Here is a 480,469-nt window from a genome sequence, read left to right on the forward strand (position 1 = left end):
GCTGGAGTGCAGTGGCATGAACATGGCTCACTGCAGCCTTCACCTCCTGGGCTCAAGTGATCCTCCCACCTCAGCCTCCTGAGTAGCTGGGACTATAAGTGTGTGCCCCCACTCCTGGCTAATTTGTTTTACTTTTTTGTAGAGATGGGGTTTCACCATGTTGCCCAGGCTTGTCTTGAACTCCCAGGCTCAAGCAATCCTCCTGCCTCAGCCTCCCAAAATGTTGGAATTACAGGCATTAGCCACGCACTCAGCCTCAGGTATTTCTGTATAGCACCGTAGGAACTGACTATGACAGTAGCATTATGGTGAGGAGGTTGTAGAGGGAATGAAAGGAGAGAAGAGGAGGAGGTGAGGGAGAAATACTGCAAATTGGAAAAATAGTATAAAAATGACTAAAAACAGTAAGTGCTAGCATGCACTGAGTGCTTACCATGAGGACTGTTTCAACCACCCTCTAGCGTGTTTAGATGAATTCATGTTGGTTAAATATTTCAATCTCAAGAGAGAGGGAGTTGGTAGAAACAATATTTCTCCCCTTACCTACAAGGATATCTTCAGAGGCCTTATCAAATGTTTTACAGGGATGTATGTTTTGTCTACATCAGTTCCTACCTAAATCAGCTTATTTAAATGATGTCATTTAATCGCAAGGACTGCATTCTCAGTATACTCAGCCTTCAGCTGAGGAAAGGTGAGCAAAGTCACTTCCCCAAGGCCGTGCAGCTGGTACCCAGCCCCGCCAGGCCTGAGCCCACACATCTGCCTCTGCAGCTTGAGCTTTGTGGCCTACCTGCTGCTCTGCCTCCCACAGAGAATAGAAACTTCTCTCTGTACCTACCACAAATGTGGTCATTATCTTTACTGATTATTCTACATTGTAAACTTTGAAGATGCCCAGGAATGAGGTCTAAAGTGGATCACACGTCCGGGCATGGTGGCTTACGCCTGTAATCCCAGCATTTTGGGAGGCACAGCGGGTGGATCAGTTGAGGTCAGGAGTTCGAGACCAGCCTGGCCAACATGGTGAAACCCTGGCTCTACTAAAATACGAAAATTAGCTGGGCGTGGTGGCAGATGCCTGTAGTCCTAGCTACTTGGAAGGCTGAAGCATGAGAATCACTTGAACCCGGGAGGCAGAGGTTGCAGGGAGCTGAGATTGTGCCACTGCACTCCAACCTGGGTGACAGATTCTTTCTCAAAAATAAAATAATAAAATAAAATGGGTCACAGCCAGATGGAAACATTGGGCTGGAAGAAGTAGATTGAGAGGTGATATCAACTGCAGGCTCAACATTTAATGGTATGAAGAGGTGGCCAAGAAAGTGAACGCAGTCTCCGGCTCCGAGGATGCAGGTTAAGTGTCCGTAACCAGAGAGCATCTCACACCAGTATGTGTCAGCCAGACCCCACAGGATGATTCTTTTGGTGTAAGTACTATCATCAGAAGAGGGGACATATAAATCAGTGACAAGATATCAGGTATTTGAGGGAAAGCAAGGAGGAACCTTGGCATTGTATCAAAGGGATATGACGGGAAGGCCACTGGGTATTCAAGGGAATTCATGAGGTTCCCTTAGGAAGAAAAATATTGGCCAGGTGTGGTGGCTCAGGCCTATAATCCCAGCATTTTTGGAGGCCGAGGCGGGGGTGGATCACGAGGTCAGGTGTTTGAGACCAGACTGACCAACATGGTGAAATCCCGTCTCTACTAAAGATACAAAAATTAGCCTGACATGGTGGCAAGTGGCTGTAATCCTAGCTACTTAGGAAGCTGAGGCAGGAGAATCACTTGAACCCGGGAGGCCAAGATCGTGCCACGGCACTCCAGCCCGGGCAAGAGAGCAAGACTCTGTCTCAAAAAAGAAAGGAAGATAAAAAAGAAAAGGAAAGAAAAGAAAGAAAGAAGGAAAGAAAGAAAGAGAGAGAAAGAAAGAAAAAGAAAGAAAGAAAGAAAAAGAAAGAGAGAGAAAGAAAGAAAAAGAGAGAGAAAGAAAGAAAAAGAAAGAAAGAAAGAAAAGAAAAGAAAGAAAGAAGAAAGAAAGAAAGAAAGAAAAGAAAGAAAGAAGAAAGAAAGAAAGAAAAAGAAAGAAAGAAAGAAAGAAAGAAAGAAAGAAAGAAAGAAAGAAAGAAAGAAAGAAAGAAAGAAAGAAAGAAAGAAAGAAAGAAATCAGGATGGGAAAGTCAGAAGGAGAAATGAGAGTGTACTCCAAATGTTTCAAGGGCTAGCTTGGAAAAACAGGATTAGATATCACCTAGAATGCTTACAAAAGACCAAACTGGAATCAAAATCACCAGGGGGAAGGAGGCCAATTTCAATGCCATATATAGATGAGCTTTCTACCTAGAAATACCCTCCTCCTTGGGGTATAATTTAGTCTCAATATTAACTAAAGGCCATTTAGATAAGAAACCAGTGTTTGCTATTCCCTTGAGTGTACCTTAAGAAAAATTTTCATGAAATAACAATAATAAACTCAGGAAAAATGAGAGCGAGTAGAGAGAAATACTCCCTAGAAATATTCATTTTGTATAAATCATCCATTTTTGCAATGACAAAAATACTGTTTCTGTCACTAGATTCACAAAGTCAGATAGGGAGAATAAATATAACGTGCTCTTCCAGGAAAAGTTATCGTGAAAATGGGAAGAACCACTTAATAATTTGAACATTGAAAGAACGGCTTGAAGAATGGGGAACAGGATGGGTGGGTGGAGAGCAGGATCCTGGTTGAAGATACTGGGAAAGAGATTTGGTATCGGATACGGGGGTAGCGGGGCGGGCGGGGATAGGGGATAGACTCACGTTCCCTCGATCACCAGGCTTCGCAAGTGTCCCGACGTAGTCTGGAAAGCCAGGGCTCTGAGTCTTGGGTTCTAGCCATGGCTCTGCCACTCAGGAGCCATTACACAAGCAAGTGTCTGCACCCTTCTTGACCTCTTTCTTCATCTGTAACATGAGAAATCTGGATCAGGTGATTGCTAAGATCTTTGCGAGCTCTCCAAATGACAGGATTCAGATGAGTTACCAAATAGAGGCTTGTTCCACAGCCTTCCTTCATCCGGTTAGCAATTAAACCAACGCAGAGATAACAGCCACCCTTTCCATCGTAGAAATATTCGAAAAGAATACGTAAACCAGGCTAAATGCAATTCTGTCTGAAAATACTTACACCCATACTCAAAGTTCACATTACCCAGAAAGAGAGTAAGGCCCAGTCGGCCAGCTAATGACATGAATCTGAAACTCCACAGGTAACCCTTTAACTGAATACCTGCTTTTTTAAAACCGCAAGTGATTCACAGACCATTTTGTCACCTGCACGGGGAGAAAAGAAATGCCTCTGAATATTTAAACACGCTTGTAAAATATTAAGCACCTCCCACAGGCCGTGGAAGTGATATATCTATCCTGTGTCATTATCTCTCGGGGCACCACATGCATCTGTTCAAGGTCTGCAAACATGGCCAAGCTTCATCTACTTGAACAGAGGGAGGATCAGAGATCACATCGTCCTCTCACTTGCCTGGGCTACCAGCTGGGTCCCGTTAGCAGGCATCAGACAAGGCCTAAGACCCACAGCCTTTGGTTCGATGGAGCCCTGGATGAAGGAATTGAGAAGTGGCTCATCCTCTTTTTCTAAATGGGAAAAAAATTATTTCTAAATAGCTTAAAACGTTATTTTCAATTTCTCAATTTACAGTGATCCCCTAAATGAAGGCTATTTCTTTCTTTTTTTTTTTTTTCTAGGAGGAAAAATATAGAACCTATTCATTTTCAAACTTAGACAATGCCAAGTTTTGGGGGGAAAAAAAGTCAGCTGAGAAACTGCAATGGCTCTGATGGTGAACTTGGCAATATGTCAGCATTGTTCAGAAAGAAGGGCCCACTACTTCTTATTCTGTGCTGCAAATGGCAAACCGGTTCATTTTCTCCTTATTGTTCTCTCTCTCTCTCTCTCACACACACACACATACACACACACACACACACACACACACACAGAGCAAGAGAGAGAGAGAGAGAGAGAGAGAACCCAATATATACTGTTACCTTTTAACTTCAGGATGCCTGATAGCACTTTTGCTCCTGCTACTAACGAGCTGAAGAACTTGGGGAAATTGAATAAATCTTCAAACCTTGGTCTCCTTATTTATGAAATAGGAATTTTTAAAAAGCTACTTACCAGGTTTGTGTAATAACCAGATGCCATTATACAAGCTAAGCACCTTGCAATACGTAAAGCAGGGAGGCCCCCCAGTCTCCCCAGCATCATCACTGGTGGGGACGGAAGGACAGTGTGGTTTAGTGAGTCAGGTTCTCCTCCCTGGAGTAAGTCCTGGATTTAAGTCCCAGTTAGCCACTGAGTTTAGGTCAGAACCAGGCGGGTAGAAAGTATTTGTGTAATCACAACTATTAATTGTGATCATTTCTCACAGCAAAGTGTGATGCAATCATTTTTCTTAGTTGATGTTATTGTCTATAGAATGAAAGAGGGCTGGGTGCGGTGGCTCATGCCTGTAATCCCAGCACTTTGGAAAGTTAAGGCAGGTGGATCACTTGAGGTCAGGAGTTCAAGACCACCCTGGGCAACATGGTGAAACTCCATCTCTACTAAAAATATAAAAATTAGGCGGGCACAGTGGTGTGCATCTGTAGTCCCAGCTACTCAGGAGGCTGAGCCAGGAGAATCGCTTGAACCTGGGAGGCGGAGGTTGCAGTGAGCCAAGATTGCACCACTGCACTCCAGCTGGTTTACAGAGTGAAACTCTGTCTCAAAAATACATAAATAAATAAATAAATAAATAAATAAATAAATAAATATTTAAAAAGAGAAAGAAAAGAAAAGAATGAAAGAGAATTAAGACTTAGGCAGACAACCAGCCACATCAGATACTTTTAGTTGTAAGCAGAAGTTGCCCTAATAAAGGAATTACGCTCTTTCTTTGCTAGCTAATGCTCCTCTTCATTGAGAAATACTGTCAACTGCACTGGAACAAAATACTTAGTCATAATGTCTTCCCATTATTAAAATGCCAGATGGTATAATTACATTTGCCATATTATTTCTTACACTCAAAAAGATGGATTACATATCACTAAATAGCCATGACCCTTGGATGATGGGTTTGATAATTTGCTAGAATCATTCACAGAACTCAGGGAAACACTCCACTTATGTTTATTACTGAGGAAGTGGCAGATGGAAGAGAAGCATTGAGCAAGGCATGGAGATGGAGTGGGGGAACCTGCAGTGCCCTCGATGGACCGCACCTTCCAGCATTTGGATGTGTTCACCAACCTGAAAACCCACCAAATCTTGTTCAAAAGCCTTCACAGAGCCCAAGCTCTAGCCCTACCTCCCTTTCCTGGAGGTTGGTGGGCAAGGTTGAAAGTTCCAGCCCTCTAACTAACCGCTGCATCGTCCTGTTGACCAGTCCCATCCTGAAGCTGTCTAGGGACCTCATCCTGAATTACTTCATTAGCATAAACTCAAGTATGATCAAAAGGGGGTTTTAGGCCCAGGTCGGTGGCTCATGCCTGTAATCCCAGCACTTTGAGGGGGCGAGGTGAGTGGATCATGAGGTCAAGAGATTGAGACCATCCTGGACAACATGGTGAAACCCCATCTCTACTAAAAATACAAAAATTAGCTGTGCATGGTGGCGGGTGCCCTGTAGGTCCAGCTACTCAGGAGGCTGAGGCAGGAGACTCGCTTGAAGCTGGGAGGCAGAGGTTGCAGTGAGCCGAGATCACGCCACTGCACTCCAGCCTGGCAACAGAGCAAGACTTTGTTTCATAAAAAAAAAAAAGGGGGGGTGGGGGTGGGGGTTATTTTATTTCTGAGATGGAGCCTTGCTCTGTTGCTCGGGCTGAAGTGCAGTGGCCCCATCTTGGCTCACTGCAACCTCTGCCTCCTGAGCTTAGGCAAGTCTCCTGCCTCAGCCTCGTGCATAGCTAGGATTACAGGCACCCACCACCATGCCAGGCTAATTTTTGTATTTTTAGTAGAGACGGAGTTTCACTATGTTGGCCAGGCTGGTCTCAAACTCTTGACTTCAGGTGATCCACCTGCCTCAGTCTCCCAAAGTGCTGGAATTAAAGGTGTGAGCCACCATGCCTGGCCAAAAGTGGATTTTACCACAACCTATAGTCAGAAATACAGTTGACACTGTAACTAATTAATTATACATACACATATATTTTATTTGTATTTTTAGCTCAACTCTATGGAAGCAAATATATACATGTATTTGTAACTGAAATAAAAGTTCCACAAAGTAATACTTACCCATACTACCTCCAATATACTCTGATATTTTTCTATTCTATATTCTAATTCATTTTTTACATTTTCAATTAAGGCTATTTCTAGGCGCTACATTTGTGGAATTTAAATTTTTCTTCTTTTTATTTTTTCAATATTTCCCACAGCAAAACTTTTTTGTAGTAAGACAAGACGAGAAATAAAAATCATTTAAAGATCATTTTCTTTCAAGTACAACTGGGGCTCAAAAAATATTGACCAATGGGCGCGGTGGCTCATGCCTATAATCCCAGCACTTTTGGAGGCCGGGGCGGGTGGATCACTTGAGGCCAGGAGTTCGAGACCAGCCTGGCTAACGTGGTGAAAACCTGACTCTATTTAAAAATACAAAAATTAGCTGGGCATGGTGGTGCACACCTGTAATCCAAGCCACTCGGGAGGCTGAAGTGGGAAGATCGCTTGAACTCAGGAGGCAGAGGTTGCAGAGAGCCAAGATCGTGCCACTGCACTCCAGCCTGTGTGACAGAGCATATATATATACACATACACAGAGAGAGAGAGAGAGAGAGAGAGAGAGGCCAAGAGGGAGAAAAATCAGGCCGGGCCCTCAATTTCATTTCTAACTTCTCTCTGCTGGGTTTGAGGCATGTTGGAGTCGAAAACAGACACCTTCGTCTCGGCTCGTGTCTTTGTGGTTCCCATACAGCCGCCAGGGGTCCTGCACCTCCAGGTATTTGCAGCATCCTCATGTAGTCCCCTCCTATCCTGTGCCAGGATTAGTCTCTGGGACCAAGAGAATATAACACAAGTGATGGAATGCTACTTCCGTGATTAGGTTATAAGACTGTAGCTTCTATCTTGTGTGTTCTCTTTCTCTCTCTCTGTCTCTCTCTCTCTCTTTCTCTCTCTCTCTTTCTCTCTCTCTCCCTCAGATTACTTACTCTGGGGGAAGCAAGCCGTTGTGTCGCGACACTCCAGCAGCCCATGGAGAAAGAGGCATGCGGCAAGGAGCTGAAGTCTCCAACCAACAGTCACCGAGGAACTGAGGCCTCCTGCCAATAGTCATATGAATAGCTTGGAAGTGGATCCTCCAGCTTCCAAAAACTACAACCCCTGTGGACTTATGAGAGGCTTTGAACCTGACAATCTGGTTAAGGCACTTCCTGATTCCTGACCATTGGAATGAGGAAGATAATAATGTTTGTTGTTTCAGACTTTGCTGTTACACAGCAATGCCTAACGATTACACCTACCCTCCCAGTAAATGGTCGCGGGAGATCGCTGAGCTGGCCCTGCAACCCCAGCCTAGGAGAGAGAAGAGGAAGTGTTTTCGTTTTTGTTTTTTTGAGACAGAGTCTTGCTCTGTAACCCCAGCTAGAGTGCAGTGGCATAATCTCAGCTCGTTGCAACCTCCGCCTCCCAGGTTCAAGCCATTCTCCTGTCTCAGCCTCCCAAGTAGCTGGGATTACAGGTGTGTGCCATGATACCCGGCTAATTTTTGTATTTTTAGTAGAGACAGGGTTTTGCCGTGTGGGCCGGCCTGCTCTCAAACTCCTGACCTCAAGTGATCTGCCCACCTCGGCCTCCCAAAGTGCTGGGACTACAGGCGTGAGCCACCAGGCCCGGGCAGAAAGTGGTTTTGTTGTTGTAGTTGTTGACTAACAGGGAAAAAGTTGATTGGAAGCCCATGGAGCGGGACAGTAGAAAATTACAGAACAAACGTTTTACAGCAAATTTTGTCTATAGAACATCAAACAATTGTGTTCAAAGCGGAAAGTGTGATAATCGAAGGCAAAGGCCATCTCTACAGCTCCTGTTCCGTTCATCCCATCATCAGTGAGGGTGAGCAGGAAACAAACTCATTCACCAAAAGGAACCCCAAATTAAGCTGCATTTATTAAACTGCTTCGTTAGTCTGACAAAGTGAAAAAATGGGCCGGGCACGGAGGCATCTGACATTTTACACCATCTGGCATTTTAATAATGGGAAGACATGATGACTAAGTTCTAACACTTTGGGAGGCCGAGGCAAGTGGGTTACTTGAGGTCAGAAGTTTGAGACCAGCCTGGCCAACAGGGTGAAATCCTGTCTCCACTAAAAATACAAAAATTAGCCCGGCATGGTGGTGGATGCCTGTAATCCCAGCTACTCAGGAGACTGAGGCAGGAGAATTGCTTGAACCTGGGAGGCGGAGGTTGCAGTGAGCGGAGAATGCGCCACTACACTCCAGCTTGGACGACAGAGCAAGACTCCTCAAAAAAAAAAAGGTGGAAAAATGCACATTTGAAAGATTTCTGTGGTTTCCATGGAAAGCTGAGAACCTTTCTCAAAAGGAGGTACCTGATTCTCAGTTTTTCCTAGGTTTGGCTTCCAAAGGTCACCAAACCCAGCAAGACCGACAAGTCATCCTTTTCTATTCTCCTGGGATATGACCCACTGTCTGGGCTGTGGGTACCAAGTGACTCCCTGGGGACTCATCACAATTTCACCCTCATGATTTCTTGCTCTTTCTCCCTAGTGAGCCACAAGCTGGGCTGGGCGCAGTGGCTCACGCCTGTAATCCCACCACTTTGGGAGGCCGAGGTGGGCGGATCACTGGAGGTCAGGAGTCCAAGACCAGCTTGGTCAACATGGTGAAACCCTATCTCTACTAAAAATACAAAAATTAGCTGGGCAATTCCCAGCTGCTCAGGAGGCTGAGGCAGGAGAATTGCTTGAACCTGGGAGGTGTAGGTTGCACTGAGCTGAAATTGTGCCACTGCACTCCAGCCTGGGCGTCACAGTGAGACTCCGTCTCAAGAAAGAAGAAAAAAACCACAGACACAAGCTATATTCCTCACCCCCCACTCCACATACACCCATTTTCTCTGCCAAAAAGCCCATTTGCTTTTTTTTGCAATAAAAAGCCAAAATTATGATTGCTACCGTAGTAGATAATCTACTTAGAAATCCGAAGCCAGGCGTTCTGACTGCATCTGATCCCGTGGTCTTCCTACCGAGACTCACCGAAATCTCTCGCTCTTGCTGAATGGCTAGGGAAGGAATGGGCACAGACAGCAGGGATGGAGGGCTGGGTGGAAGCCAAAAGCTTGGTTTAATAGTTCTGCATTATGTCCTGTTTCTTCGGACACTGGGGAAGCTCTTACATCTTTCCTTTGGCATGGGAATCACAGTGTGTCACCCACCTCCTCTCCTTGGCTTTGCTTCATGGCCTGGGACCCTTGAATGCCGCAGAACTGAAGGCAGGCAGGGACGTCCCCTCCTGGTCTCATACTTGGCCCCAGTACCTCCCTGAAGTCTGCGCATGGGAGCAGCAGCGTGAAGGTTGGGGGACCCCAGCCACCTCTGGGGCTGGACCAGGGATGACAGCACATTTACTAGCGTGAGACAGAGTTGACGGTAACAACCTCGCATTGGGGGCCACGGCAGGCACTCCGCAGGTGATTCTACCCTCACCACAGCCCTGTGACATACAGGAACGGACAGCTCCGAGCTGAGGCTATTTGCTCAAGGCCACAGAGTGAGTGGGGGCGGGGGGGGGCACCCACTATCCCATGGGTCGCAGTGCCACTCTACTCAGCTGGGCCGTTTGCTAGCTTCCTACCTGCTCCCACCTTGACCCCTTCCCTCGTGTCGCCTTCCTACCCCACCTCTGCGTCAGGTCACATTTCGGCCTTTTATCAGTACATGACTTTTGGGGAAGAGTTAAAAAATGTGTGTGAGCAACACCCAGAGATCTCAGAGAAAAGGGGAACCCAAAGAGTAATTCAGAGGTAACCTAGAGAAAGTAACTCTCCTACCTGTTGGGGGTCCTGGGCGCTCACGCCCACTCACCTCACTGGGCTGCAGAGCGGTTTCATTTTTCCATTTAAGGAGAACGCCAGTGAATTTTCACATTGTCTTTAAGGAAAAGGTGGGGGCAGGGGAGGTTCCAAGAGTTCGGTTCACATTTAGTAGAGCTGAGCCACAAAAATACTCTAAATTCCAAATAGGAAGCCAAAGACTGCAAGCTTTAAAAGCACAGTTGTCATATATATATACACATATACATACACACACACACACACACACATACACACCTCTTATTCCAATTAGGAAAATAACTTTGCAGGAGAGTGTGAAAAATTAAATCATTCAAGGACAACCATTTGAATTCACATGGTTTGTGGAGAAGACAAGAGCACGAGAATTCACAAATGCCTAAGATCCATTAAAAAAGGACTTTGTTTATTTCATTTAATCTTCCCAACAGTCCTGGGAGTAGATAATAGTCTCTCAATATTATACAGAAGAGGTAGACTCAGGAAGCTTAAGTAACTTGCTCAGCCAGAATTTGGCCATCACTCCAACTCCAAACGTGTGCTTGTTTCATAATATCGTGTCGCCTAAACTGTTTTGTCACTTAACCTTCAGGCCCTCAGGACCCAGTTTTGGCAAGAGTGGGATTTCATACATGGTAGACCTTAAAAATAACATCCTTAGGAGAAGACGGAAGAGAGGAGTCATGAGCAAATAGCATCAGCAGCTTGTGACTCTCATCCCTGTGAACCTTTAACATAGCATTGTGGGTTCAATGGTGACTTCCTGAAAGATGTGTCTAGAACCCGTGAATGATATGGGTTATGGTGAAGGAGGAAATATTACCTATGTGGCAAAAGTTAAGGATCTTGAGAGGATGAACTTATCCTGAATTATCTGGATGGGCTTTAAATGCAATCACACGTATCCTTAGAAGAGAGAGACCGTGGGCCGGGCGCGGTGGCTCAAGCCTGTAATCCCAGCACTTTGGGAGGCCGAGGCGGGCGGATCACGAGGTCAGGAGATCGAGACTATCCTGGCTAACACGGTGAAACCCCGTCTCTACTAAAAATACAAAAAACTAGCCGGGCGTGGCGGCGGGCGCCTGTAGTCCCAGCTACTCGGGAGGCTGAGGCAGGAGAATGGCGTGAACCCGGGAGGCGGAGCTTGCAGTGAGCCGAGATCACGCCACTGCACTCCAGCCTGGGCGACACAGCGAGACTCCGTCTCAAAAAAAAAAAAAAAAAAAAGAAGAGAGAGACCGCACAGAAGAGAACGGGGCAGTGTGACCACGGAGGTAGAGATTGGAATCAAGGAGCCATAAGCCAAGGAATGCCTGGAGTCACAGGAGCTGGAAAAGGCAAGGTATGGTTTCTCCTCTCGAGGATTCGCTCTTAGAGCCTTCATAGGAAATGTGGCTCTGCCAACACCTTGACTTGGGCCAGGTGATACTGATGCTGTACTTCTGGCCTCCAGAACTGTGAGACAATGTGTTTCTGTTATGTGCAAACCACCCGTTCATGGTGATTTGCATTCAGTGTATCATAATTCCCTACTCATAATCGGTAAGCAGTCCTAGGAAGCTAATACATATGCTAAGTTAAAAAATCACTCCTGTGACCACATGATGAGCTCATTGTTAGGCTGTGAAGTTCCCACCTGGTTTTCTTGCTGCCTGAACAAATATGGTGGGTGATCTCTTCTGGGAAGTATGGGAAGAGGCAATTCTCTGGACCCATCTCTTCAAAGATGAATATTTTAGACTTTATAAAAGATAAACATTGAGAGTCTCAACTCATGGGAATCATGGAAGAAAATCTCTGGTTTTATGGAAATGCCACAGGCTGGAAATCAGAAAACCTACATTCTACATCCAGGTGGAAACCTGGGTGATCTTGGGAAGGTCTCAACCTCTCTGAGTTATTATTTCCTCAGCTAGGTATGAAGGGGTCTGATAAGCAGTACCTTAAGTATCTTTCCAGCATTAGGATTACTCAAGGTTATATGTCTCACTCTATTGTTAGCATAACAAATTATGTAATTTTAGTTGAAATACGTCAACTGTATTATTATTTAAATAGATGGCTGTATTGCCTTTCTAATGTCCTTAGCTCCAAGAATCTGCATACTTTTAAGTTTTGGGGTATAAAGAATCTGACCAATGGCAGTGGTTACTAACATCCCAGTCCTACCTAGTCTCACGTCCTAACTTGACAAAGGGTCATTGAACAAGTTGGTGGAAACCAAGAAAACCCACTAGTACTTAACATTAAGATGGATTTAAAAGATCAAGAGATAAAACAAAAATAACATTTATTTCCTGAGTCGTTTTAATACCTGGTATTAATAGTGACACAAGTGTGCAACTCAATATATATTTCAAAAGAAACCCGCACTTTTATTTTAGCATTCAAACTGTGTAGTTAACAATTACTTTATTTTGTTCAACTTGATTAGAATAGGATCTAATGTACACTCTTCAATCGAGTTGATCTGAAAAAGATATTCTAAGAACTGCAATAGAGGCTAGAAACTTAGAATTTTAGAGCCCAAAGGGGATTTCATCGGTCTGCTTCCATAATTTTACAGATAAAAAAATACCCAGTGAAAGTTACATGACTTACCCAAGGTCAAATTCAAATAAGAGCCTCAGTTGTCTGAATTCAGAGCCCAGTCATCTTTCTAAAACACAACATAGGAGTAAAATAGAAACCTTCACAGAAAACTTTATAAGTAGCAGGAAAGGGTTTAGTATTGAAATGTCACAGTATTTTACCAATATATACAAAATTCAGAATTGAAACAAGCAGTACTACTGAGGTTTTTTTTTTTTTTGTAAAATCATCATAACCTAAAAACATAATTTAAATTAGAGCCGGAGCCTGTGAAAGTATTGGCAATGTAAAAAGTTGCTCATCTTTCCTGGGCTCTGTTCTAAATGGATTTTGGAAAAAAAAAGTATCACATTCTCTACTCATAATCTTCCAACTGATGGAACATTAGTCTGTTTTTAAAATGGACTTTTCCTCCTCCTGGAACATTTTCTGTGGTGATAGAAACATTGAGGTCTTTTTTTCATTCATTATTTTTATTACATTTTTAACTTTGACCTGTGCCAATATGCCTACTAACTCCTAGCACATCCTAACTTTGTCATGAATTTGAGTTTACTTCTGGAACAACATCTGACTTTAGTTTTATCTACATTGCCCAAGTGAACTATTTACCAAAAACTAAATAGCACCATGTCAACAGGACATTTTGGCAAAGAACAAAGTGTCACCTATGATTACAGGCCTAGTTTAGACTGCTCTTGGTGGTGCTGGTGATGTTAGGAGGTAGGTTTTCATACTCAGTGTAATTCTGTTCATTACCCCCAGCTTTCCTCTGGATTTTTCCAAATCCACATAATACTTAACTGTATACATAGTTGTTTCAGTTTCATTTTCCTTTCTACCTGGATTCTAAAGTCCTAAAGTAAAAGAGCACGGATTATGCAAACAACCTGACTGACAAAGAGGAAAGAACGCAACAGTACAGAAATGCTCATTCATCCCTTCAGTGACTATGTGAGTCTATGCCAGGCAGTATGCCAGGCGCGAGATTTAAGAAAAACAACCTGATACCATAGCATCTGCTGCAGAGGATAAAATGGGAAGACCGAACACAGTACACTAAAATATTTGTAGTACACTTAGTTGACCATGAGATCCAAACAAAAATCTCCATGTAAAAGGAAAACAATAATTAACAAAAAGCATCTCTTTCTTAATTCATCCATTTCACGATGAATGTCAAGTTGATCAGTGGCTAAAGAGATTCCTCCTCCCATCTGTCATAGTTTGAATGAGTCCTCCAAAAGTTCATGTGTTGGAAACTTGGTTGCCATTGTGGTGATGTGAAGAGGTGAGGCCTTTTGGAGGCGATTGGGTCATAAGGGCTCCACCCTCATGAATAAATTAATGCCATTACATTGAGAGTGGGTTAGTTTTTGCGTGTTTGGCCCCTTTTTCCTCTGTTTTGCATGCTTGCTTGCCATGTGATGCCTCCCACCATGGGATGACTTCACCAGATGCCAGTGCCATGCTCCTGGACTTCCCAGCCTCCAGAACTGTGATCCGAATTCATCTTTATTTATAAATTACCCATTCTTTGGTATTCTGTCATAATGCCAGAAATTGGACTGAAACACCACTCCTGCCCACTCCCATGGGTGTTAAGTGGGGAGGGAAGATGGTATGTTGGAGAGGAAGACCACAGAACTTGCAGCTTTTTCTTTCTAAACATCAAAACACCATTGAATGCTCGGGGAGGAAATGGATTTCATATTCTCGCCATCCATTCAGAATGGTATCAGAAAAATGGGAGCAAATAAATCTATTACAACACAAAATTGTCCTTGGAGGAAAGAAAACTTACTTCGCCTAGTCTCTTAGCCTATAATAATTGAAGACCAACATTTTAAAAATTTAGTTCTAGAAAGCTGAAGAACCTGACTTGAATACTTACATTCTCATTAGAACTATTAAGCTTTTCTCAATGAATTTAGTTATTAAGCCTGTTTTTATTGATCAAAGGGGCAACTACAATGACATTTTCTGAATTTAAAGTCCTTTTAAAATTAGTTACAGTTTAAATAAGCAGAAGTTCTCATTTATGTAGGAGGCCAGAGTGGTAAGACAATGTCCTCCTAACTGAAGGAAGCTGGGGGAGAGGGATGTCCTGTGTGTGAGGAGAAGGAGAGGACAGGATTGTGGCTTTTTCTGACTAAAATCGTCACTTTTACATTTCTCTTCTTATCCCTCTCTTGTGCCTACTTATAAATTCTGCAAAGGTTTTTTTTGTTACTAACTATAATTAATTTTGTTACTAACTATAATTTGTTACTAACGATAATTATTGGCTGAATATAAAATCTAAATGCTTTCCAAAACCTGCAACACACAATTACTGTTTTCACCCAGTAGATAACACGTTGATATTTGGACTATCTGGAAGCATTAGGGGGCATTTTGAGTTGTCATAATGACTGGAAGGTGCTATTGACATTTAGAAGCTAAGGGCTTTGCTATAACCCTCTACCAGGAAGAATTGCATCAACCAAAATGCCTATGCCAAGAAATCCTGGGAGACATTTTAAAGAAATCATAGAAGATTTTAAGAATATTACCATTAAAACATAAAGCTAGAGACTGGCTTCACAAAAACATAGAGAGTAAGGTCCAGTGGGGTTAGCTTCCCTTATCGGGGAAGTGTGGAGCCAGGACTCCATCAGGCCTTCTGACTCTGTCTGGGGCTCTTTCTGCTCCAGCAAGTTTGTTTTCACAAAGCCCTTGACACAAGTCTGTATGAGTTACCATGATGCCAGGGACTCTGCCTGGATGCCAAGGGCTGCATGTTCTATTCTAAGTGACTTTGGAACACACTTTGGGAATAGGACTGACTGGGATGAATGAGTTTTAACAAATGTCCAAATTCCATCAAGAAACTGCAAGCTGAGCCCATTGGGTTTTCTTTACATTACTGTTAACTTTACAGATGATCATTTCAACTAACAGCGGCTGCCCCGTATAACTCTACAATTGCCCACGTTAACATTAACCAGTGTTTAGACCCCTTGCAATCTGGACTTGTGTCTTCTGCCCTAATATTCCTTAGTACAATCTTGATAATAAATTGTTAATAGTGTCCCTAATTAACATTTTGATGTATCATAGCCACATAGAAGATACCAAAGTCACTTCCTGAAACCTCAATTCCCAATGAGAGTGCAAGAATCCAGCATGTGTTCCTGGGCCTCAAAGCCACAATGGGACATTTGAGCTGGTTATGGGGCAGTTCTGGGACCTGGTTCCTTGCAATTTCTTGCATAGGAAGGACAGTGTTATTCCAGGCATCAGCATGACCCTTCTTCCTGCCCTTCTCATATAAAGTGAGAGGAGAAGCAACACAGGAAACCAGCTAATCTTGAGGTTACTAACCTGGCTCAAAAAAAGAGGAAGGAATGACACGGGCTTCAGTAAGCATATGAGTTAGGAGAATTGTTCTCCAATGGCTGAATCTCTCCCCTCCCAAAATGCCTCCTGCTTTTGTATGCATTCGCCTCAAGAGTTTGAAAAGACATTGTGCTTTCTACTAGAACAGTGCCCCAACAACTGCCATTAAGATGGAAAACTTCATCCATATACCCATTAACATGCCAACACTAATTCATACAATCACATCAACCAGAAGTGCAATGCTACCCAGCTCCAAACACAGAACTGGTTATCTAGACATCAGATTGGTTATAAACTTTGATGCCTGTCTTGTGGTGAGCTTGTATTTAGTAGTGCCTTTCATCTCTGATTTAGAAATTTTACAGACCAAGAGATTCACCAAAGGAAACGTGTTTTTCCCTCAGGCAGTTGTATCAAAACAATGCATGTGCGCGTGTATGTGTGCATATACGTATGTGAGCTGTGTAACTGTACACATACCCTTAAAAATAAAACTAAGTTCTGTCATCACTCTTCTAACAAAAATCCATCTTTCACTTTCCCAAATCAATTCTATTTTGCTTTTTCTATTTCAGTGAAATAGACTGGACATTTGCTAAGGGCAGAAGAGCCAGTCATGAAAGACAAGCACAATGACTTCATAGCGTTCCAACCAGTAGGCTCTATTGTCTGTGCACATTTTCAATGCCAAGGGCACTATTTTGCCAGCGCATAGGGATACCTTACACAAGTGCTCCACCAGTAAGCAGGTAGCAGGGCCACCTTTTTCAATGTATTTGTCTTCTACAGTGTTCTCCACTATCTGCCTCCAAAAAAAGCTAAGTTCCCTCACTGCATTACTCACCAAAATAGGAAGCTTTCCAAAAGTCACCCATGCAAGCACATACCACTTCTTAGAAGAACCCTCTAGTTGTGTATAATTTAATAAAACTGACCATGTAGGATAATGCTGTTTATTAAAAATATAGTCAGGGAGAAGGAAGTCAGTGCATTTATGCAATTTTACATACACATCTGTAGTTTGAGGTTCCATTATTCCAACAGTTCATATAAATCACTGTTTCAGATAAAAGGAAAAAAATGCTTTACACAGGAGATCAGCAATTGGTTATAGGTTTGGAAATATGAGTCGGCTTGTAGTAAAAATAAAACCACCTCTTCCATTATTAAAGAATGTCTCCTTTATGCGGAACAAGTCTTTAGCGTTAAGAACTTTTCCTTGCATAAGAATTGTTAACTTGAAGTTCTCGGAAAACAGCTAATCCTGTTTTCTCTATTTATAAATGCTATTTTGTCTGGGTTTTTTTGAGGTCACAAAGGAAGCGTCTTCAGTGATCTGTCACTACGTTTTCCTTTACCGGGTATGTCAACGACCGCAATGTCAAACCTAGGACTCATACAAAAGCATTTTGCAGAGAATCATAAATACAGAACACGACATGTCCGAACAATGTTCTCATTACAGCAGGGAAAACAAAATGGATCAAAAAACAAAGCCTAAAATAAATGAAGGCTTGATCATTTTGCTAGTAGAGAAATGAACAATAGCATCCAGAACCCTCCAAAAAGGATTTGGCATATGAATGCACTTGTATGAAAAACTTCATCACATTTTTTTTTTGGAATAGACTCCACTCCCATTTCCTGAGCTCATGCTCACTGACGGGAGTCCAGAGTACAGCCGCAGCACCTGCTAAGCCAGAAGGAAGACAGCAAACTTACAACTTACTCGCGACAGTCCTCAGTGTGGAGAATCAAGAGTTTTGGATCTAATTTCTTGGATACCGAAGTTGGTGCTCTGTCCCTTGGCCTTCTGTGTTAGGATGTATAGGATCCCCTAGGGAAGTCACTCCACAATAGGGAGTGGTCACATTCATTTGAAAGCACCACTCCTTTCCATGTTATGTACCTAACTCAAACCCAGTAAAGAGGGACTCCAAGCATAATTACTTTCTTTATATCCTGCTAGTGAAAGAAAGTTCTGTCACTACAAATCAGGGAACCAGAGACAAGCATGAGAAGAGAAAAATCTGCATTTCTTATAATGAGTGGCTGTGTGAAAGGTTTCTGCTGGGTTTGGCTAAGGCATCTAAAACTCCATGTCCACTCCCAATTAGTCTACCTAGAACTTACAGTTCAGTTTTCTGGGGGCATAGGAAGAGGGGATTACATTTAGCTACCTCTTCTTTCTTAAAGTAGAATAGTTAAAAATAAGTTCTCATGTATAAAGCAGATCAAATCAGTAACTGTCTAAATGACAACGCAAATTCGGTGTTAGCTATGACTAACATCTGACTGACTCCATCTCAGCAAGAACTAAAGGACAACAAAATCTCAGCTGCTATCGAACTAAGTGTTTAAAGTATACTAAGAAATTAGTGTTTGTTGATAGGATTACCAAGCAAATAAATTTAAGGCATAACTGGAGTTACAGCAAATGAAGTATATACTTTTTCCCTCTGACAATAAGGCCTCTGCCAAGAGAGATTGCTTTAAGAGTTTTCTTGCCCCAAATTAGCCAAAGGTCCCGTGTATTGGAGAAGGAATAAGCTAAAGGCTGAGGCTTTTAAACAGATAACTACAGACTTTGAAACACTCAAGACTTTAGAGTTTGAGTCAAAATCATCATATATACTTATTAGAAGCTGGAATCGATGAGGCCAAATTTGCCAGGGCCACAACATGGATAAAACGTCAAGTACAGATGAAACATTATTTTGTTTACACATGTCTAAATTTTAACAGAACCCTTAAAAAATCAGGAACAAAATGCTATGTTCACACAAAAATCCTTGTGCTTAGTTTGCAGGAAAGTATCAGAACAGCTGAAAACAAATGGTTTCATTCTTTAACTTCACTTGATGAAGCTGCTCAGCAACTGTGCTGTTAGTGGTGAAACTGCAGGAACAATTCCGTTCTTGGATTTCAGGGAAAAGCCATTCACTCGTCAGTCTCTGCAGAGACAGGCAGAGACTCCTCTGCCCCCAACTCCTCTGACAGTTCCCTTCCACTTAATGGGGTCACTACCCAAGTGAACTCTCAGGAGGGGACGTTTCCATATAAGGCCATATAAGTGTAAATTGACACAGCAATCTATGTCACAAGCCACTGAGTTTCTTTTGGGTGGTGGGATAGGGAAAAGGGCCTATGTCAATGAAATAAGACTTACAGAACAGTCAAAGAAAATTGATTTCTCAAAGTTCAATAAAAAAAAACCCAAAAAACAAAAAACTAGCTCATCTCTTATTTTCAAGGAGATGAATTATGGAAAATTCCTTCAAATTTATGCCACAGGCTTAATTTTGGACCTTAGGAAGGAATCTCCTCCCATTTTCTCTTCACATTTTAGGTTCTTCAAGTTGTTATTATAAATTGTTTGAATAGCAAAATCAGCCATGATGCGAATCATGGAGACATGCTGATTTCCTTGCATTGAAATACATCTAGACAATTGAAAGTTATGTGTACAGCACAAAACTATAAACAAAAAGGTGAAGCCAACTTTCTTTATTTTCAGGTAAAAACATTAACCTGATGGATTATTGCAGATTTGAGAAATCAGCACATAAAACGACTGGACAGCATTGCTTACAGGTGCTTTTATCTGCGTCGAGACAAAGGCTGAACTGTTTTGTCCCAAGTCAGCACTGGGAGAAGGGGAAGAGGAGCGTGGAATAAAGAAGACTATGAACAAAAATGTAAAACAAAAACAAAGAGAAATTTTTTTTTTTTTTTTACTCCAACAGGGAAGGAAAACAGCTTAGTCTGTTTAAAAATTTTACATTAATTTAAAATGCTCTGGCCACAGAATAATAAATACCGGCCAGCCCAAGCTGTAGACTTCTTCACCTTCATAAAAGAAACAAATGAGCTTTCCCTGTCTCACTCCAGAGGCTGTTGCTGCTGGAATTGCCATGGAAACAGTCCTAGTGTGTCACCTGGCAAAAAGCCAGTAATACCCTAAACTATATTCAAACTAAACTATAAGAAAAGTCTACCTAGTTACAAAAGCTGAATTATATTCAATATATTTCCATCCAATGAATTTTAAATTAGATCTGAACTGGACAGAACATGGGACAATGAACCCATGGGTCACGAGCCCATGGGGAATGAAAATTGGAGAACTGTGAGTTGTATACAAAAACAACTGTGAGCTGCACAGACAATAATGAATCAGGGAGAGAAAATCAGAGGAAAGTGAAAAGCACACAGAGCTAGTCTACTAAACTCTATTTGTCAAATCCATGTGAGCTTAAATTTCTGTGCTTATGTACAAGAGTTGTCTTCGGAGGAAACAGAACTGCAGACTTGGCTAGATGGATACACACAGCCCAGAATTAAACTGCACAGCGACATTTATTGTTCCAGCCTGGAAAAACATCCCTTTTTTAAATTTCACACAGCAAAGCATGTTTAAAAACTTCACTCATCAAATAAATGATAATTTAAACAAGAACTTGCTAAAGAAACCTCATCACAACAACGTTTTAGGGCCTGATCACTTTAAGTCCATGGGGCCATTAATGAATATCAACCAAATGTCTCTTTATAATCTGCAAGCCGTTTTTCCTACAACAAGAAGGCGTAACATGTTTCCTTGACTCAGGTGATACATTAGAAAAGAAATCATGATTTGTTTCTTTTGCTGTAACAGGCAGACACTGCATTTCTTGTTGTGATCAGGAAAGATGGAACGACTGCTGCCCTTCTCTTGCTGCTATCAACAGTTTTTCACGCATTATCTCAATGCTTGAATAGTCCGGCAACTTAAGATAGTTCACACAAGTCATTACAGAGGGCAAGAAGTCATCTGGGTTTTCTGTTGATTCAAATGTCTTTCGGACAATTGTCAAAGGTGGATTCAAACTCCGGAATCCTGATTAAGAGAAAAAGACAGACAAGGAACTTAAGTTTTTAAAAAACATCAACTATCAGAAAACATTCCACCGCTCTGCTGTACAATATTATACACAAGGCATTCTTTCTTGCTTGGCAATTACACATTCAATATACAGTAAGTGCAAGGAACCTGCTTTATCATTTAAAAAATCGCTATGTAACATGGAGGCAACAGTTCTTTATGCCTTCTGATTTTTAAAATGGAATACCCACAGTGGTTCACGGCTGTAATCTCAGCACTTTGGGAGGCCGAGCTGAGTCAGTCGCTTGAGAGTTTCAGACCAGCCTGGGCAACATGGAGAAACCCTATCTCAACAAAAACACAAAAATTAGCCAGGCATGGTGCTGTGTTGTGCCTGTAGTCCCAGCTAGACAGGAGGCTGAGGCAGGAGGATCTCGCTTGAGCCCAGGAGGCAAAGGTTGCAGTGAGCCAAGATCACGCCACCGCACTCCAGCCTGGGCGACAGAGTGAGATCCTGTCTCAAAAAACAAAACAAATCAAAAACAATAGAATACCAATTTAACTTATATTAGGATTCAATCTGAAAACCCAGATTTTAGAATCCATTCTCATCTAAGTCAACTAAGAGTTTAGAATGTACAAATGGCCTGGAATTTTATCTAACCAGCATCACACATGTATTAGTAATCCCACTTCAATTTAAGACAAACCCCACGAATTTCCCTGCTAGTGGTCTCAATGTACTCTAATGATATTGGAATAACTAAGAGGCACTGCAAGTGAGATAAAGAATCTCTTGCTGATGGTCCTGAAGTTTCACACTCACAAACCCACCCATAGGTAGAATAAATGCTAAACATCAACATCGTACCCACCTCCAACAGGCAATCTTGGGCTACCAGTCACAAACTGGAGAAATAACCTCTGCTGCTCATTATCAAAACTACTGAGAATCTCAAACAAAAACTTCACAGCCCGACTATAACAGAAATAAATATACCACAGTTATTTCATCAGGTTAGAGTTTTAATCACATTGCATTGCATCACATGACGTCAAAATTAGATAGATTAGCACTTTTAAATTACACATGTATTTCCATTACAATGTACTCAATCAAATTTGTTTCTGTTATGACTAGAATTCAAATGGAATGATTACAGTTGTAATAAGTAAGACCTGAGCTGGTACTGTACAGATATTTCTGCTTCACTATGTGTAATAATGGGGAACAGGATTAAATCTGTCTTCCCCAACCCCTAGTATTTTCACAGAAATACTTGAGAAAGAAACCCTTGGGTCTTAATTTCCTATCTTGAGAGAAGTAAGGCCAAAACAGAAGCAAGCATCCATTAATAGGCAGACACATTTTAAAATGAACCACTCCAATTTTTGTTGTTTACACGTGTGCATGTGTGCATACACACACACCCCCCTCTCCACATTCTTCAGAATGAATAGAAAACCCGGCAGAGCCCAGTACTCACCTGTCATGAGTGTAACCGTGATCAGGCCTGCAGCATTCCATCAGTGTCTTTGCATCCCAAGTGTCTGCTTTACTGCCACAAAGGAGCTGATCCAGCTGTGAGTTCAAATAAGGGTAAAGAGAATTAGGAAAGAAACATTTGCTTACCTGAGTGAAAATAAAGGTCTATGTGTACCACACAAGAGTATCAGTCTCAGTACTAAAACTTTCTGCTTGGGACCTCTTTCTAAAAAAAAAAATTTAGAAATTCCACTTCCTTTTTAGCTGTACACTATTAAGCACCCTGCCCATCTGTAGGGACTTGGTTCTGGAGAAACCCTTCCTCTCAAACCAAAAACACCTGATGACCCTTGATTTCAGTTTTCCTTTCGTCTCATTACTTTAGGTGCTTTAAATGGACAATCTGCTTCTAATCAGGGAGATTTTATAAATCCTGGCTTTCAGAAACACAAAAGTATACAGTAACAGATGCCAAGGGAGAGAACACTGAGCTGGAGAAAGAAGTGGGATAAGCAAGCTGAACTAGGACACAGCAAATGGGTAGGTCTTTACACTTCGTCTACGCCATATGGTTGGTTGTATGGGGACCAACCTAGATATTATAGAGGGCATATTAGAAAGCAATATATGCTTTCATGTCCTTAGAAAATCTAACATTGGTTTCAAATTAAAACCATGCCTTTCCTCTGGTTAACTGCTGATTTGTAGAAGACTGCATACTTCGAGAAAATCCAATTTGAGGCCAATGAAATTTAGTATCTATTATATACTGCTCACTGTTTGCTCCTATATATTTAAAGACAAAGCCTTGCTCTGTTGCCCAGGCTGGAGTATAGTGGCCTAATCACAGCTCACTACCGTCATGATCTCCTGGGCTCAAGTGATCCTCCAACCTCAGCCTTCCAAGTAGCTGAGACTACAGGTGCATACCACCATGCCCAGCTAATAATTTTTATTTTTATTTTAGACGAGGTCTCACTATGTTGCCCAGGCTAATCTTAAATTTCTGAGCTCAAGTGATCTTCCCACCTCCATCTCCCAATTGTGCCCAGCCTATTTAATTTCCATTACTCTGACAGGGGTTATTCCAATTTTACAGATAAACAGTCCTATCAGATACAGTAACTTGGATAAGGTTATACAGCAAGTGGTGAGGACCTTGACTCTATTCCAGGTGACAAGCAGTGCCTACAAGTATCAGGCACACTACATGCTTAAAAAAAGTAGTAAATCAAAGTAGACACAAATATAACTGAGATTAAGATATTAAGTTAATCAAAAATTTACAGATTCAGTCAGTAGTGGACGTACACTCTAAAACTAGTATTCAAACAGTAAATAAAAAGATTTCAAAACGGAGGGAAACTGGACACATTCTAGAGCCTTTCTATATCTCACGACCAGTGAGCACTTCTTTTGAGATTTGGCACTTCAGATAAAGATGGTAATATGGTTTGGCTGTGCCCATACCCCAAATCTCATCTTGAATGGTAACTCCCACAATTCCCACCTGCTGTGGGAATGACCCGGTGGGAGGTAACTGAATCATGGGGGGGCGGGTCTTTCCCAGGCTATTCTCATAATAGTGAAGATGTCTCATGAGATCTGATGGTTTTAAAAGGGAGTTTCCCCGCACAAGCACTTGTCCTGTCTGCTGCCACGTAAGATGTGCCTTTCACCTTCCACCACGATTGTGAAGCCTCCCCAGCCACGTGGAACTCTAAGTCTAATAAATTTCTTTCTTTTGTAAATTGCCCAATCTCGGGTACGTCTTCATCAGCAGCATGAAAACCGACTAATACAGATGGCTAGAGAAAACCAAGCACATAAATCCATTTCTTCCATTCTCAGAAGTATTCTCTGTATTTGGCAATTAGATAATTTGTAATAGTTTCTTAAAACTTCAAGGACTAACTTTGTGAAACAATGTCTCATCGAATCGAAGTTTCATTAAGGAATAAAGTAAAGGCCCCTCCATGTCTCTTGGCTTCCACAGCGGTACAGAAACATGCAGAACATGCCACACACCACACAAGTCCCCATTCTCCACTGAATGGCACTGAGGGTCTAGGCTGACAAAGATGCTATGCTTACTCTGTCACGCGTGGAACCCGCTCCTCCAATCTAAGAGAGGACACCTACTTAACATTCTTACTTGCTCAGGAATTCTTTCTTTCCTTGTCTTTCCCAAACCATCCCATGCTATCAAACACCCATTTTGTTGTTTTTGTGCAACGATACCGTCTTTGACTAGGCAGCACAGAAACATTCCACTAAAACTATAGGTATGACCATTTTTTAGACATAAGCTACTCACTTCCTCCGGGTAGAAGTACTGAAGATGACTGAGTGGGAAGACTGATTCAAATCCATCTCTGAACGAATCAAATTGCCTAGAAACGCCTTCATTTAGTGCCCAGAATATAACCAGCTGCAAAAAGAAAGTTTTCAAAGAACTGTGACAAAATTTCAAATCTCTTTATTATTTAATATGTGGCAAAGTACAGTGAAACATCCTTCTGAATCACTTAATAAAGAATAAATAAGTTATTAAGTCTTTAAAATACCTGCCAGAAAACTACATGAGTAAAACCTCAGGTTGACATCTAATGTGGGGCTCTTACTAATAACAAAACGTAAAAAAATGCCATGTGCATTTATATTTAGTATGTTTAAAAAATCTACTTATGTTAAACCCATGCCATAGAGTTATATTACCTCACTAGATGGGAATCAAATGAGAACTTCCCAAGAGGATAAAATGAATTAAAGGTAATGTTTGAAGAATCACAATTACCCACTATGAAGGGTTTTTAATTTTTAATGTAAAATGTTTAGTTCTAAATCCTAGGAAGTTCTTAGACCCAACCTGTCTGCAGTGTGTGCTTCCTATTAGAAGTAGGCAAAGCCTGGAAATGAAGTCACACGCAATTGGAGGGTAAGAAAAAGCAACTCTTACTGGTCCAACAATCTAAATGTTAACTCATTATTTGCTAGGAAGATGGAAGAATAGCTTTCACAAAGTCAGAAGAAACAGGATGAGAAGACAGTCCCACTGACTTTTAAAAAGGAATTACTTATGAATCACACAACTGTTAAGTAACAGGGGATTTTGGTTGTTATTATTATTTCTTTTGAGACAGAGTCTCGCTTTGTCGCCCAGGCTGGAGTGCAGTGGCATGATCTCAGCTCACTGCAACCTCCGCCTCCCCGGTTCAAGCAATTCTCCTGCCTCAGCCTCCCGAGTAGATGGGACTACAGGTGTGCACCACCATGCCTGGCTAATTTTGTATTTTTAGTAGAGATGGGGTTTCACCATGTTTGTCAGGCTGGTCTTGAACTCCTGACCTCGTGATCCACCCGGCTCAGCCTCCCAAAGTGCTGAGATTACAGGCATGAGCCACTGCGCCCGGCCGGTTATTATTTAACCTATAATCTCTCTCTCTTTTAAAGCTGATGAAGAAACTGGAGATGAAGTTTTTCAGAGGCTCCATCTAAAGTCCCACAGCAAGTTAGTGGAAAGGTCAGTTCAAGGGGTAGGTGGCCATTCTGACCTAAATCCAATGCCCTTTCCACCCCATGTCAGGAATAAACCAAAACAAATTTGTCAAACATTGGTAATAAGGATCTATATATAGTTGTAATTTAAAATGCAATTTGTGTTCAAATAAAATTACTTTTCCTGAATTTGGCAAATATAGTCAAGCATCACAAATTAATATATACATGCTTTTTTTTTTTTTTTGAGATGAAGTCTCACTCTGTTGCCCAAACTGGAGTGTAGTGGCGCAATAGTGGCTCACTGGAACCTCCACCTCCTGGGTTCAAGCGATTCTCCTGCCTCTGCCTCCTCAGTAGCTGGGACTACAGGTGTGCACCACCACACCTGGCTAATTTTTGTATTTTTAGTAGAGATGGGGTTTCACTATGTTGGCCAGGCTGGTCTTGAACTCCTGACCTCGTGATCTGCCCACCTAGGCCGCCCAAAGTGCTGGGATTACAGGCATGAGCCACTGTGTCCAGCCATATATATATTTAGTGCGTTTTAAAAATCTATTTATGTGAAACCTATGCCATAGAGTTATATATTGCCTCACTAGATGGGAATCAAATGAGCATTTCCGAAGAGGATAAAATATTATTGAGAATTAAAGGTAATGTTTGAAGAATCACAATTAGCCACTATTAAGGGTTTTTAACTTTTTTTTTTTTTTTTTTTTTTTTTTTGAGATGGAGTCTTGCTCTGTCGCCCAGGTTGGAGTGCAGTGGTGTGATCTTCACTCACTGCAAGCTCCGCCTCCTGGGTTCACGCCATTCTCCTGCCTCAGCCTCCCAAGTAGCTGGGACTACAGGTGCCTGCCACCACACCTGGCTCATTTTTTGTATTTTTAGTAGAGATGGGGTTTCACTGTGTTAGCCAGGATGGTCTTGATCTCCTGACCTCATAATCCGCCCACCTCGGCCTTCCAAAGTGCTGGGATTACAGGCATGAGCCACTGTGCCCAGCCAGGTTTTTAATTTTTAATGTAAAATGTTCTAAATCCTGTGAAGTTCTTAGAACCCAACCTGTCTACATATATATATATGTATTTTTAAGAGAAAGGGTCTCACTCTGTCGCCCAGGCTGGAGTGCAGTGGTGCAACCTTGACTCACTGTAACTTTGAACTCCAGGGCTCAAGCGCCCTCCCACCTCAGCCTCCCAAGTGGCTGGGACTACAGGCTCGTGTCACCACACCCAGCTAATTTTTGCATTTTTTTGGTAGAGATGAGGCCCCCACTTTGTTGCCCAGGCTGGTCTTGAACTTCTGGCCTCTAGTAATCCTCCTCCTGCCTCTGCCTCCCAAAGTGCTGGATTACAGGTGTGAGCCATTGCACCTCGCCCATAAGTCAGTAATTTGAAAGGTGTCACCAAACATAAAAGTGTGCACTGCGCATGCCTGGAATAAACTCTGTCAAGGTAGCTGCCTTGATGGAAATGCAAAAACGCAATTTAGTAAGAACACAAATGATCTCTCTTTTCACTAATTTTTTAAACTAGGAAAATGTGGTGTAATTAGACAGCATTCAAGCCTGAGGAGAAATAATTCAAGGTTATATAAGACAAGAAATATCTGATATGTGCACTTAAGAGCAAAGAGCTCTTGAGTCAAGCAGCCTTCATGCACTGGTCCTGGGGATGCGGAAGGTCTCAAGCCATAGCGTGTGCAGCCAGAAGCAAGGTACAATCAGGCCAAGTCCTCTGTCTTCACAACTGGCCTACCCCCCAAAGACGCACAATTACATACTCTTAGATACTCCTCTAAATTGTGGATAGTGACTGGTATATCCTTCCCTCCTTTCTTCAGTTCGATATTGGGAAACCCTGGCAGAGTGAAATCCAGTCCTAGATCTTCAACTGAGCAGCCATTCATAGTCAGGGTTTCTAATGCATACTGTAGACTCTCTTTGGTCTAAAAAACACAAATGGGGGAGAAATGGTATCAAGCAAAATTAACTCACAGTTTTTTGTTTAAAAAAATAAAAGATATCCTAATAAAGCTGATGGTTTCCTTTAACTCGTAGCTTCTTTATTTTTTTCCTGGTCATAATCTACATATGAACAAGTCACTGAGATCACAAAGGAAGTAAGTATAAGAAAAGAGGGCTGAAGTCCTTCTTCATTATGGGATGCTGCTGCTCAATTTAAGCACATGCAAATCAAATTTCACAGTAAGGGCATAATAGGTTGCATATTAGTTAATTTTAAGAATGTGGACCCTAGAACTAGACAAACTTTTCATTAATTCTAGGCTAATCTTGAATCCAACACTGTATAAGTATACAGCAAATACTGATAATACAGTTGGGAAATTGTAAATATAAAAAACGTACTATCTAGTGATAGTGATTAACTTTCTCCCCCTGCAAAGCTCGAGTCTACAGAATGAAGCCTGCAGAGGCTTCATTCAACTACTTCAGGTCTCTGATGCATAACAAGTTTGTATCCATGCAGCAACACTGTGATTTAAAAAAAAAAAAAAAAAAAAAAAAAGTTCCAAGAAATCCCTAAGAAAAAGGCAAGCAATACTTTGTAAGACAAATGTTAAAAAATCTTTATTACTCACTTTTTAAAAATGTGTAAGATTATAAAAGGCCTATGTAAATTTTTTTTAAACTTAAGGATCAAAACCCTACATACCAAAATGTAAATTCCATCTAAAAATGAAGACATCAAGTTAGGAGAAAGAAGACAAATGGCTTTCCAAACTGGAAATGCCTCCGTGTACGAAATTCCTATAGGCTAACAATTAAGGTACAGAAAATTAAGTCATTTAAACTAGAAATAGAATGTTCTGATTAATTAATTAGTCATTTTTTAAAGAGCAAACTAAATGCTGTTTAGGATTCTAAATAATTCAGAATACCAAGGAGGCAGCAGATTATTGAAAGTAAATGGTCACAAAATTATGTCCATTTTTGCTTCTCTGCAAAAACCCACTTTTAAGCCTCTCTCCATTTTAGGTGCCATTTGAAGTCCTCCAAAGGGAGGCATTTTATTTTACATTTGAGGTATTCTTCAGCAGAAAGATTAAAAAAAAAACAAAAAAAGTTCTCCATTTTCATGTTCCCCCACTGGTAAGTTCTCAAAACTATCCTCATACTCCCTGTCACAGATTAAGGTGATTACTATTACACTATTGGAAAGTCTCCTCTCATAGCTACCAAGGAAATTGGTAAATTTATTTGTAAAGATATGCATTACAAAGTGTTGTTATTAGACAGGAATCTAGAATTTACAATGTCCTACAGATGTTTAAAGGGAATTTACATTAGTTTCTCTAGATTTTACATAGTAAGTCGAGAAACTAATGTAAATTCCCTTTAAACATCTCTAGGACATTATAAATTCTAGCACATTTTCCGTATCTCTAGAGACTTTAAGCTACCAAGTAGAATCCGAGCCAGGACAACTTGCCCCATCTCTATACTTTATTAAAGAAACAGGATGTGGTTTTTCAGAATGTCACCATTTCTCATGCTCTTGTTCACAGTGGGTTATTATGTCAATTTCTGGAGTGTGGATTCTGTGCCATTCATTTTCTATTTTTAAACTGACAACATCAGGAATAATAAAGGATAGAACAAATCTCAAAAACAAACAAACAAACAAAAACTACTGACAAGAGAACTGTGGCGGCGTACTGCATTTGAGACAAGCATATATAATAGAGCTTGCATGGTGTGGAAGCATGCAGACAGCCTGGGTTTGAGCTCCTGCTCTGTGTTCTCTAGGTGTGTCAGTGACCTTAGGCAGGTTGCTCAACCTGTCTGCCCTGGTTTGCTCACCAGTAAAATAGAGATAACAATACCCCAATCTCACATGGTAGTTGCTGGGATTAAATAAATTAACATATATATGGTACCTAAAACAGAGTCTCCTGTTTTACTTGCTTTTTTGTTCTTCCTTTTTTTGTTTTGCCATTATTTACCTAAGAGATAATCCTAAACAACACTGTAATAGTTTAAAACTTACCAAGTTGTTAAGTGAAAACCAAAATGGTTCTAAAAATTCTAAAATGACAAATTTTGTAGAGAAAAGTGGACTTAGCCTCTTTGAATACCAATTTCTCTTAATAGACTTACTTTTCGAAACAGCACCACATAATTACAAATTAATACGGGGGATAAAGTGAATCTCCTTACAAATCTTCTAATGAAAAGGCACTCTAAAATCTTATCCCTCTATTGTAAGATCCTCTCCACCTCATCAGGAGAGGTGACACTCTCCCTCACTACAGAATCTCAATGTGCTATTCTTACTTATTTATAAAATGAGGGTTGATTTAATATTGGTCCAAGTTACCAGTCCAAACAGAAGCTTTCTGGGTTTGTGCCACAAAAAAAATAGAACCTTGTTTTCTTCTAATACCAGATACAGAACCATTATTAATCTCAGATTAAGTAATTTATCTATTGTTAATTATATACATTAAAATTACACAGTAATGATATGAAGTTCAAGGTTATCTATGAGATGTCACAGAGAAACCTCAACATGTATTACCAAGGAATAGTTGTTGGCACTCACAGTGACCTTTAAAAAATATCTTCCTGAGATCTCTTGAAACAACACTGTTCCTAAATTAAGGTACCTTTCTTGAAAATAAATCTGTTCTGAGAATAGTTTTACTGATTCAAATGCTTACTAAAAGATGATATAATATCTGCCCAGATACATTAGAGTTCTTATTTATGGTCTGATTTAGAATTGTATTTTATTTGCTAATCAAGAAGTTTATAACCTGCTCTGAGTATAGGTCATGTGACCCACTGTGAAATCGTATGTCTTAGTTAGTATAATAAAAGAATTAAAATCTCCTAAAATAAAACATTACTATAACAACTGAGACAAATACAAACCATTTAACAAAAGCCTCATTTTTCTAAAATAAAGACCTGATCCACTCGACTGTTTCTTCTAAGCCTACCTGGGATTTATCTTGTTCAAGTCTTTTCTTTTGTCTGACAATGTCTTCTAGGTGATAAACTGATCTGGCTACAACTGGGTCGATGTCAAACAAATCGTGTGATGTCAGTGAAGTTTCTTGCCGTAGCATCCATTTATAAAAGGGTAAGCCAAGGGGAAGGTCCACCTGAAACGGAATATGCATAATATTTTCACTGTCACACTAAGCTTCCAGCATTACCTCCATCTAAGGCACTTCAGGAGATCATTTAAATATTAATAGGTCCAGTAATCCCCAAGAAAGAAAATTCTGTAGTTAGGAACTATTTCTCCCACTACACAAAACTGATTAATTCTCTTGATTTGGGGCTCTAAACGCAACTCCACTGTAGTCTGTATTATTGAATATCCCAAAGCAAAAAATGTTAAGGGAAAAAACTTACTATATTTAAAATAGCAAACTAAATGGAACTTCTAAACTTAACTGATAAACTGCCCACTCTTCAGTTAAAGTGAAATTGTAAACTTGTCAATTTGGCCACAGGTGAAAATGTCTTATTAAACATACTGATAAAGTGCCTCCGGAAACGGGAGAAGAGCATGGTGGCTTCGTGCCTGTACCTCCCCAGTGCTGTGGGAGGCCAATGTGAGGGGATTGCTTGAGGCCAGAAATTCAAGAGAAAAAGAAATGAAGAAACGTCCAGAAACATTCCAACCTCTATGAATGCTGATCACTTGGGTTATTTTCACAACAGCACTCTAATGTAAATTTAATGAAGTTTAGTTACATGCACAAACTTTCCTACCGAATTGAAAAGGTAATGTCAGACTCTAAAAAATAAATAATTAATACCACCTTAACTTGCCTGATTATCTGAATCCTTGCTACCCAAGGAGTGGTCCACAACCTGGCAATTGGGCGTGCCCTGGGAGCTGATAGGAAAACTTAGAATCTTGGACAGTAGGACAGTCTTACCCCTGCCCAACTGAATCAGAACTGGCATTTTTAACAAAATCCCCAAGTAATTCATATGTGTATTAAAGTTTGAGAAGCACTGCTCTGAAGTATAGCAGTAACTACAGGAGACTGAGGTACTTGCACAGAACATTCTACACCAAACCTGCAAAAAGCAAACCATCCTAAACTTACCAATCTGAAATCCATGATAGCCTTGGCCATTAATTTTCCTAAGAAGCGAAACTTCATCTTAACCTTTGCGATATGAGCTGGCTTTGCTGTCCTACCAAAGGGAAGCGCAAACAGGCCCTGGAGGTTTTGAATATACTTGGTCCCTTCTTGGCTTCCTGAAAAACAAGCAATTCACCAAACTTTAGATGATGTTTCCAAAAACAAAACAAAACCTGGTAACTAAGAACATTTAAGAAATTAAGTATTCTCAAAATGGGAGTGCAGATCACTGAATGAAGTCCTCTAGAACTGGAGAGGCCTTCCCTACTTGATAAATGAGAAAACAGAGGCTATAAAGAAGCAAGCACAGTTGTCCATTAGAAATTAAATATATTTAATAAACCATCAGAGTCCATTACCTGATCTGAGTAACACAAACCAACTAACTTACAGATAGGCATTACCTTTTGGATTACTAAGAGTTACTTCTTCACCTCTCCAAAGACCCAAGTCAGCTCTCTGTAGTTCCTGAGATACAAGCGCATAAAACTCCAGTGTAGGCCCAAGACCTGTACCAACCTACAGAGGAACACAAGTAGAACGATTTCAAATTTTAGAAATTGTGCTTTTTTACTGCCAACCTCTTGGATATGTGGACACTAACAGCAACTTGTTTACCAGGATGCATTAGAGACTATTTTCCAAAAATGTCCTGACCGGATTTATTTTTTCAGTCCTGGTCACCTGGACAAAAACTAGCAACTCTTCATTACTTCCTACCCGCTAAGGCCCCAACATGTCAGTTGAACGATTGCAGGTTGTACTCACAGAAGTGCCACTGTGGCTACATATCTTTCCTTCAGGAACAATATGGCATTGTCTGCGTATGGATGTCTTTCCCCTTTTTCTCTTTAGTGAACTGTTACCCCAAACCAGCTCAAATGTCACCCTCTCAAGGGGAAGGCTCCCCTCAACATCTGCTCCCAACAGTTAGTTTGCTCCTTTTTTCTTGGGGCTTATTTTACAGCTACTTAAATACTTACTACATTACTTTACCAAAATATCAGTATATGCTTGCATATTTTGCAGGATGATAACTGTTTTGGTCACCCTGTATCTCTGATAGTACCTGACACACAGTAGCCATTTAATAGAGATGTGTCAAATAAAATACAATTAATGAAAGGTCTGATTCCACACCAGCACAGACAGGACTGATGGCGTCATACAGGACACCAATGCTTCTCAACTCCCAGGGTGCACTGGAATCCCCAGAGCTTTAGCCACATACACATATAGGGGTGCCACGTCCTGAGGATTCTGATCTGGCACGTTCAGCTTACAGCCTGGGCACTGGTATTATTAAACAAGCTCCGAAGGCGACTGTGCAGCCTACAGTTAAACTACTCCTCCATGAGACACCTGATGTGGACATGCCTGAAGCAGTGTTCATAGCTTGCTCATTCCTTCCTGTTCTGTCAAGGTCCTACCAGATCAGACCATAAACAAAGATATGCAGGTAGTAACAAGTTCCTATCATAGGTTATACACTAAATCTAACCGTAACCCTGTCAAGAAGGCAACATTTATAGATTACTCGTAAACAAAGGGTACTATTTTAGCATTATTACGGTTACTCTTAAAAATTACTCACACTAGTTTAAAAGTTTAGAGGTAGTCCACTAAACATTTAACTCTTTCAAAACAGAGATCTGCTTGGGCCTAGTGGTGCTTTCCTGATTAACCCCTAATCCTATTAGAATTCCGTACCAGTAAATGGTATCACCATTAACCCCAAAATGAATACTCCAACCAAATCCTTAGAGCTGTCCTTGGCCATTCTCTAAACCCGCACAATCCAATCCATCAGTAAATACAATTTAAGCGCTGCCTTCAAAATGCATTCTAAACTAATTACCAACTTTACCCAGCTGCTATCCTCTGTCATCTGGTCTACTGCTAAAGTCTCCTAGATGGTCTCTGCACTAACATTCCCGACATCTTATATCCCATGCTCATAGGAGCAAGCGTAATCCTTACAAAACACAAGTTCGCGGCATTCCTTTGCTGCTTTCCAAAGGTTTTTCATCTCATTCAAAGCAGAGCTCCAGTTCTTACCATGGCCTACATGACCCCTTTGCACATCCCACTCAGTCTCTTTGACTCCTCCTACTCTGCCCTTGCTCACTATGCTCAAGCCACACTCATCCTCCAACAGGCTAGGAACACTGCTTCTGTGTTCTTGTGCTAGAGATACTTTTCCCCCAGACCGCAATGACTTGCCTCCACTCAAATGTCCTCGGACCACGCTACGCGTCCCCATAATGCTTCATCCTCTTATTTTATTTTTCTTCCACACGGCCTAACATATATGTGTACATGAATGTGTGTGGATGTATTGGCCTCCCCAAACAAAAAGATAAGCTCCATCATGGGGTGGGAGTACTTTGTATATTCTGTTCTACACTGAATCCCAGGCACTGGAGGACTGAGGAACAAAAGAGAAGCAAAGAAAAACCTGCAGTAACACATGGTATCCACCAGATGGTGCTAGTTAATGCTCCTTTCGGCACACTATTATCCCAGGTTTAACAGAAGTCACAGATCAAATTAGTCTATTTCCTTCATCCAATGCTGTTGTTTCTAAAAGGATTCTTAAAATATTAAATCACTAACAGCACTTCCTCTGTGAGCCTCTGCAGAAGGTGGAAGGCCCAGGTCATGTTTGCTTTGCTGATACAACCTGGGGGTGGCCAGCCTTCCCACAGAGCAACCTGATCTCTTCAGGGATTATCATTCTACCCAGTTACACCACTAAAAGGGCAGGTACTCGGTTGAGCTTCATTTTTCTTTTAAAGGAAAGGAAAGCATAAAACCCTAGAAACAGAAAAACAAAAGTTTGACAACTTGACTTAAAAAGGAATCTTTTTCTCTCAAAACTAACACATACTGGCACTTACTATATGACAACGTTCTGAGTGCTTCACACATTTCAGCTCATTTTATCATTCTAACAACATGAGGAGGCAGGTGCATTAATTATGTAAAGGACTGAGAGGACACTGATGAGTTTATGTTAACTTGCCCAAAATCACACAGCCAGTAAGTGGGCAGGCCAGGCTCCACGTTCCCTGTTCCTGATCTTTCACCTTCCCAAAAGGAGACTGGGTCACTGGGTCATTTGTAACCCCAGTCCTTGGGGTTTGGGTGGCTTTGTGAGCCCAAAGACTGGTATAATCCTTCCCTTACCAATCATCCCAATTCAAATAGGAGCCCACACTGTGACCTGAGATTTTCATTGGGATTCTTCTAGAGCTAGTTAGAAATTCTTCCTCAAGGCTACTAGCTGACATGTACAGCTGAATTTGAATCATAACCTGAAGCCCTATGCATTTCACAAAGTCAGTGCTTGTGAGGTAGGGGTGGAGGTACTTCCCCCTTTCCTAATGAAGCAGCTCCTGGAATCTTTTCTGAGGTCAACAGGTAAGACCTATGAAGGAAGGGCATAAAATCTTGATTTCACATCAGCAATCCAATCCTGCTCCTTAGAACAGTCTGTGTGAAGCCATTCTGAGCTTGTTAGGTTTCATGCAAGATGCAATTTTAACAGAACCATGAGGGATGAGAGAGGAAAGATATTTCCTGGCAAGAGAAAACTATGCTGGAGTAAGAAAGTAGAATGCATGTTTAAAGAGAATAAAAACATACCAAATGGTTACAGCAAAGGTCCTGTAGTCTTATGAGTAATAAATTCGGATGCATCAACATAGAAGAACCGCATCCTCTGAGCAACAGCCATGATCAAGCTACTAGATTCAAAAAGTTCGTATCTCTTATGCCAGCAGTCCAGGGCCTCCACTCCATCTGGCCACCTCCTTTTTATCCCCCTTCTCCCAGCACTTCCACAGCAGTACTAACTTCTGCCACTCACCACCAAGCCTGACCCTTTGCTCAGGCCCCATCTCCTACTAGAAAATGGTCTCTCAATCTTCCTACTCGCCTACACTAAGGTCTAACTCAAGGCATCTTGAGGACAGCACTCCTTGTCTGAATGCGTCATTCACTTGGCACCTGTACCACTACCTTGCCACACTCTTTGGTACCTTTGTCCTGTGTCTCCCTAACTACACTGTCATCTTTTCAGTGCAGAGACTCTGCCCTAACCTGGAACCCTAGCATGCAGTATACTTTCTAGTACACAACAACTTATAATTTTAACTTTGGTGACTGAATACTCTTAGCTTTCCAGAAGTCATCAAGAAGGAGAAAATGCTTAATAAAATGAATGAAAAATCAAAGTCATGATTAAAATTACTTAAATAGGCACAGTTAGTATCTCATACACTAAACTGCTAAATCTATGATACTTACCATGAGCCAGTTCATGTACATGAACTCAGTCACAACTTCGAGGTTATACTATTATTACCTACATTTTACAGATAAGAAAGCTGAGGGGCAGAGTGGTTGGCTAGAAATTATAAGTCCGTAAGAGGTTCAGGGAAGCCCCAAAACTCTAAGTTTTGTCTTAAAAAAAAAAATTAGGTGAAAGAAAAGGGGGAAGTATCCCAAGAGACTTAAATATACAGAAAATCATTACTTGAATCTTTTGGTATGCAAATGTTCATAGCAATGTTAGTCAAAATAGTCAAAAACTGGAAACAACCAAAAAGTGAATCAACTGGTGATTGGTAAACATATTTTGGTGTACCTATATAATGGAATACTCAATATATAGTTCATATAATAGAACTATTCCATAATAGGAAACAGATTGACACATGCAACATGGATGAATCTCAAAAGCATTACGCTAAGTGAAAGAAAAATGACAAATGAATACATACTGCATGATTCCATTTATGATATTATAAAAAAGATAAAATTACAGGGACAGAAAATACGTCAATGGTTATCAGGGGCTGAGGATTGGTTAGGGGACAGAGCGACTGATTTTGCATGAAATAGGGGCACTTTTTGTGGTGATCGGAGTATTCTTTATCTTGATGTGAAAGTGCATCTGTCAACCCTTAAAACTACATTTCTGAAGTGTGCAGTTATTATTTATATCTCAGTAAACCTGATTTTTTCAAAAAGGCAATTCAAACATTTTGAAAGTTATCAACTGTTTAAAATATCCTTTCAGTTTATCAACTGAAAGACTAACAACACAAATGTGTTCTTACGCCAGGAAAAAAACTGCCTTTTAGTATGTAGTTGAACCTTTGAAAAATGGGGAACTTAGAACAAATCATTCAAGAGAAAAGAGAGCAAACTCCCAACTGTCTTTCAGAATTTCATAGTACCAAGAAACTCAAATAACATTTAGTCAAGAACACAAGTCAAACTAAATAACCATCACCAGACTCCAAGCTCACCTCATTTTCATACTGGATTTCTAACATGGCCCGTGAGCTGCCGAGGTCCTGCATCACGGACTCCGCCTGTTTCAGCAGCTCCTCTCTGTTCACAGTACGCTACGAAGAAAGTACAACTGTCAGGAAATTATGCTCTACCAATATTACACTTTAATAAACAGGTGGCATTTCTTGAAATGCAAAAGAACAAAATCAACTCAATTGTTAACACTTATTCCTTAAACAGGTAACTCAGAAAAGGTTAAGAGGTAGCAGTATTGTTACAAACATCAACAGCATCTTGGCATACATTAAGGAAACCAGATGCAAGAGTGATTACTAATTTATCTTGTGGCCATGGCAAGTTCAGAAAATTCAAGTTGGGGAAGAAAAAAATCATCTTTGCCAAGTATCAATGCAATTCTCAGGGCTGCAGTTTCATGAAATCTCCCTGGGTACATTTATATTTAGATAGAGAAATAGATATGGAGGTGACAGGTCAAACAGGTGAGCTGGAAACCTATTGGCTCTGATCTGCCAAGATCCTACAAGCACTACTACAAACACTTGCGAATGAGATTTTAAAAGGTCCTGCTAGATTTCTAATTTATGCCAATATCAGTGCTTATGGAATCCTAATGAGGATATGAATAGGATGCCTTTTTTTTTTGTTTTAGACGGAGTCTCGCTCTGTTGCCAGGCTGGAATGCAGTGGCATGATCTCAGCTCACTGCAACCTCCAACTCCCTGGTTTAAGTGATTCTCTTGCCTCAACCTCCCAAGTACCTGGGATTACAGGCATGCGCCACCACGCCAATTTTTTTTTTTTTTCTTTTCATTTTTAGTAGAGATGGGGTTTCACCATGTTGGCCAGGATGGTCTTGATTACCTGACTTCATGATCCGCCCCGCCCGCCTCAGCCTCCCAAAGTGCTGGGATTACAGGTATGAGCCACCACGGTGGGCCCAAGAAGATTTTTTTAACTACAATGTTTGCTTTATGTTTTGTTTTGCTTTTCAGTATACACTTCACTCCCTGCCACCCAACTAACTCCTTTATTTTATTACTAATGTCTCTTATGAGACTTTTGGAGATAAAGCCTTTAGGAAAAGAAACTTAAATCCCTAGCAAAAAAAACAAACAGGTAAATGAACAGAAAAGACCTAAGTAAAAACAGTGCTGGTGAGAACTGTAGAATCGGTCTCCACTGGAAATGGCTCAGGGCACTGTGGTTCAGAGCCACAAATGTGGAGCCAAGATGAGAAACACAGATTAAGTTAGCAACACTGGGGCTAACTGGTAGAAGAGACTCAAAATATATTAAGGACTTTGTTTCAGGCTCTTCTAGTTGGAGTGACTTGTTAAGGGAATGAAATGGATCCAATTAATTCCAACTATTACATAAGGGATCAATTTTTAAAGGCAGGAGATAGTTTGAACTCCTAATTTGGAATGAAAAAGTTTCAGTGAGAGAAGACAAGATTCTTTCTTGGTCTAAGAGTTACGACAACTAAAAGAGCAAAGAGAATTGTAGAAATTATTTCAGAAACTGGCGGGTGGGGAGGAGAGAAACTCTTAACGAAGGATAAGGAAGAATCACAGATAGCCCAGTTCCAAGAGACTGAAAGGAAAATAGGGCTAGCTGACTAGGACCAAGGCCTCCACGACCAACATGCATATTTAGATATACTACATTTCTAGTTTTCCCATTATTTTGAAAAGCTCAGATTATTTAAAGATTTCGGGGAGAAACTTACTTTTTTTCTATCCAATCTAGGTGCAACTCTGCTATCTTGAGAATCAGACTGGTTGATTTCTGGGTTGGTATCAAGTAATCTTTGCATTGCTCGGTCCCGATCAAATGCAGTTACATAAAAAAGCATTTGCCGGGTATCAAAAGGAAAGAAAAATGGGCTGTAAAAAGATGCAATGTAAGTTTATTATCTGGATGAGAATTAGAAACTACTAAAAAAAAAAAAAATCCAAACTTATATTAGAAACAACTTTTGATATGATATAGAATAAAAATTGTAAATAAAATCAGTAAAAATTGTTTAGGTCAATTTGTTTATTGATTTTGAGATGGAGTCTTGCTCCCGTCGCCCAGGCTGGAGTGCAGTGGTGTGATCTAGGCTCACTGCAACCTCTGCCTCCCAGGCTCACGCAATTCTCCTGCCTCAGCCCCCCAAGTAGCTGGGAGTACGGGCTCCTGACACCACAACCAGCTAATTTTTGTATTTTTTTTTTTTGAGACGGAGTCTCGCTCTGTCGCCCAGGCTGGAGTGCAGTGGCCGGATCTCAGCTCACTGCAAGCTCTGCCTCCCGGGTTTACGCCATTCTCCTGCCTCAGCCTCCCGAGCAGCTGGGACTACAGGCGCCCGCCACCTCGCCCGGCTAGTTTTTTGTATTTTTTAGTAGAGACGGGGTTTCACCGTGTTAGTCAGGCTGGTCTTGAACTCCTGACCTCAGGTGATCCACTTGTCTTGGCCTCCCAAAGTGCTGGGATTATAGATGTGAGCCACCGCGTCCAGCCAGGTCAATTAATTTTAAAGAATTTTCATACTTCTTATATGAAATTTCTAAGTGATCAATAGTGCATTAAGTAGCCTTTCAATGCAGAATCTGATATTTAATTTTTCAAATCCTACACTTAAGTCGACAGATCTTTAATCTACCTGAAGGAAGTATAACATGACTAATGAAAGCTCATTTTTAAAATATGACTACCACCTTCATGAGGCACTTGAATCATCCTGAAACCAGCCCTATCTCCCAGTCCATGTCTGTGGAAAAATTGTCTTCCATGAAACTGGTCCCTGGTGCCAAAAAGAGTTGGGGACTGCCGATTTAAATGTATATGGCCAGTGGCTTACATTTACCACTGCAGTTCTGGAGTCCCTGACCCAAGCAGGCTCAGAGAATCAAGCAACTACACCTTTGGAATCCAATTTTATGAGAACAGATAATTTTGACTATCTTCAGCCAAACTGCTATGTGTACTTTCCTATTTCATACATAAGACACATACTACCAAGAAGATCCAGCCCCCAACCTTGCCTAGTCTGTTTACATGCTAAAGCCACACAATTAAGCAAGTTGTGATCAACGGTATTAATAAACATTTGACTAGGTCCAGTAAAGACAATGTTTCTGTAACAAAATACATCAAGACCAACCCAGTAACATTTCCAAGGCCACCATTACAGAAGTGATTGTCTTACCAGGTTTTTCCTAGCTCAGTAAGCCATGTTGGGATGTTTCCTGTCATGATTACTAAAGGATCTTGAAGTTGCCTATTTGCTTTTGCTGTTAACTTACTGTTAATAAATTCACTAGTTGGAATAATTTCCTTGCACATTGCATTCTGTAAAATGTTTTAAAAAAAAAAGTCTACATGTAGTAAAACATTAGGATTATATTCACAATCTCTTCCATTATCCCCAAATCCATGCAAAGTACCCTGAATTCAGTGCTGGTTGCCGACATACAACACACAGCCTCTCATTACTGTGTCCCACCTAAAACAACAATTCCCACAATACACTGTTAAGCCCTCACATGTACCCCTTGCCACTGCTGGGCACCGCCCCCAGCCACTGCTGCTGGCTCAATCATTCAGTGATGTTGCAGCTAATGTTTCATGCAGGGCCAATTCCTTTACTCTTCTCTATGCTATATAAATATCAACGGCAGCATGCAACTGTTACCCAACTTTTACTTGATATATAAACTTCTCGTTACATGTACCTAAAGAATTTTAACTATAATAAATCCATGTTCAAGTTTCATATTGTAGCTTAATTTCATAAATTTATTGCTAGAGAAAATTTTACAAATCTGCCAAGAGAATTAATCTAAGCCTTTAGTCTTAGACTAGACCGGGAGAAAAAGTGGGGGAGAAGTTTCCACTGATGCGTACATTATACTTTACTGGGCTAGGATCCCTGTATTTAGCTGAATCACTATTTCCATTTCTAGTGCAATAGGAAATTTATCAATCACAGACCATGAAAACTTCTTAAGTAGGCAACGTTACTCACATCATACAAGTAATACCAGTATCGACTGATAGCATGTAAAACTCTTAAAAGAAGGATCACATCTAATGACGGGTCTTCAAATGTTATATTTTCAGGTGGTGTGGGAATGAGGTAAACTTCTAAAGGATTTGATACTGATGGGCACACTCCATCTAAAGGACAAAAGATCAAAGTAAGTTTTGATCAAAGTCAGAAAGGTGAAGCCAGTGCAGCCAAGGTCCTATCATCGCTAAAAGAGTAACGGACGTTGTTATAGTCAACGCTTGGAATCCTATTAGTAGGGTATTGATAAGTTTGACAGTCTTCCCATTTTATCTTACATATAAAATGCTTTGGCTTATAAAAATTTCACTTTCCCCTCCCAAACCCAAATAAACATTATAATGAAGGAAAGCTGGCTCCTCTACATTTCTCCTTTATACCAGAAACAACAGAAAACGGTAAAATGGCTGGAGGAATAGAAACAAACTGTTTAAAGTTAAGTTCACTGTTAGAGAAATTTCCCGGATATTTCATATCCAGTTTGTAACGAGACGAATACCTCAAAATTAAAAATCTGGTAAAAGAGACTTGGTTATTTAATGCAAGGCTTAGGACTGAACAGATTGAGGGTTTTCAAGTAGGGTCTGCAAATCCTTTGTTACTAGGCTGCATTAAGTAAAGGCACCAAAAAAATAAATCTGAGGGACTCAAAACAGTTGCCGTTTACTTATAGCAAGCAAAATAATAAAAAATCATACCACCATCATTTCGTAAAAGAAAATGGCATTTTTTAACACCAAAAACATAACAATCTCAAAATCAAGAGCCTTTTATATTGAACAAACTTAGTTGTGTGAAAAAAAGTGCCACAGGGCCCTTATTCCTGTGGACCAGGGAAACCAGTGTGAGAAAATTACTGTGATGGTGGCAGGGAGGGGGGTGGGGGGGTCTTCCATGGAAAAATAATATTGTCTAACTCTAAGGCATTGTTAGTATCATATTTTTAAAGGGAAGAGGTGGGGGAAGAGAGGAAACCTATAGACGGGAAGGAAGTATTACAGAGAAAAATAAGTCTATTACAAAGTGATGGCTATATTCGATGGTCATTACATTACCTGGCATCACTTTTTATGATTACTATAATTATACTACTGTCATGGGTGACAATAAAAAAGTAGGCACCAATTGGTCAGTGATCACTACCTTCAGTCTCTTCTTTAGTGAACATGTTCTACCAATGAAATTTGTTTCAGCCTTCATAAAAACCCAAACTGTTAATGAATAGGCAATAAGCTTTTTCCCAATTTTCCTTCTCAATTTAATTTTGTAGGTACTTAACTTTTCATTTTCTAGATATTAAAGTTGAGGATTAAATGTGATCAAACTGTTGGTAATTTCATTTATTTCTCAATTATATTCAAAGATTTTACTACTAAGTCCAAATCACTCTTTGAAAATCATGAAAATGGGAAGACTGCCCAGTTGGCAATCCATTTTCCCCTTTATCTACCATCTTACCGTGCCATAACTCATCATGCTTTTTTGCATTTCTAGGGGAAGTTTTCGTTGGAGCTGTTTGGGCTCTTCCTCTTTTACCACCAACACAATCTTTATTACTTTCTTCATCCTCTCTCACAGGTTTATACCTAAAATGACAAGACAGTATATAAACCAAATGTAGATTTTGAAACTGATACAAAGCCAAAATCTAAGCCACGGACACCACAGTTACCAGAAGACCGTTCTGAGATCTATTCCCCTCTCTCTCCCTAGCATGAACGTGGAGAACTTCTTAGAAGAGACCACCTAGAGACCACCTTCCCAGGAGGGGCTGCCTGAGAAACTCCAAGGGTGGTTCTGAGAAGAATGGCTCTCTTCAAGCATATGTAACAGACACTCACAGACAATGCAGGAAGCTGCATCCAAATGCCTCTTAAGGACTCAGAGATGCCCAACTTCAGATTACCTAATGGAACATCATCTTATGGCAACATTTTTGTCTTAATTAAAGACCTGAAATAAATCTAGAAAAGTAGATGTAAACCATGGTTATTGTCCATGAATAAATGTTTTCCAGTAGAATGAATGAGGAGGCTATATATACATATGCATATGTACCTTATCAAATATTTAAAATCGTCTTTAAGAACTAAAATGTGTGATTTAGGGCCCCCTATCCTTATGAAAGCCAGCCATCAAGTTAATGTGAATTCTAAAACACAAGAACAGTTTCAAAGTTTATGAAAAACCAAAAGAAAGAATTTTCAGACTTGCCATATTGTATGAGTCTTTGTCCAGATACCAGCTCTGCCTAGAGGATTGCTCTCATCATCCGTGGATTCTCTTTCATCTTCAGCCTGTATACTAAACTGCCGTACTGCCTGATACACGGTCATGTTATATGGCAGCAAATGTTCTCCAATATAAAACTGCAGCCTGTGTCTTACATTTCCTGAATTTAGGAACTGGGCAGCCTAAATAAAGCAAAGCAAAAGCCATTTAAGCCAAAGGCCCTGAACTTTATATAGTACATTATGACATGGTGGGAATATAGTACCTTACCAGAGACTCATCTATTTCCTCGTCTGATCCATCGTCATCACTGTCTTCATCATCTTCTCTTACTCTTCCATACCCTGAAGACCCAAGTAGACTTTTAAACTCATAGCGATTTTAGGTGTGAAAAAACAAATTCTGTATACACTGGTTAAACATCTTCTCAGAAAAACACATATAGGTTGAGTATCCCTTATCTGAAATGTTTGAGCCCAGAAGTGCTTTAGGTTTCAAATTTTTTTTCAAATTTGGAATATTTGCATATACATAAGATACCTTGGGGACGGGATACAAAGCTAAATATGAAATTCATTTATATCTCATATACATGGTGTGAAGGTAATTACATAGAGTATTTTCAATAATTTTGTGCATGAAACAAAGCGTATGTACACTGAACCATCAGAAAACAAAGTAGTCAGGTGTGGAGTCTTCCACTGGTGGTGTCATGGCAGCAATCGAAGTTTCAGATTCTGGAGCATTTTGCATTTTAGATTTTCAGGTTAGGGATGTTCGACCCGTATATATTACACTCTGATCTATGAAGCAGAAAGGTCTAAGAAAATTGCCAAACACAAAATGTCATTTCTACTACATTTCACCAAGATAAATTAACTCATCATTCAAGTAAGCAGTCAACCCCTAGTAAGTTCAATGTATGACTATATACTAAGTAGAAAAGAAGTGACAGGAATGTAAGTTCCTGCCATCTAGGTTTTAACAGAAACAACATTCAACAGAGAAATAACGTATATATCTCTTAATGTAAATTTCTCCCAAATATACATACATAACACACAAAACAAATACATGGAAAGTACCTCTAACTACAAGGTATCTCTCGATGGCTTGTACCAAAGCCAGAGGGTCGATCTTGACAGGTCCACCCTTCCACTGCTTCACATTTGCACAGTCTGGATGTCTTTGTAACTGGCATTTTAATTGATGTGTGTTGAAAAATTTTAAAGCCTGTGATCCTCTGTTGAGAGAAAAGCTCAAGATAATTTGTGAAAAAAAAGTTAGTCTATTATTTTCACATTTAATATACATTAATTCAAATAAACACAAGTTAATACAAACTGCTAAGACACACTAGTACTAATCATTTACTTACCAGTTCTGTAAATGTTAAAGCCAATAATTCAAGTTATTTAGAAAAACATTTTATACATAAGAAATAAAAGACGGATGTGTATGCGAGCATATGCAAACCTTAAGTCTAACATTTGACCTCTGTTCCATCATAAATCCATGTGAGCAGAAATACTTCACCCATGAATATTTAATTATTTTTCTGGAACAAAAATCCCTCAACTATTTAAGCACATTCACTTCTGCAGTATTTTGCCCATTTCTACTGAATTACATTTTTAAAAAAGCAAAAAACAACAACAACAACAACAACAAAAAACCCCAATTTTATTTCAAAGATTTCAGCTACAAAATTACTTTAAAAACTAATCTTTAGAATGTACTTTGCTATAACAGTTTTGAATGAAGCAGTTTAATAGCTACAGCAGTTGAAACCTGGTCATGATGTTTAATTGTTCATTTCAGAAAAGCTCTGGCAGGAGTCGGATACAAACTTAAACTGTGATTATCTGTATGATTCCACAAAGCAAGCTTGTCCAACCTGCGGCCCACAGGCTGCATGCAGCCCAGACTGCTTTCAATACAGGCCAACACAAATTCCTAAACTTTCTTAAAACACGAGTGTTTTTGTTTTAAGCTCATCAACTAACTTTAGTGTTGGTGTATTTAATGTGGCCCAAGACAATTCATCTTCCAATATGGCCCAGGGAAGCCAAAAGACTGGACCCTCCTGCACATAAAGCATACAAATAGGGATGTGGAGAAGAATATTCCATTTTATGAATATATATATATGCAAACATACTCTATATAAATTTGGACAAAAATAAAAAGCTTCATGATTTTCTCAAGCACAGGTGAAAATGCCCCCTTATTTCATGAACTCCTCCAGGAAAGCATAATGATTGAAACTGAGTAACACACGCCACATTAACTTTCAAAGCCGAAAAGAAACCCTAGTCCATGATGCGATTGCCTTATCACTCAACAATGCTTATTGTTCTTAATTCAATCAAAATTTTAAAAATGTTTTTAAAACATCAAAATGTGGATTTAAAAACCAAACTGGGCTGACTCTGGTGGCTCAGGCCTGTAATCCCAGCACTTTGGGAGGTCAAGGCAGGAGGATCACTTGGACCCAAGACCAGCCTGGGCAACAAAGTGAGACCCCGTTTCTACAAAAAATAAAAAAATTAGTGGAACATGGTGGCACATGCCTGTGGCCCCAGCTACATGGGAGGCTGAGGCAGAAAGATCTCTTCAGCCCAGGAGGGCAAGGCTGCAGTGAGCCATGTTCACACTAGTGTACTCTGGCTTGGGCAACAGAGTAAGACTCTGTCATAAATAAACAAACAAACAAATACCAAATTTCCTATTTTCTAGGCTTCCAGTCAAAATATTCCATGAAACTTGTAACATTCCACAACATAGAACAATTCTTTCCTGTAGCACCTCAAGAGTCCTTAAAACTACATTAAAAATATATATATTTATTAAACTAGTAAAACTTCAAATGTTTGAACCCATCAAAATACAAAGTTTTAACCACTTATATTACATACAAATCATACTGCTCAAAATGTAAACGTTATTCACATCCGCAAAAAATGTTTTATGCCTATTGAAGTTAAACACAAAGTTCTTAAAGAAATGTTGTATGTTGAAGTGTATCAATTTAAGGAAAACTAAGTCTATTACAAGTTACGAATACAATCACTGGATTATATATTTATAAAGCATCCTGTTTAAGGCACATGGCATAATTTTAAAGACAAAAAAGCATTTGATTCATTCTTCAGAGTACTTTATTTCTTTCATCGTTACAGCTGAATGTTTTCTGGGCTGATCAAGACTTTACCAGATCTCTTGCCATCTTACCTCAGTGAAACTAAGTACCAAATTCCAGTGGCAAGGGTATAGCCAGGCAATGGTCCTTACCTGCCTCCTGTCCCATTTCCACTAGGGAAATCATGTACTTTGACTGGAAATTGTTCCATCTGGCTGAGGCAGTTGTTCATCTTGTGAACTAATGCCAACAAAGGTGCATTACCCACTGGTTCCACTCTTCCAATGGGCTCTTCTCCAGGAAGCTAAAGTTATAAATAAACAAACAGGTTAAACAAGGCCTTTTCAAAACAAAACTCTCCTCAAAGAGAAGATTTAATAAGCAGCTTTATAAAAAAGAGTAATTTGTCTATTCATCTTTATCTTGTATTGCAGATTTGGTTTGAACGACATTACCACATCAATCATTTCAATAAAGACAATCGTTCTGTACAGTCCACAATCCTGTATTCACAATCCCTACATCCAAAGGCTCTGAAAACAGAAGTCACTTGGTGGCAAAATCTGATCCAAACAGACATAAGGCTATTTACAGTCTTTATTTATCTGATTTTAGTAAGAATATTCATGTTATGCTATAAAAATATTTAATGCATATGATATAGAGTGCTATTCAGAAACTGCTGGAAATTTTAATGTACTATACACTGTAGGACCCTTGAAACCCACCCATCTCCAGGGGTTTCAGATAAGAGATTGCACATAATCTTAAGTATGGTGTAAAACTATACATAATACTGTCACGCGTCTAACGAATCAACAATAAATATTAACTCTGCTTTAGGTGGACCCACAAGTTAAAATACAAGCAATGCTCAAATGCCTCTGAACACAGCAAGCGCATGGTGAAATAATGTTAACATATAGGAGAGCTATCCTAAGCGCTATTACGTAGATAATTCAGAGGGAAACGGCCCAAGTGATGCCTTCTCCTTAAGCCACTGTAAAACAAGGAGAATGCTGTCAACAGTATCCAAAGATGACCCTCTTGCTCTGGCCCACTTAAGAGTGAAGGAAGGGGAGCCACTCTGTGGCTCCTGGCTTTGTAATCCACATTATAAACGGTGACATAAATGGTCATCAAGCACCCTTGATGGGAACTGTTACAACTGTATTTTATGTACAAAACAGGAAAATATATCTCCTCTATCTTATTATAGACGTCTATTTCCCTAAAAGGAACTAATACAAACTTTAATACATTTAAAAACAAATATTGCAAGTAAAATACATTCACAGGTGAGAGACTACTATTAATCGTTCATCTTGCAAGCAAAAAAGACTCAAGATACTTCAACCATAGAAATAGTGACATGAGCTTTGTTAAATCCCCATTTCATTGTTTTACTATTTACTTTGATATATAGAAGTTGAAAGATTCCAACTGCATAAAAACCTAGAAGTTTTCCCTCAATGTCTTGACCCAGACCTGCTGGAAATTATTACTGAGATTAAAATATATGCATTAGTGAATACTGGTTCTTATAAGACATATATAGGCATTATTAGGTAACTTACTGGAGAAGAAAAAAATACATGAAGAAATCTCTTTAATCTGATTTCTCTGCTCACAGCATCCTTTTCACTTTTAGATGTCAAATAAAGCAACAGCTGCTTCACAAATCCACTATGTTGGATTTCAAATGATGAAACATCTGACTCTGAGACTATGCTACGGATTTCTACAAGGCACTCAGCTCCACCATCCACCTGAAAGAGTTAGGAAAAGTATTTCTATATTGATTTAAGCAGTACTTAAATACACGACTCACATATCCTCAAAAGGAACTGAATATATTCTCAACGCCCTTAAAAAAAAAAAAAAAGGAGTGGTACAGTCTTAGTAAATCCTTGGAAATTATGATTTTAAACACACACACACACACACACACACACAAAATATTTCATGAGGAAAACGAGGAATCCATAATAACATAAGAAGAAAATCTTCGCATTCAACCAATGTAGTTTTCTTTAAAAAAGTATTTCTAAAGGATAAGAACACAAAACTGAAGAATAAGGGGCTATAACACCAGAATGAAAAGAGGAATCGAGAATACAAGGTGTGGCTTTAAATTAATACATTTAAGGTCTCAGCAAAATGAACAATGTCTTAGAAAACATACGACCAAAACTGCTCAAGGTACATCAAAAACATCAAAACCAACAACAACAACAACAACAAAAAAACAAAACTGAGAACCAGATGAAACATAAAACACTTATTAGTAAACCTCTAGCCTCTCCTGCCACTCTTGAGACCCCATGTGGAGAGAGGGTCTAAGGAAGGCCTATCATCTATACCTATAGTTGAGGATGACTTAGAAAACAGATGTGCTTATGGGGACATTTCTGAAGTTTCTTCATTTGTCAAGAATTATGAGATGTGAAGGAAAGAAAGTCAAAGATGAGGTTTCTAGTACATTTAATATAGACTGATGAATCCTGATAGTCAAGGGATAAGTAAAAGAAATGCCAGCACCAAGGGTGTATATAAGGTAAGAGTCGATGTAGGATAGCTAAATCCACAGGAAGCTAGAGAGTCATGAAGGAAAAGAGTAGCAGGAGATGCTGGGAAGAGACTGAAATAGAGCAGCAAAATGCACTGGCCACAGCACCTGGAGGTTGAGTTGTTCGGTTGCAGCACAAAGTCTCTGAAGGACATTCAAGGCAGGGTTGCTTCCATCCATATTCTCAGAACTGAAATAACGTTCGACAAATTTATGTGCCTGCTCCTTAATCCAACCTTTAATTTTTTCTCTACAAGAAACAAAAAGGAGATATTAAAGTCCCAGTGTATGTAGAAAGGATATAACTTCTGATCAAGGCAAATAGCTGCTACTAATTAAAATCCTTTCTGGTCTATGCTTAGAGATTAATAAATTGAGAATCCACAACCAAATTAACTTTCACTTTGAAAATGGGCTATGATGGAGAACTGTTTAAAAACTTAAAATACACTGCAGGTTATTACATGAATTGTAAACAAAGTGCACTAATTTTTTGGAACCCTGCAACCTAACACTTTCCTAAGTGTTCCCTTTATTTTCTAAAGTACACACATATGTGCATTATCCTTGCGTTTCCTGGAGAGCTGAAGTCAAGATTTACAGACCAGAAACACACACCTATTAAGGATGTAATAAGCTATGGCAAACAAGACCCAGCTGCTTAAATTACAAATGCTGATAGCTTCAGCAATTCATTCACTTAATTATTTTTAAACACTGAAATTCAGATAAACAACCAACAAAACCAAAGACAGCATGTTTATTTTCTCAATGACAATTGGTCTTTTAAAATTTACCTGCAGAGGGAAGTAATCATGTTGGTATGCTACATGCAGAACCCCAAAATAAAACAAGTCCCAAGGCCTTTAAAAAAAAAAAAGGCTCTCCCCTAAAATCTTTAAGTTCCATTGTACTGGGTAGAGAAATTTTATCACAAATGATGTGAAGAGTGTGGACAGAAAATGTCAGCTTTTCCTTGTCTGGAACAAAACTGAGAAAGAGGTTCCCCAAGGAACACAACTTCGTTTTGAACATATGAGACTTTCAGTTAGGTATGCTGGAAGGAGTTTCAAAGCACATGACTAGAACTTAGGACAAAGCCAGATGCAGGGTTCATAAACTGAGAACCTACCTCATTCTTGAACTATGCTTCTAAGAACAAATTAAAGTGTTGTGTCTATGTATCATCTCCATACAATAAATGTAGTGGCTGAAATAATGTGAAGTTTTTCTAATATGGGAATAGAAGCAACATAACATTCCCCCACCACTTCACCTATTATTGGAGATGGTATCCTTTGAGGCAGCCCTGGCAAGGCCACTACCTCCTGCAGTCCGTGCTGGCTCAATGTTGTTGCTATTGGACTGTGCACTTAACCTTCCCCATGTTTTTGGATTCAAGCTTGCCAGGAAAGAAGATTTAGGTGACTGAGTAGTGGTGGGGCTTTTAGCTATGAAAAGAAAAAAGAACTACAGTTAAGCCATTTTAGTTTAAGTCATGAAAAACAACTGATTTTTAAGATTCACAGTCTTAACAGATTAATAAACTAAAAGAACTAAGAACACTTAGTCCTCAGGAAACTTAGGCATACTTCAAGAGCCACTGGCAGTTTTAATGAAGTAAACATTTCTGCACCTGCTACCACCCTCCCCTTTACCTCCCCATAGTTTTATCAAAGGGGTTACCTTGATTGTCTACTTTGTCATCATCTCTTGGAGGTGAGTACTTTGGCCTTCTTGGCCCTCGTTTTGGCAGTCGTTTTCTCTTTAGAACATCACTTAATCGACTATCACCATGGGAAAATATGAGATAAGTTTAGTAATTACCACTGTTTTGTACCTCTACTCACCAAAAAAGCAAGCTAAAATGGCAGAAACAGTGAGTTATAAAATACTGTCATAACAAGGTATGTTCTTGTTTAGTGATTATTTAATGCCAATTCTGTGCCAGTCATGTTCTAGAGGTGTGCAGACATAGGAAATGATTATTCAGAAAATAACTAGCTGTTTAACTATACTCAACTATGAAATGTAAAGCCCAATAAGACAACTGATCAATTTTCTATGTTGTTCAACTTTAAATAGTAGTATGTAAGTATATAAAACAAATATGCAACACAAAGGAGCAGAATAAAAATAAATGGGTAGTCACTAACCTGAAAAAGAATGTTAAATCTGCATACCATACTTTTTCCCCTAACCAAAATGGCCACGAGTAACATATACACAACACTTAGTGTTCATGTTGTCAAAATACTCCTCTGCCTCTAATATACTACCGAAAGTAATTTCACAGTGTGACAATGGCAATAACATACTAAATAAATGTATTTATAAACATTTTAGTAGGGTTTTTAAAACCTATATACAAATCTAGTGAGTAGTGCGAGTAATTTATTCTGAATTAGAATCATTTAAACACCTGTAGCCTGTTCTAACGACATGAGAAATAGTTTGTAACAGCAATAAATTTTTAGATTAACAAAGCTAAATAAGATGAAAAGGCTGAAAAATGTGGTTTAGTTGGTCTGTGGCCCAAATAAAACTGGAAAAATCTGAAAAAAAAAAAAAAAAAACTGAAACGTTTCCAACACCTGACATTTCTATGGAATATACTTAATAATGTGCTCGAATATGCTTGACAATCAGGAAAAATGAACTTTCAAAGGATGAAAAATGTAATTAATTTCCATTTAAAAAATATGAATTTTTCATTTGCAACCATGCTATAATATGGAACCACTTAAAACTATTTAAAACCATGTAAAAATATTTTAAGAAAAAAGTTATTTTCTCTTTCTTTGGCATAATCAACTGTTAGACTCTATAATCAATTCCAACTCCTTAAATTAAAATGGCTCGGAAACACTGCATTTGAGCTGGGCATGCTAGCACATGCCTGTAGTCCCAGTTACTTCAGAGGCCAAGGTGGGGAGGCTCATTTGAGCCCAGGAGTTCGACGTTAGCCTGAGAAACAGAGCAAGACCCCGAGCCATGTCTCTTTAAAAAAAAGGGAGAAAGTAAAAAATTTTTAAAAGGAAAGAAATATTCCAATTGTCTGAACTGTATCATCCCCTGTAATTTACTGAGTATCTATGATGTCTCAGGCACCATGCCTACATTATAGTAAAAACCTGCAATAACTTATGTTACTGCAGCAGCTAGTGGGTAGGAATGGGGCTGGGAAGGAAGTAAAGGAGAGAGCAAGGCTGGAAAGGAAAATGGCAGCCAAAAGCTTGTAGTACTCTTGTACTTCCCTGTAGAAGCAGGCAAGTACAAGAGTCCCCAGAACTCTCCAAGTCCAATCTCCTCAGACTGGTCAAATAACATGGGTACCAGTTAAACTCAGCAGTTTCCTAAAATAATACCCCCTGTGCCAGAAGTTCAGTCTGCCACAAGTCTTGAAACTGCCAACATTCATATTTAAGCTAGACTAGAAAACTGCCACCAGGTGGCACCAATTCCCCTCATCCCCTCTCCTACCTGAGTTAGCTGTCTGCACAGGACAATGCTACCCTGCAGATTGTAAGACTAAATGTTTGGATCCCACTTATTATTACTATATTTTAGAATGATCTACTTTTCAGCTTAAAAGAAGCCAAAAGGAGTACTGCAGTGAATACATTCTCAATTTCAGAACTGAATTTGGTTCATCATGTACCACTCATCCAGTAATATTAAGCTTCTAATAGAAGAAAATAAAAACACTTTTAGAGTGTGGTTTGTTTCTAACACAACAAAACGGAAACCAATAGAAGGTTTGGAAACATTCTTAGCAGCATGGTATAACGAAGATTAAAAGCTGATAAATAAATCGGAGTAGAGAATTTAAGAACTCCCATTTTCCCTTATTAAAAGCAAAGTATTTACGCCCAGTTGCCAATTAAAGATAAACTGGAAATCAGTATTTTTTGGCCTTTATTCTAAGACTTCTAATTTTCAGTATTTTTAACTGTATCAATATCTGGATGTCTGTAAGGTCGTATGTATGCAGCAGCACAAAAAAAGTCCCAAGATTATGAAATCAGAAACCAGAATTCAAATCCCACAACGTTAGATCCTACAAGTAACATAAGTGTTGTAACACTGTGCAAGTCACAAATGCCTCTGACCTTTAGTTTCCTTGTATGTCAATGGGAATAAAACTAATCTCTTACAGTTCCTAAACACAGCCCAATATAGGTTTCCAATAAATCTTTTCTTCCCATTCTCATTAACAAAACACAGATGGAAAAATACTATATATATGCTAATATGTTACCATTTTACTCCCTATATGATTCTTAGGTACCAAAAAAAGCACTAACAGCAAAGAAATAAAAAACACAACACAATTCTTACTTACCCTTGAGGGCTGAGATCTAAAGAATCATCTCTGCTGTGCTGCAAGCTGGGTGATCCCAAGTCAGCTGCAGCGTGAGTGGCAGCTGTGGCCGTCCCACTGCTGACTGAAGTTGTGGATCCCAAGGATCCTGACCCATTCGTACATGCCTTTGGTGGACTTGTCAACAAAGACTCGGATTCTGCTAAGTGTTTTACTTGATGCATTACACCTTATAACAGAGATGAAAGGGAGTCAGTTGTAATCAGGAATAGAACCTTCTCCCCACCACTACAAAATCCCTAAATACCAACACTGACACAATACACAAAAAGACTAAAACATAACTGGCAAATAGGTAAAAGAAATTAGAAGCCAGAGTTTTCAACTTGACTTCAATCAGAAAAAAGTATAAAAACTAAAGGTTAAAGAAAAATACTTATATTGAATGTCTTCTAATCTTCAAAACCAGATTATATAAAACTTAATAGGGTCATAAAGTCCTACTCAGAGTTCAAAATACTCATTATAAAAACAATAACCAATTACAGAAATACAGTGCACACCCTGTGGTGTGATAGCCAGAAGGGATGAAAAAGACCTAGAATTATCAGTTAACTTCCAGTGCTACAAAAGGACAAGATCACATTAACACTGTCACCAAAAAAAAAAGAAAACAGCTATTGAAGGGTGGGAACTATCACATCCTTGAAGGTGTGTAAAGAGAGCTAAACATTAACTTGTGAGGCAGGGGTTCCTATCTGTCCTGGAATCATAGGAGAGTATGTATGAAGGAGCGTGACTAAGAACTATCAAAATGTATACCAATGTGTGTGTCTGATTATCAGCTAGTATAAACTATATGCAAATATGTGGATAAATTTAATGTGAGTGAATGAGCACACATTCACAGTTTTCTGGGGAAGAGTCCACGACTTCTATCATTCTATCAGACTCTTATTAAAAAACAAACTGTAATCCCATGCTGAGGCAGTAGGATTGCTTGAGGCAAGGAAGTTGACATCAGCCCAGATGTGCGCTAATTTTTGTATTTTTAGTAAAGTCGGGGTTTCACCATGTTGGCCAGGCTGGTATCCAACCCCTGACGTCAAGTGATCCACCTGCCTGGGCCTCCCAAAGTGCTGGGATTATAGGCGTGAGCCACCACGCCCAGCATGAAAGACACATTCTATGTACTCCAAGCTGTAAGCTAACAGGGCTTTAAATGTCACTTTTAAATTGAAAAGCTATCAGTTTTTGTTCAACAGATTAAAACTTTATTTCTATTGAAGTACTATCTAGACTAAATGACTATTAATTTATATGACATTACCTTCTCTTCTGAAGTAAACACTAAAAATATCAGGTAACTTCTGCATTAAGATTTCTGCCATCTGAAGTGCTCCCACTACTATCTTCAGGTCTTGGCTTGACAGCATGGAAGCAATGTGACTAAAAAAAGAAAGCATTTGTATATAAAACTCTGCCTGAATTTGATGATTATTTTTGGCCATACTACTTTAAATTGAGAGCAAAGCATTTTCATTGTGAAACCATTCTATTAACATAAACATTTTTCTTAACTGTTCAACTTTTATATTTTATAAAAGCTGTATGTGAATATGAATAGACATTAGACAAAAAAGAGCTCAAGATACTCCAAACAAACTTTTGTGCATATTTTTTCTATTATTACTTTAGAGGTTTCTGAAATTACTTGCAGAGATTTGAATTTGTAAAATGTTTCTACTATTTTCATTAACACACCTTGAAACAGCATGATTTTTCAGAACATCCTTCAGAAGTTCAGCATCCGCAAAATAAATTATCCTAAGAATTGCTCTAAGGCACTTATGTCTGACCGCAGGTCCTGCTGAGGAACTATACACTTCATAAAGAACACCAAATAATGTCTTAATAAAAGACTTAGCCAGTTCTGGATCCTCTTTCATAAGCTGTGCTCGAGCATCATCCTTCTTTGACTCTGAATATCCACCTATTACATTAAAAAAAAAAAAAAATGCAATCCTGAAGTGACAGACTTCAGAAACACAATAAACAATATAAAATACTCAAGTCAATGTAATTCTTGAAATGCTATGAAAACTTTTTCATTATAAAACACATGAACTTCTTTGATATGATCAACTAGGATTTACAAAGATGCTAAAGGCAACATTAAGACAGGCAAAATTCAGCTCTCTAGAAAACCAGTGACCCATTCGGACCAGCTGAAAGTAACAATTCATCACCACACTGTACCTCTTTATTTTACTGATATATATTCAATGAAACAACAGGGAAATCCAGTCCTAACCAACTAAACCAGTGGTAAGAAACAAGAGTTCTAGAAATACACGGTATTTCACTAAAAGCTTTGTAAAATGGATAAAAAAGGTATTTCTGCCACTTTGCTTAGTGACATAAAGTGTGAGGAAAAGATAACTGATAAATAGTAAGTTATACACAAGGGGTTGACAAAGTACGGTCTGTAAGCCGAATCCAGTCCACCACCAGTTTTTGTAAATATAATTTTATTAGAACGCAGCCATGTACATTTGTTTACATATTGTATATGGCTAATTGAAGGCTACAATGGCAGTGGTGGTGAATATAGACTATATAACCTGCAGCACTTACATTATTTGCTCTCTGGCCCTTTTCTTTTTCTTATTTAATTAATTTATTGAGACGGAGTCCCACTCTGTCGCCCAGGATGCAGTGCAGTGGCGGGATCTCAGCTCACTGCAAGCTCCGCCTCCCGGGTTCACACCATTCCTCTGCCTCAGCCTCCCAAGTAGCTGGGACTATAGGCACCCGCCACCATGTTCGGCTAATTTTTTGTATTTTTAGTAGAGACGGGGTTTCACCGTGTTAGCCAGGATGGTCTCCATCTCCTGACCTCATGATCCACCCACCTCGGCCTCCCAAAGTGCTGGGATTACAGGCGTGAGCCACCAAGCCCAGCACTATCTTGCCCTTTTCCCAAAAAAAAAAAAAAAAAAAAACACATTTGTGGACCACTGTTCTATAAGCTACAGCTGCAAAAGCAATAAACTAAATCCCTGAGGGGAGAGAGAAATGTCAGAAACCTGGCTTTGTTTTTTTTTTAATCACGATTATCTGTCCTCAATTAATTCAGATAATTTTGGCAGGAAGGTATAAAATACAAGGTTGGAAAGAACTAGTCAATGGACCTAAAGGTATAATAGTAGTAACAGGATCAGATAAAAATCTGCATGAGCGAATTCTAACTCGAGTCTCAGAACATCAGGTAAGTAGACAAATTGTGGAAAAGACACCAGTTAATACTGGCTCACTCATCCATTACTGCACATGATTTAAGAAATCCAAAACCAAATTATTGTTATGCAATTGACTTAAGCTTAAAAAGATACTTCATGAGCCAATTATTATTTATTATGCAAACACAAAATATTGCACAATAGTATAGTGCTATTTTAACTCAGAATGTACTTACTAGTGTTACTATTGGCTAAGGGGTTAGGTTTTCTCTGAATGGCACGTGCTGTTCCCGTGTCCTCATTGATTTGCTGCATAGAATTAAAATCAATAGTATAAACTCGTCCCAGAGTGGACAAGCTTATCTCATCCTCACCGACCTGATGGGCTGCCTGAGAGCAAAGAGAGAGAAACTTTGAATATAAACATTGAGAAATCTATTACCTTAAGACACAGTGGGGACCCTCCAAATATGCTATCTTACATATTTATTTCATCAGGCCTTAGATGGTGAAGTTAACAGAAGATGGAAAATTTAATAGTGTAGATAGGACAAAACTCATTCATTCACCAAATCATTTTTAGTTAGACATAGGTTACATGCCTCAAGCCTTATCAGGGACCCTTAGACAAAAATGCAGATAAAATCTTGATGAAAGATCCACCTATGTAGCATCACTGACACAAAGAAGACACCATTTGTATTAAGAATGCTTTTGAGACATTGCTTATAAAAAAATCAGTTATCCATAAATCTTGGTATTCTTAGATTAAAAATGTTATTTACACGATGAATTCTTAGCAACCTACCAAAATCCTCCCTTAAAATGATCCTATAAAATTGTCCTCATGAAACAAAGATAACTTAGAGATTGAAAGGGACACAACTGAAACAGATTCATTGCCAAGGTTGCGTGTGGTATACAGAACATATTTGAGACAGTTCAATGAACACGAGTTTGATTTAAAGAGACTCCAGAAGTGACAAAATATTCTCATTACAGAATCCAATCTATGGAACTCCTAGGCTGAATGGAAGACAAGATTCTCAGCACATATGAGAGAGTAAGCTAATAGTGAAGGTGATCAGGAAGCTAATAGTGAAGGTGATCAGGAAAATGCTAAAAAGAAGATGACTTAGAGTTAGAGACCAGGACCGCTATTAGCAGGATTGGCCTGCTTATATATTGCTTATATACAATGCTGCACAAAACACCAGTCAAAGTCAATTTTCTCATAAAAGTTGGCTCTGAAACTGGATTTATTTTTAAAACTCTTGATTTTATGATGTAAGTCATTGGTTTAAACTTTTTTCTAAAATTCATTTTTAGAAACGAACTAGAAGGCACCTTTAAAGAAGACTGTCTATTCAAAATGTGTGATGTTCTAAAAAAAATTCAAACATCAAAGGTTGAAATTAGAAAAGACACAAATTCTTACAGGTGTCTCATGTATTGAAAATAGTAAATTATGCATGGCATCACAAATAACACAGTGACCAACACCTCCTAAGCTGGAGCAAATATTATGCTAATTTAGTTTTAAAAAATATTTCAGTGCAAACAATATATAAGAAAGTAAAAATCAAAATCACATAAAACTGTCACACAAAATCACTGTCAACATTTTGGTATATTCCTCCCCTTTGTATTATTCATATTTTCACTTATTTTGCTGAATTCCAAAAAGATTCACATAATATTGTATACTGTGTTTTTCATTCATATTTGATTTTATATCATTAAAATCTGTCCCAATAATATCTGGATAACATACAAGCCTATGTGTATCACAATTTACTTAATTATTTACCCAGAACTAGCTATTTCATTTGTTTCCATGTTTTTGCTCTTAAAAAATATTGAGAGGGAACTATTTGTATGTAAATCTTTGCTCACGGGACATTGCTTTCTGATAGAAGATAGATACGTTTTAGAACCTACAGCCTAAGTCTTCCAATGTTTCCTTTCAGAAATGAGGAAACTATGGAACAACAAACTTAAATTACTTGCTCCAAGTCAATCAGGTAGTTAGCAGCAGAAGCAGGACTAGAACATGATGTTTTCTGACCTGAACAGAAATGAGGACCTTGTTCTCAGGAGACAAAATGAGAGAATCTTGAGTTAATTCAAAATCAAGCACATTCAAGTACACATATCCACCTCCCCACTCCATCCCTACACCCACTCTCCAACAAAATAGACATATTTAAACGGTACGATGAAACTACTACCTCAATGATCCGGCTGTCAATCCTGTTATATGGATGCCAGAGGCCCCGATCGTCACGCCACTGCCATATCGCACCATCTGTGTTCTGTGCATTTCCCTTCTTCAACATGGTATCAACTGCAAAAATGCCTTCTTTTGGTAAACATGGCATAAGTTCACTGAAAACAAAAAGTACAATAATTTTAGTAACTTTATGAAATATCAGTAAACATTAGGTCTATGAAGAAAAATAATCTCACACAAACTACAAGTTATAGTTAGCCCCATCTTTTTTTTTTGGAGACAGAGTCTCACTCTGTCACCCAGGCTGGAGGGCGGTAGCATGATCTCGGTTCACTGCAACCTCCGCCTCCCGGTTTCAAGCAATTCTCCTGCCTTGGCCTCCCAAGCAGCTGGGATTACAGGTGCTCGCCACTACGCCCAGCTAATTTTTTGTATTTTTATTAGAGACGGGTTTTCATCATGTTGGCCAGGCTGATCTCAAACTCCTGACCTCGTGATTCATCCGCCTTGGCCTCCCAAAGTGATATTTAGCCCAATCTTTACCAAATCAGAGATGTCAGTTCATACAGTTCTTGAGGACTTCGTGGAACAAGATCAATCTGTTCCTGACAACTTCCATTGGAGGCACCACACAGGAGAAAGTGAAGCGTTTCTGCAATGTCTGTAAAAACCAACAACAAAAAACAAAAGCCTATTAAACTAGTTATAGTACCTCATTCAAGGGCAAACATTACCCAAGGGGGTAAAATAACCAGAATTATTTTCTTACAAAGCAACATAATGCAGAAATTAATGTAAAAAATGCAAAAGTGCTGTAATAAAGACCTAAAAAGAAATTCGTGTAGATTTTAACAATCTCTTTCTGGAGACTTCATTCTTTAGTTCAAACCTAGCTGGGTGCCTCATCACAATTCCTTCTTAACCCTAAGACTTCAGGAACCCTTTATTTCTTTCCTTGAGAAGCACAGTATTTTGCACAAAAATGCATTCAACATACCACAAACCAAATATATTCATGTATTTGTCTTCAATTCAAATACACTGAAAATGTGTGGCCTATAGTATAAAATGTAACAATTAAAAACTGTATTGTGATCAAACTGTAACTTGATACAAGGATCGGGCAGGCATTCTCTACTGTAAGTTTCCACTGCCAGAAGACATCATTCTCTGGAGGACTCTGCAGTGATCACCACTCAGATGTGCTGACGCTGAGTGGAAGGAACTCTCAGTCTCCACAGTTTAGTCAGTCTAAACCTAAGGAAAGCTGAAACCTAAAGACACAGCGGGGTCTTTGCTGATTGTGTGTGTGTTCCTGTAAATATTATACATATGCAAAATATACATAGACATTTTATTAGAATGTTTTGCCAATAATCAGTAAGTTCTATAATCAAGAAAAATATTCATTAATGATTTGGGCAGAGAGATGTGGATAGTGAATTGCCTGCCACACAGAATTTCACAACTAGTGGTTAAGATTTTTTTTTAATTGCAGTTTTGCAACTTTATAGACAAGTTTGAATACATGGTATGCTGCATTATAAGGATTTTATTTTTTTAGAAGTCAAGGGATGACAACAAAATAGAGACAAATAGAAGAGGTCCACATTTCCTTTTACAGGGTTATTACAGTAAGCAACTATGGTGACCTCCATATGACAAACATGTGGTAAACTGCCTGGAGCATGCAAAAGAGGTGAAAATACACTAAAAGAAAAAAAAAGTTAAACAAAAGGCAGGTAGCAATTTTCCAAATTAGTATTTAGGGATGTGCTGTAACAAAACGTACATTAACAAGAAATAATCTCTCTTACTGATTCGGGAAATGTTGGGATAAACAAGGTTCAAAGAACTCCTAGGGACTTTAGTAAGTAAAATGAATTGTGGATACTCAAGAAGGAGTTGAACCTTTCCCAATCTTATTTAGGAAAAGAGCACTTTCTTCAGGACCACTCAAAATAGGGTTGTCTGGAATACCAAGCTTGGAAAAGACTCTATGCTTTATGGAGAATCTTTCCAACTAGCCACCTCAACAACATTATTTTTCTACAAAGTTATGTGCCAATGTGTTAATTCACAAGAAGAGCGACTAAATATAAAACTGAGCTTCCCTAAAACGAAAATATTATACTGCTAAATATACTGTCTCAGACAGTATGGGACCACTCAGACAGAGTGGGACCAAAGACGATTTTATCAGTTAATATCATCACTGACTCCCGGGGTAACATCCACAGAGATTAGAATTATGGCTATGAAATTACGCACAATTAAAGGTATTCTACACAAAAGTGATGAATACTCTTCTAGAACCAATCATAACAGCCAGGTGTGATAGCTCATGCCTATAATCCTAGTACTTTGGGAGGCCAAGGCGGGAGGAAGGCTTGAGCCCAGGACTTCAAGAACACCCTAGGCAATACAGTAAGACCTTGTCTCTACAAAAAGTTAAAAAGAAAAAAAAAAAATTACAATGTATAGATGTTGTTTGGTGCCCCACCATTCTCTGACATCAACCTGTTAAGTCTAAGGATTGAGAGAGGAACGGTCAACTACAAGAACAGTGCAATACAATTTTATTTCCTATACGCTGTGTAAAGGTTTAGAAATATCTAAATTTGAAAGGTCTACGTTTGAAAAGGTTTAGAAATAACAAATTAGCAAACATCAGAGGTATTCATCATTATAAATACATTCCTACTTTCTGAGGGAAGGAAGCATTCTGGAATCAGAAAAACTGCTAGAAAATCTAACATGGGCAGAAAAAGCAACCTATATAAGCTGAAGACAGCTGGTTATTGGTTAACATAAAACTCAGAATTCTCCTAATCAAGGATGGTTACATGACAAACATTGAATAGAAATTAATGACTTTGTATTGTTAGCCCTAGAAACACCAAGGGCAAACGTTTAATTTATACTTTAAAAGGAGTATGTTAGAAACATTAACATACCGTCCCAACACAAATTTATTACATATTAACACTTCTCTTTACTATCCAGTGCCTATGATATTAGTAATCTCTTCCATTTGCTTGGCTTATGTTGACTTTACACATTAATGAAGAACCAACTTTTCCTGCTTAAAGTAGAACAGTAAAATTGCACTTACTTTGTTTCATAAGTTGAACAGCTAAAGTTGGACAGTTGGAACACATCAGAGAAAACATGCGAACCACCATTATAAACATCCCAGAACTTAAAATGGGTGGAGTCACTACCAACAGCTGTTGAACATTTGTAAGCAGATCTTTGGAAGCAACCTGCTGGAGTAAATTCTTCACGAACACAAGAATAAAGGAATTATTACATCAAGATTCAGCAATTCAACCACCTCATAAAAATACTACCAAAGACTAAACACTTACCTCCTCATGCTGGAAGTTGTCCACTAGGCGTGCAAAACAAAGGCAAGTGCTTTCTACTGACTTTTTATCCTATTTTTTTTAATAAAGGAAAATAAAATTTATTAGCATGAAGCATTTTCACTGTCATATATCACTATTTCATCTTCTTCCTAATCCCAGATTCTTGAAGGCAAGCTCAATTAGTAAACGATGGCTTTGAAAATGCAAATGGGCCTAAGCAAGGTAGTCAGTAACGTCACAATTTCAAAACAAAGAGGAAACAAACCAACCTCTCCCCTGTATAAAGGCCACTACTAGATAAAAGCAAATACACAGAAAAGGAAGAACTATTATGCTTACGCAATCTCGATACCTAAACAAATGTTATACTAAAGAAATATATAAACATCCTACTTTCCTTTAAAAGCATTACAAGTAGAAATGTTTAAGTGGGTACACACTAAAAAGTTAGAAAAAGGAAAGTTGCGAGAACCAGACATTGTTTCTTGACAATGTTACAAATAGGGCATAGACTTGCAATATTCACTATTAAAAACAAGTAATTCACTATTAAAAAGTTACATTACAAAAACAAATTGCCATATTTGTCATAAAAACAGGGTGGCATCATTGACAAAACGTTTGAAATAATTGTCATAAAAAGAAGGGAAAGACTGTTTTACTGGCTAGACTAATGTTTTGATAGACCTTGATTTTTCCTAACTTATAATTTGACTTTTCATATGTAAAAATTAGACTTGTTTCTACAAAAATGAGAATTCAGATATTATAAAGGCCTATAGCCTAAACCTTCACTGACAGTACATAAATCTAGAAAGAGTGCTAGAAATAGTGACTATTTAACTTCTCCAAATCTTTTGTCTTATTTCTAAAGAACATCATACGGAACTGATTATCACACACCAGAGCACACACTTTTAGACTACAGAAAAGATTATCTCAACTATGTTTTTATTTATTATTATTATTTTGAGACAGAGTTTCACTCTTGTTACCCAGGCTGGAGTGCAACGGCACGATCTCAGCTCACTGCAAACCTCTACCTCCTGAGTTCAAGCGATTCTCCTGCCTCAGCCTCCCGAGTAGCTGGGACGCATCACCACACCCGGCTAATCTTTTATTTTTAGTAGAGATGGGGTTTCACCGTGTTGGTCATGCTGGTCTCTAACTCCTGACCTCAGGTGATCCACCCGCCTCGGCCTCCCAAAATGCTGGGATTACAGGTGCAAGTCATTGTGCCCCCAGCCAACTATGTTTTTAAAAATAAACACATAAACACATTTTTAAAAAATGAGTAACACTACTTTGCCTTGATCATCGTAGAAGCAAAAGACTCTAGGGTGATTAAATGATCACTACTATTTTATCTTACATAAATCCCTTATTTGGTCAGACGCGGTGGCTTACGCCTGTAATCCCAGCACTTTGGGAGGCTGAGACAGGTGTGTCACTTGAGTGCAGGAGGAGTTTGAGACCAGCCTGGCCAATATGGCGAAACCTTGTCTCTACTAAAAACACAAAAATTAGCTGGGCGTGATGGCACGCACCTGTAATCCCAGCTATTCAGGAGGCTGAGGCAGGAGAATCGCTTGAACCCGGGAGGCAGAGGCTGCAGTGAGATCACGCCACTGCACTCCAGCCTGGGCAACAGAGTAAGTAAGACTCAGTCTCAAAAACAAAACAAAACAGAACAAAAAAAAAAAATTCCGAAATTGTTTAAAAATATTTTTAGGAACCTAATGTCCCACGGGTCTTAGCCACACTTTGTAATGGCAATTTCAAAGCCAGGTTTCTAGAAATATCTTTAGCAATAACAAACAACACTTTAAAATATTTCTCTGTAGTTTAAAAAAAAAAAAAAAAAAGATCAATTTCTCCATAGCCTTGAAGCTGCACTCACAATTTGTCCTCACCATCCCCGGCCCATAAACCCTGCTTTTCACACTGTATCATCAGGTCCACTGATTCTGCCACCTAGATAATCGCTTTTGCTCTTCTCCAACCCCAGCCAGCCACAAACTACATTTTTCATTTCTGTTTGGGACACAGTCTAGTCTCTCTTCTGGTCTTAACCCATATCCTCCTGTTTCCATCTGACTCCTCCAATGCCTCTCAAGAAAGGGTGATCTTTCCAAAAAGAACTTCTGATCATATCACAGAGTAAATACTCAGTGTTTGCTGAAATAACAAATCCATCCCTTAAAGTCAAAATTGTTAAAGTCATCAAACATATGAATTACTGTTCGTTTGAATAAATCTACCAAAATTTTATAAAATAACCTAATATGGCACATAACTGGATAAAAATAAAAAATATTAATCAGAACATTTTTGATTATATATGCAGTTGAAAGATTTAAAATACTAACTGAAATTGTCATTTTTAAAAAGTGGCTAGGCACGATAGTTCATGCCTGTAATCCCAGCACTTTGGGAGGCTGAGGCGGGTAGATCACTTGAGGTCAGGAGTTCAAGACCAGCCTGGCCAACATAGTAAAACCCCGTCTCTACTAAAAATACAAAAATTAGTAGGGCGTGGTGGCACACACACACAATCCCAGCTACTCACTCGGGAAGCGGAGGCAGGAGAATCACTTGAACCCAGCAGGCAGAGGTGGCAGTGAGCTGAGATTATGCCACTGCACTCTAGCCTGGGTAACACAGTGAGACTCTATCTCAAAAAAAAAAATTAAATTAAATAAAAAATAAAATTAAAAAAATAAGTAATAAAGCACTTAAAGGCACATAAAATAGATGCATATTTTACCTGATGTGTTAGCCTTTGGGTTAGCAATGGGAGGGAATCTGCCACAAAATGAAATTCATCTGGTGTGATACTCTGGCAGCAATTGGCTGCAATTGCTAATGCATTTCTTTGGGCATTTATGCTGAAGAACTCTAAGTACAGCAAGCAGTCTGCCAAACCACCCTAAAATATAGAAAACTGTTAAGGTAAAGAAAAATCCTTTATCAGCAATAAAAATAATTTAACTCTTAAAAAGTCTAGCACATTACTTTGGAAACAACATTTGTATCTTACAAAAACTGCAATTAAGTAGCTTGTACAAATGTGGATTTTAAAAATTCTACATAAGGTGAAATGTAGTCCTTCAGTAACAATACTTACCGCCTGTAGAATGGCTTTACTGTGTCTCCGTGACAACATCTCCAAGGCAGTCAAGGCCTGCTCTGCCACATCAATACACTGAATAACTTGCAGCTGGGAACATATAGTTACCATAAGGTTATCATTTAAGTTATTTTCCAATAACTTATCTTCTACAGACAGTATTTTCTCTAATTTACATCAATGTATACTATCTCAAAACGTGTAACCCACCATAGGATGTAAGTCGCTTAGCAGCTTAAGCTATAAAGTATGGCCAAAACAGTTTCCTTCTAACCAGTTTGTGGTTTTAAGATACTGAAAAATGTTTTACATAATAAACCAAACCTAATTACATAACCTTTAAATCTTCAGATTTAAAATAGATGAGTTGTTTTACATAACAAAATTTTAAAATCAGATTTTAACTTTACATCATATTGCAAATTTATGAGATAAATTTTGTTGTGCATTAAACAAACAAAAAGGTCCGTAAGACAGACAACAAACACAGTTTACTACAAACCATATGAAAATTTCTATTCCCCACTGATTCAACTTTCTCAGCTATATAATGAGGGTATAAATAGCTATCAACCTCACTGGGATGTTTTCTAGAAATCAGATTATTTTTAATCAAATACTTTAAAGTTCTTCTCTGAAAGTTCTTATATTAATGTGCTAATTATTACTAAAAATTACAAAACTAGGCTGGGATTCTACAAATGATTTATCTTCAACTTCAAACTATTGATCTGCTGGATATAAAACATTTTTCAGGAATCTTGGCTAAAAAATATACTTTATTTAGATAATGAAAGCTGAAATTCAAGAGTTTGAAACTTGATTTCCCTATGCCTGCTTTTGAACAAATGGGGTAAAAGTAGGATCACCTTTTCTAAAAAGACAGGAATAGCATCTACTACAACAGCAGAAGATCGAGGAAGTGCTTCCATCATGTATGTTAAGGCTCGACAAGCATGGTTCATCTAGAAAAGAAGAGATTTCGATGAATAAAAATTCAAAACTTAAATATCCACCATTTAAAAAAATACAGTATATACTTACAATATCAAAATTATGCTCCATCTGAAGTAATGTAATCTGTTAAAAAGATAACAAAGTATTAGAAGGTATACTCCTTGGGAAAATCCTAAAGGTGTTTCTTCCTCTTCTATTTGAACTTCAGCTGAAATGGTATTATTCGTAACTTTTACCACACAAAAATAACGTCAAGATAAAACCTAGTAGGCATACACCAGGAATGATTACACTCAGGATGGTTCATCACACACAGTGACTCCGACTTGAGTGTGCTGCTAGATAACCATCACCTCATGATACAGGTCACAAACAAAGCCTTCTTGTTGCTTACAACCTATCCTTTTGGTAGCTCTAACCCTTTCAGAAGCCTATTAATATATCCCTGAGAACTTACCAGTGTTAATAAATACTAGATAGATAAATAAACAGGATCAGCAATGCATTGACATTTGTTGAATTAACAAATGTCAGCAAAGATTCAGGACCATAACTCTTGTGAACAAGCTTCTCTAAAACAGACAAGCACCATTTAACTCAGCTTTAAAATACACAGTAATATAGGATTTAAACACAAGATAGATCACACCAGAAACTATGCACTAATTAAAGTCAAATTAATATAATTACTCCATATACGCGGGAATAAGTTTAAATATTGATTTTAGTTTTTCTTGTGGGAAGGATCTTAAGCAGATTTCAGCTATGTTTTTCTAATGAAGGAATGCAAAACTGCTGGGGATACATACTCCATCCTCTTGAAGCAGCTGAGTCACCAAAGAAATTTTCTCCTTGGGGGTAAGACAGTCATTCACTGTCTTCTGGTTCAACAGAAATTTTTAAATGCACTGAATTAAGTACCCTTCAATTAAATTTATAACAACAACAAACATCAGATATTCTAACACAATACTCACACAATATGAATGTCTTCTCAGCTCTGAATTGTGCTGGGTAAAGTATACCTACATACCAGAAGTCCTAAGAACTATTTTTGTTTAAAAGCAGTTACACACAAACACCATAACACATACACACACTCCATTTCAGGACTTAAAAAAACCAAAATCCTACTTATCAAATCACTTAATATTAGTCACTTAGAACACTTAGTGTAATTTGAAAGGGGTTGTCATGTTAAAAGAAAAAGTACTAAGTTCCCCAATTATTAAACAACCTTGTTATACCGTGTTTGGGAAGGACTGACATAAGCAGATTCCCTTTCACCAAAAATGGCTATTTATGTCACATGACTGCACTGTGATGAAGAGATATACATAAATAATATTCAACTGTGATAAAACATATATCTGGAGAACTCATTAATAACAGCCATTATTAATAGCGAGAGCATCCTTGTGCAAGTCAATCAGGTACTTAAATCTAATTAACAACCAGCACATTAAGTAAAGTGAATTATGTGTCAACATTTCCGCCTAGACTTAATGGCTTCTTTATTTAACTAATAAAAATTAAAATTTAACTGTAGATAGTATAAGGTAAGCCCAGTTATTTGTTGCTACTTCTTAGTGAACAAACAACAATAACAATAAAACAAACGAAAATTTGATGCGGGTCACAGAAGCCAGCTATTGAACAAATCAGCAATCTGAGAATGGACATTAACACAGGCAAAATCTGAAAGTTGAAAGGTTAATAATACTGCTATTACGAAACACACAGAAAGCAACATGTACAACTTTTACTAGAATGGAAATGATAAAATTTGAACACTGGCTTTTATTATCTGCATCTGGGTGGCAGGTGAAGAAATTGTTCTATCCTTTATCAAACTCTGCCAGAGCTAAGCCATCCAAATAAGAACAAGCAGAATAAGAATCATCACCTTGCATTTCACAGGCTTTTCTTTACTCAGCTCTATCACCAAAACTCAAGCTATCTCCATAATTTGTTCAAACAGGACAATATGATGTAATAACCACAGCTTTACTGCATATACAAAAAAGATTTACATGGTATTTAATTGTAATTTCCAAAAAAAAACATGCTACAATGTCATCATGTTTATGTTTGTCTTTTGGTAGCGTTTGATTTAGACTCAAATTTTAATCTTACATTATAGCCAATTTATTTAACTTTGAACAAAGAAATTATCAATCCACTATTTAAACACTGTATTGTGCTAAGGTGCCTACATTTGATAATAGCAATTTTTCTTCCTATTGTTTTCATATTTAAAAGTTTAAGGAATCAAGCTGTTAATAAATTTCTCATATCAAAATATCAACTCATAACTGTGTTGAAAAGGCACTAAGAAGATTTTTTAAAGTCTTTATTTCTTTTTCTTAGACAGAGTTTCACTCCTGTTACCCAGGCTGGAGTACAGTGGCACGATATTGGCTCACTGCAAGAGATTAGAGCGATTCTCTGCCTTCCAGGTTCAAGTGACTGTCCTGCCTCAGACTCCTGAGTAGCTGGGATTTACAGGCACCTGCCACCATGCCCAGTAAATTTTTTCTATTTTAAGTAGAGACAGGGTTTCACCATGTTGGCCAGCCTGGTCTTGAACTCCTGACCTCAGATGATCGACCTATCTCGGCCTCCCAAAGTACTAGGATTACAGGCATGAGCCACCATGTCTGGCCAACATAAAAGCTTTTAAACTGAAAAGATCCACATATATACCATATGGCTTGAGTAGTATTCCCATGTAGACACGTACTAAATATGAAACCTTTCTGGCCCTCCGACACAACCCAAAGTGAGCTTCCCCGGCCCATTGCTCCATGGATCACCAGGCTAAAAGAAAAAGCACGTATATTTTACATGGCAGGAGTTAAGGTTACTGATGAGGCGAACAATTTAAAACCAGTCATTTAAGTATCAAGAATTGGGTGACTATTCATCAAAAAATGACTTAGAAAATTTGCTATCTCATTAGCAACTGCTCACAGTATCTATAAGCATGAAATAAAAGCACCAAGTCATATACTCGTCTCTTAACTCTATCATGTTTTAAAAATTAATACTGACAATAATCATACATTCAGTAAAAAATCAGCAGATTTCTGCAGACAAATGAAGTAAAATGAGGGGAAAACACTATGCTTACCAAAGCTGGAACAACACTCTTGACAGGAAACCCTCCCAGTGTCTCCTCATTTCCCATGACCAGCAACTGACACATCTCAATAACTGCCTGAAGCTGTTGACTTTCATCACTGGCTTGCAATCCTTGTAGTAGCTGCTGGGCCTTAGAACCTTTAGAGAAAAAAATAATTATTATCTTTAAACACTTAAGAAAATTATTACTAGGTATAAGGTGTGACTCGCAATGTAACTGGTTGCTTATCTTCTTTGGATCCTAACAGGTCTATTCCAGGGTCAAGGCACACTGCTAATACACTGAAGGAAGAATTAAATTAGTTGCATCTGCTCTGCCTTATCATGCTTTCACAGTTATGTATTTCTGACTTCTTAATTGAAAAGTTGACTGGTTTCACAGCAAAAAAAGAAAAAATAATATCCATAAGACCAGTATAAACTGATAGCTTTAACATGATCTGTTTTAAGGAAATATAAATCGTGAGCAAAGGTTTGCTACAATAATAAAAACCTGTTAAACAATGATGCCCATACTTCAAAGGAAACGTTATACACCTCCAAATATCCGTTCCAGAATAAATAGAATCCAATTAACAGTGAAAGGGCAAGGAAATAAAAAACAGACACAACGACGTATCTAACAAGGGAACGAAAAGAATATTCTGTAAAACTACACACACACACACACACACACACACAAAATTATAAACCCTTACAACCTCTTTCATTTCCTGCACAGATGATGGCTATCAGAATGTTTCTACTTTTAAGACTTAATTCCATTACTCCAACAATTGAAAAATGTGAATACTCAACAACCACAAAGAAATAAGTTGTCATTAAGCTGAACAATACACTCCAAAATAAAGTCTACACGCTGGTTTCAGTGGCTCATGCCTGTAATCCAAGCACTTTGGGAGGCCAAGGCAGGTGAATCACTTGAGGTCAGGAGTTCGACACCAACCTGGCCAACATGGTGAAACCCCGTCTCTACTGAAAATACAAAAATTAGCCTGGCACAGTGGTGTGCACCTGTAGTCCCAGATACGCAGGAGGCTGAGGCAGGAGAATTGCTTGAACCCGAGGCAGAGGCTGCAGTGAGCCGAGATGATGCCACTGCACTCCAGACTGGGCGACAGACAAAGACTTCATCTCAAAAATGACTAATTATTTTAAAAAAATTAAGTCTATGAATGTGTTTCATTTTTCATGGACACTTTCCTACTTGAAACCACAATTAATTAAATTAACACTTAACCAATGTTTTATGATGTTACTTTTAAAGCCCCTTCACTTCTTACACCTTTTCAAGTTATTCTTTTCATACTGGACTTTTCCAGTCCTATATCATTAAGTATTGAAATGTGTAGAAATGGGATATATGTCTGGAAGCTGTCAATGAAATTGACAATGTGAAATGACAATTGACAATTGTCAATGTGAAATTCTCATAAAAACTAAAGCTAATAATTTCAATTGACATTATTTGTCAATTGGGGGGCATATACCTCTCAAAGGGGCACATGGCAATCCATGGAAGTTGTTTTATGGTTTAAGATTGTGGCTACTGCATTCTATAGCTATCGCTGCCTACCTACCTTTACCATAATTAAAATTCATCCAAAAATACACCAGAAGAAAAGTTGGGGGAAATACAATTTAACAATTTTAAACTAAATAATATCAATTCCAGTGAGAGTAGGTTTATCACTTCTGTGTTGACATAATGTAGAAGGAAAAACAAAATGATAGAAAAACAGTGAAAATAAATGAATCCTCTGCTGATTCTAAAAGGATTAAACTTTAAACGGATTAAACAGTTCACATCAAGTATGGCCTAACAGCACAACCCCCTAAGAGAAAGAACTGACATGTATGTGACTAGATGGAGGTCTTATAACCATGTGGGTTGACAACTGTTAAGGACATGGATCTTATACAGCACAATCAAAATTATCATCAATACCAATAAACATCTGGGATGTACCTTAAAATAACTGACACTAAACTGAAGATAACAACAAAAAGCCAAAACCATTACCAAAACCTACTTTATCTTCTGATCTATGAAGAGAAACCAACTCTTAGAGTAGTGGATTTTGAATTTAGAATCATTTTATACTCTTAAAAACTACTGAGGGACCACAAAGCACTTTTGTTTATGTGGGTTGTATTTATTGATAATTTTAAAATATGTTAATTGAAATACAAAAATTTTAAATATTTGCCAGTTAACTCATTATACATTAATATAAACAATTTTGATTTTAAAAGACCTTATTTTCCAAACCAGGTGGCACGGTCTCAGCTTACTGAAACCTCCGTCTCCTGGGTTCCAGCGATTCTCCTGCCTCAGCCTCCCAAGCAGCTGGGATTAGAGGCACAGGCCACCACGCGTGGCTAATTTTTTTGTATTTTTAGTACAGCTGGGGTTTCACCATCATGGCCAGGCTGGTATTGAACTCCTGACCTCAGGCAATCTGCCCACCTTGGCCTCCCAAAGTGCTGGGATTACAGACATGAGCCACCGTGCCCGGCCCAAACACTGTATTTTCAATATGAATTTGGTTGCTAATGTAGAACTCATGGATACAGAAGCATAACTGTATTTATTCTTTAAATCCATGAATAAGTGGACCCACACAGTTCAAACTCATGTTGTTCAAGAGTCAACTGTAAATGGAAAAGATTGGCCTTACTGTGTTCCAAAGATTATTAAAAAGACATGTCTTGGGAGTAAAGACCTAATTAAATTAACTTTGGTTCAGTAAGGGCATCTTAGATAAAAACTGAATTATATTTACTTGGAGTATGTGGCAGTGAAAAACACAATGACTGCTAGTATCATTCAGTGCCACTCCTTCATGCTTAAGATCCCACCAGTTTTACCCATTACAGCTTATGAACCATCAGTTCAAACATCAAAGAAACAGAAGGAAAAATCTTAGTAACTATTATTAGTTTTGACCTTATAGAACTCATTTAAGGGTCTCTCACGAACCAAGAGTCCACAGATCATACTTTGAGAACCGTTATTGTCGATCAGGGTTTGGCTTCTCTCAAGGGCCAGATAGTAATTATTTTGGGCTTTACAGGCATATGGTCTCTACTGCAACTACTCAACTCTGGCACTGTAGCTGGAAAGTATCCACAGAAAGTAAGACTATACAAACAAATGAACATGACTATATTCCAATAAAACATTATGGACACTGAAATTTGATCTGCATTTAATTTTCACATCAGAAAATATGACTCTTTTAAAATGTTTTCAGCCACGTAAAAATATAAAATCCACTCTTAAGAGTATACAGGCAGTATAATGCAAATTCATTGGTTTATTATAGCATACCTTATACAAAAATTAGCCGGGCGGGGTGGTGTGCACCTGCAGTCCCAGATACGCGGGAGGCTGAGGCACAAGAGTCACTTGTTTGCAGTGAGCCAAGATCACGTCACTGCACTCCAGCCTGGATGACAAGAGTGAGACTCTGTCTCAAAAAAAACAAAAACAAAACAAACAAAAAAAACTGATAGAGGGGAGAGTAAGAAGTTTTGCTAAGACAGAAGAAAATCTTGTACTGTTTGAGATTGATAAAGTATTAATTTAAGGTATGCTATAACAAACGAGTGAATTTGCATTATACTCCCTAGGGTACCACTAAAATAAATATACGAAGATATATAACTAAAAAAAAAGTTAGAAACAATGAATTTTGGTAAAAAATCAAAAGCTTGATACCACACTGCAGTCATACCCACGACTGGTGGAAATGCAAAATGGTACAATCCCAAATTGGAGGAGTTTGCAACACCTACCAAAACATCGTATTCATTTACACTCATTTAAGCAGCAATCCTCCTTCTATAAATCTATCCAAAAGATAATGCTTGAAAAAAATAGGAAAGCTACATTTCACTGAAGGCTAGCCAATAGAAAAAAAACTGAAAATAACTCAAATGTGCAACAGGGGACTATATAAATAAACTATGTATACCCACACAATGGAGTAACATGGCAGCTTTACAAAGGCGTATCAGTTGAACATGCAACACGCATGTGGCAGCTGTGAAGAGTGAACACCAAAATACAGTATCAAAAGCAAAGTAAAGTGTATAAAGTTTGCTACTCTTAACTGAGAAAGGAAGTCCCATGGACAATATAGGTATTTATGGATTTTTTAAAGTAAATAACAGAAGGACAAGCCTAAAATTTAAAAGATTATTTATGTGAGAGGAAGAAGCAGGGGAAATGGAAAGCAAAAGAAGATAAGATTTTTCTAAATATATCTTGTTTGTAGATTTGACTTTTACAACTGTGTAAATATTATATAATTATAAAAGCAAAATACACATTTTAAAAAGCAGTCCCTAAAAATCAGAAGCAAAATGAAGTAAATGAACCAATCCAACCTGCTGGCATAAAGAAAGAGATGGATTATTTCAAATGACTTTAAAACACACTAATTTTAACACAAAGTAAAAAATATCCCAGGAACAGAAAGAACTGTAAAATAATCTTTTTGACTTTTTTAATAATAATACTTTCAGTAGCAACTTGAAATCTTGTACTGTGGATAAAGTAAATGAGTCACTATGTTATAATTATTGGGAATTAGGACACTCAGCATTGGAGAAAGGAGATATAACATGAATGAAGTCAAATAAAAACTCTGTAGACCTAAACATGAATTGGTGGTATCATACCAACTTTTAAAAGAGTCTAGAAATAATGGTCAACCCAGAAGAAATGAATATGGCAGACTGCGGTCTCTAAATACAAAATAAACCAACACTCTATGGGGAAATGAACAATTTCAGGTATGGGGAGTGTATCAGTCCATTCTCACACGTCTACGAAGAAATATCCAAGACTGGGTAACTTATAAAGAAAATAGGTTTAATTGACTCACAGTTTGGCGTGGCTGGGGAAGAAACTTACAATCAGTGGAAGGTACTTCCTCATAGGGCAGCAGAAGAAAGAATAAGTGCCAACAGGGGAAATGCCAAATCCTTATAAAACCATCAGATCTAGTGAGAACTCACTAGGAGGAGAATAGCATGGGAGAAATCACCCCCATGATTCAACTACTTCCCACTGGGTCCATCCCAGTGGGGACTGTAGGGATTGCAATCCAAGATGAGATTTGGGTGGGTACACAGCCATACCATAGCAGGAAGAAAAAATAAGTCAACTGAGTTTGGCACATCTTATCATACCAGAAAATAAGAAGGCTATCAAAAATTACTAAGGTTATGGCCGAAAGATTCAGAAGCCAAACTCAAAAAGATCCCATCATCCAATGCTGGGACAATTCAAGTATCAATGAAAATCACTGAAATGTCTAATACACATCTCAACCCACTGCTTACAATCACACTTAAAAACAAACATGTTAAAAAGCAAAACAAAAATACAACAATGGTACCTTTGGAGGATATAAAAATCACTCCTTTTATTAACCAGTAAAGAGTGAAAAATAATTTTTCCTGTATCAACTATTGTCCTGGGCAATCAAACAGAAGGTGAGAAGAAGATATCCTTTATGTATTTCTACTAAATTATTAATACTTTCTTTACTTCTCATAAATGAAGAGAGATTATTAGGTCTAAAATACTACTATTTTGTAACCCCTATTACATAGGTACTTAGTTTCAACAGCTTGTTAAAAGACAGACACTATGTACTTTCTAAGAACACACTATGACTTTTCAATAGGCTTTGTTTACCAAGAAAAGATGATAAAGGCTCTAAACTCAATGTGAAGAGGTCTCTAGATCCAACAACCAGTTTGCAAGAAATACACTTATGATATTGAGACAATGAAACTTCGACATCTATTGGCTATCTATTATTAAGAAATTGCTGGTTTATTTTTTAAATGTGATAATGTGACTGTGTGTTTTGAGGAGCATTATCTTGAACCACATGATGAAATGTTTATAGATTAAAATTAGGTGTCACTTAACAAATGGGATATGTTCTGAGAAATGCGTTGTTAGCCTATTTTGTCGTGCAAACATCATAGAGTATACTTAAACCAAGATGGTACAGAGTTTAGCCCCTTGCTCCTAGGCTAGAAACCTGTACGACATGTTACTTTACTGAATACTATAGGCAGTTGTAATGAGTATTTGTATATGTTACTATATCTACACATAGAAGAGGTACAATAAAAATATGATATAAAAGATTAAAAAATGGTACTTCTGTATAGGGCATTTAACCATGAATGGAGCTTACCAGGAATGGAAGTTTCTCTGGGCGAGTGGGTGGTGAGTGAATGTGAAAGCCTAGATTATACACTACTATAAATTCTATAAACTGAATATATATGTATACTAAATTTATAAGAAATATCTTAAAGAAATTAACCAGTCAGGCACTGTGGCTCACGCCTGTAATCCGAGCACTTTGGGATGCTGAGGTGGGCAGATCACAAGACCAGGAGATCGAGAACATCCTGGCTAACAGAGTGAAACCCCGTCTCTACCAAAAATACAAAAAATTAGCCAGGCATGGTGGTGGGTGCCTGTAGTCCCAGCTACTCGGGAGGCTGAGGCAGGAGAATTGCTTGAACCTGGGAGGAGGCGGTAACAGTGAGCTGAGACTGCACCACTGCACTCCAGCCTAGGCGACAGAGCAACACTCCGTCTCAAAAAAAAAAAAAGAAAGAAAAAAGCAATTAAGCTTCCTGTAACTTTTTACTTTCATAAACTTTTTTTAACTTTGACTATTTTGTAGTATTAACTAGCTTAAAACACAAACACAATGTACAGCTGTATAAAAACATTTTCTTTCTTTATATCCATATAAGCTTTTTCCTATTTTGAAAATTCATTTTTCTTTAGTTATTAAACAGTTTTTTAAAACATTTAGACACAAACATGACCATTAACCTAGGCCTGCACAGGGTGAAGATCATCAATATCATTATGTTCTACCTCCACATCTTATGTCCCACTGGAGGTCTTCAGGGGCGATGATAGGCATGAAGCTGTCATCTCCTATGGCAACAATGCTTTCTTCTGGAATACCTACTACTAAGGTTTACAGTTAATGTTTTTCTTTAGTATGTAGAAGGAGTACATTCTAAACCAAGCTTGTTCAATGCGTGGCCCAGGATGGCTTTGAATGCAGCCCAACAAAAATTCGTAAAGTTTCTTAAAATATTATAAGATTTTTTTGCGACTTTTTTAAAGCTCATCAGCTATTATTAGTGTTATTATAATTAGTGTTACTACATTTTATGTGTGGCCCAAGACAATTCTTCTTCCAATGTGACCCAGGGAAGCAAAAAGACTGGACACCTCTGGCTTTAAATGATCAAAGTATGGTTTAAAAATGTGTACTGTATATTAGATAGATGATGGGAATTTTTCAACTCCATTATAACCTTGTGGGACTGATGTAGCGTGTGCGATCTGTTGTTGAATGAAACATCATTATGCAGCACATGACTGTATATAATGCCTGGGATTCATTTCAAACTAATATGGGAAGAAGGATGTGAAATGAGGCTACAGATAAAGATTAGATATGAAGTAGGCACCGTTGAAGCTGGGCCATGGGCACAAAAGTGTGGCATTGTTTTTGACTCTGGCTCTAGTTTACGGTTTACATTAAGTTCATGTGTAAAGGTTGATGTTAAATACAGGTTTCAGATATCTCAAAATCAATACCCTTAGGGACCCCCTGCAACAGTTTTTTTTTTTTTTCCCCCTTTCCAGGCTTCTCCCCAGTGATAAATAAAATCAAATTTCTCTTAAAAAAACAAACAAAAATCTTAAGAAACTACCTGATTGCAATGTATAAATCGTATTTTGATCCCAATTCAAGGAAACAGGCCAGGCACAGTGGCTCATGCCTGTAATCTCAGCACTTTGGGAGGCCAAGGTGGGTGGATTCCCTGAGGTCAGGAGTTCGAGATCAGCCATCCAACACAGTGAAACCCCATCTCTACTAAAAATACAAAAATTAGCCGGGCTTGGTGGTACACACCTGTAATCCCAGCTACTCAGGAGGCTGAGGCGGGAGGATTGTTTGGACCCGAGGGGTGGAAGTTGCAGTAAGCTGAGATCGCGCCACTGCACTCCAGCCTGGATGACAGAGCAAGATTCCGTCTCAAAAAAAAAAAACTTTTTAAAAAAGTACACATGAGAACCTTATGTCTAAATATTTAAAGCTATAAAAAAATCAGCTAGCAAACTGTTTAATGTTTTATCCTCTCACCTTGACAAATACATCATTATGACAAACTCAAGATTCAAATCTATGCAAAACATGCCATCAGGTGCCATAATTACCAATGCAATTGTTTGAGATTCTTTATTCTTATTTTGTTCAAACAAACAGAATCAATCTCGCTATAAAATCTGGGTAATACTGCAATGAAAATTGTACTTAAGGTGTGAATGTGCACAAGCCTTCTTTTTAAAAATGGGTTAAAGATGATGAAAAACTTCTTAATACTTCGATCAATAGGTTACAAGTAAAAACAGCAGTTGGCTAATTATTGAGAGGTTTCAGGGAAGGAACATTTTTACTTACTAGCTCCGCTTCCAATTGTTCTATGGAAAAGCTGTGACATCCGAGGACCAAGAGGACCAAACAGGTGAGGGGGAAGACCCCTTGCCTCTAACAAAGCTAGAGAGAAAAGAAGGGCAGAGTGAACAACTAAGATGACTTCATGCAACTGATCTATCTGAAAATTTCAAGTAACTGATTCATCTCACTTAACTGATTCAGTCAATGTTACTTTGCTTTCTGAACTATTAAGAGAAGCTGCAAACTTTCAAGACCACCCTAATATATTAAATCAGTGCCAACAGGAATGTGTAAAATATTTCAAGAAAAACCTAAGGTAAGTATTTTGATTATTTTGAAGAGCTAATATGTTAAGCACCCTTGCTCTGTTTTCTGTATGACATTATTTCCCAATCAGTTGTTGGTCATCAAATCCTATAAAACCATATGAAAACAGTATATGATTTTTATTAGTTCCAAAATGTGAAAACAAAACAAAATAGGCCAGGCATAGTGTCTCAAACCTGTAATCCCAGCACTCTGGGAGGCCGAGATGGATCACCTGAGGTCAGGAGTTCAAGACCAGCCTGGCCAACATGATGAAAGCCCGTCTCTACTAAAAATACAAAAATTAGCCAGGCGCAGTGGCGGGGACCTGTAATCCCAGCTACTCAGGAGACTGAAGCAGGAGAATGGTTTGAACGCGGGAGGCGGAGTTCGCAGTGAGCTGAGATCGTGCCATTGCACTCTAGCCTGGAGTGCAAAGTAAGACCCGGTCTCAAAACAATCAAACAAAAACTCTGTGTTCCTGAGAGTCCAAGTCCTAGAGATACTTGTATGTTCCCTCAGGAACTTAAAAGCAATCAAAAATGATTTATAAATAATACTTTTATTGTAAGCCTCACACTGAGATCTGTTATAAATCAATTGAGATAAAAATATATACCCATCCATACATAATATTAGGCTGCTTTTGTAAAAGCATTTGTTAACATTTAAAAAAACTACAATTTGTATATACACAATACATTCCTTTTGAAACAGGATCAAGAAGATAAAAAACCATGGCAAACACCTTATTAAAACCCATTTATGCTGCAGGTTGCAATTTTTTAAATTTTTGCATGAGTGAAAAGTCAGACCTTGGCAACGGCCTTGAGCAGTAGGATATCAATAACTCCCACATCCTTAGTGTTCCAATAATGGAACACTAGGCCTAAGTGGGTTAAATGCATTCATAATGCTACTGGACTCCAGACGAAAATATATTAAGGTACCCGTTTTTCAAGATTTTTAACTTATTTATTACTGAAACCAGCTATACATGCAACCACAATAAAGAAAAAAACATTTAAACAAAAATAAATATGTAAGGCTTTATCTAGTTAAACAGTAAACACCTAGAGGCAGATAGCTCATCTTCTAATTCCAAATCATGAAATTGCTACTAAGAAGTTTTTTTGTTTTTTTTCTTGGAGGTACAGGTACTGCTAGATTATGGTCAAATGAATTTAAATTAATTTCAATAAAGTATGGTATTAACAGGTAGCTCATGGTAATGGTTTCTTGTAGGCTCAATAACTGTTTTTACCTTGCAAACGTCCCATCTCGGAATCATCTGATTCACTCTCCCCAGAGGTGGTCATGCCAACAGCCCCTGCAACAGAACTAGAGGCTTGGGGTGGAGGGGAAAGATGAGGGTTAGGAGAGGAGCACTTAAACACATTATGTCTGGCTTATCTTAGAAAAACCAAAGTTTTGTGGACTACAATGAATAAAGGCAATTAAACTTGTCTAGCCACAGTATACTCAGCTGTTCTTCTAGACTTTATCCTGTAGCTTTCAGCAACGAAAGGAGAACTCAACTATTTTAGTATTAAAAAGGTTGTATTTTTATGCTTGTTTTTCATTTATACATGGCTTTAGACAAATTTATTGTGCCTTTGAAACTGTTCTTTAATTAAGATGTCCTGAATCCCTCTCTGAAAGTCAATAAAGAACATAGTGCTAAAACAATTGTGATTATTTAACAGATGGCCAATTAGTAACAAAAATAATAAAAAGGCAAAATTGACATTTGGGGGAAATGTTGTATGTAGATGTCTGCCTTCTAAGTCTGCTTCATTCCCGGACTACAGTCTTGATACAATCATTTATCTGTTTTCATTAACTTCAAGAGTGCAAAAAGATATTACAACTAACAGATGACTGCTATGAAGTATGAAGGAGGCTGGATATGGTGGCTCACGCCTGTAATACCAACACTTTGCGGGTCAAGGCAGAAGGATCATTTAAGCTCAGGGGTTCAAGGCCAGCCTGGGTAACATAGTGCAACTTGTAGTCCCAGCTACTGAGTTGGGCATGCCTGAGTTGAGAGCACTGCTTGGGCCCAGGAGGTAGGGGCCGCAGTGTGCCATGATCATGCCACCGCACTCCAGCCTAAGCGGCAGGGCCAGACTCTATCTAAAAACAAAAAGTATGAAAGACAGGGCAATAAAGTGTCAAAACTAGTGTAAAATGAAGAGTTAAAACTCAGGATACTATGAATCGAAATGCTAACCTGACCAACAATGACAAAAAACCAGTCTGAGCTAATGGAGACAGAGTCTATTATGAATCTGAACAGGAAGTAAAACCATAGTCCTACAAAACTAGCAGTTAATTGTGCCTCTAGGTGTCTGCTGAGGTCAAAGGGGGTTCTTTTTGTTTGTTTTCTGGGTCTTTTTCTTTTTTTAACCCAGATGATTGATCTACATAAGCTCTTCCACAATACCTTAAGCCCTATATACTGAACAGATTGTGACAGAATGCAAGCCAGGAAGAATATTTTTGTCATAATTGTTAAAGAGGCATGTGTGAATAACATATGTGAATTTAAAGAGCTTGTCTGAAGAAAAAGATGCCAAAATACCAGCCACCGACTGTATTTTCATATTACCATTCTCTTCACATACCATTAAGTATTTTCTATGTAACTTCATTAATGGGATTAAAAAAAAATTCTTAGAAAAACTTATGGTTTAGAACAGGGTCAGCAAATTATGGCCCAAAGGCCGAATCCAGTCCACCACATGGTTTGGTAAATAAAAGTTTTATTAGAACATAGCTGTACTCATTGATTTACAGGTCTGTGGCTGCTTTCACGCTGTAATTACAGAACTGAGTACTTGCAACAGAGACTACATAAAGCATCAAACATTTACTATCTGGCCTTTTACAAAAATGTTGGAAACTCCCCCACCACTCCCAAAGGTTTAGAGCCATAGAGAGACAGATTAACCAGAAACACTGAAGTTGTATAAAGGTTAAGCAAAATCCACACTTCTGGTAAAGAAAAAGGAAATTAACCAGTAACTACACACACACTATAATGCTACTTACAGGTACGCAGCATTTATGAAACACTTACTATACATAGGCATTGTCTAAGTTTCCTCCTAACTGTACAAAAGGTATTATAATCATCATGCACATAAGGAAACCAAGGTTTTGTGACTCTGAGCATACTTGGCCAATGTCAGATAGCTAGTTATGGATCGGAGATCTGAACTTAGGAAGCCTGACTTCACAGGTTCTACCCTTAGAAACTATATGACTCAAACATATTCTTTAGCAGTGATTTTTAATTCAAATAAAGTTGCTTCTTCACATTATACAGAAATGCTGTTAACAAATACTGTTACCAGGTACAATTATAACTGAAAGGGCTCTTAAACTTATCTTAAGACTATTCTATCTATGTGGGAAGCAAACACCAAGTTTTTACAAATGAAATAGTTGGTATTTTTAAACCACACTCTGGAGCCCATACATTAAAAAACGCACACACAAAAATCTAACCTGTTAGAGTACTGCTGGGTTTTTAAGTTTACTGATCAGAGAATCTACTTGATTTTACTTTAAAATGTTCTCCAGACCTACAACCATTAAAGGTTTCTACCTTACATTACTTCTTAAACATTTTATTCTAACCACTTTCATAATGAATATCTCAAAACTTCACTGCCACAAAGACATCAATTAATCAAAACACAAAACCTACAGAAGAACATAATTAAAAGAGATGCTAAGGTTCTATTATAGCAGAGTCCCAACCTTTGGGGAGCCACAGAACCTTTTTTATTTTTATTTTTTGAGACAGGGTCTTGCTCTCTTGACCAAGCTGAAGTGCAGTGGTGCAATTTACAGCTCACTGCAACTTCCGTCTCCAGGGCTCAAGTGATCCTTCCACCTTCGCCTCCTGAGGAGCTGGTATCACAGGCACATGCCACCAAGCCTAGCTCAGTTTTGTATTTTGTTGTAGAGACAGGGTTTCACCACGTTGCCCAGGCTAATCTCAAACTCCTGAACTCAAGTGATCCACCTGCCTCGGCCTCCGAGTGTTGGGGTGAGAGGTGTGAGCTACTGTCAAAAGTCTGATTATCAGTAGAGGGTAGGGTGCTGGTTTTGACAGAAATTGGAAACTAACTGTGAAGAAAAGAATTCTTTTGCCAGACCTCTGATAGCAAGTATTAAGCTTTTGTTCCCTTTTATGAAGTAGTTTAGGTTATCTAAAGTGGGAGTTCAGATAGGAGTTACGAGTTTTCTAATTTTGTAAAACATATATAAAAACTATTTTTGTATGTTTTACAAAATGAGTTTGGTTTTACAAAAAAAAAAAAAAAACACTAGTTTTGTATGTTTTACAAAATTAGAAAACCTAAGCCAGCCAAGCCACTGGCTAATTTAATTAGGAGTATAGAGATGGCTGTTCTGTAAAGTCATGCAGATATGAAAATGTAATTAATCAACAGGAGTTGGCTACAGTTCCTTAGTCAAGGCTTCAAACCTACTTGGGCATAGGCCAGATTTGTTCCCAGAGTCAAATATACAAATATAACTATCAGTAGATAAAATCCAATGCCAGATTTTCAACAGATATTTCTCCTGTTTAGTCTTAAAATATCTTCACAGTACCGTGTAAGACAGTTTACAATACACATAAGTGAAAACAATGGAGAACGATATTGTCTAAATCAGAATACAAACATTCTATTATGGAGTGACAAGTTTTTATACTTTAACCAACAGATGCAAAGTTAACAAAATTAGAATACTTCTTTATGTGATCTAACCCTGATCATTTCTTCTGAAACTATAAAGTTACCCAATGCAAAATGGAGTGACATTATTTTACAAGAATAAAGAAAAATACTTCATTCCTTACTTTAGTACCCCTAGCATTTGCAAGACTTTATCAACACTATAAAGGTCTATACAGATTATGTCCAAAACTAAGAATGCACAGGAGACCAGGTGTGGAGACTCACGCCTGTAATCCCAGCACTTTGGGAGGTCAAGGTGGGCAGATCACTTGAGGTCAGGAGTTGGAGCGCAGCCTGGCCAACATGGTGAAACCCCTTCTGTACTAAAAATACAAAAATTAGCCAGGCGTGGTGGTGGGCGCCTGTAGTCCCAACTACTTAGGAGGCTGAGGCAAGAGAATCACTCAGATCCAGGAGGCAGAGACTGCAGTGAGCTGAGATTGCAATGCTGCACTCCAGCCTGGGCAACAGAGAGAAACTTATCCTCAAAAAAAGAAAGGAAAAAAAAAAAAAAAAAAAAGAATGCACAGGAGTCTGCCTCTGACTCTTGCGAAAGTGTGGCAAACACTTAACTTTCAACTTCAAAGGCTAGCATTTCTTACATGAAGAGCTAATGTGGTTGGGCTTTTTAAAATAACAACAACATTATTTCCAAATAAATGTTTTCAACGGAGTCTTATATCTACTATACAAGTACTATCTGAAAACGTTTACTTGTCAAAAGGAGCCCTAAGTCCACGAACCTATACACCATACTAATTTAGGTTTGTATTTTCTTTTACATTCCCATTTTACACATGCAGAAGCTAAAGCACATTACCATGAAGAACTTAACGTAAAGCTGCTAAATAATTAGCTTATTTCCCCATAAATACTTTCAAGAATCAGCAGAGAAATTCCTATAATTCATAAGAGATCTATCCTCCAGAATGTAATGAAGTCAGCCCTCTAACACAAGTGCACATGCCAGATGTATTTTTTTATCACCAGTTACAATGCACAGTTTGGGAAACACTTGTATCACACTGTAATTTCAAACATAAATGACAACGGAATGCCTCAAAGTGCTTAGAAAGGCAGTTGGATGAGCCTGATTCCTGTATGCTTTTATTCTCTTAGGTAAATAAATAGGGGAACAAAATTTTACAGCCCATTCCCATTCCAGCCTTCAATTATATATTTGTATAAATTATATAAACTTTTGCAACTGTATTAGACAACAACGATGTTACAAATATGCCTGGCTTTGGGAAGTCACACATCACAGCTTGTAACCCTGAGCAAGCATAAGCAATGTCTGTCTCCGTTTTTCCTCACTTATAAAATGGTAATAAGAGCACTCATACCTCAGGAGGCTGTTTGGAATATTGAAAGAGAATATATGTAAAGTACTTAATACTATGGCTGGACTGCAATGTGGTATACACTGTATAAATATTAGTTATAATAATTACTGTAGTAAGTCTACATTAATAGCCTGCAGCTCCTTTTCTGTTACCCATTTGGGAATTACTCCATTTCCACATTCAGGCTTTGAATAAACATTAAAAACTGGGAAGGAGCATACAATACTGGGATAGACTGTGAGTCACAACCAGTTTTAATGAGTTGCAATGAAATGGACTTTCCAAATATCTACCATTTAAACCTTCAGAAAAACTAGGAAAACAAATATGGGAAAAAACTCCTCTCCCACCACATAATTTATCATATAAAACTAAGAAAGTGTAGTGGTTAAAAAAATGCTAAGCTAGATAGAACAAGAAGACATCAGTAGTGGGTAAACCACAACCTTCCTGGCAAACTATGGCATGATCAACTACAGACATTAAAGAAAATGACAATGTATACTAATAGTAAACAATAGTATCTGAAATATCTTTGTTCAAAAGGAAGTATATGTCCACATCTAAACCTGTGTGTATCATCTGATATAAGGCTCATACATATAAGCCTATAGTGATTGATTTTAACATTCTTTATCTGTTGTTCACGTCACTGAGAAATGTCAATACAAACTGTATTTTGATATCCATCAGCCAGAATTAATAGTTGAAGTATTAGCCTTGTTTTGGTATAGGTAATGGGTACATATTTAAAGCTGAGAGAAAAGTCTTAATTTTTGTGCTTCTAATATATCAAGAATAAAAATGAGAAGCCCGGCTGGGCGCAGTGGCTCAAGCCTGTAATCCCAGCACTTTGGGAGGCCGAGACGGGTGGATCACGAGGTCAGGAGATCGAGACCATCCTGGCTAACACGGTGAAACCCCATCTCTACTAAAAAACACAAAAAACTAGTCGGGCGAGGTGGCTGGTGCCTGTAGTCCCAGCTACTCGGGAGGCGGAGCTTGTGGTGAGCTGAGATCTGGCCACTGCACTCCAGCCTGGGCGACAGAGTGAGACTCCGTCTCAAAAAAAAAAAAAAAAAAAAAAATGAGAAGCCCATAACAATACAAATACTGTTCTTATAGCTAAGGTTCAAACTGAATACTCATATTTTAGGGCTTACAAAAATTCTAAATTAAAATTTATACGTGTGTGAAGCAATTTAAACTATATTCTTATATTTTTACTATGAATTTAAATTCTTTCAATCAATGGGCAGTTATACGCACTAGTCAATATATAAAAAGCTTAAACAGAGTTTACTTCTTCCTAAAAGCCTTTTGAACGTAATTAGCGCAAATTAGGATGAGAATTTTAAAATGGCAACCATTTCCAACTAATCAAAATATCAAACTGGTAAAGTAAAACAAAACAGAACAAGAAGTTTATATGATAGTAACACCTAGCATACATCCCTCCCTCCACCCATCAAATCTATAAAAGACAGAAATGCATTTTAAAGCTAAGAAGTACGAATCTACCTACCCGCAGCTCCTTGGGGAGCTTCATCCGTCCGAGCAGCTGAAGAATTTACTGCCTCCTGGTTGCTTTCAGGGTCTGCCATTTTCTCCTGTCGACGAGCTTCAGCTGCTCCTCTTTTGCCCAGGCCAGAGCCTCGCCGACTACAACAGAAAAATGTCATCATGGGCAGCATTACCAGTGAACCAGGAGCAATGTATAGACAACACAAAGCTCAAATTCATGGAGCACAAAGCCAGTTTCTTCTTCGTCCTCTTTTTAAATAAAAGTAAGTGCAGAAAATCACCATGTATAACAACCAAGACTTTGTATATTTAAAATTCTTCCAAGTTATACTGCATTTACAATACAAGCTTTTGTGTTACTGGGAGCTGTTGTCATCCTTAGAAACAGAAATGATTTTTAAAACACTTCCAACTAAACAGAAAAGTGACTCTTCCTGCAGAGAAAATTCAATTCCTTTAAAATACAGCATCATTCCCAGGGTAAACAGTGGATTAATGTATTAATACTGGCTGGGTGCAGTGGCTCACACCTGTAATCCCAGCACTTTGGGAGGCCGGACAGGTGTATCACCTGAGCTCAGGAGTTCAAGACCAGCCTGACCAATATCATGAAACCCTGTCTCTACTAAAAATGCAAAAATTAGCTGGGTGTAGTGGCGTGTGCCTGTAGTCCCAGCTACTTGGGAGGCCAAGACAAGAGAATTGCTCCAACCTGGGAGGCGGAGGTTGCAGTGAGCCGAGATCATGCCACTGCACTCCATCTTGGGCAACAAAAACAACACAAAAAAATTCATACAAAAGAACTGCAGATTAACACTGAGAATGTGAGGAAGGGAGGAGGAGATGGGAAAAAAATTCCCAGCCCCTATGTTCTAGATTACCTAAATCATACAAAAATAATCATCCTAATAATGAATAACTCCATTCTTTAAGTTATGGATTTAATATTATTAATAAATACAGATAACATTTAGGAAAGACATTCATTTAGGACAGAGACACAGAATAAATTATGAGAAAAGAATGACCACTTATTTCTCCTAAAGAAAATTACATTTTATTGATGATAAACCTTTTTTTCTCCTTTAATAGCAAAATCAGTAAGCAAACCGGGGAGAAGCAAAAATACTTCCCCCCAAATTATTCAAACTTGATAGCATTTAAACAAAGCTCCCCAAATTATCTTAAGAAAGGCAGAAGCCTATTAGTAAAGACATGTTTTAGATTAAAGTCACACTACAGTGAAGTGAGAGAAGCAGGCACAACTGACCTACTAATGAAGGCTCTGCTTACCTGAGAGCAATGGAAGAGTTTATTCTCATTACAGAAAAAGCTTCCCTACACAGAAATTTGCTTAACGAATCTTTCTTTCACAAGGAAACAGCTCATTCCCAACCCATTTTACAAAGCTACAAATTAGTGGGATTCAAATTCACTCATTTAAGATCTAATCTCCACCAGCACACTGGACTGACCACTTTGGATACGTAGGGTTGCTGCCCTCAAGGAGTGCTACTCTAAAGAGAAACAAGGACACCCTTAGTAGGTGACCAAGGCACTAAACGTAAGCAGAATCTCAACTAATTCAGAAAAGATTTGCCATGAAGAGCACTTCAAACAGGTGGCTAGATGAGACGGCCTGTGCACAGCATGATCAAACCCTACAGTGGGTAATTTCACACACACTAACTATCGTGAGTAGAAGGAGAGGTGGTTGCAGAGAACAGCAGGGCAAGCAAGACAATTACAACACTAGATTACCTGACTTCGCATACGGCTTAAAATTAATTTTCAGACACAATAAATTCAGTTTGCATCTCAGACTAAACCTTGAGTAATTAAGATTCAAAATATGGCCCAAAATAGGATAAAAAACTCTGGAAAATTAAGAAGTTTCTTCAGAAATCCTCAGAAAAGTTGCTATGCAACCTCAAAAGCAAACAGGTGTACTAAATCCAGGTTATTTTAAACAATCTAAAAAATTTAAAACCAGGTGGAAAAGATTTAAGGTGGCAAGGCTATCTTTTTCATGATTTATAGGCACCAAGTTTTACTGTTTACTTATGTCACTACTGTAACACCGCCAAGAGTAGAGAAAATAGGTTATCTTAGATAAGAACCAAAAGTGGAAAGACCCCTCTGCTAACCTGAGTGGGAAAAGGTAAACTAAAACCATTCCCCCACCCCATCACTAGTTTGCATGCATTTACTAGAGGGAACAAGCTACAGTCGTGTGCTGCATAATGTTGTTTCTGTCAAGGACAAACCACATGTATGACCGTGGTCCTGCAAGATTATTAATACTGTATTTTTACTGTACCTTTTCTACGTTTAGATGCATAAATGCTTGCCATTGTGTTACACTTGTCTACAGTATTCTGTAAGGTAACACGTTTTACAGGTTTGTGGCCTAGGAGCAACAGGCTACCACATGGCCTAGATGTGTAGTAAGCTATACTATCTAGGTTTGTGTTTTAAGTGTTCTTCATGATGTTTGCATGGCAAAATCACCTAATGACACATATCTCAGAACGTGTCCTCCTCATTAAAAGTGGCATGACTATACACAGAGAGAGAACTCATATATAGCTACTGAATAATTAGCCATGGAATGGCACCTGACCAACTGACCAAGCCTGAAAAGCTTACAGAAGAAGTTGCAGGAAAAAGATTTCTACTTTTAGCCTAAGATTCTCAATCAATTAATAAAGTTATGTGAACTATTAACTGTATCACATCAAAGATAGTTGTTTTGAAAAAGAGATCTACAGAATCTAGAATTGGAGATGTGAGAGAACACATAATACCTACACTTGTTCTTGAGAGTAAGGTGATACAATATAAAAATTAAGTACATTTCCCCCTCCATTCATTAAACTTAGTAACTGGTTCTAACACTTTTAGAAACCAATTAGGCAATAGTACAACCATTAGAAGAGGCATCCTTTTCAATTCATTAATCACACTATTGGGAAACTTAACTACCTTTTAAAAACAATCCAAATCTGCATAAAGATGCTTGACAGACTAGAACTTTGTAAACAGCCAAAGGTCCTGCTACTGTCAACAGCATTGTGAAAATAGCACAACAACAAAGGAAAAGTAGACGATAAAAGTATCGTCAAGAAATAGAATGATTAAAACTTAATAAAAACATGTAAATAAATATTGCAGAGAAATTCACAAAGATAACGCCAGTTATGTTAGAATACGTCTTTACTCAAGTAAAAAAAAAATTAGATAATTTTTTAAAAATCGTCGGGCACAGTGGCTCACGCCTGTAGTCCCAGCACTATGAGAGGCTAAGGCGGGTGGATCACTTGAGGCTGGGAGGTGGGAGACCAGCCTGGCCAACATGGTGAAACCCCATCTCTACTAAAAATACAAAAATTAGCTGGGTGGGGTGGCAGACACCCATAATCCCAGCTACTCGGGAGGCTGAGGCAGGAGAATCACCTGAACCCGGGAGGTGTAGGTTGCAGTGAGCCAAGATCGTGCCATTGCACTCCAGCCTGGGTGACAAGAGCAAGACTGTCAAAAAACAAAAACAAAATAAAAATCAATCTATGGAGTTAAGGATTTTGATGAAAGCTGAAACTAAGCAACAGAAGACAAATAAACTCACTATAAATGAAAAAAACCCAAATTACCTGGTACTAGCACAGGAGCCCGTGGTCTTTTGGCGTGTGCTCCGCCTCAAACTGGGGAGCTCAGCAGGTGGAGATTCACTGCGCTTCTTCGTAGATTTTCTTAAACCTATCCATGGAAAATGGAAAAGTGTAATTTTATAATGAGAAATTATCATTAATTAAAAATTATAAAATTCTTCAGGTCATCATGTTCAAAACTTGACAGAATCTTTTCATAACCTCTCCAGCAGTATTGCTAGCTTTATTTCCAGAGCCTATTCATAATGAAAAAGCTAATGGTACTTGGCCCTCCACTTCAGGATCGGTCTTCTCACTTGGGCCCAACCTTGACCCAAGCTATCCCCAGAGTCCTGCCTATCTCTCCTCTTTCAAAGTTCTTTTCTCATCTGTTATTCTTCTCCACTAACAAAGGCGAGTTTTTTTGTATATACCATTTATTTCAAGAATTTACTAAACGTTATGAAGTTTATCAACTTTATTACACTGTTCTTATATTGTCCTATTTCAGTTAGTTTATATAAGGCTCATCAATAAGGTATGAGAGAACTAAATGAGTTATACCACTCATCAGAAAGGTACATGCACTTGGACTGAAGGTTATCAGGAAGTCTGATTTATAAAAGACTGTATAATTAGGGGGAAGAGTCAATTAAGCACACTTTTCACGGTATTCTGGAAGCTAATTAATGCCTTCACAGGTCAACAGGCTCAAAAACAGTGTATCAATTAAGTAAAGTTTATTACTATTTTATGAACAATAAGAAAGCCAAGATAGCATCCACCCTCGCCCAACCCTCACAATGTTACCATAAATGACATACAAGGCAGTATGCTCAATCTAAACAAAGACCTCCAATAGTGAACGGTCTCCAAAGTTACCATATTTCCATGAGAACTCAGCATCATCTTAAATAGCTGTTAACTTTTTCAGAGACTAATTGTACAATTGGTCCTGGTCACTTGCTTCTTTTCAGGAAGTTTTAATTTTGCTGATTTCATTGCTTTAAAGGGGAAAAACTAATTCTTTACTCCTTTGATTGGGAAAAAGCAGCAGTAAAAGATCTGGGAGAGAAACAGTAAAAAGGATTCTAGACATTTTCTTGATCTTTTACACTCAAATTAAAACTTCAGCTCATTCAACTTGGGATGGTCTTTATAGCAGACTTAAAAGGAGAGTTGCTAAGTGAAAACTCAAACTTCTTCATGAATCTGTGAACATGAAACAGAAGTTTTAAGGATAAAAATCTATGTTTGGACAGGCATTACCTTTTAGACATCTAAATTATATCTTTTGGGCCTTTTTCTAAATAACTTTTGTGAAAGATTATCTAAACAAGTGAAGCTGACTTAAAAGAATCAAAGAATGAAACTTTAATTGGGAAAAGATGATTGGCTTAAGAGTTTCTAAAATTTCAATCTTATTTTTAGATTGGTTTTCTATATAGCATATTGCCAGAATTACTTGATATAATCATATGCTTGATATCCTATGCTGTCTTTGTCAGGGCACACAATCTGGTCACCTAAGAGACAGGGCATGGGAACAGATCTAGGGAGCTAGCTTGGTAATACGTTCGGCTAATTAGCATCACATTTAATATTTTAAAAATTCATAAATTATTTAAAAATAGTATTTCAGAAAGTATTAAATTTTACACTTGCTTTTCCATTGGATTTGTGTGACTAAGTTAAAGTAGACTTACAAATGTATAGTTTAGAGAGAAAAAACCACACATGTACGTTATATTAAAACACACCAAAAAACAGTGGTTTTGCTTATGACAAAGCACTTTAACAAACCCTGTATTCTTGTCATTAGTATTACGTAGTACTTCATTCAAGTAATACTAAAATATCTCTATACATACCATTATACAGCAATAGACAGCACACACTTTTGTGACATTAAAAATAAAATATTCAAATTAATGTACTGTGGACTACACTGCTTTGAGGTGATGTAATTACCTTTATTTTTAATCAAACTTTATTTTACTCTTTCACTATTCATGTCCTAAAATAGACTTCACTGTTTAACTTTCTTTTACATTGTCTTCAACTATAACTTAAATGTGATAGTAACATACTTATTGTGAGTGGTTCAACGAGTTTGACAAATGTATTTACCTATATAACCAGCATCATCATTAAGACACAGAACATTTCCATTACTCTAAAAAGGTCCTTCCTGATCCTTGTAGGTAATCCTCTCTCTCAATCTTTCTCTCTCTCTCTCTCATAAGGCCCTTGTCAATCACTGATCTGCTTTCTGTTGCTATTATGCCTATTTTAGAATTTCATATAAATAGAAGAATACACTGCTTTGGAAATGAACTCCATTTTCTTACAAATATTAGTAACTCATTCCTTTTCATTGCTGAGTGATATTCTTGCGGGTAAATGTTCCACAATCTGTTTATCCATTCTTGGTGGTAAGCTTTAAGAGGACCATACGGCCAGGCGCGGTGGCTCAAGCCTGTAATCCCAGCACTTTGGGAGGCCGAGACGGGTGGATCACGAGGTCAGGAGATCGAGACCATCCTGGCTAACACGGTGAAACCCCGTCTCTACTAAAAAATACAAAAAACTAGCCGGGTGAGGTGGCGGGCGCCTGTAGTCCCAGCTACTCGGGAGGCTGAGGCAGGAGAATGGCGTAAACCTGGGAGGCGGAGCTTGCAGTGAGCTGAGATCCGGCCACTGCACCCCAGCCTGGGCGGCAGAGCAAGACTCCGTCTCAAAAAAAAAAAAAAGAGGACCATACTAAGTTGCAGAGAAGTAGGGAAGGGAAGAACCAAAACAACAGACTAGATAGAAAAACATTTTTAATGGCTGTCATAATCATGCCACGATCATAAAACGACTGTGAGACTGTCGTAACTCCACTCCTGATAAAGTAGGAGAGATTACCTTAAACACATTGTGGTCTGAAAGACAATCTCACAGTAAAAGAGCTGCTATGTATAATGCTTTCTAGTGGAAAAGAGATTATCATTATTTGCAACAGAATCGGAACCCAGGATAGACCATACTAGCTTTCACATCTCTATCTCTGCCCAAAACACTTGAACAGGGCAACACAACTTACGCAGTGAAAACTGATAACTGGTAACTTCTCAGCATATTTCAATAAACCAAGTCAAACTTTGGAAGGACTATATAAATTCCTTTTATGGATTATTCTTCCAAAAGTCTGAAACATTTTCAGAACATCAGAAATGGCAGAGACATTCATGGAGAAAGAAAAGTTCCAGTTTGAAGCAGTTGAGGAAGATCACTTTGTAGAAGATAAAGATAGATTACCCTTCTTTTGGCCATTTAGCAAACTGACTATGCTAGAACATACTATTCTTACACTTAAGACTATTTTTCAAAAACACTTTCAGATATAAAGTTAGATGATTCCTATTTTTCAGATACAAGAACATTTATTGACATTAAAGGTGCATAAGCTAGCCAACTACACAAATCCAAAGCTCATCTTGAAGCAAGCAAAACAGAGTATATTAAGAATATATCTTAACATGCATCTCGCAAGTTGTTAAAATTTTGCTTTACTGGTTCTAAACAAAAAACTTTAGAACTGACCATATAAAAATACAGTATTTTGTAGAATTGAAATTTCCTTGTATTCTGCTGATCAAGCAAGGAGTATTTAAATAGAGGAGAGGACACAGTTAAGTGTAAACCTACTGAACACCAATTAAAACACATATACACAGGTACACACACACACACACACACACACACACTCACACACTCTCCTCTTTCCCAGGCTCTGTGATGCAGCAAAACTACATTCATCATTACCTTTATGATGCCACTCAACAAGAATGTCACTGGTCAGATTAATATACTCTTATCCCCAAGTTTTGTGTAATGAAGTTAGGCATAAATGTAGATGTACTCTTTTCCTCAAAATTCTTCACCTTATTATATTGGTATACGAATATATGCCCTTGTTCCTATAATCTTTAAACTTCTGGATAAAGATGAAACTGGCAGTATTGTCTGCCTAAAAATCCTAATTGTTCTGTTCTTCAATATAGACGTGTCTATAAAACAAACAAACAAAAACAAGCTGAGCATGGTGGCTCATGTCTGTAATCCCAGCACTTTGGGAGGCCAAGGCCAGAGAATCACTTGAGGCCTAATTGAGACCAGCCTGGGCAACGCAGATCTTGTCTTCACAAGAAATCCAAACCAAAACAGCAAACAAAAAACACAGGCTGGATATTGTGGCTCATGCCTGCAATCCCAGCAATTTGGGAGGCTGAGGCTGGAGGAATGGGTGAGCCCAGGAGTTTGAGACCAGTATCAACAACACTGTAAGACCCTGTGTCTCTACAAAAAATAAATAAATAAAAATAAATTAGCTGGGCATGGTGATGCATGTCTATAGTTCCAGCGACTTAGGAAGCTGACGCGGGAGGATCCTTTAAGCCCAGGAGTCCAAGGCCACAGATCGCACCACTGCACTCCAGCCTGGGTGACAAAGCAAGACCTTGTGAAAGAAAAGGAAGAAAATGAAGGGACGGAGGAAAATTAAAAAAAAGAACATGTATTCCTAATTTTAAAAAGAACCTGATTTATTCAAAGTTCAAGGTTTCAGTCTTTCAAAGCAGCAGCAATTTGCAAGGTTTGGCTTTTGAAATGTGATATAATTAAAACTGTATGTATCCAGTTGCAAGCTTTGAATTTTTAAAACAATATTGTAAGAGAATCAGATTGAGGAGTGACAGTGACCTTAGATATTTTACTTACTGGACTCTTACGTAAGAATAGTTAAGATGCTTTGGGGTACTTCCTACTTACATGATTTACTTTCCTTGTCTACTTGAAATTTTATAAATTTTAAAATGTATTTCTCATTACATTAGACTATTACTAAATGACTCCAATCTCATCATTTTGCAGGAGAAATGAGCTCAAGTAATATGTCTGCCTACTTAAAAGGAGTCACCAAAGGTAGGTCACTACCAATACTGGAATGGCTTTTACTCTGAGTTATGTTACGTTACTTAAAAATTCGAAATAGACAACTGAATAATAAATATTCGCTGTCATGTTTTTATGCTATCTTCCATTCTTACATGATCTATGTTAAAGGCATGTTAATCTTTCATATGGTAATCTGACATACACATATCAGACCTATTACACAGTCCCACTATGAAAATACAGTCTCCCCCACCAAGATGAAGTATTCTAACAATCAAATAAGTAAACTTTCCAGCTTCTTTAAGATTCCTTCTGTTATATAAGAAGTCAAAGCAAACATCAATATCAATATATTTGATAAGGCTATATAAAAATCAGGCAGGGATGAAGAGGTGAGGGAAGTTGATTTAAGATCTTCATTCCATAAATAATTATTCCATTCAAATAATTAGTGTTATCTTCCAACTTACATATGCATTTTAAAGTGACTTTAGAAGATCAAGTACACATACCTATTTTTAATGTACAGAAACTTTTTCTTAGCGCATTGCTTATTTATTTTTAAAGCTCTCTGGAGAGCTATCTCCTACCTCTTCTCCATGTGGTACCACTGGAAATGTCTTTTCCAACACATTCCTACTACTACACAAGAGGGTCAAACCAATCCTCACCATCATCCCCCTTTTCTCTCCTCCAGCATACTGATTCATTCAAGGACAGGTATGTAACCCAAGGAAATCAGCGACTTCCTTAAATGTTGATATATAAAATGAATAGATATAATCCTCTTTTATTGTAAAGCGAGAGTCTCAGGGAGGTCATAAGATGTGAGACTGTCAGTGCTATCTTCATATGGCCTCCGGATCCAGCCAAGCCTGAAGCTAGGCATTCTCTTGGCTTTACCCATCATGTGAACGGATTTGCATTTCCATTTAATTTTGGTTGAATATCCACCACTAATCCCAAAATTCAGACCATAAGTCATTATTAGCATTTTTAGTCTAGAGCAGGTGTTGACAAACAGCAGCCTGTGGGACAAATTTGACTGGCAAACTGAGCCTCTCAAGCTATGAATGGTTTATACACTCCAGAGTCATAATAAGTGAAGAAGAATATGTGGCAAAGATTGTATGTGGTCAGCAAGGCCTAAAATAGTTACTATATGGCCATTTGAAGGAAATGGTTACTGACCCAGACTTTGAGGGGAAAAAAAAAAAAAAACCACCTAAGAATTCACCCAGATTTCAAAAACTAGTTAAAACTCTCCAGAACAAAATAAATAAAACCTCTTTATATTTTAAAACAATATAGTATACAAATTAATATCTTAAACAAGGGTAGATATCAAAAAAATTGCTACAAGTAATTTACATTTACAGGCATAGCAGGGCATGACTGATAGATCTTTAAAACACAAATGCCTGGCCAGGTGCAGCGGCTCACATCTGTAAGCCCAGCAGTTCAGAATGCAGAGGCAGGAGGACTGCTGGAGGCCGGGAGTTTCAGACCAGCCTGGGCAGCACAGTTTCTACAAAAAACTAAGAAAAAAAGAAAAAAAATTAGCTGGGTGTGGTCACACAAGCCTATAGTCCCAGCTGCTCAGAAAGCGGAGGAAGAAGGATTACTTGAGCAGTGAGCTTGATCACACCACTGTGTTCCAGCCTGGGTGACATATCCAGACCCTGTCTCTTTTTTTTCTAAAAAAGGTGGTTATTGTCTTGAGACGGAATTTACTCATGGAAAGATGCTGTGGACATCACTGAAATGACTAGAAAGGATTTAAAATATACATAAACTTAGTGATAAAGCAACAGCAGCAGCAGGGTTGGAAAAAAATTGACTCCAATTCTCAAAGAAGTTCTACTATAGATAAACTGCTATCAAACAGCATCCCATGCTCTATTGAAATCTTTCGTGGAAGCAGAAGTCAATCTTAACGATACAAACTTCATTGTTTTGAAACTGCCACAATCATACCAACTTTCAGCAACCACCACCCTGGTCAGTCAGCATCTATCAACACTGAGACAAGACCATCCACCAGCAAAAAGATTATGACTCGCTAAGACTCAGATGATCATTAGCAATTTTTAGCAATAAAGCATTTTTAACTAAGCCATGTACATTTTTTTTTTGACACAATGCTATTGCATGCTTACTAGATTACAGTATAGTGTAAGTACAACTTTTATGTGCATTGGGAAACAAAAAAATTCATGGAACTCACTTTACTGTGATTTTAATTTTATTGTGGTGGCTGGGAACAGAGTGCATAACATCTCCAAGATATGCCCATGTAACTATATTAACAGTTACTTTGGTAAAAATAAATTCAAAAAATGAAAAGTAATCTATGAGGTTATAAAAAGGAATCACAGACTTTTATTTTAAAATAACTCAGTAATAATAAGACAGATTTTGCAGATGAGATAAATCCCAAATGCAATTTTTAAAGCAAATTTTTATTTCCTAGTCAATGCACAGCCATTTCATGCACTGATTTGTCAATATGAATTACAAATATTGGAACTGTCCAAAGGTATTCATCTAAGCATTACTTATAATAAGGAGAAACTAGAAAGGAGCTAGATGCCCAATAATAGGGAATAGTTAAATAAAACAGTATGGTAATTAAAATTGCAAGAAAACAGTTATTATTTAATGAGGATGTGAACACTTTGGCACTTTTACACGGCTGGTGGGAATTAAATTCATATATTTCTGAGTGCAATTTCAAAATATATGTCAATATCTAAAAAGAATATAACCAGTGACTTAACAAGGAAATAGTTGTGTAAATTACAAAGCTATACTTAATTAGGGTACATCCATATCTAGCCATCACAAATGATGTAATTTATAGTTATTTGAAAGGAAACCAGTCTACTACAAAGTGTTTAGACAAATAATGCATTTTTGTTTCTCCACAACTATTACCTTGTTCTGTCATTCCGAAGATGAAATTTAATGTACATCAAATGTATATTTTAGAGAGCCTGGCACATAACAGGCACTTAAAAAGTAATGCCTACTGTCACGTACCACGAGATCATACTTTTGCATATGCCTAGCGAAGTGTCTCCCTTCTGGGTAAAGACAGAAGATTTAACACACATGCACTCACTTCTGTCTCCACATGAAATGCCACTAATACTCACTTCTGTCTCCACATGAAATGCCACTAATACAGCATTAAAACAATCTGAGACATAAATCTACAAGGATGAGAAGAATGGAGGACACTATCATTACAATACAATTTTAGGAGATGAAAACCAGAAATGCCAGGATAAATGCACTGGGAAGTCCAGAAAACCGAAAGAAGAAAGCTGAGATTAACTACCAATTAAACTGACACCAGAGAAGCCCAAAAAGGCTCAGGATCTGATGATGCCAGATACCTCTAGGGCAGCATTGGGATTAAAACTGAAGACTGGCTGATAGGTTGCTTACAAGGCATCAGATCCCCAGATCCCCTCCCACACTGGTACAGCTGGGTAACCATTCCTCTCCTGGTTCCAGCAAAAAACAAGACCTTTATTCTTTAGGAAGTGTTGCGGGAAGTCAGGGACCCCGAACGGAGGGACCGGCTGAAGCCATGCCAGAAGAACATAAATTGTGAAGATTTCATGGACACTTATCACTTCCCCAATCAATACCTTTGTGATTTCCTATGCCTGTCTTTACTTTAATCTCTTAATCCCATCATTTCAAAAGCTGAGGAGGATGTTTGTCGCCTCAGGACCCTGTGGTGATTGCGTTAACTGCACAAATTGTTTGTAGAGCATGTGTGTTTGAACAATATGAAATCTGGGCACCTTGAAAAAAGAACAGGATAACAGCTGTGTTCAGGGAACAAGGGAGATAAGACTTTAAACTCTGACTGCCGGTGAGCCGGATGGAACAGAGCCATATTTCTCTTCTTTCAAAAGGAAATAGGAGAAATATTGCTGAATTCTTTTTCTCAGCAAGGAACATCCCTGAGAAAGAGAATGCGCCCTGAGGGTAGGTCTATCAACGGCCCCTTTGGAGGTCGCGGTGGAAGCCGAAAGGATGAAATAAGCCCTGGTCTCCTGTTGTGCTCCCAGGCTTATTAGGACGAGGAAATTCCGGCCTAATAAATTTTGGTCAGACAGGTTGGCTGCTTTCAAACCATGTCTCCTGATAAGACGTTATCAATGACAACGCGTGTCCGAAACTTCAACAGCAATTTTAATTTTGCCCCATCCTGTGGTCCTGTGATCTTGCCCTGCCTCCACTTGCTTTGTGATATTTTATTACCTTGTGAAGCATGTGATCTCTGTGACCCACACCCTATTCATACACTCTGTCCCCTTTTGAAAATCGCTAATAAAAACTTGGTGGTTTTATTTCTCGGGGAGTATCACGGAACTTGCCGACATGTGATGTCTCCCCTGGACGCCCAGCTTTAAAATTTCTCTCTTTTGTACTCTTTCCCTTTATTTCTCAAACCAGCCGAGACGCTGAGGGAAACAGAAAAGAACCCACGTTAACTATTGGGGGCGGGTTCCCCAATAGAATATAGAAATCCTTGACTAAAGTACACAGTACAAATAGGTACACTATACCAAAAATAAGAGGGAGAGAAGGGAATCGAGTACAGACATACTGTCTGACAATATACATTATCCTGCCTCTGTCTGAGGCCTCTTCTCCCACTTGGCCCCCAGAACTCAGGAACTTAAGGTTTCACCTTAAGGTAGGAGTTTGAAACAATCTTCTCTGTGGAATTTTACCAGCTAAAGGAAAAAAGATCTAAAAATAATGATAAGAGGAAGTTTACAACAAAATGACCCAACCAATCACTAAACAATGAATCTTGGTCAAACCTCACTTATGTACTCAGAGCTTACAAAAGAGACTTTTGGTCTCGAATTATACTTGAGTATGAGGAGACAACCAGGAATTACCAGAATTACCAGAATATGAGGAAAGTTCCTAGCATGAAAGACAAAAACCAATCCAAAATTCAGGCCCCCCCCACACAAAAAAAATACCTGAGATCACACAGGCAAAGAAAACTCACCATTAATGTCATCAAAAAAGAAATGCAATCATAAACCAAACACATGATTCTATACACAGGGAAATGAAAACAAAATCACCTCTTGGAAATAAAAGATGGCAAACATGGAGAAAAAAAGCAATTCAAGAGAAAAGTTGGAAGATGAAGTAGAAATCTACCAGAAACAGAACAAAAAAGGAAAGCAATGTCAAACAGTAAGATCAAGACCATTTAAGAGGACAAGCACTCAATAGAAAATCAAGAAAGAGAAAAGAAACAAGTACAGGGTAACCAACAGTCCCAGTTTGCCTAGGACTATCCTGGTTTTAGAGCTGTAAGTCCTGAGTCTTCAGAATGCCCCAGATCCAGAGAAAGAAAAACCAGCTGGTCACTCTATCAAGGAATAAATCAGAAATAGGAACAGTGCCAATACTGAAAGATGGAAGACACTATGTAATTCTTCAAAATTCTGAAGGAAAGTAATTCCCAACCCAGAACTCTATATTCGCCAATCTGTCAAGTAAGTATCAAGGTGGTATGATACGTTTTCAGACATCTAAATTTTGAAAAAATTAATTTTAAATTATTAATATCTCATAAATACCTTTCCTTAGATTCAAGAAGAAATATTCCACCAAAATAAGAAACCAAGAAAGATGACATGAAATCTAGAAAAGGGAAACTAAAAAGACTGAAGCAAATTCCAAGGCTAAAGCAGTATAACCAGGCGCAATGAACAACCATCCAGAGGCCTCACTTCTTCAGGAAGATGAAGCAAATGCATGTAGACAGCTTGAGAAAAGATGATGACAATTAGGAGGGTGGAGTTTGAGTAAGTTCATGGGAAAGTACGGAAAACACAAAAAGGAATTTAAAATTCAAGAAAAGCAAAAATGTGTGAGAAAGGAAATGTTCCTACATGGCTCAGTGTAAGTGATATTTAGGATGATACAATAAACCCTGCGTGCTGATCATAATGGGAAGACGGTAAGTACATAACAGTATGTGTTCAGTAGGTGAACGGGGTGGGGTAAGGTTAGAATGCAAAATCTTCATTTTCCACAAGGGGAACACAACAGGGATCAAAGAGTTGGGGGTGGGGGAGAAGAATCAACAAAGAGACACATAAAAGCACATAATCTAGACATTAAAACATCAAAATAATCAGCTATAGAAAAGTGCACAGTGGCAGAAAAACTGCTTTAAAAAAAATAAATAATAGATCTGGCCAGGCATAGTGGCTCATGCCTATAATCCAAGCACTCTGGGAGGCCTAGATAGGAGGATTGCTTGAGTCCAGGAGTTTGAGACGAGCCTAAGCAACATAGTGAGACTTCATCTCTACAAGAAAAAATCTTTTTTAAAAAATTAGCCAGGTATGGTGGCATGTGCCTGTGGTCCCAGCTACCCGGGGTGCTGAGGTGGGAAGACTGCTTGAATCTTTCGAGATCAAGGCTGCAGTAAGCTACGATTATCTTCTTGAAGAAGAAAAAAAAATATCTTATATAACTCTTTCACTTTACACTGCAAATAAGTGGTGATCAATATAAAGTGAAAAATTTTGGCATGATACACACCAAAAAAAAAAAAAAAGGTAGCCCTTGGTGAATGAAATTAAAAATGATTTTATATTTTTCTTCTTTGTATATTTTGGTACTTTCTGGATTATTTTTAACTAACATATCAGAATCAGAGTGTCAAAACCATTCCAGAATACAGGTAAGAACATAAAGGGCAATTACTAATGTAAGCTGAGTAAAACATAATTTGGCTAATTTAATTCTTATTTTGACCTTGTATACAAAAATATATAACATGATCATTTATAATTTTCAAACAACATAATATGAAGCAAAGCCTTCTTAACAAAGAAGTCAGTGCTGTATTTACCATTAAATGATCTCTTTTTTAAATCTGGCAACCTCTTTTTAAAGTTTTTTTAAAGCCTCAAACACACTAGGATTATTTGTTAGTAATTTTTCAAAGCAGTCACATATTGGAACTTGTAACTTTTAAGTTGCTAAATTACTTTAATAGCTGCCTTGTAAGATGGAAAACTGACACTCAAAACTCTTTTCCTTTTAAGCTCCCTGCCCAACTCTTCACGTATCTAACTTAAATTCGTCTCTCCTGCTCAACTCATTCTTATTTCCTCCCTCCATGCGCAAAGCACTATGTCTTCCTCATCTAATCAGAATCTCCTTTCTAGAATTTGGCTTTTGCCTGGTTCTTCTCTACGTCTGATAAAAACCACAAGCTATATGCAAGTCATCAGGAGAATATGAAACTCAAGACAAAAGTAAGCTGTTAACTCCTGCTATGTTATTAATAATGTGCACATGACGCCCACTTTAAATAACAGAGAGTAAAGTAGATCTTCAATAGAAACATCAGTCTGGAAATAGAAGTTGTTCTATAAACAGGTTCCATAATTACTCAGATTTTGATCACCAATTGTTTCCTGTAATTCTATACCATCATCATCTACTCACTTTGAAATTATTGCAAAATTTTTTTAAAAATCATTAAAAATTGTTACATAACATTCTTCTTTCTGGGGTACTCTGGAGACTTTTACCAAGTAACACAGAATGACCTTTGTCTCAGAGCTGTTTTGATGAGATACAGCCGGCAAGCAGCAACGCTTCAGGAAGTCTGTCACTAAAGTAGTGGTTTCACTAGATCTTCTGCCAGCTCTAGTGCCCTCGCCGGGAACTTGTTCATTGGCCTACCAACAATTGACTAAGCAGCACAATAACAAGGTCTTCCTGTTTAAGCTTCCCCACTAAATGTATTATATCATTTCCTGAGTGTATTCCATGAACCACTGCTGGTTCCCAAATAATAGTTGGTCAAATTAATTTGCAAATTATTGGGTTAAGAAGTTACTGCAAGTCTTCCCACAGCTTACAATATATTTCTGCTTATCTAGAATCTCCTTGAATAATACTTGAACATGGGGAACGGTTCTTCCACAAAGTATCTTAAAAATACTGTTGTTCCTACAATTTTTAAACCATTTCCTTTACTATGAAGCTCTCCTACTGACCAATTATGTCTTAGAATAACTCTTTACCTGAGGAAACACATCACATTCAAACTAATAGGTTCAATTCTTAAAAACTGGAAGAAAACAAAGGATATCCAAAATAAAATAAAATAACCTACCCAATATGAAATTTCTCACAATGGTCTACTCTATTTTTAATATAATTTTTAGATTTTTATTCTACTAAGATTTGTATTAATCAGAAGCCCATCTCTCAACTTCCATCTACCCACTGAATCTAATTCTGGCCTCTGGATTAATGTTAAAACAAAAAACCCTGATACATACAAAAGCCCTTTAAATACGTGACCTGGCCAGGCGAGGCGGCCAGATCACCTGAGGTCAGGAGGTCAAGACCAGCCTGGCCAATATGGCAAAACCCCGTCTCTACTATAAATACAAAAATTAGCCAGGTGTGGTGGCAGGCACCTGTGAATCCCAGTTACTTGGAAGGCTGAGACACGAGAATCACTTGAACCCAGGAGGGGGAGGTTGCAGTGAGACTAGATCACACCACTGCACTCCAGACTTGGGCGACAAGAATGAGACTCCGACTCAAAAAAATGAAATAAATACGTACATACATGACCATAACTCGTACTTCAACATTACATGGTACATTACAACATGTTGCTGCATTCTATGGCACTTTAGATTTTCAAAGTTGTTTTCACATATAATCTTTCATTTATGCTTCGCAAGGAGGAATCTTATTATTTTGCAAATAAGATTAGGAATAAGGTTGGCATCATAACTACAGCTGAATGATTTGCCCAACCTCACAATGAGGAGATATTTTTTAAAGCAATGTACATGCATTAATATTGACATTTTTGTTTTCATTTATGTTGATGTATCCATTTATACAGGTTACATTTTTCTTTATATATAAAATTATGCAATTTTATTTGTATATATATTCCTAGTTTTGACTTTCTTTTATAAATTTAAGGGGTACAAGTGCAGTTTCGTTATATGGATATATTGCTTACTGGCAAAGTCTGGGCTTTTGGTATTAACCATCATCCAAATAATGTATATTACAGCCATGAGGTAATTTCTCATCCTTCGTCTCCTTCCCAGTCTATGGCCACGTGAACACATTATTTAGTTCCAACTTACAAATGACAACATGTGGTATTTGATTTTCAGGAGATAAAAAAACTCTAAGTCTGGTGTTCCAAATGTAACAGCTACCTTAAAATTGACCAATGGCCAGGACTTACTGATCCCCCATTCTCAAAATGCTTTGAATATGTTTTCTGCCTTAAGATATTCACTTTCAGTTGTACACCCTAAATTTTGTGATGCATCCTGTGCACTAAGCACTATGCTAAGTCTTCTAATGTTTTCATTTATTCCTCAAATAGCTATTATGCCCATTTTACAAAGAAAAAGTTACAAACTTTCCCACAGTTACCAGCTGAAAAAATGGCAGAACTAAGATTTGAATCCGACATTTTTGGCTCTACTCCTCAAAATACCATTACTTGAAACCCAGAGACAATCATAAAATACCACATTTTGCCCCTATATCCTTAAGAAACGTTACCTGCCAATTAATTCTACTGTAAACTCTTTCCTGAAGTGACACATTTAATCATGCCTAAAATGCACAATGCCTTGTTTTGACTTCAAGAAACCTTCCCAGACTGAGCTTGCCTAATCTGTTCGCCCCTATGCATTCTCTTCTCAAGGCCAATTTTTGGGATCAAATGGCCTGGGTTTCAACTCGGCTTTATCATTTCTTAGTTCTGTGACCCTAGACAGGTAACTTGACTAATGATCCAGAGTTTCCTCACCTGTAAGCTGGGAATAAAAATACCTGCCACACAAAGGCTGGGGGCAGTGGCTCATGCCTGTAATCCCAGCATTCTGGGAAGCCGCGGGGGGTGGATCACTTGAGGTCAGGTATTCAAGACCAGCCTGGTCAACATGGTGAAACCCCATCTCCATACTAAAAACACAAAAAGTTAGCCGGGCGTGGTGGCACATGCCTATAATCCCAGTTACTTGGGAGCCTGAGATAGGAGAATCACTTGAACCCAGCAAGCAGAAATTGCAGTAAGCTGAGATTGTGCCACTGCATTCCAGCCTGGGCAACACAGGAAGACTCCATCTTAAAACAAACAAACAAACAAAAACAAAAAACAACAACTTGCTACACAAGACCGATGAGGAACAAATAAGATGACTCACGTAAGGTATTCAGAACAACTGTCAGGCACTTAAAAGCACAGTAAATATATGCTACTTTGTTTTGAAATGTTTTCATTTATTTGAAAACCAGCAAATACATAGCGAATGATATGGTATGAATCCTTGGGTTCACATAGTATTCACCTCTAAATTTAATCAATACTACCAATGAACGACCAAATAAAATTTCACTTCCTCTAGAGTCTTAGTTATCTCCAAATGGCCCAATTATGTTACAACAGTAAAACACAGAAACATGGGTTAAGAAAAGAAAAAGAAAATGCTTCATTCAAGGTCATACATACCCCCATCTTCAAATCCTAACTCTGCCAAGTATGAGGTATACTACTCAGAGAAGTTACTTCATCTCCTCGGAATGCATTTCTTTGATAACTATCCTAAGCTGGGCATGGTGGCTCACGCCTGTAATCCCAGCACTTTGGAAGGCTGAGGTGGGCAGATAACCTGAGGTCAGGAGTTCGAGACCAGCCTGGTCAATATGGCGAAACCCTGTCTCTACTAAAAATACAAAACTTAGCCAAACACGGTGGCACGCACCTGTAATCTCAGCTACTTGGGAGGCTGAGGCACGAGAATTGCTTGAACCTGGGAGGCAGAGGTTGCAGTGAGCCAACTGCAAGACTCTGTCTATGGGAAAAAAAATTTAAAAAGTATCCTGAAGTACCATTTTTTTTTAAAAGAAAATGTAGCTGCATATGTAAAATACCTGGCACTTATTTTATGCTAAACAAACGCTGGTTCCATTCTCTTGTTTCAACAGCTTAGGCTACGATGAGAGATCAGAACTGGGATAGTGGCAGTGAAAATGGAAAAGTGATATAATAGTGACAATAGAACACACAGATACTGTGAAAGTAAATGAAATAATGGTGAAATGAGTTTTAAAATACTAAATTAGTTTGTGACTATGTGCTGAGCAGGCTTAATGGAATTATCTGGATTGGTTTTTATCAAACCAGCAGCATAATGACACTGAGTTGGGTTTTCTTTTAAAAATCATGTTAACAGACTATATAAAGAAAAGAAAGCTGATCTCTACAAAGGACCAAGGCCATGACACTCAAGTACAATCTGCTATTGCCTGGCCCTAGAACCCTCTTACATATAAGAGCTTTAAGAGATGAGTTCTTCAAATGAGGCACACTGGAAGGCAGAAGGAGGAGTGAATCCTAAACAGCTTGCTATAAACTCAACCTGGCCCACTGGCTATGAATATTACATAGCTACTACAATGGACAGACTGACAGCCCACTGGCTATGAATATTACATAGCTACTACAATGGACAGACTGACAGACACCAAACACAGGGAGGAAAGGCAGTATAAAAGCTGGCATCAATACCTCCAATTATCGATAAAGCCTTGGAAGGACAAATAGTTGGTTGTCCTTTTAACTTGGACCTTTTTTTCCTTCTCACTTCAAGATACTGATCTAGCCTATCTTAATCCTTTAAACTTAAAACATTTTATATAGATGTACTGCATATTTAAAATACCAAAACAGAACAAAGTTCAATCTAAAAGATGTTACTTCACTAACCTATCATACAGGTTAAACATAAAATTTTTTATATAGTACCTACTATTAATAGTATTCTTGTCATTTTAGTTAATGTGTGAATCAATCAAAAGTAGTTTTACATTGCAGTGTTAAATTAAACAGAGCTAACAGCTCCGATTCAATATTAAGTTAGGCTGATTCAATATGAGCTATACTTTGACAAGAATGCTAGTAAACACTATATACAATCCTCTTAAGCCAAGAAAACATTATAGTCCTACCCAAATGTAGATCTAAAATCAATCAGAGAAGAACAGATGCTGAAAAGCAAGCTTCCTAATTAGGTATTATGAAAATTAAGTACTTTTAAAAATTGTAGATAAGTGCTTTATTATCCTATTTGTCCTCTATAGATTTCTCGAATAGAAATAAGGAAAGAAGGCTGGGCACAGTGGCTCACGCCTATAATCCCAACACTTTGGGAGGCCGGGGCAGGTGGATCACTTGAGGTCAGGAGTTCGAGACCAGCCTGGCCAACATAGTGAAATTCCCTCTCTACAAAAATTAGCTGGGTGTGGTGGCGCACACTTGGTATCCCAGCTACTCAGGAGACTGAGACAGGAGAATTGCTTGAACCCAGGAGACGGAGGTTGCAATAAGCCAAGATCGCACCACTACTCCATACTGGGCAACAGAGCGAGACTCCGTCTCAAAAGAAAAAAAAAAAAAAAAGAAGGAAAGAAAAGAAAAACACTAGCATTCCCCAGATGAGCAGTTGGCTCCCTGAAGAAGTCTTTTGGTAAAGAGAGAGGGAGAAGAGTTCCTGGATATCTCCAAAACTGACTCATGAAGGAAAGCACATAACTCTATGTTTCTTCCACCTACTTGGTTTCTTTGCTTGAATGTATTCTCAAAACACAAATTCTTTCTACTCCACTGTAAACTTTAAGAGAGCAATATTCTTTCTCACTCACTTAGGACACAGAGTAGTGTATATAAGAGTAGTGAAACGTAAGTATTCATCTTTAGACAAAACTCTTTAAAGACCATGAGATATTACATATGAATAAGGTTTAATTTATATTGAGGTATATTTATTATAATAACATTTCATTGTATCTATACATCAAGAATATCTAATATAAAAAAATACATATTTGGCCAGGCATGGTAGCTCACACGTGTAATCCCAACACTTTGGGAGGTCGAGGCAAGCAGATAACTTGAGGTCAGAAGTTTGAGACCAACCTGGCCAACATAGTGAAACCCCATCTCTACTAAAAACACAAAAATTACCCAAGCGTGATGTGCACACTTGTAATCCCAGTTACTCTGGAGGCCAAGGCAGGAGGATCGCTTGAGCCCAGGAGGTGGAAGTTGCAGTGAGCCAAGACTGCGCCACTGCACTCCAGCCTAGGCAACAGAGTGAGACTCCATCTAAAAAAGCATAGATAAATTTGATTTCCGATCATGGTAACTCATAACTAAAAACAACAATTCCTAACTAAATGATAATTCTGTATGTGGTATAGAAGAAAATCCAACTTTATGTCCCATCCTGATATTAGGAAATCGATGAAGTAGGAGATGCAGCGAGGACCAATAAAGATACAGACACTAAAATGTGATGGTTTCGTAATAACAGGAAGGCAGTATTCCTTACCTGTCTCCATAAAACTAAATGTAGTAACAGTTATTACATGCTGTCATGTACTTAATTATATGGACAGTAATAAATCTAAGATTATCTAAGACGGGGGGAAAAACCCCTTAACTTTAAAGCATAATTGCTTTTGACAAACCAAGAGAAACATTCTTTAATTAAAGAAAAAGACCTTTTTGTAAACTTACTTGCTAATTTGGCCTGTAATCCAGAAGGTCCAGGTTTTGATGTCTCTGACTTAGAAGACCCTGGAAGAGACAGTTTTGTTTTAGGAAGGCTAACTTTAGGGCTGAAACGAGCAGCCCAATCAAATTTTGAAGAGCCACCAGTTTTACTCTGTTCCTTTTCCCTGCTACTTCTTCTGGGGCTGGGACTGGATGCTGAACGGGAACGCCTGGCCTTGTTCTGATCTTTTCCTTGTTTCACTCTGGCACCCGGTGGTACAGTGGAGGAGGCCGAGGCTACAGCAGAAGACGAGGAGGAAGTAGAGGCAGCAGAAGAAGAATCAGTGATGGTGCTACACCCAGCTTTGGCTGAGGTGGCTGATTTTGAAGCCAGCTTGGTAGGTTTGGCAGATCTCTCTTCTGCACCAGTTGATTCCGACCCGGAGCCACTCTTTACACAAGAACTCTCTGTCCTTTTTCTTTTCTGACTCCGTGAACCGCCAGTGGCCCCACTCTTTCTGGTATGAGCCTTGCTTGTTGATGGTGATTGTGCAGACTTCAGTTGTTGCTCCTGGTCTAAATGTCTCTTCTTTGACTTACTATGTGGCTTATTTGTTTCTGAGGGAGATTCAGTATGCTGAAGTGCTTTTGGTTTTTTTGCAGAGCTAGGAGAATTGGTCCTGTTGTAGTCTGGACTAGCACTGCGTTTCACTCCTCGAGAATTGTCTTTCTTAGGCACCTGCCCCGTTTTTTGTCTTTCTGAAGTATTGGCTCTGTCTGGATCCTCTGGTTGTGGAACTATCACAGCAGATGATGAACTGCAGCTTCTAAGAGGTTAGATAAGAAAACAGTTAATACCAGCCTGTCATATTTACAACTGTCATACATAATGCTTTCAAAAAATAAAGAACGAGTATGTTCCTACTAAGTCCAGTATTAAACATAGGTTTTCAGATGGTTCAAATCTGTAAAACGAAACAAAAGAACAAAACAAAGGCAGATGTGACTTTGGATAGTAAAATATCTGATTAGAAGATAAGGGTGTTCTTTAGCCCAAAGATTACTGACACTAACACTCCTAATCACAAAACAAGAGTTAAGATTACAAGAAAAACAACACTTAATTGTTCAGTACCAGAGGAAGCCAGAATATTGATGCCTTATTCACAAACAAAACTGCTTTGTCAAAGCTTAGAAGAAATAAGCATTAACATACATACTTTCAAAATGAAGGTTAGAGGTTTTTATACTGTAGTACTATCAAATCTTCAGTTAACATTGCTTTCCAAAGACTCTTACCAATTAGATCTTAAGAATCACTGACCTAAACCTAAATTATGGCTCTGACAATAAAAACTTAAAAAAAAAATTTTTAAAATAAAAAGAAATAAAATATGGCCACAATGGTTTGTTAAGCAAAGGGGGAATCTTATATCCAAACAAAAATATCATTTTATCATTGACAAACTCATTGTCTAGGGTATACTGCACTAATCACTGCAAAGGTGATAAACTGTCAATCCTAAAAGTTACTCTTAGAGAATAATGAAAATATGTATCATAACGTTTTAGAATAACCTCAAGTTTTTAATATTACGCAATGATTCGAATGCAAATAATTCTGCCTTGAAAATGTATAAGCAACATGAAGATTTACCTTTTAGAAAGGTGTCCCCTTGACAGTTCAGAAGTAGTATTAGACTGCACTTTGGGTGCCTTAGAATTAGATTTTCTACTCTCAGGAGGGCTATATCCCTTATGTTTTGCCTGCCCTAAATGTGACCTGTCAGCAGAAAATCAAAACAGAAATCTATCAGGAAACTGAGATGCAAATACAATACTGAAAGTGAAATATTTTTATATATTTTTTAAAGCTTCCCACAATTCATTGTTGACCCTACCCTTTTTCCAAATATTTGAATTTTAATTATTACTCTACCAAATAATCTGGCAAAAAGAAGTTGCCTCTTAGAACCAACCCCCCTCCCCAATACCAAAGAGTTTATTATCACCAGTAGTCATAATTGCACAGAGTTGTTATGGTTGCTTAAGCAGTAACACATATTTCAGCAATTTTAGTGCAGATATTCAAATATGCTACATTTTAACAAAAAGTAAATTTAGACTTTAGATCTAAACACTACTTTTAATACATAATGTGACTGTAACGGCTTTAAAAGCTTACGGAAAAGACAATTGATGATTCCCACACTGATACTGATTTCCAATTCGTACATTAAAATTCAGGTAAACACAGTAAATGCAGAGACAGGAAAACCAATTCTCAAACTGATTTTATACAGAAAATCATTTCAAGCACTAAACAATAAACCAACCTACATGAAATCAATATAGTGATACTTGCTAAAACTTTAAAGTACTTGTAAACAGAAAGAACACAAAAAAGTCCTGGAGAAATATGGAATTTACCACAAAAGTTCCAAAAAACATTCAAATAATTCCATGATTGATGTGGTACATCATATTTACAATAAATCAAATCCTTACACCAGCACGGTTCTAAAAGCAAGTTTGAGGAACATGAAAAAACTGTTTTCAGTTAGATTATTTTTTAGACCTTGGGGAATGGTTACATGAGATTTACATAAGCAATAAAAAACAAACATACGTTTATATCCAGAAAACTGCTGTCATTCAGGTGAGATATTAATGTAATAAATGCAATTTATGTAATTCATAGCTGATGTCCACCTTCCACATAAGAGCATATACTAATGAAAATTTAGAAAAAAGTTTCATTAACACCAAATTTACTTGTTAAAAAAAGTTTAAGGCTTTTATTCCAAACACCATCTCAAAAGAACTTAGAAATGAGTCACTAAAAACATCACAAAATAATTCTAACTCAATCTTTAAGGATGCCATAAATTTCTTAAGATATCATACAAGTACAACCATCTGTTCCAAAAGAGGACCTAAGGTTTCTCTTTTCTGTATCATTCCTTCTTCCATCTTTCCAGAATTCATGAAAAGAGTCTTAAAAGAAGGTAAGAAATTAGCTTCTTAAGAAAGGAAATAGTTCCTGGATCCCTCATATCATTTTTATTTTCAAGGTTCTAATGTGAAAGTAATAGTATTTTCTAAATACTTATTAAAATAGACGAATTTCTTAAAAAAAAATTCTAGGTGAGCCTTTCAAGTGTATTAGTCTTCACTTTTAGTAATGAAGGGACACATATACTTCAAGAAGCATATTTTCTAAAGTTGTAGCTAAGCTGAAATTCGTAAGTTTTTTTTATACATTGTGTTTTTGTTGTTGTTGCTGTTTTATTTTTTTATTTTTTGGTGTTTCAGAAAGGGTCTTGCTCTGTCACTGAGGCTGGATCACGTGATTTTCCTGCCTCATATACATTGGGATTAATTTTAGTTTTTCCTATTCTCCCATTGCAGACTAAAATTTTGCTTAACCAATGAGTTTCTTATTAGATTTAATTTCTAAGAGTTGCTTTTGTTTTTGTTATATTTCTACCAACAGATCTCAGAGTTCAACTCTTTTTTCTTCAGAAATGAGACTATTTTTGAAAGCATTCCATAGTTATTCTAAAAAGGTATAACATTCTGTTTTTTGCGTATGGAATTTAACAGCTACAGGAAATATAAATTATGTCATTCAGGTCCTCCACATTCTTATTTTCTTAAAGATTGTTGCAGACTGCTGTTTTAATTAAAACACGTTTTCTACTTTATTTCATTTTATAATTTAAAATATACCTTGTTGCATTCCTTGATAATTAAACAACTCATTTTAAAAGAAAACTACATACATTCAAAGCTAGACAACTTTGTGAAAAATAAATGCGCAAAACAATTAAAAATTCAGATTCCTTCCATTTGTCATCAGAAACTGGCCCATATGAAACTAAAGGTGAGGGCTGGGGCCGCAGCCCTCCTCTAACTCAAATAAATTGCTCTGTTGACTTGTATACAGCTTACGTCAGATCCACCTAATGATACTCCTGTGTTATTTCTCATGCCCTTACTAATACCTTCAATGAACTTAAGAACTTAGCAGGTAAACTCTCTATATTATACCACAAAAAAGTAAACAGTATCCAAATCATTTAGAAAACCAAGGCTCACAAAACTGGTTTAAATTCAACAACGCCCAGCCGGGCACAGTGGCTTACGCCTGTAATCCCAGTACTTTGGGAGGAAGAGGCGGGTGGATCATGAGGTCAGGAGTTCAAGACCAGCCTGGCCAAGACAGTGAAACTCGGTCTCTAATAAAAACAACAAAAATTAGCTGGGCATGGTGGCATGTGCCTGTAGTCTCAGCTACCTGGGAGGCTGAGGCAGAAGAATCGCTTGAACCCGGGAGGCAGAGGTTGCAGTGAGAAGCGATTGCGTCACTGCACTGCAGCCTGGGCGATAGGGCGAGACTCGTCTCAAAAAATAAAATAAAATAAAATAAAATCAACCATGCCCACACTGATCTTACCTAAAATTATTTTAAAGTGTGATATTCTCACTGAGGACTGTTTAAAAAGTATATTTTAAACATATAAAATATTGATCTTTAACTGTCCCTTCTGCCTATCTGTTTAGCCTATGGGACTTAATACATTTTCCATAAAAGAAGGGTAAATATTTTCAGCTTCCTGGGCAATACTGTATGTCAAAAAAACAGGTACAGAAAATTCTCAAACAAACAAGCATGGTGGCTATACTTCAATCAAAATTTTATTTACAAAAACAGGCAGTGAGCCAGATTCGGCCCATGCGCTATAGTTTCCAACCCTGGCTAACAAGGAATAGACAACCAGATGGTACCAGGAAGTGACAATATGGGGCCTCCCAAAATGAAGCTCTATTTTATTATGTCCACTTATAAATTATTAATGCTCAAAAATGCTGCAAAGTAAATCTGCATAAAATAATCATGTCCAATCTGGAATAGCCAATTAGAACATCACAGTATTCAGAGGCAAAAGAGCCTTGGATGCCTCCTTTGAGCTCATTTTACCACCTCTCTAATTTAGCAAGCCTTAATGCTCAACTTTAGTTTTTATTAAAAAGCATAATCTTTTTAAAACCTAGTAAAATTTATATCCACTATAAATAAAATTTGTAGAACAGTATAGAAAAATTCATGACAAACTCTTTTAAATAACACTAGAATGAAGCCATTTAGTAAATTATAGCCCAAAGATTTGAGTGAGTCAGAGTATGTGTGTGTGTGTGTTTGTGCACGCGTACGCACGCGCACGCATGTGTTCAGGAGCTTCTATAACAACATATGGGTATTCCTGAAAAAAACCTCATGTCTCTGCAAAATTACGCACTAAAAATAACAGGGCTGTTATGTTAAAAATAAGATTGAGCCCAGAGCACACAAACCTATGTTATTTGGTAACGAGCGTCCCAACAAAAACATCACCAATTTTAATAAAAAATTACATCTCCAACAAAATTTGCACCAATAAATCCACTTGAGACTTATTTGTGTATTTTCTCCTTTTAAGTGTAACTTTTTAAAGGCATTTTTTAAAAAGCTTCAAAACAATTAAAAATATAATTTTTCTCGGGCAGACTTTCCTGTTTGTTATCTTCTTTCTTTATAAACACAGGAGTAAATGGTTTTGAACTTCCTGAGACTGCTTCTGACAGTACAAAGTATGGTGGTTTTAGAAACCACCGGAATAGCTATTTCTTTCACTAAATTATTTCTGCCAGATTTGCAAGGTTGTGTGTGTGTGTGACATCTTCATATATTACCAAATCTTCCTCTTTAATTGAAAGGTCTTTCCCCATTTTCAGTTTATACAGTAGCACTGTGGGAAAAACTGCTTATGAACCAACACTACTTCCACGTTATATTGACATCATTTCCCTACTTATCAAGTGTGTATGGGCCAATTCACATTAAAGAAACCAACATTGCAACAGAACAGACTATACTCAACTCCAGGTTATGTGCTTTCAAGATCATCTTGAAGTCTCAAATGCCTCTGAGTGTTAACTTTTAGGCACATAGTATTGACTGTACCCTTCCACCTACATTTGTACTGCTATTTAGTCAAATCCTTTACAGTAGTCCACAGAATTAAAAACCATCTCTAGTCCAAAGCAGATATAAAAGAGACCTGAACATTGTATCAAGAGCACAATATTGGGCCAGGTGTGGTGGCACATGCCTGTAATCCCAGCACTTTGGGAGGTTGAAAGCAGGTGGACTGCTTGAGCTCAGGAGTTCAAGACCAGCCTGGGCAACATGGCGAAACCCTATCTCTACAAAAAATACAAAAATAAGCTGGGTGTAGAGGTACACACCTGTATTCCTAGCTACTCGGGAGACTGGGTGGAAGAACACTTGAACCTGGCAGGTCAAAGCTGCAGTGAGCCATGGTTGTACCACTGCACTCCAGCCTGGGCAATAGAGTGAGATCCTCTCTCAATTTAAAAAAAAGAAAAAGAAAAAGAAAAAGAGCACAATGCTGTCTTAATGTTAGGAAAGATGAGGAAACTGGCTAGTTACAAGTAGCTAGTTAATTCCTATTACAGGTGTTAAATTGCCTGAATTTTTATGCTAGACATATTCACAGCTTATGATATTTGACATATTCACAGCTTATATGATATGCATATATGTAATATACATGCATATATTACCACTTACATTATACGTGCATATATTACCAAATATAAATGGATCGTGGGTTTAATTACAACTCTAAATTTGTGTATGTGTATACAGACACATTTTTATGCTTTTCTACTCTAAACACACAATTATAACATTATCGTTTTGTCTTCTAAAAATTAGATATTTTCTTTCAAATGCTGGAAAATGCATGTTTTAAAAGAGCTATTGATTTTCAATAATTAATGGTGGAAAGTTAACTTTAAACCACTTTAAATAAATAACTCACTAATGTTCCCTGTAAAATGTACTGTTTTTCTATTTCTATTACAAAAAGAAACCTGAGCCATCTGATTAATGTTCCTATCTTTAGTTATAGTGAAACACTAGCCCAAATGATTCTATAATTCAGAGTAAAGCAATATTTCTAAACAGCAGAAGTACTGCCCCTAGGAAGCATTCTGGAAACATACACTAGGAAGCAGGGGTGCTATTCCCATTTAGCAGGTGTGGATTAGAGGTAAAGATGGGCAACATATGGAACAAAAAGACCCAACGAAGAACTGTCCCATGCCCAATACATTTCAAACAATCTTGGTAATATATGAAAACCTTATGAAAAACTCTGACAATGTGGCAGTGACATAGGTGAAAAACATGCTTGCAATTTCTCAGATTTGTTTTGCACAGTTCTTACATATTAAATTTTCCAGGAATGCAACAACAAACGATTATACTATTTTTTTCTTTTGGCAGTTTTACCAAGAGTCAGGCACCATTTTTAATGCCTTATGATGAAAATGCTGCTTATGGCATTTAAGTTTATTGTTGTAGCTGTCACACTCAGTGACTCCAAATACAGATGCACTATAATTTTGTGTCACTGTGTCCAAGCACTTACCTATTGAGATGTTATTTTTGTTATCAACTATTTTCCTTTTGTTTATCTTTGTAAAATGCTGAAACATTATATCAGTATTTCTAAACTGTGGGTAGACAGGTATTTTATTTCTTCATTTATTTGAAAATATTAAAAGAGCATAACATAAAGATATTTATATGATATACACTATAGACAGGGAGCATTGCCTCTGATAGACTTGAGAACCACTGTACTAACCTACTCCCTTCAAAAGATATTAGGTTTGCCACCAACAAATATACGCAAGTCACAACGGGGCATATAAATATAGGTAACAAATAGTCTAGTCCCTGTCCTCAAGAGGTCAGTCTCATAAAACAAAGTAATCTACCAGGTACTCTCCATAGACGTTTCCAATACTTTTAGCAGGAGAATATAAGCTTTATAGGCCACACCATTTAAACCCGGCACTGAAGAATGAAAAGCTGAGGAAAAAAAGCTTTCCAGTCAAAAGCAAAATATAGGCAAAGGTAGAGGCAAGCAATTATAAAACCCATACAGTAACTGACAAATGATATATACTGCCCTGAACATGGAGATACATCAGAAAATATGGATGAAATGATGTTCACCCCTATGCAATCCATTCATGTAACCAAAAACTACTTGTACCCCGAAAGCTACTGAAATTTTAAAAAGTATATATATATATATAGTTTTTTTTTTGTTTTTTTTTGTTTTTTTTTTTAAGGATAGGCTATGGTCAGACAGGGAAGGTTTCTTTTATTTATTTATTTTTTTTTGAGACAGTCTCACTCGGTTACCCATGCTGAAGTGCAGTCGTGTGATCTCAGCTCACTGCAACCTCTGCCTCTTGAGTTCAAGAGATTCTCCTGTCTCAGCCGCCTGAGCAGCTAAGACTACAGGTGCCTGCCACCATGCCCGGCTAATTTTTATATTTTTAGTAAAGATGGGATTTCACCATGTTGGCCAGGCTGGTCTCGAACTCCTGACCTCAAGTGATCCTCCTGCCTCAGCTTCCCAAAGTGCTGGGATTACAGGTATGAGCCACTGTGCCTGGCCAAAATAAATGTCTGAAGACTTTAGAGATAGTATGAGAAAAATGGAGGAAAGCACCACTATTAATCTTCTAAAAAGGAGCCTCTGCTTTCTTTTGCTCTCTGTATTACAAGAAAACAGCCTTCCAAATGTGATAGAAAAGCTTGCAGTTAGTATAAGAATCACTTGTATGTGTATTTTTAAGTGACACTGAACCCTTTTAAGAAGGCATTCCAAGACTGGGAAAGCTTTTTAAAAGTGGTTTGGAATATCAGAAGAATGAAAGCAAATCCGCATTGAAGGATATGAGACAATTTATGGCAGCTGACAATTTCTTATAGGTTTCCAGTATGCTTATGAGGTGACTTTGACTCAATCCCAAACTTGATTAAAATAAGGCATAGTGCAAAGGAAATTACTAATAGAAAACATATAAACTATTACTTTGTAGGCCCCCCCCAAAATTTTTTTTTTTTTTTTTTTTTGAGACGGAGTCTCGCTCTGTCGCCCAGGCTGGAGTGCAGTGGCCAGATCTCGGCTCACTGCAAGCTCCGCCTCCTGGGTTCACGCCATTCTCCGGCCTCAGCCTCCCGAGTAGTTGGGACTACAGGCGCCCACCACCTCGCCCAGCTAGTTTTTTTGTATTTTTTAGTAGAGATGGAGTTTCACCGGGTTAGCCAGGATGGTCTCGATCTCCTGACCTCGTGATCCGCCCGTCTCGGCCTCCCAAAGTGCTGGGATTCCAGGCTTGAGCCACTGCGCCCGGCCCCCCCAAAAAATTTAACACGGGTACAATTAAGAATCAAATGTTTCTAACTTCCAACTACACAAAAGTAGCCTCTGCTTCTCCTTAGAACAAGGCAACCATGCCAATGTTGAACACAGCACCGTATTATCTTGTCTCCTGACCCCAAGGCCTGATGGGACAGGCTAGTTTCAGCATTACCAATGCAGCAGGCCCACGTCTCCACAGCTAAAACTCCAGGCTGCCTAATTAGAGCAGTAAGATTTACTATCACTGAAAAAGAGCAAGTTACAAATTACCCAGCCAGTTCTACCATAAATATTTTCTTTCATTCATTCATTCACTCATTCATTTATTTATTGAGACAGGGTCTCTAGTCCAGGCTGGACTGCAGTGGTGTAATCTTGGCTCACAGCAGCCTCGACTTCCTGAGCTCAGGTGATCCTCGCACCTCACCCTCCCAAGTAGCTGGGACTACAGACACTTACTACCACACCCGGCTAATTTATTGTATTTTTATTTCTTTCTTTTTTTTTTTTTTTTTTTTGAGACAGAGTCTTGCTCAGTCGCCCAGGCTGGAGTGCAGTGGCTGGATCTCAGCTCACTGCAAGCTCCGCCTCCCGGGCTTACGCCATTCTCCTGCCTCAGCCTCCCGAGTAGCTGGGACTACAGGCGCTCGCCACCTCGCCCGGCTAGTTTTTTGTATTTTTTAGTAGAGATGGGGTTTCACCTTGTTAGCCAGGATGGTCTTGATCTTCTGACCTCGTGATCCGCCTGTCTCGGCCTCCCAAAGTGCTAGGATTACAGGCTTGAGCCACCACGCCCGGCCTATTTTTAGTAGAGACAGGGTTTTGCCATTTTGCCCAGGCTGGTCTTGAACTCCTGGGCTCAAACGATCTGCCTGCTTCAGCCTCCCAAAGTACTGAGATTACTGGCATGAGACACCACGCCCAACGAATTCTAGTATAAATACTTTTAACAAGGGGCTCAAATTCAGTCATAAGAGGCATTAAATTATTTCTGCATCACATTATGCCTCCCCATAACACTCTCCTCTTCCCAAACAAGCATCAGTTTGAACTTGCTTCTGACTGAACAAATGAGAGGATAAAAAAGAGACAGGAAAGAAAAAAGAATTAAAGAATATAAAAGGAAGGCACTCACACTGGTTAAATAGAAGAATGAAGAAAACACACGAGACCAGTGGCCAAGGTTCACTAAGTAGGCTTTAGGGAAACAAACTATCATAGAGATGCAAATAAGAATGCAAAATAATGTATAAACATCCTATGATAGCCACATCTCAAGAATATTCTATTTTTCCTTTTTTCAGATGCTAAGGTAGGATGGTACTTGTCCAACCACTTGGAAGCACGTACAGTCATGTGACTTACTTCAGCCAAGGGAATGTGAATAGAAGTGAATCACTGCTGGGGGAAGTTCTGGAGAGTCAAGAGTACAGTTCACCATATTCTCCTACTTGACAACACATCAAGGTATCTGAGTATCTGAATGTGCAGACATGGGAGCAGAGCTTACTGCTGACCCGGACAGACAACTTTTTTAGTGGCTAGATTATAACTACTAATATCTAGGAGATGTTTTTTTCCTGTAGTATCATCTAGCCCACCTTGCTACATAGCCCATTTTACCTATGCTCTATTTCAACCCTTCCTTACTCCAATCATGTTTTCATCATTTTAGGAAAAGAGAAAGTTACATTTCTATGCCCAGAAATTCCAAGGAAACAAATATCCTTTTCTAACCCATACTAGTAATTGTTGAACACCTACCACTTACCAGCAAATTAACATGACACACAAAAATTCAAAATAAAACCCAGACTGTGAAAGGAATTAATAAGTCCACATGTCAAAGACAAATATAGTTGACATATACCACACCTGCTTTGCAACTGTTGCTTCAGCCTCAGAGCCCAGATCAATGAGGTCATCTCTAGAAATGTTTCTCATCTGACTCTAATAACAACCTGTATCCCCATTTCCTCTACCGAGCTGGGTTGCTTTCTGGGTTCTTTCCCTGGGAGGAAAAGAAAAACCCTACCCTACCCTCCTTTCTATAACTACTATAGAGCATGGTGCTTACTAACGTGGTGTTCTACAAATGAATGAATACCATCTGACACTGATGTTGTGTTAAGGCAGAACTCTAAAATGCCAAAAGAGGCATTATTAAAATAACACATGCATTATCTCCAGAATCAGAACAACAGTAGAATAAGCAATCCTAGAAAAGGCTAAGAGTCAACACAACTTTAAAGAACTACTAAGGAATTTAAACTTGCCAAAACGTTAGTACACACATACTCTTTGCTCTTTTCCGCCTGTCCATCTTCCTCCATAAGGCATGTACACAGCAGTTGGCAACTTCAGATGCATATCTTCCCATCTTTGTCACCAGAAAGAAAAAAAGCTAAATCTTCCAACTTTTCTCATCTTGATCATGTGACCACACCAGGTTTATCACTGTGCTCAAAAAGAGGGAGTACTGTCGATTCCCCTAGCTTTCACCAAAGGTTAAGGAATAGCTAACAGGATCAGAGTAAAACTATATTAGAACAGAGTAACTACCCATAAATGCATGGGAAGCCATTCCACAAGACTACTGTTTTAAGGAGAGGTGCCGTGCAGAACAAAAACCATGAAGAACATTATTTATTGCTACCTCCATGAAAATGGTATAATCTTTTTAATAATTCAAAATGAAAGAGGGCTTGATCTAGCTTAAGAAGATGAGAGGCCTAAAAGTTAAGCTTTAAGGCACAGGGAAAGAAAGAAACATGGTGTACAAAGAGATGGTGAGATCTGCCTGGATGGACATGACACGGTAGGAAGAAGCAGTGACATAGTAAGGACAGATGAACAGAGAGGAAGCAGCCAGACAGATACTGAGTCTGTAGTTCCTGGGGATCCCCAAAGTGTTACAATGCTTTGGGATCTGTATAGGATTTCTAAGACTGGAAAAGAGTATGAACTACATCAATGTGGAAACTATTGAATGGATCTTGAAAGACTGGCAGAATTTCAGTAAGATAAGGTCTAAAATGCAGAAGGCAGGCATTTTAAAAGGAAAATGGCATGATCAAAATTACTAAAGAAAGAAATTGCAAGGTATTTTAAGTAGTTAAGAATAGAGAAACTATCAAGTTTTAGTCTCTGAAACCAGTAGATATGAATTGTTTGGCATTGTATTTTTTTTTTTTCTTGCCGTATACTTCTTTCAAAAATCAGAAAAAGGAAAGTTAAGTTGATTGGTACACTGACAGCTTGTCCTGAGTCATTCTTGAGTGTGGCTTCATTATTTCCCTAGAAAATATCCCAATCCAGCTAGGCGCGGTGGTTCACACCTGTAATCCCAGCACTACGGGAGGCTGACGGGGAGGATCACTTGAGCTCAGCCTGGCCAATGTGGTAGAACCCTGTCTCTACTAAAAATACAAAATTAGGCAGGCATGGTGGTGCACACCTGTAGTCCCAGCTACTTGGGAGGCTGAGGCAAGAGGAGGATGAGGCAGGAGGATCACCTAAGCCCAAGAGATGGAGGTTGCAGTGAGTCAAGTCACACCACTGCACTTCAGCCTGGGCAACAGAGCAATACACTGTCAAAGAAAAGAAAAAAGAAAAAAGAGATCCTAATCCAAACATAGTATGGCTTCTTCCCAAAAGACATTAGTAATATGGTTTAGATGTTTGTCCCATCCAAATCTCATGTTGAAACGCTGGAGACAGAGCCTGGTGGGAGGTGTTTGAATCACTGGGGTGGATGGATCCCTCATGAATGGCTTAATGCCAGTCCCCTTGGTGGTGAACGAATTCTTGCTCTGAGTTCACTTGAGATCTGGTTGTTTAAAAGTGTGCGCCTGCCCCCTCCCCACCCCTTGCTCCCACTCTTGCCATGTGATATGCTGGCTTTGCTTTCTGCCATGATTTTAAGCTCCCTGAGGCCCTCACCAGAAGCAGATGCCAGCACCACACTTTCTGTACAGCCTGCAGAACCATAAGCCAATTAAACCTCTTTTCTTTATAAATTACCCAGTCTCAGGTACTCCTTTACAGCAATGCTGAAGCCTAATACCATTTGAAATTGGAAAATATAAAAACTAAATATTAGTAAGGAAAATCAACAATCCTAGTACAATCAACTTATAATTATATGCAAATGAAAGCAGTCTTATAGAAGACAATTTTCTACAAGAGTAAATATTTGAAAACATACTCAACCCAGCAATTCCACTTGCAATAACCTAGCTTAGAGAAGTACCAGTACAAGTTCACAATGATAATGAGAATGTTCAGGTGTGGCATCATTTGCTATGGCAAAAACCTGAAACCAAATGATGAAAGAGAAGTGATTATATATACACACAATTGATATATCCACATAACAGAAAATTATGCAGACATTAAAACTGATAATATAGTATTAATGACAGATAGTGTTAAAAAAAAAAAAAAAAAAGCCTACATTAAGGCCAGGTGCAGTAGCTCATGCCTGTAATCCCAGCACTTTGGCAGGCTAAGGCGGGAGGACTGTTTCAGGCCAGGAGCTTAAGACCAGTCTGGGCAACACAGCGAGACCCCTATCTCTATTTTAAAAAAAGAAGAGTCTGGGTGTGGGGGCTCATGCCTGTAATCCCAGCACTTTGGGAGGCTGAGAGGGGCAGATCACTTGAGCCCAGGAATGTGAGACCAGGCTGGCCAACACAGTGAAACCCTGTCTCTACTAAAAATAAAAAAATTAGCCAGGTGTGGTGGTGGGCACCTATAGTCCCAGCTGCTCAGAAGGCTGAAGCAGGAGAACTGCTTAAACTCGGGAGGCAGAGGTTGCAGTGAGCTGAGATCCCACCACTGCACTCCAGCCTGGGCGACGGAGCAAGACTCTGTCTCCAAAAAAAAAATAAAGAAAAAAATGCATATGATACAGTTAATGAAGATAGTAAGTCACATTACAGTATATAAAATGATTCTATCCTTAAAAAGAAAGAAACGAACCAAAATACAAATAAAAAGCTGTCAAAAATGTCCTCTTACTCAAAAATCTTCCTATCTTTTAAGAGTCTGTTAAACTCTGCACCTTCTACAAACTCTTAAGTATTCCTATAAACTTACAGGACTTACAAGACTCAAGTCTTCTTTTCTTACCAGTACATGTCATTTATCTTCTAATGGGTAATTCCTGTCTTGCCAACTGTTTTAAAGCTTCTTTGAGACTGACTTATACTTCTCCAAGTCAACCTTTAAGGACTAGGACTGTGGTTTTCACATAATAAACTGGTAAGGATTAGCTAAACCAATTAAAAAGTCAGTTCTCCTGTACAGTGGGACAAAGGGAGATTAATAACAAAAACAAAGAAAAAAATAATAGAACAGGAGACTACATCAAAAATTATTCTCAGCCAGACTCATTCTTTAAACCTACTTTTTCAATGTGACCTCATTACTAGAGAAACAGCAATAAAACAAGAATAAGGGTTTTCTTCTTTATCAAATTAGCAGAAAAATACAAAATGCAGATAATGTGACTAGAACGAGAAAAAGCATTCTTTCCCCTGATGGTGATAATGTAAACAGGAAGTAAAAAATTAATGCACAACAAAGTTATTCACAAAAAACTCCCATGCACCAAGTAACTTCACTTCAGGGACCCTTTCCTGAAGAGGTATCTGAAATGGGAACATTTGGAGCATAAGCAAAAAACTTTTCCCCTACACCTACCTACCTATCCAAAAACTGAAAAAAGTAGCCATGGAAAATACTATATGTTCATTCTGTGGATTATCTGGCCACCATCTGTAAATGATTACCAAAAGATCATAATGACATGGGCAATGTTAATGTTAGGGTATTGAAAGAAAAGAGCAGGATACCAAAATGTACACACAGTATGATCAGCTACATGCCAAAGTGTACAGATAAAAAATAAAACGTTAACACAGACTTTTCTCTGAATGGTTCTTATTTTCTTTTTGTACTTTTCCGTATCCCAAACCTTTGAAATAGTTTTTTTAAAGTGAAAACACAACTCTATTTCTTTCTATATAATCAGTGGGGGGTTAAAAAAATCTCTGCACTAAAAATGTAAAGAAAAATAATAAATAGAAGGCTATATCCTATGTCTCACAACTGAGTTTTTGCTGAGTAATACATAATTATTAAAACTCTGTAGGCAAATTTTTTGATGGGGTGAGAAGTAGGCAGCTGTATGCAAGCATTTCCTTTCATCATTCAAAAATTTCAGACAGATTCTAGTCAAATGTAAAAATGGACCCATAACAGAGGAAAAATTTATTCTTAGCATGGAGAAGGCAAAGGAAGAAAAACCAAATTGGTAGACTTAATTATTAAATTTTAAAATGTTGAAGAAATTAAAATAAACCATAAAAAAAAACAAAAAAAATTTGTCCATGTTAGTTAATCAATACCTTCCACATAAAGGGCCCTGACAAAACAGTAAGTATCTCCAAAAGTATACAAAAGGCACTAACAAACAGCTCAGAAAATAAATGCAAATGGCCACAGAGCAAATTTTTCCACTCTATAGTAAACAAAGAAATGCTAACTTTAAACCAAGGAATTCTTTTTCCCCACAAACTTTTCTTTTTAAAAAGGGTATGCTCTATTGACTAGGATTTGGCAAAATGAGCACTCTCAAGAAGTATTAGTAGAAGTATTAAATTGGCCCAAGATTTCTGAAAGATTTAACAGATTTAGGCACCTGTTAAGAGTCTTCAAAATATTCATACCCTTAGATTCTGTAAACCCGTTTCATGAATTTGACTTGATAAAACCAGCTCACATTCAAGTATGATAGGCATAAGCAATATTTTTTACAGCAAAAATCTAAGGAAAAAACCTAGAGGCCCAAATTTAAATCATGGGCTTTTATATTAAAGAAAATCATGGAGCCACTTTAAATTACCTCATGGAAGAATGTTACAGAATTCCAGAAAATACATCTAGTGATAACATCATCCCTATTATTTGTATGTTGCAAGTATACATATATTGATCTCTGAATGTGGAATTTTGAAAAAAAAAGAAGCTACACATATAGAAAAGACTCTAAGAACATAGAACAGAAATATTAACCATGGTTATCTCTGAGTGGTAGGATTAAAATTATTTTCTTTAATTTTCCTGAAGCATCCCAATTTGTATTCTCAATATGCACTGTTTATATAATAAAATCAACATTGAACACAACTACCACTAAAGCGATCTTAAAGTTGCTATAAAAATTCAATTCAATCCTACCACTGCCACTTGAGAAAAACAAGAAAAAGCACATAGTATAATAAAAACGCTACTGCACTGCCAAGAGGGAGGTGGTAGCCTACAAATACCTGTACCACAATTGGAAAAGGCTAGGTAGTATCCCTGAGAGCAACCCAACAGAGAAGCAGTGGAAGGGAGTGATTTCCTATAGAAGAAAAAGAGAACAGGAAAGAGAGGAACAGGTCAGCTACAATAAAAAAAAATTTGAGAGGAAAGGGAGAAAGAAAAACAATAGAAGAATAAGATGTCTAGTTCGACTGTGGATAGTGATGAAGGATGGGTGAAAAGGAAAGCAGAGGTAAAATTAGGAGAGATGAAATATATCCTCAGACTCCACTTTCATTTAAGAATGAATTTAAATAATTTTTAAAAAGAAGCTATCTTGATTTGGAAGAAAGGCACAAGAGGTCACTGGAAGGAGGTTACACAAAGAAGACAGCTTAATGCAGAGGTTTAGAAGAAAACAGTGGGTCAAAAATGAATCCTAGCACAAATCCTGGGAGGGAAAACTGCTACTTAAATTCTAAACTAAAGTTTATACCCTCTTCTAAGTCCCTCATCATAGGGATCCAGTGGTCTGCAGTGAGTGAAACAGTATGGCATAATGAAAAGATTCACTGACTTGAACTCCTGGTCAGGAGTTCAAGACCAGCCTGGCCAACATGGTGAAACCTCATCTTTCCTAAAAATACAAAAATTAGCCAGGTGTGGTGGCCCATGCCTATAATCCCAGCCATTCAGGAGGCTGAGGCAGGAGAAACGCTAGAACCCGCGGGGCAGAGGCTGCAGTGCGCCGAGATCACGCCACTGCACTCCAGCCTGTGTGACAAGAGCAAAACTCCATCTCAACAACAAAAAATATCAACCTGGGGGTTGAAAAGAAGGCCTTCAAAGTTCCTCCCAGTCTTGAGATTTTGTTATGAGCAAAAGAATGAAGCTAAGCAGGCAAAGTGATATTTAAAAGAGCCAGCGGCCGGGCGCGGTGGCTCAAGCCTGTAATCCCAGCACTTTGGGAGGCCGAGACGGGCGGATCACGAGGTCAGGAGATCGAGACCATCCTGGTGAACACGGTGAAACCCCGTCTCTACTAAAAAATACAAAAAACTAGCCGGGCGAGGTGGCGGCGCCTGTAGTCCCAGCTACTCGGGAGGCTGAGGCAGGAGAATGGCGTAAACCCGGGAGGCGGAGCTTGCAGTGAGCCGAGATCCGGCCACTGCACTCCAGCCTGGGCGACAGAGCCAGACTCCGTCTCAAAAAAAAAAAAAATTAAATAAAAATTAAAAATAAATAAAATAAATAAAATAAAAGAGCCAGCATCTTCTCATCTCATTTGCATTCTTAAAACTAATCAGATGTTTTGGCTAAAGCTCTAAATTTCTTTTTTTTTTTTTTTTTTTTTCTGAGACGGAGTCTCGCTCTGTCTCCCGGGCTGGAGTGCAGTGGCGCAATCTCGGCTCACTGCAAGCTCCGCCTCCCGGGTTCACGCCATTCTCCTGCCTCAGCCTCCGGAGTAGCTGGGACTACAGGCGCCCGCCACCTCACCCGGCTACTTTTTGTATTTTTAGTAGAGACGGGGTTTCACCGTGTTGACCAGGATGGTCTCGATCTCCTGACCTCATGATCCTCCCACCTCGGCCTCCCAAAGTGCTGGGATTACAGGCGTGAGCCACAGCGCCCGGCCAAGCTCTAAATTTCTATGCCTGATCACACCCTTCACAATTGAGCATATTATTGACTGGCTTAAACTACATGAACTACAACAAGATTTGTCATTCTACAAATCTAATCGAGTTCCATCTCTGTTACAACTTTGAGCTACTTAAACCAACACATCTTAATCGCTAGTATTAACCACTTCCATTTATGTCCCACTACTTTATTATTTATTTATTTTTTGAGACAGGATATTGCTCTGTCGCCCAGGCTGGAATGCAGTGGCCTGCCCAGTCATAGTTCACCGAAACCCTGAACTCCTAGGCTCAAGCAATCTTCCCACATCAGCCTCCTATGTAGGTAGAAATATCAGTGTGTTCCAGTGTGTCCAGCTAATTTATTTTTTTGTAGAAACAGAACATTTCTACATGTGTCTTTTGACGACACATGATGTGTATTGCTATGTTGCCCAGGCTGGTCTCGAACTCCTGGCCACAAGTGATCTTCCCACCTCAGCCTCCTCAAGTACTGAGATTACAGTCATGAGCCACCATGCTCAGTCTTACTCATTTTTCAAAATACATACTATGTTGGTGCAAAAGTAATTGTGATTTTTGCCATTTAAAAAAAAAAAAAAAATTGCAAAAACCGCAATTACTTTTGCACCAACCTAAATACACAGCTGGGCATACTGGCAGGCGCCTGTAGTCTCAACTACTTGCGATGCAGTGAGCTATGTCTGCATCACTGCACTAGAGCCAGGACAATGGAGTGAGACTCTGTCCCTAAAAATAAAATAAAAACATAATACAATTTTTAAAATTTCTCAGGCCGGGTGCGGTGGCTCACGCCTGCACTTTGGGAGGCCAAGCCAATTGGATCAGGAGTTCAAGATTAGCCTGGCTAAGATGGTGAAACCTTGTCTCTACTAAAACTACAAAAATTAGCCAGTCGCAGTGGCAGGCGCCTGTAATCCCAGCTACTATGGGGAGGCTGAGGCAGGAGAATCACTTGAACCCGGAGGGCAGAGGTTGTAGTGAGCCGAGATCACAGCACTGCACTCCAGCCTGAGTAACTCCGTCTCAAAAAATAAATTTGTAACACTGATATATAGAAAAAATGACCATGCTGAAACACTGTGGATTTTAGAAGCAATGCGCTGTTGATAGCCCAAAATGATTGTCAGTTCACATGCAAGAGTCCCAATGCAACCTGAGAATTAACGTGCATAAAACCTCAGTTGTTCAAAAGGTACAAGTTACTTATACGCACATACATACATATATGTACATCAACATGCAGTCTTTAAAAGACAGAAGAAATGTCAATAGTATCCAATGTCAACAGCACACCTTAGAAGTGTGTAATTATGTTTTCTTTTTAGTTTTCTGTATATTCAAAATAATCTAAAATGAACATGTAACGCTTTATTACAGGAGGAATAATATTTTTAAATCAGCCACATAGGCCGGGTGCAGTGGCTCACGCCTGTAATCCCAGCACTTTGGGAGGCCGAGGCAGGCAGATCACCTGAGGTCTGGAGTTCGAGACCAGCCTCAACACTGAGAAACCCCGTCTCTACTAAAAATACAAAAGTAGCCGGGCGTGGGTGGTGCATGCCTGTAATACCAGCTACTCGGGAGGCTGAGGCAGGAGAATTGCTTGAACCTGGGAGGCGGAGGTTGTGGTGAGCTGAGATTGCGTCACTGCACTCCAGCCTGGGCAACAAGAGCGAAACACCATCTCAAAAAAAATAAATAAAATAAAATAAAATAAAATAAGCCACATAAAGCTAAGTGTGGCTGCTCCAAAGAATAACCTGAATGTAAAAGAGCAAAAATTTTCAGAACAGAGCTCTATATACTAAGTATAAGTGGTAAGAGCTTAACATGCTAAAATACTGAAGTTTACCAATAATCCTATCAAACAGCTATCCCCACTCTGTGGACTAAGACACTGAGGTTTCCTGAAACTCTTAACAGAAGACACATAGCTATTTAACAGCAGAGGCAGAAATCACACACAAAGGCTGGGCGTGGTGGCTCATACCTATAATTGCAGCACTCTGAGAGGCCAAGGCTGGCGGATCACTTGAGGTCAGGAGTTCGAGATCAGCCTGACCAACATGGTGAAACACCATCTCTACTAAAAATACAGAAATTATCAGGGTGTGATGGTGCGTGCCTGAAATCCCAGCTACTTGGGAGGCTGAGGCAGGAGAATTCGCTTGAACCCGGGAGGCGGAAGTTGCAGTGAGCCAAGATCATGCCACTGCACTCCAGCCTGGGCTACAGAAACTCTGTCTCAAAAATAAAAAGAAAAGAAAAAACGAAATCACACACAAAGAAAGCTGCCCTAGTCCAAAGTCCCTATGCTTATCCACTTAAATAGTCTGACATCAGCATGATGTGCTTTGATTTATTCTTTACACTTGACATTAAAAAATTTTTAAATAATTTACTAGATAATATGTATTCACGGCTATGGCCTCAAATGGCTGTAGGAGATAATCCTATTAGAATTTAGAGGCTGAGCGCAGTGACTCACGCCTATAATTCCAGCACTTTGGGAGGCCGAGGCGGGTGAATCACTTGAGGTCAGGAGTTTGAGACCAGTCTGACCAACATGGTGAAATCTCGTCTCTATGTCTCAAAAAACATTAGCCAGGTGCAGTGGTGCACACCTGTAGTCCCAGCTACTTGGGAGGCTGAAGTGGGGGGATTTTTAAGCCTCAGAAGCAGAGGTCGCGGTGAGCTGAAATACTGCCACTGCACTCCAGCCTGGGTAACAGAGTGATGAGACTCTCAAAACAAAAAAATTTAACCATTAAATTTTTTTAGCTAAACATAATCAATTAAGCTAAACATAATCAATGTTAGTCCCAAAATTAGAGAACTAGGCCTTGCAAGAGGAGTTCTGAGTATTTTTTACATGGAATGACAGACCTTGGCTAAATCAGATGGAGTATTACATTCAAGAAAATGCATCTGATCTGATTCTTCACACTACTTCTTACGTTACTCCAACTAAAAAGAAACACCAGACCACTAAAAACATAAGACAACTTGTTCACTAACAAAGTCAGAGTGCCTCACTACCCTGTTAATATCTATGTTGCCAAAAGGCATGATAAGGACAAAAGCTCAAAAGCTGAGTATCAAAACTCAAGTTCTTAAAACAAGTGAGGCTTCTTTTCAATAAAGTATCATTAAGTCAACACATAAGGAAAAGGACCACGAATGGTGAAAGATGTGTTATAATATACGTTTAAGGAAGTGAAGAGAAAGGGCAAACAAAACATGACACACCATATGATAAATTTGGTGTCTGAACATGTCAGTGGCTATGAACTACTTCTTTGAGTCTAGCACATCTGGGGAAAAATTTAGGAACTGCTTTGGATTCCAGTTTGCTTTTAAGTACTCGGCTCACAAATCAGGAAAAATTACCCATATGCAATGAACCATTCAAGTTTTGGACCTCACAACGAGGCTTAAAAATACTTTTTCTTGTATTCCCAATTCCATTTCAAATTACCATGAAATACATACCTTCCTCCTATTGAGTCGTCTTGTGGTTGGGCCCCGGCAGTGTTCCTCTGTGAACGTCGCAGTGACCCCCCTGGATTGTTATTAGGCCGGTTGGACATTGGCACCTCTCTCTTGAAGGGACATACCCTTTCTAGACACTACCATTCACTAAAAGAAAAAATAAACAAAATTTATCAGATGTACAAAATACAGTATGGGCAAGAACTTACAGTGATGTGGGAATTTTCTGCGAACTATCTGATTTTACAGCCTTCACCCATGCTGCAATGTCTCATTGAACTGTGAACTCTGACTGATGAATGTGTTACAAAATGTCAGGGTATAACATATGCAAGGCATGTGGTCCAGGACTCAGCATATAAAATTAACTTAGATTTCACGGAATAGCCAGATAATTCTCAATTCAAAGAATACACAGCACAGGTAGAAATGTCTTCGTTTCCACATTCTAGTACTGTGCAGAAACAGGCACTACACCTAAAGTCAAAAGATGATGGCTCAAGTCCTGTGACAGAACAGGTGTTAAAGAAGTTTGCCTTTGTACAAATCACAGCCTCTAAGCCTAGGATTCCTCAGACACAGAATTAACATGTCATATCTTCTTCACAGTATTGTTGTGAATAACAAATGAAAAAATAAATACAAACAAAACTGTGGCCGGGTGGAGTGGGCTCCAACCTGTAATCCCAGCATTTTGGGAGGCTGAGGTGGGTGGATCACCTGAGGTCAGTAGTTCGACACCAGCCTGGCCAATATGATAAAACCCCGTCTGTACTAAAAATACAAAAATTAGCCAGGTGTGGTGGCACACACTTGTAAACCCAGCAACTCGGGAGGCTGAGGCAGCAGAATCGCTTGAACCTTGGGAGGCAGGGGTTGCAGTGAGCCCAGATCATGCCACTGGATTCCAGCCTGGGTGACAGAGTGAGACTTCATCTCAAAACAAAACAAAACAAAACAAAACAAAATTGTAAAACTGTACTATCTTAATGAGCTCAATAGAGGAAACTGAGCAATGGTCCCAGATATTTTGGATTTTCAACAGCAGCTCTGCTAGCCATGACCTTGGATAAAATAATCTCTACATTTAATTTACTCTTCTTTAAAACCAGTACGTTACCTACCTCAACAGAGCTGTCAGCAACAAGAAATTGTGAAAGTATTTTTATAAGTTTAACAATTTAACTCAAAACAGTTCTTAACCAAATTGAACTTTCTATAAGAAATTATTGTACAGATAAAATACTGACACTCAGAAAATTAGTTTAACTGATAAAACAAGCCAACATTACAATCATAGAATTACAACATGTGCAAATAAAATCTTTCACTATGTTTTGTAAGCCTGCAGTCAAATTTGAAGTGGAGTTCTTTTGTTACTTCTATTTACTGGGAAAGAGAATGAACATATGACATTATAGAAACTGGTGCCAAAGAGAATGCAAATTAATCATAATTAAATCTATTACTGTACTGGATTTTGTTTTAGAGATTCCTTGTACTGTAGTAAGAAAGCAGGTTTTCTTTTGGGTTACATTGTTGATACAATTCAGTAGAAAAAGTCATATCACATATGTCCAAATTAATGTAATAAACTTTAATTAGAAAGTTCAAATTACTAATTTAAGGATAGTCAGTTTCAGAAAGAAAAAAAATACAATTAAACATTAGAAGAGAGGCAGGCAGAGAGAGAAGAAAAGGTTAAACTTACACGTACTGATATGGAAAGATATGAAACTCTCATTTGTGTGTATGTATACAAAGACTTGTATATAAATTTCTGTATACTGCCCACATGTTAAAAATTCATGGAAAGATACATGAAACATACTTTGTTAATAATGACTGCCTTTGAGAAAGGACTGGGGGATCCGGAGTTTAGAATGAAAGAAATCGGCCGGGCGCGGTGGCTCACGCCTGTAATCCCAGCACTTTGGGAGGCCGAGGCGGGCGGATCACAAGGTCAGGAGATCGAGACCACGGTGAAACCCCGTCTCTACTAAAAATACAAAAAATTAGCCGGGCGCGGTTGTGGGCGCCTGTAGTCCCAGCTACTCGGGAGGCTGAGGCAGGAGAATGGCGTGAACCCCGGAGGCGGAGCTTGCAGTGAGCCGAGATCGCGCCACTGCATTCCAGCCTGGGCGACAGAGCCAGACTCAGTCTCAAAAAAAAAAAAAAAAAAGAAATCATTTTTGTTGTCATTGAGACTGTTTATAAATTTATAAGGAAATAGCAGGCTGCTCTAGCATTAACAGCTTTAAGCACAGAGCTCTTGTGCCAAACTGTCTCTGCCCAAGTTCAATTCTTGACTCTAACACTAACAAGTTGTATATAATCTTGCATATACGAGTGTCTGCATACATACTTCCCTGTGCTTCAATCAATCAAATGAGGATAAAGAACTCACACAGTAATTGTGAAGATCAAATAAAAACCCATGTAAACTACTCAATACAGTGCCAATCATATAGCAAGTGCTCAGTACATGTTAAGCATGATTATTACTATAAACATTTACTCAAAAGAATAAAAATATCTGTAGTAAAATCTAATATATCGGGAGAGGCTTCACCATAAAAATCACTGTCAATATGAGACTTAATTTTTGGCACAATATTTTCAAAAGTGAAATGTTTTCAATTAAGGGTAAACATCTCAATCACCTGGGAAGCTTTGTCAAAATATGAATGCCTGTCCCCCAACCTGATATCCTCATTCACTGGGCACAAAAGTTGGAGACATAGTTTAAAAGAGCTTTCTTGGGTATACTGCAACACACCGAGAATTTCAGCACATTAAAGAATAAAAGGCCAGTCTTTTTCAAAATTCATCTTAGAAATTTCTCTACTTCAATCATCTCAATACCATTTCACCTAGACCCAAACAGCAAGGACAGATACAAGAGAATAGGATGATACTGTTGGTCTCACTTTAAAGAGCAAACAATAGTATCATAAACAAGGTTAGTAGGTGGCACCTGCCCATCTTCTGCTATTAAACACCTACTGTATGTCATGGAGTGTTAAGTCATTCAAATGAAACTAAGTCACACTAGTTGTTTTGCCCCAGAGTCACCTAGGTAACCTTAACAATGCTCCCCAACAACAGCCTATCTGCCGATAATTCTTGAGATTTAAGAGGAAGAAGAGCAAGTAAGAACAAAGCTGTTTATCAAATTACTACCTGCTGTTAAAGCATAAATTCATCTTTCTAAAAAGAGGCCAGGCTCTGTTAAATGTTGGAACTTTAATTTCCTAAAAGTAAATAAAAGATTAACATATGATGGATACAGGATCTCTCCCTCTGCCAGGTATCAATAAAACCAGAGAGCTGAAAGGGACCCTCAGAGATGATCAAGTTCAACCCCTTACACCTTACAGACAAATCCAAATGAAGAAAGTTCCAAGTAATCTGTTGAAGAACCAAGTCTTCTGAATCCTGGTACTGAGCAGTTCTATACCCGTCAGAGGTATCACCACCTCAACTTCAAAAAAAGTTTAAAGCCTCTTTGGCTTCAGCTAAGAACCCAGAGGCCAAAAGTTTTCTCTATGCAATGAATTCCAGAATGTTTTCCTTATAGATTATTCTGTACTGACTTGACCAATTACTTATGCCTACCATATGCTATTACTTTTTAAAACACAAGTGGGAATTACACTATTATACTGCTAAAAGTTATGTTTTCATAGCCGGTAGTGAATATGAACTCAAAGAATCCATCTTCACAGGTTAACTCCTAGTGTGAAACTGGAATTATAAACCCAATTTAATATCCCTATCAAATCCTGAAATATACTACTCTTTTCTAACCATGGCCATACCTTCATTTCTGTAAAACTAATCAAGATTTTTCACATAAAACCTTTGACATTCAGTCCTAAGGCACTGAAATAAAATAGAGAACATGTATGACTTTAACAGGAAAAACAAAAAGGCTAATGGATGTCTTCAAAGTTGAAAACAAATTCATGACAACTTTGATCACAGCTGAGTGTACAACCAACTTATTCACTGTTTAAGTTAAATGACTTTTGAATTTTATGTGAAAAAGTATTTAACTCTACATGCAAATACCACATAGAAAAAAAACCCAAAAAACAAAAAACAACCGGCTGGGTGCGGTGGCTCACATGAGGTCATGAGTTCGAGACCAGCCTGGCCGACATGGTGAAACCCCATCTCTACTAAAAATACAAAAATTAGCCAGGCATGGTAGTGCGCGCCTATAATCCCAGCTACTTGGGAGGTTGAGGCAGGAGAATTGCTTGAACCCAGGAGGCGGAGGTTGCAGTGAGCCAAGATCGCACCCCTGCATTCCAGCCTGGCTAATAGTGAGAGTCCATTTCAAAAAAAAAAAAAAAAAAAGTATGTTGTTGTTTTATATTTACATTTAAAAATTCATTCTTAAAATATATATCAAGAATATTCCTTCAAGGAAAACTTAAACTAAAAACATTTTGGAATTTTTCCTTTTTTTTTTTTTTTTTTTTTTTTGAGACAGAGTCTCACTCTGTTGCCCTGGCTGGAGTGCAGTGGCATGATCTTGGCTCACTGCAACCTCTGCCTCCTGGGCAAAAGTGATTCTCCTGCCTTGGCCTCCAGAGTAGCTGGGATTACAGGCGCCTGCCACTATACCAGGCTAATTTTTGTATTATTAGGAGAGATGGGGTTTCACCACATTGGCCAGGCTGGTCTTGAACTCATGACCTCAAGTGATCTGCCCGCCTCAGCCTCCCAAAGTGCTGGGATTACAGGTGTGGGTCATTGCACCTGGCTGGAAATTAATTTTTCTGCTAAATTATTAATATCATACACACACAAATAAAGGTTTTAAAAAAAACCCAAACCATTTTTTAAAAATCCAATCCTTCCTCTGGTACAGAACTTTTAGAACACCGAAAGAAATCAACTGCAAAAAAATAAAGCCAGGCACAGTTGTGGATGCCTGTAGTCTCTACTACTGGGAGGCTAAGGCAGAAGAATCACTTGACCCCAGAAGTTTGAGGCCAGCCCAGGCAATACAGGTATACAGACCTTGTCTCTATAAAAAGCTTAAAAATTAGCCACGCAGGACAGTGCACACCTGTGGTCCCAGCAACTCAGAAGGCTGAGGTGGAAGATGACTTAAGCCTGGGAGGATGAAGCTGTGGTAGGCCGTGATTACACTACTGCACTCCAGTCTGGGTAACATGGGGAGACCCCGTCTCAAAAAAACAAAAAACAAAAAAAAAAAACAAAAAAAACAGCCACACATTGCACTACTGACATTCTGTTCAACAACCGACCAGATATATAACGGTGGTGTCATAAGATTATACAATACCATATTTTTACCATGATTTTTCTGTGTTTGGATATGTTTAGACACACAAATATTTACCATTTTGTTACAACTACCTACAGTATTTGGTAGAGGAACAGGTATGTTACAAATATGTATGCAACAAACACGTTGCTATGTCTAGAGCAGGTTTGCAGTGTATGAGCAACGGGCTATACCATACAGCCTAGGTGTGTAGTTGGCTATACTATCTAGGTTTGTCTAAGTACATTCTATAATCTTCACATAATGACAAAACTGCCTAACAATGAATTTCTCAGAATGTATCCCTATCTTTAAGCAAAGCAATGTCTGCACAGTAAGCTTTTAGAAGTAAATCTCATTTGTCCAGTATGTACCCCCTAATTTCTTATGCACTTATTTAGATTTCGTCCTCCAAAAAGGCTTGGTTTGGCTTCAGATCATTAACTTGGAGGTAAATTACAGTAATAAACACAATTTGCAAGGTACTTTACTCATTTTGTAAAATTTAAATGTGACAAGGAGTCATATAAACCACTGCCTGTTAGTCCTATTTTACAAATAAAGAAACTGAAATGTTACAAAATTAGTACCCTGCATGAAACAAGTAATGGCATCCAGACCTGCAGACTACAAGCAAGAACTGACATCTGGAGCTACAGTTCTGAATTACACACACCACATAAAGAAAGAAATGACTAGGTCCCAGAACCAAGTGTGGTAAGGGGCAGTATACATTAAACCACTACGATAAAACAAAATAGAAATCACCCTTGTGTATAACAGAAGTCATTCTTGCCTACCTAAAAACAGCAAGGACTTCAAAGAAGCCTATCTTTAAAGTGGGAATGAACAACCTTTAAGCTTCCCCCAAAAGCACTGAGAAGTGCTGAGATTGAGTGGTGCTGAGAAATAGAGACAAGTAAGACAATTCCTCCTCACAAGGAGCTTACTGCTCTCCATCTCCCACCTAGGCTCACATTCTGCCTCTGCCACTTAGTAAGACCTGTAAGTACTCGCCTTCGTCTCAGTTTGTTTCTCCATTTAATTAGAGACAATATTATACTTTAGGATTTAAGTATTAGAGGACTGCATGTAAGGCTCTCAGAACCTTACCTGAACATGATAGCTGCCATTTAATGAGTGCTTATTAAGTACAATCTTAAAAGAAAAACGGGGAAAATCATCAGGTCCATCATGTGCCAGAAAGGAATTGCGGGGGATAAAAACTTCCTACAAACCCACTGGGACAGTTTATTATTTTACTTTTATTTAGGAAGGAGATAATACAAAAGCAGCAGTTTTGTATGGTATACTCACGAGTCAAATGTCAAACTCTTTTTTTTTTTTTTTGAGACAGAGTTTCGCTCTTATTGCCCAGGCTGGAGTGCAATGGTGCAATCTCGGCTCACTGCAACCTCCGCCTCCCGGGTTCAAGCGATTCTCCTGCCTCACCTCAGCCTCCCGAGTAGCTGGGATTACAGGCATGCGCCACCACCCCAGCTAATTTTGTATTTTTAGTAGAGACGGGGTTTCTCCATGTTGGTCAGGCTGGTCTTGAACTCCCGACCTCAAGTGATCCACCTGCCTCGGCCTCCCAAAGTGCTGGGATTACAGGCGTGAGCCACTGCGCCCGGCAAATGTCAAACTCTTAAGTAGCCATATGTCAAACCTGAAATAGCTGTATCTGACATAGAACAGCACAAGGCAGTTTATTAGTTCACGTTTGAATTAAGGGAAACAGAAATTTACTGCCTTTTTTCCAGTTAATCAGAAAAGTTCTCTAATCAGAAATAGAGAAATTAGGAGAGTAAGGGCCACTGAGTGCAAGAGAAAGGGCTACGTTAGGGTCTGTTAGGCACTGAATGCAATTTACGGGCATCAAAACCATTTGAATGTGATAATGGAATATTATACAACATGTAAAAATATTGCACTCCCAGGCAGGAGTGCAATGGTGCGACCTCGGCTCACTGCAACCTCCGCCTCCCAGGTTCAAGCGATTCTCCTGCCTCACCTCAGCCTCCCGGGTAGCTGGGACTACAGTCGTGCACCGCTATGCCCAGTTAATTTTTGTATTTTTAGTAGAGATAGGGTTTCACCATATTGGCCAGGCTGGTCTCAAACTCCTGACCCTCAAGTGACCCACCCTTCTTGGCCTCTCAAAAGTGCTGGGATTACAGGCATGAGCCACTGTGCCCGGCCAAACTAGTATTTTCATAACACTAGAAAACAATATTTAATGGAAAAAATACAAGATTTAAGTTGAATAGTAAAGAAAGAACGATTATGGGTTATGTGTATTCTGTGCTTAGCATGTACCAGACAATGTGCTTTAAATCATTTAATTTTCACACCAACTTTACACAACTGGTAGTGAAAATAATCTTCTTAAAAAGAAACCATGGCACACAGTAAGTTAAAATAACCCTAAGGCTACAAACCTAACAGGGGACAGGGCCAGCACTCAAATACAAGTTTGACTGAACAAACAATGAAAAATAATTACATATTTACCTTAAAAAAATCAAAATACTAGAAAGCCATGACATCCCAAGCTTAAAGGATTATGGGGGATAGGAAGAAAATTCTGATCCTTTGCCATCTGGTAAATCAGCTTAGCTGGCCAATCACTAAGTGAATAATTATCATTAAATATGCTAAATTGATTTGAGAAGAAAGCTCAAATGTACTACTCTAAACAAAGAAGAAAACGGTGGCTAACTTCGCCTTCACAGGTTGAGGATGACCGGTCACTTCTGCTGATGATGTTCCTTGAAATGCTAGAGCAGTGAGGAAAGACATGGAGGAATGAGAGAATAAATCACAATGGAGGGATGTGGAGTGGTTCCCTGAGCCTGAAAATAAGCCTAAACTCTATCATGAAGGGCCAGAAGGAAAAAGTTTGCATTTAAGGCCTACCAATAAGGAGGCAGATCAAGTAGAAAGCTACCAAATAGACCTAAGGATAGATGAGGATCTGATTAACAATGGAAGAAGACAAAATGAAGATGGGGTCAAGAAACATTTTGATGACAGAAGCTACACGGTGAGAAAGAACAGTCTAAGACTGTGGTTCTCAGACTTCAGACAAATACAAATGCTAAAATGACTCAAATTTCTTACACTGGTGACAAGGTTAAGAAAAGTTATCTAAAACATATAAAGAAGGTGACTGCACATCCTTTCAATGTCCTAGGAAATGCTACGTCAGAGGCTTACCTAGGAATTAATTTTCTACAAAAGCATCATATTTTAATTTTGCTATTATATTTATTATTAATCTGGGGTTCAGATATTAAAGGTATATGTTAACCTGTAGATTTAAGTCTGGAGAAATACCGTTTAGGTACAGAAGAAAAGACAACCCCAAAGATTGCAGTTTATTGCCTGTAGGTTATCAGTAATCTCACTCTAAAATCTTTATTAAATTACCTATAAATACCCAGTTCCCCAAATGATCTTTAAAACAGCTTTACCACAACAGCTTCCTCTCCTCATTAACTAGTCAAATAGTGTCTTTGCTATTTACATTCTGTAGTTCTAAAAGTCATGCTTTTAACTTTAGAAAACTATACAAAATAATTGTAGCAGCATTATCAAATGATACACACGAGCAGAAAAACTACATTTAGTGTTAATATAAAATCTGACTCATCATGTAGGTGTCTAGGTAAAGAGTTTCAATAAGCAAATGGAAGTAAAGATTGAGAATTACGTAGGCAACTGGATATGCAGATGGGAGAAATTATATTGGCATGCAGGAGGTAGGAGAAACCAAGGTAATCAGTAAGATTCTATTTTCTCTATGAAAAACAGACAGCATAAAGAGAGGAACACGCCTAGGATGAAATATTGGGAAAGGCTAAAATCTAAGGAAAACATAAAAAAAAAGGATCCAGTCAAGGAAAATCAAGAACTTACCACAAGTATTGGGAAAATAAATCAGGACAGTGGTGTTGGCAGACACCAAGAGGAAGACAGATAGGCAGAGTTCAAAAAACTCAACAATGTCCATCAGATTTAGAAAATGAGGAAAGCAGCCTGGGCAACATTGCAAAACCCCATCTCTACACAAAATACAAAAATTAGCGAGGGCGTGGTAGCATGCCTGTAGTCCCAGCTGCTCAAGAGGCTGAGGTGGGAGGACTGCTTGAGCCCAGGAGGCGGAGGTTGCAGTGAGCCAAGATTGCACCACTGCTCTCCAGCCTGGGGGACAGAGCAAGACTCTGCCTCCAAAAAAAAAAGAAAAGAAAAGAAAAGAAAAGAAAAGAAAATGGTGACAGCTGTTTCTAGAAATGGTGGGGAAGGAGAGGGTATAGGGTAAGATAATAAATACCAACTCTCTTCTGGAAGTGCTAGACTTTATAAAGAGAAGAGACAATAGCCAGGAGGGAAGGGAAGGCAGAGAGACAAAGGCTGTGTTTGCATGCATATATGTAATTTCCCTGTTTGTCATTTTTAAAAAAATAAATCTTGAGCATATGTATTTAGGTAAAGAAAAGAATTACTGAAAGAAAGGGTTGGGAATAAAGGACAGTCTACTAACAGGATCCCCAGGGGAAAAAAAATTAAGAGCATAAGCTTTGGATCAGAAGAGCACATCAATCTCTGAGGCGTGAGAAGACGACAACTCCAAGTAAGGAAGTACGTGCCTAACTTGTTGAATCTGTGATTAACAGGTATGAGAAAAGCAGAGAAGAAAGGAGGTAACCCTTCACAAGGAGGTCCAAAATGCACCAGAAGTCTATTTTGTAGAACACTGTAAGATGATCAATTTATCCTGAATAGCTATTGCCCAACTATTTCTAAAATACAGAGCCACTCATTCCCTAATATAAATCCTGTCTTAGCTCAGATGGCTTGTATAATCCTTTAGAATACTAACTGCATTTATGTAATGGAGGATATTCTTCAGGTCTCAAAAGCACATAGACAGCAACTTTTAGTCCACATGCCAAAAATGGCTCACAGATCCAGTTTTAACAGGTCTACAATCCTGCTGGCTACGATCAGTGAATGGGGATAGCAGGTCAGCTTATCGATAGCCTTTTTAGTTACTTCCTCTTAAGGGATCAGCATAGATAGTCTCTAAAATCAGATTCAGTTCCAAATTTTTTAAGACTCCAACCTAATGTTTATTTCAGTTTTTCTTCAATGGGGTACTTTAAAAGTTCTTCCTTATAAAGATCTAATAATACCATTTACTAGAGACTCATCAGGTGATTATGAAAACCAGGAGCTGCTGAGGGAGCAGAGAGAGAATGATTTGTAAATGCTTCTCTCCCTTAAGGGACAGACAGAAACCTCCTGGCTAAGAACCAAAGTTATTCACAGTACAATACAAGGTACCCAGTAGATTACAGCAAGGTGCTCCCCATGGACAAAAACAATTTTATATTTGGTAAGTGACCTTTACAGCACACAGACACACAAAATAAGGCAATATTTTCAAAAATATTCTCTTTAAATATATTTGCCACTGTTTTGAACTCCATCATAATAATGACATCACAGAGGTTAACTCTTTTTTTTTTTCTTTTCTTTGAGATGGAGTCTTGTTCTGTCACCCAGGCTGGAGTGCAATGGTGCAGTCTAGGCTCACTGCAACCTCCACTTCCCGAGTTCAAGATACTCTCCTGCCTCAGCCTCCTCAGTAGCTGGGACTATAGGCACACGCCACCACACCCGGCTAATTTTTGTATTTTTAGTAGAGATGGGGTTTCACCATATTGGCCAGGATGGTCTCAAACCCCTGACCTCATGATCCGCCTGCCTTGGCCTCCGAAAGTGCTGGGATTACAGGTGTGAGCCACCACACCCAGCCTAGAGAGGTTAACTCTTTAACATAGTTCAGATTAGGAAGTCTATGCCTGACTTGCAATAAAAAATATTTCAACATTGTGATAATCATGGATTTGTGTTACAATATTTTCCAAACAAGTATGTAGCCTGTCATCAATAGAGCTACAACCCTGGGTATCTGTCAGAAACAAAAATTATTAAGATTATAGTTAAAGTAGGGGGAAAGGAAGCATTAAAATTAACTCAAAGTCAGGGAGAAAATACAGACTGTAACTTTAACACCTGGAGCATAATAGTGTCAAATTTTTGTTTAAGATCATGCATTTCAGAGCAATTATACCTAAATTCATTTAGAATGTCTCGAATATTTTTCAAAAGTGAAAAAAAAAATGTTAAATGCCACACTCTACAGACTAATGCCCCACATTTCTACATTTAGCATTTTTACCAAAAATAAGTAGATGCCAACACTGCCTCTACACTGAGCCAGAATATGTACAAACCAGGAGCCAAGAAAAAATTCAGAGGTGTATTTCCCAAATGCAAATTTTTGTAATACAGATTCCTGGACCCTATCAGAATGGGGGTATGGGAAAATCAAACCATTCCTAAAATCAGAATAAGAGGCTGGGTGCAGTGTCTCATGCCTGTAATCCCAGCACTTTGGAGGCCAAGGCACAAGAGGGTGGCTTGAGCCCAGGAGTTCAAGACCAGTGTGGGCAATATAGGGAGACCCCATCTCTACAAAATATTTAAAAACTAGCTGGGGCCAGGTGCAGTGGCTGACACCTGTAATGCCAGCACTTTCAGAGGCTGAAGCAGTAGGATCGCTTGATCTCAGGAGTTTGAGACCAGCCTGGGCAACATGGTGAAACCCCCTCTCTACCAAAAAAAAAAAAAAATTTAGCCCGGCATGGTGGTGCACATCTGTGGCCCCAGCTACTCAGGAAGCTGAGGTGGGAGGATCGCTTGAGCCTGGGAAGTGAAGGCTGCAGTACGCTGAGATCATGCCACTGTACTCTAACCTGGGCAACAGAGTAAAATCCCATATCAAAACTAAAAAATAAAATTAAAATAGCCAGGTGTGGTGACATGCACATGAAGGCCCAGCTACTCAGAGGAGGCTAAGGTGGTGAGGTGGGAGAACTGCTTGAGCCCAGGAAGTCAAGGCTACAGCAAGCCATGATCGTGCCATTGAGCCGCAACCTGGGTGACAGAGGGAGACCCTGCGTCAAAACAAAACAAAACAAAACAAAACAAAAACACCAAAAGAAATTAAAAAGGAAAAAAATAAAAATAACAGTTTATTTTTCTAGTATCAGCTAGGTTTGACAACTGTGACACAGATGTACACTATTGTTTTGGTATCATTACATATCATCTTCTATTCCTTTGTAATTTTTACATGACTCTCCCAGCTCCCACAATTAAAAACTGCCACTGATATCCTTAGAGTCTGATATCCTTAGAAACTTCTAGGAATCTAACCTAAAGAAATACTTGCACAAGTAAGGATGTAATCACGATACTCACCGCAGTATGTCACTGTGGAAAAAGGGAGATGATCCGAATGTTCTCAACAAAGGAATAGTTAACAAGTATACGGTATCAATACTATGGCATATTTAGAGGTCCTTAAAAGCAAAGGTAAACCTGTACATACCACACTGACATTCATGGACAGAACATTGTTAATTCCTTCAGCAAATATTTGAAGGTTTATCTGACAGGTGTCAATACTGTTTGCTACAATGGAGCTTACACTCAATTGGAAAGAGAAAATAGACTATATGCACATTGTGGTAAGTTCCAAGAAAAGTGAAATAGGAGAAAAACAGGAAGGAGTAGAGGATAATGGGAAGGAGGAAGGAAAAAGCTGCTTTGGGTTGAATCATCAGGTAACAGCTCTCTGAAGAGACATTTTAAGCTGAGACTGAAAGCATAAGAAAAAAGCAGGGGGAGGGAAAGGTATGTATTTGTTTATATATGTGTAGGAAAAAAGTCGGGAAAAATACACCTAAATGTCAACAGGGAGGAGAAAGAGAAGTAATAAAAAGTACCTATGTCTTGAGTCTGTTCAAACCCTGGCTCTACCATTTTAAGCCATGTTATCTTGGAAAAATTTCATAACAAAGCCTGAGTTTTCTCATCTGTGAAAGAAATCATTATCCTTTCAGAGTAAAGATATTGTCACTCACCCATTTGAGAATAATGTGACTAAATAAACAAAAAGTAGGAGAGGCACGGTGGCTCACACTTGTAATCCCAGTACTTTGGGAAGTCAAAGAGGGCAAAATGCTTGAGCCGAGTCTGAGACCAGCCTGAGCAGCACGGCGAAACCCTTTCTCCACAAAAACACACAAAAATTAGCGGGGCATGGTAGTGCGCATCTCTAGTCCCAGCTACTTTCCGGGCTGAGTTGGGAGGATTGCTTGAGCCCAGGAGACGGAGACTGCAGTGGGCTGAGATCCATCACTGCACTCCAGCCTGGGTGACAGAGTGAGACCCTGTCTCAGGGGGAAAAAAAAAAAAAAAAAAAATTAAAAGCCATATTCACATTCAAATCAATAAGAGTACAGCTACCACTCTTCTTCAAATGGGCATAAACACAAATTGAACAACATTTGTAAAACAGGCTAGTTAAACAAATTCAATTCCCTTTCTGAACTTTCCAGTTTGATTCTTCTTTTACTTCTCACCACCTTTCCCCTGCATGCAGATTATAACATTTCTCAAAACACAAAGAAGTTGAGAATTGCTCAATAAATATCTGTAAAGTCCCTTCTAGCTTCTACAATGAAAAGTTTTACATATGCTTTATTACATCTGTATCCACATCCTCATTTATGTACCCGTGTCTGCCATCTATCCATCCTATTTTTTGTCGTTTTCAAAGTAAGCTGCAGGCAGCATTATACTTTGTGTATCATAAAACGGTTTTCAAATTTTGCTTCACGTTTTCAGTTAAATTTTCATATAACAAAATGCCCAAGTGTTAAGTATAAAATTCAATGAGTTGTGACAAACACATACACCTGTGTAAGCCAACTCCTCACCAGGATATACAGTCTATCACTCAAGAAACTTTCCTCACGCTCCTCCCCAATCAGTCCCTGCACTTCACCTCTCAACTCTGCAACCACTGTTTTAATTTTTTTTTTTGGCCAGAGTCTTGCCTATTCTAGGATTTTATGTAAGTGGAAACATATAGTATGTACTCTTTTGTGTAAGGCTTCTTTGACTCAGCATAATATCCTGAGATTCATCTATGTTGCTGAGTTTTATCAATATGTTTACCTTCTTATTGCTGAATATTCTACTGTATGAATATGAACATTTTGATTATCCATTTTTCTGTTGATGGACTAAGTTTTGCCTGTTAAGTTTACAGCTGCTACATTTTTCTACAAGTCTTTCCATGGATATATGCTTTCATCTCTTTTGAGCAGAATTAAGAGTAGAATCACTAGGTCATCATAAGAAAGATTATGATTAACTTTTTTTATTTTTTGGTACATTGAGAGTACCCAGGCTGGAGTACAGTGGTGCAATCACAGTTTACCACAACCTTTAATTTCTGGGCTCAAGCAATCCTCCTGCTTCAGACTCCTGAGGAGCTGTGAGTATAGGTATGTGCCACAACGCCTAGCTTTTGTTGTGGGGAGATGGAGGTGAGTAGAGACAGGATCCTGCTATGTTGCCCAGGCTGGTCCCAAACTCCTGGACTCAAGCAATCCGCCCACCTCAGCCTCTCAAAGTATTGAGATTACAGGTGTGAGCCACCTCACCTGGTCTATAATTAACTTTTAAAGGAACCTCTTTCTTTCCAGAACTTTTTTTACAAAGCAACTGTACTATTTTACAGACTCACTAACAAGTATAGAAGTCCCAGTTGCTACATATCCTCACCAACAGTTGGTGTTGCCAGTCTTTCAAATTTTGGCTATTCTAGGCCAGGTGTGGTGGCTCATGCCTGTAATCTCGGCACTTAGGGAGGCCAAGGCAAGCGGATCACTTGAGATCAGGAGTTCGAGACTAGCCTGGCCAACAAAGTGAAACCCCGTCTCTACTAAAAATACAAAAAGTGGCCAGATTGGTGGTGCATCACTGTAATCCCAGCGACTCCGGAGGCTGAGACAAGAGAAGCACTTGAACTCAAGGGGTGGAGGCTGCAGTGAGCTGAGATGGCACCACTGCACTCCAGCCTGGGTGACAGAGTAAGACTCCGGTTCAAAAACAAAATTTTTTTTCGTTATTCTGCTGGGTGTGTAGTAGTATCTTATTATTGTTCTAATACATATTTCCCTAGTAATGAATGACGCTGATTATGAAGCTAACCGCCCCCGCCCCCAACTTTCCAAACCCAAAATACTCAAGAATATAATCTTACTTCAAGATTTTTTAAAAAAGTCTTTATCATGATCACTTTGGCATCACTAAAAGTGGAACTATACGGAGAAGAATAGCATGGCCCCATGTAAGGATTACACAATTTAGCATTTTTTTAAAAAGGCCTTTATCAACTCTCAACTCATGAAATAAGGGGAAAAAAAACCATGGGACACACTTTTATGATGAAGATGACCAGAAATATTCCTGAACCCCATTCTAAACCAACTGCTGGGAAAGTTGCCTTGTTGCTAAAAAAGCAAGCAAGACAGAGGAGACATCAGGAGAGAAGAGAAGGAAGGGGAAAAGAAAATCTATACCTCAGAATTTATACATGCCTGGCCAAGATTTATAGGCATGTTTTGAATCAGATGAATGATCCAAGAAACTGTAAGCCAAGGAACTTCAAGTCTTACTGATCACTTACCGCAGTGATGCTCAATATTTAGTGTGCCTGAGAATTACCTATGGATCTTGTTAAAATTCACATTCTTGTTAAAACACAGGGATGGAACCTGACGTGCCATGTTTCCTTAAAAACTTCTCTGCCAGTCTGAGAACCATACTTTGGGTAGCAAGCTCTTAGTGCATCTAAACATTTGACAGGAGCGAAGTAAACCTTTGGAGAAAGGCACCTTTAGGCCTCAGGAAAATGCTACACATAATCTAAGGACAAGGAACAGAATACAGATAACACTCAAGTAAACAAGGCATCATGAATAAGAACCTGCAAAAAGACACAAAACATTTCAGATAGGAGAACTATCGGATCTTAAAATGCTCACAATGTGTAGACACATAAAGGACAAACATGAAAAAGATAAATGAAACAGAAAAACTACTAAATGTTACATAGATTTGGAAAACAAACAGAATTTCTAATATGAAAAATAAATAATAAAGCTCAGACAGGTGTGGCGGTCTATTAGAAAAAGACAGCAAAGTGGAAGACAGAAGGAATTATATAAAATATATCACAGAAAGAACAAAAGATTAAAAATAAGATATGCAGAGAATCAAGTGAGAAGTTCATATATAAGTTTAATAAAAATTCCAGAAGCAGAAGAGTGAAGAAATGTGAGAGACATATCTAAACATTTGGTGGCTGAGAATTTTCTAGAACCAGTAAATGATATGAATCCACAGATGCAAGGGAGCTAACTGAGCCCAAACAGGATAAATAAAAGACATCTAAACCCACACACATAATTCCACAACAAAATAAACTAGCCACATGTAGAGGTGTGCAGGAGGATCACTTGAGCCCAGAATTTTGAGGCTGCAGTGACCATGACAGCACCACTTCATACCAGCCTGGGCAACAGAGTGAGACACCATCTCCAAAAAAACAATAATAAAATAAAACATCCTACACCAAGTGAAATTATCTCTTATTAATGAAGTTTTGGTCAGATTAAAACAGTTTTTCCACCAGCAGAAAGAAAGTGGCCCAGGAAAAAATAAAGGTGACAAACAGCTAAATGTAAATGAATATTAACTCTATATTACACTATAGAGTAAGATTTTAAAAAAATTGATTCCAATGACAGTATCTTAAAGCCAAAAGGAACTTGGTAAATGAAGTTATCATTTTAAGGTCGTCGTGTTTTCCACAAGAAGATCTTGTTAAATATACTGTTTTACTTTGTAAAACAGGAAGGCAGAGACTAGAATCATAAAAAATAATAAACTCAGCCAGGCGTGGTGGCTCACGCCTGTAATCCCAGCACTTTGGGAGGCTGAGGTGGGTGGATCACCTGAGGTCAGGAGTTTGAGACCAGCCTGGCCAACATGGTGAAACCTTGTCTCTACTAAAAATACAAAAATTAGCCAGGCGTGGTTGGGAGGTTGAGGCAGGAGAATCGCTTGAACCTGGGAGGTGGAGGTTGCAGTGAGCTGAGATGGTGCCACTGTACTCCACCCTGGGTGACAGAGCGAGACTCCATCTCAAAAATAATAATAAAATAATAATAATAAACTCAAATGAAGGCAACAAATCAGAAAATAAAATGAAGTAAAACTCCATCTCTAGTTAAGATTATCAGACTAGGCTTTTAAAATACTCTAAGAGATAATCTAAAAAACAAGAATACAGAACGAAAGAAGATGAAAACCATACAAACACCAGGCAAAAGAAAGCTGGTGCAGTATCTAAAAAAGACTTTACAATAAGACTCTTGTTTTCAAAAGTAACAGAAGACTTTTAGGGTGGTAAAAATTACAGTTTTTAACACTATAATGGTAGCTATATGTCATTATAAATTTGACAGAAGATGCAAAAAGAATAAATCCTAATATAAACTAGGGACTCTGGGTAATAACATGTCAATGTAGGTTCACTGACTGTAGCAAATGTACCACTTCGGTGGGGGATGTTGATCACAGGAAAAGGCTATGCATGTTGCAGGGTAGAGGAGTGTATGGGAAATCTCTGTAACTTCAGCTCAATTTTGTTGTGTGAGCCTAAAACTGCTCTTAAAAAGTCTTTTAAGGCATTAAAAGACATTACTAGAGATAAAAAGAGTACCTCCATAGTGAGAAAGGGTTTAATCCAGTGACACTGCAATTCTCAATTTATATACACTTCATTTATATACAAGGCCTAATATTAAATATTTAAAAACTACAAAATACCCAAATCCAAAGTGGATTGTAAAACTCTTCTCTCAGCAACCAATATAACAAGCCAACCAAAAAATAAATAAGGGGCCAGGTGCAGTGGCTCATGCTTATAATCCTAGCACTTTGGGGAGCCAAGGCAGGTGGATTACTCAAGGTCAGGAGTTGGAGACCAGCCTGACCAATGTGGTGAATGTCTCTACGAAAAGTACAAAAATTAGCCAGGTGTGGTGGCATGCGCCTGTAATCCCAGTTACACGGGAGGCTGAGGCAGGAGAATCACTTGAACCAGGAGGCGGAGGTTGCAGTGAGCCGAGATCGTGCCTCTGCACTCCAGCCTGGGCAACAGAGTGAGACTCCGTCTCTAAATAAACAAACATAATTATCTATTGAAGTTTTACAAAACCTTCTTGCCTTAAAGTTCTCTACACTTCTGCATAATTACAACTCTGAAGAGCCCCAAGGCACTTCGCAAACTTAAGACATTTCGTTAGATACCTCTACAAGTGGGTATTTACATTAGACAACCACGTTTGCCTCCTCTCTCCCCCCACTATATTCCCACAGACTCCTATGAATGCTGCAACATAATACATAATACCCTTCCAGATAGTCACAACACCCGCCACAAGTTAACAAGAATTCAAGACTCAACAAACAACCTGTGATGGACCAACAAGAGTCTCCTCCCAAGACTCTTTGGGTACCTAGATTGTAAAACCTAAGTTTATCATTACAACGGCTGTATTTAATACGGTCAAATCAGAAAGCAGTCTTCAGAGAGAAAAAGACAGCAGACATAAAGACAGTAGAGACCATGATAGTTTCTGAAATACTGGTTTCCCTAAGGTCCAGCTGCCTAATTCCATTCTTAAGGATTTCATTAGACACGCATTGATAGTAAATGTCAGGTAATAGTCTCAGGTAAGCAGGCATTCAATTAATGTTTGAATTTTTTTTTAAGTCCCACTTTATTTTTTGCACCTCCAAATTGACATGAGTGTAAACTTGACTCATTCAGAGATTATCTCCCCCAATAACAAAGACAAAATTAAGCCACAGTGCACGAAGTAACAACAGTGTACAAAGACTTCTGACACGTCTCTCTCTTTAACACTAATAACCCCAGAATTATAGCAAGAGAAAGCATTTCTCACATTTAACACAAAAAGTAAGACACACAGGAAATTCATCTATGCTCAAGTGTCTAAAGATTAGAATTAGAACTCCTGTCGCCTGACTCTCAGGCCAATTTACTTACACACTGACTTTTAAAGGGGGAAATTCATATCCAAACTTTCCATTTGTATTATAGTATATACAGTAATTAAAAAATCAACTTTTAAGGGATAATACACAGTATAAAAAAAAGATTGTTCCCTAAAATTTGTATCAGAGAGCCTTTTTTTTTTTTTTTAAAGACAGTCTCTGTCCACCCAGGCTGGAGTGCAGTAGCACAATCAAAGCTCACTGGAACCTCCAGCTCCCGGGCTCAAGTGGTCGTCCCACCTCAGAATTACAGATGTGCACCACCACATGCACCTAATTTATTTATATTTTTTTGTAGAGACAGAGGTTGGGAAGTGTCTCACTATTGCCCAGGCTGGTCTTAAATTCCTGGCTTCAAACGTTCCTCCAACCTTGGCCTCCCAAAGCATGAGCCACTGTGCTCAGTATTGCTGAATACACTAAAAGTCATCATCAAGAAATAATAAAATGGTGTATTTTCTTTTCCCATTCCTTATTGAAGTAAAAGATAAAAACATTAAGAAACCAGTAAAGCAAGAAAAAGAGGGCTAAACAAAACCACAGCCATCAATTTTTTTTTTTTAATACACATGAGATTTCCAGGCCTGTCTCGAACTCCTGAGCTCAAGCAAGAGCCACAGCACACGGTCTAGCCACCAAATTTCTATACGCAATCATTTCTTCAGCCACAGGGAATAGAAAAATAGTTAAAACTGTAAAGAGAAGTAGAAACAGGAGGTACTGCCACACCTCCAAAGTGTTAAAACAGAACAGTTAAGGTTTTCCTCAGGTGGAAAAAAAAAAATCAGGAAAACCAGCAACAATGAGCTAGAATAAACTAGACAAAGATTCTACCCTGTGCTATTAGCTGTGAAAGACATGAGCTAGCCCAAGCCCTCTTTTAAAGACAACTTGAAGTGAGGTGTGCAGACAGCCAGTGGTGATGTTGGAATCTTTGGTAGGATGCATGCAAGGTTTAAAAGAATGCTGGGAAGCTCAGACCAACGGAAGACCAAAGTGGAAACAAGTAACTGGAGTAAAAGGTACTACTCTAAGTACTATTACAGAAGAGCAACCCGAGCCCTAGGGGTCGCAATACACATTCCAGGAAATGGTGGTACATAAGAACTCATGAAAAAAGGTATTTCCCCAAGAGAGAAGCGGAATGGTCTAGAATGGGAGGCAAAAAGGGAGTTCTAGAGAGAATGAACTTCAGAAAGGCCTAGGGGCATGAATGAATGAGCAATATATAACTGCGGATAGGTTTGATAGGAAAGCCTGAAACATGCAAACAACTGAAATGACAAAACAATCCAAATACACAATTCGTACCTATAATCTTCCAAACAAACTGCATGCCAAATATATAGGAGACGCTAATAGGTCTTTTAAAACAAGTCGTTACATATAAAAAGAAAGTGTATGGAAGTTCTGTTGTTTTGTTTGTTTTTAACTGACAGAGCTTTATTCAAAACACAGTTGCACAAAAGAACTTCTAAGTTTCTAAGGAGAGATTCTTGAGATCTTAACACACTATGTACAGACTGCCACACAAAGGAAGCTCTTAAGAGTCCATCACATCTCATTTTTGCTTTAGTTGAACTTCTCCAACTTAGGAATTAAAAAACAAACAGAAACCTGGTAAATTGTTTTGCAAAAAAGTAGAGTCACCACTATACTTGAATTTGGTTCTGAAATGAATTTGGCATCTTCCAATAACTGTTTCCTATCTAACCTTCTTTAAGTGACACTATCATAACCAATAAACATATTTTCTAGTTAACAAGATGTTTAAATTCAAATAATTTAAGTAGAAATAGTGAATTGAAATTGCCAATGGGGTATTTCTTCCTAAAGAGAAATCCAAATAACAGTTTCCATTTGCAGTCCCATACTACAGATGATTAAGGTATTTTTCAGTTAAGATTTTTATCTAAGAAGACAGCACATCACAACATTAATTCTAAAATTTAACCTAAAAGTTAATAGAATTTGGCCAGGCACAGTAGCTCATGCCTGTAATCCCAGCACTGTGGGAGGCCAACAGGGGTGGACCACTTGAGGTCAGGTGTTGGAGATCACCCCAGCCAACATGGTGAAACCCTGTCTCTACTAAAAATACAAAAATTAGGTGGGTGTGGTGACGCATGCCTGTAGTCCCAGCTGCTCCGGAGGCTGCGGCAGGGGAAATTGCTTGAATACGGGAGGCAGAGGTTGCAGTGAGCCAAGATTGTGCCACTGTACTCCAGCCTGGGCAACAGAGCGAGATTGTCTTTTTTAAAAAAAAAAAAAAAAAAAAGGACTCCCTACTGTAAATAGGTGAACCATATGGCATGTGAATTATCTCTCAATAAAGCTGTTTTCTTTTTTCTTTTTTTTTTTTTTTTGAGACAGTTTTGCTCTGTTGGCCAGGCTGGAGTGCAGTGGTACAATCTTGGCTCACTGCAACCTCCGTCTCCCGGGCTCAAGCAACTCTTCTGCCTCATCCTCCCTAGTAGCTGGGATTACAGGCATGTGCCACCACGCCCAGCTAATTTTTGTATTTTTAGTAGAGACAGGGTTTCACTATGTTGGCCAGGCTGGTCTTGAACTCCTGACCTCAGGTAATCTGCCCGCCTCAGCCTTCCAAAGTGCTGGGATTACAGGCATGAGCCATCGCGCCCGGCTCAATAAAGCTGTTTTTAAAAATTCTATTTTGTTCAGAAAATGCTTTCTGCCTTCAAAAGTCTTACATAAAAAGGAAAACTTTGGCCAGGCACAGTGGTTCACTTTGGCCAGGCGTGGTGGCTTACGCTTGTAATCCCAGCACTTTGGGAGGTTAAGGCGGGTGGATCACCTGAGGTCGGGAGCGGGAGACCAGTCTGGTCAATATGATGAAACCCCCTGCCTCTACTTAAAACACAAAAATTAGCTCGGGGTGGTGGTGCACACTTGTAAACCCAGCAACTTGGGAGGCTGAGGGAGGAGAACTGCTTGAACCTGGGAGGCGGAGACTGCAGTGAGCCGAGATCGCACCACTGCACTCCAGCCTGGGTGACAGAATGAGACTGTCTCAAAAGAAAAAAAAAAAAAACAACGAATTTTATTTTTACTGTTACCCTACTTCAGAACAGCTTTTTAGGAACTGGAAGGTAATAAGACAGTCTTTTCCCTCGAGGAACATACACTCTACCAGGGTCAGCAGACAAACAGCAATTATCAGACAGTTCTGTGAGGAAAACTAAGCAGTGGGAAGAGAAGAAAAAGATAATAGGAAGCAGAGACTACACACAGAAGATGGTAGCAGACAGGGTTCCCTAACCAAATTCCAACTACCCCACCTTTCTTCCCTGCTACAAGAATCCGGCTACAAACGCCTTTACCTCCCAGGAAGCGGGCTATTCCCTTGCCCTCAGCGATGAGTCATGATTGGGCTAAAGCCAGTTATTTTGTTCCAACTTCAAGATTAGAGGCTTGAAATCAATTTAGACCACTGGTTCATAACAAGGATTCTTATATGTGGTATAGAAGAAATAATTTCACTAACCTCTAATTGAAATTTAAGCCAGGCGTGGTGGCTCACACCTGAAATTCTAGCACTTTGTGGGGCAAAGGCAGGTGGATCACTTGATGTCAGGATTTCAAGACCAACCTGGCCAATTTAGTGAAATCCCGTCTCTGCTAAAAATACAAAACTTAGCTGCGCATAGTGGTGTGTGCCTGCAGTCCCAGCTACTCGGGAGGCTGAGGCAGAATCACTTGAACCCGGCAGGTGAAGGTTGCAGTGAGCCAACATGGTGCCACACTACTCCAGCCTAGGTGATGCAGCAAGACTTCGTCCCAAAAAAAAAAAAAAAAGAATTTTAACATTTCTTTCTCATATGAATAAGCAACAAACCACAGCATTATTGGCGGTATCTTTAAGTTTGTACCAAGAGAAATCACAGATATTATATCACATTCAATTGTTGCAGATATCTCAAACTATCCTTTACACTCAACTGAGAAGCTGCTAGATCGTTACTGACAGTGCTAATAAACATATTACTGATTACATACCAGCTTTCACAGTTTGAGAGCTAGACTTCAACATTTTGAGATCTTTGATTTTTTTAATCTTATGGGTATCAATTTTGTGAATTTAACAATATTATTCTGAGGTATCCACAAGCTTCAGACTGCTAAAGAATCTATGCTTCAAAAAAAGTTAAGGGCATCCAGACTTAAAAGGTCCTAACTACAACTTTCAAATGAAACAGAGAAAATAAAATAGAGCATGCATAATCATTAAGCACAGCTCCTGCAACTTACTTCAGTTACACAGATATGCCTTCACATACAGTGGTGGCACACAGTAGGTCATTCATATTAGACTGCATATCAGAAGAATTTAAAAGCCAATGGTCTAAACCTGGCTGTGTACAAAATACCATTACTGTGTGCGGGTTTTTTGTTTTTTGTTTTTTTTGCCAGAAGTATGATCCAGTTGTCAGTAATAAGACATACAGGGAGACAGGCTAGGCATCCTCTAGGAATACTTTTGCTTTCTAGATAAACAACAATAGGAACACAACAGTATCTTTTCTTCTTCCTGACTCAAATGCAATGGACACAATGACTTCAAGCCTTGACAGCCATTCAGTAACCATGAGAACCACTTGCTGCTTAGAATGGCAGAGCAGAAAAACACAGAGCCTGGCCCTTGCTGGAACCACTGTGCAAATGAACCATGTCGTGCAAGGAAAAACAAACCCCAATCTGTTTAAGGCATTCTTGGTCAAGTTTTCTATTCACTTGCAGGTAAAAAGGTTCCTATCAGAAAAAGGAATTATTTTGGATAGGGTGACCAAGTAAGGCCATCTGAGCTAAAACCTTACGCATGAAGAAACAGCCATTAAGATCTAGAAGATGACATTTCACGGAGCAAGAAGAGCAAGTAGAAGGCAAGAAAAGCAGGAGATGATGTCAGATGATGGTGGCCATGTAGGAGCCTGCGAGCCACAACAAGGAGCCTTCTGAATCTTCCCATTGGGCTACCAAAAGCAAAGAGTCACATCCTGCACAAGGGTAATACAAAAGATACTACAAGTTAATACAAGTATCCCAAGTTAATACAGGATACTCCAAGGTAATACAAAAGATAAGGGAGGAAGATTTCATTTAAAAACATGGCTTCGGCCAGGTGCGGTGGTTCACACCTGTAATCCCAACATTTTGGGAGGCCAAGGCAGGCAGATCACTTGAGCTCAGGAGTTCAAGACCAGCCGGGGCAACATGGTGAAACCCCATGTTGTCTCTGCCAAAAATACAAAAGAAAAAAAAAAATTAGCCAGACATCATGATGTATGCCTGTAGTCTGAGCTACTCAGGGGGGTTGAGGCAGGAGGATCGTTTGGGCCCACGAAGTGAAGGCTGCAGTGAACCAAGATGAAGCCACTGCACTCCAGCCTGGGCAACTGAGCAAGACCCTGTCTAAAAAAAAAAATTTTTTTTAATTTAATTTTTCAAAAAAGCGTGGCTTCACAGATATGAGTACAAAGCTAGTATTTCTAAAAAGGATTATTAGTGATAGTTTTTGGCCAGGTGTGGTGGATTACACCTGTAATCCCAGCATGGGTAACCAAGGAGGATGGATTACCTGAGGTCAGGAGTTCGAAACCAACCTGGTCAATATAGTGAAACCCTGTCTCTACTAAAATTACAAAAATTAGCCAGCTGTGGTGGTGTGAGCCTGTAAGTCCCAGCTACTTGAAAGGCTGGGCAGGAAAACTGCTTAAACCCAGGAGGTGGAGGCTGCAGTGACCCAAAATTATGCCACTGCACTCCAGCCTGGGCAAGAGTGAGACTCCACCTCCAAAAGAAAAAAAATAATCTGACAAAGGGAAAAAGATTGACAATTATGGTTAAGTAAATATAAAGCACATTAATGAAAAACTAATAATGTAACAGGAAAATGTTCATCACATGATAGGTGGGAAAATTGGGGGTGGTTCTTAGTTTTCTTTATTCAAATTTTAACAGTTGCTCTATACTTTATAATCAGAAATAAATGCCTCAAAAAGCATTTATGTTTTAAAAAGTCATTTAATACATGTTACGTGACACCTTGGATGGGATCCTGGAACAGAAAGACATTAGGTGAAAATCCAAATGAAGTACAGGTAATAATAATGGGTCAATACTGGGTCATTAGTTGTGTCAAATGTACCATACTAATGTTAAGATCTTCATAAAGAGAAACTGGATGTGAAATACAGGAGAACTCTATCTGTGAAGCTTTTCCGTGAATCTGAAACTGACCTAAAATAAAAAGTGTGTTTAGACCGAGCGCAGTGGCTCACGCCTGTAATCCCAGCACTTTGGGAGGCCGAGGAAAGTGGATCACCTGAGGTTGGGAGTGTGAGACCAGCCTGACCAACATGGAGAAACCCATCTCTACTAAAAATACAAAATTAGCCAGGCGTGCTGGCACATGCCTGTAATCCCAGCTACTAGGGAGGGTGAGGCAGGAGAACTGCTTGAACCTGGGAGGTAGAGGTTGCAGCGAGCTGAGATTGCACCACTGCACTCCAGCCTGGGCAACAAGAGCGAAACTCCGTGTCAAAAAAAAAAAAAAAAAAAAAGTGTGTTTAAAAAAACTCTTCAAGTGGGCAGGTGCAGATAGTAGGAGTCATTAATAAGCAATAGCAGGCAAAAAGACAAAGTCGTTTAGGAAGAGAGAAGATGTATTTTGAAAGAGTCAAGGGCAAAAGGTTATACACAATAATGTATGCCCAGCACACCACAGACCCTCACTTGTAGAATAAGGTCCTCAGTTATTTTACTGTCTTCTCTGCAGTCTCTTAAAGCAGTTTTCAGACACAAGAGGTCTAAACCATCTTCAAAAACAACAAAAGCGTTATTGATCCCTTCAGGTAACAAAGTGCTGAGAATAACGAATATACTTTTAAAAATACCTTTGAGCTACCAAAATTATCACTGTCTTAAAGCCACATAATGCAAGCCTTTACTCTGAACTTAAGGTACACAAGTCTAGCAAGTAGTTTTGCAACTCAATGCACATTAAAAGCTGGGGGAGGAGGGTGTAGCTCACAGTACCTGAACACCAAGAAGCCCATCAAGCAGAGCAAGGAGAGGACACACTCACTGCACAAAGCAATTAAGTTCTATAAAAAGCAGGCTATTTAGGAGTATCCAATAGCCAATGAGGGCCTTAAGGCTAAGTATAATAAACTAACGTTCACTAATGATGGCCACAAGTCAGGAACAAAACATTACAGTGCATTCAGAACACTCTGAAAAATCAACACTTATATAATAACTATTGAAGAACCACATAAACGTGTTCATAGCCGGGCACGGTGGCTCACGCCTGTAATCTCAACACTTTGGGAGGCCGAGGTGGGCGGATTACCTGAAGTCAGGAGTTGGAGACCAACCTGGCCAACATGGTGAAACCCCGTCTCTACTAAAAATACAAAAATTAGCTGGGCATGGTGGCACACGCCTGTGATCCCAGCTACTCTGGAGGCTGAGGCAGGAGAACTGCTTGAGCCCAAGAGGTGGAGGTTGCAGTGAGCTGAGATTGTGCCACTGCACTCCAACCTAGCTGACGGAGCGAGACTGTCTCAAAAAAACAAACAAACAAACATGTTTACTGCATCATTCTTCATCAGGTTTTACATCTATTTCAAAAAAAAAAAAAAGATTTTCATTAATTACAAAAAAGAAATTAGGCCGGGCGCAGTGGCTCACACCTGTAATCCCAGCACTTTGAGAGGCTGAGGCAGGCGGATCACAAGGTCAAGAGATCGAGATCATCCTGGCCAACGTGGTGAAACCCTGTCTCTACTGAAAACACAAAAATTAGCTGGGCATGGTGGTGGGCACCTGTAGTCCCTGCTACTCAGGAGGCTGAGGCAGGAGAATTGCTTGAACCTGGAAGGTGGTGGCTGCAGTGAGCTGAGATCGCACCACTGCACTCCAGCCTGGGCAACAGAATAAGACTCAGTCTCAAAAAAAAAAAAAAAAAAGAAAAGAAAAAAATTAATAAATTTATCCTCCAGCAGTAAAAAAAAAAAAAAAAAAAAAAAAAAAAAAAAAAGACCTTGAAACTAGGTAAAGAGGAATATGGGATGTTCCTTATACTATTTTTGCAAGATTTTTATAAATCTGTGACTATATCAAAATAAAGACATCAAAAAACATACTCCATATCACACTGCTAACACTGACCTTATTTATTTGAAACTGTAAGTAGTCAAAGAGACTATAATTAGCAGTGATAAAACACTTGAACTTGAATCAAATTTAGAAACGGCCCCCCACAAAACTTTTCTAAGTGTGTAATCCGGGTCAGGGTTATTTTTCCTTTCAATTTTTAGGTTCCACTTTAATTGTCCATTAAATTTACTCATAACCTCAATTATAACATCTTAAAAATATATATACACTGTTGACTGTAACTTTATACATTTCCACCAACTGTGAAAATAAGGTACCATTTAGGAGAACTATTAACATTTACAATAAAACAAATACTATTTGATCACTTAACTGAGAACCAGGCGCTGTGCTAGGTAAGAACTTCATTTACTCATTAAAACCTGAGAAGAATCCTGAAAAGTAGGTATTTTCTATATTTTACACAGTAACATGCTCAAGGTAAAACAACAAGGAAAACCCAAGTTCATCCTGCTGCAGAGTCCGTAATTCTCGCAATGATCTCATTTCAATTCTAAATTTCTACCACTCAAATAATTCCAAGACAGTATCAGAAAAATCCACCTTCTCAAAACTGTCTTTTCAGATGCAAAGGAAAGGAAAATAAAAACACTGTCTCTCAAAAGGAATGGTTACTAAAAATACATCTGACAATGCTGAGGAAGCTGAGGCAAGAAGATTGCTTGAGGCCAAGAGTTCAAGATCAGCCTGGGCAACGTAGCAAGATTTCATCCCTACAATAAAAAAAAAATTAACCAGGCATGGTGGCTACTCGGCAGCCAAGGTGAGAGGACCACTGGAGCCCACAAGTTCGAAGCTGCAGTGAGATATGATCACACAACTGCACTCCAGTCTAAACAACAGAGAGAGACCTTATCTCTAGAAAAAAATAACAATAATAATAGCTTAAATGCAAGCACTTATCCTATACCAGGCATTGTTTAAAATGTTTTACATATATTAACTAATTTAATCCTCATAATAATCAGGATATAAATACTATTTTTACTCCCATTTCACAGATGGGAGAACTAGTGTCAAAAAAAAAAAAAGGTTCTTCAACTAGTAATGTTGCAGCCTAGATTTAAACTGAATCTCAGTGTTCGCTCTTAACCACTTCACTAAACTTACTATTATTTAGACATTATCACATTATCCTCCATCCACAGACACTGTGCTAACCTATATAAAGTACCACGGGCCCAGCCCTGAGCCAAGGGAAGAATTCAATACACGTTAGTTGCTAATATTATTCAAGATGCCTTTTCTTAATATTCTTATTCATCTTCCACATCAGTGGGCTAACCTAGATCATTAGACCATATTATATACCTTTTATAGTGACACATCAAAAAGGGAACCAGGAATTTAATTCTGAATTCAAGGTGGGCAAATACATACAGATGCAAATAATGTAACTATTCTGAGAAATATCTTGGTAATATTTTTGCCATATTCTTTATTCCAAACAGTCGGTCATCTTATAAAGCATCTGCATAATGTCTCACAATTCAGTTTAAGAGATTTTTTTTGTTGTTGTTGAGACAGAGTCTCGCTTTGTCGCCCAGATCTCAGCTCACTGCAAGCTCCGCCTCCCGGGTTCACGCCATTCTCCTGCCTCAGCCTCCCCAGTAGCTGGGACTACAAACGCCCGCCACCTCGCCCGGCTAGGTTTTTGTATTTTTTAGTAGAGACGGGGTTTCACCGTGTTAGCCAGGATGGTCTCGATCTCCTGACCTTGTGATCCGCCCGTCTCGGCCTCCCAAAGTGCTGGGATTACAGGCTTGAGCCACCGCGCCCGGCCTCAGTTTAAGAGATTTTATGCTGCTGGGTATGGTGACTTACACCTGTAATCCCAGCACTTTGGGAAGTTATGCGGCCAGACATGATGGCTCACGCCTGTAATCCCAGCACTCTGGGAGGCCGAGGTGGGCAGATCACTTGAGGCCAGGAGTTCAAGACTAACCTGGGCAACACAGTGAGATCCCTCTACAAAAAATAAAAAAAATTAGCCAGTCACAGTGGCACATGCCTGTGGTCCCACCTACTGAGGAGGCTGAGGCAGGAGAACCACTTGAACCTGGGAGGCCGAGGTTGTAGTGAGCTGAGATCACGCCACTATACTCCAGCTTGGGTGACAGAGTGAGATTCTGTCTCAAAAAAAAAAAAAAGAGATTTTATGTTAGTTTTGTCCAAGTTTACCACTCTCCCTTTAAGATTATAAACTCCAGGCCAAGGACTACATTTTATGTATCTTTATAATCCCAAATCTTAGTCTGTGGCCTGAAATAAGAAGTGTTCAGAAATACTTATTATATGCTGATAAGGGCCGGGAGTGGTGACTCATGCCTGTAATCTCAGCATTTTGGGAGGCCACGCCACAGTGGAAGGATCACTTGAGCCTAAGGCTTTGAGACCAGCCTGGGCAACATAGGGAGGCCCTGGCTCCACCAAAAAAAAAAAAAAAAAAAATTAAAGTATTAGCTGGATGTGGTGGTGCACATCTGTAGTCCCAGCTAGTCAAGAGGCTAAGGTGGGAAGATCGCTTGAGCCCAGGAGGTCAAGGCTGCAGTAAGCAGTGATTGTGCCACTAGACTCCAACCTGGCTGACAGCGTTGAGACCTCATCTAAAAAAGAAAAAGAAAAGTCTGGTACAGTGGCACATGCCTATAATTCCAGCATTTTAGAAGCTGACGCAGGAGGACTGCATGAGGCCGGGAGTTCAGGACCAGCCTGGGCAACATAACAAGATTCTGTTTTACCAAAAAAAATACAAAACAGCCAGGTATGGTAGTGCGAGCCTACAGTCTCAGCTACTCAGGAGGTGAAGGCAGGAGGATAACATGATCCAAGGGCTTTCAAGGCTATGGTGAGCCATGATTGTACCATTATGCTCCAGCCTGGGTGACAGAGTGAGACACCTAACTCTAAAAACAAAAAAAACTTAGTAATATATACCATTTGCTTATAATTCACATGTATTAGTTCTATATCCACTGCTAGAGTAACTTCACTGAGATGCCTTAAATGATTGCTTTTCTAGGTCTGAGAGTACTGCTACATACAATTCAAGCAACACCTTTAAGAGATAAATGCAGCAGTTGCTGAAACCAAGATAACTTCTTTCCTTGTGCCATGATTCTAATACTAGCCCTTAAAATAGAAACAATTCCAGAATTTTTTTTAGAACTGTTGTTTTACTAAGTCCTTGATTTTACACTCCTTAAAATAACTATAGATTAAGCCATTCCTAACTTTACAACTGTCTGAAGAAATATGGAAAACTTCCCAAATCCTTTACTATTGCATTAAAAATTTAAATAAACTCAGCAGGAATCATGAAAAAGTTCTAAATTTCTTGAGATACAGAAAACTCTTAGAAGTTAACTCTGTAATTATGAATCACCTTCATTTTCTTTTTTAGTAATAAGAAACAAAACCGTAACACCATGGCTGAATATCAGTAAACATGCGAGTTAGGCAGTAGACCCATTTTACAGAAGAGAAAGAAACTGTGGTATTCCAGCAAACCTAAGTTTACCAATTCTTTAACTTATTCAAGAAACAAACTGAGTATCGATTAAAACAGGTACCACAATGAAGATAGAAAATGACGGTGTATTATCTCTTCAGTAATTCCTTTCGGTAGTCCTTAGTTTCTGCGATGACAAGATACCTGGAAAAAATGTCATGGCCTAATATACAGGCAGCTGAAAAGTAATACTAGATGGTTAGAAGAGGCAGAAGCAGATTATCTTACAGCACCACACCAAAGGCTGAAATTCCCCAAGTCTTAGTTCATATCAGCAACTGGAAAGGCAACACTTTTCAAAAGGCAGGATGAAGAGTAGAGTAAAAAAGATGAACTCTGCGATTAACAGTCTAGTTTTCTGAAAGGATTTTGAGCCCAGAATGTAAAAATCAACACTAACATTACTAATGACAGTTGAGAAATAATTAGCAAATAGGTCTGATCACAAAGTTAAGACTACTGAATCTTCTTAAACATCAGCCTACTTGTTGCCATCTACTGGGGGAAGGGCACAAATGCATTTGGACCTGGGGTGGAGAGGTAGAGATCAGGGTCAAATTCCCTTGAGACTAAGCTGCTTTCCCTAGGTGAGAAGAAATGAAAACACATGTTTCATAAAGGAAAAAATACATGAAGCTGGGTGGTTGTTTTGCAGAAAAATAGGCACTCTTGTGCTACAGCAGTAAAACATATAGACTGCACGAATATTTTTATTCTAAAGTAAGTCCACAAAATGTTGCACGATACGGCCTTCCTTACTCCCCAAACAGGTACAATTCTGAGTCATAAATCTGCATAGCTAACATCTCTGCTTTCTACATAAGAATCAAATTAATCCAAACCGCAATTAGGAAAGTCTGTAAGAACACACTAGAAATAAAAGCTGCTAAAAAAAAGCTAAATATTATAGCTATCAGAACACTGAAAAAAAAAATTTAGTTTCTCTTCAGGCACCATATAACCTAATTTCTCATTTTTAAAATCCTGTGTACCTACTTGTATAAAAGTAACAGTATTTGTTAAAGGATATAAAATTATGCTAGATAGGAAGAGTATGTTCTCCTGTTCTATTCCACTGCAGGGTGACTATAGTTTAATACATAGTTTCAAAGAGCTAGAGGGAAGATATTGAACGTCCCAACACAAAGAAATGATAAATATCTGTGATGATGGTATGCTAATTACCCTGATCTGACTACTATACATTGTATGTATTGACACATTACTAAGTGCCCCAAAAATACATACATATTATGTGTCAACATTTTAAAAACAAAGGGGTAACTACTATGCAGAGTGCAAAGCAAACATTTTATTAGAATATTTAATTTGATTAAACTATGTAATATTAATTTATACTTTTTTAAAGTATTTAAATATCCCAGAGTCAGTAATGGCTAGGAAAAAAAAAGTATTTAAATATTTAAACCACAATTCACTTTTGTTTTAAACATAATTTCACTGTATTGAATGCTAAGCAAAAGTTTCCCTTTAAAGTCCCAATAATAAGACTTACAAATTACTGAGGACAACTCACAAAAAATCATGCATTAGGTATCAAAAAGTATTTTGAATCAAAAAAAACTGAACAAACAGCAGCTTCCACTAAAGGAAGACTTGTGTGTCCAACAGAGGACTGGTGTGAGTCATTTAGACAATAAACCAGCTCCTGCTTATTTAACATTTTAAACAACAGGAAAAAAAAAAAAAAAAAGAAATTTTACCTTCACTACTTTTATCTCCTCCAAAACTTACCACAAAAACCTTTATATGTAGTACCAGAAAGGGAAGCACTGTCATAAAAAACAACATCTAAAAGCACTTTATTTTCATTTTCAGTTCATTCATAAATATTTTTGTATACTTTTTTCACATCATCACCTATTCAGGGATCAACAATCATTCAACATAATCTGTTAAATCTAATTCCTTGATCTCCCATTTAAGAACTTCAATAATCTCAGCCCAATTCCTGTGATTTCAAACATATGGACCCTCTACTCCAGAGAGCTCATTTACCTTAATATTAGATCCTCACCACAATTACACCTTTAAGCTCCCCATTCTTCTATACCATCCTCCAATCAGGGCTAGTTTAAGCCCCTCTCTCTTCTTGGTCTTCCTCAGTAACTTCGACCCAGAACTGAACCTCTCTAAACTTCCAAGTACCCACTATATAAAACTCAATCTTGTACTCAATAACAAATATGCACAATGTTAGATGTTGTGTGCTGCTGTTATAAGTTTGAACTCATCTACAACAAAGTACATTTCAAGATAAGGAATCTCCTTTTGTAAATCTCTTCTTTCTCAGCACCCTCTAAGAGGGCAGATCTTGTATGGGACCAGATACACACTCACATTAGCTGCTGATGAATATTTGTTTTTGTTTTTTGAGACAGGGTCTCACTCTGTGGCCCAGACTGGAGTGCAGTGGCATGATCTTGACTCACTGCAGCCTCAACCTCCTGGGTTCAAGCGATCCTCCTGCCTCAGCCTCCCAAGTAGCTGGGGCTACAGGCATGCACCACCACATCAGGCTAATTTTTTTATTTTTAGTAGAAACAATGTCTTGCTGTGTTGCCTAGGTTGTTCCTAAACTCCTGGGCTGAAATCATCCTCCTGCCTCAGCCTCCCTAACGGCTGGAATTACAGGAATGAGCCACAGCGCCTGGCAGAATATTTGTAAACAAAGGTGCTTCAACAATTTATTTAGTATAGCCACAAATCATGCCCTAATTCATGTTTCTTAATTTACATTCCAATATCAGATTTTCTAAATGCAGAAAAATCTACATTTAGAGTATTTACAGAATATTTATCTAGGCTAAATACTATACTCCTATATATAGTTTTAGACAAGCTGTGATGGAGTAAGTTAAATATCAACTATATGAAACATAACGGAACTTGAAAGACAAGGAATAAGTTTCAGGTTCCTTTTATATTCTGCCAAGCACAACTGTGGCACACAGTAAGCACTTGATAAATATGTATTGATAAATAAATCATCATCTACTAATAAACATAATCTCCAAATGCTAAATTCGGGGTAACCAACTAACTATTCTAAGGCCTTAACAATTCCTTAAGTAGCTGATTTTAATGAGCCTAATTTTGAAAAATTTATATTCTACACTCAGCTGCCAACCCCTGAAAAATGAAAACAAGCAAGTAAATTATGGCAAATGATGCTAATATTATTTTACAACACAGTTTCTCAATGTGTCCCACCAAAACACACTATCACGTACACCTACCATGTACAATGCATTATGTTGGAAGCCTTGTGCCAGACACTGTGAAGATAAAATAATGAGATCTCTACCTTAAAGAGGCCAAAAATGCAGTTAAGAAGTTAAGATGTAAACAACTAATCATATAAGACAGAATGTGAAAGCCATCCTGAAACATGTTACAGAAGGGGAATAGGAGAGTAAGGAGTAAAAATTTTAAAGGAGTCACTAGAAGAAAGTCAAGTGTGTGTGTACATATAGTTGTAAGAGATACAGGCCAGGTGCAGTGGCCCACGCCTGTAATTCCAACTCTGGGGGGCCGAGGCAGGTGAATTGCCTGAGATCAGGAGTTCAAGACCAGTCTGTAATCCCAGCTACTCAGGAGGTTGAGGCAGGGGAATTGCTTGAACCAAGGAGGTGGTGGAGGTTGCAGTGAGCTGAGATCGCGCCACTGCACTCCAGCCTGGGCGACAAAGCAAAACTCTGCCTCAAAAAATAAAACAAATAATAATAATAATAATAATAAAGAGATACAAGATGTGGAAGGGGTATCAATTCAAGTAGACAAAAAACCAAAGCAAAAACGCTAAAAAGTTGCTGGGTGTGTTCAGAGAGGAAGAAACAGTTCAATCTGATTGCAGCCAAGGATGCAAAACAAACAGAATTACGAAACACTGGGGTCTTAGAAGTTGGTAGTATTTGCATATATTTCCTATTTACAAGGCTACTAGAAGCACTTGGTTTTTGAGAATCAAAAAAAGTAGGGGACCTTCATATGATCTCTATGAACCTGCTCTCTAAGGACACAAAGCAGCTTAAATTACAACTGAAGAGAGAATTTCAAGAGATGGGCTACTGTGAAAACTCACTTTAGGTTTCCAGGGCATCACACGTTTACCAATATAAAAACTTTAAGTTAATCTGACCTTAAGAAGACAGCACAAGGTACATCTATTTATTCAGAGCACTGCCCACAGGCAGAATGAGTAGGAGTTTTGAAGTCAGGGTAGAACTCATTGGTTATGACAGCCAACAAGTTGATTAAAATACACACTGAAATGCTGTAACTTCAAGTCTTGAAGGCTTGCTGATGGACACTTACGCTTATAAATAGCCTTCAAAAATCTATGTATAGGTAATAACACCATATTTATAGAAATATGTACATGCTCTCTAAAAAGAAACAAACAGAATAAACTAGAATGATGTATACTATTATAAATTGCAGACACTAATCAGTTAGCACTGTATTAAAACATATCAGTTAGGCGCAGTGGCTCATTCTTGTAATCCCAGCACTTTGGGAGGCCAACGCGGGTGTATCACGTGAGGTCCGGAGTTCAAGACCAGCCTGGCCAACATGGTGAAACCTGTCTCTACCAAAAATACAAAAAATTAGCTGGGTGTGGTGGCAAGCGCCTGTATCCCAGCTCTGGGGAGGCTGAGGCAGGAGGATTGCTTGAACCCAGGAGGTGGAGTTTACAAGTGAGCCAAGATTGCGCCACTGCACTCCAACCTGGACAACAGAGCGAGACTCAATCTCAAAAAAAACTTATTTAGGTCTTCAATGTACTTTAAACTATCAACTATTATATGCACATAATGTCCAATTAAAGAATAACAAAATGGCTTGCCCTAATTCCTTTTAAAATGTATGATTTAAAGTAACTTGCAGTCTCCAAATATATACTGACTAAAAGTCTCAATCATTTCAGCATTAACGATGCAAAATATGAATCAAAATTTAAAAAACAGGACATTAAGCCATTACGAAATATTTCCACTTAAAGTATCTTATTTTATTTTCACAAGACTTATTCTATCAACAAACACTTAATCCCTATTATGGACCAGGTACTGTGCTAGATGCAGAAACAAAAAGGGACACTGCTTGGGATTAGTGTTCTTGTAAAAGTTTAAAAAAGAAGGGTGGAGGCTAAGGACTTTAAAGAATTCATAATCAACTAAGGAATACAATTGTATATTAAACAAAAAAAAAAAAAAATTTTTTTTTGAGACAGGGTCTCACTCTGTCTCCCAGGCTGGAGTGCAGTGGCACAATTCGAGCTCACCACAGCTTTGATCTCCCAGGCTCAAGCAATCCTTTCACCTCAGCCTCCCAGGTAGCTGAGACTACAGGCATGTGCCACCATGCCCAGCTAATTTTTGATTTTTAGTAGCCACAAGGTCTCTACTAAGTTGCTCAGGCTAGTCTCAAACTCCTGGGCTCAAGCGATCCTCCTGCCTCAGCCTCCCAAAGTTCTGGAATTACAGGCATGAGCCACTGGGTCTGGTCAAATGTTTCAAGTAGGATACGTATGCATATAACAGAGGTATGTTCGAGTTAAAAGAGTTTTCACAAATGAGGCAATGGCCGACAATACTGTAAACAAATGGAGAAAGGGCTTTGTGTTCCAATACATCTGTGGAGCCTAATCTAAATACAGAATGTCTAGCATATAAATGACAATTGACTCTAGGTTAGGTAGTAATAATCAGATTTTTCAGATTAGGCACTTGAAGCTCACAAAGTACTAAGTTAAATTATTTGCCCAAGGTTACAAAGATGGGAAGTGCACAGCTAGGACTGGAACCTAAGTCTTGCCTTCAAATCAGACAATCACTTGAACAGTGCTATTAAGGAAAACACAGAGTAGCAGGTATTTTTCACTCTAGACCACCTGAATGACTTTTTAAATCAAGCATAACCATGATAGCCGGGCATGGTGGCGCCTGTCTGTGATCCCAGTACTTGGGAGGCTGAAGCAGGACAATTGCTTGAACCTGGAAGGTGGAGGCTGCAGTGAGCCGAGATTGCGCCACTGCACTCAGCCTGGGCGACAAGAGTGAGACTCCGTCTCAACAAACAAACAAGCATAACCATGAAACTGACTACTGCCAATAGCTTCTGCATTCTCAAGAAAAAAGCATGTAAGCCTGAACAATGAGTTAAGTTCCTTTTTCTTCTATCCAATGATTTAATGAAATCACTGAAATCACAAGAAACAACCAAAATCTAAAAGGCCTCAGAGAAAAATGACTGAACAGACTTATTTCAGTCTAGGAAACCTCTTTTTGCCAACAACCTAAAATTATCAGTAAGTGAGGATATTAAAGAACTACATTTTTTAAAAATCCAAGACATTAGCTGAGTTAAATTTTACCTTAAAAAAAAAAAAAAAAATCAAGGGACAGGTCTAGCATCAGTATACTTATCTATTTATTACAAATAACAGCAAGCATCCATTATGCACAGAGAAACCCAGCAGAGAGGTAGAGAACAGCTGCTTTGAGGTTATGTCTTCAAGTCTGTAACACAGCTGCTGAAATGATACACAAGTACCAAAAGAAAATACACCAGTAAAGCTTACATTACACTATACTACACTACACGTTAAGAATTACCAGGCACTGGCCGGGTGCGGTGGCTCACGCCTGCAATCCCAGCATTTTGGGAGGCTGAGGCGGGGGGATCACGAGATCAGGAGATCGAGACCATCCTGGCTAACACAGTGAAACCCCATCTCTACTAAAAATATAAAAAAATTAGCAGGGCATGGTGGCGGGCACCTGTAGTCCCAGCTACTTGGGAGGCTGAGGTAGGAGAATGGCGTGAACCCAGAAGGCAGAGCTTGCAGTGAGCCGAGATTGCGCCACTGCACTCCAGCCTAAGCGAGAGAGCGAGACTCTGTCTCAAAAAAAAATTACCAAGCACTAAGATTATATACAACAATCTAAAAATTATATTTATTCTGTAATGTCCACCAGATTTTTACTCTTCCACCCTATTTGGCCTGGACTCCCCTCAAGCTTGGCCTTATTAACTAAAGCTTGGCCTATGAAAAAAGTGGCACAGAATAAGCCACTGGCTTAACACTAAAACATGGCAGTGACAGTTGATATCCATCCAGGCACTTTAATGGCACATTAGTCAGGGGAGATGTGAAGAGGCCATGATCACTGAACCAACCAACAGAAAGCATTCTGAAGAATCTGCTGGGGTCAAAGAACCCTTCCAAGCAGGTTGGAGTGCAGTGGCGTGATCATAACTATTAACTTCGAATCTCTGGGTTCAAGCAATCCTTCCGCGCCAGCCTCCAGAGTTGCCTAGAACTACTGACGCATGCCACCATGCCCTGCTAATTTTTTCTTTTTTGGGGAGACAGTCTCACTATGTTGCCTGGGCTACAACTCCAAGCTTCAAGAGATCCTCCCGCCTCCTGCCTCCCAACTCCCCACCTCCAGTGCCACCTCACCCAGACCAATCAGGTTTATTAGCATACCTTCACACATACCACATTGATATGAAATCATCCTTGCCCTCAGGAAGCCTATAATCCAGTCAGGGAAACAAAAGCAACACGTGTCAACAAATACAATATTGTAATGCAGAAATGAAGCAAGTACAGATAATCAGAAATATAAAGATCACAGATAAAAACTTGTTTGAGGAAGCAATTTGAAGGGATGAATTGTAAGTTGTTCTTTACATCCTTTATCTTCTATGTTTTTCTGTACATAGTGGGTGCTTGCTTGATTTAAAAGAGGGAAAACTCCATGTCAAACAAGCAATTGCAAGGAGCGATTTCAGTGAAGATAAAAAAACCAAGCAGGTTGCTGTTTTGACTTGAGTCCACCAAATAGCAAACAAAAAAATAAAGGAGCAACTGGTATCACATTTGCTCAAAAAGATCCCTACCCAGCCACTTAAAAGGAGGGAAAGTTCCGTAGGTTCTGTAGAAAACAGTGACCAGGATTCAGAAGCATTATTCTCTAATTGTAATCTCTTACATTAAGCCAATTTCATGAGTCACAAACCAGAAAAGGTACGAATTTTGTCAATAAAAAACGTAAACAAATTTGAAGTTTCTTTAAACAGATAAACAAGTTTATTAGGTAGAATGATGGCAAACAAGTATCTGGCATGCTGATGTCAAAAAAAGAAGGTAACTTTAAAAAGACAAAAATTAGACCCAAATTCTACTACCAATTAAGCAGCAATTTCAAATTATAAAGTTCTATAACTTTGTACCTTCAACCTACTTTACATTAAATCTCCCCTGCCCCACGGACCACCACCACTAATGAGAAGCTGTATCTTTTAAAAATGAACTCAAAACAGCTAATGTAATTTTCTAAAATTAATTTATTTAGCATGTTGTTTTTTTCCCACAGTCATTACATCTGCTGGGTTTCACAACCACCCAGTGAGGTAAAATAGAGATTACCCACTCCCATTTTACAGATAAAATAAATGAAGACCAGATAGGTTAAGTGACTAGCTCAAGGTCACAAAGCTACTAATCGGTAGTGTGTGAATTTCCAAGCCAGTGATGTTTTCTTTGCTAAGATGACAACCCTAAAACAAAGCAGGATATTAAAACCTTGTCTAGATAACATAAATACAATAATCTTAAAAGTTACACTGGGGCCGGTGCAGTGGCTCTCGCCTGTAATCCCAGCACTTTGGGAAACCAAGGCGGGCGGATCACCCGAGGTGGCCAACATGGTGAAACTCTGTCTCTACTAAAAACGCAAAAATTAGCCGGGCATGGTGGCGCGTGCCTGTAATCCCAGCTACTCAGGAGGCTGAGGCAGGAGAATCACTTGAACCAGGAGGCAGAGGTTGCAGTGAGCCTAGACTGCACCACTGCACTCCAGCCCGGGTGACAGAGCGAGACTCTGTCTTTAAATTAAAAAAAAAAAAAAAAAAAGTTACAATGGGAAAGGAATCATACATGGAATCACACATTACTACAAATTTGCTTTGCCAGGTGAAAGTACTGATTTCACCATGGTCTACCCAGCATCCCATCCGTTTTTTAAATGTAACTACTACAGTTTAGCACCTTCTGGAACTCTAACTGCCAAAACTGTTCTCAAACTTTTTGAAAGTAAATGAAAACAAAGAAAAAAAGAAAAAAAAGCCTGTTCATAGACACAAACTAAGTAATATAAATGTCAGCTAAACAGACTTAAAAACTGCTCACACTCCTGAAAAACTGGGGATTTAATGGAAACAATGATAATCTTAATTACAGTTTTCCAATTCTTATGGATACTGGCACATTCATAGAAAGGGCAGACGTGTACAAAGCCCACAAACCCCAATCATGTTATGTACTCTTAAGCTTAAAATAAATGAAATAAAAACTCCCTCAATCTCACAAAGATAGTTACAGTAGTTCAACATTTCTGGGGCTGAACACACAGGAGGAAGTGTCAAAAGAAAGAATTAGAAATTTTGTATACTTTAAAACTTCCACTTAATATTGATCACTTTCCATGTGATAAATATGAAAATCAGCCTCAATAAAATCCTCTACAATTTATTGTCTCTAAACCTCTACTAATTCCATTCCTCAACCCCCCCCCCCGGGGTGTAAATGCGACACACACAGGCCTCATATACAGGCCTCTTGCCTTTTTTTCTAACACAACTAGGACCTTTGTTCTGAGCGTCGGTTTTTTACCCCACTCAATAGCTCTTTCAACTTTCTACCCCGTATTTTTTGTTTGGTTTTTAAAGAGGAGACTCTGAGCCTCAACTTGCTAGGTCTTTAAAAAATGAAATGCCAAAAATATGTAATGAGAGTCTCGAGAGGAATAGAAAGTTAAACACATCACTAAAGGGCCTACAAAACGGAGTAAAGCCCGGAGATCGGGTGATCTGGCAGCCCAGACAAGATCGAGGACCGCGACTAGGAAGGGAGACAGCAGGAGAGCAGTTAGACGTCCACTTAGAACGGATTCACTGCGCTATTAACCGTACCCGCCCCCCCGCCCCCCCGCCCCGGCCCAACCTTTACACACAGCCACATTCCCTCCCCGAGTTAACTAACGAAGCAATTAAACTATGCCCACCACCAGACTCGATGCTTAGGCTAAACCTCCCCCAGACAAAGTAAAACAGCATTATCAAAAAAACAAACAGATCTGTCTTAAGGGTTTGGAAGCTGCCCCTTCCGTTCTCTCCTCACCACGTAAGGTAACCAATTCTCTCCTGTCCCCCACCAGCAGTTCAAACGTGTGATTTCCCCCCATTTCCATGTGCTTTTATGTTTTTCCGTATTTTTCCGTCTAAGAAACGAAGGATTTCTTATTCTGAGGAAGGGAAAGACGCTGGGGAAGACAGGATTTGAGGTTTTACTACCTTCGTTATTCGAACTCCCCTCCAACTTGTTCCTGTACTAGAAAACCCACTCACTATGGAGAAGGAAGGAGAGGGGCTGCACTGATGGACAAACGTTGTAATAGGTTTTATGTAATCCACATATAAATAAATTAATCGCCTGACTCGCTCTGAATGCTAATACGATTGGGGTGACAATTGGCCCACCTCCCTCCCCCAAGTCCTAGTTAAACCCACCTACCACCAATTTCCATTCTGATCTATTTAAAAGGATACTCTATTCCTCTCAGTCAAGTTTCTTGGCTTCTTTAGGCCTCCCTGCATGCCCCCCTCGTCATCATCCTCCCTCAGCCTCAACTTCCCACGGCTTAAAAAACTGCCCCGCGCAGACCCCGTCTCCGGGCTCGCCCTCCCTCAACCGTCCCTCGCCCCCCCTGGGCAGGAAACCCCTTACTGCGGTCTAAAGTCACTCCGGCCTCTCCCTCCTCTGACCCTCGCTTCCCACAACTGTTGTCACTCGAGCTGCTCCCTAGTTTCCATTTCCGGGCCGTCCACAGACCCGGAGCCTCCCCTTTCCCAATTTCCGGGCCCCTCGTCCCATTTCCGGGGAACCCTTGCCGTCTTCACACCCCCCACCTGCACTTCCGGCCCCCCACTTTCTCTCTTCCCAGACACCCTCCAAGCTCCAAAGCCCACTTCCGGCCCCTCTCGACCCCCGCCGAGCTCCCCAACACCCGCAAGCCTTACCCCGGTTCTCTGAAGGGCCCTTCTCATTGCGGGGAGCCGGAGGAGGGACCCAGCGACCCCTGCCTCCCGCCGGGCCCCGGTCCCTCCGGCCGCGGCGGCCCTCGAGCGTCTCTCCCGTCCACCCCCGGCCCGGTCCTTCCGCGGCTCCGCCGCCGCCGGCGCCGGGAGCAGGCCAAGCGGGGGCCGAATCGCGGCGATGACACAACCGGGCTTCCTGGGACTTTCTGTTCCAGCTCCTCCCCCCGCCCCCCCAAACCCTCAGCTGGCCCCCTCCCCCCAGGCTTGCCCCCGCCGCCCGGAGCTGCGCCCCAATTACCTAGTTAGGCCCCAAAGTCTCCGGTCCGGACTCGGTGGCGCGGCAGTAACTTCCACTAGCTCCCCCCACCCCCCCCAGCGGCGGCGGCAGCGGCGGCTCCGGGTTCCTTCAATTATCAGCTGAGCCGCAGCACCGCGCTCGGCGTGCGCCTCCGCCCGTGCCGCCTCCCTCCCCGCCCGCTCTGACACCCTCGGGGAACTACTTTGCCCTCGGGCTCTGGTTGACGGGCTCGTCCGCGGGACCGGCCCCGCTGCCTACTGGCGGCCCATCACATCGCCCCTCCCTCCCCTGCCGCCCGGCTCGACTCTCCCAGCAGCCACCGATCTCCGCCCGATCCCTTCGAGGGACCAGGAAGGGGACTGTGGAGCTCCACTTGGTATCCCTCCGCCGGGATCACCCCCTCCCCTCCGTGGTAGCAGGAACTAATTCCCCTTCGGGTCACCCGGGACCTGGAGCTGGAAATTTCACGGATCAGGGTTCCCTGAGACCCTTGGAGAAGGGGAGAATCGCCCCAAGTTAGAAATCCTTCTGCCAGCTCATAAGCGTGGTTCAATTTAAACTAGGGCTTTGGCCCCTTGACCCCGACCAAGCCCCGCCCCTTCCTGGTTGTCTTAGCGACGGCGGTGGCGTCCCAAGATGGCGTCGAGGCTGCCGGAGACTCTGTTTGAAACTGTAGGACAAGGCCCGGCGCCGAGCAAAGACTATTACCAGTTACTGGTCACCCGATCTCAGGCAAGTGCGAGCCCCGGTTTACCCTCTCTCCTAACTCCCTACCTGGCCCGGTTGGGGCCCGGGACCCAGGCTGTGCTAGGCCGAGAGCAGCCGTAGCCCGCCGGAAGCGCCCGGTCCCGGCTCCGCGCCGGGAGATTTTCCTCGTCACCTCGGCCTCCTTGGTCCGGCGGCCCGCGTGTCCCTGCTCTCCCCGAGCCCGGCTAGTCCCTGGCAAGCCTTCTCTGCCTCCCCGCGGTGCCGCGCGCTCCTTTCCCGCCACCCCGGCTTCCTACCCGTAGAGTTCCCTCCGCGCGAAGAGGAAAACGGGCGTCCCAGGCTTGCGTGCGGCCTCACCTCAGCGTGAGAAGGAGGGAAAGAAAGACTCAACCAAGTGTCCCAAGGAGGAGCCGGCTAGGGAGGGGAAAAGGAGATTGCCTCTTTTCCAGGATAGGAATTAATCATGGAGAATTTTATAAATCTCTTTGTGGCCTTTACGCGTGCCATGGCCACATCAAAAGTTAGTTATTTCTAGTAGCAGTTGACGATTGGGAGCTCTTCTCTTACCTTTTTGAGTCCCTTCTATCCCATTGAAAGTGTGCGGGTGGTGGTATAAAAATGTTTCAGCTGCTCTGCGCTTCAGCCCCACCCATAATGACATCTGCTCCACAACAATAAGACCGAGGATTATATTATCTCCAAAGTAACCATCGGCCTATTTTTATGCCTACTTTGGTTATTTGAAGGTGGGCTTTTGGATGATTTACTGTGTCCATGAAATTCTCAACTTGAGCGGGGCCTCCATTGGGAAGACGTTTCTAATCCTGGCTGAGCTTATGCCTGTCACTGAGTTATTCATGCACCCTGCGCTTGCAATAGATACTATTCTATTCCTATAAAATGAAATTTAGAAGTTTGTATATATTTGTTTTGGTGTGCATATTGATCATTCCCTCGATTTTTCCAGGAGCCCTTAAACAAAATAGGTAATGAGTTAATTTTTTATATTTTTAAAAGCATCTTTTAAAATATAAATGTTAATATATTTTTTTAAGATTTAGAAATATTACAAATGTAATATTAGACTGTCCAAAAAAATTTTTTTTAAAAACAGTACTGCTCCTTGCGGAGCAGGGCTAATTCCTAGGCAGTGGGCCCAGAGTCAGCCTCAAATTTTTAATTAAACTGTTTTTAGGGGTTTTTGCTCATTTGGTGATTTATGAAATACTGAAAGTCATCCTTTTTTGTACATTTTTTTTTTTTTTGAGACCGAGTCTCGCTCTGTCGCCAGGCTGGAGTGCAGTGGCGCGATCTCAGCTCACCGCGACCTTGTTTCACCATGCTGGCCAGGATGGTCTCGATCTCTTGACCTCGTGATCCGCCTGCCTCGGCCTCCCACAGTGCTGGGATTACAGGCATGAGCCACCGCTCCCGGCTTCATACCTTTTTTAAACGGATTATTGATTTTTCCATTGGCTTTAAGATTTATTTGTTTATTTATTTATCAAGAGGGAGTCTCCCTCTGTTGCCCTGGCTGGAGTGCAGTGGCGCAAACTCAGCTCACTGCAACCTCTGCCTCCTGGGTTCAAGCGATTCTCCTGCCTCAGCCTCCTGAGTAGCTGGCTTGTGCCAGCACAGAATTACAGGTGTGTGCCACCACACCCAGCTAATTTTTGTGTTTTTAGTAGAGACAGGGTTTTGCCATGTTGGCCAGGCTGGTCTCAAACTCCTGACCTCCAGTGATCCACCGGCCTCAGCCTCCCAAAGTGCTGGGATTACAGGCGCCGACCACCACGCCTGTCCAATTTTTTGTGTGTTTTTAGTAGAGACGGGGTTTTGCCATGTTGGCCAGGCTGGTCTCCAGCTACTGACATCAGGTGATCCAGCAGCCTCGACCTCACAAAGTGCTGGGATTATAGACTTGAGCCACCGCGCCTGGCCAGCTTTAAGATTTATGATCCTGACATTTCTTCACTTCCTAACATGAGTGGTCAAAAATATAATCTGTTCTAATCTTACGTGATTTTCTATTTTCATCTACCTCAAGTAAGTTAGAATGTTTTAATTTTCACTCTACAGCCTTTAAAACTTTGTCTTTTTTAGCATTTTCTTTCCTTTGAGGGTCTGGTATTTTACAAGCATGCTTCATTTCTCTCATTTGTAAGCCTCAACAGGCTGAATATCTGTTTACCTTTTTATTTTAGTAAATTACCCTTAGGAGTGCTCCTGGCATTCGGCTTCCTAAAGAATACTTACGTTGTTGACGTTCTTCAGACTTTGCCCTCAAGTCTAACTTAGGCGCACACCTTCCTCTAACTACTCTTTTTTTTTTTTTTTTTTTTTTTTTGAGACAGAATCGTGCTCTGTCGCCCAGGCTGGAGGGCAGTGGTGCAATCTCGGTTCACTGCAAGCTCCGCCTCCTGGGTTCATGCCATTCTCCTACCTCAGCCTCCCGAGTAGCTGGGACTAAAGGCGCCTGACACCACGCCTGGCTAATTTTTTGTATTTTTATTTGAGATGGGGTTTCACTGTTAGCCACGAGGGTCTCGATCTCCTGACCTCGTGTTCCGCCCGCCTCGGCCTCCCAAAGTGCTGGGATTACAGGCATGAGCCACCGCGCCCGGCCCTCACTCCTCTTTTTAAGAAATCTTTCCCACCATCCCTTCAGTGTTCTTAATTTTTCTTTTTCTTTATTTTTATTTTTTTATTTTTATTTTTATCTTTTTTTGCAGGTGAAAAACTCCCCTTTATCTCAGGTTCTGTCGGTTACATATATATAAAATCCTAAATTCTGATCCATTTTCTTTTTTAAGCATGCTGAATAAATCCACTATACTTCTACCAGTGAGAGTTAATCTCCAAGCTAATTAATTCACCCTCTTTTTAAAGTAAAATTTGTTGTAAAAAATGGCATGCCAAAAAAATATACTTTTCAGTCAACTGCCTTGAGAATATGCTATTTTCTAACCACAAGACAATTTTTCTGAGTCTCAGCACAGGAAACCAAACATCCAGTAAGAGGTGGCCTGACATAAATAAGTACTAGAAGACTAGCATTAAAATGTGTTTTATAAGATAGATTTTTTTCTGGAATGACTTTCTAAAATTATTTCTTGTACATTTCCTCCTCTTTCTCCTGTCTTTATTTTTTTAATTTTGTATATTATCCAAATTATGCCCCAGATTTAGATGAATCCTTCTTTCGGGCTGATTCTGTTTTTTAGTCTCTTTTTCACTGCATCTTTTTCGTTGGCCTTATAAATCCAAATAACTGCACATTTGACATGGATTCGAGGGCAGCTATTTCTCTCATTAGTGTCATACCACCACTGACATAGTCCAGAATATAAATGTTATGCATAAATATTTCCTTTGTTTATATAGTAACATTCGAAATATATTGTATGCTTATACAGGCGCTTCTCTTTTACTACTTGATACCATGTTGTTTTGGGTTTAGGGGGTTTTTTAATTCAAAAAAATAACTTTCAGATTATAGCTTGGGGTCAGTTTAGTTTCTCAAAGCTGATCTTTATAATGATGATCTCCAGCTTTAGAAAAAATAGTGCACTGCTTTCTAAATCAAAGATTCACTCAAGGATTGGGCACAGTGGCTCAAACCTATAATCCCAGAATTTGGGGAGGCTCAGGTGGGAGGATTGCTTGAGCTAAGGAGTTTCAGACCAACCTGGGCAACATAGCAAGACCCCTTCTCTTGAAAAAAAAAAAAAAAGAGACTGAGCACAGTGGCTCATGCCTGTAATCTCAGCACTTTGGGAGGCCAAGGCAGGCGAATCACTTGAGGCCAGGAGGTCGAGACCAGCCTGGTCAACATGGCAACACCCCGTCTCTACTAAAAATACAAAAAATTAGCCGGGCATGGTGATGCACATCTGTAATCACAGCTACTCGGGAGGCTGAGGCAGGAGAATCGCTTGAACCCTGGAGGCAAAGGTTGCAGTGAGCCGAGATCCCACCACTGCTCTCCAGCCTGGGCAACAGAGCAAGACTCAATCTTTAAAATAAATAAATAAATAAATAATAAGATTTACTTGGCCAGGTGTGGTGGCTCACACCTGTAATTCCAGCACTTTGGGAGCCCGAGGGGTGGATCACTTGAGGTCAGGAATTCAACAGCAGCCTGGCCAACATGGTGAAACCCTGTCTCTACTAAAAATACAAAAATTAGCCGGGCAGAGTAGCATGAGCCTGTAATCCCAGCCACTGGGTAGGCTGAATCAGGATAATCACTTGAACCCAGGAGACAAAGGTTGCAGTGAGCTGAGATCTCACCACTGGGCAACAGAGTGAGACTCTACCTCAAAAAAAAAAAATTTTTTTTTACTGTTATTCTTACTCTAGTTCTAGTACTAGTTTACATATATTTTCTTATATGGGATTCTAATTCTTTGAAAACCTGTAGATTAATAAAGTGTTAGGGCTGGAAAGCATCTTTGGTTTTTTTGTTTTTGTGACAAGAGTCTCACTCTGTCACCCAGGCTGGAGTGCAGTGGGGCGATCTCAACCTCCACCTTCTGGGTTAGAGCGATTCTTCTGCCTCAGCCTCACGAGTACCTGAGATTACAGGCACCCGCCACCATGCCCAGCTAATTTTTGTATTGTTAGTAGAGATGGGGTTTCACCATGTTGGCCAGGCTGATCTTGAACTCCTGGCCTCAAGCGATCTGCCCACCTCGGCCTCCCAAAATTCTGGAATTACAGGGGTGAGACGCTGAACCTGGCCAGGGCTAGAAAGAATGTTGAATATTATTTAGTTCCTACTCTGATGACGCATATATATTCTTATTTATAGTGGGGAGAATGTAGCTAGTATTTGATTTTTAAAAACACTTTAATGGCTAATCTTTTATATGTTGTATTTTTTTTTAACTCCAAAGGAAGTTCATGACCAATTGGCAAGTTAATGAGTGCAGGTGTTTTGAAATCTATGAGTCCAGAAGATGCAAAAAATCGCTTTATACTAAGTGGTTCAGGAGGGTACTGTTACCAGTATTGTACTCTTGAAATGGTGTCTTCTTTGTCCTCTCAAAATGGAGGTGTTGCTTAGGTGGCCAGAACAATTAATTTAGGTTTAACATGACAAATACTGGAAAAGTGTTAGAAAGAGAGTAATGGTATGCTAAGTAGATGGGAACTGGCAGATATGGCCTCTTGCAGCCAATAACCCAGGTGGTTGTCCGAAGAGCACCAATATGTCATAGTTAACTCCAGCAGATGAAAAAAAGAAGAATTGGGCAATAGATTAGTCTTGTTTTATCTCTTTTACTAAATCCTATCCAAAACTCCAAAAAGATATCTGAAGCTAGTGTCATCTGGAAAAAAAAAAAAATGAAAATGCTCACCCCCCTAAAAATAATGGCAATTATTTTTGAAGTGCATTAGAGTTGTAGCACTAAGAGACTGAAAACACCTGAGGTTGCATGCCAGCCTGTGACAGGAAGCTGTCATCTCAATGACTTCTGACAAAGGAATTAAAACTAGACTTGGTGACGGCTGGCTGAGCGAGAGACAACAAAAAATTGAGCTAGTGCCATTTCAAACTGCGGACCAATTTTAAAGATTTAAAATGTAAATGCAGTCTAATAAAAATGTTAATGCACACACCCTTTGACCCAGCAAATCCATTTCTAGGATTTGGGTATCCAAAAATGCCATCACATATGCACAAGGATATGTGAGCAAGATTATTCACCAAAGTCAATAACTGTAAAAACATTTTTCCCTGAGAGGAAATGTGGTTAAACTGTGATTCATTCATGCCATAGAATACTATCCAACTTTTCAAAAACAATGCGGTGGATCTCTGTTTACTCAGTAGACCAAATAAAATCTAGCAAGAAAAGCAAGTTGCTGGATTAAACATAGCATATCCTACTTTTAAAAAAAAGTGTTTTAAATAAATGTTAGTGAGGTTTTAAATAATTCTTAAAAGAAAAAGCTGGAATGATGCATTCTTAGAGTTACAGATTTTTACTCTTTGCATTCATATTTCTGAAACATCTGAATTTTCTACCATGAGCATTTCTTTTTATAATCAGAGAAAAGCAATAAAGATTTAAAATGAAAGTGGAAACGGCTAACTCTCACTCTGAGGTAGCGTCCTGCCTGAATTCCCCCTATTTGGCCAGCACCGCCTTTCACCCACCTCCCTCATTGAATACTGAGGTAGCTTTGATGGCTGTGTCACAAACTCCTGCTGTTTTTGTGGAGGGAAAATAATTCTAATTGTACAGTTTTAGAGAGAGTGCAGATTGATTAATGATTAATTTTCCAATTTTCCTTGCAAAATTTTAAGGAGGTTTCTTGGCATTTTTGTTTGTTTTAGAGGCAGAATCTCATTCTGTCATCCAGGCTGGTGTGCAGTGGTGCAGTCAGCTCACTGCAGCCTCAAACTCCTGGGCTCAAGCAGTCCTTGCGCCTCTCTGTCCCAAAGTGCTGGGATTACAAGCATGAACTTCTCTACCCATCCTTAAGGAGGATTTAGTGTCTAGAAACTTCTGACCTTTTTTTTTTTTTTTTCTTAGATGGAGTCTCTCTCTGTCACCCAGGCTGGAGTGAGGTGGCATGATCTCAGCTCATTGCAACCTCCACCTCCCGGGTTCAAGTGATTCTCCTGCCTCAACCTCCCAAGTAGCTGGGACTAAAGGCATGTACCACCCCGCCCGGCTAATTTTTGTATTTTTAGTAGAGATGGGGTTTCACAATGTTTACCAGACTGGTCTCGAACTCCTGGCCTCAAGTAATCCGCCCGCCTCGACCTCCCAAAGTTCTGGTATTACAGGCATGAGCCACTGCACCTGGCCTCTTTTTCTTTTTAATATAAGTAACAATTACTTTTGAGAAACTAAAGGGGCCAGGTGTGGTAGCTCATACCTGTAATCCCAGCACTTTGGAGTCTGAGGCAGGCGGATCACAAGATCAGGAGATCAAGACCATCCTGGCCAACATGGTGAAACCCTGTCTCTACTAAAAAAAAAAATACAAAACTTAGCCAGGCGTGGGGGCGGGCGCCTCTAGTCCCAGCTACTTGGGAGACTAACGCAGGAGAATGGCTTGAACCCAGGAGGCGAAGCTTGCGGTGAGCTGAGATCCGGCCACTGCACTCCAGCCTGGGCAACAGAGCAAGACTCTGTCTCAAAAAAAAAGACAAAGACACGGCCGGGTGCGGTGGCTCATGCCTGTAATCCCAGCACTTTGAGAGGATGAGGCAGGTGGATCATGAAGTCAGGAGTTCAAGACCAGCCTGGCCAACATTCTACTAAAAATACAAAAAAATTAGCTGGGCATGGTGGCACACACCTGTAATCCCAGCTACTCGGGAGGCTGAGGCAGGATAATTGCTTCAACCCAGGAGGTGGAGGTTGCAGTGAGTGGAGATCATGCCACTGCCCTCTAGCTTGTGCAATAGAGTGAGACTTTGTCTCAAAAAAAAAGAATGTTTTTGCAGACTTCTAAGCTATCATGTCCATTCTGCCCACTGACCACCGTCCACAGCCAAAATATTTCCACACAGAAAGAACAACTGCTGCTCCTTTTAAACTCCAAAAGTCAGTATCATAACTTGTGCTTATTTATTTCCATAGCCTGGTCATCATAGCGAGATCCCATCTCTACAAAAAAATCTAAAAATTGTCCAGGCATGGTGGCTCACACAGATAATCCTAGCACGTTGGGAGACCTAGGCAGAAAGATTACTTGAAGCCAGGAGTTCAAGACCAACATAACAAGACCCCCTTCTCTATTTTTAAAAATAAATAATTAGCTGGGCATGGTGACATGAGCCTGTAGTCCCAGCTACTCAGGAGGCTAAGGCGGGAGGATCACTTGAACCTAGGTGTTTGAGGCTGCAATGAGCCATGAGACCCTGTATCATAAAGAAAAAAAATTATTTTCCTCATGTCTGTTGTTTATGTGTTGATTTACACTCCTCTTTTCAGCTGTCTTTTTGTTTTTCTTTGAAAGTCTCTTATTCTTCCTTCTTAAGAGAGATGTTTTAGGCCAGTGCAGTGACTCACGCCTGTAATCCCAGCACTTTGAGAGGCCAAGGCAGGCGGATCACCTGAGGTTGGGAGTTCGAGACCAGCCTGACCAACATGGTGAAACTCCATCTCTACTAAAAATACAAAAATTAGCTGGGTGTGGTGGTGGGCGCCTGTAATCCCAGCTACTTGGGAGGCTGAGGCAGGAGAATCTCTTGAACTTGGGAGGCGGCAGTTGCAGTGAACTGCGATTGCACTGCACTCCAGCCTGGGCGACAGAGTGAGACTCCGTCTCAAAACAAAAACAAAAGAGAGATGCTTTACCCCTTCACCACTGCACTTGAAACCCTCAGGCCAGCTCAGCTGTGCTGGAGCCCTCCTCAAGGTGTGCTGTGGTTTTCCCTCCTGCTGTCATTTACTCCCTCACTGCTCCTCCTGACGGCAGCAAGTGCAGCAAACATTCCCTTCCCTGCCCTACAGGTTAGGCCAGGTGTTTGTAATGATAAACTGCATTATTCTTCTATTCCTCATGTCTGACACACTTCAGAAAAATGATTCCCAATCATTGTGTCTTGTGACACTCCAGGATGTGCCCAATTTGAGTTGTGAAATCATTTGTAGTCAGAAATTTTTAATTTCTCTTAATTTTTTTAAGTGGCATATGGCACTTTTCTGAGGAGAGGGATGGCATGATCCAAGTAAGGTGATTAAACTCTTAAAAATAATAATATTCACTGTTTAGTTAGGCTAGTCAAGTGGCTCCTAAATCCTTATTTCAAAATCACGTGACAACTGGACATTGCTCCAGTATCACCTCTTCCCAGGTAAATTGTTCACTTGGTACCTGTGAGTGCCTACTCAATCTGGGCAGTTAATTTGGTCTCACCCTACGTTGACATAGATTTGCTTCATAATTATATGGGGCAGTAGAGCACTTAATTGGAAGTCACTGAGTCACGGATCCTTTCATTCCTCCTGCAGTTTGCAAGCTCTTGACCTGGGGCAAGGCACTTAATTTGAGCCCTATTTGCTCATCAGCATAATAAGGTTACTAGTCTAAGAGATCACTAAGCTTTACCTAGCTCTAAAATGATGTTTCATGACCAGTATGTTGGCTCACACCTGTAATCCCAGCACTTTGGGAGGCCAAGGCAGGCGGATCACGAGATCTGGGGTTCAAGACCAGCCTGGCCAGCATGGTGAAACCCCATCTCTACTAAAAATACAAAACTGAGCTGGGTATGGTAGCACATGCCTGTAATCCCAGCTACTCCGGAGGCTGAGGCAGGAGAACTACTTGAACCTGAGAGGTGGAAGTTGCAGTGAACCAAGATCGTGCCATTGCACTCTGGCCTGGGCGACAGAGTGAGACTTCATCTCAAAAAAATAAAATAAAATGCTGTTTCACGTGAAAGTAGTGTTTTGTTTTGTTTTTGTTTTTTGTTTGTATATGTGTATATAATTTTTTTTTTTTAAGACAGGGTCTTGATCTGTCACCTAAGCTGGAGTGCAGTGGTGTAATCATAGCTCACTGCAGCCTCCAACTCCCATGTTCAAGCAATCTACCCAGTTTAGCCCCCTGAAAATAGCAGACTACAGTCCCATTCCACCATGCCCATCTAAGAAAGTCGTGTTTTAGGCTGGGCGCGGTGGCTTACACCTGTAATCCCAGCACTTTAGGAGGCCAAGGTGGGCGGATCACGAGGTCTGGAGTTTGAGACCAGCCTGACCAACATGGCGAAACCCTCTCTCCACAAAAAAATACAAAAATTAGCCAGGGCCATGCACAGTGGCTCTTGCCTGTAATCCCAGCACTTTAGGAGGCTGACTCAGGCGGATCACCTAAGGTCGGGAGTTCGAGACCAGCCTGACCAACATGGAGAAACCTCATCTCTACTAAAAGTACAAAATTAGCCTGGTGTGGTGGTGGGCACCTGTAATCCCAGCTACTCAGAAGGCTAAGGTAGGAGAATCACTTGAACTCAGGAGTTGGAGGTTGCAGTGAGCCGAGATCGTGCCATTGCACTCTAGTCTAGGCAACAGGAATGAAACTTTATCTCAAAAAAAAAAAATTAGCTGGGCATGGTGGTGCACCTGTAATCCCAGTTACTCAGGAGGCTGAAGCAGGAGAATCGCTTGAACCTAGGAGATGGAGGTTGCAGTGAGCCGAGATCGCACCACTGCACTCCAGCCAGCCTGGGCAACAAAGCAAGACTCCGTCTCAAAAAAGAAAAGAAAAGAAAAGAAAGTGGTGTTTTATGCTGGAAAAAGCACTGGAGGTTTTTGTTTTGGTTTGGTTTGGTTTTTTTTCTTTTAGAAAAATTGAGTTTGCATAGCTGGGCATGGTGGCTTATGCCTGTAATCCCAGCACTTTGGGAGGCCAAGGTGGGCGGATCACGAGGTCTGGAGTTCAAGACCAGCCTGACCAACATGGTGAAATCCCGTCTCTACTACAAATTTAAAATTAGCCGGGCTGGTGGCGCACACCTGTAATCCCAGCTACTCAGAATCACTTGAAACCGAGAGGCGGAGGTTGCAGTGAGCCGAGATTGTGCCATTGCACTCCAACCTGGGCGGGCAACAAAGCGAGATTCCATCTCAAAAAAGAAAAAAAAAGAAAAATTGAGTTTGCGTCAAAGATTGTGTATTAGAGGCTGGATGCGGTGGCTCACGCCTGTAATCTATTTGGGAGGCCAAGGCGGGTGGATCACCTGAGGTCAGGAGTTCAAGAGCAACCTGGCCAACATGGTGAAACCTCTACTAAAAATACAAAAATTAGCCGGGTGTGGTGGTAGATTCCTGTAATTCTAGCTAGTCGGGAGACTGAGGCAGGAGAATCACTTGAACCCAGGTGGTGGGGCAGAAGTTGCAGTGAGCCGAGATCACACCGCTTCACTGCAGCCTGGACAAAAGAGCAAAACTGTCACACACACACAGACACACACAAAAAGATTGTGTATTAGTAGCTGTGTGACCTGGCGTAACCTGCCTGATGTTCCATTCCGTTCTTCTGTGAAGTTAAGTTGTAGCTACTTCACAAATATAGTGAGAACCAGATGTATGTAAAAAGTACTCCAGGCCAGTATTTCTCAAAGAGAAGCATCATGAGCCAGGTGCAGGAGTGCGAGCCTATAGTCCCAGCTATTGAGAAGGCTGAGACAGAAAGCTTGAGCTCAAGAGTTGGAGTACAGCCTGTGCAAAATACTGACACCCCTCTCTATTTATTTTATTATTTTTTTGACATGGAGTCTTGCTCTGTCGCTTAGGCTGGAGTGCAGTAGCACCATCTCAGCTCACTGCAACCTACACTTCCTCGGTTCAAACAATTCTCCTGCCTCAGCCTCCCTAGTAGCAGGGATTACAGCTAATTTTTGTATTTTTAGTAGAGACGGGATTTTGCCATGTTGGCCAGGCTGGTCTCGAACTCCTGACCTCAGGTGATCCGCCCTCTGTGGCCTCCCAAAGTGCTGGGATTACAGGCGTGAGCCACCATGCCCAGCAGCCCCTCTTTTAAAAAAAAAAAAAAAAAAACGAATACACAAATATTTAAAAAAAGTTTCGTGATTAGAAAAGATTGGAAAATTCTAAGTAAAAGAAAATTATATTTCCTTCTTTTCTCTGAAATTTCTTAGAGCCTTTAAAATCCTATTTCGCATCATGAATCTCCAAGAGAAGACTGCAGAGTGGAGCTTTTCCTAGGACCACAGAACCCTCTTCTCCCTGAGCATCTTTAGGGACTGTGACTGGAATGCTGTTTGGGAAACCACTCAGCAGTCTGCCTGGTACACAGCAGAAAATGCTGAAGCAATGTTAAATACTGGCACTAAATCAGTCAGATTTTACCCTTTCCGTGACTCTTTCATTTTCTTTATTTATTTTTATTTTTATTTTTGAGACGGAGCTCTGTTGCCCAGGTTGGAGTGCAATGGCGCGATCTTGGCTCACTGCAACCTCCGCCTCCTGAGTTCAAATGATTCTCGTGCCTCAGCCTCCTGAATAACTAGGATTACAGGCACCCGCCATCACACCCGGCTAATTTTTGTATTTTTAGTAGAGACGAGGTTTCGCCACGTTGGCCAGGCTGGTCTTGAACTCCTGACCTCAAATGATCCACCTGCCACGGCCTTTCAAAGTGCTGGGATTGCAGACATGAGCCACTGCGCTCAGCCTGTCCTTTGGTTTTACAAATAAATGTGCTGCTGTGGTTCTACAACCATTTTATTCTAACGTCCTCTGTAGAAATATTTTTAACTAATAATCTAAAAGAAAATACCTACACCCTCAAATGTGTTATATGCCACATTTTAACGCCTTAACTTGTGCTTCCAAAATCTGATGAACATGTTTTGATGCATGCCACAGAGGAAAGCATCTGTCATCACTGTGAATATGGTAGAATTTCTTACAAATGTTTTATTGTTTGGGAAAGCTCAGCTCTGACCAACCCTCTGGATTTGTGGCTGTACAAAGCAGGTATAATTGGAGCAGAGAGTAAGCCTGAAAATCGTAAGAGTCTCAGACGCACCAGCTCAGCACAAAATCTTGGAACGTTGACAGTTCACAAAAACGCATTGACCAGCGTGTGATAATAATATCGAACATTAGCCAGATGTGGTGGTGCATGCCTGTAATCCCAGCTACTTGGGAGGTTGAGGCAGGATAATCTCTTGAACTTGGGAGGCGGGGGTTGCAGTGAGCCGAGATCGAGCCACTGCACTCCAGCGTGAGTGACAGATCAAGACCTTGTCTCAAAAAATAAAAGAGTTGAGATAAAAACATTAGTGTTACTCAGCATCAGTAGTCAATTTCTGCATTTTATTATAAAATTAAGCCTGATCCATGTAGCTGATCATAAATCTATTCTCCATATTACATCCAACATGAACTTTTAAAATTGCAAACCTAATCACCGTATCTCACCAACTCTAAAATGCCCCTGAGTATAGGCCACATCATTATTTCACATATAGCCCAGAAAGAAAACAATGCTAATTAAACTTTGATTTCAGCGATTTTGTAAGAAAAAAAGTGTCTCACAATCATTGGAATATAGTATGCCAACCACCTCACCTCCTTAAAAACCAAAAATTTGGCTAGGCGCGGTGGCTCCCACTTCTAATCCCAGCACTTTAGGAGGCCGAGGCGGGCAGATCACTTGAGGTCAGGAGTTTGAGACCAGCCTGGCCAGCATGGTGAAACCCCGTCTCTACTAAGAATGTAAAAATTAGCTGGGTGTAGTGGCGAGTGCCTGTAATCCCAGCTACTTGGGAGGCTGAGGCAGGAGAATCGCTTGAACCCGGGAGGCAGAGGTTGCAGTGAGCAGAGACTGCACCATTGCACTTCAGCCTAGGCGACAAGAGCGAAACTCCGTTTCAAAAAAATAATAAAAATTTTAAAAATAATAAAAACCAATAATTTTTCATCTTCCCCGTATCAGGACAAAGCTCCTGACCGTGTTCTACAAAGCCAGCATATTTCTCTCTTTTTTTTTTTAAGCAGGCTCAGAAGGGAAAGGGTGTCTCTTGCTCAGGGGCCATGCTAATTTCTGTATCGTTTCAATTTTAATATATGTGCTGCGGAAGCGAGCACAGGTCTCTCTTCTTGATAGCACTTACCATGGTGGACATCTTAGTTTTGCTTATGTGTTTATCTGATCAGTATCTTTTGGGTTTTTTTTTTGTTGTTGTTTATTAGACGGTCTCACTGTGCCGCCCCAGGCTGGGCGATCTTGGCTTGCTGCAACCGCCGCCTCTTGGGTTCATGTGATTCTCATGCGTCAGCCTCCCGAATAGCTGGGATTACAGGCACCCACCATCATGCCCGGCTAATTTTTGTTGTTTTTTTTTTTTTTTTTTTTGTAGAGATGGGGTTGTAGAGATGGCGTGAGCCACCGTGCCCGACCGGATTGGTTAGATACAACTTTCTTTTCTTTTTCTTTTTTTTTTTTTTGAGGCGGAGTTTCGCTCTTGTTGCCCAGGCTGGAGTGCAATGGCGCCATCTCGGCTCAGTGCAACCTCCGCCTGCTGGGTTCAAGCGATTCTCCTGCCTCAGCCTCCCGAATTGCTGTGATTAGAGGCACCCGCCATCATGCCTGGCTAATTTTTATTTTTATTTTTTTGTAGAGGTGGGGTTGTAGAGATGGCGTGAGCCACCATGCCCAACCGGACTGGTTAGATACAACTTTCTTTTCTTTTCTTTTCTTTTTTTTTGAGGCGGAGTTTCGCCCTTGTTTCCCGGGCTGGAGTGCAATGGCGCCATCTCGGCTCAGTGCAACCTGCGCCTGCTGGGTTCAAGCGATTCTCCTGCCTCAGCCTCCCGAATTGCTGGGACTACAGGCACCCGCCATCATGCCCGGCTAATTTTTGTATTTTTTGTAGAGATGGGGTTGTAGAGATGGCTTGAGCCACCATGCCCGGCCGGATGGGTTAGTTTTCTTTTCTTTTTTTTTTTTCTTTTGAGACGGAGTCTCGCTCTGTCGCCCAGGCTGGAATGCAGTGGCGTGATCTCTCAGGTCACTGCAAGCTCCGCCTACGCGGTTCACGCCATTCTCCTGCCTCAGCCTCCTGAGTAGCTGGGACTACAGGTGCCCGCTGCCACGCCTGGCTAATTTTGTTTTTTGTATTTTTAGTAGAGACGGGGTCTCATCGTGTTAGCCAGAATGGTCTCAGTCTCCCGACCTCGTGATCCGCCAGTCTCGGCCTCCCAGAAGTGCTGGGATTACAGGCATGAGCCACTGCGCCTGGCCGGGTTAGTTTTCTTACCCCAAAAAACAGATACACCTTTTTTTTTTTTTTTTGAGGCGAAGTTTCGCTTTTGTTGCCCAGGTTGGAGTACAATGGCGCCATCTCGGCTCCCTGCAACCTCCGGCTCCCAGGTTCAAGCGATTCTCCTGCCTAAGCCTCCCGAGTTGCTGGGACTACAGGCACCCGCCATCATACCCTGCCATCATGCCCCGCCATCATGCCCAGCTAATTTTTGTATTTTTTTGTAGAGATGGCTTGAGCCACCATGCCCGGTCGGATGGGTTAGTTTTCTTTTTTTTTTTCTTTTGAGAAGGAGTCTAGCTCTGTTGCCCAGGCTAGAGTGCAGTGGCGCGATCTCTTGGGTCACTGCAAGCTCCGCCTACGCGGTTCACGCCATTCTCCTGCCTCAGCCTCCTGAGTAGCTGGGACTACAGGGGCCCGCTGCCACGCCTGGCTAATTTGTTTTTGTATTTTTAGTAGAGACGGGGTCTCATCGTGTTAGCCAGGATGGTCTCAGTCTCCCGACCTCGTGATCCTCCATCTCGGCCTCCCAAAAATGCTGGGATTACAGGCATGAGCCACTGCGCCCGGCCAGGTTAGTTTTCTTACCCCAGAAAACAGATACACCTTTTTTTTTTTTTTTTTTTTTTTTTTTTTGAGGCGGAGTTTCGCTTTTGTTGCCCAGGTTGGAGTGCAATGGCGCCATCTCGGCTCACTGCAACCTCCGGCTCCCGGGTTCAAGCGATTCTCCTGCCTCAGCCTCCCCAGTATCTGGGATTACAGGCATGCGCCACCACCCCCGGCAAATGTATTTTTAGTAGAGGCGGTGTTTTGCGGTGTTTTGCTGTGTTGGCCAGGCTGGTCTGAACTCCCGACCTCAGGTGAGCCACCGCGCCCGGCCCAACAGATACAACTTTCTACCTCATAATAATGTTTCAAGGATTATATGAGGTAAGATATACAAATTTTTTGCACATTTTCCTGCCCTATCTTACATTTTTGTTATGGTAAGGTCCTTTTGTACCAAGATGAGCCTTCCTCCTGTTTAAAACTGTATTAAAGTATATCTTCAGCATTTTTTAAAAAAGAACAGCCTGGCCAGCATCGTGAAACCCCATTTCTACTAAAAATACAAAAAAAAAAAAAAAAAAAAATTAGCCGGGCGTGGTGGCAGGCGCCTGTAATCCCAGCTACTCAGGAGGCTGAGGCAGGAGAATCGCTTGAGCCCGGGAGGTGGAGGTTGGAGGGAGCTGAGATCACGCCACTGCAGTCCATTCTGGGTGACAAAGCACGATTCTGCCTTAAAAAAAAAAAAAAAAAAAAAAAACAGAAAGAGAGAAATAGATTGCCATTTGGCTGGAAAAAGTGGTTTCCACATTCATACCCTTTAAAGCCTCCGCTCCGCCATTACAGTCTTCCGCACTTTGGTTCCCCAAGGCTCCCTCTTCTGAAGATGGCGGCCATGGGAGCCGAAGGGAGCTAGGAACCGCCCAGCGCGGTGGCTCACACCTGTAATCCCAGCACTTTGAGAGGCCAGGGTGGGCAGATCACCTGAGGTCGGGAGTTTGAGACCAGCCTCAACTCCCGTGGTGAAACCACGTCTCTACAAAAAAATACAAAAATTCACCGGGCATGGTGGCGCCGGCTCGTAGTCCCAGTTACTTGCAGGCCGAGGTGGGAAGATTGCTTTAGCCCAGGAGTCCAGGGTACAGTGTACCGGGATTGCGCCACTGCATTCTAGCCTGCTTGGCTGGAGTGAGACCCTGTCTGAAAAAAATGTATAAAAAAGGGCCAAGAAGCTCTTGGCAACATTTTTAATGCTTTTACATTCTGCCCACTGTGTCAAACTAATTGTTCCCAATTAGTGGAGCTTGTTTAAGCTGTGACTAAAGGATGTTTTTATATAAGTGAAATAATTATTCCTAAATATTACTTTTAAACACGGATTTTGTTTAACCTTGTTTCTTTTTTGGAGGGTGGTAACACCAAGACTACTTTATTAAAAGCATAACTAAGAGCAATTGATGGATACGTAAAGACGTAGTAGGCACATCCATGTAGTAGTGCCACTGTGAGGAGCATTCAGGAGTAATTCTGCCTTAATGCTTAGGTATGTATCTGATTTATGGAAGATAGGCTGTAGGCTGTATAACCCATGTACGTATATGTTAGGGACTGAATTATGTCTCCCCGCAAAAAGATTTTTGGAAGTCCTAACCCTGAGTACCACAGACTATGACCTTATTTAGAAACAAGGTCATTGCAGATGAAATTAGTTAAAATGAGATTCTGCTAGAGTAGCATGAGCCCCTGATCCAATACTACTGGTGTCCTTACTGCTGGTGTCCTTATGTGAAGACAGACACACAGAAAGCCATGTGATGATGAAGGCAGAGATTGGAGGGATGCAGCAAAAGTTGCCAAAGATTTTCAGCAAACTAGCAGAAGCTAAGAAGAGACTTCCCCTTCAGAAAGAAGGAGCATGGCCTTACTAACACCGTGAGTTATCCCCAGAATCGTGAGAACTAAATTTGTGTTATTTTAAGCCACCCCATTTGTGGTTCTTTGTTATGACGGTCCTGAGTGTGTGAAGCTATTTGTGGCCCACCTACTTGATTCACCTAAATATGTTAGTGGGAAAATAGAGTTGCCTGGGTGCGTCGGTCATTTCACACCTGTCCGAGCCTCCACCTGAGATAAATCACCATCTGTTTGGCACAATCCCCCAGCCTACCACTTGCCACTGGACCAAGGATAGACACCTGACTCTAGTGCAGTGAATCTACCGACTGACCAGCAGCCATAGGACTTGGGTGGCCTGGTGTGGAAAGAGGAGCCCCTTCTTGAAAATGGGGACTAATCTGGGCATGGTGGCTCACGCCCTGTAATCCCAGCACTTTGGGTGGCTGAGGCGGGCAGATCATGAAGTGAGGAGATCGAGACCATCCTGGCTAACATGGTGAAACCCCGTATCTACTAAAAATACAAAAAAAAAGCCAGGCATAGCAGCTGTAGTCCCAGCTACTCGGGAGGCTGGGGCAGGAGAATTGCTTGAACCCGGGAGGCGGAGGCTGCAGTGAGCCAAGATAGTGCCACTGCACTCCAGCCTGGGCAACAGAGCAAGACTCCGTCTCAAAAAAAAACAACAACAAAAAAAAGAAAATGGGGACTAAGACATAGAAGAATATAGCTGCAGAGAGTAGCTTCAGGGAACTGAAATAGGTTCAGAGGAAGCTCGAAGTGGCCATTCTGAAGTTTATGCAAACTGCTGGCCAGGAGAGGTGAAAAAAAAAAAAAATAGAGAAGAGACATGACAGTGGGACAGGGGATTTGTTACTCTCACTCCAGGCTGCAAGTTGCCTCTCCACAATTAATGTCACCTTTTAGTAGAGAACCCAACTTTTCAGGTCTGGCATGGTAGCTCACACCTGCAATCCCAGCACTTTGGGAGGCCAAGGCAGGTGGATCACTTGAGGTCATGAGCTCAAGACTAGCTTGGCCAACATGGCGAAACCCTGTCTCTACTAAAATACAAAAATTGGCCGGGCATGGTGGCACCTGCCTATAATCCCAGCACTCAGGAGGCCAAGGCAGAAGAATTGCTTGAACCCAGTAGGCAGAGGTTGCAGTGAGCTGAGATTATGCCACTGCAGTCCAGGCTGGGTGACAGAGGGAGACTCCGTCTCAAAAGAAAAAAAACTTTTAGATAGGCTTAATGCTTCCCATTTTGATGGGTTGGTGGTGGTGGTGAATTTCCATAATATAGGGAGTTGAGTGGTTTTTGAGGGAGAAGGGCCCTCAAATCCAACCTCGTGTCCTAACCTCGCTGACAGCTAAGTGTGACTTGGAAGCTAAGTATTAACTAAAGACTTTTAGAAAGTTTCTTTAAAGGGAGGTGGGATAGGGCTGGGCCTCTTCGTCGTCTGGCTACTTAGAAATAAAATCAAGGGGCCGGGCGCGGTGGCTCAAGCCTCTAATCCCAGCACTTTGGGAGGCCGAGGCGGGCGGATCACAAGGTCAGGAGATCGAGACCACAGTGAAACCCCGTCTCTACTAAAAATACAAAAAATTAGCCGGGCGCGGTGGCGGGCGCCTGTAGTCCCAGCTACTCAGGAGGCTGAGGCAGGAGAATGGCGGGAACCCGGGAGGCGGAGCTTGCAGTGAGCCCAGATTGCGCCACTGCACTCCAGCCTGGGCAACAGCGTGAGACTCCGTCTCAAAAAAAAAAAGAAAAAAAAAAAAAGAAATAAATCAAGGGTGAGAGGTAAAATGGATAATAGGAGGCAGCATCCCTCCCCAACGCACCACAACCCTGTGCCGGACTCCCAAGAGCACGTGGCATAGCAGTGTATTCTGCCATTCCGCTGTGTACCACCCTCTGTCCTGTCTTGCCTTTCCCTTTCTCTTCAGTTCTTTCTGTTTCCTTTTATTTCTTTTCCTTCTTGTTTGTCTTTACCTACCCGGCATAAAAATGCTGGTTAGTACCTTTGGGTTCCTCATTCTGGTTACCTGTTGCAGTGAGTCTGTATCCTGAGAAATTCATGGAGATCACCATGATTAGAAGTCATGGCTACTGAGCCAAGCGTCATAGACTTGAAGCCTAGCAGCTTCCAGGGGCTCCAGGACCATCAGGTGGGAAGGCCCTGAGGGGTCCGGGACAGCTCCAGACTAGCTCCACAGGGGCAGAAGTGTACCAGGGCCTACCTGCTGCTCCACCACGGGCTCGGCTACTTGTCTCCCACCACGTCTCTGGGTCTACATGTCCCTCGGCTTTTGCTTCCCATACCAAAGGCTCAGTTCTGAGCCTCAAGTTCCATTTCCTCCCACCAGAGGATCTGACGCTCTCATTCAGCCACTCCGCCCTGTTTGGGAGCTTTCCCCCACAGTCAAGCCAGTCTATTGCCCATCCTTGGATCATGTGGTAGGAGCTGATGTTTTTACCACCCGCCTCTGTCCGTCTTCTTGTGGTTACAGTGCCCTCGTTTTCCACAGGAAAGTCATGCTTCCCTCACCCTCATTTTGTATGGTCCAAATAGTGTCATATGGACCCACCATCCTCAGTGTCCATAGTGATGCAGAGATAGGTCCACTCCCCGATCTTAGCCAATGAGATGCTTGAGAAAGGCACACTTCCTTTATCCCTGAACTTGCGGTTGTAGTGATGTGAACCAGGGTCTAGCAGCCATGCTGTCACCACCACCAGGGACAACCTACCTACAGATGCAGTCAATGTGGAGGGAGAGGAACCAGCGGGTGAAGGAGAGGTGGGGTCTCTGTGGCACTGTTTGAGCCTCCACAGCCAGCTAGGCATTACCGTTAGGTGAGTCAATAGGCTCCTCTTCTTTGCTCAGATCAGGTTGAGAGGGTTTTCCATCACCTGTAACTGAAAATGTCCTAACTAGTCCAGGTCAGTTGGCCGCCCTGGTGCAATCAGCAGTGGCTGGAGTAGCAGGCCAGATGTCACCTGCAGAACAAAGTGTGCTCAAGTCAGCCCTTGAAATGGGGCTGTGGGACGGGCAGTGTGAAGCTGAGTCTTTCCACTATAAATAAGGCTGTGCAAGGCCAAGTTAATACATGTTTGGAGTTCATAAATCATGGTGGCTATGGTTATCAAATTAAAAAAAAATCAAAACCACCAGTAGCCTCAAAAAACACATGATTGGAAATGTGAGAGGCTGTCAGGAGCCCTGGTCCGTGGGCAGCCTCGCTGGAAGTGCTGTGACCATGTGTGTGTGTGAACCAGGACAAACTGCTGATGTAGACATCTCCCCAGATCCATTCCTCTAAACTGTGTAAAGTGATTATGTATTGAATCACTTGCCTAAGACAGAGTAGTGTCTGTTTGCTGAATGAGATTCTTCCCCACAATATGGTTTGGATTTGTGTCCTTGCCCCCATCTCATGTCCAGATTGTAATCCCAGTGTTGGAGGAGGGGCTTGGTGGGAGGTGTTTAGATCATGGGGGCGGAATTCCCTCTTGCTGTTGTGATAGTGAGTTCTCATGAGATCTGGTTGTTTAAAAGTGTGCAGCACCTCCCCCTTCTCTCTGTCTTCCTCCTCTGTCCATGTAAGATGGGGCGAGCTTCCCCTTCACCTCCCATCATGACTGTAAGTTTCCTGAGGCCTCCCCAGCGATGCTTCCTGTACAGCCTGTGGAACTGTGAGTCACTTAAAACCTCTTTTCTTTATAAATTACCCAGTTTCAGGTAGTTCTTTATAGCAATGCAAGAACAGACTAATATACCCCCTTTCTCAAAGACTGCCACTTCTATATTCTGTATTTTAGAAGTCAGCACTGTTTGAGGAATTGAAATGAAATGAAACCTAAGGTAAAATAAAGCTAGCAAACAAAGGAGAGATTTGTGTAGACAGTCTAGACAAGTTTACATTCCACATTAAACACTTGCATTTATTTAACAGTTTCATTTATGACTTTACAGTTGTTTAATAAATATTATGGCATTCCAACTAGGAAGATAGTATCACCCCTTTACACATGAGAAAATCAAATGAATGGCTTAAGGCAAAAATTCTTTTATTAGTACCCAAAAGTCTAGACTTCATTATTATTTTAAATTTAGAAAAGTAAAATTTCAATAGTTAGTGGCTAGCAAAACTGTATTTTTTTTTTTTTTTTTTTGAGAGGGAGTCGTGCTCTGTTGCCCAGGCTGGAGTGCAGTGGTGTGATCTCGGCTTCCTGCAAGCTCTGCCTCCTGGGTTCACGCCATTCTCCTGCCTCAGCCTACAGGTGCCCACCACCACGGCCGGCTAATTTTTTTGTATTTTTAGTGGAGATGGGATTTAGCCAGGATGGTCTTGATCTCCTGACCTTGTGATCCGCCTGCCTCGGCCTCCCAAAGTGCTGGGATTACAGGCGTCAGCCACCGTGCCCGGCCCCAAAACTGATATTTTTAAGTGTGAACTAATAATTTGGTTAGGTTTATTCAGAAAATAAACTTTAAGGATTTAGGGATTTGCAAGCTTCAGTTTGAAGTAGGTTTAGATAGCTAAAGATCTTTGGATTTTGTAAAGAGAAAATTAATTGAAGAAAGAATTTAAGGTAAATATGATTTATGACTATCTGTTTTAGATGTGAAGTGGTAAACAATATTGGCAAAGCCACAGATTGGGAGTAGAGTGGGGGAAGGAAGACAGGAAGATAGTCAGGTAAAGGAGTTTGTAAGTCATTCATAACCAACCAACACTACCCATATAGCATGATAGTTATGAATATACCAAGGCCTTTTAGACCACTCTGGAATGCACTTTGACCCTCTCTTTTAAATCATGAATTTCTATTGTTTTTTTTTTTAAGCCGAAGTCTCGCTCTGTCACCCAGGCTGGAGTGAAGTGGTGCAATCTCAGCTCACTGCAACCTCCATCTCCCAGGTTCAAGCAGTTTTCCTGCCTTTGCCTCCCAAGTAGCTGGGACTACAGGTGGCCGCCACCACGCCCAGCTAAGTTTTGTATTTTTGATAGAGATGGGTTTCACCATGTTGGCCAGGCTGATCTCAAACTCCTGACCTCAGGTGATCCACCCACCTCGGCTTCCCACAGTGTTGGGATTACAGACATGAGCCACCACCCCTGACCTAAATCATGAATTTCTTCCTTAATTTGTGCAAAATTTAGTGTACTTGCATTTCCTTCTGTGTTCTTTTCTATCCTTAAGATTTTTCAGTGCAGAAATATTCTTGTGTGGGATAGACATTAAAAGACGAAACTGGAAGCCGGGTACTGTGGCTCATGCCTATAATCCCAGCACTTTGGGAGGCTGAGGCAGGTGGATCATCTGAGTTCAGGAGTTTGAGACCAGTCTGACCAACATGGGGAAACCCTGTCTCTACTAAAAATACAAAATTAGCCAGGTGTGGTGGTGCATGCCTGTAATCCCAGCTACTTTGGAGGCTGAGGTGTGAGAATCCCTTGAACATGGGAGGCAGAGGTTGCAGTGAGCTGAGATTGCGCCATTGTACTCCAGCCTGGGTAACAAGAGTAAAACTTCGTCTCAAAAAAAGAAAAAAAGAAAAGAAGAAGAAACTGGTAATTGGGAAGATGAAGTAAAACAGGAGTAAGAACTTTGCATTGCAGCCCTAGTGGGTTATGGTGGAGGGAAGGAAGCAGAGGTGGGTACCTGAGACCATAGGACTGCACTTGCATAGAACATGTATGATCCAGATAGATGCAGCCAGGTCTTGGTGCACTGCTGTGTTTAAAGTGTGCTGTGAGCTAAGCCTCTGCAGCATAGTTTATGGTGGTCCTATCCCCTTGTAAAAATTATCTTTTGAACTCACCCATTGTCACCTCTATCCTTCATTCAGCTTTTGCTTATGCTACTCCTCCCCTTGGAACACCCTTTCCCCAGTCTTTGCCTAGTGTCATTCATCCTGTTAGATCTGCCTGCATCTCTGCCAAGAATCCCCTTAACTTGGCCTTTTTTAGGGGTGAGTTTGAGGAGAAAGCTTAGGAAATAATAAGCCAAATGTTTGTGTCTTAAAACATCCAGGTAACTCTGGATAGTGACAGCCAACAACGTGGAGTCATAAAAGCAAAAATAAACATTTGAATAAGCAACAAGACATTGAAGACAATATCTCTTGACATAATCAACAACAGGCAACATCAGTTTCTTAGCATCTCATAGAGACTGATAAAGGAGACAATTTCTTTCTAGCAAACAAGAGATGGTGAATGGAAATTAGCCTCTTCTAATGTAACCTGTATAGACTAAACACTGTAAAAGCCTAATGTTCAGCTAGCACATGGTCATGAATCCAGCTTTTAGTACAATGCCAAGCACAGTGTGAACTCAGTACATATTTGTTGGATTAATAAATATTAGTCCTATTTGCTGTTGGATTAAAAGCAAGTATAGAGGTCGGGCGCTGTGGCTCATGCCTGTAATCCTAGCACTTTGGGAGGCTGAGGCTAGTGGATCACCTAAAGTCAGGAGTTCCAGACCAGCCTCGCCAACATGGTGAAACCCCATGTCTACTAAAAATACAAAAAATTAGCCAGGCATGGTGGCGGGTGCCTGTAATCTCAGCTACTTGGGAGGCAGAGGCAGGAGAATCGCTTGAACCCCGGAGATGGAGGTTGCAGTGAGCCAAGATCACACCATTGCACTCCAGCCTGGGCAACAAGAGTGAAACTCCATCTCAAAAATAAATAGCAAGTATGGAGCACAAAAATGGCACAAAGCAAGGAAGTAAGTCAGGAAGGGTTTTATGCAGGTTGTGACTATATGATATGCATCTCAAAAAATGTTATATTTTCCGGAGGAAGTAGGGAGCTGGAATAATTCTAGGCAGGAGGGATTCATTTTAGCAGTGAGTGAATTGTGATACTACAGCTGGGAAGTACAGGGATGTGCTGAAATGTAGGGCATCGTCAGTGGCTAGAATGAGATGATGCTGAAGGGGAGATGGACAGGGGTCACTCCTTGGCCTTCTGTGCCAACCCAAGGATTTGGGCCACGGGGAAGGAAAAAAGATCACATCGACATCAGCATCTTAGTAAGAGGCCTTTGGCTGCTGTGTTGAAGATAGCTTGGATCAGTTCAAGCCCGTAGAGGCAGAGAGCTTTCTTTATTAGATTTTGTCATGATCTTCTACAGCACCACAGAGTTGAATGTCAAGTTATATTAAGGAAGTGAAATCAATAGAATTTAGTCATGGAGTTGATGTTTTGTGATGACAGAGGCTAAGAGAGTCTAGAATGACTCAACTAGTGCCACCAAAATAAGGAATACAGGAAGTGGACTAGGTAGGTTTCTAAGGGAAGATGATGAGATCAGTTTTTTTATAGCTGAGTATAAACTACCCCTGTGGATTACAGGTGGGTGTGCACAGTAAGCAGCTGCATAATTTAGTACAGATACAGATTTTGATACAGATTTTGACTCAGCAGCACTGAAAACTGTTTGAATTAGATTACCTAGACAGAGGAGGGATGTCACTAAGGACAGAGCTTCCACATTTAGAAGTCAGGCTGGGTGTGGTGGCTCACGCCTGTAATCCCAGCACTTTGGGAGGCCAAGACAGAAGGTTCACTTTGAGGCCAGGAGTTCAAGACCCACCTAAGTAATATAACAAGACCCTGTCCCTACAAAAAGAAAATAAATAAATTATGTTTTTAAAAATAAACATTTAAGAAGTGAAGGCAGAGGAGCACTTGTGTCCTCACTTTTACATGTACTTTTTACTTTTGGGGGAAAATGTACATCATTGATATTGGTGTTCTAATCTCCACAAGTTATTTGAGGTTGGGTTAAATATTTTTCATTGTAAGTAACGAATTGCGTTTGGAGCAGGAACAGTCTGAAAAAACAGTGTTAGTAAAGGCATGGGAAAAGGCCTCCTCTGTGTGATGTCCCAAGGAGTGTAAATTAGTACATCCTTCCTGTGGCAGAAACCATTAGTTGCCCCCAATATCCATTTTCCCTTTTCCTTAGTAAACAATTATCTGACTTTTAGCCGAACACATGGGCTTTAGAGAAAAAAAATTTAAAAAAAGACTTCATTTCTCATCCTCGCTTACAGCTACAGCTAGCCATGTGACTAAATTCTGGCTAAGGGGATGGCAGTGGAAGGGGTGACTGACTACACAGAAGAATCTGTGAGAGTTGGACCCTTTTCATCTCTTCCTTCTTTCTGCTGTTTAGAATGCAGATTCTGTGGCTAGGACTTCAGCAGCTATCTGGTACCACGCAAAAGCAGCCAAATTCTGAAAGTGACGGAAAACCCAAATGAAAGGGGCCTGGTTCCCTGGGTTATGGACTCCGCCTCTTTTTTTCTTTTCTTTTTTTTTTTTTTTTTTTTTAGATGGAGTCTTGCTCTGTCGCCCAGGCTGAAGTGCAGTGGCACAATCTCGGCTCACTGCAACCTTTGCCTCCCAGGTTCAAGCAATTCTCCTGCCTCAGGCTCCCTAGTAGCTGGGACTACAGGCGCCCGTCACCATGCCTGGCTAATTTTTGTATTTTTTAGCAGAAGCGAGGTTTCACCATGTTGGCCAGGCTGGTCTCAAACTCCTGACCTCGTGATCCACCCGCCTTGGCCTCCCAAAGTGCTAGGATTATAGGTGTGAGCCACTGCGCCCGGCCTCAGGACTGCCTCTTTTTTTTTTACATAAATGCCTGTCTGTATAAGCCACCCTTTTGGCTATTCTGTCTCATTCAACTGAACATAGTTCTGTCTGATGTGCTTCCCAAAGACAGCTTAGCAATGTTTTGTCAAGTAACATGTGCACATCCTTTATTCTGGCATCCCATCTCAGGGAATTTACCCTAAGGAAATAATTACGCAAATAGGGAGTGGGGAAGAGTAAAATAAAAGTCCTTCAAAGAAAATTGGTTAAGTAAATTAAAATTATGTAAAAAGGAACACTGTGAAGCCACTAAAAATAATGATGCTATATTTAGACATCACATGAATAGATGTCTGTGACATAAAGTATAAGAAGAGATTATAGACGAGCATGTTTAGAATTATCCCATTCATATAAAACGTATACACACATACAAATGAATCTATATAAGTATATAGATACTCAGAAATACTTGGTGGATATCTGTAAGTATAAAAATATTTCAATATTCTTTGCCAGGCGTGGTGGCACACGCGTGTAATCCCAACACTTTGGAAGGCCGAGGCAGGCGGATCACCAGATCAGGAGTTCGAGACCATCCTGACCAACATGGTGAAAGCCCATCTCTACTAAAAATACAAAAGTTAGCTGGGCATGGTGGTGCGTGCCTGTAATCCCAGCTACTCAGGATGCTGAGGCAGGAGAATCACTTGAACCCAGGAGGCGGAGGTTGCAGTGAGCCGAGATCGTGCCATTGCATTCTAACCTGGGTGACAGAGCGAGACTCTGTCTCAAAAAAAAAAAATCCAATATTTTTCAATACCTGGAAATGGACTTTTATTTTTTTATAGTTTCTTCCCATGCTTTTATTTTTAAACTATTATTTAAACTATTTATGATCAGCTTGACCATTATTATAAAAACTATAACGTCTTTTTAATTTTTTTAAGTGCTCTCTTTAAAAACCTAGTATCATTAAGAAAATAGTCTGGGCACAGTGGCTCATGCTTGTAATCCCAGCACTTTGGGAGGCCAAGGTGGGAGGATTACTTGAGCTCAGGAGCTTGAGACCAGCCTGGGCAACATAGCGAGATCTCTGTGTGTGTGTGTGTGTGTGTGTGTGTGTGTGTGTGAGTGAGATGGAGTTTCACTCTTGTGTGTGTGTGTGTGTGTGTGAGATGGAGTTTCACTCGTGTGTGTGTGTGTGTGTGTGTGTGTGTGTGTGAGTGAGATGGAGTTTCACTCTTGTTGCCCAGGCTGGAGTGCGATGGCATAATCTTGGCTCACCACAACCTCCACCTCCCGGCTTCAAACGATTCTCCTGCCTCGGCCTCCTAAGTAGCTGGGATTACAGGCATGTGCCACCACGCCCGGCTAACTTTGTATTTTTAGTAGAGACAGGGTTTCTCCACGTTAGTCACACTGGTCTATGGACTCCCGACCTCAGGTGATCTGCCCACCTCAGCCTACCAAAGTGCTCGGATTACAGGCATGAGCCACCGTGCCCAGCCTACTTTTTCTTTAGAAATATATTCACAGGCAATGGGAAGTCCTTGAAGGAATATGTAATGGGAGACGTGCAGTGGCATGATCTCAGCTCACTGCAGTCTCTGCTTCCCGGGTTCAAGTGATTCTCCTGCCTCAGCCTCCTGAGTACCTGGGATTACAGGCACGCACCACCACACCCAGCTAATTTTTTTTTTTTTTTTTGTATTTTTAGTGGAGATGGAGTTTCACCATGTTGGCCAGGCTGGTCTTAAACTCCTGAGCTCAAGTAATCCACCCGCCTCAGCCTACCAAAGTGCTGGGATTACAGGCCTGAACCACCACACCCAGTCCTGTGGTATAGGTTTTCATAGCCAATCTAAGGCAAGTAGTGTGGGACTTTAGTGAAGGGGTGGATTAGAGGGAGATTTTAGAGTTGAATTGAGGCTTGGTGACAGATTGAATGAGGGATGAAGACGTATAGGGTCTTCCAGATTTCTGTCTTGGGTGATTGGAATTGGGATATCATTAAAATAAGAACAATAAAGAAATAAGGAAATCTAGCTGAGTGTGGTGTCATGTGCCTATAGTCTCAGTTACTTGAAGCAGGAGGATCCCTTTAGTATAAAAGAGTTCAAGTCCAACCTGGGCAACATGGTGAAACCCCATCTCTTAAAAAAGAAAGAAACAAAGAAAGAAAATATGCTGCTCTGCCTACAGAGTAGCCATTCTTTCTTCTTTTACTTTCTTAATAAACTTACTTTCACTTTACAAACAATAAAAATTAAGAAAACAGAAGAAGAAAGAAAAAAAAAAGCAAATCTGTATGGTCTTTCTTTTCCTACTAAAATGTAAGCTCCATTGGAACAGGGACTTTTAATCATTTTATATATGGCTGTATCCCTAGCACCTAGTAAGAGTGCATGGCACAGAGCTGACACTCAATAAATATTTGTTGAATGATTATTTCCCGGTTAAGCCACTAAAAAGATCATTGCTGACTTAAGCAATAGCAGTCTCCATGTGGAGCTAGGCTATAGTACGTTGAAAAGTGATTGGAAGTGAGGAATTTGAGACAATACAAAGACAACACTTTAAAAGAACTTGTCTCTTGATGCCGGGCACAGTGGCTCACGTCTGTAATCCTAGCACTTTGGGAGGCAGAGGTGGGCAGATTACGAGGTCAGGAGATGGACACCATCCTGGCTAACACGGTGAAACCCTGTCTCTACTAAAAATACAAAAAAATTAGCCGGGCGAGGTGGCGGGCGCCTGTAGTCCCAGCTACTCGGGAGGCTGAGGCAAGAGAATGGCCTGAACCCAGAGGCGGAGCTTGCCACTGCACTCCTGCCTGGGGGACAGAGCGAGACTCCGTCTCAAAAACAAACAAACAAACAAACAAAAAACTTGTCTCTGGAATACAACAGATACATTAGATGGTAGCCAACTGGAAGATAATTTACATTAAATTGTCTCAGGAAAAATTAATCATAGCATGTAGCTTCAGTGCCTCCAGCAGCCACCCTGAGCTCTAGGACAGGGGAAACTGGCCCAAGGGAGCTGGCAAGAGCAGTGAGACCAGGAGCTTGCTTTAAAACCACAGCCCAGGCCAGGCACAGTGGCTCACACCTATAGTCCAAGCACTTTGGGAGCCTAAGGTGGGCGGATCACGAGGTTAGGAGTTCGAGACCAGCCGGCCAGCATGGTGAAACCCCGTCTCTACTAAAAATACAAAAATTAGCTGGGCATGGTAGCATGTGCCTGTAATCCCAGTGACTCAGGAGGCTGAGGCAGGAGAATCGCTTGAACTAGGAGGCAGAGGTTGCAGTGAGCTGAGATCACACCGCTGCACTCTAGCCTGGGCAACAGAGCAAGACTCCATCTCAAAAATAAATAAAATCACAGCCCAAAGGTAAAAGAGAGCTGAGTACAAGAGAGTGAGAGAGGAAAGTGAGGTATGGAGGTAAAGTAAGTTCTGTCTAAGGTCAGAAATGTCAAAGACAACATTATAACAAATTTCATCATAGATCTAATTAGTTATTATTTGCAATTCATGAGTCAGGGCAGCCTCCTTTCTACAGAACAGAATGAGAGCTTCCACTGAGCAATGGCCGAACGGTGGGTTTTGTAAGATGGAAAATAAGGAAACAAAACAATAGGGTAAAAAATCATGTTGGTTAACACAGGTTACTTCAGGCTACTTTTTTTTTGAGATGGAGTCTCGCTCAGCCGCCCAGGCTGGAGTGCACTGGGGCAATCTTGGCTCACCGCAACCACTGTCTTCTGGGTTCAAGTGATTCTCCTGTCTCAGCCTCCCAAATGTCTGGGATTACAGGCATGCACCATTATGCCCCACTAATTATTTTATTTTGAGATGGAATCTCACTCTCTTGCCCAGGCTGGAGTGCCGTGTTGTGATCTCAGCTCACTGCAACCTCCGCCTCCCGGGTTCAAGCAATTCTCCTGCCTCAGCCTCCCGAGTAGCTGAGACTACAGGTGTGTGCCACCACACCCGGCTAATTTTTTGTATTTTTAGTAGAGACGTGTTTCACCTTGTTAGCTAGGATGGTCTCGATTTCTCGACCTCGTTATCCACTCGCCTCAACCTCCCAAAGTGCTAGGATTATAGGCATGAGCCACCGCGCCTGGCCCAGGCAACTTTTTTCTTTTTCTTCAGACGCAGTTTCACTTTTGTTGCCTAGGCTGGATTGCAGTGGCGTGATCTCGGCTCACTACAACCTCCACCTCCCGGGTTCAAGCGATTCTCCTGTCTCAGCCTCCCGAGTAGCTGGGATTACAGGCACGTGCCACCGTGCCCGGCTAAGTTTTATATTAGTAGAGATGGGGTTTCATCGTATTGGTCAGGCTGGTTCTTGAACTCCTGATCTCAGGTGATCTCCCTGCCTCAGCGTCCCAAAGAGCTGGGATTACAGGCATGAGCCACGGCGCCCAGCCCAGGCTACCTTTTTGTAACGCATTAAAGCAGAAAGGACTTCCTTATGATGCTTACTCAAGTAGACTGGAATCTCCTGATGTCAGGGAAAATTGATCTGTTTTGAGATCTATCTTCTCCCTTAAAGTTTCAGTTGGATGATGTGGCATTTAGAAGAAGTGATTCCATTTTAGTTGGTCTGCTTTCTTGGGGCCTAGTGCAGGAGCGCAGTCCAAAACAATGGTCTCCCATAATTTTTGTTTAACTGAAGCTAGCAAGTGGAAACAAGGAAAGATCTAGATTATATGACTTGTCATGTGATTGCAAGTGATTTTGCTCAATTCCAATTTAGCGTAAACACAAAGGACCCTGTAATGCTTTGGCCATTTGAGCCTGAAAATGAAATGTCATAAATATTGACATAAAAGCTCTCGCCAAGTTTTGCACTGTGGTCATGGCTATACCTTAGTAAAAAAAAAAATTTTGCAGGAAAAGTTTTATTTAAACTTTTTTTCGAGAAAATGTTTTTTTTTCTCCCTAACAGAACATTTCATAAGCTATTTTAATTACTGCATCTAATTTTTTTAAGGCATTGCTTTATTTTATTTTATTTTATTATTTTTTTATTTTATTATTTTTTTATTTTATTATTATTTTTTTTTGAGACAGAGTCTCGCTCTGTCGCCCAGGCTGGAGTGCAGTGGCACGATCTCGGGTCACTGCAAGCTCTGCCTCCCGGGTTCACCCCATTCTCCTGCCTCAGCCTCCCAAGTAGCTGGACTACAGGTGCTCGCCACCAGGCCCGGCTAATTTTTTGTATTTTTAGGAGAGACGGGGTTTCACCGTGTTAGCCAGGGTGGTCTCGATCTCCTGACCTCGTGATCCGCCCGCCTTGGCCTCCCAAAGTGCTGGGATTACAGGCGTGAGCCACCGCGCCCGGCTGCTTTATTTTAAATTGTGTGTTTGAAAGTTTATAACTGTCATAACCAGACTACAGGCCAGACAACTTTAGGTTTGGTGGAGAAGGACATTCCCTTGAATTTTCTCATCTTCTTTTCCCTCTAATTTCTGCTTTCCTCCCTTAAATCCTCTTCATTCCTTGCCTTAGGGGAGTTTCCCAAGACAATACATGGAGATGCAAGAGTTAAGGAGTTTTAAATTTCAAAAGCCCAAACATTGGGTAGAGGCTTAAAGTTTAAGACAGATAATACAATGGTTAGAATATGCAGAGTCCATCTCTGTATTCCCTAATCAAGCAAACATCTCAGATTGCAAGAGGAAAAGATATTCTGAGAGAAAGAGGTTAGATACTGCTGTTTCCCATGAGACATCCTCAGCTTTCAATCAAGTTGCCGGGGTGAAGGTCAGTAAACCAGTGGCTGAGCAAACCTCCACCCCGACCTTTCTCACAGGGCCGCAAATGAATGGGAAAGCCAGCCAAGAAATCTGAAGTGCCTCACATCCCCAGCACTTTGCTAAAGGAGGTGGTGGCTGGACAGGTTAAGACACCCTCCCAGCCCCCCAGCCTCCTGCAGGACTCAGGGAGCCATTAGACACCTTCTTCTGCAGCCAGCAGTAGGGCAGTGTTGCCAAGAGGGTACCAGGCGGAGAATCCTGTAGCCTTCACCTGTGCAACTGACAACAGACTGCAGATGGGATGGAGGGCATCTTGCCTGATGCTGGCCAGTAGATCATGACATGGAGAACTCACCACTATTCCTGGGAAACTTGGACTTTGACTCAACAGAGAAGTGAGGGAGGTGCCAACGTGAGCAAGATTTGGTTTTAGGAAACATTTTCTCGGGTTGGGATAGAAAGAGATGTTTTTCCCTGTTTACTTTGTTCATTTTGCCATGTGCATGTATTGCCTATTTGAAAAGAAATAGGCCGGGTGCGTTGGCTCACACCTGTAATCCCAGCACTTTGGGAGGCTGAGGCGAGTGGATCACCTGAGGTCAGGAGTTCAAGACCAGCCTGGCCAGCATGGCAAAACCCCACCTCTACTAAAAACACACAAAAATTAGCTGGGCGTGGTGGCAGGCACCCGTAATCCTAGCTACTTGGAGGGCCGAGGCAGGAGAATTGCTTGAACCCGGGAGGCGGAGGTTGCAGTGAGTGGAGATCGTGCCATTGCACTCCAGCCTGGGCAACAGAGCAAGACTCTGTCAAAAAATAAAAAAGAAAAGAAAAGAAAAATAAAATAGCGTTCAGTTAGAAAAAAAAAATTCTTGGCAGGTGTGGTGGCTCTTGCCTGTAATCTCAGCACTTTGGGAGGCCAAGGTGGGCAGATCTCTTGAGGTCAGGAGTTTGAGACCAGCCTGGGCAACATGGCAAAACCCCATCTCTACCAAAAATTTTTAAAAATTGGCCAAGCATAGGGCTACATACCTGTAGTCCCAGCTACTCAGAGGCTGAGTTGGGAGCATCACTTGAGCCCTGCCTGCAGTAAGCTGAGGTCGTGCCACTGCACTCCAGCCTGACAGACAGAGTGAGATCCTGTCTCAGAGAAAAAAAAAAATAGAAAAATGATTTTTTTTTTCAAGAGGTGAAGGAGAGGCCGGGCGCGGTGGCTCAAGCCTGTAATCCCAGCACTTTGGGAGGCCGAGACCGGCGGATCACGAGGTCAGGAGATCGAGACCATCCTGGCTAACCCAGTGAAACCCCGTCTCTACTAAAAAATACAAAAAACTAGCCGGGCGAGGCGGCGGGCGCCTGTAGTCCCAGCTACTCAGGAGGCTGAGGCAGGAGAATGGCGTGAACCTGGGAGGCGGAGCTTGCAGTGAGCTGAGATCGCGCCACTGCACTCCAGCCTGGGCGACAGACCGAGACTCCGTCTCACAAAAAAAAAAAAAAAAAAAAGAGGTGAAGGAGAGAGGAGGGAAAAAGAGAACAAGAAAAATTTATTTCTTGCACATCTTTGTTAGTGAAATGAGAATCCTGTACTCCCTTAGTATAACAGTAAAAATTTAAAGTATTGAAAGCCACTGATTCATCTTTTACAAGTCAACATAATTATTTCTTTTTTAAAACATTTTAAAGACAGAGTCCATCCTGTTCCTTAGGTTGGAGTGCAGTGGCGTGATCACAGCCCACTGCAGCCTTGACCTGCCCACCTCAAGGGATACATATGCCTTAGCCTCCCAAGTAGCTGAGACTATAGGCATGTGCCATCACCCAGCTAATTTATTTATTTTTGTAGAGACGGGGTCTTGCTTTACTGCCTAAGCTGCTCTGGAACTCCTGGCATCAAGCTCTTTTCCCACATTGGCCTCTCAAAGTGCTGGGATTGTAGGTGTGAGCTACCACACTCAACCTTATTTAATTGATAACTATGTTGACTCAATAGGTAAATGAATGATGCAACTATCACTACAAACCCTTTGTTTTTTTGTTGTTTGTTTTGTTTTTGAGATGGAGTCTCACTCTGTCTCCCAGGCTGGAATGCAATGGCCCTATCTCAGCTCACAGTAACCTCCGTCCCCTGGGTTCAAGCAATTCTACTGCCTCAGCCTCCCTAGTATCTGGGATTACAGACATGCGCCATCACACCTGGCTAATTTTTGTATTTTTAGTAGAGACGGGGTTTTGCCATGTTGGCGAGGCTGTTCTGGAACTCCTGACCTCAAGTGATCTGCCCACTTTGGCCTCCCAAAGTTCTAGGATTACAGACGTGAGCCACTGCACCTGGCAATTTTTTTTTTTTCTTTTTTGAGACGGAGTCTTGCTCTGTCACCCAGGCTGGAGTACATTGGTGCCATCTCGGCTCACTGCAACCTCTGCCTCCCGGGTTCAAGCAATTCTCCTGCCTCAGCCTCCCGAGTAGCTGGGACTACAGACATGTGCCACCACGCCCGGCTAATGTTTTTGTATTTTTAGTAGAGGCAGGGTTTCACCATGTTGGTCAGGCTGATCTTGAACTCCTGACCTCAAATGGTCTGCCTGCCTCAGCCTCCCAAAGTGTTGGGATTACAGGCATGAGCCACCGCGCCCAGCCCAATAACCCTATTTAAAATTGAACCCTCATCCCCTGCCCAACACTTTTTATCTTTTCCTTGTTTATTTTTCTTCACAGCATTTTTCAATAACACACTATGAAATATGTTGGCCAGGTATGGTGGTTTATGCCTGTAATCCCAGCACTTTGGGAGACTAAGGTGGGCAGATTGTTTGAGCCTGGGCAATATGGCAAAACCCTATCTCTATAAAAACTTTGCTGGGCATGCTGGCACATGCCTGTAGTCCCAGCTACTTGGGAGGCTGAAGTGGTAGGATCATTTGAATCCAGGAGGTCAAGGCTGGCATGAGCCCTGCTTGTGCCACTGCACTCCAGTCTGGGCAACAGAGTGAGACCCTATCTCAGAAAAATAAAAAAAGAGAGAAATATGTTTACTTCTTTTATGTATTATGTTTTATGTCTACCTCCTTTTTCTCTCCCTCATCAAAGAATGGAATCCCCATGGGAGTAGGGGGCTTTGTCTGTTTTGCCTACAACAATGCCCTCTGTGTTTGTGGAATGAATTAAATACTATGATTGCTCAAGCACACCATTCGAACTCCTATCAAATTTAAGTACAAAACCCATCTAATTCCAAATATAAATAATTTGTGGATTGGCATCATATGAATTATGAACACCACTACTTCTCTACATTATCATGGCCAATGAAAAGTTAAGGCTTTCTGTCATTCCTGTAAGGAAACAGGTTTAACAGGTTTTAGACTATGGGACCAAATAGACCTGGATTCAGGTCCCACTGGGCAGTGAATGGTTGAGGGCAAGTTCTTCTAAACCTCCTTTCTTCTTGCTTTATTCATCCTTATTCATCCCAGCACTATAATACTAACTAACCTCTTAGGGTTGTTATAAAGATTAAATGGCATTCAGTCCAAAACACTCTGTACATGTCACGTGATAGCCACTCGGTTAAATCTATTCTTACAATTATTTTGGGAGCTGTATTAGTTTGCTCAGGCTGCCATAACAAACTGCCACAGACTAGATGACTTAAACAACCTAATTGTTTTTTCTCAGAGTTCTGGAAACCAGAAGTCTAAGATTAAGGTGTTGGCAGGTTTGGCTTCTGCCGAGGCCTCTCTCCCTGGCTTGCAGATGGCTGACTTCTTGCTGTGTCCTGCTATGGTCTTTTCTCTGGGCATATACATTGTAGGGGCAAAGGGAATTTTCCCATCACCCTCTGAAGGTTCTGTAGTTTGAGTCTATGAAATGAACTGACTGTAAACAGATGAACAAGAGAAAAGGGAAAGGGGCATCACAAGAAAGAAAAGTAAATACCCCCAAAGCAGTGCGATTTAGAAGCTTATATGCTCTCATCACAGGGGAGAGGGAAGGAGGGATGCAGGCAGGTTAGGGGAGCATAAATGATTTGAGGAAGAGAAAGAATGGACCAGAAGAACAGGTGATAACTTGTGACAAAGTCTGTCCGGATATTTGGTGTTAACCTTTGGTCTTCTTTCCTGTGGTAAGTCAGTCTCCCTACATGATGGGATTCCTGTGGAGGGGGATGCAGGACAATTCAGATTTTTCTGAAGGATCTCAAGGCAGATAAGGGAAATTCAGAGAATGCCTCTCCCTGCACTTTGGGAGAGAAAAAGGGACAAGAGGCAGAAGGGCAGGAAAAGGTCAGAGAGACTCTAGTTCTCCTTTAGTTCAAAGCACTCAGCGCCAAAGCATCATACAGTGGGGTATTGTTTTGTAGGCCCCAACAACACCCCTGGGCTCTGTTGCCCTTATTCTAATAACCCCAGTCCTAATTGAGTTAGGACTCTACCCATACGACTTTATAATCTCGATATCCTTCTTACGGGTCCTATCTCCAAATACCATCACACTGGGGGTTAGGGCTTCCAAGTATGTATTTGGGAGTGACACAATTCAGTTCATAACAGGAGCAGAGGAAGATTTCACCAAACTATATCCAATTTTGTTATGTTTAATAAGTTTAGAATATTTAATTCCCAGAAACACAAATGCTTTAATGGATATTCTTTTCACTGGCAGATAGGCACTGACAAGGGCATAGATGCAGGCATTTTGCAGCAGGAAGAAAGGAAGCCACACAGTAAAGAGGGAAATGTTGCATATGGAGAGAGACTGAAGGAGGCACAGAAATCAAACTATGAAGTATGAATTGATTGGTGTGGCGTTGACTCACCCCGTCCCTCTACACTTGGGAGTGATATCTCATGGTGTCCCGCTGCAAGAGTGGATCTGTGCTTCTTCCCATAAACCTTAGGGAGCTATGACTATATTCTTGCCCTATCTGTAAACAAATTCCAGTAATAAGTTAATGGGAGAGGAAACTAAAAATGTTCCTGGTACCATGCTAGGCATGTTTACATGTATCATTTCATTTCCATCCTCCCAAAACATTGTGACCAAGGCATTATTATCTCTTTGACACTGAAGAAACAGATGATGAGACTCACCCAAGGTCACCCAGTTAGTAAGTCCTTGAGCTGGAATGTCCCTCTAAGTCCAAAACTGCTTGGATGCTCTCAAAGTCCCCATTGTTCCTTCACACTGTAGAACACAGTGACATTCCATCCACTTAGGTTATCCATCTTGTAGCCTCTTATTGCTTATATGACTTTTTTTTCTGAATCGTAAGTTCCCATGTTAGATTTTGCCTTCATTTTCTTTTTCAAAATAATTTTTAAATTTTTAATAGAAAGAAGTGGGATCTTGCTATTTTGCCGAGGCTGGTCTTGAATGCCTGGCCTCAAGTGATCCTCCCATGTTGGTCTCCCAAAGTGCTGGGATTACAGGTGTGAGCCACTGAGCACGGCCTCCCTTATTTTCTTTTGGAAAGATTTTTACCATTGGTATTTATACTTTACTTATCCTCCTTCCCTCATGCAAAATCTTGAGCAAGTTTTGCTTTCAGAAAATCTGCCTAATGTGAGATTGTGTCTGAGGTGTAAACATCCAAGTCTTTATGCATGGTGAGGAGAAAATGACAGCAATCATGAATTCTCCAGTTTGCTTTATTGTAATAGAACATTATTTTTCTTTTTCTTCTTTCTTTTTTTTTTTGAGATGGAGTCTTGCTCTGTTGCCTAGGCTGGAGTGCAGCGGTGCAATCTCGGCTCACTGCAAGCTCTGCCTCCTGGGTTCACGCCATTCTCCTGCCTCAGCCTCCCAAGTAACTGGGACTACAGGTGCCCACCACCACGCCCGGCTAATTTTTTGTGTTTTTAGTAGAGACGGGGTTTCACCATGTTAGCCAAGATGGTCTCGATCTCCTGACCTCATGATCTGCCCGCCTCAGCCTCCCAAAGTGCTGAGATTACAGGCGTGAGCCACCGTGCCCAGCCAATAGAACATTTTTCTGTGAAGAATATTGCCAAAGTTACATTTCTGGATATGAAGACCTAGGAGAAGAAGCAAAATGAATAACTACATCTCCAGTGAATTGTACAGTTAAAATAACAGCTTCTAATCAGTCAACTCAAAAGTTCTAATTTCAAGGTTTCAGCCTGATAATAAGGATGGTATTGAAAGCATGCATAGTGATTCTTAGTGTGGGGGTGCTCTCCCTGTTTCCTGTACCCTTTTCTGAAATGAAAGTGATATTATAATTATAAAATTTATTATTATTAAAAATTATAGTATTACTTTGGCATTTCTCACATCCATCTAGAATTTATTTATTTTTATTTATTTATTTTTGAGATGGGGTCTTGCTCCATCATCCAGGCTGGAGTGCGGTGGTAAGATCATAGCTCACTATAGCCTCAAGGGCTCAAGTGATCCTTCTACCTCAGCCTCCTGAGTAGCTAGGACTGCATACAGGGGCATGCCAACAAACCTGGGTAATTTTTTATTTTTGTAGAGGTGGGGTGAGCTGTGTTACTCTGGCTGGTCTCAAACTCGTAGGCTCAAACGATCCTGCCACCTTGGCTTCCCAAAGTGCTGGTATTACAGGTGTGAGCCACCATGCCTGGTCTTTGTTTTTTGTGGAGGGAGGTGTTGGGATAGGATGTCACTCTGTTGCCCACAGTGCAGTGCACTGGTGCCGTCATACTCACTGCAGCCTCGAACAGCTGAGCTCAAGCAATCCTCTTGACTCAGCCTCATGAGTAGCTGAGACTACAGGCATGTGCCACCATGCCTGGCTAATTTTTATTTTTACTTTTCAGTTTTTTGTGGAGACGAGGTTGCGCTGCATTGCCCAGGCTGGTCTCAAACTTCTAGCCTCAAGCCACCCCAAAGTGTTCAGCCACGACACCCAGCGTAGAATTTATTTTTGAGTGTGGTTGGAGGTAGCAGTTTAAATTTATTCCTTTTAGACTGGGTGCGGTGGCTCATGCCTTTAATCCCAGCACTTTGGGAGGCCGAGGCGGGCGGATCACCTGAGGTCAGGAGTTCGAGACCAGCCTGGCCAACATGATGAAACCCCATCTCTACTAAAAATGTAAAAATCAGCCGGGCATGGTGGCGGCCACCTGTAATCCCAGCTACTCAAAAGGCTGAGACAGGAGAATCATTGGAACCTGAGAGGCAGAGGTTGCAGTGAGCCGAGATCATGCCATTGCCCTCCAGCCTGGGCTTCAGAGCGAGACTCCATCTCAAATAAATAAATAAATAAATTTATTCCTTTTAGATGGGTGGCTTATCATGTTAATAGTGTTTATTAAGTAAATTATCCTTTCTTCCCAAATTAAAATCCTGCCTTTTCCATGTATACCTAAAGATACTGCCGAACTCTCCCACCAAAATATTTGTTTATTATATACAAATACCATGCTATTTATAATAGCTTTATATTACTTTCTAATATATTGCAAGATACAATTTTTTCCCAAGATTTTCTTGGCAATTTTCACATATTTATTTTATTATATTTGTTTGTTTACTTATTTTTGAGACGGCATCTCACTCTGTCGCCAGGCTGGAGTGCAGTGGTGCAATCTCGGCTTACTACAACCATCCTGGCTAACCCGGTGAAACCCCATCTCTACTAAAAATACGAAAACTTAGCCGGGCGTGGTGGCACATGCCTGTAGTTCCAGCTACTCCGGAGGCTGAGGCAGGAGAATGACTTGAACCCAGGAGTCAGAGGTTGCAGTGAGCCAAGATCACGCCACCACACTCCAGCCTGGGAAATAGAGTGAGACTCAAAAAAATAAAAAATAAAATAAAATAAAATAGATAAATTGGACTTTGTCAAAATTAAAAACTTTTGCTCTGTGAAGACCCTGCTAAGAGATGGAACAGAATAGGAGAAAATATTTGTAAACCACATATCTCACAGAGGATTAGTATTTACAATATATAAACAAACAATCTTGGTAGAAAATGGACAAAAGACATTAAGAGATATTTCACCAAAGAGGATATATGAATGGCAGATAAATGCATGAAAAGATGTTCAACAATTAAAACCACAGTGAGACAGCACTACTCACCTATCAGAATGGCTAAAATAAAAAGGTGACACTACCAAATGCTGGTGAGGACGCAGAGAAGCTGGATCATTCATATATTGTTGATAGGAATGTAAAATGCCCATTACCATTTTAAGTGCCAACATTTTGACAGTGGCAAAAAAACTAAATATTCAGCTACCATATGGCCCAGCAATTACAGTCCTGGGCATTTATCCCAGGGAAATGCAGACTTATATTCATACAAAAACCTACACACAAGTGTTTATAAAAACTTTATTTGGGGCCAGGCACAGTGGCTCACACCTGTAATATCAACACTTTGGAAGGCTGAGGTGGGAGGATTGTTTGAGCCCAGGAGCTCAAGACTAGCCTGGGCAACATAGTGTGATGCTATCTCTATTTAAAATATATATATATTTTATATATATTGTAATAGGCAGAAACTGGAAACAGCTAAGAAACCTGAGCATCAAAGCAGCAGTTTGGAAGAAAATCCAGAAGCTAAAGAAGAGTACACTTTTAACCTAGGCTGTAAATAGGGGAGGGCATAGCAGGAGCCTGACACATGTTTACAGCATTCCCAGAGTTGAAATCAAAAGGAAGCCAGCTCTATGTAATTGCAGTGCCAGCTTAAGAGCCCAGCACCTCATTACTGTTATCACCAATGCTCTTGATGTCACAGAAGACAATATTCCTTGTGAAACACTGCAGACACTCATTTAGGACATGATTCAGAACACTCATATCCTGAGGATAGATAACTTTTAGGAGAACTTTCGTCTGTGTATTCCACTTATATTTTCCTTTTTTAGATATATTCACAAGTAATATAGATTTGTCATATTAAAATTAATATAATGTTACTGGGGAAATGAATGAATTAGTATAATTACTAACAATAATGTTCTAAAATACATGCCTAATGAATTAAAGAGCTCTTTCAGTAACTCTGAAATAAGTGATGTAAAACCATTGTCTTAATTTCCTGGCTCCCCTCATAGTCCAAAATGGCTGCAGCAATTCCAGCAATTGCATCAACACACAAAAATTGTCAGTGCCCCAAAAGGGGCTGTGTTTTATTGTGTCTCTTTTTACAAGTGATAAAATCATGGCCGGGTGAGGTGGCTCACGCCTGTAATCTCAGCACTTTGGTAGGCCGAGGTGGGCAGATCACCTGAGATCAGGAGTTTGGGATCAGCCTGGCCAACATGGTAAAACCCCGTCTCTACTAAAAATATAAAAAATTAGCTGGGCATGGTGGTGTGCACCTGTGATCCCAGCTACTTGGGAGGCTGAGGCAGGAGAATTGCTTGAGTCTGGGAGGTGGAGGTTGCAGTGAGCAGAGATCATGCCACTGAACTCCAGCCTGAGTGACAGGAGCAAGACTCCATCTCAAAAAAAAAAAGAAAAAAAAAAAAACAAGTGATAAAATCTTTCTCAGAGTCCCAGCAGACCTCTGGTATCTCATTGGCTAAAACTTTATCACGTGCCTATGCCCATACCAGTTGCTGGCAGGGGGGAAAAAATCTACCCAGAAATGACTTAGACCAATCAGGGCTTGCCTCCTAGAGCTACTGATGAGGCCTATACTCTAAGCACAAGCTATGTGCAAAAGAGGATACTGGACAAAAGGAAGGGCAGGTGGGCAAATGAATGCTGTGTGGCAAACAGCATCTGCCACAGATTCCCGATCCCATCCACTGCGTTTGAAGGTTATTAATTTGACTTTTTTTTTTTCTCTCTTGAGATAGGGTCTCATTTTTTCACCCACGCTAGAGTGCAGTGGTACAATCATGGCTCACCACAGCCTCAACCTCCTGGGCTCAAGTGATCCTCCCACCTCGGCACAGACATGCACCACCATGCCCAACTAATATTTTTTGTTTTTAATTTTTTGTAGAGACAGGGCCTCACTGTGTTGACTAGGCTTGCTTTGAACTCCTGGGCCCAAGTGATCCTCCTCCCTTGGCCTCCCAAAGTGTTGGGATTATAGACATGAGCCACTGCACCTGGCCCAAGTAGCCAATTCTTTTTTTTTTTTTTTTTTTTTTTCAGACAAAGTCTCGCTCTTGTCCCCCAGGCTGGAGTGCAATGATGCAACCTCCGCCTCCTGGGTTCAAGCGATTCTCCTGCCTCAGCCTCCCAAGTAGCTGGGATTACAGGCTCCTGCCACCACACCTGGATAATTTTTGTATTTTTAGAAGAGACGGGGTTTCACCATGTTGGACAGGCTGGTCTCGAACTCCTGACCTCAGGTGATCTGCCCGCCTCGGCCTCCCAAAGTGCTGGGATTACAGGCATGAACCACCGTGCCCGGCCTACCAAGTATCCAATTCTTAACAATTACTAATAATTAGGAAAATCAAATACTAGGTCCGACTGAAAGCTGAAATTATTATTTTTGAAGATTATGATTAGGAAAATAGATCTCGATGACGTATATGTATGATTGAACACTATTAGACAGTTGATGAAAAAAATATGTTTCTGACCTCCTAGCTTTTGAGACTGAATTTATTACTATAAATATAAAGGACTGACCAGTAAGTGACCAGCAAGTGAACAAAGGGAGAGAGGAGGAGGGAAGACCTGCGCCTATGGATCATACACTATGTTTGGCATTGTGCGGGGCACTTTGGATATTCTCTCATGTCATCCCACCAAAATTCAGTGGGATGAGTATCATCCCACTGCCTCGGCCTCCCAAAGTGGTTACAGGTGTGAGCCACCACGCCCGGCTGGATTCTGATTTTTTATTATCATAATTCAGCTATGACAACCATCCTTATTAAAAAATATTGTGGCTGGGCATGGTGGCTCATGCCTGTAATTCCAGCACTTTGGGAGGGTGAGGCAGGAGGATCATGAGGTCAGGAGTTTGAGACCAGCCTGGCCAACATGGTGAAACCCCATTCTACTAAAAATACAAAAATTAGGCAGGCATGATGGCATGCACCTGTAATCCCAGCTACTCGGGAGGCTGAGGTAGGAAAATAACTTGAACCCAGGAGGCGGAGGTTGCAGTGAGCCAAGATCCTGCCACTGCACTCCAGCCTGGGACAGAGCAAGACTCCATCTCAAAAAAAAAAAAAAAAAAAATATATATATATATATGTATATATATATATATATATAAAAATAATATGTGTGTGTGTGTATGTGTGTAGTGTAGCTCATCAATAAATTCCTTAGGAAAACTCTTGCAAGTTGGATGTCTGGGTCAAAGGGCGTGGATACCTGAATGGTTTATGATAGGTATTGCCAAACCAGTTGACACTCCTCTCAACAATTTTTTTTAAGCGCTTCCATTTTTCCCTGTCCTCACCAATATAGGGTTTTATCACTTAAAAAAATTACCAATTTGAGAAAAAATAAGTGTTAGAAAATATTATTGTGTTCGCTTTGGCAGCACACATACTAAAACTAGAACTATACAGGGAAGATTAGAACGGTCCCTCCGCAAGGATGACATGGAAATTCATGGAGTGTTACAAATTTTTAAAAAATGTCTTAGCCGGGCATGGTGGCTCACGCCTGTAATCCCAGCACTTTCTGAGGCCGAGGGGGGTGGATCGCGAGGTCAGGGAGGTCAGGAGATCGAGACCATCCTGGCTAACATGGTGAAACCCCCTCTCTACTAAAAATACAAAAAATTAGCTGAGTGTGAGGGCGCCTGTAGTCCCAGCTACTCAGGAGGCTGAGGCAGGAGAATGGCGTGAACCTGGAAGGCGGAGCTTGCAGTGAGCCGGGATCAGGCCACAGTACTCCAGCCTGGGCGACAGAGTGAGGCTCCGTCTCGGGGAAAAAAAAAAAAAAAAAAGTCTTTAAAATTTTAGGCCAGGCGCGGTGGCTCACGCCTGTAATGTCACCACTTTGGGAGGCCGAAGCGGGCAGATCACGAGGTCAGGAGTTCGACACCAACCTTGCCAATAGGGTGAAACCTCGTCTCTACTAAAAATACAGAAATTAGACGGGTGCGGTGGCGGGTGCCTGTAATTCCAGCTACTCGGGATGCTGAGGCAGGAGAACTGCTTGAACCCAGGAGGTGGAGGGTGCAGTAAGCCAAGATCACGCTACTGCACTCCAGCCTAGGGACAGAGCAAGACTCCATCTCAAAAAACAAACAAAAACAAAGTCTTTAAAACTTTACATGTATCTATTAGGCTGGGCACAGTGGCTCATGGCTATAATCCCAGCACATTGGGAGGCTGAGGTGGGCAGGTCACTTGAGCCCAGGAGTTTGAGACCAGCCCCGGCAACATGGTAAAACCCCATCACTACCCAAAAAATACAAAAATTAGTTTGGGGTGGTGGCACGCGCCTGTGGTCCCAGCTACTCAGGAGGCTGAGTTGAGAGGATCACGTGAGTCCGGGAAGTCGAGGCTGCAGTGAGCTGGGGTCATACCACTACACTCCAGCCTGGGTAACAGAACAAGACCCTGTTTTTTTAAAAAAAGGAAGAAGAAAATAGCTATTAATTCTGTTTTAATAAGTGCAATACATGGAACATAATCGAATCTTGCAGCTAAGTTGTGATTGTGAACATTAGTTTTCTGTGTACTGCTCTGTAGTCTGATGAGCTGTAGTGTGAAGGTTGTACATAAAAAAAAGCGTCAGGCCTCCAAAGGAACTCTTGTGTTTATGAGTTAGCAGTGAGGAGACTTGGATTCTGGTCCTAGCTAGCCGTGTTTCCTTAAGCAAGTGTTATAGTCTCAGCAATTTACTTTAAATACCTCGGAGGGGCCAGTGGGAAGCTTATCTGTGTGTGCAACTTAACTTGAATGTGTGCCATGGAGTGTCCTCCAATGGCCACTGTGACAAGCACTGCAAATGTTGCCTTCTAAATCAGTACCAGAGGGTTCATTAGTTAGTATAAGCAATGTTGAAATAATTTTTCCTTGATGAAATGAATGGTATGCAAGATATGAGGCCAACAGATTGTACAGGCATCTCTCTGCCTTTTTATGAACAAGTTAAGAAGCAAGCCCAGCAATGTAACATTTCTGGAGCAGTGCCCTGGGCTCGATCTCCATTTGTTCTGGAATCCCCCGCTCAACCAAGGATTTTGTTGCTTGATCTGGCTGGAAGGATCACTGACTGTCATTATAACATAGGGGCCTTGCCTATTAATATTAAATAATGTTTAATGGAAAGGAATATTGCAGTGCAGAGAGATTGTCCAGGCCTGTGTTGCTGTAAAATGCATGCCATTTCTACTGCAGTGCCTGATACCCCTCTGTTGTGAACTGAATTGTGTTCCTGCCAAATTCTAATGTTGAAGCTGTAGCCCCCCGTGTGACTGTATTTCCCATCTTTCTCCTCCTAGCCTTCATTCAAATGTGGACATAATTTGGTCTGTTTCTCAAATTGGTGGAAGTTTTGTCATCTTAATTACCTACCCAGCTCCATTACAGGTTTAAAAACATAAGATATGTTTCAAGAGGCTTCTCATCAGGCCTATTAGTTGACACTGCCCTGAAATCAACACAGCCTTTAAGTGCAGTCCATAACCATGGAAATGAAGTTTGCTTCAGATTAACCAAAATTCTCAGAGAAGACAAATGCGCTATCAGCAGATCCATTACCAAGAAGTGTCCTGTGTAATGACACTTTTTCATGCATCAAACTAAGCGTACTGATGCTTTCCTCATCTCTGTCCATGTAACTTTGCTTTCTGTGGGAAAATTATCCACTCATCTTGTCTGCCCTGTAGACGGGGACGGAAGGAGGAGAACTGAGCAATTTCTTTGGAATTAGCTCCCCAAATTATGGAATGTTTATTCTCAGACATCTTCCGGAAACAGATAACCATTTGGCTCTGGGTGATTTTAATATCAATTGACCTGATGGAATTTTTGTTTGTTTGTTTGTTTGTTTTTGAGACAGGGTCTCACTCTGTCACACTGGCTGGAGTACAGTGGTGCGATCTCAGCTCACTGCAGCCTCAACCTCCCTGGCTCAGGGGATCCTCAGCCTCACAAGTAGTGGGGACTACAGAGCACATCACAATGCCCAGCTCATTTTAAAATTTTTTTGTAGAGACGGGGTCTCATTATGTTGCCCAGGCTGATCTAGAACTCCCGGGCTCAAGCAATTCTCCCACCTCAACCTCCCAAAGTATTGGGATTACAGATGTCAGCCACTATGCCCAGCCTTTGACCTAATCTTTTTAATTTAATTTTATTTAATTTTATTTTATTTTATTTTATTTTTATTTTATTTTTGGTGGGAAGGATGGGCAGGGGATGGAATTTGGCTCTTGTTACCCAGGCTGGAGTGCAGTGGCACAATCTTGGCTCACTGCAACCTCTGCCTCCAGGGTTCAAGTAATTCTCCTGCCTTAGCCTCCCAAGTAGCGCAAGTGATCCACCCACCTCAGCCTCCCAAAGTTCTGGGATTACAGGTGTGAGCCACTGTGCCCAGCCAACCTGATCGATTTTATTTTTTTCTTTTTTTTGAAGACAGAATCTCACTCTGTCGCGCAAGCTGGAGTGCAGTGGTACAATCTTGGCTCACTGCAAACTCTACCTCCCGGATTCACGCCATTCTCCTGCCACAGCCTCCCAAGTAGCTGGGACTACAGGCGCCCGCCACCATGCCCGGCTAATTTTTTTGTATTTTTAGTAGAGACGGGGTTTCACCATGTTAGCCAGGATGGTCTCGATCTCCTGACCTCGTGATCCTCCTCCCTCGGCCTCCCAAAGTGCTGGGATTACAGGCGTGAGCCACCGCGCCCAGCCCGACCTGATCGATTTTAAAGATTCCTTCCAGCACTATGGTTTTGTGATTTTAATCTCTAAGGAAAATGTTTTTTGATGCCCAGAGCTTACTTCTAATTTGATATGATGCCAGACTGCAAAGTTATAGTGAATGTTGGACACGTAGCCTTATGTGAATTTTCAAAACCCCAAACTTAATGTAACTGTTAGTATTGAAATCAATTTTAATTCATATCACCTTGTATTTAATTATAGGTAATCTTTAGATGGTGGAAGATCTCTCTAAGGAGTGAGTATCGATCAACAAAACCTGGAGAAGCAAAAGAAATCCATGAAGACTTCCTAGAGAATTTACATCTTCAGAGTAAGGAAGGGAACATATTATGTACCGCTGTTAAGTTCTCATTAATTAGTGGTAGATTTTGTCAAAGAAGTTTCAAATATATTATCACTTGAAATATTGATTTGCAATTATGTACTTAGATATACAATGTTAGATTCTTAAAAACCAGAAAACTGTTATTTTTTTCTCTTGGAAAAAATCTTAGCGTTTAAGATCCTAGGTTTGGCCGGGCACGGTGGTGGCTCACGCCTGTAATTCCAACACTTTGGGAGGCCGAGGCGGGTAGATCACGAGGTCAGGAGTTCAAGACCATCCTGGCCAAGAGGGTGAAACCTTGTCTTTACTAAAAATACAAAAATTAGCCAGGCATGGTGGCACACACCTCTTATCCTAGCTACTCGGGAGGCTGAGGCGGGAGAATTGCTTGAACCCAGGAGGCAGAGGTTGCAGTGAGCTGAGATCACACCATTGCACTCCAGCCTCGGCAACAAGAGCGAAACTCTGTCTTAAAAAAAAAAAAAAAAAAAAAAAATCCTTGGTTAACATGTGGACTCCATTAATGAAGTTAAAAGCAAGTAAATATAGTTTTATGCTTGAATATTATGAATTGGGCAGTGGTAAACAACCGAGTGGTTTGGGCGTCACTGGGAAGCGCTTAAGGGGAAACTTTTATATGGTGTTTTCTGCAGGAAAACAAAATATTTGATTGGTTAGAGTGGAAGTTCCCTGGTTAGAGGTTAGTTGGCGGTTTCTGATTGGGTAAGCAGAAATTTCCTTTTCCTATGCTACAACCATCCATATTTTAAAAACATTTTTTTAATTAAAAATTTTTTTTTTGTACACCCAGGGTCTCACTATGTTGCTCAGGCTGTTCTTGAACTCCTGGCCTCTAGTGATCCTCCCACCTCAGCCTCCCAAAGTGCTGGATTACAGGCGTGAGCCACTGCACCTGGCCCAACCATCTGTTCTGAGTTGGGTTTCAGTTTGCTTACATAAGAACTCAGGACACTGGCGACATCTAAGCCCGATTGCTTCCCAATTAATTATTTTAACACTTCTCAATATGAAAAATTCAAACATAAAAAGCAGACAGAATTTTTTCTGAGGGGGGGACGGAGTTTTGCTCTTGTTACCCAGGCTGGAGTGCGGTATCATGATTTCGGTTCACTGCAACCTCTGCCTCCCAGGTTCAAGTGATTCTCCTGCCTCAGCCTCCCGAGTAGCTGGGATTATAGGCATTTTTCACCACACCTGGCTAATTTTGTATTTTTAGTAGACATGGGGTTTCGTCATGTGGGCCAGGCTCGTCTCGAACTCCTGACCTCAGGTGATCCATCTGCCCCGGCCTCCCAAAGTGCTGGGATTACAGGTGTGAGCTACTATGCCTGGCCAGAATGTTTTTTAACTAACTCCCATGTACTCATAACCCAACTTTAGCAATACTCAAAATGTGACCCAAACCTGTAGATGAAACCCACTGTTCCCACTGGACTATTATGAAGCAAATCCCAGTTGTTATGTTGTTTAATCTTCATCTACTTTAGAATGTGTCTCTCAAGGGACTCTCTTCAACTAAACTCTTTAATAATTACTCCTTAAAAATAAAAATTTGCCAGGTGCAGTGTTCATGCCTTGGGAAGGATTACTTGAGCCCAGGAGTTCAAGATCAGCCTTGGCAACAGAGTGAGACCTAGTCTCCACAAACAAACAAACAAACACAAATTTAATTAGCTAGGTATGGTGACACGTGCCTGTAGTCCCAGCTAATCAGGAGGCTGAGGTGGAAGGATTGCTTGAACCCAGGTGGTTGAGGCTCCAGTGAGCCCTGATCATGCCACTGCACTCCAGCCTGGGCAACAGAGCAAGAATGTCTCAAAAATAATAATAATAGCTGGGCACGTTGGCTCATGCCTATAATCCCAGCACTTCAGAAGGCCAAGGTGGGCGGATCACCTGAAGTCAGGAGTTCAAGACCAGCCTGGTCAAGATGGTGAAACTCCGTCTCTACTAAAAATACAAAAAATTAGCTATGCGTGGTGGTGGGTGTCTGTAATCCTAGCTACTCAGGAGGCTGAGGCAGGAGAATTGCTTGAACCTGGGAGGCAGAGGTTGCAGTGAGCCAAGATCACGCCATCGCACTCCAGCCTGGGCAACAAGAGTGAAACTCCATCTCAAAAAAAATTAATAATAGTAATATTTTAAAACTAGAAGACACCTTAGAGATTCTTATAAGTTATAGTTAACAATGTTATTTATATTAATATCAAGTACTTTTGCTCATTTTTTTATAATATCCTTGTGAAATAAATATTATTGCCATGAGATTCAGAAAGGAGGATCTTACAGCTAAATACTGACATTGCCAGGACTAAGCATTGAAACTCAAAAGAATCAAGCATATTAATCTCATTTAGAAGGCAAACTCTGAGTGGATCTTTGATAATCAACACTCTTTAAAAAATTCCATTATTTAGGCTGAGCACAGTGGCTCATGCCTGTAATCCCAGCACTTTGGGAGGCCGAGGTGGGTGAATCACCTGAGGTCAGGAGTTTGAGACCAGCCTGGCCAACATGGTGAAACCCCATCTCTACTAAAAATACAAAAATTAGCCAGGCATGGGGGTGGGCGCCTGTAATCCCTGTTGCTCGGGAGGCTGAGGATCGCTTGAACCTGGGAGGTGGAGGTTGAAGTGAGCAGAGATCATGCCACTGCATTCCAGCCTGGGCAACAGAGTGAGACTCTGTCTCAAAAAAAAAAAAAAAAAAAAAAAAAATTCCATTATTTAACAATAATAGTATGTGATAGGCCATGTGTGGTGGTTCACACTTGTCATTCTAGTACTTTGGGAGGCTGAAGTGGGAGGATTTCTTGAGCCCAGGAGTTCAAGACCAGCCTGGGCAACATGGCAAGACCCTATATAAATATATATAGAGTGTGTGTATATATATGTATGTGACAGTTTTATTTTTTATATGTGTGTGTATGTATATATATGTATATATGTGATAGTTTGTTGTTGTTTTTTGTTTTGTTTAGAGAAGCAAAGTTTTGTTTTGCTTTCTTAAATAGTCAAAAGTTGGGCTGGGTGCGGTGGCTCATAGCTATAATCCCAGCACTTTGGGAGGTGGAAGCAGGGGGATCACCTGAGGTCAGGTGTTTGAGACCAGCTTGGCCAACATGGTGAAACCTTGTCTCTACTAAAAGTACAAAAATTAGCCGGGTGTGGTTATGCAAGCCTGTGATCCCAGCTACTTGGGAAGCTGAGGCAGGAGAATCACTTGAACCTGGGAGGCGAAGTTAAAAAAAAAAAGTCTGCTGGATTGAGTGGTTCACTGGCTTACTGTCTGTGTGCAATATCATTAACTCCTTTATGGCAAATATTTATAAAATTCATTGTTGGCTTAAGAACAACCATGTTGTCAAAGAAAAAGAGAAGAAAATGTGACTGAGATTAGAAGAAAAAGAAAAGAACAATCATATTGGCGGAAGGCTATTTACTTTTGATTGAATTTCAATCAGTTCGGGCATGCCTAACTTCTTTAATTGTGGACCAAACATGTTTCTATGCAGATCACTATAAAGTAAACTTCCATAAAACACATTTCATTTTCACTTTCAAGTTAAGATCCGTTTTTTGTTTTTTGTTTTTTGTTTTTTTTTTTTTTTGAGACAGAGTCTTTCTCTGTTGCCCAGGCTGGAGTGCAGTGGCACGATCTCAGCTCACTGCAACCACCACCTCCCAAGTTCAAGCAGTTCTCATGCCTCAGCGCCCCCGCTTCCTGCCCCTGAATAGCTGGGACGACAGGCGCACACCACCACACCTGGCTAGTTTTTGTATTTTTAGTAGAGATGAGGTTTCACCATGTTGGCCAGACTGGTCTCGAACTCCTGGCCTCAAGTGATCTGGCTGTCTCGGCCTCCCAAAGCGTGGGGGTTTATAGGCGTGAGCCACGGTGCCCTGCTTCCATTTTATTTTCCATATTTATTTCCATTTATTTCCTACCACTGTAGGACCTTCCACAGAGCTATATGTCTAGTGAATGCTGCATTGTTCCTTGAGACCATGTGATTTTCTGATTGTCTTCCACAAAAACCTGGAGATGGGGATTTGGGCCAGAGATTGGAGTCAAAAGCCTGCCACTGCCTTCTGAGTGCTGGCTTACCTGCAGACCTCACCAGTCTCTTGCCTGTTCCAGGCATCTTCCAAGCCCTGCCCTTGATAAGATATTGGGGGAAGGGGTCAAGATCCTGTTAAGATACTGGGGGAGGGGGTTCACTTCAGGATAACAACTTGAGGGGTTCTGATATTGGAAGAGAAAAGGCAATATAGCAAAGATTTTATGAGTCTGACAGCAGGCCTGCCTCCCTGCTGGCTCTGTTCCTGCTGGACAGCAGGAGAGTTGAGGGATTCAGCCAAGGCATGTACCAACCAGGCTTTTTAAATGGTAGTTTACAGAGCTGCAGTCTCAGGGCTGCCAGGTGGTTTCCTGCCAGCAGCAGCACTGTGATACCAAATTAAATCAGCCCGGCAAGTTCAAAGGCTCCTATATCTCTGAGGGGAAAACTCCAAACCATGCTGTTGTTAGTCTCTCTATACCCACTTGTTAGAGAATCCTTCAGGAAGTCCTCTGTCTCTAGAGGAAGGAGGGAGGGTTCATGGTGGCACAGACTGGGGCTCAGTAAGCTGGGGTTGAAATCTCTGTCCTGCCACCAGCCTGCTGTGTGACCACAGCTGATTGCTCGCCACTCTGTGAGTCAGTTTCCTCATACTTAACTGGAGATAATGGTTACTCCATGTGGCCATGGTGAGCATTCAATGGCCTGATACAAAGTCAGGCGCAGTGGCTCACGCCTGTAATCCCAACTACTTGGGAGGCTGAAGTGAGAGGATCACTAGAGGCCAGAAGTTTGAGGCCAGCCTGGGCAACACAGTGAGACCACCCACCAACCGTCTCTGAAAAAAACGGTAACAAAATGAAAAGCAAGACAAAATAACCTGAATCATGAACAGTTTTTTTTTTTTTTTTTTTTTTTTTTTTTTTTTTTTTTTTGAGACAGGGTCTCACTCTGTTGCCTAGGCTGGAGTGCAGTAGCACGATCACGCTCACTGCAACTTTCACCTCCCAGGCTTAAGCGGATCACTTGAAGCCAGGAGTTCGAGACCAGCCTGGCAAACATGGCAAAACCCTGTCTCTACAAAAAATACAAAAGTTGGCGGGGTGTGGTGGTGCCTGCCTGCCCAGTTACTCAGGAGGCTGAGGTGGAAGGATCACCTGAGCCTCGGAGGTTGAGGCTGTAGTGCACTGTGATTGTGCTACTACACTCCAACCTGGGTGACAGAATGAGACCCTGTCTCAAAAAAAAAAAGAAAAGAAAAAAGAAAAAATTTTCCCAGCATGTCCTTATGGTTTGCTGTTGTATTAGTCTGTTCTCACATTGCTATAGGGAAATACCTGAGAATGGATAATTTATAAAGAAAGGAGGTTTAATTGGCTCATGGTTTTGCAGGCTGTGCAGAAAGCACAGCAGCTTGTTTTGGGGAGGCCTCAGGAAGCTTCCAATCATGGTGGAAGGCAAAGGGGGAGCAGGTGTCTTACACAGCAGGAGCAAGAGAAGTGATGGGGTGAGGGGTCACACATTTTTTTTCTTTTTTTCTTTTTTGAGAGACCTAGCCTCACTCTGTCACCTAGGCTGGAGTGCAGTGGGGCTGTCCTGGCTCACTGCAGTTCCCACCTCCCAGGCTCAAGTGATCTTCCCACCTTAGCCTCCCAAGTAGTCAGGACTTACAGGCATGTGCCACCACAATAATTTTTTTGTATTTTTTGTAGAGATGGGGTTTCGCCCTGTTGTCCAGGCTGCTCTCAAACTCCTGAGCTCAAGCGATCTGCCTGCCTTGGCCTCCCATAGTGCTGGAATTACATGCGTGGGCCACTGTGCCCAGCCTCCTTCCTCTATCTGCAAAGCCAACAATGGCGGGTCTTGTCTTTCTCACGAGGCATCACTCTGACCTTGCCTCCGTGGTCACGTCTCCTTCCCTGACTCTGACTCTTCTGCCTTTGTCTTTCCCTTGTAAGGAACTTTGTAATGACATTAGGCTCTCCAGATAATCCAGGATTGTCTCCCATCTCAAGATCCTTAATTTGGCCGGGCACGGTGGCTCACACCGGTAATCCTAGCACTTTGGGAGGCTGCGGCAGGTGGATCACTTGAGGTTAGGAGTTTGAGACCAGCCTGGCCAACATGGTGAAACTTCATCTATACTAAAAATACAAAATTTAGCCGGGCATGGTGGTGGGCACCTATAATCCCAGCTACTTGGGAGGCTGAGGCAGGAGAATCGCTTGAACCTGGGAGGCAGAAGTTGCAGTGACCCGAGACAGAGCAAGAGCTTGTCTCATAAAAAACAAAAAAGGATTCTTAATTTAATCACATCTGCACAGTTACTTTTGCCATGTGAGGTCCCATATTCATAGGGTCTGGAGATTAGGACATGGACATCTTTGGGGATGGGCATTATTCTGTCTACCACTGTGATTTATGTTACTAAATTGCAAAATTAAAACGTTGTTGAATTTGTTTTTTCCAGATTTGCATTTTTATTTTATTTATTTTTGAGACAGGATCTCACTCTGTTATCCAGGCCGGAGTACAGTAGCGCAGTCACAGCTCACTGCTGCCTCTATCTCCTGGGCTCAAACAATCCTCGCACCGGGTGTGGTGGCTCACGCCTGTAATCCCAGCACTTTGGGAAGCTGAGGTGGGTGGATCACCTGTGGCCGGGAGTTCAAGACCAGCCTGACCAACATGGAGAAACCCCATCTCTACTAAAAATACAAAATTAGCCGGGTGTGGTGGCACATGCCTGTAATCCCAGCTACTCAGGAGGCTGAGGCAGGAGAATCACTTGAACCTTGGAGGCAGAGGTTCCAGTGAGCCAAGATCGTGTCATTGCATTCCAGCCTGGGCAACAAGAGCGAAACTCTGTCTCAAAAAAAATAAAAAACCAAAAACCAAAAAACAATCCTCCCACCTCAGCCTCCTGAGTAGCTGGGACTGCAGGTGCACACCACCATGCCCAGCCAATTTGAATTTTTTTTTTATTTTTTAGTAGAGATGAGGTCTTGCTGTGTTGCCCAGGCTAGTCTCAAATTCCTGAGCTCAAGCAATCCTCCCTGCCTTGGCATCCCAAAGTGCTGGGATTACAGGTATGAGCCACCCAGCCTGGCCCAGGTTTGCATTTTTAAGAGTCAAAACTGTCATGTTTAGGCCGGGCGCGGTGGCTCATGCCTGTAATCCCAGCACTTTGGAAGGCCGAGGCGGGCGGATCACAAGGTCAGGAGATCGAGACCATGGTGAAACCCCGTCTCTACTAAAAATAGAAAAAAATTAGCCGGGCGCAGTGGCGGGCACCTGTAGTCCCAGCTACTAGGGAGGCTGAGGCCGGAGAATGGCGTGAACCCGGGAAGCGGAGCTTGCAGTGAGCCGAGATTGCGCCATTGCACTCCAGCCTGGGCGACAGAGCGAGACTCTGTCTCAAAAAACAAACAAACAAACAAACAAACAAACAAAAAAAACAACTGTCATGTTTATTATTTTAAACATTATTCTTAACACTACCAAGTATAGAGAACTGTTAGCATGTGAATAAGAGTGTTGCTTGATACAGACCACTTCCATTCAAATCCTGGCCCTAAACCCACTAGGTATGTGACCTTCACCAAATATTTAATCTTCCTAGGTCTTATTTCCCTCAACTGCTGATAATGGGAATAATAATGGCATCTATCTCACAGGAACCTTATGAGGACTAATTGAATGAAGTGCTTAGAATTTGCCTGGCACATAATAAGTACTCAAAAAATTCTAGCCGTTGGAGTTTTTAATATTTAAAAAGTGAAAATTATTTATCTCCTCCAAGCTCCATTCCCCAGAGACAACCATTCCAAATAGTTTCATTTGTATTTGAATTCTTTCTGTTTGAATCGTGTATATGTTTATAAAAATTAAATCAGGCCGGGCACGGTGGCTCACGCCTGTAATCCCAGCACTTTGGGAGGCCGAGGCGGGCGGATCATGAGGTCAAGAGATGAAGACCATCCTGGCCAACATGGTGAAAGCCTGTCTTTACTAAAAATACAAAAATCAGCTAGGCGTGGTGGCGGACTCCTGTAGTTCCAGCTACTCAGGAGGCTGAGGCAGGAGAATCGCTTGAACCCGGGAGGTGGAGGTTGCAGTCAGCCGAGGTCATGCCACTGCACTCCAGCCTGGCAACAGAGCGAGACTCCATCTCAAAAAAAAAAAAAAAAAAAAAATCAAATCAATTTCGTCTTTAGGTTTTTAACTTGTTTTTGCTCTTCATATATTGTGATTATTTTTCTGTTAGTGTACGTAAAGTCCCCTGTTCTTTTGCAAGGATGTATGGTATTCTGTGCCCTCAATTGATGGGCATTTTCGGATGGTTTCCAGGTTTTGCTGTTCTCACTGAGGCCTTTAGGTACATGCTGGGACATCTCTTTTTTTTTTTTTTTTTTTTTTTTTTTTTGAGGTGGAGTCTCGCTCTGTCGCCCAGGCTGGAGTGCAGTGGCGCGATCTCGGCTCACTGCAAGCTCCGCCTCCTGGGTTTACGCCATTCTCCTGCCTCAGCCTCCTGAGTAGCTGGGACTACAGGCGCCCGCCACCGCGCCCGGCTAATTTTTTGTATTTTTAGTAGAGACGGGGTTTCACCGTGGTCTCGATCTCCTGACCTTGTGATCCGCCCGCCTCGGCCTCCCAAAGTGCTGGGATTACAGGCGTGAGCCACCGCGCCCGGCCATGCTGGGACATCTCTATCTGCACACTTACATGAGAATGTCAGTAACATGGATTCCTACAGGTGGAATTGCTATATCCAAAGAGATATACTTTATAAATTTTGATAGATTTTATTTGAGGGGTGCATTCTTGAAAATCTTGCAAAATTCAAGGTTAACGTGACCAAGGATGGTCTTTCTGTGAACTGGCTCATGTGGCACTGCCACGGGATGCAGCACAAACGCCATTTGCAACACATTTGACCTTAATAATGATGCCAACTTTATAATTATGCTACTCTTGAAATAATTTTAAGTTGTGTAATTTACATTATTTTAACATTTGCACCTAAAATGAGACTTCATTAATATTTTGATGTCACAATATTTCAATTTAGAGTAATTTAAAATGTATAGAAAATGCTACTTTCTTATCCTTACAAATTGCCCTCCAAAACACTCCTGTGTTAATTATACTCCATCCAACAGGAAGTAGGTGTTTTCTTACCCCTTTTGCCATCATGCCTTGTTCCATAATCCATTTTCTTTAGGTTTTTTTTTTTAGGCTTATACATCAGCCTTTAACTTGGGCCTTCATTTTCTCATTCCTAACTAATACCTCTTACAGCACTCCTCCCCTCCTTGTTGCCCTCTCTGATCGGCTGCCCTTGTCTTCAGCCTTGGTCTGTGGCTTCTGGACACCTTGGGTTGGGTTCTGCAAGTGAGGGTGAGGTGGGAGAGTACAGGAGGTAGGAGCGTGGGAGGCTCGTTCTGGGCTGCAGAGCAGAGAAGGCAAATCCAAATAAAATCTTACATTTTGTCATTTATTGTTAACTGATTTTTTAAGATTAAAAATTGAATTAATGCACATAGTAAAACAAAAGTTAAATCAGTTTGAAAAGTTTTAGGTTAAGCACTGTGGCTCATGCCTGTAATCCCAGCACTTTGGGAGGGAAAGGTGGGAGGACTGCCTGAGCCCAGAAGTTCGAGACCAGCCTGGGCAACATAGTGAGACACTGTCTATACAAAAAATAAAAAAATTAGCTGGGCATGGTGGCATATGCCTGTAGTCCCAGCTACTTGGGAGTCTGAGGTGGGAGGATGGCTTGAGCTAGGAAGTCAAAGCTGCAGCTAGCCATGATTGTGCTACTATACTCCAGGCTGGAGAACAGAATGAGACCCTGTCTCAAAAATAAATAAATAAATAAATAATAGTGGGGGCGCGGTGGCTCAAGCCTGTAATCCCAGCACTTTGGGAGGCCGAGACGGGCGGATCACGAGGTCAGGAGATCGAGACCATCCTGGCTAACACAGTGAAACCCCGTCTCTACTAAAAAAATACAAAAAAAGTAGCCGGGTGAGGTGGCGGGCGCCTGTAGTCCCAGCTACTCGGGAGGCTGAGGCAGGAGAATGGCGTAAACCCGGGAGGCGGAGCTTGCAGTGAGCTGAGATCCAGCCACTGCACTCCAGCCTGGGCGACAGAGCGAGACTCCGTCTCAACAACAACAATAAATAAATAAATAAATAAACAAATAAATAAAATAAAAATAAAAGGTTTTAGCATGAAAATAAGTCTATCTCTGACCCTGTGTTTCTAGTTCCAGTGACAACCATCATTAGGAGTTTCTGTTATATCCTTATAAACATGGTTTATGCATAAACACAAAAAGGACTGGGCGCGGTAGCTCACATCTATAATCTGAGGACTTTGGGAGGCTGAGGCTGGAGGATCATTTGAGCCCAAGCAGTTCACAACCAACCTGGGCAATGTGATGAAATCCTGTCTGTATAAAAAATACAAAACTTAACTGGCTGTGGATTCGCATTCACCTGTGGTCCCATCTACTGGGGAGGCTGAAGTGGGAGGGTCACTTGTATACAAGAGGTCACGGCTGCAGTGAGCTGTGATTGTGCCACTACACTCCAGTATGGGCGAGAGAGTGAGACCCTATCTTAAAATAAACAAACAAACAAACAAATAAATAAATAAAACATAAAAAGAAGAATCCTCTTTTTTTTTTTTTTTTTTTTTTTTTTGAGACAGAGTCTCCCTCTGTAGCCCAGGCTGGAGTGCAGTGGTGCAATCTCGGCTCACCACAGCTTCCACCTCCTGGGTTCAAGTGATTCTCCTGCCTCAGCCTCCCTAGTAGCTGGGACTACAGGCACCCACCCACCATGCCCAGCTAATTTTTGTATTTTTAGTAGAGATGAGGTTTCACCATGTTGGCCAGGCTGATCTTGAACTCCTGACCTCAAGTCATCTGCCCACCTCAGCCTCCCAGAATGTTGGGATTATAGGTGTGAGCCACCACACCTGGCCAAAAAGAAGAATCTTATGCATTGTATCCTGTAGCTTGCTCTTTACAAGTTTTCAAATTCAGAAATATTTTAAACCTACAGAAAAGGACATTACAGAGACTCTGGCTGGGTACAGTGGCTCCCACCTGTAATCATGTAGTGATCATGGCTCACTACAGCCTCAACCTCCTGGGCTTAAGTGATCCTCCTGCCTCAGCTTCTGGACTAGCTGGGACTACAGGTGTGCACCACCGCATCTGGATAATTTTGTAGAGACAGGGTCTCACTGTGGTGTCCAGGCTGGTCTTGGGACTTATCTCTAACTCCTGGCCTCAAGCAATTCCTCCCACTTTGGCCTCTCAAAGTGCTGGGATTATAGACATGAGCCACTGCACCTGGCCTAAATCATTGTTTAGAGCCATTTTTTCTCCTCTAAATTTTCTTTAACTGCGCTTTACCTACATTGGACAAGTTTTGATAACTTGTGTCTTTATTCTCATTCATTTTCATTCAGTTAAAACATTTTCTAATTTCCATTTTGATGTGTTCTTTGACCCTTAATTACTTAGAAATATATTATTTAATTTACAGGTAGTTGGGGATTTCGTAGATACTTTTTTGTTCTTAATTTTTAGCTAAATTACATGTGGTCAGGGAATCTACTCCAAACGGTTTTAATTTTTTCAATAATTTCAACTTTGTGTCATACTTTCTCAGGGGTATATTTATCTTTTTCTTATCATCCCAGTTTTAGTATAAATCCTGCTAAATGCTGCTGACAAAAGCACCATATAATACCTTTTTTTTTTTTTAAATAGAGTTTTGCTCTTTTGCCCAAGCTGGAGTGCAGTAGCGCCATCTCCGCTCACTGCAACCTCCACTTCCCAGGTTCAAGCGATTCTCCTGCCTCAGCCTCCCAAGTAGCTGGGATTACAGGCACCCGCCATCACGCCTGGCTACATATAATACCTTTTAAAAACAAAAGAAGATTACAGATATATAATCAAATTACCGCTTCCCACCTATCTATTTCTCCTCCATTCCTTTCTATTAACTATTGTAAAGTTGGTTGAAAGATAAATCTTGGTGAGGATATGGAGAAAAGAGAACCCTTGCACACTGTTGGTGGGATGTAAATTAGTACAGCCGTTATGGAAAACAGCATGGAAGTTCCTCAAAAAATAAAAAATAGAACTACTATATGATCCAGCAATCACACTATTAGCCAAAGGAAATCTGTATATACAAGAGATATCTGCACTTCCATATTCATTGCAGCATTATTCACAATAGCCCAGATATGGAATCAACCTGTGTCCATCAACAGATGAATGGATAAAGAGAATGCAATACATATACACAATGGAATACTATCCAGCCTTGCTTTTTAAAAAAGGGAATCCTATCATTTGTGACAACATGGATGAACCTGGGGGGGCATTATGCTAAGGGAAATAAGCCAGGCGCAGAAAGGCTAACAATGCATGGTCTCACTTATGTGTGCAGTCTCTGAAAAAGTCGAACTCATAGAAGTGGAGAGTAGGATAGGAGTTACGTGAGGCAGGGGAGAGAAGGGAGAAATTTAGGAGAGTTGGTCAAAGGATACAACATTTCGGTTAAATGGAAGGAATAAGTTCAAGAGATGTGTTTTTCAACATGGTGACCGTAGTTAATAACAACTTATTGTATTCTTAAAGACCACTGAGTAGATTTTAAGTGTTCTCACCTCAAAAGATGGTAAATATGTGAGGTAATACATATATGTTAATTAGTTCTCTCAAGCTATTTCACAATGTATGCGTATTTCAAAACATCATATACATGATAAACGTGTACAGTTTTTGTCAATTAATCAATTGAAAATAAAGTTTGTATCATTTCTAAGCATATTGTATTATAGTACAAGCACATGAATAATATATACAATTTTTATTATTTTATTTTATTTTTACTATTTTTGTTTAAAATTTTATAGAGATGGTCACGATGGCTCACTCCTGTAATCCCAGCACTTTGGGAGGCCAAGGCAGAAGGATTGCTTGAGCCCAGGAGGTTGAGACCAGCCTAAGCAACATAGCAAGATCTTGTCTCTATAAAAAAATATAAAAATTAGCTGGGTGCAGTGGGTGGTGTATGCCTTTAGTCTCAGCTACTCGGGAAACTGAGGTCAGAGGATTGCTTGAGCCTGGGAGGTCAAGGCTGCAGTGAGCCAAGATTCCACCGCAGGACTCCAGCCTAGGCCACAGAGTGAGACCCTGTCTCAAAAAATAAATTAATAAATAAATAAAATTCTATAGAAACAGTATCATACTGTCCTTTTAAAATTTGCTTTATCTTTTAACATTGTTTTTGAGATTTATCCATATAAGTAGATTTGGTTCTTTCATTTCAATGGTTTGCATTATAATTTCTAATGCCCCCCCCCCTTTTTTTTTTGAGACATGGTGTTGCTGTGTCACACCAGCTGGAGTGCAGTGACTTGATCTCAGCTCACTGCAGCTTTGACCTCCCGGGTTCAAGTGATCTTCCCGCCTAGGCCTCCTGAGCAGCTGGGACTACAGGTGTATGCTACCATGCCCAGCTATTTTTTGTAGAGACGGAGTTTTGCCATGTTGCCCAGGCTGGTCTCGAACTCCTGGCCTCTAGTAATCTGCCCGCCTTGGTCTTCCAGAGTGCTGGGATTACAGGCATGAGCCACCACACTCGGCCATTTTTGTTATAAGCCGTAGTTTATGCAACTAATTTCCCCTACTGAGGGTAGTTGGTTTCTACTTTTTTGCAGTAAATCTTCATATATTCTCTTCTTCATGTATCTGTGTGTGAGTTTCTCTAACCTTTTTATTTGTATTTGTTGATTTGCAGGATATATGTCTCTTCCTCTTTACTAAGTATTGACAGTCTATTTTCCAAATGAGTTAAATCAGTTTACACTCCCATTAGCATTTTATGAGAGATGCTGTTTCTGTATATTCTCAGCAACATATGGTGTAGTCAGAGATACATAGACTTCTATACCAAACTAGGTATGTAAATTCCCTAATTATTAATGAGGTTGAATATCTTATATTTATTGACAATTTGGCTTTTCCCCTCTGAGAATTGCTAATTCATCTTCTTTGCCTATTTTGTGTGTGTGTGTGTATCTGGTTGTCTTTTTTTGGGTTGATTGTAGAGACTTATTTAGGTACATATTTTGAATACTAATTATTTAATTTGGTTGTATGTGCTACAGATATTTCACCAAGTTTTTGACTTAGCTTTTTACCTTGTCTATGTGGCCTTTACGTTACAGTTTACAATTTTAATGCCATCAAATTTGTCAGTTTTTTAGTTTATGGCTTGCACTTTTGTGTTTTGTTTAAGAAATCTTTTTCTACCCTGCTTTCATAAGACTATAGCTCTACTTTTAATTCTCAGGCTGGACATGGTGGTTCATGCTTGTAATCCCAGCACTTTGGGAGGCCAAGGCGGGTGGATCACCTGAGGTTGGGAGTTCGAGACCAGCCTGACCAACATGATCAAACCCCATCTCTACTAAAAATACAAAAAAATTAGCCAGGCATGGTGATGCACGCCTGTAATCCCAGCTACTTGGGAGGCTGAGGCAGGAGAATCACTTGAACCCAGGAGGCAGAGGTTACAGTGAGCCGAGATCATGCCATTGCACTCCAGCCTGGATGACAGAGTGAGCCTGTGTCTCAAAAAAAAAAAAAAAAAAAAAAAAAAAAAAAAAAAAAAAAATTCTCAAATATTTTATGATTTGTTTCCTACTTTAGGTCTTTGACTTAACTTCATTTTTTGATATGATGGATTGAAACATAGGATTTTTTTTTTTTCCTCTCTGTCTGGTCAATGTTTCTAGCATTATCTATGGGACAGTTTAGTAATTCCATACTGTTTTATAATCTTATCTTTTACATATTCCAGGTTCCCATATGTACCTGTCATTTCCAGGGCTATTTTGTTTCACTGTTTGTCTTGCACCAACACCAACACTATACTGCTTTAATTGCAATCTTTATAGTAATTTTTCTTATCTATTTAGAGGAATTCATTTTCTTCCTCCTCTTACTCTTTTTTTTCTTCTCCTCTTATTCTTTACAAAGGCTGTTCTTGACTTTTTCCCTGCATATGAATTTTAAGATCAACTGGTAAAGTCATATAAAAATCCCTGTTGAGATTTTGATTGAAATTGAATTTCTAGATTTCTGAGGGGAGAATTGTCATCCTTCAGTATTGAGTCTTCTCAACATTAGCATATCTCTCTATTCATTTAGGTCTTCTTTTATTTTTCTCCATAAAGTGTTAATGTTTTCTTTATAAAGGACCTTATATATGTTTTATAAAGGTCTTATATATGTTTTATTCAAATTCTTCCTTGGCTGGACACCGTGGCACACGCCTGAAATCCTAGTACTTTGTAAAGTTGAGATGGGAAAATGGCTTGAGGCCAGGAGTTTGAGACCAACCTGGTCAACATAGTGAGATCCCATCTCTTTTAAAAAAGAAAAGAAAGGAGAGAAAAGAATCCTAAATTATTCCTAGTCACCTTATAATTTTTTGTGCTAATAGTGTGTTTTTAAAAACTTACATTCTATTTTAATTCTTGAATATATATAACATGTATGTGTTTCCAAAATCAAAATTGTCAAACGATGTACTCAGAGTCTTCCATCTCTGTCTGCACTGCCCTTTCCTTCCCTTGCCCTGGATGTAAACACTTGTGCTTTTATTTACAGTTCCAGTGTTTCTTTCTGCAGATATAACAAATTCATAAATATATTTATATTCCTCTACCCATTCTTACACAAATAGCATTCTGCTCCTGCTGTTCAACACTTTACTTTTTCACCAGTATATCCTGGAAATCACCTCATGTCTTTGGAGATATTCTTTGTTTTGTTTTTGTTTTTGTTTGTTTGTTTGTTTTTGAGACTGAGTTTCACTCTAGTTGCCCAGACTGAAGTGCAATGGTGCAATCTAGGCTCACTACAAGCTCCGCCTCATGGGTTCCAGCGATTCTCCTGCCTCAGCTTCCCGAGTAGCTGGGATTACAGGCATGCGCCACCACGCCCGGCTAATTTTGTATTTTTTAAGTAGAGATGGGGTTTCATCATGTTGCTCAGGCTGGTCTCGAACTCCTGACCTCAGGTGATCCACCCGCCTCAGTATCCCAAAGTGCTGGGATTACAGATGTGAGCCACCGGGCCCAGCCTGCTTTTTTTCTTTTTTTTTTTCTTTTTTTTTTTTAAACTGCGTAGAGTATTTATGCTTTAATAGAGTATATATGCTTTATACTAAAGCAAATACTATATACGTATCATATATATGCTTTATCTCCATATATTTCTTTATATGTAGGCACCAAAATTCTAGTGATAAAAATTGGGTTGTTTCCAATCTTGTCATATCACAAATAATGCCAAAATGAGTAACTGTGTGCACAGATCATTTCAGTGTGAGATTGCTGAGCCAAAAGATAAATGCTTATTAAGTTATAATTTTGAGTTAATGGTCGCTGGTATATGAAGAAATGATACTGATCTCTTTTCAGTAGGATTTCTTGACTTTTGTATGTTGACGTTCAGATCATTTTGTGGTAATGCCAGTTTTTTTTTCTTTCTGATCATGATGTATTTTTATTTTTATTTATTTTTTTTTTTGAGACGGAGTTTAGCTCTTGTTGCCTAGGCTGGAATGCAATGGCACGATCTTGGCTCACTGCAACCTCCACCTCCCAGGTTCAACCAATTCTCCTACCTCAGCCTCCCGAGTAGCTGGGGATTACAGGCATGTGCCACCATGCCTGGCTCATTTTGTATTTTTAGTAGAGACAGGGTTTCTCCATGTTGGTCAGGCTGGTCTTAAACTCCCGACCTCAGGTGATTTGCCCGCCTCAGCCTCCCAAAGTGCTGGGATTACAGGCGTGAGCCACCATGCCCGGCCATGATGTATTTTGTTTGTTTGTTTGTTTGTTTGAGTCGGAGTCTCATTTTCTGGCCCAGGCTGGAGTGCAGTGGTGTGATCTCAACTCACTGCAACCTCCACCTCCCAGGTTCAAGCAATTATCTGTCTCAGACTCCAGAGTAGCTGGGATTACAGGCGCCCACCACCATGCCCGGCTAATTATTTATTTATTTGTATTTTTAGTAGAGACAGGGTTTCACCATCTTGGCCAGGCTGGTCTTGAACTCCTGACCTTGTGATCCACTCGCCTCGGCCTCCCAAAGTGCTGGGATTACAGGTGTGAGCCACCGCACCCAGCTCATGATGTATTTTTATATTTTCCTTGTTTTGTTCTTTCTATGACCTCTAAAACAACGCTGAATAGAGATGGTGATAGTGGGCATTCTGGTCTTATTTCTGACATTAGAGGTTATATACCATCATGATTAGGAGGTGCATTGTAGAGCAAACTCCCTGGGTTCAGTCCTAGTTCTGCCACTTTCTCATTGTGTGATCTTGAACAAGCCACTTATCCTTTCTGTTCCTCATTTCCTCATTTCTCTGTCTCTCTTACGTTCTCTCCATATTCCAGTACTCCTTTTTTTCTCTATAAAAGGGGAATAATAATTGTACCCATCCAATAGGGTCATTGTGAGGGTTAAATGACTGTGTATATTATATATATATGAGATATATCTTATATGTATTATATAACATATATGTATTACACATACTTTATATATATACATATTAGAGCAGTACCTGGCAGATACTGAAGATGATACCAACCCATATTTGTACCATTCATTATTATTGTTACTGTTTCTGGGTTTTTGGTAACTCCTATATATCAGGTTATCAGGTTAAGGACATTCCCTTTTATTACTAGCTTTCTAGGAGTTTTTATTTATAATAGATGTTAGAAATATTTATATGAAATAATTTTCTATATTTTTGAGATGGTTATTTTATCTCAAAAAATATGTTAATGTGGCAAATTCTGTAAGATACTTACCCGAGTTATAACATCCTTAGATCATTCCAGGATTAATCCTACTGGTCAAAATTTGTTTACTTTCTTAATATGTTGATGAACTCAATTTCCTAATGTTTTGTTTAGAATTTTTACCACGTATGTTCCTAAGCAAAGTTTAGCATACAGTTTTCCTTTTGTCTACCATCATTGCTGGTTTGCACAACTTCCTAATTTGAGCTGGGGAGTTCTTCTATTTCTATTCTTTGGAACAAATTGTATACCATATGGATTGGTATACAATTCTTTGAGAGTTTATAAAGCTAATCTGTAAAGCAGTATAGACCTGAAACTTTAGTTAAGATTTCCTTTTCTTAATTAATCAGTGAATTCATTTTATTTACTGGTCACAGTCTCTTGGGTTTTCTTTCTTTTTTTTTCCCCTGCCCCCCGCAAGATGGGAGTCTCACTCTGTCACCCAGGCTGGAGTGCAGTGGTGCGATCTTGGCTCACTGCAACCTCCGCCTCCCAGGTTCAAGCAATTCTTCCACCTCAGCCTCCTGAGCAGCTGGGATTACAGGCGAGCACCACAAAGCCTAGCTAATTTTTGTATTTTTAATAGAGATGGGGTTTCACCATGTTGGCCAAGCTGGTCTAGAACTCATGACCTTAAGTAATCTGTCCACCTTGGCCTCCCAAAGTGCTGGGATTACAGGGGTGAGCTACTGTGCCTGGCCTGATATCTCTTCTGACACCTTCATTATTCAGAAATGTGTTTAAAATTTCCAAATGTTTCCCAGGGTTATTATGAACTCAGTGTGTCTCCCCTCAAATTCATATGTTGAACCCCTAACTCCCAGTGTACTATATTTGGACATGGAGGCCTCTAAGGAAGTAATTAAGGTTAAATAAGGTCTTTAAGTTGGGGCCCTAAACTGATAGAATTGGTGTTCTTGTTAGAAGTCGGACCAGAGGCTCACTCCCCGTCTATTCAAGCTCACAACGAAGAAGTCGTGTGAGCACACAGTGAAATGGCAACCCTGCACAAGCCAAGAGAAGAAGTCTTAGAATGAAAGCTACCTTGCTGGTTGAGGGTCCAAAGTGTTCTCCTTTTGTACTGCATGTGACCTGTTCAGTTCAGGCTGGATGGCAGTGTTTTTACCAATATAATTCTCTTAAAAACATCATGCATTTCTTATTGGGGTCTATTGCATTAGGGAAAACCACACTTACATATCTCTTTGAGATAAGCGCTTCTCTGCCTTGGGTTTCTGCTCTTGACTCTTGAGTGACAACACCCTTAAGCTTCATGAAAACCCTAAGGTTTGACTGGATGGTTTTTGATAGAGCATCTTATAGCCACCTTTCCCCACCTCCAATTTCTTCTTTATACCATGTTTTTCTTACATTGTCCTAGATTTGATCTTTGCCTGAGAGACATTTCTTAATTTTAGCATTATTTGACAACTGAAGAGGCAGAGAATGTTCAAAAGCAGTAAATCCTGTGTCATTTTTAAGATGCCTTCCTTTAGCTTATCTCTTTTCTCTCATCTTTTACTTTAAGCATCAAGAAGAAATCAGGCAGTATGTTCCTGCTTGGACATTTTCTTAGCTAAACGGCACAACTCATAAGGTGCATTTTTTTTTCTCACTTAAATCTTTTTTTTTTTTTGAGATAGAGTCTTACTCTGCTGCCCAGGCTGGAGTGCAGTGGTACAATCTTCGCTCACTGCACCCTCTACCTCCCGGGTTCAAGCAATTATCATGCCTCAGCCTTGTGAGTAACTGGGATTACAGGTGCCCACCTCCATGCCCAGCTGATTTTTGTATTTTCAGTAGAGATGGGGTTTCACCATGTTGGCCAGGCTGGTCTCAAACTCCTGACCCCAAGTGATCTGCCTGCCTTGGCCTCCTAAAGTGCTAGGATTACAGACATGAGTGACTGCACCTGGCCCTCAATCTTTTAAGTCTTCATCTTTAAAACCTCAGAATTCATTAGGCTTCTACTAATGGTTACTTCTTGGCTCTTCAGGCTTTCACCAACCCTCTCCTCACATTCATTCACATTTTTATGGACTTTTCAATATCAAAGCCACTCCCACATTTTAGGTTCCATTGTGGCAGCACATCACTTGCAGGTACCCGAGTCTTTATCATCTATTGCTGTGTAACAGATTATCCCAAAACGTAATGACTTAAAACTATGATAAATGTTTATTATCTCAAACAGTTACTGTGGACCAGAAATTTGGGAGCAGGTTAACTGAGTGGTTCTGATTGGGAGACTTGCACGGGGTTAGATGGCACCTCAGTCATTTGAAGGCTTGACTGGAGCTGGAGGATCGCATTCAAGGATGGCTTATACACCTGGCTGACAAATCACTGGTGGTTGTTGGCAGGAGGTTTCAATTTCTTGTCTCATGGACCTCTCCATAGTGCTGCTAAGTGAAGACTAAACTCTGATTTTTTATCTTGCACAAATTCCTATCTAAGGGGTCTGGGGAGTCATGCCCTACAAATCATAAAGTCTCATCAGATGGGTTTTATTTAACCCTATATATCATAATTTACTTTCCAGCCTGACTCTGGCATAGCATTATGAGACAAAGAAGAAAATCAACATATTTTACCCCAAAACATGTTGATTTGCCATATTTTGAAATGGTTCTGCAAAGCTGTTCTTTGTGGAGGAAAATTTGTATCTGTGAAGAATCTCTATTAACATAGCTAGATCTTTTTCTTCCAGACCCTCCCAATCCTAAAGAGATTAACTAAGATCTGAATGGGAAACACTGGTCATTTGTTGTCTCTAAGGGCAGCCACTGTGAGACTTCAAAAGAACTTTTCAGGACATGGCCGTTGGCTTCTCCCAGAGTGAGTGATCCAAGAGCAAAGCAGAAGGCTTTACCTCCCCTTTGGATATCATTTCTGCAATATCCTCTTTGTTAACAGGGCAGCCCTATTCAGGCTGGGATGGAAACACGCAGGGGCGTAAGTTTAGGAAAAGAGAGTCACTGGAACTGTCTGCCACATAATCCAACATGCAGATAGTGATTTTATGTTTCAAAATGGAGTTTGTTTTAATATACATTTTTTTAGTTTCAAACGAAATATATGTTAGTTACATTTTAAAAATACCAAAAAAGCAAGAGTATTTTTTTCAAAACACTCTAACCACCTTACACTTTCAAACCATCACATTTCATACCTAGCTATACATGTCCTAAAACTTTTACATTTTAAATACTTTGTTGGTGGAAACTTTCTAAAGTATATTTGAGCATGCTTTGAACATGTTTTCTTGTCATTTTAAAGTATTCAAAAATTATCTTCAATTTTGTCAAGGGCTTTAAATAAGCACTGCTTTTTCTTCTTCTTCTGCTGGTGGGCAGAGGTTCTTCACAATACCTACTCTTCGATGCTGAATTTTTGAAAGGGCTATTCCTCACCCCCCAAAGAAGGCCTTTGTGCTTTAGAGGGGCTTTGAATGGAAAGCACTTGGAATTCAGAAGCCATTTAAATCCGTAATGCCTCTATTTTCTATTTCTACATTAATGCCTTAATGTAGGTTAACCAGCTTGGGAGATAAATCTTATATAGCTACTCTTCTAAGCTGGCTTTTACATAAACACAGCCCACACCTTACATCCCTTCTGAAACCAGAGAGCCCAACTTCTAGGATCACAGTTCCACCTGCTTCTGCAGGGAGCCTGGTGCCCTTGACAGCTCTGTCCTACTTGCTCCAGAAGGAATAGTTCACGTTGAATAGGGAGGGTGGTCACCAAATATTGGACACTGAGTCTAAGAGAGTGCATTGTTTCTCTTCTGAGAGCCATTTCTGGAAAGACGCCATAGTGGAGCTTTCAGAGTCTGAAGGAGAGAAGAGAAACTGACAAAGCCCCAGCTTTGGGGCCCCTGTGATCTAAATACATACCCACCATCACCCTGTTTTCCTCCCTCTTAAAAGGAGGTAGTCTTGGCCGGGCATGGTGGCTAATGCCTGTAATCCCAGCACTTTGGGAGGCCAAGGCGGGTGGATCACCAGGTCAGGAGTTTGAGACCAGCCTGGCCAACATGGTGAAACCCCGTCTCTACTAAAAATACAAAAATTAGCTGGGTGTGGTGGTGCGTGACTGTCATCCCAGCTACTCAGAAGGCTGGGGCAGAACATACAGATAGGCAAAAGGAAGAAAATAAAAGTCACCGCATTTAACCACTGTTTACATTGAAACATCTATCCTTCCAAACAAGTTTTCATTTCTTGTTTATTCAGAGAGCTGGGGGGAAATCCTTTTTTCCTACATCAAACATAGTTAGACAGACCATTGATTGGTTGATTCTTTATGAACCCTTTCCCAATTTGGAAATAAGTGAACAGGTACAAAAAATATTAGGCAAAAGTTAAAGTACTATGAAGCATCCAGCCTGAGCAACATAGTGAGACCCTGTCTCTACAAAAAAATTAGCATAATAATTTTTATGAAATATTCATGTTTTTCTCTTTCCTTCCTTCCTTCCTTCCTTCCTTTCTTTCTTTCTTTCTTTCTTTCTTTCTTTCTTTCTTTCTTTCTTTCTTTCTTTCTCTCTCTTTCTCTCTCTCTTTCTTTCTTTCTTTCTTTCTTTCTTTCTTTCTTTCTTCTCTCTCTCTCTCTCTCTCTCTCTCGCTCTCTCTCTTTCTTTCTTTCTTTCTTTCTTTCTTTCTTTCTTTCTTTCTTTCTTTCTTTCTTTCTTTCTTTCTTTCTTTCTTTCTTTCTTTCTTTCTTTCTTTGACAGTGTGTCACTCTTGTTGCCCAGGCCCAAGTGCAATGGTGTGATCTCAGCTCACTGCAGCCTCAGCCTCCCGGGTTCAAGCAATTCTCCTGCCTCAGCTTCTCGAGTAGCTAGGATTACAGGCATGTGCCACCACGCCCAGCTAATTTTGTATTTTTATTAGACACAGGGTTTCTCCTTGTTGGTCAGGCTGGTCTCGAACTGCCAACCTCAGGTGATCCACCTGCCTCGGCCGCCCAAAGTGCTGGGATTATAGGGGTGAGCCTCCACCCCCAGCCCTCTATTTTTTTTTTTTTTCCCTATCAAATGAAGATAGGGATGAAAGGAAATGGTAAAGAAAAAGGAAGAAAGTTTGGTGTAGACACAATGTATAAAAATAACAGGCTGGGTGTGGTGTCTCCTGCCTGGAGTCCCAACACTTTGGGAGGCAGAGGTGGGAAGATTGCTTGAGCCCAGGAGTTCTAGACCAGCCTGGGCAACATAATAAGACTCCATCTCTAAAAACAAATTTAAAAAAATAGCCAGGCATGGGGGCACACACCAGTAGTCCCAGCTACTCGGGAGGCTGAAATGGGAGGATTGCTTGAGCCTGGGAGATCAAGGCTTCAGTGAGCCACGATTGCACCACTGCACTCCAGCCTGGGCGACCTCATCTAAAAATAAATAAATAAATAAATAAAAATTAAGTGAAATAAGAGATCAAAAGTCAACTAAAATTAGGAGACAATGTGTTTTAGACCAATGGAGAGTAGCAGGGCTAGCAGAAAAGCCACGTGGACCAGCATCTTTTTCCTCCACATAGCTGCCCACTTGGAGGGGCCGTGAGTACAATGGTAATGCCGAGACCAATTAGGTTAGTGGTATAGACGGGAGTCTGATGAGATCAAGGGGATGCAGAAATCACTGTGTTAAGGAGTGAGTGTCCCTAAAAGTTTCTGGTCTCAGGGCAGGAACAGCAATTGGAAACAGATGCCTCAAAAATGCATTGGGTTAGTCCCAAAGGCAGCTCGGTGAAAGCAGGAAAGACCCAGCCTCACCTAACATCACTCCCAGGGGAAAAATGCCCTGAAGCTTGTATTCCACTGATGGTTGTTACAGCTCTTATGTGACTGTACATGATAACCATTTTAGTTTGTTGGCTTCTTTGAATTACAGGTCAAACTGCCTTAATATTTGGTACAAGAATATTAAACTATGTCATCAATTTGTGCAAAGGTAAATTTGACTTCCTTGAACGGCTCTCAGACAATTTGCTCCTGAATATCATTTCTTATCTGGATCTTGAAGATATTGCCAGGCTTTCCCAAACATCACACAGATTTGCGAAGGTAACGGTCCATTATTTTATGTCTATATAGAATTTTCCATATGCTTTCTAAAAAGATTTTTTAACATAGCAATCCTTTGTTGAGTACTAACTTTGTGATGGACACTGTCTTAGGTGCACAAGCAGCAGAGATGAAAAGATATTTCTCTCCTCAAAGAACTTACAGTCTCATAGTAGAGATTCAGGTACATGCAAATAATTACAATCCAGCGTGATCAGTTCAACAAGGGATGTGTATGCAAGGTACAAAGATAGTGCAAAGTGATTTTCTCTGCCTGGCTTCACAGAAGCAGGTTACTTTATCTGGCTTTTGAGGGTGAAATTGGTGAAGACAGGTGATCTGGGTTAGGGGGCATTCCAAGGCAGGGAAAAACCAAGCAGAAGCATGGTAGCATAAGAGAATAGGGCACTTTGGGAGGCCGAGGTGGGTGGATCACCTGAGGTCAGGAGTTTGAGACCAGCCTGGCCAACATGGGGAAACGCTGTCTCTACTAAAAATACAAAAATTAGCCGGGCATGGTGGTAGGCGCCTGTAATCCCAGCTACTCAGGAGTTTGAGGCAGGAGAATCACTTGAACCCAGGACGCGGAGGCGGCAGTGAGCCGAGATCTCACCACTGCACTCCAGCCTGGGTGACAGAGCAAGACTCTGACTCAAAAAAAAAAAAAAAAAAAGGAGAGAGAATACGGCAAGGAGGACTACCTGACATCCGTTTCCATTTCTTCTAGTAATAGCCTTTGCTGCGTTGCCTGTCTCCTAGTATGTGTTTTGGTGGGCTGTCCATTGCAGTGCCCCATTTTCTTCCTTGCCCGAAGCTGATGAGATGCACTGTCTCACTGCTTCACATCCTCAGCAGAATAACCCAAGAGCAGGAAGCACAGTTAGTGCTGATTTCAGCCAGCCAGTGTCAAGGCTTCAGTGTGACCTTTGTCATTTGCACTCCCTGGATCCTGGAAGATGCCTTGGTCCCTACCCCTTCAGCTGTTCCTTCAATTCTAGACCCCCCAACCCTACCCCACAGTCACACACATACTAATTTTCCATTAAATCTCTTTTTGGCTTAAGTTAATCAGAATGGGAATCTGTTGCTTGCAACTGAGGAAGCCTGACTAGCTCGGTATTTAGCTGTAATGTATTGGGGGCAATGTCCATTTATAAAAGAACATACAACATTTTCCAAGATGATTCAAAACATAATCTTATTATCTAAAAAGCCAACATTTTTTCCCAATAATGCAATAAAATGTCTTGATTTTAAAAATCAATTTTAGTTCAGGCACAGTGGCTCATGCCTGTAATTCCAGCACTTTGGGAGGCTGAGGAGGGAGGATTGGTTGAGCCTAGGAATTTGAGATCAACTTGGGCAGTGTAGGGAGATTCCATCTCTACAATACATTTTTTTAAAATTAGCTGAGTATTATGGCCGGACACAGTGACTCATGCCTGTAATCCCAGCACTTTGGGAGGCCGAGGTGGGTGGATCACCTGAGGTCGGGAGTTTGAGAACAGCCTGACCAGCATGGAGAAACCCCGTCTCTACTAAAAATACAAAATTAGCCAGGTGTGGTGGCACATGCCTGCAATCCCAGTTACTAGGGAGGCTGAGGCGGGAGAATCGCTTGAACCTGGGAGGTGGAGGTTGCAGTGAGCCAAGATTGCGCCATTGCACTCCAGCCTGGGCAACAAGAGTGAAACTCTGTCTCAAAAAAAAAAAATTAGCTGAGTGTCATGGCATGCCCCTGTGGTCCCAGTTACTCTGGAGGCTGAATAGGAGGATCACTTGAGCCCAGGAAGTTGAGGTTACAGTGAGTTGTGTTCACACCACTGCATCCCAGCCTGGGCAACAGAGCAAAACAACCACGTCTCAAAAAAAAAATTTTTTTTAAGTTATATATATATATATATATATATATATATATATATATATATATATATATATTTTTTAGACAAAATCTTGCTCTATTGCCCAGGCCAGAGTGCAATGGCATGATCTCAACTCACTGCAACCTCCACCTCTTGGGTTCAAGTGATTCTTGTGCCTCAGCTTCCCAAGTAAGTGGGATTACAGGTGCCCACCATCATGCCCAGCTAATTTTTATATTTTTAGTAGATACGGGGTTTCCCCATGTTGGCCAGGCTGATCTCAAACTCCTGATCTCAGGTGATCCACCCACCTCGGCCTCCCAAAAGTGCTGGGATTACAGGTGTGAGCCACTGCGCCTGGCCTTAAGTGATATAATCTGTATTATAGTACTTAATATATTCCTTTTGAGTGTGTGTGTGTATATATACACATATATATGTATACATGTATACATTTTGAGACTGTCTCAAAAAAAATTATATTACTTAAAATTATTTTTTTTGAGGCAGGGTTTTGCTCTGTTGCCCAGGCTGGGGTGCAGTGGTGTGAACACAACTCACTGTAACCTCAACCTCCTGGGCTCAAGTGATCCTCCTATTCAGCCTCCAGAGTAAGTGGGACTACAGGAGTTCAAGAGCAACCTGGGCAACACAATGAAATCCCACCTCTCTTTTAAACATTAAATATGTGTGTGTGTGTATATATGTGTGTGTGTGTGTGTATATATACACATACACATGTGGATATATACACATATACACACATATACACACATATATACACACATATATATACACATATATATGTTTTTTAACTTTTATTTTGGGTTCGGGCATATGTGTGAAGGTTTGTTACATAGGTAAACTCATGTCAAAGGGGTTTTTTGTACAGATTATTTAATCACCCAGGTTAATTATTAAACCCAGTTCCCTATAGTTATCTTTTCTGCTCCTCGCTTCCTCCCACCCTGCACCCTCAAGTAGGCACCAGTATCTGTTGCTTCCTTCTTTGTATTCATAAGTTCTCATTATTTAGCCCCCCAAAATATATTTTTTACTTGATTTTCCTCCCTAAAAATGGAAAGCTGAAAACAAGTACTATCGTATATATTTTTGTCATTAAATAAGTATCCTAAAGTTGAAATGTTGTGCGTGGTACTGATAAGAAGCTGATTATTAGGGCTGGGCACAGTGGCTCACGCCTGTAATCCCAGCACTTTGGGAGGCCGAGGTGGGTGGATCACCTGAGGTCAGGAGACCAGCCTTGCCAACATGGGGAAACCACATCTCAACTAAAAATACGAAAATTAGCTGGGTATGGTGGCACAGGCCTGTAATCCCAGGTACTTGGGAGGCTGAGGCAGGAGAGCTGCTTGAACCCAGGATGCAGAGGTTGCAGTGAGCCAAGATCATACCACCGTACTGCAGCCTGGGCAACAGAGTGAGACTGTCAAGAAAAAAAAGCAGCAGCAGCAGTAGCTGATTATTCATACTTTAAATGAAAAGAGAATTCTATGTAAATAAAATATACTAGTGGGGATCTAGTAAAAGTTTCTTCCCTGTTGCCAGGGCCTGGATTTGATTTTCTATCAAATTCTTCTATTTACTTTCAGTACATTTCTGCTCCTGCAAGTAGGGAGGGTTTGATGGGAAACAGCAGCAAGTGAGTGGCTTCTGGTATTTATTCCTCACGCTGAGCGGCTGCCTTCTCTCCAAGTTTTACTCACTTCCACTATTACTTTCACTCTCAGTGTCCTGCTATTATTTCAGTGCAGTCTTGAAAACATTCTCCTTAATTTAGCCAGTGCTCTGAAGTAGGGCTTCTCTAAGTTGCTGATTTCAGCCCTGAGCATCTTTACAGAACAGAATTATTAGAAGATGGGGCATGACTCAGGGCTGCTGCTTTGATTCTCCCCACATAACATTAATCACTTTTGTTTTGTTTTGTTTGAGTCAGAGTCTCTCTCTGTTACCCAGGCTGGAGTTCAGTGGCGAGATCTCGACTCACTGCAACCTCCACCTCCTGGGTTCAAGGGATTCTACTGCCTCAGCCTCCTGAGTAGCTGGGTGGGACTACAGGTGCTTGCCACCATGCCTGGCTAATTTTTGCATTTTTAGTAGAGACTGGGTTTCACCATATTGGCCAGGCTGGTCTTGAACTCCTGACCTCAAGTAATCTGCCTACCTCAGCCTCCCAAAGTGCTGGGATTACAGGCGTGAGCCACTGCACCTGACCAACCACTTTTTTTTTTTGTTATTTGCACACAGGGAAAGAAGGAAAACCACTTATTTCTGTTGTCAATCTAAGTTTTATCTGTGTTCCATTTACCTATTACACATTGCATTTATAAGTTATTTTCTTTTTCTTTTTTTTTTTTTTTTTGAAACAAAGTCTCACTCTGTTGCCCAGGCTGGAGTGCAATGGCACTATCTCGGCTCACTGCAACCTCTGCATCCTGGGTTGAAGCAACTCTCCTGTCTCAGCCTCCTGAGTAGCTGGGATTACAAGCGCCCACCACCGCGCCCAGCTAATTTTTGTATTTTTAGTACACAAAAATTCTAAATTTTTGCTGTGTTGGCCAGGCTGGTTTTGGACTCCTGACCTCAGGTGATTCACCTGCCTTGACCTCCCAAAGTGCTGGGATTAAAGGCATGAGCCACCGTGCCCGGCCTTGTAAGTCATTTTCATTTAACTACTTTATTAATGAAAAAAAGGCTTCCTTTTCAAATTCTGAGGGAGAAGTTTATTACCAAATTAATTGTGTCCAGTCCAACTCCTTCCTCTTACCTCAGGGAGGGTGGTGCTCCTCTCCTGTTCAAGTTCAGTGCTACCTAACACCTGGTTCTAGGGCCTACTTCTGGGAATTTCACTTATTTCCTTTCTCTTCTGTTTGTTATTGTTGTTACTATTGTTTTTTTAAGAGACAAAGTCTCACTGCATCACCCAGGCTGGGGTGCAGTGGCCTGATCTTTGTTAACTGCAATCTCTGCCTCCCGGGTTCAAGTGATTCTCATGCCTCAGCCTCCTGAGTAGCTGGAATTACAAGTGCAAGCCACCACACCTGGTTTATTTTTATTTTATTTTATTTTATTTTGTTTATTTATTTTTTGTATTTTTGGTAGACACAGGGTTTCACCACATTGGCCAGGCTGGTCTCGAACTCCTGACCTCAAGTGATCAGCCTGCCTCAGTTTCCCAAACTGCTGGGATTACAGGCATGAGCCACTGCTTGACCTGTTGTTTTTTTTTTTAACTTTCAATTACCCAGTTTCCCTCGTGTTGACATCTTACATAACCATGGTAAATTTGTAAAAACTAGGCAATTAATATTGGTACAATACTATTAACTAAAATACAGATGTTATTTGAATTTCGTTGGTTTTTTCAATAATGTCCTTTTGCTGTTTTATGTCCAATCTAGCTTACTGCACTGCATTTAGTAATTAAATCTTTCTCTGTTTCTTTCCCCACCGTACATTAATTTTTTTTTTTTTTTCCTTTTTGAGACAGGGTCTTGCTTTGTTCACAGGCTGGAGTGCAATGGCATGATTATGGCTCACTGCAACCTCCATCCCCTGGGCTCGAGTGATCCTTCCACCTCAGCCTCATGGGTAGCTGGGACTACAGGCCCGCGCCACCACACCCAGCTAATTTTTGTATTTTTTGTAGAGAAGGGGTTTTGCCATGTTGTGCAGGTTGGTCTTGTACTCTGGGGCTCAAGCAATCCTCCCGCTTCAGCTCCCAAAGTGTTGGGATTACAAGCGTGAGCCACCATGCCTGGCATTAATTATTTTTCTCAAATCAGTTTCATCCTTCAAAAAACAAAAACTCTTTATCCTTATCCAATCTCTCTTCTTCAAAAATGATTTACATAGCAGTTCATGCCCAGCTAAACCAGCAGCATCCGTGACTTCATAATCCATGATGAAATGAGGCTAATAAGGATGGTATCAAGTTTTTGATAAAGCTAAACTTGTTTCATTTAAATGACCATCTTTCAGTGGATGTTAGGTCTTTCCTATTTTGGGGAGGGTTAAAATGTTCCTTCTTGGCCAGGCATGGTGGCTCACGCCTTTGGGAGGCTGAGGCGGGTGGATCACGAGGTCAGGAGATCAAGACCATCCTGGCCAATGTGGTGAAACCCTGTATCTACTAAAAATACAAAAAATTAGCCAGGCATGGTGGCATGTGCCTGTAGTCCCAGGTACTCAAGAGGTCGAGGCAGGAGAATCGCTTGAACCTGGGAGGCAGAGGTTGCAGTGAGCCAAGATGGAGCCACTGCACTCCAGCCTGGAGTGAGACTCCATCTTAAAAAAAAAAAAAGTTCGGCCGGGCGCGGTGGCTCAAGCCTGTAATCCCAGCACTTTGGGAGGCCGAGACGGGCGGATCACGAGGTCAGGAGATCGAGACCATCCTGGTTAACATGGTGAAACCCCGTCTCTACTAAAAAAAAAAATACAAAAAACTGGCCGGGCGAGGTGGCGGATGCCTGTAGTCCCAGCTACTCGGGAGGCTGAGGCAGGAGAATGGCGTGAACCCGGGAGGCGGAGCTTGCAGTGAGCTGAGATCCGGCCACTGCACTCCAGCCTGAGTGACAGCGGGAGACTCCGTCTCAAAAAAAAAAAAAAAAAAAAAAAGTTCCTTTTTTTATGAAGTGCTGGCAATAATACCTGATCATTTTAAAAATTGTTCTCATTTGACAAAATGTGAAAGTCAGCAGCACCCTTATTTTGGTTATTTATTATCATTTTATTTTGTTCTGCTTTTTAAAAAATTCACTGGTCTTAGGATAACCCAAAATTCTGACAGGTGTTGGTCTAATGTCAGCCTACAGCTCCTCTTTCATTTTCCCCTTTGTCCATGCCTGCAAAATATCTCTGGCTCGTTCGCACCAACCTTGTGTTTGTTGTATCAAAAGGGCCTATTTCAGGCGTTCTGCTTCTTTTTTTGACATGGAGTCTTGCTGTGTTGCCCAGGCTGGAGTACAGTGGTGTGATCTCGGCTCACTGCAACCTCCACCTCCCGGGTTCAAGTGATTCTCCTGCCTCAGCCTCCCAAGTAGCTGGGACTACAAGCGTGGGCCACTGCACCCAGCTAATTTTTAGTATTTTTAGTAGAGACAGGGTTTTGCCATGTTGGCCAGGCTAGTCTTGAACTCTTGACCTCAGGTGATCGCCTGCCTTGGCCTCCCAAAGTGCTGAGATTACAGGCATGAGCCACCCATGCCCAACCAAGTCTTCTGCTTCTTGACTCACCCCTGCTTCCAGGACTCTGGTGGGTTTTCTCCTGGGAGCCCCTTCGTTGCTTCATTGGTTGCTTGTCCATGTGAGCTCAGGGTGGTCATTTTACATTGCACTCTGGGCATGCCATTATCCTGCTCACTGGCCCTTAATGGCTTCCTGTCATTTTCAGAATGAGGTCCAAGGTCTTAGCCAGCACAGCCACGGGGCCCTCGCCCTGCCTCCTGCCACCCTCTGCCCCAGCCAGGTCAGCTCCTTGCAGCTCTCTGCTGTGTTCTACTGTGTCTTTTGCCTTTGCTTACACTGCTTTCTTTTCCAGGAATATTCTCCTCCTGACTCATCCACCACCTGGACCTTCCAAAAGCCCCTTGCTTGCCCCGCCCCCTTGACTTGTCTCCCTGCCGAGCTCAAGGGCAAGGATTGTGTCACCTGACTTCATATACCCACCTTAACAGAGTGTCTAGCCCAGAATTACCTCCCAGAAAACAGTGGCTGAATGCTTCCATATCAATTTTGTTTATATTTTTGAAAAAGAAAGTTGACATCCATTGCAATGGTCAGATTGGAAATGTTTAAAAATTATGTATCCTTGTATATAAACTAAAAAGTTATTGCCCTTCCCAGTCCTGACCCTCATTGCTCTGATTCTCATCTCTAGTGGCAACCATATTAACCGTGTTCTGTATGTCCTTCCGGAGATATTCTACACATGTAGAAGCATATGTGTGTAGCATGTGCGAGTACATATACTGGTACACACACCCTCTAAAAAGCATGTGGTAACATATTTTATATTGTTCTTCATCTGTTTTTTTTCTACTTCACAACATATTTTAGACACTTTTAAAATATCAGTACCAGCCAGGCATGGTGGCTCACGCCTATAATCCCAGCACTTCAGGAGGCCGAGGCAGGTGGATCACTTGAGGTGAGGAGTTTGAGACCAGCCTGACCAACATGGTGAAACCTCATCTCTACTAAAAATACAAAATTAGCTGGGCATGGTGGCACATGACTGTAATCCCAGCTACTTGAGAGAATCACTGAGGCAGGAGAATCACTTGAACCCGGGAGGCAGAGTTTGCAGTGAGCCGAGATTGAGTCATTGCATTCCAGCCTTGGCAATAAGAGTAGAACTCCATCTCAAAAATAAATAAAATATCAGTACCTATCAATCTTCCTCCATTTAAAAAATTGCCATAGGATATCAATGTATGGACAGATTATTTATTTATTTATTTATTTCCTAAGACAGGGTCATCTTGCTGTGTCATCCAGGCAGGAGTGCAGTGGCACAAACACAGCTCACTGCAGTCTTCACCTCCTGGGCTCAAGCAATCCTCCTACCTCGGCCTCTCAAATGGCTGGGACTACAGGTGCACACCACCACACCCAGCTAATTTTTGTGTGTTTTGTAGAGACCGCGTCTTGCTATCTTGCCTTAGCAGGTCTCGAACTCTTGGGCTCAAGCAATCCTGCCTTGGCCTTTCAAAGTGTTGGGATTTCAGGTGTGAGCCACCACACACAGTGTAGATAATTGATTTAACCAGATTTTTTGTTTCCCCTCTGTATTTATAAATGATGCTCCATACTTTATATACAATTTGCATTGCATGTTTATCTGTAGAAAAAAGTTGCATAAGTGTAACTATTTAAAATAATCAAAGAAATATATTGAAATATGCATGATATAGGTAGTGTACTGGGACTATAATATGGGCCTCTATGCATACGGAAAAAAGGAAATAAGTGTGTACCTTGGGTCACAGGCTATAACATACATACATTTATTTATTTATTTATTTATTTATTTATTTATTTATTTATTTATTTATTTATTTGAGATAGAGTCTCACTCTGTCACTCAGGTCAGAGTGCAGTGGCATGATCTTGGTTCATTGCAGCCTCTGCCTCCCAGATTCTAATGATTCTCCTGCCTCAGCCTCCTGAGTAGCTGATATTACAGGTGCCCTCCTCCATACCTGGCTAATTTTTGTATTTTTAGTAGAGATGGGGTTTCACCATGTTGGCCAGGCTGATCTTGAACTCCTGACCTCAAGTGATCTGCCTACCTTGGCCTCCCAAAGTGCTAGGATTACAGACGTGAGCCACTATGTCCGGCCCATAAGAACATTTATTGAGTACTTACTGTATGTCTAGCATTCCACTAAGTTTTCTAATTATATTATTTTACTTAGTTCTCATAGAAATCTTAAGATGTAGATGCTCTTATTATCCTTATTCAATTTTATTTCATTTTACTTTATTATTATTTTTTTTTGAGACAGAGTCTTGCTCTGTTGCCTAGGCTGGCATAATCTCGGCTCACTGTAACCTCCGCCTCCTGGGTTCAAGCAATTCTCCTGCCTCAGCCTCCTGAGTAGCTGAGACTATAGGTGCGTGCCACTATGCCCAGCTAATTTTTGTATTTTTAGTAGAGACGGGGTTTCGCCATGTTGGGCAGGCTGGTCTCTAACTTCTGACCTCAGGTGATCTGTCTGCTTTGGCCTCCCAGAGTGCTGGGATTACAGGCGTGAGCCACTGCACCCAGCCATCCTATTCATAAGGAAGCTAAAGATCAACAAGTCTAATTGATGTGCTGGAAGTCTTATGGCCCAGGGAGTTTCCCTCAGGCACCTGACTGCTGGACGGGGTGATAAATGGATAGGCTTCAGGGCTGTGTGCAGTCAGTATGTAAGTACTGGGCCCCTGCTGTGGGCCAGACACAGTGGTAGGTTCTGGGGAGATGCACGTGTCCCTGCCTTTGAGGAGCTTACATTCTTGAGCAGAGCAAAGGAAGAATATGGCTGGAAATGAAGTGGGAGAGGCTGGGGAGTAGCGGGCAGATCTGCAGACACATGGTCAAAGGGTTGTTTTCATGGAGCCTGTTGAGAGTAGGGTGTGCAGGGTCACCTCTACAAGACAGAAAGGCTCCCACAGCCAGACCTGACTCCACAGGATCACATCTACCTTAGAATCGTAAAGACACATGCCAAGAGCCAGACTGTGTGGGGAGTCTGTGAAAGGGGCCCCAGCCCGGGGAGTCCATGGTGCTATTCCAGCGTTGAGGTTGGAAGTATCCAGTTATACTTAATGCCACCAGCAATCAGGATCATCCAGCTGTCTGCCTTTGCTCTGATTCCATGTGGACCAAGGCCTGGAGCCTGCAGCCTGGAGCCGTGGATGAGCAACCAGTATACTGGAAAGTAGAGCTCCATACCTCTCAGGGTAGAGTTCCACACCTGTCAGGCTGGGGCCAGTCTGGACTGAGGCAAGTTCACCAAGGTGTGCTGCCATCTGGGCACCTGCCTGGGGGGCCTAGTGGCTTGTCCCTGATAGCACCAGGCCTTGATGCTATCCATTTTCTCCAAACTGCAGCAGAGTAAGCCTGGAGAAACTGCCAGTGCAGCTAGATGAGAAGGCTGAGGCCCAGGCTGGGAAAGGGATGGTCATGACAGGCATATAAACACATTCATCCTGGTTGTGACTCAGGAATCACCAGGAGAACGACTCAGGAAGAAAACCACTCCTCTGTCACTTTTTGGCTGTGGAGAGACAGACTTTTCCCTGTGTCTGCAAACCCACTATGATCATAAACCCCATGTCTGGCCGAGCAGGTGAAGCCCCTGGGGCCCAGGTGAAAACACAGATGCCAGGCCCATCCCCTGAGCATCTGGCTTGGTAGATCTGAGGTAGAACCAGCACTTGTGCTCTTAATGTGTTTTCTTGTGTTTACAGCAAGCTGATTCTAAGGGTTTGGTTCAAGAATTTTCTTTTTTTTTTTTTTTTGAGATGGACTCTTGCTCTGTCACCTAGACTGGAGTGCAGTGGAGCAATCTTGGCTCACTGCAACCTCCACCTCCCAGGTTCAAGCAGTTCTCCCTCAGCCTCCCAAGTAGCTGGAACTACAGGTGCACACCACCATACCTGGCTAATTTTTGTATTTTTAGTAGAGACAGGGTTTCACCATGTTGGCCAGGCTGGTCTCAAATTCCCGACCTCAAGTAATCCACCCGCTTCGGCCTCCTAAAGTGCTGGGATTACATGAGCCTGCCACCACCCCTGGCTAATTTTTGTATTTTTAGTAGAGACAGGGTTTCACCACATCGCCCTAGCTGGTCTCAAACTCCTGACCTCAAGTGATCCACCCCTCTCAGCCTCGCAAAGTGCTGGGATTACAGGCATGAGTGAGCCACTGTGCTGGACCTGGCCCAAGAATTTGACCGATCGATATTAAGGTTGTACAGATCAAATGTCTCAAGGGACTCTAGAAGGCTGGAAGCTTGCGGGAGGGGATCTCCTAGCATCACTGTGCGCAGGCAGTGTGCTGTGTTTAAATCAGCAGGAGGCTGGAGGGCTGGGTTCTGTTCTGTTCTTAGCTCAGCCACTCCCCAGCATGAACCTGGAACAGCATCCTTCTCCCTTTTCTTCTCTCAGCCCTGGTTTTCCTATTTGCAAAGGGAGAGGTTTTAAGCAGATAAGCCCTAAGATTCTCTTCAACTTGACAATTTATGTATGCAAAATTCATGCACCACCACCAGGGGGAGCTAAATCCATGGTTAGCTGGGCTTTGGATCAGAGTAGCTAAGAACTATAGAACCTTCCGTTTTGCAACCTGGCAACTTATACTAAGCAAAAGATCGTCAGGGTTTAGGAGTCATAGATGGGGATATTTTGTGCACCAGCTTATAAGACAAAAACTGTAAATATTTTCAGTATAAAATTTTGATGAGTCATAAATGAAGTTATACTAGTGGAAATTTTAGCTCTTTTGAGAATTATTTCCTTTCCCCCCAAATCTTGTAGTTTTCTCCCATAATCTCTATTACAAGACACATTAATATCCTGAAATGTACTGTGCTAGTAATGGGATAGTAATCCACATTGGTGCTGGAGTTCAGATCTTTTGAAGGAGGGTCAAATGATCTGTTTTTCATATTAAGACATTTAAAAAGTTTTCCTTTGTTTATATTTAGAATAGATTGTAATCTGAGTAGAGGAACTAAACCTTGAAGGACTATGGAAGGGGAGATAAGATAATGAATGACCCATCTAACATCAAAAAGTTTTGGGGTCTGTAGATACCGTATGATTCAGTGTTGCTGTTTAGCATAACCATTATGTGAATATAATAGCTGTTGCTTTGATGTTTATGCAGAAAGGATCTTAAGCAATTATGCCTTATTGTACTATTCATTTCTATTTCTAATTCATTCTCTTCCCTTATTGGAGTACTTTTAGAAGAGCATGAAGTATGGAAGGAAGGAGTGGTGACCGCTTTCTGTTCAGAAGTGAATATGGTGGTGTCAGGAGGTAGAGATCACATTTACACATTTCTTCCTCACCAGGAGGAAGTCAGGACACAGGGGAGCACAGCACAACAGGGCTGGCCAGGGCTAGTGCTGTTTGGGATAGGAGGTAGGATGGGTACGGGGAAGCTGGGTATGGGCCAGGGAGGCTGTTCTGGTGCTCCATTATGAGGGGACAGCAATCATGCCTTTGTTTGTGTGAACCCAAGATTTAGCTCCCACTTACAAGTAAGGACATGCGATATTTGGTTTCCTGTTTCTGTTACTTTGCTTAGGATAACAGACTTCAGCAGCATCCACACTGCTGCAAGGACATGGTTTCATTCTTTTTTTATGGTGTGCAGTGGCAAAAGCTAACAGAAGAATAGAACATCTTCTACATTCAAGACCAAAAGTGCTCACACCTTGCAGGAATTGGAGAAGGTTTGGATCACATCACCGGGTGTAGCATCTTGATGAGTTGAAGGACTAAACCTTGAAGGACTGTGGAAGGGGAGATAAGATAATGAATGACCGTCTAACATCAAAAAGTTTTGGAGTCCATAGATACCATATGATTCAGTGTTGCTGTTTAGCATAACCATTATGCTAAACACAGAGTGCTTAGCATAATGCTAAGTGCTAGCTAAAGACAGAGAGAAGATGGAATGATGGTAGAGGGAGCAAATTATAAATACAACTCTGGCCAGGCATGGTGGCTCATGCCTGTAATCCCAGCCCTTTGGGAGGCTGAGGCGGGCAGATTTCAAGGTCAGGAGTTCGAGACCAGCCTGATCAACATGGTGAAACCCTCTCTATCAAAAATACAAAGTTTAGCCAGGCATGGTGGTGTGCACTTGTAGTACCAGCTACTTGGGAGATTGAGCCAGCAGAATCACTTGAACCCAGTAGGCGGAGGTTACAGTGAGCCGAGATCACACCACTGCACTCCAGCCTGGTCAACAGTGAGACTCTGTCTAAAAAAAAAAAAAATAGATAAAAAAAAAAAAAAAAAAAAAAAAGATAAGGCCTAAGGCCGGGCGCAGTGTCTCATGCCTGTAATCCCAGCACTTAGGGATGCCGAGGTGGGCGGATCACCTGAGGTCGGGAGTTCAAGACCAGCCTGACCAACATGGAGAAACCCTGTCTCCACTAAAGATACAAAATTAGCTCAGTGTGGTGGTGCAAGCCTGTAATCCCAGCTATTCAGGAGGCTGAGGCAGGAGAATCTCTTGAACCCGGGAAGCAGAGATTACAGTGAGCCAAGATTGCGCCACTGTACTCCAGCCTGGGAAACAAGAGCAAAACTCCATCTCAAAACTAAAAATAAATAATACATACATAGATAAATAGAGATGAATTGGCATTAACTAGAGGCAACAAACATCACCCAGATGTTGACAGTGACTGATGGGACTTGGCTGCAGTGGGGTGGGGGTGAAGGTGGAGAATAAACACATTTTCCCTTGCGTGAGGGAGCGTTGCCTGGTGTTGGTAGGAGCATGTTGTTTCTACTGCCATCACTGGGAAGTTTAAGTGTGTGCAGAAGGTGTGTCCTTCAGATATATGTGCACTGAGATATTTGTGTCTGGCTCTTTTCCTCAAAGAGGAGGTTTCTCAAGGCAGGACCTGTGTCTGGCACAGGCAGTGTTTCTCCCAGTGTCCCACAGGCAGCAGGAGTTTCATAATGAGTTTGAGTGAGTAAATGGCTTTTATTTAACACATGTGCTGTAACCCACCTCTGACTTTCCCCACTCACAGCTGTGCATGTCTGATAAACTGTGGGAACAGATAGTCCAGTCGACCTGCGACACCATCACTCCTGACGTGAGGGCCCTAGCGGAGGACACGGGCTGGAGGCAGCTGTTCTTCACCAACAAGCTCCAGCTCCAGCGGCAGCTCCGCAAGAGGAAACAAAAATATGGAAACCTGAGAGAAAAGCAACCTTAGGCACACGTTTTCCTACCAGCAGGGAGCTGAGGCACGGCTGTGTTTCTCTTCAGTGTCCAAATCTCTTCCATCTCCTTTTTTTAAGAACTAAGAGGTTTTGTTGATGCATGGAGCCATTGGAAACTCATAGAGGATTTGCACACAAATGCAGCAGAATCTGGCTCCCCAGTGCCTTGCTAGAGTCACCATAATTCTGAGGTCAAATCATGGCCCGAGGACAAGGGCTGCAAGACAGAGAGTCCCATAGGCCATCATCATCCTTATCCCACACCCATTAGAAAAGACGCTTCTATTGTATATAAACAAACAATAAATGATTATTAGTAGGTTTTTATTAGACATCTATTTTATCTAGGCAGTGGAAAGGGTAATGGTGCTTTTGAATTTTTTCCTGGCGTTGTGTCATCTGAGTCCAGCCATGAAGCTGGTGGCTGACTGTCCCCACCAGGAACCGTGAAGGGTAGGTACCACAGGAGGCGCTCGGGGTGGGTGCAGCTGCCTTCCCAACGTTGTTCTGCTAAGTCCATATTCAGGGCCCTGTCCTTGGGGGCCCAGGATGCCAGGCTCCACCCCCACATGTAGACAGCTTCCGACCTGGCGCTGGAGCATGACTGGAGAAGTGCAGGCATCCTGCTTGCGGACCTTGCTCAAAGTACAACTTCCCAGGACTACTTCACATTGTTAAATAAACCTAGAAACTTTTTTTTTTTTTTTTTTTTTTTTGTATTTTCTTTTTAGTAGAGGTGGAGTTTTGCCATGTAGGCCAGGCTAGTCTTGAACTCCTGACCTCAAGTGATCCACCCGCTCCGGCTTTCAAAGTGCTGGAATTACAGGCGTGAGCCACTACGTCTGGCCAAAACCTATAAACATTTCTTAGAAAAATGCCGTTTCCCCAAAGGAATGTGAACAGCTACCACTTTTAACAAGGATATTTAAGAAAACAGGCTATAAGTTAACTAAGTAAAAATGTAAATATGGTTTGCATGCTGTTAACATGGCAGAGGGGTAAAAAGAATACAGTCCCAGGGGAGAAAGGTCACTTCACTGGGAAGGGTTACTTAAAAATGTTTTTCTCTCTGCACTTTTATGATTATTAAATACCCCTAGAAAATGAACTCATAGCAGCAAATAATCTAATGACTCCTTTTAGGTTACAGAGCAAAGTAGCTTTCTACTTCCACATCACCTTATAATATAGCCTTATAAATTCTTCTTTCCTGCAACCTCCACTTTCCTAACTAGGAAAACTCACATACCTCTGGTGCCAGAGAAACTGCCCAGGATGCACCAGGGCCCCGTGAACAATGCAGAAGTTGTGGATTCTGGCTCTTTGTCCCACCTAAGTCCTTCCAGAAGGGCTCTACAGCATGGCTTAGTGACATTAAAAAAAAAAAAAAAAACTAAACCCATGTAATATCAAACAAGATTTTAATCTTCATTCACACACCCTTAAAACCCAGTCATTGGGCTCCCCGGTGCCAGTTTGAGACCCTCAACCTAGCCCTCTCTGCTTCTCATTGCTGGAAGTACACACAGTCACAAGTTTTCCGTGACTGTGAAATTCAGTGCAATCTGCTTCCCGGCAGATGACCCTGACGTGGTTATGTCTGGATTTAGTCCAAGAACAGAGCAAAGCTTTACTTGTCAAGAGACCCAGGCCTCATTCTCCACTCAGGAGAGTCTGCTAGGGCAGGTACAGGTGACCAGCAGGCAGCTCAGGGCAGGAGGGCACATGCTCTGCACAGCTCTGGCTGCCTTGGCTCTCCCTGAGCTCCCAGACTTCACTCATGGCCTAATTTCAGTGACAGAACATAGGTTTTATTGTGAGGATGCAGACACGACCACAATTATGTATGTCAACATAACTTCATAAATATGTAACTGTAACTTATTTGTAACATCAGTGCAAAATGATTAAAGCTTCATGTGTAGTGTTTTATCAACAGATTCTGAAAGCTTATGGACATGCGTAATAGTCGATTCAACATGAATCAATAAGAACACAAATATGGCAATTTGAAAACACTATGTATATACCTACACACATATATATTATACTTACAATATATACTTACATATAGTATATAATAATATTACATATAAAATGTTATAAAAATAGATGCTAATGTAAATAAAAATAAGAGCTATTAATATGTTGACTATTGTTAAATAATATCTAAAATAATACAGACTATTAAATTATTTCAATACTTACTTGCCCTAATAATCTGAGTGCCTTATTACTTGATTATAATTGTTTTTGCCAAAATAGAAACAATATCATCAAGTGAACATCCTGTGTGTCCCCAGCATCCTTAGCAGTTGAAACACTTTGTCCCTCCCTCCCCCATCTCATTTTCCATGTCCACGTGACGATCCCATAACGTGGTAATAGGCAGCGATGGTCTTGACTTTCTGCTTCTATTAACAGCTTTCATGTGGATGGATAAATCTGCTTTATGTCTTAATATTTCAGAGTGAAATGCCACACAATTTTTTTTTTTTTTTTGGCAGAGTTCCACTCTTTTCACCCAGGCTGGAGTGCAATGGTTCAATCTCAGTTCACGGAACCCTCCACCTCCTGGGTTCAAGCGTTTCTTCTGCCTCAGTTTCCCTAGTAGCTGGAATTACAGGCGCCCGCCACCAACCCCCACTAATTTTTGTATTTTTAGTAGAAACAGGGTTTCACCATATTGGCCAGGCTGGTCTCGAACTCCTGACCTCAGGTGACCCACCCACCTCAGCCTCCCAAAGTGCTGGAATGACAGGTGTGAGCCATGGTGCCCAGCCTTACAGCATTTTATAATGTTGCTCTTTCTTATCTTTTCAATCAAACGTGTTTCTACTCTGTTCTCATTTACCATTGTAATTATACAATACTGAAAATTTCTGATTGTTTATATATTTAGTGTTATAAGAGCAATGTATTAACAATAGAAAATATGAGGCTGGGCGCGGTGGCTCAAGCCTGTAATCCCAGCACTTTGGGAGGCCGAGACGGGTGGATCACAAGGTCAGGAGATCGAGACCATCCTGGCTAACCCGGTGAAACCCCGTCTCTACTAAAAAATACAAAAAACTAGCCGGGCGAGGTGGCGGGCGCCTGTAGTCCCAGCTACTCGGGAGGCTGAGGCAGGAGAATGGCGTGAACCCGGGAGGCGGAGCTTGCAGTGAGCTGAGATCCGGCCACTGCACTCCAGCCTGGGTGACAGAGCGAGACCCCGTCTCAAAAAAAAAAAAAACAAAAAAAAAAAACAATAGAAAATATGTATTCTTAATTTATAACTAAATAATAAACGTATTTCACTTAATTCTACTACTTAGTTCTACTACTACTTTTTTCCCAAACAGGTTCGTATAGTATATGCATTAAGCCTCAGCAATATAGAATCCAAAATGTTTTCTTTCTTTCTTTTTTTTTTGGAGACAGAATCTGGCTCTTGTCACCCAGGCTAGAGTGCAATGGTACAATCTCGGCTCACTGCAACCTCTGCTTCCTGGGTTCAAGCTAGTCTCCTGCCTCAGCCTCCCGAGTAGCTGGGATTACAGACACACGCCACCACACCGGGCTAATTTTTGTATTTTTAATAGAGATGGAGTTTCACCATGTTGGCCAGGCTGGTCTCAAACTCCTGACCTCGTGATCCACCCACCTCGGCCTCCCAAAGTGCTGGGATTACAGGCGTGAGCCACCGTGCCTGGCCTAAAATGTTTTCTTTTACTGAGTAGGCCCCAGAACTAAGGCTGAGATGATCATGTGGGGAGGGACTGCAAGCAGGGGTAAGGACAATGCATCAGGTACCACTTGTCATTGTTTTGTGAGCTGCTTGTGTACATAATGGTCATCAGTCTTTATTTATTACCCCAAACTGGCTCCCGAGATGCTGAAGAATAATATAAAACAACCTTACGAAAAAAACATTTTTTTTTTTTTTTTTTTTTTTTTTGAGACGGAGTCTCACGCTGTTGCCCAGGCTGGAGTGCAGTGGCGCGATCTCGGCTCACTGCAAGCTCCGCCTCCTGGGTTCACGCCATTCTCCTGCCTCAGCCTCCTGAGTAGCTGGGACTACAGGCGCCCGCCACCGCGCCCGGCTAATTTTTTTTTTTTGTATTTTTAGTAGAGACGGGGTTTCACTGTGGTCTCGATCTCCTGACCTTGTGATCCGCCCACCTCGGCCTCCCAAAGTGCTGGGATTACAGGCTTGAGCCACCGCGCCCGGCCACGAAAAAAACATTTGCATCACAGTTTTTTGCTCTGAGTTTTAGTATAATGACCTCTATCTTCAGTTTGTATTAATATACTGTGAGAGAGTATCCAAGCTTTTCAATTGTGAGTAGTTGATTTCAACTTGAAATGGATGTCTTTGATGTTATGTTAAAAACATCAAGTGATAAAAAATATCTTGAAACAAATGACAATGGAAACACAATATCAAAACCTATAGGATGCAGCAAAAGCAATCTAAGAGGGAAGTTTATAGCAACAAATGCCTATATTAAAAAAGAAGAGAGACCCCAGGCCAGGTGCAGTGGCTCATTCCTCTAATTACAGCACTTTGGGAGGCTGAAACGGGAGAATCCTTTGAGCCCAGGAGTTCAAGACTAGCCTGGGCAACATAAGGAGACCCTGTCTCTACAACAAATAAAAATATTAGCCCAGCATGGTGGCACATGCCTGTGGTCCCAGCTACTTGGGAGGCTGAGGTGAGAGGATCACTTGAGCCCAGAAAGTCAAAGCTCTAGTGAGCTGTGATCACACCCCTGCATTCCAGGCTGGGCAACAGAGTAAGACTGTTTCCAAAAAAAAAAAAAAAAAAAAAAAAAAGGATAAAGAAATACCCTGAATAAATAGCCTAACATTACATCTCAATGAGTTAGTAGAAGAACAAACTAAATCCAAAGTTAGTGGAAGGAAGGAAATAAAAATTCCAACAGAAAAAATCAAATAGAGAACAGAAAAACCATAGGAAAAACTCAGTAAAACCAAGAGTTAGTTCTTTGAAAAAATAAACAAAATCAGCAAACCCCTAGCTAAACTAAGGAAAAAAGAAGACTCAAATAAAATCAGAGATGAAAGTGGAGCCATTCCAACAGATGCCTCAGAAATAAAAGAATCATAATGGACTATTATGAATGATTATATGCCAACAAATTGTATAACCTGGAAGAAATGGATAAATTCCTGGAAAAGTATAACCTACCAAGATTGAATTGATGAGAAATAGAAACCTTGAACAGAATAACAAGTGAAGAGATTGAAGAAGTAATTAAAAACCTTCCAGTGAAGAAAATCTCAGGACCAGATGGCTTTCATGGTTGATTTCTAGAAACATACAAAGAAGAATTGTTACCAATACTTCTTAAACACTTCCGAACAATAGAGCTAGAGGGAATACTTCCAAACATATTTTATGAGGCCAGCATCATCTTGATACCAAAACCAGACAAAAACACAAGACAAGAAAACTTCAGGCCAGCATCTCTGATGAACATTGATGGGAAAATCCTTCGTAAAATATTAGAAAACTGAATTCAACAACACAAAAAGATTGTACATCAAGACAAAGTGAGATTTATCTCTGGCATGCAAAGCAGGTTTGACATACACAAATCAATCAATGTGATACATTATCTTAACAGAATGAAAGAGAGACTACATAATTATCTTAATTGACAAAGAAAAAGCATTTGACAAAGTTAAGCATCCTTTCTTAATGAAAACTTAACAATTTATGTATAGAAGGAAAGTTCCTCAAAATAATAAAGGCAGTTTATAAAGACCTCACAGCTAACAACATAACCAACAGGGAAAAAACTGAAAACTTTTTCCACTAAGATCCAGCACAAGGCAGGGATGCCCACATTCACCACTTCTATTCCACATAGTACTGGAAGTGCTTGCTAGCAACAGCAATCAGACAAGAAAAAGAAATAAAAACATGCAAGTTGAAAAGGAAAAAGTAAAATTATCTCTATTCGCAGATGACATGATTCTATAGATAGAAAACCCCAAAGATTTCACAAAAAACTGCAACTAATAAATGAAGTCAGTAAAGTTGCAGGATACAAAATCAACATATAAAAAAATCAGTAGCATATCTATAACAAATAGTGACCTAGCTGATAAAGAAATCAAGAAACTAGTTACATTTAAAATATCTGGTCAGGTGTGGTGGCTCACGCCTGTATTCTCAGCACTTTGGGAGGCCGAGGCGGGTGGATCACCTGAGGTCAGGAGTTCAAGACCATCCCAGCCAACATGGTGAAACCCCATCTCTGCTAAAAATACAAAAAATTAGCTGGGTGTGGAGGCAGGTGCCTGTAATCCCAGCTACTGGGGAGGCTGAGGCAGGAGAATTGCTTGAACCCAGGAGGTGGAGGTTGCAGTGAGTCAAGATTGCACCACTGCACTCCAGCCTGGGCAACAGAGCGAGACTCTGTCTAAAAAAAAAAAAAAGAAAGAAAAAAGAAAAAGAAAAAGAAAACAAACTTAAAATATCTGGGAATAAATTTAGTCAAGGACATGAAGGATTGATACACTGAAAACTATAAAACAATGATGAAGGAAATCAAAGAAGACACAAATAAATACATATATTCATAGATGAGAAAATTTAATATTGTTCAAATATCTGTATTACCTAAAGAAATATGCAGATTTAATACAGTTCCTATCAAAATTCCCAAGGACATTCTTCACAGAAATAGAAAAAAAAAGCCTGGGTAGTACAGCAAGAACCTGTCTCTTAAAAAAAAAAAAAATTAAAAATTAGCCAGGTGTGGTGGTGCATGTCTGTGGTCCCACCTACCAGGGAAGCTGAGGCAGGAGGATTGCTTGAGCCTAACAGTGCAAGGTTGCAGTGAGCTATGATCATGCCACTGCACTCCAGCCTGGGCAACAGAGCAAAGTCTGGTCTCTAAATAAAATAATAAAGAAAAAAATCCTGAAATTCATATAGAACCACAAAATACTTAGAATAGCCAAAGCAATACTGAGAGAAAATGTTTGAGGCCTCACACTTCCTGATTTAAAATTATATTACAAAGCTACAGTAATCAAAACACTATAGTACTGGCAGAAAAATGGAAACATAGACCAATGGAACAAAATTGAAAGCCCAGAAATAAGTCCAAACACATAGGGTCAATTAATTCTCAACAAGGGCACCAAGAGGACAAAATGAGGATAGGATAATGTCTCCAATAAATGGTGCCGGGAAAACTAGATTGCCACTGCAAAAGAATGAAATCTGACCCTTACCTTACACCATACATAAAACTCAACTCAAAATGAATAAAAGACCTAAATATAAGACCTGAAACCATAAAACTTCTATGAGAAAACTCCTCCTTCTGGGCTCAGTCCCTGACATAGGCCTTGGCAATGATTTTTTTGAATATCATACCAAAAGCCCAGGCTACAAAAGCAAAAATAAATAAATGGGATGATGCCAAACTACAACACCTTTGCAGAGCAAAGGAAACAATCAACAAAATGAAAAGGCAACTTACAGACTAGAAAACAATATTTGCAAACCACATATCTGATAAGGAGTTAATATCCAAAATGTATAAGGACTCTTACAACTCAATAACAGAAAAATGAATAACACCATTAATAAATGGGCAAAAGCTCTGAACAGACATTTCTCCAAAAAAGATGTAAAAATGCCCAACAGTGGCTGGGCATCATGGCTTATGCCTATAATCCCAGCACTTTGGGAGACCAAGGCAGGAGGATCATGTAAGCCCAGGAGTTTGAGACCAGTCTGGGCAATATGGCAAGACCCTGTCTCAACTGTAAATTTTTTTTAAAAAATGGCCAGCAGGTTAACCAGGCATGGTGGCTCACGCCTGTAATCCCAGCACTTTGAGAGGCCGAGGCGGGCAGATCACCTGAGGTCAGGAGTTCAAGACCAGCTTCAACAAGGAGAAACCCCGTCTCTACTGAAAATACAAAATTAGACAGGCGTGGTAGCACATGCCTGTAATCCCAGCTACTCGGGAGGCTGAGGCAGGAGAATTGCTTGAACCTGGGAGGTGGAGGTTGCGGTGAACCGAGATCACGCCATTGCACTCTAGCTGGGCAACAAGAGCAGAAAACTCCATCTCAAAAAAAAAAAAAAAAAAAAAAAAAAAGGCCAACAGGTATATAAAAAGGTGCTCTGCATCACTAATCATCAGAGAAATGAAAATTTAAACCAGGTCGAGATACCACCTCACACCCATAAAGGTGGCTCTTGTCAAAAAGACAAGTGATACATAACAAATGTTGGCAAGGGTATGGAGAAAAGGAAACCCTCGTACACTGTTGGTGGGAATGTAGATTGGTACAGCTATTATGGAAACAGTATGGAGGTTCCTAAAGAAATTTAAAATAGAGCTGCCATATGACCAGCAGTCCATCTTCTGGGTATATATCCAAAGGAGATGAATCACCACCTCGCAATGATGTCTGCAATCCCATGTTCATTGCAACGTTAGTCACAATAAGCAATGTGGAAACGATCTAAATATCCATTGATGCATTAAATGGATACAGTAAATGTGGTAGATGTATACAATGCAATACTATTTGGCCTTAGAAAAGAAGAGATCCTAGCATTTGCAACAATACAGATGGACCTGGAGGATATGATATAAGTGAAATAAGCCAGAAACAAAGAAAAACATTGTCTAATCTCACTTATATGTGAAATATATATCGTTTTTAATTATATATATTAATATATATTCACATATATCTGTGTGTGTGTATGTGTGTGTGTGTGTGTGTGTGTGTGTGTATAATTTTTTTGAGAAAAGTCTCGCTCTGTCACCCAGGCTGTAGTGCAGTGGCACCATCTCGGTTTACTGCAACCTTTGCCTGCCAAGCTCAAGCGATCCTCCCATCTCAGCCTCCTGTCCTGAGTAGCTGAGACTAGGGTGCCACCCTGCTCAGGTTAACTTTTTAGTTTTTTGTAGAGATAGGGTCTCACTATATTGCCCAGGCTGGTCTCAAACTCCTGGGCTCAAGTGATCCTCCCACCTCAGCCTCTGAAAATGCTAGGATTATAGGCATGAACCACGATGCCCAGCCCTGGAAAATATTTATATATATATATACGCACTCATATACACTGAGATAGAGAATGAAACAGTAGTTACCACAGGCAAAGTCTAGGGAGAGAGGAAATGAGGAAATATGGGTCAAAGCATATAAAATAGGAAATATATAAGATAAAAAGTTTAAAGATCTGATGTACAACATGAGGACTGATGTTAATAAAATGCATTGTATTGGGGATTTTTGTTAAATAAGTAGATTTTAGCTGCACTTGTCACCAATAAAAAGGAATTATATGAGATGATATTGTTAATCAGCTTCACTATAGTAACCATTTTACTGTCTATATATATCCCACAACATCATGCTATAACTCTCAAATATACACAATAAAATTTATATTTAAAAAAACCAAAAACATCAAGTGAACAAAGTGCCACCACACTGAAGAAAAATGGCACCTGCAGTTAACACCCTAACAATATGCATTGTCATTTTACAAAATAAAATTAATAGCTTCACTTCAACTTCATTTTCAAATAAGATCATCTGCATACTGAGGCAGCATTAGCCTGCCCTTGCAACATGGAACTGTCGGGGTAGGGCGCTGCAGAGGACTACCTGTATTACATTCTCTCAAAAATGGTTTTCCACTCAGGAAAGTTATTTTCAATTGGGAAATCTGTTCTGCCCATGGCTACAGACTGCATTGGAATAACCTCAGAAATAATAATAATAATAGTAATAGCAGCTTCTATCTATTGTCTACCATGTGCCAAGAAATAAACAGATAGTGAACAATTGAATTCTCAACAGCAGTCCTTAAAGGTAAGTGATATTATTTCTGTCATTTCTCTCAGGGGTCTACAAACTATGGCATGGACCTAATCTGACCAGCCTCCTGATTTTATAAATAAAGCTTTATTGGAACAGCATTTATGTGTTATCTATGGTCGCTTCCATACTACAATGGCAGCATTAGGTAGTAGTCATAACACGGACTGAATTGCCTGCAAAATCTAATTATTCTGAGAGGACAAGTTAATTTTTTCATAGTTTTATAAAACTGAGACTCAAATCTCTACCTACTAAGTCTGTGTTCTTAACCACAAATACCACAGCACCTCTCCTTTCAGAGCCAACACTACATCTCACCAACAGAACTTAAAAAGGTGATGGCATTTGTGCGGTCATATTTGAAATTATAAGGAGAGGGCCTTGAGCATAATATGAGACTATTCAAGATTGGTTGCCCAGAGAAAATGCCAAGCTTTTGATGAACTAAATTATTGCCTATTTTTAATAAAGTATCTTTTGTTGTTGTTTTTGAGACAGGGTCTCGTTCTGTCGCCTAGACTGAAGTGCTGTGGCACAAACACAGCTCACTGCAGCCTCAACCTCAAGTGATCCTCTCACCTTAGCCTCCCAAGAAGCTGGAACCACAGGCACACATCACTACACCCAAATAATTTTTGCATTTTGTGTAGAGATGAGGTCTTGCCATGTTGCCCAGGATGGTCTCAAACTCCTGGGCTCAAGTGATCCTCCCACCTTGGCCTCCCAAAGTGTTGGGATTACAGGCATGAGCTACAGCACCTAGCCTAAGGTGTCTTAAGGCATTTAAATAATGAGTAAGGGGTAAATTCTTCTTTGAGCCCCTCATACACTTTTATGGAAAACTACCAGGATGAGTAAAGGGGGTGAAGAAATACAGCTTACTGGTTCTTTCCCAAACTTAGTCCTCTCTTCCTGCTACTTTCCTCTACTAGGCCACTTGGAAATCTGCCTCTGCCAAGAAACCCTTACCTCTTTCTATTTCACCGGGCAATTCAAGAGGAGGTGGGATTGGCTCTCACCTTGCTCGCCAGTGCCAATTGGAGACCCTCAACCCAACTCTCTCCTCACAGTCCAACTGTAGCACCTTTCCTGCATCGCAGTGGTCTCCGCTCTCCACCATGGCTCAATTCCCTTTCATAGATGACAACTGCTTCCCCTTTCCAGTCTCTGCAATTCAACATCAGCGTTCCGTCCCCTCCTCACTGTTCTCCGAACATTTTGACGCTGGAGACCTCCCATCCACACATACCACACTCCAACCTGGGCAACCTGGAATGCTTATCCTTCCACAGCCTTCACATCTGAGCTTTCTGGTGTGGAGCCATTGCTTCTGGAGGGAAGCCTCCTTACCATCTTGAGGAGTTGCCTCATTTCCAAAGCTCACTTCTAAGCTTCTGTGAATCTGTAGATGTGACCGGTTTGCTCTCTGCCCTAACCTGCGTCCCTTACTGCCTGTTCATCCAGTAGCCCCTCCCTGACTATACTTGATTGCCTGCCCTCTCTGAATTCCAGGATTAGTGAAACACTCAACGCGTGAAACACTCTTGCCCCGTAACCTGCAGCTTGTCCACCTGATGGGCTATTTGTATCCTCTTCCCTATGGTCAGACAGCAGAGCATCGCTCGCGCACATCAGATGTGCTGCCTTGGCCCCCGACTGACCTAGCCTGGCTTCCTTTGGCTTCCACCCATTGCCTTAACCGGCCTTGCATTACCTATTTCCTGGGCTTCTCACAGTGGATCTTCAAGCCTTATCTCCCGCTTCTCAGAGATTAAGCTTTTCAGTGTGAATGTCATAGCTTCTCTTCTCTCCTGCATGAAATCTCCCTGTCCTGGGCCCACCTTGTCTTTCTTCTGCCTTCAGAGGGAGGAGTTGACTTATTTACAGTGCTCACCTCTCCATTGTTAAGGATTCTGGTCTTTCTCATCTCCTCGTTCTCTATATCTTCCATCTCTCCTCTTCACAGATTCTCTTTCCTTTTCTTTTTTGAATACTTATGTAAGTAGAGACAGGGTCTTGCTATGTTGACCAGGATGGTCTCGAACTCCTGGCCTCAAGTGATCCTCCTGCCTTGGCCTCCTGCACCGGGATTACAGGAATGAGCCACCGCAACTGGCACCCTTTTCTTTTCTTAAGAATGTAGGAATCGGCCAGGCTGTAATCCCAGCACTTTGGGAGGCCAAGGCGGGTGGATCCCTTAAGTCTAGGAGTTTGAGATGAGCCTGAAAAATAAAGTGAAAAGTGAGACCTTGTCTCTACAAATAAAAGAATATAGGTCTCTCCCTGAAAGAAGCTTCATTCTAATGACCTTCTCAGTGCCCTCTTATTTCTCTCCTTCTGAGCCACCGAACAGCTCTAACAATTACTCTCCCTTTGTCCTCTAGTATTCCCGCAATTCCTTAGCCTCTCTTGCTCATCTTCTGAAGCTACTCTCAGCTGCTACCGAGAGTTTCTAATCTAGTATCCCTTTCTCAGCTCCCGTTAATTCACTTAAAAATACTGTTTTAGGCAAGGTGCAGTGGCTCACGCCTATAATCCCAGCACTTTGGGAGTCTAAGGTGGGTGGATCATCTGGGGTCAGCAATTTGAGACCAGCCTGACCAATCTGGTGAAACCCCATCTCTACTAAAAACACAAAAATTAGCCAGACCTGGTGGCATGCACCTGTAGTCCCAGCTGCTCCTGACTTCAAGTGATCCGCCCGCCTCGATCTCCCAAAGTGCTGGGAATGTGGGGAAAAGAAAGAGAGATCAGACTGTTACTGTGTCTATATAGAAAGAAGTAGACATAAGAGACTCCATTTTGTTCTATATTTGAGATGCTGTTAATCTGTGACCCTACCCCCAACCTTGTCCTTGCAAGAGACATGTGCTGTGGTGACTCAAGGTTTAAAGGATTTTGGGCTGTGCAGGGTGTGCTTTGTTAAACAAGGCAGTGTGCTTGTGAAAAGTCATTACCATTCTCTTAATCTCAAGTACCCAGGGACACGTACACTGCCAAAGGTCGCAGGGACCTCTGCCTAGGAAAGCTAGGTATTGTCCAAGGTTTCTCCCCATGTGATAGTCTGAAATATGGCCTCGTGGGAAGGGAAAGACCTGATCGTCCCCCAGCCTGACACCCGTGAAGGGTCTGTGCTGAGGAGGACTAGTATAAGAGGAAAGAAGGCCTCTTGGCAGTTGAGATAGAGAAAAGCATCTGTCTCCTGCCCGTCCCTGGGCAATAGAACATCTCGGTGTAAAACCCGATTGTATGTTCTGTTTAGTGAGAAAGGAGAAAACCGCCTTAGGGCTGAAGGTGGGACATGCTATCGGCAATGCTGCTCTTCATGCACTAAAAAGGATTATGGAGATGTTTGCATACACATATCAAGGCACAGCATTTTTCCTTAAACTTATTCATGTCACAGAGATCTTTATTCATATGTCTTACTGCTGACCTTCTCCCTACGATGATCCTATTATCCTGCCACTTCCCTTTTTCTAAAATGGTAAAGATAATGATCAATAAATACTGAGAGAATTCAGAGACCGGTGCCGGCGTGGGTCCTCTGTATGCTGAGCGCCGGTCCCCTGGGCCCACGTTTTCTTTCTTTGTACTTTGTCTCTGTGTCTCATTTCTTTTCTCAAGTCTCTCGTTCCACCTAACGAGAAACGGCCACAGGTGTGGAGGGGCAGGCCACCCCTTCACTGGGATTACAGGCATGAGCCACTGCACCTGGCTTAGCCTACTCTCTTTTATACTGAATTCCTTGATCTTTTCAGCTTTCAGATGCATACATGTGTATGTGTATTAGTTATATGTTGTGTCCACATAAATGTACATGTCTATACTTGTGTTGGATATTGTCTCCACGGTACCAAGTTAACATAACAATAAACGAGTAACCAAAGGTTAAATAAATAAGCCTAAATATTTTTCAAGTTCATGTGACTTGAGTAAATCTTTTGGTAAATATGAGTAGTTTAATATTGTTGGTTTAATAAAAACAAATGTCTTTTGACTTATCAGCAAAATACGTATTTAATGTTAAGGTGATTGCTTTTACGATACTTAGATAACATATGATAACATTAATAGCAAAATGGTTAATAGAAAATTTAAGTTGAGATGATGGCTAGAAGCTGAGACAGGAGAATTGCTTGAACCCGGGAGGCGTAGGTTGCTGTGAGCTGAGATCGCACCACTGCACTCCAGCCTGGGTGACAGAGAGAGACTCCGTCTCGAAAATAAATAAAAACTAATAAATAAATAAATACTGTTTATTTATTAGTTACTCTGTGCCAGGCACTGGGCTAAGCCCTGGAACCACTTGCGTAACTAGAACACAGCCCTGTCCACAAGCAAGTTCAGTCAGTAAACGCTCCCCATTTTTCATAACATCCGAGGTTCTTCACTAGCCGGCTTTACTTCCTACCTCTCTACTCTTTTTCTTCCACCTTTGAAGGATTCTTCTCCTGTTTTCACCTGTGGAAGTCCTGCAGCTGTTCCTTCACTGGCCAGCAGAGTGGGTCCTACAGGGCTGCTGGTGAATCCAAGGCCATCCAAGGAAGCTGCCCTGGAGAGAGCTGGGTGACTCTTTCTCCTTTCACGCACCCTTGGGAAATGGGGCACACTTCTAGAGGACTTTCTCCAGGTGGCGTTTCAGCGTCTGCCTTGTGCTTGGAGGCACTGTGCTCACGCTTGGGAGTGCCATGGAAGCAGACAGACCAGGCCCTGTTCTCATGTGGCTTCCTTCGTTGGGGGTCGTAGGGGAGGGGATAAAAGGATTAGGAAGGTGATCGAGTTTGAAACCTCTTCCTTGGAGATTCTGATATGCTCCTCTGAGTAGAGTTTATTCTCAGCGCCATCCTGTTCTTTTTTTTCTTTTTCTTTTTGAGATGGAGTCTCACTCTGTTGCCCAGGCTGGAGTACAGTGGTGCGATCTCGGCTCACTGAAACCTCTGCCACCCAGGTTCAAGCGATTCTCCTGCCTCAGCCTCCCCAGTAGCTGGGACTACAGGCGTCCGCCACTGCACCTGGCTAATGTTTGTAGTTTTAGTAGAGATGGGGTTTCACCATCTTGGCCAGGCTGGTCTCAAACTCCTTACCTCACGATCCTCCCGCCTCAGCTTCCCAAAGTGCTGGGATTGCAGGCGTGAGAGCCACCATGCCCAGCCTTTTTTTTTTTTTTTTTTTTTTTTGAGACAGTCTTGCTCTGTCGCCCAGGCTGAAATGTGGTGGTGTGATTTCAGCTGTCTGCAACCTCTGCCTCCCAGGTTCAAGCAATTCTCCTCCCTCAGCCTCCTGAGTAGCTTGGATTACAGGCAGGTGCCACCACTCCCAGCTAATTTTTGTATCTTTAGTAGAGACAGGGTTTCGCCATGTTGGCCAGGCTGGTCTGGAACAACCACCTGAGGTCTGTACCTCAGGTGATCCACCCACCTCAGCCTCCCAAAGTGCTAGGATTATAGGCATGAGCCACCATGCCCAACCACCATCCTGTTCTTTTGATTAATACTTATGAGACCCATGACTTGACGATCAATCTGACCTCCCACTTTGCAGAGATTAAGCTTGTCAGCGTGAACTTCTCATAGCTTATCTGTCAAGGTTTTGAACAAACAACCTTCCCCTACCTGTGCAGCCTGGCCTCATCCCTATTCCTGCTTACTTCAGGCTATTCCTTGAAGCTGAGCTCCTCCTGTGCTTTCCGGGTCTGTGTTTTCACCCATGTTGTTCTCCTGTTGCCCCGTCATCATGCCAGCCCCCTAAGCAAGTCATGCCCAGCCTCCAGGGCCACTTCACACTTCAGCCGTCTCTCCTTCTGATTTCCCTAGCACAAAGTGTGCTGCTGGGATCTTGGGAGTCCTCAAAACCCTTCGGTGGTCTGTGAGGTCAGAACTATTTTCATAATAATACTAAGACATTATTTACCTTTTTCATTCATTCATTCATTTTTTTTTTTTTTGAGACAGGGTCTCACTCTCTTACCCAGGCTGGAGTGTAATACACAGTCTTGGCACACTACAACATCTTCTACCCAGGCTCAAGCAATCCTCCCACCTCACCCTCCCAAGTAGCTGGGACCATAGGTAGTGCCACCATGCCTGGCTAATTTTTGTATTTTAGTAGAGATGGGGTTTCACCATGTCGCCCAGGCTGTTCTCAAGCTCCTGGGCTCAAGCAATCCTCGCGCCTCAGCCTCCCAAAGTGCTGGGATTACAGGGAAGAGCCACCACACCTGGCCCCTTTTGTATCCATTCTTTCACAAGTTAGCAGTGGAATTTCCCAGAGGCCGTGTGAACTGTGATGTTGTTACTCTGATGACTAGTGGAATGCACACTTGTCTATTTTTGTGTTTTCTAGACTTTTCTAAGGTAGTAGGTTTAGGGTACGAATATGTTGAATTTTCAGAGGCTAACCTAGTTTGTTTTCAGTACTTCCACTGTGCTCTTGCTAGTTATCTTTGTAATACCTGCTATCTTTTTTTTTTTTTTTTTTTTTTTGAGACTGAGTTTCACTGTGTTGCCCAGGCTGGAGCACAGTGGCATGATCTCGGCTCACTGCAACCTCCGCCTCCTGGTTTCCAATGATTCTCCTGCCTCAGTCTCCCAAGTAGCTGGAATTACAGGTGCGTGCCACCATGCCCAGCTAATTTTTGTATTTTTAGTAGAGACAGAGTTTCACCATGTTGGCCAAGCTGGTCTCGAACTTCTGATCTCGTGATCTGCCTGCCTCAGCCTCCCAAAGTGCTAGGATTACAGGCATGAGCCACCGCGCCTAGCCTATACCTGCTATCTTTTATGTAACCTCATTCTCATCCAGTAAATTGGTATTCTGAAGTTTATCTCTGTGGAAACACAAGAAGTAGATATACTTTGTTGTCTTACTTTGCAATAATATTTAAAAGTACTTTTGTTTTGTTTTTTAGAGGGAGTCCCACTCTGTCACCCAGGCTGGAGTGCAGTGGCACGATCTCAACTCACTGCAACCTCCGCTTCCTGGGTTCAAGCAATTCTCCTGTCTCAGCCTCCCAAGTAGCTGGGACTACAGGCACCCGACACCACCCCCGGCTAATTTTTGTATTTTTAGTAGAGATGGGGTTTCACCATATTGGTCAGGCTGGTCTCGAACTCCTGACCTCAGGTGATCCAACCGCCTTGATCTCCCAAAATGCTGGGATTACAGGTGGTGAACCACCTTGCCCAGCCAAAATACTTTTTAAAATAGCTTTTAAACCCTAAAATGTGAATTCTAGAATTTAATATTTTATTGACAACTTAAACATTTATATTTTTATTCTATTTAAGGATGGATCATTTGCTTTAAAAGGGGATATGGGAAATCTTGCTTTCTTAGCCCACAACTGCACTATCTAAGACTAAAGATGCTAAAACAAAAAAATGAAACTGCATATTAAGGAGTTTTCAAACTCACATAAGGGAAAAACTAGTAAAAAGAAGTATAAATATGATTCAGAAGGCACTTTTCCAGGGCTTTATAGTGTTAAAATTTTACTTTTTTTGGACCCCTCAAGTTGTGGCATCACTTTGAGATGAATCATTCAGAGTCTAAAGAAAAAAGGAGTTGAATATTTTAAATGTAGATATGATGAGTTTCTTAAAAGCCCAAAATGTATCATTATAGCTTTTTAAACCAGAAACGAAAAAGCCATTGAAGTGGGTAAGTTACTGAACTGCCCTCAGAAAGGCACACACAAGCCCATTCAGCTGGCACTGCCAAGTGCTTGCTGGATGGAAACTCAGCAAAAGAAAATCACAACAGTGCCACTTTTTTTTTTTGAGATGAAGTCTCGCTCTGTCCTCCAGGCTGGAGTGCAGTGGCGTAATCTCGGCTCACTGCAATCTTCGCCTTCTTGGGTTCAAGCGATTCTCCTGCCTCAGTCTCCCAAGTAGCTGGGACTACAGATGCCCACCACCACGCCCACCAAATTTTTGTATTTTTGGAAGAGACAGGGTTTTGCCAAACAGTGCCACTTTCTAATGACACAGTAACTTGTCAAATTAAAGCTCTAGCAGCAAACATGAAGGCTGAGTTAATCTCTTCTCTGCAGGATTGTACTGGTGTCTTACAAATGTCCAAGTCAGTAGATAAGGCTGCGCTTGATGTTTTGCTTGTGTTCATCTGGTATCAACATTGACTAATCAAATTCCTTTTTTGTTTTTTCTTTTTGAAACAGAGTCTCCCTCTGTCACCCAGGCTAAAGTGCAGTGGCACCATCTCCGCTCACAGAAACCTCCGCCTCCTGGGTTCAAGTCACTCTCATGCCTCAGCCTCCCAAGTAGCTGGGATCATAGGCACCCGCCACTACGCCCTGCTAATTTTTGTGTTTTTAGTGGAGACGGGGTTTCACCATGTTGTCCAGGCGGGTCTGAAACTTCTGGCCTCAAGTGATTGGCCTGCCTCGGCCTCCCAGGGTCCTGGGATTACAGGCATGAGCCACCGCGCCATCTTTAATACTGTGTGACAAAGCGGGGAAGAAGCAAGAGCACATCTGCTGCACATCAGAGTGTCACGGTTGTCATGAGGAAAAGCAGTTGTGTGATGAATCACGAGTTCAACTACCCCTTTTTTCATGAAACACCATGTTTATACTTGGCAGACACATTATTGGAAATGAGGCTATCCCTTTAAGGTAAACAAGCGCAGTTTTCCTTGCCAATGATAATATTCAAACTTTCAAAAGGAAAATTATATTTCGGATAACTTACACCAACTTCCATGAGCTTGTCCACTTTCCAATACTTAAAGTATTCTTAAGTACTTTAAAATACTTTGAAAATTTTATTACCACCCATCTCATCAGACTGCCTAGTAGTATTAAAACATGTGATTCTAAAAATTCACATATCACATGTAATTCACATATCACAAAATTTACCCTTTAAAAGTATATACATCAGTGCTTTTTGTATTATATTCACAGAGTTGAGCAATTGTCACTGTTATCTAGTTCCAGAACATTTTCAGCACCTCAAAAAGAGACCCCGTACTTATGAGCTGTCACTTTCTATCTCCATCTGTCCCCAGCTCTGGCAATCACTAATATAATTTCTGTTTCTGTGGATTTGCCTACTCCGGACATTCCATAGAAATGGAATAACTGATTTTTTTACACAACTAATAACTGTGATTTCCAAAATACTGTATAAAATATGAAAAAATTTTAGAAGATCTACAAAACTCAGTGGAGCAATATTTTCCAAGTGATCAAAACATCATTTTACAAAATCAGAAATGGGCAAAAGATTCATTCAAAGTGTAAGCTAGATCAATGGATTTTAATGTAATATTGTACGGGAAGTTTATTCATATGGTTTCAGATTGCACACTACCATGAACATTTAAGAAATACCACTTCTTGAGTCTGATGTGGTATCAAAAATACATTTATATTTATATTTGCAGAAGCAAATATGAGAATCAACCTATTTTCTATTAAGCCAAACATTAATGAAATTTGCAAAAATGTAAAACAATACTACTATTCTTTTTTTTTTTTTTGAGACGGAGTCTTGCTCTGTCACCAGGGTGGAGTGCAGTGGCATGATCTCGGCTCACTGCAACTTCCGCCTTCCAGGTTCAAGCGATTCTCCTGCCTCAGCCTCCTGAGTAGCTGGGTTTACAGGCGCCCGCCACCATGCCCGGCTAATTTTTTGTATTTTTAGTAGAGACGGCGTTTCACCATGTTGGCCAGGATGGCCTCTATCTCTTGACCTCATGATTTGCCTCCTTCAGCCTCCCAAAGTGCTGGGATTACAGGCGTGAGCCACCACGCCCAGCCAAACAATGCTGCTATCCTTACTCATTTTTTTAAAAAAAGTAGTTACTTATCATAAAAATATGTTACTTATATTAACATGATAGTCTCAATATTATTATTTTAAAATGAAGAAATATGTAAATGTTTTTAAATTTCTCAGTTTTGATATTTCTGTTTTTTTTGAGACAGAGTCTCACTGTGTCACCCAGGCTGGAGTGCAGTGGTGTGATCACAGCTCACTGCAGCCTTAATCTCTTGGCTAAAGTGATCCTCCTACCTCAGCCTCCCGAGTAACTAGGATTACAGGTGTGCCCCACCATGTCTGGCTAACTTTTGTACTTTTCTGTAGAGACATGGTCTCACTCTGTTGCCCCTGCCTGGTCTCAAATTCCTGGGCTCAAGTGATCCTCCCGCTTCAGCCTCCCAGAGGGCTGGAATTACAGGTGTCATCCACTGAGCCTGGCCCTCGGTTTCAATTTCTAATATGGTGAATATTGGTAGATATAGCCAGCAAAAGCCAAATATCTTTGGTTTCTCATTGGTTTTTAAGAGTATAGAGGAAGGAATAGTAACTGTCAACCACATCCCAACAATTTATGAATATACATTTTACAGTTTTTAAAAACATAGGCTCTTTTTCTTTTATTTCCTTTTTTAAAGCCTGTAGGAAACATAGGCTTTCTAATGGAACTATTTTTCTTTTCTTCTTTTTTTTTCCTTTTTTTTTGAGATGAAGTTTTGCTCTTGTTGCCCAGGCTGGAATGCAATGTCATGATCCCGACTCACCACAACCTCCTCCCGGGTTCAAGAGATTCTCCTGCCTCAGCCTCCCAAGTATCTGGGATTACTGGCATGTGCCACCATGCCTGGCTCATTTGGTATTTTTAGTAGAAACGGGGTTTCTTCATGTTGGTCAGGCTGGTCTCGAACTCCCAACCTCAGGCCTGCCTCGGCCTTTTGAAGTGCTGGGATTACAGGAATGAGCCACAGCGCCTGGCCATGGAACCACTTTTCAATGTGGAATAGAACATATTTACTAACATCCAGATATATTTCGTTTCTCTGAAATAAGAAGCCAAAAGTATGTAAGATTAAACTAATATTTAGTACTGAGTGTCATAGCATTATATCTTATTCGGAAATGACCTACATATTTAATGAACATTTATCATGTAATTTGCCTTAGCAAAACTCTAAGGATATAGAAACTTTTTATTTTATTGTATTTTTTGAGAAGGAGTCTCACTCTGTCACCCAGGCTGGAGTGCAGTGGTATGATCTCAGCTCACTGCAACCTGCGCTTCCCTGGTTCAAGCAATTCTCCTGCCTCAGCCTCCCAAGTGGCTGGGATTATAGGCATGCACCACCACACCTGGTCAATTTTTGTATTTTTACTAGAGACGGGGTTTTGCCATGTTGGCCAGGCTGGTCTCTAACTCCTGACCTTAAGTGATCTGCCTGCCTTGGCCTCCCAAAGTGCTGGGATCACAGTGTGAGCCACCATGCCCAGCCTAGAAACTTCTTAAAGTAAATATATTATAAAACATATTATAAGTCAATTTATAAACTTTTGTCCTATTTACATTTATTATAATAATAATAATTATTATTATTTTTTGAGATGGAGTCACACTCTGTCACCCAGGCTGGAGTCAGTGGTACGATCTCAGCTCACTACAACCTCCGTCTCCCGGGTTCAAGCGATTCTCCTGCCTCAGTCTCCCGAGTAGCTGGGACTACAGGTGTGCGCCACTACGCCTGGCTAATTTTTGTATTTTTAGTAGAGATGGGGTTTCACCATATTGGCCAGGCTAGTCTTGAACTCCTGACCTCATGATCTGCCTGCCTCGGCCTCCCAAAGTGCTGGGATTACAGGCATGAGCCACCATGCCCAGCCTTATTCATTCTTAACAACTGTGTTTGGAAAAATCTCATGAGCCATTAGACAAATCCAGCCATCATCTCAACTTAAATTTTCTATTAACCATTTTGCTATTAATATTACCATATATTATCTAAATATCATAAAAGCAATCACCTTAACATTAAATACATGCATATTTTGCTGATAAGTCAAAAGACATTTGTTTTTATTAAACCAACAATATTAAACTACTCATATTTACCAAAATATTTACTCAAATCACATGAACTTGAAAAATATTTGGGCTTATGTATTTAATTTTTGATTACTCATTTATTGTTATGTCAATTTGATACCATGTAGACAATATCCAAACACAAGTATAGACATATACATATATGTAGACACAACATGTAACTAATACACATACACATGTATGCATTTGAAAGCTGAAAAGATCAAGGAGTTCAATATAAAAGAGAGTAGAGCTAGGCTGGGCGAGGTGCCTCATGCCTGTAATCCCAGCATGCATTTTGGAATGCCGAGGCAGGTGGGTCACTAGACGTCAGGAGTTTGAGACCAGCCTGGCCAATATGGTGAAACCCCATCTCTACTAAAAATACAAAAATTAGCCTGGTGTGGTGGCGCGTGCCTGTAGTCCCAGCTACCCAGGAGGCTGAGGCAGGAGAATCGCTTGAACCCAGGAGGCAGAGGTTGCCTTGAACCGAGATCATGCCACTGCACTGCAGCCTGGGTGACAGAGTGTAACTATATCAAAAATAAACAACAAAAAAAGAGTAGAGCTTTAGACTGAGGGGAGCCTGTCCACCCCACAATTCTTGGGGCTCCATGAGGAAAAACAGAGGTACCCTACCCAAAAAGGAGGAGTCTGTGGTGTCCTTTCTTGTTCCTGAAGGGTCCTTGGGCTGCTAGAAGCTTTCTTGGTGTCAAAAGTGGCAAGAGGAAGAAGAGACAGTAGTAAATGGAAGAACAAGTCCTAGAGTAGCCAGTTTCAGAAGATCTTGTTTTCCAAATGGCCAAGAAGGTTTTACATTATCCTTGGCAAAAAATCATGTCAACGAAAGGAGAAACAGAGGGAGCACATATAGTTAGCAGGGGTTTCAGAAGAGAGAAATTCAGTTGACTGAGAAGCTGTCACAGAGAGAACAGAGGACTCAAATAAGTGTACGTATACATATATAGCCTAAATATCGGTTTTAATTAAGTGTACTTTCGACTGTACAGCTCTTAAAATATTTTTATCAGGTTTTAGCTGGGTTAATAGCAAACATTCCTGTTTCCTGGTTTTTTCTTTCTGAAATTTATACCAATGGTGGGGCATATTTGTTTATTAGAGGTCTAGAGGAATCACTATTTAAAGCTGTTTGTGTTTGAAACCCAAGTTTCAGAACTGTAACACTAGCCCTTGTAGTCTGTATCTTTCATTTGACAAGTGGTCATTCCTAGTGAAAGTTCTTTAGTTCTTTAATTGTTTTATTGAATTTTTCTACTTCTTATTTTTTTTTGAGATGGAGTCTCACTCTGTCACTCAGGCAGGAGTGCAGTGATGTGATCCCAGCTCATGAACTGCAGCTTTGAACTCCTGGGCTCAGGTAGTTCTCCCACCTCAGCCTCCAAAGTACCTGGGACTACAGGTGCACACCACAACACCCAGTTAACTTTTTAAACTTTTTCGTAGAGACAGAGTCTCACTATGTTACCTGGGCTGGTCTCAAACTCCTGGGCTCAAGCCTCTGCCTCCCAAAGTGCTGATATTACAGGCGTGAGTCACCACGCCCAGCCCTCCTTCTTTCATATTATTTATTACATCTTTTTTTGTTTGTTTTTGAGATGGAGTCTCGCTCTGTCGCCCAGGCTGGAGTGCGTTGGCATGATCTTGGCTCACTGCAGCCTCTGCCTCCTGGGTTCCAGCGACTCTCCTGCCTCAGCCTTCCAGGTAGCTGGGATTACAGTCACACGCCACCACGCCCGGCTATTTGTTGTATTTTTAGTAGAGATGGGGTTTCACCATGTTGACCAGGCTGGTCTTGAACTCCTGACTTCAGGTGATCCAGCCACCTTGGCCAGGGGATCCAGCCACCTCAGCCTCCCAAAGTGCTGGGATTATAGGCGTGAGCCACCACGCCCGGCTATAGTTTCATTTAAACACATCAGGATTCATTTCCCTTGGCTTTGTTATCATTCTTCCGGCGCTGGAGTATTGGTTACTTATTCATGCAGGCTGCTTGAGGGCAGGGGCTTTGCATTAGCCTGCCTTGCTCCTATAGAACCCCAGTCCACTTTTGCTGATTGGAAAAGGACCGAGTAAAAGATTATACACTGTGAAGGCTTCATAGATAGTAATTGACCAGAATGCTGTATAAAAGGAAATAACGAGAGAGGTTCAGGACAAGTATTTGAAATTCATTGGAATATTTTGCCCTTAAATATGTTGAGGCTGGGTGTGCAATTTTAATATGCACAAGAATTAACTGAGAAACTTATCTAAAAGGAAGATTTACTGGTCCCATTCCTAATTCTCTAGGTTTTAAGTAGGCCCAGGAATCTGCATTCAAAATAATTTTGGATACAAGTTTTAAATTGAAAAAGCATTATGGGCATAAGGAAAAAAAAAAATCAGACCTACCTTAGTCCACAGATTTTCTTCCCTGGAGCCAACAACTGTTAATGTTTTCTTATGCTTCTTTATATTTCTTCCCAGCAATTTTCAATTCATGTCTAAGCCTATTATATATATGAATGACTTTTTTTTTGGTAATGAAAACATATAATTGGAATATTAAACATATTGCTTTATCTTGCCTTTTTTTTCTCTCTCTCTTGAGACAGAGTCTTGCTCTGTCGCCCAGGCTGGAGTGCAATGGTGCAATCCACCTCCTGGGTTCAAACGATTCTTCTGCCTCAGCCTCCTGAGTAGCTGGGATTACCGGTGCCCACCATCATGCCCAGTTAATTTTTGTATTATTAATAGAGACAGGGTTTTGCCATGTTGCCCAGGCTGGTCTCAAACTCCTGAGCTCAAAGTGATCCATCCCCCTTGGCCTCCTAAAGTGCTGGGATTATAGGCGTGAGCCACCACTTCCAGCCTATCTTGCTTTTTTTTTTTTTTTAAGCACTATATCTTCAGACTGTTTCCAAATTCTACATATAGATCTGCCTTTTTTGTTTAATAATTCTACAAATTCCACTGTATTATCATAGGTCTATACTTTAAAATACTTTATACTGTACTTTAACAGTTATACTATATTTTAACGGTTATCTATTGGTAGACATTTAAATCGTTTCCAGTCTTTTATTTTTTTATTTTTTTTAATTTGAGACAGAGTCTTGCTCTGTTGCCAGGCTGGAGTGCAGTGGCACGATCTCAGCTCACTGCAACCTCCACCTCCCGGGTTCAAGCGATTCCCTTGCCTCAGCCTCCCGAGTAGCTGGGACAACAGGTGCATGCCACCATGCCCTGCTAATTTTTTGTATTTTAGTAGAGACGGGGTTTCACCATATTGGCCAGGATGGTCTCGATCTCCTGACCTCGTGAACCACCTGCACCCAGCCCAGTCTTTTATATAACAAATGATAAACAAAAAATCCTTACATATTAGTCTGTGTTCATATGTAGAAAATGATGTTAGAAATGCAATTGCTGGATTCAAAGATGTGTGCATTTTAAATTTAATACTTAGACGCAGCACTTTTCACAATCATTCTAAGTGATTCTGCCCACGTGGTTTGTGAACGCACCTACAGAAATAGTTTTTCAGGGGAAAGAATGAAACAAATAATTACCACCTACATTTTAGGAGTATTCTCTTCGAAGCCAACAAAATAGAAATGTTATACAAAAACTCACTGACCGTCTTCAAAGAGGACAACATTTATTTAGTTGTATGTAAATAAAAATTACTTGGATACATGAGAGGAAAATGATAAAGCACATGATATAAATATACAATTAACCTTTTATAATATCTTCAAAGAACAGCAAATAACAAACAGGAAATATTTGCAGTAATTCTTTTTTTTTTTTTTTTTTTTTTTTTGAGACGGAGTCTCGCTCTGTCGCCCAGGCTGGAGTGCAATGGCCGGATCTCAGCTCACTACAAGCTCCGCCTCCCGGGTTTACGCCATTCTCCTGCCTCAGCCTCCCGAGTAGCTGGGACTACAGGCGCTCGCCACCTCGCCCGGCTAGTTTTTTGTATTTTTTAGTAGAGAGGGGGTTTCACCGTGTTAGCCAGGATGGTCTCGATCTCCTGACCTCGTGATCCGCCCGTCTCGGCCTCCCAAAGTGCTGGGATTACAGGCTTGAGCCACCGCGCCCGGCCCTGCAGTAATTCTTTACAATATTCTCTTTTACTCTGTTGTGAACATGAATACTGCAAGCAGGTCTCTTTTTTTTTTTGACAATGGGAACTTCTCATTTGGTAGAAGTCGCCACTTTCAAAAACATAGTAAGTCAACACACAACTGTACAAACTGAACGTGAACAAGTCTAACTTAGATGTAATTAAAGTCGAGTCATTGGATAAAAAGTTTATATTGATGATACACAACCAGCAGTGCAAGCATCCAAATACATTGGCTATAGCACCATTTAAAATATTTAACACTGCCTCTTGTTAATTTGATGTTGTCAGAAAATGAAAGTAATGAAGCAATGTAGTTTTTAAAACATATAACGTGTTTCAATCTAATCATCCTAATTCTATGGCAAATTACATAGAGAGAGATAGAGGAGGGAGCATTGCCTCAGCTTTAAGACTGTCGTTATCAAAATAGAGAGCTGGATTCTTTAACAGCAGCCAAAGCTGTAATGATAACACATAGGTTGTTGTGTTGAACCAAATGGAATATGACATGCAATCTATTGGATATAATAATGTGCAGGCAATTCCCGAGTCATTGGAGGTAATAGTGAGTGTATATATTAACCATGCTTTTGTTTCTCCATTCCATTAGCTGCCTTTTATTATTTTGGTGGTCCTTTCATGATACAACCCCTCCCACTAGACATTAGAGCAGGAAATAATGGAGATGGAACTAAAAGAGAACTTGTCCATTGAATGACTTGTTAACAGCTCAGAAGGGTATGGTTGAGTATAACTGAAACTGCTGGCTAGAATTACGCTGGGGGTGACATTGTTTGCTTCCAATTCCTAGTAGCATTCCTGCCTCTAATTGTCAAGGATAATTGAGAATGGGCTGTATTCACTTTAGATAAATTTGACCTAAGACACTGGCAATGATATTGAAGGATTTGTGTGGGTGTGATGATCAAATTGTGAGTAGAAATTTAAATAGATTTAAACTATCTGTAAACAACTAAGGCAGTCAGAAATTTCAAACGATCTGGGAAGAACATTCTACAGTCTGAAAAACGTTTGGCTTAGAAAAATAGACATCTCAGATAAAGAAAGGGCATTATTAGATGTCATGGATCACAGTCATCTTCTGTATGAAATCAATCAAGAGAACTATTTTTAAAACTGTGCCACGCTCAGGCAAATGAATGGTCTATATAACAACATGAGAGTCTAGAGATGGGCTATTTGTTATCACTACTCCAATGTCAGGTGTGGCACAGACATCTACACTAAGGGCATTCTATTTATTACCCTCACAAATTGATAGTGTTATATTTTGGATTAGCAACATTCCTTGGAGATGATTTAACTATTAGCTTTATTTGTCAGTTAGCAATTAGTTCTATGTTACATTTTTTGGGCAGAAGAAACTCAGAAAAAAATATTACAGGCCCCAGATCATGTTTATCATCTAAGAGGCCAATGATATGAATAAAAGTGCTTGAATTGTAGCCCTTTATTTAATGTTGTGCGTACAAATCCGGCTTCTGCTAAGGAAATCATTACTGTTATTTCTTTGTTAAGGTTTTGTCTCAAGATTCCATTTATAACTAGATAACAGTGAATTAGGATTAATGGCAAATGTCTTCTTTTAGAGGAGGATTTATGAAGCCCGATCCCTAGCTGCAGAATTCCCTCATAAAAATACAAGCTGTGTTTCTTTAATTGTACTAAATTGTATTACCTGTGGAATTAGAGCTTGCCTTTGTTTGATGCTAGTAGATCAATAGCTCCCTGTAATAATTAATTTCTGAAATCTCGTCATATTCTTGTGCTTGAAACCCATTGATCTGGAATCTTTCTGGAAGCACACAGATACTCCGGTTTTGTCTTACAAAGAAGTGGTTGAGTTGAAAAGCTTTTATTCCCTGTGTGTGTTTTAAAAGCTGTATTTAAAAACCTAGTTCCAGTAGATGACAAGAGAATGATTTTGATAAGGGTATTTCTACCAATTATTTACTAGGCTGTCTTTGAACAACACTGTCGTCTCTAGAATGCATGTAGTCCTTAATACCTTCCAGCATTACATCTCCCCAAACAGAGAGGCAGTGCTGCTTACAAATGAGGCTGTGACAATGGCATTTACAAATGACAGTGCCAGTTACTGTACAAAATGCTTTCCCACGTCCTGTCATAGGTGCCTCACAGCAACCATGCGAGGTAGGCATGAGTATTACAGTGAAACCCACACGGAACATTACATGATACTAAACATGTGCACCATCCATGTATTTTCTTCTGGATTGTTCTATAATTCGAATGCACGGCTGAATAAGTAAAAAGAGTATTCCTATCATGTAAAGCAAACCACATATGTAGAAGGAAAAATCATATTTTTGCGTGATGTCATAGATCCACCCTACAAAACAAAAAAGAATATATTCACTATCATGGAGTTGATACAATAAAAGTCAAGAATATAAAGCAGGCATTTATTGCTGCTATAAATGTTTCTAAAAGAATTTATATGTCATTTCATACCAATAAAATGTTTCATTTATCCATTTTCCTTTTTTTTTTGTTGTTTTTTATATTTTTTGGTTCTCATTTAGCAATTTTTAAGGGTGTGCTATACACCAGTGTTCCCCGTGCCTGGAGAGGGCTGCATTCATAAAGCCATTTGGTTGTTTTGGAAGGCATTTGAAGCAATTCCCGGCTGACTCATGGGGAGAACCTTCTGGTTCACTCGAAGGCCCTCACAAGGCCAGTAGTGAAAAGCGAATCCAATTATTTTCTTTTTTCACAAGTGCCAACACAAATTTTTCTAAAACCTACAAAAATGATTCTAAAGTTTTTAGTGTGTATCAAAAGAGGCTGGGCAGAAGACATTTGAACTTTCATTCATTCTGAAGTATTTGAGGGTACACATCTGTTCTAGAAAGAATCAAAATCTTCGGGTGTTATAAAATTCACATTTATAGCCACAAAACTTTAATATTTACATTTATAAAATTCTAAGTTGCCAAAGATACTGCCATAGATGCTGACTAAATTATGTTATTTTCAAATAATTTAATATTATAATTTAACAGCTTAATATAATCATCTTATTAGACATTCTGTAAAATACCACTATATTTCATGAATTCTAAGACACTGATGTGCCATTATTTTATATATCAGTAAAAAATAAATATTCTTGTCCATTCAAATATGACTCAATATTTCCTCAGGACTTTGTAAAAGGCATTCTAATTTCAGACGTTAAAATATGAGAAAAACGTGTCTCAGAATCTATGAAATCTGTTTCCTATATTTCAGTGATTAATTCTAAGAATGGGTCACAAGTCATGGTTCCCACATAGTCAACTACGCAAACTGAGTGGATTGAGCTACACGCAAGAGTTTTATTTATGGTAAAAATGTCATTTTTTCCCCTTTTAGTAAGCACATTAGCAAAGACTTAAAATATAAATGATTTAATGGCCAGGCTCAGTGACTCACACCTGTAATCCCAGCACTTTGGGAGATCAAGGCGGGGAGATCACATGAAGCCAGAAGTTCGAGACCAGCCTGGCCAACAGGGCAAAACCCCCATCTCTAAAAAATACAAAAATTAGCTGGGTGTGGTGGGGCATGTCTGTAATCCCAGCTACCCAGGAGGCTGAGGCATGAGAATTGCTTGACTCCAGGAGGCAGAGGTTGCAGAGGAGCCGAGATCATGCCACTGCACTACAGCCTGGGCAACAGAGCAAGACTCCGTCTCAAAAAATAAAATGAAATAAAAAAATAAGATTTTATGATCAAACATAGTATTCCGTGGCCACTTTTCAGAAACATCTTTAAAACAACTAATTGGCAAACGAGTGCATAAATGCAACTTAAACTTCTCCTATCAAGAAACAGCCACACAAAAGCAACTAGGAAAGGTGTAAACCAGTCCCTCCGACTTCCGGTTGTTATCTGTATCTCTTTGTTTATTGTATCTAGTGTGTGATGACTATGCCTGGATTATCTATTTACAGGGATCAGTCAAGGCATTCATAAAGAAAAACAAACAATTGCATACAAATCTATAATTTTTTTTACAAAAGCAACAAGTTAAAAGGTATGAATTTTGTATCTACTTTAAAAGTAAACCAAGTTTCTGTATTTGTTATTTTATGTAAAAAATAGAAATGAAAAAAAATCCGACTCTTTAGAAGTGGCTCAGTAAAATGCTCTATCATCTTTTCTTAATCTATAATTGGAGACAAGGGGGACAAAAAAGATTAAACATAATTCAAAAGTAATGCTTCAGCTTCAGAATTGAATGGAAAGGCAATTGACACTGACCTATGAACAAAAACACACTCAACTTCTACTCAGTGTTACCAGTTGGCAACTGTGGACAACTGTGAATTAGGACAAAATGAGCAATTCAATTGCAAATAATGCAGAGTGATCTGTATCAACAGAGTAGTGATGGGAATAACTGTAATCTACAATTTTAAAAAAATCAATAAATACAAATGAGGTTCCCATAGTCCACTTATCTCCATATGAAAGCTGACCAGGTCATTTTAACGGCTAAATTCTCGCTTTCCACATGATCAAGTGATTGAGAGCAGGAATGATGACTCTAAGTAACAAACACCTGAATGCTTTGTTTCAAATGGCTGAAACAAGTCGAACTTATTGCTGCTTAACATGGACCTCAGAAATGGGACAAAATCCCACCTGGCTGGAAAATTAAGCTGTATTTCATTCAGACTATTTATTTACTTTTTGGTGGAAGGGGTTGATTATAAGCTCCAGGCTCTGTGATGTGGCCCCTGCCTAGCTTTCTCCCCTGCTCACCAGCACAAGCCATGCTGAATTTGTTAGCATCTCAAACACATTTCTCTTGGCTCTTTGAACATGTCCTGTTCCCCCTTCTGGGTGGAATTATTATTATTATTATTATTATTATTATTTGGGACATAGTCTCACTCTGTCACCCAGGCTGGAGTGCAGTGGCACAATCGTGGCTCACTGCAGCCTCCACCCCCTGGGTTGAAGAATTCTCCTGCCTCAGCCTCCCGAGTAGCTGGAATTACAGGCATGCGCCACCACGCCCGGCTAATTTTTGTATTTTTAGTAGAGACAGGGTTTCCCCATGTTGGCAAGGCTGATCAAACTCCTGACCTCAGGTAATCCACCCACCTCAGCCTCCCAAAGTGCTGGGATTACAGGCGTGAGCCACCGCGCCTGGCCAAATTCATTATTATTATTATTTTTAATGGTCCTCTTTCCTCTAAAAATATAAATATTTGTAAAAACATCTCCACATGCCCAAGCTTCAAATGTAACTCATGTCAGTTGTTTTTTTTTTTTTTAAAAAAGCACACCCAACTTTACTGAACAATTTAACATAGCACTAACTGTAGGAGTATGTTAAGTTAATCCCATAGGTTTTCTCCAATCTACCTTTAGGATTTATTTATAAATAACTCTGGATCCTGCCATCTCCCTTTGGTGCCTGTTTTAATATTTCTGCTAGTTTGAATTCAAACCCGGTCAGATGTAAAGCAGGTCAAGAGAGACAGGACTCTACCAGGAGCTTTGACCCTCAGCACATGTTGACACAACTTTTTCAGAGAGAAGACAGTTCCCACAAGCTGCCTTCCTCATGCATCCTTCACCACCCGTCCTGGAGGTCTGACCTCAGTTCCTGCATTTGGAACCTGGGATTCTTGGCAACCCAGGATTCTTGGCAACCCTCATCCAAACACCAATTCAAACCTATAGCTTCAAAGTAAAATCTGGTTCCCGATTAAAGTACATTTTCTTTTCATTTGAGTCTGTCAAATAAGTAATGCTGTTTTTCTTATTAATTAAATAAGGGCCCTGGCTTTTGGTTAATTTTTCAGATTATTAAGGTGTTAGATTTTATGTGACTGGAAGAGATGTGTGTGGAATATTGGTCAGTCAAATCTGGTGGCTGAGGTTTTGCCATATTATACACTGAAACATCTAGGAAAGTATGTACTACTATTACATAATTTTGTATTTTATTTTATTTTTATTTTGAGACAGAGTCTTGCTCTTGTCACCCGGGCTGGAGTGCAGTGGCGTGATCTTGACTCACTGATCCGTCTCCCAGGTTCAAGCAATTCTACTGCCTCAGCCTCTCACGTAACTGGGATTACAGGTGCCTAATTTTTGTATTTTTGTAGATATGAGGTTTCACCATGTTGGCCAGGCTGTCTCCAACTCCCGACCTCAGGTGATCCGCCCACCTCAGCCTCTCAAAGTGCTGGCATTACAGGCATGAGCCACCGCACCCGGCCTATATTATATCTTTAAAGGGATTGAACAAAACACCCAACAATATTATAAATAAATTAGATCAAGAAGTCCACGCTGCTGAATGACATGGTTGAAATGTCTGTTCAATATCTCTGATTGTACTTTCTTGAAACTTTTTTTTTTAAAAAAAGGAAATGTGAACAGTAATTTTCCTTGCAGCAAACCCAGCTAAGCAATAATTTCTAGTGCACTTCGAATTTCTAGCAAGAGTGTAATGTGGTCATTTAGTCACTCATATTGCGAGTCGCTCTGAGCCTACAGTGCACATAAATGGTGGCTTGCATCTCATTGCAATGTTGGCTCCTTGGTCTGGAAAGTCAATAAATGAAACATCATGCAGGTAGCCAACGAATGTTGTTCATCATTCCTTAGTGCACGAATTCAATGGAAGATGAAGAAACCAACAAATGCAAATAAAGAAAGTCCCCTTTAGCTTGCTGGCCTAGACAGGCACATCCGAATGTTGATTTTGGGGTTTCCATAGCACCACATGATACGCATCATAGAAGGCTCCCAACCATTAACACAACGATTTCTATCATCCATGGTGGATCCCATTCCACTACAGAACCCACCTCCAGGGAGGAACCTCGAAGCAGTCAAGAGATAAGACCTGATGACTGAGGGTTGGGTATAACTCCCTGTCCTCTACTTGTCATTCCTCTCTCTTCCACTCAAGAAAGCTCGCTAGAATGCAGATGAATGGACAGCACAGGACCACAGGGATGGGATAAGAAAACTATCCTGGCAAAGTCTGGTGCTTTGACTAACACTGATCACGAGAATTACTCAGGCCACACCTCACAGTTGTGTTGTGATGCTGCCATTGAAATCTGATGGATCAAGACAAAACAACCCGAGCCTGCCCATTAGAAGAAAGTACCCCTGGATCATGCAAAGAACCATCAGTGACAGAGTCCTTTTATGCATACAATGTATCTGAAGGACCTCCAATCAGAGGGCAGAGGAGCAACTACTAGGTCCCTATACCTCCATTGGATATTTAACATCTCTAGCAGGCACCATTGGCTGACTGAACTGCCAATCCCAATTCTTTTCTCCTTTCCTTCCTCTAGTAGAGAGGCTGGAAAGCAAAATAGTCCATTCACAGCTCCCCTTGAAGCTTGAACTAGCTGTGTGATATAGTTCTGGCCAATCAGATGTAAGTGGAATTCTGATGGGACTGAGCCTTTCCCCACTTCCTTCTCCCTGCTATAAATGATGATGCAGTGGCTGGAGATACAGCAACCATTATGTCACCATGAGGCAGTTAGCATGAGGAAACGGCCAAGAGGATCTCTGAGACATTGCCCCAACATCCTCCAGTCCCTGAACTCTATATTTCTGGTTATGTGACAGAAATATGCTTAAACCATCATTGTCAGGATGTTATAATCAAATGCATTCTGACCTGACAGAGAATTTTACATGAGATCAGTGAGCAATTTTAGACCTTTCAACTGCCAATATAGTTTGCTCTGTTGCTATAGCCATTTTCACTTAAAAATGCTGCATCTGCATCTCTGTGCACAGGCAGACACCAGGGGCAGCTTGCTCCAGGAGGAGCCCTATATGTAGCCCTGAGGATTCCTAAGGGGACTCTTGGACCTTAAACCTTTAGTCAGCCGACTGCCGGTGTTGTCTGCTGCATAGGCAAAAATCTATGATTTCTTGTACTTTAGATTTCAAGGAGATTTAAAAGCGTGTTTGTTGGCACAAGCTCTCTGCCAGTGGGGGTCTTAAGGGAGGAGGTGACTTTATGACTTATAGAAAGACTGGGAAAAAAGGGGAAGGGAGGGCTTTGTCCTGTACCCATGGGATTCCTTCACCCACTGGGGAGAGATACTCCTGCCAGAGGATATGAGAATAAAGAGCCTGTAGGGCCCAGACAGGAGGTTGCTTGGGGGTGGCTGGGGGAGGGGACATCTGAACAGGTGAGGCTCCACTGGGTTAGCTCGAGGCTCTGCACAAAACCTCCAGCAGCTCTGACAATCACTACCAGCCCTGGCTGGCTGGCTGAGGGCCACCACCAGAGAGCACCTTTGTATTGGCATTCTGCCCCAGCCTTTGCCATGCTATGCAGACTCCTATCTCCAGTTCTTGGACAGAGGATAGACCTTGTTATCTTCACCCAGCAGCTGGTGTCTTGGGGCATGAGTCTACCTGCCCAAACCTGACTTGCCTTTCCACAAAGGCACTGGCCCAGACACAAGATTCCTTGATGCCCAAGGCTTCTGGTATGCCCGAATACCAAGTTCTCTGGTGAATTTGCCTCTTGTAAATGAAGGGAATACATGACAGAGATCGTATCCTAGATGTTGCCAGCTAGTGGCCTTCAGGCCTGTGGTAGGCAGAATGCTCCTATCCCTAATTTCTCTACCCCATGAATATGTGACCTAATTAGGGCAAAAGGGACATTGCAGGTGTGATTAATTTAGGACCTGGGCTGGGGAGATGATCCAGGATCAGGTGAGCCCAATGTAATCATAGGCACCCTTATAAGTGAAAGGAGGTGGCCAGGCATGGTGGCTCACGCCTGTAATCCCAGCACTTCAGGGGGCCGAGGTGGGAGGGATCGCAAGGTCAGGAGTTCGAGACCAGCCTGGCCAATATGGTGAAACCCCATCTCTACTAAAAATACAAAAAAATTTAGCCAGGCGTGGTGGCGCATGCCTGTAATCCCAACTACTCAGGAGGCTGAGGCAGGAGACTTGCTTGAACCCAGAAGGTGGAGGTTGCAGTGAGCTGAGATCATGCCACTGCACTCCAGCTTGGGTGACAGGGGGAGACTCCATAAAAAAAAAAAAAAAAAAAAAAAAAAGGTGAAAGGAGGTGGCAGGAAGTCCGAATCAGAGAGAGGTGGGAAGACGTTACACTGCTGGCTTAGAAGATGGAGCAAGAGGGTACATGCCAAAGAATGAAAGTGGCCTCCAGATGCTGGAAAAGACAAGGAAACAAATTCTCCCCTAAAGCCTCAAGAAGGAATTCAGCTCTGCTGACATCCAGAACAGTAAGATAATAAATCTGTATTTGTGTGTGTGTGTGTGCGTGCTTGTGTGTATGCATGCATGTGTGTGTGTCTGTGTGGAGATGGGGTCTCACTATATTGGCCAGGCTGGTCTCGAACTCCTGGGCTCAAGTGATCCTCCTGCCTCGGCCTCCCCAAGTACTGGAATTACAGGTGTGAGCCACCACATCTGGCCAATCTGTATTGTTTTAAGCCACCATAAGTTTCTGGCAATTTATTACAGCAACAATAGGAAGCGAATGCAGGGCTGGATTGAGTCCATGGATGTGTTCTGTTGCACCTGCCACATGGTGTTTTGGAAATCTGTTAGTGCTACCTAACAGTACAGATTCTTAGCTTCCCTTTGGGGAGAAACAACACCCAGAAGATCTGGCAACAATTCTCAGTATTTCTTGGTGACAGAAATCAGCTGGAACTGCCCAGAGGCCACCTTCTTCAAATGGGTAAGGAGCCCGGCAGTATTCCATCAACCCATCCGCTTTATTTCCTCACTCTACCAGCCTGACTGCCTTATCATGTGGATAGGATCGAAAGTTCATCTACATTTCATCTACATTCTACATAAAAGAATGGCCTTGGCCAGGCACGGTGGCTCATGCCTGTAATCCCAGCACTTTGGGAGGCTGAGGCAGGTGGATCACCTGAGGTCAGAAGTTCGAGGCGAGCCTGGCCAACATGGTGAGACCCCCATCTCTACCAAAAACATAAAAAATTAGCCGGGCGTGGTGGTGTGCACTTGTAATTCCAGCTACTTGGGAGGCTGAGGCAGGAGAATCGCTTGAACCTGGGAGGCAGGGGTTGCAGTGAGCTGAGATCGCACCACTGCACTCCAGTTGGGGCGATAGAGCAAGACTCCATCTCCAAAAAAAAAAAAAAAAAAGAAAGAAAACAAAAGAAAAGAAAGAATAGTCTTTAACTTACTCAAATGTATAAATGAGAAATTAGGGGGCAGGAATGGGAAGATAAAAGGAACATGTGCACAAATGGAAACCTTCTTATCTTGGACTTTATAACATAACACACCATATCTACATGCACTCTGAGCTCTTAAAACCTCACAGAGTTTACCTGCAAAAGGTGGTCCCAGCAACGCAGAGATGCCATTAGCACAGATGATGATGCCGTAGGCATTGGCCAGGTGTTCAATGCCAACCAAGTCTTCAGTCACTACAGGCATTAGGGAGAAATAACCACTGGAAAACCCTATCAGTGCGCAGATGACCGCCAGGCCAGCGTACGTGTGCATCAACGGCAGAATAAAAATACTGAGGACAAGGGTGAAGTTGGCCAACAGGAAGACGTTCCAAACACTGATGCAGGGTAAGTCGGCTATGACGCCCAGGATCACTTTTCCGAAGATGTGAACTATTGCTATAATTGACGTCAGAGGGAAAATGTCGTTTTGCTCCGATAAGTTATACAAATTGACGATTTCTGGGAGGTGAATGAAGGGGATGACAAAGCTGCTGTATGCAAACAAAGCCCAGAAAATAAAGGCTACAAACATTCGATTTGTAAATAGAGAGGCTGTCCCAAAGTAGCCCGAGTACCAGTCCTCGAAGCCCTTCCTGACTCTCATGGTGAGCCAGCTGAGCGTCTTCAGAATCCGGAGAGCCCACATGTTCTTCCTGTGCCCGGCCCGATCGGGGCATTCCTGGGCTTGCAGGTCGCCGAGGGTCTCCTCGTTCCCGGGCCCACCATCCTTCTCTTCTGTTCTTCCCTGCTGTCCAGCTGACTTCACAGATTCCGTGGAGTGCGCTGGCAGGACGCGCAGATCTTTCTCTCCTGGGTCGTTTGGGTTTTTCCCAGGAGAGAGGGGCCTCATGAGCGCCCCGCACACACACAGGTTTAAGGAAACGGCACCTTGGATCAGCATGGCATTCCTCCAGCCGTACTCTGCGCACAGGTACTTCAGCAGCACAGTCATCAGGAACGTACCGAATCCGGTTCCCGTGGTGCTGAGGCCCTGGGCGAGGGCGCGTCTCTTCTGGAAATACCTGCCCACCATGACCACCGCGGGCAGGTAGGCCATCCCGCTGCCCAGGCCTGCACAGGCCGACAGGGGAAGAAAAGACACGGTGCAACATCAGTGGCCACATCCAGAATTTGCAGCAAAGATCACTTGCATTTCCTTAATTAGCATCTATTTACGCTTTTTTATTTCTGACAAAGCTGTAACAGTGATTATTTAAAAAGCAGCCCCCAGGGATAAGCGGCAGGAAGACCATCCAGCCAAGCAGGTTTCTAGCCCGCCATTTTTCCCAACAGGCTTTGCGGCACAAGTGCCTCCAATAACAAAATGGAGCCGCATTCTCACATCAGAAAAATATAAGCTCCAGGCAGGCAAGACCATGTATTTTCACCAATGGTATGCCCAGGACTGCCCAGAACAGACAGCATGTGCTTAGCAAGTTGCTGGGAGAATGAATGGCTTCTCTGAGGACCTCTGCTGTCTTTAGCCTCCCCTGATTGCACTATGTGTCCAGACACCCCAACCTGGTTCCTTAGTCTCAGCAAAAGGAGTGTTTATTTCCTCACCTATAACACAAAAACCTCAGTGCTAGCCCTATTATTGGACGATTATAGGGAAGAGTTTCTAATGTACTCAGGGAAAATACCTGACTTTTTTTTTTTTTTTTTTTTGAGACAGGGACTTACTCTGTTGCCCAGGCTGGAATGCAGTGGTGCAATCACAGCTCATGGCATCCTCGAACTCCGCAGGCTCAGGTGATCCTCCCACCTCAGTCTCCCAAGTAGCTGGGACTATCACCGGGTGTGGCTAATTTTTGTATTTTTTGTAGACACGTGGTTTCACCATGTTGCCTAAGCTGGTCTCAAACTCCTTGGCTCATGCGATTCACCTGCTTTGGACTCTCAAAGTGCTGGGATTATAGGTGTGAGCCACTGCTCTTGGCCAACATCTGACATTTTTAAAGAACCGTTTTCACCAGAGGAATATGTTCTAGTGATCTATTGCACAATATGGTGACTGTACTTAGTAATAATATATTGTAGATTTTTCAAATTGCTAAATGTAGATTTTAAATGTTCTCATCACAAGTATGTGAGGTGATGGATATGTCAATTAGCCTTATTCAATCATTCTACAATATATACATGTATCAGAACATCACATTTGACTCCACAAATATTTACCATCATCAATTATGACTAAAATAGAAATATTAAAAATGTATTATGTATAATGAGCAAAAAAAAGAACTGTTATCAGGTCCTTCAATCAATGGTTTTTAAACTCTGCTTCAGAGGATACAGAAGTGCTTTATGTGTGTATCTGTATAGATATATATTACAAGAAGCAACTTGGGATTTATATGGACAGTAGGTTATTATGTTCACTTTCTCCTATCAAAAGATACATACTTAAGGTTATATGTTTTATATATATGTGTGTGTGTATATATATATATGTATAACCACATTTACCTATTAGCTAACATTTACTGAGCACTTTGCTTAATGCTTTATACAAATTATGTCATTTAGCGGTTTCAACAACCATGTAAACTAAGCTCTTCATTATACCCATTTTGCAGATAAGGAAACTGAGGTGTAAGTAGGTTAAATAACTTGCCCAAAGTCATACAGATAATAACAATGAAAAAAGAAAAGCCAGAATTCCAAGCTAACTTTAAATTCTTATGCTAACACATTCATTGTAGCTCTGTACTCAAAAAGAATGTCAAACTGGAGATTCAGTTTATTTAAAATGCAATTGTACAAGTAATTACTCATCTGTGTGAATCACACTACCTGTTGATAAAGGAAATTGTGGCTGGGAATATATTTTGCATAATGGATATGCAGATTGTGGTGCCTGGCAGCCAATATTAACCTCTTCACGGGGGAATGACAACCTAACTGTACTCTAGATTTGCTTCTTAGTCTCTACCTATATGTGTGGTGTATGCTATTTTATGAATTTGAATAGGCCTAAAAGAGTAAATGATTATAAGGCCGGGTGCTGTGGCTCATGCCTGTAATCCCAGCACTTTGGGAGGCCAAGGCGGGCAGATCACCTGAGGTTGGGAGTTTGAGACCAGCCTGACCAATGTGGAGAAACCCCGTCTCTACTAAAAATACAAAATTAGCTGGGCATGGTGGTGCATGCCTGTAATCCCAGCTACCTGGGAGACAGAGGCGGGAGAATTGCTTGAACCCAGGAGGTGGAGGTTGCAGTGAGCCGAGATTGTGCCATTACACTCCAGCCTGGGCAACAAGAGCGAAACTCCATCTCAAAAAAAAAAAAAAGAGCAAATGATTATTAAAGAGTAAATGAATGTTATTGATTTCCTTAGTCTTTGTTTTTTTAATGTTTACTTATCTATTTATGTTTTTTCTTTTCTATTTTCACACAGGAGGCTTTATTATTATTATTTTTATTGAGACAGAGTCTTACTCGGTCAACCAGGCTGGAGTGCAGTGGCACGATCTTGGCTCACAGCAACCTCTGCCTCCTGGGTTAAAACTATTCTCATACCTTAGCCTGCTGAGGAGCTGGGATTACAGGCATGTGCCACCACACTTGGCTAATTTTTTTTTTTTTTTTTTTTTGGTATTTTTAGTAGAGACGGGGTTTCACCATGTTGGCCAGGCTGGTCTTGAACTCCTGGCCTCAAGTGATCTGCCCGCCTTGGCCTTCCAAAGTGTTGGGATTACAGGCATAAGCTACTGCCCCTGGCCTATTATTTAGTTTATTTCCCACACCACACCGATGTAATTTCCTTAATCTTTGGTCCATTCACTTAAGTCAACGTTACTGGCTTCCTTTTCCTCTCCCTCACTGGAGATAGCACTGGCATTTAGAACCAGGCATGGAAATAGAATTTGATTCTATTAGGGAGGCCAAGTATTGTTGCTGGGTGGGCTTCCCCCACTTAAGGCATATTAAAATGTAATGTTAAAATGTATTTCCTGGAGTGTAGGGAGGGGTTGGGGTGAAGTGGGATAGAGGAAACAGAACAGAATGTTTTAATGGGTCTCTTCTCCACAATTAAATCCACTGCCAAGATGTCTTATAAAACATTTAAAATTGAGTTTAAAAAAAGCCACATGCTTACCAGCTGCCACTCCAAAAGTAATGAAGAGATAATGCACGTTTGCAGCGTAGGCACTCAACACCCAGCCCAGGGAATTGACGAGCCCTCCAATGATCGCAGTCTGGCGGCACCCACAGGTGTTAATGAACAAGCCGATGAAAGGGCCTGTCATAGAGCATTGGAAAAGGAATTGACTAAAGGCGCTTCAGTTTCATTCTTTCTCATAAATCTTCATGTGAAGACACATAATAAAATGTTACTAGAGCTGTTAAATGAAACAAAAAGCCCCCATTGCTTTATATGCCAAACATTTTTAGCATGCAAAGATGATTTTAAGTAATTTCATCAGAGAGCAAAGGTTCTAGGTTTTCAAGAAAGGCAGACCTGAAATAAATAGACGTTCATTCTTTCGTCTACAACAAAACCAGTGGTCTAGGAGCTATCTCTAGCCTGTGGATGCGTTTTGTCGATCCCATACAAAGTCTAAAAAATGTCTGGAATTAGTTGCTGATGTTTAAAAATGAAGAGTATTCACAAAAAGTCCAGTGGCAACACAGACTACCTTCCCACAGGACCAAAGTTAGTTGGAGCTGTGCGGTGGCTGAGCCTGTTTGACTGGGACACACCCTTTCCAGTTTGCAGTCTCTATCCTTCCCTCTGGTCTTAAACCTGGCCTCACTTACATTATTTCTTTGGCTTCTTTCAAAATAAAAAAAAATTTCAGTTTTTGACTAAAATAGAAATATTAAAAATGTATTATGTATAATGAGCAAAAAAAAGAACTGTTATCAGGTCCTTCAATCAATGATTTTTAAACTATGCTTCAAAGATACAGAAGTGCTTTATGTGTGTGTGTGTATAGATATACATTACAAGAAGCAACTTGGGGATTTATATGGACAGAAGATTATTATATTCACCTTCTATTGAAAGATATATACTTAAGCTTATATGTTTTATATATATATATATTACCATATTTATGTATTAGCTAACATTTACTGAGCACTTTGCTAAGTGCTTTATACAAATTATGTCATTTAATGGTTTCAACAACCATGTAAACTAAGCTCTCTTCATTATACCCATTTTGCAGATAAGGAAACTGAGACCAAAAGGGAGTACGGGAAGGGAATCTTCAGAACTCTTGTGCTTCAGGCAGAAAACTAATAGCCTGTTTTCATGAGGATACCCAGATTGAAACCAAGCTGAAAAGAACTAGTTGTCATCACTTCATGCAGACTCCCATCCCTGCTGGTGTGCACAGTCTCCGACCAGACCTATCAGGCTATGGAGATTCGGGAATCCATTTCCATTGTGTAAGTTGTGACAACACTCACAAGAGCACAGTATTTTATGAAATGCATTCTGATTGTTTCCTTTATGCTGACTTTCTAGTTTTGTTCTGTTTTCTTATTTTTGCTTTTGTTTTGATACAGGGTCTCACTGTGTCACCCAAGCTAGAGTTCAGTGGTGTGATCACGGCTCAGTGCAGCCTTGACCTCCCTGGGATCAAGTGATCCTCCCATCTCAGCCTTCTGAGTAGCTGGACCTACAGGCTTGTGCTATCATGTCCTGCTAATTTTGTATTTTTTATAGAGAGAGGGTTTCTCTGTGTTGTTCAGGCTGGTCTAGAATTTCTAGGCTCAAGCGATCTGTCTGCCTTGGCCTCCCAAAGTGCTGGGATTACAGGCTTGAGCCACGGTACCTGGCTGACTTTCTAGTTCTTATTGTCAACCTTCTTTGTTCTCCTCCTGATTTTGTGGTAATTTCTGATGTCACTGGAGCTGAATGCTTATCCTGTGATCAATGATTCCTAGTTCAAATAGGAATCCAGATTTATATGAGCTAGTACTCAATATTCAGTAAGATGGCATATTTTAATCATCATCTTATTGTTGATCATTACTTTACAAAGTTATGAAACCTTATATGCAGAAGAACTATGTTAAAAACTTGTTTAACGGCCGGGCGCGGTGGCTCAAGCCTGTAATCCCAGCACTTTGGGAGGCCAAGACGGGCGGATCACAAGGTCAGGAGATCGAGACCAGCCTGGCTAATACGGTGAAACCCCGTCTCTACTAAAAAATACAAAAAACTAGCCGGGTGAGGTGGCGGGCGCCTGTAGTCCCAGCTACTCGGGAGGCTGAGGCAGGAGAATGGCGTAGACCCGGGAGGCGGAGCTTGCAGTGAGCTGAGATGCGGCCACTGCACTCCAGCCTGGGCGACAGAGCGAGACTCCGTCTCAAAAAAAAAAAAAAACAAAACAAAAAACAAACTTGTTTAACTCTAAAGAGCTTCCCTTTTGGCTTAAACTAAAATAAAGTTTCCTTTAAAGTTCTAACTATATTCATGTGTATATTTAGGTAGAGTCTGCTAATGAGTTTATTTTGTCTAGTGGTTTTGTGGGTGCCTAATCCTAAAAACTATGAAGGTAAAGACTTATTAATATAATTAACTCTGCTGCATTACAGGAAATAATTCAGTAAATCAACTTCTTAGAATAGACTTTATATATATATATATATATATATATATATATATATATATATATATATATTTTTTTTTTTTTTTTTGAGACGGAGTCTCGCTCTGTTGCCCAGGCTGGAGTGCAGTGGCGCGATCTCAGCTCACTGCAAGCTCCGCTCCCCGGGTTTATGCCATTCTCCTGCCTCAGCCTCCCGTGTAGCTGGGACTACAGGCGCCCACCACCACGCCCGGCTAATTTTTTTTTTTGTATTTTTAGTAGAGAGGGGGTTTCACCGTGTTAGCCAGGATGATCTCGATCTCCTGACCTCATGATCTGCCTGTCTCGGCCTTCCAAAGTGCTGGGATTACAGGCGTGAGCCACCGCGCCCGGCCTAGACTTAGTATATTAAACATACTTTATATAAATGTTATTTGTTATTAAATATGCACATTATAGAAATAATATATAAAATAAATGCATTGATTAAAAATCTGATGGAATGACTGGGGTTAAATGAAATTCACATACCATAAGTTAGACATACTTATTTGATTTCTTCACACATTTTTATTTTTGTTTTTTTAAACCCATGGTTACTTGACTACGCCTAGCTTGGATGAGTGGGTAAAAAACAGAAAAATGCATGACTTGTCAGTTTGCTGTTTATAGCCCTTTGAAAGGTCAGCAGATCACAGTTCAGTAGCACAATCACGTTTTCCACTTCACAGAAAGGGCCCAGAAGCAAATTTTTCTGAGGTGCTTTGTGAAACATTACATTAAAAAGGCGCTTGAGAAAAAAGAAAAAAAAAAAGGAGAAAATTCCAAACTCTGCAAATATTCATATCTGGAGGAATTTTATAAATTAAATAAAGTATAACTATTTTACTGCTAAAAACATTCACTAAACAGCCAGACACTGTTATCAACTCAATCAACTCTCGCATGCTGGGGCTTCAGTCATTTATGTTTTGCAGATGAGCAAAGCGAGACCCAGAAATGCTGTGACTTCTCCATGGTTATAAAATATATGTACATTGAAAAAAAAACAAAACCACCAAGCTCTTTGACTCTCAGTTCCCTCCCTCCCTCCCTCCCTTCCTTCCTTCCTCCCTCCCTTCCTTCCTTCCTCCCTCCCTCCTTTCCTTCCTTCCTCCCTTTCCTTCCTTTCTTTTTCCTTCTTTCTTTTTTCTCTCTCTCTCTTTCTCTTTCTTCCTTTCTTTTCTTTCTTTCTTTCTTTTTTGAGATGGAGTTTCACTCTTGTTGCCCAGGCTGGAATGCAATGGCGCCATTTTGGCTTACTGTAACCTCTGCCTGCTGGGTTCAAGTGATTCTCCTACCTCATCCTCCTGAGTAGCTGGGATTACAGGTGCTCGCCACCATGCCAAGCTAATTTTTTGTGTATGTACATTTATTTATATATATATATATATATTTTTTTAGACGGAGTTTCGCTCTTTTTGCCCAGGCTGGAGTGCAATGGCGTGATCTCGGCTCACCGCAACCTCCGCCTCCCGGGTTCATGTGATTCTCCTGCCCCAGCCTCCCGAGTAGCTGGGATTACAGGCATGCGCCACCACCCCGGCTAATTTTGTATTTTTAATAGAGACGGGGTTTCCCCATGTTGGCCAGGCTGGTCTCGAACTCCTGACCTCAGGTGATCCACCTGCCTTAGCCTCCAAATGTGCTGGGATTACAGGCATGAGCCACTGCGCCAGCTCAGTTTCATTTTCTACACACTGTTTACTGATGGTCCACTAGCATTGCCAAAATCAAACCACCATTTCAAGAAAATAAAAGAAGTTCCCACACAATCTAAGGAGAAGGGGAAATCATACAATTGAGATACAATCCTTTGACCACGACTCACACTTTTATAGAGTAATTCAGTGTTTTGGGATGAGATTATCCAGATTATCTTTTTCATTTTCAGAAGGAATCTGAATCTTGGACCATTTCCCACTGTAATAAAGTGTCCCAGCCGGGTGTGGTGGTTCACACCTGTCATCTCAGCACTTTGGGAGGCCGAAGCGGGTGGATCACGAGGTCAGGAGTTCAAGACCAGCCTGGAACTACAAAAATTAGCCAGGTGCAGTGGCGGGCGCCTGTAATGCCAGCTACTTGGGAGGCTGAGGCAGGAGAATCGCTTGAACCTGGGCAGCAGAGGTTGCAGTAAGCTGAGATTGCGCCACTACACTCCAGCCTGGATGACGGAGTGGGACTTCATCTCAAACAAAAAGTGTCCCATTGCTGTGGGGAACACCCTCAGGAAGTTATATTTTATTGACCCATCCTGGCAGCTGATAGGGGAGAAAAAGCACCGGTGAAGAGAGGAGCAATCACAGGTGAGCCTTGGCAGTGCTGGGGGATGGAAGTAGGTACTTCTTTGAACTCCAGGTCTCTTAGGGTAACCCCTCACCATAGTAAAGAGTTAGGAGCCTCTAAATCAATGACTGTCTGCTTTAGCTGAACAGTGGTGTCGCTTAGGAGCTTAAAAGAAATCCTGATACTTGGAGCCCATCCCTGGTGCAGCCTGGGCACGGGGTGGGGAGCGTAAAGCTCCCCAGGTGGATCTGATGTGCAATCAAGATTGACAATCACTGCTCTAAAGTGATTTAGCAAGTAATCTATCTTGTGTAGCCTGTGGATTCCCCCAACGATAAGGCATCCACCAAGAATTATTCAGAGAGCAATTATCACAAAGGCTGCTATAGATACTGTCAAAGGAAAATACAAACTTGGCACCCCAATTCACTCTGCCAAAAGAAAAAAATTAAGCTGAAAGCTGACTCATGCAAGCAACTGCTTTTCCTTTTATTCCTAAGCAGATAGCCACACAGAAAGGGTTATACAGCTCCACAGGTAGCTGCTCTATGTTCACCTTATTTTATGTCGAAGTGCCGATTTACTGAGTGTGAGATGAATACAAAATTGATGATTCCCTGACCTGCACCTTTTCTCTTGCAACACGTGGATTACTGTACCCTCCCTTTCCCCTCCAGGCCACTTTTCCCCTTTAAATATTGACGTCCTCAAAACCATCTTTGGAGAGAGGCACAGGTAACAGACTGTTTCTATGATCCTGTGTTTATTTCTTTCGGGCATGTCCCTAATCTTGGCAAAATAAACTTCCAGGTTGATTGAGACCAGTCTCAGATATTTTTTGGTTTACAATACAAATGAGGTGGTTACATTTTATTAAAAGTTGGGACCTTCTGCAGGACAGTGGCAAATCCATGCTACTCATTGGGCTGAGGCAGGAGAATCACTTGAACCCAGGAGGCAGAGGTTGCAGTAAGCCGAGATCTTGTCACTGCACTCCAGCCTGGGTGACAGAGCGAGACTCCTTCTCAAAAAAAAAAAAAAGAAGGAAACAATGTATATTTATTACATTTGCCGTATGCAAACCACTGCCCAAGACAGAGGACTTTCAACTACTGTCATGTAAATCATGGATTTTTTGGCTGGGCCCAGTGGCTCATGCCTGTAATTCCAGAACTTTGGGAGGCCAAGGAGGGGAGATCACGAGGTCAGGAGATCGAGACCATCCTGGCTAACAAGGTGAAACCCCGTCTCTACTAAAAATACAAAAAATTAGCTGGGCATGGTGGTGGGCGCCTATAGTCCCAGCTACTCAGGAGGCTGAGGCAGGAGAATGGCATAAACCTGGAAGGCGGAGACTGCAGTGAGCCGAGATCTTACCACTGCACTCCAGCCTGGGTGACACAGTGAGACTCCGTCTCAAAAAAAAAAAAAAAAAAAAGAAGGAAACGATGCATATTTATTGAATTTGCCATATGCAAACCACTGCCCAAGAGAGAGGACTTTTAACTGCTGTCATCTAAATCATGGATTTTTTGGCTGGGCCCAGTGGCTAATGCCTGTAATCCCAGAACTTTGGGAGGCCGAGGCGGGCGGATCACGAGGTCAGGAGATCGAGACCATCCTGGCTAACACGGTGAAACCCCGTCTCTACTAAAAATACAAAAAATTAGCCGGGTGTGGTGTTGGGCGCCTATAGTCCCAGCTATTCGGGAGGCTGATGCGGGAGAATGGTGTGAACCTGGGAGGCAGAGATTGAAGTGAGTTGAAATAGCGTCACTGCACTCCAGCCTGGATGACAGAGACTCCTTCTCAGAAAAAAAAAACAAAAAAACCCCAAAAAACCAAGGACCTTTTTAAATTTAAGAGGTAGCCCAAATGTGCTTACAATGATTAGCACATAAAAACCATTTGTATTATTCATTTCAAGTATGTTTTCAGTTCTCATTCGATGTAATGGCAGGCAGTGTCATAGTGGACACAATTTTGGAGTCCCATAGACCAGGTTTAAAGCCAGCCCTACACTTACTGGCTGTTCAACCTTCAGTAAGTTACTTAATGTCTCTGAGTGTTGCATATTCTTCTTCTGTAACATACAGACAATGGTCTGTCCTCCAGTGTTGTAGGATCAAATGAGATCGTGTACATTAACATGCATTTGGCATGCAGTAAGTGCTCAATAAAGGAGAGCTGTTACTGTTGGTTTCTGGCTTGAAAAACTTCCCTGAGGTTGCTCAACAAATCTGCAGCCACCCTGTACCAGGAGGCTTGGGATAATGAACAGTAATTTTAGGTAAATAGATAGAATAAAAGACTTTTCATTTATGTAACTATGAGGCCTGCTGTGTTATGATTTCTGAGACTCAGAGCAAAAAATGTTTATCTGGCAGGCAGCTTTCCCTGTAGAAAGATTAGTCTAAAATCTGAAATTCCACAGTCTGGAATTCGGGGACTCACACAAAATTCTGAACACACAGTTACCTCTCAATTAAATTAAGTGTGACCATCACATTTCACCATGAGTTAGGGATTCTTATTTTGGGAATCATTTTTAAAACCATATTCGATCATTTCAGGACTGGTTTCTGTTGCTTATTTCCATAGGACTTATGAAACATAATATCTAAGACCAACTTAGTGGATGGTTTGGAAAATATTGGGACACTTCATATCCTGGCCTTCTTCTGAGTCTTTTTTTTTGACATTACTGTGTGCGTACACTTCCAAGATTAAATCTACATGTGTTTTGTTTTACCCCTTACGAATATATTTTTAAAAAGGAAAGAAAGCTGGATTTTAAGTGTTATAGAAACACAGTTTTCCTTTACTAAGAAAGTAGAATTACAACTGATGTAAAACTTGAACATGCCCGACGCTGAAATAAACCTACCTGCATGTTTCCTATGACAAATAGTCCTAGTTTAACAAAACAAATGCAGATTTGAAGAAGTCAGTTCAATAATGTTACAGACAAAAATGATTTATGCCACACAACTTGAGAAATAACACTTTGTCCTTGTCGTCTATCATTAGGACTACCATTGTAACTAATATTGGTTGTTTTTTTGTTTGTTTTTGTTTTTGAGACAGTCTCACTCTGTCGCCCAGGCTGGAGTACAGTGGCACTATCTTGGCTCACTGCAACCTCTGCCTCTCGGGTTCAAGTAATTCTCCTACCTCAGCCTCCCCAGTAGCTGGGACTACAGGCATTTGCCACCATGCCTGGCTAATTTTTTGTATTTTTAGTAAAGGCGAGGTTTTACCATGCTGGCCAGGCTGGTCTCAAATTCCTGACTTCAGGTGATCCGCCCGCCTCAGCCTCCCAAAGTGCTGGAATTATAGACGTGAACCACCACGCCTGGCCTTAATATTGTTTGTATTATCAAAAATAACATTGCTTGGCCGGGTGCGGCAGCTCACACTTGTAATCCCAGCACTTTGGGAGGCCGAGGCAGGCGGATTACGAGGTCAGGAGATCGAGACCACCCTGGCTAACATAGTGAAACCCCGTCTCTACTAAAGAATGCAAAAAATTAGCTGGGCATAGTGGCGAGCGCCTATAGTCCCATCTACTCGGGAGGCTGAGGCAGGAGAATGGCGTGAACCCAGGAGGCGGAGGTTGCAGTGAGCCAAGGTTGCGCCACTGCACTCCAGCCTGGGCGACAGAGCGAGACTCTGTCTCAAAAACAAAAACAAAAACAAACAAAAAAACATTGCTCACACCTGTAATCCCAGCACTGTGAGAGGCTGAGGCAGGAGGATCTCTTAAAGCAGGAGTTTGAGATCAACCTGGGCAATATAGCAAGGCCCCATCTCTACAAAAAAGTTTTAAAAATTAGCAGGGCATGGTAGCATATGCCTGTAGCTTTAGTACTCAGGCAGCTGAGGTGAGAGGATTGCTTGAGCCCAGGTGTTCAAGGCTGCAGTGAGTTTTGATTGTGCTACTGCACTCCACCCTGGGCAACAGAGTGACATCCTGTTTCTAAAAAAAGTAAAAAACAACAACAAAAAAAATAAGTTGAATGCCAGCCAAGATCAACAAGTCTCTGAATTGGATTCAATAAATTAATTACTAATTGGAAATCATTGAAAAGCACAGATTCCAATCAGACACACATCGGCCTGGCATACACATACTCGCACAAAACCAAAAACAGATTAGAGGCCATTTATGTTTCCAGGATAAAATATATTATAAATATTTTAAATTCAAACAATTAGATAAAAATATATGGCTTTCACCTTCAAGTGAAACAACTGAAAAACATCAGAGTGGTGGTTACCTCAGAGCATTGTTAAGGGAAGGAAATAAAATTAAATGAGATAATGTAAGGGAAAGCCCCTAGTATATAATAGATGCTTATTAAATATTAATTGACAGTAAGAGTTATTTCATTTTCAAACTGAAACACATTAGCCATCATAACATTATATTTATAATAACTTCCCAGGTTTAGTATCTCCAGCTGTATAAGACTTGACTTCATAGATTGCTGTGTGGTTAGGTTTAACTAGAAAATACAACAATAGGTAATATATATTCAGGAAAACTTGAATCTATGCTCCCATGTTAAACAATTTTTTTAAAAAAAGAAAATGCAGTCAGACACAGTGGCTTAGGCCGGTAATTCCAGGATTTTGGGAGGCCAAGGTGGGCAGACATGTTAAGGCCAGGATTTCGAGACCAGCCTGGGCCACATGGAGAAACCTCGTTTCAAAAGGAAAAAAAAGAAAATACAAGAATATATTGTTATTATTTTCTGTTAGCTATATATCAGTAAGCTTTCTAGAGACAGTTTAAAAGACTTTTCAATAATGAGTGATCAATAATATCTCAAATTGAAAACATCAGAATTCAGGCTGGGCATGGTGGCTCACACCTGTAATCCCAGCAATTTGGGAGGCCAAGGCAGGCGATCACTTGCGGTCAGGAGTTTAAGACCAGCCTGGCCAACATGGTGAAACCTTGTCTTTACTAAAAATACAAAAAATTAACTGGGCGTGGTGGTGGGTGCCTGTAGTCCCAGCTACTAGGGAGGCTGAGAGGCAGGAGAATTGCCTGAACCTGGATGGCAGAGGTTGCAGTGAGCCCAGATTGTGCCACTCTGCTCCAGCCTGGGTGACAAAGCGAGACTCTGTCTAAAAAAAAAAAAAATCAGAACTCTGAAATGAGATTGTTACTGGACTTTTATAGTGTTTTATCTAACATTTTTATCTTTAAAAATATTCATGAATGTTAAATAAGCAGATATTTATAATGGTAGATAATGAATTATAATGGTTAGGCAAACAGACTTTGGGGCTAAATAAAATTTTTTAAATGATAGTTTTTTTTGTTTTTTGTTTTTTGTTTTGTTTGTTTGTTTTTTTGTGTTTTTTTTTTTTTGTTTTTTTTTTGTTTTTTTTTTTTTGAGACGGAGTCTCGCTTCGTAGCCCAGGCTGGAGTGCAGTGGCCGGATCTCAGCTCACTGCAAGCTCCGCCTCCCGGGTTCACGCCATTCTCCGGCCTCAGCCTCCCGAGTAGCTGGGACTACAGGCGCTGCCACCTCGCCCGGCTATTTTTTTTTTGTATTTCTTAGTAGAGACGGGGTTTCACCGTGTTAGCCAGGATGGTCTCGATCTCCTGACCTCGTGATCCGCCCATCTCGGCCTCCCAAAGTGCTGGGATTACAGGCTTGAGCCACCGCGCCCGGCCTGTTTTTTTTTTTTTTTTTAAAGCCAGTTAAATTTAGCAGTCAGGGGTTGTTTACCAACTTTAGGGACACTAATGTTAATAAATTCTGATAATCCACTACCACTGGACCAGCCAAAATGATGAATTTTTAAAATACTCCAAATGTTTATTTAAACTGTTATATCACACAAGAGACAAGAGGACAAATATTGTATGATTTCACTTACATGAGGTACCTAGAATAGTCAAATTCATAGAGACAGAAAGTAGAGTGGTGGTGGCCAGGGGTGAGGGGAGATGGGAATGGGGAATTTGTGTTTATTGAATAGAGTTTCCGTTTGGGAAGATGAAAAGAAGTTCTGAAGATGGATGGTGGTGATGGTTGTGCAACAATATGAGTGTACTTAATGGGATTCAAAATGCTTACAATGGTAAAATTATTTTTTTTGAAAGGGAGTCTTGCTTTGTCTCCCAGGCTGGTGTGCAATGGCACAACCTTGGCTCACTGCAACCTCCACCTCCCAGGTTCAAGCGATTCTCCTGCTTCAGCCTCCTGAGTAGCTGGGATTACAGGCACACGCCACCACACCTGGCTAACTTTTGTATTTTTAGTAGAGACAGGGTTTTGCCATGTCGGCCAGGCTGATCTCAAACATCTGACCTCAATTGATCTACCCGACTTGGCCTCCCAAAGTGCTGGGATTACAGGTGTGAGCCACTGTGCCTGGCCTAAAATGGTAAATTTTATGTAATGCATATTTTATCACAATTAAAAAATAGTAGCTAGTCACATCCAGTATCAAATGTTACAACAATATAAAACATTACTTACAGTGGGGAATTGTCATTTGATAATGATTCAGTTTTACAACAGGTCACACATGAACATACCCACTATCAAGGTGATGCCCATGCTGAGGGAGCTGACCCACGCGGTCAGGCCACGGCTCTGGTGGAATTCTTCCAGCCATTCCACATTGAGGACACCCAGGGCCATCTGGGAGCCCATGATGAGGATGTGCACAAAGAAAGAGGAGAGCACCATCATCCAAGCCCATCCGCCATCAATGTTTGGGTGGGGCTTAAGTGTCTTTTTGTCTTTGGGGTCATCTTCAAAATCATACCCAATATCTTCATGACTGGTATACATTTTCCAAGATTTTTCTGAAATACATATAACAAATTATTTCATGGAACATCTAAATGAAAAATATCTTCATCTTCTCTGTACAGCTCTACCTCCCCATCATGGTCAAAGTGGCTCCAGTATCACATCTGATCTTCAGGTTAATCTTTGTCACCATACAGATTTGAAGACACTCCTTACTGTTTCCCAGGATCAGGTGCTTTCATGAAACCCGTTTCATCTTATAGCCATCACATATGTAGGTATTACAATCTTGGGAATAGATTCAGAGAAGTAAGGTGATTTTCTAAGGCCTGTATTTAGTGTGGTCAGTTGGGAAACTAGGATTTGACCCCAGTTAGTCCTGACTCCAAACCCCATACCCTGTCTCCCTTACAGAGATGGATACTGACAGGTGACAAGAAAGATGTCAGAGAAGGAACATCTGGCTTCCGGCAGCCTTTTAGGGTAGCTTCACCTTGGTGGGGCCCCTAGCAGAGGATCTGGTTCTTAGTTTTTGTGGGTGCAAATGTTAATTTGTTAATTTGCATCCAGAGTGGATTAGCCTCAGGGGGTCTGGCTCATGCTAACCCAACTCAGGAGAGACTGATAAGGCCAATTGATTACAATGAAAGACACAGCTTTCTAATAATGGTGGTACTTATGTCTCATTATACAAGACACGTACTTTACCCTCCTCCACCCACCCCCATTCCTAATATTTACATGGAGAACTTAATTAGTTACTAGAAAATTACTTCAAAAATAGGGTATCAGACTAAAGGAGTTTGAATAGATACTATGGTGACATACAGGTCACCAGGTGAGGTTACCAGGTAGGCAGGGGCTAGATCATGCAGGGCCCTTGTGAGTCCAATAAGGAGCTTATAGTTTATCTTGTACATAATGAACAGCCATTGGCTGAATTTACATCAGGAGGAGACATAATGAGATGGGTACTTTGCATAGATCTATCTCTCAAGATGTTTGAATGAGAGGAGGGAGGCTAGATGGAGCTAGAGGATGCTAGCTCCTCTTTTGTTTGTTTGAGACAGGGTCTCGCTCTGTCACCCAGGCTGGAGTGCAGTGGTGTGATCATAGCTTACTGTGGTCTTGAACTCCTAGACTCAGGGTATCTCCCACTTCAGCCTCCTGAATAACTGGGACTACAGGTACATGCCACCATGCCTCACTAATTTTCTTATGTATATATGTATGTATGTATGTAGAGACAGGATGTCACTATGTTGCCCAGGCTGGTCTCGAACTCCTGGCTTCAAGCGATCCTCCTGCCTCAGCCTCCCAAAATGCTGGTATTACAGGTGTGAACCACTGTGCCTGGCCTGTTTCATTTTTCATGAGTTTTTTTTTTTTTTGGATGAGAATTAAGTGTGTGTACAAAGACAGGATAAGGAGCAGGAGTTACGGGTGGAGAGACAGAGATATGATGATGATAATGACTAATCTTGGAGATGGTGAAACCGATTGGTCTTGATTAGGAAGAGAGACCCATCCTCTGAGTCTGGAGGAAGGAGCGGGTGGATGGACCTATGATGGTAAGTAGTGGGATGGAAAGTCACATCTGATGGTTTAATTTTTTGGTGAAGCAGGAAGTTAGGTTATAGGCTGAGAATGAGGAGGGCGGAGGTTGTGTAGGAACCTTAATGCTCAAAATAATGGAAGAGACTGTTGCCTACAACGAGTGGAAATGATTGCTGGGCAGTTTCAAAGGTCAGGTTGAGCCCTGCAGGGTCCCACTACCCAGCTATGGCCATGGAGCACCAAGGACAGAGCCAGGGAGCACTCTGCCCCGGAGCTTGCAATAAGCTGGAGGACTTAAAAACAACAAACAGCTAAAAGTTGGTCTGCTTTCTAAATCATCACTACATGCCAGCAATTCTAGACAATTACACTGAAAAAAATGTTTAGCTGGTCTAAGTTCCAATTATGTTGAGTTTTAATTATGTATGTGTATGCTTCAAATTAGCCAGTTTTCATTTCTCATCCTTTTGTAAACATTGTATTCTACATGGAAGTTATTTCAAGAACTCCTGGTTTTACAGTTGACCCTGGCACGTGTGTAGCGCCAGCTACACACATTAGTTGGGAGAGGAAGCTCCTAAGAGTTCAGAATTGTTGGTAAAACGATACCCACTTGGCAAAATCCACACCCACAACCCCTGTGGCATTACGTGTTCCCGCCTTTCTCAGAACACTCTAGGTAAACTGTGCCAGCACAATTATTGTCCAGGAAAAGAACCAGATCTCGAGTCACTTCACTTCTGTCACTCTATGTACTCACTTGGAGATTCTAATTTACAATTTAAAATGGTGAAACAGTGAAGACTGTGAGGTACAAAACCTTGGTTTGAAAGTTACATTTTAAATTAATACTTGAAATGTTTTCTCAATTTGAACAATATCTTTTTTTTTTTTTTTTTTTTTTTGAGACAGAGTGTTGCTCTGTCACCCAGGCTGGAGGGCAGTGGCATAATCTTGACTCACTGCAACCTCTGCATCCTGGGTTCAAGCAATTCTCGTGCTTCAGCCTCCTGAGTAGCTGGGACTATAGGCATGTGCCACCGACACCTGGCTAATTTTTGTATTTTTATTAGAGACAGGGTTTCGCCATGATGGCCAGGCTGGTCTTGAACTCCTGACCTCAAGTGATCCTCCTGCCTCGGCTTTCAAAGTGCTGGGATTACAGGCGTGAAACACTGCACCCGGCTCAATATCTTTAAAATTGAAATATATTCTTCTTTTAAACAGAAGAACAATAACATAATGAGTATTACTGACCATTACATGATTATTACTGAAAATCATTTTGTTGCCATGGCGGAGGGTGATGTAAAAAACGATCCATTCTGGGTGTCAAAGTCACTAAGAAGTCTCGAATTGTAGGGCTCTTCTCAGGAGTGTTCTGATGTGGACGGGTAGGAGAGAGGAGCAGATTGTGGCAAATTGCGCAGTGCCTACAGCCTCTTTCTATCCACACCTGAGTTAAGAAGTTTTTGTTTGTTTTTACCTTTTTTTTTTTTTTTTTTTTTTTTGAGACAGGGTCTTGTTCTGTCACCCAGGCTGGAGTGCAGTGGTGTAATCTTAGCGCACTGCAGCCCTGAACTAGCAGGTTCCAGTGATCCTTCTGCCTCAGCCTCCCGAGTAGCAGGTACTACCTGCACATACCACCACAACTGGCTAATTTAAAACTTTTTTGTAGAAGTGGACTTTCACCATGTTGCCCAGCCTAGTCTCAAGCAATCCTCCTGCTTTGCAATCCCAAAGTGCTCGATTACTTTACCTTTTTAAAGGGTATGTTTCCCCAAAACCCTAAAATACTCTGACCCCTTAGAGGAAAAATTTGCTGACCCCTGGACTAGAGCATTGGTTCTGGCTAAGGGTTTATTGGGGGAAAAATGAGTATAGGGGAACCAAGGGTACCAGTGGAAGAGCAACTTAGTGGATCTCTCTGGGGTTCATCTTCTTTCTTTCTGTCACACCTTGTTCTCATTATTATTTTTACCTTTTAAGTTATTCCATCCCTCAACAGCTGTCCAGTCCTCAGCCACTACAGCACCTACGTGCAGTGCTGCTTTTGGCCTGGGTCCTTCCTCCTTCACACATCTCGCTACCTGCCATTATCCAGATTGCTGGGAGTGATAAAATGTTTATCTCAGAAGCCAATTTCCAGGCCGGGTGCAGTGGCTCACGCCTGTAATCCCAACACTTTGGGAGGCTGAGGTGGGTGGATCACCTGAGGTCAGGAGTTCGAGACCAGCCTGGCCAACATGGTGAAACCCCGTCTCTACTGAAAAGAGAAAAATTAGTTGGGCATGGTGGCAGGTGCCTAAAATCCCAGCCACTCGGGAGGCTGAGGTAGGAGAATTGCTTGAAGCTGTGGGAGCGAAGGTTGCAGTAGTGAGGCGAGATCACGTCGCTGCACTCCAGCCTGGGTTAAAGAGCGAAACTCCGTCTCAAAACAAAATAAAACAAAGCAAAAGCCAATTTCTTCATCCCTTCAAGTTATCATTAGGATGGAGTCCCTTTAGCACCTTCTCCCAGCTATTGTGTGTGATTTTCTCTCCTTCCCCTCCTCTCTCCTTCCAGCCTCCTCACCCTCTTCTGCTCATCCTTCAAGATTCAGCTAATTTTTAATAGCGAAACCCTGAAACAGTGAAAAAAGACCCTGAAAACATCTTTACTATTCCAACATCAGAATATTTGTTAAATCAATCGATTGTAGCATAGCTAGACAATGTAGGTCTGTCATCAATAATAAAGTTCACACTTCAGTGTGACCCTCTACATTTTCAAAGAGCCCTAGACAGCTTTATTTTTGACATATGTAATAATCTCTTTGTTATTTCTACCAAGACATGTATCCATAGGAAAAAAGACTGGAGCAAAACGAAGAAAAATGTTGATGGAGATTATTCTTTGAACGATGGTCTTACCAGGAATTTCCCCCTTCTTTCTACATATCTTAGTGGTGAGAAATTTCCTCAATATGCCAGGTGTGGTGGCTCATGCCTGTAATCCCAGCAATCTGGGAGGCTGAGGCAGGAGGATTAGTTGAGCTCAGGAGTTTAAGACCAGTGTGGACAACAGTGAGACCTCATCTCCGGAAATAAAAATTAGCCAGGCACATGTGGTGACGCATGCTTGTGGTTCCAGCTATCTGGAGGCAGAGGTGGGAGAATTGCTTGAGTTTGGGAAGTTGAGGCTGCAGTGAGTCATGATCATGCCACTGCACTACAGCCTGGGAGACAAAGTGAGACCCTGTCTCAAAAAAAAAAAAAAAAAAAAATCCTTAATAGATACATATTACCTGTATTATAAGAAAATAAAAGCCTATCTCTTAAATATTGTCTGGATCAGCCTCTTACCTCCAGGTAAATTAGTGGCTGACTTGTAAAAGAGAAAACAAAACAAGATGACTTCTATTGGGAAGTCTTCCGATCTGTCTTGGGTTTCAGGCGTGTGTGTGTGTGTGTGTGTGTGTGTGTGTGTCTGTCTGTGTGTCTGTGTGTGTCTGTCACCCTCCCAGTGTCTGAGCCTGCTTGGAGCTAGAAAGGGATGGGGCAGCCCTTGCTCTCCAAAGCTCACAGCGCAGGGCAGAGTTGCACTGTCAAAGGGCCAGTGGATGAGCCCGAAGAGGGTTCAGAGGGGATGGCTGGTGGTTGTCTTCCCTCTGCCTCTGTTGTGTGCAGAATCCTGAGGAGCCAGAAAAAGGGAAACCAGGCAGCTTGACACAAGGTGTGAACGGCTCATAGAAGTATCATTTTGCTAACCATGGGACAATGCTCAGCTGTGTTTAATATGATGAAACAACAACACATGGCATTTTCCTGAAGTTCATTTACAACAAGAAAGGCTTTGAAGTAATACAAATTTAAAAGTTAGAGTTTTTTAGGCCGGGTGCCATGGCTCATGCCTGTAATCCCAGCACTTTGGGAGGCCGAGGTAGGCAGATCACCTGAGGTTGGGAGTGTGAGACCAACCTGACCAACATGGAGAAACCCTGTCTCTACTAAAAATACAAAATTAGTCGGGTGTGGTGGCTCATGCCTTTAATCTCAGCTACTCGGGAGACTGAGGCAGGAGAATCGCTTGCACCCAGGAAGCAGAGGTTGTAATGAGTCAAGATCGCGCCATTGCGCTCCAGCCTGGGCAACAAGAGCGAAACTCCATCCAAAACTAACGAATAACAATAACAAAAATACAAAAGTTATAGTTTTTCAGCCCATGGGTCGAAATATTAAGCACTTTTCTAAATCAATATTAAGAACTTTATATTCTTACTGAATTATTTATGGGTGAAGAGATGTAGGTACCATCAAACTGCTCTTGATATTCCCAGTTTGTTCATAAATAAGTGACACTGAATAGCATTTAATGGACAAATTTTATTCAAGAGGCACAAGGGTGCATGTAGAATATAGTGTCAAATGCAGAGCAGTGGCGGCAGGCAGGGGTGGGGCAAAAAAGTTCTTTTATTTTTTTGAGACGAAGTCTTACTCTGTTGCCCAGGCTGGAGTGCAGTGGCACGATCTCGACTCATTGCAACCTCTACCTTCCAGGTTTAAGTGATTTTCCTGCCTCAGACTCCTGAGTAGCTGGGACTACAGATGCACACCACCATGCCAGATAATTTTTGTATTTTTGTAGAGATGGGGTTTCACCATGTTCGTCAGGCTGGTCTTGAACTCCTAACCTCAAGTGATCCACCTACCTTGGCCTCTCAAAGTGCTGGGATTACAGGCGTGAGCCAGCATGCCTGGCCCAAAAAGTTCTTTTGGATCCTCAAGAGGCCCCTGTAGATCTGCTAAGCAACGGAGTCATTTGTATTTCACACTGAAATCTCTCCAAAAGTAATTACTGTTTTAACTATTCAGTAATAGTTAACTTCTTTTCCAACTAGTTAATGAAAACAAAAGACAACAGAAAAACAAATGTTTATCCTTCCAACTCCAAGATTGCTTTTAGCATTCATATAATTATATGCATATATAATTATATATGTATTTATATAAGATATAAGAATAATTTTAATATTATAATCCTACTCCACATCTGGCGAGAGGGAGAACTTAGAGGGTGTATCTGTACCCCCAGGCTCCATATCCTTGTCCACTGTAGGGCCTTCGAGCTCCCTTACACTTTCTATATCCTGACATACATGTAGAAGGACAATATGCATGTGGCACACTGACGCAGTGAATGTGGGGCTTCTACTAAGGATCAATATGTAAAATGTGACAGAACATGCTGGCTCACGCCTGTAATCACAGCACTTTGGGAGGCTGAGGGGGTTGCATCACTTGAGATCAGGAGTCTGAGACCAGCCTGGCCAACATGGTGAAACCCCTTCTCTACTAAAAATACAAAACTAGCCAGTGTGGTGGTGTGCACCTATAGTCCCAGCTATTCGGGAGGCTGAGGCAGGAGAATTGCTTGAACCTGGGAGATGGAGGTTGCAGTGAGCTGAGATGGCGCCACTGCACTCTAGCCTGGATGACAGGAGACTCTGCCTCAAGAAAAAAAAAAAAAGTAAACGGTAACCCACTCTAAACAAGCTTGCTATTGGAAACTTGGCAAAAAATACTAGGGCCTCGTTCTGAAGAGGGTGAAATAAGAAAATGGGAAGATTACGGGAGCAATAGTCAGCCTTCCATTCTCCCCAAATGAGTTCATAGACGATGAAAAAGAAATTTTAAATGGGGGGTAACATATGTAGGCTATGAAATTGGGTCAGCTACATATTTACATGATAATAGGCAGAAATGAAAGTAACAGATCCTTCTAGGGTGTATCAGATATTAGAACAAAATTAAATTTTCTACAGCTGTGTACAAAGTTTTTTTGTTTTTTTTTTGAGACAGAGTCTTGCTCTGTCGCCCAGGCTGGGGTGCAGTGGCCGGATCTCAGCTCACTGCAAGCTCCGCCTCCCGGGTTTAGACCATTCTCCTGCCTCAGCCTCCCGAGTAGCTGGGACTACAGGCGCCCGCCACCTCGCCCGGCTAGTTTTTTGTATTTTTTTTTTTTTTTTAGTAGAGACGGGGTTTCACCGTGTTAGCCAGGATGGTCTCGATCTCCTGACCTCGTGATCCGCCCGTCTCGGCCTCCCAAAGTGCTGGGATTACAGGCTTGAGCCACCGCGCCCGGCCAGCTGTGTACAAAGTTTTACAAGCAAGTCTTTTTTTTTTTTTTTTCTTTTCTTTTTGACGGAGTATGGCTTTGTCGCCCAGGCTGGAGTGCACTGGTGAGATCTTGGCTCACTGCAACCTCTGCTTCCCGAGTTCAAGCGATTCTCCTGTCTCAGCCTCCTGAGTAGCTGGGACTACAGGTGTGTGCCACCGCACCTGGCTAATTTTTGTATCTTTAGTAGAGAAGGGGTTTCGCCATGTTAGCCAGGCTGGTCTCGAACTCCTGACCTCGGATGATCCACCCGCCTCGGCCTCCCAAAGTGCTGGGATTACAGGCGTGAGCCACCGCGCAGGGCCAAGTCATTCATTTTTAATTTGGCTATTGTTATTATATTGCATGTGGTGAGCTCATCACACATAAGGAAAGCGGGAAGCACCAAGCTAAAATCAAAATTACCGTCTCCCCCAAAGTTAGGCAGAGCGTGGTGGTAGCGGCTCTGCATCCCATGCAGGTGAGTGCGGGGTTCACCCTTAATTCGGCTCTGCAGGCACTTCCGCGCTCTCCACCTGGTGTGTACAGGGCATTCGGGGCCTTTAGAGGGCGCACTTGCAGCCAGCAGGCTGAAGAGGCTGCCGCGGAGAAGGCTGGGGAGCTGAGCTGGTGCAGAGACAGCCCAGGAGAAAAACAGAACCAAAAAAATCACACAGAATAAGGAGGACTCAACACATACATGCTTCTGGGTCACGGACTGTGCTTGGTGGCTTCTCCAACGCGATCCAGTCCAATTGGCATAAATGTCCCCATTTTACAGATGAAGAATCTGAGCCATCAAATGGGAGCAATGAAGCTTAGAGGGGTTAAACTAGCAGGCGGTGGAAACCAAATCGGAAATCAGGCCTGCAGGATCCCAAGCCTGTTTTACCTCCTCCCACCCCCAACACTCCCTCTCTCCCCTTTCCTCTTTCTCTCGTCTCTCTCTCACACACACACACAGACACAGCCGCACACGCACGCACACGCAAACAAAGAAGCCAGACAAGGCAAAGGAGAATCTCTCTAATCCCCAATAATGGCCCTCGGTCATCCTTGTTAATAAGCCCGAATCAACTTTTCCTCAGGCAAAACACGGCTTAATTGGAAAGCAGAGTTGAGCTCCTAAAACATCGTCATGGCCTTGGCAGCGTTTAGCCCCGAAATGGCCGTCCCCGGTCCCTCACCCCATTTCAGCCTCTCTTGAGGAGCCTCGATCAGAAGCGCTAAGGGGGCCCAGCCTCTGCGCGCCCTGGGCGTGGGTTCGTGCCCGCGGGGTACGGCCTCCGCGCCCCACTCTCCGAGCTCCCTCCCCCACCCGCGCTTGGTGCTCCCCCTCCCTCGGCACCCCGAGATCAGTCCCCGCTTCGGGCACCCCGCATCCCTCGGCGCGTTCGGAAGCCAGCAGCCCCGCGGGGAAGCCGGGCAGGCTGCAGCACCACAGCCTGTGCAGAGAGGCATCCGCAACCCCCGATGTCTCTAGGCGCAGCCCGGGGTCCTCCGCTCTGCGCCTCATCACTGTCCAGTTCGAGTTCCAAACGGCCTGGAGAGCAGACGGGCAGCGAGGCTGGGCTCCGGGCAGAGAGCGCCTCTCCAGCCAGACGGGGGTGCCCTGGATGACGCTTGCGGGGTCCCGGCCGGCTTGAGCAGCAAGGCGCGCGTCCCCAAGCTCCGCCTGGCGGTCTGCCCTGAACCGCCGGTTACCCTGCCCGCCCGCAGTTCCCGAGCCCCCGCGGCGGCCTTTGCACTACCACCCGCCCCGGCACAGCCTCGCCCTCCACCGCCCGGGCAGCCTTTCCGGAGCCTGCCTTGGGCTGGGGCCGGCCCTTCCCGGAGGTTCCTGGGGTGCAGCAGCCATCCGAAACCAGGCTCCGATGCCCCCAGCGCCGCTCCATTCCCCAGGCCCACGGCGCGCGCGGCCTCGGATACTCACCGCCCGAGGCCCGCTGGGCTGCGGCCTCACTCTGCTCCACGCCCGGATCCTCGAACTTGCTGCTCTGCTTCGAGCCCCCTGAGCTGCTGGGTGTAGAGATTTGTTGCAATGTCGCCTATCATCCTGGAGATGCGGGTGCCTGCGGCTCAGCTCTCCGCCCGGCTCGGTGCGCTCTGTGCCGGGCTCCCGGGGTCTTCCGCCGCTCGCTGCCAGGCCAGATGAGCGTTTGGTGGAGCTGAAAGCTCGACGCCGCAGTCCAGGTGGCTTTAAAAAGGGTGCGTTTGGAGGTGTCCAAACCTAACCTGGGCTTCCTTCCAATCGGAGCAATTTCAAATCTTCATGCTCGTTCATTCCTATACCGGCTAATTCTGGTTTGGCAGGGAAAAAAAAATGTAGTCACCTCACATGCACACTCTTGTGGCCGGTTGAAGTTTATAGCTTTGGCTGAGTTTCCGCTAAGGCGCTGCACATTTATCACTGGAGGAAAGGTCCTGAAACCTAATCCAGGATGCAAGTGAGACTAGCAGTAGCCTCCATTTCTCTGAGATGCTAGAGAAGGGATGAAACAGACCCTTACTGCAATATTTTTGGCCAGAGAGGACTCAAAGTCCCTTACTCTCTCTCTTTTAGAGATATGGGTTTCACTACATTGCCAGGCTGGTCTCCAACACTTGGACTCAAGGGATCCTCTGACCTTGGCCTTCCAAAGTGCTGGGATCACAAGCTGAGCCACCGTGACCAGTCAGTCCCTCATTCTTGGTTCCACTCTGGGTCCCACCTCTCCTTGCTCTTTCTGCACGTCCATTACCTACTTTCGTGGGCACCAGGCACAACTTTATCTCAATGTCTCCCTACGTCATTCCCAGCAGGGCACACAACACAGTGCTTTACCTTGGACAGTTTTCTGTATTATTGAGGTGAATGCATGAGTCGATGAAGGCTGTGCTTTTTTTTTTCCACCTGAAGGTTTTGCAGTAGTTCTCTACTGCTGTTGTGATAAACTGCGATATTACTGTGATAAACACAGTAATAGCAGACGAAAACCACACAAATTCACTATTTTATAGTTCTGGAGGTCAGAAGTTTGAAATGCGTCATACTGGGCTAAGATCATGGTGCTGGCACCTTGAAGGCTGTGTTCCTTCTTGTGGCTGTAGGGGAGAGCAACCAGCTTTTGCAGGCCGCCCACATTCCTTGGCTGGTGGCTCTTCCTCCATCTTCAAAGCTAGCACTGCTGCGTCATTCTGTCTTCTTTCCATACTCACATTGCCTTGTCTCCTCTTTTCTGCCCCCACCCCTTTCCACTTTTAAGGACCCTGGGGATTACATTGAGTCTAATGAGATAATCCAGATAATCTCTCTATTTTAAGGTCAGCTGATTAGCAACCTTAATTCCATCTGCAACCTTAATTCCCCTTTTGCCAGGTAAGGTAACAAATTCAGAGGTTCCAGGGATTAGGATGTGGACATCTTTGGGAGACCATTATTCTGCCAGCACAGATTTCCTTCTTTCTTCCTTTCCTTTTTCTTTTCTTCCTTCTTTTTCGTTTCTTCGAAAAAAAATGTCACATGTATTTCATATTGCCTTTTTGTTTGTTTGTTTGAGATAGGGTCTCACTCGGTCACCCAAGCTGGAATACAGTAGCATGATCACAGCTCACGGCAGCCTCAACCTCCTGGGCTCAGGTGATCCTCCCATCTCAGCCTCCTGAGTAGCTGGGACTACAGGTGCACGCCACCATCCCTGGCTAATTTTTTTGACTTTTTGTAGAGACGGAGTCTCATTATGTTGCCCAGGCTGGTCTTGACCTTTTGGACTCAAGTGATCTGGCTGCCTCAGCCTCCCAAAATGCTGGGATTACAGGCATGAGCCACTGCACCCAGCCTATATTGCTATTTCTTATATCAACTCTCTCTCTCTCTCTTTTTTTTTTTTTTTTTTGAGATGGAATCTCATTCTGTCACCCAGGCTAGAGTGCAGTGGCAATCTTGGCTCACTACAACCTCTGCCTCCCAGGTTCAAGTGATTCTCCTGCCTCAGCCTCCTGAGTAGCTGGGGTTATAGGAGCGTGCCACCATGCCCAGCTAATCTTATATCAACTCTTGGTTTAAAAATAATTGAGTCTGGGCACAGTGGCTCACGCCTGTAATCCCAGCACTTTGGAAGGCCAAGGCAGGTGGACCATTTGAGGCTAGGAGTTCAAGACCAGCTTGGCCAACATGGTGAAACCCCGTCTCTACTAAAAATACAAAAATTAGCTGGGTGTGGTGGCGCCTGCCTGTAATTCCAGCTGCTTGGGAGGCTAAGGCATGATAATGCTTGAATCTGGGAGGCGAGAATCGCTTGAACCTGGGAGGTGAGCTGAGATCGCGCCACTGCATTCTAGCCTGGGTGACAGGGTGAGACTCAGTCTCAAAAAGAAAAAAAAAAAAAAGATTAAAAAAATTTTAAGAAAATTGTGAGAAATTGTGGCCAAGTGAGGGCATTCTGATGAGGTACTAGGCTGCAGTGGCTTACATATCTTACTTTTGCTGATAAGAATATGGGCAACTGGATGGTTAGTGTTCCCTTGGGTAGTGCCTCTCATATCCACTCATTTCAAGCAGGCTTTTGACAGCAAGATTAGGGTTCCTGACAAGCACTTCAATTCCCGATGATCCATTTTGTTTGAAAAGAAGTCTGTAAGATTTTTAAGTCTGTTTTTTTTTCTCTGAAAACTTGCCCACTTATGGAAGTATGATGGATCTCATATGAACTGTTCATATTTAGTGTCCAATTTGATGAATTTCAGCATATGGAGGTGGGATGCATCTGGTATGAACTATGCATATTTAGTGTACAGTTTGATGAGTTACAGCACGTCTATGGAACTACCACCTCAATCAAATGACTCCAAAATTTTCCTTGTGCTGCTTTGTAACCCTCATCCCACCTTCACACACCCAGGCAGTCTTTAACTGGCTCTCTGAGAAGCTTCTACTCTGGACCGTGAAGGCTTTTCTGATCAATTATTTTGTCTTCATAAGTTTCATTGCTCTTAGCTGTCTGTTGGTCTCTCAGTGACACAGGTGGATTGAGAACAGGCCCAAAGCAAAGAGGACTGTGACCCATACGTTGGTATGTCTGGGTTAAATAAATAGAAATCCACTATCAGGCCGGGCACAGTGGCTCACACCTGTAATCCCAGCACTTTGGGAGGCCAAGGTGGCCGGATCGCCTGAGGCTGGGAGCTCAAGACCAGCCTGGCCAATATGGTGAAACCCTGTCTCTACTAAAAATACAAAAATTAGCTGGGCGTAGTGGCAGATGCCCGTAATCCCAGCTACTCAGGAGGCTGAGGCAGGAGAATCGCTTGAATCCAGGATACGGAGGTTGCAGTGAGCCAGGATTGCACCATTGCACTCCAGCCTGGGCGATACAGCAAGACTCTGACTCCAAAAAAAAAAAAAAAAAAGGAAATCCACCTTCAATTAGGATGTAAAATATAAGCGCTAAATTCTTTTCACGTATCTGAAGTAGAGAAACCTGACATCCTCTCTTGATTTTTAGGCAAATTATATGTTTTCTCTCAATAACAATCTTACCTTTAATTGAATTGCATTAGTTAACAACCTTGCCTCTTTTTTTTTTTTTTTTTTTTTTTTTTTTTTTTTTTTTGAGACGGAGTCTCGCTCTGTAGCCCAGGCTGGAGTGCAGTGGCCGGATCTCAGCTCACTGCAAGCTCCGCCTCCCGGGTTCACGCCATTCTCCGGCCTCAGCCTCCCGAGTAGCTGGGACTACAGGCGCTGCCACCTCGCCCGGCTATTTTTTGTATTTCTTAGTAGAGACGGGGTTTCACCGTGTTAGCCAGGATGGTCTCGATCTCCTGACCTTGTGATCCGCCCATCTCGGCCTCCCAAAGTGCTGGGATTACAGGCTTGAGCCACCGCGCCCGGCCAACAACCTTGCCTCTTAAGAATGTAAACTAATTCACATGCTGCCTGTAAAAGCCTCTTCTCTTAGTTCTAATCATGTACTCAATTGATTTCATAATCCCACATTGGAGTTGGGGTGAAACTAAGAATTTGGACAATCTGTGCCTTAATTTTGGTGGTTTCATGGTGTAGAATAGGCACAGAGGGGGATAGAATTAGCTTTTGAGGAAGCTGTTAGCACAGAACATTGAAGGGGTGAGAGAAATGCCTTAAAGTGTCACCGTGACTGCCTCACTGTTGTAACCAGCCCAGACGTAAAGATGACGCGCGGCCCACATGGTCACCAAGAACATCCTCCGTCGCTCAGTGCAGCCCTCTTCCCCACTCCTCTGAGTTTCATGTGGGGAGATCAAAGATTAGAACCCAGAACACATATGCCTGAAACGCAAGTGTGCTCAGAAACCACAGGGCTAGCCACACACTGCACAGCCAGACGAAGCTTTATGAAGGAGGAAGGAAATGCTTTCTCTTACACAGGGCCAGAAACCCAGTGCAGTGGCCAAATCCTTGCCACCTCTTGGCTGGGTGGGTCAGTCTGTGCCCACCCCGTATTCTCCCTGTGACTGGATTTATCTTTCCTTAAGTGGAGATGTTTTTACCAAGTGGGGACCTTGGTTACATCTGGTCTCGGCAGGTATCTTCAGTCTTTGCCTGCTGCCAAACCAGCCTCCAGGGATTTCAGACCTCAGCATGGCTTGTGGGGACAGAAGGAGGTTGCAGGGCTGATAGCAGCCTTCAGCAGCCTGGAGCTTCATGACAACCACCATACTGAGATAACATTGGTCGTGGCTTCTGGGTGCCTCATAAATTTACTTTCAGATTTCAGGAAGGCCTCATTTTTATGCTTTATCCATGAACCGTATGTGCTAGTAGTTACTTTTCAGCTATTCGTTTATTTTTTCATTCAACAAATATTTGTTGAACTTGTATGGTGTGATTTTATGAAGTGCTGGGGATACAGCAATGAACAAAACCAACACAAATGCTTTTCTGCACTAAGTATATGTTCCAGTGAGCAAGACAAACAAGTTATATATATGTAATGTGTATATGTGTATGTGTATTTATTTCTCTCTCTCTATATATATATGTATGTATAGACATACATATATATACAATTAGTAATAAGCACTAAGAAAAAAATTAGGCAAGGACAGGGAAATTGAAGGGTTGTTGTGATGGGAAATTTTAGAAGGGAGAGAAAGCATCAACAAGAAGTGCAGGAATGAGCCATGAGAATGACAGGAGGAAGCTCATCCTAGCAGTAAGAGTAGCAGGTGCAAAGGCCACGAGGCAGAGGGAAGTGTCTGTAGGTCACCCTAAGGCCTTGAAAATCATAGAAAAGAAATTGGCTTTTATTCAGAGACAGGAAGCCCTGGAGAGTTGAGCAGAGGGGGCCGGGCACGGTGCCTCACACTTGTAATTCCAGCACTTTGGGAGGCCGAGGTGGGTGGATCACTTGAAGCCAGGAGTTTGAGATCAGCGTGGTCCACATGGTGAAACCCCATCTCTACTAAAAATTCAAAAGTTAGCTGGGTGTAGTCGTGCATGCCTGTAATCCCAGCTGCTTGGGAGGCTGAGGCATGAGAATCGCTTGAACACAGGAGGTGGAGGTTGTAGTGACCTGAGGTGGCACCACTGCACTCCAGCAACAGAGACTCTGTCTCCAGAAAAAAAAAAAAAAAGAGTTGAGTTGAGTAGAGGGGTGACATGACACTTACCAAGATATGTCTGGCTACTAGATTGGAAAGAGGATGCAGGACAACAGAGCAGAAGCAGAAAAATCGGTTAGGAGATGACTACAATAATCCAAGGGAGAGACAATGGCTACTGGGACCTTAGAAGTGGCAATGAAGGTCGTAAAACGAAATTGGATCTGAATATACTTTGGAGGCAGAGTTGTAGGATTTGCTTTCAGATTGAATGTGTGAGAGAAAGAGGAGTCAAGGATGACTCCAAGGTTTTGACCTAAGTGATTGAAAGAATGGAACTGACATTAACAAAGATGGGAAGACTGCAGGAGGAGCTTGTTTGGGGGAGATATTAGGAGTTCAGATTTGGACCTGTTACTATTTTAATATGGCATACATAGTTGCTCTTTTAGTAGTTACTATTTTTAATAGTTACATGGGATACATAGTTAAGGCTTACATAATTACTATTTTAATGTGGCATACATAGTAGTCACACAATGGAATATTATACAGCAATCAAAAGGATCAATTCCATTAACACACCATATGTTTGAATCTTAGAAATTACATATTAAGTAGAAAAAAGCAGAGACAGGAAGCCCTGGAGAGTTGAGCAGAGGGGGCCGGGCACGGCCTTATTTATTATAAATAAATAAACAAGTATTTATTTGCATAAATACTCTTTATGCAAAATTACAAAACTTAAACGAAATATGTTTGGAATGCATCTAGGTGCAGTGCAACTGTCCAAAAAGGGAAGCAAAGAAAGATGAACATGAGATTTAGGTCAGGGATGACAGACAGAAGGGATGGGTATGATTAGATGTGCCTTATTGTCATGCTGGTTTCATGGACACTTACTTCATTATTAAAAACAATTAACTTAGCCAGGCGTGGTGGCTCACCCCTGTAATCCCAGCACTGTGGGAGGCTAAGGCAGGGTTACTGCTTGAGGCCAGGAGTTCAAGACCTGCCTGGGCCACCTCAATAGCGAGGCCCCATCTCTACAAAATAAAAATTAAAAATAACAGCTGGATGTGGTGGCATGCACCTGTAGTCCCAGCTACTCAGGAGGCCGAGGTGGGAGGATTGCTTAAGCACAGGAGTTTGAGATTACAGTGAATTGTGATGGTGCCACTGCACTCCAGCCTTGGTAACCAAGCAAGACTTTGTCTCTAAAATAAAAAAATACATAAAAATGATGAACTCATTATGACCAAGTGGGACTTATCCCAGGAATGCAAGGTTGGTATGTATTTGAAAATCAATTAATGTGATAGATAGTATCAACAGAATAAAGGATGAGGTGTGGGCCTATAGTCCTAGTGACTTAGGAGGATGGGGTGGGAGGATTGCTTGAGGCTGCAGTGAGTTTTGATCCCACCACTGCACTCTAGCCTGTGCGAAAGAGCAAGATCTAAACAAAAAATAAAAAACAAACAAACAAAAAAAACAGCCTGGTGTGGTGGCTCACACCTGTAATCCCAGCACTTTGGGAGGCCAAGGCAGGCAGATCACTTGAGGTTAGGAGTTCAAGGCCAGCCTGGCCAACATGGTGAAACCCTGTCTCTACTAAAAATACAAAAAGTATCCAGGCAGGTGCGGTGGCACATGCCTGTAGGCCCAGCTACTCAGGAGGCTGAGGCAAGAGAATCGCTTCAACCCAGGAAGTGGAGGTTGCAGTGAACTGAGATCATGCCACTGTACTCCAGCCTGGGCGATAGAGTGAGACTCCTTCTCAAAAATAAATAAATAAATACAAATTTAAAAAAGGAAAAAAACAAAATCACATGATCATCTTAATAGATACAGAGTAAGTATTTTACAAAATCCAACACCCTTTCATGATTTAAATAAACACACAACAGACTAGCAATTGAAGGGTACTTCCTCAACCTGATAAAAGGCATCTACAAAAACTCACAGCTAACATCATACTTAATGGTGAAAGACTGAATGCTTTTCCCTAAAGATCAGGAACAAGATTAAGGATATCCACTTTTGCCACTCCTATTTAATGTTGTACTAGGAGGTTCTAACCAGGGGAATTAGGCAATAAATAAATGAAAGATTAGAAATTTAAAAAAAAAAGGGCATCCAAAATAGAAAAAAGAAAATAAAATTATCTCTATTTTCAGATATATAATTTATTTCAGATATATACAGAAAACATAAGGAATCCACTAACAAAAATAGGACTTACGAAATGCATTCAGCAAAGTTGCAGCATACAAGATCAGTGTATGCAAATTAATGATATTTCTATACACTAACAACTCCATTTACAATAACATCAAAAAGAATTTTAAAAATTGGGAATACACTTAAAGGAAGTGCCAAGTTTGTACTCTGAAAATTACAAAGCATTACTGAATGAAATTAAAGACCTAAATACATGAAAAGACATCTCCCCAAACACCAGTGGGCCTTACAGCCCAGGCAGATTCTGTAACCCTGGTTCACCAGGCCAGTCCCCAGCTGGGCCTACTTTGTCACCTCTGCAAGAAAGGAACAGGAGATGTCAATGTATTGCCAAGACCAAATACCAGCATTAGAGAACTTTTAGGACTGTGTAATCAGTGATTATGAAAATAAAGAGCTCTCCTCTTCCTTGTTGCGAAGCAGCAGAACATTTATGGCGAAAGCCAAGAACGCACAGAGTTGAGCTGTTTCCGAGGTCAGCCAGACCGAAAGCCCAGCTCCTCCGTCTGTGTGTACGTGGCCCGGCATCAGCGCTGGAGTGGGTGGAATACCAGCACCTACATCAAAGGGTTGTTGTGAGGATTAAGTAAGATAACATGTGGACAGCACTGCGCTCGGCACATCATTAGGGGACTTATTTCTAAAGTAGTGATAAGAGTGTCATCCAAGCCTACTCCACCTCAGAGAGAGAACTGCCTGACAGGAGAGCCCTCTTGAGAGGCAGCATAAATGAGTCATTAAGAGTATAAAGCCTGGAGCCTCACTGCTGAACTGCAATCCCAACGTTCACCACTCACCTGTTTATCGGTTAATGAGGTTGCTTAGCATCTCTACATCTCAGTGTCATCTTAGGTAAGATGAAAATGTCTCAGCCCATTTGGGCTGCTGTAACAAAATACCATAAACTGGGTGGCTTATGCACAACAGACATTTATTTCTTGCAGATCTGGAGGCTGGGAAGTCCATGATCAGGGTGCTGTAGATTTTAGTGTCTGGTGAGGGCCCATTTCCCGGTTCATAGACAAAACCTTCTCACTGTGTCCTCATGTGATAGATGGGGCAAGGGCACTCTCTAGGGTCTTTTTTATGAGGACACTGATCTCATTCATAAGAGCTATGCCCTCATGACCTAATTACATCCCAAGGGTCCTACCTCCCTAATAGCAGCACCTTGGGGGTTAGGTTTCAGTGTCTGAATTTGGAGGGGATACAAACTTTCAGACAGTAGCAGATTGATAATAATAATAACATATATAAATATTTTAACAATATTTTATTATTTTATAAGTAATAAATGTAACTTTTATTTATATTTTATTTTATAAAAATATAAATATATTTTAATAATAATAATAATAATAGCTACCTCTTGAGTTGTTGTGAGGTGTAAATGATTTAAAGTGTGTGAAGGCTGGGTACAGTGGCTCACACCTGGAATCCCAGCACTTTGGGAGGCAGAGACAGGAAAATTGCTTTAGTCCAGGAGTTCAAGACCAGCCTGGGCAACAAAGTGAGACCTCTGTCTCTACAAAAAAATGAAAAAATTAGCCGGGCATTGTGGCACATGTCTGTGGTTCTAGCTACAAGGGAGGCTGAGGCAGGAGGATCACCAGAGTCCAGGAGGTTGAGGCTGCAGAGAGCCACTGCACTCTGGTCTGTGCAATAGAGTGAGACTGTCTCAAATAAAAAGAGTATATGAAGTCCATTGACCTGTATCTCCTGATGAGATATATACTAAGAGGAACACAGCAGTCCTTCTGTGAGATTGCTGACAAAAAATACGTAAGTCTAATCACGAGGAAACATCAGACAAAGTTGAATTAAGGGACATCCTACAAAATAACTAGCCTATCCTTCCCAAGAAGGTTGGCATCACCAAGGGTAAACAAAGATTCATGAAGAGGCCAGTTTAAAGGAGACATGAGAGAAATGACAAATAAATGCAACACGTGATCCAGAGTTGCTTTTACCGGTTGTGGTGGGACCATTGGCTAAATCTGATTAAGGTCTTGAGATTAGGTAATAACACTATAAGCCTATTAGTTTTTTTAGATTTTAACAATTACAGTACTGTGGTTATGTAAGAGAATGTCTTTTTTTAAAAAAGAAATGCTCGCTGAAGTATTTAGAAGTAAAAAACAATTTTTTAAAAGCATGTAAAGTTCTTAGAATGATCCTTGGCACATAGCACCCATGGGTGTTAGCTGTTATTTTCTAGCTGAATTTTTGCAGTGCCGAATTCCATTTAGTATCCAACAGTGCTATTGTGACCTTCATTAACAATGCTGCAGGAAACTGGCTAATCTAACTGCTTTTTCTTTTCCTGTTTCCCAGCGTTTGGTTTCCGATCTTACGCAGTTCCAGAAAATATGTATCCCATAAATATACACAACCTCTAAGTACACACAATTTGTTTTTAATTAAAAAAGTAAAATAAAAAAAAAGAAAACATAAAAGAAAATATAGAAAAGCTACAAGGACTCTCATTTTCTCACACTTAACACCTCAATATTCCTCTTGGTTCCTTCTGCCCTCCCTACCTCTCTCCACTCCCCTTTTATGGGTCTCAGTTTTTTGGTGGAGGCTGAGCCCACCTGTGGCTCCCAGGGCAGGAAGGACTGGGTGGATCAGGCTCCTCTGCCTCAGCAGGGAAACCTGCTGCTGAGCATGGAGAGGGTTGCTCAGCAGAGAGGAGTGGGACATTTGCAGAGAAGTGGATCTCCCAAAGAAGGCTTTTGAATAGTTCTCTATGATCTCCTCTCCCGTGTGGGATTGGATAATCAGGTGAGACATGGGGGAGGGGTGGTGTCATATAAAAATGCCTACCTAAGCCATGTGCTGTTTCCCAATTTATTGTGTGACTAGCTCCCTAGGGACCAGGATGGCCAGACAAGGGCAAGATAACTTAGGTTTAGTTAGTTGGGGTTAGTTTTCTCAAAACTCTTGTCATGCATGGATGGCTAAATCCTGAACCCAGGCTTCAGTGACTTTTACCTTGGGATGAGAGGACCAAATTATTGTGTTTGTTGGTGACTTCACAGCTCCTAATAAAACATAGTCATCTGGATTCGTTGTAAGGAAGGCCAGCATTGATATGGATGTGTAACTAGCCTAGACTCCCACACACTTGAACCACAGTGGGGCCTTCAGGATACTTGGGGTAAAACAAAAACCGGAATCAAACACAGTTCATGGGGTTTTAAACCTCCATGGAAAGAAGTCTGCCAATGGGAAGAATGAAAAAAATGGTTTGATCCTCCTCAATACGTATAGAGGTGAGAGGACGGAGAAGGACATTGTTCATAGAAGTTATACTGGTTGCAAAAATAGGAGGGTGTGCTTCTTGGGTATCAGGACTGTCAGAATGATTTGAGGTAGTATCTTCTGGAGGGTGAACTGGGAGCACTGGTAATTTTAGAGCCACACTGACTAGCAGTAACAAACACTAGGTCTCCTTCAGGCATTTTAAAAGAGTACTGAGCTCCTACAAGGTGTCAGACACCAGGTGTCTAGATGCTGACACATCAGTAATAAACATGTGCATGTGCAATTCTTTTTCAGTTCATTGAATACTCAAGGAGGAAGTCAGGGTGGAGTCTTTAACACCTATAATTTATTAAGAGAGAGAGCAGTGTTCAGATTCGGAATCATCAACAAATAGCCCCCCTACCTAGTTGGAATTTAATAACCATATGTTGTTTTGAGGTACTTATTTGTGGTTTCTCTTATTAATTTATTTAACAATAGTTATTGAGGGCCAGGTGAGTCTTGGGTGACGGAGAATACTATATTGGATAAGCTGACAGGAGTTCCTGTTCTCATGGAGTATGCATTCTAAGGGAGAGTGAAACAGGCAATATTTCAGGTGCTAAGCATTATAAAATAAAACAAAGCAGGGTGAGGGGAGTGAGGAGGAGATTTTTTGCTCTTTCGCAAATTTACAAGTGGTAGACTTGTTTTCCATTGACACAAATGATATGACACTTCTTATCAAAGTAAGAAAGTTAAACCTGATTTCATTTAAAGAAAGTGATACATAAATAATTGTTCAGCAAGATGGTAGGCAAATAACTGACATGTGGCAAGCATTGCTTTAAGGCAATTGTTCCCTGCCTTGGCTACACATTAGAACACCTGGGTCAGGCCAAACTCCAGACCAATTGCATCAGAAGAATTAGCCGAGAAATCCTCAACCCCTCCCCTCACAGGGGGTTTATTTTCTGGAGAAATTGAACCAGAGAGGGTCCAGATTCAGGTATCAGGCAGGGCAGAAGGTGGAGCTGAGGACCCAGAGAGCTGTGGGGTTGGGTGACATCTGTGCACTAAGTGGTGGGACACCCCAACCCTAGTACCTTTCACCTCTCCTGTTCCCAGGAGGGTAGCCTGGCTTCTTTTCCCTAAAAGGAGACTAGAAGATTCTTCCCTGGAGAAACTGAATAGGCTCAAAAAGGTTGAGTTGAAAATAATGATGTTTGGGGGTACCCAGTGACAAAGTAGGCTTTCCACCCAATAATAAGTAGTAAAATATAAGCATTGGTACACCCTTCCCTGCCCAAGAACACAGAGCTTCTAATTAGCTATAGGATGGAGGTCTAAATCTATGCGCACTAAGCTAATTGGGTTTTTTAAAGTTGGTTACGGAGGTGGAATTGGAAGGATGGTCCATGCTTAGAGTGTGGGCACTGACCAATCCCATCCTGAGCGAAGTAGGTTACACAGAGGTGCCAGCCGGCTGGAGGTGCCTCTCCACTGGCCCACCACTGGTGTGTGCTTGTTAAGAAGAGTCATTGACCATGCTTACAATGAGCCTGGCTGGATTCTCACATCTTTATGAATTATTTTGTTCAATCTTCACAATACCTCCATGAAGGAGAGGCTATTATTTTCTCATTTACAGGTGAGGAAACAAGGGCACAGACGGGTGAAGGAACTTGCCCCAGTTCATGAAGCTAGTAAGTGGCTGAGCTGGGATGTGAATCAGGCAGTACAGCTCTGCAGTCCCTGCATCAACCATGAAAGCATGCTGCCTTTAGTTGAGTACACATCTTAAGGGGGTGAAAAAATCTTGAGAGACATGTCCCCTGTTTCTTGCAGGCTACAATTGGTTTAAGGAACAGGTGTCCCTGTCTCCCTAACCAGGTGCTTAAAGGCTTCCTTGACCTGACCCAGCTCACGTTTCAAGTGTCCTCTTCTGCTACACCTGTGTTGTCACTGTTCCAGGCTGGAGTGGATTGCCCTCAGTTTCCAGAAGACATTCATGCTTTGTGTTTCCACGTGCTTTTTCCTTGGCTTGGGATCTCCTTCTACTGTACTTTTTAATTTATCATAATCCTTTCTTTTTTCTCCCCCCCTTTTTTTTTTGGTCATGATTCAACTCAAGCTAGCTCCTTCATGGTCACCTCTCTCAGATCAAATATATATGTGTGTGTGTGTGTGTGTGTGTGTGTGTGTATATATATATATATATATAGAGAGAGAGAGAGAGAGAGAGAGAGAGTCTTGCTCTGTTGTCCAGGCTGGAGTGCAGTGATGTGATCACTGAGACCTCTACCTCCCAGGTTCAAGTGATTCTCCTGCCTCAGCCTCCTGAGTAGCTGGGATTACAGATGCCTGCCACCACACCTGTCTAATTTTTCTGTATTTTTAGCAGAGATGGGTTTTCGTGATATTGGCCAAGCTGGTCTCGAACTCCTGTCCTCAAGAGATCCACCTGTCTTGGCCTCCCAAAGTGTTGGGTTTACAGGCGTGAGCCACTGTGCCCAGCTCAGGTAAAAATGAACAGGACCCCTTTTATGAACCCATGAGATTTGTCTGGTACTCTGTGGAGCACTTCTGCTGTTATTGTCTGTCAAGCCCACATCTTCTTTTCTTCTCTAACAGCAGCCTGGTTTTCCCCATGGTGAGCCATCTCTGGTAAGGGTTGAGCTGCCTTTTGTTTGTTTGTTTGTTTTGTTTTGTTTTGTTTGTTTGTTTTTTTGTTGAGACAGAGTTCCGCTCCATTACCCAGGCTGGAGTGCAGTGGCATGATCTTGGCTCACTGCAACCTCTGCCTCCCGGGTTCAAGCAATTCTCCTGTCTCAGCCTCCCAAGTAGTGGGGATTACAGGCATGCACCACCAAATTCGGCTAATTTTTGTATTTTTAATAGAGATGGGATTTCACCATGTTGGCCATACTGGTCTCAAACTCCTGACTTCAGGTGATCCACCTGCCTTGGCCTCCCAAAGTGCTGGGATTACAGGCATGAGCCACCATGCCCAGCTGGGTTGAGCTGCTTTTACAGGATCCCAGGCCCATCCTGTCAGGGCATACTTTTTTTCTGACTATAGAAATTGGCTTGGGAATAAACCTATGACCCAAACCAAGCCAATTGTACCTCAAATCTCAGCTCTTTGACTGTAACTGTTGGGAAAGAGGCATCGTCTGCTGGGCTTGCCAACCTGATAGAAACTAAGCCTTGAACTGCTGGGGGAAACTTTTGCTGCCTTATGGGAGCACAGCCCTATCAAATTTAAAGTCAGTGAAAACAGAACAGAGCCAAAAATTGGAGAGACGAAGAAATCATGGCCTCATTTAAGCTGCTGGGTCCAGCCTTGCTTTCCGGAATCTCTGTCTGTGTTTCTCTGTTACTTGAACCACATGTGCTCTTGAGTCAGCGTGAGCTGCAGTTCATCCTACGCAAGTGCAAGAATCCTGATGCACACACGGCCCGTGTGCCTTGGATTAGGATGATTCGTGGTTCTGAGTTCTAGGGGGAAAGGATACACATGTGATTCTCTGTGCAGCACAGGGCATAGAGTAGATATCTTGTCATACATGCGGACTTATTGGGCAACTCACACTCACTGCTGTTGGGTGTGTTTGAGGCTCCCATGGTGTTCCTAGGGGCCTTGGAGAGCGTTCTCTGGTTTGCTGATCCTGTTCTTTACTTCCTTCTCTAGAAATCAAACTTTCCCTAGTTGCCGACGGCAAAACCAACTTGCTGTGGGAAAGCACCTTTTTACTTGTTCAGTCTGGAACCACTACTCCTCTGTTCCCTTTTCCTTAGAAACTCCACCTTGGCAATGAGAAGGGTGTGTTCTCTCGAAGTTTCTCTCAGGGCATTTGAGATCATTGGTAGACAATCTCTATGTTTTGTTTAAATTTAGCAGGAAACCCAAAGATTGTGAGAGGATGGGATTTGGAGGGAGCCACTTCCTAATCAGGAAAGGAGAAGTCTTAACATAAAGGACTGAAGTTCGGAACCTCAGGACTGTCTGTAGACAAGGACAGTCCACAGCAATGTTGTAAAGTAAGTTAAGTGTCTTTGGAGCCCAGTCAGTTCCCAAGGCAGTGGCCCATCTTTTCCCTCCTGAAGTTCCTCTCCAGGCGGTTTCTTGCCCATCAAGCCTCTGAGGTCAGTTGGCCCCCTACTCCTGTCCAGCTGGCTCTCCCACACCCTTTACCTTAGATGGCTGAAAATTACATTCCTCATTCTCCGTTCAATTTGCCCATCTCCTGAGTCCCCAGTGTCTTAGTGGTAACATTACTATTGGTTACCCAGCTAGAACAGATGGGCATTTCAGAAGTAAGGGTCAGATAATGTCACACCCCTGTAGCCCACACTGTTGAATCAAGTCCTCCCATTTGAAGCACTCTTTACCCCTACTTCACCCCCCTCCCCAAGCCTCAGCTCCCATCAGTTAGGCCTTGGGCCTCTGCACGTCCTGGGCTCCAGCCCTGGGCTCTTCATACATTGGGAAAATAATACTTAAGGACAATATTCTCAATCCCCTGTGATCAGTCCCAAACTGTCTTCTAGTCTATTTTGAGGACAGCAAGACTGATGCCCAGCTGGTATTTCCATTATGGCCATATAGGGTATGAAAATGTTGATGCATTACTGTCATGACTGGTCAGTGGGTAAATAGCTGCTTCCTGGTTCCTTGCTACACCTTACCTGCCTCCTGCCAAGGCTGGGTTCATTCTGATTGGTTGGTGATCTTGCCTTACCAGATATGAAATATTTTGAATATCACTCCTGGCCTCGGCCTCCCAAATTGCTGTACAAAATAGTTGTAATTCTATGTTGTACATTTATATTTTATTATCTTTTTAAACTTTTTTTTTTTTTTTAATATAGAGATGAGGTCTCGCTATGTTGCTCAGGCTGGTCTAAAACTCCTAGGTTCAAGCAATCCTCTTGCCTTGCCTTCCCAAAGTGCTGAGATTACAGGTGTGAGCCACCATGCCCAGTCCATTAGACATCTAGGCATTTAAATGGACTGAGTTAAATCGTTTGCTGCAAGGCCGGGCATGGTGGCTCACGCCTGTAATCCCAGAACTTTGGAAGGCTGAGGTAGGAGGATCACCTGAGGTCAGGAGTTCAAGACCAGCTTGGCCAACATGGCGAAACCCTGTCTGTACTAAAAATACCAAAATTAGCCAGGCGTGGCGGTGCGTGCCTGTGGTCCCAGCTACTCGGTACTTGGGAGGCTGAGCCAGGAGAATCACTTGAACCGGGGAGGTGGAGTTTGCAGTAAGCTGAGATTGAGCCACTGCACTTCAGCCTAGGTGACAGACAGACTCCACCTCAAAAAAAAAAAAAAAAAAAAAAAACATTTGGTGCAAATATATAGTTTTTGAGTGTCTGCTATGTGTAAGCCTTCTAGGGTCTACTTGCTGGACCTAACGAAATGCAGGAGAGAGCTATGCATCCCCACAGGGATGTACTGTATCCCACATGGATGCACTATACCCCACAAAAGCCCAGATGCTTGCATGCCCCTAGTCTCTCATTTCCTGTGGCTCAGAGAAACAGGAACAGAGAAGACAAAATGTGAATACCATTATGGAGAGGCCACTGGACAGATTTCTCGGAGTCTGGTGGATGACTGGAGGCTACAGGAGCTGGCCAGCTGCGTGGCAGAGTCTGCCAGGTGACATCGCAGGGAAGAGGCTGTGCAATTTGGGAAGAGCCTCCTAACATCCATGGAATTTGGGAACAAAAATCTCAGGTTTCTGACCATGGATAATATCTTTGCAGTGAAGGCTCTCTCCTGCCCCCAATTTTTTATTTTCCTTAAAATGCACATGTTATCCTTAGATGATTCCTATGCCACTGACTCAGTTTGGAATGGCATAAAATAAAGCTAGTAGATGGAAAGAATTTTTAAAAAGCCAAAGGGAAAAAAATGCTGATGTGCTCAGTTTTTCTCCTTGTTATTAACCCTTTGAGAGCTGGTTTGTTCCTCTGCGGGACCCCAGGCCCCACCTCAGTGGCCCTTAGAGTGCCAGCTCTCCTCATTGAATGCACACCCAAGTAAATCTACTTGGTAAATCTACAGCGTAAAGGTTCTTACTCTAGGGGTTAGCAGGCTTTGGCTTTTAACTTGCCTTACTACTGGGATGATGAAATTGGCCTTTCCTCTGCTCTTGCTGTGAACATGCATCTTTGTCATTCATTTCAACATACAGGATGGTAGAAGCAAATAGCACTCTTCTTGTTTCTGAACTGCATCTGGGGGTGGGGAGTGGGTGGCAGTGGGCAGTGGGGAGATTGGCTGGAACCGAAGCTGGGCACATAAAGACTGTCTCTGTTTTTAAGACATGTACAGCCTGTTAGTCAAGCAGGACCAGAGTTTCCAGCAACTCTTTCTCTTCCTCTGCACACTGACTCTCCCCAGTGGGGGGGCCCCCCCTGTGTCCACTCTCAAGGGCTTGGATTGCAAACTAATTCCAGACTAGTGTTCAAATGGTTAAGGGACCAGCATTGGGGGGTGCTGGCATTCTAAAAGTTCATTTACCAGTATCCAAGGGTCGAAAGAGATGTTGGAGATTATCTAAACCAGGAGTCAGCAAATTGGGCCAAATCCAGTTTGATACCCATTTGGGGGAAATACAGTTTTAGTAGAATACAGTGTCCACTTATGTATTGTCTAGGGCTGCTTTTGCGGTATGCAAAGCTGAAAATAGTTATTATTTTCTCCTTTTCAGACAAAGTTTGTCAACACCTCATCCATTCTAACCCTATTTACCTCCCCATACAAGTGATTGTTCAATTATGGAACACCTGTGATAGCTCATTTCCTAACACTCACCAGCTCTTTAATTCTAGAAGATTCCTTCTCATGTTAAGCTGTATTTGCTTCCTTCTTTTTCCCTGCTACTGTATTGGAATGCTAGAGTCAGATAATCCCAAAGAGCTTGCTCTTTCTCTCTCTCTTTCTCTCTCTCTCTCTCTCTCTCTCTCTCTCTCTCTCTCTCTCTCCCCTTGAGATGGGGTGTCACTCTGTTACCCAGGCTGGAGTACAGTGATGTGATCATGGCTCACTGCAGCCTGGACCTCCTCCTAACTCAAGTCATCTTCCTACCTCAGCCTCCCGAGTAGCTGGGACATAAACTCGTGCCACCGTGTCTGGCTAATTTTTTTTTTTTTTTGTAGAGACAGGGTTTTACCTCTTGCCCAGGATGGTCTCAGACTCCTGGACTCAAGCGATCTGCCTGCCTTGGCTTCCCAAAACACTGGGATTACAGGCATGAGCCACCGTACCTGGCCCAAAGATTAATTATTTCATTTTCTTCTCACCAGTGATCTCTTCCACCAATCTGTGAAGATGTTTGTAATTCCACCATTAGATCATTGGCAAGAAGGAAATGAAATAAATACCTTTCAGACGACCTGACATAGGTAGTTGCCTCTTTTCTTCACACTTCAAGGTTTACCCTTATGCTGAAAATTTGGAGATTCAGCTTTGTTCTAAGCAGAGCGAAATCGACCTTTGAAAGTGGGGTTAACCACACACCAGCATTCTCTTTTTAGCCCTTTGAAAGTGGTCAGCTCATAACATTATCATAATTCACACATACACAGAGCATGGATTTCATATCTTTCTCCAAGAAAAGGGAAAACACTAAAATAGAAATAATTATGCAGGGAAGAAAACAGTCTGAGATTTTGTAATTTCAGGGTTTCAGTTAGGTACTATTCCATTTACTAGTGCTATGTGACAAATCACACCAAAACTTAGCAGCTTAAAATAACCATTTAATTTTGGCCAGGCCCGGTGGCTCATGCCTGTAATTTCAGCAGTTGGGGAGGCCAAGGCAGGAGGATTGCTTGAACCCAGGAGATTGGGATCAGCCTGGGCAACATAGTGAGACCTCATCTTTACAAAAACAAAAACAAAGTAAGCCAGATGTGATGGTGTGCACCTGTAGTCCGAGCTACACAACAGGCTGAGCTGCAGGGATCACTTGAGCCTGGATGTCCAGGCTGCAGTGAGCTGTAAATGAGCCACTACACTCCAGCCTGGGTGAGAGAGTGAAACCCTGCATCAGAAAACAAAACGAACAAACGTTTAATTTTGCTTACAATTTAGTGGATGAGGAACTTGGGAAGGGCTCAGCTGGGCCATTCTGATTCAAGGCTCCTCATGTGGACAGTCAGATGTCAGCTGGTCTCGACCTGTAAGGTGGTGCACTCTGATGGCTGGCAGCAGATGCTTTTTGTCAGCTGGGTGCTCCACTGTGATGTTGGCTGGAGGGCCTACACATGGCCTCTCCAGCATGGCAGCTTCAGTGTCATCGGACTACTGACATGGCAACTCAGGGCTCCAAGTGTGCGTGGTCTGGAGCATGGCAGGCACATTCCTGATTGGTTGAAGCAGCCACTAGACCATTCAGATGCAAGGGGAAGGGGGCTAGAATTCTACCTTTCAATGTTAGGAATGGCAAAGTCACACTGGAGAAGAGCAGGTGGGATGGGAGATATTGTTGTGACCATCTTTGGAAAATGGGGTTTATCACAGGTACTGTCCTGAAATTGTATTTTCTATTTCTTCAGGAACCATGACACACCCAAAATATGACCCAACTGAGGGGAGCTATAAAATAAGTTTTCTCCACTTTCTATTCATTAATCCTTCTCTTCTCAATTGCTTCCCACCCTCCATCCATAACAATGGAACAAATGAACTATCCTCAGGCTGGATTGCCTATAGTATTAGTTCTGGACATCAATGGCAGTGTCATCCAGTCACACTCTACCTTGATACTAAATTTATGACTTTGCACAATCATTTTGTCTATTGCAAGTTGCTCAGCAGTTTTGTTTTCCTGATGTTTACGTCAGGATTGGTGGACAATAGAGGGTAACTGATCATTTTCTGGAAGGGGTTTTGGAAAATTTCCAGAAGGGTGAGAGGACCCATTCCCCACCTGCCCCAAGAAGGCCACCTGACTCTGGTACTCTACATAGCATATCTTATGCAGTCTTGCCCCTGAAACACTGCAAGGCACACATCTGCCCTTCTTCTCTCTCTCCCTTTTCCTTATACCTCACAACTATCCTACTGGTTCTTAGAATTTTTGAATAGTAGTTTTGGGGGAAAAATTTTTATGCAAAATATATAAACACATGCATCACTTTTAATTATTTCCTGTTCCAGCAATTCTAGTGTTTGCCAAGTTATTTAGGAGAAGCAGGTAAGAACCTGTGGGGGAAAAGTGGATTAATTCCTGACAAGTATTTTATTCCTTATTTGTGTATGACTGTCTTAGTCTGTTTTCTGCTGCTAAGCAGAATACCACAGACTGGGTAGTTTATAAAGAAAAGATATTTAGTTGTCTCATGATTCTTGAGGCTGGCTGGGAAGTCCAAGGGCGTGACACTCAGCCATTTGGTGAGAGCCTTCTTGTTGCATCTTCCCATGGAGGAAATTGGAAAGTTATGTAAGTACTCAAGACAGAGAAAGAGAGGACCAAACTTATCCTTTTTGTCAGGAGCCCATTTCCATGATACCTAACCCACTCCTGAGATAAAGACACTAATCCATTCATGACAACAGACCCTCACTCATGACCTAATCCCCTCCCAAGGGCCCTATCTCTTAATACCATCACAAAGACAATTAAATTCCAACATGAGTTTTGAAGCAAACATTCAAGCCATGGCAATAACTAAGCTGTTTTGTAACTTGATATAATTCAGGTCTGTATAAAAATTAAAGGGAGAGGGTCCCTGCAAAAAATAAACTTTGCATCTTTTTTTTTTTAGACAGGGTCTCACTTTATCATCCAGGCTAAAGGGCAGTGGCACAATCACGGCTCACTGCAGCCTTGACCTCCTGGGCTCAAGTGATTCTCCCACTTCAGCCCCCTGAGTAGCTGGGACGACAAATATGTGCCACCACGCCTGGTTAATTTTTTATTTGAAGACATGGCGTCTCATTATGTTGTCCAGGCTGGTCTTGAACTCCTGGGCTCAAGAGATCCTCCCTCTTTGGCCTCCCAAAATGCTGGGATTACAGGCATGAACCACTGTGCCTGGCAGTTTGCAATATTTTATGAAGGCATTACGCAGATGTGTGTGTGCATATGTGTGTGTGTGTGTGTGTGTATGTACACCCATTCTATGAAATCACATAACTTAGGAATAATTTCAATCCCCTCATTGTTGGGAACTCACTATGTATTATATTTATGCTTGCTATGTTACCAGCTAGTCCACCTCTACTTGTTTTTCACCCAACAGCACATCTTCCCTTAAAGTCATGTACTAGTACTTGCCAGTGTTCAAACAATCTAGGCAGCAGGTAGAAGATATAGTTTGGGAGTTTGTAATGCCCAATATCTAATTTTTCCATCCTAGAATTGAAGAGCCATTTTCTTATGCTATAAATGCACACAAACTTTATTTGCAAGAAAATCACTGCAGGTGTTTGTTCAATCACAGCTTCCTGAGCCCCATGTCTGAAGATTCTAATTTAGTAGTCTGAGGTGTGTCCAAGGGATCATTTACCATAAATGATTCTGCTGATCCAAGCTCTCCCAACCTACTGACGCACTGACTGTTATGTACTCCTTCTCCCCTTATCCCAAGCTTCTATTTTCTGCTAGGTTATGCCCTAGTTGTATTAAACCATCAGAGAATGAGAGAGAGAGAGAGAGAGAGAGAGAGAGACCAAGATCTGAGGGGCAAAGACATAAACATTCTTCTCTATGGCCTTCATTTAGTTGAGCATAAACCTGATTTCTTAGCCTGAAGGGCATCTGGCCAGGGGTGGAATTGGACCAAAATAAGCAGTTTATCAATGATATGGTTTGGATATTTGTCTTGTTGAAATGTAATCCCCAGTGTTGGTTGGCGCTAGAGCCTGGTGGGAGGTATTGGATCATGGGGGCAGAGCCTTCGTAAATGGCTTAGCATCATCCTCTCAGTGACGGGTGGGTTCTCACTCTGAGTTTTTGTGAGATCTGGTTGTTTAAGAGTGTGTGGCACCTCCCCACGCTTGCCTCCTCTCTCACCATGTTCATGTTGTCTCCCCATCACCCTCTACCATGATTGGAAGCTCCCTGAGGCTCTCGCCAGAAGCAGATGCTGGCACTATGCCTCCTGTATAGCTGAAAGAACCATGAGCCAATTAAACCTCTTCTCTTTATAAATTATCCAGCCTCAGATATTTCTTTATAGCAATACAAGAACAACCTAATACATCAAATGAGCCTTTCTCTTCATTCTCCCTCCAGTCTCTTGCTGAGCAGGCTTTGAGGTATCTGTGAAATGACCTGGCAGTGAAAACAGCCATTTCAGGGGCATATCCAAAAGGTGAGAGGAGGTAGAGCTGTCTTTCCCGAAGCTTGGGAGGTGAGCAGTTTTTTCTACTCTTCTGAATTCAAGGGGGAATCAGGGTCATCCTAACAAAAATCTCAGTGGTCTCCAGAGCCGTGCTATTCAGACTTCAATATGTCTATAAATCATCTGGATCTTGTTAAAACATGACTCAGCAGGTCTGGGGTGGGGCTGGAGAGTCTGATGTTCTCATAAGCCCCCAGGTGATTCCCATGCTTCTGTTCTTGGACCATACTTTGAAGCAGGAATAAATGCCAGAGTCTCATTAGAAGAAAGCACCATGTTCACTTCAGGAAGCTGTGTCACCAATGGACTGTTTATGGGGTGGAGTGGGTAATTAAATAAGTCATGGAACTGAGGTTTCTTAAGAAATAAGGCAGGTGAGGGTTGTCAGAGGACCCAAGATAAGAACAGGCAAAGAAAGCAGGATGAAACAGAGGAAATAGTCTGGGATAGGAGAGGGCTAGCTTGTAAAGAGGGCTTTTTACCAGCTCCATTTGAAGGGCTCATGATGGAATGCAGGCACCACTCTCCTGTGGACCCTTCTCCTAGGGGCGGAGATGAAAGATTTAGCAAATAAAATATAGAGTACCCAGAAATAATAATAACCATCATAAACTATTATGAACACCTCCACACACGTGCACTGGAAAACCTACAAGAGATGGACAAATTCCTGGACACATACACCCTCTGAAACTGAACTAGGAAGAAATTGGTTCCCCAAACAGGCCAGTAACAAGCTCCAAATTTGAATCAGTAATAAATAGCCTACCAACCAAAAAAAAGCCCGGGACCAGATGGATTTACAACCAAATTCTACCAGATGTACAGAAAACAGCTGGAACTATTCCTACTGAAACTATTCCAAAACACTGAGGAGGAGGGACTCCTCCCCAACTCACTCTATGAGGCCTGCATCATCCTGATACCAAATCCTGGCATGCCGAGACACAACAACAGCAAAAAATAAAACTTCAGGCCAGTATATTTGATGAACATTTATGCAAAAATCCTCAACAAAATACTTGCAAATTGAATTCAGCAGCACATAAAAAAGCTAATCCACCACAATCAAGTAGGCTTCATCCCTGAGATGCAAGGTTGGTTCAACATACACAAATCAATAAATGTGATGCATCACATAAACAGAAGTAAAGACAAAAACCATGATTATCTCAATAGATGCAGAAAAGGTTTTCAATAAAATTGAACACCTCTTTATATTAAAAACGCTCAATAAACTAAGTATTGAAGGGGCATACCTTAAAATAGTAAGAGCCATCTATGACAGCCATAGCCAACATCATATGAAATGGAGAAAAGCTGGAAACATTCTCCTTGAAAACTGGTACAAGACAAGGATGGCCTTTCTCACCACTCCTCTTCAATAAAGCTTTGGAAGACTTAGAGCAATCAGGCAAGAGAAAGAAATAAAGGGCATTCAAATAGAGAGTTTCCCTTCCTTATACCACATACAAAAATCAACTCAAGATGGATTAAAGACTTAAATGTAAAACTCAAAACTATAAAGTCAAACTATCTCTGTTTGCAGATGACATGATTCTACATCTAGAAAATGCCTTAAAAACTCCTGTAGCTGATAAACAACTTCAGCAAAGTTCAGGATAGAAAATCAGTGTACAAAAATTACTAACGTTCTTATAAAATAACAATAGCCAAGCCGAGAGTCAAATCAGGAAGACAATCCCATTCACAATTTCCACAAAAAGAATAAAACACTTAGGAAACAGCTAACCAGGGGGGTGAAAGATCTCTACAATGAGAATTGCAAAACACTGCTGAAAGAAATCAGAGATGACACAAACAAATGGAAAAACATACATACCATGCTCATGGAATAAGAAGAATCAATATCATTAAAATGGCCATAATGCCCAAAGCAATGTATAGATTCAATGCTATTCCTATCAAACTACCAATGTCATTCTTTACAGAACTAGAAAAAACTATTTTAAAATTCATATGGAATCCAAAAAGAGCCTGAATACCTAAGGCAGTCTTAAGCAAAAGGAACAAAGCTGGAGGCATCACACTATCTGACTTCAAACTATACTACAGGGCTACAGTAACCAAAACAGCATGGTACTGGTACAAAAACAGACACATAGAACAGTGAAACAGAATAGAGAAACCAGAAACAAGGCCACACACCTATGACCATCTGATCTTTGACAAAGCTGAAAAAAAACAAGCAATGGGGAAAAGACTCCCTATTCAGTAAATGGTTCCAGAGTAACTGGCTAGCCATATGCAGAATATTGAAACCAGAACCCTTCCTTATACCATATACAAAAATCAACTCAAGATGGATTTAAATGTAAAATCCAAAACTATAAAAACCCTGGACGACAACCTAGGCAATACCATCCTGGACATAGGAACAGGCAAAGATTTCATGATGAAGATGCTCAAAGTAATCATTATAAAAGCAAAAATTGATGAATGGGACCTAATTAAACTTAAGAGATTCTGCACAGCAAAAGAAACTATCAACAGAGTAAACAGACAGCCTACAGAATGGGAGAAAATATTTGCAAACTATGCATTTAACAAAGGTCTAATATCCAGCATTTATGAGGAACTTAAATTTACAAGGGAAAAACAAACAACCCCATTAAAAAGTGGGCAAAGGACATAAACAGACACTTTTCAAAAAAAGACATACATGTAGCCAAAAAACATATGAAATTTTTTCATCACTGATCATTAGAGAAATGCAAATCAAAACCACAATGGAATACCATCTCACACCAGTCAGAATGGCTATCATAAAAATCTAAAAAAATAACAGATGCTGGTGAGGTTGTGGAGAAAAGGGAAGACTTACACACTGTTGGTGGCAGTGTAAATTAGTTCAACCACTGTGGAAAGCAGTATGGTGATTCCTCAAAGAACTGAAAGCAGAACTACCATTTGACCCAGCAACCCCATTATGGGGTATATACATAGAGGAATATAAATCATTCTACCATAAAGATGCATGCACATGAATATGCACTGCAGTACTGTTCACAATAGCAAAGGCCTGGATTCAACCTAAATGCCCATCAATGACAGATTGAATAAAATGTGATACATATACACCATGGAATACTATGCAGCCATAAAAAAGAGACCATGGCTTTTTAATATTATTATTATACTTTATGTTCTAGGGTACATGTGCACAACGTGCAGGTTTGTTACATATGTATACATGTGCCATGTTGGTGTGCTGCACCCATTAACTCGTCATTTACACTAGGTATATCTCCTAATGCTATCCCTCCACCCTCCCCCCACCCCATGACAGGCCCCGGTGTGTGATGTTCCCCTTCCTGTGTCCAAGTGATCTCATTGTTCAATTCCCACCTATGAGTGAGAACATGTGGTGTTTGGTTTTCTGTTCTTGAGATAGTTTGCTGAGAATGATGGTTTCCAGCTTCATCTATGTCCCTACAAAGGACACGAACTCATCATTTTTTATGGCTGCATAGTATTCCATGATGTATATGTGCCACATTTTCTTTATCCAGTCTGTCATTGATGGACATTTGGGTTGGTTCCAAGTCTTTGCTATTGTGAATAGTGCCGCAATAAACATACGTGTGCAGGTGTCTTTATAGCAGCATGATTTATAATCTTTTGGGTATATACCCAGTAAAGGGATGGCTGGGTCAAAGGGTATTTCTAGTTCTAGATCCTTGAGGAATCACCACACTGTCTTCCACAATGGTTCAACCAGTTTACAATCCCACCAACAGTGTAAAAGTATTCCTATTTCTCCACATCCTCTCCAGCATCTGTTGTTTCCTGACTTTTTAATGAATGCCATTCTAACTGGTGTGAGATGGTATCTCATTGTGGTTTTGATTTGCATTTCTCTGATGGCCAGTGATGATGAGCATTTTTTCATGTGTCTGTTGGCTGCATAAATGTCTTCTTTTGAGAAGTGTCTGTTCATATCCTTTGCCCACTTTTTGATGGGGTTGTTTGTTTTTTTCTTGTAAATTTGTTTGAGTTCTTTGTAGGTTCTGGATATTAGCCCTTTGTCAGATGAGTAGATTGCAAAAATTTTCTCCCATTCTGTAGGTTGCCTGTTCACTCTGATGGTAGTTTCTTTTGCTGTGCAGAAGCTCTTCAGTTTAATTAGATCCCATTTGTCAATTTTGTCTTTTGTTGCCATTGCTTTTGTTGTTTTAGACATGAAGTCCTTGCCCATGCCTATGTCCTGAATGGTATTGCCTAGGTTTTCTTCTAAGGTTTTTTATGGTTTTAGGTCTAACATTTAAGTCTCTAATCCATCTTGAATTAATTTTTGTTTAAGGAGTAAGGAAGGGATCCAGTTTCAGCTTTCTACTTATGGCTAGCCAGTTTTCCCAGCACCATTTATTAAATAGGGAATCCTTTCCCCATTTCTTGTTTTTGTCAGGTTTGTCAAAGATCAGATGGTTACAGATGTGTGGTATTATTTCTGAGGGCTCTGTTCTGTTCCATTGGAGACCATGGCTTTTGTGGGAACATGGATGTAGCTGGACGTCAGTATCCTTAGCAAACTAACACAGGAACAGAAAACCAAATACCACATGTTCTCATTTATATGTGGGAGCTAAATAATGAGAACTTACAGACATGAAGAAGGAAACAGCAGACACTGAGGCCTACTTGAAGGTGGAGGGTGGGAGGAGAAATAGGAGCAGAAAAAATAACTATTAGATACTAGGCTTAGTACCTGGGTGGTGAAAAAATCTGTACAACAAACCCCTGTGACATGAGTTTACCTAGGTAACAAACCTGTACGTGTACCCTTGAACCTAAAATAAAAGTTTAAAAAAGAGTGCCCAGTTAAATTTGAGTCTCAGATAAACAATGAATACTTTTTTAGTATAAGTATGCCCCCAAATAGTGCATGGGACATACTTACAGGCAACAATTTCTATTTGTTTATTAGGGGAAATTCAATTTTTTGTTTTTTTGGAGACCGAACCTCACTATGTCACCCAGGCTGAAACACAGTGGTACAGTCTGGGCTCATTGGAACCTCTGCCTCCCAAGTTCAAGTGTTTCTCCTACCTCAGCCTCCCAAATAGCTGGGATTGCAGGCACCACCACAAACAACTAATATCTAATATCTAATTTTTTTGTATTTTTAGCAGAGATGGGGTTTTGCTATGCTGGCCAGGCTGGTCTCGAACTCCTGGCCTCAAGTGATCCCCTCACCTCAGCCTCCCAAAGTGCTGGGATAGCAAGGCATGAGCCACCACGCCCAGCCTGAAATTCAAATTTATTAGGTTGGTGCAAAAGTAATCGCTGTTTTTGCCATTAAATGTAATAGCAAAACATTCTGTATTTTTATTTGCTAAATCTGGCAACCCTTCCCTGACCCCATATTCTATTTCATCCTAATACTGAATTGAGTGCCCATTGCCTGTGCCCCCAGAGTAACGTGTACATCCATCTCTTCTAGCACCATAGCACCATATTAAACAGAGTCACTGCTTCACTGTGCTCTTCCACTACCCCACAGACTTCTAATGATTGACAGTGTTTTGAAAGTTGATTCAGTATCATTAAAATATAATGGTGAAATGTATTTGACATTTGTAGTTGCACAGAATATGGCTGTGTTTGAGCATTGCTTTTATTTGCTTCAAAGAAGTTTTTTTTTTGGTCTTGGACTTCTTTGTTTAAGGTATAAAAATGGATGGGCTCTGAGTCACATTTATACTAAAGATGAATGTTATCGATCTGATATAGAAATGATATGCTTATTAGTGCTTTTGACAGCCTATTAGTTGTTGGTGTTAAAACAATCAGTAAGACTGGATAAATTTAAACATGACCATAGTACCAAACATAATATGAAAGAAAAAACACAAATTGCTTTTGCTTTTGTGATAAACTATCTTTTCAGAGATTTCTCTGGGTTATCGTGTTGTACCCACCCAGGTTAGAGTCCAGAACTGAGAACAAGACTCTGTTGAAAGGTGCAGGCTGAGTCACTGGCATTCAAAGAGAAAACCTAGATATAGCTTTTCTAAACTTTTCCTCTCTCCCTCCCTCCCTCCCTCCCTCCCTCCCTCCCTCCCTCCCTCCCTCCCTTCCTTCCTTCCTTCCTTCCTTCCTTCCTTCCTTCCTTCCTTCCTTCCTTCCTTCCTTCCTTCCTTCCTTCCTTCCCTCCTTCCTTTCTCTCTCTCTCTCTCTCTCTCTTCCCACCTCTTTTTTTTTGTTTGTTTTTGAGACAGTGTCTCACTCTGTCGTCCAGGCTGGAGTGCAGTGACACGATCTCAGCTCACCACAACCTCCGCTCCCTGGGTTCAAGTGATTCTCCTGCCTCAGCCTCCCGAGTAGCTGGGACTACAGCTGCCACCACACCTGGCTAATTTTTGTATGCTTTGTAGAGATGGGGTTTCGCCATGTTGGCCAGGCTGGTCTCTAACTTACCCTGGCCTCAAGTGATCTGCCTGCCTCTGCCTCCCAAAGTGCTGGGATTACAGGCGTGAGCCACGACGCCCGGCCTCTTTTCTAACATTTTCTGCACATCGTTATACTCTGGTAAAGATGCTAACGAATACTCTGAATCCCATATCTCTCTTCAATGCAGCTAAACAATCCTTTAAATACAATATACGAAGAGCCCTGGGCTGGGCATCAGAGGAGATCGGACAGTGCCTTGGGATCTCAAGAAGGTGACCACTCAGTTATTAGAGATTATCTTCGTACAAGACAGGCCCCAGGGGGTTCTTTTATTTCTCTCTTTTTTTTTTTTTTTTTTTTTTTTTGAGACGGAGTCTTGCTCTGTCGCCCAGGCTGGGGTGCAGTGGCCGGATCTCAGCTCACTGCAAGCTCCACCTCCCGGGTTTACGCCATTCTCCTGCCTCAGCCTCCTGAGTAGCTGGGACTACAGGCACCCGCCACCTCGCCCGGCTAGTTTTTTGTATTTTTTAGTAGAGATGGGGTTTCACCGTGTTAGCCAGGATGGTCTCGATCTCCTGACCTCGTGATCCACCCGTCTCGGCCTCCCAAAGTGCTGGGATTACAGGCTTGAGCCACCGCGCCCAGCCGGGTTCTTTTATTTCTCTAACTGCCCCCACACATCACACCTTTTATTAGCAGTTGGAGCTCAAAAGCTCACTCTGGATCTGTCCACTGCTCTCTTTCTTTCATGGTCTTTGCCTGCATGTCAACCGTGGTGGTCAATGATCTCCTCAGTTCCACTCCTGGCCCCTGTAGTCAGTTGAATAATATCTCCAAAATTTATCAAGTCCTATTCTCTGGAACCTGTAAATGAGGCTTTGTTTGAGAGAAAGGTCTTTGCAGATGTAATTAAGTATCTTGAGATGGGGAGATAATCCTGGATTATCAAGGTGGGCCCTAAATGCAATCACAAATATCCTTAGTAGAGGGAAATAGGCCAGGTGCAATGGCTCACACCTGTAATCCCAACACTTTGGGAGGCCAAGATGAGAGAATTTCTTGAGGCCAGGAGCTCAAGACCAGCCTGGGCAATACAGTGAGACCCCATTTCTAAAAAAAAAAAAAAAAATTAGCCAGGCATGATAGTGCATCCCTGTGGTCCCAGCTACTTGGGAGGCTGAGGTGGGAGGATTGCTTGAGCCCAGGAGTTCCAGGCTGCAGTGAGCTCTGATTGTGTCACTATACCCCAGCCTAGGCAACAGAGCAAGACCCTATCTCAAAAAAAAAGAGGAAAGTAGAGGGAACTTTGCCATACAGAGACCAGGAGAAGGCAATGTCACGACAGAGGCAGAGACTGGACTGGTGCAGCCACAAGGCAGGAATACTGACTGCCACAGGAAGCTGGAAGAGGCAAGGAACAAGTTCTCCCCTCTAGGCTTGGAGTGAGTGTGACCCAGCCAACAACTGGATTATGGCTCAGTGATACTGATTTTTTCCCCTGGTCTCCAGTATCATGAGAAAATAAATCCCTGTCATTTTAAGCCACCAAGCTTGTGATAATTTGTGACAGCAGCTAGCTCATCAATCCATTCTCCATGGAGAAGCCAGAGTGAACTTTTAAAGGTGAAAATCAGACCATATCAGTTTCTTGCTTAAAACATATTCATGATTATCATTGCAATTAAAATAAACCCAAACACTCAGAGAGACACTTGTTGAACAGCTGGGAAATCTGACTATGGGCTGGACATTAGAGGGTGTTGTGGGAGTTATTGCCAATTTTCTCAGATGTGGTAATGCTATGGTGGTTTTGTAGGCGAAAGTCCCTATTCTCGGGAGTTGCATGCTGAAGTTCTTAAAGATGGTGTCCTGACGTCTGCAACTTACTTTCAAGCAGTTTAGGAAGACAGTAGATGTTTATTGGAGTAACCTGGTTGAATGGTTCCAGCTCAGAGTCTGTCAGGCAGAGGCTGGCTGGGGTTGCAGTCATTGGAAGGCTTTTCTAAAGCTGGAAGACCACTTCCAAAGTGGCTCATTCTGTTGCTGAAGAGTTGCTGCTGGGAAGTTTGTTTCTCTCCACATGGGCCTCTCTATGGGGTAGTTGAGTGTACTCACAATGCGGCGCTGGCTTCCCCCAAAGCAAGTGCTATGGTTCGAATATTTGTCCCCTCCAAAACTCAGGTTGAAACCTAACCCCAATGTGGCAGTATTGAAAACTGGGCCCTTTAAGAGACACTGGATTCATTAATCCTCGTTCATGGGTGAATGAATTACTGGGTTAATGGATTAAAAGGGGCTATCATGGGAATGGGACTGGTGGCTTTAGATGAAGAGGAAGAGACCTGAGGTGGACACTCAGCCCCTTTGCCATGTGATGCCCTGCAGCACCTCGGAACTCTGCAGAGAGTCCCCAGTGGCAAGACGGCCCTCACCAGCTGTGATCCCTTGACCTTGGTCTTCCCAGCTTCTAGAATTATAAGAAATAAATTTCATACATTTGTAAATTTTCTTTATAAATTACCCAGTTTCAGGTATTCTGTTAAAAGCAACAGAAAACAGACTAAGATAGCATGCAATCCCGAAGGCAAAGATGGAAGCTGCAGTCTTTATGGCTTTCCCCTGGAAATCATGCATCATCATTCCACTGTTCATGTAGCCAGCCCAAGTGAGTGTGGGAGGGGGCTACGCACAGGTGTGAACACAAGGAGGTTAGGATCACTGGGACCCATGTTGGACGCTGGCTATCATATTGGGAAAAAACAAAACCAAACGAATTCATAATCACACACTTTAATTTACAAAGTCCTACATGATCTGGCTCCTCTTCTATCTTTTCAAATAATTTTTCTCCTTGTCCACTCTGTTGTAGCCACAACCGTCTTCTTTCAGTTCCTTGAGATTGCCAAGTATACTCAAGTCTCAAGAACCTACACCACCTGTTCCCTTCATCAGGTTTGCTCTTTCTCCTCCTCATTACATGGCTGAAGTCAGTCAAATCTTCCCTTAAATGTCACCTCCTCAGAGAGGTCCTCCTTCACCATTTGGTCTAAAGTAGTAACCTCATTCCTTGCTGTAACTCCACTTCTTTTAATTCTTTATAAAGGAGCTCCTGCTATTTGATATATTTCATATATATATATACACACACACATATATAATTTTGAAATATTTTAAATTTCAATAGCTTTAGGGGTACAAGTGGCTTTTCGTTACACGGATGAAGAGTATAGCGGTGAAGTCTGGGATTTTAGTATATGGTCACCCAAATAGTGCACATTGTACCCAACAGGTAGGTTTCCTTCCTTCACTTCCCTCCCACCTCCCCACTTCGGAGTCTCCATTGTCCATTGACCACTCTGTATGCCTTTGTGTACCTATAGCTTAGCTCCTACTTGTAAGTGAGAACATGTGGTATTTGATTTCCCATACCTGAGTTACTTCACTTAGGAGAATGGCCTCCAGTTCCATCCAAGTTGCTGCAAAAGATATTGTTTCAGTCTTTCTTTATGGCTGAGTAGTATTCCATGGTGTGTGTGTGTGTATATATAATTATATATGTATATAATATATGTACATATATATGCAAATATATAATTATACACATATATAATTATATATACATATATGTATATATACATATATATCATGTGCATATATACTATATATACACACATATATCATGGTATATATCTCACACTTCAAGAAAATGATATGTATATATATTATACATATCTCACATTTTCTTTATGCACTTATCAGTTGATGGTGGATTAAGTCAACTTAGGTTGACTCCATATATTTGCAATTGTGAATTGTGCTGTGATAAATATATGTGTGCAGGTGTCTTTTTGATATAACGACTACTTTTCCTTTGGGTCGATACCCAGTAGTGTGATTGAAGGATTGAATGGTAGATCTACTTTTAGTTTGAGAAATCTCCATTCTATTTACCGTAAAGTTTGTACTGATTTACATTCCCACCTGCAATGTGTAAGTATTCCCTTTTTATCACATCTGCACCAATGTCAATTGCTTTGGACTTTTTAATAACGGCCATTCTGGCTGGGGTAAATTGGTATCCCCTTTTGGTTTTAATTTGCATTTGCCTGATGATTAGTGATGTTGAGCATTTTTTCAGGTGTTTGTTGGCCATTTGTATATCTTCTTTTAAGAAATATCTGTTCATATAATTGCCCACTTTTTAATGGGATTATGTTTTTCTTGCTAATTTGAGTTTCTTGTAGATTCTGGACATTAATTCTTTGTTGGATGCATAGTTTGCAAATATTTTCTCCCATTCTGTAGGTTATCAATTTACTCTGTTAATTTTTTTCTGGTGTGCAGAAACTTTTTAGTTTAATTAGGTTCCATCTATTTATTTTTGTTTTTGTCATAAAGTCTTTGCCTAGGCCAATGTCCAGATGAGTTTTTCCTAGGTTTTCTTATAGAACTTTCCCCCAGTTTATGTTTTTGTTTGCTTTGTTGAAGATCAGTTGGTTCTAAGTATTTGGCTTCATTTTCAGGTTCTATAGTCTGTTCCACTGGTCTGTGTGTCTAATTTTATACCAGTGCCATGCTGTTTTGGTTACTATGGTCTTGTAGTATAATTTGGAGTTGGGTAATGTGATGCCTCCAGATTTGTTCTTTTTGTTTAGGATTGCTTTGGCTATTTGGGCTCTTTTTTGATTCCATATGAATTTTAGGATTGTTTTTTCTAATTCTGTGAAAAGTGATTTTGGTATTTTGGTAGGAATTGCATTGATTCTGTGGATTGCTTTGGGCAGTGCAGTTATTTTCATGATACTGATTCTTTCAATCCATGAACATGGGACGTATTTCCGTATGTTTGTGCCATCTATGATTTCTTTCAGCAGTGTTTTGGAGTTCTCCTTGTAGGGATCTTCCTTCTCCTTGGTTAAGTATATTCCTAGGATTTTTTTTTTGTTTTTTGTTTTTTGTTGTTGTTGTTGTTTTTGTAGCTGTTGTAAAAGAGATTGAGTTCTTGATTTGATTCTCAGCTTGGACTTTGTTGGTGTCTAGAAGTGCTACTGATTTGTGTACATTAGTGTCATAATCTGAGACTTTACTGATTTTTTAAAAACCAAATCTAGGAGTCTTTTGAGGAATCTTTAGGGTTTTCTAGGTATAAGTCATATCATCAGCAGGGACAGTTTGACTTCTTTTCCAATTTGGAGGCCTTTTATTTCTTTATCTTGCCTGATTGGTTTGGCTAGGACTGCCTAGGATTTCTTATATATTTGTTGGTTTGCTTGTTGTTTATCTTTCCCACATAGCATACACATTCTGCAAAAATGCTTCTGTATTGATTATCAGTGTATCTAAAACATCACCTAGAACAAATTGGCACTCAATGAATATTTATTGAATGACAATGAGGGAGAGAAATAGTATTCTAGCAGTAATTTTAAAGGGAGCTGTAGAAGCACAGAAGAGAGGACATTTTCTAGTCTCATCACTTTGATACGCTACAAGGTAATTGCTTCCTGGAGCTGTCATTATGGACTTAGATGGATGAACTGTGTTTAGGTGCTCTGTGACATGGTCTGTGACAAAACAGTCTCCTGGCAGAGCCTAAAGACAACACAGGCTTCCTGCCAGCAACTGCCAGTTGCTAGTTGCCACCAGAATTCCTTTTTTATTTTTAATGTGGTTTAAAATCCACCTTGATTCTCCAGCTAAAAGGCACGGCAGCATCCCTCACTGTGTTTATGGCTCCCAGGCCCTCTCACACTGCCTTCTCCCACAGCTCAAAGACAGGTTGCAAATCACTGCCTCTCAGTAGTCAGGGAGGCAGATATTTCTTATACTTTTCAGCCCACAAGTACACCTCCATCACAAGATGCCACCTAGGATCATCTGAGGTCAGGAGTTTGAGACCAGCCTGGCCAATACAGTGAAACCCTGTCTCTATTAAAAATACAAAAATTAGCCCGGCATGGTGGCAGACACCTATAATTCCAGCTACTCAGGAGGCTGAGGCAGGAGAATTGCTTGAACCCAGGAGGCGGAGGTTGCATTGAGCAGTGAGACTGTAGCACTGCACTCCAGCCTGGGTGACAAGAGTAAAACTCTTACCACCTAAACTCCTAAATTTTAGGGCACCTCTAGAACTTTTGGAGATAAAAGGACTTTGACAGCCTGCCTGTGGAACCACATCTCATCCAGGATATCCCTGGGGTTTTTACTCTTGCCCTACTAGACAAAGAGATGTAGAAGCCTGACATCTTTGGCTAGGTCCTGCAGAGAGCTCTGAAAAGAAGAGACCCTTGCTGCTTATAATGGAATCTGCAGATGGGCAGCATTAGCATCATCTCAGAACTTATTAGAAGTGGAGACTCTCAGATCTCATGTATCAGCATCTGCATTTGAACTTAATCCCCAGACAATTCATATGAACATTAAAGTGTGAGAAACACTGGTGTGAAATATACCCTGGAGCTGTCTTCATCAATGGCAAGGGAGCTGAGATATTTATACTCCTGTATTTGCCAGTCACTAGTTAAGGCCTGCTCCCAGGGGGAGTGAATTCTTCCCAGGAACATTTGGGTTACCAAGTGTAGCAGGGAGGTGGATTCTGGCAGCCTGATGGTGGTCCTCCAACAAAGAGAAGCAGATGTTGGATTCTGGGAGGGAATGCACATGACTAGGAGAGATGGAAAGGGATCAGAAAAAGTGTAGGCAGAGCACACATCTACCAGTCACACTTTGAAAGTGAGCAGACTGGATCCAATTTGATCTCTCCTGATTTTATCCACTAGTGCCCACAGCAACCCACTCTGAGAGGAAGTGAAAACACTTGAAAGAAAGCATTCAACTAGCAGCCAGGCTGCCAGCCTTAAAATAAGTGTGACTAGGCTGGAGGAACATGATAAAGACAATCTTAGCAAAGCTAACTTCTTTTTCAAAAAAGTAAGTAGTCTGTTGTTAAACATTTTTGCAAAGTGGGTGATGTGTGAATGTTTATAGGTGCTTAATTGTGTTTTGGAAAATGAGAAATGTAAGTTTTTGAAGGAGTAAACATACCTAGTTTTTCTTTCCCCTTATAAAAGTTTCCCAAAATTTTGTTTTTTGTGTGCTAAGTCCTTGAGGTTTTTTTTTTTTTTTTTTTTGGTTGTTGTTGTTGTTGTTGTTGAACTTGTATTTTAGGTTCGAGGGTAAATGTGGAAGTTCGTTACGTAGGTAAACTCATGTCATGGGGGTTTGTTGTACAGATGATTTCACCACCCAGGTATTAAGCCCAGTACCCAGTAGTCATCTTTTCTGCTCCTCTCCCTCCTCCAACCCTCCACCCTCAAGTAGACCCCAGTGTCTGTTGTTTCCTTCTTTGTGTTCATAAGTTCTCATCATTTAGCTCTCACTTATAAGTGAGAACATGTGATATTTCATTCTCTGTTCCTGCGTTAGTTTACTAAGGATAATGGCCTCCAGCTCCATCCGCGTTCCTGCAAAAGCCATGATCTTGTTTTTTTTTTAATGGCTGCTAGTATTCCATGGTGTATATGTGCTACATTTTCTTTATCCAATTTGTCATTGATGGGTACTTAAGTTGATTCCATGCCTTTGCTATTGTGAATAGTGCTGCAATGAACATTTGCGTGCATTTGTCTTTAAAAATTTTTTTTTGTTTCAATAGTTTTGGGGGAACAAGTGATTTTTGGTTACATGGAAAAGTTCTTTGGTGGTAATTTCTGAGATTTTGGTGTACCTGACACCCAAGCAGTGTACACTGTGCCCAATGTGTAGTCTTTTATTCCTCACCTCCCTCCCACCCTTTCCCCTGAGACCCCAAAGTCTAATATATCGTTCTTATACCTTTGCATCCTCATAGTTTAGTTCCCACTTCATTTAAGTTGGTTCCATATTTTTGCAATTGCAAATTGCACTGCTATAAACATGGGTATGCAAATATCTTTGCATCTGACAAACAACTAGCATCCAGAATCTACAAGGAACTCAATCAAATCAGCAAGATAAAAACAAATAACCCATCAAAAAGTGGGCAAAGGACATGAATAGACAATTCTCAACAGAAGGTATACAAATGGCCAACACACATATGAAAAAATGCTCAATGTCACTATCAGAGAAATGCAAATTAAAACTACAGTGAGATACCACCTTACTCCTGCAAGAATGGCCATAATTAAAAAATCAAAAAATAATAGGTGCTGGCATGGATGTGATAAAAAGGGAACACTTTTACATTGCTGGTGGGAATGTAAACTAGTACAACCACAATGGAAACAGTATGGAGGTTCCTTGAAGAACTAAAAGTGGGACTACCATTTGATCTAGCAATTCCACCATGGAATATCTATCCAAAATTTTAAAAAATAAATTTTAGTGTATTTTTTTGTGGGAGGAGATGTATTAGAATAATCTGGTTCATTTTTTAAGAATCGAATTTGTTGAGGTAAAATTTACATATGGGAAAAAAAACTTTTTTTTTTTCCTTTTCCAACCTTTATTTTAGATCTGGGGGGGTACGTGTGTAGGTTTGTTACCTGGGTATATTGCATGTTGCTGAGGTTCGGGTATGAATTATCCTGTCACCCAGGTACTCAGCATAATATCTAACAGTTTTTCAAAACTTGTCTCCTTTTCTCCCTCCCCCGTCTAGTAGTTCCCAGTGTCTATCGTTGCCATCTTTATGTCCACGAGTGACCGATGTTTAGCTCCCACTTACAAGTGAGAATGTGCAGTTATTTGGTTTTCTGTTCCTACGTTAATTCACTTAGGATAATGGCCTCCAGCTGTATTCATGTTGCTGCAAAGGACATGATTTCTTTTTTTATGGCTGTGTAGTATTCCATGGTGTATATGTGCCACATTTTCTTTATCCAGTACACTGTTGATGGGCACCTAGGTTGATTCCATTACTTTGCTATTGTGAATAGTGCTGCACGAATTGCAAGTGCATGTATCTTTTTGGTAGAATGATTTGTTTTCTTTTGGATACATACCCAGTAATGAGATTGCTTGGGTCAAATGGTAGTTCTATTTTTGGTTCTTTAGAAGTCTCCAAACTGCTTTCCACAGTGGCTGAACTAATTTACATTCCCTCCAACAATTTATAAGCATTCCCTTTTCTCTGCAGCCTCAACAATATCTGTTGTTTTTTGACTTTTTAATAATAGTTATTCTCACAGGTGTGAGATGGTAGTTCATTGTGGTTTCGACCTGCATTTCTCCAATGATTAGTGATGATCGGCGTTTTTCCATGTGTTTGTTGGCCACTTGTATGTCATTTTTTGAGAAGTGCCTGTTCATGTCTTGTGCCCATTTTTAAATAGAATTATTTGTTTTTTGCTTGTTCAATGGTTTAAGTTCCTACAGACTTGGGATATTAGACTTTTGTTGGATGCATAGTTTGCAAATATTTTCTCCCAGTCTGTAGATTGTCTGTTTACTCAGTTGACTATTTCTTTTGGTGTGCAGAAGCTTTTTAGTTTAACTAGATACCACTTGTCTTTTTTTTTTTTGCAATTGCTTTTGAGGACTTAGTCATAAATTCTTTCCTAAAGCCCATGTCCAGAATGGTGCTTCATAAGTATTCTTCAAAGATTCTTATGGTTTGAAGTCTTACATTTAAATCTTTAATCCATTTTGAGTTAGTTATTATAAATGGTGAAAGGTAGGGGTTCAACTTCATTCTTCTGTGTGTGGCTAGCCTGTATCCCACCACCATTTATTGAATAGGGACTTCTTTTCCTGTTGCTTATTTTTGTTGATTTTGTCAAAGATTAGATGGCTGTAGGTGTGTGGCTTTATTTCTGAGTTCTCTTTTCTGTTCCATTGGCCTCTATTTATTTTTGTCCTGGTACCATGTTGCTTTGGTTACTGTAGCCTTATAGTATAGTTTGAAGTAGATTAATGTGATGTCTCTGGCTTTGTACATTTTGCTTAGAATTGCTTTGGTTATATAGGCCATTTTTTTGGTTCCATATGAATTTTAGAATAGTTTTTTCCAATTCTGTGAAAAATAACCTTGGTAGTTTGATAGGAATAGCATTTAATCTATAAATTGCTTTGGGCAATAATAAAGCCATTTTAATGATACTGATTCTTGCAATCCATGAGCATGGAATATTTTCCATTTGTTTGTCTCATCTGTGATTTCTTTTAGCAGTGTTTTGTAGTTCTTCTTGTAAAGATCTTTCACTTCCTTGGTTAGATGTATTCCTAGGTATTCTATTTTTTTGTGTGGCTATTGTAATGGGATTGTTTTTTGTTTTTGTTTTTGTTTTTGTTTTTTTAGACAGTCTTACTCTGTCACCCAGACTGAAGTACAGTGGCATGGTCTCGGCTCATTGCAACCTCCCTCTAGGGTTCAAGCGATTCCCATGCCTTGGCCTCTTGAGTAGCTGGAGAAACAGGCACACACCAACCACACCAGCTAATTTTCTTATTTTTAGTAGAAACGGGGTTTCACCATGTTGGCCAGGCTTGTCTCAAACTCCTGACCTCAGGTGATCTGCCCTCCTTGGCCTCGCAAAGTGCTGGGATTACAGGCATGAGCCACTGTGCCCAGCCTGGATTGCATTCTTGATTTGGCTCTTAGCTCAAGCTAATAACGTTCAAACGTTATTGCTGTAAAGAAATGCTACTGATTTTTGTACATTGATTTTATATCCTGAAACTTTACTGAAGTCATTTATCAGTTCCAGGAGCTTTTTTGGCAGATTCTTTAGGCTTTTCAACGAATAGAATCATATCATCTGCAAAGAAAGATAGTTTGAATTCTTCTTTTCATATTTGGATGCTTTTTATTTTTTTTTCACGACTGATTGCTCTGGCAAGGACTTTCAGTACTATGTTGAATAGGAGTGGTAAGAATCACCTTTTGAAGCACACAGTTCTCTGAAATTTGACAAATGTTTACAGTTGTGTAACCACCACCGCAATGAAGATGTAGAACAATTTCCATCCAACCAAAAGAGTTCCCTTGTGCCCTTTTGTACTCAACTATTGCCATCACTACTAACATCTGGCAACCACTCATCTGAGTTCTGTCTAGAGTTTTGTTTTTCCAGAATGTCATGTAAATGAAATCATACACTTGATATTCTTTCTGTCTGGCTTCTTACAGTTGGTAATGCCTTCAAGATTTACCCACATTGCATGTGTTGGTGTGGATTACTATAGCATAACTGTTCCTTCTTACTACTGAGTAGTATTCCATTGTATGAATATATCAAATATTTGTTTATCCATTCATGGATTAATGGACATTTGGCTTATTTCTAGTTTTTGACTTTTAGTGAATAATGCTGCTGTAAACATTTGTGTACAGCTTTGTGTGTGGACATATATTTTCATTTCTCTTATGTCAATACCTAGGAGTGCAATGTCCGGGTCATCTCTGGTAAGTGTATGTTTAACTTTTTAAGAAGCTGTCAAACTGTTTTCCAAACTAGTTATGCCATATTACATTGCCAACAGAAGTCTATAAACATTCCAGTCGATTCACATTTTGGCTAACATTTGATATCGCCATTTTCCCTCACAGTTTTTAACATTCTAATAGGTGTGTAGTGAGTGATCTCTTATTGTAGTTTAATTTATATTTTCTTAATGATGTTGAGTGTTTTTTCATGTGCTGATAGCATTTTTTCTAAACTTTTTTTGGTAAAATGTTCAAATTTTCTATGCTTTTGAAAATAGATTGTTTTCTGATCATTGAGTTTTGAGAGTTTACTTATATTCTGGTTACATTTCTTTGATCAGATCTATGATTTGAAAACATTTCCTTCCACTCTGGCTTATCTTTTCATTTTTCTTAATGTATTTCAAAGACCAGACAATTTAAAAGATCTGCTTTTTTTTTTTTTTTTTAAAAAAGTAGATATAATTCACAGAACATAAAATTCTTCCTTTCAAAGTGTGCTATTTAATTGTTTTTATCTATACACAAAGCAATGCAATCACCATTATCTAATTCCAGAACACTTTCATCACTCCAGAAAGAAATGTCACACCTATGAGCAGTCACTGCCTACTCTCCCCTCTCCCTAGATCCTGGCAACCACTAATTTTCCTTCTATTTCTATAGATTTGCCTGTTCTGGACATCTCGTGTAAATAAAATCATTTAATATGTGGCCTTTGTTTCCAGTTTCTGTTATAATGTGTTCAATGTTCATCCTATTGTAGCAGGTATCAGAACTTTATTCCTTTTTATAGCTCAGTAATACTCGATTGCTTGTTTATTCATTATTCAGTTGAACATTTAGATCATGGCTATTATAAATAATGCTGCTATGAACATTTGTGAACAAGTTTGTGTGTTTATTTGTTTTTGAGACCAAGTCTTGCTCTGTGGCCCAGGGTGGAATGCAGTGGTGTGATCTTGGCTCATGACAACCTCTGCCTCCTGGGTTCAAGTGATTCTCCTGCCTCAGCCTCCTGAATAGCCGGTATTACAGGCATGCGCCACCATGCCTGGCTAATTTTTGTATTTTTAGTAGAGATGGGATTTCACCATGTTGGCCAGGCTGGTCTCGAACTCCTGACCTCAAGTGATCTGTCCACCTCAGCCTCTCAAAGTGCTGGGATTCCAGGTGTGAGCCATGCGCCTGGCTTATGTGCAAGTTTTTGTGGCTATATGTTTTTACTTCTTTTGGCTGTATACCTTGGAATAGAGTTGCTGGGTTACATAGTAATTATTTGCTTAACTTTCTGAGGAACTTCCAGTACTATTTATTCTCTGTCTTTTTCATACTCCCTATCCTAGTGGATGTGAAGTGGTATCTCATTGTGGTTTTAATTTGCGTTTCCCTAGTGCTAGTGATTATGAACATCTTTTCATGTCTTCTTAGTCAAATGCATATGTATGTTTTCTTCAGAGAAATGTCTATTCAAATCCTCTGTCCTTTTACAAAGCTGGGTTCTTTTTATTATGTTATATATTTTTTAAGAGATGAAGTCTTGCTGTATTGCCCAGGCTGGAGTGCAGTGGCACGATTATAGCTCAATGCAGCCTCAGACTCTTGGGTTTAAGTGAATCTTCTGCCTAAGCTTCCAGAGTAGCTGGGACTACAGGTGTGTGCCATCACGCCCAGTTCTTTTTATTGTTAAGTTGTAAGAGTTCAAAGAGCTGAAGTTTTAAATTTTGAAAGAAAGTATACATTTTTTATTCTATGGTTTGAGCTTTTTGTTTGCTATATAAGTAACATTTGCCTAACCTAAGGTTGCAAAGATTTTTCTTTCTTTTTCTTTTTCTTTCTTTTCTTTTCTTTTTTTCTTTTTTTTTTTTGAGAGACAGAGTCTTCCTCTGTCACCTAGGCTGGAGAGCAGTGGCGCAATCTCAGCTCACTGCAACCTCTGCCTCCCAGGTTCAAGCCATTCTCCTGCCTCAGCTTCCCAAGTAGCTGGGACTACAGGTATGCACCACCACGCCCAGCTAATTTTGTATTTTTTAGTAGAGGTGGGTTTTCACTATATGTTGGCTAGGCTGGTCTCAAACTCCTGACCTCAGGTGATCTGCCTGCCTTGGCCTCCCAAAGTGCTGGGATTACAGTCATAAGCCACCATACCAGGCCTGTTTTCTTGTAGAAGTTGTTTAGTTGTTGGTTTTACATTTAGGTTGATGATCCATTTCAGTTGAATTTTGTATATGATTCAGGGTGCAGGTCAAGATTTATTCTTTTTTTAAAATCAATTTTTTATTTTTTATTTTTGTGGGTACATAGGTGTATATATTTATGGGGGACCTGACATTTTGATACAAGCTTTCAGTGTTAATAATCACATCATGGAAAATGGGATTATCCATCTCTTCAAGCATTTATTCTTTGTGCTACCAACAATCCAAGTACACTATTTTAGTTATTTTAAAATGTACCGGGTATATACCCAAAGGATTATAAATTATGCTGCTATAAAGACACATGCACTCGTATGTTTATTGCAGCACTATTCACAATAGCAAAGACTTGGAATCAACCCAAATGTCCATCAGTGACAGATTGGATTAAGAAAATGTGGCACATATACACCATGGAATACTATGCAGCCATCAAAAAGGATGAGTTTGTGTCCTTTGTAGGGACATGGATGCAGCCGGAAACCATCATTCTTAGCAATCTATCACAAGAACAGAAAACCAAACACCGCATGTTCTCACTCATAGGTGGGAACTGAACAATGAGATCACTTGGACTCAGGAAGGGGAACATCACACACAGGGGCCTGTCATGGGGAGGGGGGAGGGGGGAGGGATTGCATTGGGAGTTATACCTGATGTAAATGACAAGTTGATGGGTGCAGCACACCAACATGGCACAAGTATACATATGTAACAAACCTGCACGTTATGCACATGTACCCTACAACTTAAAGTATAATAATAATAAATAAATTTAAAAAAAATAATAAATAAAAAATAAAATGTACCATTAAATTATTTTGATTATAGTCACCCTGTTGTGTTATCAAATATTAGGTATTATTCATGCTTTCTAACTATTTTTTTGGTGACCATTAACCATCTCCACTTCTCCACCACTCCTTACTCCCCTTCCCAGCCTCTGGTAATCCTCTTTCTACTGTCTTTTACCATGAGTTCAATTTTTCTGGATTTTTAGATCCTACAAATAAGTGAGAATATGTGACCTTTGTCTTTCCTTGCCTGGCTTATTTCACTTAACATAATGACCTGAAGTTCCATCCATGCTGTTGCAATTGACAGAATCTTATTCTTTTTTATGGCCAAGTAGTATTCTATTGTGTATAAGTACCACATTTTCTTTATCCATTCATCTGTTGATGGACACTTAGGTTGCTTCCAAATCTTGGCTATTGTGAACAGTGCTGCAACAAACATGGGAGTGCAGATACCTCTTCAATATACTGATTTCCTTTCTTTTGGGTATATACCCAGCAGTGGAATTGCTGGATCATATGGTAACTATATTTTTAGTTTTTTGAGGAACCTCCAAATTGTTCTTCTTAGTGGTTATACTAATTTATATTCCCACCAACAGTGTATGAGGGTTTCCTTTTCTCCATATCCTTTCCAGAATTTGTTATTGCCTCTCTTGGATATAAGCGTTTTTTTAAAAAAAGTTAATTTAATTTTAGGTTCTGGGATATGTGTGTGGAACGTGCAGGTTTGTTACATAGGTAAACAAACGTGTGCCATGGTGATTTGCTGCACCTGTCAACCCATCACTAGGTATTAAGCCCTGCATGCATTAGCTGTTAGTCCTGATGCTCTTCCTCCCTTCGGCCCCTTGACATGCCCCAGTGTGTGTTGTTCCCCTCCCTATGTCCATGTGTTCTTATTGTTCAATTCCCACTTATGAGTGAGAATATGTGGTGTTTCGTTTTCTGTTCCTGTCTTAGTATTCTGAGAATGATGGCTTCCAGCTTCATCCATATCCCTGCAAAGGACATAATCTCATTCCTTTTTATGGCTGCATAATCTTCCATGGTGTATATGTACCACATTTTCTTTATCTAGTCTATCATTGATGGGCATTTGGGTTGGTTCCAAGTCTTTGCTATTGTGAATAGTGCTGCAATAAACATATGTGTGCATGTATCTTTATAACAGAACGATTTATATTCCTTTTGGTACATACCCAGTAATGAGATTGCTGGATCAAATGGTATTTCTGGTTCTAGAACCTTGAGGAATTGCCACACTGTCTTCCACAGTGGTGAACTAATTTAAATTTTCACCAACAATAAAAACATTTCTATTTCTCCACAGTGTTGTCGGCATCTGTTGTTTCTTGACTTTTTAATAATCACCATTCTGACTGGTGTGAGATGGTATCTCATTGTAGTTTTTATTTGTATTACTCTAATGATCAGTGATGTCCAGCTTTTCCTCATGTTTGTTGGCCACATGAATGTTTTCTTTTGAGAAGTGTCTGTTCATGTCTTTTGCCCATTTTTTGATAGAGTTAGATTTTTTTTTTCTTGTAAATTTAAGTTGTTTGTACATTCTGGATATTAGACCATTATCAGATGGGTAGATTGTAAAAATGTTCTCCCATTCTGTAGGTTGCCTGTTTGCTCTGATGATAGTTTCTTTTGCTGTGCAGAAGCTCTTTAGTTTAATTAGATCCCATTTGTCAATTTTAGCTTTTGTTGCAATTGCTTTTGGTGATTTCATCACAAAATCTTTGCCCATGCCTATTCACTGAGTAGTATTGCCTACATTTTTTTCCTTGGGTTTTTATGGTTTTGGGTTTTACATTTAAGTCTTGTGTGTTTGTTTGGTTGTTTTTTCATGCAATTAGTGTTAAGTTGTCATCTGTTTAAAATAATGGGTTATAAAATAGTATTTGCAAGCCTCATGGTAACCTTACATGAAAAAGTATACAAACAATGGATCCACAAAAAACAAAAAGCAAGAAACTAAATCACAGTACCAGAGAAAATCACCTTCACTAAAAAGAAGACAGGAAGAAAGGAAAGAACGAAAAGGAAACCACAAAACAATCAGAAAACAAATTACAAAATGACAGGAGTAAGCCCCTAGTTATCAATAATAAGATTGAATGTAAATGGACTAAACTCTCTAATCAAAAGACATAGAGTGGGTGGATGGATTTAAAAAGAAAGACCCGTTGACCTGTTGCCTACAAGAAACACATTTCACCTATAAAGATACACACAGACTGAAAACAAAGGTATGTAAAAAGATATTCCATGCCAATGGAAACCAAAAGAGAGCAGGGGCAGCTATACTTATATCAGACAAAATAGATTTCAAGACAAAAACTGTAAGAAGAGACAAAAAATGGTCATTATGTAATGATAAAGGGGTCAATCTAGCTACAGGATATAACAATTGCAAATATATATGTATCCAACACTGAGGCACTCACACATATAAAGCATATATATTTATATATTGCTTTATATAAAGCAAATATGTGAACAGAGCTCTGTATACTCTCTTTAGCTCTATATGCTAAAGAGCTCTAGAGCTAAAGCATATAGAGCTAAAGAGAGAGAGACAGATCTTAATAAAATAATAGCTGGAGACTTCAACACCCCACTCTCAGCTTTGGACAGAACTTTCGCACAGAAACTCAGTAAAAAACATTGGAAGTAATCTGCACTATAGACCAAATGGACCTAATAGATATTTACAGAACATTTTATCCAACAGCTGCAGAACACACATTCTTCTCTATAGTACATGGATCATTCTAAAGGATAGAACAGATGTTAGGGCACAAAACAAGTCTGGAAACATTCAAAAAATGGAAATAATATCAAGCATCTTATCTTGATAAAGAATTTCTCATAAAACGAGAAGTGAACAACAAGAGGAATTTTTTTTTTTTTTTTTTTTTTTGAGATGGAGTCTTGCCCTGTCGCCCAGGCTGGAGTGCACTAGCACAATCTCAGCTCACTGCAAGCTCCGCCTCCTGGGTTCACACCATTCTCCTGCCTCAGCCTCCTGAGTAGCTGGGACTACAGGCACCCGCCACTACGCCTGGCTAATTTTTTGTATTTTTAGCAGAGACAGGGTTTCACCGCCTTAGCCAGGATGGTCTCAATCTCCTGACCTCATGATCCATCCCCCTCGGCCTCCCAAACTGCTGGGATTACAGGCGTGAGCCACCATGCCTGGCCAACAAGAGGAATTTTTGAAACTATACAAACACATGGAAATTAAGCAATATGTTCCTGAATGACCAGTGAGTCAATGAAGAAATTAAGAAGAAAATTGAAAAATTTTATAAATGAAGGATAATGGCAACACAACATACCAAAACCTATGGGCTACAATGAAAGCAGTACTAAGAGGGAAATGTATAGCTATAAGTGCCTATGTGATAGTTAATATTGAGTGTCAACTTGATTGTATTGAAGGATGCAAAGTATTGTTCCTAGGTGTGTCTGTAAGGCTGTTGCCAAAGGAGTTTAATATTTGAGTCAGTGGACTGGGAGAGACAGACCCACTCTCAATCTGGGTGGTCACCGTGTAATCAGCTGCCAGAGTGGCTAGAATAAAGCAGTCAGAAGAGCATGGAAAGACTTGACTTGCTGAGTCTTCAAGCCTTCATCTTTCCCCCATGCTGGAAGCTTCCTGTCCTCAAACATCAGACTCCAAGTTCTTCAGCTTTTGGACTCTTGGACTAACATCAGTGGTTTGCCAGGGTCTCTCAGGCCTTTGGCCACAGACTGAAGGCTGAACTGTTGGCTTCCTTACTTTCGAGATTTGGGGACTTGGACTGGCTTCCCTGCTCCTCAGCTTGTAGATGGCCTATTGTGTGATCATGTGAGTCAATACTCCTTAATAAACCCACCTTCATGGGGAAAGAATTCCTTATTTAATAAATGGTGTTAGGGAAACTGGCTAGCCATATGCAGAATATGCAGCAAACTGAAACTGGACCTCTTCTTTACATCTCATCCAAAAATTAACTCAAGATGGATTAAAGACTTAAATGTAAGTCCTAAAACCATAAAAAACCCTAGAAGAAAACCTAAGCAATACCATTCAGGACATAGGCATGGGCAAAGACTACATGACTAAAACACCAAAAGCATTGGCAACAAAAGCCAAAGCTGACAAATGGGATCTAATTAAACTAAAGAGCTTCTGCACAGCAAAAGAAACTATCGTTGGAGTGAACAGGCAACCTACGGAATGGGAGAAAATTTTTGCCATCTCTCCATCTGACAAAGGGCTGATATCCAGAATCTACAAGAATTTAAACAAATTTACAAGAAAAAACCAAACAGCCCCATCAAAAAGTGGGTGAAGGATATGAACAGACACGTCTCAAAAGAAGACATTTATGCAGCCAACAAACATAGGGAAAAAAGCTCCTCCATTCTAACTGGCATGAGATGGTATCACATTGTGGTTTTGATTTGCATTTCTCTAATGACCAGTGATGATGAGCTTTTTTTCATATCTCTGTTGGCTGCATAAATGTCTTCTTTTAAGAAGTGTCTGTTCATATCCTTTGCCCGCTTTTGATGGGGTTGTTTTTTTCCTGTAAATTTAAGTTCTTTGTGGATTCTGGATATTAGACCTTTGTCAGTTGGATATATTATAAAAATGTTCTCACATTCTGCAGGTTGCCTGTTCACTCTAATAATAGTTTCTTTTGCTGTGCAGAAGCTCTTTAGTTTAATTAGATCCCATTTGTCTATTTTGGCCTTTGTTGCCATTGCTTTTGCTGTTTTAGTCATGAAGTCCTTGCCCATGCCTATGTCCTGAATGGTATTGCCTAGGTTTTCCTCTAGGGTTTTTATGGTGTTGGGTCTTACATTTAAGTCCTTCATCCATCTTGAGTCAATTTTTGTATAAGGTGTAAGGAAGGGATCCAGTTTCAGCTTTCTGCATAAGCCTAGCCAGTTTTCCCAGCACCATTTATTAAATAGGAATCCTTTCCCCATTTCTTGTTTTTGTCATGTTTGTAAAAGATCAGATGGTTGTAGATGTGTGATGTTATTTCTGAGGGCTCTGTTCTGTTCCATTGGTCTATATATCTTGCTTTGGTACCAGTACCATGCTGTTTTGGTTACTGTAGTTATAAACTATACTTGTAGTATAGTTTGAAGTTAGGTAACTTGATGCCTCCAGCTTTGTTCTGTTTGCTTAGGATTGTCTTGGCTATGCAGGCTCTTTTTTGGTTCCATATGAACTTTAAAGTAGTTTTTTCCAATTATTTGAAGAAAGTCAGTGATAGCTTGATGGGGATAGCATTGAATCTATAAATTACCTTGCTCAGTATGGCTGTTTTCACAATATTAATTCCTCCTATCCATGAGCATGGAATGTTCTTCCGTTTGTTTGTGTCTTCTTTTATATCGTTGAACAGTAGTTTGTAGTTCTCCTTGAAGAGGTCCTTCACATCCCTTGCAAGTTGGATTCCTAGGTATTTTATTCTCTTTGTAGTGATTGTGAACATGAGTTCACTCATGATTTGGCTCTCTGTCTGTCTATTATTGGTGTATAGGAATGCTTGTGATTTTTGTACATTGATTTTGTATCCTGAGACTTTGCTGAAGTTGCTTATCAGCTTAAGGAGATTTTGGGCTGAGACGATGGGGTTTTCTACATATACAGTCATGTCATCTGCAAACAGGGACAATTTGACTTCCTCTTTTCCTAATTGAATACCCTTTATTTCTTTGTCTTGCCTGACTGCCCTAGCCAGAACTTCCAACTCTATGTTGAATAGGAGTGGTGAGAGAGGGCATCCTTGTCTTGTGCCAGTTTTCAAAAGGAGTGCTTCCAATGTTTGCCTATTCAGTATGATATTGGCTGTGGGTTTGTCATAAATAGCTCTTATTGTTTTGAGATATGTTCCATCAATACCTAGTTTATTGAGAGCTTTTAGCATGAAGGGCTGTTGAATTTTGTCAAAGACCTTTTCTGAATCTATTGAGATAATCCTATGGTTTTTGTCATTGGTTCTATTTATGTGATGGATTATATTTATTGATTTGCATATGTTGAACCAGACTTGCATCCCGGGGACGAAACCAACTTGATCATGGTGGATAAGCTTTTTGATGTGCTGCTGGATTCAGTTTGCCAGTATTTTATTGAGGATTTTTGCACTGATGTTCATCAGGGATATTGGCCTAAATTGCTCTTTTTTTGTTGTGTCTCTGACAGGCTTTGGCATCAGGATGATGCTGACCTCATAAAACGAGTTAGGGAGGATTCCCTATTTTTCTATTGATTGGAATAGTTTCAGAAGGAATGATACCACCTCTTCTTTGTACCTTTGGTAGAATTCGGCTGTGAATCAGGTCCTGGATTTTTTTTGGTTTGTAGGCTATTAATTATTGCCTCAATTTCAATTAATTTCAATAATTAATTATTGCCTCAATTGTTATTGGTTTATTCAGAGATTCAACTTTTTCCTGGTTTAGTCTTGGGAGGGTGTATGTGTCCAGGAATTTATCCATTTCTTCTAGATTTTCTAGTTTATTTGCATAGAGGTGTTTATAGTATTCTCTGATGGTAGTTTGTATTTCTGTTGGATTGGTGGTGATATCCCCTTTATCATTTTTTATTGTGTCTATTTGATTCTTCTCTCTTTTCTTCTTTTTAGTATTACTAGTGGTCTATCAATTTTGTTGATCTTTTCAAAAAACCACCTCCTGGATTCACTGATATTTTTAAGGGTTTTTTGTGTCTCTATCTCCTTCAGTTCTTCTCTGATCTTAGTTATTTCTTACTTCTGCTAGCTTTTGAATTTATTTGCTGTTGCTTCTCTAGTTCTTTTCATTGTGATGTTAGGGTGTTAATTTTAGATCTTTCCTGCTTTCTCTTGTGGGCATTTAGTGCTATAAATTTCCCTCTACACACTGCTTTAAGTCTGTCCCAGAGATTCTGGTACGTTGTGTCTTTGTTCTCATTGGTTTCAAAGAATATGTTTATTTCTACCTTCATTTCATTATTTACCCAGTAGTCATTCAGGAGCAGGTTATTCAGTTTCCATGTAATTGTGCAGTTTTGAGTGAGTTTCTTAATCCTGAGTTCTAATTTGATTGCACTGTGGTCTGAGAGACAGTTTGTTGTGATTTCTGTTCTTGTACATTTGCTGAGGAGTGTTTTACTTCCAATTATGTGGTCAATTTTAGAATAAGTGCGATGTGGTGCTGAGAAGAATGTATATTCTGTTGATTTGGGGTGTAGGGTTCTGTAGATGTGTATTAGGTCTGCTTGGTCCAGAGCTGAGTTCAGTTCTTGGATATCCTTGTTAACCTTCTGTCTTGTTGATCTATCTAATATTGACAGTGAGGTGTTAAATTCTCCCATTGATTGTGTGGGAGTCTAAGTCTCTTTGTAGGTCTCTAAGACTTGCTTTATGATTCTGGATGCTCCTATATTGGGTGCATATATATTTAGGATAGTGAGCTCTTCTTGTTGCATTGATCCCTTTACCATTATGTACTGGCCTTTTTTGTCTCTTTTGATCTTTGTTGGTTTAAAGTCTATTTTATCAGAGACTAGGATTGCAACCCCTGCTTTTTTTTGCTTTCCATTTGCTTGGTAGATCTTCCTCCATTCCTTTATTTTGAGCCTATGTGCATCTCTGTACGTGAGATGGGTCTCCTGAATACAGCATAATGATGGGTCTTGACTCTTTATCCAATTTGCCAGTCTGTGTCTTTTAATTGGGACATTTAGCCCATTTATGTTTAAGGTTAATATTGTTATGTTTGAATTTGATCCTGTCATTATGATATTAGCTTGTTATTTTGCCTGTTAATCGATGCAGTTTCTTCATAGTGTTGATGGTCTTTACAATTTGGCATGTTTTTGCAGTGACTGGTACTGGTTGTTCCTTTCCATGTTTAGTGCTTCCTTCAGGAGCTCTCATAAGGTAGGCCTGCTGATGACAAAATCTCTCAGCATTTGCTTGTCTGTAAAAATTTTATTTCTCCGTCACTTATGAAGCTTATTTTGGCTGGATAGGAGATTCTGGGTTGAAAATTATTTTCTTTAAGAATGTTGAATATTGGCCCCCATTCTCTTCTGGCTTGTAGGATTTCTGCTGAGAGATTCGCTGTTAGTCTGATGGGCTTCCCTTTGTGGGTAACCCAACCTTTCTCTCTGGCTGCCCTTAACATTTTTTCCTTCATTTCAACCTTGGTGAATCTGACAATTATGTGTCTTGGGATTGCTCTTCTTGAGGAGTATCTTTGTGGTGTTCTCTGTATTTCCTGTATTTGAATGTTGGCCTGCCTTGCCAGGTTAGGGAAGTTCTCCTGGATAATATCCTGAAGTATGTTTTCTAACTTGGTTCCATTCTCGCTGTCACTTTCTGGTACCCCAATCAAATATATATTTGGTCTTTTCACATAGCCCCATATTTCTTGGAGGATTTGTTCATTTCTTTTCACTCTTTTTTCTCTAATCTTTCTTCTCACTTTGTTTCATTAATTTTATGTTCAATCACTGATACCCTTTCTTCCACTTGATCAAATCGGGTATTGAAGCTTGTGCATGCGTCATGAAGTTCTTGTGCTGTGGTTTCAGCTGCATTAGGTCATTTAAGGTCTTCTCTACACTGTTTATTCTAGTTAGCCATTTGTCTAATCTTTTTTTCAATGTTTTTAACTTTTTTGCGATGGGTTAAAACATGCTCCTTTAGCTTGGAAAAGTTTGTTATTACTGACCTTCTGAAGCCTACTTCTGTGAACTTGTCAAACTCATTCTCCTTCCAGTTTTGTTCCCTTGCTGGCAAGGACCTGGGATCCTTTGGAGGAGAAGAGGTGCTCTGGTTTTTGGAATTTTCAGCTTTTCTGCTCTGATTTCTTCCCATCTTTGTGGTTTTATCTACCTTTGGTCTTTGATGATGGTGACCCACAGACGGAGTGTTGGTGTGGATGTCCTTTTTGTTGGTGTTGGTGCTGTTCCTTTCTGTTTGTTAGTTTTCCTTCTAACAGTCAAGACCCTCAGCTTCAGGTCTGTTGGAGTTTGCTGAGGGTCCATTCCAGACCCTGTTTTCCTGGGTATCACCAGCAGAGGCTGAAGAACAGCAAATATTGCTGCCTGATACTTCTTCTGGAAGCTTTGTCCCAGAGGGGCACCCACCTGTTCGTGGTGTCTGTTTGACCCTACTGTGAGGTGTCTTCCAGTCAGGCTACATGGGGTTCAGGGCCCCACTTGAGGAGGCAGTCTGTCTGTTTTCAGAGCTCGAACACTGTGCTGAGAGAACCACTGCTCTCTTCAGAGCTGTCAGACAGAGACGTTTCAGTCTGCAGAAGCTGTCTGCTGCCTTTTGTTCTGCTATGCTGCGCCCCCAGAGGTGGAATCTATAGAGGCAGTAGTCCTTGCTGAGCTGTGGTAGGCTCTGCCCAGTTCAAGATTCCCAGCCACTTTGTTTACACTGTGAGCTACTTAAGCCTCAGTAATGGCAGATGCCCCTCACCCTGTCAAGGTGCAGCATCATAGGTTGATCTCAGACTGCTGTGCTAGCAGTGAGCAAGGCTCTGTGGGCATGGGACCCACCGAGCCAGGCACAGGAGGGTATCTCCTGGTCTGCCAGTTGCTAAGACCATGGGAAAAGCACAGTATTTGGTCAAGAGTGTATGGTTTCTCCAGGTACAGTCTGTCATGGCTTCCCTTGGCTAGGAAAGGGAAATCTCCCAACCCCTTGCACTTCCTGGGTGAGGCAATGCCCCGCCCTGCTTCAGCTCACTCTCTGTGGGCCGCACCCACTGTGCAACCAGTCCCAATGAGATGAACCAGGTACCTCAGTTGGAAATGCAGAAATCATTCGTCTTCTGCATCATTCTCGCTGGGAGCTGCAGACCAGAGCTATTCTATTCGGCTATCTTGGAAGCGAACTCCTACATATATTTTTAAAATATAACTTATTTGTGGCCGGGGATGGGTTGGTGGCTAACACCTGTAATCCCAACACTTTGGGAGGCCAAGGCAGGTGGATCTCAAGGTCAAGAGATTGAGACCATTGTGGCCAACATGGTGAAACCCCATCTCTACTAAAAATACAAAAATTAGCTGGGCATGGTGGTGCATACCTGTAGTCCCAGCTACTTGGGAGGCTGAGGCAGGAGAATCGCTTGAACCTGGGAGGCAGAGGTTGCAATGAGCCAAGATTCAGCTACTGCACTCCATCCTGGCAACAGAGCAAGACTCCATCTCAAAAAAAAAAAAAAAAAAAAAAAAAAAAAATATATATATATATATATATATATATATATAGCACTTATTTGCGTGTTTATAGGTATAGATCAATAAATACTTAAAATTTATAAGAACTTTTAAATATAAGAATTTTTTGTTACGTATGTATTGAAATTGTTTTAAAGATTTTCCTTTTATGGGAAAAACACTATATTGAGATACATATTATATGTTTTATCTTAGAATCCAGTAGGTACTTCTGCAGTAATTTTCTAGTGACCTTTTAAAAAGAGATAAAAATGCACATCTGGAAAGAAACATATAGATGCTGTGATGGTTAATACTGAGTGTCAACTTGATTGGATTGAAGGATACTAAGTATTGATCCTGGGTGTGTCTGTGAGGGTGTTGCCAAAGGAGACTAACATTTGAGTCAGTGGGCTGGGGAAGGCAGATCCACCCTTAATCTGGTGGGCACAATCTAATCAGCTGCCAGGGAATATAAAGCAGGCAGAAAAACATGAAAAGGAGAGACTGGCCTAGGCTCCCAGCCTACATCTTTCTCCTGTGCTGGATGCCCCCTGCCCTTGAACATCAGACTCCAAGTTCTTCAGTTTTGGGACTCGGACTGGCTCTCCTGGCTCCTCAACTTGCAGACAGCCTACTGTGGAAACTTATGATCATGTAAGTTAATACTTAATAAATAAACTCCCGTATATATCCTATCAGTTCTTTCCCTCTACACAACCCTGACTAATACAGATTTTCATACCAGGAGTGGGGTCACGAACAGGAGAAGGCTCCGCAACAGGTCCAGGCTGCTGTGCAAGCTGCTCTGTCACTTAGGCCACATGACCCAGCAGATCCAGTGGTGCTTGAGGTGTAGTGGCAGACAGGGATGCTGTTTGGAGCCTTTGGCAGGCCCCCATAGGTGAATCACAGCAGAGGCGTCTAGGATTTTGGAGCAAGGTCCTGCCATCTTCTGCAGATAACTACTCTCCTTTTGAGAGACAGCTTTTGGCCTATTACTGGGCTTTAGGGGAAACTGAACGTTTGACTATGGATCATTAAGTAACCATGTGACCTGAACTGCCTGTCATGAACTGGGTGCTTTCTGACCCATCTAGCCATAAAGTGGGTCATGCACAGCAGCATTCCATCATCAAATGGAAGTGGTATATACGTGCTTGGGCTCGAGCAAATCCTGAAGGCATAAGTAAGTCACATGAGGAAGTGGCTCAAATGTCCATGGTCTCCACTCCTGTCACCCTATCTTCTCTCCCCAGCCTGCACTGATGACCTCATGGGGAGTTTCCTATGATGGTCAGAGGAAGTGAAGACTAGGGCCTGGTTCACAGATGGCTCTGCACGATATGCAGGCGCCACCCGAAAGTGGACAGTTACAGCACTACAGCCCCTTTCTAGGAATCCCTGAAGGACAACGGTGAAGGGAAATCTTCCCAGTTGGCAGAACTTTGAGCAGTGCACCTGGTTGTGCACTTTGCATGGAAGGAGAAATGGCCAGATGTGCAATTATATACTGATTTGTGGGCTGTATTCAATGGTTTGACTGTGTGGTTAGGGACTTGGAAGAAGCATGATTCGAAAATTGGTGACAGAAATGTAGGGAATAGGTATGTGGATGGACCTCTTGGAGTGGTCAAAACTGTGAAGATAGCCCATGTGAGTGCTCTGTGATTGCTCACCAATAGTGACCTCAGCAGAGGAGGATTTTAATAATCAAGTGGATAGGATGACCGTTCTGTGGACACCACTCACCCCCTTTCCCCAGTTACCCCTGTCATCGCCCACTGGCCCAAGAACAAAGTGGCCATGGTGGCAGGTTACCCATGGGCTCAGTAACATGGACTTCCATTCACCAAGGCTGACCTGGCTACGGCCACTGCTGAGTGTCCAGTTTGCCAGCAGCAGAGGTCAACACTGAGCTCTTAATATGGCACCATTCCTCAGGGATATCAGCCAGCTACCTGGTGGCATGTTGATTATATTGGACCTCTTCCATCATGGAAAGGGTAGAGGTTTGTCCTCACTGGAATAGATACTTACTCTGGATATGGGTTTGCCTATCCCGCACACAGTGCTTCTGCCAAGACTACCATCCATGGACTCACGAATGCCTTGTCCACCGTCATGGTATTCCACACTGCATTGCCTCTGACCAAGGCACTCACTTTATGGCTAAAGAAGTGCAGCAGTGGGCTCATGCTCATGGAATTCACTTATCTTACAGTGTTCCCCATAATCCTGAAGCAGTTGGGTTGATAGAATGGTGGTATGGCCTTTTGAAGTCACAATTAAAATGTCCACTAGGTGACAATTCTTTGCAGGGCAGGGGCAAAGTTCTCCAGAAGGCCGTGTATGCTCTGAATCAGTGTTCAATATATGGTACTCTTTTTCCCATAGCCAAGATTCATGGGTCCAGGAATTAAGGGGTGGAAGTGGAAGTGGCACCACTCACCATCACCCATAGTGATCCACTAGCAAAATTTTTACTTCCTATTCTTGTGACATTACATTCTGCTGGCCTAGAGGTCTTAGTTCCAGAGGGAGGAATGCTGCCAGCAGGAGACACAACAATGATTCCATTAAACTGGAAGTTAAGATGGCTACCTGGACACTTTGGGCTCCTCCTACCTTTAAGTCAACAGGCTAAGAAGGGAGCTACAGTTAGCTGGGGTGATTGACCTGGACTATCAAGATGAAATCAGTCTACTACTACACAACAGAAGTAAGGAAGAATATGCATGGAATACAGGAGATCCATTAGGGCATCTCTTAGTATTACCATGCTCTGTGATTAAGGTCAATAGGAAACTACAACAGCCCAATCCAGGAAGGACTACAATTGGCCAAAACCCCTCAGGAATGGAGGCTTGGGTCACTCCACCAGGAAAAAAAAACAACCTGCTGAAGTGCTTGCTGAAGGCAAAGGGAATACAGAATGTGTAGTAGAAGAAGGTAGTCTTCAATACTAGCTACAACCACATGACCAGTTGACGAAATGGGGACTGTAACTGTCATGAGTATTTCCTCCTTCTTTCCTTAAAAACATGTTTGTGCATGTATACACTTGTACTAAGAAAATATCTTTATTTTATTTCCTTTTTTATCATGTGACATAAGATTTATTGACTTCATATCAGCATTTGTGTATTGTTAACTTTGTGTAATAGTATTCGGGTTGGGGATTGTTGCATTTCTGGTACTACAAAGGATAGTTGTATTATGTTAGATGTAATTATGACCTGACCTTATTATTGTCATTATTTGAAGATTATGTATGATCTCAGGAGATGTGTGTGGGTTCAAGTGGACAAACGGTGGACTTGTGATGGTTAATACTGAGTGTCAACTTGATTGGATTGAAGGATACTAAGTATTGATCCTGGCTGTCTGTGAGGGTATTGCCAAAAGAGATTAACATTTGAGTCAGTGGACTGGGGAAGGCAGATCCACCCTTAATCTGGTGGGCACAATCTAATCAGCTGCCAGTGAACATAAAGCAGGCAGAAAAACGTGAAAAGGAGAGACTGGCCTAGGCTCCCAGCCTACGTCTTTCTCCCATGCTGGATGCCTCCTGCCTTCGAACATTGGACTCCAGGTTCTTCAATTTTGGGACTCAGACTAGCTCTCCTTGTTCCTCAGCTTGCAGACAGCCTATTGTAGGACCGTGATCATGTAAGGTAATACTTAATAAACTCCCCTTTATATATACAAACATATATAAAAATATATGCATAAAGGAGAGTTATATATATATATGGGAGTTTTTTATATATGTAAAAAAATATAAATATTTATAATATAAATATAAATAATATATATTTATATAATATAATAAAACATAATTTGTATATATTTTATAATAAAATAAATATATGATATAAATAAATATAAATTTATAGTATATATAAATATAATTATATCTAAACATATACATTATATATAAATATATAATATAAATAAATATACATGTATATATCCTATTAGTTCTGTCCCTCTAGAGAACGCTAATACAGACACCATTGAATATTGGTCCAACATATATTTGCTCTTAATTATATAGTCCCAATCTCAGCCAGTGCTGTTAGAATTGGAGGCTATTCCACTTGTAATTTTTATACCCTTTCCTCAGTTACACTTTCCTTCCAACTATAGAGACTAGGGCTGTGACATTTAAGTAAAAGGGGCTATTTTGAAAAAATATGGTGTTTAGCGATCTGGGGTAATGTCCGATTTTTTTAAAAAACCTTATTAAAAATGTTAAACAAATCAATGTTCCAATGTTAAAAAGAAAAGTTTAAAAATTTCCCCCACACTCCTACAATCCCAATCCAGGAATCAATTGATGTTAACACTTCAATATATAATTTATCTTACGCTAGTCTCTCTCTGTGTGTGTGTGTGTGTGTAAAATGGGACCAGGGTTTTGTTGTTGTTGTTGTTGTTTTTTGTTTTTTATTTTTTTGAGACGGAGTCTCACTCTGTCGCTCAGGCTGGAGTGCAGTGGCGCGATCTTGGCTCACCGCAAGCTCCGCCTCCCGGGTTCAACAATTCTCCTGCCTCAGCCTCCCAAGTAGCTGGGACTACAGCGCCCCTCACCACGCCCGGCCAATTTTTTTGTATTTTTAGTAGAGACAGGGTTTCACTGTGTTAGCCAGGATGGTCTCGATCTCCTGACCTCGTGATCCACCTACCTCTGCCTCCCAAAGTGCTGGGATTACAGGTGTGAGCCACACCGCGCCTGGCTGGGGCCATGTGTTTTTATAACAATATCTACATGAGTCACTTAGGATGCATTCAGTTACAGGGAATAGAAAACTCAATTTAATTGGCTTCAACAAGCAAAGATATTGGTTCATATAGCTAGAAACTTCAAAAGTTAAGACAAGTTTTGGTGTTAGCTTAATTTGGCAGCTCAGAAATTTCTTTAAGGACTGAATTTCTTTTTATATATCTTTTCTGGGATATCTGCTTCATCCCAAACCTGGTTCCTCAAGTGATGGGAACATGGCTACCAACAGCCTCCAGAAACACCTCTTCTAACCCGAGGAGTGAGTGTCTCCTCCCCAGCCACTGGGCAGAGTCCTAGGCTTCCCTCTGATTGGACCATGTTGATCATGTGCCTTTCCTGGGGCTGGGGACTGTCCTATGTTGATTGGCTTAGATCTGGCTTATGTGCTGGTTCCTGAAATAAACACTGTGTCAAGAGCAAGATATACTTGCAGTTTAATGTAGCCAAATCTGGACCTATGCTGGAGCTGAGGATGGAGCAGATACCAGCAAAACTGCCTGGATGTTCCCCAATGCTGTGGGGGTGGAACGATGCTGAGAAGCTCACCCTAATATCCAATTCACCATAGAAAAAAGACAGGATATACACCAAAGTGCCCACGTCAGTTATTTTCAAGTGGTGGTATTATGAGGAATTTTTATTTTCTTTTTTATGTTTATCTGTATTTTACATTTTTGACAACAAGCATATATTACTTGAATAACTTCAAAGATAAATGAAAGCTATACATATGAGGAAAAGCTGGTATATAACACCGGCAAGTAATTAGCAGCTTGAAGGATTTAAAGCAGACGTGTTGGCAAACAGGGAATATGACTTTTCAGAATGGTACCAACGGTGCCTTGCAGAAGCTTCCAACTGCCTTTCTCTTGCCTCTGTTATGCAGTTCGGTCATTTCTACAGACTTTATCTGAGCTCTCTGAAGGCTAGTCTGGCTTAAAACTACCAGTTTCAGCGGCTTGCATTTTTCTCTTCTATTTGGGTGGGGAAGATTTTTCAGTTTTCTCTTAGAGACACTTTCCCTTGTGGGGCATGATAGTGTGTGCCTCTTTGCAGAGACCCCTGTATGCAGAAGTAGAGGCGCTGGCCTCAGGCTCCTCCACTGCCTCTTGGACAGAAGACGCTGAGCATTTTTTCAGGAAGTGGTCACCCCAGTGGTCCCCGGCTTTCTCAGACTTCCTGCAGCTCTCTACACGGTGAATCACACTGAGACACTGGCAGCAGGCACCACGGAAGGGATCCTCAAATCTGAAGGCTCAAGGTCCTGGGAAAAGACGAAGTGGAGCATGCCCCTTGTTTCCTACTATTAGAGGCTGAGTGTTGGAAGTTCTTCCTAGGATTCACAAAGAAACTCCTGCTCTTCTTCCACTTACTTTTTCCTGGAAAACACAACCTATTTCAGTGGCAGAAAAGATCTCCACTGTTAAAGTGAGGTAAGGATATCTCATGTCAGGGTAGGCATCTGCATTCTCACTTTGATTTCTGCTTGAAGCTGATTCTCAGCACTGCACTTTCAGAAATTTGATTTTATCTGGCCTATGCCCTTCTGGAGTTATTATATTGTGATGGTAAGCAATAAACTGGCATTTTAGTGTCATGATGAGAGCTATACTTACCGAAAGGATGGAAATGCTCTAGGTTGAGCCATCATGCTCTTTTTCTCTTCTCAGGAGGAAAACACAGTGTGGGGGAGGAAATGAGGCCAGAAGACGGACATTGGATGCTCTTAAGGAAGCATTTTGTTTCTCCTAGTTATGTCTCCACCCTACCAGAATGTAAATTTCACAAGAGTAAGGACCTTGACTCTCTCATTCAGTGTTGTATCCACAGGATCTAGAACAGGCAGAGATACTCAGTGCGTACGTAATGAATGAATGAATCCAGGCTGCCTAGCTGGATGGATGAATCCTTATTTTTCAAGAGTCAGTGTCCTCTGGGAAGTCTTCTCTAACCTTTTTTACGGAAATCAGATGCCCTTCTTTGAGTGTCTACAAGTGCTGGGATTCTGCAGCATTTTTTTCATTTAATTATAGGCATTTTGGCATTTTGCACAGAGCCTGGTCCATAGTAGATGCGTGTTAAAGAAAATAATAATACTGTGGAAGCCTCATAAATGTCTCTCAGCGTGTGAAAATACTTTAAAGTAGATCAGGATCTTACATTAACCAGAGCTCCTTTGCTTCTTCAATGTTGATGAGGCATGAGCAAGTTCTTGCTCCTTGATTTTCACCGCTTTTAAGGGAAAAACCACCCTTCTATTTCCAGCTGTTATTACAATACCATCTATATTTGTTGAACCCACAACATGTGCTGAATGATTTTAGCGAATGACGTTTCTGGGATCAAATTGGTCGTCTCCTGTTGTTACATAAAGAGGCACTTTCATCTCGTCAGCAAACCGTCTGCAAGTCTTAGGGTAGAGCATCTTATTTCCAGAGGGACCTTCTTGAAACAGCACATTCCTCTGGGGTTATGTGGCTTCTTACAGCTTGGATCACACAAACGGAAGCACCCAATCTGGTCCCCACTCAGTTTTGGCCCCTCTCTTCTATTGTCTATGGTCCTCTGTCCACAGAACACACCGCCTGTGACAAGTGTGCGTGCCTGACCAGACCACACTTCCTTGGGGTCCAGGCGGGGATTTGCACGGCACCACTCTGAACACCCTGAAAGAGCAAATAGCTTCACGTGACCCACAGGCTTGGATCATCCAGAAATAATATTCAGTGCTTTAAGACCAGTGATCCAAAGATCAAGACATTGACCAAGTGGCAAACAGATTTAAGATGAGGGCAGCCTAAAGTCTGAAAACAAGCTAGATACTCCTGTTACATAAAATTGGCAATAACCAGAGAATGTTCATGTGGGCCTGATTCTTTGGCAGAGTTTGCCACAGCCAAGGATTTAATATTCTCTATTAATTTATGTGGGCCTGAGCCCATGGATGTGGATGACTTAAGTGGCCAAGGAAGTGGCGAAAAAGAAAATAGGAACTTCATAGGTCTATCGGAAAAGTCTTTGAGTACTAAAGCAACTCTCACCAGACCAGAGTGACACAGTGTTGGATTTATTGAGTGCATATTATGAGCTCTAGGCATCGCAGTCATTGTTCCCTTATCTAAAGGCCACCCTCCTATCTCAGGGCGGGGAAGGTGCATCTTATACCCATGTTGTCACTTGGATCTGTCCAGCTGTGTTGTTCACTGAGAATCCCTGTAATGACTGGTTAATCGTGCTGTGATCGGGTCCTTCTTAACCTGCATCCTGATGGCTTTAAAACCCCAAATGACAAGTCACTGAGCCAAACCCCAAAGTTGGCTAGAATCTAAATTTAGTTAACTGTACCCTTCAAACACTTATGTTTCCTTAATTAGGTTCTTTGTTGGCTGATTCCCTTCTGCAGGCATCATTTATAAGTTTGCTTTTGTCAGATTTGCTGTCATTTCCTATCCCCAGTGCCAGCCTCTTTGCACGGTTGTGGGTTTCTGGAGAGCCTCTTTACGTGCTTCTGTCTTCCTCAAACAGCCTTATTAACCTTGTGGTGCCCTTGCTTTTTCCAGGAGGCTTTTCTTGCTAGCCTGTGTCTGTACTGACTAGGATTCATCCCAATATTCCTGCTCTGGCTTTTCATGCAAGAGAAGGAAGACTACTTTCCCCAAATCTTCTTGGTAAAAGGAGAAAGGAACTTGCTTTTGTAGTTTTCATACATTTCCTCCAATTCAAAAAAAATAGGAAATTGATATGTTTTTGCCACCTCTCTCATAAGCCATACCAGTGTTCACTCCTGATCCATCCCCAAATCAATGTCATAAATTTTTTGAGGACAGAGGCCCTATCCCATTCATCTCAGCAGGTCCAGCGCTTAGTGTAGTGCCTGACACGTGGCAGTTGCAAAATACGTGTTTATTGAGTGGGTGAATGGATGAATGAGTGAGTGAATGTATAAATGGAGAAATTGAGATGGGGCCATATTTTGAAAAATTGTAATTGATTATAAGTTATTTGCTCATTCAAAAGTGGTTTAATGATAATATAGCTGGGGTTTTCAAAGTTAGTAATTTTCTTTGTTACTAATACTTAGAATTTAAGTTCTTTTGAAAAATACAAAATATAGTTACAAATAATATTTTCAAAAATAGCCCTAATAACAGTAATATAATTTCTACTCGAGAATAAGTTTATTAAATAAAAAGAGAAATATAATGATCATTTTTAAAAAATCACAAGGACAAGTTCTGAATTAGCTATTTTCCCTCTATATATGATTCAAATTTGTATGCTGATTCTAAAATGCAAATATAAATGCTAATGAGAGTAACCAAGAACATTAATAACTTGGCTTAAGTGGACTTTGCTATGGAAAAATGCAAGTCCATTCAAATAGTAATAGAATTCCCTGTGATAGGTCGGCTTATAACTCTGCCAAAAAAAACTTTGTAAATATATCAGCTTCCAATAAGTGAGGTAAATCAATTAAACGGCAATTAAGTAAAAGTTCAAGTTAATAATCAATTGTATGCTAAGTAAAAGTTCTCAGAGCAGGCAAAAGGTTAAGTTATTCCATGGATTTTCAGTTTCAGATATTTAAAATCATATAGCTTTCAGATTTGGGGAGGCAACTTGGCATGGTGTGAACAAACACAATATGCATTATGCAAAGACATCTAATAAAGATAGAAGTATTTAATGAAGCAATACATATTACAAGCAGATATCAAAATTGAGGGATTTCTTTTTCATCAGTGAAACAAATCACAGCATGTATAAAAGGTTAGTAAGAATAGCTATATTTAAATTGTGCTTTGATTTAGAGAAATAGAATTAAACCTAGAAGAAAGTTCACACTAGTTTCCAATGCTAAGTCAAAGAGAGAAAATGAAAGAGCTTTGTGGAATCTGCCAAGACTCTTTGCGGATTTCAACTTTGCCAAGATTGTTTTTTATGGCTAAGGAGAGGCGTGGCCTGATGAGACAGAAAGGGTGTGTCTTGTTGCATTAGGATGAGGCTGCTATCTCAACTATGCTATGAGGGAAAGCCATTTGACTATGGAGGAGAGCCTACCAGCACAACACAAAACTCACCATCTTGGCTGCTCTGTGTTGTGTTACAAGCTCTAATAATCTAAAGGTCCTACATAGGCAAATTAACTTGTAACTGGCTTAATAATTGCAGTAAGGCAACATTAAAATAGCTTCAGCATATTTTAGAAGTAAATGTTACAAGATGAACTCAATAGAGACAAACCAATTGACCAAAGACAAAATCCTTTCAGATGTTGGGAAATATTACTGGCAATGAATCATATGCTCAGCCACATAAGGCTTGCTCTTTGCTCTTTGTAGTTTATTGACATCAATTGACCTTTGACATCTGGAGAGACAAGGAGAAAAGGAGGAAGACCATATGTTTACTGTCTGCCAGGAAACTGTCATAGGTTTTGGATTGTATAAACTCCATGACATCAGAGACTTGGTGTGCGTTGGTCAACCCCAGCACTTAAATTCACGCTGGGGACACATAGGTAGTTGGAATTCACCACTTGATTGAATAAATGTTCATCTGTTGAGCTTGCTACTTTTGTTTCTTGGTTAGTTCTGTGCCTGCAGAGAACTCCATCCAAGTAGAACTGACTGACTTGTACTTTAGCCAGTATATTATGATTTCTTATAAGTTCATTGTTTAAATTTCTATTAGAATTCATGAAATATGTTGTTACATATGACACCATTATAGTTCATATTGAACAATCTTTTTCTGAAATCTTGGAATGACCCCTCTGCCTTATTTCTCTTATGTCTGCCTCTCTCTCTCTCTATATATATATATGTATATATACACACACACACTTTATATATATGTACTTTATATATATATACACACTATATATATACTTTATATATATTTTGGGAGACAATTTAGTCTATATATAGAGAGAATATATCTATATATATACAGTTTATATGTAGTAAATGTTTGAGCATATATATTATATATAATAGCATATGTATACTACATATAGTAAATGCTTGATCACATATATTATAGGTATATATAAAGGATAGTAAAATATGTCATTAAATTGTATCCTCTTTGTTCATATGGGTGTCATTATTACTGTAATAAGTTGGAATCACACATACTCATCATTATCAAAATTGTAAAATGAGAAGAGCTTCTCCGCCATTATTAGAAGCTACTTCTTTCCAATACTCCTCTCTTGAATATTTATTTATATTCAAGGTTTGGGAATTTGTTTCACCCTGCCCTGTCCACGAGTGGTGTTCAGTAAAGATGCATGTGCATATTGTTTTTGAAAATATGTTTTTAAACATGAAGTACTTTAGAAAAGGACGATGTTCTATTAAAGCAAGGTAGTGAGTCTCTAGATTAACGAATCTTATGAGCACTTAAAGAATATCTGTAGACCAAACTTTTGGTCAGAAAAAAAATGGGAAACAAAGCTGGAGAATTTGCTTTATATGAAAAGAGGCAGGTTAAGACTATAAAAGCCAACTGCCTGGGAAAAGACTCATTAGAAAAACATGCCATTCTCTGTCTTCAGAAGTCACAGGATATGCCGAAAGAGGCTTTGTGATTTCACCCAGTTCTCCGTGTCACACCTCTGAAGTGTCTCCAGAGGATTAACAATCACAGTGAATATTTAGTAAATGCTTGATCTTGATGTTGAGTTCCTGGTGCTCAGTAAACACTGGTTCCCTCCCTTCCTTCCTGCCTGCTTTGAGGAGGAGAACCCCAGAGCCTCATGGACTGAAGTGATGTTTAAAATACCAAATAAGTAAGTCTACAATTAGATCAGAGGAAAAGACGAGTTTGAAGAGAAGGGAGCATGTTTACTGTGGGCGAGGAGGAGGTCTGATCATTAGGGTAGATTGTAACAGCCATTTTGGAATGGCCTTTGGCCAGCAGCTGCTGAGCATTTGAACTCATTTCTGCAGTTCTTTCTCAGCTGATGTGTTCTTCCCATCAGTGGTGAGTCAGATTCTGGCCCCGACCTTAGTGGCAGACACTGGCCGACTGACCGTAAGCACCGCCCCTGCCCCAAAGGCCCTCCTCCCTCTCAGAGATCAGAGCTCTTTCCTCCTTCAGAAATTCCATAGGTAGGGCTGGGGGAGTCTAGCTGGACCCATGGGAAGCCATTCTCAACCTCCTGGCAAGATGATAGTAACTGGTAGATGCTTTTCCCTATATTAGTGTGCTCAGGCTACCATAACAAAATACAACAGATTGGATGGGCTAAACAACAGAAGTTTATTTTCTTACAGTTCTAGAGGCCAGAAGTCCAAGATCAAGGCTCTGGCAGGGTTAGTTTCCCCTGAGGCTCCTCTTCTTGGCTTGCAGACGGCTGTTCTCTTGCTCCCTCTCTGCATGGTGCTCTCTCTCAGTGTGTGCATTCCTGGTGTATTTCTCTGTCCTAATATCCTCTTGTTCTTCTTGTACAGACACAAGGACACCAGTCACATTGGATTAGGGCCACCCTAATAGCCTCATTTCATCTTAAAGGCCCTATCTCTAAATAGAGTCACGTTCTGAGGTACTAGAGGTTAGGACTTCCACATGTGAATTTTGGGAGACATAATTTAGTCTATAACAACCACTTAGTTGCTCAGTCTTTTTTCTGTGTTTAAAGGCTGCAATTCACATACACCAATATGACACTTGGAAAAAAGCTAAACAAACAACAATAGGAAAAGCAATGGTCTTAGAAATCAGAAAAACTGGGTTTGAGGTCAGGCTTCGCCATTAACCAATATCTCCCTTCACCTCCGTGTTCCTGGTCACCTCCTCTCATGAAGCAGGGATGAGACCACCACTCATTTTGCCAGCCTCTGCAGCCTGTTGGGAGAACCGAGTGAGAAGATATGTGGGGAACCCTTCACGGCTGTTCAATGTTGACCATTACTTATGTGGGGGCTCCTGGTCCAGTGGCTTAGAGATGGGCTCTGGAGTTGAACTGCCTGATCCAAATTCCAGAGTCACTGTCATGAGCTGGTTAACCTTGGCTAGGTGATTTCCTTCCTCGGTCCCTCAGTTTTCTTTTGTGAAAAATGGGAATGATAGCTCATATGGTTTGGCTGTGTCCCCACCCAAATCTCACCTTGAATTGTAATCATCTCCATCTGTCAAGGGTGGCCAAGTGTAGATAATTGAACCATGGGGGTGGTTCCCCCATACTGTTCTCATGGTAGTGAATAAGTCTCATGAGATCTGATGGTTTTATAATTGGGATTTCCCTGGCACAAGCTATCTTGCCTGCCACTATGTAAGACCTGCCTTTCTCCTCCTTTGCCTTCTGCCATGATTGTGAGGCCTCCCCAGCCATGTTGAACTGTGAGTCTGTTAAATCTCTTTTTCTTTATACATTACCCAGTCTTGCATATACCTTTATTAGCAATGTGAGAACTGACTAATACAGTAGCGCTGACTTTATAGGCTTGTTGTGCAGATTCAAGAAGTCAGCACTCACTAAAGCTGTGTCACAGGAAACGACCCAGCACGTATTTTCTATGATGATGTTTTGTATGGGTCATCAGCCTCTTGTGCTCCCTTCCAGTCTAGCTCCATCTCTCACATCCAGGGCCCCCTTGGTTTTCTTCTGAAGGGGGGTGTCTTTAGCAATGGTGGTGGCCTTATGATCCCTCAGAGATGAGAGAAGTGGGAAATTTCCCCAGCCTGGTGCCCCAGGGCCTGTGATGAGGCCAAGTGTATTAGTCCATTTTCATACTGCTGATCAAGACATACCTGAGACTGGGAAGAAAAAGAGGTTCAACATGGCTGGAGAGGCCTCACGATCATGGCAGAAGGCAAAAAGGAGCAAGTCACGTCTTGCATGGATGGCAGCAGGCAGACAGCTTGTGCAGAGAAACTCCCATTTTTAAAGCCATCAGATCTCATGAGGCTCATTCACTACCACGAGAATAGTGCAGGAAAAACCCACCTCCCATAATTCAGTCACCTCCCACCGGGTTCCTCCCATGACATGTGGGAGTTGTGGTAGTTACAATTCAAGATGAGATTTGTGTGGGGACACAGTCAAACTATATCATTCTGCCCCCTGACCCCTGCTAAATCTCACGTCCTCACATTTCAAAACCAATTATGCTTTTCCAACAGTCCCCAAATTCCTAACTCATTTCAGCATTAACTCAAAAGTCCACAGTCCAACATCTTATCTGAGACAAGGCAAGTCTCTTCTGCTTATGAGCCTGTAAAATCAAAAGGAAGTTACTTACTTCCTAGATACAATGGAGGTACAGCATTGGGTAAATACAGCTGTTTCAAATGGAAGAAATTGGCCAAAACAAAGGGACTACAATCCCTATTCAAGTCCAAAATCCAGCAAGACAATTAAAGCTCCAAAATGATCTCCTTTGACTCCACGTCTCACATCTGGGTCACACTGATGCAAGAGGTGGGTTTCCATGGTCTTGGGCAGCTCCGCCCCTGTGGCTCTGCAGGGTACATCCTCTCTCCTGGATGCTTTCACAGGCTAGTGTTATCTGCCGCTTTTCCAGGCACACGATGCAAGCTATTGGTGGATCTACCAATCTGTGATCTGGAGGACGGTGGCCCTCTTCTCACAGCTCCATTAGGCAGTGCCCCAGCAGGGCTCCCCCACCCATATTTCCCTTTTGCACTGCCCTAGCAGAGGTTCTCCATGACACTAAGGTAGCAATTGCCCTCCATGGAAGGAAGCTGTCTCACTCTGCCCAAACTCCCTGACATGTCTCTGCTGCTGACCTGGAGGGGCATAGGACAGAGAGGAAGTCTCTGATTTCAGAGACGTCATGACAGTGGCTCTAGAATTTGGACTAGACAGTTCAGCTCCAGAGCCCACTCTCTAAGGCACCGGGCCAGGAGTCCCCACATAAGTGATGGTCAACATCCAGTGGCTATGAAGGGCTCCGCACACAAATTCATCAGCCTCCTGGAAAAATGACTCAAGGTGCACGTCCTGTTGCAGAGCCACCAGAGCCATCTTTTCATACTGATGCAGAAATAAAGACCAACCAGATGAGAACAAGCAAAGGCTATGTATTCAGAGCTTGCGTTTTGGCAGAGACTTAAAGGCAGGCAGAATAAAGAAGCTTCATAGTGGAAAAAAGGGAAGGCTTCAGGTGTGCCTTGATTGGAAGCTGTTAATGTGGGGAAGCTGTGGGCAGTTAAGTAGAAACAGGACATCCTATATGATTGGCTAGGGGAGCATAATTAGCTTTCTCTGGAGGGCCCTAAGTTGGAAGTTTGGATTTAGGAAAGCTGTCAGTTATTAATCAAGTCCTGGCCCTTGGGGGTGGATTACTACAGGGGCTATTACTTGCTTCCTGGATTGTCACTGGAGATAGTAGTCTGACTCCTACAAGTCTGACTTACATCAGGCTGGCTTCCTAGGTGGTTACTGGAGATAAGGGTTGGTTTCCTGGGCTGGGTGCTGCAGGTTGTGAGTCAAAGTTCTATTTTCATATGTGGTCTGGTCATATGTGTTTGTATATTCAGACTCTCTCAGAGGGTGGCATGTTGCCCACAGGGTTCTTACAAGGAGACCTCGCAGGCCTCATTGTTCTTGTGTAAATCTGGGCCAGTCCTTAACACACATCTGCTTCCAACAGGACTTTTGCAGAGAACGGCAGTGGCTGCCTCTTATTTTGTCAGGGCACTTGTGGATATCACGTAAGTTTTTGCTGAAGTCTCTTGGCTCCAGGGTCTTATTTCAAAGCTGAAACCAAAGTAACATTTTGGGCCAGAAGGAAGCAGGTGTTTCCCATTTTAGAATTTCAGAAGAAGAAGGCTCCAAGAATGTGGCTAAGTGGAGTAAACATGGATAGATGGGAGCTAATTATATAAGTTTGGTTGCCACAAGCGCTTAATCTATGCAAATATGCTTCTGAGAAGAAATGCTAATTTGGAGACTGGGAGAGTCTTTCTGCATGTATGATACTGAATAAATTACTAATCTTCCTGAGGTCGTATACATAAATTAAAGGCAATAAAACCTGACCTCAATGATTTTGCAGATAACCAACCCTCCTGGAGATACCACGTGTACAAAAAGTATTCTGAGCCACTTTCTATGGTAGTATGGTCTGCACTGTGCAAATTTCTCCTTTGCTGGGCTGCCTTCTCTGCAGCCAGAGCTCATATCAAATGCCACTATGCACAGGTGGGCATCTCATGCTGGCTCTTAATCCGTGGCATGTGCTGCTCCTAATTTTAATTGTTCAAGTCTCTTTACTGCCTACAACATGGATTGTAACCCTTGGAATAGTGTCAAGGTCCTCCAGATCTGGTCCTGGCCTTAGACTGTCCCTAGCGCTCTAAACAAGTCCTTACTGTCACAAAACCCAGATATGTACTCATTGTCCCCTGAACATACCAAGTATGGTTTCACTTTGGCTCTCACGGTTTACCTTTGCCTGGAATCTGCACGGCTCCTTTCCTCTCCCCAACTCACCACTGACCCTGCTTTGCTCTGGGTTTTATCCACAAAAGGCCTGATTCAAGCCTCACCTCCTCCAGGATGTCTTCTCTGACTGTATCAGACCACGGTGATCTGATTCCTTTTATTTCTGAACTACTCTCCCATAGCACACCTGGCTTTCTTATTCTTTTGGTAAGTGGGTAAAACTATACATGATGTTTTGGTTATCTAACTATATCATATTCTGCATCTTCCACTGGACAATAAGCTTCTGTATGTCAGCAACTTTTTTTTTTTTTTCAGACAGGGTCTCACTCTGTTGCCCAGGCTGGGGTGCAGTGGCACAATCATGGCTCACTGCAGCCTCAACTTCCCTAGGCTCAGGTGATCCTCCTGCCTCCGCCTTCTCAGTAACTGGGACTACAGGTGTGCACCACTATAGCTGGCGAATTTTTCTATTTTTTGTAGAGACAGTGTTTTGCAACGTTTCTCAGGCTGGTCTCAAACTCCTGGGCTCAAAGGATCTGCCTGTTTTGGCCTCCCAAAGTGCTGGGATTACAGGTGTAAGCCTCTGCACCCGGGCTCAGTGACTGTTTTACTGCCTTATAACCTCACTGCTTAGGATTATGCATTGTATGTTTCAGTGCTCAATAAAGGTTGGTGGAGTACAGTGATGAAACAATGTGTCATGTTGATTAATGTGTTAAGCATATTAGAAAACTACAGGAACTAGTCCCTGCTGGTCCCAACAATGAATAGTTCCCTGAAACCATTTTAGATCCAGAGGGAGGGGGTTTGGGGGCTTAGCTTTTATTATAGTTGCATCTGCAGTAATTCAAGGGGAAAAAAGAAAAACTTTAAAAATTTTATCGTAACAAACACATTGTAGCCACTGCATGCCCTATGGAGGGTTTCAGGTCTTGGAACACAGCTAGGCAAAGCCCAACCCATGGCCCTCAGAGGGTTCTGACAAATGGAATGGAGCAGGTGTGGGGAGTGGGTGGCGAGCCCCCATGCAGGTGCAGGGAGTCTTTTTGAGCAGAAATGAAAAATCCAGCAGGGATGCGTCAGAAGATGACTAGGATTCTGGGCAGAATGGGGGTGAGGAGCAAGACCAAATAATGGCGACTGTCACCCATCAGCTGGGCCAACACTGGCAACAGTGAGCCCAGGATTGTGTGTTGTTAAGAGGCGCAAGCAGACAGGGAGACTGGCATTATTGTGGACTCTGCCGGCAGCCACCTCCCTGTGTCTGGGGGTTGGAGGCTGGGTTTCAGGTCTGGGGACGGGACATTGCACGACAAGGCAGGCTCTGTCCTAGAAAGCCAGGTCAGCAAGAAAAGGCTCAGGTGTGGAGAAATATCATGCGGGTGTTTTGAGGTTGGGGCAGGGGTGATCTTGTTCTCAGGGATAAAGTAAAAGCGCAGATGCTCTGGGCCCAAGTTCAGAGTTGGCTTTGAGGATGTGAGTGAGGATGACTGTAGAAATAGAAAGGATGTGGAGCCCGGTGATGCTGCACAGCTCCAGGGACAACAGAAGCAAAGCAACTTCAATATCCAAAGTCACAGTCCTTGTTAGCAGCAGATCTAGGCTTCGAGCTGCAGTCATGTGATCCTTCTAGTCCGGGGGCAGAGCATTTGTTGTAGCTTACCAGGGTTTTCATACAGTCTTCATTAGGGCGCTATTTCTATGGTGGTGCCAAGACAGTTTCAGGGTGTGCTCTGAGAGTGAGCGATTAAGGAAAAAGGATTTAATGAGAGCAGATATGCATTTTCCTGCTTAATATTGAGAGGCTTTTGTGTTAGATCTTGATCAAAAAGTCTGACCTTGAAAGACGTCTGCAGTTCAAAGATGATGACTTTGATAATGACAATGACTATTACGATTTCAGTTCCTCTCTGAAGAGCTGGAGAGAAGAGAAAATAAATGCCTGGAGTTCAAAAACAAGACAATGGCACCAAAAATCCATCAAAAAAAGAAAGTTCTCCTCAAAAAGGGGATAACACAATACCCACGGGGGGAAATTATGCTTTCAGTGAGGGATTTCTTTTTTTTTTTTTTTTTTTTTTTTGAGACGGAGTCTCGCTCTGTCGCCCAGGCTGGAGTGCAGTGGCCGGATCTCAGCTCACTGCAAGCTCCGCCTCCCGGGTTCACGCCATTCTCCTGCCTCAGCCTCCCGAGTAGCTGGGACTACAGGCGCCCACAACCGCGCCTGGCTAATTTTTTGTATTTTTAGTAGAGACGGGGTTTCACCGTGGTCTCGATCTCCTGACCTTGTGATCCGCCCGCCTCGGCCTCCCAAAGTGCTGGGATTACAGGCTTGAGCCACCACGCCCGGCCTGTACCACATTTTCTTTATCCAGTCTATCACTGATGGGCATTTCGGTTGGTTCCATGCCTTTCCTTTACAAATTGCCCAGTCTCAGGCAGTTCTTTACAGCAGTGTGAGAATGGACTAATACAGAAAATTGGTGCCAAGAAAGTAGGGCATTGCTATAAAGATACTGGAAAATGTGGAAGCAACTTTATATGTGTATATGTCCCTCTCCTGAAATATTAATATAAAGAACACCCAGGATGTTTCTCCTCTTTCTTTGATCCCTATCAATACTATCAAAAATTGTCATCTTCTATACTGAAGAATGTTCAATCTGTTCCTTGAGACTGAACACAAGACCAGAGAGCTGGAAAACCCCACAAGAAGCTTTAACACAGATTCACTCTTTCTTGTTCTTTTCTCCTCCAGGAGCCAAGCTGTTCCCAAAGATCATGAACCTGTCTTCTGAGCACTGCAACATATCAGATTGGCTGAGGCTAGAAGCAACAGTGAAGGCCTCTGTCTATGTGGTCACCTTCTCCTTTGCCACAGTCATCACTGTCATCATTATGGCAATAGTGTCACAGAATTCAAAGCTGTGGGGAGAGGCCTGATACATCCTTCTTTGCCAGCATCTGCTGTGCATCTCTTCCTACTGTGGCCTGGGGATCATTTTCCAAGGAATGCGGGCACTCCTGGCCAACAGCCCCCTGCTGATATGCTGAGTGGTGTTTGGAGTCAAGCTGAGCGTTGGAGATGGGATTCTCTTCACGCTGGCCTTGATGGCTCTCAACACTTACGTGGCGATTTGCTGGCCACTGAGATATCTGTCCTTTGTAGATTCAGTTAAGTACAGGATTCTGGCTGGGACTTGGATGACCATTATACTCAAGAATGTTTGCTTGTTCGTCATAGAGGGCACTAAACCCACTGTGGTTGCAGTTTTAAAATCGGAACCCCTTTGCCCTGTGATCTTCAACGGCACTCCTGCCAGGGCCACTGGCATGGTTTTTATTTTCCTTCTTTTGTCTGTCATTCTTATAAGCTACTCTCTGATATACCACAAAGGGAAACGGGCTGGCCATTTTAATAGGTCAAATATCAAAGCAAGGAAAACAGTCCTTATTCATTTAGTGCAGATAAGCTTACATATCATACCACCCCTGATATTCATAGGTTTGGGGAAGGTGTGTGGGGTATTTTTCTTTGCTTTGAATCTGGTGGTTTTTGGCGTTTTTGCATTTGCCCAGTGTTTTAACCCTCTGATCTATGGGCTCTGGAATAAAATGCTGCAAAGCAGATTACACCACTGGATGTGTTTTCAGTTATGGTGCGGTCACACTGCGAACAGCAGAGGGCCAGTTTAGAAAAAAACTCAGCCATTTGAATCAATAACTTTAGTCCTAATGGTTTCATCAGCTAAGGCTGAGGTCCTGTCTTTCACTCAACCTAAAATTGGTGCCTTCATTTGATTTTGAAAGCAATATGAGTAAGTCAAAGTTATTTGTTTGGCTTACAAACTTGACTACTGTGTACACTGAATTGGCCTCAGTGAAATCCTTTTAATGTCTTTAACTTTAAACCCAGGCCAGTGTTTTTAGTAGTGTGCTCTACTGTGTTTGAGCAGTTAGGCAGATCTTGGGGATATACTTGTTTTTAGAAACTGAGAAATAGTCCATGGTTAATGCGAAGGGAAGAAGTTTGGCTGTTACCATTATGCTAATTAAGGGTAGATTCAGCTACAGATAATAAAAATACAGCAACAAAATAACAGTGGCTTCAAAAAGTTAGAGATATATTTTTTTTCCTTTTTATTTAAGACAAGGTCTGGCTGTGTCACCTAGACCTGAGTGCAGTAGTGCAATCACAGCTTACTGCAACCTCGACCTCCTGACCTCAAGTGATCCTCCAGACTCAGCCCCCCAAGTAGCTGGGCTTACAGGCACATGCCACCACACCTGGTTAATTAAAACTCAATTTAATTTTTTGTAGGGTCAGGGTCTCACTGTTGCCCAGGCTGGCCTCAAACCCTTGGGCTAAAGTGATCTTCCCACCTCAGACTCCTAAAATGTTGGGATTACAGGTGCGAGTCACAGTGCCCAGCCATTTTTTTTTTCTTATGTGAAACAAACCTGGAGGTACATAATCCAGGCCTATGTGGCAGCTCTGCAATCAACAAGCTCATTCTCTTCTGTTGTGCCATGATTACTATGCCACCTCATGACTCAAGATGGCTGTTAGTGTGCCTATCATCACATCCACACTCCAATCAACAGAAAGCAGGAAGGAGGAAAGAAGGGTCTGCACCTTTCTTCTGTCGACAATTCCTAGAAGTTACACAAAATACTTACTTTTTCTTATATCAAACTGGTCAACATTTAGTCACATAGGTATGCCTAGTGATATGGTTTGGCTCTGTGTCCCCACCCAAATCTCATGTTGAATCGTAATTCCCAATGTTTGGGGAGGGACTTGGTGGGAGGTGATTGGATCATGGGGGTGGATTTCCGCCTTGCTGTTTTTGTGACAGTGAGTGACTTCTCATGAGATCTGGTTGTTTGAAGGCCTATGGCTCTTCCCCCTTCACACTTTCTCTCTCCTGCCACCGTGTAAAGAAGGTTCTTGCTTCCCCTTCACGCTTCCGCCATGATTGTAAGTTTCCTGAGGCTTCCCCAGCCATGCTGAATTGTGAGTCAATTAAACCTCTTTCCTTTACAAATTGCCCAGTCTCAGGCAGTTCTTTACAGCAGTGTGAGAATGGACTAATACAGAAAATTGGTGCCAAGAAAGTAGGGCATTGCTATAAAGATACTGGAAAATGTGGAAGCAACTTTATTTTTTTTTTTTTTTTTTTTTTTTTTTTTTTTTTTTTGAGACGGAGTCTCGCTCTGTCGCCCAGGTTGGAGTGCAGTGGCGCGATCTCGGCTCACTTCAAGCTCCGCCTCCCGGGTTCACGCCATTCTCCTGCCTCAGCCTCCTGAGTAGCTGGGACTACAGGCGCCCGCCACCGCGCCCGGCTAATTTTTTGTATTTTTAGTAGAGACGGGGTTTCACCGTGGTCTCGATCTCCTGACCTTGTGATCCGCCCGCCTCGGCCTCCCAAAGTGCTGGGATTACAGGCGTGAGCCACCGCGCCCGGCCAAGCAACTTTATAATTGGGTAACAGGCAGAGATTGGAACAGTTTGGAGGGCTCAGAAGACAGGAAGATGAGGGAAGGTTTGGAACTTCCTAGAGACTTGTTGAATGGTTGTGACCAAAATGCTGATAGTGATATTGACAGTGAAGTCCAGGCTGAGTAGTCTCAGATGGAGATGAAGAACCCCCAGTAGGGAACTGGAGTAAAGGTCATTCTTGCTGTGCTTTAGCAGAGACTCTTAGCATTGTGCCCCTGCTCTAAAGATCTGTGGAACTTTTAACTTGAGAGAGATGATTTAGGGCATCTGGCGGAAGAAATTTCTAAGCAGCAAAGTGTTCAAGATGTGACTTGGTTATTTCTAAAAGTGTACCCTCGTATGTGAAGAAAGACATGGTCTGAAATTGGGACTAATATTTAAAAGGGAAGCAGAGCACAAAAGTTTGGAAAATTTGCAGCCCGACCATGTGGTAGAAAAAAACCTCTTTTTCTGTGGAGCAATTCAAGGCTGCAGAAATTTGCATAAGTAAAGAAGAGCCAAATATTAATAGCCAAGACAATGGGAAAAACGCCTCCAGGACATTTCTGAGACCTTTGTGGCAGTCCCTCCCATTGCAGCTCTGGAGGCCTACGAGGGAAAAATGGTTTTGTGGGCCAGGCTCAGGGCAATGCTGCTCTGTGCAGCCTCAGGACATGATGCCCTGTATCCCAGCTGCTTCAGCTCCAGCCATAGCTAAAGGGGGCCAAAGTACAGCTTGGGCCATGTCTTCAGAGGGTGCAATCCCCAGGTCTTAGTGGCTTCCACGTGGTGTTGGGCCTGCAGGTGTGCCAAAGTCAAGAGGTGAGGTTTGGGAACCTCCACCTAGATTTCAGATGATGTATGGATATTCCTGAATGTCCAGACTTAGGTCTGCTGCAGGGGCAAAGCCCTCACAGAGAACCTCTACTAGGGCAGTGCAGAGGGGAAATGTGTGGTTGGAACCCCCACACAGAGTCCCAGCACTGCCTAGTGGAGCTGTGAAAAGAGGGCCACCATCCTTCAGACCTCAGAATGGTAGACCCACCTACAGCTTGCACTGTGCACCTGGAAAAGCCACAGACACTCAATGCCAGCCTATGAAAACAGCTGAGGGGGCTGTGCCCTGCAGAGCCACAGGGCTAGAACTTCCTAAGACCTTGGGAGCCCACCCCTTGCATCATTGTGGCCTGGATGTGAGATATTAAGTTAAAGGAGATTATTTTGGAACTTTAAGATTTAATGACTGCCCTGCTGGGTTTTGGACTTGCATGGGACCTGTAGCCCCTTTGTTTTGGCCAATTTCTCCCTTTTGGAATAGAAGCATTTACCCAATGCTGTACCCCCATTGTATCTTGGAAGTAACTAACTTGTTTTTTATTTTACAGGCTCATAGGTGGAAGGGGCTTGCCTTGTCTCAGATGAAACCTTGGACTTGGACTTTGAGTTAATGCTGGAATGAGTTAAGACTTTGCAGTACTATTAGGAAGGCATGATGGTGTTTTGAAATGTGAGGAGGACATGAGATTTGAGAGGAGCCAGGGGTAGAATGATATGGTTTGGCTCTATGTCCTCACCCAAATCTCATATATTGCATTGCAGTCCCCAGTGTTGGGGGAAGAACCTAGTGGGAGGTGATTGGATCATTGAAGGCAGATTTCCTCCTTGCTGTTCTCATGATAGTGAGTGGATTCTCATGAGATCTAGTTGTTTCAAGGTGTGTGGCACTTCCCCCTTTGCTTTCTCTGTCTTCTGCCAGCATGTGAAGAAGGTGCTTGCTTCCCCTTCGGCCTTCCACCATGAGTGTAAGTTTCCTGAGGCTTCCCAGCCATGCTTCCTGTACAGCCTGGGGAACTGGGAGTCAATTAAACCTGTTTTCTTCATAAATTACTCAGTCTCAGGTAGTTCTTTATAGCAGTGTGAGAACAGACAATACATCTAGCTTACAGGGAGAACAGAAATAAATTTTAGCTGGTTAGCTGTGTCCTCAGCCAAAAATTGGGATTCTTAATACTAAGGAAGGAAGAATGGATATCAGGAGGCAAAATTGTTTCAAGGATCAGTTTGTTTTTAACCAAGTAAAGTATAAAGAAAGACAGTGCATGGGTTATGATCACCACAAACATATACTCTGCTTTTCAACATGATATACAAATACAGAATTAACTGTTCAGGATGCCAGAGAACTTTAGTTGTGTTATATTCACAGTTTTCAAAGAGAATGGTATCAACGAGAACACTGACCTGGTTTAAACATGGAAATCAACTAATAACTTTAAGCAAGTTTGAGGCAGCAGCATGAAATATATTCTTTCACAGAAGTAGATGTGTGGCATTTCTTTAGAGAAAACATCCATTTCTGGATCAGTCAGGATTCAGTTCTAGAAATAAGAATCATCACCCTAGGGTATTTTAAGCAGAAACGACCTAATACAGGAATCAGATGCTAACAAAGTCCCTGGAAGGCTGAAGGACTGAAATTGGGACCCCACTCCCCATGCCTGATTGATGTCAAGAGCAAACCACTGCAGCCAGCGTGATCTGGAGGTTAAGCAGCTGCTGCCACCACAGCTCCTGCTGCCCCTTGACACTCGTGCCTTTGTGACTTTGCTTGCCAGAAGAAATAGTTAGAGGGAGACGGCCTCCACCCCCTTCCATCTTCCAAATCTTAACATCATTGCTTCTAACTGGTAGAACCTAAGTGGCATCCAGAACTCTAAAAGTAAAGAAGTCTGGGAAATGTAGTTCTGAGTTTCATAGATTTGGCAGTGCTGGAAGTTACAACAAAAGGAGGGTAAAATGAAGATTGAATGAGCCAATCCATAGGATCTGCCATCACTGCATTTAATTTTACCTACAGGCCACAACAGCAGCAAAAACAACAGAGAGCATTTATTGAGCAACAACTGTGACCCTGACATGATGCAAGCTATTAAAATGAGAAAAAGCTGAGGCTTACAATGGCCTTACATAAACCTAGGAGGTTGGGGCTTTCCTTTTAACATTTGTCTTATACACTACTTGGCCCAAGCTGATCATTTCCTCACTGTTGAGAGTTGGGCCAATTGCGTGGGAAATTCAGGCCTCAATTCTCCACTGTGTTTTGGGTGTGGACACCTGGATCATGGAAGAAAGCCTTTTTCACCCATTGTTTTGATTACATTATCCTGTCCTCAGGCCTTCCTTGTTTTCAGGCTCTAGTGGTTTCTACTACATTTTGATTTCAAGTTTTCTTGCTTCTCTCTAGGTATTCTAAGTCTTGCCTCTCTCCAACACCAATTCTGAGAAAACAAAGCATCACTTTTTCTTTTCCAGTGTTCAGGTATCTTTCCAGCGAAGGCATCAGGTCTTAGTACCTTTGTCCCCCAAGGGACCCAACACAGGGCCTGGTGGACTGCAGGCCCTCAGATTAAGAAATGGATTCATCAACCAATAAAACATAGCTTTCTACAAACCCCTTGCCCACAAAAGCCAAGCTCTCTCTTTATTTGTGTTAACATTTTTTTTTTCTGAGTCTGCTTGCTAGGGAACTGTTGAAATACTAAGCCATCTAAGAGCAAAGGATATCTTTGTTCCCCAGAAAGTAAAAGAGAAAGTAGAAAAATTTACCAAGCTTAACTTATAAGTCCTAGATCTAATATAAGTCATTTAATTTATCCTTAAAACTTAAACTATTAAAACTCCATTTTCTGATCTCAAAGGTGACTTCTGCTTGTAACATTAAGTGCTAAGTGGTAGTTTCATACTTTCAAATGCAAATTATCATTTTTAAAATTTAAAAAATTTTGAATTGGGAATCTAAATGGTGTAAAATTCAAAGGGTTCAAAATGATACTTAGTAAAAACAAACTTTTCCTCCCCATTTTCCCAGGTCGCCCACTCTTCTCTAAGAGTCAACCAATATTAACAGATTTTTGGTGTTTTGCTTAAGAGATGATCTACAAAAGGCAAACTATTGAGGATTTATCATTTCTAAGACAATTTTGGCTTTGATATCGCAGATTTAGATTGGAAGGTTGTTTAAACTGGTATTTAGAATAATAATTTATGTCACAAATGAGAGTTAATGGTATCAGCAATAATTAATTTCATGATGTGACAATCCTTTTGCCCCTGGGAACCTTAAGCTTGGGCAAGATACAAAAGGGAAGGGAAGAGAGGAAGTGGTAGGTAGAGTTAGTTGCAATTGTTGAGAGTTCTTATAAAATGTTCTTTGCTCATATTGACATGGTGCAATGATAGTGAGTTTAAAGTCAGATAGTGTGGGAGGTTTGGGCAAATGTTCAGCGAAGATATAGCTTTCATAAAGTTCTAAGAATAAATTGCTTGAAGGATAAAATGTGAATTATCTCAAAATTTCCAAGTTCTTATGAATATTTTATTTACCGTAACTACAACCACATTATTTCTGCATGAAACGATTTCTGGCTTCTATGTAGATATGCTATATAAACACATATTGACTAATTTGAGAATAAACTTGGGCAAAATCTTAAATGCAAGAATAGAAAAGTAGTTCATAATACTCATCATAAGAAAATGTTGAATGAATTCAGCCCATTGTTTAGAAGAAGTCAAGACTGTAAAATCAGCCATGCTTAAGGATTTTAATATATATATTTTTTTCCTCTGAGGTCAAAGTCTGTTTCTGGAACTACCTGCCTGATGGCCATACAAAGACATACACATGCAGTGGAGAGAAAACTGCACATTGGTGGAGGTGGGAAGAGGATGCCAGAGTCTTCTTGTGAGCCAAGAGGACTTACAGGTAGGGTCTGGCTTTGGGTTGTTAGAAACGACCAGTCCAAAGGGCTTCATGCCAAAGGGGAGGGGCCTCAGCAGAAAGAGACTGGAGGTTACTATTGGTAGCAGAGGATGAAAATGGAGTGAGAAGCACCTGGCTAAAGACAAGGATTTCCCAAGAGTCCAGAGGGGATAACTTAGACTGAAGATCCCATAATGTGGTATAGAAAAGAAAGAATCACTACTGGGAATCTGTCCTACCCAGAAGATGCAAATATCATATTACATCTGCTTTTGTTAAGGATGGTCTTTCCTGCCCCTTTCATCTTCTTCCAAGCTCTGTTCCAACCCTGGAGGAGTCACAGGCAACCTGGGGGTGGGGGAAGCTGATAAGAAACCTTAATTCCACTGCAACTTTAATTCCTTCTTGTAATGCAGCACAACGCAGCCATATAACACAGCCATAAGCTTTGTGGGAGTGGGGGATGTTATTCTGCCTATTATGGTTACTAAAATGAGATTGTTCTTTGGAGCTGACAATGACCAAAGGACTTTTTATTATTTAGAATAACTAGGCAAAATGCAATTCAAAACCATAATGAATTATCTCCTCACATCCGTTATGACAACTACCATTAAAAAAACCCAGAAAATAGCAAATGCTGCTGAGGATATGGAGAAATTGGAACACTTGTGCATTGTTGGTGCAGTTGTAAAATAGTGTGACCACTATAGAAAACAGTATGAGGGTTCCTCAAAAGGTCAAAAATAAAATTACCATATATCCAGCAATCCCACTTCTAGGTATATATCCAGAAAGAATTGAAAGCAGAGCTTGAAGAGATATTTGCATGTCCATACTCGTCATAGCATCATTCATAATAGTCAAGAGGTGGAAGCAACCCAAATGCCCATCATGCCTCATGGATGAATGGATAAATGCAGTGAGATATATGTAATATATATATCCTATATAGACACCAAATTATGACATAATTTCCTTTTTAAGGTTAAACAGTGTTCCATTGTGTATGTATATGGTGTGTGTGTGTATATATATGCGCGTGTGTGTGTGTGTATATATATATATATAAAATTTCCCAAAGGCTTGAAGAAAGGAATGAATTGGTAAATGTCTTGATCTTATTACATATTATAAGAGATATTATAAACAAATTATAAATTGTGTGTGTATATATATATACACACAATGAAATATTTATATATACACAATGGAATGTTGATATATATACACAATGGAATGTTGACATATATACACAATAGAATATTGATATATATCTTATATATGTAACATGTAATTGCTATATATCTTATATATGTAATTGTATATAATATGTATATAATATGTGCAATCATATATAATATATATCAATATTATAATATAATATGTAATATTATAGTATGTAATAAGATATGTAATATTGTAGTATGTAATATCTATATACACACAATGGAATATTGTTTAACCTTAAAAAATCTGGAATATTGCTTAACCTTAAAAAGGAAGGAAATTAGGTCATAAGCTACAAGATGGATGAGCTTTGAGGACAACAATGCTAAGTGAAATAAGCCAGTCACTAAAAGACAAATACTATATGGTTCCATTTATCAGAGGTGTTTAAAATACTCAAATTCATAGAGATGGAACATAACATGGCAACTGCCAGGGGCTGGAGAGAGCGAGGAAAATGAATAGTTCTTTAATGGGCATAGAGCTTCAGTTCTCAAGATGGAAAAGTTGTGGAGATTTGTTTCATCGCCATGTAAACGCACTTAACACTACTGAGCTATACGCCTAAAAATGGTTACGATGGTACATTTTATGTTGTGTTTTTTTCCAGCCTTTTAAAAAAGTGATTAGACAAAACTATGGGATCTCATCTAAGATTTAATCCTAGGGAGGTAAAGGTTGGATTCGAAAATGGGGTTTGAATGGACCCCAGGAAAAAGAATCAAGCTGTTTCTTGCTTGCATTCTAGTATGTCTTGCTAATTCAGTGTAAAGGTTACAAACAAGACCACCATTCATCATTAAGAATCTCTTAATGGCTAATTTGAAAGGAAATTTTATTTCTAGTTGTAATATATAGGTATACATGTCACCTAAAGCTAAATATAGTATAGATATTATGTGTATATGCATATGTATGTGTATAGAGAAATTTATATTTCTCTCCACATGTACAATTATAGGACCATTCTGGGCCAATTGAATCTAGAATATTTCCATGAGTTAAGGTCAGATGAACCTTAGTTGTAATTATTATACTTACAGTTTATGTAGCACTAACAAGTTTTTAAAATTCAGAAACATCAGTCAATCATTTGCTTTGCTTTGGATATGAGGGCTTTTTCTGCCCATGTTCTCACTTTATCTCCATATCTACCACCATAGATAGATCTCCTAGTTAAAGGCAAATAACCACAACACAGGCAAAATTAAGAGAGCATGTGACTGAGAAACAGTGATATATTATTTCTGTGGATCCCCAGGTGCTCATTCTTTTTACATTTTAATGTAAAATGTAAAATTTGGATGTGTTTTTCAGCGAGATTAAAAAGTGCTGTCCAGCTTCTGTGCCATGGCCTGCACATCTATGACCTCAGACATTATTCCAGGGAGTATCTTAGGACAAGAGCAATCCCCTGAGGTTTCAGTCAACAGCCATTTCCAGACCATTAGAGGAAGGAATGTGAGTCCAGGTTTTTGTTTGAAAATTCCTCGTTGACGCCTTGTTGTAATAAGATCAAGACATTTACCAACAATTAGTCCTTTCTTTAAGCCAATGGGAAACTCGAACTTCCCCCATGTTTTTGAGATTAGGTGAAGCCACGTGTACTATTCATTGTTATTTCTGTGTAATAAATCACCCCCCCCAACCTAGAGGCCTATTATCTCACCGTTTCTGTGGATCGAGAATTCAGACAGGACACAGACATGTGGGAGGTGCCTCATCTGGAAGACTTGAAGGCTGAGGGGCTGGGATCACCTGGAGGCTTGATGGAGGCTGGAGGATCCACTCTGAAGGACCCAGTCACACAGCCAGTGAGTTGGTACTGGCCAACTAGTTCCTCTCCACACAGGCTTCTCTTCATATGGATCTCAAAGGGCTGCTCAAGTGTCCTTGTGACATGATGGCTGGCCTTCACCAGAATGCACCATCTGAAAGTGGGCCCATACCAGTTGAAGGGATCCTTTTTGCATTCGGCCTCTCGGGTCACATATTTCAATGTCTGCTGTAGTCCACTTATTCGTAGTGAGCCACTAGGTCTGGCCCACATGCAAGGGAAGGGGAATTAGTCTCTACATTTTGAAGGTGGGTAGATACATTTTTAAAGTACTGGTCCATGTGACTAGTTTTGCAAATAGAAAGTGACACCTGTCCCTTTTGAAGGAAAACCTCTAAGAGCTGGTGTGTGATTTTTCACGTTCTTGCCCCTGTCAATATTGAGGATGCACGTGTTCACATGCAGGACTAAAGCTGAGCTGTTACATGGGGTGGCTGCCCTAGAAAGTAGCCCTGACCCACCAGGGATCCTGTATGAGTGAAAAACAAACCTTTTTTTAAAGCAACTGAGATTTTGGGGTAGTTACTGCAGCATAACCAACTCTATCCTGATGAATATTCTCCTGCAACCAAATGTGAGAAACAGCAGTCAGTGGCCCAAAGAGAATCCTGGAGACTAGAGTATATCTTTTTAAAAGATACATATGGCCAGGCGCGGTGGCTCATGCCTGTAATCCCAGTACTTTGGGAGGCCGAGGCGGGCGGATCACCTGAGGACAGGAGTTCGAGACTAGCCTGGCCAACATGGCGAAATCCCGTCTCTACTAAAAGTACAAAAATTAGATGGGCGTGGTGGCAGGTGCCTGTAATCCCAGCTACTCAGGAGGCTGAAGCGGGAGAACCACCTGAACCCGGGAGGCAGAGGTTGCAGTGAGCCAAGATCATGAGCCACTGCACTCCAGCCTGGGCGACAAGAACGAGACTCTGTCTCAAAAAAATAAATAAAATAAAAAAATAAAAGATACACTGCATTACCAATTCTCCCAGTGGCATACAGTCAAGGCTGGCAAACCATGGTCCACAGGTTAAATCCAGCCTCCCATTTGTTTTGTATAGCCTGTGAATAAGAATGGTTTTTACATTTTTAAATAGCTGAAAATAGCCAAAAGAAGAATAATAGTTCATGATGTGAAAATTATATAAAATTCCAATTTCTGTGTCCATAAAGATTGTTTTTGGAACACACCCATGCCCATTCATTTCAGTATTGTGTATGGCTGACTTTGCCTCACAGCAGTGGAGTTGAGTGACTGTCACAGACAGCACATGACCCGGCAAAGCCTGAATTATTTACTATCCATCCCTTTGCAGAAAAAGTTTGCCAACTCTTGACCCAAAGTCTGATAAAATATGAAATTTGATGACTTTGAATTGAAATGTGATTCAGAACAGTTGGACAAAACAAATTTAAGGAACACCCTAACCAACTCATTTTCTTTGCATCTCTATTTTAATGTGATCAAAGGTGATATAGGATGAAAATCTGTCTGAATAAGCTTCAATAAATGTACAGCGCAACCTCTAAGAAATAAAAAAGCATGGCGGCATAGTTTACTTTGCAACTTATTTTCCCGTCTTACACAATCTATGGTGTCCTAGATGCAATGATATATGGTAGCGTAGAAGATAAAAAGTGAAAAAACAGTCCTCTGGAAAAGCCTTTGAAAGCTCATTGTGATTATCCACCTTTCTGAGTCAGTAGCTCTTTTTGTTTTGAAACAGAGTCTCACTCTGTTGCCCAGGCTGGAGGGCAGAGATAAGATCACAGCTCACTGTAACTTTGAAGTCCTGAGCTCAAGGGATCCTCCTGCTTCAGTTTTCAGATTAGCTGGGACTACAGTTGCATGTCACCATGCCCAGCTAAGATTTTCCTTTAGAGATGGGGTGGCGGGGAGAGGGAGCGGTCTCGCTATTTTGCCCAGGCTGATCTTGAACTCCTGACCTCAAGTGATCCTCCCGCCTTGGCTTCCCAAAGTGCTGGGATTACACGTGAGCCACCATGCCTGGCCAGTAGCTCTATGTTTCACTTATTCTACCCCCAGCAGTTGGCAGAATAAACGTGATGGACTGTGATTTTATGCACCTGGTCTGATAGCTATTTAGAGCATAAGCATCCTGAAGGCCTCAATCTAGGGTGGTCCTGGATTTTATTCAGCTGTTTAGAGTACCTGGATGGGGGCTGCGTGCCTGTAATCCCAGCATTTTGGGAGGCTGAGGCAGGCAGATCACTTGAGGTCAGGAGTTCGAGACCAGCCTGGCCAACATGGTGAAACCCCGTCTCTACTAAAAATACAAAAAGTAGCCAGGCATGGTGGCCGGCACTACTCGGGAGGCGGAGACAGGAGAATCGCTTGAACCTGGAAGGTGGAGGTTACGGTGAGCTGAAATGGCACCACCGCACTCCAGCCTGGGCAACAGAATGAGACTCCATCTGAAATAAATAAAATAAAATTAAAATAAAAAATAGAGAACCTGAACGGGATCCGCAGCAGCGCTGCCCCGCAGGTGCTTTTTCTACTCTTTCTGAGAAGCGCTCCTCTCCACCAAGAAGAGTGACTGTAGCCAAAAAAGGTCTGGGCTGAGCACGAATTTGTTTTCTGTGGTCTCTGCTGTCAGTACTTCCACGGATGATAGCCAGAGTGTCCTCGCTTCGGAGACTCCAACCACGGCTTTCCAGTAAAATAAACAGAAACAAATGCCCTGAGTCAAGATAGGCTGTGCTCTCCCTTTAAAAAAAATTCTCATTTACTTTGGCAATAAAATATTAATCGCAGATGAGAGAAAGAAAAGTAGGCAATTAATTCTAAATCGTTACACTGGGTTAAACTGGAGAAGAGCTCGTAATGATACACTGCTCCCTGGGAACTTCTCCTTTCAATGGGCCCTCCTCTACAGGACAATTGCGGGAAAAGCCTAGAAAACACATCTGTTACTCTGAAAAGTGGGAATAATAAGAATGATCAATTTAGGGGATCATGTGGGCCAGGTGGGACCAAATAGGGGGTTTTATTTTTAGTGGAAGTGGGGATCATCATGTAGTTTTTTAGAAGTCAGGTGTATTCAGGTATAATTGACACACAGTAAAATCCACTCTTTCTTTCCTTTTTTTTTTTTTTGACAGGGTCTTGCTCTGTGGCCAGGCTGGAGGGCAGTGGCGCAATCTCGGCTCACTGCAAATTCCACTTTCTGGGTTCAAGCGATTCTCCTGCCTCAGCCTCCCAAGTAGCTAGGATTACAAGTGCACACCACCAGGCCCAGCTAATTTTTGTATTTTTAGTAGAGATGGGGTTTCACCATGTTGGCCAGGATGGTCTCGATCTCCTGCCCTCGTGATCCACCCGCCTTGGCCTCCCAAAGTGCTGCGATTACAGGCGTGAGCCACCGCGCCTGGCCAATCCACTCTTTTAAAATGTAGATTTGTTTTGACAAATGTAAAACCACATGACACCAATATAGTCAAGACCCAGAGCAGTCCCATCACCCCAGAGGTTCCCTCAGGCCCTTTGGCAGTCACTCCCCTTTTGCCATGCCATCTCTGGCAACTACCAATCCATGTTTTGTCCCTGTAGTTTTGCCTCCTCTAGAATGTCATATAATTGACATCATATAATTGAAATTATATCATTACTGGCCTTTTGAGTCTGGCTTTTTTCAGTTAGCGTAATGCTCTTAGAATTCCTCCCTGTTGCCGCATGTATCAATAGCTTGTTATTCTTCATTCCTGAGTAATGTTCCATTATATGGATGTGCTACAATGTACTTACCAAGTTACTTGCTGATCTGATCGGCATGTGAGTTATTTCCAGTTTTTGGCCATTACAAATAAAGCTGCAATGATCATCCATGTATAGGTTTTCACATGGACCTGTGTTTTCATTTCAGTGCCTGGGAAGGGGTTGCTGGGCCAAATGATAAACATCAGTGTAATTCTGTAAGAAACTACCAAACTGTTTTCCAATGTGATTGTTCCATTTTGCATGCATGAGATTTCCAGTTCCTCTGCCTCCTTGTCTGCTCTTAGTATTGCCAGTCTTTCTAATTTTAGCCATGCTAATAGGTGTACAACAGTATCTCATCAGGGCTTTCATTTGCATTTCCCTGATGACTAGTGATGTTGAGCATCTTTTTATGTGTTTAATTCGCCATTTGTGTACCTTCTTTGATGAAGTACCTGTTCAAATCATCTTCCCTTCCCACTTAAAAAAAATTGAATGTTTTGTCTCTATTGAGTTCTAAGATTTCTTTTTCTCTCTCTTTTTTTTTTTTTTTTTGAGATGGAGTCTTGCTCTGTTGCCCAGGCTGGAGTGCAGTGGCTTGATCTCGGCTCACTGCAACCTCCGCCTCCTGGGTTCAAGCGATTCTGCTGCCTCAGCCTTCTGAGTAGCTGGGCTTACAGGTGCCTGCCACCATGTCTAGCTACTTTTTGTATTTTTAGTTGAGACAGGGTGTCACAATGTTAGCCAGACTGGTCTTGAACTTCTGACCTCAAGTGATCCACCGGCCTAGGCCTCCCAAAGTGCTGAGATTACAGGCATGAGTCACCGCACCTGGCTGAGGATTTCTTTATATATTCTGGATTCCAGTCCTTCATGAGATATGTGTTTTTAAATATTGTCCTCATCTTTGCTTGTTTCATTTTTAACTTTCTTGAAAGTATCTTCTAAAAATCAGAGGTTTTAATTTGATGTTCAGCTGCTTCTTTTTTTTCCTCTTACGGTTTATGTGTTTATGGTCTAGCTAAGAAATCTTTGCCTAACCCAGGGTCTCTATTATTTTTCTACTGCTGCTGTGAAAAACTACCACAACCTTACTGGCATAAGACAACACAAATTTATGATCTTACAGTTTTGTAGGTCAGAATTCTGAGCTCCTTGGCTGGTTTCTGTGCTCTGGGTCTCACCAGGCCAAAGTCAAGGTGTCGGCTGTCTGGGCTGTTACCAAGAGGCTTGGGAAAAATCCACGAGTGTTCACTCAGGGTGTGGGCAGAACCCAGTTTCTTGAGGTTGTGGGGCTCAGCTGCCAGCTTCATTGCTGGGGTCAACTGGGGTCACCCTTGGCTCCACATGGAGCCTGATCCTTGCAAATGAGGCCCTCCCTCTGCTAGCTGGCAATCCTGACTCACAGAATCTTAAAGAAATTCTCATGGCTGGAATATCCAATTTTCCCTTCTGCTGCAGCTGGAGAAAGTTCTCTGCTATTAAAGGGTCATGTGATTAGATGGGGCTCACCTGGATAGCCCAGGATACCCTCCCTATTTTAAGGTCTGTATCTTTCATTGCATCTGCAAAGTCTCTTTTGCCAGGTAATATGACATGTTCATAGGTTCCAGGAACTAGGAGGTGGGCATTTTTGGGAGAGCATCCTGCCTACCACCTCCTCAAATCTTTTCTCTCATGTTTCTTCTAAACGCTTTATAGTTTTACATTTAGGTCTATGATCCATTTTAAATTAATTTTTGTATATGGTATGAGATTCTTGGATTATGATTGAGATTCTTTCTTTCTCCTCTTTTTAATTTTTTTCGCATTTGGATATCCAATTCAAGAAACATATGTTGCACAAGTTAGGTTTTCAATTTCTATCTTGATGAAGAATTTGTGATTTGTACAGCTTCAGAACCAACAGAACCATGGCTCATGTTTCATCAAGATCACAGCTGACTTCATGGACTGATTTCATGAACAGTCCCATCATGTTTTGACACTCACAGAAAATATTTGTCTCTGAGAATTTTTAGGAGTGGGAACGTATGCTTCCCTGTTCTCTGCCTCACCTCCTGCACATACCCAGCATTGCAGATGGCATGGAACCCCTGGTTCAGCAGGCTCCAGGTGCTCTGCAACACTGAAGGTTAAGGTAGAAGGACACAGTGAAAAGAAAACCCTGGTCCCTGATCCTGTTTTGGGGGTTCTGGTAGGCAATTCCTTGGGAGCATTTAAAGGACAGCACATCAAGGAGGGACAAAACTCCTTGGCCAGCCAGGTAAAGGTCAGAATTTGAAGTCAAGAATGGAAGTAGCAGGCGAATTCTAGACTGATATAATTTAGGTGTAGGGGATTGGGATGGGCACAAACAGGATTGGGATCAGACTGGCAGACAGGGAAGGGCAAAGCTGAAAAGGTAGAACTGCAGACCGACCACGGCTTGTGCTGCTAGCTGTGCCCACACCCACACCCTGCAGAGAGGGCCTTGGTGACATAGGGCAGAGCCGTCCCCACCCCTGGAGAGCCAGACTGCCCCAAAAGTTTCCTCGGAGGAGGACAATGGGACAGGCCCAAGTGCCCCACAAAGCACTCAATCCCCAGGAGACTTGCTGGTTCTTGGCACCTGCAGATGAAACCCAAGGGGCCATCTCATGTCCCCAGCCCCTGTTGCTGCCCCCAGCTCTGACCCTGGCTTAGGGGCAGTTACCTGAGGCTGCTGTGCTTGCGGCTGCTGTGCCTGCAGATTCTGCAGAAAGAACAAGAGGCTTTAAACTCAGTAAACTTAGCCAGTGCAACACTCTTTCACTAAGGAAAGAGATAGTTAAGAATTCAACACTCCCCAGCTTATCCATTGATCTGTGTCTGCTCTTTGATTCCAAAGACAGGACAGTCTATGAGCCAAGCCAGAAAATTTCACACTGGGTCCTAGACTCTTAATGGATCCCTTCAGGCACCAATACCACTGAGCAAGACAAGAGGTGACAGGGCTTGGCCTCGATGTGGGCAAATTCCTATTAGAAGTGGCATGAGCTGTGTTCTGTCTGACTTCTACCTTTTTAGCTTTTTCTTTCCTGGACATTCTCAGAAATCCCATCCACAGGAGCTTCCCCCAGTCCCCAGCCATCGGCCTCCCTGCGCTGAGGCTGAAGTCACTGTTCTCTTTGGGATCACCCTGCCAACCTTATCTGGGGTCACTGATTCTGACTGGCATGACAGAAGCTGCCACGTGTGCTGTGGCACCTGAAGCCTCATGGGACCTCAGCTCTAGGAACTCCTGATGAGAAGGGTGGGGAGGGGGAAACCCAGGACACTGCATGTGAAGGGAAGGGTCCCTCCCTGATTCCGACCACAGCAGTGACTTAGCTTTACGGAGCGGCTACTGTGCACTAGGCATTTTGCCTATGTGGTTGGATCAAATGGCATTTTTTTCCCCCTTCTGAGAAATTAAAATGATTAATTTGGGCACTTCTACTATTTGTCTGTGAAAGAAAACTTTATTATATAATCTGATTTTGGAGGCAGGCGTTTCTTTAGCATAATAAAGCCCAAGCCAGACTTAGTGGTTGTCAAGAAATAGTGTTTGTTGAAATAGACCAGGTTAGATAGTTCAACAGAAGAAAGTCAAGTAGAAGGATGATGGATCTCTCCTGGGGATCAGGATGAGGTGTTAGAAGGAAATGAATTTTTCAGGGTAAGGTGGTTTTTTGTTTTTTGTTTTTGTTTTTTTTGAGACAGGGTCTCTCTTTGCCACCCAGGCTGGAGGGCAGTGGGGTGATCTTGGTCAAATGTAGCCTTGACCTCCTGGGCTCAAACAATCCTCCTACCTCAGCCTCCTGAGTAGCTTGGACTACAGGCATGCGCCACCACACCCAGCAAATTTTTAAATTTTTTTGGAGTAGAGATGGAGGGGGATCTCATTATTTTGCTCAGGCTGGTCTTGAACTCCTGGGCTCAAGCAATTCTCCCTCCTTGGCCTCCCAAAGTGCTGGGATTAGAGGTGTGAGCCACCACGCCTGGCTGGGTATATTTTGACTTTAGGTATTTTAGGACAGAAGTTGAAGCCTAGTGTTCACTCCAACACCTCCTTCCTGAATCCTGAAAAGTCTGGATGGTAAAAACTTGGTCCTTCGAAAGCCCCCGCCCCCCACCCCATCTCCCCTCCTCACCTGGACCCTTGGCAGCCCCGCCCCCCACCCCATCACCCCTCCTCACCTGGACCCTTGGCAGCCCCAGCCCCCCACCCCATCTCCCCTCCTCTTGGCAGTGGGGATCCTAGGGCTTCCTTCAGGAGGTCCTGTCTCAGGGTGTTCTCCAGCCTCTGGTTCTCAGCTCCAATCCCTGCTGTCTTCCCCACCTTCCCCATGAAGCCTGGAGTCAGGCATTTCTTCTCTGGGCCTGTCCGTGCTCCTCAATGCTTCCTTGAGAGAACCATGACCCCAGCTCCAGTGCAGCAGGGACTGTGGTCCTAGAGGGGCCACCGGCTAGGGGCTGAGAGGAGCTCCCGGAGGTGTGGTTCCCGAGACTGGTCTTCTCCTGTTCTGTTTTCCTGGATGTCATTTTCACGGCAGGAAACCTTTTTAGAAAGGGAGGGGGGCACATTTTTCTCAGGGACATTCACAGCAAGGCCTCATCCTGCCCCACGTCCCATAGCTGCAGGATAATCTGGCCTGGTCCTGTTCTGGACCTGCCTGATTCTCAAGGCACAGCAGCAGGGGAGGGCGGGCTCTGCACCCTGGTCAAGCTAGGGCAGATGCTTGCCTAGCCAGCACAAGGTCCCGCTTCCCAGGACAAAGACTCGCTCTGAGGCCGCACTCGAGTCAGGCTCCTCGAAGCTCTCTTTCAACCAGGCCTCAATCCTGGGCTTCTGTGCCTGTCCCCGTTGGGCCTGCATCAGCCAGTTTTAGCAAGTCCCTCCTAAGTCAGTGTGGCGAGAAGCCCCCACCCTTGGCATCTGACCACCCTGGCCTGCCTTCAGCAAGAATCCTAACCCTGTTTAACCAGAAGCCTCCCTTCCCCCGGCACTCTCTCTTAGTAATTTCCCCCATTCCCACCACCAATCTGCGCCATGGCTCTAAATCCCCACTCGTTCTGGTTGAATTCAGAACTGAGCCTGTTCCATATACACTGAGGCCTCTTTCCCCCTTTGCAATAGTTCCGGAATAAAATGTGCTTTTCCTACTTTACCTACTGTCAGGTCCTGGGTTTCTTTAACAGCAGGGCAACCTTCAGTCTGGGTCCGGGTCAGGGGCATAGAAGGGGAAGTGGCACAGTGTGTCCACAGAGGGCAGAGCCCAGTGACGGGAGCCCACAGCAGACACGCTCAGGTTGCATTTGGGAGGGCAGTGGCACTGATGAGAGGGGCATAGGCAAGGACACCACGGGGCAGGATGTAGAAGGGAGTCCTGGGGCAGAACCAGAGTGGGAGCCCAGCCTGTCAAACATCAAGACATGGCCTGGTGCATGGGGAGTGAGAGTCCAACTACCCAATGGGGACCAGGAGGTGAGATGCTGCTCGGAGAAGCTCCGGACCTGCAAGCCAGCCTGCTCAGACTGACTTGGAGCCTAGAGACATTCATTCATTCATTCATTCATTCATTCTACAAATATGTATTAAGCGCCGATGAGTTTGATGGTAGGGATATACCAACAAACAAAAGAGATAAAAAAATTTTGTCCCCGTGGAGCTTACATGATAGTGACAAGAGACAGACACCAAACACAATAAACAAATCATGTTGTGTGTTAGAACATGATAAATGGGATAATTTGGGGGAAGAAAGGAGACACATGAGAAGGAGCAGGAGAGCCAGGTGTGGGAGGTTGCAGCATTAGGGGTGGTTGGAGCAGGTTCCCCCAGGGACATTTGAGCAAAAACATTAAAGATGTGAGGGTGAACTGTGGGCACTTCCAGGGGGAGGAAGCTCCAGACCCAGTGGATTGCTGGTGTAAAGGCCTTGAGGCAGCAGTGGCCTGGATTCCAGGGAGGCCAGTGGGTGCAGCAGACCTACGAGGGAGGTGAGAAGCCCCTCATACAGGCCTCAGGGGGCTCTCACCCTGAAGGCAGAGTAGGTAGGATTAGACTGGTCTTAACAGGCTGAGTCTGGCTGCCATATTGAGAATAGGCTTTAGGGGTAGGGGTCGGGGTTGTGATGTGTGTTGGGTCAGGTAGGAGCAGGCCATGTACCACTGCCATTAAAGCATTTCAGCTGGGGACCTGTTAATATTCTTAACTGCTCCCCTGCATTTCACAGCTGTCTGTATCCAAATACAATGGGGGCACCTGGCAGCACACCTCAGGGTGACTTCATGTTCAAATATAATATCAACCCAATATCCAATAAAAAGCTTCAAAAATCATGCCAACATCTTAAGTCTCTCAAGGTGGTGCCAAAGCAGGAGCCAATCCATGAACTACTGAGAGAGGAGAAAGGAAGAAGCCAGTCAGGCAGGCAGTTAGGGTGGGCCCTCAGTTAAATTCTTCCAAACAAAAGAACAGCCTAAAAAATCCAGCAGCACGCATTGATAAGGGAACTTGCATAGAGGGGCTTGCCTAAGACATGCCCATAGCCACATAGATAAGAAAAGCTACACAGGTGGCTCACCCAGACATGCCTGCAATGGAAAGTCCCGTTGAGAGGTGACAATGTGCTAGCACCCCTCACTCTCAACGCCTCCTCGGCCTCCGTGTCCACTCTGGCAGTGCTTGAGGAGCCCTTCAGCCTGCCACAGCACCGTGGGAGCCCCATTCTGGGCTGGCTGAGACCAGAGCCGCCTCCCTTTGCTTGCAGGGAGGTGTGGAGGGAGAGGCACCGGCGGGAACTGGGGCTGCACGTGGCACTCGCGGGCCAGTGCCAGTTCCAGTGGGTGTGGGCTCGGCGGGCCCTGCACACGGAGCGGCCGGCCTGCGCCACCGGCCCAGGGCAGTGAGGGGCTTAGCACCCCGGCCAGCAGCTGCGGAAGTTGCGCTGGGTCCCCCAGCAGTGCCGGCCCGCCAGCGCTGCATTCAAATTCTCACTGGGCCTTTGCCTCCCTGCGGGGCAGGGCTTGAGACCTGCAGCCTGCCATGTGCGAACTCCTCCCCTGCGGTGGGCTCCCACGCAGCCTGAGCCTCCCCAACAGGCGCCGCCCCCTGCTCCGTGGCGCCTGGTCCCATCAACAACCCAAGGGTTGAGGAGTGCAGGCCCGGCTCGGGACTGGCGGGCGGCTCCGGCCCGCAGCCCTGGTGCAGAATCCACTAGGTGAAGCCAGCTGGGCTCCTGAGCTGGATGGGGACTTGGAGAACTTTTATGTCTAGCTAAGGGATGATAAACGCACCAATCAGCACTCTGCATCTAGCTCAGGGTTTGTAAATACACCAATTAGTACTCTGTGTCTAGCTCAAGGTTTGTAAATACACCAATTGGTATTCTGTATCTAGCTAATCTAGTGGGGACTTGGAGAACTTTTCTGTCTAGCACTCTGTGTCTAGCTCAAGGATTGTAAACACACCAATCAGCACTCTGTGTCTAGCTCAGGGTTTGCAAATACACCAATCAGTACTCTGTGTCTAGCTCAAGGTTTGTAAATACACCAATTGGTACTCTGTATCTAGCTAACCTAGTGGGGACTTGGAGAGCTTTTATGTCTAGCTAAAGGATTGTAAATGCACCAATCAGCACCCTGTCAAAATGGTCCAATCAGCTCTCTGTAAAGTGGACCAATCGCTCTCTGTAAAATGGACCAATCAGCAGGATGTGGGTGGGGCCAGATAAGGGAATAAAAGCAGGCTGCCCGAGCTAACCAGTGGCAACCTGCTTTGGTCGGTTTCGAAGCTGTGTTGTTTTGCTGTTTGTAATAGGTCTTGTTGCTGCTTACCTTTTGGATCCATGCTTCCTTTATGAGCTGTGACGGTCACTGCAAAGGGCTGCAGCTTCAGTCCTGAAGCCAACGAGACCACAAATCCACTGGGAATAATGAACAACTCCAGATCCGCTGTCTTTAAGGGCTGTAATATTCACCACGAGGGTCTGCAGCTTCACTCCTGACAGTGAAACCACGAACCTGCGAGAAGGAAGAAACTCCAGACACATCTGAACGTCTGAAGGAACAAACTCTGGACACACCATCTTTCAGAACTGTAACACTCACTGCGAGGGTCCGCAGCTTCGTTCTTGAAGTCAGTGAGACCAAGAACCCACCAATTCTGGACAGCCCGTCCCCTAACACATGCACAGTAAGGTGAACAAAGCAATACGGAGTCATTAAGCTAAGGGCCCACATGCACACTTGGAGGATGGGGTGGAGCTAACAGAGATTTGTATCTTATGCAAATGAGATGCCCAGCCCTCATCAGTTTCTTATAAAAGCCTTTGCATTCAACTGTAAAAATGGCAACCCGCTTCTGGGCCCCCTCTCCATGATAGAGGGCATTCCTCTTTTGCTTAGTAAACTTTTGCTCCAATCTCACCGTTTGTGTCCATGCTCCTTAATTCTATTGGTCATGAGACAAAAGAACTCCAGGTATTACGAGAGTGCTCGTTGTGGTGCATTAGTGAGACTGTAACGCTAAAACAGCACCGTGTGGGACACCTCCACTCATGACCTCTGAAGTTCTCATGACCAGGGTTCAATAATAATCTCTCTCCATCCACACACTTGCTCCCTGCATCCCCAAATCTCATCTGCCTAGCTGCTCTTTCATTTAGTTCCCTTCTCAATTTAGTTTTTTCTTCTGCAGGTGGCTTCACATTTTATTCTTATTACTGTTTCTGAAAGCTGTTAATAAATAAACATTTAAGCTACAAAACATTACAATTAAACAAACCAAGCAATCAACCAAATAATAAACCCCTGGCTGTCATCTTACAGGACAAGGGCAGCTCTTGTGATTAAGTTGCAGGCTCTACTGCTGCCCACACCACAGATGCCTTAGTTAGATTTGCTCCTTTGTCAAACGTTTAAGTCAGATAAAGGACCAGTCATAGGGCAGTGGATCTCAAACCTAATTGTGGCAAAAAAAAAAAAAAAAAAAAAAAAAATCACCTAGAAAAGTTGTTCACCTGGTTAAAAACACAAATTCCTAGGCCTGAATCCTAGAGATTCTCATCCAGGGTGAACATACCAGAATCTGCATTTTAGCAAGCTCCCTGTGATTCTGAAGCAGCAGGAAGTAGGCAACTTATTGGGAAGTGGTCAATGTCCAGATATCGCAGAGGACCCCTCTCTAAGCATTCTTCATTGGTCCCACAGACCACTCCCCCCCACCCCAGTAGGCTGGCTTCCTCACCCTGTCCTCATCCTCTAGCATCCGTGAGAGGAGGTCACCTGGGACATTCTTGCAAATGGGAGGATCTAGAATCCAGGTCTCTGCCAGCTGCCGGCCATCCCCAGGCGGGCCTCCTGCCAGACTCCAATCTATGAAATGAACAACTGGGAAGCCTTTTCCAGCCCACATTACTGAGTGCATCTCAGTTGTTTCATTATGTTAGCTGTGAGGTTTTGCACTTGTGACAAACGACAGAAGGGACCTTTTGTCACAGTAAGGAAATCCTCACAAGCATGTGCCTAAACGTGACTTTCTGCTGCTTCATCTTTGCCAGTCTCATCTGGAGAGAACCTCGCGCATCTCTTGGTTGGTTTTCCTCCATCTGCATGAAACAGGAGCCACTGAAAGCATCTTCCTCCCCTTCAAAGCCTTCACTACTTGCTTCTCCTAGTTCCTTGTCCTTGCAGGAGCTTTAATACCTCAGTTCCTTTCCGTCTCTGAAGGGGCCCACAGTGCCCTCTGGTGGTTAAACAGCATGCCTCACTTTTTTTTTTTTTTTTTTTGGGTGGGGGAGGACAGAGTTCCCTGTCGCCCAGGCAGGAGTGCAGTGGTGTAATCTCGGCTCACTGCAACCTCTGCCCCCAAGGCTCAAGCGATTCTCTTGCCTCAGCCTCCCAAGTAGCTGGGATTACAGGCGTACGCCACCACACCAGGCTAATTTCTGTATTTTTAGTGGCGTTTCACCATCTTGGCCAGGCTGGTCTTGAACTCCTAGCCTCAAGTGATCCACCCGTCTCGGCCTCCCAAAGTGCTGAGATTGTAGGCGTGAGCCACCGTACCTGGCCTATGGTACACTTTTGTAGAAGTCCAGGGTGCCTGCTGCTCTCAGGGCTAGGTCCTGTGCCCATCCTGGGAGAATGGGAAAGCCTTTGCATGCATTCTGCTCTGCCTGACCCTCCAAAGGGCCAGAACCAGGCCTAGGGGGTCAAGGGTAAACTTCTTTGAGGAACTGGAAACTGAGATGATGTTGAGGTTAGGGATTGGCTGTGAATACAAACTGGTCACCGTCCAGATGTAGAAACATCAAAATCTGACCTGTGGGCTCTGTCTGGGAAAATTTAGGGCAAATTGGCACTTGTAGGTGCCAAGGATGCCAAGGAGTGGCTGGTTTACCCTGCCCTCCTCACTGTCCATTATTTGGACCAATTCTGCCTTCTTAGGAGGGCATGACACTTCTTCCCCCAGGATCCCAGGATGCACTGAAGCCTCTCGTTTTTTCCTGCTGGTGAGTACTAACATATACCCATTAACTTGAATGCTAGTGAGCACTAACATACGCCCATTAACTTGAATGCTAGTGAGCACTAACATACGCCCATTAACTTGAATGCTCATCTTTCACTGGCCAAGACCAAACTTTGACAGGTACCCCCAGAGCACTTTCATAGGCCCATGAGTCAATTCTGAACCAAGTCATGGGGGCAGCTGAGCCAGCTCTCCTCAGTCCAGGCCTTGATAGCTGGGTGCAGTTGTGGCCCTGGGTCTGAATGCTGCAACCACAGTGCCTAAGGTCTGGGTTGTGGAAGCTGGAGAGCCACTGCTGGGCCCGAAGGCTGGAAACCTCGCTGTTGCCCTTGTAAGGACATTTCCGCTTTAGCCCCTAGGGCAGAGCATTTAGTGAGTCAAAACCTTAACTCCACATCCAACAGACTCTATTTCAGAACAGTGCGTTAGATGCTTCAGTATCAGCTGACACCCTGGATGTGTAACCACCCCTTTCTGCTGATACTTGGGCCTTGTGTCCAGGTCTGGATGACTGTCCTCACCGTTGAATTCTTGCTCGAGGCCCCGGGCTGTCTTCTGGAAAGTGGCTCTCCTGGGTTCCTCAGGGTTCTACCCAACCTCTCTGTAAGTGATCAGATGCCAGTAGCTGCTAAAGGGGAAGAGTGTCCCCTCTGCCAGTGCACCTGAGCTCTGGTCTTGTCCAGTGGGGTGCCTGGTGCCAGGTTGCCTGGAGTCTTGTGCTGGGAGGGACTTCGCCAGGTGATCTTCCTTTTTCTAGATGGTTCTGGAGATTCACATGGCCCAGCTGAGACCAGAGGTGAAGTGAGAAAGACAGTGTCTTCTTGGCACTGTCTTCATTATCTCACATGACACTTCAGAGGGGAACGACTGTTAAAATGAATACAGTCTGTGCATTTTTTTCTAAGTCACAATGACAGAAGAGATGGAATGACAAGAGAGTTGGGAATCCCGTAGCCCCCACTCCTAATTTCAAGAGGGGAGGAGTTCCACTGGAGCAGCTTTGGGAGGAAAGAGAAGCAGTCAGTGTCCTCAGGGCTCAGGGCAGGAAAGCAAAGAGTCCAAGGCACCTGCCAGGACTGACCCCGCCCACCGACTTCCATAACGACTTGTAGGATACGAGCTTGCTCTGAAGGCCTGGCTGTACCAGAGCTTGGAAAGCATCTGAGAAATGTACCCACTCCAGATGCTGATGCCAATGAAGTCTACCTCTCCTGAGGGAGGCTGCACTTCACCAGGAGACAAGGTCTCCCCAGTTTCTAAGAATGAATCTTCCAAGGTGGAAGTTCTGCTACCAGCTGGAGGGGGGCAATGTATTTTTACATGTAATTCTTCCAGTCATTCCTGATAAAACTTTTTTGTTGTTCCATTTTTGCAGCCTTTTGGAGTCACGTAGAACCTCCCACATCATAACTTGAAGGTAGTCCTGAGCTGATGCGGGCTCCCTGGCCAGTGCGGGAGGAAAGGGTTCAGGAAAGAGTGGAACCCAGCTGGATCAGATGGGAGAAATCGAAGCAGTGTTGTTCATCTGGGGTAATACCTGAGGTTTGTGACCTCATGCCAAGGAAATCAAGGCCATGGACACATGGTGGAGTGAGATTAAGAGTGGAGGTTTAATAGGCAAAGGAAAGAGAAAAAAGAATAGCTCTTTCTCTTGTAGAGAAAGAGGAGTGCCCAAGTGGGTCTTCCAGCCCACGGCAAAATGCACCAGATTTTATAGACTGGCTTGAGGAGGCAGTATCTGATTTACATAGGGCCCACAGATTGGTTGGACCAGGTGTGACATTTACATAGCACACAAGGGAGGAAGTTGGCCACCCCACCCTAATCTTCTTCTTAGGCAAATGGGTTTTCTACTTGGTCAGCACCATGTTGTCTGTTCCTTGCTATACACGTGGTTGGCAAGGAAAAGGGAAGATGGAGCCACGATATTGGACTCATCTAGCCCCCAGATAGCCCTTTCCCATTGGCACAGCTGCCGGCATTCACCCGTGCAAGCTTCCAGCTTGCTTATCTATGTCTGCAGCTCAATTTTACAGGCTGCTTTTCGTTAGAAAAGAAATGACTTGGGAGCTGCTTTTCATTAAAAGGAAAACCTTAGTGAGGACTTCCTTACCCTCACTATGTGCCTAAATAATTTCTTTTTAACTCCTATGTTATTATGGCCTGGGTGCAGGACTGGAATGGGTCCCTGGAGAGAGGCAATTGGCATTGTCTGTAGGGGCATCACTGATGGGTTCCTTAAGAGTTCTTAACATCTAAGGAGGTGCTGAAAGTGGATGAGGCCTGAGCAGTGGGAAATGACCAGGAGGGAGAGCCTGCACCTACAGCTCAGAGAGTCTGGGGAAAGGTGAGGACCAGCTGGGCTCAGCAGAATAACCCAAACCCTGTTCTCGCAGGTAGAAATCACTTGAAAACCAGGGGAGCCGTACGGCAACAAGCGGTAGCAAAGGAAGAGAGTGTTCCGGGGATAGGGGTCTTGGCTATCATGGCAACCAAACTGCTGGTGTTTGAAAATCTCAACTTGAAAGAAGTGACTCTTTAGGCTACCCCCGACCCCCTGCCCAAGTTACAGAGTGACCCAGAGCCATGATTAGATGATAGACAGACAGACCTGGATCAGCTTACCAATGTCAGAATGGAAGACGGGGTTAAGTCATAAATGGATATAAGTTTTTTTTTTTTTACCCAGCAATCCTGCCTGCTGGTAAACTGGTAGGGAGGGGAATCTTTTATCATAATGCATTGAGCTTATGCTGGGAAGGGGAACCTTTAGTGCACTTCTCAGAAGGATTTGGAAGTCTAAAGCCTATGCTGATAAAATCGTCTCTAGGACTCAGCATTCGCTCCAAAGTGGCACCAGGAGCGGTCATCTTTATGGCCATATTTGTTGTCTTTCCATACAATGAAGGGAATTCTACTTTATTATGTGCTTCTCTTGAGCCAGTGCTCAAACTGCCTCCACCCTTTCCTGGATCACAGGTGAGGTCAGTTTCACAGCTCACATTATTGTGAAAACACTGGGAAACAGGAACAAAAGAAATCATAGATACATTTTTCATTCGTTAGTCTGTGACACTGGGTACCTAAATGGAAATTCCAACACACTCTTCTCCCAGTTCCTCACTGGGAGGCTGAAGGGGCCCCACTGAACAGGTTCTGCCTCTTTGTGGGGTAGGGCCTGCGTCTTTGATGGTCTTACTCCTCCATGGAGACTAAGAATGAAAAGTCAGAAACACAGATCAGGACAACTTAGTAAGTTGTAATGATTTTCTATTTTTGTCTTGAGAAAATAAAAATATTGTTAAGGAAAGTTTGTATCCTTTGAAGTTTTGTTAAAAAATAGCAATTAGCATTATTAACATGCTAAAAAATCAGGTTTAAAATGCTATCAAATTGCAGTTGTATTAATATCAGTCTCATACTAATGGCCTAAGAGCAGGAGTTCTTCCTGAAACATTTAAAAAAAAATGATAAAGAGGGAGAACAGAGAGCAGATAGCCTGTAGATAATAGATGTTCTTGAAAGTGAGCCCAGGACAAATGGATCAGTAAGATTTAATGGGGCTGGAAAAGAACCAGGCGTGTATATTGAAAAGGCTCAGTGTGCCAGGCATGATGAATGAAAAGAATACTATATTTGAAACCTATCCTGGCAAAAATAACTAAATATAGAACTATTGGGATAACAGGGGAAATATCACTGGCTTCCACACACTGATGAAGAGGCAGAATTCTGGCTGGACTTAGATTTCAGAGTTGTAGAATAAAATCCCCAAAGACAGTGGAACAAAGTTTAAATCAATTTTGAAGGTGAGAAGTTGTGATGAGATATATATTATGTTATAAATTTATGAAAACAATAGAACACATTCTAAGATATGGTGAGTCAGAAAACATACCATCCATGTAATTCTTTTCAAATTACTTAAAGATATACTTCAGTTGACTGAAAGGTGGAGCAAAAAGGAAGTATGGAGAAGTCGTGACAAGAAAAGATCAGCAGGGAATCTTAAAATAGCGAAAACAGAAACACGTTAATATTGTTCTCATAAATACAGGTTATCATGTAACACACACTTAATTTTTGCTTTTGAATTACTTTATATGACATATGACAGGACAAATTTACATAATGTGAAACTAATAATGACATAATATCATTGAATAGAATAAACATAATTTATAGAGTAAAAGCAAAAAAATTAATACTAATGCATGTCTATGTTTCAAGAAAGTGAAAAGACAGGAATAAGGGAGCTGAGAGGTATCAAAGTGATAAACGCATTGCCTTAAGAATGTGGCACATTACAGATATTTTGACTTTGACATTAAAAAAGCAAGTCAAAATACATTGGGAAAACTTGTGGGTAAATATTGGAACTAAAAACCGTTATGATGCCTTCCAAAATAGAAGGCAGAAGCAAAAAAAAAAAAAAAGACAAAAATAATATTAAAACATTAAAAAGAGAAATATCAAATTATGATAGAAATAAGACCACCTATATTCCTTTTTTTATTATTATACTTCAAGTTCTAGGGTACATGTGCACAACGTGCAGGTTTGTTACATATGTATACATGTGCCATGTTGGTGTGCTGCACCCATTAACTCGTCATTTACATTAGGTATATCTCCTAATGCTATCCCTCCCCGCTCCCCCCACCCCACAACAGGCCCCAGTGTGTGATGTTCCCCTTCCTGTGTCCAAGTGTTCTCATTGTTCAATTCCCACCTATGAGTGAGAACATGCGGTGTTTGGTTTTCTTTTCTTGCGATAGTTTGCTGAGAATGATGGTTTCCAGCTGCATCCATGTCCCTACAAAGGACGTGGACTCATCATTTTTTATGGCTGCATAGTATTCCATGGTGTATACGTGCCACATTTTCTTAATCCAGTCTATCATTGATGGATATCTGCGTTGGTTCCAAGTCTTTGCTATTGTGAATAGTGCCACAATAAACATACATGTGCATGTGTCTTTATAGCAGTATGATTTATAATCCTTTGGGTATATCCCCAGTAGTGGGATGGCTGGGTCAAATGGTATTTCTAGTTCTAGATCCTTGAGAAATTGCCACACTGTCTTCCACAATGGTTGAACTAGTTTACAGTCCCACCAACAGTGTAAAAGTGTTCCTGTTTCTCCACATCCTCTCCAGCATCTGTTGTTTCCTGACTTTTTAATGATTGCCATTCTAACTAGTGTGAGATGGTATCTCATTGTGGTTTTGATTTGTATTTCTCTGATGGCCAGTGATGATGAGCATTTTTTCCTGTGTCTGTTGGCTGTATAAATGTCTTCTTTTGAGAAGTGTCTGTTCATATCCTTCGCCTACTTTTTGATGGGGTTGTTTTTTTCTTGTAAATTTGATTGAGTTCTTTGTAGGTTCTGGATATTAGCCCTTTGTCAGATGAGTAGATTGCAAAAATTTTCTCGCATTCTGTAGGTTGCCTGTTCACTCTGATGGTAGTTTCTTTTGCTGTGCAGAAGCTCTTTAGTTTAATTAGATCCCATTTGTCAATTTTGGCTTTTGTTGCCATTGCTTTTGTTGTTTTAGTCATGAAGTCCTTGCCCATGCCTATGTCCTGAATGGTATTGCCTAGGTTTTCTTCTAGGATTTTTATGGTTTTAGGTCTAACATTTAAGTCTCTAATCCATCTTGAATTAATTTTTGTATAAGGTGTAAGAAAGAGATCCAGTTTCAGCTTTCTACATATGGCTAGCCAGTTTTCCCAGCACATTACAGATATTTTGACTTTGACGTTAAAAAAGTAAGTAGAAATGCATTGGGAAAACTTATGGGTAAATATGGGAACTAAAAACCGTTATGATGCCTTCCAAAATAGAAGGCGGAAGCAAAAAAAAAAAAAAAGACAAAAATAACATTAAAACATTAAAAAGAGAAATATCAAAATATGATAGAAATGAGACCACCTATATTACTTTTTTCTTTTTTTTTGAAACAGAGTCTTACTCTGTCGCCCAGGTTGGAGTACAGTTGTGCGATCTCAGCTCACTGCAACCTCCGCCTCCCAGGTTCAAGCGATTCTCCTGCCTCAGTCTCCTGAGTAGCTGGGATTACAGGCGCACAACACCACGTCTGGCTAGTTTTTGTGTTTATTTGAGATGGGGTTTCACCATGTTGGTCAGGCTGGTCTCGATCTCTTGACTCATGATCTACTCACCTCGGCCTCCCAAAGTGCTGGGATTACAGGCCTGAGCCACTGCGCCTGGCTGACCACCTGTATTAACTTTTAACCACAAATGAAATAGATGACTTCTTAGAAAAACATAAAAGCAGAACTGTCTCAAAAACCAACAGAGTATATGCATAAAAAAAGCATATAATGTGGCCAACACTATCTCCCTAGTGAACTCTGGGTCACATCCTTTTGGTTAATTTAAAACACTATAAATTATTCCAGAACATCTTAAAAGGTAGAAAATTTTACAAGTTATTTTACCGAGGTAGGATAACCATAAATCTGACTTTGACAGTCTGTAAAAACTATAGACCAATCTCTTGTATAAATACAAGTGCCAAATCCTCTGCAATGGTATCTTAAATACCCTCTGCAATGGCATATGAAATCTATAACAAACAAAAATAAACCCTGCAGAAATTTTGAAATCGGTTTAGTTTGTTTTTCATAGTGGTCTGAGTATTGAAATTCTGTTAAATTATATTGTTGTACCTGGGGATTGAGCAAGTGAGTAATACCGTTGGAGAAGAGAGACACCAATGTAGAACCTAGGAAGACAAGGAAGAAGCCTGTGGGATTGGATGGGAATTAGAGATGTATAATACATATAAATCATGTGTCTGGGAAAATTTCCTGCCCTGGGATTAGGGAGAACTAGCACCATGTGCTTGACTGGATTTCAGAATTGCTATAAATGAGTGACTGCTGCTTCCTTCTTCCCTGTTTGAATGGAAGTATCTTTAGTGGTTATTCTGTCCCTGTTTCATCACTGAATGTTGGCAGCAGGGGAGAAACAATTTTTCAGCTCACTGGATTCTAGTTTAAGAGGAGGTGCACCCAAGGAGCTGCACCCAATGAACCATACTTGAGGAGCCTTTTTCTTTCATTTTCCCCTTCCCTTCCCTTCCCTTCCCTTCCCTTCCCTTCCCTTCCCTTCCCTTCCCTTCCCTTCCCTTCCCTTCCCTTCCCTTCCCTTCCCTTCCCTTCCCCTCCCCTCCCCTCCCCTCCCCTCCCCTCCCCTCCCCTCCCCTCCCCTCTGCTTCCTTTTTACTTCTCCTCTCCCCTCCTCTTTTTCTTTTCTTTTCTTTTTTTTCGCAGGGTCTCTGTTGCCCAGGCTAGAGTGCAGTGGTGCATTCTTGGCTCACTGCGACCGCTGCCTACCAGGCTCATCCTTCCGCCTCAGCCTCATGAGTAGCTGGGACTAGAGGTGTGTGCCACCATGCCCAGCTAATTAAAAAAAAAAATGTTTTTTGTAGAGATGAGGTTTTGCCATGTTGCCCAGGCTGGTCTTGAACTCTTGGACTCAAGCGATCCACCTGCCTCGGCCTCCTAAAGTGCTGGGATTTCAGGTGTGAGCCACTGTGCCCAGTCCCAAGAAGGCTTATCTGATCTGAACCTGATTTAGATAAGGAGGTCCTGGACTTTGTTCCAGTGCTGCAGAGAGCGAGACTTCTGAGGGGAGAGGAGTGTCCTTTGCATATGGGAAAGATGGGAACTACTTGGCTAGAGGGTGAACTACAGTAGATTGCTTCTAAAGATGGGAGCAGCAATGTTTCTTCCCAAGCAACATTCTCCTTTGAAATGTGCCTTTGTCACTCACTGCATCAAGAGGTAGGGTCTATTCTCCCTCCTTCTGAATCTGGCCCTGTGACTTGCTTTCACCAATAGATTGTGGCAGAAGTGACAGTGTGCAAGTATGAATGGGGTCTGCCAGGACCATGTAGAGCAACGGTAAGCATCCTCATGGATGATGCCTGAATTCCTGACCCACAGAATGGTGAGCAATAAAATGGTTTTTTTCTTTTCAAGCAACTAAGCTTTGAGGTCATTTGTTACACAGCAATGATAGCTAATACACCATTGAAGAGTGCTGGGGTCATTTCAAAACAATTCAGGAGGCAAACTGAGGAGATTCTCACTAAAAGTGAGGAACTTGCACAGGCCTGTAATCCCAGCTACTCGGAGGCTGAGGCAGGAGAATCACTTGCACCCAGGAGGAGGAGGTTGCAGTGAGCCAAGATGGCGCCTTTGCACTCCAGCCTGGGTGACAGAGTGAGACCCTGTCTCAAAAAAAAAAAAAAAAAAAAAAAAAGTGGGCAACTCAAGCATCAATAAAGGTATTAACTGCAATGGTTTGTAGCATACTACGTATATTTAAATATGTGGGTTCAAGATAAATCAATAAAAAAATCCCTGGTTACCTTTAGAGGATATTAGGAAATCAATTTGTTATTTTGAACATTGCTAAATAAAAAAAACAAGCATTTATCCTATTTTTTGTACAACCTATATTTCAAGATAACTGAATATTGTTAAAGAGAAGCTATTTGCAGAAGAAATCTGACCAATAATGATGTAAAAAAATAAAATCTGAATCTCATCATTTTGCGACCCCTGATGATATCACGGATTTAGGTATTGCTAAAACCGTCAGGTGACAGATGATCAGGCTGACAACACCTGCACCTGCTGCCAAGCTTAACATAAAAAATAATACTAAATTCCCCCTGCGAAGCCTGCTTTTGCCCAAAAAACCCCAAATCAAAGCAAACCCCTCAAAACCTGAGTTAAAGCAAGCTTCTAGATCTAACTTCTAGCTTACAAAAAATGAGAGGAAGAGAGGACTATACCACTAAGAAAATGCAACCAGAAAATTCCAGATTGCAAAAAATGTAATAGGACCAAAGCCCTGAGTTCTTCAATAAATACATGACAATTTATAGCTTAAAAGAGACATAGGGACAGGTGAGCCAAATGCAATGTGTGCAACTTGTTTAGATCCTGATTTGAACAAATCAACTCTAAAAAGACTTCTGAGACAGTGGGGAGACTGTGAACTATGATGGGGTATCTGATGGTATTAAGGAAGTACTAATTTTGTTTTTTTTAGTGTGGATATAGCCTTTTAAAGGTAAAAAGAAAGAATAAAGGTGGTGAAGGGTGTGATAATCCTATGAAGGGTCTGGGTTTGGGTCCTGAGGGCAGCGAATTACATCCCAGACTCACGGGCAATTAACAGTCCAAGCCAGGGTCCCATCAGCTGAATCCTGAGGTTGCGATGCTTCAGTCTTTTCAGAACAGGGTAAAGGAAGAGTCCAGAAACCACGTTCACTGGCTTCGTGAAAACCAAGCACGTCTTTGAGATCTTTTTCAAAATCTGCCTCTAAGTTAAGTTCTGCCTTGCCAAAGTCGGAAGCCTGAAAGAGAAAAAAGCAAACAAACACGTTGAAGGACGAAAGATTACAGCCATCAGATCACTCATAGATTTTTTTGTTTTTTGTTTTTGAGTCAGGTCTTTCCCTGTCACCCAGGCTGTGGTGCGGTGGCACCATCATAACTCACTGCAGCCTTCAATTCCTGGGCACAAGTGATCCTCCCACCTCAGCCTCCTGAGTAGCTGAAACTACAGGCACATGCCACTATGCCCAGATTTTTTTTTTTTTTTTTTTTTTTTTTTTTTTTTTTGAGGCGGAGTCTCGCTCTGTCACCCAGACTGGAGTGCAGTGGCCGGATCTCAGCTCACTGCAAGCTCCGCCTCCCGGGTTCACGCCATTCTCCTGCCTCAGCCTCCCGAGTAGCTGGGACTACAGGCGCCCGCCACCTCGCCCGGCTAGTTTTTTGTATTTCTTAATAGAGACGGGGTTTCACCGTGTTAGCCAGGATGGTCTCGATCTCCTGACCTCGTGATCCGCCCGTCTCGGCCTCCCAAAGTGCTGGGATTACAGGCTTGAGCCACCGCGCCCGGCCAGATTTTTTTTTTTTTTTTGAGACAGAGTCTCGCTCTGTCGCCCAGGCTGGAGTGCAGTGGCCGGATCTCAGCTCACTGCAAGCTCCGCCTCCCGGCTTCACGCCATTCTCCTGCCTCAGCCTCCCGAGTAGCTGTATGCCCAGATTTTTAAAACTTTTTTTTTTTTTTCCTCAGAGATCGGGGTGAGGAGGTCTTGCTATGTTGCTCAGGCTGGTCTCAAACTCCTGGCTTCAGGTGATTCCCTCACCTCGGACTCCCCAAAAGCTGGGATTGCAGATGTGAGTCACTACTCCCAGTTTCACTCATATTTTTTTAGGAGGCCCAGCAGTGAGGCAGAATGGATGGGGAGACGCTGCTACTAAAATGTTGAAAAGCATGAGTCTCCACCTGGTTGTTAACTTCCACCTGACAGGTGATTTGGACTGAAGGTTTAGTTTTGATCATGGCAAATCTGAGCATGGTGCAAAATAGCTTAAAGAATGTTTTTAAATGCATTTCTTGAAAGCCTACTCACTGATGAAGGATGACCCTCTGTTCTCCAGGGCTAAGGATACGCCAGGCACTGAGTGGCTCTCTGGTCAGCCCTTTCTGCCTGCAGCTCCATGAGTGGGTACCCGTTTACAGTTTGTGGTTTGTGAACATGCCAACTCCTGGCATGGAAGAAGGGAAGGAAGCTGGGTGGAGATGAAAATCTTCCTTAGGTACCTCCCAAGAAATATCTGCACAAGTGAGGATAAAAATCAGGACAAACTGGCCGGGCGCGGTGGCTCAAGCCTGTAATCCCAGCACTTTGGGAGGCCGAGCCGGGCGGATCACGAGGTCAGGAGATGGACACCATCCTGGCTAACACGGTGAAACTCCGTCTCTACTAAAAAAAAATACAAAAAACTAGCCGGGCGAGGTGGCGGGCGCCTGTAGTCCCAGCTACTCGGGAGGCTGAAGCAGGAGAATGGCCTGAACCTGGGAGGCGGAGCTTGCAGTGAGCGGAGATCCCGCCACTGCGCTCCAGCCTGGGCGACAGAGCGAGACTCCGTCTCAAAAACAAAAACAAACAAACAAACAAACAAACAAAAAATCAGGACAAACCAAAGTTACAAATGTTGGGATTGCAGGATAGCTCAACTAGCTGGTCCCTCCCTAGTAAAGGAGGATGAAAGCAACACTGTATCTGAAGGCAATTCCAGATGTTTGAGTCCAATGAGAAATGTATGTGTAAAAAAATGCAAGCATAAGTATCCAGGAAGTTTAACTGATTTTATTTTGTTTACTTATTTGTTTTCATATTTCTGAGGCAGGAAGAACAATGTAGGCATAAACTGCCTTTCCTTCCAGTTTGAACAAAGAAGCTGGATGCCATTTACTGCTCACGTTGGGAGCGAGCTGCCGATCTGGGAACAGAGCCTTTGTTTTTTCAGCTGCTGTTCCGGAGATCCCTCCCCTGTCCTGCTTGCTGTTCTTTTTGCCACTCACTCCTTGCCTCCAAGAATGCTGAGGTGGTTTTTTTTCTGTAATCCTTGTCTCGTTTGAGCTCTCCCCAGGATGAAACTGAGGGTAATCCTTGCAAAATTCTGCTGTCCCAGAAATTAGGGGAAAGTAGAAAAGATGCAAAAAGGAAGCAGGACATGCCCTTTACCTTGTGAAATGTTTTATGGTTGCGGAAGATCAGGCGCATGTCCCGCACAAACTATGCCACCGTGTACACTTCCGTATTCAGCCTCTCCTTAACCAGGTCCAACCGCATTGCTTCCTGAAAGGGCTCACCGTAACCGCGAATCAGGACAAAGCCACCAGAGAGGAGACGTCAGCACAGCTGTCATCACTGGAAAGGATCCAGTTTAAATACAATCCAAGTCTTCATTTCCAGGGTGATAATGATAACACCATCTGACTTCTGTAGGCCAGCTATTGTTCTAGGCACTAGATAAACTAAATTATAAGCCAAGCATATGAATATGTAATCTCCACATTTATGGGTACCATAAATAATGATGCCCATTTCACAGATGAGGAAACCGAGGGATGGAGAGGTCAAGGAGCCTACCCAAGATGTCCCAGCTAGAAAGTGGCAGAGCTGGGATGGGAACCCACACAGTTTGGCATCTGTGGCTCTTGTTTTTTTTTGAGATGGAGTCTTGCTTTGTCACCCAGGCTGGAGTGCAGTGGTACCATCTTGGCTCACGCAACCTCTGCCTCCCAGGTTCAAGTGATTCTACTTCCTCAGCCTCCCAAGTAGCTGGGATTACAGGTGCCCGCCACCACGCCTGGCTAATTTTTGTATTTTTAGTAGAGATGGGGTTTTGCTATGTTGGCCAGGCTGGTCTTGAACTCCTGACCTCAAGTGATCTGCTGGCCTCAGCCTCCCAAAGTGCTGGGATTACAGGCATGAGCGGCTGCCCCCAGCTGGCCTCTGTGACTCTTAATCTCTAGTAGGAAAGACATTCCTCCTAAAGAGAAGATGAAACTGAAAAGATACACAGGAGGGGCAGCAACTTGCCCAGTATCCCATAGCCCGTGAGTGGTAGGGTGGAGTTTGAGCCAGGTAGTCCCTCTCCAGAGTGTGCAGCGAAATCCCCGCTACACTGCTCCACTGCTGCCGTGCTGTCCTTCTCTCCCGTTCTCCAGCTTCCTGAGCAAACTGCAACACCTGCTGGACTCAGCCCCCACATTTCTCAAAGTGCATTTTATGCAAGGGAACTGTAAAATGTGACTTACATTAAATGGAATGCCTGTAAAAAAGGAGCTTTGTGGATGACAGTAGGCCTTCAAGAGGAGGAACTCATATTTCTGTAAAATGTGAAGAGGGCTTGAAAGTGAAATGCAGCTTGGAAAGTGAAGCCAGGTGAATGTCTAGACATGCACACGGATGGGGCAGCCAAGCCCAGTCAGCATTACAACCGTGCTTACCAAGGCTCACGGGGTGTGTGGGATTTTGTTTAGACTCTGTGTTTGGGCATTAAATCGTCATCCTCTAAAAGGAGACATTGAAGCCTCCCTTTGGTGCAATGCCCTGACCCTGTGCCTGTTTGTGCTTCTCATGTGAGAAGGGAAAAGCGTAGGCTTGGGGTTGGCATCCAACTTACCAGCTGGTCCTGAGGCTGCATCTGCCTCTCCAGGATCTTAGATACATGATGACACTGTTGGCTTCCTGAAGGCCTCTTATCCTGCAGAAGGTGCAACTCCACAGCATCCTGAGAGGTTGGACAAAAGGTGAACAGAGGGCAAGGTCCCTGGAAATGGCCACCGTTCCTGTGGCTGCCACTGTCTTCCCTCAGGAAGGATGAGCTCAGCCATGAGGGTGGGATACCTCCCAGAGTGTCCAAGATCCCCACGTGGGGCCTCCAGCATTGACCCTTCCCTCGCATCAGTGGTGGCGGCAGGTGGGCAGCCTGAGGAAGGTGGTGTCACTGTAAGCGTGGGCTCTTTTCCCTGTCTGAGCTGCTGGGAGCACAAAGGAACCCAGGCTGCCAGGCTTGAGTGTCAGAATCCGGGCTTTCACCTGCAGGGACCTCAGGCCTCCATCAGCCTGATGAGACCATGGTGAAATGTGTGACAAGCCGTGCTTCCTGTCTTTCCTGAGCAGGCACAGAACATAAGCTGGCTTTTCCTGTCCCCAACTCCCCTTGGACAGGAGTCCCTGCTGTCCAAGGAATAACATCCTAGGAAAGGGCACCTCCAGGGACAGAAGCAGTGTGGGGCCAAGAGGCTCGCTGGCAGCCTCAGAGACCCAGAGAGGCCCAGAGTCTCTGGCACCAGACTGCTGTGCATCACACCCTTGTCCGCAATGCTCACAGGTCCTGCCCTTTCCATCCGGACGTGAGTGCTGTGTGCCCGAGGCGGGGCTGCATCCCACTCACCTCTTGGCTTCCACAGGGGGGATGTGACAGTCTTCACGGAAGACTCATGGACAAGTACTGCAGCAGAGAAGTTATCCCCCTTTACGGCACACCTCGCATTCATCCAAGTTTTTCCACTGCAAGGGCAGATCATGTGGACACCGCTAGGACCAGCTGCCACTACCACTGATGACCCAGGAATGCTGACCCTGTGGGGTTCTAGAACACATCATTTTGTGTGTGCCACAGTGGATATCCAAACACAATTTATGGTGGGGGGAGCTGATGCCACCTCCCTGGGGGAAACTGCAAGACAAATGGCACAACACGCAGGGAGTCTGGGTGGTGACCACCACCACTAGGGCTTTTCTTCTCTGGCTGTGGCTTGCTAACGGGTTCTGCCGTGTTTTGAGCTGTGCTGCCGCCTGCTGGCAAGCTTGTGCTTTGAGCTGGGCCACTCTGGGCCGCATTTGCTGAGCCCCACCAAGCCTCTGTTAATAGATCTAACTGACCAAAGTAAGAAATGATGATAACTGGCATTTAGGTGCAGGAGTATGGGAACTGTTTTTCCTGGTGCCTTGCCTAACTGCCTAGGGTCGTAACATAACATGGCCCTAAAATGTTCCATAGTGGGCACGGATGCTGTGACCCAGTAAATAACAAATTAAAATAATCAAAATTAAGTTATCTTTGGCACTTACAATGGGCTTTACAACATGGAACTCCATGGACCTTCTCTGTTAAAATATTTAATACTGATCAATATGAATTAAAACACGGCTTTCAAGGACGAAAACTCATTATGGAAGATGTATTTAGAGAAGGGATGATTATCCCCACGGTTTCTCCATTTCACAGCCCAATTTGGTCTGTTCTTAAGCTTGGAAAGAATGAATGATGCCTCACGGTGAATTACTACAACCTGAATGCTGTGACCCCATCTGTGAAGGCCCAATGTTATTGAAATTACTGACTCCATCCACTTAGCAAGTGGTAAATACTCTGCAGGCATAGATTTGACTAATGTGTTCGGTTCAGTGCGTATTTCAACAGCATCTCAGCTGCAGTTGCTTTCAGCCCCGAAGGGACACAACAGACCATTATCTGGCTACCATGGGGTACCTCGACAGTTCTGCCACCGTACACAATCTGCAAGCAGGATTTGAACTGCATCTGACCTTCTCTAGGAGCACAGGTGTAACATCACCCTGAGACACCCTTCTCTCAGCACATTCACGTGACACACTCAGGACATTACTCACAAGGAGCTCACAGAAAAGGATGGGGTTTGTGTTTCCGCATGGATGTGGGATTCAACTAAAACAAAAAAGTATGGGCCACTGCCCCAGGCATAGTACAGGGATCCACCACCAATTTCTGGCCATTATCTGGTCAGTCGAGGGATGCTCCATCCCTGACACTGTCAAAAAATAATTATTGACCCTCTAAGTACCCACAGTGTTCTAATAAGCCTCCCAGCATCCTTTAGTCCTCTTGAGTTCCAGAGGAAACACATCCCTCATTTATAGATTTTAGGTAAGCCCATTTATGCTACTACTTGCAAACAGACCCACTTTCAATGGGGTTCCTTCTAACAAAAGATTCTAGAATCTGTCAAATTGCAATACAGCAGGAATTAGTGCCCTCCTGAGTCTCATTCACTGTGGAGGCTTTGGCAACCTCCTCTCATGCCTCCTGGCATCTCTGGACCACCCATGATGGCCATGGACTTTTGGTACAAAAAAAATAAAACCCCAAAAGCTGTTTTCCTCAGCCCCACACTATATGCTGATAGAGTGGCAACTGCTGGCTGCATCCAGGCCCTTCTGGAGATGGAGGCTGTCACACGCCCAGCCTGTGGCTCTTTACACCAGCTGCCCGTCATGTGTGGGTCATGGAGGCAGCACCCTGCAGGGCAACCACAAAACACATTTTGGGAGTACCAGCATCGGTCTCTTTGTTGTACACATACATAAGTGAGACTGCAGTGGAGACGGACGGACGTGCGGCAGTGACACTGGATGATGGGGCTGTGGGCAAGGCCCTCACTGGCCCATTCTCAGTCAGATAAACGTTCATCTTATTCTCCCGACCTGGCCCTGGAAGGTGGGACTGAGAGGCTGGGTCAAACATGCCCCTGGCTATTATGTGCTGACAAGTGGCATTAGGAGAGTTAGAGGGTATTATCATGTTGGGATATTAATTAATGGTCTGGATTTTAAAGATCCTTTTTTTTCTGGTTGCAAAAGTAACAAATTGGTCATTATAGTAATTCCAACTGTACATAAATGTATAATACAGAAAGCAAATGCCCCTGTGATCTCATCTCAAAATAAGTGCAGTTGAGCCTTTCGGCTATTTTTTCACTCGTAGACCTACCTACACAGTCACATAAGCAACAAGGGGCTCCTTCCCCACACGTCACAACTAGCATTAAGTGTCCTGAGGCTCTCCTGACTGCAGAACCCTCTGGTGGCTTTCCATTGATTGAATGATAACTCCATACTTATGAATCCATGTATTTAAACACATATCTATATCAAAGGTCTAATATTCTATAAGAAAAGTTTTTAAAAAACCATTCTGTAACTGTATCACTTTATCCTGCAATACTGATAGAACTTGTGTTTGGCCCTAATTTTTTGCTACTATGATGTTACACTGAGCACCCCTGATTCTCAGGGTATTTAAGATCAGCATGGGAAAGATGATTTATATAATAAATGGCATTGGGAGACCAGTGCCTTAAACTTGGAATGAATCCAGCCTGGTCAGGTCAGCCTCCAGGGCAACATGGGGGAGGTACCATTGTCTCTGCTGGAAGTTCACAACTAATGGGAAGCTCGTGAGTGGAACTGATGTCTGGAGAACACGTCTAAGCAAGCAGAAGAGGTTGAGGAGGGAAGTTAGTGCAGCCAATAGATGACTGCCATTTCCAGCTATAAGGAGGCCCTGTAGAGACAAAGCTCAGTTCAAACGCATCATTCCATCCCGGTGCTACCAATAAGGAGCACGGAGCACTCAGCAATACTTGGTGTGCAATCATGGATGATCCTCTTGTCCTTTCATATACTGTTCCTGTCTATTTCAAGGCCTTTTTTTGCTTTTCATGCTGGAGCAATTTTTTTTTTTTTGAGACAGTGTCTTGCTCTGTTGCCCCAGCTGGAGTGCAGTGGCATGACCTCGCCTCACTGCAACCTCTGCCTCCAGAGCTCAAGTGATCCTCCCACCTCAGCCTCCTGAGTAGCTGGGACTACAGGTGCATGCCACCATGCCTGGCTAATTTTTGTATGTTTTGTAAAGAAGGGGTTTTGCCCTGTTTCCCAGGCTGGTCTCAAACTCCTGGGCTCAAGGGATCCACCCACCTTGGTCTCCCCAAGTGCTGGCATTACATCGCTCTGTACAGCAATACAGAGTCTCACTATATCACTCAGGCTGGCCTTGAACTCCTGGGCTCAAGCAATCCTCCTACCTCAGCCTTAGCTGGGACTACAGGTGCACACCACCATTCCTGGCTGATTAAAAAAAATGTGTTAGAGATGGGGTCTTGCTATCTTATCTAGGCTTAGAGTATTTTATTTCTGACACCTTTGGTTTATAGCCATCCAAATATCCAGATCTTTTTTCTAAAACACATGGACATGATGAGCTTTTTCATTTAATTTTTATTTTAGAGTCATTTGCTTCCCCATCCCAAATTAACTATGAAAATTGTTTTGAAGATGCCATGCCCAAATGTGGAGGTGACTCAGAGCTGGGAAACTCAGAAGCTCTAAGGTGAGCCTCCAGACAGGGAAAGTCTGCAACATGGTGACTGAGAGGGTAGTAGAAATTCACTTGCTATTTAACTCTCTCTTGAGATTTATTCTTGGAGGACAGAGCAAAAGTCCATTCTGAAAGACAGAAGGAGTCAATGAATGAGGTTATTCTGGAGGTTTTTCTTCTGTAGATACTGGCCTTCCCACTTCCTATGAGTATCTGTACCCAGACATCACACTGGATCTCAAACCCAAGGCGTCAAAAAGAAAAATTAGCTCCCTCCCCCAGTCAGTTTTTCTTCTGGACCTCACTTAGTGATAAAATCACTTTTCCCCCTGTCACTCAAACCCATGACCCAAGTTCTTCTTTCTTACTCTTTCCCATCCATTCCTTTCTTCTTCCATTTTTCCTCTCTAGATAAAATCTTTATGATTTCATCCTAGTGATAATTTCTTGAGTGTTACTGAGAGGGGCCTTGTGTTGGGTCCTGGGATCACAGAGACTAGTTCTCAGGACAGGAATAGCCTGCTGTGGACGTGCAGCAGAGAGATGGACCATGGACTGGGCAGTCTGGAAATGCTGCAGGGGGCCAGATGAGCTGGCCTTGAATAAGTGTCAGGTAGAGGATGCAGAAGAGTGATTGCAGGCATCTCTTCAGCTAGTTTCTTTTGAGCGTCTTACATCTCTCTTGACCTCAAAGCCCTCTGCCTGCATTTAAAGTTCCTGCACTCCTTTACTTGCATTTAAAGTTCTCCACCATCAGGAACAATCTGTGCTCCTAACTTTGTCACCCACAATTTTGTTTCTATGAACATTTAACTCCTTTTAAATCATGCTCTTGAATCCTAACGGGAGCTCTTCACATTTCTGCTGTTAAAACCCCACTTCTCCTTCAAGGATTTAAACCCGTCACCTATCTGTCGCTTGTCATTATAATACTTTCAGCAGCTCTGCTAGGGTCGTTCCTCCGCAACGTATACTCCGATTCCAGTTCTTTGTGTTTCTTCCTTTTCCTTCCATTTCAAATTCTTTCAGTGTTAACCAAGTTCCATCCTCATTCTGAATGCACTTCACTGAGGATCCTGTAAGAAAAAGAAAGCCCATTCTTGGATCTACCACCATTCTCTGTGAATTCACCCTAAACCTCTTCATCCTAATTGTGGCCTTCTACCTTTCCGGGTCAAGAGAGACTTCCTCTGTGAGGCGGAAGCAGTAGCAGGGGAGTCTGAAGGCCTCCCCTCTTGGACTGAAGCCAGCCCTAAAGCCTGACTGAGTGGTGAGGGGGTGGGACCGATTTTGCATTCATGTGGTGCCTACATGCACCAAGGACGTGGCTGTCAGTACAGCAGGGCCCATGGGTGACTTCCAGGTGGGAGTGGAGTGATCTGGTTGCCAAAAATACCATGATGTGGAAGAGTTTGGAAATTCCTTCCTAAGAAGTGTCTCTTCTTCTGCAGCCTAGGGTCCATTTCCTGATCAATTATACACCCAGGTATTTTCCTCCCTTCTAGTGAGTCCTTCATCTAGGGATTCCAAAGAGCAGAAGACCAAGGAACTCACCGTGTTTCATTTTCTTCTTATATAAAATTCCTTTCGCCTCACCACAGGTCACGGGGAGCTTAGAACAGTGAAAATCCACAGGGTCACTTTTGGGTTTTCCTGAAAGTAGAAGAGAACAGTTTCATGTTATTCAGTCTTCATCCCATCTTCCTTTTGAATTCTCCCCTCCATGAATTCCAATAATGTACAGGGTACTGGGGAACATTCTCTGGTTAGTTTGCAGGAACTCTTTCATCTCGAGTGGCAAATAAGCTCTGTGTACACAGCAGCCTGCAACAAACCACCACCACCGCCACCAACACTACAGCCAACAAAACATTTTAGTAGAACATATAGGGCTTCTTCAGTGAATGTGTCTTAATTTGCAAGTGAATTGGCTGCCACCGAATAGTCTTCTATTCTATAAGCGTCCTGCTGATCTCTCTGTGCTGATGGAAGTTGCCTACCTAAAATATTTCTTTGCATTCATGTTGCCAGAGGAAAAAAAATCTTCATTTATAATCTTATTTCCTGATTCAAATGAAGACTTGGGTGAGTGAGGTGGCTGGCACTGAGAGGATGGTGTCAGTCTTAATTATTTGCTGTTTCTTTTCATTTTATTGCTTCCCTGCTTCTTCCTTGATGAATAAAAGAAAACCCTGGAGAGCTCTGAACTAATTTCCCAGTTTCTCACGGAGCGGTCTGGCAACTCAGAATCCCTGGGTAGAAATCTGGAGTTTAGATTCAGGAGAAGCAGTTGCAAGAGGGTTTAAAATAAATCTCAGCAATTCCTGCTGCCTTCCCCTCCAACCTCACTATGGGTGAATTCATTAAAGAAAGACAGCAGGGGCTGTTTCTCTGGGGAGAAATGAAGGGGCTGTCCATGTCTTATGTTGAGTTATAGAGGATATTACACCTAAAATGAGCCTAGGAGAACATCTGGTCCAACTCTCTCCCTTGCCTCAAACGGTTATTGAAAGAGCTAAAGGAAAACAAATGGCAAAACAAGAGCATTGATGGAAAGAGGAAGGAACAGCATCAGTGGTGAAGAAGCCATTCATTTCTCTGGAAAGATACAAGGCAGGTAGAGTCAGACTGAGAAAGGAGGGACACTGAGAAGTGAGGATGTAATCCCCCCGACAGAACCCTACAGGATGCCTGGCCTCACAGGAGCAGAGGCTGGCAGCAAGGCTAGGCATGGGGGTGGAAGGTAGGGGGTGTGTGGGAACTTAGGGTGGGAAAAACTTTGTTTCAACAGCAGCCCTCTTGCATGGAGGGGCCAGCTCCACCATTTGTCTCTAGACTCTACTCAGTAAATATGGCACAGCAGATGAGAGCGTGTCCTTGGGAGCCAGACTAGGGTGCGGGCAGGGGTGGGGGTGGGAGGGGCTTATAATCCTGGCTCTGCCACTTACTAGAAGGATTACCTAAGCGTGAATTACTGTTATCAGATTTGAGTGGGAAACTTGCTGCCGCAGGTTCCTAATGTGGGTGAAAGGCGGAGCTCCAGGTGACTCTGGACCACTGTTGCAAACCTTGAGGGAGATTAGCACAGCTATGGGGACCTTCTACAGTTCTCTGTCTCCAGAGAAATGTCTTCTCTAATTCCCTGTGGTGAATATAGCTTTAGTGAACACAAACGTCCCAAACACATTCACAAGCAGATGAGGGAGCAGGGGGTGGTTTTGGGGGCCACGGGTAGCAAGCGGATGTGCAGAGTCATGGGGACAAGCATCAGTCCCTTCCTTACCCAGTGGAGGCAAGTCATCAAGTGAAGTGGGGCTTTTAGGCCCAAGGACTTCCAAAGCCAGCTGTCCTATGCCTCAGGGCAGCTTTCTGGCCTGTTCCCAATAGTGCTGACTTTGACTCAGTCTCACCTACTCATCTCAGCAACCAGGCCTTGAAGGATGAGACCCTGCAGCCCCAGGAACCCTGTGGGGGATGCTTGGGGCTCTCTAACATCAGCTGGTTCCTTTGTAAAGTGAGCTGCAGCAGCGGTGGATTTAGGTCCCCATTAGGAAGCGTGAGCAAACAACGAGGAACCTGCTGTGAAAAGCAAGCAATCAGAGAAGAGAGAGCTCAGGGAAAGGAAAAGCAAGGTGGAGAAAATTAAGAAGAAAAGCTGAATCCAGACGAGAAATAGCGGCATGGTAAAAAACGAATTCATAATCCAGAAGATCAACTCCGGGAATTCCTACAGAATGTGGGGAAGAAGCACAAGGTGGAAATTATGCATGGAAAGACCACAGTCCTGGGGAATGATTTGGGAGCTCTATGATGTATACACGAGGGGTGTGGGAAGGGGATGACGGGGGGTGGAGATGGAGTGGTGGGGGGGTGGAGATGGGGTGGTAAGGAGAAAAGTGATAGTCAAGGAAATAGTAAGAGCAGCAGATGCACTGTGTCGTCTATCCTCACAACAATGTGTAAGAATGAGAAGGCAACGACTGTCCCCATTTTATAGATGAGGGACTTGGGCTCAGATGTGGAGAGAGAATTGCCAGTGGTCACCACATTACATGAGGTGGAGCTGGCACTGGAATTGAGACAGGCCAGACCCAGTATCTAGCACTCTTTCCACATCATCAGAAATGCCACGAGACTCCACATCATACAAGCGACAGCAGCACAGATACTCGGTGTTTAATGAGAAGTTACGGATAGGGCAGAAGGGAGAAGAAACTGATGCTGAGGGACAACTGTCAACGTTTGCCAGGGCTCCTGCCTCCATCAGTGTTTGAGACGAGGTGGAATCTGGGTTCATGTACATTTTTCGTGTAAAGGAAAAAGGGCTGGAAATTGGAACACACAGGTTGATTTTAGCTCATTCAAATCTTTTACCCTTTAATTGAATCTGTAAAACGGGCTGATAACACTTACTTATTATGGGAATTAAATGGCAAAATGTGGATCAGAGTGCTCTGCCAACTGTGATGTAAGGTACACATTTATATGTTCATCAGGACCTCTGCATAAAGTTGATGGGTTGTACCCTGAGCAAGGACTCCATCCTTAAGGGGCGCTCTGATTCATATTAGAAACAGAATCAGTGTACCTGCTTAGTACAACAATCTTCCAGAAGATGGCAGAAAAGGGTTTGGTTTCAAGAATTGGCTGTGACAGATGAGGTAGTGAATTGAGGTAGGGGCACCTTTTTCTAACTCACACACATGCATCAGATGGGCCCAGATACTGGTGTTCATAACTTGATGAAGAAGTACCAGCTGTGTGAGGCATGGGGAGCTGGACATACAGCAACGCGCAAGACCCATCCGCTTACTGACCTCACGTGACTTTTGCACAGTGAACAGGCTGTGCACAGATCATTCATCACAGTTAAGTGCCATGAAGACAAAATGCAGGTCTCCACAAGGGCATGTCAGGGAGACCCACCCCCACCTGCTGGGAGAGAGAATGCTTCCCTGTGGAAGTGACATTTAAGGTGAGGTCTGAGGGCAAAGGTCTAATATCCAGAATTTACAAGGAACTTAAACCAATTTACAAGAAAAAAAACAACACCTTTAAAAAGTGGGCAAAGGACATGAACAGACACTTCTCATAAGAAGACATTTATGCAGCTGATAAACATATGAAAAAAAGCTCCACATCACTGAGCATTAGAGAACTGTAAATCAAAACCACAATGAGATACCATCTCATGCCAGTCAGAATGGCGATTATTAAAAAGTTAAGAAACAACAGATGCTGGCAAAGCTGTGAAAAAATAGGAACACTTTTATACTGTTGGTGATAATGTAAATTAGTTCAACCATTGTGAAAGACCTCGTAGCAATTCCTCAAAGACCTAGAACCAGAAATACCATTTGACTCAGCAAGCAATCCCATTACTGGGTATACACCCAAAGGAATATAAATCATTCTATTATAAAGATACATGCATGTGTATGTTCACTGCAGCACTATTCACAATAGCAAAGACATGGGCTCAACCTAAATATCCATCAATTATAGACTGGGTAAAGAATATGTGGTACATATACACCATGGAATATTATGCAGCCATAAAAAGGAACAAGGTCATGTTCTTTGCAGGGGCATGATTAGAGCTTGCAGCCATTATCCTCAGCAAACTAATGCAGGAACAGAAAACTAAACACCACATGTTCTCACTTATAAGTGGGAGTTAAACAATGAGAACACACGGATACAGGGAGGGGAACAGCACACACTGGGGCCTGTCAGGGGAGCAGGAGGGAGAGCACCAGGATAAATAGCTAATGCATGTTGGGCTTAATACCTATGGGATGGGTTGATAGGTGCAGCAAACCACCATGGCACACATTTACCTATGTAACAAACCTGTACATATATCCCAGAACTTAAATTTTTTTAAAGAAAAGGTGAGGTCTGAGGGTGTATAGCAAGGAAAGGGAGGAGGATAAGGGGATTAGCTTTGGGGTTGGGGGGGTGAGTGGGGAGGCCCATGTGAGGAGGTACTGAGCAGGAATGAAGTAGCAGCATTCAGTATCTGATGACCTATGCTGTGAGGAGTCAGGCTGATGTGACCCTAGAGACATGGGTAGGGGTGGTTTATGGGTGTTGGTGACATCCTGTGTCTTGAGTTGCATGCTGGGTATGTGGGTGCTTTTTCTGTGTGTGTGAATCCATCAAGCTGTACTCTTAGGATACATGCATTTTCTGCAAGCACATCTACCAGTGCTACTCAATGCTCCAACCTACGACGGGACAGGGGCTTGATCAGAATCAATGCACTGCTGTTGCCACTGAGGAGTCTAGCTATGAAAACAGTGTGCTTAGCATCACAGTTGGTTTACAAGCTCCTTATTCTCGTAGACCTGCAACCAACATGCTTGTCAATGACACCAGTCTGGGGTTCTCACCTTGCGTAGCACCTACTATACTTCGATAATGAATGAAAAGGGCCAAAGTGGCTGGAGACTAAAAAAGGAAGAGAGGGTGACAAGAAATGACGCTGAAGAAGTGAGGTATAAAAGCAGAAGAAAAATAAATGCAAGAAGAGGAATGGGAGGGAGAGGACAGAGATGCAGAGAGGCCGGAGGGACAGAGAGGCTGAAGCAAGCCCAGGGTCCCAACCAACACAGGAAAAGGAACGAGAACACTGTCAGGCTGTGCTTGAATAAGGGTTTCCTTTAATTCCTAGAATGGAAGACATAGAAGTTTATTTTAGAACTTGACTTAAAGGTTTAGTGATCATCCTTAATCATTTTTGGGTCTTTGTACAGCTCTGTGTTAAAGAATCCTTCCAAGTATGGAAATAGCCACCGTGCACAAGTGGGTGGGTTGTTAGGCTGGCAGCACTCCTGATGCACCCAATTCAGCTGGTACCCATGAGGGTGGAGAACAACTTCGGAGGAGAAGGACAAGGACGGTGGAAGAAGGGAGAGAGAAGGAGACAGCGGGTGGAGCCTGCAGCAGAGGCCAGGGCTCTGGGGAACCCAAGAGGGAGGCGCTGTGGCTTGCTTGCTTGCTTCTTCAGTGAATATTTTTCTGAAATTTCCTTTCTGAACTTGAACAGGTATCTTTTTCCTTTTTCTTTTCTAAAAACAGAATTAATAATCACTTATAGCTACAAACGTAGATTTATAAGACTCATATGTTAACAATCTTAAAGTATTTTTTCCTGTTTTTCTACCAGTTTGGAGAGACAAGTTACATATGAGTCCTTACGAAAGGACTTCCTTGCAGCATTGACTAAGGAAATACAGCAAGCTCATGTTAAAAGACAGAAAAACTAAAAATACTACAGAAGCCAAATTTCCACGAATCAATATATATCAATACATTTACTACAAATACTAGAATAAAGGGATGTACAGGAGTCCCCCCCTTATCCACAGGCCATATGTTTCAAGCCCTCCAGTGGATACCTGAAACCATGGGTAGTGGACACCCCTGCAGATACTATGATTCTTCAAAACCAAGACAGCTACTAAGTGATTGATGGGTGCGCTGCGTATGCAGTAAGACACACTGGATCAAGAGAGGATTCACATCCCCGAGTGGGATACAGCAGGATGGTGCAAGACCGTCACGCTACTCAGAACAGCACATAATTTTTAACTTATAAATTGTTTATTTCTGGAACTTTCCATTTAAGATTTTCAAACTGCAGTTGACTCCAGGTAACTGAAATCATGGAACAAAAAACTGCTTATAAAGGGGGGCTACTGTATGGCCTTATAAATATCACATAGGAAGGGCTTTTTAAGGAGGAAGTAATGGGCATAAAGCAGTGGTTAACACTGGGTGACTTTGCTCTCAGGGATATCTGGCAATGTTTGGAAATCATTTTGTTTGTCAGGACTGGGAAGCAGGTGCTACTGGCATCTAATGGGTAGAGGCCAGAGCTGTTGCTAAACATCCGATGACACACAGGACAGCCTCCGAAGCGAAGAATTATTCAGTCCAAAATGTCAATAATGCCAAGATTGAGAAACTCTGGCATAAACCATACTGCTAAAGGTAAACTGATTTGTCTAGCTAACTAAGCAGATGGCTCCACAACCAAAAGCTTCTTAAGTTCAAAGACAGAAACAAAATCAGAAAAACTGCAATAATTATAACAAAGGGTTAATCTCCCTAACTGATTAAACAAAAAATGGCCATTCCTATAGAAAAATGGGCAAATTCAAACAGATGAGCCTCAAAAGAAAAAATTCCAATGTCAAATTTATTTAAAAAACAGGTAAATTGGTAAAGATAGGCTAGGTAATGCTGTGGTAATTCACAATCCTCCAGATCTCAGTGTTTTATTACAGGTGTCAGCAAACTATGGTCTAAGGGCCAAATTGGCCTACTGCCTGTTTATGTAAATAAAGTTTTATTGGAATATAGCCACACCCATTTCTCTATGTATTTGCCTCTGGCTGCTGTCACGCTACAAAGGCAGAGTCAAGTACGTGCATCTTCTGGTCCTTTTTGGAAAAAAATTGCCAAGCTCTGGTTTACAATGACAAAGGTTTACCTCTCTCTCATGCTGTTTGTTCATCATAAATTAGATGAGGCTCAGCCCTACATCACTGACACTCATGGCTCCTGCAGACAGAGCAGCCTCTGTCTAGAACATTCCTGGTCTTGGGCAGACAGAAAGGAGACAAAGGGGCTTTTAAAGCCTTGGCCTGAAAGTGGCTCTCTAACTTGGGTCCACATTTCTTTGGCTAAGTTATCACATGGGCATTCCTGAGTCCACAGGGCAGGGCTGTGGACTTCTGAGGAGGTGGGGCACTGGAACACTGGAGAACTGTAATATAACCTACCACAGCATGTTCGATCACCTGCCTAGTGCAAAGAAATTCAAAGGGAAACACCAGTGAAATATCACTCTTCACCTTTGGCAGTCATCATAGACACATCTTGTTATTTCTAGTGTTGGAGAAAATGGAGGGAAAAGGTGTCTGTATGATGTTAAAGGGAGTATAAACAGATAATTTAGGCGATTTGACAACAAATATGTCCTAATTTAAAAATGCAGACTTGACCAAGCAACTTCACTTCTAGAAATGAAACATTAAAAAATAATCTTGCAAATGTGTCCACTCTGAGGATTGGTGCCACTTCCAAGACTGGGTTGGCCAGAACCAGAAAGGAGTCTCCCAAACTCAAGAGAGTAGTGGCGACTCTAATCATAGAAATGAAAACAGCAGACACTGGGGAGTGGTCATGTAAATCCACATGGCAAAGCCAAGGTGAACTGCACCCCGAGAACAGTTCTTCCAACAACCACTGTCACATCAACAGATCCATGCTCTGTCTTCATGTCCCTCTTATCTGTACATCTCCCTCCTTCTACTATCGACTTTACATATCTATCTGACCCTGTACATGCTCCAGGAGACCCTCATACATTGAGCTATTCAAATAGCAGATTTCATCATTAGTCTTACCTTTTGATCTGGACTTCTGGGCACATTCAGTTCTTGCCTTTTGGATGCTCATCATGACCTTTGAGTTCCAGGTTGAGTCGTCTATCCTTCCAGTCACCTTATCCACCACTTGGAGCTTCTCTTTGATGCCATGCCCAGGTGAGGTTGCCATTGGACCAAACAGATTTGTGAATAGTTTAGTGAGCTCCCTTCTCATGTTCCCAGCCCCTACCCTTTCAGGAGTTATCTTGTAATTTCTCCATAATTCTCTCTTCTCTTGTGTGTATCTTTCTTCTCCCCCAGACTCACAATACTTCCTTCTATTTCTCTTTTTCAAGTCCTCATTTTGTTTAGTAATTATAGGTATATCAGTTAGAATGCAAGTTCCACTAGTGTAGGGATTTGTGTCTGTCTTTCTCACTGCTGAGTTCCCAGGACCTAGGACAGATACCTGGCCCACACCTTATACTCCATTGCTGAATGAATGTTTAATAGGCACTAAATTTTTGAAAATATTAAATGTATTTTTCTTTTTAGTTTGTTTTTATTTCAATAGCTTTTGGGGTACAAGTGGTTTTTGGTTACATGGATGAATTATATAATGGTGAAGTCTGAGACTTTAGTGCACTCTTCATCTGAGTAGTGTACATTGTACCCAATACATATTTTTTATTCCTCTTCTTCCCTCCCCTTTCTGAGTCTCCATAATCCATTATGTCACTCTGTATGTTTTTGAGCACTAATATCTTAGCTCCCACTTATAAGTGAGAACATACAGTATTTGGTTTTCCATTCCATTTCCTCACTCAGAATAATGGCCTCCAGCTCCATTTAAGTTGCTGCCAAAGACATTATTTCATTCTTTTTTATGGCTGAGTAGTACACCATGGTGTAAATATACTACATATTCTTTACACATTCGTTGGTCAATGGGCACTCAGGTTGGTTCCGTATCTTTACAATTGTGAATTATGTAGCAATAAACGTGTGCAGGTGTCTTCTTGATATAATGATTTATTTTCCTTTGGGTTGATACCTAGTAGTGGGGTTGCTAGATTGAATGGTAGTTCTACTTTTAGTTCTTTAAGAAATCTCCATACTGTTTTCCATAGAGGTTGTACTAATTTGCACTCCCACCAGCAGTGTATAAACATTCCCTTTTCACCACATCCTTGTCAACATCTTTTTTTTTTTTTTTTTTGTCTTTTTAATAGTGGTCATTCTTGCAGGAGTAAGGTGGTATCTCATTGCGGTTTTAATCTGCATTTCCCTGATGATTAGTGATGCTGAGCATTTTTTCGGATTTTTTTGGCCATTCGTACATCTTTTGAAATATGTCTATTTATGTCATTTGCCCACTTTTTGATGGGATTTTTTTTTTCCTGTAATGTTTGAGTTTCTTGTAGATTCTGGATATTAGTTCTTTGTTGGATGCATAATTTGCAAATATTTTCTCCCATTCTATGGGTTGTCTGTTTACTCTGATGATTATTTCCTTTCCTACAAAGAAGTTTTTCAGTTTAATTTAAGTCCCATTTATTTATTTTTGTTTCTGTTGCATTTGCTTTTGGGGTCTCAGTCATGCATTCTTTGCTTAGGTCAATGTCCAGAAGAGTTTTTCCTAGGTTTTCTTACAGAATTTTTCTGGTTTCAGGCCTTAGGTTTAAATTTTTGATCCATCTTGAGTTGATTTTTGTGTCAGGTGAGAAATAGGGATCCAGTTTCATTCTTCTACATGTGGCTAGCCAGTTTTCCCAGCACCATTTATTTATTAGGATATAATTTCCCCAATTTATGTTTTCGTATGCTTTGTCAAAGATCAGTTGGTTGTATTTGGCTTTATTTCTGAGTTCTCTATTCTATTTCATTGGTCTATGTATCACTTTTTTTTTTTTTTTTTTTTGAGACGGAGTCTCGCTGTGTCGCCCAGGCTGGAGTGCAGTGGCCGGATCTCAGCTCACTGCAAGCTCTGCCTCCCGGGTTTTTACGCCATTCTCCTGCCTCAGCCTCCCGAGTAGCCGGGACTACAGGCGCCCGCCACCTCGCCCGGCTAGTTTTTTGTATTTTTTAGTAGAGACGGGGTTTCACCGTGTTAGCCAGGATGGTCTCGAACTCCTGACCTCGTGATCCGCCCGTCTCGGCCTCCCAAAGTGCTGGGATTACAGGCTTGAGCCACCGCGCCCGGCCTATGTATCACTTTTATAACAGTATCATGCTGTTTTGGTAACTATATCCTTGTAGTATAATTTTAAATCTGGTAATGTGATGCCTTCTGATTTGTTCTTTTTGCTTAGGATTGTTTTGGCTATGCAGGCTCTTTTTTGGTTCCACATGAATTTTAAGATTATTTTTTCTAATTCTGTGAAAAATGATGTTGGTATTTTGATAAGAATTGCATTCAATCTGTAGATTGCCTTGGGCAGTATGATCATTTTCATATTGATTCTTCCAATCCATGAGCATGGGATATGTTTCTATATGTTTGTGTCATCTATGATTTCTTTCAGCAGTGTTTTTAAGTTCTCCCTGTAGAGATCTTTCATCTCTTTGGATAAGTATATTCCTAGGTATTTTGTTTTATTTTGTTGAAGTTGTTGTGAAAGGGATTGAGTTCTTGATTTGATTCTCAGCTTGGTCGCTGTTGGTGTATAGCAGTGCTAATTTCTGTATATTTGATTTAGTAACCTGAGACTTTACTAAATTCATTTATCAAATCTAGGAGTCTTCTGAAGGAGTCTTTAGAGTTTTCTAGGTATATGATCATATCATTAATGAACAGCGATACTTTGACTTCTTTTCTAATTTGGATGTCATTTCTTTCTTTCTCTTGCCTAATTGTTCTGGCTAGGACTTCTAGTACTATGTTGAATAGAAGTGATGAAAGTGGGCATCCTTGTCTTGTTCCAGTTCTCAGGGGGAATGCTTTAGGCTTTTTCCCATTTAGTATCACATTGACTGTGGGTTTGCCATATATGGCTTTTACAATTTTGAGGTAAGCCCCTTCTATGCCTCGTTTGTTGAGGATCTTTATCTAAAGGGATGCTGGATTTTATCAAATGTTTTTTCTGCATCTATTGAAATGATCTATGGTTCTAAATTCTGTTTTTGTGATGTACCACATTTATTGACTTGCATGTGTTAAACCATCCCTAAATCCCTGGGATTAAATCCACTTGATCATGGTGTATTACATTTTTGATAGGCTGCTGGATTCAGTTAGCTAGTATTTTGTTGAGGATTTTTGCAACTACGTTCATCAGGGATACTGGTCTGTTGTTTCTTTATCATGTCCTTTCCTGGTTTTGATATCAGGGTGACACTGGCTTCACAGAATGAGTTAGGGGATTCCCTCTTAACCTTTTGGAATCGTTTCAGTAGTATTGGCACCAATTCTTCTTTAAATGTCTGGTAGAATTCAGCTGTGAGTGCATCTGGCTCTGGGCTTTTTGTTGTTGTTGGCATTTTAAAAATTACTGATTCAATCTCACTGCTTCTTATTGGTTGTTCATGGTTTCTATTTATTCCCGATTTAATCTAGGAGGGATGTATGTTTCCAGGAATTTATTCATTTCCTTTAGATCTTTCTAGTTTTGTGCAGAGAGGTGCTCGCAGTAGTCTTGAATGATCTTTTGTATTTCTCTGATGTCAGTTGTAATGTCTCCAGTTTCATTTCTACTTTGAGTTTATATGAAACTTCTCTCTTCTTTTTTTGGTTATTCTAGTCAATGTTCTATCCATTTTATTTATCTTTTCAAAGAACCAGCTTTTTGTTTCATTGATCTTTTTTATTTTTTGTGTCAACTTTATTTGGTTCTGCTCTCATCTTTCTTTTTTTCTGCTAGCTTTGGGTTTTTCTGGCTCCTTGAGACGTGACATTAGGTTGTCAGTTTGTGATCTTTCAGAATTTTTGATGTAGGCATTTAGTGCTATAAACTTTCCTCTTAAAAGCAGTGCTTTTGCTGTATCCTAGAGGTTTTGTTAATTTATGTCACTGTTACCATTCATTTCAAATAATTTTTAAATTTCCATCTTAATTTCAGTGTTAACCCATAAATCATTCAGGAGCAGGTTATTTAATTTCCATTTATTTCTATGGTTTTGAAAGTTCCTTTTGGAGTTGATTTCTAGTTTTATTTCACTGTGGTCTGAGGAGATACTTGATATAATTTCAATATTTTTCTTCTAAAAACAACCCCCAAAACGGGATACATGTGCAGAATGTGCAGGTTTGTTACATAAGTATACATGTGTCATGGTGGTTTGCTGCACTTATTGACCCCCCCTAAGTTCCCCTCCTCACCCCCCCCACCCCCTAACAGGCCCTGGTGTGTGTTGTTCCCCTCTTTATGTCCATTTGGTCTCAATGATCAACTTCCACTTATGAGTGAGAACATGCAGTATTTGGTTTTGTGTTCCTGTGTTAGTTAGCTAAGGATGATGGCTTCCAGCTTCATCCATGTACCTGCAAAGGACATGATCTCATTACTTTTCATGGCTGCATAGTATTCTATGTACCACATTTTCTTTATCCAGTCTATCATTGATGGGCATTTCGGTTGGTTCCATGCCTTTGCTATTGTAAATACTGCTGCGATAAACACACACGCTCATGTGTCTTTATAATAGAATAATTTATATTGCTTTGGGTATATACCCAGTAATGAGATTGCTGGGTCAAATGGTATATCTGGTTCCAGATCCTTGAGGAATTACCATACTGTCTTCCACAATGATTGAACAAATTCACATTCCCACCAACAGTGTAAAAGCATTCTTATTTCTCCATGGCCTCAAAAGCATCTGTTGTTTTCTGATCTCTTAATAATTGCCATTCTGACTGGCATGAGATAGTATCTCATTGTGGTTTTGATTTGCATTTCTCTGATGATCAGTGATGTTGAGTTTTTTTTTCCGTATGTTTGTTGGCCATGTAAATGTCTTCTTTTGAGAAGTGTCTGTTCATATCCTTTGCCTGCTTTTTGATGGGGTTTTTTTTTTTTTTCTTGTAAATAGATTTAAGTTCCTTGTAAATTCTGGATATTAAACCTTTGTCAGATGGGTGAATTGCAAAATTTTTCTCCCATTCTGTAGGTTGCCTGTTCACTCTAATGCTAGTTTCTTTTGCTGTGCAGATCTTTAGTTTAATCAGACCCCATTTGTTAATTTTGGCTTTTCTTGCAATTGCTTTTTGGCGTTTTTGTCATGAAGACTTTGCCCACACTTACATCTTGAATGGTATTGCCTTGGTTTTCTTCTAGGATTTTTATGGTTTTGGGTTTTACATTTACATCTTTAATTCATTTTGAGTTAATTTTTGTATAAGGTGTAAGGAAGGGGTCCAGTTTCAATTTTCTGCATATGGCTAGCCTGTTTTCCCAGCATTATTTATTAAATGGGGAATCCTTTTGCCATTGCTTGTTTTTGTCAGGTTTGTCGAAGATCAGATGGTTGTAGATGCGTGGTGTTATTTCTGAGGTCTCTATTCTGCTCCATTGGTCTAAATGTCTGCTTTGGTACCAGTACCATGCTGTTTTGGTTACTGTAGCCTTGTCATATAGTTTGAAGTCAGGTAATGTGATGCCTCCAGCTTTGTTCTTTTTCCTTAGGATTGTCTTGGCTATTTGGAATCTTCTTTGATTCCATATTGAATTTAAAACAGTTTTTTCTAATTCTGTGATGAATGTAGAGACAACATTCCAGAATCTCTGGGACATAGCTAAAGCAGTGTTAAGACGGAAACTTATAGTACTAAATGCCCATGTCAGAAAGCTAGAAAGATCTCAAACTGACACCCTAACATCACAATTAAAAGAGCTAGAGGCTGGGTGTGGTGGCTTACGCCTGTAATCCCAGCACTTTGGGAGGCCTAGGCAGGTGGATCACCTGAGGTCGGGAGTTTGAGACCCACCTGACCAATATGGAGAAACCCCATCTCTACTAAAAATACAAAATTAGCCAGGTGTGGTGGCGCATGCCTATAATCCCAGCTACTCAGGAGGCTGAGGCAGGAGAATCTCTTGAACCCAGGAGGTGGAGGTTGCAGTGAGCCGAGATTGCGCCATTGCACTCCAGCCTGGACAGCAAGAGTGAAAGTCCATTAAAAAAAAAAAAAAAAAAAAAAAAAAGAGCTAGAGAGGCAAGAGCAAACTAATCCAAAAGTCAGCAGAAAGCAAGAAATAGCTAAGATCAGAGAAGAATTGAAGGAGACAGAGACATGAAAAACTCCCCTCAAAAAATCAATGAATTCAGGAGCTGGTTTTCTGAAAAAATTAACAAAATAGACCATTAGCCAGATTAACAAAGAAGAAGAGAGAGAAGAATTAAATAGACACAATAAGAATGATAAAGGGGATATAATCACTGGTCCCACAGAAATACAAACTACCATCAGAGAATACTATAAACACCTCTACACAAATAAACTAGAAAATCTAGAAGAAATGGATAAATTTCTGGACTCATACACCTTATCACGACTAGACCAGGAAGAAGCTGAATCCCTGAATAGACCAATAACAGCTCTGAAATTGAGGCAGTACTTAATAGCCTATCAACCAAAAAAAGGCCAGGACCACACAGATTCACAGCTGAATTTTTTTGTTTCTTATTCTGTAACTAACACAGTTTGTGCCCTGGAGTAGACACATGCATTCAGGCATGCAAGCAAAACAAAACAAAACAAAACAAAACAAAACAAAACAAAAAAAATTCTACCAGAAATACAAAGAGGAGCTGGTACCATTCCTTCTGAAACTATTACAAACAATTGAAAAGGAGGGACTCCTCCTTAACCCATTTTATGAAGCCAGCATCATTCTGATGCCAAAACTGGGAAGAGACAAAAAAAGAAAATTTCAGGGCAATATCCCTGATGAACATCAATACAAAAGTCCTCAGTAAAATACCGGCAAGCCGAATCCAGCAGCACATCAAAAAACTTATCCACCTTGATCAAGTCAGTTTCATGTCTGGGATGCAAGACTGCTTCAACATATGCAAATCAATAAACGTAATCCATCACACAAAGAGAATCAAAGATAAAAACCACATAATTATCTTGATAGATGCAGAAAAGACCTTTGATAAAATTCAACATCCCTTCATGTTAAAAACCCTCAATAAACTAGGTATTGATGGAACATATTTCAAAATAATAAGAGCTATTTATGACAAACCCATAGCCATATCATATTGAATGGGTAAGAGCTGGAAGCATTCCCTTTGAAAACCAGTACAAGACAAGGATGCCCTCTCTCACCACTCCTATTCAACATAGTATTAGAAGTTCTGGCCAGGGTAATCAGGCAAGAGAAAGATATAAAGAGTATTCAAACAGGAAGAGAGAAAGTCAAGTTGTCTCTGTTTGCAGATGACATGATTATATATTTAGAAAACTCCATCATCTCAGCCCAAAAACTTCTTGAACTGATAAGTAACTTCAGCAAAGTCTCAGGATACAAAAATAAAAGTGTAAGTATCACAAGCATTCCTTTACACCAACAAAAGGCAAGCAGAGTGCCATATCATGATGAACTCCCATTAACAATTACCACAAATAGAATAAAATAGCTAGGAATATAGCTAACAGAGGATGTGAAGGACCTCTTCAAGAAGAACTACAAACCACTGCTCAAAGAAATAAGAGAGGACACAAACAAATGGAAAAACATTTCATCTTCATGGATAAGAAGAATCAATATCTTGAAAATGGCCATACTGCCCAAAGTAATTTATAGATTCAATGCTATTCCCATCAAACTATAATTTCAATTTATAAAAATTTACTGAGACTTGTTTTGTGGCCTATCATATGGTTTGTCTTGGAGAATGTTCCCTGTGCTGAGAAGAATGTAATCTTCTGTAAATATTTATTAGGTCTATTTGTTCTAGAGTGTAGTTTACATCTATTGTTTCTTTGTTGACTTTCTGTCTCAATGATCTCTCTGGTGCTGACAGTGGAATATTGAAGTTCCCCACTATTATTGTGTTGTTGTCTATCTCTTTTCTTAGGTCTAGTGGTAAATGTCTTATGAATCTGGGAACTCCAGTGTTAGCTACATATAAATTTAGGATTGTAATATCTTCCTGTTGGATTGATGCTTTTTTCATTATATAATGACTTTCTTTGTGTGTGTTTTTTTTTTTTTTTTTTTTTTTTTTTTTTTTTTTTTTACTGTTGTTGCTTTAAAGTCTGTTTTATCTAAGAAAAGCTACTCCTGTTTGCTTTGGTTTCCATTTGCATGGAATATCTTTTTTCACCCTTATATCTTGAATTTATATGTGTTAAGTGAGTCTCTTGAAGATAGTAGATACTCGGTTTGTGATTTTGTATCCATTCTGCCAATCTGTTTCTTTTAAGTGGAGCATTTAGGCCCATTTATGTTGAACATTAATATCAAGATGTGAGGTACTGTTTCAGTCATCATGTTAATTTTTACCTACACACTCTGTTTTCTTCATTGTGTTATTTACAGACCTTGTGAATTTTATGCTTTCAAGAGTTTGTATTTTGGTGCATATCAATCTTTTGTTTCAAGATTTAGAACTCGTTTTGGCATTTCTTATAAAGCTGGTCTGGTAGTGACAAATTCTCTCAGCATTTGTTTGTCTAAACATGACTTTATTTCTCCTTCATTCATAAAACTTAGTTTTGCCAGACACAAAATTCTTGGCTGAGAGTTATTTATTCTGTTTAAGGCGACTAAAGATAAGACTCCAATCCCTTCTAGCTTGTAAGGTTTCTGCTGAGGAAGTACATATTTTTCATCTTTGCAAATAGTAAAGATTTCCCTGACTATTATTACATCAATAGGTTTCAGGTGGAGGGAAGATGCTGGCTAGAACTGAGAAGCCATGCTCAGTTAAGGCCATTTTGGCAAGCTTAGACAAAATCTTGAAGCACAGTATTTGTTGGGAGCAACAATTTATAAACTCCAAAAATTACCTGTACCTATCAAAAGAAAACTTTGGAGGTCTGAATGTCAAGTTTTCCTATAAGTCATTGGTAGTAAACACTCAGAAAATGACAGAGAGTATGTTTCATCCAGCCTAGGGAGGCAGTGGGGTGGGGAACCAGGAAGAAGAGGCCAGGGAGGAGAAGGCCAAGCAGGCAGATATGACTTTCCTTCCAGGCCAAACCCCAAGATTGAGGGATGCTGGGAACAAGCAGAAAAATTAGAGGGATTTCCAAAGCAGTGAGCCTCGTGTCCTAATTCATGTTTGGCAGCTGGGACAAGATCCCTTCCCAGGCTGGCTCCCATAAAGGCACAGAATCCAAGAGAATCCCCACTGACTGGCATATCTCAGGCCCTTTGTAAATAATTTTGAGTAAAAGAACAAAGAAAAAGGGGTCAGGTGCAGTGGCTCACACCTGTATCCCAGAACTTTGGGAGGCTAGGGCAAGAGGATCACTTGAGGCCAGGATTTCAAGACCAGCCTGGGCAACATAGCAAGACCTGGTCTCTACAAAAAATTTACAAAATAAATTTAAAAAAAATAAGAAGGGAAAAAGTAAGGAACAGGGAAAGGGAAGAGGGAGAGAATACAGTGGAGAAAAAGAAAAGTGGTATGAAGCAGAGTAACCAGAAAAATGAAGCTTTTTTGTTTCTTATTCTGCAAGTAATGCAGTTTGTGCACTGGAATAGAAACATGCATGTAGACATGCAAGCAAGCATGGGTTGGCTGAGGTAGTTCTGAACACTCTATGACTCCAAATCTAATCCCAGTTTGGAACTGAAAGTCTGAATCTTGCTTGGGGATTTAGGTTTCTTGTACCTATTCTTCTGGGCTCTGACCCTAGACAGGAAACAATCCTAATCTCAAAATTGTCTGATGTCTCGTGTCCACCTCAACCCCATTCCCTCCCTATGATAAGAGAAAAGAAGGCTAGGTATAAACCAGGTTGGTGTTAGGTTCTCTCTTCCTTTGTGGGGGAGTCTACTGATGGGGTGGCCTAGGGAACAAGGTTGGGGCTGGCTGTGCTCCAGGCACAACTGAGTGGCCATGTGGCTGGAGAGGAGGTCATGCCAGCTGGTCAGGTGAAGGCCTTGATAAACACCAAGGGAGTAACCACTTCACTTTTCTTGCTTACCTCTTGAGAGTTTTCTTTTCTGTTTTCTTTTCGAACTTGACTGGCCATATTCTTTTCTCCTTTCTTCTAAAAAAGAAAAAAGTCCCACATCTTTTATGGCTACAAATATTGATCTACAAACCTGCAATGTCAATATTTCTTTAAGTAATTTTTTTCTTGTTTTCCCATCACTTTGAGAATGCAAGAAAACCATGTGACCTATGTGAAAAAAGTACTCCATTTTACCTGGAAATTGAATTTGGGGATTGAATGAAGATGGATCAGAAATATACTAGAGAACTAACACTTAAAATATGTCATTAAAAATTCTTTTGGGGGACAGAATCTTGTTCTGTTATACAGGCTGGAGTGCAGTGGCATAATCTCAGCTCACTCCCATCTCCGCTTCCTGGGTTCAAGTGATTCTCACACCTCAGCCTCCTGAGTAGCTGGCATAACAGGTATGCACCCCCAGGCTAATTTTTGTATTTTTAATAGAGATGGGGTTTCACCATGTTGGCCAGGCTGGTCTTGAACTCCTGGCCTCAAGTGATCCTCCTGCCTCAGCCTCCCAAGGCGCTGGGATTACAGGCATGAGCCACTGTGCTGAGCCAGCAACATAATCCTAATGGTTACAGCACACTGCTTTTAGAAAAGTCCAGGAACTTTTCTATGTTGAAGAAAAGTTAAATCATGATTTTAAAAAGCATAAGGCTTTTTCTGGCTTGGATGTCTTTTATGGCCCAGAATGGCGTAATAACAGTAAGGTAACATCAATCCACACCACAGAGACCAAATAGTTTCTTCTTTATGCTTATGCTCTGTCCTGGGAGATTTTCCCAAAGACAGTTTATTTCTGTTATCCGTAGGATCTTGGAAGTAATGAGAAAGTAATTTTTGAATAAGCAGTTTTCTATTTTGGGTTATAGTGAATTGACAAAGGTTTGACAGTATTCTTTCTGCCCCTTCCTTTCTATGGAGAATGATGGCTCCTGAAAAGAGTTCCTGGGGACCAGGATGTTAATCCTGTGGCAGCCAGCCCTTACCCAGGGGATCTTGAAAAAACCCACTAATCCTTTCAATGTCTCAATTTCCTCATCTGTTAAATTAGAATAAGTCATTCAATATTCTCCAAGGGTGGTTGTGAGAATAAAATAAAATTATCTATGAGAAAAGTTGAAATACTACTATATAAGCCAGTGCAATATAGAAGAAACTGTTAAAAATGATCATTTAGATTTTAAGGTGGTAAAATTTAATCAATTTTCCTGACAATAATTAGATATTTGTTGTTTGAAAATCACATTTGTCATGTGAGAGTTCTGTGATTTTTGTGACAATGACCACATCACCAGAAAACAGAAGAATATCCAGCTGTTTTCTCCCCTCTAAGGATAGTGGTATCGACTTACTCCAGAAATGTGAATAATGGTAGTGATGGTGAGGGGTGAATTAACAGGCACAATTTTACCAGCATGTACCCACAACTCCACCAGTTACACAAGCCCAGTCATAGTGTTACGTGTGTGTTTGTAATGAGTTTTTCGCTTCTCAATTTTCCCAGAAAGGCCACATGAGAAATACGGAGATTGGAATTCTAGCTTGATCCAGGGGTTGGATCAAGCTGTACTTTGGACAAGTTGTACTTTCAGTACAGTACCAGGAATATACTTAGGACACTCATTCTCAGTAATGTTGATACTGATGCCAAGAGCAGAAAAACTCATTCTTGAGTGTTGAGAAAAATCTTATAAAGTGCAGATATACACACATACATATGGATACATTACATATAAAGGACATACATTTGTAGTAGTAAAATATCATGGGAAGGGTCTTGATTAAGAAAAAAAAATCCAGAAGGGCTTTCTAGCACAGTGATAATGAAAAAAAAGTTAAGAAATATTGCCTTAGTGTAAAACAGCTCTGAATTTAGATTGCTGGTGACTGTACTCTGAGACTAGTGATCTCCAAGTTTTACCTTGTGTGACCCTTGATGGTGTGCTAGGCGTCTTCTGGGACCTCTTTCCTTCATTCATTTTTGAAGTGTAATCAGTGATCTCTGGAAAACAAAAGATCTTAGTAAATGCCCCTTGGGAAGCTCTATGGAGAATCTCCCAGAGACCCAGGAAGGCCCTTGCACACTTTGAAGTTGAGTGTCCTGGAGGCTCCAGGTCTTACCCTCCTAAGAATGTATCTACCAAGAGATTTGGTGCCGCTCATGACACTGTGCCTGTCTGCCACTCGGGGGAGGAGCAGACCACAGTTGGTTAGCAGTGGTTACTCTACCAATGAAGACGTCCACAATGGGGTAGAGCTATCTGAACCTTTTGGCCAGAGTCTCTCAAAGTAAGGTCTGTGAGACGCTAGAGGGTCCCTCAGACCTTTTCAGAAAATTTGCAAGGTCAGAATTGTTTTCATAATAAGATGTTCTCCGCCTTTTTCACTATTTCAACCTTTGTACAGATTGAGCAAGAGCAATGGCAGATAAAACTGCTGGTGCCTTAGGACACATCAAAGCAGTGTCCCCAAACCTCAGCAGGAATCACTGCATCCTTCATTGCCACCTGCTCACTGTACCAAAAAATAAAAATAAAAGCAAGATTCACTTGAGAATGTTCGTGGTAAGCCAGTAAAAATGATTAATTTTATTAAATTTCTACCCTTGAGTACATATCTTACATCTTAATATTCTATGTGAAAACCTGAAGAGCACATATAAAGCATTTCTATTGCATCCTGAAGTACCACAGTGGCCTCAAGAAAACACTTGTGTGATTGAGTTACAAGCTCATTGTATAATTCCAAATGTACATTTTCCAAACGGCTGTACTATTATGAAATTTTGCATTAGTAGAAGGTCCATTCAAAATGCAAGATGGATTAATGTATTTTATTGTAACAGAGTATGAAGTTAATTGATATGGTTTCAAATTTTACATTACAACTAATGTTTAAGAAACTACCACTTGTTGAGTGTTGGTGTAGTATTAAAGATGAATATCCACAGATATCTCAAAGACTATTAAATTACTTCACCCTTTTAAACTAGATATCTGTGTGAGGCCAGATTTTCTTTCTATCCTTCAATCAAGGCAACATATTACAAATGAATGCAGAAACAGTTATAGGGATCCAGCTGTCTTTTTATAAAGCTCACTCACGATCAAAGATATTTGCACAAACATAAAATGATGTCACTCTTTTCACTAATTTTTTTTTTGTTTTAGAAAATATATTTATTTTTCATAAAATAACATTATTTATGTTAACAGGCAATTGGTTTATTATTGTTACTTTTACATTAATTAATATTTTAAAATTATTAGTTTTAATTTCTAATAAGGTACACGTAGATAGATATAAACAACATGAACAGAAGCTCTTTAGGGTCCTCAATAATTTTTGAGAGCATAAAGGAGTCCTGAGACCAAAAAATTTGACAGCTGCTGCCCCAGGCCACAGCTGTCCCTGTGAACATGTCTGTTTCTTCCACAAAAACTTTTCAGATGCAAGAGATGCTTGCTTTCTTTGTCTCTCTTGTCATATCCTATCCTCATTCTCTGTACTTTTTCCTCTTTCTATTGACTTTACATATCTACTTAACCCTGTACCTGCTTCAGGACAGACCCTCCCACACCAAGCCGTTCAAATGGCAGATTCCATCATCAGTCTTACCCTCTGATCTGGAGTTTCGGGCACATTCAGCTCTCGCCTTTTGGACCCTTGTCACTACCGTGGTGTTCCAAGTTGAGTCATCTTTCTTTTGAGGGACCTGATCCACTACTTTGAGCTTCTTTTGGATTCCATGTCTAGGTGAGGCTGCATCTGGACCAAATAATGACTTGTTAGTAGTTTAAATTGGGGTCTTCAGTGAGCCTCCTACTGTCCCAATCAGTGACTTCCTTTCTCATGCTCCCAACTCCAACCCTTTCAGATCTCTGTACTCCTGTACTTCACTTTTCTCCTGCTATTTCTCTATAATTATATCCTTCCTCTTCTTCTTCTTCTTCTTCTTTTTTTTTTTTTTTTTTGAGACAGAGTCTCACACTGTCACTCAGGCTGGAGTGCAGTGGCACGATCTTGGCTCACAGCATGCTCTGCCTCCCAGATTCATGCCATTCTCCTGCCTCAGCCTCCCAAGTAGCTGGGACTACATGTGCCCACCACCACGCTTGGCTAATTTTTTGTGTTTTTAGTAGAGATGGGGTTTCACCGTGTTAGCCAGGATGGTCTCAATCTCCTGAGCTCGTGATTCGCCCACCTTGGCCTCCCAAAGTCCTGGGATTACAGGCATGAGCCACCGCGCCCGGCCTATATCCTTCTTCTTACATGTACCTTTCTTTGTTTCCCCAAATTACCATCTGCTTTCACTCCTGGTATGACCTGTTGCAATCAACTAGATAAATCTCCGGAAATCCTAGAGCTTATTTCCTGATTTTCGTTGTGTTGACCACACCACAAGGTGGCCACACATTCTGGTCTAGGTGGAGAGGAAGTATCTTACAAAGTACCTCTCCAGGTTCCCCAGGGCCCGTGTATGGTACAGGAGATTTCCAAAAGTTTCCAGGTGCCTTCAGTGGGCAAAGTGCAAGGTATTAAAAAACCTGAGAGGCAAGGACCCTGCCAAGAAGGCGGCTACCATGAGGGAGAGATGGAAGGTGAGGCTGAGACCCAGAGGAGGTGCAACGCCAGAGGATGCAGAGGTGAGTTTGCTTCATTGTGGAAAGAGAACACAATTTTCACTGGCTGCTGACTTTAGAAGCTGATCCCACAGGATGACCACTGTCCTGTTGAACAAGAACGTTTCTCTGCAGGTTAGAAAGGACACAGACTGTGCAGCCACCCCTCCCACATGCAAGTACCGTGATATCCGCAGGCCACTTCCGGAGGAAAAGGCATGGGTGAACCCTTAAGACGAGGCGGAACCGGAAGCCCAGTGGGACGCAGGGCTGGCGGGAAGTTCAAACACGGAAATTACTGAAAATTTATCCAGAAGGGGTGGGGCAGCCTGATAGAGCCTAAAACTTGCCTTTCATTGTCAAGTTTAGGTTTTTTCTCTGCATAACTAAAGGAGTGTTTCAGAGATGAGAACACTTACAGAAAATACGAGAGTGTTGTATGTATATTTTCAGCACTACTATGTATTTTTTTCTCTTACAATTTTGAAACATCCTTTTATGTGTTTTATTTTTTAAAAAATAAAGCTGATTAATTAAATGTAAAATAATATGACTCTTAAAAATATCTCTGTTGGGCTGCGGGCAGGGAGGAATGGAGAGTTGTTTAATGGGTACAGGGTTTTAGTTTTACAAGATAAAAGAGTCCTGGAGATGGATGGTGGCGATGGTTGCACAACATTGCGAATGTATTTTAATACCATTGAACTATGCACCTAAAAATGGTTGAGATGATAAATTTTATGTCATACGTATTTTACCCTAATAAAATATTGGAAAATTGGAAAAAAGAAAATTTAAAGCACATCATCTGTCACATTTAAAATAAAATGGTTCCTTTAAAAAACCTGAAAAAATTCATTTAAATACCATATGAAGAAAGGCAAATCTGGAAGAGGCTGGCATCCCTTTGGTAGCTTGGCAGAGAGGTGTCAAAAGGTCAGAGTTACCTCAACAGAACTGACCATCTGACACCATCCCCCGACTCCAGAGGTTTCCCCTCTCTAACAAAGTCACTTCTCTGACCAGGGAGTGTTCATAATTGTATGGTTGCATAGACATTCCCTATCTCCCTAATCCTATAATGTGTAGAGCATTGTGGCAGTGGGCATCTTAGTACTGGGCTGTTGGCCATGGGGTGTGCAGACTACCTATGTCTGCCCTAAATGTGGGATAATAAGAATTTGGAGAATTGTATTGGAAATTTCCCTCCAATAACCTTTAGTTTGTGTCTACACCACGTGGTGCCCATGGTGTCTATGACCCCTTTTCATAACACAATAATAAATTCATAAACTATCCTTTGTCAGATCATTACTCAAATTTTGGGTTACAGAAAATATGGTTTCTTTCATTTGTTTTTCATTTAAAAAATAATAGCTCATTTGTGCCAGGACATTACCATCTAGCCTAGAAGAGACACATTATATAAGTAATTACAACAGAGTATTTGGAATCTTCCAAAAGAGCCAGTGCTGGGTACTGTAGAAACTGTGGGATCAGCTTGGCTAATTTAGGGGTCAGAGTATGCATTCCTAAGATAGACATAAGCCAACACCACTGATGAAAAGAAGATAACTAAACATTTAGGGAGAGTAGCGTAGGTTCAGAATATAGCATCCAAAAAGAATAGCACACGCCAAGGATCAAAGGGAAGAGAAATGAAATGGGAGGAAATGAAAGATCAGAGTGGTTGACTGGAGTTTTAAGTGGAAAGAGATATATTAATAGTTGGAGGGTAAGGCATGGGTTAGACTGGAGAGAGCTTTAACAATCACATTAAGTGAACACTACCCTAAGGGCAATAGGAGACCATGGACAAGATTTAAGCATGGAAATAAACTAATCAGATTTTAATGTAGAAAAAAAGAGGGTGAACCAACAGATCTTGTCAATATGCTAATAGAGTTCAGTTAGTCATGGATGACTAAGGTTTTTGCTTGGCGCCTGGGTAGATCAGGTTCCTCATTTCAAGTTAAATAAACTACAAAAGGCTCCCAAGGGCCTGTGAAACCCTACATAATCTGATTCTTGTCTACTTTTTCACTTTGTACCCCCTTCTTTCTTCATCATTGCCAACAACACTGGTCGTTCCTCTCTGCCTCAGGTTCTTTGCACTTTTGAGTCCCTCTGCCTGGACTATCCAATCCAAAGTGACTCCCACCCCAAACTGCAGGTCACTATTGTAACCCTATCCATTATTTTCTTCCATCCTGCATCACTACTTGAAATTATCTTGTTTATGTGCTTTCTAGTTTACATTCTTTCTCTCCCCCAGCCAGGATGTATAAGCTCCATGAGCTTTCCCCTTTCTTTTTTACTCACTTTCTTGCTTTCTCTCTTTAAAATAAAAACTGCCTTCAGCTTTCAGAATGGGTATATACAGTTAGTGCTCACTGCATATTTGTTGAATAAATGCCTGAATGGTACTTAGAAGACTAGGTTTTTGGTGAAGAAGATGAATTTAATTTCAGGTATATTGAGACTGTAGTGTCAATGGGAGACTTGCAAACAAAGATGCCCAGTGTGCAGCTGGCTATGTGTTTCTTGAAGACAAACCTGAGTTGAAGATGTAGACTTGGGAGCCGTCAGTGTAAAGGTGGTAATTGAAGTTGTGAGAGTGTTTGACAAAGCTCAGGAGTATGAGTTGAATAACCTGACCAGTTTACACTAAACCAAGGAGGCCCATAGAGAACACACACAACATGGTGAGAGGCCATTGACTAATAAGTAGAATGGGGGAGAAAGCAGTTTGTTTCTCCTTCCTGCCCAGGAAGGTCACTTACTTTTCATAGAATGGAATCATTTCTGTAAAGTATCTTAAAAGGACACCAGCCCTGTGATTTTGGACACTGGGATCATACTAAGGGTAAACTAAGTCAGGGAAAAGGCGCTTTAAGCCACTGGCTTAGGTTGCCATCTATTGCTTTGTTTCCCTTTATAGCTAGAGTTGTCTACATATGTTATCGCCTCCCATTCATTATCCTCCCCAGACAACTGGCTCCTGCCTCCATCACCAAAATTTTTCTTAAATTTTCCAGTGATTCTTTCTGACCAAACTCAAGGCCCTATTCTCTGAATTTATCTTAGTCTTTCAGTATAGTCAACCATTCCCTCTTGGCTTGCTAATATGTTCTTTCTTGGTGCGCCTGTCTTGACTGGTGTCATTCCCTCAGTCTGCCTTGCTAGATTCCTCTTCCACTGGGATTTCTGAGAGCAGGGCTAGGTCTGTGGTTCTCTTTTCTTCTCCCATAGATCAGAATACCTTTATTTTACTGATAACTCAAAAATATAAATATATATATTTATAGTTATATATATATCTGGTCCAGATATATATATATATGGATGCAGATGAAATATATCTGCAGATGATATATATATATACACACACACTCATATATATATATGCACCAGACTTTTTCCATGAATGCCAAATTGCCGTATTTGTGGAGAATATAACTTCCTGATTTCTCAGTGTTCCTGTAAAAAGCCCTAGCCCTCAAGACATAGAAATGTATACAATATAAATATAGGAAATACTTGCTTTCACTTCCCCAGAAACATTGTACTCTTCACATACCACAAGAATTAGAGCTATAGCTCTTTTTCTAGTTAATTGCTCTGATCTAAAGGGATAATAAAACTTCTCTTATCTCCTGAGATGTCCAGATGGGTTTACCCAGGACTAGCTTCCTAGGTTAAATCCTAAAGTACCAGGAAAACTGGAGTGGTCTTTCCCTAGGTATCTGTATATCACAAGGGATAAAGCCCAGAACTTGGAGACATCTTTAGGTCATAAAAGTCAGCAACACCTGGAGTTTCTCTGGCCTTTGCAAAGATGCATTTAAATTCCAAAGGTTAGGATGGGGACCTTGGGAATCAGGATCTTTTCCATTTTATCTCAAAGCAGCAAAGTTTTTTCTTCTCCTTTCAGGAGGAAAGGATGATGGCTGTCCCTCTCATGTATCTACACAGAAAATCCATCATTTCTATATCCCTTATATATGAGTTATAGTCTATTTTGAATAGAAAGATTCCATTAGCTTTCTTAGCATTGCCTTTTGGTTTGTGTATGGGAGACAGACACTGCAGTGTTGCTCTGGCTGATGAGCTGGTTGTGAATATCAGTAAAGAATTGTTTTCCCTGGCCCAAATACCTTGTGTTCCTGCAGCACTCATATATATATATATATATATAAGGACATACCAATGCAAGTGGAGTAACATCTCAGACCCTTTACAGTTCTTGACAAAACACACATCTATGCACAGCTGCGTAGATGGCCAGCAGAAACCTCTAAAGGAACAGGTCGAAAATTGAACTCTAAAAGTTATCCCCCCAATATATTTACATCTTCCCTCAGCAATGGGAATTAGCACTTACTCATTTAAGCCAGAAATTGAAGAATGGGCCTGGATTTTTCTCTCTTTCTCATCTGTAGCTACTATGTCAAATCCTGTCAACAATACCTGCAAAACTGATCTTCAATTGGCATTCTTTTCTGCATCTCCACTGTCAGATCTGAATCCAAGCCACTAAGAACTCTCATGGCATCTGCCCCAAAATGGCTGTCCTGTCTCCATTCTTTCCCAGCTCCAACTCATTCTTTACACTGTAGCAAAATTGAGCTTGGATTGTGTCACTTCACTGACTAAATCTCTTCAATGGCTTCCCATTGCATTTAGAATAAAATTCAATCCTCCACAGCTTGACCTATAAGCCCTGCATGAGCTGTTTCCAGCCTCCAGCTTTCTCTTGTACTCTCGTCTTACCTCTTGGGAGGCTTTTTTTCTTATGTTTCCTTTTTGGAGTTGACCAGACACATCTTTTTCTTTTCTTTCCTAAAAAGAAAGGATAATGTTTTATAGTTACAAACATTGATCTCCCAATCTTATATGTCAGTGATATTCAGCTTTTACTTTTGGCCTTCAAACCACATTGCTAGGAGGTCACTGGTGACCTTAGGTGATGCTACTTCAGGGAATAATAGGGGAAGATGGACTCTAAAATGACAGAGGAAAAGGAGAAATGAAGAAATGGAGACAGGGAGTTTAGGTAACTCACTTCTAGAAGTTTGGTTGTGAAATGAAAGAGAGCTATGGAAGTAGTTGAAGTGAGATGAGAATCAAGATAAAGCATTTTTTTAATGAGCTATGATACATGTAATTATTGTCTGAATGCAGACTCTTGTGTGAGAGATACTGCTGTAAGGAATACTTGAGAGAGAAGGGATCATGGATACTACAAGATGAGGTGGAAGGATTGTCTTAGAAGAGAAGGAGGGAACTCAGAGAGGAGGAAGACAGATATAGTTAGGGTTTGCAGGGCCAGCAGCACAAATAAGGGGATTCTCATCTGATATCTGCTTATGGTGCAGGAGGGAAAGTCATTGATTGGGCAAAAAGCAGGAGGTGAGGGAGTCAGAGGTTTGAAAAATAGAGCTTGAGGTTTGAAAGGATTATTGCAGGAAGTAGCATTGTCACACAGTAAGGAGAGATGATTTGTGCTGGAACCATGAAGACCAGTGAGTGTACTCTGCCCTGCTGTGGAACTCTCTCCAGCACTGCTGGCTTTCAGACGCAGTGTACAGGAAGTCAGATGCAGTGTACAGGAAGTCAGATGCAGTGTACAGGAAGTCAGATGCAGTGTACAGGAAGTAGGTAAGTAGGGTCTTCCAAGACTTGCCAGAGAGTTCCAGGAAAAGGCAGAGAGGAAAGGCAGATTTAAGATAATGGCAATAGATTACTGAAATGATGACTCTTGGACTGTGAATTAGTGTCAATGTTAAAAAGCTGGGCAACAAGGAAAAGCAGATGATGGCTTGGAAGGAGGAAAGGCCAGTGGACTGGTGATCCAAATGAGGTTGAAGGAACTTTAGAGGAAATAATAAATAAATAAGAACAGAAAAACATGTTTTTGATTCTTTTTGGTTTGTTTGTTAGAATTGGACTGGGAAAAAGAGTGATCAGAGGTTGAATGATAGCTACAGAAGGAGAAAAGCTCAAGGATAGGTATCAAAAAAGGAATTCTGAAATTAACTGTTGGGAAATTGAGCCAGATGTGAATGATGATAGGGTCTATAGGTTGCCTTTGGATATGGGAGGCCAAGAATTGGTGGAGGAAAAAGTCATGGAAAATGAGAAGATGAAGGATTTGAGGGGCCAGAGTATTGGATAACAGAGTTGTCTGTTATCCATGTGTACCCTGAAGGCATCTAGGATGATGCTGTGACTTGAAATGACAGAAAAACAGCCTTTGAAAGGATTATTGGGGAAATTATTGGATGATATTGATGATGAGTGAGCAAACATTTTAATTGAATGGTTAAGCCTCAAAGGAGAGGATCAGGGAGGCAGGGGCTGGATGGGGTCAGTAGGCAGCAAAGGATGGACATCTAACCTGCCTCTCACCATAAGGTGTGAGTGATGGATGGCAGAGAATGCCCAGCCATGTCTTAAGAGGAAGTGGGTTCCTCTCTGGGGAACCAACTTTCAGTTAAAGACGGAAGTGCAATTAACACAGAAGTTGTGAATATAGGAGATTGATTATTTTCAGAAAAGGCAATTCCAATGGCATATTTCAATATCCCCAAATGCCTTCTGGTTTCCTGATAATTTTCATAAAGACCTTTCTGGAAGATGCAGTGAATGGAAATAGCAGAAACAAACTGCGTGTGGCATCAGGACTGTGGTCACATAGTGGTGCTCTTGACAAGACACAGAAAAACAGAAAGCAACTCAGAATTCACCCTTCTGACCTCTACAGGAGAAATGCTTTCCTTACCTTTCTTGTTTGAAGGTGTGCTGGACACCTCCTGGGGCTTTTCTGGGTCATTTGGTTCTGGAGAATCATCTCTTATCTCTGACAAAAGAAATATAAGTCACTTCAGAGCTCAGATCCAGTGAAGAGAAAGTGCTGAGGGAAGTCAATGGAAGAACTAGAAAAGTAGAAAGTACATGCAGCCCAGGGCTGGGAAGCTGCTAGCCCTAAGAATTCCCTGGCTCTGTCTTGATTTTTACTAGCTTGTGGTTATTATTACCTACGTGACCATCACAGGGAACTCGGGCACAACTGCCCCACAGCAGAGGCTCAGTCTGATCCTTTTAGAGAGATTATCTTATGGATGGAAGAGAAGTGAGTGAAGAGGGTACAATGAATGGAAATTGCAGAAATAAACTGTGCTGGATATCATGACTCTAGTCACTTAGTTGCTGCTCCCAGCAGCCCTTGCGCAAGGAATGAAGCTGAGAGCGGAAAGCGGTGACATTGAAATCTGATGTCCACGATGGAGGGGAATGTCTTTGCTGTATGAAAAATACATCTTATTGCTTTGATGTCTATGCACGGATATTCTTTAACTGCTCTATCTGTGGTTATTTTACTTGGAGAAATAGCAAAGAAGGCTCAGTGCCTTATATATTTCTGTATACAAGGATTGTTTGAAGAAAGCAGGAGCAAGCTCGTGCTTCCTAGCACCTGTTAACAGCAAAGATATATAAAGCTCTGCTAGCTTTTGCTGCACAAAGAAAGACAGAGGATTTGAAGCCATTACAAATAAAGGCCCATCTCACATAAAGCTGTCACCTTTTTCTTTACACACTGCTATGAGATTGGTCTCAAACGCTGGCCTGCGTAGGAATAGGTGACTGAGGCAGGTAGCAAACGGTCATTAGACCTTTGGAATAATTTATTACCTTTCAAATTATATTAGTAATATCAACTCTTAAACTCCAAATGATATAGAAATGACCAGGGTTGAAAGTGAAGATTCCCCACCATTAGGTTGGGGCTTGGAAGGAGGACCGTCCATGTCTGCTGCACCATCACTATTAGGGCCACACAGTGTTTTTATTCATTTTCTTTGCATTGACAGAGCAGTTTTGAGCACTGATTTATTGAAGAGGCTCAGAAGAGTGGCTCCGTCAAACAGTCCAGCCTGACTCAGTTCCCTGTGCTTTCCCCTGGGGTTCCTGCCACAACCCCTTGTGGCAGGTGAATGTTTCCCTTTCAGGCACTTTGTGGTATTTGGAGTCCAAGCCTACAGGGACTGGTGGGGCTCTGTCCATCATCATCTGTGGCCCTATCCAAGTCTACCTTTTCCAGACTTGCCTCCTTTGCCCTCCCCCAGGGACTCTGTATCCATTCAAGGGTCAGATCTCCTGCCTGTTCAAGCTCCCCAGTGCTGAGTGAACTGGAAGCTGGGCCAAGATTGAGAGGCGGGAGGAGAGCCCCCTCCCTAGAAGATCTGAACGGCCTTTCCTCTAGGTAGACACAGAAACAAAGGCAAGCTTTCAGGTTGACTAAACCAAGATTACCTGGCATAGAGCCCAACGGAGAGTGGGGCGTCTCTTGGGGGTCTTCTTTATCTTTTATTTGGGAGATCAGGTTGTCACTGGCCACTGAACGGAGGAAGAAAAAGTTTCAGATCTCAGGAACAGCAAGCAGGGACCAGAATGAGGAGGAAAGAGAATGCTCTATTCCAACAAGTAAAAATGACAGGGTAACTGAGCAACCAAGGCCTGGGGAAGGATGGGATGGAGTGGGAAAGTAAGCAACCATTCACTCTCAATTAGCCACTTGTTCTTCCATTGCTGTTAGCTTCCTGATTATGTTAACCTTTTTGGATGGTAGGTATTAGAGGAGTAGATGAAATATTATTTGGATCGAAGAGGAACCCTATTCTCAGTACTGGAGAGCTCGGGATCCATGATATCATTTTTGACAATGCCCAATATCATACCATTCTTATATTTAATGTAATTAAACTCCATTATGACAATGGTTTGGGGAGGGCAAGTGATACAATTTTAGAAGCTACATATCAGGTCTAACAGACCTGTAGACATTTTATCATCTTTTCTAGTAATTTTGATCATTGCTCTTAGAATCCAAACCACATAAAAATGAAGAATGTTGAAACTCAAAGGCCCCGATAATCAGGTGGGGGTGAGGAATCAGCTAAGGGTCACTAGTGTGAGTGTTACACAGGTTACTTGTCAATTCAGAATGGTGTTTTGGTTGTTGGTTTGTTTTGCATTACTGCATTGGTGAATTGGCCCCTTCTGTTTCTTTTCCTTTGTCACGCCCAGTTCCTTTTCCCAGGGTTCCCACCATAGCCTATTGGTTGGCAGATGCATGTTCTCCCTTCACAGCCACCCTGAGCTAAGCTGTATCAGCCCCAGTCGGTATTACCTGGCACAGTGCTAGCGAGGAGGCTGGGCATCTCTTCTGAGTCTTCTTCCTCATTCATTTTGGATGTCAACTCATCATTGGTCACTGAAGGAGGAAAGGAAATTATTACAGATTACAGCGACTGGATGTCAGGGAGGAGGGTGAATGTTAAAAGTGCCTGGAACAGATAGAGCATCAAGGCACAAGGGCAGTGGGTTGGAATGTCGCAGGTGTGGGAAGCAGGTTTTCTAGACTCTGGGTCTTACCCACTCCCCGGCAGTGCTCATAGTCCCTCTTGAAAAGGGTTGTGTATGGGTAGGTGGGTGCAAGAGAAGAACTGGGACAATACAAGTCAAGACGCTGGGATTGGAGGCAACATGGCACAGGCACCTTAGGCTGAGGATATACGGGTGTTGGATGGGATCTGCTTCTCACCTGGAGTGCTTCTTCCTTCCTGGATGAGTCCAGAGAGAGGCAGGACAGGGTCAGATGGGCTGGGCGACTCACTCAGGATCTCATCGCTTTGCTGCGAGGATGTTCCAGGCTCACTGACTCTTGGCGCACAGGGTGAAGAGCTTGGTTGAGGCGGTTGTGGTGGGGGCAGCGCCAGTGGGGTACGGAGGGAGCTTCCTTCTGCTAGGCCAGTTGGGGCTTCAAGTAGGACTGGTGTGTCTCTGCTCTGCTGTTCATAGGAAGCGCCAACTGGGATTGGTGAAGGGACACACATCAGTACCCTGGAGACTCAGAATTACTTGGGGAAGGGGATTTCTTAATTCATGCCTTCCAATAGGATGGGGCCATGGAGTTATTCATTGTCCCCCAGGTGCAGAGAACTAACTCATTGTCATCATTATCCATTTGTGGCCCGTTTCTATTTTATTTATCTGGTTTGGGCATTGAGTGCCACAATAACTGCATCTAAGCCCCGATCTAATACCAAAATGGTTTCACACAGAAAAGTTGAGTTTGGGTTTGTACGCAGGGATTTAATTTTCTTTAATCTTGGTGTCATATGATTTAGTCAATAATGCACATGCTATAGTTTTAAAAGAGGTCTCTGTTTTCATAAATAAACAGATCACACTGCCCCAAAGCAAATAAGAGAAAACAAAAATTCCTCAGCAGGTGTATTAGGACATCTATATTCTGGTTTCTGTTCATTTCTGCAGAGTCAGCTTCTGCGGCTTCTATTGTACCCTGTGATCTGGTCACACCCAGCTTTCTCTCCCATCCACAACACCCCAGACCCTTGGCTTTCCACATGCTATTCCCTTGCACGGCTAGTGCTGGGTTTCTCTTAAGATTCTTCTCCATAATTTATTTCAGAAGTAAAATGGTCTCAACCAGTGAATGGAAAAAGGAAAGGAATTTCAAATTTTGGAAAGGGATCCAGAACAGAATCATCAAGTTGAAGATCCTGGAAGATGACTGAAGCTCAGCCAGGTTAGGGGCACATCAGTGTGTGGGTCTCCATGGCTTTCAGGTGTTCTTAGCACAGCCTTTAAAGCCATGCCTCTCCTAATGTTCTCTGTATGCTGCCAGGACAGTGGGCCCTACCTGGAGGTGGACTTGCCCCTTTCACTGTCCCTTTAGCTCAAGAAATCATCTCCCCCTTTAGGTGGAAGCCTTTTGATGGTGAAGTGTCAGAGAGCAAAGGAGGAACTGTCAACAATGGTGATTCCACTAATGAAAATATCACAATCCAATGTGAGCTGGTGGTCCTTTGCTTGTTGTTCTGAGGTAAGTGAACATATGATTTGGCCAGTGTTTTACTTCCAACCTAAAATGACTTTACTGCCTGCTCTCTTTCCCTGGCTGCTTTCTTCCCAGCTCTGCCACGGTTCTTTTTCCTGCTCCTTTATTTATCCAATCTCTTTTCTTTCTCCATGTACTTCATGCTCCATTCTTTCTCAGACCCTCTCTTTCTGTGGCTACATCTGCGGTTCCCTCCCTTTCTCTGTAGCTACTTTTCTTCCCTTCTCTAGCTTTACAATCTGCCTTCCAGCTGTCCCTGTCTGGACTAGTGGTTAAAATCTTGGGCCCTGGTATTGGGAGACCCAAGTAGGACTCTTGCTCTGCTTCTTAACCGACAAGTAATTGTGGGAAAATTACCTCTGGGCTTTAATTTCTCTGTCAGTCAAATGGGGATAAAAATGACTTCAAAGGGTTGTTTTAAAGATGACATGAGATAATCAAACAAAGTGTTTGCGATAATGCCCCATAAAAAGATACTTAGTATTATCCATCCTTACTCATTTTTCTTCCTCCCTGACTCTCCTTGTCCTTCCACTAGACGTGATCTCTGTAACTTTGCATTTCTGTCATTTTATGCATTCCCTATAGATTGTCCAGTGTGCCAAATTCTATGATTTTTTCCAAATTCATAGCACACGTAAGAAATGTTTATGTCCTCTAGAAATTCATTTTAGAGAGCTGGAATCAGCTTTAGCAAGGGGCTGCTCCTGAAGCTGTACCAATGAGAGAATATGATCCATTCCTCCCCTGAGAGAAAGTGGGGGATTAATATGCATATTCCACAGGGCTAGAAGTAAACCCCGACTTTTACCATAGCAACTTTTTAAATGCAAAAAGGACTTGAGAAATCTCATTACCACGTTTGAAGCTTCTGTAAATCGTCACCAGATTGGGATATTCATGCAGGTTAATTTGACTGAACAATGTCACCAGAAGAGACAGGTTAAAAGTCCTCTCCAGTTGGGTGAGAATGTTGTGCACCACTCTGGATACAGGGACCAAATTTCTACAGGCTTCCAGAGATTCCTTAAAAAATGGAGTGAAGGTTTTTATAAATGACTATAAAATCAAATGGGAAGTTATACATTTATGATTTTCTAAGTTTTAAGAAAGCTACCTTACTCTTTTAAGAAGAAATTTAACATAAAATATATAGTCATAGTCACATTCTCTAAGGTAGAGTGGTCACAATTTTACCATGCTTATTTTTGAAACTTTACACATATTTGGATGACTATCAACAAAAATAAATAATTTAGCTTTCTTAAAGTAAGTCTATATTCTGAATCCAACTTTCAGGCACATTTGAGACGAGAGAGAAATTTGAAGGAAGGAAAGTGGAGTTAAAGGATGCTACTACGTAACTGACTCTTTAATGCTCTGGGCAGGATACTTCAGCAGTGGTTCTAGTGATGGTCACAGAGGCAATTCTGCTGGTTGCTTGTTAGCCTCTGCTCAGTCTCTGTGTCTTTCAAACTTGAAATGACCCGAATAGATTCCAGCCACAGAGAAGTCTCCCTGAGAATTTTCCTTGCTGAGAGGATGGACAAAAGGAGAAATATGGCAAGAGAGAACTGATTGCAAATACTTATTGAACATCTACTAGGCTCAGTCAGCAAGTCTTTGGGTACACAGCACTGAATAAGACCAACATAGAGCTGCCTATATTTGGGGGGCAGGGTAGGCACCGTCAGGTGGAGAAGATGGGCATTAATAAACACAAATACCCATTTACAATTGAGAGTAGTGTTATGGAGGGAAATCATAGATTGCTATGGAACTGAATAACTAAGAGGTCTTAATGAGATGAGTGGGCCAAGGAGATATCTCTGAGGGGCGATCTCTGGGCTGTGATCTGAAGAGGAAGTTGGGGCCAACCAGACTGAGACTAGGGAAGATTGCTGGCACTTCCCCGAGTCTAGGGCTCAATAAATGCTTTTAAAAACCAAAATTGTATAAAAATAGGTCCACTTTGTCCACATAGCATATCTTCCAGTGCCTGCCTGTCTCACATCAGAATGCACTGTGAGCAATATAAGCTGTTATAAATTGGAATGATGCCTGTAGTAAGTTGAATTGCCTAATTCAACTAATTCACTAATGCCTGTAGTGAGATGCCTGTAGTGAATTGAATGGTGCCCCTCTCAGCCAAGATATAGCCATCCAGAACCTGTGAATGCGAACTTACTTGGAAAAAGTGTCTTTGCAGTTGTAATTTTTGAGATATTTTCATCTTTGATTTGAGATAAAATCATCTTTGATTAGGGTGACCCTAAATCCAAGTGTCCTCAGAAGATTAGGTTGAAGACTCAAAAGAGAGGTGATGTAGAGATGAAAACAGATTAGAGTGATGTGTCTACAAGGCAAGGAACACCAAGGATTTCCAGCAGCCACCAGAAGCTAGGAGATAGGCAGGGATCGGATTCTCCTTAGGGCCTCTAGAAGGAATCAACCCTGTCAACACCTTGATTTTGGACTTCTGGCCTCCACAACTGAGAGAATATATTTCTGTTGTTTTAAGCTACCTAGTTTGTAGTCATTGTTACATCAATGACACCCTAGAAACCAATACAGCCCCTATGACACCCTCTCTCCTAACCGCCCCCACCTTCTGTGATAATGAACACACCCGGGCTGGGCCTTCCAAACTCTGGAAGCCCTGGTGGTTTGTGGTTTGAGATCTTAATAATCAGGCATATTTGGTGGGGGCTGGGCTGCCATGGAAGGGTTCAACATGACTCACCATGTACATTGTCTTAGTGATGATGGAGTTGTCTAGGAGTCCTTCAAAGAAGGGAAATGGCTTGTGTATGGCATAGGCGATCCCCAGCTTCTGGTGCATGAAGTGCTGAAAAAGAGCCTCTTCCACGGCTCTTGTCATGGTGAACATCCTATGGAAAGAGGCATGATAAAAAATAGAAGCAAAGGCCGGGCGCGATGGATCATGCCTGTAATCCCAGCACTTTGGGAGGCTGAGGTGGGCGGATCACCTGAGGTCAAGAGATTGAGACCATCCTGGCCAATATGGTGAAGCCTGTCTCTACTAAAAATACAAAAATTAACTGGGAGTGGTGGCGTGGGCCTGTAGTCCCAGCTACTTGGGAGGCTGATGCAGGAGAATCGCTTGAACCCGGGAGGTGGAGGTTGCAGTGAGCCAAGATGGTGCCACTGCACTCTAGCCTGGGTGACAGAGCGAGACTCCATCAATAAAAAAAAAAAAATAGAAGCAAAGACCTTGAGGAATGCGGGGAGCTTCTCTCTGCATTAAATGGGCAGATCTAAAGGTAGGCATTCTGGTCCCAAAGGCATCCTTAGTACCTGCAAAGCAATGTCTGCCTAAAAGGCTCATGGGTATAGGAAACAATGACAATTCCCAGCAACAATGGAGGCTGAGAGTGACTGAAAATATAATGACAGAATCCCAAGGCGCTGCAGGTAAACATAAGGAAGATATTAAAAGTAGCTAATATTTATAGAGTGTTTCCTGTGTGCCAGACTTTGTTCTAAGGGTTTCATATGCAGTAACTTATCTGATCTTCATAAAACCCTTGTGAGATGGCTCCTATGGCTGCACCTGTTTACACTGTTGAGGACACTGAGACATAGAAAGGTTTAATAACTTGCCCCAGGGTTGCACAACTCGAGAGTGAAAGAGCTGGGAGCAAATCCCGATTCCAGGCTTAGAGTCCTAACTACGTGTTCCATGGCCACATTGATCTGGGTTAAACAAGATGACCCGGGCTGTAGCTGAAGCCATTAACTAGCAATGCTCATGCAACAGGGACCACCCTAAAATGGGTAGAGTCCGGCTGGAAACCTGATAATATTTAGAAACTTTAATAAACCACTCCCAATCTTCAACACAAATGGGCCAAGCATAAATAAAAGCATGAGGGCTGAGAAAGGCATACTTAGTAAAAGTGACTTAACTGACATGTTCAGTGCCACCATTTCATGTCTCAGACGTGTGCCTTTTCCCATGACCATGCAGCATTTATTAAAGATTGGCCATTTATGGACCATGAGGGGATATCAATAAGTTCTAATGGGAAGAAAATTTATAAATGACATTCTTGACAAATTGTCAAGAAAAGGAAAAGCACTCACAAAACATTCAATCAACTTGAGGATTTTTAACAAACAGAACAAACGTGGATTCCATTTTTCCAACTTCATTTTGTGTTGAACAGAAAACTAAATTGTAATTAACAACTGTTTCCAGGGATTTAATCCCAGTGGCGGATTAAGCACCATAGTCTCTTTCTCCTCATTCCCCAATGTTTTTAACTTGGCAGAAAAAAGTACTCATGAAAAGAATAATCTGCAATAGCCCTGGAAAACAAGAAAAGATGCCACTGAGAATCTGTGGTCGGGAAGAAGTCTTGGAAGATAGAGAACAGATAGGAGAGAAATCTACTATCCACAATATGCCTAGGGGAAGGAGATAGTGCAAAGATCAGTGCAAAGTCAGAGAAAGTCAGAATAAACATATACTAAGAAGAGGAAGGGGTCTGGGGGGCTCCTTTTAGAACAATTCATTATACAGCAGCGCTCAGCACAGGAAGTCTGGAGCTTCCTCATTCTTCGTCTGTCATGAGTCCCAAAGATGAAAGGGAGGCACAGAGAGGTTTAGTAAGTCACACAAGGTATTCAGTGGCAAAGCAGAGCTTGTCTGACTCTAAAATCCTGTTTCTCTCTATGCAAGACACTATATGTCATATATGACTGCTTAGATTTTTATTACGTAAAGAGATTTTGCAAATGAATAAGCAAAGACAAACATCCAACTAGAAAATAAAAAAGCAAAATACATGAACAGAGAGTGATAAAAGAATAAGCCGAATGTGCAATGAATATACGATAAGCATGTTAACTAGCTGGTAGAAAGTATAAATGAAGGCTAGGCATGGTAGCTCATGCCTGTAATCCCAGCATTTTGGGAGGTCGAGGTGGGAGGATCACCTGAGGTCAGGAGTTCGAGACCAGCCTGGCCAACATGGTGAAACCCTGTCTCTACTAAAAATACAAAAATTAGTTGGGCGTGGTGGTGCACACCTATAGTCCCAGCTACTCAGGAGGCTGAGGCAGAAGGTTGAACCCAGGAGGCAGAGGTTGCAGTGATCTGAGATGGTGCCATTGCACTCTAGCCTGGGCAACAGAGCGAGACTCTGTCTCAAAACAACAACAACAAACAAACAAAGCGTAAATGAAGACAATTTGATAACATATTTGTCTATCAAATTGGCCAAGATAGAAAATAATAGCAATAATCTCAGACACTGTGAGTGGGAAGGTCAACAGGTCCAAATGTTCTGGAGGCTGATTCAGTAATCAGTGTCCAATGCCCTGAAACATGGGCTCCTTTGAATTTCCACTTCTAATAATTTATTTCAAGGAAATAATCATGAGTGTGTTCAGAGAAAATATATAAAAAGTTCACGATACACTAGAGAGGAAATTAAATGTACTCTCATTTTTTCTTTTCCACCAGCTTCCCAAATACCTCTAGTCATTTACACAACGGATAACAGATGAGCTGCCTATTGCCGGCAGTGTAGGATGAGAACTTAGGTGAGGGTAGAGGGCAAATCTCGGTTCCATTCACAGTAACAGGCTGGACTCTATGGCGAAAAAGAGAGGTGTCAGTGTTCCCTCCATGTGCCCCCTTTTAACAGTCTCCTAATAAGTATCACGTGCTTGAGCTCTGACAGAGCCTCCGAGTTTCAATAGGTGAACTCCACCCTGCAGCTGCTGCCGGAAAGTTAACTGCAGTCGCCTCTGCAGTCGCCAAGGGCGAAGAATAAAGCAGCAAACACAGAAACTCACCTGGACTTTGAGTTTGTCGTTCCTGCCCCTTTCCAGGAGCTGGGCCGGGGATCACTCTTCGAAGATTGGGAGAGTTACAGGGAGATAGTAGCAGGCAAAACAGGAAGTCCGTGCTTTGACAAACGCAGTAAGGGGCCGGGCTTCAGAGAAAAGAAAAGTGAAAGTTTTCGGAGTTTGCCAAGCAGGAAGCTGAAGGCAGGTCAGTGCCTGCAGCCTCTCTCCACCTCCTCATGGGCGCTTGTGAGGCTCCCGGGACGTCTCGGCAGTTGGGGTTTGGGGGAGGGCGTGCTGCCAGTTGGGATCATCCCAGAGAGAGGCGTATGGGAGGAGGAGGCATAGGGGTCCAGCCCCAGCGGCAGTGGGAACGGGGAACTCAGCGTCCAACTGCTTCCCTACCCACATCTATTTTCCCATGACTTGTCCTCATTCTGTACATTTTAGGTTGATGAAAATGTTCTCAAATTGGATTGTGGTGATGTTTACGTAACTGAATAAATTCAGTGGAATTTATCCAGTGTGTTATCAAACTAACAGCACACACAAAAAAGAGAATGTGCCAGAAATGCCTAGAATTTGTCAGGATAAGATTATTACAAGAAATTGAAATGCAAGGGAACCTGCACATGAACTGGAATTGTGCAGAGGCAGGCAGACCTCCAGGCAGAAAAATGGCTGAGAGCTGGGCAGGTAGTTGGGAGCCTGGAGTCTGAAGCAGAGCTGGGGCCTGCTGATTCCAGAGCAGCAACTCAAGGGCTGGCAGGGACACCCCTTCTCATGCCCCCTTTAAAGATCCCTAATATACATTGACATGTGGGGCCTATGAAAAATCCTTAACTATTGGCCAGGCACAGTGGCTCATGCCTATAATCCCAGCACTTTAGGAGCCCAAGATGGGAGGATTGCTTGAGCCTAGGAGTTTGAGACCAGCCTGGGCAACATAGTGAGACCCCATCTCTATAAAAAATAAAAAAATAAAAAATTAACTGAGTGTGGTGGCATGTACCTTGTAGTCCTAGTTACTGAGGAGGCTGAGGCTGGAGGCTTGCTTGAGCCCAGGAGTTCAAGGCCACACAGAGCTATGATTGCACCACTGCACTATAGAAATCGATGTAACTTTGGGCCAGGCATGGTGGCTCACGCCTGTAATCCCAGCACTTTGGGACGCTGAGGCGGGTGGATCACGAGGTCAGGAGTTTGAGACCATCCTGGCCAACATGGTGAAACCACATCTCTACTAAAAATACAAAAACTAGCTGGATGTGGTGGCGTGAGCCTGTAATCCCAGCTACTTGGGAGGCTGAGGTAGGAGAATCGCTTGAACCCAGGAGGTTGAGGTTGCAGTGAGCTGAGATCTCACCACTGCACTCCAGCCTGAGTGACACAGCAAGACTCCATCTCGGGAACAAAGAAAAGAAATCTATGTAAGTTTGATTAAATCAATAATTCTCAAATGTATAGGACCCCCAAGTTCCCCTACCAGGACACCCACAAACTCCTCAGATACAAGATGGCAGACATGGATCTAAAGTTTAAGAAGCTTTGAAACCAAGACTAACTGCACAAGAGCGAGCCCTTCTATGCAGGAACAAACACAGCATATCCCACCCAAGTATGTACAGAATAGCAGACCAGCTTTGCAGGTAATGGCTGTGGGTGAAACAGAGGCGTGGAAGACACAGCCAGGAAAAATGCAATGCTGACAGCTGAGGAGAGGGTGCATTGATGCCTCAGCATGCAGTAACATACGGTGCTGTGATGCAGGGGATGGTGGTGGTAAAGGAATTAAGGAATTAAGGTTATTTTATGGAAATGTCACATGTCACTTACCCTCCACATCACCTGGATAGCCCCTTCATGGGCGTCTGAGGAGCCTGGCAGCAAGAACTTCTTCCTTTAGATCTCTTCAGAGATATACCAGGCAAACGCAAAACAAACAAACAAAAGTAAAACAGGAGTGGGAAAATAAAGTCAATGTCAAATCAGGCAAAAATTGTTACATGAAAAAAGACAGCTGTGAATGAGGATGAAAGATGTTTATTCTAAGCCATATATGCTTGGCTGGGCACAGTGACTCAGGCCTGTAGCTTAGCTAGCACTTTGGGAGCCTGAGGCAGGCAGATCACTTGAGGCCAGGAATTCAAGACCAGCCCTGCCAACATGGCAAAATCCCATCTCTACTAAAAACACAAAAAAATTAGCTGGGCGTGGTAGCACATGCCTGTAATACGAGCTACTCAGGAGGCTGAGGCATGAGAATCACTTGAATTCAGGAGCTGGAGGTTGCAGTGAGCTGAGACTGCACCACAGCAGTCTAGCCTGGGCAACAGAGTCAGACCCCGCCTCAAAAAAAAAAAAACATGCTTGACAATATGGTAATAATGGGAAAACCTCACCTGTTAATTACATGCTAGTGATTAAGTACTGAGAATCTATTAAAATTATATACAATTCTTTTTAGCTTCAGTTTATTGAGGTATAAAATTTATTCATTGTAATGTACATTTTACCAAATGTAAGTACTACACCAGTCAAGATGCAGACCATTTCTAGGCTGGGAGAGTCGCTTGCGCCTATAATCCCTGCATTTTGGGAGGTCGAGGCAGGAGGATCGCTTGAGCCCAGGTGTTTGAGACCAGCCTGGACAACAGAGCAAGTCCTCATCTCTATAAAAATACATTTTTAAAAATTAATTGGGCATGGTGGTACATACCTGTGGTCCCCGCTACCAGGGAGACAGAAGTGGGAGAATTGCTTGAGCCCGGGAGGTCCAGTCTGGTGAGCAGTGAGAGAGTGAGATCCTGTCTCACAAAAAAAAAAAAAAAAAAAAAAAAAGATACACACCATTTCTGTTACCCTAGAAAGTTCCCTGTGTTCTTTGCAGATAATCCCCTCCTTAAGGCCAGCACCAGGCAACCACTGATCTGCTTTCTGTCACCACAGATTAGTTTTGTGTGTATTAAGGTGTTTTTGTTTGTTTTGTTTTGTTTCAATGAAAGCACATGGAATGCACTTTTGGTGTATGACTTTCTTTTCCTCATCATCATGCTTTTGAGATTCATCCCTGCTGTTGTGGGTCAGTAATTTATTCTTCTTTAGCTGGTATGCTGGCCGCCAAGATCTTGCTCATCCTGTCTGATCAGCATGTTGTCACCAGTGTCATCAATCAGTCTGACATTCTTTTTTTTTTTTTTTTTTTTTTTTTGAGACACAATCATGCTCTGTCATCAGGCTAGAGTGCTGTGGTGTGATCTTGGCTCACTGCAACCTCTGCCTCCCAGGTTCAAGCGATTCTCTTGCTTCAGCCTCCCGAGTAGCTGGGACTACAGGTGCATGCCACCATATCCGGCTAATTTTTGTATTTTTAGTAGAGACGGGGTTTCACCATGTTGGCCAGGATGGTCTTGATCTCCTGACCTCGTGATCTGCCTGCCTCGGCCTCCCAAAGAGCTGGGATTACAGGCGTGAGCCACCATGCCCAGCCCAGTCTGACATTCTACGGGATGTTCAGGTGATCCAGATATCATTCAACTATATTATAACAAAGGGCAAGTGAGTTAATATAACCTGCCTAGACTGCCTACTTTCTTAACTTAGTCCTCTGGCTTTCCCATACATTCTGTGAGCTACCCAATATAGTTCTAAGAAATTGACTTTTTGCCCGAGTTTTAGCCAGAGTCGGTTTGGATTATTTTTACTCCCAAATCCTGACTGATAAAAATGTTGGGTACCAGAGGTTGAATTATAGGCAAGAGATATTCAAGGAAATACGATCAATCTGGGATTGGTTATCTGACATAATTGGACATAAAAACAGTGAATGTCCCCATTAGCATGCAGAGTCAGGAGTTTGGGAGTCATGAGCAAACATGGGTAAGAGAGAGAGATCCAGACATATGCAAGACCTGGTAGGCACAGTGACCCTGCCTACTGAAAAAGGTGTCCTCATCAGTGTTCTGGAGTCTGTCCCGACCACATTGGTCTCTGTTCCTTTGGTAGAAAGAAAGCAGAGGCCGGGCGCGGTGGCTCAAGCCTGTAATCCCAGCACTTTGGGAGGCCGAGACGGGCGGATCACAAGGTTAGGAGATCGAGACCATCCTGGCTAACAGGGTGAAACCCCGTCTCTACCAAAAAATACAAAAAGCTAGCCGGGCGAGGTGGCGGGCGCCTGTAGTCTCAGCTACTCGGGAGGCTGAGGCAGGAGAATGGCGTGAACCCGGGAGGCGGAGCTTGCAGTGAGCTGAGATCCGGCCACTGCACTCCAGCCTGGGCAACAGAGCGAGACTCCGTCTCAAAAAAAAAAAAAAAAAAAAAAAAGAAAGCAGAAGTGAGAAAGGGGTAGAAATTTCTTGCACTCTATAATTTGCAAACTTATGTATGCAGATTTCCTTGCATAAGTGTAATGAGCCAGAAAAAGTAGCATTCAGGAGCACATCTTTTGGAAAAATACTGCTTTGCCTCTGGCTTTTTAATCCTCACTACTGCTCCGTCACTGGCCCTGGGTTCTACCCATACCCTGGCTCTCATCAGCCCCCTGTCTTTGACCCATTTTTCTGCCTGGATTTCTAGTCCTGTGGTTTTATTTTTTATATTTGCCCTTTGCTTCCATTTATCACTGGACTTTATGCTAATATA

General features: G+C 41.5%; 5 protein-coding genes, 2 non-coding genes and 1 pseudogene across 40 annotated transcripts; 4 read left to right on the top strand and 4 right to left on the bottom strand.

Moving 5' to 3' along the window:
- Positions 1 to 20,407: 20,407 nt before the first annotated feature.
- On the bottom strand, positions 20,408 to 174,038 carry LOC105473959 (thyroid hormone receptor interactor 12). Of its 29 annotated transcripts, none has more exons than XM_024790327.2 (43): positions 172,747 to 172,901; positions 130,219 to 130,365; positions 110,110 to 110,235; positions 108,624 to 109,279; positions 108,477 to 108,536; positions 89,891 to 89,996; positions 86,242 to 86,378; positions 79,878 to 79,961; positions 78,311 to 78,406; positions 69,766 to 69,914; positions 66,720 to 66,755; positions 66,545 to 66,640; positions 65,673 to 65,765; positions 65,313 to 65,474; positions 62,546 to 62,614; positions 62,290 to 62,455; positions 59,718 to 59,835; positions 59,173 to 59,329; positions 57,178 to 57,331; positions 55,464 to 55,692; positions 55,030 to 55,148; positions 53,721 to 53,928; positions 51,062 to 51,162; positions 50,652 to 50,826; positions 49,484 to 49,625; positions 48,384 to 48,575; positions 46,959 to 47,110; positions 44,750 to 44,907; positions 43,935 to 44,008; positions 43,647 to 43,846; positions 42,891 to 43,018; positions 41,391 to 41,542; positions 40,572 to 40,714; positions 39,108 to 39,264; positions 37,372 to 37,470; positions 32,458 to 32,572; positions 32,015 to 32,169; positions 30,887 to 31,051; positions 27,704 to 27,868; positions 24,735 to 24,848; positions 22,419 to 22,513; positions 21,807 to 21,910; positions 20,408 to 20,946 (listed from the first exon to the last, which is right to left on the bottom strand). In XM_024790327.2, exons 2-43 carry the CDS (start codon positions 130,314 to 130,316, stop codon positions 20,750 to 20,752), a joined length of 6,102 nt encoding a protein of 2,033 aa, XP_024646095.1. In that variant the 5' UTR covers positions 130,317 to 130,365; positions 172,747 to 172,901; the 3' UTR covers positions 20,408 to 20,749. The 29 variants fall into 29 exon arrangements, with proteins under 29 accessions (XP_024646095.1, XP_011726525.1, XP_070929598.1 ...); XM_011728223.2 differs by having other exon boundaries at positions 44,750 to 44,922; positions 59,170 to 59,329; XM_071073497.1 differs by lacking the exon at positions 172,747 to 172,901 and adding an exon at positions 174,022 to 174,038 and having other exon boundaries at positions 44,750 to 44,922; positions 59,170 to 59,329; positions 108,477 to 109,279.
- Positions 145,742 to 145,831, top strand: LOC112425245 (U6 spliceosomal RNA; annotated as a pseudogene).
- Positions 173,073 to 261,575, top strand: LOC105473961 (F-box protein 36). 3 transcript variants are annotated; one of them, XM_011728230.3, is made up of 4 exons: positions 173,073 to 173,478; positions 220,085 to 220,193; positions 244,105 to 244,277; positions 251,700 to 258,422. In XM_011728230.3, exons 1-4 carry the CDS (start codon positions 173,383 to 173,385, stop codon positions 251,811 to 251,813), a joined length of 492 nt encoding a protein of 163 aa, XP_011726532.1. In that variant the 5' UTR covers positions 173,073 to 173,382; the 3' UTR covers positions 251,814 to 258,422. The 3 variants fall into 3 exon arrangements, with proteins under 3 accessions (XP_011726532.1, XP_011726531.1, XP_011726530.1); XM_011728229.3 differs by lacking the exon at positions 251,700 to 258,422 and adding an exon at positions 258,430 to 261,575 and having other exon boundaries at positions 173,083 to 173,478; positions 244,165 to 244,277; XM_011728228.3 differs by lacking the exon at positions 251,700 to 258,422 and adding an exon at positions 258,430 to 261,574 and having other exon boundaries at positions 173,084 to 173,478.
- LOC112425242 (U6 spliceosomal RNA) lies at positions 186,940 to 187,043 on the bottom strand. The gene has a single exon (XR_003016311.1). It is a non-coding gene; the product is annotated as a U6 spliceosomal RNA (small nuclear RNA).
- Positions 216,504 to 216,610, top strand: LOC112425234 (U6 spliceosomal RNA). The gene has a single exon (XR_003016306.1). It is a non-coding gene; the product is annotated as a U6 spliceosomal RNA (small nuclear RNA).
- Positions 261,576 to 280,383: 18,808 nt separating the features above from the next.
- On the bottom strand, positions 280,384 to 320,538 carry LOC105473957 (solute carrier family 16 member 14). Of its 4 annotated transcripts, none has more exons than XM_011728215.3 (5): positions 320,068 to 320,538; positions 310,223 to 310,495; positions 298,890 to 299,033; positions 294,877 to 295,854; positions 280,384 to 282,504 (listed from the first exon to the last, which is right to left on the bottom strand). In XM_011728215.3, the coding sequence occupies exons 2-5, from the start codon at positions 310,479 to 310,481 to the stop codon at positions 282,395 to 282,397; spliced, it is 1,491 nt and encodes a 496-aa protein (XP_011726517.2). In that variant the 5' UTR covers positions 310,482 to 310,495; positions 320,068 to 320,538; the 3' UTR covers positions 280,384 to 282,394. The 4 variants fall into 4 exon arrangements, with proteins under 4 accessions (XP_011726517.2, XP_070929606.1, XP_011726516.1 ...); XM_071073505.1 differs by lacking the exon at positions 280,384 to 282,504 and adding an exon at positions 282,511 to 283,890 and having other exon boundaries at positions 320,068 to 320,531; XM_011728214.3 differs by lacking the exon at positions 280,384 to 282,504 and adding an exon at positions 284,159 to 286,869 and having other exon boundaries at positions 320,068 to 320,524.
- On the top strand, positions 302,966 to 393,517 carry LOC139357294 (odorant receptor 131-2-like). The gene is given in 2 exon segments (XM_071073802.1): positions 302,966 to 303,680; positions 392,580 to 393,517. A coding segment is annotated over 1 exon segment (915 nt). The 5' UTR covers positions 302,966 to 303,680; positions 392,580 to 392,602.
- Positions 393,518 to 424,018: 30,501 nt separating this feature from the next.
- LOC105473952 (SP110 nuclear body protein) lies at positions 424,019 to 477,734 on the bottom strand. Its single transcript, XM_071073508.1, is given in 22 exon segments — positions 424,019 to 424,137; positions 426,596 to 426,786; positions 428,971 to 429,115; positions 429,836 to 429,981; positions 430,418 to 430,497; positions 430,500 to 430,525; positions 431,192 to 431,307; positions 435,869 to 436,011; positions 436,490 to 436,588; positions 441,940 to 442,008; positions 444,355 to 444,503; positions 456,383 to 456,464; positions 458,081 to 458,230; positions 463,858 to 463,926; positions 465,869 to 465,946; positions 467,401 to 467,484; positions 468,278 to 468,361; positions 468,692 to 468,958; positions 470,869 to 471,037; positions 472,755 to 472,902; positions 475,838 to 475,977; positions 477,665 to 477,734. Coding segments are annotated over 20 exon segments (2,364 nt in total). The 5' UTR covers position 472,902; positions 475,838 to 475,977; positions 477,665 to 477,734; the 3' UTR covers positions 424,019 to 424,067.
- Between the last annotated feature and the right edge of the window lie 2,735 nt (positions 477,735 to 480,469).

This window comes from Macaca nemestrina, chromosome 11 (genome assembly GCF_043159975.1).
Source record: "Macaca nemestrina isolate mMacNem1 chromosome 11, mMacNem.hap1, whole genome shotgun sequence".
NCBI lineage: Eukaryota > Metazoa > Chordata > Mammalia > Primates > Cercopithecidae > Macaca > Macaca nemestrina.

Bases quoted from the DNA above. Each gene is read 5' to 3' on its own strand.
- LOC105473959 (XM_071073497.1), bottom strand. From the start codon at position 130,316: ATGTCCAACCGGCCTAATAACAATCCAGGGGGGTCACTGCGACGTTCA. The intron at 65,766-66,544 runs GTGATCCTACTT...ATATGTTCCCAG, and splicing joins TTCCTGTCTTTTTAGAAAAG to CTGCAAGTTATTCAGTGTAT. The intron at 51,163-53,720 runs GTAAGTAAGAAT...CCATGGTGATAG, and splicing joins TTAGATCTCAGCCCTCAAGG to TCGATTAAGTGATGTTCTAA.
- LOC105473961 (XM_011728228.3), top strand. From the start codon at position 173,383: ATGGCGTCGAGGCTGCCGGAGACTCTGTTTGAAACTGTAGGACAAGGC. The intron at 173,479-220,084 runs GCAAGTGCGAGC...ATTTAATTATAG, and splicing joins TACTGGTCACCCGATCTCAG to GTAATCTTTAGATGGTGGAA. The intron at 244,278-258,429 runs GTAACGGTCCAT...CCCCACTCACAG, and splicing joins CATCACACAGATTTGCGAAG to CTGTGCATGTCTGATAAACT.
- LOC105473957 (XM_011728214.3), bottom strand. From the start codon at position 310,481: ATGTATACCAGTCATGAAGATATTGGGTATGATTTTGAAGATGACCCC. The intron at 299,034-310,222 runs GTATGTTCATGT...GCTCTATGACAG, and splicing joins GGGCATCACCTTGATAGTGG to GCCCTTTCATCGGCTTGTTC. The intron at 295,855-298,889 runs GTAAGCATGTGG...CGGCCTGTGCAG, and splicing joins TACTTTTGGAGTGGCAGCTG to GCCTGGGCAGCGGGATGGCC.